The sequence below is a fragment of the Saimiri boliviensis genome, chromosome 4, assembly GCF_048565385.1.
Source record: "Saimiri boliviensis isolate mSaiBol1 chromosome 4, mSaiBol1.pri, whole genome shotgun sequence".
NCBI classification, from domain to species: domain Eukaryota; kingdom Metazoa; phylum Chordata; class Mammalia; order Primates; family Cebidae; genus Saimiri; species Saimiri boliviensis.
This window is the reverse complement of record NC_133452.1, coordinates 108000112-108469095: the sequence shown is the minus strand read 5'-3', so window position 1 is coordinate 108469095 and position 468984 is coordinate 108000112. Positions and strand designations below refer to the sequence as shown.

The window sequence follows — 468984 nt, the reverse complement described above, 5'->3', positions numbered from 1 at the left end:
AACTAAGATAAAATCCAGTTGCTTAGAGCTAGATAAAAGTTTACAGGTTAATAATTTTACCATTAAAATAATATTTATCATGAAGATTTATTGCAAGAGATTAGTCTGCCAAGTGCTTGATTGTTAAAAAAAAGTCAGTGAAAATATTTTTAATAAGATATGTGTGAGAAGGATACTGAGTAGCACTTGCAATCTGGATGGCTATGTTTCTTTATGGGGATGGAAAAGTGCCACATTAAAGGTAGTGCCTTGTTAATTTTTTTCAAGACCAAACAGTCCGATCAACAACAGCAAACAAAACTGTAAATGTTTTTGCTGCACATAATAAAAATTATCCAATGAAATTCAAGTTTGCTTGTTAGATAAAGAAAGTTGACTGTGGGGACCTTGAGTACTTGGAACCTTTAGTTCATTTACAAGTTATGAAAATAACAGTTTTGGTTGAAAAACAACAGCATCACTTATCTTTCCTTTGATGTAGATTGCACCTATCTGAGCACTATTCTAGGAAATGAAGTGTTCTCCCTTGTACCTCGAGTAGCCTTCAGGATATGGGAAAGTCAACAGAAACCTCTACTGGTGGCCCTGGAGGTAAGAGGAGTAGGCAAAGAGAATGATTTGGCGGGTAGCTAGAATTCTAGGCTAAGAGATAAAGACATCTGGGCAGAAATGAGCATGTCACATACAAGACAGTGAGGAGGTCAAGCTGGTAAGAAGTACAGACTCATTTATTTATTCCATCGAGCATTTCTACTATTTTGGAATATCAGCCTCTAAGACAGTAAAAGTAGGTTGCATATACTATAGCTAAGATAAACATGGATAAATTAACAGAGTTACTAAGAAAGAAGGAAGAAAAAAATAGTGAACAAACTTGTTTTCCAATTCCAGCTCCTCTCCTCTTTTTTCCTACTCAAAACTGTTGGAACTGTACACCTACTCCACATATTTCAAACAGCAGGGCAAAAGCATTTATAGTGTCATGACTATCATTAAGGAAAAGAAAGAGACAGAGACAATGACAGACACACACACATACACATACACAGAGAGAGAGAGAAAGAAAGAGAGAAGGGAAGGATAAGAAAAGCAAAGAAAGGGCCGAGCATAGAAAATATCAGAGTGTATTTCACATGGTAAAGATAAATAATGTTTCATAAGATACTTGTTTCTATTGTCCATATGTGCTCATATAAACACATCAAGAACACATTCATGTATGTGTGTGCATTAGATTGTGACATGAAATGTATTTTTAGTATGGTGTTGATCAAAAAAATTGAATGCCACTGCCAATGAATCTTGTGGATCTTTGGCATTCCAAAAATGCTTAATATTAAAATTGCTTTAGAGGCAGGATCTTAGTCTGCTGCCCCAGGCTGGCATGCAGCGGCACAATCATAGCTCACTGCACCTCAGACTGCTGGGCTAAAGAGATCCTTCTGCCTCAGCCTCCTGAGTAGCTATGTAGTTGTAAGCCACCACACCAGGCTCGAAAGGAAGTTTTCAAAGGAGAGAATAATTTGCAAATCACCTCCCTTTTGATTCTCTTTTCCTCCTTTAGGCAGACACAGACAGGGTCCCTTAGGCTTTTGTTGTAAGTAATGACAAATTACTAGTCAAGTCAGATCTAGAATCTACATATTGTTGCTTCTGATAGTTGCAACTGTACACCTACTTTGCATTTTTCAGACAGTAGGGCAAAAAAAATGATAGTCGTGACTCTCATTAAGGAATAGAGACAGAAACACACACACACACACACACACACAAACACAAACACACAGAGGGAGAAAGGAAGAAAGGGGAAAAGTGAAAATGATAGTGTGTTGCTTCTAATAGTTTGTAATTCCAGATTAAGTTACTATTCTTCCATAAATAGGCCAAAAAATTACACAGTGAAGAATTCAGGTGTGTAACAAAACAACATCAAAAACAACAAATAAGAGGTGGCAAAAGAATATTTTGTTTGTATTTTCTAGTCCAGTCTCTACTTTGATTGGGTGCTAACTTTTGAAGAGACCAAGGTTAGTTTTTACAAAGCAAAAAGGAGAGTCCAAGAGCCAATGGTCCCAAATCCAATGAGCAACCTAATAACACTGCAGATACCCAGGCCTCAACTCCATGGTATTAAATGGCTAGGCTTGGGAATCTGCATTTTCAAACGAGCTTTTCATGTGTTGCTTACACTATAATTTGGAAATTCCAGACTAGGCCCTTGCTCTTAACAAATATTTGCTGAAGGCTGCTACTTAGATTATGATGACAGATATCTATAAAAGCCTGTGGACTTCTTAACACACTTCCGGAGCAGGAGCATAATTCTGTGAGTGAAACTTGCCCCGCAGACCTTACTTTGTGCTTTTGCTCTATCTCAGTTTTGCTGGGCACAGCCTGGTTATTTCACATTCTTCCTCTTCTCTAGTTGCAAGAAACCTAAAGAATAATTAAAAACTACACACATCCGGATACCTAGAAAAGTACATTCTTCTTCCCAGGCAGCCCTCTAGGCACCTCCTTCGGCCCCCATGAAATGAAAATTCCTGACCCCAAATCCTCAAAGGGAACTTACCTTGGCCAAAGCCCCACAAGCCACATCCTTTCAAGGCTAAATGTTAGTGATTGCATAAGCATATCTCAACCATATTAATAACAAGAGGAGTCAGGGTATTCTGTGACCTTCCAAGGAACTCACTCTTTGTTTTCCCAGCCTTTGATCAAATTAATATTTGCTCAGATTCTTTACTGCAGGTATGTTTTACACAGTTTTCCCATCCCTGGTACTTTTCAGGTTCAATCTCTGTGGTATTTACCTCTCCTTCTTGCTCCTGCTGCTTAAGCTCGTAAGACTGTGATTAATTTTCTCTTTGTAGCTCCCAAATGACTATTTGGGGATGAATTAGATACGATCAGTGGCTAGAACCAGGGATTGGACTACACTGGTTTAGCCATTCCTTTCTGTCAGATTGTTAGCATGGCTGGTGCCAAGAGCCATCTAGGCTCAAGGAGGTGAGAAGGTTAAGGGAAGGAAATCCCCAAAGTTCATAGTGAGGACACAGCAAAGTAAGGACTCCATCCCATCCCATTAGGTAACAAGCCACACGCTGCAAGGTGCCAAAAACCAGTTAGCGGTTGTTGCAGAGCTCTCCAACTGAATTGTACATTCTCAGTGCCAGTACACTCTCGAATACGACCACACCCTCTTCTCTAAGCTAGCAATTTTGACTACCCATTTTTGGTGTCTTCTATGTTTCTTCAAATCTCAGAATCCCTGGGAGCTTGTAAGGAACATCCCTGTCACTACTCCCAAGGGTCCTGCCTTTCAGAGATACCATACCATTTTCCTTTTCTCAATGAAAGCAAGAAAATGCTGGTTTGGGAAAATGAGAACTGAATGAATCATTCTGAAAAATACCATATAGCAACTGGAGATGATTTTCAGGTTAGTTTGGTTAATAACTCTTACAATTCTCAAGCACTAAGAAAGCGTTAGCCAATAAAATGAGTTTGGCCAGGTTAGAATTAATTCCAGCCACCAGGCAATACATTTTTGTCCAGGAGTGGAAAACTAGGCTGGAAATGTGCCATCATCTTCAAGGCTGCTTATCTGCATAGGATTTTTGTTGTTTTCAAAACATAGGATTGTGCTACTCATACAAAAAATCTCTCATCCTTTTCCACCTTCTCATTCCCATTTCCACTTCTGCTCTCTGGAATCGTAAGCAAATGGATTCTTTTTCTCCCCCCATGACTAAATAATCCAATTTACTTCTTAACATGTCAAAAAAATTTTTAAGTTTTAACCATTTTAAAAATGCTTATCACAAGTTTGGAATTTGCAGTCATAGGCATGAATTCAAATCTCAAGCTATTGAGCTACCACCACATTACTCAACCTCTTTGAATCCTGGTTTCCTTATTGTAAAATGAAAAAAATAATGTCTAGTCAAGGTAGATATTGCTAGTTACCTGCCCAATATTAACGCTAGCTTTCTTCCTACTAACAGAATTCTGATTTTGGCAATAGGCCTGGTCAAAACAAAACAATCTTCAGTTCCTCCAGCTCCCTGGCAGATAGAGGTTGCTATGTGACACCTTTGGGGCTAATGAAATGTATGAGGAAGTCACAAGGTGGTTGTGTAAACACCACCAAATAACAGGGCAAACCTAGCCAGGCAGCTAGCTGCCTTGGACCTTGGTTCTTTCTCTTCTTTGATCCTGGAAATTGCTAACAGTGTCCGGAAGTAGAACAGCCATCTATGTCCAAAAAGAGAAGGGTCACATTTAAGGATGAAAGAGCACCAAGGCAGGCCTTGAGGTCTCTGCAGTGGCCCCAGATTGCCCAGCTTCAGTCTACCTTTAACATTTGGAAAATAAACACCACGTTTGATCAAGCCACTTTAGGTGGATGTCTGTGATGTGAAGCTGAATACTATCCCTAACTGATACACTGCTTCATGGAACTGGTGTGAAAATTGAAGATGATAAACCACCAAACTGGGGGAATGTGCATATGCCTGAAGGATGATGCTTAACATATTTGTTTGAAGCAATTATATTATACTCCCCCTAAAATGATAAAAGAGAGCACAGAAAATATTTAACTTTTCCTGAATCCCTAAGGGCCTGATTATGAACAGTTAGCATAAACCTCTTAAAATTACTTTGAAGTAGGCAGGGATAAAAATGATTAAAAGAAGTATTCTATTGTTGCCATAGAATATGGTGCTACATAATATGGTCTATTCCTGTGTTGTACCGATGTAAATGCTGGATTGTTGCTCATGTGCCTCCCTACACTCCAGATGCTGGAGTTCCCACTGCAGCTAGGGTTCTGGATGTAATCTGCATTTGGCTAATTAGATGCACTAACATAACATATAGACAGTGGAGGTTAGGAAGAGGCCACACTTTTGCTACATCTGTGGTGTCTGCTGCTTCTATTTTTCCTAAAATGACATCAGCAAAGATCCCAGGCACTAGCACTGTGGGTTTGGAGAGGCACGTCTCCTTGTGTTCACTCTGTAGCAAGTGAGGTATGGTCTGAAATTGGCAGAGATAGGGGCTTCATGATTGGGAAAGTATTTTTATTCTTATACAGTCCTGATACTAGTGAATTCCTGCTTGCAAAAGAGACATCACTCTTTTGATGACCTTGTTCTGAGTGTGACTTTGGGAGACTTTTCTGAAAGGTCAACCCACAGTCTGGCTCTTTAGTCCTCTGAGCTATCCTATAAGCTATTGAATCTTTGAAACCTTTTTTCCTTAAATTAGATAGAGTGGGTTCTGCTCTCTACAACTGAATCCAGAACTACAGCGCTTCCTTTAGTGTTGCTTACCAAATCTTTCCAGATTTCAGACACATGCTTGGCTAGTCTCAATGGCTTGTGCTTGTAATCCTAGCACTTTGGGAGGCCAAGGTGGGTGGATTGCTTGAGCCCAGGAATCTGAGACCAACCTGGCAACATGGTAAAATCCCATCTCTACCAAGAAAAACCCCACAAATATTAGCCGGGCATGGTGGCATGTGCCTGTAGTCCCATATACTGAGGAGGCTTAGGTGGGAGAATCGCTTGAGCCAGGGAGGTTGTGGAGGTTGCAGTGAGATGAGATCATGTCACTGCACTTCAGCTTGGGTGACAGAGTCCAACCCTGTCTCAAAAACAAAACAAAAAACTCTACAGAACAACAAAAGCTACACATTCTCCTCTCACTGGAGCTCATTATGGAACCAGATGTTGATATGGAGATTGCCCATGTGTGTCTTTCAGTGATCACAGTGAACAGAACCCTTTGAAGACCACCCCCTGCAATGGACATAGAGCTATCAAAGCTGGAAGTGAACCTTTTATTTAAGCTGCTGAGATTGAGGGAAATTTGTTTCCACAGGACTATCTATCTTGTCCTGAAATGATAGAACTTAGAACCTAAGAGAAAGGTGCTGCTTTAATAATAAAACAAACCCTAAAATACGTGGCATTGGCTTAACAGCTGGTCAGAGGAATCAAGCATACTATTACTGAATCCTGGAAGAATGGAAATTCATTTCTCTAGTGGGGAAAAATTTTGTAAGACTACTGCCTAGAGTAATTTGAAGGCAAAAGGCATATCTAACCTTAGGGAAGAGGTTGAAAACAGATGATCATTATTGTTTATTGCTTATTATCAACTGTAGTTAATTAGATATTATAAGAAAAATATATGTTCAGAGAAGACTTGGTCAGTTTGTAAGAACAGATGAAACAGACTTAGAGAATCTACAAAGTCAAAAACTTACAAGGTTGGAAAAGGCACCTGCTTCTCAGTCTAAATAATGAAAGGTAAAATTGATCCTTTGAGCAACAAAAGCACATTGAAACTCAGCTTTGTGGCAAGGATCAGATCACTGATTGTGAATTAGGGTGTGGTGTCCAGTAATTCCTTCAATTAGACCAAGCAGCCTAGAATGACTTAAACTGGTTCATGGGAAAAGGTGTAGCTGTCACTGCTAGGCACAAGAAACCTATGACTGGGGGAGAGGAGACAGAGGGAGAAGAGGGAAGAGGGAGGGAAAACAGAAGTGCTGGGGCAAGAAAACACAGAAGTATGGCAAAGAAATATGTCTAGAAAGGAAACATGGGAGTAAGTCAAAAGACAACCAAGGTTAATTTTGCAAGATAGTTTTACTGCTAAACAAAGGCTCTAACCTGGATTAAATGTGATTGTTGCAATTTGAGACTTAACATAGCTGTTGGACTCTCCACCAATGATAGGCAGGAAGCAGGCTGAGAAAGCTGGTCAATTTCTAAAACAGACATATCTTCAGTGCCTATTCAAACAAGCCTGAAAGAGGACTTTCCTAAAAGGAGAATCCAAGAGTCATGGAGATCAGTGGACAGGGGAACTCCTTTTAGGAAATCCAGCCTATTCAAGGAACATTTCCAGTAGGGAGTTTAAAATATCTGCCAAGTCTAAAAATTGTTACAGGCCAATGACTGCCGTAAGTTTCCCATTCTTCCACTTTATAATGTGAGTATTTATTGAAGTTATCTTGACTCTGTTCTACCACTGGATAATGTGTGAGTGGGAGGTGACAGGGCCAGGTCTCTGGATCAAAAGGAGATACACACAGACCTGTTTTACAGACTCCTTCACATTATCCCCTCACATAACGACTACCACACATCATCCAGGGATCCGGGGTTTTGAAGTTGATGCCATCAATGAGACTTGTGTTATCTTCCCTCAGCGGAAAGTAAAGAATGCAATTTATTTGTGGGAAGGAAGATGAAGTAAGTATTTCATGCTCCGAAAGTGAAGACTCCAATAGTCGTTACTGCTATTCACCATATATTTCTGCTTTACTCCTTCATGACAGTATTATACTTCCCTTCCCCATCTTTAAAAGATAGGTATAACTAGGTAACTTGCTTTGGCTAATTAAATGTGAACAGAAGTGATGTGTGTCTTTCCTGAGCATCATTTTTTTTTTTTTTTTTTTACTGTGGCAAAAAACACATAAAATTGACCATCTTAGCCATTTTTAGTATGAAGTTCAGGAGTGTTAAGTATATTCCCATTGTTGTGAAGTTGATCTCCAAAACCTTTTCATGCTGCAAAACTTAAAACTCTATACCCATCAAACAACTTCCCTTTTCCACCTCCTCCAGCCCCTGGTAACCACCATTCTTCTTTCTGTGTCTATGCATTTTACTCTTCTATGTCCCTCATGTAAGTTAAATCATACAGTATTGGTCTTTTTTTTTTTTTTTTGAGTGGTTTTTTTTCACTTAGTGTAATGTCCTCAATGTCCTCATGTTGTAATATGTAACAGAATTTCGTCCATTTTTGGAGGCTGGGTAATATTCTATTATATGAATATACCACATTTTATTTATGTGTTCATCCATCAGTGGACATTTGTGTTGCTTCTACCTCTTGGCTACTGTGAATAGTGTTGCTATGCTGAGCACCATCATTAAGAGCCAGTGGGTGATTCACTATACTGCCCTCATCTTTTATTTATTTATTTATTGCATTTTAGGTTTTGGGGTATGTGTGAAGAACATGCAAGACTGTTGCATAGGTACACACAGGACAGTGTGATTTGCTGCCTTCCTCCCCATCACCTACATTTGGCATTTCTCCCTAAGCTCTCTCTCCAAAACTCTCTACCCTCTGCTGTCCCTCCCCTATTTCCCTCTGACAGACCCCAGTGTGTGATGCTCCCCTCCCTGTGTCCATGTGTTCTCATTGTTCAACACCTGCCCATGAGTGACAACATGCAGTGCTTGATTTTCTCTTCTTGTGTCAGTTTGCTGAGAATGATGGTTTCCAGGTTCATCCATGTCCCTACAAAGGACACAAACTCATCGTTTTTTATGGCTGCATAGTATTCCATGGTGTATACGTGCCACATTTTCCCTATCCAGTCTACCATCGATGACTGCCCCTGTCTTTTGCTGCCATGAGCGAGGAATCATATACAAAGATGGGCTCCTCTCCACCTGGGCTTTTGAATTATCAAAATGAGCAGAGCTCCTAGCTGACCCAAGATGGACATGTAGAGTGAATGAGAAATAAGACTTTGCTGTTTTGAAGCCATAGAGATTTGGGAATCCTTTTTCTTTTCCTAGTGAAAACTGCTAAGGTTTTAAAATTAAAACTTGACTCTTCAAAGTCTGCAGAGAAGAACTTTGATCAGAGTCTCCCATAATGGAGAAAGCTGATGTATTTGAGCCCTGTAACTCTCTTGTCTCCTGTAGTTAACACCTTCTTCTTGAGTTGGTGGGGGTGGGAGAGTAGGATGGATGGCCATATCCGTAGCTTCTCCTTCTTTAACTGGCCAAAGTCTGGAGAAATCACAAATCCTGTTTTCTCGTTCCTCATCCATTTATCTCTTTTTCTATACTCTGAATTGGCAACTTCATTGCACTCTGTATTTGGTAGGATTAGCCTTGGTTGTCAGTATCAAAACCCCCAAGTAAAAATGGCTAGGAAAATAGAGTTAATATTTCCCCTCACATTAAAAACACAGGGTTGACATAGTGGTTCCACAACTAACTGGAACACACTCTTCTGTCTCATTACTCTTTCACCTTCATTATTCACTTGTATCTTGGTTAAAGATGTCTAATCTACCTTCATTCCTCATATGTGCATTTTGGCCAGCAGGAAGGATAAAAGATAAAGAAAGGCCCTTCCTCTTTAAAGGCAACTTCCAGAAGCTGCATATATCACTTTCATTTACATCCCGTCATAGAATTTAGTCACATCAAAGGAAGTGGAGAAACACGGACTTTACTCTGTGCAATGATATTCCAGGTCTTTAGTAAATGACATGAATATTTACAGTGATATTCCCAGTTTTTAGTAAATACTTGTGATGAAGAAATAACATTGATATTGAAGTATAATTAGCTATGGTAGGTAGAATAATTGTTCCCCAAAGATGTCTACATCCTAATACTAGAATATTTCTGTAAATACATTGTCTTTCATGGGAAAAAGGATTTTGCATTTATGATTAACGTAAGAACCTTTAGACAGGCAGATTATCCAGGTAGGCCCAATCTAATCACATATATTCTTAAAAGCAGATAATTTTTCCAAGCTATGGTCAGAAGGGAGCTAAAATGAGGGTCAGAGATTCCGTGTGAAAAGGACTCAACCCACCATGGCTGGCTCTGAAGATGAAGAAAGGGAACCATTGGCCAAGGAATGTAGGTGGCCTTTAGAAACAGGAAAATGCAAGGATATAGACTTTCTCCTAGGCTCTCCAGAAAGGAACTCAGACCACCGAACACCTAATCTTAGCCCAGTGAGGTCCAGGCTTCTAATCTATAAAATTGAAAGACAATAAATTTTTATTATCTTTCAATTATTTCAAGATAATAAGTGTCAAAATTCTAGTCTATAAAATTGAAAGAAAATAAATTTTTGTTAAGCCAGGAGTCCTCAATCCTCTGGCCATGGGTCTGTGGCCTATTATCTGTTCATTCATCTGTTATCTGTTAGGAAGTGGGCCGCACAGCAGGAGATGAGTGGCGAGTGAGCGTTACTGCCTGAGCTCCACCTCCTGTCAGATGTGTGGTGGCATTAGATTCTCACAGGAGCATGAACCCTATTGTGAACTGCACATGTGAGGGATCTAGTTGCATACTCCTTATGAGAATCTAATGCCTGATGATCTGAGTTGGAACAATTTCATCTTGAAGCCATCTCCCACCCCACCTCTGAGTCTGTAGAAAAATTGTCTTCCACAAAACTGGTCCCTGATGCCTAAAAGGTTGGGGACCACTGGTTTAAGTCACTAAGTTTATGACAATTTGTTATAACAGCAATAAAAAAACAATACATTAACAGCTTCAGCCACAGTGCCTTCTACTTTGGCCACCCAAATATCCGCACACACTTTTTTTCCACACATAGACTGCACTCATCTTCTGTCCAAAGAAGAAACCCATCCATGTCTTTCAGTTACAGTGTCCAGCTCAAAGTCTAACACCTCCAGGAAATATTCAGTCCTTTCTATCAGGTCTGGATGTAGTTAACTTATCTACTCCCCAAATACCTAATATACTGCAATGGGGTAGAAAGAGTCATTCTCTCTCTTTTCTGTAATTTTTTTTAAGATAGAGAGAGGGTCTTGCTATGTTGCCCAGGCTGTTCTTGAACTTCCAGGCTCAAGTGATTCTTTCACCTGGCTCTCCCAAAATGCTGGCATTATAGGCATGAGCCACTGTGCCCAGCCAAAAACTCATTCTCTAGCACAAAGTTCCTTGACTGGCTCATTTAGCAGCCTTGATGACAGGTTTTCCTCTTCAAGATGATTGGTTATGGAAAATCATTACTTATCAGAACATGCAACTTCAGAAAGATACAAATTCTGCCTAACTTCAGGCCTTTGCAACCTGTGCCCCACACAGGGTCATTATATGTGGACAATAGAAACTAGGGCTTCTTCCTAGATCTTTGATCTCATCTAGAATTTTACCCTAGGCTGACTAGCATGTTTTTCTGGACCAAAGAGAACAATCTTGATAAGGTTTCACATCTGCTTTTGACCCTAAAATGAAACTATAAGAAATTTTAGTTCAAAGGCATGGATTAACTGACTTTACATAAGAATAGTTTAAAGAGCTTAAGCCCCACAATTTGAGAATCAGCATCATCCCCAGTGTTTGGGCCCATTTGTAAGAAATCCATTTGCTGCTTTCCCCTATGTAGAGACACAGTGCCTAGTGTGTCATTGCCTTTAGCCTGGAGAAATAATCTTCACCTCAGATATTGATATACCCCTTCTTCTTTCTCAAATATATAGAATCCCTGTATCCTGTTAATTTTCCCCTCTATCAATATGGCAAAATTAAAATGAGTAGTATTCTGCTCCTGTTAAAATGTAGAAAGTTATGACAGTCACTCTCACCTTTAACTGGAAAAAAAACTGGATAAACTGAGAGAATCATTTTTAAAATGACAGCTATTGAATACAAAAAAATTCTAAAGGAACTAAATTCAAAAGAGGGATCAAATCCTAGAAATTTATATAAACACACAAAAATAACAGAAATGTAATCAAATTTTGAAAAATCACTCCAAAGGATTATTTTTCCAGACAAAATAAAAATATTAAATTAATTTATTAAAATCTATTCTTAATAAGCTTAATTTTATGTGTTTTCTTGATAGGAGAATATAACTTAATTTAATTGCTAGATTTTATTCAGATATTGATTTTTTAAGCACTTGACATAACTAATAATGGATCACATAATTTTTCAGCATAAATAATAAAATGTAAACTATTTTTGCTTACTTCTCACACACGAAACCATGAGGAACAAATATAAACAACATCCACAGATCAACAGCAACGCATAGCCATCAGCAGGCCACTTCTTGAAATAGTCTGAGATTGAGCCATCGAGCAAGAGAAAGTCCTTGATTCATAGCTGTCTATGTGTATAGTTTTGTGGCACTGATTTAGCATGTATTTTGTGTACCTTTGGTGAATTCAGTGGCCATGATGCTCATTTGATGCCCCTCTCAAATCCAAAACGCAATGAGAGGAATTAAATAGTATTAAGAAACGAGATTTTATCAGGTAGGATTGAGTTTTGGAGGCCCATATACCATTTCAATATTAAGATTTTTTGAACATCCCCCAAGAAATAATTTTTGCCCAATTGAGTGCAATAGTGTACTCACTGAAAATGCATAATGTAAATGAATTTAAACCAGTGATAGGATATATTTATACAATTAATATTTTGAATATGTATTTGCAGTACAGAAATATTTTCCCTTGAATTGTATAACCTTTTTTGTTTTTTAAACATGTAAGTTATATTTACAAGAGATAACTCCCCCAGCCTGCCCCTAAAAGTTTTGCTAATTTGCTTACAGAAGTCAGAGACTCAAAACTCATTTAATAGAAATTCATTTTGAAGCACACTTTTCCTAGGCACCTCAGGGATTATCTTGGGCTATAGTGTCCAGCCCCAGATATTCGGATAATTACAAATATAATAATGCGTGTTGAAAGCTTTTTTTTTTTTGAGATGGAATCTTGTTCTGTATCCCAGACTATAGTGCAGTGGCTCAATCTTGGCTTACTGCAACCTCTGCCTCCCAGGTCCTGGTTCAAGCAATTCTCCTGCCTCAGTCTCCCAAGTAGCTTGGATTATAGGCACACACCACTGTGCCCACCTATTTTTTGTATTTTTAGTAGAGACTGGGTTTCACCATGTTGGCCAGGCTGGTCTTGAACTCCTGATCTTGTGATTCGCCTACCTCGGCCTCCCAAAATGCTGGGATTACAGGCATGAACCAGTGTGCCTGGCCATTGTAAGCTATTTTTAATGTTTCAAAATGCCTAGACAAAATCATACTCTGCCTGGACTTTGTTTCTCTAATATGTTCAGTCAGATAGGTCTTTATTCTGTAAAAACAGGACATCAATTCCCTGACATCTCCTTGCAGCCCATTCATGTATCCTGCTTTCTGCCTCCCACAGCTCCCCTTTTTTGTTCACCACCATGCCTAACCCCCTTAGATATTTGTCAGAATATTAAAAAAAACAAAAATTACTGCTTAAGTAAATTTTTCTAAATATAATATTTTGAAGCAGAAAGTTTATGATTAAAAGTTATTAACAGGAGAGCTTAGTAGTGAAAATGTTTCAACTACTGATTTATTCTAACTTTCTACTGAGGTATAAAGAGGTCAAATGCATTTTCCAAGACCATGCAAATGGTTAATAATAGAGGCAGGATTAAGTCCCGAATTTCTGACTAAAACCTGTTATACGTTGCTCTCCTCAGCATCAACAACACTAAACACTTGTACGTAAATGGCATGAAGGCCATTTTCTATGGATACAGGTTAGTGGTTGCCTTTTCCATTTCCCATGGATAAGGCTTATGAGAGCTAATTTTGCCTGGTTTGGTGTATGCCAGGGTACTGTCTTCAGCCCAGAGCACAGCAGAAGGCAGGGATGCAAAATGCTGGTGCAGCATTTTTAACAGATCCTGAAAGCGAGTCTGTGTTGTCTGTGACTGCTGAGTTGTGCTATGATAATTGTGGTTCACAATCATGTCCCTAAGGCACTGCAAGTTTTTAGAATGTGATTTGAAGTATTAAAAAGTTGTTATATTTCGAACAGTTTTAGCATTCACTACGCATGATGGCATTCTAAGGTTACAAATGGCAATCCACACAATTTATTTAATTGGACTTTAAAAGAAGATTCCTGGAATATAATTTAGTAGAAGACTCAAGGTATAGAGTCATATTACTTGTTATTTTAGTTTATACTTGTTGTAACAGTTTTACTTTTGCCTCACCAAGCCTTTGCTAACTATTACGGTATGAAGCTCATTCACTTTTTGCCTCTTTGAATTATTCAACTCCATTAAAACACAATCAATTCATCAATTGTGTATTTATTTAATAAATTCATTGTGCATCTGCCATGTACCAGACTTGTGCTAGGGAGATGCTGGGGAGATACTGATGGGAAAAAAACTATAAAGTATAGCAACTATAACATGTATAGGACAAGAAAAATAAAATGACTGTGATAAGTACTACTGAAAGGAAGGCATATTTATTAAAGGCAGATTTGATGAAATTGAAGATAATAATAATAAAGGATTCCTTGAGGAAGGAATGATTAAGCAACAGTCTGAAGAAGTAGCCTTTAAGTAAACGAAAAAGGCAGAGAAGGGACTTCCAGGCAGAACAGCATGTATGAAGTCCCTGTGGCATGAGTTGCTTCAATGAAATGTAGGCCAGTGCTGCTGGAGCGCAGAGAGGGTTGGAGAATGTTGTATGAGATGAAATCAGAGTTAGGACCAAGTTATGCATGATTTGTAGGCAGTGTTGGGCATTGTGGCTACATTCTGAAAGCACTGAAGTCGTTGAAGGAGGTGGGGTGATTAGATTTATGTTTTGAGAAATTATGTGACAGTATTGTGCAGAACAGAGCAGAGAAGAAGAAAGGATGTATTAAGGCCTATTAGGAGATTATTTTAGAAACAGGAGTGACAAATGATACTTATTTAGACCATGCCCTCTCAACAGGGGTGATATCACACCAACAGGGCTAAAATTGCTTCATGGAGGGGGAAAAAAACTTAGCTATTACAATGATTTGTAGCCCTATAAAGTTCAAACCTAATAAAATCTTAATCCTTAGTATTTAATTTCTATTACTGGGTTTTGCTGTTATTTTGGGGTGTCACATTAGGAGAATCGAAATTGAATTAATGGAAAATATGCAAAATGTGTGGAAGATAGATCATTGTTACAAAACTATGTGGAATAGATGGCTGTGATTCAAGGACTCTCAGACACGATTATTCCACCTTAAAGTCATATGCAAGAGATGGCTGAAGCATGACTATGGGCTGCTATTGGCCACCTTGTGGATGTTGTTTATATTTGATCCTCATGCTTTTGTGTGTGCACTGGGCTTTCAGAATTAAACTAAAATTGTTCATATTGCATTATTTAATTTGACAAAAGTTAAACAACTTATCATTCATTTTGTCAAATGTTAAAAAGAAACAATGCCAACAACATCAAAATGGATATCTAGCAGCTAAATAAGCAAAAAGATGTTCTCATATTAAGCAAAAGCCAAAAGCTTACTAAAAATAATTTTTAAGAAATTAATGTTATTAAGTTTTACTTCTGGAAAATATGATTTGATTTTTTTTGAAAGAAATTCTATTGCTAATTAATTCTTATTATTTAGTTTTATATATTTATCATTTGCATCTGTAGTTTGATATATTATAATTTATTTAAGCATATAAATTTTATTTGAAATTACTCAGCTTATTCAGTTTTAAAGTTAAATGTTAATACCTGTAAAATTTTTAATTTACTTTAACTTGAAAACTTTACTTATTCTTCATTCTTCATTATATACAAAAAGCTTACTTTTTTATTATGCTTTAAATTATGAGACACATGTGCAGAATGTACAGGTTTGTTACATAGTTATACACGTGCCATGGTGGTTTGCTGCACCCATCAACCCATCATCTACATTAGGTATTTCTCCTAATGCTATCCCTCTCCTAGCCCTGCATCCCCCAACAGGGGCCAGTGTGTGATATTCCCTTCCCTGTGTCCATGTGTCCTCATTGCTCAACTCCCACTTATGAGTGAGAACATGCAGTGTTTTGTTTTCTGTTACTGTGTTAGCTTGCTCTGAAAGATGGTTTCCAGCTTCACCCATGTCCCTACAAAGGACATGAACTCATCCCATTTTTATGGCTACTTAGTATTCCACGGTGTATATGTGCCACATTTTTCTTTATCCAGTCTATCATTGATGGCATTTGGGTTGGTCCAAGTCTTTGCTATTGTGAATAGTGCTGCAGTAAACGTATGTGTGCATGTGTCTTTATAGTAAGATGTTTTCTAATCCTTTGGGTATATATACCTAATAATGCAATTGCTGGGTCAAATGGCATTGCTGGTTCTAGATCCTCAAGGAATCTCCACACTGTCTTCCACAATTGTTGAATTAATTTATACTCCCATCAACAATGTAGAAGTGTTCCTACTTCTCCACATTCTCTCCAGTATCTGTTGTTTCCTGACTTTTTAATGATTACCATTCTAACTGGCATGAGATGGTATCTCATTGTGGTTTTGATTTGCATTTCTCTTATGACCAATGATGATGAGCTTTTTTTCATGTTTGCTGGTTGCATAAATGTCTTCTTTCGAGAGGTGTGTGTTCATATCCTTTGCCCACTTTTTGATGAGGTTGTTTTTTTCTTGTAAATTTGTTTAAGTTCTTTATAGATTCTGGATATTAGCCCTTTGTCAGATGAATAGATTGCAAAAATTCTATTCTCCCATTCTGTAATTTGCCTGTTCACTGTGATGATAGTTTCTTTTGCTGTGCAAAGCTCTTTAGTTTAATTAGATCAGTTTTGTCAATTTTGGCTTTTGTTGCCATTGCTTTTGGTGTTTTAGCCATGAAGTTTTTTTGCCCATGCCTATGTCCTGAATGGTATTAGGACATACCATTCTAGGTTTTCTTCTAGAGTTTTAAGGTTTTAGGTCTTACATTTACGTCTTTAATCCATCTTCAGTTAATTTTTGTATAAGGTGTAAGGAAGAGGCCCAGTTTCAGTTTTCTGCATATGGCAAGCGAGTTTTCCTGACACCATTTATTAAAGAGGGAATCCTTTCCTCATTGCTTGTTTTTGTCAGGTTTGTCAAAGATCAGATGGTTGTAGATGTGTGGTGTTATTTCTGAGGCCTCTGTTCTTTTCCATTGGTCTATATATCTGATTTGCTACCAGTACTATGCTGTTTTGGTTGCTGTAGACTTGTAGTATAGTTTGAAGTCAGGTAGCATGATGCCTCCAGCTTTGTTATTTTTGCTTAGGATTGTCTTTGCTATATGGGCTCTTTTTTGGTTCCATATGAAATTTAAAGTAGTTTTTTCTAATTCTTAGAAGAAAGTCAATGGTAGTTTGATGGGGATAGCATTGAATCTGTAAATTACTTTGGGCAGTATGGCTGTTTTCATGATACTGATTCTTCCTTACCATAAGCATGGAATGTTTTTCCATCTATTTGTGTTCTCTCTTATTTCCTTGAGCAGTGGCTTGCAGTTCTCTTTGAAGAGGTCTCTCACATTCCTTGTAAGTTCTATTCCTAGGTATTTTATTCTCTTTGTAGCAGTTGTGAATGGGAGTTCACTCATGATTTGGATGTCTATTTTTTTTTAAATGAAAGTATGTTTATTAAGAAAGAAAAGGAATAAAAGAATGACTACTTCATAGGCAGAGCATCAGCGTGGGCTGCTCAGCTGCTCATTTTTATGGTTATTTCTTGATTACATACTAAGCAAGGGGCAGATTATTTCTGAGTTTTCCAGGAAATGGGTGGGCAATTCCCAGAACTGAGGGTTCCTCCTCTTTGTAGATCATATAGTGTAACTTCCTGACATTGCCATGGCATTTGCAAACTGTCATGGTACTGGTGGGCATGTCTTTTAGCATGCTAATGCATTATGATTATCATGTAATGAACAGTGAGGAGGATGACCAGAGGTCACTTTCATTGCCATCGTTGTTTTGATGGGGTTTGGCTGGCTTCTTTACCATATGCTGTTTTATCAGCAAGGTCTTTGTAACCTTTATCTTGTACTGACCTCCTGTCTCATCCTGTGACTAAAAATGACTTAACCTCCTGGCGATGCAACCCAGTAAGTCTCAGCCTATTTTATCCAGCCCCTATTCAAGACGGAGTAGCTCTGTTTTGAATGCCTCTGACATATTTTTGCCTTCCCTTTTATGAGAGAACTCTTAATCCTAAGGGTTATAGAGGGGCAAAGATCCACCTTTGGATCTTCTGTATCCTTTGCCACTTTGTGTTTTTTTTTAACATTTGTTGGTTTAAAGTCTGTTTTGTCAGAGACTAGGATTGAAACCCTTGTTTTTATTTCCTTCCCATTTGCTCCATTTGTTTATTCTGAGTTTGTGTGTATCTTTGCACATAAGATTGGTCTCCTAAATACAGCACACCAGTAAGTCTTGACTTTTTATCCAATTTGCCAGCCTGTGTCTTTTAATTAGGGCATTTAGCCCATTTACATTTAAGGTTAGTTTTTTTATGTGTGAATTTGATCCTGTTATTATGATGCTATTTGGTAATTTTGCACACTAGTATATGCAGTTTTTTTAATAGTATGATTGATCTTTATATATTGCTGTGTTTTTTCAGTGGCTAGTATTAGTTTTTCCTTTCCATATTTACTGCTTCTTTCAGGAGCTCTTGCAGAGCAGGCCTGCTGGTAACAAAATCCCTCAGCATTTGCTTGTCTGGAAAGGATTTTATTTCTCCTTCACTTATGAAGCTTAGTTTGGCTGGATGTGAAATTCTGGGTTGAAAATTCTTTTCTTTAAGAATGTTGAATATGGGTTCCCAATCTCTTCTGGCTTGTAGAGTTTCTGCTGAGAGGTCCACTGTTAGTCTGATGGGCTTCCCTCTGTAGGTTACCTGGCCTTTCTCTCTGGCTGCCCTTAATAGCTTTTCCTTCATTTCGACCTTGGAGAATCTGATGATTATGTGTCTTGAGGTCGATCTTCTTGTGGAATATCTTAATGACATTCTCTGTGTTTCCTGAATTTCAATATTGGCCTGCCTTGCTAGGTTGGGGAAGTTCTGGATAATACCATGAAGTGTGTTTTCCAGCTTGTTTCCATTCTCCCTGTCTTCTTCTGGTACTCCAATCAATCGTAGGTTCAGTCTTTTTATGAAGTCCTGTATTTCTTGGAGGCTTTGTTCATTCCTTTTCATTCTTTTTTGTCTATTCTTGTCTGCATGTCTTATTTCAGCAAGGTGGTCTTCAACTCAGATATTCGTTCTTCTGCTTGGTTGATTCTTGTTGATACTTGTGTATGCTTCATGAAGTTCTTGTGCTGTGTTTTTCAGCTCCATCAGATCATTTATGTTTCTCTCTAAACTGGTTATTCTAGTTAGCAATTCCTCTAACCTCTTATCAAGGTTCTTAGCTTCTTTGCATTGTGTTAGAGCATCCTCCTTTAAAGCTCAGCATAGTTTTTTATTACCCACCTTCTGAAGCCTACCTCTGTCAATTCACCCATCTCATCCTCTGTCCAGTTCTGTGCCCTTAACGGAGAGATGTTGCGATCATTTGGAGAAGAGGTACTGTGGCCTTTCCGGTTTTCAGCACTTACTTCGTTGATTCTTTCTCATCTTCATGAGTTTGTCTAGTTTCTATCTTTCAGGCTGCTGATCCTTGGATGGGGTTTTTGTGGGGGCCTTTTTGTTGTTGATGATGATGCTGTTGTTGCTTTCTGCTTGTTTTTCTTTCAACAGTCAGGTCCTTTTCTGTAGTGCTGCTGAAATTTGCTGTAGGTTTACTTCTGGCCGTATTCATCTGATTCACTCCTGTGCCTGAAGATGTCACTCAAGGAGGCTGGAGAACAGCAAAGATAGTGCCTGCTCCTTCTTCTGGGACCTCTGACCTCAAGTGGTACCAACCTGATGCCAGTAGGATTGCTCTTGTATAGGATGTCTGACAACCCCTGTTGGAGGGTCTCACCTAGTTAGGTGGTACAAGGAGCAGGGCTCATTTAATGAAGCACTTTTTCCCTTGGAGGGTGTGTGTTTCGCTAGGGGGAAACCCATTCATCTAGGCTGTCCAGATTCCTCAGAGCTACCAGGAGGAGAGGCTAAGTCTTCTGGTTCACAGAGAGATTTGAATTCTGTCCCTGAGCCTCTGGCTGGAGTTATTGGAGTTCCTGCAGGGAAGCCCCACCCAATGAGGAAGGATGGTCAGGGTTATGCCTAAAGAGGCACTCTGGCTGCAGACTGCCACAGCCGGTGTGTTGGGCTGTGGGGACAAGTTTTGGGACCAAACCGTCCAGCCTTCCTGCCCTCAGCAGGAGAAAACACAGTCTGGAGCTATAAAAATGGATGCCACCCTTCCCCTGCCCAGGGAGCTTAGTGTGTTAGGCAGTTGTGAGTCCCAGTGCTGATTGCTGCCTCTCCCCCAAGGCACTCAAATGGCTTAGACAGCAGGCAGCCCTAGCCTTTTGCCCAGGAGTTCGGTAGGCTTAAGCAGATTCCAGCTGAGAGGCTGTAAGAATCTGCACGTTCTGAGTTTGGGATGGTAGGCCTCGGTGGCATGGGTTCCTGAGTGGGATTTTCTGATCCATGGGTTGCACAGTTCCTTGGAAATAGCACAATTTCGCCGGCTAAGTAGCATGCTTATTCACTGCCTCCCTTGGCTGAGGGGAGAGGATTCCCCTGCCCCTATGACTCTCAGGTGGGCTGTCACAGCACACTGTTCTTCGTTCTCTCCATGAGTTACACCAGACTTCTAGTCAAATTTTGAAGAGAGAACCTGGATGCTTTGGTTTCTGGCAAAGGATTCACATTTACAGTTTTTTTCAATGGGAGCCTCCAAACGCTGCTGCTTCTAGTCGGCCATCTTGGCCCTACAGGTCCTATTTTTATACCAGATTCTGGATCTCAAAAAGAGGGAATCAGTCCATTTCCCATGGAAGTCTTATTTCTCAACAGAAAGGTGGGGATCTTGCCATACCTTCCAGTAGACCAAGAGCATGCTTCTTAAATTCAAAAGTGCAAGGAACTTAGCATCTCTTCATAAATGACATTAGCTATCCCCAAAAGTATATTTCCTACCTAGTTATTATACACCAAAACTCTCACATAACATGAAGTCATTTCTTATACCCCCAAAAGTAAAAAATGTCAGATAATGCCATGTAAAACAGAACAGAGCTTGTATTTAGAGAGGGGTCCATCCACTTTGGATTCCTGAGAGTTCATGAGGAAAACAGAGTCTGTGGCACCTCAGTTTTCCCCGAGGAGTCCCAGGTTGTTAGAGCTTGAATAGCTACTTTTAATTAAGCTGACTTTTAACCATAGCACTCTTTTAAAAAATTCTTTTAAATCTCTTATTACCTGACTTTAGCCACATCAAATGGCCAAGATTTCCAGCTTTTAAACTTTATCAAAGGTAGCCTCCTAGGTGCTCAGAGAAAGGAAAATTCAAGATGGCTCACGTAGGGGAAGAGAATCAACAAACAGTAAAGATCACACAAATATCAAACCAAGAAGGGCGCACTCCCTAAGCCAGGAATTGAACATGAACCCAAGCCACCACTGTAAAATGGCAAAACCTTAGCTGCTGAGCTACAGCATTTGGTGGTTTCCATTGCCCTTCCCAGAGGAGCCTACAGCAGTCAATTTTGAGCTTTCAAAGGCTTTTAACTGCTCAAGATAAAGTTTAGAGCTAACTATGACATAAATTCCAAAATTTCTGGAAGGCAGAGATTAAGAGAAAGTATTGCCATGTGATTACAAGGTCAAGCCCCCAAGGACATAACTAACCAGATTGTTGGACTGGGTTAACAGCAGGCTTATGTGGTCCTAAGCCCACGTTCTATCCTAAGGTACTACTCCTCTTTATGACAGAGTGACGCAGACAGACAAATTCATAGCACAAAGTACAGCAAATTCACTACAGCTTCAGGCTAGCTTCCCAAATCTTTTTTTCCCATTAATCAAAACGTTATAGTGGAGATAAACAGTGATTTTCACCATTCATTCAATCAGTCTGCATGGAGTGAAAGAAACCAGAAGCCTGACTAGTAAGAAATTCCTAACATTTTGCCGGCATACCAGGCTTCTGGGTTCCCAGGGAGCCCAGCAACCCTTCTTGCAACACCATAACGCTGGGGGTCAAGCTCCAACACAAAAGAAAATTTTTTTTTCTTCTTCTTTCCTGTTTCATGGAACCACAGGCAAAGCCTCTCAATTTTGTAAGATGCCACCCAACCAACTGCATGGGGGACCCAAATTAGCATTTCCATTCTGGCCAGTGCAAAATACATGTGACAAAACATAGATATTAGCCACTCTGCTTAGCATCCAATTTTTAACTAGCAAGGCTCAAAGTTTCCCCTGGATGGGACTTGTCATCTTTAATCCACCCAAAGTGCATTAAAGGAGTTTCAACATACGATCTCTGGGCAAGATGGTCACCTGAGTAACAGAAAAGATAGAAAAAAAAGGGGGGCGGGAGAAAGAGTGAGAAAAGCATTGCCTGCAGGGTGGAAGAGAAGCCAAAGATCTCAGGGAGGCCAGAGAAAGACCCACCCATTGCAGCAACACTGAATCAAAAGTTCAGGCTTGTCAGTAGTGAAGGAATCTTTTTCAGCAATCCCATCAGCTCTCAAGTGTGCCCCTTTGGGGAGAAAACAGATCATGTTCCATGATCCTGCACATGCTTAATTCTGTCACCTATAGCCATCAGCAAAGAGTGCAAGGCAGATTAATCCAAAGAGAATAGTAACTAATATCCCATAATACCAAATCCATTTTAACCAAGCAGGACTTTACTGAGGTGAGGGAACTCTAACCCTAAAGTCTTAGGAAGGACTCTAAACCTTCATAAGTTGGGCCTTGAACCCAAGTTGATTCAAACATCCTTGCCTTTTATTAAGAGGGGCCTTGAGCCCACTCTGTCTTAGGAGGGACTTTAGCCCTCCTAAGTTAGATATCTAACCCAATCCCATCCTTTACCTGAGTCCTAGCATTTACCCAATTCAGCCAATTGGTGCTGTAATCTATCTCCTTTGGATCAGGGGACTCTTCAATATTTTCCCTTTGTGCTTTGCCAGCAAGATGTTACTGGACAAGGGTCCCAATCCAGACCCCAAGAAAGGGTTCTTGGATCTCACACAAAAAAGAATTCAGAACAAGTCCATATAGTAAAGTGAAAGCAAGTTTATTAAGAAAGTAAAGGAATAAAAGAATGACTACTCCATAGCAGAGCAGCCATGCTTATTATTTTATGTATCAATCACAGCTGTACAGCATACTCACGGTATGAACAATTCATGGGTACAAATAGGAAACCAATACAAAGTAACAAGGAAAAAAAGGTTGATAAACACTGGTTTAGATGAGAGCAATGGAAGTAGGACTGCAGAACAATGGGTCAATTACATAGAATTTTTTTGGAGGTAAATGATTAGGACTCAGTGATGAATCTGATTTGAAGGGTGACAGAGAGGAAGATGTCAAATATGACTTCTAGGTCTGGCTTAAGCAACACCATAGATTTCTATCAGCCATGAAATAAGAAAGTATTAGAAGATCACCAAGAGTTTATTTGTCATTTGATGGTTTATTTTGTGAAGTCTGTTAATGTGTGCACAATTGTGTATTTGCGTGCACATATTTAATGAAAGAAAAGGGTCTTTGGTGTATCAACTTTTAGGTGTCTGTAGCAGGCAGAATAATGGCACTCTCAAAATGTTCACAACCTAATTCCTGTAAGCTGTGAATAAATTATTTTACATTGCAAAGAGGAATTAAGGTTACAGATAGAATTAAGGTTTTAATCACTTGACCTTAAGATATTAATGGTAATCACCAGGAAAGCCACCAGGAAAGTAATTCAGAAATATATAGTAAAAGATAACTATACAAAGGAATTAAAATGGTACACTAGAAATATCTATTTAATAGAAAAGATGGCAGTAATGGAGGAATTCAGGAATAAAAAAGACATAACAAATAAAAACCAAATAGCAAAGTAACAGATGTAATCCCATTTTAACAATAAATATATTAAATGTGTAAACAGATTAAATTTTCCAGTTAAGAGACAGATTAGCAGATGGATTCTAAAATATGACCCAATTATATGTTACTTAGAAGAGACTCACTCTAGATACAAAGGTACAAATAGGTTGAAAGTAAAAGGATAGGAAATAGATACCTGCAAAAGTAACCAAAAGAAAGCTCTAGTGGCTATATTAATATTAGACAAAATGTACTTTAAGACAAAAATTATCTCTTGAGTCAAAGATGGACATTTTATAATGATAAAAGATCAATCCACCAGGAAAATACAATAAATATAGATGTATATATACTTAACAGAGACTCAATATATATGAAGCAAAAGCTGACAAATTGAGCAAAGACAGACAATTCAACAATAATTGGAGACTTCAGTATCCCCCTTGCCATAATCAATAGACAAGTAGGTAGATCAGTAAGGAAACTTGAGCAACACTACCAATCAATTAGACCTAACAGACATCTATCTACAGGATACTCCACCCAGTAACAGCAGAATACATACTCTTCTCAAGAGCTCATGGAATATTCACCAAAATAGACCATATGTTAGGCCATTAAACAAATTCTGTAAATTTGTAATGGTTGAAATCATACACAGTGTGTCCTTTTGCCCACAATAAAATGAAACTGAAATAAAAAACAGAAGAAAATTTGCAAAATTCACACATGTGGAAATTAAATAACATACATCTAAAGGACCAATTATTCAAAGGAGAAACCACAGGGGAAATTAGAAAATACTTCTAGATAAATGTAAGTGAAAACACAGCATACCAAAACTAATGGGATACAATGAAAGCAGTGACCAGGGAGAATTTCTAACTGTAGACACCTACACTTTAAAAAGAAGAAAATAACCTACATTTTCACATTAAGAAAAAAGAAAAAGAAGAGCAAACTGAATCAAAAGCAAGGAGAAAGATGGAAATAATAAATATTAGAGCTAAAATAAACACAACAGAGAATAGAAAAATCATACAGAACATCAATGAAACTAAATGTTGTTTCTTTAAGGATATCAACAAAATTATTAACATTTAATTAGACTGATAACCACTTGAAAAGAGAGAGAGAGGGAGAGAGAAGACTCAAATTACCAAAGTCAGGAAAGAAAGTGGGGACACTGGTAGCAATGTTCCTCCTTAGTAAAAAGAATTTTAATGAAATATGGTAAATAATGGTATGCTGATAAGTTAAATTACCTAGATAAAATGACAAATTCTTGAAAGAAACAAACTACCAACACTGACTCAAGAAGAAATATTAAATCTGAATTCACCTATGACAAGTAAGGAGATTGAAATCAGTTATCAAAAACTTTTCATTAAAGAAAAGCCTAGGACCAGATGGTTTCACTGGTGAGTTCTACCAAACACCCAAAGAAAGAATTAGCACCAATCCTTCACAAACTCTTCTAATAAATAGAAGGGAAGGGAACATTTCCTAACTCATTCTATGAGGCCACCATTACCCTGATACAAAAGCCAGACAAAAGCATCATAGGAAATGAAAACTATAGGCCAATATCCCTTATGAATCTTTAACAACATGGTAGTAAACATAATCCAGCAACATGTAGAAGCATTATATAGCATGGCCAAATGAAATTTATTCCAGTAATTCCAGATTGGTTCAACACACAAAACTGAATCAATATAATATAGCATATTATAGAATAAAGGAAGAAACTCCACATGATCATTTCACTAGATAAAGAAAAAGCATTTGACCATATGCAGCACCCTTTCATAATAAAAATGTTCAACAAACTAGGGGTAGAAGCTTCCTCAAACTAGTAAAAGGCATCTTTGAAAATCCCACAGTGAACATCATACTTAACAGTGAATGACGAAAGCTAAAATCAGGAAATCCAAGGATGCCTGATCTTACCACTTATATTCAAGAGAATAAAAAGGCATCCAGATTGGAAAGGAAGACTTGAATGTATCTCCATTTGCAAACGGCATGATCTTGTATGTAGAAAACCATAATGAATTCACCAAAAAGCTATCAGAGCTAACAAGCTCAGCAAGTTCGCAGGATACAAGATCAATATACAAAAGTGAGGTATAATTATACTTACCAGCAATGAGCAATCACATATACCAGCAATGAGTAACCCAAAAATAAAATCAAGAAAAAAATTCCACTTAACAATAGCACAAATAAGGATAAAATACTTGAGTAAATTTAACCAAAGAGGCATAAGACATTTACACTTAAAGCTACCAGATATTGCTGAAAGAAATTAAAGAAGACCCAAATAAATGGAAAGACATCTGGTATTGTTGCACTGGAAGTTTAATATTGTCAAGATCCCCAAAATTAATTACAGATATAATGCAATGTCCAACAGAATTTCAACTTTCCTTTTTTTTTTTTTCCCCAGAAATAGACAAGCTGATCCTAAAATTTATATGGAATTACAAGGAACCCAGAATAATAAAAATAACCTTGAAAAATAAGAACAAAGTTGAAAGATGCATACTTTCTGATTTCAAACCCTACTTCAAAGAAATATTACTCCAAACAGTATCATACTGATACAAAGTTAGACAACTAAGTTCATACATGTATGGTCAACTAATTTTTGACAAGGATGTTAAGACCATTCAATGAGAAATAAATGACCTTTTCAACAACGGGTTCTGGAACAACTTGATATCCACATGCAAAATAATGAATTTGAACTGCCTTCCTCATGCCATATGCAAAAATTAACTCAAAATGGATCAAAGACTTAAATATAAGAGCAAAACTCTAAGATTTTTAGAAGAAAACATAGGTATGAATCTTTATGACCTTTGATCAAGGCAATGGCTTCTTAGATGACACCAAAAGCACAAGCAACCAAAGAAAAAATAAATAAATTGGGCTTCACCAAAATTTTTAAAAAGTTTGTGTGTTAAAAGACACTCTCAAAAAACGTGAATAGACTACCTACACCATGGGAGAAAATATTTGCCCATCATATATCTGAGAAGAGTTAAATGTCCAGAATATAAAAATAACTTTTAAAAATCAACTAATAAGCAAAGGATTTGAATATGTTTCTCCAAAAAAGATACATAAATGGCCAATAAGGAACTGAAAATATGTTCAACATCATCAGTTATTAGGAAAATGCAAATCAAAATGATGAGATAATAACACTTCACAGCTATCAGGATGGTTATATAAAGTTTTTAAAGGAAGAAAGAAAGAAAATAATAAATTTTGGTGAGGATGTGGTGAAAATGGAATCTTCATACACAGCTGGTGGGAATGTAAAATGATATAACTACTTTGACAAATAATTTGACAGTTCCTGAAGAGAACTAAATATAGTTATTTGTGATTCTACCCTAGGCTCATACCCACGAGAACTGAAAAAAATATGTTCACACAAAAACTTGTACCTGAATGTTTATAGTAGCATTATTCATAATAACCAAAAAGTGGAAACAGTCCTTAAGTTCATCAACTGATGAATAAATAAAAAATAGTGTATCTACACAATATAATATTATTCAGCCATAAAAAAGAATGTAGTATTGATACATACTACCACATGGATGAACCTTGAAAACATTATGCTAAGTCAAAGAAGCCAGTCACAAAAGACCACTTATTATTTCATGTCTATAAAAGGTCCCAAATGAGAAAATCCACAGTGACACAACATAAATTCCTAGTTGCCAGGGGCTGGAGAAGACAGGAATGTGGAGTTAACTGCAAAGGAGCATGGGGTGTCCTTTGGGCATGATAAAAATGTTCTGGAATTAGATAGTGGTGATGCTTGTACAACTTTATAAATACACTAACAACTACTGAATTTTAAATTTTAAAATGATGAATTTTATGGTATGTGAGTTATATCTTAATTTTTAAGCAAAGAGGGAGACAGAAGAAGGGAGTCAGAGAAAGAGATGCCGTGGAAGATGGACAAAGGGAACCATAACTCAAGGCATGCAGTTGACCTGCAGAAGCTGGCAAAGGCAAGAAAACAGATTTTCCCTTTGAGCCTCCAGAAAGGAAAACAGCTCTACTAGCACCTTGGACCTTGATTTTCGTTCTGTGAGACCTTTGTCAAACTTTTAACCTACAGAACTATAAGATAATAACTTCAGGTTGTTCTAAACCTCAAGTTTGTGGTAATTTGTTTTAACAGCAGTAGAAAACTAATGTAGTACCTTTGATATGTCTAAGTGGAAATGTCCAGTGTGAAAGTTCATATGTGAGTCTGATGGTCATAAGAGAGATTTTGGCTAGATATATAATAGCAATTTCTAGATGCAATTTTAATACGTTTATATATATGTATGAGAGAATCCACTGGATATCTACAGGCCTTTGAGGTTATTACTTATTATTTACATTTTTATTATCAAGGCATAGAGAGGTTCAATAACTTCCTTCCTTGAGACACAGGTATTAAGTAGTAGGTAGAGCTATGACTCAAATGTGAGGAGTCTGGCTTCAGAGTTGGGTCACTTCTCACAAATAGATTTGTGAATTATCATGTAGGTTATAACCGAAGCTGTCTGAGAAAAACCTGTTGGTAGCATAGAACACATCAGTCACATTTGCAAGAGCTTTTTTGGTGGAGTGATGGGGAAGAAGCCAGATTGGGTTGATGAGTGAATGAGGGTTGACAAAGTGGAGATGCAAGTGTAGACAGAAGTTTTCCAGAAAACATATCTTTGAAGAGGGAAGGAAAGATAGCATCATATCAGCAGGAGAATGAGAGTTGAGTCGAGTCGTTTTTCAATGAAAGTCTTGAAGATGTTTAAAAACTGTGGGAAATTCTGATGGAGGGAGATGAGTCTATAAAAGTGAGAAAGAATATTTATTCCTGTTTGAGAATTCTGAGAAGGAAAGGAGGAGGAGGATCTACAGCGCTGGAAGGACTGGCCTTACGCAGGAAAGGGACAGTTCCTTTATTATATCTGAATGGATCGAAAGGGATGGCTGTAAGCTGACATATTTGGTTTCAAGAAGTTGAGGACATTTCTGAGGGCTTCTGTGTTTTAATCTCTCATATGAAGTAGGAGTTAAGGTCACCCTCTGAGAGTGGGCGAGGTGTAGAAAAGTAGGTGAAGTCAGTGGCTGTGGCAGTGACACCACAGTAGAGAATCAGCAGTTTGAGGAGAGTGAAGAAGGCTTGAGTCATCATTTTGGAGAACAGGAGATCAAGTTGCGTAGAGGAACGTTGTCATATTTTTGTCAGCCTCAAGGGCTCATTTAAGGATTTATTTGATTTGCTACTATCGTCTTAAGTTGTCCACAAATTACTACACATGTCTTAGATTTCTCCTCACTCTCAACAGTATTGTAAAATCCTTCTTCTAATTTCATCTCAATGTCCAGGATAGTGTTGAGAACTATTTAGGAATATTCTTGGATTAATTAGGGTATCTGATTAATCTGAATACTTCAGTTTCCAACACTTCTAGATAAAGGAAGTAACATGTTTATAAAAGGCAAATAAACTAGACATCTCCTTCCAAATCTGATTTCAATAGAAATCTTCAATTTTTAAAGAAAAGGTCAGCTATATACATTTTTTATAGTTAAAATATTTTAGCTATAAAATGTTTTAAAGTTAACAGAAAAATTACCAAAAGACTTTATCCCACAAAAGCTAGAGAAAAAAGCTTCAACCCTCTCATTTTTATTTTGAGGTTAATAAACCTTATTTTATAAGTTTATAGATCCATTACTAGTGGAATAAACATTCACACGGGTGTGTTGAATTGTGAGAAAGTGAGATCTTTTTTGAGGAAGCAGACGGTGAAATGAGACACGAGGGATGGCTCTGGGCAAAGATAAGGGAACTCCTGCCAAACTCCCTCCCTGCTTGTGACTGTCCACAAATATGTGTGTGGTTGCAATTGAGCTCCTCTGAGGCCCTCTTCCATGCCAGAGGCTGATAAAAAAAAACTGTGACCATTTAGTTACAAATGGAAATCTCACAGCATGTAAAGCATAGCAACCAGGAGAGTCCCAAGGGAATTACCTAGCAACAATCAGAAAGTTAAAAACAAAGCAACCTAGTAACCAAAACATAACCCAGACAAACTATAGAGCCAAGAAGAAAACACTCCAGGCAGAGCAGATATGCTGTGTGTCAGATTCAGTCCAACAGTGTCACAAGACTTTTACTTCCTCACTCATGTTTAGCAGATGCCTACTGTGTGGCAGTGTTTTGCCACGGGTTAGGAATTTTAAACTGAATAAGAAATAGTCCGTGTATTCAATGAAATAACCCCAGCAGTATAGTGTGACAAATGTTAGGCATCAGCAATGTACTATGGGAGAAAAGGAGATTTGGGATGTTTGGGAATATGTTTACTTTGAGATGTGTTTGGGACATTCAGTTGGAACTGACCTGATCTCAGACTTCATTTGGCAGTTGGATTTATAAGCTATAGCTTGGAACAGACAGTATGAATGGTGATATATGATAAGAATATCTATAGATTGTAGGCCAGGTGCAGTGGCTCACTCCTGTAACCCCAGCACTTTGGGAGGCCAAGGTGGGCAGATCATCTGAGGTCAGGAGTTCGAGACCATCCTGATCAACATGGTGAAACCCACCCCGCCTCTACTAAAAATACAAAAAAATTAGCCACGCATGGTTGGTATATGCCTGTAATCCCAGTTACTTGGGAGGCTGAGCCAGGAGAATCACTTGAACCCTAAAGGCAGAGGTTGTGGTGAGCCAAGATTGTGCCACTGCATTCCAGACAGAGTGAGACTCCATCTCAAAAAAAAAAGTATCTATAGATCGTAGTTGAAGTTGAGGGTTTGGAGAGAGTCATGAGGGTATAAGAAAATGACTGCAGAGCTCTGGGGAGTATTGACATTTAAAGGAGAAATCAAGAAGAGGAAGATGGAAGGAGGTAGAAGCAAACCTGAAAGCAACAGAAATGGAAGCAGGAGGGAGCACCAGCAAGTGTTAATGCTGTACAGCACTCCAAAGTATATGTTGAATTTGGAAAGGAGGAGATCACTGGTGACATTCATTAGCCAGCTTAGGGCACTTCTAGGAGGAAGACTCAAAAATTAAGGAAGGAGAGAGAGCAAATGTAAATATGTCAGTGGTATTGTAAAGGAAAATCCAGCACGTTTTCCATTTGAATAGCACACTGACACAAGCTTCAGGCAGCTAGTCTAGTAGGCTCTATTTTAATTCTTTAAACACTTTTTCATCATTTAAATGAATCTACTTTAAAGCCCTGAGAAGGCAGGAAGGAGACTATGAAGTGAACTGGCACTTGAGTAGTCATCAGGTCCAGGTCTTTTACATACATGATTTCGTTTAATACCCACAAAACCATTTAAAGAAGTTATTATTTTTTTAAGATTCAAAGGAATTATAAAAGTGAGTGGCATTGCCTAGTAACCTCAACTGTTACCACTTTGTTTTGATTTTAAAGCCTCAGGAAGACCTTTCATTTATTTTGCTTAAGAGTTTTCCAGGTTTTGAAAAGTCTTGGGCCATTGGCTATCTATGACCTACCAGAATACTTCTTTTAGGCTCACGCCCACCTTCTCTTGCAAGTTGCATCACAGGAGCATCACTCGCATCAGAGCTACCTGTGTGGGCGCTCCTGGCTCATCACTTAGCTGATCCCCCTTCTGCAACTGTTAGGGGATCTTCAAACTTGAATATCTATTTTTTTTCTTTTGGTCATAAACAGAAAAGATCAGGTCACGTCTATCTAAAACCTGTATCCAATCCTATGATGATTTTCGTCCAACTGGAAAAATGTACTCTCAGCAACTAATTTATTCACCTGCCACTCATATTCCCATTTCATATAAACTGGTATTTACAAATTTCAGAAAAATTGAGTGTTAGCAATTCCATGAAGGCTTTGGGTGACTTTTAAAAGTTCATTTAAATACTATCTTATTTCCTAGAGGCTTAGACTCTTAAATCAGAAAACCTATTCTATGTTACACTCTAAAATCAAGCTATTGGATTTTAAAAGTTCACCAATTTCAGAAAAATTGAGTGCTAGCAATTCCATGAAGGCTTTGGGTGATTGGTTGAGCTTTATTACGCACTGGATATTTGTGTTCCCCCAAAATTCATATGTTAACATCCTGTTTCCCAGATATGATGGTATTAGAAATTGGGGCCTTTGGGAGGTAATTAGGATTAGATGAGGCTACAAGGGTAGGGATCCCATGAAAGAAATAGTACCCTTATTAGGGTCATGAGAGAGTTTGTCCGCCCTCTATGCTTTTCACTATGTGAGCATAAAACAAGAAACGCAGTCTGCATCTTGGACAAGGTACTGCACCAAGGCCTGAGCATGCTGGCATCCTGCTCTCAGACCTCCAGCCCCCACAACTGTGAAAAATAAGTTTCTGTTGTTTATAGGCCATCCATTCTATGACACTTTTTAATAGCAGCCTAACATCAGCTTCATGGAGGACGTGATGGGAATATGGACTCGATGCTTTTCTTTGATTTAATGTTTATGCAGTTTTTGTGTATTTTAGTTATATTTTTAAATTTATTTGATTTATATATTAGTAAGGTCAGTCTACTATTTTAATGTCTAGGGGATGTATTAACTTTTATAAACAGGACCCAAAGTGGTATGGATTAAATGAACAACCTTTTTAAAACAATCTATCATTTTAAGGGCACATCACTGAGAATCTGAGCTTTTATAGCATTGTTTTTGAAATAAGAAACTCTCAAGAACTGATCATCTTAGCCTACATGTGGACAGCTCCAGGCAGTTTAATCAGGTCTGTGTGTTGCTGAACAATGTACCTTATACAAAATCACATCTGGGGCTAAACCTCAACTCATTTCAATTTCTCAGGCAACATGTGAACAAAACCATATTTACTTTAAATATCACAAGCTGTGTATTCATGTTGACATATAATATTAAGATTAAATCACATAGCCTAAATGCCTACTTTTTATTTGGTTTAAAAGTTCATTTAAATACTATCTTATTTCCTAGAGGCTTAGACTCTTAAATCAGAAAGCCTATTCTATGTTACACTCTAAAATCAAGCTATTGGATTTAAAAAGTTCACCAAACACGAACAGAAAGCTAACACCACTTTTAAATGATTCTGGAGTGGCATAAAAAAAACCCTCAGTTTGGAAGGTCATTGAATTCAAATCCAATCTCTTTATGCTCAAAGAGCCTGTAAAACAGCTCCTCAGGTATAATGAAAAGGTATAATGATTAATGTAAATATTCCTTACACTTAAAAAATCTGACTTTTCCTTCAATCCGTTTGTCTTAATCATAACCTTTGACTCCCTTATAAACATATTTAATTCACCTTTAATTGAAAATTCTTTTTACTTTTTAAGGGAAACTTATATATTCTCCTAAGGTTAGCTTTATTGCATGATTTTGATGTGTAGGGTTATTTTGGGGTGAGGTGGGGAACAAGCAATATCTTACCATTCTCACTTTTCTAGACATTGGCATTGAATATAGAAAGAAATGAAAGGACTGAAATGTCGGCAAAAAATTCCAAGTAGAGGTTTTAAATAAATTTTTTTATTAAGAAAGTCAGAAAAAAATGAGTTAGAAAAAGTAATGTACGACTGGCTGGGGAAACGGTCATTTTTTTGGAAATTAGACAAACCTTCTCCATCAGAAGAAGGAAATGGTTGTGTATGGGCCAATAGTTTTTATTTTATTTTATTTTATTTATTAAAAGCCAACAGCACCCGGTATTTCCAAGCAGTCTCCCATCCAAATACTAACCAGGCCTGACCCTGCTTAGCTTCTGAGATCAGATGAGATCGGGCGTCTTCAGGGTGGTATGGCCGTAGATGGGCCAATAATGTTATAGGAAAACTGACGATTATTACAAGGACTGAACTGTGAAAGTGTATATATCTAGTTTTAGTCTAGAAAGTAATTGGGCTAAGTGAAGCCTGATGGGTTGCAACCTCTCAGAGAATATGGCCTCTGTAATAGTTTTGGAATGGAACTTAGTGCCAGAATTCAAAAACCTTAGTACTAATTGCCAAAATTGAGAGCGGGGGAAGCCTTAGTGTTGGGCACTGTTAGTTGAAGGTTGTCATGGAGGAAATATACCCAGGGGAAATAAGCAAAGATTCGAAAGGCATAAAAGGAATAACAAAGAGAGAAAATCTTGGCTTTGTTATCTGTGACCTTATCGTTGGGTAGTCTAGTCAGATAATGCTAGAGCTGGAAGTGAACTTGAGAACCTCTGCTTCTACCACTTTATTTTTAGATGACAAAATTCAACCTCAGAGAAAAGCTACTTGGTGATATACCTGAGATTTGAACCAGAAACTCTGTTCCCAGTCTCGGGGAAAAATTTATTTTATTTAGCATCACCTAACATGTTCTCATTAGTTATTGCAAAGGTGTTATAATAAAAGTGATGCTTCAGTTGCATATAAATGCATACAGATGAACATTATCATCACTATGTTTACCAAGCATTTGGAAAGAAAACTCTCGCATTTGGTTCAGATAAAAGATTCAGATAATTCCCTAGAAGCCTGAGGAACAGATTCTAGATCAATCCTCTAAACTGGCTTGATTCCTCATCCACTTTCTGACCTCCTGCTTTGTTGGTGAGAAATGATTATTGGCCCTCTTGAATGAGAGCGTATTGACAGAGCATAGTTTTTTGTCCCCTCCTGGATATTGCATGGAGATTTGGCCTGAAACTCTTCTTTGCAAATGAAGCCATAAAGGGAAGAAAGGGTCAGACACTTCCAAATCTTTGGATTTTCTTAGTTCCTCTTTTGTAAGCCTCCATTGTTATGTGTAGTCAACAGGGTCCCAGAGGCATACCACCGCTGATCATCTTGGCAGTACTTGTCAGCAGCAGTGCCCGGCTCCTAGGGACTAATTCAGTTAGTGGTAGCTTTTGTTCCTAGTGACAGAGCCTTCCTGGAGCTGCTCCAGTAGCAAGCAGATCTCCTAAGGAAAAGCAACTCTGCCAGCCTTCCAAAGCCAAGCCCCATCTCCTTCAGCCACAAGGCAGCTCTCTGTTACTCTTTCTAAAGATACCCCATGTTCCAGTTCCTAGGGAATCCAGCATTTTTTTTCAAGCTATGTGTTTCAAATGCCTGAAAAGTCACTGAATTACTGCAAGAACCAGTAAATCAATGTTTACATAAAGTATGTATGTTAATAAGCTGAATAAGTATTAATAGTTATTATACTATATATTCTCTACCATACCAAGCCCTTTGCAGACATTATCTCATTTAATCCTCAAAAAAATGCTATGAGGTAGGTGTAATTGTGACCCCCATTTTACAGGTAAGGCAACTCAGTCTCAGAGAGGTTAAGCAAATTGCTGAAGATCGTAAGACTAGGAAATGGATAAACTGGTCCCGGTCATTTAATCTCAAGTCTACAGTCTTAGTCATGACATGAGTATGTCTCTTACATATGGGTATTACTTTTTTACAAATGTTTCTGCGTTTTGATCTAAAAGTTATACATGTAAAAGTATTACATAATTTATAGATTTTTAAATCTTTTTTCCACTATTTTTTATATTGAAAGTACCTCAACTGTCTATGATTGGTACATGATACAGTCTTTTTTCAGAGCTCTTTCAAGAATTTTACTCAAAGCCTTTAAAAAAATATAGTAGAGAAAAATGACTTTGTAAGTCAATGGAACATCATATTTGCACCTGATCTTTTAGCCGCATTCTGTTGCTCCTTAGGACCCTACCATTGAGTGATCCCTTGAGTCAAATGAGCAACGAGGCACCTCTCAAGAATCGGAGTTACATTCAGATTATCAATTCTGACACAAAAAATTGGAATTAACAAAACATGGTGAAATTAACTTAATCGGCTACCTATTTCATTCGTTTATTCACCCATTCAATAAATTTTATTGTCTCCTATGAGGCATTGAGTTAGGAACTAGAGATGCAGTCTTCAAAGCAAGAAATGATATTTGTCAGTTGCAACAAAGTGTGACACCTGACTAGTTACTTTGCCTCTAAAAACTTTTATTCTCTCTTTTTAATATTTATATTCTACATACCCACATCCTCTAAAAACTTACTTAGCAAATGCAAAACTTAGAAAATATAGGACAATTAGAATTTCATTCTAAAAAATAACAAGGTCCTACTTGATCTGCTCCCCAGGCCTCTGAAACATCACTACCCATGGGTCACACAGGGACCCTAGTTACCATGGCTGCTAGCTAAATCTTTGAATTCAGTTTACTGCCTTACTGCGCAGGGGCTCTGCTTGGACACAAAGAAAGTATTACAGGGAAATTTCTCAAAAAGCCTTTAGTTCTTCTTTTGATTCTAAAGAAAAACTATGACTAATAGATTTTTGGGAAACGGTATTTCAAATCTTTAGGTTGAAATCAGAAGACTGGTTAGACAGGAATAATTTAGGAGGCTTTTGCCTACCTGGAAATTAGCATTAAGACGGCCTTGCTGATATTCTCAGGAACAAGACCCACATCTAAAAATTGGGTTTGGCCATGGCCTCTGGGCCTGGATATTTTTTAAACTTAGTCTTTATCTTTTTTCTTAACATGTCGGCAATACTGAAGCCTTACTACCTGCTGGCAGACTTTCCTAGTGCTGTCTGTTTGTAGCCTGTCCTCAGTATGCTTAATCTTAGACATGAAAGCCGACATAACACATCTTGGGCTCTGACTACTTGGTCATGTAGTGGTGAATACTCTTTTTTGGCTCACCTTTCACCTGGATGTTGCTCTGCCTAATGATAACCATTTTTCATTCATTCAACAAATATTTATTACATGCCAGGCATTGTTCTGAGACCAGGAAATATAACAGTTAATAAAATAGACAAAAGCAACAACAATAACAACAAAAAACACTCTTGCCTTCATGAAGCTTCACATTCTAATAGACAGTGAAGCCTGGTGAACTGCTTTTTCACCAGCCACAGCTGGATACTTTTCCCTATAACCGAACAGTCTATTTCCAGGTCCTAATTCTCTACAATTTCTGGTCCCACTGCAGTGAAAGAAACTCTCTTCTTATGGGAAAAAGAGTGCTACATAAATAAAGGAAACAGGACCAAGAGCAAGGACACAGGAGTGGCATAAACTTAGAGACAGAAATATGTTCAGGTTTGCAAAAATCCAAGGAATAAGAAATACAACTTCTAAACTGTATTTAACAAAGAGAAACAAGGTTGCAGCAGGCTACTGGATGTAGTTAAGTCAGCAGTAATCTACTACTAAAAGATTACTTAGGAAAAACCAAGCTCTTCAACTTCAGTTTTATTTCTGTCTTTTTACTAAGGAGAGTAGGGAGAGGAGTCGGAGGGAAGGAAAGACTCCTTAGCAAGAGAAAGAGAAGCCCAAAGTGGGAGAATATAATTATATTCTAAGTAGTTTCCCAACTCCGGTAAACTGCATCCCAATGTTCTGTGGAAGATGTTCAAATTGCATTGCTGATCTAATCTGGAAAGAATGTAGAAATGTAAAGGGTGGTGGAAGTGCCAGGAATGTTCCCATTTTCAAGAAGCGGGAGCTTTTGCATAATAAACCTCAGTGACTAGATGTTGGATATTTAATGGTATATAAACTATTTATTGATAGACAAGGCTTACAGATTTATTTCTTCTGGGACACAAACATGATTCGGCCATGGAAGCTGGTGGCCTCAGTATGCTTAGTCTTGGACATGAAAGCTAAGTAGCACATCTTGGCTGGGGGCAGTCACTCATGCCTGTAATACCAGCATTTTGAGGGGCTGAGGCGGGAGGATCATTTGAACCCAGGAGTTCAAGAGCAGCCTGGGCACAAAGCAAAAACCTGTTTCTCAAAAAAATATAAAAATTAGCCAGGCATGATAGCACACATTTGTAGTCCCAGCTTCTCAGCAGGGTGAGTTGGGAGGATCATTTGAGTCCTAGGAGATCTAGGCTATAGCAAGCTATGATCACACCACTGCAGTATAGCCTGGATAATATTGAGATCCTGTGTCTCAAAAAAAAAGAAAGAAAAGAGAGAAAGAGAAAGGGGGGGGGGGGCGGGGGGGCATGGCCTCTGGTGGCCAAGAATCTTCTTCAATTGCTGCAGATCTTCAGAGAGCTTGTTGTCTAGGCCTTTGGACAGGACTCAGCTGTAACTGCCATCCTTCACATCCTTCTGTCTGTTTAAAAACCAATCTGGGATCTTTTACTGTCCTGGGTTTGGCAAGATGGTGATCACACATATGTGATCATGCTCAGTGAACCCTCTAACCCCTTGATGAGGTCAATCTCTATTTTCCCTAACACAACATGAGCATATTTTCACCTCACACTCTTAATGGTAGTGATGGCAAGGCTATTTTCTGCCATCCATTGATGGCCAATCCAATTTTTAGAAGTGGGTCTGAGATGACGTTTTCAGGCAAGCATGATGGCACACACTTGTAGTCCCAGCTACTCAGCAGGGTGAGGTGGGAGGATCATGCCTTGTAATCCCAGCATTTTGGGGGAGTTTTCACCTCACACTCTTAATGGTACTGATGGCAAGGCTATTTTCTGCCATCCATTGATGGCTAAACCCAATTTTTAGAAGTGAGTCTGAGATGATGTTGGTGTTGAGTGTAGTTGTCTCTTGGTATGCACAGTGTATGGGTTTGAGAACTCCCAATGGATACCAAAATCCTTGGATGCTCAAGTCCCTTATAATATGGTGTAATATTTCATATAACCTATGCACATCTTCTTATATACTTTAAATCATTTCCTGATTACTTATAATACCTAATACAAAATAAATGCTATGCAAATATTTGTTATACTCTTATTATTTAGGGAATAATGACAAGAAGTAGACAAAACCATCCATTTTTTCAAGTATTTTTAATGCAAGATTGGTTGAATCCTCAGATGTGGAGCTGTGGTTACTCTCTACAGTCAGAGAGTACTGACCATACCTGCAAAAACTGATGGAATATATCAGAGATTATGGTAGTAGGATGTAGACTTCCTATGGGAGAGAACTAGTGGATTTTTTAAAAGTTTGTTTGGAAGCTTCTAGATTAGGAGTGGGCAAACTATGGCACACAGGCTAAATGCAGCCCAATGCTTATCCTTGTAAATGAAGTTATATTCCAAGGAAGCCATGTCAATTTATTTATGCATTGTCTATGTCTCCTTTTGTGCTAAAACAGCAGAGTTGAGAAGATGATCATACGGCCTACAAAATTCTAAATATTTACTTATTACGTATTGCTTTATAGAAAACTTTGATTCTAGGCAGAAAAAGCATTGGGCACTAGAACTTGAGTTTGCTAGGAACAGTTATGTCCAATGAAACAAGAATTTCTTCTTTTTGGTCAGACTTTCCAGACAGAACAGGGAAATGCTATTCATACTGAGCATCTGGTCGTCACTAAAAACCACCATTTCTTGAGTATTTACTATATAACAAGTGCTGGGAATATAAAGATGAAAAATTGTGTGGAACAGGAGCCACATACATAAGGGGATAATTCCAAATAAAATCGTACTTGTTATGAGAGGAATGTGTGCAGAATGGTGCAAGAGCTCTGAGGGGGCAGTTTGCCAAATCTGGGATTTATAGCAAAGGAACATGGTGGAAGCAGTAGGTAGAAAATTATGAAGAGGAAACATCAAGGATAGATGGCCAGCAGGTTTCTGGCCATCTTGATGGGGTTGGAAATGAAGAAGACAAGGTGCAAGTTGAGCACTAAAGACTAAAGAAAAAGGAAGAATTAGATCTGAGATGAAGCAAGATTCCAAGCAGAGAGATCCACTTCAGCAGTGGCTCATGGCACAAGATGGTATGTTTAGTGGGAGAATAAGATTCAGTGTGATATTATTATAGAGTGCAAAGTTAAAAATGGCAGGAGCTGCAGGTTGAGGCTGGGTTCAAAGAAGGAATGTTTTTGTCATGCTGATGAATTTGAACTTTATTATAGAAGCAAAGGAGAACCAATGAAGCATTTTAATTGCTGGAGTAAAACTGTCAGATTTACAAATTAAATGAGCCCATTTGGCAATGGTGTGAGACAAAAAATGAAATAGGGAGCCTGGCTTGGGGGTTAATGACAGAATCCAATCAAAAAGAGGTTAGTGCCTGGACTGGGCAGTGATGGTATGGGTTGAGAAAAGGAGCACATTTGAGAAATAAGGATGTAAGATAGGCATAATTTAGTAACTGATTAGATTTAGTGATGCAATAATATAATAAATCCAGAGTAACCCACAGATTTCTGGCCTAGAGAAGTGATGTCATTAATTGCTGATATGGGAAAGGCAGAAGGAGAACAAGGTTTAGGCATGGTAAAGATGAAGAACGCAGTTCAGAACATGGTGATAGCAGGAACCTGTAGGTTATCTATCTGGAGATTTCTAGCAAGAAGTCATATTTGATCCTGAAACTTAGGGGGAAAATGGGGCCCAAAAGCCAATAGTATACAAGTAGTGGTTAAAAATAAGTAAAAAAGCATGGATCCAAGTGGAATCATCAAGAGACCAAAATTTCCCAGCAATGAGCAGAGGAGGAGTAAACTACTAAAGAGACCAAGAAGGAACTGTCAGGAAGAGGGCTCATTTCCCATAAATTGCTTATGAAAAAATAAATAAATATGGTCTGGATTAAAGGGCAATTAGATAAATTGGAGCTAGTTGAGTAAGCATATCTAAATGCCTAGTGTCATCCTGCATGGAGGACCCTATAGGAGAGAAGAAAGAACCTTTATTGTATCTGCCATTTCAATCAATGCCTTAGGTAAAAGGCTCTTTAAAAGCTTGGATGAAATGAAGCTGAGAGGAATAGAAAATACACTAGATAAAAGAATTAGATATGATGAGGTCTTGACTTGCTAGATCTTAACTGGCTAGAGCCATAGACTCTGTCTATTAAAAGTTTTAAAAGATGAAATTTTCAGTGACACAAGTACAGGTTGGAGGTAATGTGACTTAGTCAAAGAAAAACTTAAAGGAATTTGTTGATAATTAACTTAATATGAGTCAACAGCATGAAGTGGCTGCCAAAAAGAGGTAAGATGAATTTGGAGTAATTGAAGCATACTATCCAGAACAGTGGTTCTCGAACTTAAGTATACAATATAATCACCTAGGGAATTTTTCCTCTTTCTGCACTAGTCACTCTCCGTGCAAATTAAATTAGTATCTCTGTAGGGGTGGGACCTATACATCATTTATTGTTTTAAAAAGTCTCCAGGTGATTCCGATGTGCTGCCAAATTTGAGAACAAGTGGATAGAATTTAGACTGTTACATTAAAAAAATTCAAAACACTTATTAAAGGCAGTAAGGCAGACTAGATTCAGGTGAGAGGGGGCATCACGTAGATTTAGGGACCACTGCAGCAGGTTCTTGCAGAGGGGGAAAGAGATTGGACTCGATCGTAACTACAGCAAGTAGAAGTAGGGATTTATAGCCAAGGAACACAGTGGGATCAGCAGGTAGAAAGTTACTAAGAGGAAACATGAAGGATAGATGGTCAGAGGGTTTCTGGCCAAACTGACTTAATGGGATTATTGTTGAAGGCGGACCAAGGTGATACAACATCAAGGGTAGTCAGATATGAAAGGTGTGGAATTTCCCCTAATCAGACTTAGGATTCTTGCTCAAACTAAATTTTATTTATTTATTTATTTATTTATTTATTTATTTATTTATTTATTTGAGACAAGGTATCACTCTGTCACCCAGGCTGGAGTGCAATGGTGCAATCACAGCTCACTGCTGCCTTGAACTGCTGGGCTCAAGCTAAAATCCTTTCTCAGTCTTGAAAGTAGCTGGGACCACAGACACATGCCACCACACTGGGATAATTTTAATTTTTGGTAGATATGGGGTTGCACTATGTTGCTCAGGCTGGTCTTGAGCTCCTGGGCTCAAGCAATCCACTCACCTCAGCCTCCCAAAGTGCTAGGATTATAGGCCTGAGCCCCAAACTGAATTATTTAAAGACAAAGAGGGAAGCCCAAAGTCAGGCTTACCCAAGCAGAGGACTGAGAACTCTGACTACAGTTTTGGTGAAAGGAGAGTATTTGTCAAAAACAAGAAATAGAATAATCATTTTTTTTAGGAAAGCAAAAAATAAATTTCCTCCACCCTTCTGGGTTCTTTGGCTAGACTATAAATTAAATTGATATAAGACAGATTAATAGGAGAAAAACCACATTTTCTTACATAGGTATATACAGGAATCCCACAGAATATTATACTCAAAAAAGTCAAATGGGTGAGATTTGCATAGCATTGTGAGCTGAAGGCAGACCAGGGTGAGAGAGACCATTGTGAGAAAGGAATGGGGTCAAGCTTCTGGGGACTGGTGGTAATACCAGTTATGGGAGATGAGCACAGGAAATGTATGGTGAATAAAGGTTGTCTTATCACAAGGATAAGCAAAGCCTCTCAGCTTAAAAAAATGGTCTGAAGCAGCCCTCTTTCTGACACACATAGTTTTACTAATGTAGATTTCCTTTATACATGTAAATTTCTTTTACAACAGGACAGCTTTTCAGAGCTACTCCTATGTCTGCAGTTTCTCAGAATAACAAGCTCAAAATATACCAGAGAAGTATATTTTGGATGGCATATTCTGGTCTCCTACAGTCATATTTTGAGGTGGTGTATCCTGAGCCCCAACAATTTTTAGCTGGGAGGAGAGTACATTAGAATCATCTAGGGGTAGTGTTTTTCAAAATATACATGGAAGAGTCCCTGCTTTTCAAGGTTCTGATAAGCCTTTTGGACTGGAGTTGTGATGCCCCACCCTATTCCACATAGAATGAGAATGACTGGTCAAGAATTGCTCTATTCTGCACTGTTCAGACCATACCTAATAACTCTGGGTTTGACTGCCTGTGTTTTAAAAAGCTATAGATTAAAATTCTTAAACTTGTGGCCATGTGCTGGATCTTTGTTTGGTCCTTGGATTTGGGGGTGGAGGAGGAGACAAAAAGTAAAATATTGTCAACAGTAAAACAAATTTTAAAATTTCACATGGTTTTGATTTTCAGATTCTCTTGAAAACTGGTAAGATCTGGCAAATCTGAGCCTACTTTGCTCCAGAAATAATCATTTGGTGCTGAGTAGCTGCTTCCTCTCTAGAGAAGGTCTTGTACTCTCCAGCCCTTAGTTCACTTACTTATATTTCCAGCCAAGCTCCCATAAATGACTGAGTTGGCTATCCCTATCATATAGACCAAAGGATCAGGCTCTAGGAAAGCAAGCAGGAAAATGGAAAATGTTAAAATCATGTCATTTAAAAAAATCACTTCAAGTAGTTGGGATATTATAAGAGAAAACTCAGGTGGATTCTTCGCATTCTTGGAGCATTGTCATAAAGAGGAATTGGTCTTGTTTGGGCCAAGATAAAGAACGAGGACCACTGGGTAGAAACTACAGAGAGACAGATCTAGGTTCCATACCCCAACCACTTTTCCAATAAGCAGAACTGTCTAAAGAGAAAGGGGATGCCTTTAGAGATAGTGAGTTCTCATGGAGATGTGTCAGGCTAAATTTCTGACACTTCTGCAGGGATAACGTAGGTTTGGGATAGGCATGGGGGTGGCAATTGTAGCTGGGCTTGTAGGTCTAGAACCTGATGCCGTTTGACCAGGGGTCCTTGTATCTGGAACCAAGGAGTAGTTACTGAATCTGCTTTTTTCTTTTCTTTTCTTTTCTTTTTTTTTTTGTGACAGGGTCTAGCTCTGTCACCCAGGCTGGAAAGCAGAGGCAACATATAGGCTTACTGCAATCTCCACTCCCCAGGCTCAAGTGATCCTCCTACTCAGCCTCCAAAATAGCTGAGACTACCAGCATGTGCACCACACCTGGCTAATTTTTGTATTTTTTTGTAGGGACACTTTTGATATGTTGTTTAGGCTGGTCTCGAACACCTGGACTCAAGCAATTCTCCCAACTTAGCCTCCCAAAGTGCAAGGATTACAGGTGTGAATCACAGCACCCAACTGAAACTGCTTCTTAATAAAGTGTTGGATCATAACTAAAGAGTCATTCTGAGTTTAAGTCACCAATCCAAAAAGAGCTAGGCAGAGTTCAATGGAATGGGGATAGAGAGAGTCATTTGGAGCAGATGGTGGTGAGAGAGTGATCTGGAGCAGGTCTTGAGCTCAGGAGACTAAAATAGAAGGTGTGGGATGTTAGTAAAACTAACTCAGGCCTTTCTATCCTGAGAGCAATTGGGCCAGGAATGCTCAAGAACCAGTCAGCCCTGAGGAGGAATGTGAGGGATCACCAACCATTATATGAGAATATGTGCATAGAATGGTGGACAAGAGTATGTGTTCTGAAGTCCGACTGCCTGAGTTCTGAATCCACTACTTAGCCCGTCTGTGCTTTAGTTTATTTGTAAGATGGGGGAATGAAACCTGCATCATAAGGTAGAATTGTGAGGATCAAGTGACATAACCCATGTAAAGTTCTTCAAGTGTTTGAAACAATATTAATAACTGCATAATATGAAATTACATAAATACATTTTAATATATTGAAACAATTTTATTATATGGCATTTATGTTGTTCCCAATCCTAGTTGTTATTGCAAGTTTGATTTTTTAATATACTGACAAAAATTGCTTAAAAGTCACATTAATTGACATTTACAAAAACATAAAATCAGTAATACTTTTTCAGATTAAAGGGACCAGGTAATCCAGAACTCCCTTCCTCTGTATGGCTAGTGATCTAGCTCTTGGATACCAGCTCACTTCTAGCATATCAGTTAGAAAGTAAGAATAATACTTTGTACCTTGCCAGCAGTAGATATTAACAAATCAAGCATGTTATCAAAATTAAACTACTAAGAGGAAATTATTTTTCCAAAAGAGATGGCACAAAAATCTTTTTTTGTTTGTTTTTTTGAGACAGTCTCTCTCTGTTGCCCAGGCTGGAGTGCAATGGCATGATCTCGGCTCACTGCAACCTCTGCCTCCTGGGTTCAAGTGATTCTTCTGCCTCAGCCTCTGGAGTAGCTGGGATTACAGGCACCCACCACTACGCCTGGCTAATTTTTGTATTTTTAGTAGAGATGGGGTTTCACCATGTTGGTCAGGCTGATCTTGAACTCCTGACCTCAAGCAACCTGCCTACTTCGGCCTCCCAAAAAGCTGAGATTACAGGCATGTGCCACCGTGCCAAGCCTACAAAAATCTTTAGTAGTTTTTATAACTGGTCTCAAAACCTAGTCATAAACAGACAATTAAAATGGATACAGGAAAATGTACAGATCACGGCATCCAACAAAAGTAAAGTATATATTCTTTTCAAGTTGTGTACAAGATATTTATCAAGGCAGACTATACATTGGCCCATTAAAATGCCTCAATACATTTAAAAGTATTCAAGTCACACAAAGTATGTTCTCTGACCACAATAGAATTAGATATTCACTAACAGAAAGGTATGCAAAAAATCTGTAAATTTTTTGCTGGCATCAACACACTTCTCAATAATCCACAGGTTGCAGAAATCAAAACAGACATGAGAAAGTATTTTTAACTGATTGAAGATGAAAACACAACATATCAAAACTTGTGGGATGCCTTTAAAGCAATACTTATGGGGAAAATGTATACTACTAGACAACTATGTTAGAAAAGAAGGAAGGTCTTGAATTAATGTAAAGAATGTAGAATTGCTGAAACCATTTTTTAGAAGAACAAAGGTGGAGAACTAATACTATCTAATTTCAAGACATTATAAAGCTACAGTTAATCAATGTTGTGGTATGACACCAACATTATTATTCATAGAATACAAAATGAGTAAGTTAGGATCCATCAAAATTAACAACTTTTGTTCTTTGAAAGACACGGTAGGGCCAAGGGAAAACTTCCCCTATTCTCCCTGAAGGTTTGCTGAAAATTAACTGACAAAAGACAGAATAGGAAAAAACATAAAAATTTATTTTAACATGCATAGCACAGGGAAATCTCAGCAGAATAGTTACCCAATAACCCAATGAGTTACGGATGCTTATATACCCTTCTTCATAGGGGAAGAAAGAAAAGGAATGTGGGTGATTTTAAGGGGTATGGTAAATGATTTTTTATTTGCTTTAAAAAAATTATTATTGGTTGAGTCAGGGAGCCCAGTTGAGCTGTGCATGAAGTTCTTTTTAGGTAGCCTGACAGATTCCTTGACATCTGGAAGAGAAATTTCGTGGGAGACAACTTTCTGTTACCCTCCCCGACTTACTTACTTACTTATTTATCATACTTTAAGTTCTAGGGTACCTGTGCAGAACATGTAGGTTTGTTATATAGGTATACACGTGCTGTGGTGGTTTGCTGCACCCATCAACCCATCATCTACGTTAGGTATTTTTCCTAATGCTATCTCTTCCCTAGCCCCAGTAAATAATTCTTAAGTAAATTCAATAGGATTGGAGAATATACAGTGGCCTGGGACAAAGTCTGTTTGGTCTGCAAAACAGTGTGACAAAAGTCTCTTGTATTGACAGATTTCAGTCTTTCTTCCTGCAGTAGGAGTTCAGTTAAAGAAACCTCAGGGAAGGCAGTATTGTCTGTCTTTGGCAGGTCTGGGTTTTAGGTAGATAAGAGAACATCCTGTGCTTTGGAAGAAAGAGAGGATTTAGAAACTAGGGGTGGGGTGGAGGAGAGGTCAGAGAGACTCTGAGGATGCTTTTTCAGTCTGGCATGTCAAAGTGCCATATTTTGGAATATCAGTTTCTAAGCCCCAACGTTTCCCTGTCTGAAGCTTCCCTGGAAGTTTCACATGCTAAAAGCCAGTCTGGTTGCTGTTGAAAGAAAATTCGGTTAGCAGCTGATGGCAAAGTATACCATTAAACAGATCTCTTATTTCTGGGAATAGGCCAGTCCAATTGAACAGTTGTGTCTCATTTTAGAAGATGGCATTGCAGATGGGCTCTCAATGCTAGGTCTCTATATATGATGCAGGCAAGCAAATCTTTAATATGAGGCATTTCTATGTCTCATATTAAAGAAGAAAAACTAAGGCCAGTGTCTAGAGCAGTCTACAAACTAGTCCTAGAATCTGGAGGGTGGCCAGCTAAGAAGGCTAAAGGCAAACTGACAGATTTTCTTGGATCATAGTTTGTGTGTAAAGTTTGTCCAAATATGTTACAGTGATTATTTTTTAAAGTCAAGTTGACTAACTTCAATTTGTAAAGCTTCAGGAAAAAGACAGTTTTAATTTCAATGAGTCCAAGTCAGAAAAATGGGAGGAAAATTTGGACCTGTTAATTTGGAAAACCTGTAGCCAGAGGGAAAAAAAAAGAGAGAGAGAATTCAGTCCAAATCATAGGCAAATAATAAAAACAATGAATAGGGCTATAATCTAATAACCGATACACTATAGTTTTCTTCTGAAATATAACTTTTCTCTCTGATTTCCTATTTCTACCCAAGATATTTATGACAAAACTAATTTGTAATTATCCTTAGCCTCATTAACTTGGCCTGATTATTTGTATAAAGTGCAGTAAGAACAGTAATTTGTCATATAGGCCCTTTCAAAGTTGGCTTTGCTGGAACTTTTCATAAGTAATCTCAGATTAGACTTTAAAAAATTTTTAGATTTGGGGGTACATGTGCAGGTTTGTTACATGGGGTATATTGTGTGAGGCTGAGGTTTTGACTTCTAATGATCCCATTGCCCAAGTAGTGAACACAGTACCTAATAAGCAGTTTTCAACACTTGCCCCACTCCCTTCCTCCTCCTTTTGGAATCACTACTGTTTAATGCTTCCATCTTCACATGTATGTGTACTCAGTGTTTAGTTACCACTTATAAGTAATAATATTTGGTATTTGGTTTTCTGTTCCTGTGTTAATGTTAATGACATTCCACTGATAACCTTGGTAAAATAACCAGTATTTCCAGTTGTGTTCCAAATGTATGTACAGAAAAAATGAGTTTTTACTGAACTTGTACAAAAAACTATCTTGCCATAAAATAAGACAATGCACCTAATAGTGTCTGAATTCTAGTGAGATTAGGTTGAGAAAAGGTAAATATTTAAATACTGTATTCGTTCATTCTTACACTGCTATGAAGAAATACCTAACACTGGGTAATGTGTAAAGAAAAGAGGTTTAATAGATTTTTTTTTTTTTGATAGTCTCATTCTGTCACCCAGGCTGGAGTGCAGTGGTGCAATCTCAGCTCACTGCAACCTCCACTTTCCAGGTTCAAGCAATTCTCCTGCCTCAACATTCTGAGTAGCTGGGACTACAGGCATGCACCATCATGCTCGCCTCATTTTTTGTATTTTAGTAGAGACAAGGTTTTAACATGTTGCCCAGGCTGGTCTTGAACTCCTGAGCTCAGGCAATTTGCCTGCCTCAGCATCCCAAAGTGCTGGGACTCTGTAATTGACACAGTTCTACAGGGTTGGAGAGGCCTCAAGAAACTTACAATTATGGCAGAAGGGGAAGCAAACATGTCCTCCTTCATATGGAGGCAAAAAAGAGAAGTGACGAGAAAAGGAAGAAAAGTCCCTTATAAAACCATCAGATCTCATGAGAACTCACTCACTATCATGAGAACAGCACAGGGGTAATTGTTCCCATGATTCAATTACCTCCCACTGCATACCTCCCATGACACGTGGGGATTATGGCAACTGCAATTCAAGATGAGATTTTCGTGGGCACACAGCCAACCAAACAATGTTTCAAACAAAAAAGTTATTAAAAATCGGGAGGATCCAAGATAGCTGAATAGGAACAGCTCTAGATTGCGGTTCCCAGTGAAAACACAGAGGGTAAGTGATCCCTGCATTTCCAAGTGAATTTTTACTGCCCCCAGACCAGAAGATTCTCGGGTGGAAAAGCACCACGAGTCTCCAGCGTGACTGTTTCAGCCAGCACAGCGGGTCTCCGCACAAAAACTCACACAAATCTGGGCACCATTTCAACTGGCGACTGGTATGCCTGAGAGACAGAGTTGCCCATTCAACTGAAAAAAAGGAGGCTGAAACAGGGAGCCAGGTGATCTGGCTCCATAAACACCAGCAATCTGAAACACTCTGGATTGAGAGTTTCACGGCAAGCACAGCTGTACCAGGGATGGTCCAGCTCTGTGGGGAGAAGGCATCTGCCATTACCAAGGCAGTCCACCATTACAGAGACAGTTAGTCATTACTGAGGCAGACCACCATTACCGAGGCAGTTCTAACTATACCCCTATAAACAAAACTGTAAGGAAATTGACACAGCAGCTGGGCAGAGCCCATGGCAGCACAGCAACACCTCTACTGGCAGACTGTGACTAGGCTACCTCCTAGTTGGGCAGGGCATCTCTCAAAAAAGGCAGCAGAATGACAGGAACTTATAAATAAAGCCCTACATTCCTGGGACAGAGCAACTGGGAAAAAAAAAGACAGTTATGAGTTCCGCTGCAGCAGATTTAAATGTACCAGCCCAGCAGCTCTGAACAAAACAGAGCTCACAGCTCAGCACTTGAGCTCCTATAAGGGACAGACCGTGTCCTCAAGCAGCTCCTGACCCCCGTATACACAAAGAGACACCTCATAAAGGGGAGCTCAGGCTGACATCTGGCAGGTACCCTTCTGGGATGAGGATAGCAGAGGAAGAAACTGGAAGCAATCCTTGCTGTTCTGCAGCCCCCATGGGTGATCCCCAGGCGACCAGGGTCTGGAGTGGACCTCCAGTGGTCCTGCAGCAGAGGGGCCTGCCTGTAAGAAGGAAAACTAAGAAACAGAAAGAAATAGCTTCAACATGAACAAAAAGGATGTCCACTCAGAGACCCATCTGAAAGTCACCAACCACAAAGACCACAGGTAGATAAATCCACAAAGATGGGAAGAAACCAGTGGAAAAAGGATTAAAATACCCAAAACAAGAACACCTCTCCTCCTTCAAGGGATCACAACTCCTCACCAGCAAGGGAACAAGGCTGGATGGAGAATTAATCAGATGAATTGACAGAAACAGGCTTCAGAAGGTGGGTAATAACAAACTTCTCTGAGCTAAAAGATCATGTTCTAACCCAAAGCAAAGAAACTAAGAACCTTGAAAAAAGGTTTGACAAAATGCTAATGAGAATAAACAGCTTGGAGATGAATATAAGTGAATTGATGGAGCTGAAAAACACATCACAAGAACTTTTCGAAGTATACACAAGTTTCAATAGCTGAATTGACCAAGCAGAAGAAAGGATATCAGAGACTGAAGACCAACTCAATGAAATAAAATGAGAAGGCAATATTAGAGAAAAAAGAGTAAAAAGAAATGAGCAAAGTCTCCAAGAAATATGGGATTATGTGAAAAGACCTAATCTACACTTGATAGGTGTACCTGAATCTGATGGTGAGATGAATCCAAGCTGGAAAACATTCTTCAGGATATTATCTAGGAGAATTTCCCCAACCTAGCAAGGCAAGCCAACATTCAAGTCCAGGAAATACAAAGAACACCACAAAGATATTCCTTAAGAAGAGCAACCCCAAGGCACATAATCATCAGATACACCAGGGTTGAAATGAAGGAAAAAATGCTAAGGGCAGCCAGAGAGAAAGGTTGGGTTACCCACAAAGGGAAGCCCATCAGACTCACAGTGGATCTCTCAGAAGAAACCCTACAAGCCGTAAGAGAGTGGGGGCAATATTCAACATCCTTAAAGAAAAGAACTTTCAACCTTGAATTTCATATCCAGCGAAACTAAGCTTCATAAGCAAAGTAGAAATAAAATTCTTTGTGAATAAGCAATTGCTCAGAGATTTAATCAACACCAGACCGGCTTTACAAGACGTCCAGGAAGAAGCACTAAACATAGAAAGTAACAACTAGTACCAGCCACTCCAAAAACATGCCAAATAGTAAAGAGCATCAATACAATGAAGAAAATGCATCAACGAATGGGCAAAACAACCAGCTAGCATCAAAATGGAAGGATCAAATTCATACATAACAATAGTAACCTTAAATGTAAATGGGTTAAATGCCCCAATCAAAAGACACAGACTGGCAAATTGGATAAAAAGTCAACACCCATTGGTGTGCTGTATCCAGGAAATCCATCTCACATGCAAGGATACACATAGGCTCAAAATAAAGGGATGGAGGAAGACCTACCAAGCAAATGGAGAACTAAAGAAAGCAGTTGCAATTGTAGTCGCTGATAAAATAGACTTTAAACCAACAAAGATCAAAAGAGACAAAGAAGGGCATTACATAATGGTAAAAGGATCAATGCAACAAGAAGAGCTAACAACCCTAAATATATACACACCCAATACAGGAGCACCCAGATACATAAGGCAAGTTCTTAATGACCTGCAAAGAGACTTAGACACCCACACAATAATAGTGGGAGACTTTAACACTCCACTATCAGTATTAGATTAATGAGACAGAAAATTAGTAAGGATATCCAGGACTTGACCCAGACCTAGACCAAGCAAGCCTAATAGACATTTATAGAACTCTCCACCACAAATCCACGGAATATACATTCTTCTCAGCACCACATTACACCTACTCTAAAACGGACCACATAATTGAAAGTAAATCACTCCTCAGCAAATGCAAAAGAATAGAAATCATAACAGTCTCTTAGATCACAGGGCAATCAAATTAGAACTCAGAATTCAGAAACTAACTCAGAACCACACAACTTCATGGAAACTGAACAACTGGCTCTTGAATGTTGACTGGATAAACAATGAAATGAAGGCAGAAATAAAGATGTTCTTCAAAACCAATGAGAATGAAGACACAACGTACCAGAATCTCTAGGACATACTTAAAGCAGGGTCTAGAAGAAAATTTATAGCAATAAATGCCCACATGAGAAGCAAGGAAAGATCTAAAATCGACACTCTATCATCGAAATTGAAAGAGCTAGAGGAGCAAGGTCAAAAAAACTCAAAACCTAGCAGAAGACAAGAAATAACTAAGATCAGAGCAGAACTGAAGGAGACAGAGACACAAAAAACCCTTCAAAAAAATCAACAAATCTAGCAGCTGGTTTTTTGACAAGATCAACAAAACAGACAGACCACTACCCAGATCAATAAAAAAGAAAAGAGAATAATCAAATAGATGCAATAAAAAATGATAAAGGGGATATCACCACCGACTCCACAGAAATAAAAACTACCATCACAGATTACTACAAAGAACTGTATGCACATAAACCAGTAAACCTGGAAGAAATGGATAAATTCCTGGACACTTAAACCCTCCCAAGCCTAAACCAGGAAGAAGTCAAAACCCTGAATAGACCAATAACAAGGGCTGAAATTGAGGCAGCAATTAATAGCTTACTAACCAAAAAAAGCCCAGGTCCAAATGGGTTCACAGCCAAATTCTACCAGACATACAAAGAGGAGCTGGTACCACTCCTTCTGATACTATTCCAAACAATCCAAAAATGGGAATACTCCCCAAATCTTTTTATGAGACCAACATCATCCTGATACCAAAACCTGGTGGAGACTCAACAAGAAAAGAAAACTTCAGGCTAATATTCATGATGAAAAAAGATGCAAAAATCTTCAATAAAATACTGGCAAACCGATTGCAACAGCACATCAAAAAGCTTATCCATTGCAATCAAGTAGGATTCATCCTGGGAATGCAAGGCTGGTTCAACATAACTCAAGTCTATAAACGTCATTCACCATATAAACAGAACCAGAGACAAAAACCACATGATTATCTCATTGATGTAGAGAAGCCCTTTGACAACTCAACAGCCCTTTATGCTAAAAACTCTAAACTAGGTATTGACGGAACATATCTCAAAATCATAAAAGCTATTTATGACAAACCTATAGCCAATATCCTACTGAATGGGCAAAAACTGGAAGCATTCCCTTTGAAATCTGGCATTAGACAGGGACGCCCTCTCTCACCACTCCTATTCAATATAGTATTGGAAGTTCTAGCCAGAGCATTCAGGCAAGAAAAAGAAATAAAGGGTATTCAATTAGGAAAGGAGGAAATCAAATTGTCTCTATTTGCAGACGACATGATTGTATATTTAGAAGACCACATCATCTCAGCCCAAAATTTCCTTAAACTGATAAGTAACTTCAGCGAAGTCTCAGGATAAAAAAATCAATGTGCAAAAATCACAAGCATTCCTATACACCAATAACAGACTTAAAGAGAGCCAAATCAAGAACGAACTTCCATTCACAATTGCTACAAAGAGAATAAAATACCTTTTTGAGTGTGGGCTCAGGTTTTACACATGGCTGCCTTTGAAGCTGTCAGGTTGGTTATGATGATGGAAAAACCAAATTCTGCCAAAATACTTGAGGTTTAGTCTGAGCCAAGATGAATGATCATGGCCTGGGGAAATAGTCTGGAGAACTTCTGAGAAAGTCTGCCTAATGTGGTCAGGTTACAGTTTGGTTTTACACATTTCAGGGAGACAGGAATTGCTGGTAAAATCATAAATCAATACATGGGAAGTATACACTGGATTTGCCCAAAAAGGCAGAACATCTCGAAGCAGGGGCTTACAAGTCATAGGTGCGTTCAGAGATTTTTTTATTTGGCAATTGTTTGAAAGACTTAAGCTTTGTCTAAAAACTTGGAGTAAGTAGAAAGGAATGCTTAAATTAAGATAAAAAGGTCTGTTATCTGCCATGTGATGCTATACAGAGTCAGGTTGGAGAGTAGGCCACAATATAATGAGTCAAAAAAACCTGTTTAACAAGATTTATGGTTTGTAAGGCTTGGCCTCCCAGGCTCCTTAGAAAGGAATTTGAGAAAGAAAAAGAAAAGGTCAGAGTTCAGTCCTCAGTTAAGTGTTTAGTGTATGGAATACCATGACCGTTGAGCTTTCATCACAGAAACATCTTTGGGGCAGAAGACAGTCTTCCAAACATGCTCACTTGGGACTGAACCCACCTGTAGCCAAGTCTCCTCTATCCTTTCTCCCATTTTTGCAACTGAGGTTCCATTTTTGTTACCCCATGATGCCACACTAATTTGGCAATTTCAGCAAGTACAAGAAATCAAAGATTATGAGTCCCATGGAGTACAAAACAGCTATCGTTCACCTTTGTGATCTTGAAAGTATCTTACCCAAGATTGGGTGTGTCAAGTATATATTTGTATATTTAAATGAAATGAGTGGAATCACATTTTTTTCTTTTTGGACTAGTCAAGTTCAGTAGTGAAAAGAGGGGAAAGAGTAGAAAAAGGAGTTCAATCTGTAACTGTGAACAATCCAGAGGTAACTTACTACCTTCACTTCAGCCCACGGTCTTCTAAACTATGGCTATTATATTTACTAACAGATTTATTTTGGTCCAGAATTTTTTGATTCAAGTATTTTTTATCTCTGTGAGAACTGAGATGAAATCAAGGAAAGTTTGATATATTAAATCTTTAAATACATTATCTTAATGCAAAGTAGGGAGTCAAGAGGAGAGGCATAGGTTGTGGACCTTGTCCCAGCAAACAAAGCCACAAAGGCATTCACTTTATTCAAATATTTTTTTCTCTGAGAGCTGAAAAAAAACATAGAAAGCTTCATATATTAAATTTCTCAAAGTAAGAATTGTTAAATTCTTACTTTAAATTCAAAGTAAGCGTGGCCCATAATTTTATAAGGAGACTGTAACTCAGGTTACTTTGCCTTTCAGATCCAAGGTGCACAGTCCTATAGCAGGTAAATTATCTAAACAAGTTCCTGACCTTTCGCAAGTCCCTGACAAATGATACTGTTAAGTTTTAGCAACTGAGTGTGAGTACCTAGAATCTTGGCCCGCACCCTACATCTCACCTTTCTACACTACAAACTCCTAACTCTCTACTTTATAAACCTATAGTCAGGATAGTTTTCTGGATCTTCTTACTTCCAACTGTAAACTCCTGCTTTACTGCTCCCTTCATGCCCAACATATGCTTCTTGACTCAGTGTCTACCAGCAACTTCCTTCAAAACAAACTAAACTAAAGGCAGCACAGGCTAAAATCACCTTTTCAGTGGTTCTCAACCTTGGCCGCACAGGAGGATCATTTGTAGAGATTTTTCAAAAAACCTACCTTCCCATCTCACCCCACACACACAGACTGAGAACAATTAAATGAGAATCCCTGAGGGTGACCCCTGAGCATTACGTTGTTTGTTTAAAGCTCCCCAGAGTATTCTAATGTGCAGCCAGTTGAGAACCACTCTTAGGTTGCTGATCAGTGGTTTTTGTATAGAAAGTCAGTGCTTTCTTAACATCTCTGGAAAAACCCAGTTGACTACTTTTGTTTTACCTTCTGCAATTCTACAACTGCATTTTCCTAAAAGGCCAAGGTTCCTCACTGGTTATGTCATGGCAATTGTTGGACTATTTATCCTGTAATTAGAATTAAATGAAACTTAATCTCTATAGGAAATTACATTGTACTGTAAATTATACTTTTCATTGGGAAATTATGAAATGAGATTTTGACATTGGCTAAAATAATATGTTTAAATTTTGAAACTACATAATTAAAAGATAATTAGTTGAATAGGTAATAACTTGGCAAATTGCAATGATTAAATGGTTGCTTCCATAATGTAAATTACCTTCCACCACAGTGAGTGATCTATAATATTTTCTAAACATGTAGTGGTATTGTAAACATTAGATTATTTTATAAGTGACCTATGTTGGTTAATGGACTCCTGTAATCAATTGTAAACTACCCTAGACCAGTCAACCAGAGCTGCAAGGGTCTGCAGGAATTTCTGGGTCTTAGCTGAGCAGGTTGGTGTCTCAATCCTAAGTAACAATGCAGGGCTGCAAAGAAGATGGTGCAGGTGCTCAGAGCTCTTGCTGGTGTGCTAGTTATTGTTTTTGTTTCTAAAAACAAAACTTTGAGTCTCAGTTTCTTCATTAGTGAGAAGGGGGATAATAAAATCACTTTACCAGATTGTTCAGAAAGCATGCATAGTAATAAAGTTCTTAGCATAATACCTGCCATATAGTTAGTGCTTAAGATTGCTTTGCATCAGATTTCTTTCTTTTTTCGTGTTTTGAGACAGAGTCTTTCTCTGTCGCCCACGTTGGAGTGCAGTGGTGCGATCTCAGCTCACTGCAACCTCTGCCTCTCATGTTCAAAAGATTCTCCTGCCTCAGCCTCCCAAGTAGCTGGGATTACAGGCGCTCCCTACCACGCTCAGCTAATTTATTTATATTTTTCGTAGAGACAGGGTTTCACCATATTGGCCAGGCTGGTTTCAAACTCCTGTCCTCAAGTGATCCACCCACCTCATACTGCTCCTGACCCTTTTCTGGCTGGCCATAGAGAAGACCTGTGGAGACACATGGGCATTGGTTATGTCACTGGATTCTGGATGACAGTTTTCGAGGTTGCAAAATGAAATGGCAGGTAGGGGTGAGGCAGTATGGGTTCCTCCTCCATTGAGAAGGGCTTGGGAACTGGAGCAAGTGTAAGTCTGTAGGGAGAGGTTGTCCTTGCATTCACAATGAGAGGGAGCCTCAACTCCACAAAGCTAGGTTTATAGATCCAAACCCAGTAAGGGATGCCAGCAGATATAACAGTGGAATTCAAACCAATTTAACAAACGTCCCTACATAGATTTAAAGTCTATTTTCTGCTGGCTGTGTTTTTCTTTTTTGTAAAGTTTGTACTTCCTGACTTTCCCTTTCTCTGACATTACACACACTAACTGAAATTGAGCCAGATACTCTGCATCCAAGCAGAGAAGAGTGAGGTAACTTTTTGTTGAATCACAGAATTTAGGACTCAGAAGACTCATCTAGAGTTGTGCTTTTAATCTCCTGGGCTCCATGGAAGAGACTCAGAGGCCAACACAGTGGAAGTGCAGAGGAGAACTTGAGATCAAATGGACAGGGTTCAACATGCCACCCACCCTTCTTCAACTTAAGGAATTCCACTTTGCTCTGTTTTATATGTTAGGGTTTTTTAAAATAAAATTCCACTGGCAAATAAGGATTCTAATCCAAAAAAAAATAAAAAGAAAACCTTGGCAAACCAGAGAATTAGTTAACTCTTCTGTTTTATAAATGGAGCTTAGAGTGTAAAGTGCCTTGTTTGAAGTTACACATTTAAAAAATAGTATAAGTAGTACTGGTAATTAGTACTGCTGATTTTCAGTCCAAGGACGTGTATCTCTTATATCATATTGCCTCTAAAAGGTAAAGAAAGGCAGGTTGGACCCATGACATATCTTCTAGGCCACAGCTTTGAACACATTGCAAGAGAAATATTCAAGAAAAGTAAAAGGAAAGCAGCACATTTCAGCATCTTAATGGTGCAGCTATCATATTGCAGAAAACCACATAAAAAAGGGATATAGAAAGGGCACCTCTTCATTTCTCTCTAACACTGGAAGCTTCTACTTTACTGTCAATTACGCAACATGATTTGGGGTAAAGTACCTTGGAAATCATATAAATATTTGCATGTCATTACTAAAATGGATAGAGGACCCTGTAACACATCAGTTTCATGGCAGATCCTTAGGATAATGTTAGAAACTCAAGTAGATATGTTTCTCAGTACGGAAGCTTAGAATTCCTTATTTGTGATACTGCCCTGGTCTGGTACTCAATTGTAGTATTAATGGGCATCAGTATCTGCCAAAATGGTACACTACAAGGCATTTACTGGAACCCTGTGCTTCCCATTATCCATACTCCATGCTCTCCTTTTTCTTTTACTTGTCTATAACCCTAGCATTAGCTAAAGTCTCATCTCAAAGTATGATATGATTTCTCTTCAGGAATCTTGATTTGTAGCTTGTGAGGTGGTTTACTTCAGCATCCTCCAACATAAGCTCAATCACCCCCATAAACCTATCTTCAATTAACACACAACTAACTAAAGCAGAGTGTTGTGTCCTCGCCATTCTCAGTTCCAAGCAGACTGCTGTTCATAAGTTTGAGAAAAATTCTGCCACTCCCAAAGAGAAGAAATCTGCTAAATCTATAGTTTGAGTGAAAGGAATAGGTGTTGAATGAAAAGAACAGGGCAATGCATTTGCACAAGTAGAAAAAAAAGTGGTCAGTTTGGGCAGAGAAAAACCAACCATTGATGAGTTTTGAGTAATCAGGACTCAAAATTATCTCACTCTCTAGTTCATTACAGCTGTTGATGTAAAGCCACAGAATCACTCCTAGGATGGGACTGCTGTTGGAGACCAGAACACATAGTAAGTGTATATCCTTGTTAGTGCCAAATTGCTTTTGGGAAGTTTGAAGGTTGACGCTGCTAAATCTCCAACTTGATGATTCTTTCTTAATTCAGTGCCACTCAAAATTATTCTTCTAATTGGGAATGTGAGGGATTATTTGTGTATGTGTGTATTTTGTTTATATAAAAAGGAATAAAATATAGAAAAGAGGCAATCATGTTGTTAATGAGAAGAATTCAATATAATGTGGTTTTGGTTATTTTAACATTACAAATGAACTGACCTTGGTTATTAGACCAGTTGAATAGAGATATCTAACTCTGATTTCACAAGAGGATAAAAGAATCATTAAAACATAAAATATATGCATACATCATCTAACCACTCTCTGTAGTTCAGTGTAATTGCAGTTTTCCACCAAAGAATTTGTGGAGAATTAAAAAGAAAAGAAATAAAGGCTTGGGGAAAACAGCATCAAATGGATGGAAAATATGAAATTAATTCTCTCTAAAAATCTGTTTCTTATGAAGAATTGGAGATCTGTTGCACTTCACATTTATTTACATTTCTTGAGAAATGTTCTCGCTGTCAGTGGAAGAACATCACGTGAAGAGGTATCTTGTGGCACATGAGCCACATAACATAGAGTCAGTAGAGTCCAAAGAGCTCATCCATCCTTGTCCTCTGTGTCTAACCAGATGACTACCTCAACTGCTTAAAATAAAGTGGTTCTTGTCTACCTTGCAAGATGTTTTTCTTCTTTTCCTTTTTCCTTCTAAAAATAAGCAAACAACAAAACCAAAGATAAAGATCTGTTTTTCTCTTTGATTCTTAAGATTTCTTTGAAGAAAACTTTGTTTCAGAAATTACATATTTCAGACACAGTTTGAGGTCTATTTTGTTCTATTCCACATAATATCAATAATAAGATAAGGATTGGGTCAGCAGCATTTTACTAAAATTTTCCCAACAGACATTAATCAATCAATTAAATAATTTTTTTTTTTGAGACAGACTTGTGGTCTGTCACCTAGGCTGGCATGCAGTGGCACGATCTCAGCTCACTGCAACCTCACCTCCCAGATTCTCATGCCTCAGCATCCCAAGTAGCTTGGACTACAGGCATGTGCCACTATGCCCGGCTAATTTTTGTATTTTTAGTAGAGATGGGGTTTCACCATGTTGTCCAGGCTGGTCTCAAACTCCTGGCCTCAAGTAAACCACCTGTCTTGGCCTTCCAAAGTGCTGATATTACAAGTGTAAGCCACCACACTCAGCCAAGACATTTATATATATATATATATATATATATATATATATATATATATATATACACACACACACACATATATATGTGAGTGTATATGTACATATATGTGTGTATATATGTGTGTGTGTGTGGGGTGTATATATACACCCCACACACACACACACACACACACACGAATGGGCCAACTTAAAGGAGGATTAGTCATATTTGAAAGCACTGAAAAAGGAAAACGACAGAACAAAATCTGAGTGGTACTCATTCCATTGCCATCCGGAAGAAAAGAGTCTTAGTTGCCAAGCCTGAACTACTCAGATCACATTGAGCATCTCAGGTCTGTTTTAGAACAGTCTATCAGGATGACTTAGCTTGTAGTCATTAAACTTGAAATTCAATTGGCCCCTTGTTCTGATTCAACACTCAGGTTCCAACTGAGGTCTAAGGGGAGTTGGTGGGCAAGTGGCGGGTAGCTGAAAAAACACTCTAAGAATTGTAAACAGTTCAACACGGCTTTACTGTCTGAGGATGAGTGACCTGTATGTAGACCATCAGCAGGGTATACCTTTTACAGACAATAGTGGCTTTGAGCCAAGACGAGCTCATGTGAGTGGTAATCGTATATGCCTCATATGACATTATGATATAATATACAGGGTTGTGCGCCTGCACTCCAAACCCACTGAGTCATACCATGGCAGAAGGCTGCTTTGGTCTACTCCTGACTAAAGCACAGCCATTTCCCTTACAGTGCACCCACTAGGCTGAGGGCATCCTCCAGATAGGGGCACGTGCCTGTATGGCTGAGCCCTGAATCCATAACTCCCAACAACAATACAGAGAGCAACAGCTCACTACTGGGAACTCAGCTATGCTATTAGGGCCCAATGTTGGCCAGAGCCAAGGGATGCCGACCATCTCTGTAGGGGGTTGACAGTAGGGCTCTCAACTGCCTTAATCTCCTGTAAGAACCCTTATAGGGCTGTTGTTATGTTCTGCTGATTATCAAGAATAAAGGTACAACATTGTGTTCCTAAAAGGACACAGGTGGATCCTCAGGCAGCAGTTATGTCTAAGGCCATTACACCACCTTTTTGATCAGATAAACCTCATTTATGAACAGGAGAGCCACTGAGGTGTAATTCAGAGCCTGAGTGGTGTGTGATGCAGGAGCAGTAAATTGTGCTTCTACAGTTATGACACCTGTTCCAGGGATGGTCATTGCCAAAGGGTAGAAGCTCCAGGGGGCTCATCACACCTGTAAAAACTGAGAGCATAGTGCCTCCCAGTTATATGGGCATCTGGGCAATGTGGGATAACAGTGGCAGGTACATAAGGCCACCCCCAGGTACAACCTCCAGCCCAGTTCACTGATAGGTAAGGCCATGCTGTGTCCCCATTGTATAAACTCCCAGAGGGCACAAAGTTCATTGGGGCCTAACCTTGGTGGGGCATTTCATCCACCATACCTTCAGTGTGGTGACATATGTTATGTTTGCACACGCCATGACTGGTACCCATACCACAGTGGTGTTACCCCAATGTTGCTCTGTGCACCACGGTGCCTGGGCTTGGGATACTACATGTTCCACCTAGCCAGCCCCACTCATCATAAATGCTATGGGCCAGCCATGGGTCTTGTGGCATGCTTGCCACATTGTGTTCCAGGCATCAGCAATGGGACCCCAAGTCTCCAGCCATGTTTAGTTCTCTGCAGATGTGGGATATATGTGCCAGGGCAAGCCATTGCAGTTGCTGTTGAAAAGGTGGTGCAGACCCAACAACTGGAAACATTGGTCACCTCAACGTAGGTATGGGCCCAGTCCACAATGCAACTGGATATTAATCTATGGTTGAAATGACAGAATAGGAACAGGAACTAAGAGAGGTAACCCATATCCCCCAGGCAAAATGCAGGCTAAACTTCCATCCCTGGATAACAATGCAGCTGCCAAGGGCTTTTGCCTTGGGTGATGGTATCACACCTTCTCAGCTCTCCATGGTTCCTTTGAGCCCTGTATCCATGCCAAAGTCACAAGAGAGTTCATAATAGGCCACACAGATAGTGCATATATCCCCTGGAGGAGGGTTCCATCCTTGGCCATCCCCCTACAAACAGCCACCCTTGGCAGCCATGTACTGAACACTCAAAAAATGACATGTAAGTCATATTGTAGGCCCTCCCCACAAGGAGCTAAGATGGCCAATCACCAGCAGTGGAAAGCTTGGAGGGTCCATGGCCATAGCAGGTTTTCTGTTCCCCTGCCTTCAGGGGTGTTGGGGCAGGCAACAACAGGTTAGAGGAGGTCATCCTTGTTATATGTCTCCAACTGAATTTGGGTGGTGGCCCTGTGAAACACAACCTCCACTGGGGCCGGGCCAGCTTTCTGTGGCCATTCATTCAAGGTGTAAAGCACCAGGTCCAGCCTGGAACTCCAGCTCCACAAAGACAGGGGTGTGACATGCAAGTGTAACCCATTTGTCAAGATCCTGTTACATCACTCAATCATACCACAGCTTGTGGGTTGTATGACACATGGAATCCCCACTTTATGTCTATTTGTTGTATCCATCATTGTACCTTTTGTCCAATGAAATGTGTTCCCTTATCACTCTCAATGGCCAGAGGGCAACCATACGGTATTGCAGGGCCTGGATGGTGTTCTGTTGGTTGGCCATCCTGCAAGGGTAGGTGAATAACAGGCCTGTGAATGTGTCCACAGCCAACAGCGCACGTGTAAACCCTCACAACTTCAGCAGTGGCTCAATGTAGTCTACTTGCCACCCAGTCAAGCACACTCACCCTATCATTACTTGTTGTGTAACACTGGGAAGTTGCCTTTTTTTAGGATATGCCTGAACACATGCTGGCATTTCTGACAAGCTTCCCAAATGTCTTGCTTGGGGAGCGACAGACCTCAACAGTTACTGAAATGATTCATCAGTTTACCCCCTGCATGTCCCAGTTTCCAGTGTAGCCACACTTCCCTGCACTGTGCCTGCTCTTCCCATATTTCCAAGGGGAGGGGTGGGGGTGTCCCCACCTCTGCAGGATGGCTAGGTAGTTTCCACCATTCATACTGCCCACTCCCCTGCCCTCAGCTTTAACCCTGACACCCAGTGGTGCCTGAAAGACCCCAGTGGAGGGGGTCTAGAGGTTCCCCTAGATGCTAGCACTTCTATTTGCCTAATTCCCACAACTCGGTTGGGGTATAGGCAGTATATGAAGTATGTTGCATTATGGTGGGGGGTGGTCCCTGAGCCTGCCCTGGGGCCCCAACAGCTGTTCATGATCTATCTGCTGATGGACCACTGAGTGAGCCCATAATGGGGTTTCTTCTCGGTATCAGACCAAGTGGGGATCTCTGGCTGAGACAGTGAACCCAGTCCTTCATTCACAGCAGCCTCTAATTCCTTTTCCAAGCCCTGTAACTGGGCCTCCGGATGATCCACGTGTGCCCGGAGAGTCTCACCTGTGCTGCATTCCCTCAGGGACTGGGTGTATACTTCCCGTAGTGCAGTCAAAATGCCCATCCAACTCTGCTGGCAAAAGCTCACTCCTTCTTGGTGCTCTGTGCTTCCAGCTGCTTCACGCCTTCTCCATACTTGTGGGGGACCCATCTACCACTGCCCAGGTTTCCACCAAAGACCATTTGAATATCACAGCTGCCACCCGGTACCACAACCCATGTTGCAGCCATATGGCCAACCCAGAATCGGTGGGGACCAAAGGCTCAGTCACCTCAGGATCCTGTTTATGATGCCAAATGTCAAGTTCTGAGGTCTGAGGGGGATGGGTGGGCGAGTGGCAGGTAGCTGGAAGAACACTTAAGGAATTGTAGACAGTTTTAAAATGGCTTTAGTCTATCTCTGGGCATAAGTGAGCTGTATTACAGCATCAGCAGGGTAACTAGTTATACCTTTTACAGACAATAGCGGCTCCGGACTAAGCATGAACTCATGTGAGTGGTTACCTAATGCAATTCACATGGTGTGGTTACATAATGTGCAGGGTTGTGCACCTGTGCTCCAAACTCGCTAAGTCATGCTGTGCTGGAGTCCACCTTGGCCTGACTAAAGTGAAGCCATTTCCCTTACAAATACTTATCAGAATAACTTCTACTATTATTATCTGTATTTCCATGAAGCACTGCCTGTAACAATAAAATAAGCGTTACTCAAAACAGATAATAAAATTCTAAATTGGAGTCCTTTTGAGAACTTAAATGTAGGGGAGAGCAACCTCTAGAAATTCTTTTGGCTCTGGGTGGCGCACGGGAAACAGGTGTTACCAATTCCACTCCCTAACTGTAACTGATGCTCCCAAACCTCCCTGCCTGGATGGCAGCATGTGCAAATGTGCCTCAGGGAACCAAACACTAAACTATTCAGCCACTAAGAGTCTTTCAGTCATTGCTCTCTTTCAGGGAGTATGCCACTGAGGTGCCCCTAGACTGGGTGAGTGCCCAGAGTTGGTGAATTCTACAGAGGAGGACCCACAGCTCCAGTAATTACTGAGAACAGACGTGCCTCTCAGTCTTAGGACTGAGTCCTCCCAATGATTTGAGATTCTTTACCTATCAAGCCACCAGACAGGATCTGCAAAGGAAGGGGTCCATATTAATTTCAGATATGTGGTATGTCTGAAAGAGACCTAGAATCTATAATTTGTTTCATCCTTAAGATTTTATACCTATATTAATTTTAAAATTTTAAAATTTTAAATTTAAAGCTTTATACTTTTAAAATTAGGTTTTTAACTTTACATCTCTGATTATGGGCAGGGGAGGGGGGTTGTCTGTTGAGAATATTTGCCATTAATAAAGGTAGATTAGCTGGGAACTTCAGAATGGATCTGTTTCAATTCCCTGAAAAACAGGTGTTGATTTACTTCAACACTTACAGTCCTACCAAGAAGTATGCTTTCTGTTTAAACACATGGTCACACTGATGATTTTTTGGCTTTTATTTATTTTTATTTATATCCTGTCAGAGTTAACAATCTCCAGGGAATACTGGTGGTGTGTTCAATGAAGAGCTAGGGAACAGCTCTGGAGAAATATGTGTTTAATTAAAAATTCACCAACACATGCCTGTGTAAAAGGGAACCTGGTAATACAGGCTGCTTCTTCCTGAAACAAGTTTGGGTCAATTTAAATCTGTTTCTATTTAGGGTCAGTGTATTATAGTTATTTATTCTGCTTACTGTACTAGGATTGATGTCAGCAGAGAGGGAGAAGGAAAGCCAAGAAAGAAAGAGAAAGGAAAAGAAGACTATATATGCTCACATTAGAATGTATGATATATTTATATAGCTGAACTATGTAAAACTATAGAGGTATCAGAAATGTCTGATGAATTAACAAATTCATCAATACCTTTTCCGCATCTAACTATTATGTGGTCTTCATGCATTGTTAAAAGTTTGTTGACACAAAAAATTATGATAATGCTCAATTTCTTGATAGCAAACCATATTAGTAACCACACTGGTAATCAGGTATAAATTGAAACTCTTGTCACTCAAGTCTGATGGATGCCGTGGTGTGCTACCCAGATGCCACCTCCAACAGGAGACTCTTAGTGACACAGCTGTCCCAAGTGTTGAGGACTGCTGATGGCACAGCAGGGTTCCTTCTTAGGGAACAGCCTATGACTGGTTCAGAGTTACCCATGGAATATGATAGTTACAAGCCACTATTGTAGCAGTACTACAGTTTCAATCTCCCTACACTTGTCCCCCACCTCTTTCTTACAGGTGTTGTAGGAAGAGAGCACTCCCCAATAAACCTTGGATATGCCTATCTCTACCTCACAGTCTATCTAGAGAACCTAAGCTGAGACAGAAGCATAAGGTACATTTGGTAACATTCACATTTTTTGTATGCGCATTTTTAAGTGAGATTGGTCTAGCATATCAGACTCTGGAAACAAAATTAATCTGGCATCATAAAATGAATTGAGGGGATTTTTTTCCTTTTTTTCCCCCATGGCCTGGAAATGTTTAAATAACATTGGAATCATCTGTTCTTTAAAAATTAAACCCATCTGGTCTTTGTGCCTTTTTTCATGATAGATTCTTAATCACCAGCCCAACATCTTCTACAGTGATTGGTAATTTAAGGTAATTTATATTTTGTTAGGAAACCATTCACTTCCTCTGTGTTTTCAAATTTGTAGCCATAGAATTGCAAGCCATAATCTCCTAATTCTTTGAATCATGTCTGTATCTATGTTTCTGTCTCCTACTTGTTTTTAACCTTGCATATTTCTGCTTATGCCCTCGTGTTTGCCATGTGCATTCTTTCAGTCAGGTTCACAGAGAGTTTTTCTACTTTATTGGTCTCAAAAAATAAAAATAAACAACTTGTGGATTTATTTATCCTTTCTGCTCTATTTTGGCTTCCTTTTGTTTTCTACTTTATTAATTTCAACTTCTATTTATATTAAGCCAATCCTTTTTAGTTCCTTTCCTCATTTGTTTCCTAGTTTCTCGTGATGAGTACTAAGTTTCTTAATTTTTTCTCTTTTACCTTTAATAACAAAGACATTTAAGGCAATAAGTTCACTTTGAGTGTAGCTTTTGCCGTTCCACTTCGTTGCTTTCTCAATAGTTGGTAATTTCACTTTTTATTTCTTTTTGATTCGTGGATTAATTTTCCAAAAATGAAAACTTTTATCATCTATACCTCGTTTTATTGAAGTGTGATTAGGAAAATAACCCTAAAAACATACATTTTTCTTTATTATTATTATTTTTTGGCAACTTTAATTTGTTAAGGTGTCCTTTTTGGCCAAATACAGGATTGATTTTGTAAATGTTTCTTGAATCGATGGGAGAAATCTAGTAAATTGAATTTACTGATTTGTCTGCTAGATGTATTTAACTCTGGGAGACATCTATTTCTCTTTCTGATTGTATTTTTATCAAGTTCTCCTTGCATTTTTCATATTTTTGTTTTACAGGCATACTTTGGAAATAAGCATTATGTCTACAAAGAGCAATGTATGTACCTTAATTTAAAAATACTTTATTGCTAGAAAATTCTAATCATCATCTGTTCCTTCCATGAGTTGTAATCTTTTTGCTGGTGAAGGGTCTTGCCTGCATATTGATGGCTACTGACTGATGAGGATGGTGATTGCTTAAGGCTGGGGTGGCTGTGGCAATTTCTTGAAATAAGACAACAGTGAAGTTTGCTGCATTATTGGACTCTTCTTTTCATGAAAGATTTCTCTGTAGCATACAATGCTGTTTGATAGCAGTTTACTCATAATAGAACTTCTTTCAAAACTGAAATCAATCCTCTCAAACCCTGCCATTGCCTTATCAACTAAGTTCATGTAATATTCTAAATCGTTTGTTATTTCAAAAATGTTCACAGCATCTTCACCAGGAGTAGATCTTATCTCAAGAAACTACTTTCTGGAGGCCAACAAACATATGAAAAAATGCTCATCATCACTGGTCATCAGAGAAATGCAAATCAAAACCACATTGAGATACCATCTCACACCAGTTAGAATGGCTATCATTAAAAAATCCGGAAACAACAGATGCTGGAGAGGATGTGGAGAAATAGGAACACTTTTACACTGTTGGTGGGAATGTAAATTAATTCAACCATTGTGGAAGACAGTGTGGCGATTACTCAAGGACCTAAAAATAGAAATCCCATTTGACCCAGCAATCCCATTACTGGGTATATATCCAAAGGATTATAAATCATTCTACTATAAGGACACGTGCACACGAATGTTCATTGTAGCACTGTTTACAATAGCGAAGACCTGGAACCAACCCAAATGCCCAACGATGATAGACTGGATAGGGAAAATGTGGTACATGTATACCATGGAATATTACGCAGCCATCAAAAACGATGAGTTCACGTCCTTTGTGGGGACATGGATGAACCTGGAAACCATCATTCTCAGCAAACTGACATAAGAGCAGAAAATCAAACACCGTATATTCTCACTCATAGGCGGGTGTTGAACAATGAGAACACATGGACACAGGGAGGGGAACACTACACACTGGGGTCCGTTGGGGGGAAATGGGGGAGGGACGGGGGGGTGGGGAGGTGGGAAGAGATAGCATGGGGAGAAATGACAGATACAGGTGAGGGGACGGAAGACAGCAAACCACACTGCCATGTGTGTACCTATGCAAATATCTTGCATGTTCTTCACATGTACCCCAAAACCTAAAATGCAATAAAAAAAAAAAGAAACTACTTTCTTTGGTCATCTATAAGAAGCAATTCCTCATTCATTCAAGTTTTGTCACAATATTACAGCAATTTAGTCAAACCTTCAGGCCCACTTCTAAATCTAGTTCTCTTGCTATTTCCATGACATCTTTAGCTACTACCTCCACTGAAGTCTGGAACCCCTCAAAGTCATCCATGAGGGGTGTTGGAATCTGCTTCTTCTGAACTTCTGATAATGTTGATATTTTTACCTCCTATGAATCATGAATACCTATTTTTTGAGACAGGGTCTCACTCTGTCCCTCAGAGTGAGAGTGCAGTGGTGTGATCTCAGCTCACTGCAACCTTTGCCTCCCAGGCTCAAGCAATCCCTCCACCTCAGCCCCTAGAGTATCTGGGATTACAGGAATGCACCACCACACCTGGATAATTTTTGAATTTTTAGTAGAGATGGGGTTTTGCCATGTTGCCCAGGCTTGTCTTGAACTCCTGAGCTCAAGCAATCTGCCTGCCTCAGCCTTCCAAAGTGGAATTACAGGCATGAGCATCACTGCACCCAGCCACAAATGTTCTCAATGCCATTTAGAATGGTGAATCCTTTCCAGGAGGTTTTCCATCTACTTTGCCCATATTCATCAGAGGAATCACTCCATATGGTAGCTATAGCCTTATAAAATATATTTCTTAAATGATAAGACTTGAGAATCAGAACTACCCTTGGATCTGTGGGCTACAGAATGAATGTTGTGTTATCAAGCCTGAAAACAACATTAATCTCCGTTTACATCTTCCTCACAACTTTTGAGTGATGAGGTGTCTTGTCAATGAGCAGTAATATTTTGAAAAGAATCTTGTTTTCTGAGCAATAGACCTCAACAGTGAGCTTAGTATATTCAGTAAACCTTGCTGTAAGCCAGCCGTGGTGGCTCACACCTGTAATCCTAGCACTTTGGGAGGCTGAGGTTGGTGGATCACCTGAGGTCAGGAGTTCAAGACCAGCCTGGCCATCATGGCGAAACCCCATCTTTAAAAAAAAAAAAAACCTTGCTGTCAGATGTGCTGTCATCCAGGCTCTGTTGTGCCACTGATAGAAACCAGACAGAGTAGATGTATCATAATTGTTAAGGGTTAAAGGACTTTGGGATTAGTAAATAAGCATTGGCTCCCACTTATAATCACCAGCTGTATTAGCTCCTAACAAGAGTCGGCCTATCCTCCAAAGCTTCGAAGCCAGGCATTGACTTTTCTCCTCTAGCTATGAAAGTCTGACCTAGATGGTGCCTTCTTCCAAGAGCAGGCTGTTTTATCTATGCTGAAAGTCTGTTGTTTAGTGTAACCACCTTCATCAATGATCTTAGCCAGATCTTCTGGGTAACCTGTTGCAGCTTCTCCAGCAGCACTCGCTGCTTCACCTTACACTTTCATATTATGGAAATAGCTTCTTTCCTTGAATCTCATGAGCCAAGCTGTGCTAGCTTACAATTTTCTTCTGCAGCCTCTTTACCTCTCTTAACCTTAACCTTATAAAATATATTTCTTAAATAATAAGACTTGAGAATCAGAACTACCCTTTGATCTGTGGGCTACAGAATGAATGTTGTGTTATCAGGCCTGAAATTGAATAAAGTTAGGGACTTGCTCTGGATTAGGTTTTGGTTTAAAGGAATGTTGTATCTGGTTTGATCTCCCATCCAGACCACTTAAATTGTCTCTATTACAGCAATAAAACAGTTTCACTTTCTTGTCACTGGAATAGTGCTTTTAATTTCCTTCAATAACTTTTCCTTTGCATTCACAACTTGGTTAACTGTTGTAAGAGGCCTAGCTTTGGTGTTATCTAGGCTTTCAACATGCTCTCCTCACTAAGCTTAATCATTTCCAATTTTTGATTTAAGGTGAGAGAAGTGAGATGCTTCCTTTTACATAAACACTTAGAGGCTATTTTAAGGTTATTAATTAAGCTATTTTTCAAATTATTTTATGTTTCAGAGAATAGGAGGGCCTGAGGAAAGGGAAAGAGACAGAGAATTCCTGGTCAGTGTCACATGGGCATGGTTCGTGGTGCCCCAAAACAATTACGATAGTGACTTTAAAGATCACTGATCACAGATCACAACAGATATAAAAATAATAAAGTTTGCAACATTGTGAGAATTGCCAAATGTGACACAGAGACATGAAGTGAGCACAGGCTGTTGGAAGAATGGTGTTGACAGACTTGCTTGCTTCAGGGCTACCACAAACCTTAAAGTGAAGTACAATAGAACAGGTATGCCTGTCTATTTTTGCTGCCATATTATGCAAGGCTGACTTCCACTAAAGTTTTGGGACTAACTGTGAAATTTAGGAGTGATTGTGAAGAATGCTTAAATATTAAGTATTCTTGTTTCCATAAACCACTCGTCACACTTGTCATTCCACACTTGGCAATTTCTGACTCTTCATTCTCTGAAGGCAACAGCTTCTATTAGGCTGTTCTGGTCCTTCTTTTACTCTGTCTTCACTTTCTTCACTTCCACTTGTGCAGTGTGTTGACCTGCACCTTCATTCTCTTTGACTGGTTAATAACTTTGGCTTTCTTTGCTCCTTCCAACCATGCTTGGGACATGTTCATTTTTCTCATTTTGTCTTCTGCCCAGATAAATTTTCTGCATACCAAAACCCAGTGTCACCATCATACTGAAACGTTAATCACTGCATAATGTCCTTTATTTGTAAGTGCCTTTAACCACAAGTCAACCTTGTCAGACAGTATACCATCCCTCTTGCTTTCTTTTCAATTGCATTTGCCTATTTTTATTTCTTTTTTTCACCAAACACCTGTATTTATATATTTTCTAAGCAAATCACAAACACCCAGTTTACCAGCTTTACTTTTTAAATCCAGGCTTAACATTACATAAACAAGTGTCAAAACTTGCTAAGTTGCCAGCATTTATGCATGACTAGAAAACACTCGTAATTTATACTAAGTTAGAAATGTATTAACATTAATGCATTTACATCTTCCACTGTGAAATACTGAAACAACTCAAATTGTTTATGTAGAAGACTCAATCTGGCAATGTCAACTTCATAGCAGGCTGAAACTGCTTGGCTCACATTTCAAACACAGTGGACAAGCAGATCCATGCTGGTGTTAGTGTACAATCTTGTCCAACCGTTACTAGAGAGTCACTGCTCACCATGGAGTAGGTTTAATAAAAAGGCAAAGTGCATACAGAGGTTTACAACACTTTTAAAGATAAAAACAAATTGGTCCTATTATGTGGTCCCAACAATAAACTCAAAAGTCTATGACAAATAGGACCTCTGACGAGCTATTTACAAATACTTCGGATTAGGTACAATTATACTAAAAATCAAGTTCATTCAATGTCTTAAAATATGTCACTGTTAATCCTCAAATGGTACTTATTAGAGTTTAACATTTTTATTATATATATGCATTGAAAGACTTGTTATCCAAGTGTGGCAGATGCTTCTTACCACTTATCGTTAAGGACTTTAACTGGCCATCTTGTTCAATTTCTACTCTCTCTTAACCTCTTCCTATTTTTTCTGCCATTAACTATTTTAATAGGAGGTGATATAGATTTGAAATTGCCCATCTCACTACTATCAAATGACTTTAAATAGAATAAAATAAGACCTCTATGACCAAGGGACCCAAGTGAAATAAATTGTGTTCCGAAAGAACAAAATCCAATTCTAAAAGTAAACTGAAGGCAGAGAAAAATGACCCTATCCCTCAGCTTCTGCTTCTTTAGGAATCTCTTCAATCCCCGCCCCCCCAAAAAAATGCCCTCAAATGGGCCTTCAAAGAAATCAGATGGAAATGGATCCCTTCCACCTAAAACTTCCCTAAAGATGGAATGTTAAGCCAAACTCAAACGGACTATCAAAATGACTTCCACCTTCTCCTCTACCATTTTTCTTTGCCATATTTGTCATACATGTCTCTTTTTTTCTAGCATCTGGTAACACCTTATACACCTCACTACTTGAATTTTCTTCATGCTGCTTTCTTATTTTCAGGATTATCTGGGTGGCACTTCAATGCTAGTTTCCTGATATGCCTTTTTAATATCCTGGGGCAGGCAGGTCTGAATGCCAGGAACTTCACAGTAACCCCTATGCTTTAACAGATGGCGGGAACAGGTCCGAGGTTGCGGCGGTGGTGAGTAGCAGGGCAGGGTGGGTGTGGGCCCTGGGCTCCCCTGGGCTCTGCAAGGCTCCACAGAGCTGCGCTGGTGGCCACAGTGGCTCCTCATGCTTTCCTCCCTCTCCTTTCTCCAATGAACAGGAAATGCGATGATCTTGAGTTTTAATCTTTTTTTTTAACCACTTTGTTCTAAGTTGCTTGCAGTTAGGTTTTATATTTTAACAAATTTGACAATCTCTGACACTTACTGTGAGAAACTAGCCCATTTTTCTTTAACATAATGATTGATATACTTAACTTTGTTTTCTATTTTACTTTATATCTACTTTTTTTCAATGTTTTTTCTGTTTCCTTTTCCCGATTTATGCCGATTTGATCAACTTACAATTTGTGCCATGTCTTCTCTTCTTTTTTATGAGACAGAGTTTCACTCTTGTTGCCCAGGCTGGAGTGCAATGGCACAATCTCAGCTCACTGCCACCTATGCCTTCCAGGTTCAAGTGATTCTCCTGCCTCAGTTTCCCAAGTAGCTGGGGTTACAAGCTAGCACCTCCACACCCAGCTAATTTTGAATATTTAGTAGAGACAGGGTTTCACCATGTTGGCCAGGCTGGTCTAGAACTCCTAACCTCAGGTGATCCACCTGCCTCAGCCTCCCAAAGTGGTGGGATTACAGGCATTAGCCTCCACACCCCAAAATATCTTCCCTTCTTAATGTAGATATTCTACTCTATTTTTCCATTTAATTAATTCCATGAATTATTATTTTCTTTTCCTATACTACAAAAATTTACATGTAGATAATTTGCTCTTACTACGTGGAAATTTGTACAACTTTATTTTATCCTGGGCTTCAAAGCATATGTTCTGTCCTCACTAACCCTGCCTATTTCTCTACAGTTTCTTTCAGTCTGTAGACATGGGTCTTCAGCTCCCCAAAATTTTCTTGTATTATCAGTTTTGTAATTTATTTCTAAGGTATTTCTGCTATACGTTATGTCTATTAAATCTATCCCCAAATTTTCTCTGTCCTCTCATGATTTCTATTATGATTTCACATGACTGTCCTTGGAGCTATTTCTTCTGTAGTCTTTCAGGCCATTTTTTAAAACCTCTGTGATGACCATCCTCTCCTTCAATTCATGTGCTACATTTTTTCATAGGGAAATTATGGCTTGTTTTAGCACCAGAAAATGTGTGTGTGCATGTGTGTATCACCTACATCTTCTTGAACACTTTTCCCTCATCTTTCTCTTATAGCAGTTCTCTCTCACCAGGAATGTTGTATTTGCCCGGAGTGATCTTTGTCTCTCTGGGTCATTAGCCCTTAGCAGGGTTTTTGTTGTTTGTTGTTGTTGTTGAGAATCTTGCTCTGTCACCCAGGCTGGAGTGCAGTGGCACAATCTTAGCTAACTGCAACCTCTGCCTCCTGGGTGCAAGTGATTCTCCTGCCTCAGTCTCCCAAGTAGCTGGGATTACAGGAGTGCACTATCACACCTGGCTAATTTTTATATTTTTAGTAGAAATGGGATTTCGCTATTTCTAGGCCGGTCTCAAACTCCTGGGCTCAAACAATCCACCCATCTCAACCTCCCAGAGTGCTGGGATTACAGGTATAAGCCACTGTGCCCAGCCCTTAGCAGGGTTTTTACATCATTGACATGTTCTGGGCTGACTGAGGAAGCACCCAAGCTCCTGGCAGGGTGGTTTTAAGCGATAAATGGTGGCACTCCACCATACAGGATGGCAATGCAATGGCAGGCAAGTTGTTAGTCTCTAGGTAAGCTACCAAAAGAAGCCTCCAGGTTCCCAAACTTTTCCTCTAGTCTCAAGAATCAGAAGACGTAGCATATCTACTCACCAATTTCTTGGCTTTTTTAGCGGGTAGGGAGCCAGTCACTTTAATATGGGTTTTTTACTACCTTATTTCCATGGTAAGTTGATCCTTAGGAGGCAACCTCTTTCCAAATCTTGTTTTCTGATCCTCTTCCTGAGTAATCTGATTTAAGTCTCAGGCTCTTGCCCAGCCCCAGTGGAAGCCCTCACCTCAGTCTCTCCCATGGGTACCCTCAGAACCCAAGGTCATATTAACATCGAGCTCTGCATTGGTTTAAACTGCTATTTGGCTCAAGACAGACATGTATCCTGGAGTTGTTAGTAGAAAGATGTGTAGCAGCAATCATTTCCTAGAATCTTAGCTTAGTTTACAAGACATTAATTTTAGCAGAGTAAAACAGGGAAATGTTTTTGTTCTCATCTCTTCCTTTTTTACCCTGTGGCTTAGTGATTTTATCCCACTTTTGTATAAACTGCTTCGCAATATATGCTAATGATGTTTTATTTTCTTGAACTATCATCAGTGGCCTCAGAGAAAACTGGTCTGACAGCCTATTATTGCCAATGGTAATGCTTTAATTACTTTAAATGAAAATCATCATTTTTGGTAGTTGGCCTCCAGCACTTGATTGATTTATATCAAATAACTTTAAAACACTGATCATTGTGTTTTATTACCTAGGAAAATAGTTTGCAGACAGTTTATCTTGGAAGTTTCTTCACAAATTACTCAAAAATAGATATAGCATATGCCAGCCAGCCAGACAGACAGATAGAATATAGATCTAGACTATAGATATATTAGGGTTGCCAAATTTAGCAAAAATGATAACTAGGGCATTCAGTTAAATTTGAATTTTAAATAAACAATGAATAATTTTTAAACAACAGTTATACTTGGTGTTATATTACAGCTCACCATGGAGGAAAACAATGAGAAAAAATTAATGGATATTTTAGAATCTTTTTTCTTTATTAAATCTATTTTATTTCTGGTGTATGCCAAGAGCCTATCAATTCATTTATTAAAAGGTAATCCTAAGCTATATTATCCTAGTGGCAATATAGTTTTGTGAGCTTTAACAAATAGACTATGTAATCATTCCTACAACAACCAAGATACAGAAGAGTTCCATCACTCCAAAATATTTCTTCCTGTTGCCCCTTTGTGTTGAGTCCCTCTCTTTAATTCCACCCCAGGCAAGAACTGACCTAATTTCTGTCACTCTGCATTAGTTTGCATTTTCTAGACTTTAATACAAATAGATTTATATAGCATTTACTCTTTGACTTCTTTCACTCAGCATATTTTGAAATTCATCAGTTGTTGCATTTATCAATAAAATAGCTCATCTCATTGTGTTGCAAATTGTTTTCCTTTGTATAGATACACACAATTTGTTTATCCACTCATCTCTTGATGGTCATTTGAGTTGTTTGTAGTTTGGGACTCTTACCAATAAAGCTGCTATGAACCTTAATGTACAAGTGAGATATAATTTCATTTCTTTTGAAAAAAATATCTAGGTGTAGAATGACTGGATCATATGGCAAGCATATACTTAACTTTTAATGAAACTACACAGCCATTTCCAAAGTATGCTATTTTATATTCTTACCAGCAGTTGTTCCATATCCTCACTAATACTTGGTATTGTCAGTCTTTTAAATACTAACCATTCTGATAGGTTCATAATGATATCACATTGTGGTTTTAATTTAAATTTCCCTAGTGACTAATGGTGTTGGGCATTTTTTCATGAGCCTAGTTACCATCTTCTTTGGTGAAGAATATGTTCGAATCTTTTGCTTGCCTTTCTCCCCACATTGCCCCCACCCCCAACACACCAGCCTTTAAAATTTTGGTCATTTTTTCATTGCTGAGTTTCAAGAGTTCTTTATACATTGTGGATTTACGTGCTTTACTAGATATATAATTTGCAAATATGTTTCTTTCAGTCTATGCCTTGTTTCTTCATTCTCTTAACAGTGTTTTTTGAAGAGCAGAAGTCTAAAATTTTCATGAAGTCCATTTTATCATTTTGTGCCTTTATGGATCATGCTTTCAATCATTTAAGTCTGTATTTTATTTTGAGTTAATTTTTGTATATGATGTGAGGTATAGATCAGTGTTCATTTTTTTGCATATGTATTTCAATTCTTTCATCACCATTTATTGAAAAGACTATTCTTTATCCACTCAATTCTTTTACATCTTTGTTGAAAAATAGTATAAATGTATGTGTCTATTTCTGGATTCCCTGCTATGTTTCAGTGATCTATTTAATGCTAATACTACATTGTCTGGATTACTGTACCTTAGTAAGACTTGAAATTAGGTATTAGTTGTCCTCCAATATTTTCCAATTTGTCTTGGCTATTATGGGTCCTTTGCATTTTCATTTGAATTTCATAATCAACTTGTGAAGGTCAACAAAAAACTTGCTAAGGTGTTAATTAGGATTGCATTGAATCTACAGATCAATTTATGAAGTGATTATTTGCTGATGATGACTATTGCAGTTGTTCCTAATACATACCCAGTGGCTCTACAAAACAGAAGAATCACGACTATAGCTGATTGCTACTTGTTAAATGTGTCTATATACATGATACTACCAAAGAAATGTAAACGTTTACTATTTTTCCCTTTTTCACTCAAAATAGTACACCATTAAATGTGAAAAGAAATTCCTACCTAGGAAAATCATCCTACCTCCACCAAGATGTATTAGAAATTTGTATTTTAAAGTTAATCTGGAGGAAGATTGACACTTGTTGACACATGGGAGACTAGTACTTCTCGAATGAGAACACTACCACAAAATGTGCAGAGCTGGAAGAGGGAAACACTGACAAATGGAACAGGAAGAAATCTGATGTGATCAAGTGTGGACTTAAGGTCTAACTTAAGGAGGTATTAGGTAGCTGTGAAATGATTCCCAACACTTGCACATTGAGTAACATATATTTTGCTGTGACAAGAACTTGGAGTGAATTCTCCCTCTCCTTGAGAATGGGATGTCACACCTTATGAGACCCCATATACAAGCTATTGACCTCAACCATTGGACTTCAAAATACGTATAAGCCCAAGGGTTTGACAGACACTTGAAAAGTTCAGTCTGCCACAGGCTGCAGTCTTGTTAGCCACTTATCTGAAGACTGAGAGCTCTTTCACTCACTATATGGTTAATGTACCATGTTTATCAAGCATATTGTCTCTGAGATTTGTTCTTGTTATTCCCTCCCTCTTTAAGCATTGCCAACCTAAGAAAAAAAATTATCTTGCTGTAGCAATAAATCATGTAATTCATGAAACCATACTTTCATCATCTCCTAATTTTAATCACACAAAACAGAAGGACCTTTTTAAAAAGGCTCAGGACTTTAATAGTGACACAAAAGTAGAAAGAAGGAAAAGTCAAGTGGTTAATAGCAGAGACAGGCATCCGCATCAAAAGGGAGAAGTGTGGTTTGGTTGTACTTTATGAGTAAATTTTAAAGGGTATGCCTGAGATAAATCATTGTCTCACAGTACCGACTTCCTCTTCTTTCCATGATAATAAAATTTTACTTAGGCACAGGGTGCCTTAGACAATGACTACATTCCCCTGACTCCTTTATGTGTAGGTGTGGCTACTTCATTACATTCTTGTTAATGAGATATGAGTGAAAATAATGTGTGCAATTATCATATCCTTTGCTTAGATTATTCAAGTGGTAGCAAGCCATCTTGTATCATGGGATGAGAGCATCACTCTAGGGCAGTGGAACACGATGAAAAAGAACTTGAGCCCTGACCACTTGAAATTCACAATACTGGCTATGAAAAGCTTACTCTCAGACTATTGTGTGAAGAGAAATATATTTATTAACAGGACAAAAGGCATACAAATTTATTAATCTGCAAGCATGTGGGAGTCACATGAAGTAGGAAACTCCAAGAAATACATTTCTAATGTGTTTGAGCCACTGTTAATTTGCCTCTCTATTACAGCTGCTGCCAAACTCATACAAAGGAAGATAATTGCTCAATGGGAGGTTGTATAAAGGGTTCTGTTTAAAGTTTTATGTATTTTAAAGCTCAAAATACTGGTATTATAAGTTAATATCTCCCCATAGAATCGCAAACATAAAAATGATATGAATATAGTGCATACTTCTGAGAGTAAAAGGATTAACATTCTTCTCATTTTATTGAGAGGGGATATGTCTCCAAAGAGATTTTGTAATATTGATAAAATATAGATTTTGTTTAGTCACACAGACTTGGCTTTGAATAGTTGTCCACCACTTAGTAATTGTTTAACATCAAGTAAGTTTATTTTCCTTAAATTTGGTTTTCTGTCCTGTAAAACACCAGCCTTCTGACCTTATTGTGAAGTTTAAATTAGATAATATCTAAAGTTCCAGCTTCTAGATATGACTTTAATGATAACCCTCTCCCCTCCAATCCTAGTCAAGATACAGAGACCATCAACTCTGATGTGCTGTGCATTGGGCACAGCTGTGGTAAAGCTGCCTCTTAATGATGATACACAACCCATCATCAGTATGTTTGGTTAAGATCTAGCTGTCTAGATCCTAGCCATGTCCAAATGAGGATTCTCTTGGTGCTAACAGTGGAATGAGTATAGAGGTCTTTTAATTTTAAGTCATATGCTTCCTTGTCTTTATCAGTGGTCCTAATCATGTGTTATAGGGATCAGGCAGCGAATATGAATGGTGCCAGCTTGGTGAAGCACGTGTGCACATACTGCAAGCGGTGGAGGAATCTACTGCTACTTAGCACCTGAGGATTGGAAATGAGCTTTCCTGTTGCTAGTTCCTGTAAATTTGCAAGGGAACCGCATGTCTGAATTTTTATGTGGAGTCTTTTGATTTTCAAATGTTTATGCATTTTTTTAAAGAACAATGTTCAGGTTGAATAAATATGTCTGTGACCAAGAGCTTGCTGCTTCAGCTCTACCTACTACTCACTTTGACCAGGACTGATTCTTCTCCACTACAGGTGTATCTTGAGAAATAATATTCATAATAGATGTGCTTAATATCAGCATATTCATTTATCCACACCGACCTATGTGCTTTGAACTGGTGCTTCTTCCAAATAAGACACTAAGATTTTAAGCTAAAAATTAAATTATAATAAACTAAACATAGCAAACATACTTTAATGCTACACTAGTTTAAAGACTACCTGGAGCTAATTCTCTGTGTGTGCTTTTTTCCATTCACTCTGGGGAAGATGATGTAATAAATATTTCTATGTTTATTTGGAGTGTGAAGCCAAATACTCAAATGCTGAGTGCATTGTGAAAAATCAAAATCAGCAGTTCAATTATTTTTCTTTATTAGAACAGCCAGGAATGAGCTTGTTAAGATGGATCTGCTTTGTCGTAGCTTGCTCTGCTGGCAATGTCTAAACGAATTAAATGAGTCAGGAGTCAAAGAAATCTCACAGGCGGCTTAAATCTCCTGTCAGAAAGAATAGCTAACTGAGTCAAACATCACTAATTTTTTTTCTTGGCTCATCTTGGAGGGCTTGTGTTCCTAGCTACATATGTGTGGACTTGCATTTTAATCTTAAAATTACACTCCTACCATATTCTTAACATGAGGAATTGGGTTATCTTCTAAGTTAGTGATTTGCTGGTTCTCAAAGGTCACCCATATAAAAATACCATCTCTTTTCTGAAACTTGTAAAAGACAATTTATTTATCACTCAGTTCTACTAGAACCCAACCACAGTTATATTTTCTGTTTTGGTAAGCTCAGCAAATTCCCAGATTTCCATTTTGAGATTTTTCTTTTCTAGTATACATAATAGAAAAGTATGTATCTCACAGCATGAGTCTCTGTCAAGACCAAATGTGGGTGGAATGTGGTTTTCCTGCATTTCATGTAAAATTCTCTGAAATATCCTGTGACTGAGAAATTTATGTCATAGAGTGATCCAGAAATGAGGTCAGCCTTTTCTCTGCTGGGGAGGGCCACTGAGCTATTGAGAATCTGTGTTGTTATCATTTCATTCAGTTCCTCTTTCAAGAACTAACTTATTAAGCTCCACTGGGTAAGTCTATTAAGATCCCCTTCTATCATGATGGGTCTTTCCAAAGTGGAAAAATAAATGTAGTCAGTAGGTATCACATGTTTACTTGGTTGAAGGCTATCATAGAGTCCTGAAACAACTGAGGAGTCTATGATGACACAAAGTGCTACAAAGGAAAGCTAAAGCATTCAGTTTCATTTTAAAGACATCTTTGCTCTTAGAATTTAGCATCATAGGCTGGTGGCTTATTAATTACAGACACAAAATACAACTAGACATAGAGCAATAGCCATGTGCAAATATAAAGGTTCAGACACTTAAAATTCTGGAAAGTATGATTGCCCAGTAAGTAAGAACCGCTTGCTCCCATAAAAAAGGTCAATGTAACATTTTCAGGGCAGGCTAATAACACTGTGGCTTGAAGCAAGAAGTTACAACTGTCCCAGCAAATGACTAGCTTAAGCAACCTCAATAAGAATAAATAAACCAGGGGAATGAATTCGGTGTCTAAGTAAATACCACCCAAATCCCTTACATTTACAGAATGTGTGTAATGTATAGCTATAATAGCACTAGCAAACAAGAAAAGTAACTATCAGCAAACCAAAAATTGTGAGGTGCACCCAAAGGAAAAAAAAATCAATGGGCTTGGATTGACAAGAGTTGAGGAAACCCAAAATACATTCTGTGCATGAGGAAACCTCTGAGAATAAGACAAAATCCACTAAATTCTAAAAATAGAGTGAACAAATACCACGAACTGGGAAGAGCACTGTGCAACAGAGAGATAATTAATAATTTAATTAGGACAGGAGCCCTAACAACAGAATTGCGAAAGCATCACTAATCTAAAGTTAAGATCCTCAAGATACAGGTCAAAGAAATGTATATACCACCTAGGGTAGAATTCTAAGGAGGGCACAGCTGTCTGAGAGAGAAATGCAGTCAAACTAAAGGAATAAAGTCCTGCTGTCCAGGAGTGAGGAACACTAAAGATAGCCACTGTCACAGAAAATTCCTTCCTTTTTTTTTTTGAGATGGAGTCTTGCTGTCTCCCAGGCTGGAGTGCAGTGGCGTGACCTTGGCTCACTGCAACCTCCGCCTCCCAGGTTCAAGCGATTCTCCTACCTTAGCCTCCTATGTAGCTGAGATTACAGGTGTGTACCACCATACCCAGCTAATTTTTGTATTTCTAGTAGAGACAGGGTTTCACCATGTTGGCCAGGCTGGTCTCAAACTCCTGACCTCAGGTGATCCACCCGCCTTGGCTTCCCAAAGTGCTGGGATTAAAGGCATGAGCCACCGTGCCAGGCCAGAAAATCCCTTCTTATTTTAGCAACTGGGGACTCCAGCTAGCTTGCCTGCTCCATGCCCGAGTGCCCTGAAGTGAAGCCTTCCAATAAGTAGGCTGCACCCAGTTACATAAGCCCTGCAGTCCACTCTGCCATTCATGGGAGCAAAAACCTATACCAGCTACTAAGTAGTCAATTCAGTTTCTCATTAATAGACAAGAATGAACATCAAAAGATCATCAAATATTTGAAGAAAAGCAACTAAATGAAAAGGAGGACCAATAGGAACAAGTAAACAAACTACAGAAGTAGCAGAGAAAAATGTAAGGACTGAAAATTTAAAAAATATTCTATGTGATATTCTCATGGGGATATTGCAAAGAAAAGTCAATAAAAGGTTGTTAGGAAAAAGAACAATTAGAGAACACAAAATACTTTTAGAAGTTAAAAATGTAATGGCCCTTGAGGATGTAGTCCAATACAGTTAGGGGCAAAATGACCAAGAGGAAGATACCATGAAATGCAGCAACAGAAGCCTTGGCCCAGGAGGGCTGTGAAGGGAGATATTTGGAAAACAACTGCAGAACAGGCGTGAAGAGCAACCAGTGCAGAGCAGAATAGAGGATGGATATAGATAGACTCCCAGGAGAGGAGGCACCTTCAGGAAAATGACAGGGAAATTGAGAATAGGTGGTATGATGAAAAAATTATGAAAAAAGATCATGTAATAAGGAGATATGATGCTTTTTAGACTGAATGTTTGCTAAATTCTAACTCCCAGTGTAAGGTACTAATGGGAGGGGATAGTCCATGACAGAAGAGCCCTCATGATTGGAATTAGTGCCCTTATTAAAGAGGCTCAGAGAGCAACCTTTTCCTTCTGCCACGGATACAGCAAGACTATAGCTGTCTGTGAACCAAGAGGCCTCACCACCTGCTGAATTTGCTGATACATTTATTTTAGACTTCCTAGCCTCAGAACTGTGAGAAATCATTTTCTGTTGTTTATAAGCCACCCACTTTATATTTTATTATAGCAAGCCAAACAGACTAAGACAGAAGCAAAAAGAGAGAAGAAAGAAAGGTGAGTAAGAAAGCCATGATCTGAATATTCAAAAGAAAATAAGGCACAATTTTAAACAATGAGTGTAATGTAAGGCAATAATCCTTTTGTCTTTGGTTTTAGGATCACTATTATAATTATTAATGTTCCCTCTTACAACTGTGGAATTTAAAAAACATCTCCACTTGAATACAGTATAAGAAATCTCTATACCTTATGCTCAATTTTGCTTTTGCTGTGAACCCAAACTGCTCCAAAAAGTAAAATCTATTTTTAAAAAACCTGCCAACGTTGGTTGGATTAAGATAACTATTAGTAGAGCTAAAGCTATGTTACAGATATCAAATTTGGGGAAGAGAGGAAAGAGCATAGCAATATAGAGGAAGGCAACGTAATTGAACTAAATCTCTATCTTTCATATCAGAGATAAGGAATAGAGGTATAAACATATTACTTGGCATTATGACCAGAAAATTTTTTTTAAAAAGGTTCAGTGAGCAGTTAGGGCCTGCAGGTAGGGACCGAGTGATAAGGTGGGAGAAAGTCACTTTTCCTTTAATATTTGTTTTCTTATTGTGTCCTTGTATTACTACCATTAACAAAAAGAAAACTTTAGGAGACAGAGTAAAAAAGATATGTAAATGTGAGAAATGGATTAAGAGATATGACCAATATAGGCCTAACAGAATTTCCAGAAAAACACAATGAAGAAAATTGAAGGGAGGCCCTCCACCAGGTGGCTTTACAATGGTTCTTACAACACAAAACACTAAAGCAGGGGTAGGAAATGATAGCCCTGTTAGGGGTTGAATGTTTGCCCTCCAAATTCTTTATTTTTATTTTTCAATTATACTTTAAGTTCTGAGGGACATGTGCAGAATGTGCAAGTTTGTTACATAGGTAGGTATACAGGTGCCATGGCGGTTTGCTGCATCCATTCCCCCATCATCTACATTAAGTATTTCTCCTAATGCTATCCCTTCCCAATCACCCCACCCCCGCTATTCCTCCCCTAGCTCCCTCCCCCAGCAGGCCCCTTTGACAAACCTGACAAAAACAAGCAATGGGGAAAGGATTCCCTGTTTAATAAATGGTGTTGGGAAAACTGGCTAGCCATATGTAGAAAGCAGAACCTGAACCCCTTCCTGACACCTTATACTAAAATTAACTCCAGGTGGATTAAAGATTTAAACATAAGATTAAACACCATGGAAGAAAACTTAGGCAATACCATTCAGAACATAGGCATACACAAGGACTTCATGACTAAAACACCACAAGCAATGACAGCAAAAGCCAAAACTTAAGAGCTTCTGCACAGCAAAAGAAACTATCATTAGAGTGAACCAACAGCCAACAGAATGGGAAAAAATTTTGAAGTCTACCCATCCAACCAAGGGCTAATATCCAGAATCTACAAAGAACTTAAACACATTTACAAGAAAAAAACCACCCCATCAAAAAGTGGGCAAAGGGTGTGAACTCACACTTTTCAAAAGAAGACATTTATGCAGCCAACAAACATGAAAAAAAAGCTCATCATCACTGGTCATTAGAGAAATGCAAATCAAAACCACACTGAGATACCATCTCACGCCAGTTAGAATGGTAATCCTTAAAAAATCAGGAGACAACAGATGCTGGAGAGGATGTGGAGAAATAGGAACACTTTAACGCTGTTGGTGGGAGTGTAAATTAGTTCAATCACTGTGGAAGACGGTGTGGCGATTCCTTAAGGACCTAGAAATAGAAATACCATTTGACCCAGCAATCCCATTACTGGGTATATATCCAAAGGATTATAAAGTATTTTATTATAAAGACACATGCACACATAGGCTTATTGCAGCACTGTTTATAACAGCAAAGACTTCAAACCAAGACAAATGCCCATCAATGATAGACTGGATGACGAAAATGTGGCAAATATACACCACAGAATACTATGTATCCATAAAAAAGGATGAGTTCACTTCCTTTTCACAGACCTGGATGAAGCTGGAAACCACCATTCTCAGCAAACTGACACAAGAACAGAAAACCAAACCCCATACATTCTCACTTATAAGTGGGTGTTGAACAATGAGAACACATGGACACAGGGAGGGGAACATCACGCTCCCCTCCAAATTCTTACATTGAAACTCTAACCCTCAATGTGATGGTATTTGAAGGTGCTTTTGAGAGTTCTAATAGATTAGAACATGAGGGTGGAACCATCATGATGACGTTAATGTCTTTATAAGAGGAGGAGGAGACACAAGATTTCTCTCTCTGCATGCACCAAGAAAATGACTCTAGTTAATTTTATTAATACCTCCCCCCAAACTAGTGTTTTGAAAAAACTGTGAAAAAAACTACAAAAGTACGCAAGGCTGAAAAATTTAAAAAGAGAGAAGAAATCAACCACATTAGGAATAAAAAAGGGCCAAAGTCATACAGCTAAAGGCACTGTTAAAAATATGATACTGCTCTGTTTATCACTGTGCCAGTTATGCTGTTCAAGAGCATAACCAGGAACAGGACCTTCACCAAGAACCTGACTGTGCTGGCACCTTGCTTTGGACTTTCAGCCTCCAGAACTGTCAGAGATACATGTTTGTTGTTTAAGTCACCTAGTCTATGGTATTCTGGTATGGCAGTGGAACCCACTGAAACAAGCCCTTAGGCCAAATCTGGCCTGTTGCCTCATTTTTTTATTGAAGTTTTACTGTAGCACAGCTGTGTTCATTCATTTATGTATTGTCTATGGCTTGCTTTCATGTTTGAACTGAGTAGTTGTGACAGAGACTGTATGATCCACGAAAGTACTTAGTATCAGGCCCTTTACAGAAAATGTTTACCAATGATGCTCGCACCAGAGAAATGTAAATAAAATTTTAAAATGCTATCTGCATAACAAGAGAAGAACACAAATTAGAATGAGAAAAATACTATGTAGAAAATATAAAATAGATTGTATGAATAAGCCCAAACTTATTAATAAATATGTATGAGTTAAAGTTTTCTATGCTTAAAGTGGAAAAAAAATCCTGTGATATTGTTTATAAGATGTTTATCTAGAAGAATACGCCAAAGAAACTTGGAAAATAGTGAAACAGAAAACTGTACCAGTGAAATGTGATCTCTAAAAACAACGCAGTAGAATTCAACTTAATAATGAAAAAATGTATTTTTTAAAATGTCTTGGACATTAAAAAATCTCTCTAAAAAGTTGTTGAACTTAAGAGGAAATAAAATGTCAACTACTGGAAGATAAATAAGGATGAGAGTAGCAGGTATCACTAATAATAGGGTGAATTTGAAATAGTTACCAAAGGAAAAGGTGTACTCCTAGATATTTATTAGACAGCTATGAATATTTAAACAATAATTAAGTCCCAAATTAGAAAACAGAATACAAAAAAATTTACAGAAACAGGACAAAAAGAATAAAAAATATAAATTGTGAATACTAATGTATAAAAACTTTAGTTAATTTTATCAATAAAACCTAAACTAGTGTTTTGAAAGATATTGAAAAAAATCTATAGAAGTAGGCAAGGCTGAAAAATTAAGAAAAAGAGAAGAAATAAATCAACCACATTAAAAATGAAAAAGAACCAAAATTAGAGCAAAAGTAACTGTTAAAAATATAATACTGCTTTGTCATTGTGCCAATAACGTAATAAAATAGATAAAATTGATGATTTTTAGAAATCAGTAAATACATTTTACATGTCTAATTTTTAAGAAAAATATAGGCCGGGTGCGGTGGCTCCCGGCTATAACCCCAGCATTTTGGGAGGCTGAGGCAGGTGGATCAGGAGGTCAAGAGATCGAAACCATCTTGGTCAACAAGGTGAAACCCCGTTTGTACTAAAAATACAAAAATTAGCCGGGCGTGGTAGTGCACGCCTGTAGTCCCAGCTACTCAGGAGGCTGAGGCAGGAGAATTGCTTGAACCCAGGAGGCGGAGGTTGCGGTGAGCCAAGATCGTGCCATTGCACTCCAGCCTGGGTAACAAGAGCGAAACTCTGTCTCAAAAAAAAAAAAAGAAAGAAAAATATATATTGCCAAAGTTGAACAGAGAAGAGTTAAAATAAATCAACTCTGATAATGAAAGAGAAACACAAATATAAACAGATAACTTTAAGTTAGAAAAAAGAATTCAAGAAACAAAATATCAAATGCTTATGTATTGATGTGGGTAAAAGACAAGAAATAAGCTCTCAGCATAAAACAAAAGAAAGAAAAATAAATAAAAACTACTTGGAAATAAAGGATACAGTAAAAACAGGTAGAAACACTACAGAAAAACCATTTAAAAGATTAAAATGGAAGTGAACACTTTTTTTTTTAACGGACAAAAATGTTTTCCTGTCTCAACACAAGCCAGATTTTGGTTGATACGTATGATAAGCTAGAACAGCAGCAGATTCAATCTATTTTTATTATATTTTGGTGTCAAAATTAATTGTTAAATAAGAGCTTCCTTAAAGCTGTGATCATCTGAATGTGTAAATGAGCTTGATTCCTTTGTATCTTACCTTAGAGTTAACAGAATTCCAGATATATTTGTAAAATATAAATTTACTCTCATACACAAGCAAAACTAAACAGAAACCTAAATAAATAAGCCATAATAGAAGAAATTAAGTAGTCAGTTGAAGATCTAACTTTAAAAGTCTCATGTCCTATATGAAGAATTCTGGGAAACCTGTAAGGTTCAGACAATCCCTATAATTATGAATTACTTCGAAGCATTAAAAAAGATAATTAAAATAATAAATTTTATAGAAAGATATTTGCTAATGAAGTTAACCAGACCAAAGTGTAGTAGCTAGAGAGTGTAATACAATGATGAAATATTATTTAAAATGAGGGCAGACTTGAACATGTTTACCTAGAGGGAGAGGTGAGCGAGAACGAAGCGATTTACAACACAAAAGAGAAAAAAAAATCATTGTGAAAAATTCTTGGAGGAGACAGAAGCAGGGAAGATCAAGAGCTCATGTGGAGGGGTTAGTATTAACAAAGAAGCAGAATATCTTTTGAGAGATTACAATCAGGTAAGAAAGAATTATGAAAACAGAGATTGTGATGATTAATTTTATGTGCTAATTTGGCTAGAATATGGTGTCCAGTTGTTCAGTGGAACACCAGTCTTGATTTTACTGTGGTTGCATTTTTAACGACGTGATTAACATTTAAATCAGTTGACACTGAGTAAAGCAGATTACCCTCTTTAAAGCATGTGGGCCTCATCTAGGCCTTAAGAGCAAAGACTGAGGTCCCCTGAAAAAAAAAAAAAAAAAAAAAATTCTGCCTTCAGACTGACTTTGGACTTAAGACTGCAATGTCAACTCTTCCCCTGGGTCTCTGGCCTGCTTGCAAAATTTGGACTTTCCAGTTCTACAATTGTGTGAACCAATTTTAAAAACTATATTTCTCTCTCTCTCTAAATATATGTGTGTGTATGTATGTGTATATATATATATATATATATATATATATATATATATGAAAATCATGAGAAGTTTCTCATCTTATTCTGTAAGGCTAATATGATCTTCATACCTTAATTGGACAAGGGTAGTAGAAAAAAAGAAACCACAAACCAACCTCAGTTATGAACACAGATAGAAAAAAACAAATAACAAATAAAATTCTGACACATGTTAAAAAGAGGAATATGTCATGGCTAAGACCTAGCTCAGTAAGTGAAGGATGGCTTGCAATTAAAAAAAAAAAATCTTTGAAAGCATTTTGGAAGAAAAACCTCTATTACATCCATTCCTGATTTGAAACAACAGCAGTAGCAACAAAATTAAAACATTATCACTAAGCTATGGCCAGAAAGACGCTTCCTGAAGTACATGCATCAGAGACTACATATATACATCAGATTTAATACAAAACACTAGGATCATTCTTGCTTAAATAAGAAACCAGACTTGGACGCTACACATAAACACAGACACACACACACACACACACACACACACACACACACACACTGCTATTAGTTCTGTTCCTTTGTAGAACCTTGATAAATACTGTATTAATCCATTTTCATACTGCTATAAAAAATTGCCCAAGACTAGATAATTTATAATGGAAAGAAGTTTAACTGACTCACAGTTCAGCAGGGCTGGAGAGGCTTCTGGAAACTTAAAATCATGTCGGAAGGTGAAGGGGAAAGCAAGGCACCTTTCCCACAATGCAACACGAAGAAGTACAGAGTGAAGGAGGAGACCCCGCCCCCCTTATAAAACCACCAGATCTCGTGAGAACTCACTCCCCATCACAAGAACAGCAAGGAGAAAACCGCCCCCATGATTCAATTACTGCCACCTGGTCTCCCCCTTCACAGGTGGGGCTTAGGAGGATTATGGGAATTACAATTTAAGATGAGATTTGCTGGGCACCCAAAGCCTGACCGTATGAAATACATTGATATTTAGTCAGTATCTGTGGAACACAATACTTCTGAAGGGACTATTACCCAACTGAAGTCTAGACTCATTAACACTAGGCTCGATCACTGGAGAAATTTTAAAAACAACAGCAACAAAACACTAGGCTCAAAACAGCTGAGTCCAACCAATATCAGAAACTGTTTTGGTGTATCTCTACATTTTAATAGATACATATACACAAAAACATTGTCCACAAGCTTAAAATAATCACTGTTAACATCTCAGTGTAATTTATTTATGTCTTTTTTCTATATACTTCTATAACATATTGAGGGCACATTATTCATATAATTTTGTACCTTGCTTTAAAATGACTCGTTACACTACTTTTATATATATTCTTTTTTGTAAATAATTTCACCTTTTAGATTCAGAGGGTACATGAACAGATTTGTTACATAGATATATTGCATGATGCTGAGGTTTGGGATACAAATGATCCCATAACCCAGGTAGTGAGCATAGTACCCAATAGGTAGTTTTTCAACCTTTCCCTCCCAACCTCCTCCCTCTATTAGTCCCCGGTGTCTATTGTTGCCATCTGTGTGTCCACGAGTATCCAGTATTTAGCTCCCATGTATAAGTGAGAACATGTGGTATTTGGTTTTCCGTTCCTATGCTAATTCACTTAGGACGATGAACTCCAGCTGCAGCTATGTTGCTGTAAAGGCCATCATTTCATTCTTTTTAACAGCTGCATAGTATTCTATGACATATAGTACAATATTTTCTTTTTCCTATCTAATGCTCAAGCTGAGAGTCAAATCAAGAACTCAGTCCTCTTTATAAAAACCAATAAATATGTAAAATACCTAGGACTACATCTAACAAAGGAGGTGAAAGATCTCTACAAGGAGAATTACAAAACACTGCTGCAAGAAATCGTAGATGACACAAACAAATAGAAAAACATTTTCTGCTCATGGACTGGAAGAATCAATACCATTAAAAATGGACATAATGCCCAAAGCTATCTATAGATTTAACAGTCTTCCAATCAAATTACTAGCATCATTTTTGTATAGAATTAGAAAAAAAGACTGTGAAATTCATATGGAACCAAAAAAGCCCCAATAGCCAGAACAATCCTAAGCAAAAAGTTTTATACGTTCTTTATTTAAAATCAGAAAATATAAAAAAGAGAAACAAACTTTAAAAACCATCATAAATCCACCATCTAGAGGAATCCACTGTCCATGGGTGTAAAGCTCCAGATATTTTTACTTTCTTCAATTGCAACTTTTAAACATCACTAGTTTTCATAAAATTTAAAAAAAAATACTTAAGTATATTTTACACATTTTTAAGTCCACATTCCTCCTGTCAAACAAACTGTGTGATCTGGCAAAAGAGGGTCTAGTTGGCTCTCCCAACCGTTTTTGGGTGTCTGTGTGGCATCCACACTGAGTTGAGAAGCATTGGGCCCCTCATAAAGACTGCTGGAGAGAAATGAGGTTTTAGCACAGACTTCTAGGCTGGAGGCCATGTGCAAGATGGAATAAAGAGAGTGGTCTGCAGAGCCACTGAGAATCCAGCGAGGAAGTAATTAGATCATTATAGTCCTACCCTGTTCTCTATAAACATTAAGATAAGTGAAAAGAAGTAGGAGGGAAACTGAGAGATTGAGTGAAAAAGTCTGTGTTAAACCTGAGTTTACATCATTGGGTAAGACTAAATTTTATTCTGGATTGGGTTAACATTAGATTCCTCACCACTCCATCCACAGTGAGCAGGTGGGATCTCTGGTAAAGGTAATCAGAGAAATTTTAACAAATAATTAACTACATTTCCATGGACATTTGAGTTTAAGAATTTTTTTCAACGATTAAATATACATTTATAATAAAAGTTTTACTGTTAAAGGAAAAAAATTTTAAGGAGTTTAATTATTAATGGTGACCAAAATTTTATTTAACTCATTAATGAGGAAATCGATAAAATGTTACAACTCATTTCAAAGGAGTATTCGAAGAGAAAACAAATATATAGACATGCTAAGACTATAATGAATACAAACTGGCAAAATGAAATGAATAATATGAAAATGAATACAAACTGGCAAAATAGGTCAATATCAAAAGGGTAATAATCAATTGTATTCCCCTAGACAATACTTGCATTTCTATAAACAAAGTCATTTGCATTATTATCAGTTTTCTAGTTTTCTACAACTTACAAAATTGCAAAGTAGTTCAAAGACCACAAAAGGCTGAAAATCCCTGAAGGGTGCACTGGACAGGACACCCAGTATATTTTTGTCTTTGTACACTAAAAAACAACCCTCTGCCTCCCACCGAACCCCATCTTCCAAGACTACATTGGAATGGGAAAGTTTAAAGGTAGAAGTTTGGGCATGCCTGAAATGATCCACACTGTAAAGACAGGAGGCATCTAAAATTAGGAGTGGGGGTGGGATTAGCAGGCAGAATATCAGTCCCCTCAAGATGTCCATGTGCCCATTCCCAGAACCTATGAATATGTTACATCATGTGGCAAAGGGGAATTTAAGAGAGTAGCTGAAATTAAGGTGGCTAATCAGCTGACCTTAAAATAAGGAGATTGTTCTGGACTCTTCGGATGGACCCAAGGGTTTGTAAATGTGGAATAAGGAGTCAAAAGAGGTCAACAATATGATGTGAGAACCCTACTCACTGTTGCTAGCTTTGAAGATGGACACCAAGAGCCAAGGAACGGGGTTAGCCTCTAGAAGCTGGAAGGGGCAAGGAAATGGGTCCTCCCCTAGAGAATCCTCCAGAAAGGAATGCAGCCCCTCCAACTCCTTGATTTTATCCCAGTGAACCCCATTTCAGATTTCTGAACTACAGAACTTTAAGATGATGAATCTGTTTTAAGCCTATGATCCTCCTTGCTCTTTCACATAAAAGGACCCTACATAGGGGACCCTACCTATGTAAGGCCTTACACTGGGCCTAGGTAAGTAATCTGGGATAATCTCCCCATATCAAGATCCCAAATTTACTCACAGCTGCAAAGTCACTTTTGCTGTGTAAGGTAACATATTCAAGGGTCCTAGGGATTAGGATGCAGGATGTAGTACATCACTGTGGGATCATTATTCTGTCTATTACAGAATTTCTGATTCTATTCTAACATTTGTTCTTACACTTTTATGCTCTTGCCTTCATATGGTATCTTGAGAGAATTCCTTAGTCTTGCAATTCACTAACTTGATCTTTTATGTTCATTCTGTTAGATAATCCGTTTTTAATTTCAGTAACCATGTTTTAATCAAGAACTCCAATCTGTGCATAGTATGTGTGAACACAACCCCTTGTATCTCTGAAAACAGGAACTAGACTTGTTTTGATAATTTATTCTTCTTTCTGTATTAACTCTGTTTCCTTTTTTTTTTTTTTTTTTTTTTTTTTTGAGACGGAGTTTCGCTCTTGTTACTCAGGCTGGAGTGCAATGGCGCAATCTCGGCTCACCGCAACCTCTGCCTCCTGGGTTCAGGTAATTCTCCTGCCTCAGCCTCCTGAGCAGCTGGGATTACAGGCACCCACCACCATGCCCAGCTAATTTTTTGTATTTTTAGTAGAGACGGGGTTTCACCGCATTGACCAGGATGGTCTCGATCTCTTGACTTCGTGATCCACCTGCCTCGGCCTCCCAAAGTGCTGGGATTACAGGCTTGAGCCACCGCGCCCGGCCTAACTCTGTTTTCTTGGAGTTAAATCTCTGTTGAAATTTATGTTTTCTTTGCCCTAGGTTTTTCTCAAATATTTGTTGACTCTTCTTTTCCAGACTATACTTTTAGTTGAATGTTTAAATAACGTAGTATTTATCTTTAGAGTATATTTCATGTCTTCAAAGTGAAGCTTTTCATTTCTATGGTTGGAATAAAGGTTCTGCTTTTGGGAGCACTGGTGACTGTAAGAAGGGTGTGAGAAAAGTTTCAGGAGGTGATAGTTAAGTCTGTGCAATAGAACACAGCAATTAAGGGGGGCTCTAATACCACTTCAACTGGGGTCAGATTCTGGCTGTGCCATCCATAGCGTATACAGAAAAATTTATGTGACCACTTTGTGCTCCAGTTTCCCTGTCTTTACAATTGTGATGAGTAGTACTCATCTGCATAAATTTTTTATGAGGAGTAAATGAATCAGTACATATAAAGCTATGAGAATAGTACCTGGCATATAGTAAGATTTCGATACATGTTAGCTATTTTTTTTGAATGTTCAATATATGAACATGTGTGCTAGTGATTGTATTTTTCGGCAAACTCTAGAGTCAGCTGGCCCTAGCCCTTTTTTTTTCTCCCAAACACCTGTTGGTTGTTGTTGCTCTTGGTCCACACTATCTCCACTCTTGAAATTATGAATCCCTCGCCTCTGATTTTCTCCCATTTCTACTCTCCAAAAGAAATTAAGTTAGATTTCCAGCCTTCCATAATGTTTCTATTTATACACAAGTATATATAGTGCATAAAATATAGTAACCTGTATATCTCCCCTCTTTACAAACATAAACTAATTTATCCCAACTTATTTTTTAATCATTATATTTTAGACCGTTTTTATATAAATATGCATATATGAGTTTTCTTAAAGGAAAAAAGAGAGGAAAATGATTAGTAATTTTGTAAATGTTCCTAGGATAATAGGTTACATATTTGGGGAAAAAAATCAAGCGAATTGAAGAATTAGATATAAAATACCAAATATTATCCAAAGAAAAACAGAAGTAAATATCAAAGAAAAAACTCATTTTGGGAGATAACTGATTTCAGTACAAACATAAAAGATTTCAACAAAGTGAACTATGTCCACATTTCCTCTCCATCTTCCCAGATCCCATTGAAATGACAGTATAAATTTTAAAAATAAAACACATAGCAACTCTGGAAATCCAGGAGGACCCCACCTGCAGGCCAGGACAGTGAGGGTTTCTGGAACATGGAAAGCAGAGGCAAGCAGATCAGTGATGAGACGACGGAGGTGAGGGACCGTTACAGAAGCAAAAGCAGTTCCTCCAAAAGTGATTTCCTCAGAAGCACTGCAAAAGAATGTTACACCAGAGGCTTAAATCAAGGTGGTAGCTTTCACTTTAGGTTCCATTAAGTTCACAGAAGCATCGAAAAGGCTATATTCAATATATTCACAATAGAGATTTCTACTGTGTATTTGATATCAAGCGATATTTTAGCAGTTCAAGGGGATCCTAGCAAAGGAGCCACCTGTAGACACATGACCAAAGCTGAGTCAGGAGCGACCACTCAAGCATTTATTCCTGGGTAAAAGCAAACATGCAATCCAGGAAACTGAGAATTCGGACAAAGGAGACTCAGATACCTTAGGTGACTAACTACTGCTTTGGGGGGTGGGGGTGGGTATAAGAAGTCTTTATAATAACATTATCATTGAAAATAATAGCCAGTATGTATTTAGTTAATGATACCCTTTTGTTACTGTCACACTGATTTAACTTTTTTTCCCCAAGCCAAAATGTATCCAGGTTTATTAAAGATATTTTCCATAAACAATCATCGTGTTTCAGGCAGGACATGGGTAGGCAATCTCTGATAGTATACAACTTTCAAACTCCAAACTCCCGTCTTCAATGGATTACCAAAAATCAGAAAGCCACTGTAAAAACCAGAGAAGTCTTCATCTGATGCTCTGAACAGGGAAAGTTTAGAGTGAGGGTTGACAACATTTCACATTTCACATGTTGTTTAACAGCTTTTCATGAGCCGACATTCAGGAAGTGGCATGAAAATGGCAGAATTTATCTGAAGATCCACAATCTCGCAAGGGAACCACTGCTCTTTTGAGGGGTGCCATTTCAGTGGCATCGCTGGAAAGTCCAGATTACCTGACACAGTGGTAACCAACTACTGGGGGTCAGGTCCCAACAGATGTCTGGGCTTAAGGGAGTTAAGTCTATGCTGAAAGACAGAATAAAAACGAATTTGTTTTTCCATATCGCAAGGCTTTTGTGTGCCAAAGTGGCCATGTGTGTCAAAGTCAGGGAATCCCTCTTCCTGGAAGCCGAGAGTAAGTCTCTCAAAACTAGAAGGTAAAGGTGTTATCCCCACATCAATCCAGCTTCAGAGACATTGTATGAGTGACATATACTCATACCAAAACAACAATGAAGTGTTCTGTGTGCTAACAAGATAGATTAAACAAAAAATAAAGTACAGTTCTGCATTTTTATGAAAGTTGATAAAAATGGTATTTCAAACTGTATAATCACCAGAAGTGCACAGTTATAAAAAATGCACACACTTTCCCTGGCATCTCCAGCACCTTCAGCTGTCTGTGCCTCGTCTGTTTGACATCTCCATTTTCTGCAGGGTTACTCCCCTCCTTGCCAGCATCAGCTTTTCCCTTTTTCCCTTTGGGTACCTTCTCTCCCTTCTTTGCAGGGGCCTTTTTAGGCTTGGGCTCTGGCTTTGGAGAAAGCAGGTTTAGCAGAAGCAGACAGCCTCACGGATCTTCTCTGGTTAGTTCTTCACCTTTCTCTTTGGGCGTGGTGGCAGGACATAGTTGCCAGGTGTGGGCTTTGGGTGGTCCTGGGGTCATTCTCACGTCTTCACACTGCTCCTGATTTAATGTTGCAACATGTTTTCATAGTTTGTAGGGCTAGTCTCTCCCTCACTTCTCATTTTTAAAACATTCTTAGAGATTTTTGCTGTCTTTTTGGTATCTTATTTAAAAGTTTACTTATCCCCAAGTTTTTAAAATAAACTCCAACTTGGCCTTTTAAAGGTAGAAAAATAAAAGATAAAATTTCTGCTAGATTAATTTTCTAAAAAGAGGAATATTGTAATGTTTGGAATTTTTATCCTGAAAAATCAAAATAGTGCAAAAAAATCATATTTCAGTGAAACATGAACTCTTATATTAAGTTAATTGAATAAGAAGACAAGTTAGTATGTGAGACATTTCTCTTTCTGAAATAAAGTTAAATCCTGAATATGCCTCCTTAATTATTCACATTCATCCAAAAGTTTAAATCCAGGTGGTAGCTTTCAGTTTAGGTTCCACTAGGTTCACAGAAGCATCAGAAGAGCTCTGTTTAGTATAGTCACAATTAGAGATTTCCGCTGTGTATTTGATAAAATCGAGCAATATTTTAGGAGCTCAAGGGGATCTTATAAGTCCCAGAACCATAAAGGCTTGGCCTGGTTAGTGGATAACCCTAGCCTACCATGGTATGGCATAACCATAAACTGGACAGAGAGAGTCAGGAGGCTGCTTCCTTCCCCAATGTGGAGACGCTGCTCTCAGAGCAGCAGTGACAGTGTGGGAAAGGGCCACTTCAGGTGTTACTGAACCTGAATTTATAATATGTTGGGTTCCTTCTTTAAAAATAAAAGAATACAAAATTCAGAATATACAGTTGCTAGGACCCATTCCAGGGACATGGAGGGGGCCCTTCTAGGTGAGGGGCCTGAAGCTTCAGCTTAGTTCATTTCAGATAAGCAGGCAAGCCTCTAAGGGGCCTCTCCATGGCGGAGACCTGCCCAGGATACCTAACTATGGCAGCCTTCTAGCATAGTGCGGTGTGGCAGAGAAGGAGGCCTCGAGTAAATTAATGAGGTGCTTTTATTTTTCTCCCAGTGAAGGTTAGCAAGAAGGACAGATCCCTAGAACTCAGTAGTGAGGAAGGAAAATAAACAATCTTGTCTTAAGAAGGATGGGAAGGTGCTCATCATATTATTTTAAATGTTAGAAGTTTTCTGTGCTCTAAACTGGTAAAGCAGGACACATCTATCCATTATATCTTAATGCCTTTAAAGTTAATTGTGTACTTAATGAAGAATGGAAATCAATTGTATTATTTTAAGAGCAATCTGTCAGTTAGTATAAATGTGTTCCTGTAGATTTTTAGAAGTGTTACTCTTTCTAATATATTGTGGCCACTCCTTTTATTTCAACTATGCCTCATGCAGACGATGTGATTTGCAGCTAAGTGAGGGTCAACTCCATTGACTGTGCTTATCTTCTCAAGGCATCTCCTCTTTCATCTCCTAATTAATATAGTCAACACCATCCCACCGTCTGTTTAAGGCACAGTAAAATAATGAACTCTCTTTCTAGTTTCACCTTATTCCTTTTTACTCGCCTTAGCCCAAGAGTTACTGAGTCCAACTGAATTTACCTCCTAATGTCCTTCCTATTCATTATCTCCTTGTAATTCAATGTCAGTTTTGGATTCTGGACTTTTCTCTCATTTTTAGAATATTGCAGTATCTTCCAACTCTTTATTGTTATTCTTTTCTTCCAATAATTTTTCTGTGATGCTGCCAGATGGGGCCCTTTTAAAGCACAAATAGACCATGTCACCATCTGCACAAAAACCTTTGTTGGTTCCTTATTCCTTAAAACAAGCTCTCGTCCATCAAGGGACTATGGAAACACAGCCACTATTGTTGGCAGAGTTCTTCTTTTGTGTAATATGTTCTGAATGCCTACAGGAAAAAAGTCTGAGTTGTAGGTGGAATTCCAAGACCATTACTTTTATTTCTCTTCTTACATGTACTCTACATGCAAATACCATTAATAATTTCTTACTTCATTGGTTTCCTTTCTGGTACTCAACTCTATTCTGTTTTTATTCTTTTTCCAGGAGTCTTACCTCTCATTCTGATAGTATTTAGCTTCTAAGTGCTTGTCTCAGGTTTTGCTTTTCATTTTTTAAAACAAGTGTAGTTCTTTATATTAGCCACTCTCTCATTCCATTTCTTTTTGAATGACCTTTCTTTTCCAGAGAGCCATTGGCAATTTGAGTCCTATGAAAATAAGAAACAGTTTTTGACATGGGGTAGACACTGCTTGCAACTGTCTTAAAAAACTAAATAAGCGGTGACCTATTTTCTGAATTGTAAGTGATTTTTAAATTGCTCATGAAAATAGAAGAGTCTTGGTAGAGAAATCAGATTACTTCAAGTGCATAATGGTGAGAAAGCTTTTGTCTCATGGGATAGTTATCATAGAAGCTTATAATTCAGCTCTAGTTACTAGTGATCTGTGTAGTGAAATGTAGGTTGATAACTTCAGTTCATTTTCCAATAGAGAAATGTCAGAATTTAAGCAGGCCTCAAAGGGCTATGAGAAACTGTGTCTTCTAAAAGAAAATACGTTGTTGAATGGGCATAACTGGCTTGGTCCTGGTTACCAACAGAATCACTTTCTTGAAGCGTGGTGTGACCTTTCATTTCCCCAATGTACACACTGTATGTGGAACTTAAAGAATACTGACCAAGAGTCAAGTGAACGAACAAAGGGAGCAGGAAAAAGAAGAGATGTTCTGACCTAATAGATAAATAAATAAATGTTTAAAATCCTGCCTTGTTTAGATGTTTCATAATTAATTTTAATGGCTAAATGAATACTTTCTTAATTTTTGTTTTAGGGATACATTGGTTGTATACAAATGAAAAAGTGAAATTATTCAAAATCTTCTTTCCTTCTCTTAATTGCTTTACAGGACATAAAAATTCAGAGAATTGGCAGCATTTTAATTCAACCCACACAATCCAGTTTTAATTTTAATTAAGCCCCAAAATATTTTTGAAAGCCTACTATATGCAAAGTATTATATGCAGTGCTGAAAAGAATGCAAAGCTATTACAAGGCTCTTGTGAGAGAAAAAAAAGAAAAAATGAGAAAATGTTGTAGGCATTGTTTGTAAACTATATATTATTTATATGTCAGTTGTAATAACTATTATTATTATTATTAAACCAACATCCTGTCTCCTGGAGCTCACCATCTTTTTGGGGATATAGATAGCTAAATAATTAATACTAGGAAGGCTGAAATGAGCATACAACCAAATTTGATGAGAATCAGAAAAGAGAACAAAGTTAATTCTATTTGGAAAAATCTGGAAGGTCTTCTTAGATGAGGTTATACATAGATTACAGTTGAGCCTGGAACAACACGGGGTTAGGAGAACCAACCCCCTGTGCAGTGAAAAATTCACATATAACTTTTGACTTCCCCAAAATTTTAATAGCCTACTGTTGACTACAAGCCTTACCAATAACATGAATACTTGATTAAGACATTTTTTGTGTGCTATATATATTATATACTGTATTCATACAATAAAGTAAGCTAGACAAAAGAGAATGTTATTAAGGAAATTATAAGGAAAAGAAAAACATATTTACTATTTACTGAGTTGACATGGATCATCATAAACATCTTCACCCTTGCCATCATGTTGACTAGGCTGAGAATATACCACTGTATATTTATAAACAGTTTTACTGAGATATGATTCACAAGCCACACAATTCACACATTTAAAGTGTAAACTCAAATGATTTTAGTATAGTTACAAGGTTGTGCAGCCATAACTACAATCCGATTTCAGAACATTTTCATCCTCCCAAGTAAATTCCAGCCTATTAGCAATCATTCCTTCTAGCCATGTTGACCAGGAGGAAGAGAAGGAGAGGTTGATCTTACTGTCTCAGTAGTGGCAGAGATGGAAGACATGAAGGAGGTGAAAGAGGAGGCAGGAGAGGCAGGTCACACTCCGTGTAACTTTACAGAAATCCTTTGTAATTTCTGTCTAACTTTTTTGCTTTTTCATTTCTCTAAAAATGTTCCTATCTGGTACCAATCCTTATTCAACCATTTATTTTAGTCTCAGCACCTCTATCATAGAAGGGTCTAGGCTGTAAAAGAAGTCAAAAGCAGTCTTGAATAATAGGAAACTTCCGCCAGATTGCCTAATGTCAATGTATTTCCTGGAATTGCTCTTTCTATATCTTCTTCCTCATAATCTGTCACAGGGTTGGAAGCACTCTCCATCAAATCATCTTTTGATTCCTCTGGTGTGATATCTATTAGCTCTTGATTTTCTCCAAGATATGTATCTTGAAACCCTTCCCCATAATCTTTTTTACCATATCCACAATCACTTTCATGATTTCCTTGATTGGCTCTGTGATAAATCCTGTGAAGTCATGTACATCTGGACACAGTTTTTTTCACCAGGAATTTATTTTTTCAGCCTTGATGGTTTTCATGCTTTTTCTATAACAATGGCATCTTCAGTGGTGTAATCTTTCCAAACTTTCATGATGTTCTCCATGTCAGGGTTCTCTTCCACAGCGTTGAGAATCCTTTCCCTATAGATTACTGTGTGTAATGAATGTTAAAGGTCTTTATGACCCCCTGGATTTAGAGATGTGTGTGTGTGTGGCGGAGGTGGTGCTGGTGAGTAGACCACTTTGATTCCTTTGGCATTGAACTCATGGGGTTCTGGGTGACCAAGGGTCTTGTCCAATTTGTCCAATATCAAAAGAACTTTAAAAGGCAGTCTCCTACTGGCTAGGTGCTTCTTTACTTCAGGAAAAAACATCAGTGGAACCAATCCAGAAAGGGTTCTCAGTGTACAGGCCTTATTGTTCTGCAAACGAAAGACTAGCAGCTGGTGTTTATCTTCTCCCTTCAAATCTCAGGGTTTGCGCATTGAGATACCATCTCAGGCCAGTTAGAATGGCGATCATTAAAAAAATCAAGAGACAATAGATGCTGGAGAGTATGTGGAAAAATAGGAATGCTTTTACACTGTTGGTGGGTCTGTAAATTAGTTCAACCATTGTGGAAGACAGCGCGGCAATTCCTGAAGGATCTAAAAATAGAAATACCATTTGACCCAGCAATCCCATTACTGAGTATATACCCAAAGGATTATAAATCATTCTATTATAAAGACGCATTCACACGTATTTTATTGTGCCACTGTTCACAATAGCAAAGACTTGGAACCAACCCAAATGCCCATCAATGATAGACTTGGTAAAGAAAATGTGGCACATATATACCATACAATACTATGCAGCCATAAAAAAGGATGAGTTCATTTCCTTTTCAGGGACATAGATAAAGCTGGAAACCATAATTCTCAGCAAACTGACACAAGAACAGAAAACCAAACACTGCACATTCTCTCTCATAAGTGGGTGTTGAACAATGAGGCCACATGGATATGGGGGGAGGGGGAGCATCACACACCAGGGCCTGTTTGGAGGTAGAGATCTAGGGGAGGGATAGCAGGGTGTGGGGGGAGAAGGGAGGGATAGCATTAGGAGAAATACCTAATGTAGATGATGGGGTGATGTATGCAGCAAACCACCATGGCATGTGTATACACCTATGTAACAAACTTGCACGTTCTGCACATGTAACCCAGAACTTAAAGTATAATAAAAAAATTTTTTTAATCTTGGGGTTTAGGTGCTTTATAGGCAAAGGCAGTCCTGATCATAAACCTCACTGCATCTGCATAAAACAGTAGAGTTAACCTATCCATTCCTACTTTCAATCCTGGTGCTGCTCACTTCTCTTCCTTCCTAATTAATGTCCTTTATGGCATTTTTTCAAAATAGGGAACTTTGGTCTGCATTAAAAACTGGATCAAGCAAATATCTTTCCTCCTTAATGATTTTCTTAATTGTGTCAGGGTACTCATCTGCAGCCTCTTGGTCAGCAGAAGTTGCTTCTCTTTTTATCTTCACATTTTTAAAGCCAAACCTCTTTTCAAAATGATCAAACTATCCCTTACTGACATTAAACCCTCTAGATTTAGATCCTTCACTTTCTTTTCCCTTTTTCTCACATAATGACTTCACTTTGTCTTGAACTCGATTTGAGGCTATAGATATGCCTTTCTTATTGCAATGCTGTACCCACATAAAAGCTGCATTTTCAATACAAGACAAAAAATACTTGACAAAATGTACAAAGTTTTTATGCTGCTGAAATAGCTGCAGCAGCAGTTTCATAAGTTTTTTTTTTTTTTTCCTTACAATGGTTTTTTTTGCTGGATTTGTCTTCAAGCGGCATTCAACCACAGGGGCAGAACTCAATCTATGCTATCTATAGCAAGCAATTCAATTTTTTCTTATAATGTCACTTTTCTCTGCTTCTTGGGAGCACTTCTTGTGTCACTAGTGGCTCTTCATATTAGTCCAATGGTATTATTCAAGGTTTATGATTGCACTAAACACGATTAAAAATATGCAAAAATGCTGAGGGATCACTTTTTATTGGGATATGCAATTTACTGGAAGGATGAACTGTCATGTGGAGATGATTAGCATCACATGGTGTTTTAAGCAGATACAACCCTTGAGCTCACCATATTGCCAACAGGAGATGGCTATAAAGTTATTACAGTAGTAGAGTATATATTATGATTAATTTATGCAATTATGATTTAATACTGCATCTTTATGTGTGTTTACATTTCTCTCAACTGCAAATGGCAACCTGTGAGGCTGTAAGTGCATATGTTTTAAGAAATCTTGACTTTTTATACAATATCTGTATATGTTTTAGGGTAGAAATGATGAGTAGAATAATATTTACTAATATTTTATGCATTCATGACATATCTAACTTTTTCTTAATTTTAAAAATATTTTTAGCTGCAAGATTTACCTATTTTTTTCAAATTGTGACAAATCTCTAAAAATTTTTCCAAGATATTTACTGAAAAATTATCTGCATATAAGTGGACCCATGCACTTCAATCCTGTGTTGTTCAAGTCAACTGTATTTATTTTATAGAAAATAAAAGGTATGCTGATTATCTCAGTTTTACTCTTTTACTTGTTTTCATATGATTTTATCAACATCAATTTTAAAATGTATCCACCCAAGACACGAAGACTTATTTTTCTGAGTACTTTTTATAAAACTACCAAGTTGCTTACCTTCATAATGCTCTTTCCCACAAACTGAATCCAGAAGAGTTTTAGGGATATTTATTTGTGTTCATTCTGAAGATATTTCCAACCGGTAGGTACACCTCTGCTTACAGAAAGGCCACAAGCAAGCTTCTTTTCATGGGCTTAAAAATAAAAAGAAAGGTTGACAAGAAACACTTTCTGTCCCTACATTTTCCCATTCTGCACTTGTGCTCTGTTGCCTTCATTGAAGAGAAAAACTCACCAGTCACAACTTCCTCCTCCTCATCTTTGGAGGCAGATCAAATTTACTATCTTGGTTCACAGGAAATGGCTGTAGAGGACTGTAAAGCACAGAGGTTAAGAGTGAAGTTCTGGACAAATGAGCTACTTCTTCTTTAAAGTCAACTAACAAAAACCCAACCTAACTTTCAATGGAGTTGAAACAGCCTTGTATTGGAAGAAGATACCATCTAGGACTGTCACTGCTAGAAAGAAGTCAGTGCCTGACTTAAAAGCTTCAAAGGATAGGCTAATTCTCTCGGTGGGAGTTAATGCAACTGGTGACTTTAAGTGAAAGCCAGGGCTCATTTGCCATCCCAAAAATGCTAAAGTCCTTAAGGATTATGTTAAATCATTTCTGCCTGGGTTCTATCAATGGAACAACAAAGCCTGGATGACAGTACACCTGTTTACAGCATGGTTTACTGAATAAGCCCACTGTCGAGACATACTGCTCAGAAAACAAGACTCCTTTCAAAATATTATTGCTTACCTGGTCACCAAAGAGCTCTGATGAAGATAAACAAAGGGATGAGTGTTGTTTTCATTCCTGCTAACACAACATCCATTCTGCAGCCCATGGATCAAGTAGACTTTCAAGTTTTATTATTTAAGAAATACATTTCATAAGACTGTAGCTGTCACAGCTGTTGGATTTGGACAAACTATATCGAAAACCTCGTGGGAGAGGTTCACCATTCTAGATGCCATTAAGAACATTTATGACTCATGGGGGAGGTCAAAATACCAACATTAACAGGAGGTTGGAAGAAGTTGATTCCAGTCCTCATTGATGACTTTCAGGGGTTGAAGACTTCAGTAGAAGAAGCAACTGAAGATTTGATGGAAATAGCAAGATAATTAGAATTAAAAGTGGAGCCTAAATATGTGACTTAATTGCTGCAATCTCATAAGAAATAATGAACGGATAAGGAGTTTCTTTCTATGGATGAGCAAGTGGTTTCTTGAGAAGGAATCTACTCCTAACGAAGATGCTGTGACCATTGTTAAAATGGCAACAGAATTTAGAATACTACATGAACTTATAACCAAACAGTGGTAGGGTTTGAGAGGATTGACTTCAGTTTTTCAAGTCATATCATATTGTGGGTAAAATGCTATCAAATAGCATTTTGCTACAATCATCACATGCTACAGAGACATTTTTTGTGAAACAGAAAACAATCAATGCAGCCAACTTCACTGATACCTTATTTTAAGAAATTGCCACAGCCACCCCAGCGTTCAGCAAACTCCTCCCTAAACAGTCAGCAGTTATGAGCATCAAGGCAAGAATCCCTACCAGCAAAGAATTACAACTTGTTGAAGGCTCAGTAGAATATTTTTAATAAAGTATTTTAAAATTACTGTATGTAAATTATTTTTAGATATAATGCTATTGCACACTTAATAGACTACAGTATAGTATAGACATAAATTTTATATGCACTAGGGAATCAAAAAATTGTGTAACTCCCTTTATTGCAATTTACTGTGGCAGTCTGAAACTAAACCTGCAGCATCTCCAAGGTACGCTTGTATTTCTGGCATAAGTTACATTCCTCAGCTCAAAGAGTACTTCCCTATGTGCGTGATTTGGAATAAACTTTCAGTCACTCTTTAATTTCTGAAGATACATCATTCACAAAGTCTTAGCTGCAGGTGTGAAAGAAAAGGATAAAGATATACATTAAACTTTGGGGTCTGTTTCACAGACCAGCTTAAGAAATAAAGTGTTGTGTCTTCTTTATTACTCCTCAAGGATTTAAATACAGAAATTTGTTAAATTTTGTTTTTCAATTATCTTGTAATCAAATTCTTTATGTACTAAGTACTATATGTTTTACAAGCTTTAAGTACAGCATTTGAGATCCCTTGTAGTTGTTTAGTGTTACTATTGATAAGAATAAAGCTACAATATTTCATTTAAAATAAGACATCATCAGTTTTAAGACAATCCTGATTTCTGCCATGTGAAATATTTAAAAAAGTAAATCTTAGAATCTAGTGACATTACAACTTATTGGAATTTTTATGATACTTACTAGTAAAAAATATAATCTATAGTCTGTAAAGGCTAGAAGTAGAGGAATTTGTAAAACTAGACATATTTGCATCTGGAATTAAAGATATTAGAGACTTTGAATTCTAAAAGCATAAAATAGATTTTATGTTTTATGCACATAGCTATGTGCATCAGATTATTAAAGAGACTCACAAATATTTATCCTTATACTTGTCAGAGACTTTAAGATGGTAATAGCTGAAAGTAAAAATAGGCATTCTTAAAGAAATTGAGTTAACTAACAACTAATTGCCCTTATCAAGCCCCCCGAACCACCAAAGGGAAGGAAATTAAGCTTCTATCTTCTTCTGTTTCTGAACTTCCCAGGTTCACCCTTTATTTATCATAGAAGGGCCAAATTTACCAATGTCCAATAAAGTGTTTGCTAGAGGCAATGTGGATCTGTATAACTTTTGAAGATTACTGTATTATGTTTTAAATTTTAGTATCTCACCATAATTCACACTGCTTTCAAAATTCAGTCACCTCCCCAAATCCTGTGGACTCTTTTTATCATTTATTCATTGACCCAGAATGATGGAGCAGTAATTCTGTGCCAGACACTCACTTAGGACGTAGGGATAAAATAATGGGAAATTTTCTCCTTGTCCCCAGGTGAACAGTTTTACAGGAGAGACAGTTTCAGTCACACTGTAACAGCACTTCTATGGTTTGTATACTTCATAGTGAGTCCAAATAATGGCTAAAAGGAAGAGACGATGATCTCTACTTTCAGAGTTAATAGTAGAAGCTACGACAACTGAGTCTTGAGAATGAAAAGGAAGGAATTTAGCAGAGCTATAAGGAGAAGGGACGATGGTGGCACTTCAGGCAGAGTGAACAGCATGGCACATTTTGGCTTCATGTGTGTCTCATCTTACAGACCTTTTAGAGTGAAGACCTCAAACTTTAGTAATGCCTACCACCCAAGCCAGTGAAAGACAATGTTTAGCAAGTATTTTGTTTGTTTGTTTGTTTTTCTAGTAAAAATAAGATGAGGGATCTGGTGTAGAGAATATTGAAAATGGCCAGAAAATAGGCCAGTGGTTCTCAAACTTTGGTAAGCATGAGAATCACTCGGGGTGCTTATTCCTAAGCACCACTCTCAGAGATTCTGCTTCAGTAGGTCTGGAATGGGAGCAGAAAAATTGCATTTTCAATCCCTTAGCCCCATGACTCTGACACAGGTAGTCCACAGAGCACAGAGGTATAGGAGAAAAGGAATTTGTAGATACTTATGTCCTGGTTCTTATCAACCACCTGCAGCTCAGCAAATATACCTTGAGGTGCACTCTGCCAGCCGTCAAAAAGTTTTGCAATCAAGGTTAACCTGTGTGGCTCAGACCTATAAGTTAATTTTCTGACTAATATGCTGAGAGAAAAATCTGCCTCCTGAGACTTAACAGGTCTTCTATATTTTAAAATGTTAGCTTGTTTTTCAAGGGTGGTGAAGCTGAAAAGCACTTAGAAAGCCACAGGATTAGTCACTTCTCTTTTAAAAAAAAGTTTCCAGTGTTACAATACTTACCTTGCAAAATGAAAATTTCCACTGGAGACTTTTTCCTATATTTTATAATCATTGATAAGAATTGATGCCAACTCTACCTTTTTTAGACCTTGACTGAAACATTTTAAAACTGAGTTGAAAATCATCCTGGGCATAACTTTCACACCCACTTGCTCTAATTTAACTCCATTTGTCTTTCCCTTACTTACTCTTTATTTGCCTGAGCATTCCAGCTGTTAGCATTAAATCCAATTTTTGTATGTCAGTCCATGTCAATGCAAGCCTTAATCCTTTTAATGTTAACCTATCACCAGCTCAAAGCTGCTTTATATTATCAGATATAACCACATTTTCAACCCTGAGGGCATGGAGTATGATTATGCATGCATGCACACTAGAGATTCCCTGCAATACTACTTGGTGTAGACTGGAATTCTATATGGGTTGGGTCACAATTTAACCCCAATCGAAGTGCTTTGTTTACAGAAATAGAAAGAGGCTTTTTTATAAGGTGGGAGCACTGCAGAAGTATGAGAAAAAGGACTGGCTCTCATATTGTCCTGTATATTTTTTAGTCTAAGAGAGATTAAAATGTTATGGACAAAGGTATACAGTTAATGACAGAAATGTTGAAATGGGAACCAAACCAGAAATCTTAAGATCTACAGCCTAACCCGCACTTTGTCTTTTTGTCAATGGAGTTATACTATATCATTTACTTTCTTTTCTCCCGTGAGTGAAACAGGATTTCAAAGCAAAGCAAAACAAAACAATCCTACTGTTTTTATTCCTTTCATGTAGACAATTGTTTGGGGGGTAAGGGGAGGCTGTAAAAGAGTCCACTGTGTCTTGAAAGTTTGGCATAATTACGTTTTTTTCTCTGCTGGTTTCTGACCAGATATACCTCAAATTTAGAAAGCTGCTCAACAGGGTATTGTCATTGGCTACATGGAAACAACTTGCAGTCAGGTACAGGTGACTTTTTAAAAATTCTACTAAGACATTTAGCTTTGTTATAGCAATACGCCAATAAAGAAATTCTGTCTGTTTATATGGAAGATAAACATCATCGTCAAATGCAGATAGATACTAATACCATTTTATTTTATATAATATATACATTTGGTATAATTGAATTAGAATTTTAGAAAGATTATAACTTAATTAAGTAAAAGAAGTGTTCAATATCTTGTAAATGAGTGTGAAGCAACATTATCAATAAACAAGTTTGAATGTCCAGTTAAATGTCTACCCTAAAAAAGGCAACACACGTTGAAAAACAATAAAAAAGCAAAGTCCCTTTTATTCATATTATGGACCTCAGTACGGGGGTTAAAAGAATAAGTCATGATTTTTTTCCTAGAGTAGCTCACATCCTAAGGGGTAAGAATAACACAGAAAATGTTAACTACAACGCTGCAAGACAAGTGACTTCAAAGTCCTCTGAGACCTTAAGGGGAGAGTAATTAATTTTGTTTTGGAAATTGGGAAAGGCTTCAAGGGGGATGTAATGTTTGAAACAAGTGCAGGTTCAATTTTTCAAAATGCCAAGCAGATGATTTTTTAAGGTTTAAATGCAGCAGCATGACATTTCCTTTCTGAAAAAGTTAAAAAATATCTTTTAAAGTCTTATTTAAAATAACATTCCAACGAAAGAAACTTCTCACTTCCCATTTTCTCCAACTGAGATAACAATGTCCTTTTATTTTTATTTACTGCTTTGTTAGTTTTTCTGTTAAGCTTCTTATATATAGTTCATGATGATTTTTCCTACATCGTTATTTGGGTAGAAGCTTCTTGAAGAAGTCTATGACTACATTTCCCTCTGAAACTATCATTTTATATTCTTGTATATAATTCTCATTATTCTCTTTTTTCTTGTTTCCCCTTTCACTTTTATTTTATTCCCTTTTTCATAATATTTCAGTACTACCCATAGAAAACTGGGAACAATAGTACAAACTGGTATCTTTATATATTTTTCTTTCTATACACGCTTCCCTTGCATAAAAACACTGATTACAAATACTGTCATTTTCATTTACGAAGGGGAGAAAAGCTGGGGTTAAGGTGTTTTCCAAGGATACAGGGCACCAGTGATGAATATAGAAACAAAATCTCCTAAGTCAGTGGTCATTAGATCAATTGTTCAAAATTGTAAATGTTGTCCTAGATTTGATGCCGGTCCCTCAATGATAGGTTTTGAAAAAAGGGTTTATAATCTGAGATCCCTAGAAGGAAAGAGTTAAAAGGAAGAGACTCTTAGAGGATTAGATTGATCTCTAGGGATTTGGAAACTAGGCAGAAGATCTGAAGATGAAAGGAAAGATTTGATTCTGTGCTAAATTACAAGTTTCGAAAGAAATTAGAGTGTAATTTTGTTCAGCTATAGATAAGAATCCACAGCCTAAATTAGTAAAGTTCTTATAACTATTATCTTTTGAAATCATAATTAAAAAGTATTTCTAAAACTATGTCAATTGTGAACGATCACCTTGAGGTACATGCGTAATAAGAAAAACCTGAGACGGCGCAGCAGCAGCAACCAGTGCATATTAAACATCAGTTGCAAAAGGGGAAGTCTAAAAGGCATGTCATTACATTACTGTAGGTCTTGTCTTCTGTCAGGAGAAGAGGGAAAGACATAAATCAAGGCTGTCATGCCTTGTTTATTTTGGCCTCACAAAACCATCAAAGTTCTGCTTTTTGAGGGAGCTGGTAGGGTCCCTTAGGTTCTTCTCACCCCACACTTGAGAGGAAAGCTACATTTAAACAGGCCCCAAAGAGCAACATTTTTGTATCCCCCTGGAACCATTTGTTATACTTGACCCTGACTCAGGCACTGGTAATACCCTCAACCCAGGTTAAATAAACTTGGCGTAGAGGCTAAGCCAATTAATGTGATTGCTGTCCACTGGTTGGAGGTTTCAGGAACAATCAGCCCTGCTGGGATAAAAGAGCATGGTCTTTCTTCCATGACCAAATAAATACTTGATTAACCTGGTTTCCAAGTGAATACCTGATTTCTCTCAGAGATATGCGTATAGAAAGTTAGAGTGGGCCTGTGGTAAAAATGGAGAATTAAACACACATACTCAACTCTGCATTCTCCCAGAAACTCTCAAACAACTGTCAAGGGATTGAGGGGAAGAGAGAATGGTGGGGGAAGTCAAAATGCTCCAGGGCAAAGGGACAAGAGGGGAGAAGGTAGTGGAATCTGAATGGTGGATGGTCGTGTGGTAAATGGTTTAGCAGATCCATGAAATCGGAATAAATCCATCAGTGGGAAAAATGTAGAAGCACTCTAATTGCCATTGCAGAATCTGCAAAGCTTCAGGGTTCTTGACCCCAATTATTCTAGAAGTAGGATACAGGTGGGACTAAAAAAAAGGTTTGGATGCAAGTCTGTTTTTAAAATATCCATTTTATCTCTGCTCCCTTTAGAAACCCCACTAAAATGACAGCCTCGATTTCTGTTTAATTTGTCTTAAGGAACACACTCAAGATGACCCAATCAAAAACCAGCCAAACAAACAAAACATGTCTTTACATACTTTCTGTTAGAATCTGGTTGGGCACTTTTTTTTTTTCACTATTGTAAATATTATGCTTTAAAATTTTTCTTTTCTAGCTGTTTGTTGCTGGTACATAAAAATGCCACTGACTTTTAGTTATTAATCTTGTAACTTTGACAGAACCTTAATAAATTTATTGTATTATTCCCCCAAATGATTAATAGTAACAATTTGGGCAGAATTCCTTCAGGTTTCCTATTTTGTGGAAAACCATGTTATCTCTGATTAATAATAATTTACTTTCCAATCCTTACAGCATTTCTTTTTCTTTTTTTTTCTTATTGCACTGGCTATGATATTTAATCCAATGTTGAATAGCAATAGTTGTATAGTGAATGATTATAATGATTCACCATTGATTACAATGTTTGCTATAAAATTTCCATACATAACTGTTTCAGGTTAAAGAAATTCCTTTTTACGACTTGTCCACTGGGATTTTGTATCAAAAATGATTATTAATTGTTATCAACTGTATATTCTATACCTATTAAAATAATATTTTCTTTTTAAATATATTAATGTGATACATTACTTAATAGATTTTATAATGTTAAATTTAATGTTTATTATGCTAAAATTGCATTTCTAGAGTATATCAAACTTGGTAATTATATATCATCTTTTCATACATTGCTGAGTTCAATTTATACTTTTCCTTTTTTAGAATTTTTTGTCCTTGCATTATTAGGATTGGCCTGTTTTTCCTCTTTCTTTTACTCTCTTTACTTTTGATAACAAAAGAAATTAAATATATAAACTGAATTGGAAAACCTTCTCTTTTATTCTGTTAACTGGAATTTCAGGTTTGGAGTTAACTTTCTTTGAATGTTTCTTTGAACTCTCCTGTAAAACTGTGTGGATCTGCTGTTTTCTTCAAGGGAGCATTACGTATTACAAAAATTTTATTTCTTGACCAATTTTAAGTCAGTTTGGGTAACTTTTATAAGTATTTTGTTCATTTCACTTAATTTTTCAAATGTGTTAACGTTAAACTTACTTATTTTTTTTGTCATTTTGATCTCTGTAGCCTCTTTAGTTATACCTTCTTATTCATTCCTAATCTTTTGTGCTGTCTCTTTTGTTTCCTTAATCCATCTTGCCTGATTTCTCAATATCATTAGTTTTTCAAAGAACCATTTTTGGTTTTGTTGATACAAAAGAATGAAGTTTTTTATTTTAAGTTTTTCTGTTCTTGTCTTTATTATTTTATTTCTTCTTACTGCTACAGTTTCTGGGTTTACAGTTGTGCACTACATAATGACATTTTAGTCAACAACAGAGTGCATATATGATGCCCTTCATAATGTAATAGAGCTGAACAATCACACAGTGACTTCTTAGCATTGTAACATAACACATTACTAACACATTCGTTTGCGGTGATACTGGTGTAAACAAACCACTTTGCTGCCAGTCACGTACAAGTATAGCACATCCAATTATGTATAGTACACGATACTTGATGATAAAGGACTATGGTACTGGTTTATATATTTACTATACTGTACTTTTAAATACTATTTTAGAACATATTCCTTCTACTTATGAAAAAAAAAGTTAATTGTAAATCAGCCTCTGGTAGTTCCTTCAGAAGGTGTTCCAGAAGGCATTGTTACTACAGGAGATGACAGTTCTATGTATGTTATTGTTCTGAAGACCTTCCAATGGGACAAGATGTGGAGATGGAAGACAGTGATATTGATCATTCTGACCCTGTATAGGCCTAGACTAATACGCTTGTGTCTTAGGTTTTAACAAAAAAGTTACAAAAGTAAACCAAAAAAAGTTTGAATAGAAAAAAGCTTGTAGAATAAAACTGTGAAAAAAAGTTTGTGCAACTGTGCAATGTATTTGTGTTTTAAGCTAAGCGTTATTACAAAAGAGTAAAAAATTTAAAAAAAAATTTAAAAATGTGTAAAGTAAAAAAGTCACAATAAGCTAAGATTCATTTATTATTGAAGAAAGAAAAATATTTTAAAAGAAATTTGGTGTAGCTTAAGTATACAGTGTTTATAAAGCAGCATACAGTAACGTCCTAGGCCTTCACATTCACTTAACACTCATTTACTGCCTCCCCCAGAGAAACTTCCAGTCCTGCAATCTCTATTTGTGGTAAATGCCCTAAACAGGTATAGCATTTTAAAAGCTTTTCTACTTTTATAAAGTATAAAATCTTTTATAAAGCATTTTACTTTACCTATTCTATATTTAGATATGTATAGATATACAAATGCTGTTGTGTTATGATTGCCTACAAAACTGAGTACAGCAACATGCTGTACAGGTTTGTAGCCTCCGAGCACTAGGCTATCCTATATAGCCTACGTGTATAATGTGCTATACTATCCAGGCTTATGTAAGTACACTTTATGATGGTCACAAAATGACAAAATTGCCTAGCAATGCATTTCTCAGCATGTATCACCATTGAATGAAGGGAAGAGTGACTGACTTTTGCTATTCTTTTTGTAATGCCTTAAGATAAATGCTTAGGTGATCAAGGTTTTTCTAATACAAACATTTTAGGCTTTAAATTTCCCTATAAAGACTACTGGCTCTGTTCCAAAAGTTTTGAAATGTTGTATTTTTCTTAATGTACAGATGCTTCTATAATTATTATTTATGCTAAATTTTTGATTCATGGTTGCTTCTTTACATGTGTGTTAATCATTTTTATTGTAACTTCATAATATTTTATTTGAGGCCTGCAAATAAAATACATTTCTTCATAACAATATTACCTGGGGTATTACCAACTTTCAAATTAAACTTCTAGTTAAATTTTTTTAGGCATTATTAATTTCAGTGGTAAAATGATGGGAATATGGCTGGTGGTTAAGACATCTCAGGGGGAACTTTTTTCCTTTATTTTTGCTCCATGCAAAGAGAAGGAACATCTTTCCTGCTGTGGGTCACATTTCCTTCGTTTACCCACTGTGAGTGTCACGCTTTGAAGGGTCCTGGTTTCATGCAGGTATCTCTGATCCTACCTTCTCTACTCTACTCTGGCATCTGGTTTTTGCTTCTGTTCTTCAAACATATGCCAATTAGCATCCAGACTTCAGGTTATAACAATTGGTAGATATTCTCAAGGATCAGTCAAGCTCTAGGACTCAGCTAATCCTCATGGAATTATACTTTCTTATTGTTTCCTCTAGTTCCAGTTCTTTACTTCCAGTTCAGCAATGTTCCAAAAAAAAAAAATTAAATATTTACTTCACATTATTTTTCTTATTCCTGGAAGGATTTCTCTGCACATGTATTCCATCATACTTCTGGAAACTAAAAACCCAATTTATGACACTTTTTATTGAAATGTATTAAAAAACTCAGATCAGTTTGCTGTAAACAGCAGAGACATAACTAGAAACTTGAATAATATGATGCTTTTTCTGTTTAGTTTAATTTGGTAGGTAAATCACATTCTCAAAGCCGTAGATTATTTCTGCCTTTTCATTCTGCCTGTCATATTGGCTTCAACCCAAAGCTATCTATCTCCCTGACATGGTCACAAAATGGTACCAGTACCCATAGAGCTGCATACTTTATGACCACAATCAAGAAGAGAAGGAGCCAGTCCCTTCCCTAACTGTCATATGAGTTTTCTGACTCTTATGGTTCCCAGTGGACAACCACTGAACCAAATCCTGTAAGAGAAATGTCATGCTTTGATTAACTTAGTCCTGAGTAACTTAAAACACTTATTCTTTGTTTAATGTCCAATTCCTTCCTGGAACCTCTGTTGCTAAGTGTAAAAAATATTTTTTCATTTTGAAAGAAAAATTGTGATTCATTTAGTCCCAACTCAAGGTACCTGATGATTTTATATAACAATTAAAAGATGCAAATAAGTTTACATAATTTTTAGAAGTCCAATAATTTGAAAGCAAAAATACAAATTTAGGCACAAAATAGAATATACTAAGGGTTTACCAATTTATTCCTAGTCTTATTTTTGTGCCATTTTCTTCATCACTTGTTAAACCTCTCGGGACTCTGGTGATCTTGCACTTAAACTACACTGAAATTTATAGCACACAAAAATGCTTTTAGGATAAAATAAAAGCTAAGAAAATGAAAACTTTAAAAGACGTGGAAATAGTGTGGGTTCACAACAGACTAACCGTTGTTAAAGCTGCAAACCTCTGCCCCTCTTATTTGGCATACATAAGCAAAGTCAATTGTTTTGTTTTTGCTAGACATTGCTCAAAATTCAAATTAGATTCATATGAAATTGTCTGACTAGAAAATGTTGTGTTGAGTAAATTGAACATGTCTTTGAGTAAACTGAATGTGTCAATGTAAAAAATAATATTTATTATTTTTAACATTTATTATTTCGATTACTTCTATTTTTTTATTTAATGTGTTTTGGAGTAAACATGAAAAGCCTCACATGAAAAAAATGAATTGTCTGAAAATGACATGACTTTTCAAGAACCACTATAGCAAAAAACAGAACATTTTATAGGAGGTAGGTCTGTACTGTGGCAAAGGAGATGGGTTTACTTTGAGTAACTGATCCTATTCAGGGCATGTCCTTGAAGATAATCTCCCCAAACTTCATGATCACTACACAAAGGGGAAGAAAGAGAATGAATATCAATGAGATAATCATCATGCCCACTTCAGCCAATTTTCTTGCAGTATTCATCTGCATTAAATTTAGTCCACACGGAGATCCCACTCTCAACAATAATGGGACATTTAATTTCCCTAATCGTTAGGGATCCCTCCCTCTCTCCATGCGATCATATAAATCCAGAAAACCCAGGCATATATATACTGGTTAGTCACAGCTGGTCGCCAGTATTGACACTGTTCCTTCCACCCCCTAATGATGCTATCAAGCATTATCTTCCAATATTCATTAAGCACTCAGGTCTACATAGACTCAGGAATGAACCCCTCAGTCATTTACTCCATCAACTCCAGACCTGGCCTCTGCTCACCAGACTCCAACATATAATGCCCAGCTTCCTTGTCTCACTCCTGACCTTCTTCTCATTCTGTTCTGTTTCTTCTTGTTAGCTTTTCTAAAGCTTAGCTTCCCATTTTCTACTGCATTTTTCATTTTTGAATTAAAAACAGCTTTATTAAGATATGATTCACATGCCATAGTATTGATCCATTTGAAGTATATAATTTAGTGGTTTTCAGTACGCTCATAGAGTTGTGCAGCAATCTCCACAATCCATTTTAGTGCATATTTATCATCCCCAAAAGAAATTGCTCATGCATTAGCAGTTACTCCCCATTTTCCTCCATTTTCCCCACCTTCTGAGGTAATAAGCAACTACTTATCTAATTTTCTGTTTTAATAGATTTGTCCATTCTGGACATTTCATATAAATGGAGACATATAATATGTACTCTTTTGAATTTGGCTTCTTTCACTAACCATAATGATTTGCAGATTTCATTCTATGGCATATATTAGAAGATAATTCTTTTTATGGCTTAGTAATGTTCCATTATACGAATATTCGACATTTTGTTTATTCACCAGTTGATAGGCAGTTGAGTTTTTTTCAGTTTGGAGCTATTATGAATAATGCCATGAACTTTTGTATAAATGTCTTTGTGGGGACATATGTTTTCTTTCTCTTGGGTAATTCCTAGAAGTAGAATTGTTGAATTTTATGTGAAGTTTCACTTTTTAAGGAACTGCTAAGTTGTTTTCTGAAGTGGCTGTGCTATTTTCTGTTCCTACAAGCAATGTTATCAGGGTTCTAGTTTCTCCACATCCTTATGAAAACTTGTCTTTTGAATTATAGCCATTATAGTGTGTGTGTAGTGATATGCATTGTATTTTTAAAATTTTGAAGGCAGCCAGGTTGGCCAGAAACAGCTGGGAGCCTGGAGAGCCTCCTCAGTACAAGAAAAGAGTAAATGAGAGATCCCCAGAGGCTCACACTCTTACTGCAAACTACTGCAGCCCTAGCCCCAGGAGAGCCCTTCAACTCTTGCGGCCCTGAGACTGTAATAGGGAGCTGCCTGGAGACCACATGACAGCATTGCTCCAGAAAGGGAGATCACGCTCGTTCCCACACACCTCCACGTCCTAAGCAGCTACAGCAAGATGCCATATGCAGACCCCAATTCCCACCAGACTGCATCCTGCCCTGGAGCCCAACAGCCCCTGCATCTCCACGTTGCTGATCCCCCACTGACATGCTCCTGCGTCCACCTGGCGGGCTGAGTGGCATGACATCAGTTGAACCCAGCTGAATGACGAAGCCCTCAGCACTCTAGCATACACATGAGCAGTGCAGCAGCTCACTACGGAGGCTGCCCCCAGGAAAAAGGGAGCCAAAACTTGCACTCATCAGAGCCTGAAACCTGCCTTCTGGGGACTGCTGCCATTGACAGCTACCCAACTCCCACCAGTAGCTGGGCTGAAACGTACTTGCATCTGCCCTGAGGCTAGGTTCTCCCCAGCTGCCATTGCCACTACTGCCGCTTCTGGGAACTGAAGTGCTCACTGCTGGAAGCAATCCCACCTTCCCAGCAGGAGGACCATGGCGCACTTGCATGTGCCCTTAGAACTGGCTTTTCCCACTACTGCCGCTGTCACCAGCATAGAAGGCCAAAGTATGAGCTCTTCAGAGCCTGAGAGCTGCCTGCCAGCATCTGCTGCCACTGACAGCAATCTCACCCATGCTAACATGCATGTGCCCTGAGGATAGGCTCTCTCTTCTCACCATCAATGCTACAGCTACCACTTGAGCATTTCACCTGAGGACCTGGGGATCACCCCATCCTGCCCACCGTAGGCTACTCCCATGCATACCACCAAGGAGACTAAGTACAGGCTCACCCAGCCTGGCACCATGTTCTAGTGCCTCAGCATGCTGACCCAGGGCCTGGGGATTACCTCACCTCACTCATCACTGCTAGCATCTGTGAACTCCCTCTGGGGGCCAGAATACAGCAGCCTCTGTGATGGCTGCTGCCATCACAGCTAGCACCTATCTGCACATGCCACCTGCGGGCCCAGGAGTCCTGCCTAGCCCATCAGAGCTGCCACTAATACCAGTGTATGCTACATAGAACCCATCACAATTACTTCCATTACCCATGCTACATATGCTGTCCAGCGGCATGAGGAACTACCCGCTCACTGCTACTACTAAAACCTGAGAAAGCCACCTGGAGGCCCAAGAATCTGCCTGCTTGAACCTGCTAACACTTGTGCCCATTATATCACCTGGGGGCCCAAGGACAGGCATGCTTGGTCTGCCACTGCCACCACTGGGGCCTGAGGAATGGCCCGTGTAGTGTCCTCATCTCAAGCAAAACTTCACCACAGCCTTAACTAACAACTACAGCCTAAGCCACTGAGGAAATCACAGATACCAAAGATACTGTTTACAGTCAGAGAAATTATATAGAGATTATACTACTGCATGTATCTAGAATCAAAGCTAAAGTGCCCTATCAAACTAACACCATAAATACATCTTCAGGAAAGTCTTCTACAAAAGCCAATCCAAAAAAACTGGAAAAAGAGTGACTGTTATACCAGATGCATAGATATCAATGCAAGGACACAAGAAACGTGAAAACGTCAGGATATACGACACTTTCAAAGACGCACAAAAATTTTCTAGCAACAGATTGGAAAGAACCAAAGAGATAGATACTGTTAAAAAGAATCCATCAGAAATCCTGGAACTGAAGAACTCAATAATGAAATTAAAAAGTCATGTGAACATTTGAGAACGTCAACAATAGACTAGGTAGAGCAGAATAATTCCAGAACCTGAAGACAGGTCTTTTGAAATAACCAAGAAAGAAGGAAAGAAAAGAAAAAAAAGAAGGAAGGAAAGAAGGAAGAAAGGAAGGAAAGAGGGAGGGAGGGAAGGAAGGAAGGAAGGGAGAGAGAAAGAGAGAGAGAGAAGGAAAGAGAGAGGAAAAAAGGAAAAAGAAGAAAGAAAAGAAAAAATGAAAAAACCCTGTGTAACATGTGGTATATTATATAGTGACCAGATATTTGAATTTTCTGTGTCCCACAAGGCAAAGAGAAAGACAAAGATACAGAAAACCTATTTAACATAATATCAAATGAAAACTTTCCAAGTTCAGCAATATATTTAGACATCTAGATAAGAAAGCTCAGAGATCTCTAAATAGATACAACCCAAAAAGATCTCACCCATGGCACATTACAGTCAAATTGCTAAAAGTCAAAGACAGAATTCTAAAAACAGTAAGAGAAAAGCATCTAGTTATATATAAGGGAACCCCTCATCAGAGTGGAATTACATGCCTGTAATTCCAGCACTTTGGGAGGCCAAGGCAGGTGGATCATGAAATCAGGAGATTGAGACCATCCTGGCTAACACGGTGAAACCTTGTCTCTACTAAAAATACAAAAAGAAATTAGCTGGGCATGTTGGCATGTGCCTGTAATCCCATCTGAGGCTGAGGCAGGAGAATTGCTTGAACCTGGAAGATGGAGGTTGCAGTGAGCTGAGATTGTGCCACTGCACTCCAGCCTGGGTGACAGAGCAAGACTCCACCTAAAAAAAAAAAAAAAAAAAAAAAAAAAAAAGGAAAGAAAGAAAGAAACGAAATGCTTAAAGAAGCCCTACATTGATACCTGCCATTATGAAAACACATGTAAGTATAAAACTCACTGATAGAGCAAACACACAAATAAGGAGAAAGGACTCATGTTACCACTACAGAAAACCACCAAACTACAGTGACAAATAATAAAAGAGAAAAGAAAGAAACAAAGGCTATACAAAACAACCAGAAAACAATTGACAAAACTGCAGGAATAACCCTTTACTTACCAATAATAACTTTGAATATAAACAGATTAAATTATCCACTTATAAAATATAGTATGGCTAAAGGGGTCCAAAAACATATGATCCAATTCTATGCTGCCTACAAGAAAATCATTTCACCTGTAAAGACATACATAGGCTGAAAGTGAAGGAATTTAAAAAAAAATTCTGTGCAAATAGAAACCGCAAGTGAGCAGGAGTTACTATACTTATGTCACATAAAAGAGACTCTGTGTCAAAATAGCAAAAAGAGACAAAGACGGTCATTAGATAATGATAAAGGGGAAGATTCAGCAAGAGAATATAATGATTCTAAATATATATGTACCCAACACTGAAGCCCCCAGATGTATAAAGAAACATTATTAGATCTAAAGGGAGATATAGATTTCAATGCAATAATAGTTGGGAACTTCAACCCCAATCAACACTAGACAGACCTTCTAGACAGAAAATTAACAAAGAAACATTACATCTAAAGTGAACTTAAATTTCACTTTAGTTCAAATAGACTTAAGAGACACCTACAGAACATTTTATTCAACAGCTAGAGAATATACATTCTTCCTCTTGGCACATGAAACATTCTCCAGGTCATATGTTTGGCCACAAAATGAGTCCAACAAATTTTTAGAAATCAAATTTATACCAACTATCTTCTCAGACTACAGTGAATTAAAGCTAGAAATTAATAAAAAGAAGAACTTTGGAAACTGCAAATACACAGCCATTAGGTCAAGAAAAAAAATTAAGAAGAAAATTTTTAAATTTTAGATATTTTTATTTCTCAAAATATGTTATTTATCAGGAGTGATTGAAATACAAAATATAATTCAGTCCAATCATCATCATCATAGAAATGGCTTTAAGAGAAAACTAGTCAAATGAATATTATTACTTCTCATTTTCAACCAGTAAATAGTTGCCACTGATAAATTGACAGACAGAAGTCTGTCAAGAATGCTCAATATATGTTATATAATACAACATACCTGTTCACAGGTGGTGGTTGGGGAATCCTAGGAAATAACTTATGTGTATTTCTTGATTTCATCATATAAGACAAGCACGAAAGCACCACCCATGCCTCTGAGAACATTGGACCACGCACCCTTGAAACAAGCTTTGCCTTCTTCATCACGAGCAATCTTCCTCCAGCAGTCTGTGTACATAATGTCAGTTCCTTTGCACCCTGACTGCATTATCATGCAGGGGCAAACAGTGTCAAATGGATAGGTAGTCAGCAACAGCAGTGACAGTCTTTGCAATCATCCAGCTGATACAATGTGAGTGTTCTTGGGATCTGGAAATGTTCCCTTTCTAGTGTCATAGATACCAAAGTAGGCAGTTGGTAGATGATAATAACCCTGCACAGACACATTAAAGCCTTGGTACAGGCCCTTAATCCCATCAGATTGTAGATCTTAACCAGGCAGTCATCGAGGCCTCAGAATTCCCTTTCAGCTCCAGCTTTACCCACATCAGCTGCTAGACGGGTGTGGGCAAAATCAAGAGGGTACACAAAACACAACGATGTGGTCCCAATGGCACCACATGATGTCAGATTCCCTGCAAAGTAGCATCAAGACTGGGTCCTCTTGTCCACCCCACCCAGAAAGATCTGCTTGTATTTGTCTTTGAAGGTGAAGTTGAGAGCCTGGGTGGGGAATTATCTGATGACATTGGCCAGGTTACTGTGCCATGACAGGATTCCCTACTCCTTGGGAATATGGACCATGTAGTCTATAATGCCCTTGCATTGCTAATCTGTAGTGATCTGCTTGCTGGCATGCTACACCTGCAGCAGCAGTTTGACCTGCTTTATGGACACTGCTACTGTCTTGGAGATGGCTGCAGCCACTCCACCTGCCAGAAAGTCCTTGGCGAAGAACATAGCAGCATCTGTAATGTGAAAGGAAAAAGAGGAGGCAGATTGTGCAGGATGGGACTGGGCCGGCAATCAGCTTTGACTCCGTGGCTGCAGGAGAAGAAAATTTTAAAAAATTGAAACAAATAAAAGTGGAAACACAGCAAGCCAAAACCTGTAGACTACAACAAAAACAATGCTAAAAGGGAAGTTTGTAGCTATAAACACCTACATCAAAAAAGTAGAAAGATTTCAAACAGTCTAATGAAGCACTTTAGGAACTAGGCAATCAGGAGCAAGCCAAACCCAGAAATACTAGAATAAAATATATAATAAAGATCAGAGAAGAATTAAACAAAATAGAGGAGATGAAAGAAACACTATAAAGGATCAATGAAACAAAAAATTGGTTGTTCAAAAGATAAATAAAACTGATAAACCACTAGCTATACTAATAAACGAAGACCCAAATTTAAAAAATCACAGTGAAAAAGGAGACATTACAACTGATACCACAGAAATACAAAAGATCATCAGAGATCTTTGACATGAGCATATCATATGAACAACTATATGCTAAGAAACTGGAAAATACAGCAGAAAAGAATAAATTCCTGGATACGTACAATCTACCAAGATGGAATCAGGAAGAAATAGAAAACCTGAACATACTAATAATAAGTAATACGATTAAATTAGTAGTAAAAAGTCTTCCACAACTAAGAAAACCACAGGACAAAATTACCTCACTGCTGAATTCTACCAAATGCATAAAGAAAAATAAACACCAATTTTCCCCAAAGTATTCCAAAAATTTGAAGAAGATAGACTTCTCCCCAACTCATTCTATGAGGCCAGCATTACCTTGATACCAAAACTGGACAAGGGCACAATAACAAAAAGAAAACTATAAACCAATATCCCTGATGAACATAGATGCAAATATCACCAACAAAATACTGCAAACTGAATTCAACAACATATCAAAAAGATAATACACCACAAGCAAGTGCAATTTATCCCAGGATATAAGGATGGTTCAACACATGCAAATCAGTAAACATGAAACATCACATAGACAAAATAAAGGATAAAAACAATGTGATCATCTCAATAGAAACAGAAAAAGCATTTGTTAGAATTCATTGTCTCTTCATGATTAAAAAAAAAAAAAAAAAAAACCTCTCAACAAACTAGGCATAGAAGAAATATACCTCAGCATAATAAAGGTCATATATGATAAACCCACAGCTAACACCTTACTAAATGGGGAAAATTTGAAAGCCTTTCCTCTAAGAACTGGCACAAGACAAAGATGTCCTCTTTCACCGTTCCTATCCAATATGATACTGGAAGTCCTCACCAGAGCAATCAGGCAAGAAAAAGAAATAAAAGGTATCAAAATTGGAAAAGAGGAAGTCAAACTGTTTCTCTTTGCAGATAACATGATCTTTTATTTAGAAAAATCTGAAGACTCCACCAAAAAACTCTTAGACCTGATAATCAAATCAAATAAATTTGCAGGAAATAAAATAAATATATAAAAATCAGTGGCATTTTTATTTATCAATAATGATATAGCTATAAAAAGAAATTTAGAAGGCAATCTCATTTGCAATCGCTTAAAAATAACTAAGAATACATTTAATCAAGGAGGTGAAAGACCTCCGCAAGGAAAACAACAAAACACTGATGAAAGAAATTGAAGAGGGCTGGGTGTGATTGTTCATTCATGTAATCCCAACACTTGGGGAGGCAAGGGTGAGGTGGGAGGATCTCTTGAGTCCAGGAGTTCAAGAATAGCCTGGAAAACATAGCAAGAACCTCTGTCTCTTAAAAAAAAGAAAATTACTGGGTGTGGTGACACATGTCTGTATAGTTCTAGCTACTCGGGAGGCTAAGGCAGGAGAATTGCTTGTGTCTAGAAGTTTGAGGTTACAGTGAGCTATGATGACACCACTGCACTCCAGCCTGAGTGACACAGTGAGAACCTGTCTCTAAAGAAAAGAAAAGAAATCAAAGAGGACACAAACAAATGGAAAGACATCCCATGCTCTTGAATTGGAAGAACTAATATTGTTAAAATGACCATACTACTGAAAGCAGTCTACAGATTCAACACAATTCCGATCAAAATACCAATGTCATTTTTCACAGAAATAGAAAAAACAATCCTAAAATTTGTATGGAACCAAAAAAAGACCCCAAATAGCCAATGCAATTATGAACAAAAAGAACAAAGCTGGAGGTGTTACACTAACCGACTTCAAGATATGTTACAAGGCTATAGTAATCAAATTAGCACGGTGTTGGTATTAAAAACAGACACATAGACCAGTGGAACAGCATAGAGAACCCAGAAACAAATCCAGGTATTTACAACCAACTATTTTCAACAAAGGTGCCAAGAACATACCCTAGAGAAAGGACATTCTCTCAATAAATAGTTATGGGAAAACTGAATACCCATAGGCAGAAGAATGAACTAGACCCCTGTCTCTCACCATATACAAAAAATTAACCCAAAATGGATTAAAGACATAAACATAATACCTGGAAATATAAAACTACTAGAAGAAAACAGGAGAAACACTTCAGGACATTGGTCTATGCAAAGGTTTTACAGCTAAGATCTAAAAAGCACAGGAAACAAAACCAAAAGTACACAGATAGAAGTATAATATATTAAAATGCTTCTGAGCAGCAAAAGAAATCATCATCAGAGTGATAAGACAACCTGTTGAGTGGGAGAAAATATTTGTAAACTATTCATCTGACAAGGGACCAATATCCAAAAAAGACAACAAACTAAAACAACTCAAAAGCAAGAAAGAATGTAATCCCATGAAAAAGTGGGCAAAGTACATGAAAAGATATCTCTCAAAAGAAGACATACAAATGACCAACAGGTATATAAAAAGGTTCAATATTACTAATCTAATCTTACCCTAGTTTGAATGGCCATTATTATTAAAAAGAAAAAATAAGAGATGCTGATGAAGATGTAGAGAAAAAAGAATTTTTTTTATTGCATTTTAGGTTTTGGGGTACATGTGAAGAACATGCAAGACTGTTGCATAGGTACACACATGGCAGTGTGGTTTGCTGCCTTCCTTCCCCTCACCTGTATCTGTCATTTCTCCCCATGCTATCTCTTCCCACCTCCCCACCCCCCATCCCTCCCCCATTTCCCCCCAACGGACCCCAGTGTGTAGTGCTCCCCTCCCTGTGTCCATGTGCTCTCATTGTTCAACACTTGCCTATGAGTTAGAACATGCGGTGTTTGATTTTCTGCTCTTGTGTCAGTTTGCCAAGAATGATGGTTTTCAGGTTCATCCATGTCCCCACAAAGGACGCGAACTCATCGTTTTCGATGGCTGCGTAATATTCCATGGTGTATATGTACAACATTTTCCCTATCCAGTCTATCATTGATGGGCATTTGGGTTGGTTCCAGGTCTTTGCTATTGTAAACAGTGCTGCAATGAACATTCGTGTGCATGTGTCCTTATAGTAGAATGATTTATAATCCTTTGGATATATACCCAGTAATGGGATTGCTGGGTCAAATGGGATTTCTATTTTTAGGTCATTGAGGAATCACCACACTGTCTTCCACAATGGTTGAATTAATTTACACTCCCACCAACAGTGTAAAAGTGTTCCTATTTCTCCACATCCTCTCCAGCATCTGTTGTCTCTAGATTTTTTAATGATCGCCATTCTAACTGGTGTGAGATGGTATCTCAATGTGGTTTTGATTTACATTTCTCTAATGACCAGTAATGATGAGCATTTTTCATATGTTTGTTGGCCTCCTGTATGTCTTCTTTTGTAAAGTGTCTGTTCATATCCTTCGCCCATTTTTGAATGGGCTTGTTTGTTTGAGAAAAAATAATTTTTATACACTGTTGGTGGGAATGTAAGTTAGTACAGCCACTATGGAATACAGTATAGGAATTTCTTAAAAAGTTAAAAATAGAACTACTATCCAGTTCAGCAATCCCTTTTCTGGGTATTTATCTAAAAGAAAGGAAATCAGTATATCAAAGAGGTATTTGCACTGTCATATTTACTGCAGTATAATTCACAATAGCAAAAATATGGAATCAACCTAAGTGTCTAACAACAAATAAATGAATAAAGAAAATGTGGTATATATACACAATCGAATATTATTTGACTATAAAAATGAAATCATATAATTTGCAGCTACATGGACAGAACTATGTTAAGTGAAATAAGCCAGGCACAGTAAGACAAATATTGCATGTTCTCATTCATATGTTGGAGCTAAAAAAGTTGATCTTATAAAGAGTAGAATGATAACTACTAGAACCTGGGAAGGGTGTGTGGTGACGGCATGAGGAGAGGCTAGTTAAGGGTAGAAACAGTTAGACAGAATGAATAAATTCTGTTTGATATCAGAGTAGGATGATTACAGTTAATAATGTATCACGTTTCAAAATAGCTAGAAAAGAGAATTTGAAATGTCCCCAACATACAGAAATGATAACTATTTGAGGTGATGGTTACTGTAAATGTCCTGACTTAATTGTTATACATTCTATGCATGTAAGAAAATGTCACATGTACCCCATAAAATGACACAAATACTATGAATCAATAAAAAATATTTCAATTAGTTGGCTACATTTAAAACTTGGAAGAAATTCTGTGTATTTGGACTCTCTGGAATCATCAAGATGTTCTCACAACACTGGGGCCTCAGTCTTACGAGGTGGCATTTGGCTGGAACTGTGTAACTGCTATTCTCTCTAGAATGGCATGTTCTCCAGTTTACTAGAATCACATCTCATGAGCCTAACAAGTTATCAGTTTCCATTTTCATTATAGTTGTGCTGTTATTTTTCTGTAGTTAAGAAATGTTTTGTGACTCCATGTCTCTAGCAAAAGTGGAAAATGACATAGAGACTGCAAAGACAATATAATTCAAGAAAAGAGACAGCAAAGTTGTTTTCAAAGAAGTAAAATAAATATACAAAACTCAGTAGTGTTTCTATTTATCAATAATGTAATAGCTGATAGAGAAATCAAGAAGGCAATCTTCATTTACAATAGCTTAAAAAAATACCTGAGAATAAATTTAACCAAACAGGTGAAAGACTCTACAAAAAAAACAAATGGAGACAACTCTTTCATGTTTAACACACAAATATGTCTTTGTCAAAAGAATGCAACTGAAGTCATCATTTGAAAAAACTACAGAAAGATAATGCATCATGAGAATTTAATGAACTGAGAGAAACAACACAAATTTCAATGGTGTTCTTTTTTGAAAGCAAATCAAATAAGTAATGCTACCATGAAAAGTAATGATTAGTTTTTAAAATGCAATGGAGCTTATAAAAATGTTTAACATTTATGTTTCGATTATCTTATTTTTAGAAAGAATTGTTTCTTTGGCAAGAAATAATCTACCACACTTTTTAAACCATACTCAATTTTCAGAATTGGGTATTACGGGAATTCCCCATTGCAGAGTTGAGGACCTAATTCCAAAGTTCTCTAACTTCAAACTTTTTAAAAAAGTAAACAAATATTTTTCACTTTGTTTCTCGCATTTGATACTGATAGAATGAATGCAAATTTATCAAATAAACCAAGTAGCATTAAAATGATACTGATAGCAAAATAGGATGATGTTAGAAAATTAGATTTCCTCAATGTCTTGAAAGTAGTTACTCTAAACATAAAAGCAAACTATGTTTGGAAGCACCTATATTGAAAACATCTGTTCTTTATTATGAACTAAAATAAAACAAAATATTGTTCTCATTTAAGGGATTCAAGGCCAAATTCTGTACTGTCTATTTTAAAGAGAAATACAAAGTCTAATACATGTTACATAGAAAAAAAGATGTTAGTTTTCTAATTATAAATCAGAAGAATTAGAGTTTGACAATTTTCAGTTAATCTCTTTATTTTGAATTTAATATATAATCCAAAATATCATATCTGCTTACATTACACCATTCACTTCTAATTTAGTTCTAATTTAGTAAAAACGAAGACTGTTGATTCTATTTCTGGAAGTTAAATGTGCTTGTACTTGGGCTGCTGCACACACTTACATTATCTACTCTGACCCTCAAAGCTGTTGAATTGGGAACACCTGCACCAAGAAAAGTGTTCAAGGATCTTTATGTTTCTTCGTGATCCAGGCCAGATTATCAAGATGGGAGAATACATGGGAACTACGAGCAGACACTCAGAAAGAGAGACATCTTTTTTATTTTTATTTTATTGTTTTGTTTTGTTTTGTTTTCTGAGAGAGACATCTTTTGCCGAAGAGAGGAGGACAGAACGGGCCACCAGGACACTCCGGTGTTGAACTGGTGGCCCACTGTTAATTTTAGACAGTAGGATGCAAGCTCAGCATGAAACTGTTGGAGGTGATGGAGAGGGCAGGAGAACAGTCTCAACAGTTTGGGTTTGATTGCTTGTTTGTAGCTCGTGGCTGAGCAAGCTCAGCACAAGCCCCTTACTGAGGATTCTTCCACACTTAACTCCACAGCAGCCCCTCTCCTGGAACCCTACTTCTGCAGGGGGCAGTATCTAGTTCTGGCAGAGAGGTAGAAATGTTTTTTGTGTTCTGTATGGCTAATTATATATCAGTGTTTACAAGGGAAAGGTCCCTACTTCTAACCCCTGCAGCACTTGGCCTGTGCTCTGAAATGTGTACTTTGACTACCCATTTTATCTTAGCATGAAGAGCTGGCACTGGCCTTTATTAGTCACAAAGTTATTCATTCCATTTTAAAACCAACTATGATGCTCAACTCCATAACCTCCTGTGGCAGTGGGTTTCACAATTTGGCTAAATGTGGCACAAAGTAATGGTTTCTTCAACTTGCTCTAAATTCATCAGCCATCAATTCCACCAGATGACATTTTGTTCTTCAGTGACATTTTGGAACACTCACTTCTTTGGCTGAGAGTACAAACAAAACCCTCCCTCATGCTCTCAGGCACTAAATAATCACCACTTATCATTTCCCCTTTAAATATGTTAATCTGGTTTGATTGATTGAGAGAAAAATCTTAAATTCTTTTTTCTAATTGGCCATTATTGTATTCAAATTTTACTCTTTTCTACTACTTTCTTGGGAGTCATTTTAAATGCCTATTTATTATTAGGTATATTTATAAAGTGGCCTATTTTGTAGGATTAGGATTAATTCATGTGAACAGTGCACTCCTCAAAACGTATCAAGTTTCTTCTAATGACGGTGACTCACAATAAATTGTCTGTGGCCATCACCTCATTCAGGGAGTAGGTGACAGGATGAATAACATGATTTTAGAGCAACTGAATTGGTTCTGTGCCTGCCACCTCCCTCTGCTGCCAATTCTCCCATTCACGCTGATTTATGAAATTTTTCTACTGGGGTTCAGTCACTTTGATCCCTATTTCAAGTAAAACTCCTCAAAGAGAAGTGTTATTCAAGCTACTGTCAGCCATTTTCTCCAGGGCACAAATTATGATGATGTATGACATCTCCTTTTCTTTAAACCAGTAGTTTTCAAATCTTGTCCTGTAGAACCCTAGAGTTCCGAGAGTATCGTAGGAATCATAGCAGATTAAGAAGAACCAGATGGGCTAGGTTACAATCAGAGCAACTCTGCTGCTACTATCACAGGATTCTTAAGTGTAACTTTACTGGCAAGAAACCTCTGTGGCCAGTGGCACCTTTGCCCGAGTTTTGCTTGGGCCTGCTGGGCTTATTCTGCCCACCTAGCCTGGCAGGCTGAGCTAGGCTCGTGGTACTGGCCTGGATCCCACACCTGCCAAGGGAGAGTGAGGCACAGAGCAGCAAGGGGTTTGTGAGCAAGCAAGCATGGGGTCCGGCCACTGCTCATAGCCAGGCATGCTAGCTGCTATGGAGAGACAGACACCTCCAGGTGCTGGCACAGGCACCGGCTCAGGCACCAGCTCTGTGCAAGACTGTGGCTGGATCAGATGCACTGTAAGCAGCTTCTGCTGTGGGCACCCATGTCTGGATGAGGGAAATGAGTTGGTATCAGGAAGCTTGGCAATACCAGGAACTGCAGAACCCCAAAAAGGGTGTCACAGCCCTGGCTTGGGGAGCCCCCCCTAGGTCTGAGTTCCCTGAAGGGTGGTAGCTCTTCTCTCCTTCTCGTTGCCTGCAACATGGTGAATAGGGAATGTGTTTCAGCCCTGTTTGTGTTACAGATCTTTCAGTCCCACCATTTGGCAGGTCCCAAGTTCTTGGCCAACCTCCAGGAAGAATTCACTACCTGAACAACTGGAGGGTGAGCACAGCAGAAAGGAGCTTCACTGAGTGATGGAATAGCTAACTCAATGAAATATTATGCAGCCATTAAAAATTATAAAGATTATGTGATAATTTTTGTGATATATCAGTAAGTAAAAAGAATTACAAAATGGCATTAGGCTATGATTAATTCAACATTCATAAATGAAGAGTTTTACAGTTAATTAAGAAAATTATTACCAATATTTTCCTTTCAATTTTTCTTAACTTTTGTCATTTTACCTAAATAATAAAAAGTGATAATGTATATTTAGCAATAAATGAAATTTAAATAAACTAAATATTTGAAATGTATTATGCTACAAAAGATAGAAAAGTGATTCAGTCTTAAATACTTGCAGTAGAAATTATATGGGATATTTGAAAATAATCTAATTGCCTAATACCATTTCTATTGTAAAACTAAAGGTACTTAAATGATACCTATGTATCAGCTACAAAAAATAGAAATCAAAGTTACGAAAACCTTACTTATAAAACCATACACATTCTTTTAGGGATAGAAGGAGCCTGGGACTTGTATTACGTAGTTACATTATGAAATGCACATTTTACAGCACAATGGAAAGGAACAATAAATTGTGAGATGAAGTGGAAAAAGGTTTTACAGATGATATCAACAAAAAGACAACAGGATAATAAAACAGAATATCTCAGGAAGGTTCTCAGATGCAAAAATCTTCCAAGAAGACATTTCCCACAGAAGTGGCAGAAATGAATATCAGAGTGCTAAAAAGCCTCAGCATAATTACACGTAGAATCACAATAATCACATATGATATCAAATAGCATTGCCTCTAATTTATAAGGGATGTGAAACAGTGGAGAAAATATGTGTAAAGATTTTTAAATAGAAAATAATTTGAAATTAGAAAAAGAAAACTGAGAACAAAGGTAGTGACAACTTCACAGCCAGAAAATTCTTCACTTGTGTAACACCAGTGTTCCTACTATAGTTGGTATCTTCCCCAGATACAAGAAAATTTCTAAACTCTATAGCAGGCGTCCCCAAACTACAGCCTGCAGGCCACATGCGGCGCTCAAGGCCATTTATCCGGCCCCCCGCCGCACTTCAGGAAGGGGCACCTCTTTCATTGGTGGTCAGTGAGAGGAGCACAGTATGTGGCGGCCCTCCAACAGTCTGAGGGACAGTGAACTGGCCCCCTGTGTAAAAAGTTTGGGGACGCCTGCTCTATAGCCTCAGAAGGAATCTTGGACAACACATAATACAATTTTATTTTCTAGTTGGGCATGCTAAAGTTTATGGAAAAGACACACCCAAGAAACATAACAAGGAAAGACAGAGCCTGTCCCTGGGTCTCCCTGGCTCTGTGGTGCACCACCCTGTGTGTAGATTGCCTCATGTTTTTATGTCTATAGTGGCACCAAAGGCCTAGCCTGCAACACTGCCTATGCGCCAATATGTCCTTCATCTAATGCCTTTGCTTTCTCCCAGGTACTCTTTGTCCGTTTGCCTCCAAGGATATAATTAACTTCATTCTTTCACTATTAAAGGCTCTCTGTTCCATGGACATTCCATGCCAATATTGCTTAAAGCTTATTATATATTACTATACAGTCACTTAAGACATGGGACTCCTCCCTGATGTGTTCAGTACATTCCAGAACTGAGATATAACACATGAAATAAGCAACAATGCAAGAAGATGAACTATCCAGGGCTCAATCAGAAGTCAATATACCACTTTAGATAGGCAGAGGAAGAAATCTGTATGCACAGGATTTGTTTGGAAGCCTTCATTAAGGCACCAGGACAGGGAAAAATAAAACAATGTTTGTCAAAGCAGGATCTGAGGATCATCTACAACTGAACCATTGGGCAAATTGATTTCAACATGCAAAACCAGGAGTCGATATTTTAAACAAGATCTAGGTGATTGTTGTCCATGGAAAGGTTTGAGAGCCACTTTCAAGCAGTTGGGAGTTTGTGCATGAACTGCTGCAGGAAGCAGCATGATGTGTTCTGGAACTGTTCGTGGAGGCAGAGCCTTCAAATCACACAGTGGGAGAACTAATGTAAAAAGATGACTCAGCAGGAAGCTACGCAGCAGAATAAACTTTAACTCTATGAACTGAAGAAAATAATGACATTTTACCTTGAGCCACTACTGATATGAAATCAAGTGTGCACAAGAGAAAAGAATCCAGGCTGAATTCTATGAAATTATGAATTCAGATGACACATTTAATGGTGTTTCTTAGACTTAAATAGGGTATTTTTAAAAACTTCTTCAGGCACAACTCTTAGTTCAAATGATTTACTGTTAGAGAAAAACAACCAAATGAGTTAGTAACTAGACTTAGGATTTCCCATTGTTTTTGCTTTACAAAGGAGCTTTAAAAAAATTATTTTCTTTTTCATCTTAGAGCTTTGCTTAATAAATTGTACTAATACATCTGGGCATCTAGTGGAAATGATTCTGTTATAGTATCATTGCAGTGGTTCATCTGAAAAATAATAAATATGTAAGTTTGAATGAGTTGCTTTGCCAGTGAGGGTCTATGTGGGATCTTTTTTGGGTAAAAGCCCTGGTCCGCTGCTCCATCCCAAATAGGCTTTCCTGTGCCCTCCAGGTTTCAGGGAGGTGGCTGATTCCCTCCCTTCTCTCCAGCTGCTCTCCCTCTCAAGACTGTATATGTAATTACGATACAACTTCCTTAGCTTTCTCCAGAATTGAAGAATCATGCACCTTTTTTATTTTAGAATTTTGCACTAAATACTATATGAAGTGGGAGGTGAGGGGTAAAAACAATGAAGGGTGAGATGCTGATGAAATGGGAGGAGTTCCCTTATCCCTCTTCACAGGGCATGTGACAAGGGTGTAGCTTGCTTCTTCTGCACCCCACTGCGCAAACCCCTAGTGGGAACATGCAGAAAGGCAGGTCCTGGGGAGTGTTTTGGCCTATGACCCCACAGCAGCATCTAGGGTTGAGTGTTTCCAGTTCGCAAAGCCCCAGGCTGCATGTGTCACAGTGTGCTCTTTCAGTTGTGCTATCTGCAGGTGGCTTGTGTTAATCAGCTCAGTTAGATGCTCTGCCTTAAGGTCAGAGGGCTTTCTGTACCCAGAGTTCCTGCTGTAGTGTACCAGAAAAACTGGATCACACATGGGCTTGGAGGATGAGTGCAAGGTTTTATTGAATGATGGAGGTAGCTCTCAGTGAGATGGATAGGGAGCCAGAAAGGGGATGGAATGTGAAGGTGGTCTTCCCCCGGAGTCAGGCCACCTAGCGGCCGGTCTCTCCTCTGATCATCCCTGACTGAATTTCACTTCATCCCCCTGTCAGTGGTCTGCCAGTTTATGCTGGTGCCTGTTGGTGTGTTCTTCTGCTCCTCTGCTCCTCTCGACATTCAGCTGGTTGTGTGTATGCTGACTACAGTCCTGGGTTTTTATGGGCACATGATGTGGGGCGTGGCAAATGAAAAGGCAATTTTTTGGGTGTGAAAATAGAAATGCCTGTCCTCATTTGGGTCTGTGGGCATAGGCCCGAGGGTGGAGTCCTCGCCAGGGACCCCACCCTTCTCTACCCAGCACTTCCATACTCCTCTCCCATATCACTGACAGCTTTAAGACCTCTGCAAAAGCTCTCACAATGATTACCTTGTCATATACTATGCTGTATGCAGGGATGCTCTCCTTTTCCTGACTTCTTCATGGACTCCATCTTTGCATTATTCTGATGAAGTCTCTGTATGATTATTTTCCACATTTTTAACACTTTTGGACATAAGGCTAAAATCAAGGCTCCCTCTGTCCTTCTTCACAGGTACAATTCCCATCCCCATGAAGCTCTCTTTCCAGGTAGATATTCTGACGATTCAGGGGTGGGACAATAGGTGGGAACTCACAGAGTATCCTGTTTCTCTATTTCTCTCCTGCAGCCTTCTAAAGTCTCATGTCATCCAGGTTTATGTAACAAAGTGTGAATTTGGTCACATCTCAACATTGATCACTCATACTTTTTGGTACTATGGAAATTTCTAGTACCTTGGGGCTCAAGAGAGACATTTTCATTCTGATCATGAAAAGATGACATTTTTCTCTCCAGGGATAATTTCAGTTCTCTTAAATTATGCCTTTCTGTTTTTCTAGTCTCATTTTCTTTACCAACCCTGCCTCCAAGTCTCATCTTGCTCCTGAAATGTTGACCCTATAACAGTTTCACAGGCTTCCCTCCTTTATAATACAAAGAGTTCCTAAAACTCTATTCTGGGACTTGAAGAAAGACAAATGGAATATATCTGCAATTCTCTTCACCTAGAGTTCTTACAACTCCCTCTTCAATTATCACCTCACTATGTGCATTTACCACTCTATTTGTACACAATGAATACAGTTTGATTTCATACACCATAGATTTGGTTGTATGGCAGGAATATTAATGTTTCTGTTGTCATTCATTAACTGAAACCCCCAAATCTATTTCCTGGGAGCACCTAGCTGGTGCTGCATAAAAGGGGAGCAGGCAGCAAATGCTCTTGGTATGAAAGGGGTTTGTGCTGTTGTACATATTGTGTTTTTCTAATACGGCTGCATGTGATTAAGTACTGTGTGGGGTTTGTATTTACTTCCCACATGCCCTTAAATTCTTGAGGGAATTATAATGTTACTAAATACAACCTATAGGAACAAAGAAGCCAAGTGGTTCTCTAGAACAGAGCTAGAGATAGAAACATACTTTCCTTGTTGCAGGGTACATCATTTTCCTAAATGATGGCAAACGTTACCAGAAATCTAGCCAGAAATTAGTTAGACAGGAAATCATATTAGTGATGGTAATAGCAATTTGAAACACCAAAAGTTGAAATTTAGGGATAAATATCTAAACTCATAGTAACAGGAGTTAACTTAGAAATGTATAATTAATATAGATTCAAAATGATTAATGGTAATCTCTATGGATATTTGAGGAAACAACTTGAAATTTTAAAGTATTTTTTATTTTAAGATCCATAAAATTTTGAATTTTTACCAGAATATCAAATATTTGCATTGTTGGTTGCTGTCTTAATTGAGGAGACTGTTTCAAAAGTTTTAGATTTCTGTTCTAATCAAAAATCTCTGGTAGAGATGTTTTTCTCTACTAGTCCAGTTTTCTTTTTTCATGAAGAGATAAATAATTTTAAATATTCAAATGATTCCATTTTGTCTTTACATTTAATGAGGTTTAATAAAGTACTATGTTGAAAATCACATAATTTTTAAACTGTGATAGTATACACATAACATAAAATTTACTATCTCAACCATTTTTAAGTATATGGCTCGTTAGTTAGTGTTAAGCATAGTTACATTGTTGAGCAACTAATCATCTCCAGAAATTTCTCATCTTGCAAAACCAAAACTCTATAATCATTAAACCACCCCTCCCCATTCCTCATGCTCCACTGACAGCCCCTGAAAACTACCATTCTACTTTCCGTCTCTATGAGTTTGTTTACTCTAGGTATCTCAGGTAACTGAAATCATTAGCTCAAATAATTGCACTTTCATGAACTATAAACAATATATTGCATGATAAATCAGGTCTCATAACCAAAGTCTAACTAAAATCATGTAAACCTATTTAGCGGAGCTATGTTAGTATATCAAATTTCTATAAAACAGGAATTTACCTGAATTTTACGTATTAACTGCTGAAATAAAAGCTTTTTAAAATAAAGTGTTAAAGAAACTTCAAGAAGCTCTGATGAGAAAAAGAGAGAAGAGAAATAAAGTAAGATAGTCTTCATTGTGCAAATGGTAAGGTAGAACAATCCCCAGGGAAGAGGCAAAATTCTTTGGCACTAAAATACCCTCCATGGAACATTTGTCTCAAAAGTTGTTGCCTGGAAAAAAAAAGTTTCTGTGATCATAAAAGTTCTGGAAAGTGCATAATATATCTTTTAAGAAAATTTAAATTATATATTAGTCTATTAAATGTTCTCAGAAGTTCTTAATAATTTTTTCTATGTTTGACAGAGGTGTTTCCCAAACTTACTGGACTTCTTTATCCTTTTTCCCCGCCTCATAAAACCTGAAAACACTATGGAGAAAAAAGAATGGCCTCTAAATCATGATATGGCTTCAGCTGTATCTCAGCTCTTGAAAGACTGTTTTTAGACTTGGAGTCTTAATTAGACATTCAAACCTCCCTTTTTCATTCCATATTTTCATATTTACTTTCGGATAGAGATTGCTGTATGCTGCATAAATGCTGTCACCAAGACACTCCTTACTGTAAATGTCAAGTTGATTAAACTTTCATTTGAAAGAATAGTAAAGCAAGTCTGAACAATACACATTTCACTTAGCTTGGGCTTTGAAACTACCGCATAAATCCCAGGGGGCAGATCTATGATCCTCCAGGCTAAAATAGTAACTGTTTAGCTGTTGTGTCTCCACTGTATGTGAGCTATAAGCCCATCTCACACGATGAGAGGAACAAATGTCTCGGCTGCAAACTGCTTTTAAAATACTGGAATAAGAGCAGCAAAAGCAGGTAAATTAGAACATTTCTATGCACATGCCACATTAATATTGCATTGAAAAGCTGAGTCTGTGTGGACTGTATTTAGAGATACAAACAACTGTTCCTGAAAAGACTACGTAAAGTACAAGATGAATTACTGTTACTACACAAAAGCCTCTGAGATTATGCATGCAATCAAAGTGGTAAAGGCTTGGGTAATAACTAGGAAATGACTGATTTTTCACTGGAGACACTTTGTTAATTATTTCAAGGCTACATAGGCAATTTTAACACCTTGCCAGGCTGTCATTATGATCCATTTACAATAATGGCAATTTCTCTCTGCATATTTGACAGTGCATAAATTAACTCCTTCCTTATGATATATGTTTTCCACAATTATGTCTGAATATTTGAATGCATGTCTTACCTCTTTTACTAAAGTTAAGCTCTTTGAAGGCAGCAGTGATATGCAAATCAGTTTGGTACGGCCTTCAGAAACAGGCCCAGTGTTTAGTGCAATTTTAATACATTTTGGGGAGTTAAATTGTGTAACTAGCCCTTTTCAGTATTTTTTAGTGTCTATATATTTCATAGAAAGAACTATTTGCCCACTGTCATTGAAGAAGTTTTAATAAGCTAAATTCTTTTTTTTTTTTTTGAGACGGAGTTTTGCTCTTGTTACCCAGGCTGGAGTGCAATGGCGCGGTCTCTGCTCACTGCAACCTCCATCTCCTGGGTTCAGGCTATTCTCCTGCCTCAGCCTCCTGAGTAGCTGGGATTACAGGCACGCACCACCATGCTCAGCTAATTTTTTGTATTTTTAGTAGAGACAGGGTTTCACCATGTTGACCAGGATGGTCTCGATCTCTTGACCTTGTGATCCACCTGCCTCAGCCTCCCAAAGTGCTGGGATTACAGGCGGGAGCCACTGTGCCCGGCCAGCTAAATTCTTTTCTTATTTTAAAAAAGTGATGAAATTCACAAATTAAGGGCTCAATACATATTTGGTATGCATTTTGATCTGATTCCTTAAAGGGAAATAAAATGTTAAAATGTGGACTTATCCACTCCAAAGTTAGAAAAAAAAAAAAAAAGACAGGAAAAGGAGAGTGACACATTTGGGTAAAATGATTTTATTAATTAAATGTTAGACTTAGAATGTTGTTTGCATTACTAATCATCAGAGCTCTCATGAAGTCAAAGTGGTATTCTTTCTTACTATTCAGATGTTTTACTTTCCAGTCATGTTTCACTATCCAGTTACAGTCGCTCTTCTGGGAGTACTCAGTCATAAACTCTGTCATGTTAAGAATTGCTGCTGTGGACAAGAGACTTCTCCTGTCTCTGCCGAGGACAGTGCCTGGCACAGGGCAAGCACTCCAAAACCGTTAGTTTAGTGAATGACTGAAAAATAGCACCTCACATTTGTATAGCATGTTGAATGTTGGAACATTGTTTTCACATACGTTATTTACATTTATCTAATTTGTTCATTTTCTCATTCATCAAATATTATTGGAATATAAAGCAATTGCCAGACAGGCAGTATTAATCATTCAAAGAAAATGAGTCACAGTTCTTGCAACTCAAACACAAAATCCACTGGGGGAAATGTCACAGCCAAGAAAAATTAGAATTTTTGAGGAAAGTGTCAAAAATTTGTTATGCATTAACAAATACTAGCAGTGATTATAAAATTATTGTGTTTATTACAATAATCATAAAATTATAAAAGTTGTAAATTGTAAATGTTTTTGTAAAATTATTGTTGTCTGACTAAGTTCCCTAGAGGTTGAGTGACTTGCCTACAGTCACATAACTAAAAGAGAGACAGCTGAGACTGGACCTTGAGCCTTTCCCTTGTTAGATGGTGTTTACTTTGATGCTCCACACTGACCAAGTATGAGGGCTGTTCTCTGTGCTTCAGTCAACTTCACATTGGAGGTGAGCTCCGTTTTAAGAGACAATTCATAGAGGGAATACCAACCATGAAAAGAAAAAATAAATAAAAAGGACTTGGCAAAAACTCTGTGGAGGTGGTTTCCTTGAATGCAGTGGAGCATGGAGGAAAAGAGTGAGAAAGAGTGAGAACATTAGGGTCAGAGGTCAAGGGTGGCCTGGAGGCTGACATGGCTCCTGCATACTGGAGTCAATGATTCAAGTGTGTGTGTTTTGGGAGAGGGGAAAGGGTCGGGGAATAAAAATTTAAATTGTAGCAATAGGAGAGAAATACAATTTTGTCCCAGTTTCCCTCGGATAGTATTTATGGTTGTAAAGAGAGACCTTTCTGTAAGATATCTTTCCTACTTCCTGACCTCTAGTCAAACCCAATTCAAATCAGAATACGAGGAAGCTATTGAAGATATGAATCTGAAACTCCTGACAGATGCTGTAAAAACTGATCTTGAGTATGCTCAACTACCATCAGTTATTTGTGGGTGTCTATATCAGAAAACCCTCCCTGTAAAGCACAAAGCATTTATCTTCCACTCTTACAGCTGGTTTAATAAAATTTAAAATACTTTGAGACATAAAATATATGTGAACAATAAACATCAATCAAAATATTTAGCATTTTCAGCTTACTTTTCTTTCTCTCTACCCATTCCACAATGGAGAATGTCATAAACATGCCAGCTTAAAAACTTTCTAATTTATATTATTCCTCAGGTCTCACCAATGTACAGAACTGAACTGACATTTATGTTGTATAACTAAGTTTATGCTGAGTAAATTTGCTTTTGCTTGGTTTTGGAAGTGACCACAGTACTTAACACTGTAGTACATGATATTTTGTTTTGCATTAAATGAATATAAATTATTTTCCTCATTACATATGTATTAAAATAAAAATTTAAAATACTCAAAATTCTTCACGTGAATAGAATATACATAGGGCACTAGAAGTGTGGGTTCTTGGTGCCGAATGTATCTAAACCGTACGTGTTCTGCTTCGCATAACCTAAAAACAAAACAAACAGAAATCAAAAACAAAATGAAACAAGGTATTATAATATAATTTGAAGCTTAAATTGTATAAAGTCACAGTGAAAATCACTGAACTTCTGGGAAATCCTAATATCTTAAGCATATTTTAATGCTTATTTTCTAAGTATTTTTTTTTTTTTTTGGTCTGTAATCTGAACTGAGCTTGATTGAGAGTTGATTCTATTGTGGCCCATTTATGAAAATTAGCCATACGCTGCTGCATGGATAGAATCTACTTAACTCAAAAGAAAATAAAGTTAAAATAGCATTGATTAAATATTAAAGTTAAAATGATTTTGCTTACTCAACACAAAATGAATTGGAAACCTGAAAATTTTCAGTGGATTATAAATATGATGAAAATGTTTAATTAACACACTTACTCTTATTAAATGAGTTTGGTTATGAAAATTTTTCTTTACCTTAGGCCACTAGGTCCTATCTACCAATTCAAGGGTGAATCTGTCCATTGATTGGACTGATTTTTCAATATTAAAATGTCACTTTGTCCTCATGAACAAATGCTTACTGTGAAACAGCCTTTGCAAAATTATGACATGGCTAGCTTCATCTTGCCTCTAGCCTTACAGGTTGGCTGTCTGCTTATTCCTAGGCATGGGCCAAGCTAACTTTGGGAGAAACGTAGTTTATAGTTTAAATAATAATAACCCTTTCCCCAAACTAAGCTATCCTTGTAAAACCAATGAAAGGCCACCAAGTTAGGAGGATGAGAGGGAGTTGAATTCTAAATAATTACCAGCCATTATTCTGGAGGTCATAAGATTTACCACTTTCCCAATTACTCGTGGAGATAACATTACTACTGCAGAGCCTAAGACTGGTCTTTGAGATGTCTTTTCAGGTTTTTGCATTTCTGACAACTGATGGCTTCACCAGGACCTGCCACCCAGTCCTGTGGCCCCCACCCAAGAACTGACTCAGCACAAGAGGACAAATTTGATTCCCTATGATTTCACCTCTAGTACAGTCACATTCTGAGGTACTAAGGGTTAGGATTTCAACATATGAATGGAGGGCTGGAGCACAACTCAGCACATAACACACTCAGTTATAAGCATTTTTCACGATCCCTCTTGCAGGCATAGGTGTGGGCTGCTGCAGAGGTGTCAGAACCACTGTGGTGGTCCTGGGCTCATAGTCCCCATTAGTGCAGCTTACTAATGTCCTGTGGCCCTGCTAGTGGCCAGTTATAGATCTACCACTTTAATCCTATAGTTAATTGCTGCTGAGCCTGCCCAACCTATGAACAGGGAATACTGTAAACTTCATCTGGCATCTTTTCCCACTGCAGATACTTGTGGTACCTAAAGGTCTGCCAAACTCCGTGGCCAAAGCAGCAGGGCTGTGTCTTGAGTTGGCTTGCTTTGGGCCCCATTTGGAGCCAGTAGCCTTTCATGTCACTTGGTAATAGGGTCAAGACAGTATTCCTAAGTTCTAAATATGTTGCTCCCAGAACTGATGAAGCCTGCCAAGAGCTGTGCACCTTTCTCGGTCATAGGAAGGACAAGATGCAATAACTTTTTCTTTTTTTTTTTGAGACAGAGTTTCGCTCTTGTTACCTAGGCTGGAGTGCAATGGCGTGATCTCGGCTCACCGTGACCTCCACCTCCTGGGTTCAGGCAATTCTCCTGCCTCAGCCTCCTGAGTAGCTGGGACTACAGGCATGCGCCACCATGCCCAGCTGATTTTTTGTATTTTTAGTAGAGATGGGTTTTCACCATGTTGACCAGGATGGTCTCGATCTCTTGACCTTGTGATCCACCCGCCTTGGACTCCCAAAGTGCTGGGATTACAGGCTTGAGCCATGGCACCCGGCCAACTTTTTCTTTACTTTGGAGGAGATATTCTGCCATGGCCCAGATCGCTATACTCCTAAAACTTCCCTGACAGGCTCCTAAAACTTTGTAAGGTTTATTTCCCAAGGCACAAGAAGAAGTGTCACTACCTTCCAAAAAGGAACCACTTCTGTAAGCCCAGTGGGTGCAGGGTAGTCTGGCATTGTGAGATCTCAAATGCATTTATTTACCCAGATAGCCCCAGATCTCAGGTGCCAGTCCTGTCCTATTAGGGTCTTGGCTTTGGCATGGGAGATTTGCTGAGGTTAAGGTTTCAGCTTCCTCTGAATTTGCTAATCTAATTAATTCCTGGGTTTGGTCTTCCTCTAGATGTGCCCTCTAGATATAGAAGATTTATGTTTATTAGGGTTTATTAAGGAAGGCCCCTGGCTTTCACAATTTGCCTTGAATTGATGATTAATCACACTGATCCTGTCATGAACTCTCCTTAACAAATCAATAGCAGTTAGCAACAGCCACCCAATGCCACAGTCTTTTAGTTACAATCTCTTCATCTCTCAAGCACCAGCAATGTTGCTTCATCCAGTACACGTTTTCTGTGAGCACCCATCCCAGTTTACCACTGGTGAAAGTTTTAATGACTCCACCTTTACAGCATGTCAGAGGTCTGTCTACCACAAGTGATGAGGTCCTGCTTGACTGCTAGTGGGTGAATATCCATCTCTAAATTCATATTTTACAGTCTACTTTCTAGGGCCACTGCTAGGACCAATTACCTTAGGTTTGGAAACAGACACTAAAAGAGTTGTGGTGCAGGCTCATTGGGAAACACTCTTGGGAGAAATACGTGTAGGGAAGTGAGGAAGGTACATTAGGCAGAGAGAAAAGCTGGCCTGCAATGTAGTTTTCCCTGAGGCCTCAGCCAATCTTGCAGAAACCTTGGGAACTATGATGGGTGTCAACTTCAAACATATAACACAGGGCCAAAGGTCAAAAGCTGATGATGCCACTGGTTAAAATTCAATGAGCCACTTGGATTTAGACACTTTATTACCTACATAGACAGCAAAAAGAAGAATAAGCCAAAGGTGCCAGTTCCCATGGCCCTTGTCCCACACATCACAAAGGATGGCACTGAAATGAAAGGGGCTAGATGACTGACACATGGGTTATGGGATACTCAGTTGCTGAGAAACCAATTGTAGATTGTAGCCAAGTGGCTTTATCACCTGTAGCCATACTCTGGGGGGAATAGGGTAGAAAGCCCTACATTTCATCAGGCAATAAGCAACCAACTCAAAACAGCCTCCCAAGGGAGGTAGGGAGGCAAGTAGCAGATGGCCTCATAGCAGTGCCTTACAAGCCTCCCATCCTCTCTTGTTCTGAGAGGATCACAAGGCATCCTCCAAGACTCAGATAAGCTATGGTTCAAGACTTTACTATATGGATACAGAAAAAGTCATCAGGATGCCATGGCACAGCCATTCTCCTATAGACAGTCCTTCAGAGTCGTCTCAAATTGAGGGGGGAGGGTCAGGGTTTTGTCTCTCCACATCAGCCACCCTCTGCTTGGGGCTGTATCCTTGGGAGAAGCAATTCCATATAACAGCTTGAGCCATCAACAGCTCATATTCCCAGCAGCTGAGGCATGGCTGCCTAGGACATAAAGAGCAGATCTAGACAGAGATCCACAAGATCCTATCAATGTTATATTATTTTGAATCAATGTTATATTATTTTGGGTCAAAACGCACTTATGATTGTATTAAGATATATTCAGAGACAAAAAAAAAAAAGAGAACCTCATCTACATGGTTAAATTATGCGGACATTTATGAAAGTGAAAAAAATGGCCAAGAGGGTAGCCCCATGATGAATGTGATGGTTCAACAAAGTCATTAAAGGCCAGGCTCTTTCCACTTTCTCATCCTGCTCTTATTCGTTGCTAGCTCTCATTCTCAGATTTGTGACATCATGGTCACAAGCTAGTTGCTTCACCTCTATAAATCAAGTCCCTGCCTAACTGTGTTTAAAACAGAAAAGGAGAGAAGTAAAAGAGCTTTCTCTTCTTATGCATCTTTCTTCAAGGAAAGGAAAGTCTTTTCTAGAAGCCTCCAGCAGACTTCCCTTATGATATAGTCACCAAAACTGGGTCACATGATCATCCCTGAATAATCAGTAAAGAAGGGAAGCACCTTGGACCAATCATGATTACTCTCCTAGAGCTTAGTACATTGCCATTCACCAAACCAAATTCTATTAGCAAAGGAGGAAGAAGAAAGTGTTTGACTGTAGGGTATACTAACCACCAGTATCTGCCACGTGTATTGCCAAAAAAAAGTCATCAAAAGTGCTTAGTGCTCTGAAGGTAATACAAATAATGACCCCTATTTTCCTGCCTCCTGCCCAAAAACTTTCAGGGCCTCTTGAAAGGACTCATATGCGCATCTGAAGGCATAGTAGAACCAATAAAATGTAGAAAAGAAAGATATGTCTGAAAGTTAAATAAAAGGAATAAAGCAAAAAATACCCAACTAAAACAACATGAAGAGTTCCCTTCTCTTCATATACTCATGTACCTGTAGGTATATGTGCACACAAGTACACACTCACGTATACTTAATTTCTAGAAGCACATAATTGCATTGTAGTTATCTCTATTGTTAAAAATAAACATGCAGAGATTCACAAATGAAATTTCATTTGAAATGAGGGAAAATAACTCTGAAAGGAGCTCTAGTGATAAATTCAGCAAACTGATGTGTCACTGAATAGGGCGCCAGCTGGATATTGGAGAACTCAACACTTGGACAAATACAATGTTGATAATAATTATTGAGATCCATGAACTTTAGTTGTCACCCTCTGAATATAAGAAACATAGGAGATGACACTACAAAAAACACACACAAACTTTAACTACAGTAATAACAAATAATACTAAATACAACACAAAAGCAATGAAAGCCTTATATGCTAAACTCCAAAAGAGTTAGTGAGATCTGAATAAACTTCATTTTCTTTTCTGTTTTGAAATTCACCCTGATACTCATTGCCTTCAGAAAGTCCCATTGAATGAGCTTCTGAAAATAGCACTTATCTGAGAGACTTTACCATAAGTATAGGGTACAGTAAAGATGGAGTAGCGGATCCCCAAAGACCATCTCCAGGTTTGGTGATTGGCTGGAAGAATTCAAAGGACTCAGCGTACATTTGTATTCATGGCTATAACTTACTACCAAGAAAAGATGTAAAGCAGCATCAGCAAAAGGAAAAGGCATATGAGTGAAATCTGGAGGAAGCCAGGCATGAGCTTCCAAGAGTCCTTTCCCAGTGCAGATGCACAGGACATGCTGAATTCTTCCAGTAAGAAGACATAACAACACATGGGAAATGTTGTCTATCAGAGAAGCTCATTAGAGACTTAATTCCCAATGTTTGTATTGGACACTGGTCATTTTAGGCACCCTCTGCCTTGCACATAGCAAAAATTCAGACTCCCAGAAAGAAAGTAGGTGTTCTGCATAAATGACATTGTTTGTACAAACAATTGAACCTCATTAAAACACTCTTATCATTTAGGAAGTAATGGAAACACTCTCAAAACATAAGTTCCCAGATGCCAGCCAAGCACCAACCTTGCAAAGTAGGCTTTCTAAGGAGAGCAGTCTCGGGCCTGCCGTGTTAACTGCACAGATAGAGAAGCAGAGGGTCTGCTTCCTAGAGGCTGACTGGCTGATTGACTCATTGCTGTTCCTCCTCTGAATTTACTACACTACAGAGCAATCATATATAAGGGACCTCAGCTGGGTCCTTTAGAACATGTCGTTTGCTTGCCATTTTGTCCCAATGTTTAGCATTGTATCTAGCACGTATTTTGTTGAATCAATAACTAAATGCTGCTTTCCTTTCTTCTGCTGCCCCTTTGCCCTACACAAACAGTACGAGAGCTTTCCCAAGGAAACCATATTGACCTTCACAAAAAATTTAAATAGAGTATCAACCAAAGAAAACATAGAGTGGGATTGTAAAGCTACAGGGCTGCTTTTCTGGCATGTCTGGTAAGTTGACTCTTGAGTCATTTCCTACAGAGAACCTCCCATCCCCGTCTGAGCGATGGCCCATTCCTGGAATTAGGCAAGGAGGAAGTGAAATGAGTGGCCCAAAATAGGAGCCCTCATCTGGCTACCCTATTAATTTCTGGCTGCTTAGATTCTAATGCTTGCCTGAAAAGTCTATCCCATTACTTGATAATTATACTATCCCATTTTCCACTTGGAGCTAAGTAGAACATGAACAATGTGTCTTTTTAGGTGATGAAAAGAAAATGTTTTCCTGTTTTAATATGTGGATTCTTTGAGAAAAAAATGAGTAAGAATTCAGTTAACCCTAAAGTCACTTGCATTAAAAAAATTTTTTTATTTTTGTTTTTAAAGTTTATTTCCATGTTTTAAAGGGAATGTTTTTTGTTGTCCTGTCAAAGGTCTTTGACTGAAGCAGGCCCACTGAGTAACTCTTCCTTCCCTTTATTGCCTTGGGTATTCCAGGATTTCTGTTTGGGTGACCCTATAGTATGCCACAAGAGCTCCATGCATGACTTTGTCAAATGCTGCCACTGGAATCTGACAGCAGGAAGTCGTCCCTAGAATGTATTAGTATAAAGAGCTTCCAATTATTCATGTCCCTGTTAGTCAAAATAGTAAATATTTCACTTGGCACCAATTTTATTTACTTCCTTTCTGAAATAAGTAGTGAACACAGCAGCAACAGCAGGAAGGGGCTTATTTGGTTCAAGAGACCTCAGGAACTTTCTGTGCTTCAGTAGCTCAGGCTTGCATTTATGTTTCTAATTTTCCACTTCTCTTTCCATCGACAACATTGTTAAAATAACAAAGGCTCCCCCTAAGTTTTGTTTTCTTATAATATTTTAAAATAAATGAGCAAGATTCTTTCGTTATTTCATAGTTTTCTTAAACCAGTATCCTTGAGAAGTAGCAAATGTGAGCAGGCAGTCATATAGAGCAGCAATAGTTTGTGCAGGGCTGAAAGAAAGGAGCTGCCCTGGAAAATACAGAACTGGGCGATCTTTGTCATTGAGCGCACCATTATTGTTTATTCTCCCTTGGTACCTTTTGATGGCACTCTCCTCCTTTTCTCTCCCACCCTTTCCTAAAGAAAACAGTTGACTGACTCCCCTCTCTGGATGTTGATCAAAACATGTCGCATACCCCCATTTGTTTTCACCCTGATGCTTTTTTCTGCCAACTGAATCAATTCTGACCTGACTTGAGTAATTTCATGTTTACTCCATCTCTTGACTATACGAAGAACTCTTTAACTGGTCTTTCTTTCTATCCTCCAGGCCAGTTGTAGTAATGTTGCTACCTACACAATATTAGTATCTACTGACTTCCCACTGCCCTCAGAATAGGCCCAAGCACCTTAGTCTGGCATTCCCAGCTGTGAACAGTTGAGTGCCATGCCCTGTTTCACTTATTTATGTTTGTATTACTTCATTTTCACGCAGCTGATAAATACATACCCAAAAGTAGGAACAAAAGAGATTTAATTGGACTTACAGTTTCACATGGCTGAGGAGGCCTCAGAATCACAGAGGAAGGTGAAAGGCACTTCTTACCTGGTGGTGGCAAGAGAAATATGAGGAAGAAGCAAAAGGGGAAACCCCTTGTAAACCTATCAGATCTCATGAGACTTATCCACTATCATGAGACAAGCACGGGAGAGATCAGCTGCCATGATTCAATTAGCTCCTCCTGTGTCCCTCCCACAACATGCGGGAATTCTGGGAGATACAATTCAAAATGAGATTTGGGTGGGACATAGCCAAACCATATCAATGTTTTAATTATTTGTTTATTTATCATCTCGACCTTGATTGCTTAATTTATTGGCATATTTGTTTATGCAACATTTCTTGGATCATCTATTTTGTTTACTAAACCCAGTAGATTTAAAAAAGAAAGAAAAAAAGAGAGGGGAAGGGGAGGGAAGGGAAGGAAAGGAGAGGGGAGGGGAGGAGAGTCATCGTTCTTGCTGGGGAGACAATTAGAGTGGAGTTTACTAAGTTTAGTAAGTGCTATGATGAGATATGCACAAAATACTATGCATTGAAGATTTAGCAGATAACTCAATTCCCTTGGTCTTTGTAAGTTATCAAAAGACAAAACTTTTCTGTTTTATACCTGGACTTCTTGAGGAAATTGGGCATGAATTCAGCTACCACTAAAGTCACTGGCATTTAAAAAAATTGTTTTAAGGTTGATTTTCTTGTTTTAAGCAGAACTCCATGTTTGCTATTGTTCTATCACAAACTTATCTGGCACCTACAGTAATCCAAACAATGGGTAAACACATAAAAGATCAGATCAAAAAGGAGAATCACAGCAAGTTTCTCAGAGATGATATTGCTTCAACAATTGGTCAGGTCATTCAGGACAACCTGAGCACCCAAGCCCTCTGCTAGCTGCCACCAAAACGCTCCTGGCAGAATGCACGGCATGCCTCCTGCTCACTCCATTTCCTCACCTGGAATCCTTTCTCATTTAAACTCCTTCTCCCCATTCTTTGTCGCCTAACCTAAATGTATGTCTTTACCTGTTGTGAGATTTTTTCAGGAATCCTGCTCTCACCTTTCCAAAGCCCTGAAGCACATTGTGCTTTTCTAATGGGGCAACTTTTCAGTTATTTTAAATGAATATTTAAGGTAATGAAAAATAATTTAAATTACATAGACGTATATATAATGAAGAGTGAAAGGCCATCTTCACCCCTACACTGTTCCTACTTCTGTCTCCAAAAGCAAGTCCTGTCAACAATTTTGTGTGTGTTCACCCAGAGCTTTCTTTGGACATTTACACACACACATGCACATATACACACACATAATAGAAGTTACTTTTTAAAGTAAGTGAAACAATTCTCTACATTGTTTTGGAATTATCTATAAAGATTATACTTGGACAAAATTTCATGTCAGTACATAAAAATGTAATTTGTTGTTTTCAATGTAATATTTAGACAGGCATTTGTTTTCTGACATCTATTGTTAAAAACAAACCTGCTATGCACATTTAAATATATCCTCATGTATGTGACCATTTCTGTGGATAAATTTAGAAATGTAAAATTGCTAAATCAAAGAAGATGCATATTTTAAATGTTGGTAGATATTGCCAAATTGTCCTCCAAACAGGCTATGCCCGTTTAGATGCCCACAGAGTCCTCAGACCGTCAACTAGTGGCACTTTGCACATGTCTGACCTTCCCTAGTAGATGCTAGGAAACAAAATCTTGAGGCAGGGACTACATCTTTCACTTGTTAGAGTCCCTAGTGATTTCTAGCACAGAGCAGTGCTTGGCGTGTAATAAACATTGGATAAATATTTGTTGAAACAAAATGAACTGTATAGATGTAAAACACCAGGTTCCTTCCGGAGGCAAAGAAAGGGTCATTTGGGGAAGATACCTGATCTGGTTCCTATAAATTGGAATTCTATTTCTAGTACCTGACTAAGTATGTGGTTATATTAACGGCACAATCTAGTTAGATGCCTTCTTACAATGAAGATTTTAAATAAGTAATGAAGATTTTTAAATAAGATACTCTGAGGAATTAGTAGGAAGTTCTAAGAGTCTTTACTCTTCTAAGAGTCCTGGACTGGGGGTAGGGAATAAATAATATGAAAAGGCCTAGAGCTTTAGGGTCTCCTCTTGGCACAGTGAGAATGTGGCCAGTAATCCCCAATGCATATGAGGAATGTGGAGGCACAGGAACCTACCAATGGAGCCCCAAATCCCGAACAGGAAATAGCACTTGTGCCTAATTGCTTTAAAGTACAACTTTTGTGCACTTTAAGTTGGTAGGTCTGGGTTAAAACCCCAGTTCCGTGACCTTTGGCACTCGACATACTTTTTATGAAAGTTGCTTTGCTCTTTTGTAAAATGGAAAGAGCAATCCTACTGGGCTATTGTGAGAATTAAGAATGAGCAGGTGAAAGGAGCTAGCACAATGTCTGGTACAAAGTAAGAGCCTTTTAGCACTGAGCAGGGTACAAAAAAGGACGGCCTCAGCTGATTTAGCACAGACTCACTTAGGAGCATCATCTTGAAAGCCCACTTTGGGCTGGTTGGCTTGTCCATTTTATGTGTGAGTTTCAAAGCCAACTTCTCAGAAGAACATATCAAGAAACCCAGATGTAACTATTTTTTTACTTCTGTTTTTATAGTTATTAATTTTCTTTTTCAACAGTTAAGATAAACTTTAGTTCTTAACACTTAAATCTCATTCAGATGCTGTCTTTGTCTATTCTGGCTACTGTAACAGAATGCCACAAACTGGGTAGCTTGTTAAAAACATTAATTTATTTTTCATAGTTCTGAAGCTGGAAGTATAAGAGCAAGGTGTTGACAGGTTTAGTGTCCATTGAGGGCCCACTTTCTGATTCATAGATGGTGCATTCTAGCTGTGTCCTCACATGATTGAAGGGGCAGTGCAGCTCTCTGGGGCCTCTTTTATATGGGCACTAATCCCATTCATGAGGGCTCCACCCTCATGACCTAATCACCTTGTCATGGCCCTTCTTCACCACACTGGGGATTAGGATTTCAGCATAAGAATTTTGGTGGGACACAAACATTCAGACCATAGCAGATGACGTGACCACAACAATGTGAAGGGACAGATGCAGGGATTGGGCTGAATGTGATATTCCTCTGTGTTCTAGAATGGGGAAGGTGGTAACAAATCGGGAGATTCTGTGACCATGAACCATTTCTGTGCCTTCAGGGAAAACAGCAGGAAGCAATGTGAGCTGCTTAGGCTCCTGAGCTAAGGATTGAGCTGAGGATTCATTCCCACAGAATCTAAACTGGCAGAGTGGAGACTACCAAAACAAAGGATATTCGAATGTCACAAAAACATTAAGAAAATCCCTCATGACACCTTCTTTTTCTCTGTCTCACCCTTGTTTTATTCCTTTCATTCTTTCTTTTCATTTCCACTTCCCACAGTCCCTGTCATCATTCAGAGCCTTGTGCCAACCCTTCTCATACACTTCCTAGCATTCTTCCTGGGTGGCATTTTTCATATTATGGTTTCCTTTCAATTTGTCTGTTTTCCTCCATAGCCCATTAATATCTCAATGGTATTGTTATCACATTCCAACTTCTCTCCTCTATGCCCTGAACTTTATACGATGCCTTGTACTAAATAGTTTTCCAGTAGCACTTTTTAAAGAATGGATAAATGCAAGCAAAGAGAAAAGCAGGCACGGTAATAGTGGATTTGCAGCCAGGAAAATGGCTGTCTCAAGGACTGCTGAAGACGTTCAAAGCTGTTGAATAGTTCATTCACTGCTCACTCTTTCACTGAGCAATTCTCAGAAGTCAAAACATGAATTCTGTTTATAAATAGAGAATAAATATGTGCCAAGGGTTTTATTCAACTCAGTAACTAATGATGGAACCAGCAAAGTGCTAAAGCTGATTCTAAGAAGATATAAGGCACTGGGGTTTACGTAGCCCTTTTAATAAAAGAAAGTTAGTATAAGATTGCAATTTGGGTACAAAACTGGTTAATGTTCTCATTAGCTTTAACCTTTGGGATTTTCTTTTCTACAGGTTAGAAATCATTTGCATCTCTACCAAACACAGGTGTACAAATGAAGGAAATGTCACAGAATCAAAGCCCTTAATTAATAGTAAAAAAGCAAAGTTAAACAATGATATATTTTCCTAGAAAATTAAATAATTCATGAGTGGGCCTGACAATTATTCATGATGACATTGAAAGGACATGTAGTCATTCTTTTGGCCTTATTTACAGATTGTGAGTTTTTCTTTCCCAATTTTTAGCTCTTTTTACTGTATGCTTTCTCACTGGATCAATTTTCTCCATACCTAATGCTTGGCAATGATTCTCAAATTTCTAACTTCCGTCCAGACCTTCCTTCTCCACTCTAAACTTGCATATTACATCCTTTAAAGATGTAGTTTGCCTCTGTGTCCTTGCCAAAATTGCACGTCAAATTGTAATTCCCAGTGTTGGAGGAGGGGGAGTGACTGGATGAGTTCATACTGTGCAGGCAGCAGAAGCTCTGACACTCTTTTGGGCTGCACGTACTGAGAAGCTGGCTGGCCTAAAAGTGAGGGAGGATGTGGATAGTGTCCCTTGTGCCTAATGGAATCACGCTGACAAGTAATGTTAAATTAGAGGAGAAGGAGAAGGAAACATGTATACAACAGCAGAAAAAACACGGATTATTTGTCTGAAGAAGACTGAGGTAATACTTATTTTTTTCAGCCCTGTAATACAATAGCCAATGTTTATCAGGTACTTACTACAGTGTGTTCCAGGCGTTACCTTGTTGAAGACTAACACTATCTAATAGTACAGATATTATTATCTCCATTTTATGGATGAATGAAAGGGAGACACGTGGTAAACACACACAGCTGTAAGTGGTGGGGCTGGGATTTGAACTGAATTCTAGACCCCATTCGTAGTGAGACCTACGACAGAGCCCATGGCCTGCTTAGGCAGAGCCTTATTAAGGTCACCCTCTGGACAAGGGACCAAATGTTTATGTGTGGCTTCAGATCCAGAAACAAGCTACATGAATGAAAGAAGGAAACAGATTTATGTACTATTTAAGGGACATTTTTCTAAATGGGAACTTTATAAACTTCTTTTTCAAAGACAGTGAAAGTTCTAGGTCAAGTGGACATGCTAAAACTGAAGCTCCATCACCACCTCTCGAAAATGTTGTGGAGAATGTCTCTGTATTGTAGGGGGAAATTTGTTCTGGCTGATCATTAACTTTCCCTCCAACTCTGAGCTTCTAGTGTTCAACGAACTGGTGGTGGTGATGGGAACCACACATGCCTAAACCTGGTGTGACAGAATAGGTTATCGTTCAGGAAACAGCCATTCAACTTATGCTTCTTCTTGGAATAAATTATAATTCCTTAGCCTCATTGACTTCAGGCTTGGCTATGGCACTAGCTTTGGCCAATGCAAGATTAGTGGACGTTGTTCCCGTAGAGTCTTCAAATATGCTTGCTCTGTTTGGCTCAGCTCTTAAGCCCCTGTGATCCACCACAAGGGGCTCCCTATAGCCACTGCCTCTTCAACCTAGGACTCAGAACCAACAATATGGAGCAGTCTTCAGCCCAACCTGCAGCCTGAAGCCAAGCCCAGCTGGCCTGAACTTAGATCAGCAGAGCCTGAGCTGATCTCCAGACCCATGAGTATGAGAAGAAATGCTTCTTATTGTAAGCCACTGAACAGTGGGGTGGCTTATTATGCAGCATTATTGTGACAAAAGCTGATTAACAAATGCCTGCTTCTCCATTAACAGAGGCACTTGCTCCATATGCTGTGATATTGGCTGTTTTAAAAGTCATTATTCTCCCTGCTACCCCTCTGCCTTAGGATTTCACCTTATGTGAGTATGTAGGGGCAGAGGGAGGAGATGAGTGAGTTGCTGTGGGCCGATACAGTGGCCCTCATCACACTGCCTTGAATCTAAGGGTCTTCAAGAAACTACTGGGTTTTTTTTCTTCGATATGTCTTTAAAACAATTTTCAGAAGGAGGCACTGTGCCTCCTTCAAGGTTCTCTTTGTGCAAGTGGTCTTGTATCATTCTTGCTCTGCCCCTAGATAACAATGTTTGGGTAAGCCTATGCAAAGAGCGTCTTTCTTTTAGGGCCTGCAGCCCTTAGTATCCCACAGTTGAGTCCATGTTATATTGTTTACCATGAGAAACTCTTTCAGGAGAGTTTTAACAACAAAGGCAAAACCCACCTCTGTCTTTGTTTTTCTTCCATACAAGCAGAAACCAGCCTGGATTACTATAGTGGGATTGTGAGAGCCAGACCTAGGTATGAAGATACGGGGGAAAGGAACTGAACCATGGGCTGGGTGGAAAGGCAGAAGCTAGGCACAGGAAGGAGGGCTGAGCCAGGCGATTCCGGAAGGACGTCACCGGTGCTTTCTCTAAGTCATCTATGGCTTCTCCATGATTGGATGGACCTTTCAGATACTTCTCCTTTAAAGCCTTCAATTCTGAAATTGTTCCTGCTGGCTTTCTCTGGCATCTTTTTCATATCTGGATTTCGTATTGTATGTGAAAGGAGAAGAGGGAAGAAAGGAGGATGTCTATGACTATGCAAGAAATATTTCATTTACATTTGGAAACAGGGAGCAAGTAGCAACTCTCAGAAATGCGGGAATCCAGGCTGATTTTTAGCCCTGCCTGTCCCTCTTTTTTCCTGAGGTCCCAGAGTAGAGACTTTAACTGAAGAGACAAGAGTGCACTTACATGACTAAAGAAGATTGTAAGTTATTGGGAAAGGAGGAAAAAGAGCAATCTATGTGCATATGGAAGAAAGGAATGCAAGATAAGAGGAGAAATAACATGTACTAGACGCCATACAGTATCTCACTCAATTCTCACAGATTCCTTTAGTAAACTCTCTAATACGTAAATAAGAAAACTGAAGTAAAGAGAAGTCCAGCAACAGCTCAATATCTCACAGCTAGTTAATTGGAGGATTGGGAGAACACAGGTAGAACTAAAATTAGAATCCACATCTATCTCTAAAAAGTGGAAGAAAAGATTAGACCTAACCCTACATCCAGATGTTCAAATGTTAGGTAACCTGAGACGCTAAAAAAAATTCCTCAAATCCAGAATGGATCCCCCACTGACTTATTCTGATGCCTAAATTTCCACTATTGTTATTTCCCTTTCATTAGGTTAAATCCATGTGTCTCAGACCAGGGCCTGCACAGCCCCGTCGGTACGTGGCAGTGCACCTGGGATACTCAATCACAGGAGAATTACTGTACATTGTTTGAGAACAGTGGCTTCATTCCAAAATTTGAGAGAAGTTATATTAAAACAAATACAAATGTTTTATAAGATGCAAATTGACCTGAGTTAAAAAGCTAAAATGCAAGAAATTTCACATTTACTTTGCACTGCAATCTCAGAACCCTAAGCATATGAATTCTTTCTACAGTAAGGGCCACTTCATCGGAAAAGTTGGAGAAGTGCTAGTTTCCAGCATCCTGACCCAGGAGGCCTCTGGTAAAAGAAACACATGTTGGCTATCAGTGGTAAGGGAACATTTACATTCACTGCAAAATGTGAGCTCTTGAGGACAGATAACTGCTTAGATGTCACCCAGCAGAGAAAATACTTGAAGTTATGAGACCCCAAAAGTATATGTTTGATTGAATTCTGGGAGTATACAGATCACACTTGTTGAACAAGAGTGGGGAAGTGCTTCAGTGGGAATATTGTATGTGAGGGTAGAGTTACTAAAAGGCCATTATTTTCTTCATTATCCGTTTATTCACCCCACATACCTTGGAGAACTTTCTCATGCTCCCTTCTCAGAGAAAATGCTCAGAGATCTATGACAGGAGGAGCAAACCACATGAGACCTCATCTTCTCTCCAGTCACAGATGACTTAACCATAGGTGGATACCAGACTCAAGGCAGTGTATTTGGAATGCACTTGTGTAACCGATGCATGCTTCTATTCAGGAGTATGGAGTTGGAGTTATAAACTGACTTTAGTCAGTGTCTGATGGACTTGTGAATGGTATAAAGCTGGAGATCATGATGGCTACATGCATGCTAAAGCAGTGAAAGCTAGTAGTCTTTAAAAGACAAAACCAGATGTGCAGAGGGTAGTAACCAGGAGAATGTGCAGCTCTGGAGAGATAAAAACATAACTTTAGTTTCTGAGTTCTGGCCTCTCATGAAGCCTGACTGTTTTGTGAACACTTCTGCACCTTTCCAGTGAATTCTACTCATTACTTAAACTGGCTGGACGAGTTTCATTCCTTCCCACTAAAGTTCTCTGACAAAGGCAGAGAGTGTTATCACAAAGTAGGTTAGACCATGATCAAAACACAACTTTACCTGGGTGTAGCGTAACCATATAATTTATCATCCTAACCAGGACACTGGAGCACTGTTAATAATTATTCCAACACAAGAGGAAAACAAGGACGTTTGGCCATCCGTCCCATATGGCAAATAAGGGAAATCAGGTGTTAATTGCTCACATTTCCTAGATACTCTTGGCTGCTTACATCTATGCTATTTTATCAGACTGTCACCATAATCCTATCTAGCTTATCCTCTCAGACCAGCAACTGAATTAGGGATGAACGAATTTACAGGCCACACAGGAAACTGGTACAAGAGCTAGGTAGAAGAGCTAGGACAGGAGCCTGAATATATCTGATCACAGATTCTGTTCTCTTCCTCACCAGACTCTCTTCTTCATAACAGTTTGGTCTAGGGCCAAGCTGAGATAATGCCATAGTACCAGCATTCGGGGGCTGTTTGAGAGCAAGGATCGGTGAGAAGAGAAACACATGAAATCACACTCATCTTTCAGAAAACTCACGCCCACCCTATTGACTCCAGAACAATGTCCAGCCTCGTTTTTGTTTGAAACGACTTCCAGCTGAAAAAGCACAATGAAGGGAAATCTCCACAGCAAAGAAGGAAATTGAGGCAATTTTAAGACAATTTAGGAGAAGACCCATTTTTTTCTGAGTTATTTATGGATACAAAAGATTAGCGGTCAGAATTTTTTAGATAATTGCTTGTTTTCCTGGTCTAGCAGGTTTAACTCTCAGGCTTTCTTTTCAGAACCTGTATTGTCCTCACCATACAGTGAATACCCACCAATTTCTAGGTAAGAGCTGTGTGGCAAAAGAAACACATAGTGTGAGAATAGAACCTGATAGTCTGATTAACACTCAGGTGAAAAAGTCTCCTCATTAACATTCTAATAAAACCCTGGGTTTCTTTCTACTGAAACACCAACTACAATAGGAAAATAATTAGTTCTGAGCTGTATATCCCTTTTCTTATCAGGCACTTCTAGCTCCGAGGACTAATCCAGTCCCAATCAAACAATTATTTGATGATTAGGGCTTCTGGGATTTGCTAACCATGGTGGGGAAGGTGCCAGGTTATTTGTGAGTCAGAAAAAGGGATAATTACTGCCAACTGCACCTACCTGTTTATCTCTGGTAAGGGGTAGTCTGCCAGGATAGTAATTACATCTTAATTCCAGGCAACATGACCCCGATAGGCAGTGAGCTCTCCATCCACCATGACCTAGCTTGAAGAAGAGGCTCCAGCACTGGAGAGGCAGGGCTTTTTATGCCATTAAAGAGTCCCAGCTGTTTTCCTTACCTACTTTTAGAACCACTGATGATTCTACCTTTACATGGTTCGTTTGATGTGTTTCCAATAAAATCCCTGAGTTTGTGAGAAGGTGAAAGGGTGATGGAAGGATTTTGAAGGAAGCTGTAGATGGGACAGAGGAGCACAGTCTGGGTTGAGGACCTATTATAACCACTTGGCACTGTGCAGTCTGAGGCCCAAGGTCTGACCTCATGAATTGCGATCACCTGTGGCTGAGGCCATGTAAAAGGCATGCTGGCCTTGCACTAGTTATCTGGAAGCCAGAAAAATATGTTTGACACAAGGCAACTTATCAAACCTTATAAAATGGAAATATGAATGTTTATATATTGATGATAATATATTGAGAAAGTCTCTTTGAAGAAAATAAGGAACATAAAGCATGATTTTTTTTAACTTTATAATAGTGTAAACCATATTTACACTATTTAGTGTAGTACTTTTGATATGGTACCACATCTACCCAGTATTTTTCCTGACTTTTTTCATGCACACAGAATTCCATCATAGAAGTTAAGGAACCTCATGATTTCTCTTTTGAAATCCTTGAGAATTATTTAAATGCTTATGTGATTTTTCTTCACCTTTCCCCACACAACTCTTGAATCAATAGAAACAATTTTAACAAAATTATCTGAATGCATACTCCTAATATATATATGCACAAAAACTTTTAGTGATCTGCACTTAGAATACTTTATCTACAGAGGAATAGATAGAAAGTCTTGTTTGGTGCTAAAAAATCAGACAGCATAATTCATTCTAAATGAAAAAACAATCAAGTTGGGAATAGAGTGGCATAAAACAGCAGCTGAACAGAGAGGTTAGTGAATATGAAGCCGAACTTAAAACCAAGAAAAGAATTCCATCATCTGATGTGTGATTATTTCTTATAACTATCTTATCAAAAAAAAATTTTTTTGAGACTCTGTTGCCCAGGTTCGAGTGCAGTGGTGCAATCTCAGTTCACCGCTGGGTTCAACCACTTCTTCTGCCTCAGCCTCCCGAGTAGCTGGGATTACAGGTATGTGCCACAACACCTGGTTTATTCTTTCTGTACTTTTAATAGGAACTGGGTTTTGCAGTGTTGGCCAGGCTGGTCTTGAACTCCTGACCTCAGGTGATCCGCCCACCTCGACCTCCCAATGTGCTGGGATTACAAGCATGAGCCACCGCACCCAATCCTTACCAATATTTTTATCTTTCTCTTTGGTAAAATCAGTTTTTTAAAGTTATTTATAACGGACTTCCAATAAAAATACCATTTTATTTAAAGATGTAATAATGGCTTTCTCACAGAACAACTATTAAATAGATTTTCCTGAGAACTTTGAATTCATGTTGTTTCCCTGGAAATCATTGTTTTGAATCTAGTTTTCTTCCGGGTGGTCAGAATCCAAACATTACAGAAATGTTTTTCTTTTGTTCCAATTTTCTACCCTAATATGAACTTGAGCCTTTAAATTGGGAAAATTATATTGACAGGGACGAATTTTCTTTAACAAGATGGTATTTTATTTACTTGTTATAAAGATATCATTCAATGATGGTGTCAGTTACCCTGAAGAATCTGCATTTTATTTCAAAATTATATGCAGTGATTTCCTTAAAGGGTAGGTCTCTGCATTGTCTGGATTTTAAGGGTTTCTTTTAATTCATTATTTACATACAATACTTCAAAATATAAATTTTGGTCAAAGAATTGAACTGATTACTTCATGGAGAGAAGAGGAAAAAAGGAAAAGAAGGAATAATTAGAGATAAAATATAAGTATTTCATAAAGTTATGTCAAGAATTAAAGGTAAGTTCAAGTTGAAGTTGAGTAGGTTTAATAGCAGTCCTTTAAGTTTTTACAGGCTCACTCCGGCTGTTAATTTGCTACACCTACTTATACTCTGGTCTTTCTTCAGTCATTACCAGCTGGCTAGCAATGCGCTTTGCCCTAAGATTTTTAGCCAAGCAGTCCTTGTTATCTTCAAAACCCTTTCAAAAATCACGACTAAAAAATATACTTTATAAATCTTATTGGCTGATATTTCTGTCTTATTTAATGCTTGGTATTAGATATAGGCATCTATTAAAATTTTTTTAAACTGCTGTCAACTCTCCAAGCACTGCCCTTTCTGCAGCTGTAGTTTGGCAAAGCCCAGGAGGTTCTGTCACCCAGGAAGCTGCACATCCTTAGTAAACAGGTAGGTACTCCTGCCTAACCGCTGAATAACACCACAATGAGCATCACACAGAGGCCTGGGTCCAGCCTTCCTTCTTTCACTCAGATACATCATCTAGTGGAGTAGTTGCAACCCCTGGAGCCAGACATCAAGGCTCCAGTCATTCACTGAAATACTGTCCCATAAAACACTCCCTCTATCTTGCTGGGCTAGGCCCCTGGCTTTGTGCTGTTGTGCACATGCTTAACTTCTCTGGGCTTAGGAATTCACTAAGAAAATCAGAGTCCCAGCTAGGTTTCTAAGAAAAAAGGTTGGATAGCACAAACACATTTTTTGTTCCATTGGCTTCCATTATTATTATCTTTTAATGTACACATTATTTTAAGTCAAATTAGGGATTTTTCAACCAGAAGAGGATGATGTTGTTTCTGAGAATGGAGAAGAAACCAAACATTAAACTTCTATAAGAAAAACATGCAACTTGAGTTCCAAGTAAAAAAAAGCTCTAGATGCCTTTAATAATTTTGGCCAGGATCCTGGATGTGGGAAGCCAGAGTATGGTTCAAGCTCAGGGATGGATTGAAAGGCTTCCTCTGGAGGGTCGGACTGACAAGGAATTATCCAGCCAAGAACAGATGCCCATGGTGGCTCTGGGAGAGGACTGCCCATGTTCTGGACTTTTCAAGGTCAACTCAGAATCTCAAAGAAATGATGTGAATGTCAAGAGTTATTTTCCTAGACCTAGGAGGAGAAGGGTCATGTACACAGATTCACAGGCTGTTGAGAGCTGGAAGGTGTTTCCCAATGTTACAGAGTAAGAATCAATCAGGATCAGGATCAATCATATGTTGGGGGATGGGAGAAAGCAAATAGGCAACAGGTGGGCTAGAATTTTTTTACATTGATTTTTCTCTGTATTTCACAAGTTGGATGGTACCTGCCAAGTTCTTTGGCTGTTTTGTGCCCCACATACCATGAATTCCAGTGTGCAAATATTATCGTGCACTGTGAGAATCAGGAATTGTAATCCGGGCCTTCACAGTGCACAATAACCTACCACATGCAAGGAATAAAATACACTGCTTCCCTAAAGACGTTAGAAAAACACATTAGTTCTGAAGCTATTGAAATAGCTATTCTGTCCTGACCTCTATGGCTCAGCAGAGAAAGATTCATTTAAAAAGCAAAACAAAACTATTTAAAGCCTGATATTTGAAAATAAACTATTTCAGGGCAGTATTTACCTGGTTCAAAAGACAATCCACGATATAATTATTCACTCATAAGGAAGCCTCAAAACAATTAAAATAAATCAGTACTTTTTTATTAAGAATATCCAAACAGCAGATTTAAAAAGTCATGGAAGGGTTGGAAAATCTTTGCCATTTGTTTTGCCTACTTCCCCAGTTCCGGTAATTATGACAGAGGCAGAGAAACTCTAGGCAGACAGGGGCAGGTCCCTGGCAACACCCCACCTTTGATCTGAAAAGCCTGTCACCATAGCCCACAGTAAGAATTTCCATCCCTGTGGACTTCTCTCTACTGATTGGTTCTTTCTGAATAATGTCTTTTTACCAATCAAATGTTGCCTTTTCCGCAACTACCTATGGCCTGGCCTGCCCCCCGCCCCCCACCCTCCTGTGTCTTTAAGGATCCCGGACTCAGCCAGCAGAGGGGAGAAGTGGCTGGACTTCTGGGTGAGGCAACTTAACTTCAGAGGCAGTGGCTGGTTGAGGCAACTTGACTTTGGAAGAGAAAGGCCGACAGGCAGCTTGCCCTTCCCATCCCCCTCCCAGCTCCCTTCTCCCTGAGAGCCACTTTCATCACTCAATAACATTCTCCACATTCACTATCCTTCAATTTTTCCATGTGACCTCATTCTTTTTGAGCAATGAACAAGAATTTGGGATGCACCATGTATGAGTACTCAAAAAGGCCGTCACACTGACCCTTTGCCATTGCTGGCAGAGGGCAGCCACCACATGTGACAAAGCAAAAGGCCGACTGAGCTGATAACACACTGCTATCTGCAGGCGGCAGAGCTAAGAGAGAACTGGAACTCACCGGCCTCGGGGTCAAGGGGGCCTGCACAGAGTTTGCTCCTGCCAGCGGACTTCGCTCCTGCCAGCACGGAAGAAGTCAGCTGGTTCCTGCACTTGTTCGCTCCCATGCTCCCTCCCGCTAGGGGTGGAGCCCGAGTGAACCCAAGTGAAGGGAGTTTGCTCCTGCTGGGCTGCTGGCCGGTTCCTGCACTCACTCACTCTGGTTCCACACTCTTTTGCTTGCATGCTCCCTCCCGAGAGGAGTTGACCAGGGCAGGCTGAGCAAATGAGGCACCCTTGTCGCAAGACCTGTAATGGGGTCGAGAAAATATCCTGCCTTCGCTGGCAGGCACAGGCAAGGAAATGCCTACTCTCAGGTAAGGAATATTTCCAGATACAGTTTGAGTTCAACTGTATTTCAGACCAAATAGGTGTTAGGGAACCCTTTCTTTAATCAGTGTCTGCAGGAGTAAGCAGAGGGATAAGAGAAGGGCTTTGTAGGTTATAACCTACACACTGCACTTTGTTTCTAGGGTGAAGTGTACTTGTATAGGAACTTAAAGGAAGAGGAATTTAACCTGCTTCTCAATGATAAAAGTTAAGAACTATTCAATCCTATAAGGCTAAGAGAATTTTTTTCTATAAATCATCAAGCTGTATGTCTTATGGCATTTACAGACTAACAATTCTTTTATCTGCTATGCAATCTAAATATACCAAACTCAACACGTGGCAAAAGAGGGGGAGGGAGAAGTTCAAGTCACCCACCGTACTCTTCCTTCAGCATTGAAGGTTAAACTCTGCCTTGATCTCTGTAATTCCTTGTTCTGTCCCATGTTGCCAGTGTTAACATCCTAATCCCTAGAACTTGGGAATATGTTAACCTGTGTGGCAAAAGGGACTTTGCTGATATGATTTAGAATTTTTAATGAGGAGATTATTCTGGATCACTCAGGTGGTCCCAATACAATTACAGGAGCTCTTATAAGGGATAGAGGGAGGCAGGAGAGTCATCCAAAGATACATAACCATGGAAGCACAGGTTATGATGTTATTGCTTCTTGGAAGATGTAAAGGAGCCACAAGCCAGGGAATGTGGGCGGACTGTAAAGTTTTAAAAGGCAAAGAAGTGGATTTTCCCCTGGAGCTTCTAAAAGGAATGTGGCCATGCCAATACTTTGATTTTAGCCCCATAAGACCTATTTTTCTAAATTCTGACTTCTAGAAGTATAAAATAATAGATTTATTTTGTTTTAAGCCACTAGGTTTGTGGTAATTTGTTCCAGCAACCATAGGAAACAAATTCAATGTCTCATCATATATCCATGAACGGAGGAAGGCATTCACAGAGTTCTCAGCAACTCCGGTGATTTAGTGTTAGGGAATCAGTTACTCACTACTTGAGGGGTCATTCAGAGCTTGGGATGGAGTCCCTTTCTCCCCCAGCTGCAATAATTTTGTCTTAGAGTTCATGGGATGTTTTGCTTCTGAACTTGTGATTCAAGGGGGTTGCGCAGGTGAGTTTGCATACCTAATTTCCTCACATTCTACTTCTATCCATCAGACATCAGTAGCATCGTCCAGAGAACTTGATATGTTGTATGCAATTTCTGTCAGAGAGGACCTGAGAAAGCTTCTGGGTGCCAAATATGGGTTTTGAATCAGCATTGGTGATATTTGCCATGGTGCCAATCTGAATTTGGTGACATAAATTTTCCACAGGAATTGTCACTGAATCCTTGGTAAGTTTCTCCTCTGGTGGAATATCAAATGAAATAGTTTCAATGTCTATTTGAATCAAGCAATCATTCATGGCAGGATAACAAACAAACCAGGTTCTTTGGCTCCTCATTATAGGATGTGGCCTGATTTAAGATTATGGCCCTTTCATATTCTTTTAGGATAATATAGAGAAAGTTATGATTGGTCAAAATTCCACCTGCAAGCCTATAGTGGGCTCCTCTTGAAAGAATCAGGAAAAGCCATACCTGGGTGTCCTCATGATGACACTATCAGTCAGCTGTCAGAGTCCAAGTCTCTTATCACTTCACCAGAACTGTAGCGGCTGAAGAATGTATTGGTATTCTTAAAAATTTCTCTGGGTAATTCTAACACATATCCAAGGTAGGTTATAAACCACCATTCCAAAACATCTCAATGAATTAAATGCCATTAATATCTTCATTTCACTGAAGACAAAATCAAAGCATGGAAAGGTCACATAATTTTCCCAAAGTCATACAATAAATAAGAGACAAAGCTAGGCTTCAAATGCAGGCTCCAGAGCCTAAAATACATGGCTTCTCTCTTGCCTTGTGTAGAGCTGACTCTTAAGAACACAGCAGAATTCCCATTATTCAACAAATGCTTGTTGAATGAATAAATGAAGGAATAAATTAATGTCAACACCTATTTGTGACGTAGGCTTTCATTAAAATACTGATGGGTATGGGCTCAATATTACCTTTTAATTTACAAAGCACTTTTTTTTCTTTTTTGAAACAGTGTTTCCCTCTTGTCACTCAGGCTGGAGTGCAATGGCACAATCTCGGCTCACTGCACCCACCCCCCAAACGAGGTTCAAGCGATTCTCCTGCCTCAGCCTTCTCCAGTAGCTGGAATTACAGGCACCCACCACCATGCCCAGCTAATTTTTGTATTTTTAGTAGAGACAGGGTTTCACCATGTTGAGCAGGCTGGTCTAGAACTGCTGACCTCAGGTAATCCACCTGCCTCAGCCTCCCAAAGTGCTGGAATAACAGGCATGAACCACCATGCTGGGCCCCACAAAGTACTTTCATACACTGTTTTGCTTCATGTTCATTTGCGAAACTTTTTCTTTAGAACTTAACTTTTAATTCTAAAACAAAAGTCTTGAAGTAAAGAAAAAAATACTAAATGAACAAATAGTAGCATTTTTATCCCCAAGCCCATGAAAAGTAATCATTTTTGAGTGCCACTATATTCTAGGATTTGTAGCAAGTAATTTTCAAAGTCATAATTTTATTTTAAACAGCTGACACTTTCACATATAAAGAAATTCGTTTTTGGATAGCCCAGAGCTAAATCAACCCAAAGAGATTAAAATAAATAAATTTATTTGACTCCACTTTTAAAATACTAATTCAAGAAATGCTTCACTTCCCTAATGTAGCATAAATATATGTTTCATCCTCAGAATCTTTAAGATCTCAACGATGTTATCTTCCTAATCATTTAATGACAAAAAGGAAGCAAAGAGGCCAGGAAGCAGATTTTTTAAAGTTTAGAGCAATTTGTTACATGGTAGCATTAAAATGAAAACTAAAGTAAATCTTTTTCTATAAAAATATAAGTCCAAGAGATGCAAAAGCTGGTTTGGCCACAAACTGTGCACTAAAATAGAAATGGAAAGTAGAGGAAAAGTAGAACAGTAATTGCAAATTGGCTTTTATATTGTGGTTGAAGGCACTTTCCTGTTCAATAATTTTAATAAAGAAATCCCCCTGGCAATCCCCCTGATCACTCTGAACATAATTCAAGCATTATACACATTGTTCCTCTGGGTTTATACCTTCATGGTTTCAAATTTTGTCTTGTATCCTGCCAAGACTTAGATCAGTCTACCGTAGTTAAATATTAGACTCCACAACTAGAAATTCATGTTTTTCCTGTTTCAAAAACAAAATTCTATTTACAGTCAACCTATCATTATTTTAATTTTTAAATTTAGCAGTCATTAGTAGAATTATAGACCACTCAGAAAGCTAATGTTCAACATAACTTTGTGGTACTTTCTTCTTCAAACTCTCAGTTAAATATCTTTAGACATTGGTTCCCAGCCTGCAAGATGTAGGTCTCTGTGGCGCCAGGATGTTAATGCAAGGGATCCTTAGCTTCCTGGATGACTGTTTACTGGATAGCTAAGATGTTTCATGCAGAAATGCACTACCATTTTCCAAGTCTGCGTAGATGTTAATGTGATTCATAAAATTTCCATTCTTAGTTAAGTCACTATAGCAATTTTTCATAATGCATTTCCTCAGTCAATGGACCACTGCTTTTGGGGAGGGATAATACTAGGTAATATTTCTTGATGTCAAGAAGAGGTCCTCATGATTGAAAATTAGAGCAGACACATAGCAAGGAAAATAGACACATGAATGGTCACTTCTTCAGTTACAGTATGTAAGAACAGTAGTAAATGCCTCCCCACCTAATTGTCAGAAGACTGTGTGCTCCTCCTGGCTCCTTGTAATAGCCCTGAGTAAATAACTCCAAATAGTTCAAGCCCCAAATGTTTTCCATAGACATTTGAAAGTACACATTAAAACTTTTTTTGGTTTGCAGAGCAGAGGGCTGGCACTCCCTCATACAAGGAATAGTTCTTCCACTGGGCAGTTGTGATTGAATTATATTCATTGTAAGCAAGGCCCTTTCAAGTATTCACATTTGGGATCTTATTGCATAACCAGGGGCACTGTCAGGAAACAGGAAGAGTTTTTAAAAAGGATCTAATATATATGGATAATGTAGTTGATCAATTAGCCAATGAGCTGTCAACAATACTGCCTGGAACCCAGCAAAGTGCAGGCTGGAGGCAGAAAAGAGCTGGGCCATTTCCCTGTGTTACAACCAATATCTCTACTTGGGATCACTGCTACTATCTATTCGGAATTTATTGAATCAGCAACTGTTCTAAATTCATTGTCATTGTTATTATGTTTAAATCTTGTTACAACCCTTAGGAGACAGCAGATGAAGAAAGAAATTCTGAGAAGTTAGGTGGTCTTAAGTTCACCTCGGTAGTGAGACCCAGGTATGGAACTCGGATTTAACCTCAAAGCCTATGCTTTAGTAGATATTGGTGGCAAGACCAATCCTTGGGCAGAGGTGTGAAGTAGGTGAAGGAAACCAGAAAATATCACCCACAAATATGTCTCATGGATATAAAAATTATTCTTGAACTAGAGGTAACTATGAAATAGCAACGGAGAAAGAGCTCTCTCTATCTTCTCCTTTTCCACCTAAAAACAGTATGGATATTCTCCCTTACAGGAGACAACTCTTTTTTTTTTTTTTTTTTTTTTTTTTTTGAGACGGAGTTTCACTCTTGTTACCCAGGCTGGAGTGCAATGGCGCAATCTCCGCTCACTGCAACCTCCGCCTCCTGGGTTCAGGCAATTCTCCTGCCTCAGCCTCCTGAGTAGCTGGGATTACAGGCATGCGCCACCATGCCCAGCTAATTTTTTGTATTTTTAGTAGAGACGGGGTTTCACCATGTTGACCAGGATGGTCTCGATCTCTCAACCTCGTGATCCACCCGCCTCGGCCTCCCAAAGTGCTGGGATTACAGGCTTGAGCCACCGCGCCCAGCCAGGAGACAACTCTTAACCACCTAGAAACAGTGACAGAGAAATCTGAAATCAAACCTTACTTCATTAGTTTATTCTTACGTATTTACCTCCCATGGTTTCTGGCCTTTGGAAGCCCCAAACTGCTTTCCTTCATTCTAGCATTTCTCTCTAATTTTATCATTCTTTGTTGAAGATGCTGTATAAGCCAGAGTTCTAAGCCACTGCTTTGAGTTCCTATTCATTGGGATTTCTCTCACGTGATGTGCACTGCATGCATTAGTAAGTTTGCTTATTTTTCTCTTGTTAATCTGTCTTTTGTTGCAGGAGTCTGTCCCAAATACAAATTTATGAGCAATGAGGAGAAAATATATTATCTCCCCAACATGAGCAAAGTTAATCTTCCTCTCTCATTGTTTTCTGCCATTACTTACTAAATGCTCTGGGTACCCCAGCCACCACTTCTGTTTATTGGGAGTCAGAATAACTCGGTGGCTCAGAGTGAAGTCTTTGGAGTCATACACACTTGAATTCAGGTCTTGATTCTGTTACTTGCCAGCAATGTTATCTTGTACAGTTTACTTAACCCATCAAAAACTTGTCCCATAAAGATTTCATGATGAAATCACATAATACTGACATTTATTCAATGGATTTTCATTGAAACTCACTATTTGCCAGCAACCTGCCTATGAGTGGTTAACAATACAGAATTCTTTCTTCATAGAGTTCACATTTTAGTTTGAGTCAGGTAAAAAAAAATAAAACAAATAAATATACAATTTTAGCACTGGTACATGCTATAAAAAACAGAGCACAGTTAAGAGAGTTAGAATGATGGGGGTGAAAGGGATAATACCATAGATATGGTTGTGGCAAACATTAATGTTAAGCTCTTATCATAGGGCCTGACACAGGGAAGAATTCACTGTCTATTGTTGTCATTAGGTTTCCTATACAGACCCAAGTGTTTGGGCAGCTCCCTACACATGGAAGATCTGAGGAAAAATGATTTCAGTGGGTGGCATTTAAGATCCTAAGGGAGGCAGGCGTGTCAGTCACTGCAAAGGACCCTCCCTTTAGGTGCTGATCTGCGCTGCTTAGACCTGGTCCTGAGTTGTCCCTTCATCTCAGCGAGAAAGAGCTGAGTACATACATCTGATTAGTCACATCTGGAAGAGCTGAAATTGCTTGTTGTTCAGCAACATAAAGGCCCTGTTGTTCTTTCCTGACTAGGATTTTGGCCAGGGTCATTCCAAACCACCCCAACAAGTTTTCCTAAATTTGAATCTCTGGGAGCAGGCATTGGGCCTCGATTTTTTTCCTTTCAGAAAGCATTAGCCTTTTGTAAATGGGTTCACAAGAGTCTGCAAAATTAGGCCCTCATGGAGTCCCAAAGTTTCTGTCTTATATTCCCCCAGAAATAGTGTTTATTGTTGTCATTTACATAACAGAAGGGGCCTCACTTTACTGACTTTTCCCAGAAAAAGATCTCCTCTAAGATGACTTTCTGCCAGTGCCTAAATGGAAAAGAAGTTTCTCTCATGTAAAATAAATAAAATTTGTCCCATTCTACAAAACCACTAATAACCAGGGAATCTCAGCCTTGTAAACTTTGATGTTGGACCTCACATGAGTCTGGTTCTAGTAGCTGACTGGTTCTGTCATTTACTAGCTTTGGGAATGGAACAAGTTATTTTACCTACAGACTATGCTCTTCTCTCCAGTGAAGCAGAGGCAATATTGAATCATCCACGGAGGAAACTAGCTTAAGGCCAAAGGGGCAATAATTAGGATTCTGAAATAAAGAATGAAAAACAAAACAAGATAAGCCTTGGGCAGGAACAGGGCAGGATCTGGCCTCCAGGCTGACTACACGCAAGATGTTGACAGGACCTTTTCACATCTCTGTTCCTCTCTGAGTGTTGGTTTTATATATGCCGATGTCTTTACTAGGTGGGGACATGGCATGCTGACACTTGAAGATAATGTATTCACAGAACTTCATCAGATGTGTAAGAAAAGCTCTTTCTTGTCAATTCAAGCAGAAAAAATTCCAGGAGAGGACACTGAGGGACCTAGTCTCATATATGTTTCCCTGGACTAGTCACAGGGACCAGGTTAAAAGGTCACTCTCACCGGGTCATCTGGAGTCACACGACCTTCCTTATGGCTGGGGAGCAGGAAGCCACAATGACCAGTCCTTACCTGAACCAGGAGGTTGGAGTCCAGATGACACAGTTCCCTGAAGAAAGGGGAAGGCTACTGCCACAGATGGATTAATGTGATTATTAACTATTAGCGGACCCCTTAAACCTCACAAGGTTTTTGTGAAAATTCGACTAATAGAAATTCAGTGACGAAAATGTTTTTTTAATCAGAATTAGGCTCTAAACTCAAAATGTTAGGAAAAAACTCCTCTTAGTTAGAGGCCAGGCTACTGAACACAACCAGTTTTAGTTCCAGCATTACAATAAATTACTAATTCTTCAGTAGAGAATATGAGGGAAATTTGGCTGATGTTTAAGGGTCATGTTATATGAAAAAAATACTTTTCTTTAAACACCCCGGTCACCATGTACACAGAGAGATGCTCACAGTATGAGAAGCAATTAGGAACTGAGATTAGCCAAGAGAGAGTGGACTTTACCACATTTTACTAAGCCTATTCCAGGTATAAACTACACAGTAGTGTTTACTCATTATTAAAACAATAAGTGAATCATTGGAATTGTTAAATGAATATATGTATACATGTATACATATCTGTATATAAATACATATGAAATGGGAGAGTTTCCTGACACCCTCCGCCCCCGCCCCTAGAACATGCAACAGGGGTGTGTCTTGTCTGTTCGGCTGCCATGTGCATGCTAAAACCCCTTACTGGAGCGGGAGCACGCAGATGGCAGGTGCAGGCACCGAGCCAGTGCTTTTGGGCTCCAGCCCCACAGTAGTGTCTAGGGATGCGTGCCTGTGACTCCCAAAGCCCCAGAAGGCATGTTACAGTGCTCCTTTAGCTTTGCCATCCACAAACAACTTAAGTGTTAACTTAAGTGTTAAACAGTTCAGTACCCTTTTGATGCCCGGTTCTTGCTTTTTTCTTTTTTTTTTTCTATCCAATGCATTTAATGGTAATGATGAAAACTGAGCCCAAAATAGGTGTCTGTAAAAATCGTATCACAATTGCTGAATCTACAAAGGTCTTTTCTCTAAAAGAGCTTCATTGTCATGAAGCCTTTATGTCATGAAGCATGAACCCTTAGTCCTCATAACAGCTCCTTGCAGTAGATTATCATGTCTACATTTCAAGAAAGAGAACCTGGAGATTCAGATGCATTTATTGACTTCTAGGATCTCACTTCTAGCAGCAGAGTAGAAAGCAGGACTCATCAATCCAAGTCCAGGGCTCTTCCACTTCTCCTTGGGGATCTGTAAAGTCATTCAGGTCCTGTTGTCACAATGAATGGAGGTGCTCCAAGCCTTTTCCTTGTCTGTTGGTAGAGGTGTGAATATTTCAATGAGATATATTCCTGTCCAGAAACACCCAGGATGAAAACAGGAAAGGGTAATTATGGTGGAATGAGGAAGAATGAGGTCACACATGGACTTGAAGGATGATGAATGCAGGAATTTTATTAGTGGTGGAGGTGGCTCAGTGGGATGGATGGTGGTCTGGAAAGGGGACCGAGTGGGAAGATGATCTTCCCCTGAAATTTGGCTGTCCTATGGCCAATCTGCTCTCCAACCTTCCCCAGCTGAACTTCTCTACATGTTCGGATGCTACTTCTCTTCTCTCCTTCTCTGCTGCTCTTCTGTTTGTCTTCTCAGGGAGACAGGAGTTTAGAGTTTATATGAGTATAGAATAGAGGGAACGTAGCCAGACAAAAGACAACATTTGGGCACAAAAACCTGTTCTCACTTAGTGCCATGGGTTTCCAGGCTTGAGAATGGGGCCTTTGCTGGGAAGACACCCTTTTCTACTCAGTATTTCTCTGCCTCCTGCCCATATCACATATATACATAATGCAAAAGAAAAAGATAAATGTATATGCACTTGCACATTTTCTCTTTATTCCCTCCCTGAGCTGGGTTATTTGAATACAAGTACACAATAGTACACAATAACATATTACTATTTGAGAAATCATTAAACATGGTGTCTCAAACTTATCAGGAACACCCTAAATGTTAGTTGAATCAGAACTGGAATCTCTTTCCCTCCTAAAGGATCTTTCACTCACACAGCTATCCTTTCTGCTCCTCACAGCTTTTTCTGAGAATGGCGGGGCTGCTTCAAAGATAGTCAAAGGAGATTTCAAAATTCTGAGTGTCAGAAAAAACAGGAGAAGGATTTTTTTTAACATGTTTCTACTCATGATTTGGCAGCTTCCCAAAACCACTCTGAATCTGTTCTTATTTCCTTGCAATTGAAGCTTTTCTCAAGTTAAATTTTCAGTTATTACTAGTGGCATTTCCCACATCTCATGCACATATATATTACCCATTTGAATGAAAATAAAAGCACTCCCAAAATTCCATTCTATGGGAGGGAAAGCACTCAAATGTGTTGAGTGGAAAGCGTGCATTTCCTGTTTGTATTTAATTAAAACTCAGACAGCTTCAGAACGGTATGTATTATAACATAACCATTGCCTTCCTAGAAATGCCTCTATGAACATATCACCTATTTCTAATTCTTTTATTTGGTCTAGAGGATTTGAAGTTAAAACTAATATGTACAGGAAAATATTATACATTTAATACAGAAAAGAATCTTGTTGTTAACAATTAGTAGACTCTGTTTTACAAATTTTGCTAGTAAAATGTGGAACCTAATTTGCCCATAAGAGCATCTATACTAGCTATGTTTTTTTTTTTTTTTTTTTTTTTTTTTTTTGAGACGGAGTTTCACTCTTGTTACCCAGGCTGGAGTGCAATGGCGCGATCTCGGCTCACCGCAACCTCCGCCTCCTGGGTTCAGGCAATTCTCCTGCCTCAGCCTCCTGAGTAGCTGGGATTACAGGCACATGCCACCATGCCCAGCTAATTTTTTGTATTTTTAGTAGAGACGGGGTTTCACCTTGTTGACCAGGATGGTCTCGGTCTCTTGACCTCGTGATCCACCCGCCTCGGCCTCCCAAAGTGCTGGGATTACAGGCTTGAGCCACCGCGCCCGGCCTATACTAGCTATGTTTTTTCCAGGGGCATTTATTAGTCATTATCTTCAGGTACTTTTATATATTTGGATTGTCAGTCTGAGTACTTTCAGAACAGCTTGGGGATTTAATGAAATAAATGTATTTTTTTTTTTTTGGTCATTACATGGGGGTTGAGATTCATTTGCTGAACAGTGAACATGTATTCCACTTAATTACTTTTCCAGACTCTTCTGTCTTATACTTGAATCAATGTTTCTCAAAATTATAATTAAAACATTCAGAGTACGTGACAAGGGAAAAATACGATTGAGACATATTTGACTGTGCCTAAAGTTACAGAAAAGAGCACTAATACTTTAAAAGTATATATCAGAACCTGTTCTGGGATCTCAATATTGGATTTAGCATCATCTAAGTTATAAAGGGCCTTGTCAGGAGCCCTCAAGGTGATAGTAGGGATGGGAGCTGGAAAGCCGAGGGTTAAGAAAGAACAGGAAATGAGCAAGAGAACATCCTGAGTGTAATCCTGTTTCACAAAGCTTGACTTTTTAAAGGGAACGTGTTCTGTGGTCTGTAATTTACTTTAAAATACTTCAACAAACAATCTATGTGTAAATACTTATTCTATTTCATTTTAATCCAGACCTTAGGGCAGGCAGTTATTCTAATTGAAAATATATACTCCAGCAATGGTTTTTGGTAGCATTTAATCAAAACACTAAATTTCAGAGGCAGCTATACGTGCCTTAGCTTTTATCTCTAACACAAGAGATTTTGATGATTAGTGAAATGAATGTGAGAAGTAGGTTTTCATTTGTGAAATTCCAGGTATTGGAGATGTGTGGATTGTTGAGAAATACTTTAGAGGTCTTCTCACTTTTTCATAAACAGGATAAAAGGATATGGTAACGCTCCCTAGGCTTGATTTCTATGCAGCCATGTGTCCAAGAATAAGGTCCCTGATGAGGACGAAGGCTTTAAGGGATGGAATGCCTAATGGAGGTGGTAGAATAGGTTCCGGACAACAGGAGGATGTCCTGGGGCTAGACATAAAGTCTGTCATTTGCCTGAAGTCCTTTAGACCATAGCATTGTTGACATTGGAGCCAAGCTTTACTAATTAATAGCTATGTGTGGTTGACTCCACCAGGTATGTGTGGTTGACTCCACCATGGTCTTTTCATCCTCTCTCCCCTTCTCCGGGGAGAGCCTTGTTTCTGGATATTCAAATACTTTGTTTCTCCCAGCTGTACAACCTTTCCTCTGAAGCAGACCGAGAGAGACCCTTAAGATTATTAATGGAATTTATTCTTCTGGTGAGTGATTAAAACTTATCTTGGGTAGGGCTTATAAATTATCTGTTTATAGTTGTTAATTAATATGTATAACCATGCATAGTATATATTTTGATCACCATACAAATGCTTTCAGAGTTGTATCTATTTGGTAAATGTGAACTTTTACATTAGCAGATTTTTCTTTTTAAAATAATAATATAACAAATTTAAGGAGTGAAAGAGGATGGCAATTAACAAAAAACAAGGTCAGCTACTAGGTTAATGCTAAGACAGAGCTGTCAGTAAGGTCAATGAGCTAAGATTGATTGTGATAAAATTAACAGTGTGCAATGACATTTTACTGAAAACTTGACATTAAAATTTTGCTTAATTCTTTTACCTACTATATTATCCATAAACTGACTTTTTCTAAACATGCTTTAATCAAAGGTGGCTGAAAGAACTATACCCTAAGGTGAATAACTGGTTTAATTTTTTTCCATCTGTACAAATGTTTAAAGATATTCTAAATGCCAGTATTTTGTTACATGAAGCAATACTGCTGAAGAAAATTTCTATTTGAAGTCTAAACAGTAAAATGGAGTTATCATACCATAAAATAAACTATATAACAATGGAAGCTTTTTTTACTCTGGGAGATTAAATCTACATTCTTCAAGGAGAGTCGAGAAATGGATTTCCCTACAGTTTGATAACATAACTGTGGTTATTAGTACCCTCCCCAGTCTAATCACGTGAAGGGTACATATCAGAAGCAAAACCCAAGATGCTGAAAACTTGAAGGCAGGAGTAAGGGTGGAGGAAAGGAAGTCAGTAAAATTATCTCCGTGAATGTTTTTATTTGGGTCCAAGGAGTTTTTTCAGTATTGAACAGAAAGGCTGAGCTAGTGCCTAAGAGGCCAAGAGCATCTCATTTAGGAAACCAAAGAATAAAGGGAATCTGGAGAATTCTCACTTGGAGTAAAACCAGAACGTAAAGGTTCATGTTATGTACCATCCCACATGGCACTAAACTCACGGGCATTGATTTTTTAAAAAAATAATTATTAGGCATAAAAACAAATATTGAATAAATTACAATTGGAAAAGGGAATATGCTGTTCAAGCAGCACTTTTATGATTTAGACATTACTTACAAAGTAAGAGATTCCAAGTGTATCACAATTTTATCAATTCAGAACTAAATATCAGGTCAAAAGACTTGTTTTTGAAACTCTCTCTAACCAGATCATAGGAATAAGGAAGTTGTAACATTTGTTCTAGTTACATATACAACAGTTAAATTGGTTCTCTCTTCACCATTCTCTAATGTCATAAGAGCTTTTAGTTTTGAAAAATGCATTGATTTGGAGCCAGAAATGGCATGGAGCAGTGCTGCTCAGAGTGTGATACATGGACCCATAACAGCCTGCTAACTGTTACTAGGTTGACAAGGAAATAAAAGCAGAAATTAAAAGTTAGATTTACAAACTGTTATAGCAATTTGACAGAGTAATTTTGTGTTTGCTAAATCTAATAATAAACAAATGGGCTTCTATTTATATTAGTTTATATTTTCATTTCCTCTTTCCAGCAATTTATATTATATTTTACAGAAATATTCTCTTTAACATGGGGAAAAAACCCTGGTTCTTCACCTTAGATAGTTTGAGAAGCATTGATGAAGATTGTAACAGAGTCATAGTCTTGCTCTGTTGCCCAGGCTATAGTGCAGTGGCACAGTCTTGGCTCACTGCAAACCTCCCCCTTCTGGGTTCAAGCAATTCTCATGCCTCAGATTCCTAAGTAGCTGGAATTACAGGCACGCCACCATGCCAGGCTAATTTTTGTATTTTTAGTAGAGACAGGGATTTTCCCATGTTGGCCAGGCTGGCCTCAGACTCCTGGCTTCAAGTGATCTACCCATCTTGGCCTCCCAAAGTGCCGGAATTATAGGCATGAGCCCGTGTGCCAAACCTAGATCAGGTTTCAAAGCCCAAGGTCTGTACATACCTCTGAAAGATTTTTTTGTATTAAAATAAAAGCTGTGATGACATCTGAAATTCTTTGAACTCCTTTTTCACAGAATACTCATGAATAGTTGAGCCCCCCATGACAAGGAAGGGTCTCATAGAAAAAGTTTTATGAGCTGTTGATTGACTAAATCTACATTTCAAAGTCAAAAATCTATATCTACTTTGGGTGACTTGCTTCTGCTAAATTTCCTTGAGTCCCTTCTGTCTTCTGATTTCTATTCTATAAAATCATAGCAGTGTCTGATTCCGGGAATGACATGTGGTTTTCATTTTTTCAAAAACAACATTCAGCTTTCCATTACTTGTAATCATTGAAGAGCATAATGCACAGATAGCTAGATGGCAGAAATTTCAAAACTCCCTTGTAATTAGCTCTGTAAAACATATATATACCTTTAAAAAATCATTCTTCCGAGCTGACATATGTAAAGTTAAAGTTAGCTGGCATTTCTGAGCAGAGCCCAGTAGAAAGCAGTGTGAAGAGCCCAGGCTGAGATGACTTTTTTCAGTCTGGTTTTTTATTTCATTGATCTCCAAAGTGGATTATCTATGGGCTGGTAGTTGAGAGTTGCCTGTATATTTAGACCTATCTCTTACCTGACTCTAAAACAAAACAAGGAATGTGGCTTCAGTCAAGTCAACCTCTGATGAGTGAGGGAGGTACCAACCTTCAACGAGCCCTTTTAATCAGAGCATAGAATAATAAATGATGATGGGATAATTAACAAATGATTTAGAAAGCAATGTTATATCTCTACTTATGTCAATTGTTAGTAAATTAATTAAACTGTAATTGGGAGGCAAAGATTTTTTTTTAAACAGACCCATAATGTAGAAACTTTAAGGAAAAATAATGATACGGTTTTTACAAAACAATCACCAAAACCTGTGCTCTCAGTTATAACTGAAAACAAGTGAAATAGTGTGGATATTTATCCCCTCCAAATCTAATGTTGAAATTTGATCCCTGATGTTGTATGTGGGGCCTAGTGGGAGGTGTTAAGGTCATGGGAGCAGATCCTTCATGAATGGCTTGATGCCATCTTGGTGGTAGTGAGTTCTTGCTCTACCAGTTCACACAAGAATTGATTGTTAAAAAGAGCCTGGTACCTTTCTCGCCCCCTCCTTTCACTTGCCATGTGATGTCTGTCTTTCACTATGAGCAGAAGCTCCTTGAGGCCCTGACCAGAAGGAGATGCTGGTGCCCTGCTTCTTGTACAGCCTGCAGAACCATGAGTCAAATAAACCTCTTTTTATTATAAATTGCCCAGACTTACATATTCCTTTATAGCAATACCAACAGACTAAGAGAGTAGGAAAAAATTTTAAAAACATATATGTGACATGAATGACTGAAAAAAAGGGAGAGAGAGTCCTTTATACAATACAATTGGAAGTACAAAAGCTATAAAGGAAAGTCTAGACATTATTTACTGCATAAAAACATTTTGAAGTCTGTATGGAAAGCAATGCTTTATAAATAAAGCTGAAAGACAAGCAATATGGAGAAGAAAATGTTTGTAACATACAAGACAGATTAAAACTGATAATAGCAAAAACATAAGACTTATTATGCATCAGATGCTCATAACATATATGACAAATTAAAAATAATAACAGCAAAACATATGACATTATACATCAGGTGTTATTCAAGACATTTTACATGTTAACTCATTTAATCCTCACAAATATGAATAGTACCTGATGAAGTAGGTATTATTATTACCCTAGTTTGTTGATAAGAAAACTGAGACACAGAAAGGTCTCAGTAAGAACAAGGACAAGGTGGAATTCAGAACCAGGCACTATGCCTCTAGAGTCTGTGGTCTCAATACCATACCATAACGTGCCTCTGAAAAAACTTTAAAATGTGAATGCTTTATGCAGTGATAACAATGATGTGGATAATAGCACAGAAGGCAGCTACTCTCACCTACTGCAGGTAAGAATTTAAATGGAACAATTTCTCAAGGTCAGTTAGATACTACTTAATGAAGAGCCATAGATTTCTGTACGTACATTTGACCCAAAAATTCCACTTGTTTTTTATGGTATCAATTTAAAATGAATCTTTATTTATTGACACACAAATTGTATATACCTTTAAAAAATTATGTGACGTTGGTGGTAATGAGAGTCCGGGTGCAGGATTTTAATTTTTGCTTATTTACAGCACTGCCAAAGTGTACTAAAATATTCATAATACGACTAAATTTAAGCAACCTCAGATAATGGTTGCTATTTCCTCCCCTCTTTACCAAACCATGTTCGGTTCTTGGGTACACAATTGGACTGCATATCCCAGTTTCCTGCAGTTAGATCACATGACTGAGTTCTAGCAATGAATACCATTTCTGGGACAAAGCTTTAAAGAAGTAAGTGTGCCACCTCCAAGCCCTCGTTTTCTTTCACTGACTGGTGGAGAATGATGAATATGAAGTCTAACAAAGAGAATGCAAAATGACTTTGTGTCCCCGAGTTGCTATGTGGAGAGAACCATCCACCAACAAGGAAACACTTGCCTTCAACTGTGAAGTGAGCCAGAAATAAACTTCTATTTTGTTTGAGCTGTTACACATCTTTTTATATATTTATCTACAGTTTAATTTATGTTTAAATATGATTTAAACTGCCACTTAACTTAGTCACATATCTAAACTTTGTAGCAAGTCTGTGAAATGTGCTATCTTTCTGGTCAGCATGGTCACCCACTTTAATAGTGGCTTCAGAGGAGCACCTGGTAACAGAGGAGCTCTGCCCCTGGTAAGCCTTCTCTCCTGATATGTCTTCAGCTCCTTGTTTACCGCTCGTGATTATGATCTCACAGACTTCTCCAGCTTTTCTTCTGATATTCAGATTCTTCTTCTCAGCAGGCTGGGTCTTGTTCAGCTAACTAATGGTTTTATTGAACCTTCAACAATCTTCTGTTTGCCCTCTGTCTTTGCTTTGACCTTAATTTTTTCTTATTTTCCACCTTGTCCTTAGTGAAGACTGTGGCTTTTCTTAGGAGATACCAACTATGTTTCTCTGCTTCCCCTTTTTTTGTGTGTGTTTTGAACTTCTCAGCCTTTTTGGATTATGTAATTAAGAGCTTCATTAATCAATATATTCTTCCACATTGTGATTTAATACTCTTCTGTTTGGCCTCTTCGTTCACAGCAGCAACCTTGAAGATGTTGTGGAAGTCGATGACCATTCTTACTTCACTCTGAGGACCGTGATGGCGTGCAAGGGTGTGCCAAGCACGTTGCTATCTTTGGCCATTCTCTCTCGCATTAGTACCCCTGGATGTGAATGGCAAGTTATCTATCTAAGCAGTGATGGTCTCTCTCTGGTGGTAGAAATGATGGAATTACACACAATCAAGACAACTGAGATTCCATTTACTAACTCAGTTATCAGAGAATATGTATGACATCCCAGCAAAAAATATTGAAAATGTTCAGATTTCATCGTATCAGCACCGCAATATCAGTCTTACTGGGAAGATGCTTGCATTCAGTTCCTGGCTACTGAAGAAATTTTGCAGGACTTCCAGATAACTTACTTGTTCTGTAATAATGAAACTATTACAATTATGCTAAAGAAGAATATTTAATAAAGCAAAAAAGTTTATGATGTCTTTTAATTTTAAAAGATTATAAATGTATTATAGTATGATCTCATATTTATAAATAAATATATATTAATTCATTTAGCAAATAAATATTCATCCCTTGCTATGCACATACCAATACAGATACTGGTATATGTGTGGGTGTGTGTTACAGCAGATTTTAATTTTCTTATTTTGTAATTTCTTATTTATTTACAATGAATATGTATTACTTTTCTAACAAAACATCACTATTTAAATTTTTTGAATTTTAAGAAAAGGCTAACTTCGCAACAATAAGGTTGTATAGAATACACTGACAACACAGAAGTTATTTTGGCCCTGTGTTCCACAGTGACTCACCAAATATACCCTGCACTGTTTATTTTATTTTTTCGATTGCGCTATTGAAATGAACAGATGCATTCCACGTCACATGGATTCCATGGAAACATGCCAAGCATTTTCTTAGCAACCAAACTCCTGTCTTCTGCACTGTGCATGATTAACTAAAACAGCCTGTTGACGGCTTAAAATAAACCTGCCTTTTCCATTTAGCATTTTATCAAATGAATATAATTTCATTTGCTGATGAATTTAATTCAGCTTCAAGAGAAGTTTTCTTTTCTTCATGGGGAGGCTGAAGAATCAGAACTGTCATGCCAAAGAATGACAAGCAAGCCTAGGGAGAACAAGACAGTCTGATGTTTACATGGGTAAAGTAAAAGTATCTTTGTCAATATTACCAGCACTCTCCCTCACCCTCTGTTTTATAAGGTGGAATGTTGATTTTATTTCTGCTTTTGCATTATGATGTTTATGCTGCTTGATTACAAGCATTAACTTAAATGACTGCTGTGGGGATTGCTATTGTTATTATACGTGAGCTCTTGTCTTACTTTTGTTTATTTCTAGCACTTGAATGTGCCCTAAAATTTAATTAGATTCATCTCACAGGTTAGTAGACTTTTGCCGGGGTTCAAAAGTAAAGGAACTAGGTGGTATAATCCATCAAGGGAGGAGGGATGTATATTATCAGCAATGAGGAGAGTCAATGTTTTCTTAGAGGACGTGACCCTGCAACTTGGACTGAATTGATATTCTGTTTGATGAATATAAAATATATCTCGGTGTCTATATGTGCATGTAGACACTTTGTATCCAAAGACTATAAGAATATTTGCTAAATAAGGAAGATTCAAAGTTTATTTAAAGACTAACAGCTGAAAAACAAATTCATCTATGCAGTTAAACCAGCATGTATCTACAGAATCAATGAGAAAAGGAGGATTGGACTGAATATTATATAGTCCATGCAGGTTCCCCACTATCTTTCACTTCTGTTCTTATTTGGAAATAGCGAAAAACAGCAGTAACAGCAAATTGCACCACTACTTAAATTTCCACCTTATTTCCCCCAGAGTAAATTCTTAAATGTTAATCATCATCAAGCAGTCAAGTAGACACTTTAGCTGCACAGAGTTTTATATTTTTCCCAGGGAATAAAGGTATGACAAATATAAAACATATTCCTGATAAATCTACTCTTTCTGATTCCTACTCTATTTACATTTTGAGAAATAAATAATCTTGATGTATTGTCTTTAACATTAGACATAATATAAGATTGATAGACATTTTACAGTAAACATTGTAAAATAACTGCTCTCACATTTTAATATTCTTTTGCTACACATCTGAATTCTTCATTACTTAAGCAAGGCTGTGATGCTGGTCGGCTACTTTGGAAAATGTCACTACATTCTTAGGTTTGTTTTTGAATGAATTAATACACTTTCATAACTGCCCAACCTAGTTTCCAAGTTGAGAAAAATCCAACTGCAAGATGGCACAGTGACCATTTGAAACTAATCCTACTGATGACATTACTTCCTTTATGGAAGTAAGCCTTGATGACTAGCATTCTCTGCCACTAGCCTACAGAGGAGACTCCCTAAAACAATACTGGGAGCTTCTTGCAGGTGCCTTAGAGTTTTATTAATTACAGTCAACTGTGTCGAGGGAAACTAGAGATAAAATCTGGAAAATATTCCAGAGTCTGACATATGAGCAATCATAAGCAAGTCATGGAAACTTCAGTATGTCTCAGCTTTTCTGTTTTATATTCATTAATTTCCTTTTCTCATATTAATAAAGGTCAGTGCTGTTAGTGCCTACCTTATCCACAGAAGGGAGCCTGATTTTGAACTAAGTCATTCTATTATATTCTATTTTTTAATAGAAAACTAAAATCTTAAATTTGTAGGTGATTTCTTGCTAGTATACTTGGTATAGCTTTGTCTCTTTCTAATGAATGACCCTTTATTTCAAAAGATCTTATGCTTCTTAGAAGCATTTTTGTTCTTTAGTTAAAATTACATTTTAGTTATAAAACTCAATTTAAAAAAAAATCAGTAGTTATTTATTGAGGGCATGATATTAGTTGCTATGCTAAATCCTGTAAGTGAATTAATTCTCTCACTGACATTAGGAAGTAGAATCAGGTATTTCTGGTGTTCTATAATGAAATGAGAAATAAATATAAAGAACACACTACACCCACATTAAGAATAGATTAAATGTCTTAATTAGCCAAGGAAAAAGAAATCTCTCTGAGACAGGACCAATATGGCCTGACTAACAAGTATTTCCCTGGTCTCTGCTCCCTGAGAAAGTCCACCATGAAGTTTAAAACCACAGACAGTAAAGACTGTCAGTGTCTAAATGTCCCTGATAGTAGGCCTGCCTCCAGCTTTCCAGGCTTCCCAAGTAATTACATCTTCACAGCCAAATTATTTTCCAACTCCCATGTTCCTAAAATTACAGCAGATTCCAGAATATTATACTTTGGCAGTAGTGTTCCTTAAAAATGAGGTACATAAACTCCTTTAATTGTATAGTGAAATAAAAATATAATTCAATTTCAATTTAAGGACTAGGGGCAACTAAAATCTGGTTATTTGAAGAACTTGAGAGTCTAATTTTCAGTGAAAAGATGAGGAAATAAAGTACGGAGATTTGGTAATGTAATGTTGAAAGTTGTCAGGATAATTTGGTTATAGTTCTTTCTAGATCAATGAATGGATTGAATAAGAAGATCTTTGACTTATGATTCTAGGATGTGGTACTATACTTTTACAAAATTTGTCTTGAGAAAATTCTTTGCTGTAAGATTTTCTCCCTAAAGCTAGATTAGATTTCCAATGGGAGTACCCACAATCCCTGGAAGTCTGGAACAAAATAGGCAATACTTTCTTGGCTCTACAATGGTATGGTTGCCTAAAAAATAAAAGGCAAGGTTGTGTGTACTTGCATATACATAACTACAGGGATATAGACATGGGTATGCGTGTGTGTGTGTGTGTGTGTGTGTACAACTAAGAAACCTATATATGTGCAGATATAAACTTATACACATACAAACATATAAACTTCTTAGTTTCAAATGTAGTAACATAAAGAATACTTCAGTTTTTATGAAAAGATACTCTTTCAATGCAGGCTCTAAGGTGCACTGCCTAATTCACCAGCTACTAACCATATGTGGGGCTATATAAATTTAAATATAAATTAAATTAATTTAAAATTTATCTTCAGAGCTGCACTAGCCACATTTCAAGTAGTCCACATGTGTCTAGTAGCTACCATATCATATAGCACAGAGGTAGAATTCTTCCAACGTTGCAGGAAGTTCTATTGGACAGTGTTGGTCCAGGAGTTAAGGAAATATTTTAAAAATGCATTTAATTAGGGCATGTTAGTCATATCCTTTCAATAAAGTCTTCCCTGAACTGATTTCTGTTGTAGATTACTAAAATGGGCTATTTTATTATGCTATTCACATAGTGATTCAATTTCTAATTAGAGGTTGATGAAGTTCTTTCATTTACGACAGTATCATTTGCACCGTATTTTCCAACTGCATTAAGAAGTAAATTATCTCACAGAAAATAACAAAAGACAGGGAATTTATTCAACAGTCTAGAAAATATAAATATAAATATGTGTGAGGGATACGTGTGTGTGTGTGTGTATTTGTATATGTGTAAGTTTGTGTTTACTGAAAACCAAAGTTGAGGATGATGTGCTCCCACATTGTAAAATGAAATGCTAATACTAGCTTATCTTTGCAACCTTTTCAAGAAGAGTCCAGTCAAGTCCAACAGGGACTTCTGGCCTGCCTAAGGAAATCATTAGAGAAGAGTTTTTGAAGACATGTCTAAGAGCGAAGAATTACCAGTGGCTCTCAAAGATTGTGTTTGCAAGTGGCATACTGCTCACTTTTCACCGGCCAAATCAGGTCATGTGACCAAACCTGCCATCAGTGGCGTGAAGTACAGTCTCCTCACAGAAAGTAACAGCAAATAATTAGGGACAATAGTGTACCTGTCACAAGGCCCTTTTGCTAATGATAAACAGCTCACTCTCTGTATTAGAGTTCTCCGGAGAAACAGGGCCAGTAGGACATACATATAAAGATATAAGGAGATTAATATGAGAATTGGTTCACATGATTATGGAAACCAAGAAGTGCCATCATATGCCATCTGCATATGATGAGAACTATGAATTCAGACTGTAATTCAGACTGAGAAACAATAGGAGCTGCTGGCATAAGTCCCAGAGTCAGAAGACTAGGAGCTCCAATATTTCAGAGAAGAAAATGGGTGTCCGGCTCATGGAGAGAGAGAGAAAAAATTCATTCTTCCTCTGCCTTTTGTGCTGTTTAGGCCTTTGACAGATTAGATGACGCTGCCCACATTGACAAGGGCAGCTCTTCTTTACCTCAGTCCACTGATTCAAATGCCATTCTCTCTCAGAAACACCCTCACAGACACACCCAGAAATAATGTTTTACCAGCTATCTGGGCATCCCTTAATGTGTCATTCAATCGACACATAAAATTAACCATCACACTGTCTTCTATATATATTTTTATAATATAGCTGGTTTCTATACGGCATTTGTATCTCTGATTAGAAAAAGGAACACTATTTTTAGAACAACTGAGGTATCTGGTTCTTAAACATTATCAACAATAGGCCACTGTGGTTTCTTGGAGTCTCTTACCAACCTTAACCTGGGCTCAGCAGCACTGGTTGCCCTCCTACCGTACTCCAAATCTGTAGAATGCATAAAAAGCAGAGAACACTTTGTTCATTACTCTGCCTGTTTTAGTGCCAGAGATCCTGGCCTGGAGTCAGAAGTCTATCAGGGAACAATTTGGACAAATTGAATTGAAGGTGTTATTTATGACCATGAGGACAGAACAAGAATAACTGCTGCTGGAAAGCTTTAGAAGATGATGATCACGTTTTATTTCTCATTAGTAGCGTATTTTAAAGGTCTGTGGTGGTCACTTTATCCATTATAAACAAACGCAGCTGAGACTTATCTTTTTGAAGAAGCTTGTATTAATCAAGACAGCACCCAGAAATGACATCTGTGAGATAGGTGTCATTTTGCAGAAGAGCCAGCAAAACAAAGAGAGATTAAGAGACTTGCCTAGAGTCTCACAACTCTTAAGTGCTAGAGATGGTGTCTGAGCTTGAGTCTTCCTGATTCCAGATTTACACATGGATCTGGTGAGCATCTTTCTACCCATATCAATAAGTAGCGTTTGTCAGGTGGCATACTGCATTCGCCAAGCCTCTTGCCAAAGGCATTATCAACATTGGTTAATTTGTCTTTAAAATCACCCTGCAAAATAACTATTATTTCTTACTATTCTATCGCTAAGGAAATTGAAGCTTACAGGGGTAAATACGGTGTGAAAAGTTACACTGCCAACAAGTACCGGAGCCAGAATTTGAAACCAAGTCCAACTCTAAAGCCACTGTTCCTACTGCTTACTAACCTCTATTGTTACAGCTTTAATGCTTCGCATCTGCATCCAAAACTAGGGGTGCCCTGAAGTGGAGAAAGGCAGTATACCTGAAGTAATATCGGAAAGGCAAGTAAAAAGAATACAATTACTTGAGTAAAAATGCATGGGGTTGGATGGTGGTGTAGGTTTATGGTGGAAATGAGAATATTAAAATGAGAATTAGAGAAGAAAATCACTTAATCATGAAATAGAAATGGACTCCTGTCCCTGAAGCTCTTTTTCTGATTTTGCTTTTCAGATCTAATTTTTGTCTTAAGCATGCTATTTTGATTCTAATCCAGTTGAAGCAAGCTTATAATTAAAGTGGCATTTACTGCATTGGACATTTTTCATACTGATTAGATAGGACTGTCTGGGGCAGCAAAAGTCCCTTGGGATCTGGGCACATCGAATATCTTGATCACATGGTAGAAATAGACAGCCAAAATCCAGCCTTGGTGGGAGACAGTCTGAGTCAGAGGCATTGTTAGATGATAAGCCAAAGCAATAGCCAGGGAGCTGAGTGCAGCCGGAGATATTAATTGCTGGGACGCTCTGTGTTCATCTCGTTTTAATCAGTTAACCATTAAAAGAGACAGAAGGAAAAAAATGAATGAAAAATCATTAGGATGACCGAATCACATGACAATTGTGTGCAACTCAAACATACCTAGTACTAAAACTTTGTATTCTGACAAAAGTTAGCACACAAGTAGCTGACATGAGATGTCATATATGACACTTAGAACCAGTCTTTTTTTTAAAGAATTGCTGCCTCTCAAAATCGTAGGATATGTAAATTAGGCCCTAGCTAGACCAACTCTAATGGAAGCTAGTATATGATTTCTAAACTATTTCAATTAGAAGTATGTTCCAGGCTAAGTCACTGATGTCCAAATAACCCCTGCAATACTTAGACATTCTTTGACAAAAGATTATTCCTAATTCCTGTATTTCTAGAATGGTGCCCAGAATTTAAAATCATAGCCCCATGTCCTGCTACTCATTGTAACTGAGAACGCAAATGTCCTTGGATAGCTGGAAAAATTGCAGAAAAAATGATAAAAGTTTTTCTTTATGACAATTAGTTCTACAGACCTCCTAGCTCTGCCAGAATGAAGGCAATTATTTATTGCTGATTAATCAGTGGAAGCGGTGGTTCTGGGTTTAAGATAGACAGTTTTCTGGCCAACAGGATCTAGAAAGTGCCCTTGGAACAACTGACTTTGCAGGATATTCATCATATTCTACGGCCACTACAAAAATATGAATTCTGGGCTTGATTTTATTTATTTATTTATTTATTTATTTTTTTGAGACGGAATTTCGCTCTTGTTACCCAGGCTGGAGTGCAATGGCACGATCTCGGCTCACCGCAACCTCCGCCTCCTGGGCTCAGGCAATTCTCCTGCCTCAGCATCCTAAGTAGCTGGGATTACAGGCACGCGCCACCACGCCCAGCTAGTTTTTTGTATTTTTAGTAGAGACAGGGTTTCACTATGTTGACCAGGATGGTCTCGATCTCTCAACCTCGTGATCCACCCGCCTCGGCCTCCCAAAGTGATGGGATTACAGGCTTGAGCCACTGCACCCGGCCTGGGCTTGATTTTAAAGAAAGAGTGAATGTTCACCCTCACTTTTTAGAATATCAAGTAGAAAATCTAAGGTTTTTCTCTAATCTTCATTCCTCTCTGTATTCCACTCTGGGAGCCTGGTTGTAAACCTTGGTATCTTGTACCTATGGTGAGTCTACAGTTGGATTGGGTTGTTCAGAATCTTCCCTCCTGTAATATACTACTACTTTATATAAAGAATGACCCCAATCATAGGTTCTTACAGGTCTTTCGAGGAGAATTTAAAACTATGGGGAAAACAGTAATTTTGTCCCACCACAAACAAATCAATCTGTGATTTGGGTATTGAGACTTCCCCAGAGAGATTTCAGCAATTAAGAATTGGAAACCCTTAATTAGAATGAAAAAGACTCAGCAATGGTAGTTGGAGATGCTGATGAGTACCAGAAGGGCTCTCTGTGTGTTGAGAGTCGGGTAGTCAATATGCAATGTAACATCTAGAGTAGCGTGGAACATTTCATTACCAAACACTGTAATCATGCCCAGGGCTCCCCTGGAGAGGCTCATCATGTGCCCTGACCTCAGGGTCCTATATCTTCTAGTGTGATTTGGGGTGCATTTAGTGGGTAAATGACCCTGCTTTTCCCCGGTGGAACTAAAGAGGGCAGGTGGATACAACAGCTTGTAGAGCTGGCACTGGACTTCGTCAGCAGTATGGCTTTTATGACCACCGATCATAAGCAAAGAAAAACTGTTTCTACCCCTCTCTGCCCAGCATCCCTCTAGTGTGCAGGTTTCTCCCCTGCGGCTCAGTGGTATACGTAACACCCTTTCTATGTACCAGGCTATGACATTGTAAGGCCCTTCTGCTAATGACAAATAGCTCACTGTCTGTATTAGTTTAGGTTCTCCAGAGAAACAGGACTATTAGGATCTACATATAAAGATACAAGGAGATTAATATGGGAATTGGCTGTAAGCAACTATAAGCAGTGATATATCCTGGGACATAGAAACAGCCTCCCCTTTTCTCTACACGTAACTGCTTCCTGTTCTTTAACAGGGAGCTTGGACCTCACCTCCTGCAGACAAATATCTACATAATATTTTCCAGTTTATTTTAATTTTGTTTGTTTGATTGTGATTTCGTTCATTGTACTGTAACTCCCAGGGTACCGAACGTAATTATAACAGGAAGTCTTCAATTAAAATGGAGTAATGGTGAGGCACGTTTGAGATACTTGCTATTTTGGAATCTAGGAAAGCAAATGTCTAAGGGAAAACAGGAAAGTAGAATTCAACATCTACCATGTTAATGGTAAAGATTCCAAAGAAAAGGCTGTGTTTAGGAAAATGATTACTGTTTAATTATGCATAGAAATCTAAAAATAAGTGAATGCATATATACCTTGGAAAGAGTGACAGAATTAAGGTAAGACGTCTGCAAAGTGAAATAGAACAAGTAATCTGGATATTATAGGCCAAAAGCAACATAAAACACCTAACAATGTTTTTTGTTATAGTAGAAAAATCAACAGTAATCTGAAATTTTCTGTTCCTTTGCAATATTAACAAACTTTATTTTATTGCTGGATATTCTCTCTGCCAGATTTCTAAAATGAGCTGGATATATCACTGCTCTAACTTTTCTAACTTTATTTCCCCTGCTACTATTATTTTATGTATTACTCTGTGGGCAGCTTACTTATTTTCTTACCTACAGGGAATAATTTAACCTAAATATTAACATTAGTCATTTGAGTATAGTATTTCACAGACATTTTTATCCCTCTGTTTTTTAAAGATCATCCATTACTTTTATTCTGTTCCTTGTGTTGACGTTTTTCATGCTGTTTGCAATAATTTTCCGTTGGAAAAAAGTTTAAATGCATACAGTGACACATCCATGAAATGGAATTTTCAAAGACATTTGTTTCTTGGATCTGTTGCTACGATTTTAAAATAGGAATGTTATACCCAGGAAAATATGCAATGTGGGAGCAGGACATATTTTACCACTGTGGGTATGTTCAAATTTCCAAAAATATTTTTGTTTTCTTTATCTTTTTAAAGTTTGACAAGAAAATATTTGTGCATTCAAAAATTTTTTCCTAGTTATTGAGTTGTTTTTTCTCATTGTTCCTTGATGTCACCTCACCTAGTGTATGATTTCAGTGTGTTTTCTGTTTGGACTCCTGAGAGATGGCAATGTTAAGCAGGTTTATTTAGTCGTGTGATGAACAGAACTGCAGGAAGCAAGCAAAGGCTGTTAGCAGAAGCCAGGAGGAGATCTTTAAAAGCATGATGAGCTATGTTACACACACCAAGGGCACAAATAAATTGCATTTTGCACCGTCCTCAGAGATATCGCTGGTAGGTGGTAGAGTGTTGAGTCAGAGCGTTTGTTGAGGATCAATGCAGCAGCAGCAGCAGCATGGAGGTGAGAGAACCGAGGATGCCGGGAGCCACCTGGTCCCCACGACTGACAGAGCAGGACCACCGCCCCCAGCCTCAAGCTGTTCCTGCAGCTTGAAAACTATCGCAAAAGCTGGCCCAGAGTATGAGAATTTTTTAAAAGCTGAAGGGAGACAGTCCCTTTAGCGCATGGATATTCCAGTCATTAGATCCAAAGACAAGCTCTGCTTCTATTTCAAAAAAAGATACCAGATAGCTGCAGGGTTAGCTCTCCCCGAGATGGCTGTTCACATTGATTTGCTTCATGGATTGATTGCTTTTGGCATTTGCAACCCTCCTGAATAACAGAGGAAAAAAATCCAGTGGCTGGGCCAAATTCACAAATGATGAATGAACGTGGAAGACACGTTTGGTGTCACATTGACTTGCAATGGATAACGGCATTTAAAAGTAGTAACAGCTGGATTCAAGTTTTGAAAATTAGGACTGTATTATTAATGGGGGAATTGGGACACTGGGAGCTTGAGAGGGAGATTAAAAGCTTATTTGAAATGAATGGGCTTTATGCTGTACCTTGGGATGGCAGCCACCAGGTGGACATGACACAGGGACACACGGCTCTGGCCCCTTGTCAGATGACTTTTACTCAGCTGGATTCAGTGTTATACCTTAGTGTGCAACGGAGACTCTAACAAGAAGTGGCACAAAACCTCTTTTGTATTTATTGTGGGGATTTTGTAAAGTGTATTGTCTAATAAATCTCATACTGTCTTCTTCATGAAGATTTCCAGGAGAAATTCCTCACATGCCTTACAGACAGGAAAAGCTACGTTCTCCAGAGAAATGATGCCGCTCCCCTTCATAGACACTGAATCCTGTGATTGCCAGAGTTTCCCTCCTGCCTTGGCCCCAGTGAAGCAAGCGACTGGGTTTAAGACTAGAATGGGACCTTCTGTATGCTGTAGTTTTATAGAATCAGTTATTGAACTGATATTCAATACTTTTATTCCTAGCTTCACTTTTTTTTCTTACCCTTATTTTTCTTTTTCTCCTATTCTAAGCATTTTCGCAATAAGGAGGAAGTTCGTACACATTTAGTGATAAATTATCATTTGAAATTTTGCCCAAGTGGCAATATAGTTATAAAATAAAATATCCTTAATTTTTAAGAAATGCAAACCAAAGTATGAATGGGAGTGAAATGATAGGCAACTGCGATTTGCTTTAAAATATCTCAACAGCCAAAGGGGCAGATAAAGCAAAAAGGGAAACATTTTGAAAACTGAATATACGTGGGTTTTTAAAACTATCCTTTCAATTTCTGTGTATGTATGTTTAGGAATTCTGATTAGAAAATGTTTTCCATTTGGATCAAATTTCTGATATGAGGAAGGCCAAGTTTCTTGTCAACTTGACAGTTATTTCCATCAGAAAATGTCAACTAGTTGTTCACATTTTCTTCTAAAATTGGTTTAACTGTTTTGTTTTTCTCCCCCAGCCTTGTCAGTTGAAGCTTCAAGTCATTAAATCTAAGACAGAATGAAGGCAGCAAATCTAAACTCCAAGGCTACATAAGGTGTGCCAATCCACAGGTAGAAACACTCACATGTGCTTAGAGGCTCTGCTTTCCTCCTTGATAACCCAAATTCTCACTTCTGAGCTGCTATTTCTCCAGATCTAGACTCTGGAATTTACTGTCTTGAAGACTCATATAGTGCTGATCTACCCTAACTTGCAAAATTTCATGCATATTTCATACTTACACTCTTCATATGTCAATGGTGTTATTGAGTTTGGTTACTTTCTCTATCTGTGTGGTTTAATCACCAGTTTATTCATCCCTATATAAAACTTAAGATTTGAGATAAGAACTGGAATTTAGGCCAGGCATGGTGGCTCACGCCTGTAATCCCAACACTTTGGAAGGCCGAGGCGGGTGGATCACAGGGTCAAGAGATCGAGACCATCCTGGTCAACATGGTGAAACCCCGTCTCTACTAAAAAAATACAAAAAAGTAGCTGGGCATGGTGGCACGTGCCTGTAATCCCAGCTACTCAGGAGGCTGAGGCAGGAGAATTGCCTGAACCCAGGAGGCGGAGGTTGCGGTGAGCCGAGATCGTGCCATTGTACTCCAGCCTGGGTAACAAGAGTGAAACTCCGTCTCAAAAAAAAAAAAAAAAAAAAGAACTGGAAATTAAGGCCAGGCACTTGGCTCATGCCTGTAATACCAGCATTTTGGGAGGCTGAGTTGGGCAGATCAGGAGGTCAGTTCAAGATCAGCCTGGCCAACATGGTGAAACCCCATCTCTCCTAAAAATACAAAAATTAGCCGGGCGTGGTGGTAGGAGCCTATAATCCCAGTTACTCCAGAGGCTAAGCCAGGAGAGTCACTTGAACCCAGGAAATGGAGGTTGCAGTGAGCTGAGACTGTGCCATTACACTACAGCCTAAGTGACAGAGCAAGACTCCATCTCAAAAACAAAAACAAAAAAACTGGAAATTAAAGGAGTGTTAGGAAAGAATGCGTCTTGGTTTAGAGTCTGAAAAGTCTGCTGTGGGTGCTAAGCTGCCTACTAAGGGAAATGGGGATGCTAAGAGAAATTTGTCATATGTCTTCAGAGCATTGTCTGGCAACTGATTAAAACAAAGGAAGAGTGAAACAACATCCGCTTTCTCTCCACCTCACACTGATAAAATGGTTGAATAAATGCACTTTGCTTACGGCCATGAAGAACACAGGGAACTTCATCTTTCCAAGAGTTTTCATGCCATGCTCAAGGCTAACTCTTTTGGTCCTGATGTTTTATTTTTTAGCACCTGCTGGATCAAGAAGCACCCGCAATGATCATTTCTCAAAAATGTCTGAAATGATTCTGACTATGAACCTTGATCACAATTCAAACCCTTAGGCTACTAAAAACAGAATGTTCTGATTGTTTTCAGCATTAACCACTAAATTTTGCTTTGTATTTCCACATTCTCTATTCTGGGTGCACTTTTTAAACAGAGTCTGAAAGTGCTATTCTTTTTTTTTTTTTTTTTTTTTTTTTTTTTTTTTTTGAGACGAAGTTTCGCTCTTGTTACCCAGGCTGGAGTGCAATGGTGCGATCTCGGCTCACCGCAGCCTCCGCCTCCTGGGCTCAGGCAATTCTCCTGCCTCAGCCTGCTGAGTAGCTGGGATCACAGGTACGCGCCACTATGCCCAGCTAATTTTTTGTATTTTTTTTAGTAGAGACGGGGTTTCACCATGTTGACCAGGATGGTCTCGATCTCTTGACCTCGTGATCCACCCGCCTCGGCCTCCCAAAGTGCTGGGATTACAGGCTTGAGCCACCGCGCCCGGCCGAAAGTGCTATTCTTATTATGACCTACAATGGTACTATTTCACTTAAAAACCAGTGCTATGCACATTGCTGGTTAACAAGCTTTGGAGAAGTATTAGGATGAACCATAGAAACTGCCACAAATGGTCAAATATTGAAATTTTTATATGCTTCAGCTCATAATGATCTCTTTCACACACATTCTCTTTACTATTTATTCATAATTTACTTTTTATACTACTTAATGGGCACATGCTGATTTCCTGTATGTCATCAATGCTCCTGAGCCATGAGGGTAAGATCAGAGCTGCAGGACCCAGACACATACTTTGTCACCTGCCAAGTGAAAGACAATGAATGGAGTTCCCTAAGTTTTTCAGTGAACTTTTGGTGTCTATGTTGCCTAATTTTATTCCCCCTCTTTGTGTTTTAGAAAGATCTAATATCCACATAGAATACCAAGGCTATTAAACCCTAAGAAAACTACGTACCTCAAAGCTTAAGTTCCTGTTATCATAGGCCTCATTTCTCAAATTTGTGTAAATGTACGTGTGATGGAAAACCAGAAGATGCTTGTTAAACATGGTCAGTTTTACTCAATGATGAATGGTTTCAGTCATCATTTTTTGTATTAAAGGAAACGTAACTATACTATGGCATAAAATGCAAATACTAAATGGATTTTTAAGATAAAATCTGACACTGGAAATGCAGATTCTGCATTTAGGACTATTGCCAGCACCAGAACCATGGGATCAAGTTTTACTACTTCTGCCGGTAGAGGAACTTTAGTGGAAGGTTTCAGAACCTGAGCCCTGACTCTGGAAAATGCATAGAAGTGACAGCAAAGTCGAAAACACTGAGAACTACACAGTAAAATTAGCACATAGCAGGATTTATTATCCTTTGTTCAATGAGTGAATAGATATGACGATAATGACAATGACCACGATAATTTTTTTTAAAAAGCTAATATTTTTGGAGTTCTTACAATGGGCCTAAGTATTAGCACATGGGTATTCCAGGGATTGGCAAACTACATCCTGCAGGCCAAATTCAGCCCACTGCCTGTTTTTGTAAGTAAGGGTTTATTGGAACATAGCCACATCAAGTCATTCAGGTATTATCTATGGTTGCTTCCATTCTATTTAATACAAGGGCATACTTGAGTAGTTGCCACAGAGACTACATAGTCCACAAAGTCCAAACTATTTATTATCTGGTTCTTTACAGAAAAAAATTGCCAATCCTTGTATTAGTGCATTAATTCTCATAATGAGCTTATGAGGGAAATTCTAATATTAATGTCATTTTACCGATGAGAAAACTAAGGCACAGAAAGGTTATTTAACTTACTCAAGGCAGTAGAACAAGTAAGTGGCAGGGCAGAATTTGAATCCATCAGTCTGGTTCTAGATCCCACATATCTGAAACAACTCACTGTAGAGATCCTTCTAGATAAGAGAAAAATGTATTCAATGTCACTCCAAAAAGATAGGTTCTAAGTTGACAGCCTCCTAGCGGGTTTATAAACAACAGATATCTATTTCTTCTGATCTGGAGGCTGGAAGTCCGAGGTCAGGGTATTAGATGGTTTGAATGTTTGTGCCCTGCAAATCTATGTTGAACTGTGATTCTCAATTTTGGAAGTGGGGCCTGGTGGGAGGTGACTGGATCATGGAGGCGAAACTATCAGGAATGGTTTAGCACCATCCCTTGGTAGTAAATGACTTCTCGCTCAGTTAGTTCATGTGAGACCTGGCTATTTAAAAGAGTCTGGGACCTCTCTCTCTGTTGCTCGCACTCTCACACATGAGAACACTAGCTCCCTCTTTGCCTTCTGCCATGATTGTAAGCTTCCTGAGTTCCTTACCAGAAGCAGATGCCAGCACCATGCATCTGTACAGCCTGCAGAACTGTGAGCCAATTAAACCTCTTTTCTTTTTAAGTCACTTAGCCTCAGGTATTTCTTTATAGCAATGCAAAAATAGACTAACACAGGGTACCAGCAAGATTGTGTTCTGGTGAGGGCTTTCTTCCAGGCTGCAGACTGCTGCCTTCTCATTACATCCTCACCTGGCAGAAGGAGCACCAGAGAGCTAACTGGGGTTACTTTAGGGCACTAGTCCCTTTCATGAGGGTTCCATCCTCATGATCTAATCACTTTCCAAAGGCTTCACCTCCTAATACCATCACATTTGGAGTTCGGATTTGAACATATAAGTTTTGGGGGAAATGTAAGCATTCAGTTCATTGTAGTGTCTAAGAACATCACAGCCCCATCCACTTGATGCCCACTCCCCATGTGCCAGTGGGAAGTTCAAAGAATCCTGAAATGTCTAAACAGAACCCTTAAAAAAAACACTAAAAACCATTAAACCATTAAAACTATTGCTCTAGCCAAAACTGTCTCTTCCTGAATATGGTTTACAAATTCCAATTCCATGTTTGTGCATTCCCTAAGTTGTTTTCTACTCTTTGCTCTTCCAATACCCACCGTGAAAGTGGAAGGAAATTCATATATCATCTGGAAGAATGTTAATGCTGGGGTGTGTCAGGTTTACACTGGGATGATCATGAAAAGGCCATTCTTTTAACTTCGTATTCAAGATTCCTAGAAAGCAAAGGTTACAACTACTTAGTGAATTTCTTAAGATCTTGCAACGTGCATGCTAATACATAATAAATACAACAAACGATCCTGTGTTCAGGCTTCTATTAGCCGAAATGTCCTATTGTTACTCCATGCTTCTATAATAATGGATCTCAGAAACTTGTTGAGGTTGCTCCTTAATTATCCAAAACCTCTGTTCGTTATAATTTTTTTAAGTCACAAATACACTTTTTTTGTTGTTTGTTTTTTATTTTTTTATTTTTATTTTTTTTAGTTTTTCTTTTTTGTTTTTTTCTTTTTTTTTATTTTTTCTTTTTTTTGTTTGTTTGTTTTTTTGCTTTTAAAAAGTAATTTCCACAAATACACTTTTAACTGATCTCAGATAAAAACTACTCAAGGAAGGTCAGTAATCATTTCAGCACCTAATCTGTTAGAGGTCTGTGGTGAGCAGCCTTGAAGAGCTGGGTTAACTGGTTATTTTGCCTAATTCCGTCATCTTCAGTATCAGAAAAAGCAAGGCATTGTCTCAGCTTAGGATAAACACACGGCTGGCAATCAAATCCAGTCTCTTACATTCCGTGTTTTTTCTTTAAGGACTCTTCTACTTTGTTGACATAAGCTTTCATGGCATCTTCCTTGGTAGTCCCTTTCAGCTCATTCCAGGCATCCCACCTGGCCTTGCCCTTGAAGTCCAACATCCCAAGCCATTCTGTATTTACGTTGCCCACAGTTGCTTGTTTGTAGTGGCCATAGATGAACAGCATCTCATCATCCCCTGGTTTGATCTTAAGGTGCTTAACATCTTCCACAGCTTTCTCAGACTCAGCCTGAGACATCCTGGCCAGCTTGCAAAGACTACGGGGAGCCCATGAAGGAGGAGAGGAGCAGGAAGCAATCATTATAGTTTAAAAATTAAATATATATACTCTATTCTTTTAAAGATGCACTATAAATATGTATATATAGTACTATTTTCTTTTCAACTGGTAACGGTTTCCTTAAAATTTGTTGATAGTTTTCTCTCTCTGATGATGGAGAAGTCAGCTTATCTTTGGACCTGGCTTCTTTTCCAGGGTGGATGGGGGAATCCCAGAATAGTCCCCTGTGTGATATAAATGTAAAGAAAATAACCATCCATGTGAGCTGATAAGGAGAGATAATTGGATCTTTGTGGGATCTAGCCCCAGGGCTCCGGCCCTTTGAGTAGATGGAGTCTCATAGCCCTCCTCGAGTGAGTGTCTAACTCAGACTCCCACTCTCAAGTTCAGAGTTGTCAAAATGGCCTGATGGGTCTCCAAAGTCCTGGTGGAGATGACCAGCAAAGGCAATTAAGTCCTGGGACAGAATTTGCGATAAGGGAGAAGAGCCTGCATTGATGACCCTAATTCAGTGTCAGGGCCTTAATCAGACAGAGGAAGCACTCATTCTGGACTTAGTGCATGGCTGATACTGAAACTTCCTTGGATCAGTACCTCCAGCTCTGTAGCTGTATCCTGAAAAAATGATTGAAGTTGTGATTAGATTAGATATGGCTGATTCCTAGAGGACTTGAAATCTAGGCTATATGTCTTCTGGAACACCTATGGTTGATTTTGTGAAGAAACAGGTAGTTTCCCAAGAAAAATACTGGTTATTTTACCAGCAAAAAGGCAAATGAATAGCAAAATGAAAACAACTGATTACACCATAAATACTAAAAATGGTATTCCCCCTTTACAAAAGGTATGAAAATGCCTATGCCTTTCTCAAGTTCAAGAATGATTATAACCATGCTTCCATTTCCAAAAGAAGGAAACTGTACCCATAGTGACTATATAGAAAAAGAAACACGAGGTTGAGAGTCATAGCTGGGCTGACTGCCTGCGCACACCCAGCTGTTCTCTTAAAATTGCAAAGCCCATGGAAGTTCAAGGCTCTGTTGTTTTGGCCCAAATTACATATTTCAACACTTTTATTGTTTGCTTTTGATGTCTGGGTTAGTAATTTTAATGCAAAAAGGACCATCTGGGAAAAGTATTTTTTTGTGTCTCATGTGGGTTCTTTATGGAAGAGCAAAAATGCTCATTATTTAAACAAAAATGTTTTTAATGTGGGGCTGCAATGATGTTGTGAATAAGGAGTTACGTCATTGTGCTATCCACTTCTATGCCCAGAAAAACAGAAACACACTACTTTGTATTCATGAGAAAAGGGTGGAGATCACTGCAAGCAATGTGTTTTAGAATTTGCCCCAAATATTACCCTAGAATACATTCTTTGTTATTAAGCTTTGTTATAGCATAAGGAAAAAAAATGCTTCAGCAAACTTTCTCAAATGATCTTTCATAAAATTACATTTCTTAATATATTTTTAAATCAAGAAAGCCACATAATACAATATTAACTGGGAAACGAAATTTTTAAAAAACAATTCTTGAAAATAACAGATTGGCATAATCAAATTAGGTGAGTTCTGGTGATTATTGAGAAATAAAACACCTGGATTCAATAAATCTTAAAGCACTTAACCATGTAATAAAGCACAGAGAGATGAAAGAAAATGTGTAAATTTGAAGTCTCATCTAATTTAAAGTCACAAAAATGAGAATCACACAAAATAGCCTTCCTGGGCAGAAGTGAATATATCAGCACTGCAGGCTATGACAGTGTAGTGCCTGTTAACCCATTGTGGATAAACAATTAAAAAGCTTGATTACCAAATGTAAGATAATGTAAATTAGCACTCTTCAAAAGAGTCTGGGTATATCAGAGTACATGCAAATTTGCCCTAAGAGACTTTAGTTGGGGTGTGGGGTGGCTTTAAAGAATCCAGGTTCTTAAGTGAATTAAGGCAAGAACAGAAAACCAAATAACACATGTTCTCACTTATAAGTGGGAGCTAAGCGTTCGATACTCATGGACATAAACATGGGGATAGGCACTGGAGACTACTAGGGGTTGAGGGGAGGGAGGCAAGAGGCCGAAAGTCTACCTACTGGGTACTATGCCCACTACTTGAGCGATGGGATCATTGATACCCTCAACCTCAGCATCACACAATATGTCCGTGTAAAAAACCTGCACATGTATCTGAATCTAAAATAAAAGTTGAACTTATTAAATGTATATTTTTAAGAATCCAAATCCTTACCCTCCATAGGTTCTCTTTCCTAAACACACCTGCCTACAGGATATCCCTCTTGTAGTTCTCCTCTTATCTCTCACCACTATCATTTTCCTCCCAATGAACCCAAGAACAAACCACTTACTCTTCCTGAATCCAACCACATGCATTTTTCCAGGCTGAAAAAACCTCTCATCAAACCAAAGGGTTTAAAATGTCAAAACTGAAATATGACATATTGACAGAAAAAAAAGAGCTCATCAGTAAGAAATATTGAAGGCATAGGTGCATTATTTCATACAAGTGACAAATCTATAAAATAATTTTATTATTAAAGTTTATCTATTTGTCATAGAACTAGAATATTTAACTGTGAAAACCATGCCAAGTAGTTCCGATTGGTCAAGATGTGTGTTCTCTCTGCATCTTTTTTTTTTTTTTTTTTTTTTTGAGACGGAGTTTCACTCTTGTTACCCAGGCTGAAGTGCAATGGCGTGATCTCGGCTCACCGCAACCTCCGCCTCCTGGGTTCAGGCAATTCTCCTGCCTCAGCCTCCTGAGTAACTGGGATTACAGGCACGCACCACCATGCCCAGCTAATTTTTTTGGATTTTTAGTAGAGACGGGGTTTCACCATGTTTACCAGGATGGTCTCGATCTCTTGACCTCGTGATCCACCCGCCTGGGCCTCCCAAAGTGCTGGGATTACAGGTGTGAGCCACCACGCCAGGCCCTCCTCTCTCTGCATCTTTATGATTCTCAGTAATAATGAGCTTGGTGATTTGTATTATTAACCTGCATCATACCTTGTGTTTCAGTTGCATATTTGCATGGTTTCAAGGAAGAAGTGACAAAAATATCCATGTTCACTTGTGTCAAGTTTTCCTAAAAGACCATTTGCAAGAAAATGATCTTTATTTTACTTAATAGAGACACAAATCTCCTGCTCACTGTCACTCCTCAGTCATTTTGTTTATTCATCTATTTGACATTGTTTTGTGATACATAATTTACTTAATGTCAGTCATCAATTCACTTTTTGTAAACTCTACAATTACCAGGAAGTCAGTACCTTCTCTTTTCTTTGCTGTTAATTCCCAGCAAAGTAAACTGCACTCTTTAAAATAAACCATGTACTTAGTTATGGGTGTATGACACCCCTCTGCCGCCTATAGAGAGGGGACTGGTTCATAGTGAATCCTAGGCTTCTGATGTCCCTTGCTCACTATCTGTAAGTAATAAGCCTGCTTCATGAACTTGAATGTGAGTGTTCTTTCTCACTGGACTCAAACAACTTGGTAACCAGTACACAGTCAACGTGTTTCACACTGTTGACTTAAAACAATCATTTAACTCTCAGAATTCTGTTGTTCAGGAATTCAAGCAGTGCTCAAAAGGGAAAGCTCATTTCTGCAGCATGTGCATTGGCTGGAGAATCATGATAGCTTTGTATGCATGTCATGTTTCCCAAATGTTTGACTGAAGTGGCTGGGACCTGGCTGATCCTCTCTCTCTCTCTCCCTTCATAGACTCTTACACTCTGGGGCCTCTTTTCCTGCACATGCTCTCTCTTTACATGGATTCTTTATTTAGCTGCTTGTTTCCTCTAGAAGCTAAAAAAGAAGTCGTACGACATTAGAATGTCTGGGATCAAAAATCCAAGAATACGACTTCTGCTGCATTAAACTTGTCAAAAATATCACAAGTTCCATGCAGATTCAAGGTGTGGGTAAACAGACGTGCTCTCTTGGTCAGAGAACTGGCAAGTGCATGAATAATTCTTACTGACCATAGTTACATACCATCTCCCACAGTCTGCTCTCTGGCTACAAAAATTCACATAGAGTCAACGGCTCCAAAGATACCTGAAGTCTCAACAAATTGTATCAAATTCTATGCCCAATATCTCTTGATCTGCATTGGGATCAAATGGATGTGCATGAAATTTCATAAATGCAGCTCCTTTTGATATGAACTGTGAAGCAAAAATGCAAGTTATCTGTACTTCCATGCCCAGCAATATAGTGTTAAGACAGAACAGAATAACCACATTAGATACTGATTTATAACATGGAGAAATGAAGGCGCATAGTAGTCAGCAGCCAATAGAAATTCTGAAATACAGCCAGGCTTACCTTATCAGTGTCCCCTAACCTGGAGGCAAGGAATGTTTCTTGATTTGGGTTCAGTTTTGCTATATAGAAGTGATTACCTAATCCATTGCTTCTAATAGCTTATATTTTTGTCTGCTGGGCTCTGGGCTCTACCCTCTGAATCATATTTCCTTTGTTCCCAAGAAATTTTTAATGTTTGCCATCACGTAGTTGTCTCAGTCTACCTTTTGCAAAGCAAGTTGAGGGCTCAGAGAACAAAATTAAAAACTTACCTTTTTTCATTTTGCACCTTCCATGTACTTTTTAGTTCAAGCTGATACAAACTTTAAGAAATTTAGTGTGCTTCTTGTGTATCAAAGTCTAAATCTGAAATCAAATTATAAGTGAAAAAGTGACACATACAAATCTCTTCAAGACAAGCCCCTCTCTAATGCAGGCTTTGAGTCAGAGTGTTGTGGAACAATACTTTTTAAATTCTTACAAGCTGTTTTGTCTAGCTGAGAAGGTTGACAAGGCACTGAGTTAAATTAGGGATCTTGTAACTACACTGTTGATTTGATCTTTACAGTAAGGCTATGTCTTATTGACAATGTCCTGAATTCTATCTTTTTCCTGGGGCCCTTTCTCACTTTTAGAACATTTTTCTAACTCAAGAATGTGGGAAAGAGAAAGTATTTTATTTTTCAACTTAGCAAGCCCTCAGTTGGAAATATTTTCTCTAAATTTACTTGAAAATGGAGTCATTCCTCTTTAGTCAGTATCATTTTTGCAATGCCTTATAATATGTAGGTATAAGAGGCTGTGTTAGTTCATTTTCATGCTACCATAAAGACATACTCAAGACTGGGCAATTTTTAACAAAACAAAGAAGTTTAATGGACTTATAGTTCCATGTGGCTCGAGAGACCTCAAAATCATCGTGGAAGGCAGGCGTCCCCAAACTACGGCCTGCAGGCCACATGCGGCCCCCTGAGGCCATTTATCCAGCCCCCCACCACACTTCAGGAAGGGGCACCTCTTTCACTGGTGGTCAGTGAGAGGAGCACAGTATGTGGCGGCCCTCCAATGGTCTGAGGGACAGTGAACTGGCCCCCTGTGTAAAAAGTTTGGGGACACCTGCTGGAAGGTGAAAGACATGACTCACATGATAGCAGACAAGAGAAGAGAGCTTGTGCAGGGAAACTCCCATTTTTTAAAACCATCAGAACTCATGAGATATTCACTATCTAGAGAACAGCACAAGAAAGACCCACCCTCATAATTTGATCACTTCCCACAAGGTTCCTCTCATGACAGATGGGAATTGTGGGAGTTACAATCCAAGATGAGATTTTGGTAGGAACACAGCCAAACCATATCGACCTGTCTCTGGTCCCTCCCAAATCTCATTTCCTCACATTTCAAAATCAATCATACCTTCCCAACAGTCTTCCAAAGTCTTAACTCATTGCAGCATTAACTCAAAAGTCCACTGTCCAAAGTTTCATCTAAGACAAAGCAAGTCCCTTCCACCTATGAGCCTGTAAAATCAAAAGCAAGTTAGTTACTTTCTAGATACAATGAGGGTACAGGTATTGGGTAAAAATAGCCATTCCAAATGAGAGAAATTGGCCAAAACAAAGGGACTATAGGCCCCATGCAAGTCCAAAATCTAGTAGGTCAGTCAAATCTTAAAGTTCCAAAATGATCTCCTTTGACTCCAGTCTCACATCCAGGTTACACTGATGCAAGAGGTAGGTTTTCATGGTCTTGGGAAGCTCCACCTCTGTGGCTTTGCAGGGTATAGTCCCCCTCCTGGCTGCCTTCCATGGCTGGCATTGAGTGTCTGTGGCTTTTCTAGGTGCACAGTGCAAGCTGTGGGTGGATCTACCATTCTGGGGTCTGGAGGATGGTGGCCCTCTTCTTACAGCTCAACTACACATTGCCACAGTAGGTAATCTGCGTGGGGGCTTCAAACACACATTTTTTTTTTTTTTTTTTTTTTTTTTTGAGATGGAGTTTCCCTCTTGTTACCCAAGCTGGAGTGCAATGGCGCAATCTCAGCTCACCGCAACCTCTGCCTCCTGGGTTCAAGCAGTTCTCCTGCCTCAGCCTCCTGAGTAGCTGAGATTACAGGCACGTGCCACCATGCCCAGCTAATGTTTTGTATTTTTAGTAGAGATGGGGTTTCACCATGTTGACCAGGATGGTCTCGATCTCTCAACCTCGTGATCCACCTGGCTCGGCCTCCCAAAGTGCTGGGATTACAGGCTTGAGCCACCACTCCTGGCCTTGAACACAGATTTATCTTCCTCACTGCCCTAGCAGAGGTTTCCTCAGATCCCCACTCCTGCTGCAAACTTCTGCCTGAACATTTAGGTGTTTCCATACATCCTCTGAAATCTAGGCAGAGGTTCCCAAACCCCAGTTCTTGACTTCTGTGCACTGGCAGGCTCTACACCACATGGAAGATGCGAGGACTTGAGGCCTGCACCCCCGGAAGCCACAGCCTGAGCCACAGCCTAGGCTGCAATCAGCATGGGTATCTTGGGCCCCACCCATGAAACCACTTTTTCCTCTTAGCCCTCCAGGCCTCTGATTTAAGAGGCTGCCATGAAGGCCTCCGACATGTCCTGGAGACATTTACCCCATTGTCTTGGGGATGAACATTCAGCTCTTAGTTACTTATGCAAATTTCTGAAGCCAGCTTGAATTTCCCCTCAGAAAATGGGGTTTTCTTTTCTATTGAATTGTCAGTCTACAAATTTTCTGAACTTTTATGCTCTGCTTCTCTTATAAAACTGAATGCTTTTAACAACACACAGGTTACCTTTTAAATGATGTGCTGCTTAGAAATTTCTTCTGCCAGATACTTTAAATCATGCCTCTCAAGTTCAAAGTTTCACACCTCTCTAGGGCAGGGGCAAAATGCCACCAGTCTCTTTGCTAAAACATAACAAGAATCACCTTTGTTCCTGTTCCTATAATAAGTTTCTCATTTCTACCTGAGACTACCTCAGCTGGGACATTATTTTCCATGTTGCTATCAGCATTTTTGGCAAAGCAATTGAACAAGTCTCTAGGAAGTTCCAAACTTTCTCACATTTTCCTGTCTTCTTCTGAGCCCTCCAAACTGTTCCAACCTCTGCCTGTTACCCATTTCCAAAGTTGCTTTCACATTTTTGGGTATCTTTTCAGCAGTGCCCCACACTACTGGTACCAATTAGTTTGTTTTCATGCTGCTGATAAAGACATACCCAAGACTGGACAGTTTACAACAAAAGAAAGAAATTTAATGGACTTAAAGTTCCACATACCTCACAATCCTGGTGGAAGTTGAATGTCTCACATGCCAGCAGACAAGAGAAGAGAGCTTGTGCAAGGAAACTCCTGTCTTTAAAACCATCAGATCTCATCAGACTTACTCACTATCATGAGAACAGCACAAGAAAGACCTGCCCCCATAATTCAATTACCTCACATCAGGTTCCTCCCACGACACATGGGAATTGTGGGAGTTATAATTCAGGATGAAATTTGGGTGGGGATACAGACAAACCATATTAGAAGCCAATTTGCACATTCAGAATTCCGCCTGGAAACCTGCTTAGCCAGTTCCACAAACTCCTTAGGTATATTTTTTATCTTTAGATTCCTGCACATAATAGTTTTTTCAAATGTTTCCCCACTATTTAATATTAGGCATTCTTCTCCAGTCTCCAATAATAATTTGCTTATTGCTCTTCTAACCTCCATGAATAGTCCCGTTGTTCTTCCAGTTTTTACCTGTAGTTCAGGGGCTGGCTGGGTCTCTTTCTACGTCCCTCCATAGTGTTTCATCTTCAGAGGTTTTTTTTTTTTCTCTCCACATAGCCACTCTCTCCAGGACAATAAGAGAACTTCCTTAAATAGCAGCTGTTTTTCCCTCTGATCAAAAGCAGAGGCTATGTGACCATTGTAGGACTGGACCCAAAAGTCCTAGAATGTCATGTCTGCTGCATTCTATTGGTCAAAGCAAGTCCCAAGGTCAGACCAGATAGAGTTTATCCTCATCTCTTGATTAGAGAAGCCACAAGTGCATATAATATGCAAAAAAACTCTACAGTGGGTTGAATAGCGGCTCCCAAATAAATGCTTATGTCCTAATTACCAGAACCTGTGAATGTTACCTTACTTGGAAAAGGGATTTTTGCAAATGCAACTAAGTTAAAGGTCTTGAGATGAGGATATCATCCTGTCTTATCCATGAGGGCTCTCATTCAATGACAAGCGTTCCTACAAAAGATACACAAAGGAGAAGCATACAAACAGAAGGAAAAACCACGTGAAGATTGAGGCACATGCAGTCACAAGCCAAGGAATGCTGGCAGCTGTCAGATGCTGGAAGAGACAAGGAACAGAATCTCTTTTAGAGCCTCTGAAGGAAGCAGCGATATCTTGATTTTGGACTTCTGGACTTGACCTGTGAGAGAATCAATTTGTGTTGTTTTAGGTCACCATGTTTGAGGTATTTGGTTATGGCAGTCACAGGAAACTAATATAGCAGCTATGTTTGAAGTCAATCTAATACATTATGCTTATATTATTTTTGCTGTTCAGATACTCAATATAAATAAGCTTTAAAAATTTTGCTTCAGTCTACAGAGATCAGATATATAGTATTTATTAATAATTTTAAGAAAAAATTTATTTTTGGAAATAATTTTTGAATGGACTGATTTTATAGGATAATGAAGATAAGAAAAATAATTTCCATTTTATAAATAGTTTTCAAAACTATAAATGTTGTCCCAGTGTAGATTTTAAATTGCATACTTACTATACAAATAATTGTCTAATGCATTCCTTTCTGCAATGATGGAGATGTCCTATCCCTGTCCAAGGTTGTAGCCACTAGACATGTGAATACTGAGAACTTGAAATATGATTTATGTGACTGAGAGATGAAGTTTCAAATTTTATTTCATTCATTTACTTTAAATTTAGCCAAATGTGACTAGTGGCTACCATATTGGACAAGTGTTGGTCCAACAAATCCTTTTACAAGTTAGGTAGTATTATCTCTTTTAACAGAATTGAAGAGAAACATAACTGTATTGGCCACTGATGGACTGAATTAGTCACAGCAACCACCCATGGCCACATGGCAAGAAACGCATGGCATGCATTAGGTTAAAAGGTCAAGAAACGTGTAATAAATAAACTATTTACAAATGTGAGCAAGATGTAAAGAAACCAATGATAGTGTAATACCCTGAGAATAGTAACAAGAAGGTTGTCAATATCTTTGGGCCTAAAGGGATAAAAGGGAGCACTTACTAGGAGATGGTATAGATAGGGTTACCTTGAAAGGAGAGGTAATTTTTCTGGGAAGGAGCAGGGAGAATAAATAGCCTTGTCTTCTGTTCTTCTAATCTCCTGCCAAGAAGTACTCATTGGTAAAATCCAGCTGGAAGCAAGAAGGCAAGCAGGCTGATACAGTCCACACAGGTCAGCCTCCAGGCAGAAAGTAAGATAAAAGAGAATGGTATAGATCTAGAAGGATAAATAGAAGATACCCAACAAATAGAAAATTAAAATAGAATTATTATTTATTATAAAGTGGTTTTGGCTGATCCAATTTAGCTGATGTTTACAGAAGTGAGTGACATTGTTATAATTAAACTTTTTATATTTTGTTAACTTATTTATGTAAATGAGATTTCCACAGTTTGAGTTCTGTCTCATTTTAGCAATAAGTGATTCATCCAAAGGTACATAAACTGAAAGAAAGGGAATGCTCCATTCATTTCAGATGTTTCCAAAAATATGATTAAAAAGTCTGCCCCTCCACAAAAGCAGTACATAAGGTGGCACAACTGTCAGAATCAATTTTTTCAGAACCCTGGAATGTAATCAAAAGCTTACAACAACCAGGGGAACACTTAATCAAGAAAAAACAGCCAAATCTCAGCATATGTCCTAGCAATTCCACTCCTGGGTATACACCCAAGAGAACTGAAAACATATGTTCACATAAAAATTTGTACATGGAACATTCATAGCAGCATTATTAATAATAAATAAAAGTGGAAACAACCCAAATGTCCATCAACTGATGTATAGATAAACAAAATTTGGTATAACTATACGATGACTATTATTCTGTCATTAAAGGAAATAAAGTATTGATATGTGCAATAGCATGGATGAGCCTCAAAAGCATTATGCTAAGTGTAAGAAACCAGTCACGAAATCCCATGTTATATGATTTCATTTATATGAAATGTCTAGAATAGGGAAATCCACAGAGACAGAAAGCAGATTAGTGGTTGCCAAGGGATGGGAGATGAAGGGAATGGAGAATGACTGCTTAATAAATAAGGGGTTTCTTTATGAGATGATAAAAATACTTTGGAACTAGATAGAGGTGAAGGTTTCGCAATACTGTGAATGCACTAAAAGCCACTGAACCATACACTTTAAAACGGTGAATTTTATGTTATGTGAATTTTACCTCAATTTTAAAAACTGTGGTATTTAGATTCCATTGGATACATTAATAGCATGATGGATTTTTATTTGAAAATTCAGAATTTTCAATATTCTTGAAGTTGCCATGTTTATAACAATTTAATCTAGAATGAAAAAATTTTGATATGACTTCAAAAATGTGTGGCAGGGTAGGTTGAATCCAATGAGGCTGGTGATATTTGACTGTTTTAACCTATAAAATGACATTTTATGTGATTCCATTGTTTTTCAAATGTTCTAGAAGGTGTATGAGCAAATAAGTAGATCACTATGTGAAGGATTGGAGAAAAAAGGTAAACTTAGCACCTGCTAACCTGGGGGACAGTGAGCTTCAGGTGAGTAAGAATTTTCAGAGAAGGAACAGAAGCATGAGGAGTGTGTGATGGTGGGTGGCACAGGAGTGCCCCAGCCCTGGGCCTGCAGCTTGCCTTCCAATGCTCCACCACTTACTTGCTATGGAGCATCAGACAAGTTCATTACCTTGGTGCACTGTACAGATGATACTAGTACTTACCACATAGGGTTGTTCTGAGGATTAAATGACCTAATGTATAAGAAGAGTGTAAAACAATACTAGCAAATACACGCTGCATCAGCGGGCCATTGCTACAATAACACTGCATAACAAAAAAGCAAAAAATTTCAATGTTATATAACAATAAGCATTTATTTCTCACTTTGCACCTGTAGATTGGTTAGACTTGCCTCAGGCTGCAAGTTGGGACCAGGTCTGCTATAAGAGTTGCTCATCTTCCTTGGACCAGCAGTTAATCAAGGAATGTTCTTCTCATGGCAAAAGGCAGGAATACAAAGAAATGTTGACTTCCCTTTTGAAGTAAGGCTTTTTTTTTAAAGTTTTTTATTTCCTTTTGTTTTGCATATTCTTCTAAATCTTGTATTTTTATTGGAGTTTCAATAGAGAAAACATTACTATCCATTAAACATTCCTTGGTTGTGAAGCAAATTCATGCTTCAGTCAAAAACACTGGTATGTCTCATTCTTTGAAACAGTCATCTTCCCTTCTGCACCAAGCAAGCTACATGAATCCCATACAACATTGATAGAGACGGAGAAAAATCATTTCCTTGGATTCTGAATTCATTTTGATTATAATTTTCTCTCTTCTTCTTTTGACAAGCCAGTCTTATGTGCTGCCAGAGTAATTTTGTAGCATCTACTAAAGAGAAATAATTTGGAAAACACATCACATGTGCTAGCTGAGAGATATATTTTGTTGGGCAGGTGAAGCAGGATTCAGGGGGAATTTGCCTCTCTTCCCGTAGTTTGGCCTGTATGTTTTATTATCAGAAACCAAAAAAAGTTTTAATTCACCTTCTTCTGTTTCCTGGTGAGTAAACAAAGGAAGATGTTTTGATAAAGAGACTTAATGGGAGAAGTTGATATATTATACCTTTGCAGATAACTCAAATGTATAAGCCTAAGGAAATACGCTTATCAATTCTTCCCACCTGAATGACAGTTTAGCTTGTGGGATTCTGATAATAAAGTAAATAAAATTAACACTTTTTTTCCATATAATAGTGCTGTAAATTACATGCAAAGTTATCATATGTGCCTGGCCAGGATGAAAACACCTTGAGATCAAGTCTTTACTATAATACTAATGTGTAGATAGTAGAGTCCTTTTGGCTAAAAAGCAAGAGAGCACCTTTCTTAGAAGTACATAATGTGGCTTCCAAACACTAATACTTGTTTCTGGGTTGCAATTCGAATTGGCAAAGACTGAATGTGAATAATACACTTGATTTTGTTGACACATGTTATTTTATTTTATTTCTGGCTACAGACAGGGTCTTGCTCTGTCACCCAGGTTGTAGTGTAGTGGTGAGATCAGCTCACTGTAGCCTCAACTTCCTGGGTTCAAGCAATCATCTCTCCTCAGCCTTCCAAATAGCTGGGACTACAGGTGTGCACTACTGCACCTAGCTAATTTTTAAAAAAATTTGTAGAGATGGGACCTCACTATGTTGCCTAGGCTGATCTTAAGCTCCTGGACTCAAGCAATCCTCTGGCCTCAGTCTCAGCCTCCCAAAGGGCTGGAATTACAGGCATGAGCCACTGCACCTGACCTCCCAGCCATTCTTTTTAATTTCTGTTTAAATGTTTTACATTGTGATTATATTTCCTTAGAGTGAGGGAGCTTTAGCCTATTCCCAAGATGGAAGGTGTAATCTCACAGGAAGTCCTAGCTGCTCGTCTGCCCTCTGAAGTCCAACTAAAAGTGATTATGTGCCTTTGATCACACATTTGACTTTAGTCTTAAGGAATGTGTATGTGAGCACTATGCAACCATTCATCATGATACCAATAGGGATGGGGGTAAGAGAAATTCCAGGCAGAAAAGAGTCCCTGGTGAAGCCCCACTCTCAAGCTGAAAAGCGTGAGACTGCAGCCCAAAGTGAGAATTTATATCCCCATTTTTCTGCTGGAATACTGCCTTTTCCTAAACCACCTCTGGCCCTGCTCTGCCCCATTGTGTACCTATAAAGACCCCAGTCTCAGCTGGCAGAGAGGAGAAGCAGCTAGATGTCAGGGACTATGGTTGGACGTCAGAGAGAAGTGGCTTGACTTCAGAGAGACAGCTTGACAGTGTAATTTCGGAGAAGAATCCAGCCAGAGATGGCTGGTCTTGAGGGGAAGATTATCTACCCATCCCACCCCCTTTTCAGCTCCCTTTCCCACTGAGGGCTACTTCCATCAGCAATAAAATTCCCTGCGTTTATCATCCTTCAATTTGCTCATGTAACTTCATTTTTCCTGGACACTGGACAAGCTCAGGAGCCATGAGTGTGGATACAAAAGGCTATCACACTGGCCCTTTGCCCTCACTGGTGGAAGGTAGCTGCCTCAGGTGAAAAGGCAGAGGGTCCACTTAGCTGTTAACACTTAAGCCACGCACAGATGGCAGAGCTAAAAGAGCACAGTAACATACCCTCTGGGGCTTCAGGGGTCTCAGGCACCCCCACCTAGACGCTGCAGGGCCTGCATGAAGTTCACTCCTGCCGGAGCCCAAAAGTGCTAGCACCCACTCATCTGCGTGCTTCCTCCCTCAAGGGGTGCAATGCAGCAGGTCAGAGTAAGTGGAGTTTGATCCTGCTGGCGCTGAAGCAGTCAGCTGGTTCCAGCACTCATGCACTCCAGTTCCCACCTCATTTACTTGCATGTCTCCTCCTATGAGGATTTGAGAGCAGCGGGCTGAATAAACAAGGCACCCCTGTCCCGAGTCCCACAAAAGGGGTCAGGGAAATATCCTGCTTCATCACTCCTTTAAAATCTTTAATGACAGGAGAAAATTCTCATGGGAGAATTATACTATTTCTAAGTGAGAAAAAAAAATAGAATACAAGCTATTTAAATAGTATAATTTCCACTGAGCAAGAAAAAAGTACAGTTATTTGAAAGGAAACACATCTAAATGTTAATAGTGAGGCTCAGGATCATTATTATTCCTCTTGTTGCATTATCCTATATTCATGAACTCTTTACAGTAAATGAGAGCTACTTTTTATTTTTTGAGACAGAGTCTTGCTCTTTCGCCAGGCTGGAGTGCAGTGGCATGATCTTGGCTCACTGCAACCTCTGTCTCCCGGATTCAAGCAATTCCCCTGCCTCAGCCTCCTGAGTAGCTGGGACTACATACAGGTGTGTGCCACCGTGCCTGGCTAATTTTTTGTATTTTAGTAGAGATGGGGTTTCACCATGGCCAGGATGGTCTTGATCGCCTGACTTCATGATCCCCCTACCTCGGCCTCCCAAAGTGCTGGGATGAGGCGTGAGCCACCGTGCCCAGCCAAGAGTTACTTTTTTTTTTTGAGACGGAGTTTCGCTCTTGTTACCCAGGCTGGAGTGCAATGGCGTAATCTCAGCTCACCGCAACCTCCACCTCCTGGATTCAGGCAATTCTCCTGCCTCAGCCTCCTGAGTAGCTGGGATTACAGGCACGCACCACCATGCCCAGCTAATTTTTTGTATTTTTAGCAGAGATGGGGTTTCACCATGTTGACCAGAATGGTCTCGATCTCTTGAGCTCGTGATCCACCCACCTCAGCCTCCCAAAGTGCTGGGATTACAGGCTTGAGCCACTGTGCCCAGCAAGAGTTACTTTTATAACTTGAAAAGTTCCTAAAAATTAGCTCCCCATTCTTGTTCTGTTACCCAGGTTGGAGTATCATGGCAAGATCACAGCTAAGTCTAGCCCTGACTTCTGGGTTCAGGTGATCATCTCTCTTCAGCCTCCCAGATAGCTGGGACTACAGGCACACATTATCACACCTGCCTAATTTTAAAAATATTGTAGAGATGGGATCTCACTGTGTTGTCCAGGCTGGTCTTGAACTCCTGGCCTCAAGCAATCCTCTGGCCTCACCCTCCCAAAGGCCAGGGATTACAGACATGAGCCATTGTGCCTGGCCTCCCAGCCGTTGTTGAAATATGCTGGAAAAACAACATTTTATACATTAAAAATAAGATATAAAAGAGGCTTTTCTAAGCTTCCCAAAACTTCTATCTTCTGCCATAACTTATTTTTCTTTATTCTATTCTTGGTGGTCTCAGTTAATGTCATAATTTCAACTACTGATGTTACGACATAAACACCCTGGTCCTAGGTATGCAGGCTTTGCCTTGTCCTTCAGTTCTAGTCCTGCAATACCAACCATTTGCCAAGTTGCTCTACATGGATATCTTGTAAGTATATTGAATATTAACCCCAAACCAAATCACGAATTGTCCTCCAAGTCCTGCTTATGCTCCTGCTCACTCTGTTCCTGTTAATGACACCCACTCTCTCGGTCATTAGGAGATAATCACACTGTTATCTTAACCCTCCCTTATCTTTCACATATGAACAATTGTCATCACATTTCATCTCAACAATGTTGCTTGAATTTAATTGCTCCTCTCCATTCCCACTGACAGTATCCTAATTATATCTCTCATTTGGACAATGGCATTGTACTTACCAAACACCTCACATTTATTAACCTTAACCTGCACAATACTCAAATGATGTAGGTACTCTTCTTATCATCTCTATTTTAGGTCACTTGCCCAAGGTCATAGAGTTTACAAGCAGAGCTAGGATTTGAACCCAGGCAGTTTAATGTCAGAGACTGTATCCATAATTTCCTGCCACATAGCCTCTAGATCAGTTATGGCAACAACAGCTATTCTAATTTTCCCTACAAGTCTACAAAAGTAGCATTATCCGTATTTTAGAGATTTCGAAACCAAGGCTCAAGCAGGTTAAGAACAGAAAAACACCTGATGTAAGTCGGCCTACTCACCCACCTTCATCAGATTAATTCTCTAAGTGCACCCGTCTGATTATTCCTTAAATAAGAAAAGGAGAAAAAATTGTATCCTTCATTGTCTCAAGGAAAAAAATCCAAACTGTTACTTGGGCTTTCAGGGGCTCCCCATGCCTGCTCACTTTCTAGCTTCATCTACCACTTGTCACTCAAGCTGGGTAGATCACCTCGCCTGAACTCATACGTGCTTAAACTTCTATTTTCATTTCTTACCACCCATCCCAGTCTCTGTGTGTGTATTCTCTGTATGTGCTGAAAACGTACATTTGGAGTTTTCACTAAACAGCAACCATAGATTAGGTATCTTCTGAAGACTTCTTTGCCATTACACAGACCATGGAAAGAGAAAAGTAATTTCGTTTTTCCAAAGTGGGAAAATAGGCTTGGCAGAGCTATCTTCCTGCTTTCTCTCACAGAGTGGTGTCCCATAGTAATGCTGTCAGTTCAACAATGTATATATAAATAATAAAATGTAAAAAAAAAAATTAGAGGATGGTGATGAGTAGAGAGTGGAAGCAAGAGGCAGGTTGAGTGTCCTTTAGCTATTAACCCCAAGAATGATGGCTTGGATAGTCCCAGGCTGGAGCCTGCTTTTGTCCAGATGGCTTTTTCGTATTGGTCTTCTGCTGTAGAAGGCTAGAGTGCCTGTTTTCATCTTTTCCTCTTTCTCCCCTAGCTCCACTTCTTCCTCCTCCCTCTTACTCCTCTTTTCTTTCTTCTCATATCTTCCCATCTAAGAAAGTCTTACTAGGAGTTTCAACGTGAACAAGAGATTAAAAACAGCCGCTTTGCTAGAGGTGGGGTGGGGAGCCCGAAGCCTTCTTCATCTGTCCCTCATCATACACCCCGACCCTTGCTCCTGAAGACTTCTGCATAAACCAGTTTCCAAGGGCTGTGTGGGCAGAGTGTGCATGTGCAGGCATGCATGCCTGTTTGGAGATGGTATGGAGAAAAAGGTGATTGTATTGTTCATAAAAATGTAATTTGCTCCAATATACCCCCACTTTCTTTCTAAATTACTTGCTTTTATATTCTGGATTCCCTAGAATTTACACTGAAATGTCATACAACTAGTATTTGTTTAGGGCTTGCTGAGCTGCTTTCATGCCGTGAGGATTCAGAAATATATGAAGCAGTCCCTGCCCAAGAAAGTGCATAGTTTAATTGTGAAGCGAAGACTGTCACCTTCCTGAGAGTTACTCCAACATTCTAGATTTTCAGTTCTTATATTTTGCTTGAACTTTGGCTCTAATACTTTAACTGCCTGTTTGCCTCCTAGACAATATGCTTGATTGTCCTACCCCTCACCTCAATTTGACATCTCTAAACCTGAAGCTATGTCCTTTGTCAGAAAACCAAGATGTTTGTAACATCTACATCAGAGTTGTCTGCTAAACAAGTAAAAACATGGAGGAACAATAATAAACGGTTGAGATCATCAAAGTGACCAAAGTCACAAAAATAATTGGAGCTTTCTAAGAGGTACTATTAATGATTTGAAGCCCGTAACATATGAGAGGGAGTAGCTGTCTCCTGGAGTGAACATATACCTGCGATTATCTCGATGACCTCAGTTCCCTGCCTCTCATCCTGTCAGCATCTCTATGTTAATATGATTATAGTATTTAAAGACAGGGTTTTAAATATATAAATAGCTCTTAAATTACAAGTCTATAACTACATTTACAATGCAGCCAAATAAGCAGAAATCTGTTCTAAAAATGGAGAAAAAACTGACCATGATGGACACTCTAAAAGAAGGTACTATATATAAAAAACAGTATTTATTATAATTTCCAGGTAGTGACTGGTATTTTATGGAACCCATAGATCAGGCATGTTCAGGGTGATATGGCCATAGACATGACTGGTATTTTCAAGAATAATTTTGAATCCATCTTATATCCTTATTGTAAAAACAAACACTTGCAAAAAATTGTGACTTTATTGTATTTGATTTTGCTGTAGAGCAAAAGCCTCCAAGGGTTGCAGAGTAACAGACTGTTGCTCAATGTAAAGAAGAACTCCTAAGAAGAGGGCTAGTCAGACTGGTAGTCTAGGAGCGCAATGTGTTTCCTTTTCTAATTCAGACACGAGCTGGGATGAAGCACTGCATTCAGAGGGATGTTGAATTGAAAGTCCTTCAAAGACCTTCCAACTAAACACTTTATGAGCATACGAATATAAGTTCACCAGGAGATCAGGGAGGCGAGAAACTAAAATTAGAAGGACTTTTAGCAGAAGGGTCTTCCTAATGGAGGAGGTCATTAGGGCTTGCTTTGAAGGGCTGCTAGGTTTTTGAGAAGGGGTGAGTAAAAGGCATCATTTTGGGTGGGAAAAACATTATGTCAAAGGTGTGGAAGAGGCTGGGCAGGTGCAAGAGAAGGAAGAGGGCAGCTGATGCTGATGGGGGAAAACAATATGATAGAAAGAGCCCCTGGAAAGAGAACAGGAGTTGATCTGTGTTTGAGGCAGTGGTAAGCTTAGCAAAAACCTGATAGCTTTTCATATGTCATTTGATAAATCTGACAGTTGCCTAAGGACATGTGAACTTGGGAGCAGCTCTGAAGTGCAAGGATGTGAAAGAGCTATGTGCTGTGTTACAGCTTCTTCTCCAGGCTGAGGAACTAGGTCTTGCCTAAGTACAAGGGGATGGCTGCCAATCAGAACTTCCAATTTATCCAAGGCAGAGTAACCTTTTAGGTGTCTCTCTGTCTTGTCTATATTGAGATGAAAGGGCAACAAGAAAATCTGTGAACATCTTATTAAAGCCATAACATGATGTTTTAAGAACTATCATTTCACCACAGAGGTGAAAAAAGACTTTCAAAAATATCATAAAGATTCTTTGCTATGGAACAAATAAATACAGATCATTTATTAAGGAACGGAAACACTGAAAGCAAGCCAGATATGGAATTGTTTCCCCTAAAAACACTTAAGATAATTATCCATTTTGTAACTCTACCATTATAACATAAATTATATAGACAAATTATAATAAAAAACCATTACAGGATGGTTTGCAGCAGCATGCAGCTGGGAGTGATAGTATATCCTCTGGACTGCAAATGACCTGTCTCTGATGTTACTGTCCCCACTTGAGCCCTAGGGACAGAGCTGTGTATATTATGGCAAGTGGCCAAGGAAGTATCATGATGGTTCTGTCAGCAACCCCAAAACGGTGATAGTTCTAGGTAGTTTGTATATTTCTATGTTTTGGCATTATTGACTTTCAACTGTATAAATCTGTATTTTCATTGTATTCCTTAAGTCTATACAATGGAAAGAGGAAAAAGCAAAGAATAAATTCAGAAAACAGTAGAACAAATTATGTTTCAATCAATTTGTACTTTTGTAATAAAGAGACCTCAAATCCTGATATATTAACTTACAACAAGCAAAGTTTCAAACATTCTTCTACTGTCATTCAATTGTCTATGTGTGAGGATAACTGGTTGTGAGGACAGAGGACTAATCACAAAATGCATCCTTTGCGTAATGAGACCCTTAGTAGAATAAGATAACACTTTAGATTTATTCTGAAAAAGACAAAAGACTTTTTGGCTGGTGACACCCAGTGTTGTTTCTGTGATATTACCTCCCACTGTAGACTATCGCGTCTCTCCTTCAATCCAACCATTCTATAATTGACCTCGGATGTATTTCAAATAAAATCCCCAAGATATTGCTGCTTTCCCCTTTCTTGTCTTAAGTGTTATACTGGTAGGATTTGGATGGGATGAGAGAGGAGGGGACACTTAAAGCAAGGGAACAGCCTGAATAAAGACAATATATTCATATATATGAGAGAAGTCATAAGTTGAGTCGCCAGGCTACAGCAATTTCTCCTAAATTGGTAGTAGGTTGAGGAGGAATCTTCTGGTGGTACAATCTTATATAGTAGTAGGTGTGCTGGGTTGTAGAGTGGTGGGTGGGTGCCAAAGAGATGTGGAGGAGAAGAAGGTGGCAAAACTCACAGGTGGGTCATCATGAAGAACAGTGCAGAGAACTGAATTGCTATCCTGAGTGCAAAGTCAGGGAGCAATACACAAGACCACCCTCACTTCTGACACCAAATGTAGTTCCAGGGTTCCTGGAGACCATCCTCAGTTTCCACAGTTCACTAGAAGGACTCACAGAACTCACTGAAAGCTGTTATATTCACTGGGCACGGTGGCTCAAGCCTGTAATTCCAGTACTTTGGGAGGCCGAGGCAGGTGGATCACGAGGTCAAGAGATAGAGACCATCCTGGTCAACATGGTGAAAACTCATCTCTACTAAAAATACAAAAATTTAGCTGGGAATGGTGGCGCATGCCTGTAATCCCAGCTACTCAGGAGGCTGAGGCAGGAGAATTGCCTGAACCCAGGAGGCGGAGGTTGCAGTGAGCTGAGATTGTGCCATTGGACTCCAGCCTGGGTAACAAGAGTGAAACTCCGTCTCAAAAAAAAAAAAAAAAAAAAAAAAGAAAGAAAAGAAAAAGAAAGCTGTTATATTCATGGTTTTTATTTGTCACAATGAAAGGTTACAGAATAAAATCAGTCAAGGAAAGCGATATACAGGGCAGTATCCCACACACAGAGCTGATTGTTCTCTTCCAGCAGATTGTGGACAGCATTAGCTTTCCCAGTAACATTAGAAGGCAATATGCACAAAGTACTGCCAACTAGGGAAGCTCATCCACGTCTTGGTGTCCAGAGTTTTTATTGGGGCTCAGTCACACAGACATGGTTGATCACCCATGCATCCGACCTCAGCCTCCAGCCCCACCAAAAGCTCATTGTTAGACTGATGGTGTGGCCCAAGTCCCTCAGGTAGACAAAGACATGACATTCTAAGGGGTTAGAAAGTACCTCCCAAGACCCACGGAAAAAAACAAACTTCTCTTTGGGTATGGGTAATTTATTAGTGTAACTTGAGGTAACATATTTTGTTCTTCATTTTGTCCCCTTTTTCTTCTTTCTCTTCTTTTCATTTCTGTCTTCTGTCTTCCTTTCCCAAAATATTTAAGGTATAAACCTACACCCAAACAGTCTATGCTCAGAAGACCTTCTCCTCCGCTGCTGTCAAGTTACTAACATAGTGACTGGGTTCTATGAAGTGAGAACAGAGTCAGTGGCATCTCTTCATTCTGTTTGACAAATGCCATAGAGTGTGCCGGGAAAATCTCCTGGTGCCAGGTCCCTGGAGAATGTTATTTGCAAGACAGTTTCCTCCTCAAGTTGATAAAAAATACGCAAACAAATACAAGTTGCCTCAGAAACCAAGTACTAAAAGTCTGATTCCCATGGCAACATAGGGATTTGCCCCTTTTCACTAGGGGTGAAGCATGTTGAAGACTTATTCTGGGTCATGTAGCCTCAAATAATAAGATTTCTCTAAAACATTAAATTACCTTAAAGAAATTGACTATGTGATCCAGGTAAGGCTGCCTCACAGACTTAGAACAGGTCCTTTTAAAGCTCTCCCAAGTGTCTTTTTGTTTTATTTGAGATTTCTTTCTTTGCCACCCTGTTTCCTTCAGTGAGTGCTTAGCCAGGGGAAGCCTTCTCAGAAAACAAGATTTCACCACCTTGAGTCTTTGGTCTTCTTTACCTTTAGAGATTTCTATAAGAGTAGCCTGCCTTATTATTTTTTATTATTCTTTGGAAAAATTAGACTGGGTCTAGCCTTGGGTTTATGCCTATATTATAAATGCTAAAAGGCTTTATTTGCAAATAAATTATTTCCCACATGTACTTGTTGAACTAAATCATAAGGCACAAAAATGAAAGAACTTGAATTGACAAAATGATAATTATTCACAAAGGAAAACAATTTCAAATGTGTTGATACTTACCTACACCTACATTTTGATCTTTGGTCCAAAAGTCCTCTTAAATTAAGCATTTTGCTTTCAGTGCACTTATCTCAGAATTGTGGAATGAAATAAATAGGGAACATAATAGCATTATTTTAAAATAATGCAATTTGTGTCTAGTATGGTCATGCATGGTATACTTACTTATTATGCTGAACTGTGATTTAAAAATACTTCTATCCTATATTATAAAAACTAACCTAGGGTTTTCTCCTATGTTTTCAAAAATCATTATTATATATTCACATTTTCATTAATGTTGATTATGCTACCAGACAAGCGTTCTGCTTTATAAATTTAATTAAATGTTAGATGTTTTGTACTTGTACCTTGAGGCACTCTTAACATGAAGGGGACAATTTTGTAACTGAAAAAAAAAAAAAAAAACCCAACACATATAATGAATGATGTTTCCTGCTGCATAGAACATTTAAAAGCCAGAATTCCTGCCTCAAAATGTTTTCAGGCTAAGGAAATTATGAGAAAAATTAAATGCTTTTAAAATGTCAAGAGTGAGTTAGTTCACTTATTTGGTTTGATGTAGTCATGAAACGTGTTCTTATAGATAAGTATATTTTTGATGAAGAGAAATTATGAAGGTTTATTACAAACGTTACTTATAATCATTAAAAAATTTGGAGAAAATGTAAGTGCCCCAAAATAGGAGGCTGGTTGCATAACTATAGAGCAGCCATACAATGTGGCCCATAAAAGTCAGGATGTAAAACATTTAATAACATAGAAAAATGTTTACTATATGTTGAGTGAAAAAATAAGATTATAATTTAGTATGCATAGAATACTCCTTATTTGATTAGTGTGGTGGCTGACGCCTGCAATTCCAGCATTCTGGGAGACCAAGGCAGGCGGATCACCTGAGGTCAGGAGTTCAAGACCAGCCTGTCCAACATGGCAAAACCCTGTCTCTACTAAAAATATGAAAAATTAGTTGGGCATGGTGGTGGGCACCTGTAATCCCAGCTACTTGGGAGGTTAGGCAGGAGAATAATTTGAACCAGGGAGGCAAATGTTGCAGTGAGCTGAGATTGAGCCACTGCACTCCAGCCTAGGTGACAATTGGGAAGCTCCATCTCAAAAAAAAAAAAAAAGAAGAAAAAGCACGTATTCTATGAATAAATAATATATGTCAATATGCATAGAAAACACTGAAAGGCTGTTTATGCCAGGTTAATAGTGGTTCTCTTTACATAGATTAGACATAGTTTGGAAGATTATAAATCATTAATTCTTAGAGATGAAGAGTCCTTGAGATCACTTAATTCAGTTGCTCACTAACTCACCAGACTCATTCCATTTACAGATTGATGCAAATATTTGGGATTTTTTCTTTTATTTATTTATTTATTTGAGACAGGGTCTCACTCTGTTGCCCAGGCTGGAGTGCAGTGGTGCAATCTCGGCTAACTGTAACCTCTGCCTCCCAGGTTCAAGTGATTCTCCTGCCTCAGCCTCCCAAGTAGCTTGGATTATATATACCACCACACCCGTCTAATATTTGTATTTGTAGTAGAGACAGGGTTTCACCATGTTGGCCAGGCTGCTCTCAAACCGCTGACCTCAGGTGATCCACCTGCCTCGACCTCCCAAAGTGCTGGGATTATAGGCATGAGCCACCACTCCCCACCTGGGAGTTTTTTCTTAAAAGGACCTTATATCTGCCTTCCTCTAGTTTCCACTAGCTGGCCCTATGTCTGCCCTCTGGAGCAGTGGGGAATAAATTTAATTCCTTATACACGACTGTTTCAACTATTTAAAGACAATTCCCAGTTCATACTAAATCTTTTTTTCTTCAGGCTGACAGTTTATTCAATCTTTCTTTATGGTTTCCCAACTCCTTCCATGGCCCCATCACACTTACCTGGAGGGCCTGTAGTTGTTTGCATCCCTCTAAAATGAGTCATCCAGAGTAGACTCTGCGTTCCAAGTGTTCTGTGGCCTGCTAGAATCTAGTAAACCTCTTTGCTCCTTTGATCTCTATGTAGCAAAAGCTGCCATTCATATCAACTTTAACTAAAACTTTTTTGTAAGTTTCTGCATAAGCAACTATTAAGAACCATCTGATCTAATACGAATTTAATATGAATTTATTCTATTAATTATTTGAATTCAAAGCAGGACCCATAATCCAAATGTCATTGGCCAGTTCCACCTTCTCTGATCACCACATCTTACTCCTTGAAAGTCTCTCCTTTTTTTTTTTTTTTGAGACAGGGTTTTGCTTTTGTTGCCCAGCCTGGAATGCAATGGCATAATCTTGGCTCACTGCAACCTCCACCTCCCGGATTCAAGCTATTCTCCTGCCTCAACCTCCTGAGTAGCTGGGATTATAGGCACCCGCCACCCAGCTCAGCTAATTTTTTTGTATTTTTAGTGGAGACGGGGTTTCACCACGTTGGCCAGGCTGGTCTCGAACTCCTGATCTCAGGTGATCTGCCTGCCTCAGTCTCCCAAAGTGCTGGGATTACAGGCGTGAGCCACTGCACCCACCCGAAACTCTATCCTTCTTATCTATTTATTTAATCAATATTTATTTTCTACCCGCCCCATGCCACACATTGGGGTAGATGCTGAGGATACAACATTAAAGCATTCAGCCCTTGCCTTTAAGAAGGGATAGTGGAGAAACACCAATGAAACCACAGGTAAGAACCATAATTTGAAAGGAGTAAGTGTTCAAATCTGCTAGGAATTAAAGAAGCTTCACCAAAAGGCAATTCTTGGACTGTCTTTTGAAGAAAATGGAGTTTGTTGATTGGAAAATGTCAAAGGCACAAGAAAGAGCATGGTGCAATCAGGGAACAAGTGGCTTGGTGTGGTTGAGGGCAGGGGATTAGAAGAAATGGTGGGGATTGAGCACAAGATGAAGTTGTTCAAGAAGGCAGAGCCAACTCAACAAGTGTTTGGACAGTGGCATGGGTCATGCACAGATACTGAAGAATTCTGAGCCACTTAATAGCATGGTCAGATTTTTATTTTAGAAAAATCATTCTAGCAGAATAGTGGAGGATGAAATAGGCAGGTTCCCAGAAGCTGGAGGTCCTCGAGGAAGGTGCTAAATCATTCAAGTAAAGGAGATGTTTCTGAATTCAATTATGGTGGCGGATGTGAAGAAGGCAGAATGAATTTAAGAGATTTTTAGGAGATAAAAAATCTATAGCACTTAGTATGGGATAATAAGGACCAGTACAAAATGATAAAAACAAGGAAAAAAAGAAATTCAGTAACATCATATATAGCAGAGGTTAGTGAAGAAAAGGACATAGAATATCCCTGCTTTTTCTCAGACTTTTACGAGAGGTTCTCACTATTGGCTTTCAGCCCTATACCTCTGCAGAAGTACTCCCCAGTGACATGCTGGGGAAAACCTCCCTGCATTTTCCTCTTCATAATTCCATCAAATATTATATCTTCCACAATTATAGCTATTTTGTAAGCCCCAAAACTACACATTTGAGTCTGACTCTTTGGATGAAATTCCAATGCCAATTTCCAGTTACTTCCTCTGTGTTCTCTACTTGGATGCTCATCTATGCATCTCTAACAAAACTGAAGTCACCATACTCTCCAAACTTATCCCTTCTTTTTTGTTTTCTAATCTGTTCGTAATAATTCTGTCTTTCTAGCTGGACACGTTTGCATCCTTATCAATTAATTAGTTCACTCATCAAATATTATTGGGCACCTAAAACCTGTCTTGCACCAATGACTATGGCTGAGGATATGGTGGTGACTTAAAGTTCTTTCTCATATAGAACTTCATTTTAAACAACCAATTGTCTTATATAAGGGCAGTGATTTAAAATAAGAGAGAGAGCATAAGAATGTTTGCTTTCCACATTTAATAAGTCGCCAAGGCCTTTCCCTTCATTTTTAACGTCTCTGGTATTTATCCTTATTCCTCCTATCCCACACTATCCAAGTTCTACTTTGAATGTGTCTTATTTGACAAATGGCAAAAATGTCTTGGTTTAACCCAATTCATTTGAAAAAATATGTATTGAGCCCTTACCACATGCTGTGCACTAGAATTGATACAGATTCCAAAATGATCTCTAAAAAATTTGCAATCTAGAAAGAGGGAGGAAACAGATATCCAACCCACTTAAATACAAAACAAAATTGATAAACTCAGAATTACATTCAACCAGCCATGGAAATTCACAAGATGGGCAGGTTCTGGCAAGGACTCAGTTAAGTGAGTGGTATTCAAACTGCTGCCTAAAGAATGGATGGGACCTTTACATTTGCATTTGGGGAGGCAAAAGCACTCTGGGTAAAAGACACTGGATGAGTCAAGAGAGGAATATCAAAAAGCACAAATGTCCAGATAATAGTGGGTGGTGCCATTTGCTGGGAGCTTAGGTTACTGGTAGAGGACGCAGAAGGCAAACTGGGGCCATTCTGTGAAGAGTTTAACAGGCTGGTTGGAGGAATTTGTATGTAATTCATTAAACAATGGAAACCTATTTTCTTCTCTTCAGAACATGCATTACCTTTTGTTAATTTGTTTATAAAACATGAGATAACTGCTTTCCACTAACCTAGGATATTGGCACACGTGTTAGAATAGTATCTTATTACATGGAAGCTAGGCAAAATTTGGTAGATAGTGGTATGAATGTATTTATGTCCACAAAATTGTTTCCGAGCTTTGGAGTATTTTAAGGTTCCAATTATTTTGAAATTAGATAAAGACTGCCGTGAGACAATTTACAAAGCTCTATTCTCTTAACTTTAGATAATGAGGAACGAAAAGTATTCTCCTTTGGCATTTATCAAAATTCAATGAACTGGCAGAGTCTAAAAAACACAACAAATGGCCGGGAGTGGTGGCTCACGTCTGTAATCCCAGCACTTTGGTAGACCAAGGCGGGCGGGATCACAAGTTCAAGAGATGGAGAACATCCTGGCCAACATGGTGAAACCCCATCTCTACTAAAAGTACAAAAATTGGCTGGGCGCTCGGTGTCTCACGCTTGTAATACCAGCACTTTGAGAGGCTGAGGAGGGAGAATCACGAGGTCAAGAGATAAAGACCATCCTGGCCAACATGGTGAAACCGTCTCTATTAAAAGTACAAAAATTGGCTGGGCGCAGTGTCTCATGCTTGTAATCCCAGCACTTTGGGAGGCTGAGGTGGGAGAATCACAAGGTCAGGAGATCAAGATCATCCTGGCCAACATGGTGAAACCCCATCTTTATTAAAATACAAAAAATTAGCCAGGCGTGGTAGTGTGCACCTGTAGTCACAGCTACTTGGGAGGCTGAGGAAAGGGAATAGCTTAAACCCAGGAGACGGAGGTTGTAGTGAGCTGAAATCGTGCCACTGCACTCCAGCCTGTGCAACAGAGCGAGACTCTGTCTCAACAACAACAACAAAACACAACACATGTGACAACAAAATTTTAGTAGAATATCTTCAGATGTTAATGAATGTCTGAATGAAAACACCATAAACATTGTTTCTTCTAAATATATGTAAATAATTAGCCATTTCTAGAATTAGACATTAGTTTCTAAAAAGTAATTTGTCTTTCTAAACAAAAAAGATTGAATTGTTTAACTTAAACTTTGCATCAAGTTACAAAAGGAAATTCCCATTTGAACTGGTTTATTTCTTTTTTTTTTTTTTTTTTTTTTTTTGAGACGGCGTTTCGCTCTTGTTACCCAGGCTGGAGTGCAATGGCGCGATCTCGGCTCACCGCAACCTCCGCCTCCTGGGTTCAGGCAATTCTCCTGCCTCAGCCTCCTGAGTAGCTGGGATTACAGGCACGCACCACCATGCCCAGCTCATTTTTTGTATTTTTAGTAGAGACGGGGTTTCACCATGTTGACCAGGATGGTCTCGATCTCCTGACCTTGTGATCCACCCGCCTCGGCCTCCCAAAGTGCTGGGATTACAGGCTTGAGCCACCGCACCCGGCCTGAACTGGTTTATTTCAAAAGCAAATAAACCAGTTGAAGTTTTCAAATACAGAATTATATGTTGTGTTGATGACTTATAACAACATTCTCATTTAATTCTTGTTCTGTACATGGACAATCTTCAAAGTATAGAATTGATAACAAGTATAGTACTAACTTTGTACTAGACGGAGTAGATTTGAAACCCAGTAAGATTTCAAAATTGGCCAACTTTACCAAGAAAACATGAAGATAGGTTTCCATGGATTTAGAGAATCAATAGTGCCCTCTAAAGGAAATCTATGTGAGGTGCATTCAATATCTAGGTTTAATTCAGCACTTATGCCACCAAAATGCTACTTAATTGTAACTTATAATAATATAGATTAAATATTACAAAAAGAATGCATGCCAGCCCTACTCATAAGTATCACAAGTAGCTGAAACACCAATGGCGTACTGGCTGGCAGAGCCACTTCAGCCCTAGTTGCTTTTGCTCCTCGTGAACTGTTGCTACCATCCTTATGGAAAGTTCCTAGAAAGGGAAAAGGGGATGATTTCAGAGTAGAGGATAGACACCCTAGATTTGGAGAGACTGGAACTCTAGAAGCAGATCCAAGTAGGTATCTTGGGAAAATGTGATACACTGAAGAAAAAAATGTGTAGAATCAAATGCTGAGAAAGCCTTGTCAGCTTTTGCCCAGGGCAATTGCTGAAAACCTGTATATCAGGAAAGATAGCCAAATTAGCTGAATTAGAAGAGGGCAGGCAGTGTAGCTTGGCTGAAACATATGAGCGTAGAAAGAAAAAGTGACATGAAACATTTATGGATTTTTATTTGCCCATCTAATTTTGTGGTTTATTTTTATGTTTTTGCTTCTATCCATCTTTCAAACACACACAGATCCATCCACAAATAGCTTGATAATGTCAGAAGAAATGCTTGGTAAAACAATATATTGCTATTATCGATTAGGAGCAGGGCAAATCTTGGTGATTACTATCTGATTTACAGACATTAAAGAGTCAGTGAGTCAGAAGATTATTAGCTCCAGATATTAATGGCTGTGGCAGAGTTATTGTCATAATAAGATGCTTGGGAATGAAAAACGCATTTATTCTGTTACCAAAACTACACGTATAGAGCACTGTTTATATTTTTAAAAGTTTTCCTCCAGAGTTTAGGTCGTTTTATCAGACAACGAAGATCACAGATTAGGTTGGCCCTTAGCACATAAACCTGCAGACAACTTACCCTGATATATTGGACAACTTACTCTGACATATTACTATAAATATATTTCTGTACCTGAGCCTCACAGTTATCTGTGGGGTTGGCAGAGCAGCTATTAAAATAGCAGAGCAAGAAAAAAAAATCTTGTGGAGCATGAATCATATTATGTGGGAAAATTAATTTTCTAATATCTATTTTTATATTTATTGATTGAAATATTAAAACAGTTGAAGATATATTAGGTTGAATGTGAATGAAAATAAAATATCTGCTAAGATGGTACTGTGGCCAATCAATCACAGTCAGCAAAGCTATTCCCCAGCTTTTGGGACAATCCAGGTTAAATGGCACATTTCAGCAGAGACCGTTGTGGTAAGTAGAGCAAGTGATAGCACTGCACCATCTTAATTAGATGTGACACATTAGTCCAAAGAAATCTGAGAATTAAGGCAAACAGAGCCATCTTTAGCAGGTTCCTCAAAACAAGTATCAACTCTCTCTCATAAACAACTCTATGATTCATCTATATAGGACATTTCCACTGACTTTTTCATTATTTCTTATCTGCAATTCCTGAACTGTTTAATCAATTTTCCATATTAGTATAGAAGTGCATATTTCAAAATGAAAATCTTATGTCATATTGTCATCTAAAAATCTTCTTATGACTTCTAGTAAATTGCATTATATAAGAGGAGCTCCATAAATGCTTAATAATGAATGAATTAATGTACAACTGCAAGATGGGCAGGTGTAGATTCAGGCATAGTTACTTTCATATTTATTAGCCATAAAATAATTGCTAGAAAAAAAGTCACCCAGATAAAGTCACTAGTCCTTAACCTCTGAAACAACTATTCATGTCACACCAAACTATTAGAGGTGAAGGTCTGTTTTTCTTCATATGCTCTTGATTTTATTTTACTAAATCAATCAGGGACAATGGTTGCAATTTATATAAAATTTTGAAATCAATTATACCAATAAATAATAATTATAATTACAATAGGATTTCTGTAGGGCTAGAGATACAACTGAGATATATCAATTGAGATGCATTTGCAAATGGTGATATAAAATTCAGAACTTTTTCAGCTTCAAATTCATATACATTGAGCAACCCAAAGAAATGTTCTCCCTAAAATAAAAATGACTAATTCTCATCTACTAAATTGTTATTCAAAGCACATTCTTTATAAGTATACGTAAACACATTTCTGCAATACTAAAAGCATCCGGAGATATACAGCACTTACCTTGCTATAAATTTAAATGCAATCCTGACCTGTATTTTTATGAATTAATAAAAATGTTATTTGGGCAATCTGAGTTTTGCAGTTAATCAAGATAATTGTATCTTTAAGAGAGTATCCTAGCAACCTCTCAGCAGCTAAGAAAAAAACCCAACTGCCAATATACACTGATTTGATTAATGCTGCTGGACTCCATTAAACTTTTCAGTTAATCAAAAAGACACTTAAAACCAGAAACAGAAATTAAGTTACAGCTGAAAATAAGAACTACTGGTGAAGGGTACTAAGAGAAGAATTTCATAACTAAATGAGAACTCTTTACTCTGGAGCATGTTTATCAATAAGCAGAGTAACAAGGAAATTGATGGAAGTTATGACTCCAGTGGGAGTGTCAAAACCAGTATATTCATTACTGTAAGAGACTGCTAGTCCCATAGCCAAAATTACATTGGTGTAATCACAGCTTTATAGATATATTCAAAACTTGCAATGCCACTACATTTTCACTGGCCAGTCTGTCTGACTGTATATTTTCTAGTGGAGATGGATTTTATGGTACCTGAGCCTTGGAGAAATATGCTTCTCTCTTCTACATTTGGAAGTAGACCTATTTTCATCACCACCACTTCCCCACTTGATCATCAATATCAGTATTTTATATGGCCTGATACTTGGTACCATGTAAACAGATTACAGAGAAACAGGTCTCTTCTAGACAACATGGGTTTTGTTTTTGTAAGATGAAAATATAAATAAAAAGCCCAAAAAAGACATATGAAGACTTTGTATAGCAAACAAAATCCAAATTTGTTCTACTGTTAGTTAATAAACACTTCGTCTGGATGTATCTAGGAATGCTTGTTTATATACAGCTGTCTTCACATACACTGAGGAGTGGACATGAGAAACAGGAATACTTAATTGTCTCATTTTTCTTTCATTTGAAACTATTACCTGTGTATCAGCTAATTTACTTTAGATAATTTTAATATTTTTTAAAGCTCAAGCATAGAAACTACTTGACTGGACCATGAAGTATACATACACACTCACATATACTTTTCTCAAACTTTCAAAAACCTGAACATTTAAGAAACTTGTTGCATAAGAAAATGAATATTCACAAAGAACATCAAATTTAAATAACATTGATTTGTTTTTCTTGAGGGAATGCTCTAAGAATAATGTTTTGAAGCTTTTTCTGAAGTTTGGGAATCATAGGTAATAATGGAGGAATGCTATATGAACTACCCAATCTTTTTAGTGTTGATTGTTCTAATAGAATTCCTCTTTTGTAACTAGTTCAAAGTTTCTGACATGTCAACCACACAGAACTGACAGTTAAAGACCAAAACTGGTTGCAGTCACAAAATGAGAAAGACAGTGGCTTCTTTCTAGTCCAGACAGTGTGCAGTGTGTAGAGGTAAAGATGAATCCATATACTGCACCTGCTCATTGATCACAAGCCCTAGATGCTAGATTTAAATATGGGAAAACCTTCCAGGGGAGCCATTTCTTTATATAAAGGAACACCTACTCACCCCAATGAGTGTTACTTTAGAATAGTGGTTCTCAAATGAGCTGCATCAGGACCACCTAGGGTTTGATCAAATACAGATTGCTGACCCCTATACGCAGAGTTTCTCATATAGCAGGTCTGGAATAGAGCCAGAGAACTGACATTTCTACCAAGCTCCCAGGGGACATTGCTGCAGCTCTGTAGGTCACACTTTGAGAACTACTGCTTAAAGTATAATGTAAATTTATTTAAATGATGCTGAATCTGTTCTTCAAGAGGAAAACATTAGTCACTGTCCAGGGAATCACGTTTTCTGCCTAGGATGAAGGAGTGCATGATATTAATTATAAAACTAGACTTCAGAAATATGGGCTCCATTTTTCTATATTCTAGACAGCGGTCATAATGTGTAAAGCAGTAATACTAACAGATTTTCCTGGTCTATGTTCTTTGGTTGTATTGATTCTATTTCTCTACTGAAAATTGTTTTAGATAAAGAGTATGAAGGTTTGTCCTGATTACTTGGAACTCCTCTTTAAGTACTTAAGAGAGTAAATATTACAGGTAAAACAGAGATTAGAAGCAAATATTGAGACTAAATTTAAGACTTGGGGGGAAGTTTTTATATAAGAAAAAAAGCCTTCAACAAACCTTTTTTTCTAGGTATACTTCCATCTCAGTAGCTGTGATTGCCTATGTAAAAAACTCTCAAGTTATTTATATCAGGGTAAAGAAAAATGCGTATCTATTATGTCCTGTTATAGACTGCACAAAAAGTATGCCTAACCAGAATCAACTGGAACCAGAAATTTGAAATTTGGTATTCAGGTCAGTTAAAGAGAGAAGAAAGACAGTCACCTTTGGCTATGGTAGTTAAAGAATCCCCATAGTTCTACTGGTGGTAGGGAGACCATCCTGAACTCTAATGCTCTGCCTTCAGTCTGGGCTTCTGATTTGTATCTATTACTCCTCCATGGAAATGGCTGGTGAAGCAAAACTATGTGTGTAAATCTCCATCTGCCATAGGCTGCTTGTCCACAAAAGCAGCAAAGCATCTCTATGGAATACCTCTTTAAGAATTTGTAAAGAAGAGTCCCACTTCAATCAAAGACAGCAGATTATGAGGTAAGATAACATGTGTAGTTTTTAAGATTCTATACTGATAAGCTTCTGTTCTTTAAAAAAAAAGTTTTGGAGGTTGATACAGAAATTAATGCTAAATAGATAATGCTCTCCCTCTACTGACATGCTTCATCATATTACTTATTCTTTCCTCTCAAAAATATACTATGTTATTTAATCTTCACAATAACCTTGTAAGATATGATCGGCTCTATTTCACTTCTGGAAGATCTTAAGAAAAGTTAGATTATTTGACAAAAGTCGTAATTAGCAACCAGCAAACATTCCAACCCAATTTCTGACTCCAAAGTCAGTGTTTATTTTATTTGATTCTAGCTGCTGAGTTCTAATTTTTATTTTGTCTTAGGCTGGAGTAGATAGAATATAATCACTTATATACGGATATGTATTTCACAAATCTATTTAGGATGGAAAATACACATTTGGGTCTCTAAGTCTTTTCTAATTCTAAAATATAAATGTCATATCCATCTTATCTACTGCTGATAAATCCTTCACCCTTTAATAATCAATCAACTTGGCTGGGCTTGGTGGCTCACGCCTGTAATCCCAGCACTTTGGGAGGCCGAGGTGGGTGGATCACAAGGTCAAGATACTGAGACCATCCTGGCCAACAGGGTGAAACCCTGTCTCTACTAAAAATAAAAATGAGCAGAGCACGGTGGCACACACCTGTAGCCCCAGGTACCTGGGAGGCTGAGGCAGGAGAATCACTTAAATCTGGGAGGTGGAGGTTGCACTGAGCCAAGATCATGCCACTGCACACCAGCCTGGCAACAGAGCAAGACTACGTCTCAAATAAATAAATAAATAAACTTCACAATGCAACCCCATCATATCTTATTAAACAAATGCCTCATTCCTGGGAATAAGGAGTGCCGAACAAATAACTGACTTTTAATGTTTATTCCATATTATTTTTGATTAAAATTTTTAATTAAAAAATATAGAGTATTTTTTGTATGTCAAAAATTCCTTCATCAGGGAACCATGTCTCCTCCATTTCACAAAAATCCTGTTAATTCTATGAAGTGGGTAAGAGTAGGGATCCATCCTTTCCCTGCACAAGGGTACCACCACCACCTTAATGCTAGGTACACAGCATAAATTGGGCCAATCAGACTTCTGGCAGACTAGAATTTCCTTTATGGGGGGTGAGGGGTGGGGACAGGGGGTATGTCAGATAAAGGAACGATGTGGGTTCAAGCTACCAACTGCAACAACTGCAATATTATCAAATGTAAAGTTTATCTGAAAATGAGACCCAGCAGTGGACAGAGTAAGTATTATCGTTTGAACCTCCAGATGCAACCACATTTTATTAAGCTTTCTGGATTTGAGACAAAAGTAATTTCCTTATTTTGCTTAAGCTAGTTTGATTTGGGTTTCTGTCACCACTTAAAGACTTTTTAGACTAAAGCAAAAGTCTAAAACATTTCTTTAGATTTCTCACTTTGAGACTATTGAACGTAATCTACTACCTGTGTGATTTCATGGGTAATCTATAACATATAACACAACCTGTTAGCTGTAACTGTAAAACCGGAATAATAGTATTTATTTGGAAAAAAATGTGTGAGGAATAAAGCACATAAAAACACCAATTGCCATGCCGGACATTCAGCAAAAATAACTGCTCTCCCTTTTTCCTGACTGTCTTTACAAAACAATAGCAGCTAACACTGGAGTGCTTCCAGTTATAAGCAGTTTTTCCTGTATTAATTTTGAGTGAATTAGGTTAGATCACTACGAGATAGGCATTCTAGCCCTGTTTTATAAAGGAAGAAAACAAAGGTGCGGAGAGGTTAAGCTGTTAACTCTCACCTCTCCTTAGGTCACTGAACCTGTCTTCAGAAAATCCTTCCAAAGTTTGTTTTTTTAATTCTTCTGTGGATTAGAAAACAAGCTCATCAGTTGTACTGCACATTTATTTATTTATTATTTTAATTTTTTTTTTTAAGTTCCAGGATACATGTACAGAATGTGTAGGTTTGTTACATAGGTATATGTGTACCATTGTGGTTTGCTGCACCTACCAACTCATCTTCTAAGTTTCCTTCCCTCACCCCTGACCGCCCAATAGGCCCCAGTATGTGTTGTTTTCCTCCCAGATTTAATACTGAATAAACAAGGTTCTAAGTGCCGGTGTAAAAGACATAATATATTTAGTACAGAAGTTTTATGATAATTTGGAAGTTTAAAAGCTTTTTCTGCTTATGTCTTGTGCAAAGTATAGCATCAACGTATTACACATTCATTCCTGTGTTCTATTTGTTCACATTTTTCCCTAAAAGAAACTCATAGTTAGGCATGGTAATAGCAGCTCATGTTTACTGAGTACTTATGATGTACCAGGTACCTGCCAAGCATAAATCTAAGTATTTCATTTACTCATAACCACCATAAGAAGTATTATTAAAGACCAGTAATGGCTGAGCAAGCTATAGTCCAAGGACACACAGGGATCAGTGCTGGGGCAGGGTGGACCCTCACGCAGTCTGGCTCACTGTGCTCTTCATCCATGTTGTGAAGACAGGGGCCTGTCTGGTTTACTCTCCAGGCTGTCCTGCCACCTAACACAGTCCAGGGCATCCAGGAAGCACTAGTGGTTAATTTTTAAAAATACTCTTAAACAGCCTCACGCCGTGGCGCGTGCCTGTAGTCCCAGCTACTTGGGAGGCTGAGAGGTGAGGATCGCTTGAGCCCAGGAGTCTGGCCTGTAGTGCGATATGCCGATCGGGTGTCCGCACTAAGTTCGACATCAATATGGTGATCTACTGGGAGCGGGGGACTACAAGGTTGCCTAAGGAGGGGTGAACTGGCCCAGGTCAGAAATGGAGCAGGTCAAAACTCCCGTGCTGATCACTAGTGGAATGGCGCCTGTGAATAGCCACTGCACTCCAGCTTGGGCAACATAGCCAGACGCTGTCTCTAAAAGAAAAAAAAAACAAACTCCTAAACAGACTCGCTTGAACCCAGGAGGTGGAGGTTGCAGTAAGCCAGGATTGTGCCACTGTACTCCAGCCTGGGCGACAGAGTGAGACTCTATCTCACACGCACAAAAACAAAACAAAACTCCTAAATAAAAGGAGAGCAATTTCAAGTAATATAAAAGGAGGCTTTAACATAAGAGAGGTAAGTTTTATGTACTAAGGTAAAACATTTTAAGGCAGATTCTTTATAATTTATGGTAACTTCTTTAATCCTAAAAAAAATCCATATTATCCCATAATACAAATTTCCCTTCCCCTTTTCATCAGGCAGATTTACATGCTCTATCCAACTAACTACTAGTCAGGGATACCAGAAGCTGAAGCTGAGTATCTCAGAAAATAAGATGGAAGAGGATGATCAGAAAAACAGAAAGTCTGCTATGAAATAAGTTTGTGTTTATTTCACAATTCGGTTTAATCCTTTTTGCCCTCACCTTTAAAAAAAAAAAATTATGAGCAATACATGCCATTATGACAGCCATTAAGGGTGAAAGGATTAATTAAAACTATAATTATCTGACAAGACTAGCATACTGTCTAACCCGATTTAGAGCAAATTCATCTACTTCAACTAAAAATACTGCACATAAAAAAAGGTGAAAAATGAAATAAAAATGAACCCTGTAGGGGTTAGTTTCCACTACATATATTCTAAGTAACCTAAGGTTTCACTCAAATAAAGAGTCATGGTGCATTTTTAATTTTTATTAATAAGAATGTTCTGAATACAAATAAATTTAACGACATTTAGAAAAAACAATTTACCCTCTAAGGTTTGTTCATAAAGAAAAACCTGTTTTGTACATTGTAATCTCCAATTTTAATGCTTAACACCAAAATGCCTTTAAGCCTATAACTTAACTTTAGGTTTAATTTTAATAATTCTGTCTTGTTGTATCTGGTTAAAGAGATCATCAGGTAGAAAAAAGCAAAAAACTAATTTAAATGATCTGAATAAAAAACTTAGCTAATAAGTTTAAAAAGCTTTTAAAATAATCTAAAAATTAGAATACTTTTGGCAGAAAAATTAGCAACTATGAACAAAATTAACATTACATAATAGTATTTTACCAAGAACTGCACTACAAATAATAGTTTTACATATATTAGAATGATTTCTAAAATATTCAATGCTTATACACATATCAGACATAAAAATCTATTAAGAGAAATTTTTAATACAGCTTAGCACTTTTGAGATTCTGTTCCCAATAAATGAAAGGAACACAGTTTAGATGATAGGTGGTACATCTTTTAATTAGAGACCTAACCAGCTTAAGTCTTGTTAAATAGTCATGCAATGAAATTCAGTAATATGCATTTATAAGAACTCAGAATAAAACAGTAACTCCTTCCCTTCATCAGCATGTATGCCTGGTATCAGAAATCGTACTAGAAGCAAATGCTACTAAAGTCTTGAAAAAAACAGCTCACTTTAGAATAAGTGCCAATCTAATTTTTTTATTCTTCTCAAAACACTATTTCCACCACTCCTCATTTTAACAGTGTTTTCTCCTTGTTTGGTGGTATATTACTGCTTTTAAAGACCAATCATACCCAGCATGATCCAAGGTCATCAACTTGAATCACAAACAGCCAAAGACCAATGCATTTAAACAGAAAACTATCCACTCTAGTCAGCAAGGCAGAAGTCCTATCTCTAGAAAACTTCTATCCAAAGTTGCTTTAAAAATAGTCCTAAAGTGCAACAGTATTACACTATTGTTGTCTCCTTGGTTTGAGGACAAATCTTAAAAGTATTAACATTTCCAAATTATATTACTCTGGAAACATAATTGAACTGAAGATCTTCCAATAATATATTGGGAAACAGTTTCTTCTATTCTTTGCAGTTGGTATGTATTTCTTCTATTCCTTGTATTTGGCATGAAATCTTACACTCAGTCACTGAGATACAAAGAGTATAGGAGAACAAGGAGAGAAATTACACTGTATCCAAACTTCTGGGGGCTATGACAGAGAGCAACTGTCCATGCAAAAAGAGAAATGTCTTCTGAATGCAACCTAATATTCTAAAAGAACTGTAGGCAAGTGATTTCAGTAAACACTGTAATTTGGAAATGAGTAGTGTTTAGCTGTGGGTAGTTTCAGAGGAATGGGAAATCCCAGTGCTGTGACAGCTATCACTCAAGAGTAGTAAAATAGGGATCCCTAGCCCTATCCATAAAAGGAAGGGATCCTAAGAAGCACTGGTTCTCCACCATGTGGAGCTACACTTCCCAACACAGACTTTTACCCTTAATTTTCATTCAACAATTAATGGGAAGACTGTATTTAGCTCAGTGAGAATATAATCAAATATAAATATATAAATAGGTATAAAAGTAGAAAAGATATACAATCTCCAGTGAAGTTAAACTTGCCATAGCACTGGATGAAGAGTTAAAATCTATTTCATTTTTCAAGATACATTTTTATTTTTGGTTTCATTCAAAAAAAGCCTCCTTTCATTCTTGGCAAACTGTCTATGTGGTGTATATATGATCTACTTGTTTTTAACTGCATTGTATTTAGCTATTAAAACTCATTCCTTAATAAGGACTTTTTAGCATTAAAAAGTCTAAATGTTTATAATAAATACTGTATTAAAATCTTTCAATATTTACAATTAGAAAAAATGTATACTCTAGTGAGTCATCTCAGTGCTACTTCTTCAATTTCATCTTCGACAGAATCAACTGCTTTTACTGCTGGTTTATTGTCTGCTTGTTTTAATCGGTGTCTATTTGGATTAAAACTTCTTCCTTCACTAACGAAAATGTCTTCATCTTCATCACGTTCTTCATCTCTGCTGCCTTTATCCCCAGGGAGAAAACTTAGAGGCTCAAAGTCTCCTTTGCAGGAAGCAATAGAATTTGGGTCACTGCTTTTGGAGGAAATGGTGCTGCTACCACTGGCACCAAATAGCTGTTCCATCAAATTAGCTTTTTTCTCTTTTCTTGTAATTAAATCTACACTGTCTTTACTAAGTTTTTCCATACCGTTTCTTTGGAAATCCAAAACACCACTTTTTTGGCTAAACGGATTTGATCTCTCTGATGTTTTTGCAAACGAAGGCACATAACTACCAAATGCAAACTCATTAGGGGAGGCTTGATTTACATTTCCTGAATTCTGACCTCCTTTTGGAGTTGAGAAATTGGTGTCTTGCAAACGATGCCCATTAAATAACCTCTCTGAGGATTCAGAGAACATGTAAGTTTTGGGGCTTCTCTCTGGGGAGTGTAGTTTTGATTCAAAATCAGGTAACAATGGTAAAAGAGGGTATTTTAGATTTCGAGAATCTTGGAGTTCTCTGTCAATTTCATTCAGTTTAGCAAGTAGCATTTCTCTCTTCAGTCTTTCTTCTTCCTCTCCTTGCAATTTATCTGCATTCTGAATTTGATACATTCCTGGTTGGTACTTTCCAGTTTCCCACTCTGGCTTTTCTTCTCTTTTCAGTAAAGATGTCTTTTCTTTTTGCTTTTTATCAAGTTCTTCTCTTTCCCATTCTGTATGAAATCAAAGTTTTTAAATGGGATTTTGTAACGGTCAATATTTTTAAATAGGAAAACTATCAAATTTCATAAAACAACCATATTTGGGTATTACAAATCAACGGAGAAAGGATATCATAAATTTCATTTCTATACTTGATATTCTGGGATTAGAGAATAATATATTTAATATGTATTACATTTATGATTCTCATTTATAAATAAATTTGTTCTTCAAGGTATTGGTAGAGAAGAAAGGTTCTCTGCCTATTTTTTATAACTAATATAATGCTGTAATGGTGGGAATGGATGGATGGATAGACAGAACAAAGACTCTAAACTTAAAAATAAATGAAACCTTTCGATGTCATATCCTGAGATGACTTATGTGGTATTCTGACAGAAGATACATTAACTTGAATCTAATTAAGAGAAAACGTCAGACAAACTCAAAATGAAGAACATTATATTTTAAAAATGGGTCTATATTTATCAAAAACATTAATCTCTCACACACATTCTCTTTTTCCCTCCCCCCCCCCACTTTATATATGTAACAAAAATCTCCAGATCAAAGAAGACTGAAGAGATATGAAAACTAAATGCAATTCATAATCATGTACCAGAGGGAAGGAAATGCTATCAAAAACAATATTGTATCAACTGACAAAATCATGATATGAATGATTAGATAAATGTGTTGCATCAAAGTTAAATTTCCTGAAGTTGAAAACTACATTAGAATATGATATAACAGAATGTCCTAGTTTGGGGAAATATACATGGAAGTATTTAAAGGTATATGGGTATGAGATATACAACTTACAAATACTTATTCAGATATTCTTGCCATTTTAATTTTGAGACCACTTCCAAATGAAAAAATTATTAAAACAGGTAAGAACACTACACATATAGTAACTTTGGTAAATAGCATCTGAATTCTACTTCAGCTGAATTTTCTGAATGTAACTCGCCCTTAATCCCCAGCCCTAAATAGCAAATTACTTACAGTGTTCAATTTTTTCTTTTTTAAATAACTTTATTTAACTGTTTATGGCTCCTGATATGCCATCCCCTACCACTGTATCCACCTTTCTTTGTTCTACCTAAACAATTCTTAGTTAAGTTGGAAGATATTAGAGGATGCTCACTCTTTCTTTCCCAAGGGATGCTGACTTGTTACATGCTTAAACAAACTCTTTTTCTTACCATCCTCCAGCTTTTCAACCTCCTGTTTTACAACATGGAGTTCTTGATCTTTAACAAATTTTTCTTCTCTTTCCTCAGTTGGGTTTAGAATCCCTGCTTCTCCAAGACTATCTTGCTTTTGAGATTCCAAGTCCTATTACATATTTTAAAAAATGCAAGTTCACAAATTACAGAAAATTGGAACTAAACATCACAGATTTATCCATTAAACATGATTACCAACCAAGTTAAAAATTAATACAAAATTTCAATTAGTAAATCAGTAAATCACAAGTTACCACTTGTGATTAATGCTTCAAAACACATAGGATTATTTCAGTTAAAATTTTAAAGAAGCACTTATAAGACATATAGAACCAATATTACTGAAGTAAAGCCAAAATAGTACATAAAGTTCTGAAGAGACAAGTTTCTGAAGTATCCTTGCTTTGTGTATTCTCACAAAAAATCTGATTAATTCAGTTAACCAGAAATGGCTATTTGCCAAATATATGGATCAACTGAGATGTTGTTGAACTATGACGTGGGCAGTGACAATACTATGCCAAAGGATCCAATTAATATACTTTATATTATTCAAATCAAATTAAAATGTTATGAACTTAAAATTCCTTGTTTCCTATGGTAACTTTCACATATGTGGGTAATTTTTCTTAATAAAAGTAAAATATCTATTATTAGTTGTGGGAAATAAAAAGTTTCTTTTCAAAATTTCCTTTCTTGTTAAAGAATAACTCATTAAGTGTGCTAATAACTTTTTGTTAAGCCCTATCTGACGTAGCTGTTAGACATGATTATAGGCATGTAGTACATTTTAGGTCTTTGTACCTGGTAACCAAGATATCTGTGCTGGACGTGCTCACAGGCACGTCCCAGCTTGTAGCCTTTGCCCCTTCCTTATCTGAACTTCTCCATTGCTTTACCTGTTTAGTAAAATTTTAAGTTGTTTGTCATTTGGGTTTTAGTTTAAATTGTAAGGTCTGGCTCCAACCAACAGAGATAAGACATAGCAGTAAGGATAACCCCAAATGTGTAAGGGATAGATATGTCTGCTCTCCTTTGTTCACTGTATTCTTGCTGCAAGATGGCTAGTGAGGGTACCCTTCCTGCAGTGCAGGAAGTAAAAATTGCTTTGCTAAGAGATCCTTTGTCTCAGTGCTAATTTTTCTTTGCAGCACCAAGCATGTTTTCAACATTAGTAAAGACTTGTCTAGTAGAGAACTATCCTCTAGTATCCATTTTCATCTTCTTCCTTTTAGTAACAGAATCCTGGGAGTTTTAGCAGGACATAGAGATGCTTAGCTACCCTCCCTTGCAGTTAGAAAGGACTAACAGGAGATGAATGGAAGTACATGTGCAATTTCAGATCACATTTATAAAACCAAAGGCTGCTTGCCCTCCACTTCCTTGTTGCCCTTTCCTACATAGGTGGCGAGCCGGTTCCAACCATACAGAAGAGGGCTACACTCTTTAAAATGGAAGATCAACAAGACAAAGGATGACTACCATGAAACACGGCTGTCTACCAACTGTGAACTACCAACTGACTTCAGTCTATTACAAGAGAGAGAAATTTTTATCTCACTTAAGCTACTCTATTAAGTATTTCTCCAATAGCAACTTAGCTTGTACTCTAAGCTACCATTTGCTAAGGCCCTTTACAGTGGCAGGCTCTGTATCAAGAGCTTTATAAACTTCATGATTTCCAATTTTATGTAACTAAAAAAGAAAGAAAAAATAAAATATTTCATGATTACTCATTGTCATAACCCTGAAAAGCAATCCACCCTCATTTTATAGATTAGAAACAGAGACTCCAAGAAGTCACACAATTAAAATGTTAGAATTTAACTAAAATGAGAGCTAACTCTAAGGCTATACTCTTATGCTCTGTTTACTATATCAGGTTTCTATTTCTTCTTTTGAATGTATATGGTTAGGTATATAAAAAGAACAAATTTTTAATCCTTTTAAAGTTAGTAATTACTTTGTTATTCCTCACTTTGTCATTTCAAAAAGACAAATCAACATGAGCTAGTCTCAATAATAGTACAAATCTGGAAAGACACTTAGCAGATACAACTAACTTGTTGGAATTATCAAGCAAAAATAAACAAATAAAAAACTAGAATATACAAAGGAATCAAATCAGTCCAGCCTTTCTGTTTTATACCACAAGAAGAAATCTCAGGGTCATTGGGAAACTTAAATAAGGTATAAAAATATACCATTGTATCAAATATGCTAGGTTGCTGTTATGTTGATGTCTTTGGAGTTTAAGTTGTAAACACTGAGGATAAAACTCTCTTAGAAAAAGAGACTTTCCAGTGATTCAGAATGAAGGTCCTTTTAAATGAGAGTCCAACACAGACCCCTTGAATTCCACTCTAATTTGAACAGTATAAGGTCAGATTCCATTGCAATTACCTTGCTCATTATTCAGTCAGTTCACATATAAAATTCTCCTATATAGTAGACCAAAAAAAAAAAAATGAAACCTAGTCAAATTCTAACAAATCATTGGAAAACTACTATTACTTGCTACTAAACATAAAAGCACTGAAAGGTTTTCCAAGACTATTTCTGTATATAAGAGAAACTTAGAAAGCAAATTCTTCTCTTCTGCCCGCAACCCAGAAGGCACAATCAATTTTTTCTGAAGCACCTGAAATATGTGATGAAAACTAAAAGAGTGAAGCCAAAGGAATTTTATAAAATACATGATACCTCTTTCCCTTCAAAAAGGCTAGCTGCGAATTCATATAGACATACTACCAGCTTCATTACTGAAATTTTACAATGTTTGGTACTGTGTTTTTAGGAATAACTTCAAACCGAGTTTGGTATATAATCATATGGCTAAACTCACCAAAGTAAGATGTTCTGGTTCTTCCCACTTGTTTTCATAACACATTACTGTTTCTTGTGTTAAAGGATATTCTTCTGGCTTGAAGTCTTCCATGGTTTGTACTCCTTTTGTACACAGGTCTGTAAAATCACTCTGGCATGCAACTACCATGAAAATTATTTTTTAAAATTTATTACAATGAATAATGCTAAAATATATGGAATTCAAGTGGCATATATATGTGCATGTGTGTGTACATATACACGTACATTTAAATTTCATGTACATTTCATTTAAATGATGAATACGCATATTCACCTATTCATTATATAAATATAATGCATGTTTTGCTCAGCTTAGTTAATACTCACTATTACTATTTTTGTTTCTAGAATTAACTGGCAATTATATGATTTGGAGACAATTCTGAATATAAATGCTATAAAGCTTTTGCAATCTTTATATTTTTAAAATTTGCAATTCACATAAGAGGGAAATTATACTTTTGTTAAAGTAAAACTAAAAATAACAATACAAAGTATTTAAGGGTGAAATCAACTGATATCTGAGATTTACTTTAAAATACTCTAGAAAAAAGTGGAAAAAATAGATGCAATAAAACTGCTAAAAAGTGTAACTGCTAAAGTTACTTGATACGTAAATGAAAGTTCATCATATTACTCTCTCTACTTTGGGGTATATTTGTGTATTTTCAAAAGCATTTTAGAAATTATAAGGAAATTTCAAAAAGTTATGTAAAAAAAATTTAACAGCCTCCTTTTAAGGGAAAAAACTGAGAAAACTGAAAAGGATTTTGAAAACTATTAGGTAATTTAAATTGCAAAAACTACATTTATTTTAAATATATTTCAATGAGTTTCTTTTCCTTCCCTTTCACTTCAGAATTAGTGTACTACCACTAAATAATAGCAATAATATTAGGTTTTGAACAATAATAGCTACTATACCATTTTTTCTTAATGAAAGTTCTTTTTCTTTATTTGGAGAGGACTTTGGCAGACGATTAGAATATATATTTTTTATATCCAGTTCTCTCTCCTTTTCCTGAAAACAAACGCAATACAATTGAGGAAACAGAGTCTCAGTTTAAAACACAACAAAATCCTCACTTTGTCATCTGGTATTTTCTTACCATATTTAAAGATATCTGGTTCAGCTTCCTTCTGCAACTACCAAACTATAGAAAGAAATGTCTCTAGTACACTGAGATTAGGAGAGAAAAATAATTTTCCCTAAAAAGTCTAGTATGTCCTGGAAATTTTAAAAAATTAAGGCAAATTTCATTTTCTACCCATTCTTACCTGACACAGCTAGTATTGTCTTAACTGAGACACACAAATAATTTAGTTAGTATCTCTCAAATATAATTTCTGAAATATTGATGAGTTAAAAATTAGACCATTCTTTTAAACATAGGCATACTTTACCATTTTGAGACTGTGACTTTTCTGCAAATTTAAATAACAAAAAGAAAACATCATAAGATAATGTATAATTTTGCACTATTTTGCCCAAAATTAATGAGTTCCACCTAGAACGCATTAATGACTTCTACATAGAATGAAGAATGCCTGTTTTAACAAAATTAAGTAATTTGCTTTCTCTAAACACTGAATATGAAGGGCATCATTTGAAGCAACTTCAAAAATAATCAATCAATCATGGGATGATATGAGGAAAACACTGAATTATTCAATCATGCAACACAGTGAAGTTCTAGTTCCCATAATTTTCTTCTATGATTTTACAATTTACTTCAGTTTTATCATTCCTATTGGTGTATTCAGTGTTCCATCTTCTGTCTTTGCTTTTAATTTCACTTTGTTATATTGATTCTACCAACATATCTTTTCTAAGTGCTGAAGATAATAGAATTTTGTAAATTATATTGTTCCAACTTACAAATATGAAATAGTATTTAGTGTTTTAAAATATTTAATTTTCATCTAATACACATTATAGAAAAAATAATACAATTTAAAATACTTACTTTTAATTTGTGACATAGTCGCTGTACCTCCTTTTGAAGACCTTTATTTTCATCATAAGCCTCATATGCCCTTTTCCTTTCAGCAACCAACTGTCGTTGAAAGCTGTTAGTACTCAGCTCAAGATTTTTCGATAGTTCCTATATGTACAAACACATAAAAAGCAGTCCTTAAAAGTAAAAAAGAATCTACCAATAAAACATAACACATGGCAGTGTCAAAATGATGTTTTTAGTGGTGCTATACAAGACATACAAATCAGACTGAGCACAGCATTCATGTACCTAAACTGGGGAACAGATTTACCAACAATTTAGTAAGGTATCTAGCCTATCATTCCTATTTCTGCTTTTCATAATAATTTGTAAATAAATTCTTACGGCTGGGATGGTAGCTCATGCCTATAATCCCTGTACTTTGAAAGGCAGGCCTAAGTGGGAGGCCTTGAGGCCAGGAGTTCACTTGAGACCAGCCTAGACAACAAAGCAAGAACTCATCTCTATAAAATAAGAGTTTAAAAATTAGCTGGGCAAGGTGGTGCATGCCTGTAGTTCCAGCTACTCAAGAGGCTGAGGCAAGAAGATTACCCGAGCCCAGAAGTTAATTTAAGGTGGCAGTGAACTATGATTGAGTCAATGAACTGAAGCCTTGGTGACAGAACAAAACTATCTTAAAAAAAAAAAATCTTAAGCACACCCACATTACTTGGGCAAATAATAAGATACCAAGACAGCTAAAATTACACAGCACTACTAAAGCTGTGGAGAGTACCTAGAGTAAAACATCTCTAGATAAATACAACAGTCATTTCTATCCATGGTCTTCAAACATGTTCCATCAAGTTTATAAAATAATTTATGTTAATTTATTTTCTTTTAAAATAAGTTGTCAAGACACCATTTCTAACTTGTGGGTTTTTTTTTTTTTTAAAGCATCTTATAGACAGACAGACAGATTTATTACAAATATAATAAATGTTTATTATAAGTAAAAATCACAAAGAAAAGTAGAAAATAAAAAGCAGTTACAATCTCATCACCTTGTGATAATCACTGCCAACATTTTGACGTATGTAATTTGAGACTTTTATGTTTCTTTCTCACTAAATAATACCATAAACACCTAAGTCAATATACTGTTAATAACACAATCTCTTTTCAATGGACTAGTATTGCACTTTTTAGATTATCATAATTTAACTAAATTCTGCTGTTCAATATTAGGGTGCTTCCAATTTTTCCTAGAGTGAACATCCTAATATAAATAACCTTAATCATTTATTATTGCCTCAGGGTAAATGTTAAGAAATAAAGTGTCTTAGACTTTATCTAAATCAAGAACTCCTGCTCTCTGAGAGGAATCATTAAGCAAATGAAAAGATAAGCCACAGGCTAGGGAAAGTATGTGCAAACCACCGATCTGCTAAAGCAGAAGTCCTTCACCCCTGGGCTGAAGACTGGTACTGGTCAGTTGCCTTATAGGAATCAGGCTTGCACCGTAGGAGGTGAGTGGCAGGAGTGAGCACTACAGCCTGAGCTCTGCATCCTGTTTGATCATCAGCAGAATTAGGTTCTCATAGCAGCATAAACCCTATTGTGAACTGTGCATGCAAGGGTTCTAGGTTGTGCTCTCCTTATGGAGAATCTAATGCCTGATTATCTGAGGGGGAATAGTTTCAGCCTACAACCATCTTCCTCAACCCCATCCATGGAAAAACTGTCATCCATGAAATCAATCACTGATAACAAAAAGGTTGGGGAGCACTGTGGTAAAGGACTTGTATGAAGAACTATACAGAGTTATCCCTCTGTGTCTGTAGGGGATTGGTTCCAGGACTCCTGTGGATATCAAAATCCAGGCGTACTAAAGTTCTGCAGTCAGTTCTGTGGAACCTGAGTATACAAAAACTTGGTCCTCCACATCCAAAGGTTTCACACACTGCAAATACTGTCTTTTATTTCTGCATTTGGTTGTGAAATGTGGAATCTGTGGATATGGTGGGCCGACTGTTTATTGAAAAAAAAAAAATCCTTACATAAGTGGACCAACACAGTTCAAACCCGTGTTGTTCAAAGGTCAACTATATATTACATCTAAACATCTATATCTATCCCACAAAATTCAGTAACATGAAAACAGAAAGCTTAGCAAAAAAAAAAAAAAATGGAGGAAATACATAAACAGGTAATTCACCAAAAAGATATCCAGAGACAAAGGGTACACAGAACAATGCTTCACTGTCTTAAGTCATAAATGAAATACAAATTAAAGCCACAATGTCTAAAATTGGAAGAAGTAAGCATACAAAATGGCAAGGATACATAGCAACCAGAACTGTCATACACTTTTGTTTTGGGAATGCACAATGGTTACAACCATTGTGGAAAACACTTGGCAGTAAAACATATATCTACTATGTTAACACAGTCACTCCACACTTAGGTCTTTACATAGGAGAAATAAAAGCCAGTGTCTATACAAAGACTTCTGCATGAATGTTCATAGCAGCTTTATTTGCAAAAGCCAAAAACTGGAAATAATCCAAATGTCCATCAATGGGATTGATTAATGGATAAATGAAATGTCATATATAGTTATACAATAAGGGTAATTACCACTCAGCGATAAAAAAGAATGAACAATTGATGCTTGCAACAACATGTTTGAATCTCAAAATAATTTTGTTAAATTAAAGAAACCAGGAATAAAATAATACATACTATATGACTCCACATATATAAAGTTCTTAAAATGCAAACTAATTTATAGAGACAAAAAGTAGATTAGCTGAGGAGTTGTGGGCAGGGATTGGTAAAAGGAAGGGAATACAAAAAGGCATTAAATAATTTTTATAGATCATAAAAAACAGTAAAAACAAGTGTGTACATTTTAAACAATGAAACTTCTGGGTTGATAGAATTGTGTACAATTTTAAGGATTTGAAAAGCATTACCAAAATGCCCTCAAAAAAGGCTGTAACAATTTACATTCTCTTTGAAAGTCTAGTAGCCTTTATTTTACTAGATTCTTCCAATAACAGGATACTGTAATTCTTTAATCCATCAGCTTGGCCTTAAAAAGAATACAATTATTTTAATTTATATTTCTGTGGTTACTAATAAAGTTAATTTTCATGTTTATTGCCCATCCATATTCTTCATGAAATGTTTTTGTCATGTAGTAAGAATCTAAAAGATAATGACAAAATGAGGGAAAAGCAAAGAGAAAAACAAAACAAGCAAAAAAGTTAGGAATTTTCCAGAATTGAAGATACAATGAGAGATGAAGTTGGAAAAAGCACCATGATAAAGACTAGATCAGAAAGGAATCATCAACGGATGCTAAATTTTGATGAAGAACAAGATATTTACATATTCTTAAAACAGCTCCACATAGACTGCTTATTGATTCATTATAAGAGAAGGAATAGTCAATGTATAAAGCTTGTTAGACAAGCTGAGCAACACTTTGGGTAGGAGATCAAAATTAAGATTTCTAGTGAAGGTCAGGAGACATGTGACTCCAGATGTCACACATAAAGACGGAAAATAATATCACCTATTCAGTATTCTCACCAAAAATACAAAAACCCCAGTCTATACACAATGAAACATAAGAGAAATGCAAAGTTAAGGATATTCTATTAAATGAATAGGGGTAGAAAGCTGTATGCTTCAAAAAATGAGAATGTCATAAACAAATTAACAGTATGTGGAAATGTTCCAGATAAAAGAAGACTAGAAAATTCGACAATTCAGTACAATACTTGACCTTAGACTGGATCCTATACTGGAGAACAGAAAGTACTATAAAAGACATGATTAAGTCAACTGAAAAAAAATTGTACTGTAGACAATAGATTAGAGGAAGTTATTATATAAGTGTAAATCATAGTGTAACCATAATTTTACTATGGTTCTATAAGGGCATAATCCCTGTTCTTAAAAAATACACACTGATGTATTTAGGGTTAAAGGGCACAATGTATGTAAGTCACCCTGAAATAGTTAAAAAAAAAATTATGTGTGTAAGTGCATATGACACAGAGGCCACACAAGAGATCATGTGTGCATATTGTAAGACAAATGGGATAAAACGTTAAGGGATAAATCTGGGTAAACTGTACAGGAGTGTTCTTTATGCTGTTTTTGGATTTGTGACTCTATAAGCTTGAAATTATTTCAATATAAAATATTAATTTAAACAATCCTATCCCCCCCCCCTTAGTTATTTTGGAACAAAACAAGAAACCATCAAACTTAATGAGAACATGTTTTAAAAAAATACTAGTGCTAAAAAATACTCAATTCCAAATCATAATAACTCTTAACCTGGAATCCACCAAGATCCAGTGAAATTATCATTGAAAAGTGAAGATAAAATATATTCAGACAAATACTAAAAAATGTTGCCACTCAGAAGCCCTCAGTTAAATATATATTTCAGTGAGAAAGGAGGTGAACCCTGAAGGAACAATAACGAACAATGGTGACATGTAAGAAATAATGGTAAACCAATACTGCTAAAATACCAAGGAGAAATATTTTAAAAATTTAAAATACTGTTAAAAGATTGAGTGGGAAAAAAAAAACAAAAAAGCAAAAACAAACTTCTAAATGAGCACTAAATTCAGAAGATTTCAAAGGTGAAATCTAACAAATTTTTAAAAACATATCTCTATCTTTTACTCTCTGTAAAAGAGAACAGAAAGACGGAAAAACTCTGGAAGTCATTCTTTAAAAGAATTTTTATAATCTTCATGTCAATAGTGGAAAAATAAAATCGTATACCATTCTAAAATATAAATAGTGTTGCAAAAGTCCCAAACAAATTTTAGCAAAAGGAATTCAGCAATATGTAAAAATTGCATCACAGCTAAATAGCATCACTTACAAGAAGAAAAGAACAAGAGTAATTTCACATTCAAAACAATCCACAATTTAAAACAAAAACCCTAGTAAGCCAGTAGTAGAAGAATTTTTTTATACATAAATGCAGAAATTCACAGAAAAAGATCCAGAAGGATTAATACTAAGATACTAAAAGTGATGACATCTGAGTGGTAAGAATGAGAATGTTTTTGTCTTTTAATTTTTCTCTAATTAAAAAAAATACATATACTAATAAGAAATTAAAAGTTTCTAAAAATGCTTAAATAAAAATTAAAATGCTTAAAAATATATATATTTAACAACTTCAGAAGAGTAGTTACTTCTGAGCAGGGAAAGTAGAAAAAGGATGTTTGGAGAAAGGATACAGGGAAACTTTAATGTAAGCAAAAACAGCAAAACGTTAAGTAGTTAAATGAATGTTTTTAAATATTCTTTTTTTGTATATTCAAAATATTTCATAAAAAATTAGAAGTACTTTAAGAAATTAAAGAACCTAAATGGATAAATGAAAAAATGGAAATAGTAGTTATCTTTAGCTGGTAGGACTATGGATATTTTTAACCCACTTTTACTGTAAAATTTGAAAACATCTTTAAACAGTTTAATAAAATAAAATGTAAAATACTTAACATTTTTTCCAAAGGACGTATCATAGAATTCTGTCTTGCTCATGGAAAGAAATAAAGGATTAACATAATTTAACAATTTTTGCAAGCACACAAAGGATAAGTGATTTTACCTTCATTTATTTTTTATCAATTAGTAAAGGATTATATATATAAATAACAATATTGCATTTGTTAAAATAAGTCTATCAATGTCAATTGTTTTAATATCTGTTCAGTGTTATTACAGCTTAATTCTAAACACTCAGATCCTTGTGTAAGCAAGGACCCTGGAGGTCATGAGTCCACCTTATAGTAAATGCTTTTTTACAGTATTCCCAGATGGTAAGACATTGAATCTCAGCACAAATAGCAGAGATTATTCTGGTAGCAGAAAGCTTGATAATGCAAAGGGTACTGATTTCATTATTGGACAATTCTAATTATTAGGAAGCTCTTTTGAATGAGTAGAAACCAGTTTCCTAGTAATAACCATTAGATTTTTATTGCCCTCAGGAAATAAATCTATTTCTCTTCCTCCATGTGACAGCCCTTTAAATAATGAAGTAACTTACAGTTTTTCCTAATCTTTTCTATGATTCTGTGTTTCTTCCACTGTTTCTTTTGGGCCAGTTTTTTGATCCCCTGGTTATTCTGTTTGGTCTCCATATGTCACTTTGTTACCTAAAATCTGGTACTTGTTATTAGATGAGATCTGACTAATAAAATTAGAGTTACTATTACCTCCTAGGACCAAGATACCACCATACTTGCTTAACTTCTTCCCTTTTGATTTTTTAAGTGGCAATATGATTATAGTTCATATACTTTAAAAATTGTGCTTTTTTAACTTCAATTATTTTTAAGCCAGGGCTCCCCATAGTATATACATAAAATAGATGAAAAAAAATTGAGGTGTAATAGTTAACCTAACTAAATTTTATCTTGCTTATTTCAGGCCAGATGCTGAGCCTAGGGGGATCAATCTTGGTCTTGTCATCCATCAAATTAGTTGGACCTCCTATTTTTGAACCTGTCAAGAAGAGATCCATCCATTCATTCTTTTAAGAAACACTTAATTTTTTGCGACAGTCCCAAGTGTTGCAAATACAAAATCAAATTAAGACTTGTTCTTCCTGTTAAGGAGCCTGGTCACATTCACTGATATGCTGAAAGGAACAGAGCCTAAGATAGCACTCAAAAGCACCCACCTAGAAATATTCTCTCCAAGTTGACAGCTATTTATTTACCTGCACGCTTTGGGTACAATTACTTACCCAATTGTAAAGCTTTCTAACACTATTTTCAACCAGTCCATACTTCTCCATTAAAATACAAACAAAAATAAAAGACTTACTGAATTTACTACAGACTATCCATATTATATCCACTATATGCTAGTAGATACAATATACAGTTATATCTTATCTTGTATGTAGTATTTAGTATACTATATACTAATATATTGCATATACTATATACATCTATATTCTATAACTGTATAGTATTGAGCTCTATAACTGCATATACTATATAGAATTCTATACAGTTCTCTATACTATATAGAGTTCTGCAACTGTATATTCTATAATTGCATAGTATAATGATATAGTATATAGTATAGAATACAGATATATATTGTGTGTATATATATATATAGGAGAATATAGTAGATATAGTATATCATCATGTATCATTCTAGTAATCCTAAGCAGGGATACGGGGGTCGGGGGGGAGGAAAGTAAGAATCGTTCTAAGTAAGCGATATTTTCCAAAACATTTAAAAATCTGGTAGAGATTTGTATCAAGCTCACTAAATTGATAATTTCTTTTTTCTTTTTTCTTTTTTTTTTTTTGAGATGGAGTTTCGCTCTTGTTACCCAGGCTGGAGTGCAATGGCACGATCTCGGCTCACCGCAACCTCCGCCTCCTGGGTTCAGGCAATTCTCCTGCCTCAGCCTCCTGAGTAGCTGGGATTACAGGCACGCACCACCATGCCCAGCTAACTTTTTGTATTTTTAGTAGAGACGGGGTTTCACCGTGTTGAACAGGATGGTCTCGATCTCCTGACCTCGTGATCCACCAGCCTCGGCCTCCCAAAGTGCTGGGATTACAGGCTTGAGCCACTGCGCCCCGCCTAATTGATAATTTCTAGTATCTACTTGTTTACCTCTGAAAACACTGGTACTTGCCTTTTTCACTTTCTCACTTCTCCCAGTTTTCCTAACTCTCCAATGTACAATGACAAAGGCTCCTGAATCACATTTGCAAGGTTCTTCAGTGCTCTGGAGGATAATTCATCTGAATCCAGAGACTGAGCTCATTTAAATGAGCTATCTATATCTTATTATTTCTTCATCATTTTGAGCAGGACAAGATAGAGGCAAACTTATAATCCAATAGTTCTGCTTCCTCTGTGCATTACAAGTCTGCCCTAAGTAATAGACCTTGTTTTTGTTTAAATGAAACCTGTTTTCTTTAATGAAATCTGTTTTCTTTAAAAATGTTACACCTTTCCTTACCCTGAGCTTTTGTCTTTCAACATACATTTTACTACACAGTATTTACTAGTTAGCACCAAAAATAAAACAAATTTTAGAAGTGGTTTCTGCTCAGCAAATGGCATACAGAGAATTTGCATGATGATAGACTTGGAAAAAACAATTTGTATCTTTTACAGTTTTTAGATCATTTTATCAGAAGATACTTATAAAATAACCAAAATCCTAATATTTTAATTCCTGCTATCATTTAAAACTCTGAATAAAACACAGAATGTACTACTACAAAAGAGGAACCTATTACTCAGCATTTAAATGTGATAAAATTTCAAGGATTTTACTAAAATGATAACAAAATAATAGAGTAACAGAAGACAGAATATTGCAGTTCTACTCCCACACATGAGGTTTAGTGACTCATATGATTCTTTTTCATTTTGTTTCATTGAGTGCAGTGGAGTGCAGCTGGAGTGCAGTGGCTTGATCTTGGCTCACTGCAACCTCTACTTCCCAGGTTCAAGCCATTCTCTTGCCTTGGCCGCTGAGCAGCTGGGATAACAAGGTATGCACCACTAGGCATGACTAATTTTTGTATTTTTGGTAGATATGGGGTTTTGACATGTTGGCTAGGTTGGTCTCAAACTCCTGAGCTCAAGTAATCCATCTGCCTCAGCCTATCAAAGTTCTGAAATTACAGGCATGAGCCACCGCACCCGGCCATGACCTATCTGATTCTATGTGACCTGGAAGAACACAAATAACATCTCTGTTTCCTCAACAGTTCAGTGTTTGAGGTGGATTAGAGAATTCCCCATCAAGGTGTTTCAGAGGTTGCTTCAAGTTGTTACGCATGTGAGTTTCTGAAGTACCCTCTGTAACATAACTCCTCAGTCACTACCACAGAAAAAAATCAGTTTTATCTGGTTGCCTGTGAAGAACTGCCAAAATCTGAAAAACCAATAGACCAAATCGGTAGTTTCAAACCTTTAAAAATAAAAAACAGTAGAACCCTTTAAGTTCACTGAGCTCAATTTGAAAACTATTGCACTAAATTATTTCTACAGGCCTTTCAAACTCAAGAATGCTACCATGCTTTAATGTATTTACCTTTAATTAATGTACTTTTCATACATTTCCCTTTTTTTTCACTCATATATTAGGTGTCTGGTAAGTACCAACCACTGAGCCAGACTCATTATGAACTTTATCCTTAACCGTATTAACAATCACCTGCAGAGTTTTACAGACTGGAAACTAAGGTTCAGATAGATCTAAGTGGTGTATCACACATCATAAAGCTGGAATGATATATAACCAGAATTTGAAACCTGTCTATTTATATAATGTGTGTGTGTGTGTGTGTGTGTGTGTGTGTGTGTGTTTGTGTGAAGTTCCATTGGGAACTTAATAGGTTAAGAGGTAGGTATTAACAGTTTAATTAATAGCCTAATTAAAATATAAGCTAAAATTTTTTAATATGACCTTGAATTCTAAGCCAATAATTTGTAACTCAACTAAGTTAGCGAAGTCCACTAATGTTTCCATATTAAAGATGCTTTCAGAAAAATGCAAATACCTAGTGAATGGGAAACAAAAAATACAAATGCTCTAGAATCTCCTAGAAGGCTAATAACCACAAGAAAGGCCAATTAAATCCTCCCAAAAAGAAAAACTTAACTTTAATCCAAGAACAACTATTATCCAGTAGCACTCTTTACAGTCTTTATATTAACAAATAGCCAAAAATGATTTTTAAAATGCTCTACTGACCCAGGGACTTCCTCTTCTGGGATTTTTCCATTTGTATACTAATTTATACATATAAAGACTTAAGTTTAATGCTTTGCATCTTCTATACTATCTCAAAACAAAAGCCAACATATATATTAATGTTAAAAGAAAAACTTCAGACACGTTAGCACAGTTTACTTGAGCCAATTTACAAACTGGTCAGCACCCAGAACCAGAATAGGTTCAGAGTGACTCCAAGGTTACCAGATGGTCAGGTAACATTTATGGGCAGAAAAAGGAAAGTGACATACGAAGTAAAGAAACAGGTGGGCTGGTTACAGCTTGGTATCTGTACTACTTGAATATAGTTTGAATAGTTGGCCACAGGGATTGGCTGAAACTCTGTGACTGGTACAAGAGTCCTTACAGTCTGTTTACATATCCAGTTAGATTATACGTTGCCATGTATGGAGAAACTTTTAGGCCAAACTTAAAATATGAAAGATGGCAGTTTGGCCCAGTGGTTCATGGCTGTAATCCCAGCACTTTGGGAGGCTGAGGGCAAACCACAAGGTCAGGAGTTTGAGACCACCCTGGCCAACATGGTAAAACCCAGTCTCTACTAAAAATACCAAAAATTAGCTGGCTGTGGTGGTGGGTGCCTGTAGTCCCAGCTACTCAGAAGGCTGAGGCAGAAGAATCACCTGAACCCAGGAGGTGGAGGTTGCAGTGAGCCAAAATCATGCCACGGCACTCCAGCCCAGATGACAGTGCAAGACTCTGTCTCAAAAAAAAAAAAAAAAAAAAAAAAAAAAAAAGGCAGCTTTAGGCTAAACTTAAATTTAACATTAATAAGGAAAAGACTCATCACACTATGATATATCTACACAATGGAATAATATGCAGCCTTTAAAAAGCATGAGACTGATTTTTGTTTGTGTGCAAAAATACACACATATCTATCTAAATATATGTATATAACACAATAATATGTAAAGAGTGCCAAAATACACTTTTCAGTGAAAAAAAAGTATTGAACAATGTGTATGATACACTCCCATCTGTGGTACGAGAATGAAAAATGGACATTAATATACCGATATGAGATTGCACATATAGCAACAATTTCTTAACGGTGACTGTTTCTTCAGAAGAGGCTTAGAAAGCATAGCATAGAAGGGAAACTGATGTGTCACTGACTATCTTTTTGTATTATTTGAATTTTAAGCCCCTTTTTAGTGCTTGTATTACTTTTTCAATTGGAAAGATATCTTAAATATTAACACAAAATTGCCATAATACTTGTTCTACCTAAATGGGTAGTTTCTAAGGACACTGCAAAGTTTATTTTCTGAAACTGTTTTAAGCTTTACCCTTCAAATACAAATCTCATAATTTCATTGTAAATCTTCTCCCTCCAGAAAAGGTAAAAATATACATAATAAAATCTAGTCAGTTCTTTGACTATACAATAAAAAATTAGCAGAATCTCAATGAATAATATTTTATCTTCTAAGCAATTATTCTTTTCAACAATAGGAATTCTTCATTTCTCTAACATTAAATAATAGACATAATAAGGATTTAATTGGAAGGCATAAATATAATTTACCATGTTAAAAACACTTTGGCATATGAAAGGCTTAAAAGTATGAATTTAGACTCATCAGATTTCTGAACTGAATGTCACCTCAGAAATCATTCCATTTAATTTCTCAGATGAAGCAACTGCAACCTGGAGGTTGGGAGAACTGTGCAAACTCAAGAGTCAGACAACAACAGAGCTAACCTGGTTTGACCATTGTTCTGTCCTAATTAGCTTCATTTGTTAGATAAATGCAGAACAGGTAGGAAAAGCAAAGGTAGGCTTCTGGATTTGGGTTTCTAAAGGGTTAAAGGGCAGAAAAACTTTGAGAGCAGATTCCAGGCCACTACAGCAAAGTAAGGCAAGGAAACTTGAAGGCAAGTGGACCTACCCGGCTCAATACTAGACAGTTCACTTCCAGTTCTGAATAAACTAGGAAGAGTAAAGAGAAGATAATGCTGAATCAATTCTTATTTTAAAAACTGGTTTACATGGGAAGCAATATTATTAACAAGCAACACTTATAATACACATACTTGAAAGCAGCTCTAGGGTCAAGAGAATTTGAATGCCAATCTCTTAGAGTAAAATCTACTAAAAGAAAAAGAAGTCTATTCAAACATTCTTTCACAGCTCCATGATACTGAGGTGTATGTTGATACTCAAGCATTCTGCAAAATCTTTAGAAACTTTTTTTTTTTTTTGAGACGGAGTTTCGCTTTTGTTACCCAGGCTGGAGTGCAATGGCACTATCTCGGCTCACCGCAATCTTCGACTCCTGGGTTCAGGCAATTCTCCTGCCTCAGCCTCCCTAGTAGCTGGGACTACAGGCGTGCGCCACCACGCCCAGCTAATTTTTGTATTTTTAGTCGAGACGGGGTTTCACCATGTTGACCAGGATGGTCTCGATCTCTTGACCTTGTGATCCACCCGCCTCGGCCTCCCAAAGTGCTGGGATTACAGGCATGAGCCACCGCGCCCGGCCTAGAAACTTTTTAAAAAGGAAAATCTTGTTTCATTTTGTTTTTCTGACAAAGTAATTCATTCTGTGCCAACTTATTGTTAAAATGAGTTGTTTTTTTCTATGTACTAAATGTGTGCCCTAGTGTACTGGAGTCCTTTTAATAACTATGCACATGTTATTACATTTATGATCTTTTCATAATGCTTGAAAGATAGTTTCCTATTTCATGAATATGGTTTCTTATGATAGTTACCTTTCATGATATTTGCTTTATGACACACTGTTGGTCATAGCTATGACTGATCTGCTATTGCACATCCCTGATCAGGAATACGACCCCAATGGTTAAGTCTTTCTTATAAGGCATTAGTACAGAACTGATGCCTTTACCTTCAGCCCCTATTTGAGGTCAGTCCCTGAACCAGCAAAAAATGGTGCAGTCTGGCAGTCACTAAAAGAAACTGCACATTAAGGGTATTACTAATGAAATTGCTAACAAAGAACTGCCTATGTTAAGTCAGTGATTCATAAAGAATGATGTGAAAACCCTTAAAGGTCCCTGAGGCACTTTGGAAGGTCTTCAAAGGCAAAACTATTTTATAATAATAAGACATTATTTGCTGTTTTCACTCATATTGTGTCACAGGTATACAACGGAGTTTTCCAAAGGCTCCATTGAAACATATACACATTTGGAAAGTCTGCATAACTCAATGAACCAGTATTTTCCAAATGACCAATGTGTGGTGTAAAACATCCATTGAAAGACAACCAACGAATTTTAGTGTATCCAAATACAAAAAGTTCCTTAATATGGTCTCATATTCCACATCACAACTCACCATTAAGAAATCAGTTGTTGGCCGGGCGCGGTGACTCAAGCCTGTAATCCCAGCACTTTGTGAGGCCGAGGCAGGTGGATCACGAGGTCAAGAGATCGAGACCATCCTTGGTCAACATGGTGAAACCCCGTCTCTACTAAAAATACAAAAAATTAGCTGGGCATGGTGGTGCATGCCTGTAATCCCAGCTACTCAGGAGGCTGAGGCAGGAGAATTGCCTGAACCCAGGAGGCGGAGGTTGCGGTGAGCCGAGATTCGTGCCATTGCACTCCAGCCTGGGTAACGAGCAAAACTCCATCTCAAAAAAAAAAAAAATCAGTTGTTATGCTTTAGCATATCAAAAAAGAATATCCAGTTATCTGAAAAGGCTACTAAAATACGCCTCCATTTTCTAACTACTTTAGACACCAGTGTGAGACTCAATTTTCTTCATACTTAATAATCACAACATAATGCAGCAGATTGAAGCAGAAGCAGATACGAGGACCCAGCTGTTGCCTATTAAGCCAGGCATTTAAAAAAAATTAGAAATATATAAAATTATGCCACTCTTGTCCTAATTTATTTTTGGGTTGGGAAATATAAATTTTTTTGTTAAAAGATCTAACATATAATGAGTTGCTTATTACTAAGTGTATTAATACAATTTTTAATGTTCTCAAAGTTTAATTCTAATGTGGTAAACATCAATAGATATATATAAACAAAAGCTAGGGGAGATGTCAATAGTTTTTAAGGGTATAAAAGGGTCTTGAGAGCAAAGGTTTGAAAACCACTACTTTATATAACTAAAAAAGTTTTTTTCTATAAAAGGCTGTGTGTGGCCGGGCACAGTGACTCAAGCCTGTAATCCCAACACTTTGGGAGGCCGAGGCGGGTGGATCACGAGGTCAAGAGATCGAGACCATCCTGGTCAACATGGTGAAACCCCGTCTCTACTAAAAATACAAAAATTAGCTGGGCATGGTGGTACGTGCCTGTAATCCCAGCTACTCAGGAGGCTGAGGCAGGAGAATTGCCTGAACCCAGGAGGCGGAGGCTGCGGTGAGCCGAGATCGCACTATTGCACTCCAGCCTGGGTAACAAGAGCGAAACTCCGTCTCCAAAAAAAAAAAAAGGCTGTGTGTTACAGTGTTATTTAAATATCACACGGCATATGTATCTGCATGGTAGATGCACCTGACAGCAATAACTAAACTTAAGTACACCCTGAGAATGATCCTGCATGGCAGAAACACCTGAATGTGTATTCAGAGTTCCAAGCAGTGGCCACTCAAGAGATTCATTCCTTACCTGTGAGGAACACCTGAGCCCCTGGCCTGTTCCATGGAATGCTGGCCATACAGGGGATCCAGACCCTTTGTTTTGGGTTAAAAGAAGTTACCAGGTGGAGGCTGTTAGGGGGTGGAGGTTAAGTGAAAAATGCTACATCAACTGCATGCTTCTGCAAGAGGTGGCAATCTACCATCCAGTCCTGTATGCAAGTTACACTCAGTAAACCTTATGTCTCATTTGCTGGCTTTGGATCTCTTTTTTGGCCTCTTGCCATTCCTATCAAAGTTAATAGGTGCCCAGCATGACAACATATTAAATTGAGGCTGATACACTGACAGGACTTTATTCAATAAATTTATTGATGTAACAGCCAAAATAAAGGTATAAAGTCAACTCTAAATAAGGAAGTAAGTATATAGACTGAGATAGCTGTCTGCCCTTTCTCAAAAAGTTTAATCCCATCAAGTATTTCTCCATCCCTGGTCTATGGCTCGGAACCAGAGCAAACGATATCTTACAAGATAGGCTTTAATTTCTGAAAGAGGACAGACAACTGCCATGGTAGTTATCCCCACAGATACCTTTGGCTGCTCACCTATCTAACCATTTATTCATTTCTAAACTACTACACTTGTAAATTACTAACATTCTAAGCATTGTCTCACTTCCATCAACTAATAAAATAAGCCTGTACCCAACTTAACAAGTTGATGTTCTGAGGAAAAGTTTTTCACAGCTCAGCTAGATATAGGTAACCTTGAAGATGCCTCACCCCAACCGCAACCCCACTACTCCCATTTAAGAAGGAATTGCAACTAGCAAGAGGAATGAATTGTGGCCTGAAATCCTGGAAAGAGACAAGCTATAAACAAATAAACAAAGCTGCTTGCCACCATTTCCAGCTTTATTTTAAAAACAAAATGTTACACCAAAAGTAAAACAAAAAACCACCATATAGACAAGTACGCTTACTAAAGAACAGCACAGAACTTAACGATAACACAGAGATATTTACTAAGATTTTAATGTAATTTCAAGAGATACACAGGACTTTCTTAATTTGCAAAATGAAACATCATAATCAAGTTCCTGATTTCCTTCCTTAATCAGTTAGTGGTTTGATAATACCTGAGTTAGAAGAAAAAGGATCGATTGCATTGGCTGAAGTAAAATTTGAAAAATACAATGAGGCACAAAAACAAATGCTAAATTTTGCAGTAAAGTAAGAAATTCAATAGTAAATACTTCAAATTCTGGATTGACTTCTGAGATCATGAAAGAGCTACATAATGGGTTAAAAACCAGAGGCTGCATTTAGGAAGTATAAAAAAGTAGGATAAAAAGCAGAAAATAATTACCCTCAGGTGGGCTGCACAGGCTACACCTTCTCCATCCCAATAAGAAGACAGCTAGTATAGTACAACAGCTGATATGAGATTATTGGGTTAAGAGGGGCAGGTTCATGACTGGGCATGGTGGCTCATGCCTGTAATCCCAACACTTTGGGGGCCAACACTGGTGGATCATCTGAGATCAGGAGTTCGAGGCCAGCCTAACTAACATAGTGAACTTCGTATGTATTAAAAATACAAAAATTATCCAGATGTGGTGGTGCGTGCCTGTAATTCTCAGGAGGCTGAGGCAGGGGAATTGCTTGAACCCAGGAAGCAGAGGTTGCAGCAAGCTGAGATCATGTCACTGCGTGTGCACTCCAGTGTGGGCAATGGAGTAAGACTCCGTCTCAAAACACACACACACACACACACACACACACACACACACACACGAGAAGCAGCTTCATAACATATTAAATGTTGATTCCAATATAACATCAATTACATCAGAAATGAAGCAGTTTAGATGTACCAATCCAATGTTGAGGCAAACAGCTGATAAATTCACTATTTCTAAAACTTGGGAGTAAATTTCTAAAACAAAGTCATTCCTTGGTTTGCGTAAAATATTCACAACCCCTTGTGAAAATAACTTTTACAACAAAAATAAGCTTTGAAATTTAAAATTCAAAAGCAACTAATTCAGTAAGAATTGAGACCCTTTAAAATTGCTCTGAAGGAAATAAAATATTTAGGTATAAATCTAAAACATATACAGATTTGTATCATGAAAATTACAAAATAATGATGAAAAAAATCAGACTCCCTAAATAAATGGAGACACATACTGTGTTCATGATTGGAACATTCGACACAGTAAAGATGTCAATTCTCCACACACTGATCTGTTTAATGTAATTCCTACAAGAATTCCAGGAAGGTGTTTGTAGATGCACACAAACTCATTCTAAAATTTATGTGGAAAGGCAGAGGATCAAGAGTAGATAAAATAGCTAAAATGTTTAAAATGAAGTATAACATGAGAGGAATCAGTAGGTCTAATGTTAAGGCTTATTATGGATGCTGTATGTAATCAAGAGTGTATGGTGACAACAAAGAATTAGACACACAGATCAACAGAACAGAGACTACAAAAATAAATCCATAAAAATATGCTCAACTGACAAAAGTGATTCAATGAAGGAGGGATATCTTTTTAACAAATGATGCTGAAGTAATTACGTATCCATAGGCCAAACAAATAAAAGAGAACCTCAGCCTAAACTCACATTCTATACAAAAATTAACTCAAAATGAATTATGGACTTAAGTGTAAAATATAAAACCATAAAACTTTGATAAAACACCAACTGGTACACCTTAAAAATAACAAATTTTTATTTGTCAATTATACCTCAATAAAACTGGGGGGAAAAAATAGAAGAAAATCTTTGGGACAAATAGGCAAAGAACAATATGCATACGTGAAGTGTTATACTTGACACCAAAGCACAATCCATAAGAGATATAGCTGTTAAAGAGAACCACATAAAAATTAAAAATTTCTCCTCTGAATGTGAAAAGACAAGCTGTGAAAAAACCACATATCTCACAAAAAACTTTTTATTTGGATTATAATAAAGAATTCTCTAAAAACAGATAAAGCAAACAATCCAATTAGGAAATGGCCAGAAAACATGAAAGAAATATACGGATCTACAGATGGCACTTAAGCAAATGAAAAGATGTTCAACATCATTAGTTATTAGAAAAATGCAAGTTAAAACCACAATGAGATGATGCTACATACCTATGAAAATGGCTAACACTTTAAAAAGTGTTAACACCAAATGCTGGCAAGGATGCTGAGAAACTGGACCACATATACAGTACTGGTGGGACAATAAAATGTTACTACTACTTTAGAAAAGAGAATGTTCTGATGATTGCTATGAATAGAAAAAAACAACAACAAAGGAAAAAAATGTAAAAAAAAAAAACAAAAAAAAAAACACCAAACAGATTTATCATAAAACCAGCAACTGCACTTTCAGAAATACATCCTAGAGAAATTAAAAAGTATATTCAAACAAAAATCTGCACATAAATGGTCACAGGAGTTTTATTAGTTAGGAGCCCCAAACCAGAAACAAACCAAAAGTCCTGCAACAGGATGTACCACAACACTCCACAGTACATCCATACGATGGAATACTACTCAGAGAAAAAAGGGAACTACTGATACATGCAACCATTTGAGTGAATGTATAAGAGGAAACTGCCAATGTCAGAAGGTTAGAGACTATATGATTCCATTTATATAACATACTTAAAAAGACAAAATTAAAGAAATAATGAACAAATTAGCAGATATCATAGGTTGGTGAGGCAAAGGCAGGAGGTGGCTGTGGATGCAAAAGAGTAAAATAGAAAAGATTCTTGAGATGGAATTGGTCTATTTCTTAACTATGTCTGTAGTCACACAAATCTATACATGTGATAAAACTGCACATAACTAAAAACACACGCATGCAAAACTTGCAAAAGCTGAGTGCAGTTGATGTATCCTATGTATCATGACCAATTTCCTGGCTCCAATATTAGTTATTCTATATATTTTTACAATTGCCTGTCAATCTACAATGAACTCAAAATAAAAATTTAAAACACTTCTAAAATCCAATAAGGAAAAAAAACAAACAAACCAAGGACACTACATGGTTAACTATTTCAAAGACTTAACATTATAGGTGACTGATTTTCATGCTCCCAGTGAGCAGCCATATAATTTACCTCCATCTATAACTCAGAATCAATAGGCTGTCTCATGTCTTACTCCTTCCCTCTTTCTTCTCCCTCCCTACCACCTGTCAAACCCCTTCACATAAAAGAAAACTGCAGTATATAGTTGTATAAGTGTGTGTATGCACTGCAATTTCATGTTCTCTTGTGTAGTTTTATATACACACTGAGCTATTCATCATATTTATTAAAAAATGTTCTGTGCTCGTCGTTCATAATTTTAAAATCCATTATGTGGCATATTTTATGCTTCAATTTAAAAATAATTAAAATGTCAGTTGTTTATGATAACTGCTCCCAGTCCCCACTGCTACCCAACTTCATGGGTAAGTGGCTCTTAAAAATAGTTTCTGTTTGCTTTGCACTTTGAGCTGGTCATTATTGGAATCCACATAATAGGATATCTTCTGTGCACTGAAACAGAAGACAATAATTGCAAATTTTAGAGAAAAAAAATAGATGTTTTTCTGGCCACTTATGTACAGTGTATATTTAATAAGCTCCTGTCCCTGGGCATGGCACTGGTATAATAGGCATGGCATATTATATAGACTAAGTACCACAACATGCCATGTCTTAAAAACATCTAATTAATATACTGCAGAAACCTAATTTTTTGTAGTTCTGGGCTTCCTTTGCTCACTGTAACAGCAAACATTATTGTCATACTTTTTCATACCTTTGCTTTCCAAACTACTTGTCAATTTTAAGCAACAGAACCTGACTAATGGCTCTGTTTGATACATATATACAGAAGGTGGCAACTGAGTACCCTGTGTGAAAGTCATGCAATAGAACTCTTTTCCTCTCTCCATTCAAGAAATACTTTTAAAAGATCTGCTGCATTCTCAGACTAGCCAATATTCTCCCATCTACCCTCTAACAGTTTAAATATATATATATATATATATATATATATATATATATATATATATATATATAATTGCACTTTAGGTTCTGGAGTACATGTGCAGATCGTGCAGGATTGTTGCATAGGTACGTACATGGCAATTTAGTTTGCTGCCTCCATACCCCCGTCACCTATATCTGGCATTTCTCCTCACGTTATCCCTCCCTAACCTCCCTACCCTCTGCTGTCTCTCCCCTATTCCCCTGCAATAGACCCCAGTGTGTGTGCTCCCCTCCCTGTATCCCTGTGTTCTCATTGTTCAACACCTGCCTGTGAGTGAGAACATGCAGTGCTGATTTTCTGTTCTTGTGTCAGTTTGCTGAGAATGATGGTTTCCAGATTCATCCATGTCCCTGCAAAGAAAATGAAATCATCCTTTCTTATGGCTGCATAGTATTCGATGGTGTATATGTGCCACATTTTCTTGTCCAGTCTATCATCGATGCGCATTTGGGTTGGTTCCAGCTCTTTGCTATTGTTAACAGTGCCTCAATGAACATATGGGTGCATATGTCTTTATAATAGAACAATTTATAATCCTTTGGATATATACCCAGTAATGGGATTGCTGGGTCAAATGGAATTTCTATTTCTAGGTCCTTGAGGAGTTGTCACACTGTCTTCCACAATGGTTGAACTAATTTACATTCCCACAAACAGTGTAAAACTGTTCCTATTTCTTCACATCCTCTCCAGCATCTGCTGTCTCCTGATTTTCTAATGATCACCATTCTAACTGGCATGAGATGGTATCTCAATGTGTTTTTAATTCGGCATTTCTATAATGACCAGTGATGATGAGCATTTTTTTCATATGTTTCTTGGACTCACAGATGTCTTCTTTTGTAAAGTGTCTGTTCATATCCTTTGACCAGTTTTGAATGGGTTTGCTTTTTTCCTGAAAATCTTTTTCAGTTCTTCATAGATTCTGGATATAAGCCCTTTGTCAGATGGGTAGATTGCAAAAAATTTTCCCATTCTGTTCGTTGCTGGTTCACTCTAATGACTGTTTCCTTTGCTGTACAGAAACTCTGGAGTTTAATTAGATCCCATTTACCTATTTTGGCTTTTGTTGCCATTGCTTTTGGTGTTTTAGCCATGAAGTCCTTGCCTATGCCTATATTCTGAATGGTACTGTCTAGGTGTTCTTCTAGGGTTTTTATGGTGTTAGGTCTTATGTTTAGATCTTTAATCCACCTGGAGTTAATTTTAGTATAAGGTGTCAGGAAGGGGTCCAGGTTCTGCTTTCTGCACATGGCTAGTCAGTTTTCCCAGCACCATTTATTAAACAGGGAATGCTTTCCCCATTGCTTTTCTCAGGTTTACTAAAGGTCAGATTATTGTAGATGTGTGGTGTTACTTCTGAGACCTCCATTCTGTTCCATTGGTCTATGTTTCTGTTTTGGTACCAGTACCATGCTGTTTTGATTACCATGGCGTTGTAGAATAGTCTGAAGTCAGGCGGCATGATGCCTCCAGCTTTGTTCTTTTTGCTTAGGATTGTTTTGGCTTTGTGGGTTCTCTTTTGGTTCCATATGAAGTTTGAATTAGTTTTTACCAGTTCTGTCAAGGTCTTGGGTAGCTTGATGGGGATAGCATTGAATTTATAAATAACTTGGGGCAGTATGGCCATTGTCACAATGTTGGTTCTCCCCAACCATGAGCATGGAATGTTTTTCCATCTGATTGTGTCCTTTCTGATTTCCTTGGGCAGTGGTTTGTAATTCTCCTTGAAGCGGTCCTTTACATCCTTTGTTAGTTGTATTTCTAGGTATTTTATTCTCTTTGTAGCAATTGTGAATGGGAGTTCTCCCATGATTTGGCTCTCTGTTACTGTTGTATAGAAATGCTTATAATTTCTGCACATTGATTTTGTATCCTGACACTTTGCTGAAGTTGCTTATCAGTTTCAGGAGACTGTGGGCTGAGATGATGGGGTCTTCTAAATATACAATCATGTCGTCTGCAAAGAGAGACAGTTTGGCTTCCTCTTTTCCTAACTGAATACTCTTATTTCTTTTTCTGGCCTGATTGCTCTGGCTAGAACTTCCAATATTATATTGAATAGGAGTGGTGAGAGGGCATCCTTGTCTTGTGCCAGATTTCAGAGGGAATGCTTCCAGTTTTTGCCCATTCAGTACGATACTGGCTGTGGGTTTGTCGTAAATAGCTTTTATTATTTTGTGATATGTTCTGTTGACACCTAGTTTATTGAGAGATTTTAGCATAAAGAACTGTTGAATTTTGTCAAAGGCCTTCTCTGCATCTATTGAGATAATCATGTGGTTTTTGTCTTTGGTTCTGTTTATGTGGTGGATTACATTTACAGACTTGTGTATGTTGAACCAGCCTTGCATCCCTGGGATGAAGCCTACTCGATCGCGATGAATAAGCTTTTTGATGTGCTGTTGCAATCGGTTTGCCAGTATTTTATTGAAGATTTTTGCATCTGTGTTCATCATGGATATTGGCCTGAAGTTTTCTTTTATTGTTGAGTCTCTGCCGGGTTTTGGTATCAGGATGATGTTGGTCTCATAAAACGATTTGTGAAGGATTCCCTCTTTCTGTATTGTTTGGAATAGTTTCAGAAGGAGTGGTACCAGCTCCTCTTTGTATGTCTGGTAGAATTCGGCTGTGAGTCCATCTGGACCTCTGCTTTTTTTAGTTGGCAGGCTCTTAATTGCTGCCTCAACTTCGGCCCTTGTTATTGGTCTATTCAGGGTTTTGACTTCTTCCTGGTTTAGGCTTAGGAGGGTACAAGTTTACAGGAATTTCTCCATTTCTTCCAGGTTTACTGGTTTATGTGCATAGAGTTCTTTTTAGTAATCCCTGATGGTAGTTTGTATTTCTGTGGAATCTGTGGTGATATCCCCTTTTTCACTTTTTATTGCATCTATTTGATTCTTCTCTCTTTTCTTTTTTATTAATCTGGCTAGTGGCCTATTTTGTTGCTCTTTTCAAGAAACCAGCTCCTGGAGTGATTTTTGAAGGGTTTTGTGTGTGTGTGTCTCTATCTCATTCAGTTCTTCTCTGATCTTAGTTATTTCTTGTCTTCTGCTAGTTTTTGAGGTTTTTTGATCTTGCTCCTCTAGCTCTTTCAATTTTGATGATATGGTGTCAATTTCAGATCTTTCCTTGCTTCTCATGTGGGCATGTATTGCTATAAATTTCCTGCTAGCCACTGCTTTAAATGTGTCCCACAGATTCTGGTACGTTGTGTCTTCATTCTTGTTGGTTTTGAAGAACATCTTTACTTCTGTCTTCATTTGACTGTTTATCCAGTCAACATTTAAGAGCCAGTTGTTCAGTTTCCATGAAGTTGTGTGGTTCTGAGTTAGTTTCTTAATCCTGATTTCAAATTTGTTTGCCCTGTGGTCTGAGAGACTGTCAGTTATGATTTCCGTTCTTTTGCATTTGCTGAGGAGTGATTTACTTCCAATGATGTGGTCAATTTTAGAGTAGGTGTGATGTGGTGAATGTATATTCCATGGATTTGGGGTGGAGAGTTTTGTAAATGTCTATTAGGTCTGCGTTGTCCAGATCTGAGTTCAAGTCCTGGATATCCTTGCTAATTTTCTGTCCCACTGATCTGTCTAATAGTCACAGTGGAGTGTTAAAGACTCCCACTATTATTGTGTGGGAGTCTCAGTCTCTTTGTAGGTCGTTAAGAACTTGCTTTATGTATGTGGGTGCTCCTGTATTGGGTGCATATGTATTTAGGATCATTAACTCTTCTTGTGGCATTGATCCTTTTACCATTATGTAATGTCCTTCTTTGTCTCTTTTGATCTTTCTTGGTTTAAAGTCCATTTTAACAGAGACTAGGACTGCAACTCCTGCTTTTTTTTGCTCTCTATAGGCTTGGTAAATCTTCCTCCATCCCTTGATTTTGAGCCTATCCTTGCATGTGAGAAGGGTTTCCTGGATATAGCGTACCAATGAGTTTTAACTTTTTATGCAATTTGCCAGTCTGTATCTTTTGATTGGGATATTTAGTCCATTTATATTTAAGGTTAATATTGTTATGTGTGAATTTGAGCCTGCCATTTTGATGCTATCTGGATATTTTGCCCATTAGTTGACGCATTTTATTCACTGTGTTGATGGTCTTTACCGTTTGGTACGTTTTTGGAGTGACTGGTACTGCTTGTTCCTTTCCATGTTTAGTGCTACTTTCTGGAGCTCTTGTAAAGTAGACCTGGTGTTGATGAAATCTCTGAGCAATTGCTTATTCACAAAGGATTTTATTTCTACTTTGCTTATGAAGCTTAGTTTGGCTGGATATGAAATTCTAGGTTGGAAGTTCTTTTCCTTAAGGATGTTGAATACTAGCCCTCACTCTTCTGGCTTGTAGGGCTTCTGATGAGAGATCCACTGTGAGTCTGATGGGCTTCCCTTTGTGGGTTACTCAACCTTTCTCTCTGGCTACCCTTAGCATTTATTCCTTCATTTCAACCCTGGTGAATCTGAGAATTATGTGCCTTGGGGTTGCTCCTCTTGAAGAATATCTTTGTGGTGTTCTCTGTATTTTCTGGACTTTAATGTTGGCTTGCCTTGCTAGGTTGGGCAAATTCTCCTGGATAATATCCTGAAGAGTGTTTTTCTGATTGGATTCATTCTCTCCGTGACATTTAGGTACACCTATCAAATGTAGATTAGGTCTTTTCACATATCCCATATTTTTTTTAATTGCATTTTAGGTTTTGGGGTACATGTGAAGGACATGCAAGACTGTTGCATAGGTAGACACATGGCAGTGTGATTTCCTGCCTTCCTCCCCATTACCTATATCTGGCATTTTCCCCCATGCTATCTCTCCCCAACTCCCCACCTCCCACTGTCCCCCCCATTTCCCCCTGACAGACCCCAGCATGTGATGCTCCCCTCGCTGTGTCCATGTGTTCTCATTGTTCAACACCCACCTATGAGTGAGAACATGCAGTGTTTGATTTTCTGTTCCTGTGTCAGTTTGCTGAGAATGATAGTTTCCAGGTTCATCCATGTCCCTACAAAGGACACACTCACTGTTTTTGATGGCTGCATAATATTCCATGGTGTATATGTGCCACATTTTCCTTGTCCAGTCTATCATCGATGGGGATTTGGGTTGGTTCCAGGTCTTTGCAATTGTAAACAGAGCTGCAATGAATATTTGTGTGCATGTGTCCTTATAGTAGAACGATTTATAATCCTTTGGATATATACCCAGTAATGGGATTGCTGGGTCAAATGGAATTTCTATTTCTAGGTCCTTGTGGAATTGCCACACTGTCTTCCACAATGGTGGAACTAATTTACACTCCCACCAACAGTGTAAGAGTGTTCCTATTTCTCCACATCCTTACCAACATCTGTTGTCTCCAGATTTTTAATGATCGCCATTCTAACTGGCGTGAGATGGTATCTCAATGTAGTTTTGATTTGCATTTCTCTAATGACCAGTGCTGATGAGCATTTTTTCATATGTTTGTTGGCCTCGTGTATGTCTTCTTTTGTAAAGTGTCTGTTCATATCCTTCGCCCACTTTTGAATGGGCTTGTTTGTTTTTTTTCTTGTAAATCTGTTTTAGTTCTTTGTAGATTCTGGATATCAGTCCAGTGTCAGATGGGTAGACTGCAAAGATTTTTTTCCCATTCTGTTGGTTGCCAATTCACTCTAAGGACTGTTTCTTTTGCTGTGCAGAAGGTGTAGAGTTTGATTAGGTCCCATTTGTCTATTTTGGCTTTTGTTGCCAATGCTTTTGGTGTTTTGGTCATGAAGTCCTTGCCTATGCCCATGTCCTGAATGGTTTTGCCTAGATTTTCTTCTCAGGTTTTTATGGTGTTAGGTCTTATGTTTAAGCCTTTAATCCATCTGGAGTTAATTTTAGTATAAGGTGTCAGGAAGGGGTCCAGGTTCTGCTTTCTGCACATGGCTAGCCAGTTTTCCCAACACCATTTATTAAACAGGGACTCCTTTCCCCATTGCTTGTTTTTGTCAGGTTTGTCAAAGATTGGATGGTTGTAGATGTGTTGTGTTGCCTCCAAAGCCTCTGTTCTGTTCCATTGGCCCGTATCTCTGTTTTGGTACCAGTACCATGCTGTTTTGGTTACTGTAGCCTTGTTGTATCGTTTGAAGTTTGGTAGCGTGATGTCTCCTGCTTTCTTCTTTTTGCTTAGAATTGACTTGGCTATGTGGGCTCCCTTTTGGTTACATTTGAAGCTTAAGGTGGTTTTTTCCAGTTCTGTGAAGAAGATCATTGGTAGCTTGATGGGGATAGCATTGAATCTGTAAATTACATTGGGCAGTATGGCCATTTTCACAATATTGATTCTTCCTAGCCATGAACATGGAACGTTTCTCCATCTGTTTGTGTCCTCTCTTACTTTGTTGAGCATTGGTTTGTGGTTCTCCTTGAAGAGGTAGTTACTTTATGTTCCTTGTTAGTTGTATTCCTAGATATTTTATTTCCTTTGTAGTAATTGTGAATGGCAGTTAATTCTTGATTTGGCTCTCTTTAAGTCTGTTATTGGTGTATAGAAATGCTTGTGATTTCTGCACACTGATTTTGTATCCTGAGACTTTGCTGAAGTCACTTATCAGTTTCAGGAGATTTGGGGCTGAGACAATGGGGTCTTCTAGATATAAAATCATGTCATCTGCAAATAGAGACAATTTGACTTCCTCCTTTCCTATTTGAATACACTTTATTTCTTTTCCTGGCCTGACTGCTCTGGCTAGAACTTCCAATATTATATTGAATAGGAGTGGTGCGAGAGGGCATACTTTTCTAGTGCCAGATTTCAAAGGGAATGCTTCCAGTTTTTGCCCATTCAGTATGATATTGGCTGTTGGTCTGTCGTAAATAGCTCTTATTATTTTGAGATATGTTCCATCAATACCTAGTTTATTGAGGGTTTTTAGCATAAAGGGCTGTTGAATTTTGTCAAAGGCCTTCTCTGCATCAATTGAGATAATCATGTGGTTTTTGTCTTTGATTCTATTATTCTGGTGAATGACGTTTATAGACTTGTGTATGCTGAACTAGCCATGCATCCCCGGGATGATCCTACTTGATCATGGTGGCTAAGCTTTTTGATGTGCTGTTGCAATCAGTTTGCCAGTATTTTACTGAAGACTTTTGCATCTGTGTTCATCATGGATATTGGCCTGAAGTTTTCTTTTATTGTTGAGTCTCTGCTGGGTTTTGGTATCAGGATGATGTTGGTCTCATAAAATGATTTGTGAAGGATTCCCTCTTTTTGTATTGTTTGAAATAGTTTCAGAAGGAATGGTACCAGCTTCTCTTTGTATGTCTGGTATAATTCAGCTGTGAACCCATCTGGACCTCGGCTTTTTGTGGGTGGTAGGCTCTTAATTGCTGCCTTAACTTCAGCCCCTGTTATTGGTCTATTCAGAGTTTCAAATTCTTCCTGGTTTAGGCTTGGGAGGATGCAAGTGCCCAGGAATTTATCAATTTCTTCCAGATTTACTAGTTTATATGCATAGAGTTGTTTGTAATAATCTCTGATGATGGTTTGTATTTCTGTGGAATCTGTGGTGATATCCCCTTTAACATTTTTTATTGCATCTATTTGATTCTTCTCTCTTTTCTTTTTTATTAATCTGGCTAGTTGTCTGTCTATCTCGTTGATCTTTTTGAAAAAACCAGCTCCTGGATTTATTGACTTTTGAAGGATTTTTTTGTGTCCTATCTCCTTCAGTTCTGCTTTGATCTTAGTTATTTCTTGTCTTCTGCTAGGTTTTGAGGTTTTTTTGATCTTGTTTCTCTAGCTCTTTCCATTTTGATGATAGGGTGTCAATTTTAGATTTCTCCTTGCTTCTCTTGCGGGCATTTATTGCTATATATTTCCCCCTAGAGACTGCTTTAAATGTGTCCCAGAGATCCTGGTGTACTGTGTCTTCGTTGTCATTGGTTTTGAAGAACATCTTTATTTCTGCCTTCATTTCATTGTTTATCCAGTCAACATTCAAGAGCCAGTTGTTCAGTTTCCATGAAGCTGTGTGGTTCTGAGTTAAGTTTTTGAATTCTGAGTTCTAATTTGATTGCACTGTGGTCTGAGAGTCTGTTGGTTACGATTTCCATTCTTTTGCATTTGCTGAAGAATGAGTTCCTTTCAATTATGTGGTCAATTTTAGAGTAGGTGCGATGTGGTACTAAGAACAATGTATATTCTGTGGATTTGGGGTGGAGAGTTCTGTAAATGTGTATTAGGTTTGCTTGGTCCAGGTCTGAGTTCAAGTTCTGGATATCCTTGCTAATTTTCTGTCTCGTTGATCTGTCTAATATTGACAATGAGGTGTTAAAGTCTCCCACTATTATTGTGTGGCAGTCTCAGTCTCTTTGTAAGTCATTAACAACTTGCCTTATGTATCTGGGTGCTCCTGTATTGGGTGCATATATATTTAGGATTGCTAGCTCTTCTTGTTGATCCTTTTACCATTATGTAATGTCCTTCTTTGTCTCTTTTGATCTTTGTTGGTTTAAAGTCTATTTTATCAGAGATGAGAATTGCAACACCTGCTTTTCTTTTTTTGCTCTCCGTTTGCTTGGTAAATCTTCCTCCATTCCTTTATTTTGAGCCATTGTGCATCCTTGCAAGTGAGATGGGTTTCCTGGATACAGCACACTGATGAGTTTTTGCTTTTTATCCAATTTGCCGATCTGTGTGTTTTGATTGGGACATTTAGTCCATTACATTTAGGGTTAATATTGTTACGTGTGAATTTGATCCTGCCATTTTGATGGTAGCTGACTGTTTTGCCTGATAGTTGGTGCAGTTTCTTCATTGTGTTGATGCACTTTATCATTTGGTATGTTTTTGGGGTGGTTGGTACTGGTTGTTCCTTTCTATGTTTAGTGCCTTTTTCAGGAGCTCTTGTAAAGCAGGCCTGGTGGTGATGAAATCTGAGTACTTGCTTGTTTGCAAAGGATTTTATTTTTCCTTCACTTATGAAGCTTAGTTTGGTTGGATATGAAATTCTGGGTTGAAAGTTCTTTTCCTTAAGGATGTTGAATACCGGCCCCCACTCTCTTCCGGCTTGTAGGGCTTCTGCTGACAGATCTGTTTTAAGTCTGATGGGCTTCCCTTTGTGGGTAACCCGACCTTTCTCTCTGGCTGCCCTTAGCATTTTCTCCTTCATCTTGTCCCTGGTGAATCTGACGATTATGTGCCTTGGGGTTGCTCTTCTTGAGGAGTATCTTTGTGGTGTTCTCTGTATTTCCTAGACCTGAATATTGGCCTGCCTTGTTAGGTTGGGGAATTTTTCCTGGATAATATCCTGGAGAGTATTTTCCAGCTTGGATTCATTCTCTCTGTCACATTCAGGTACACCTATCAAACGTAGATTAGGTCTTTTCACATAGTCCCATATTTCTTGGAGACTTTGTTCATTCCTTTTTACCCTTTTTTCTCTAATCTTGCCTTCTCGTTTTATTTCATTGAGTTGATCTTCGACCTCTGATATCCTTTCTTCTGCTTGGTCAATTTGGCTGTTGAAACTTGTGTATGCTTTGCGAAGTTCTCGTGTTGTGTTTTTCAGCTTCATCAATTTTCTTATATTCCTAAGTTGTTTGTTCTGGTTAGCATTTCGTCAAATCTTTTTTCAAGTTCTTAGTTTCTTTGCATTGGGTTAGAACATGTTCTTTTAGCTCAGAGAAGTTTCTTATTACCCACCTTCTGAAGCTTGATTCTGTCAATTCATCACAGTCATTCTCCATCCAGCCTTGTTCCCTTGCTGGTGAGGAGCTGTGATCCATTGTAGGAGGTGAGGTGTTCTGGTGCTGGGTGTTCTCATCCTTTTTGTGCTGGTTTCTTCCCATCTTTGTGGATTTATCCAACTGTCGTCTTTGTAGTTGTTGACCTTCAGACTGAGTTTCTGAGTGGACGTCCAGTTTGCTGATGAAGTTATTTTTTTCTGTTTCTTAGTTTTCCTTCTAACAGTCTGGACTCTCTGCTGTAGGACTGCTGAGGTCCACCTGCTTGCCTGGGAATCACCTGCAGCAGTTGCAGAACAGTAAGGGTTGCTGCCAGTTTCTTCTTCTGCTATCTTTGTCCCTGAAGGATACCCGCCAGATGTCAGTCTGAGCTCTCCTTTATGAGATGACTCTTTGGATATACGGGGCTTAGGGTGCTGCTTGAGGAGACAGTCTGTCCTTTATAAAAGGAGCTCAAGTGCTGAGCTGTGAGCTCCATTGTTCATTCAGAGGTGCTAGGCAGATACGTTTAGGTCTGCTGCAGCAGAACTCATAAATCTCCCCCCCCCAACTTAATTTTTTTATTTTTCCCAGGTGCTCTGTCCTGGGGACTTAGGGCTTTATTTACGAGTTTCTGTCGTGCTGCTGTCTTTTTTTCAGGGCTGCCCTACCCAGCGAGGAGGCAGCCTAGTCACTGCCTGCAGAGGCTTTGCTGAGCTGCTGTGGGCGCTACTCAACTGCCATGTGAACTTCCCTGCAGTCTTGTTCATACAGGTGCAGTTAGAACTGCCTCAGCAATGGTGGCCCACCTCTATAATGGCGGACTCTCTGTGTAATGGCACACTGCCTCAGCAATGGAGGACTTCCATAGTGGTGGACTGCCTTGGTAATGGTGGACACCCCTCTGCCACAGAGCTGGACCGTCCCAGGTTCAGCTGTGCTTGCTGTGAAATTCTCAATCCAGAGTGTTTACAATTGCTGTTCTTTTGTGGGGGTGGGATCAGCCAAGCCTGATCACCTGGCTCCCTGCCTCAGAGCCTTTTTTTTTTTTTTTTTTAGTTAAACGGTCGACTCTGTCTACCAGTTATTCCAGTCGTCTGTTGAAAAGGCGCCGGGATCTGTGTGATTTTCCATGTGGCAACCCACTGTACCTGTGCCAGCTGAACAGCCACTCTGAGATTTGTGTCACTTTTTTGCCCAGGAACCTCCTAGCCTGGCTCCCTGCTTCAGTCCACTTTTTAATCAGTTGAATGGGTGCCTCTGTCTGCCAGGAGCTCCAATTGCCAGCTAAAACAGTGCCTGGACCCGTATATTTTGTACAGAGAACCACCGGCAAAACAGCCACACCAGTGAAAACAGCCACGCCAGCCAAACAGCCACGCCAGCCAAACCAGCTGCGCTGGTGACCCGTGCTGCTCGTCCGCTTGGGAATCTTCTGGTCTGTGGGCAATAAAAATCCATTTGGAAATGCGGCATCCACTCACCCTCTGCACTTTCGCTGGGAGCTGCTCTTAATTGGCCATCTTGGATCCCTCCCCACAATCCCATATTTCTTGGAGGCTTTGTTCATTTCTTTTCACTCTTTTTCCTCTAATCTTGCCTTCTCATTTTATTTCATTGAGTTGATCTTCAATCTCTGATATCCTTTCTTCTGCTTGCTCAATTCGACTACTGAAACTTGCATGTGCTTAACGAAGTTCCCGTGTTGTTTTTCAGCTCCATTAAGTCATTTATATTCTTCTCTAAGCTGTTTATTATCGTTAGCATTTCGTGAAACGTTTTTTCAAGGTTCTTGGTTTCTTTGCACTGGGTTAGAACATGTTCTTTTAGCTCAGAGAAGTTTATTACCCACCTTCTGAAGCCTGTTTCTGTCAACCCATGAGACTCATTCTCCATCTAGCTTTGTTCCCTTGCTGGTGAGAGTTGTGATCCCTTGGAGGAGGAGAGGCATTCTGGTTTTTGGTGTTTTCATCATTTTTGTGCTGGGTTCTTCCCATCTCTGTGGATTTATCTACCTATGGTCTTTGTAGTTGGTGACTTTCAGATGGGGTCTCTGAGTGGACATCCTTTTTGCTGATGTTAAATTTCTTTGTTTTTTAGTTTTCCTTTTTTTTAAAAAAAGGGGTTTCACCATTTTGGTCAGGCTGATCTTGAACTCCTGACCTCAGGTAATCCGCCCGCCTTGGCCTCCAAAGTGCTTGGATTACAGGTGTGAAACCACCATGCCTGGCCTTTTAAAAATTATTTTGTGTGTGTGTGTGAGCCAAATAATTTATTTCTTCATTTCTTGCATTTGAAGTACTCTTTGATGACATCCTTGGCCTGAGACTCCTTGCCATAGTCCTTAACTGCTACACAACTGCAACCAACCACTTTACGGGGCTTCCCTTCTCTGTCAATTTTACAGAGGCCTACCCATTCCCCTAGTTTCTTGTTGTCATCAAGTTTTCTAACAGTCAGGCCTCTCTGCTGTTGGACTGCTGGAGGTCCTCTCCAGATCCTGCTTGCCTGGGGATCACCTTTGGTGGCTGCAGAACAGTAAGGGTTGATGCCAGTTTCTTCTTCTGTTATCTTCATCCCAGAAGGATACCTGCCAGATGTCAGCCTGAGTTCTCCTTTACATGGTGTCTCTTTGGATATACAGGAGTTGAGGAGCTGCTTGAGGAGACAATCTGTCTCTTACAGCAGTTCAAGTGTTGAGCTGTGAACTCTGTTGTTCTGTTCAGAGCTGCTGGGCAAGTACATTTAAGTCTGCTACAGCAGAATTCATACCCGCCTTTTTTCCCAGTTGCTCTCTCCTGGGAGGGTGGGGCTTTATTTATAAATTCCTGACATGCTGTTGCCTTTTTTCAGAGATGCCTGACCAGCAAGGAGGTAGCCTAGTCACAGTCTGCCAGCAGAGGCATTGCAGAGCTGCCATGGGCTCTGCCCAGCTGCCGTGTGAACTTCCTTGCGCTTTTGTTTACAGAGGTATAGTTAGAACTGCCTCAGTAATGGCAGACTGCCTCTGTAATGTCAGACTGCCTCGATATTTGCAGAATGCCTTGGTAATGGTGGACTGCCTTGGTAATGGTGGACAGCCTTGGTAATGGCAGACTGCCTCGGTAGTGGTGGACTGCCTCAGTAATGGCAGATGCCCTTCCCCCTCACAGAGCTGGACTGTCCTGGGTCCAGCTGTGCTTGCTGCAAAACTCTCAATCCAGAGCATTTCAGACTGCTGGTCTTTGTTGGGGTGGGACCTGCTGAGCAAGATCACTTGGCTCCCTGTTTCAGGCCCCTTTTTTCAGCTGAATGGGTAGCTCTGTTTCCCAGGTGTTCCAGGTGCCAGCTGAAATGGCCACCCAGATATGATTGAGTTTTTGTGTGGAGATTTGCTGTGCCAGCTGAAACAGCCATGCTGAAAACTTGTGGTGTTTTTCAGCCTGGGAATCTCCTGGTGTGTAGGCAGTAATAACTCGTTTGGAAATGCGGTGATCACTCAGCCTCTGCATTGTTCTCGCTGGGAACTGCACTCCAGGGCTGTTTCTATTTGACCATCTTGGATCATCTCCCCTAACAGTTTTTATTCAGGGGAATTGGTGCATATCACGTCCCAAAAGATGTACTATAATCTTTGATAAATAATGTGCATCAATGTAAAAGCAGAAGGCATTGTTGATGTGGCATTTCTTACACAGTGGCCCAAAAAGGTTAGTTTTATATACTATGGCTATTACAGTTTCATTTCCTATTTTACAGAAACAATCAGATAACCAAATAGAATATTTTCCCCAAATGACTATGATCTGTCATTCAACACAAAGCTCATTAATACACACAATCTTTTGGATCTTCCTCTTAAATACATAATCCTACATTTTCCCAAATGTTTTACTTGGAAAAATGGTACTAAAAATAGTTTTTATTTCCAAGCAAATGCCAAATCAGCACATGAAATGCCCAATGAGAAACATCCCAAGAAAATACAATTAAAAACTGTAGAAATCATACCTTAATTCTTCTCTCGGTGTCATCTAACTTTAACTCTGCTGAAACTAGTTTCTTTGCCAAATCATCTCGTTCAGGTAGGTGTCTAGCTTCAGAGATCTCTTTCAGTTTCTGTAAGGAAAATTTTGTCCTAAATAGTTCACTTTCTGTATCTTTTACCCTTTTCTCAGTTGCCCGTTCTTTCTCTTGAGATTTTCTTAAGCGTTCTTTGAGTGCTGTAATCTCATTGTTATGACGAAATATAAGCTGTGAGATTTCATTTTCGGCATCTTCAAACTTATTCAAGGCTTTCTCCTGTCTGTACTGAAGCCTTTTCAAAGATTTATTTTCTTTTAGCAGCTCAGCTAACTTGACTTGGAGTTCAGATACTTCATTCTGCAACTCATTGATTTTTAGCAGTCTTGCAGACAGAACCCGTTTTGTAACAAGATTGGTATCTTTCCGAAGCAGCTCTCTATTGAGGCTCTGGGAGCGAAATCCCACTCGGACTCCCTTCCTGTTTGGTAGACCCTTAGGGCTTGGTTTCCGAGGGGCTAAAAAGAAACAGGAATAATGTAAAGTGAAAGCTGTACCAAATGTTGTGTTACTTATTCATTCTAACACAAGAGGGTCCATAGCATTCTTTAGTTATTTTTGTCATTAAGAAAGGATTTGACAATATTTAGTAAAATATCAAATTTTATTTAGCACTCTAAATAGATTTCTATTAAGAAAGGTGTGCAGTATTTTAAGAAAGGTAAAAAATATTCTGATCTATCAAAAATGATACCCTAATAGTTTACATGGAATGATTCTACATAGCTTTAAAAGACAGCAGTGTTAGGCCTTAACTATTTTTAACTGTTTAGATAAGATGGCAAGTCAGAATTCAAACATGAGTATCATCAGCATCATCAGCATTAGCGTAGTGCATAAAAAACACTGTGATATTCAAAACACAAAACATTGTGACATTCAATTCATTTGTGCCAAGATACTTGGGATTATTTGAAATGCAAAAATGGATATTTCAATTTGCATTTCTTTCATGATCAGTGATGTCGAGCTTTTTCATATGTTTGTTGAGCATATGTACGTCTTCTTTTGAAAAGTGTTTATGTCCTTTTACCACTTTTTAATGGGGTACGATGACATACTATCACACATCAGTTAGGATGACTATTATTAAAAAGTCAAAAAAAAAAAACCAAAACAGATGCTGGCAAGGTTGTGGAGAACAAAGATCACATATACACTGTTGGTAGGAGTGTAAATTAGTTCAACCATTGTGAAAGACAATGTGGCGATTCCTAAGACCTAAAGTCAGAAACACCATTCGACTCAAATACCAAAGGAATGGTATACTCCTTTGGGTACCATTACTGGGTATATACCCAAAGGAAGAGAAATCACTCTATTATAAAGACACATGTAAATATATATTCATTGTAGCACTATTCACAATAGCAAAGACATGGAATCAACCCAAATGCTCATCAATGATAGACTGGATAAAGAAAATGTGATACATATAAACCATGGAATACTATAAAGCCATAAAAAAGGAACGAGATCATGTCCTTTGCAAGTTCACGAATGGAGCTAGAGGCCATTATCCTTAGCAAACTAACACAGCAACAGAAAATCAGATAACACACGATTTCACTTCTAAGTGGAAGCTAAATGATAGGAACACATGGACACATAGAAGGGAACAAACACACTGGGGCCTATCGGAGGGTGCAGGGTGAGAGGAGAGAGAGGATCAGGAAGAATACCTAATGGATACTAGGCTTAATACGTGGGTGATGAAATAATTCATACAACAAACCTCCATAATACATGTTTACCCAGGTAACAAACCTGTATATTCTGCACGTTTCCCTGAACTTAATGTTAAAAAAAAAAAAAAAAAAAAAGAAAAGAAAAAAGCAAAGAAAAAAATATATTTTTTTCATTAATCACAACTTTCTCTAACTGGGGACAGAAGGACAGTATATTGTACAGTGAGATTTGTGGCTCAAATTTATCACTTAACTCTGGGCAATTCAATCAAATCTTTCCAAGTCTATTTACCCAGCCCATAGAAAGAAGACAATGTCACCCACACAACTAGGTTGTTGGGAGGGTTAAATGTTCTACACATTCTCTGTTAGTAATAAGAACATTCCATTTATCAGTGACTGAAAATGGAAAACAGCAGTATAGGTGTGTTTCTAAATGCTTTCTCAAAGGATTTCTTTTTGTGTGATATTCAAACCAAAAACACCTAATTTGGGAAGACAAAAACAAAAAATTACATCCTAAAATATATAAGCATATGAAATCTTTAAAGAACACATTTTAAGTCACATTTCTCAAAAATTTGAAAGAATGTTTTTATTTTTGCTAGAAGTTCAATAAACTTAAACCTCAATATCCAGAGCATCAGCTCTTTAAAAGAAGCATTTGAAAGTCTGCCAAGAATTTTTTTTTCAAAGAGAAAATGCATTTTTTAAAGATGAAAATGCATTCCAGAGTACAAAAATGAAGAAATATTAGAAGATCCAACTTTTCCTTCCCTATCTTATCAGCCATGGATACTTGATTCCTTTATGTAAACAAGTAATTTTTATAATTTAAACAATTTGGGATTACAGTTCCATAAATGACTGAATACATGAAAGGAAGCAGTAATAAAAAGAAATGAAGGAATATTTAACTGCAACTTTGAAATTACGCTATCCATTATGGCAGCCATTAGCCACGTATAGAGATTAAGAAGCTTGAAATGTGGGTAGTTCAAACTGGATATGCTGTAATTGTGAAACATACACTGGATTTTGAACATTTGATTCAAAAACAAAAATAATGTAAAATATTTCACAATGTTTTATACTTACTATATGTAGAAATGATAATACTCCTAAATATATACTATTAAAATAAATTTCATTTGTTTTTCTTCCTTAACCTGGTTACCAAAAAACATATAATTACATGTGTGGCTTGCATTTGTGACCTGTATTATATTTCCAATGGGCAGCATTACTTTACAATATAATTTTAAATTTAAAGTGTCCATCATTTCAGTTTTCTTTCTTTCCCAACATATGTAGTTAATGGAATTTTGCAACACACACACACACACACATATATGCGCTATTATGGGATATGTACTCAGCTCTTGGAATAACAAACTTTATACACAAAAATAACTATATATAAAGACAAATGGCAATTGTTTCAAATATAGTTTTTATGTACAAAATTACATGCTTAGAAGACAAAACTTCATTGAAAGAACAACTTGTTTTACTTGAAAAGTTAAAGCCTAATAATATAAGAATCAGGATAAAAATTTTAGTCAGATACAAAAGAGTTTCCACAACCAACTTTCTGACATCCTAAAACTCTGAATTTTTTAGCATATTCTATTAGTATAACTACAAACTAATCATTAACCTGGACTTACAAACATTGCCAGCTTTCATCTACCTTTATATTTTCATTTTAAAAACTATCAGGATGAAATGTTTTAAACTATCAAGTGTTAAGAAGAGAAGAAAGATGATTGTTGTGCATATCATTTTTCATCTCTCCTTATTAAGTCATTCCAAAAAGTGGGTGGAAGATTGCTTTTTCTTCCTTCAGGTGTTAAAAATAATTTGACTCATTTTTTTTAATACAGTAAAAATAAATTATGCATCCACCAAAAAAAAATCAAGATATGTTTATATTATTGAAAAAAACAAAGAATGGAATAAATATATAATAAACAAACATGTAAAACCAAAACTTATTAAATTTTGCCATGATAAATTCTGATACAGTATAAATTTTATGCAAAAAAATAAAGTATGCTGAAAATTAAGGAGGGGGAAGAAAGAATATGTTATCAAACATGCAAATCCGAAAATTCATTTAAAATGCTGTTTTAATCACATTTGTTTCATCCTTAGTCTATACTGATCGCAATTTAAACTAAGAAAGATTAACTAGTGTTTACAGAAATGTATCAGTTTGGTCCTGTTACCTGGTCTAAGGCAGACTAATTCCAATAGATTTTTTTTTTTTTTTGAGGTGGAGTTTCAGTCATTACCGAGGCTAGAGTGCAATGGCGCAATCTCAGCTCACCACAACCTCCGCCTCCTGTGTTCAGGCAATTCTCCTGCCTCAGCCTCCCAAGTAGCTCGGATTACAGGCACGCGCCACCATGCCCAGCTAATTTTTTGTATTTTTAGTAGAGACGGGGTTTCACCATGATGACCAGGTTGGTCTCGATCTCTCGACCTTGTGATCCACCCACCTCGGCCTCCCAGAGTGCTGGGATTACAGGCTTGAGCCACCGCGCCCGGCCTAGATTTTTTTTTTTTTTTGAGACGGAGTTTTGCTCTTGTTACCCAGGCTGGAGTGCAATGGCGCAATCTCGGCTGACCGCAACCTCCGCCTCCCGGGTTCAGGCAATTCTCCTGCCTCAACCTCCTGAGTACCTGGGATTACAGGCACGCGCCACCATGCCCATCTAATGTTTTGTATTTTTAGTAGAGATGGGGTTTCACCCTGTTGACCAGGATGGTTTCGATCTCTTGACCTCGTGATCCACCCGCCTCAGCCTCCCAAAGTGCTAGGATTACAGGCTTGAGCCACCACGCCCAGCCATTCCAATAGATTTTAATTCAAAGGACAGTGCAAAGCAGAAAACAGTACAAGTCAGACTGAAGACAATAACTGAAATTTTCTGGCTGATGCTGGAACTGTTTTTCACAGCTTTTCTCAATTATCTTCTCAAAGAAGTTATAAAAGTTCTGACTCCTTAATTGGGTGGCCGCCTAAGTTGCTTTTGGAGAATAAAGGAAAAATTAAAGTATTCTGTACCAATAATACCCTAGGTATTTCTTGAGAATAATATGCATTTTCTAAGGTTCAACCCTAAGATCTGTTTTGTTAGTTACTAATTACATACCAAAAGTTTAATAAGGGATCATGCTCTCAACTACAAAATCATAACAAGCACTGAGACAGATTTGGAAAAAGAGACCAAAACAACAAAGCATTGTACTTACAAAGAAAAAGGTTCCCAATTGTTAAAAATGGTTAGAAGTATGGACATCCCTGAGGAGATAGACTGGAGGGGGTCCATGAAAGGGTTTTTTCAAAAGGAATATATATCCTTAGAGTTTTTAATGAGCAAATATTATTTTTCAAAGTAAAAATTTATAAAGGCAGATTATACCCTTTTTTAAATCTTTTCAATGGCTAACTATTCCCAACAAAAATAGAGTCAATATACTAGCACAGGATGCAAGGTATTTCATAATGTGTGGTCCCTTGTTTCCCTTTTCGGCTCACAATTTTACCACTTTCTGCCTTGCAATCTAAACTCTCACCATTCTAAGCTACTCCTGTGCTACTTTTATTAATGGATACTGTAATTAACTCTTTTGCCTTATTTTTCTATGCTGTACTGGTAAACTTTATGTATTTTGTTACTAACTACAATGGGGTTTTCTTGACCAGAGATTTACTGAGATGAAGAGATTTGTCAAATATGTATGAGTACGTATTTCCATTCTAGTAACATTTTAAAAACAAAAATTACTTCTAATGATTAATCCAGTTTCAATTATAACACACTTCAAAAGAAAACAAATTAGATCAAAGGCCCCAATTCCATTCCTAGGTTTAATTTGAATTTTTACAATACTGTGTTACCTAGAGTAAGTAATTTTACTCAATCTATTAAAAATGTCCCTTAACTACTTTATATCAATGCTTTTCTCTACTTATAAAAAATAAAAATGCAAAAAGGTACATATGTTTTATAAACTTTTTTGCCTTTACCTCAGAAACCCCAAGACGAGCATTTACTTAGGAAAAAGAAAAAACAAAATGAGGAGGTTTAACTGTGTTATTTTCTTCTGTATATTGTATGATTTTGAATAGAACAAATAGTATCATAAAGCAACATTTATATATACTTACAAGTATATAACCCATATCTAAAATGCAAATTAGCCCAATTCCATGTATACCAAAATATACATACAAATAAGAATTTCATTCATACATGTTTTCCTTAAGCACTCAAAATGAGTCTTCTAGGTCCACCAGACTCTTTTAAAGAATTCTTACCTTGGTGATGTACTTGGCTGTCTGAAGTTTGTCTTTTAGCATTTTTCATCCTAACACTTGAAGGTGAAGAACTAACCAGCGATGATCGGCCAGAAGACTGTGGCGTTTCAAAATCAGATGAGTAAGAATAATGGTGTTTGCCTGCCTTTCTTTCTTGATCAATACTTGGACTTCTTGCTCTTTCCCCCATTGTTTTGAAAAATGATCTCTATTCATACAATTTCATAGATTCTTTTCTCCAGAAGAGACCATGACAGTACTGAAAAACATTTTCACAGTCTTCAGATCCTGATAATATTCATTTTTGCGCAATCTGTTTTCTCCACAATGTATTTGTAGACCACAATTCACATTAGCATTCAGGAAATAAACTTTTTTGCCCTGCAATTAAGGAATAGGAAAGGAGACTTACTATATAGTCATGAACTAGATTTCCACAGTTAATTACCATGAAAGATACTAAAGGCAAAATAAGATATAGCTTACAATTTTTAAAAGAGGCTACAATTTATTTATATTTTCACAGATAAGTTATTTACAGCATTTGGAGAAAAAACAGACTGTCACAGCCTAGATAGATAACAAGTACCTGACATACAAGTGCTTCTGAATAAATGTTAACTGAAGTTGACTCTGTTTAATGTTAACAGTTACACTAGAGGCAAATGCTGAATTTTAACAGACAATAATGATCAAATCACTAGTTTTTTTCTTTTTTAGGTGGGGAGGGCATGAGAGTGGAGGTAGTGGTGACAGTAAAGAACAAACTCGCTAATAAGAATAAAGAAAAATACCCAAGACTGACCACACAAAAAATGTAAAACTGAAGTATACTTTTTCAAAAATAAATTAAAATATAAAATACTTGAGAAACATTTGCAAACAAATGGTAACAAAAATGTTATCTTTAACACATAAAGAAATATATCATCCTCTGAGAAAAATATGAGGTAAAAATTAAAGGGGTGGCCGGGTGCAGTGGCTCATGCCTGTAACTCCAGTACTTTGGGAGGCCGAGGCAAGTGGATCATCTGAGGTCAGGAGTTCGAGACCCACCTGGCCAACATGGCAAACCCTATCTCTACTAAAAATACAATAATTAGCTGGGCGTGGCGACAGGCACCTGTAATCCCAGCTACTTGAGAGGCTGAGGCAGGAGAATCACTTGAACCCAGGAGGCAGAGGTTGCAGTGAGCCAAGATTGCACCATTGCACACCAGTCTGGGTGACAGGAGCAAAACTCCATCTCGGAAAAAAAAAAAAATTAAATGGGCAAAATACATTATAAAACTCCAAAAAGGCAACACAAATGATAGACACAGAAATACAACCTTAAATATCATTTTTAAACTATCAAATTATTAAAGAGTTTTAAAAATAACAACACTCAATGCTGCCAGAGTTGCTATCAGAAAAAGATCCATAGAGTTTTTTGGAAAAACGCTGGCAAAAATACATATGACTTTAATTATGCTTTAACCTTTGGTACAATAATTCAATTTCTGGATTCCAATAAATTAGGAGAAACCCTAAAATTTGGAGAAAAGTTACATGCATATATTTAATGAGTACAGTACTTTTAATGGAAGCAAATTAAATGCCTAATCATTGAGGAATAATTATTGTACAAATCCATATAGCATAATATCATGAAGCTACTGAAAATGTTTATGGAAAGTTTGTATTTAAGGAAAATTTATAGTATTATTGTAAAGAAAAATTTCAAGTTAGTATATACAGTATGATCTCAACTACACATATTCATTAAAAAAATACTGAAAATACTATCATTCCTATCTGAATTCAGAAACTGAAAACATTTTCCAAAGCAAGGAATAGATGAACATCAAAATTGTGGCTGCCTGACAACATGAATTTAGATAATTTTATCTCTCCATTAACATATTCTTTTATTCTAACATAATGAAAGTGGATTACTTTTGTAATCCAACTTAGAAAAAACAAAAATCCCATTGTTGAAATTAGTATTAAAAGTATAGTGCTTCCAGCAATAACATGAAAAGGCACGCACAAGGCAGCACTATCTATGGTATCTCTATTACAAGTACAAAACTAAAACAATCAAAAGGACCAACAAGAACTGGTCTTATAAACTATAAAAATCCACACAATGAAATATATGTAATACTATGAAGCTTTCAATCGAATGAAGACTATCTCTGTGTATTGCTCATACTCTGGCATAATCTCTACGATATACAGAGAAAAGAAAGATGTAAAAAAGCATGTAGTATGCTACCATTTACCAAGGAAGAAGGGTAACATACATAATTTTTTATATTTTTAAGAAGGAGAAATCAAATAATTAAGAAAAATAAAATGGGTTCGCTAGGGTAGGGCTGTCCAACAGAACTTTCAGCCAGGATGGAAATGTTCTATAATCTGTGCTGTGCAAGATGGTAGCTGGAGGCCGGGTGCGGTGGCTAAAGCCTGTAATCCCAGCACTTTGGGAGGCCGAGGCGGGTGGATCACAAGGTCAAGAGATCGAGACCATCCTGGTCAACATGGTGAAACCCCGTCTCTACTAAAAATACAAAAAAACTAGCTGGGCATGGTGGCTCGTGCCTGTAATCCCAGCTACTCGGGAGGCTGAGGCAGGAGAATTGCCTGAACCCAGGAGGCGGAGGTTGCAGTGAGCCGAGATCGCGCCATTGCACTCCAGCCTGGGTAACAAAAGCAAGACTCCATCTCAAAAAAAAAAAAAAAAAAAAAGATGGTAGCTGGCCACATGCAGCTATTAAGCACTTGAAATGTTGCTGGTATAACTAAGAACTAATTTTTAATTTTATTTCATTTTAATTTAAGAAGCCACATGTGCTGGAGGTTAGCTTACTAAACAAGACAGCTACAGGGGAAGGAAGGAAGCAGTTTAGGGAAGGGGATAGAAACCAGACTTCTTTGTATATAATTTTTATAAATTTAACATTGGAAACGACAATTTTTAAAAATTAGATTTTTGAAAAGCAATTCCCATAAATCAAAATAAAATTAGATAAATCAATTTAACAACAAATATGGTTGGTGGTAAAACCACACAAATTAACCAGTTCAAATGACTTTACAACACTATACCTTGACTTTTCTTTTTCAGTTATTTTATTTTATTTTAATTTTTTTGAGACAGAGTCTGGCTCTATGGCCCAGGCTAGAGTGCAGTGACACGATCTCAGCTCACTGCAACCTCTGCCTCCCAGGTTCAAGGGATTCTTCTGAGTAGCTGAGCCTACAGGTGCGCACCACCACTCCCAGCTAATTTTTGTATTTTTAGTAGAGACAGGGTTTCACTATATTCATCAGGCTGGTCTCAAACTCCTGACCTCATGATCAGCCTGCCTTGGCCTCCCAAAGTGCTGGGATTACAGGTGTGTGCAACTGTGCCAGGCCATACCTTGACTTTATATTCCTAGTGAGATATAATGACCAAAAAAAAAAAAAAAGTACAAAAAAATTTTTAAAGCTATTTCAATAACCACATTTTGGTATTACTATTCTCAGACATACATATGTACTGTGAAATAAAACAAATGAGTAATTATTATTGTTGCAGTTGGGCACTAGAATTTTCAACACGAAAGAAGTAAATATAAACTAATGTGAGTTTTAAAACTTTGACATTCACGCCGGGTGCGATGGCTCAAGCCTGTAATCCTAGCACTTTGGGAGGCCGAGGCGGGTGGATCACGAGGTCAAGAGATCGGGACCATCCTGGTCAACATGGTGAAACCCCATCTCTACTAAAAATACAAAAAATTAGCTGGGCATGGTGGCACGTGCCTGTAATCCCAGCTACTCAGGAGGCTGAGGCAGGAGAATTGCCTGAACCCAGGAGGCAGAGGTTGTGGTGAGCCGAGATCACGCCATTGCACTCCAGCCTGGGTAACAAAAGCGAAACTCCATCTCAAACAAACAAACAAACAAACAACAACAAAAAAAACTTTGACATTCAAAATTTGAATTATGAGAGTCAGTATGAATTTATGATGGCTTTTATCTATTTATTTTCTAAAAAAACTTCTTCGCTCTGTCTCCTAAAAAAATTCCAGAAACAAGGAAAAAACTAGGAACATGCGTAGAACCCAGATGCAATGTCTATATACCACTTCCCATTGAAAGAACCTAAAGTTCCTTGTGAAATACCTGATTCCATGTCTGAGGGAGGAAACATACAAAATTAATCTAAGAATATAGCAATCTGGTCATACTAGAAAGCAAGGAAGCTATCAGACACTACTGACTGGAATATCAGTCAAAAGGTCTCAGGAGCCAACTTCACACAACTGCTTGCCAAAGACAAGGCAAATTTGTCACTTAAACAAATTATATCAGGATTTAAACATATCAAAAGTGTTTAAATCCTTGAGTTCATATGATATACTTTAGGAAAATCTAATTATTTACCTTTGGAAGATTCTAGGGAACCATCTCATGTAATTTAAAAATTTATATATAAAGAGAAAAAAAAAATCACACACATCTTGCCTATACTCTTAAAAAGCTTTATCTGAAAATAACAAAATATTAGATAAGGGGAAATATTTCTTTATGAAATTATTCTACTTAACAAATAAAAAAAATATTAAAATAACAGAATTAGAGGAGTGCCATTTCACAACTGCTAATGAAATAATGAAGCTATATAATGATCACAAATGGCTGTATCACTACAGAAAAGTAACAACCAGATACCATGTGTGTCTGCTAGGACACAATACCTCTGAAGTAATATCCCCTCCTCCCCACAAAAACTAAACCTGAATCTAATCAAGCCTCTAAAGGTAAATGACACTAAAAAGTACTAGAGAGACTGAGGTACAAGAAAGCAATCAAAGAAATGGAGACTGTGGCAAATTCTACAGGAAAAACCAGATTCTTTAATGAAATAATTGAAAGCAGTACAAGAGAGAGGAAAGAAGAGGGTATTTATACAATAAGAAAGTCTTAAGAAACAACCACCAAGTGCAATCTATGGACAGTATTTCAATCCTGATTACAATAAATTGTATTAAAAAATTATAATCAAGAAAATTAAAACACCATTTATTTATTGTTCTTAGCAGGGTTTCACTCTGTTGCCCAGACTGGAGTGCAGTGACATGATCATGGTTTGCTGCAACCTTGAACTCCTGGGCTCAGATCCTCCCACCTCAGCCTGCTGTGTAGCTAGAAATACAGGCCTGCGCCACCACGTCCAGCCCTTGACTACATAAATAATATTAAGGAATTATATTGTTTTAGGTGAGGCAATGATAGTGTGGTTTTTTTTTTTAAAGAATCTTTATCTTTTAGAGATATATGTTGAAATATTTATAAATAAAATTGTCTGGGGTTTGCTTCAAAATAACCCAAAGGAAAATGGGTAAGGGTAGAGATTATATAAAATTGACTGTGAGTTGATGATTATGTAACTGATTGATGAAGACTTTTAAATTCATTATTCTAGTATCTCCAATACTGTATTTGTTTGAAATTTTCTTTAGAAGATTTTAAAAGGTAAAAAAACGTATCTTTGATTTTACTCATGATGTATGAGTCTCTACCAATCACAGTCTCTATCACAATAAGCTATTATATCTAAAATCAACAATTTCTATGGCAAGCATTAGTATTAAAAATACATAAATTAGCCTGAATTTTTCACTACAACCATGTGAAAAAATATTTACACATAAAAAAAATTGTCTTAAAAAAGGATAATGATACAAGCAAGTGGGTGGTTCTAGCACTCACTAGCTGTGTAAATCTGGAGAGTTTACCTTGCAGTGTAAGTCTAATTTTTTTATATGTAAAATTGTAATATTACTAGTAACTACTAATAGTAACTAATTCTTGTGAGGGTTAAATGAGATAATTCAATAACACACAGTAAGAACTTGGTAAATATCAACAATTATATTACTAATTCAAATACATATTAGATTTCAGTAAATTATAACTGATGTTCCTTGTCAACAACTTTCAGTTTAAATTCCAATAATATAATTAAAAGTTGGTTAAATGGTAAAGATGAAGATTATTTCTGTTTACATTTGCGTAACAGAAGTAGCTTCTATGATCTGTCCTATCTAAATCTGAGATGCCTACAAACTTTCCATGGCAAAAGGGAAGAATATACAAAACAGTGTTCTCTCCCGACTCCCCCCGCCATATATCCAGAGTTCCATAAAAATAAAGGAAATATTTATTTTTAATAAATATATTATTATTTAAATTAAATATCCTATTATCCAAATTCTGTTCCCTAAAACCATTTTAATGGCTTATACCTTTATGTGTATGCTGTATCTTGAGTAAGCAATTTTAGACTATAAAAGATGAGGATTTAATTCATCCTTCATTTTATATGGTTACTACATGTTGGTTTTACATATTTTTTTTCCTTTAATCCCTAATTTTCTTTTTTTCCTATTAAAGGGAAAAAAACATTTCTTACATCCCTAATATCTACCAGCTTTTTTTTTTTTTTTGAGACAGAGTTTCGCTCTTGTTACCCAGGCTGGAGTGCAATGGCGCAATCTTGGCTCACCGCAATCTCCGCCTCCTGGGTTCAGGCAATTCTCCTGCCTCAGCCTCCTGAGCAGCTGGGATTACAGGCACGCGCCACCATGCCCAGCTAATGTTTTGTGTTTTTAGTAGAGACGGGGTTTCGCCATGTTGACCAGAATGGTCTCGATCTCTTGACCTCATGATCCACCCGCCTCGGCCTCCCAAAGTGCTGGGATTACAGGCGTGAGCCACCGCGCCCAGCCGGAAATCTGTATCTTTAAGCACCAGAGGTTTTCTTATATTGCTTTTCAGATAATTAACCATTTTTTTCCATTTTTTTTTTTTTGAAATTTTTCCTAAATAAGCCTGCTCTTTTTTTGTTCTATTTTCGAAGAGTTTTACGCAATTTATCTTCTAAACCATTATTTAAAACATGATGCCAATATCTTCAAGAACTTTCTTGTGCTGATTTTTAAAATAATTATACTGTTCTTGCATTACTGAGGTAATATATTTTTTTCTCTGAGATTACATAGACATTTTCTGTTTAAAGTCTCTTCTGATCCAAGAATTACAGCTACTTCATATGGTGTCAGCTTTTCTGCTTCTTTATCTTGGGTTTTTTATTTACATACTTCTGGTTTTATTTCTTTGAAGATAATTTTTAGTTGACCATTTATACTAAAAAAGAGAGGGGAAAAAAAAGGAAATGAAACCACTCCTAGGAAATCCCCTCGGTTTAGCAGACCAGCTAGACCAATTCCTAGGACCCAGCTTTTACACCTAGGCTAAATAATGTCTATCATAAATATCCTGTACACAGGAAAAGAAAGCAGAATAATGAGGAAAGTGGTCATAACCATCTGGGAAAGGCAACACCCTCCCAGGCAAAAAGTTTTGCCAGCCAAACAAAAATTTCCAAGTGTCAATCCCATCTGGAATAATAATCCCAGGGACCTGGCCCAAATGCAGGATCTTAGGAAACTAATAATTAAAAGGATTAAAGAGTCCACTCCTAGGACACAAAATGTCTCAAAGGCATTCGAAATTCAGTAAGAAAAAGAGGAAACTCCCTCTGCATTACTACAGAGGCTCAGAGATCAAATGAGAAAATACTCCAGATTAAATCTGGAGGGCTCAGTAGGGCAAGGCCTTGTGAAAGTTAACTTTGTGACTAAGAAGTAGGCTTGCAGGCCAGGGAGTACAGTTGCAGGAATGGGGGCAGCAGGAGGCACAAAGCCAGAATAGACAGCCGAGATAATGGTGGACAGTGTGAGAGTTAGTGTGAGTAAAACCTCTAATAAGGGAGTCACTGGGCACTCCAGGCTCTGTGTGATGCCATACTTAGGAATTATGGGTGTCTAGGTATTTATACCCTCACTAAACAAAATGTAGAAGTCGTATAACTGTCAAAAGAATCAACAGAAAGGTGATTAGAACACAGGTCACCAGGCCGGGTATGGTGGCTGAACGCCTATAATTCCAGCACTTTGGAAGGTGAGGCAGGGGGATCATGAGGTCAGGAGTTTGAGACCAGCCTGGCCAATAATGTAAAACCCCCTCTCTAATAAAAATACAAACACTAACCTGGCAAGATGGCATGCACCTATAGTCCCAGGTACTCAGGAGGCCGAAGCAGGGGAATAATTGTTTGAACCCGGGAGATGGAGGTTGCAGGGAGCCAAGATCATGCCACTGCACTCTAGCCTGGGCAACAGAGCAAGACTCCATCTCCAAAAAAAAGAAAGAAAACAGGCCATGGAAGGAAGACCTCCTAAACTAAGACCATTTCAAAGCATTTACATAAATTACACCGAAATGCCCAAAATAGGAAGACTGGTAACTGTAAATCACCTTTCCAGCTGGGGAGAAGCCCTTCCCCTTCCAATAGCCACCACCAGGAATGTGGTCAAAGTAATATGGAAACCAGCATACCCAGATTTGGCCTAGTGGAAAATATTAATTCAGACAATGGGAGCCACTTTACCTCAAGGGTCTTAATGGGAATTATGGAAGGTTTACAAATTAAATGGAATTATCACGCCCCTTGGCATCCCCCTTCCTCTGGAAAGATAAAAAGAATAAATCAAACTCTCAAAAAGTCTATCTCCAGGCAACTGTAATCCTAGCACTTTGGAAGGCTGAGGCGGGCAAATCACGAGGTCAGGAGATGGAGCCCATCCTGGCCAACATGGTGAAACCCTGTCTCTACTTAAAAAATAGAATAATTGGCTGGGCGTGGTGGCGCACACCTGTAGTCCCAGCTACTTGGGAGGCTGAGGTAGGAGAATCGCTTGAACCAGGGAGCCAGAGGTTGCAGTGAGCCGAGATCGCGCCACTGCACTCCAGCCTTCGACAGAATGAGACTTCGCCTAAAAAAAAAAAAAAGGTGTATCACCAAACTAATCTTAAGAATTAAAATGCCTTGAACCATATGTCTCCCAGTAGTACTCCTTAGGATTAAAACAGCCTCAGAAAAAAATTTGGGATTATCCCCCTACTAGTTATTATATGGGCTCCTGCATGTGGGCAGAGCTACAAATCTCCCTACTATAAAAACCAAGGATCAGTTCTTAAGAAATTACATACTGGCCATATCCTCCACCCAGTCATCCTTAAAGGACTTCAAACTCTAAACTCTGCCTCTTAAGTTTGCAGCCTGGTGATTTGGTGCTGATTAAGACTTTGAAAAAAGACAAGCTCCACTCAAGCTGGGAAGGTTCCTACCAAGTGCTCCAAATCATTGAAACAGCCATGCAAACAGCTGAATGGGGTAGATTCACTGCAGTCCAGTCAAGAGACTAGTAAAAGAGACCCAGGAAGGGATGAGGGAAAAACTGTAAAAAATGCATGGGTCACCTAAGGAACCCTTATAGTTAACTCTAAAAAAAACTAAAAAGATAACATGAGCTGGCCTCATTTCTAGAAGTTAACATGGCTAAAATGGGCTACTATACAAAAAGCAGATCAATATGGAAACTGGCAAGGGAACTCCTTCCTACCAAATCAGGTTGGTAATTAATGTAACAAGACGGTAGCACCCCAAACTATAAGACTTAATGCTTGCTAGGTCTTACCTTGTGGGAATTTGAAAAATCAGAGATGGCTCTCACAGGAAAATAAATTTATTTGCCCTGAAACAGATACAAGTTACAGTAGCACATGACCCTGCCTCAGCTGGCATGATATATGGTAGGATATATGGTAAACTACCCAATTTCAGGGTTGGACAGTAAACACGGGGTGGGTAACTCCACACTGGAGACCCTTAAAGAATACACTCCAAGGGCTCCTGGTCAAATAACTGCCAGAATTTAAAATGCAATCCTATACAATCCAGCCATAAACCAAAAGTGGAGTCTTGGGTATATGGGTTAGGAGCAGAGATCACAGGGCAAGATCCCATAGGGCAAATTTGTTCTCAAACTAATCAAAAACTCAACCTTCCATTTGCCTGGGACTACTCCAACTCTAAATGCTAATAAACACTTCAGTCCACCAAATAATAACCCTAAAAGGGCAAAAATAATTGAGGTAAATAATTTAAGGCAAATCTTAGAAACTGAAGCAGGGTACAAGGATGTGAATGCCCGGGTCCGATGGGTTAAATTTTCAGTACAAGCTCTCAAGAAGAGTAACTGCTATGTGTGTGCTGCTGGACGACCTCAGGCTCAGGTGGTTCTGTTTCCCCTAGGATAAAATACCAATCCTAAAGGAATGCGCTGCATGTTGACTCTATACCAGAACAAGGATGCATGGGAAAATGAAACTTGTAAAAGACTGTCATTGTCATTGCTCTTTCCTGCACTGCAATGTCAAATCCCAGAGCAATTCCCTCGTTCTCTACAGGGAATATAAACCACTCCTCTTGTCTCTCTAGGCAGGGGGTAGAATTCAATAAGCCCATGGAAGAACTCTCAACTTGTACCAACATTGTAAACATCAGTGGTAAGGCAATGGCAATCACTCAGCTTTCCATATCCCCAGTGCTAATAGCTGATGGCATTGTGAGTAAAGGAACCTCTGTAACCTATTGCCATCTGACTGGACTGGGATTTGTGCTTTAGTCCAATTGGCTATTCCACTCACACTGGCATTCCATAAAGATGCCCAAAAATACACATGCCACCAAAACCTATTTAACAAAGTCTTTTAATGCCAATATATATGTTAACTTAATAGGAGTCCCTGGAGGAGGGTGCCTAATGAATTTAAGGCCCGAAACCAAATACCTGCCAGGTTTAAGTCAGCACTCTTCTAGTGGTCAACTATATATAATAAGAATGTGGATTAGATTAACTACATCTATTATAATCAACACAGATTCATCAATTATACTCAGGAGGTGGCCACCAGCCAAATGGCCTGGGAAAATAGGCTTGTGCTAGACATAAAGCCTGCAAAAACGGGAACATATGTGTTATCCTGGGTGGGAAATGCTGTACTTTCATTCCCAACAATACTGCCCCAAATGTAACCAGCACAAAAGCTTTACAGGAACTAACAATTATAGCCAGCAAACTGGCAGAAAATGCTGGAATTAATAACCCACTTACAGGGTTGGCCAGAAGGTTGGTTTAAAAAATGGAATGGCATGGCATCTTCAATCCTTGTATCTCTCATAATTGTGGCAAGTCTTAATAGCAGTGGTTTGTTGTATTATCCCTGTGTAAGGGGACTAGCACAGAGATTAATTAAAACAGCTGTTAGTAAGCAAATGCTCATAACTTACCAGCAAAATAAACTGCTACTATTAGAAACCAAATTAAACTCACTCTCCTATTTAAAAAAAAAAAAAAAAAAAGTAAACAACTTCTAAAGCAATTCAAGGACCAGAAGGGTTTAAATCAAAATGAAACCAAAGAAAGTAAATAGAAAAGAGGAGGAAATTCATGAGAAAACATTTTAAATGGTCCACTTTCAAGGCATGATAAATCTAAGCACTGGTAGCCAGCCTGAAAATGTAACAAACCACACAGCTCATGGACCCAGAAGGTCACAATAAGTGAACCAAATGTAAAGGAAGGGTCAGCCAATAAAAGGGAAGAAAGTTCCATTTTTGGGAAATTGAAACTTAAGAGAGGAAGGGGATGGGGTATAACCTTATAAGAGGGATAATAAAACTTAGGCAACGTCCAGGAAGACTGTAACCCCATAGTACTTGACCAGTGAGGACCTTGCATGCTAGGAGATAAATTACCTGCTGTAGCTGCCCTGGGTGTGCCTGCCTACCAGATACCCAATCTTGCAAAATCACTATTAAAAGTATCACTTTCACTGTTCTTCATGCCTGAGTCCATTCTTTGGGTTTAAATGGGTGAGCGTGTTTCTCACATTGATAAAAAGAACAGCCCCAGGAGCACTAGAGAACATATTATTTTCTTTGCTAAACTTATTAATTAAGTTCTATTTTGAAATAAGGTAGGTTTTTCTAAACTACGTGTAAGACTTACGTCATCTACAATTCATCATGGCATTTAATAAGCAAGCACATCCTTAGGAAATATAACAACCCAAATAGCTTAGCTTTCCTAAAGAATGGAAACTTAAGTGAAAATTTACTCTTAAAAAAGTAGTCCTTAGTCCTTGTAGAAACTTGTAGATGCCTGGCTGATAGGCTTCAGAAAAATAGTTCAAATAAGCAAACAGGCAAATAGAATATAAGTTGAATAAAACAGAAAAGACATAAAAAATTAGACCAAAAAAAGAAACAAAGATGAGGTAAACAAAGTAACTATTAAGGCCGAGGCGGGTGGATCATGAGGTCAAGAGATGGAGCCCATCTGGGTGAATATGGTAAAACCCCGTCTCTACTAAAAATACAAAAATTAGCTGGGTATGGTGGCACGCCTGCAGTCCCAGCTACTCGGGAGGCTGAGGCAGGAGAATTGCTTGAACCCAGGATGCAAAGGTTGCGGTGAGCCGAGATCGCGCCATTGCACTCCAGCCTGGGTAACAAGAGTGAAACTCCATCTCAAAAAAAAAAAAAAAAAAAAAAAGCATAAAGCAATAAAAACTACTATAGCTTAACAAGATTACATAACAATTTACCACTGGACAGGACCCTAGGAAACCCTTTTCTTTGCAAAGATTAAGGAAACTGAGGCCCAGAAAAATAAAATGACTTACCCAAGTTCACAGCTGAGCTAACATCACAAAGTTCAGTTAGTAAAACTTGAAACGGGCTATACTGACTGTTTGACCTATTCTACTGAGTGACCTATTCAATATTTCAGTAACATTCAGATGATAACTACCTCATCTTTGAAATCACTTCCACCTGTATCTATTCCATCCTCTTTGCCCTCTCAACTCTGCTAAAACTGAAGAAGCATTTCTGTTCCTTATCTTCTTTCCCATACTATCTCTCAATGTCAGGGATTGTGCTTCTGCAATTGTGCCCTCTCTACAGGATCATTCCTATCAATGAAGAGGCACTAATGAAGCTGATGCTTGATTCCATGTTCTGTTGCATCTAAACTCAATTTCTTGACTCCAATTTTCCTATAATTTTTTGAAGAGTAATCTATAACCTAGAATGCTATCACCACTTCTTTTCCAAGTATTTCCTTTTGAACCCACAATAGTCAGGTTTTCATCCCCACCACTCCACTGAAACAGCTTCTGTCAAGATCCCCAATGACAGTCATCTTCCTAAATCCATCAGCCAAGTTTCTTATTTCCTCTTTTGCACATCCCCTCCCACCATCAGCCAATTTTCTATCCTACTGGTCCTTAACCTCACAGCAGTGTTTGACATAACCAACCATTCCTTCCCTCCTAAAACATTCTCTTTTCTTACTTGCTTGTCCATAGTGATCTATTTTCCTGATTTGCTTACTACCTCACTGGCTGTCTCCTCTCAGTCTCCTTTGTGAATCTGCCTCCTCTTCCTGATCTCTAAATGTTGGAAAACACAGGGCAGCACATGTTGGACCTCTTTATTTACACTCTCTCCTTAGGTGATCTCATCTAGACTTCATCTACACTGACTTCCCATTCATATATTCACCTTCCTACTTGACAATTCTATTCGGATATCTAAAAATCATTTCAAATTTACATGTCCTAAACGGAAATCATTATTTTTCCCTTTTCCATCTCAACTCTTTCCTATGTTTCTGATCTCATTAAATGGTAAGTCCATCCACTAAATTACTCATGTCACAAATCTAAAGATTGTCCTGGATTTCTTCTTCCTACATCCCTCATCCAAATCATATGTAATACCAGATATTTTAATCTCCACACCATATTCCAGATCTGACCATTTCTGACCATCCACACTGCTACTGCCCTAGTCTAAGTCATGTGAATCTAGTCCATATCCATGTTTTCTCTGTAGGACTTCTGTAATAATCTCTTAACTGACATTCCACTTTCATCCTTGCTTCCCCATAGTCAGTTCTTCACACAGCAGTGAGAAAAGGCAACTTAAAACACAGATCAGACCAGCACTGCTCTCCCGCTTAATATACTTCAATGGTCTCCTATGGCCATCAGAGTCCTTTACCAGGTTTGCAAGCTCATACAAGGTCTAGCCCTTCTGTCTACTTCTCCATCCTTACATCACTCTTCCTTTCGAATCTCCTTTTTCCAGCAAACTAGTCTTCTTTTGTGCCTTCAACATGTAAGATTGTTGCCAACTGCCTTAGTACTTGCTGCACTAACTAGAACTTCACAAAAGTGGTTCATTCTCTTCTTCCTATTCTCAGCATGAATGTCACCTTCTCAAAAATGGCTCCCCGACAATGTTCTATTAAAGTAAGCCCAGTCACTCTATCCTATTACTCTGCTTTAAACCTTGTTACTACTGGAAATAATCTTACATTTATTGTCTCACCTCTCCTACTATATCTAAGACCCATGAGAACAGAAATCTTGTCTGTTTACTTCACGACAGTAAACACACCACCATTCATTATTTGTGAAATGAATGACAATGTTATTTCAAATAGAATATTTTGTTTTATAAAATTTCCCTTTTTGTTTTAAAGAAAATGTTAAATTTTCCCTCTTTCAAAATAATTACCAAAGAATTACTTAAATCTCTAAAATTCCTAAGAGGGAAAATTTAGCAAATCAAAAAGTTTTGCTCAGAGTCATGGCTATTATAAAGTTAAAATTCCTAAGAGGGAAAATTTAGCAAATCAAAAAGTTTTGCTCAGAGTCATGGCTATTATAAAGTTGAAATATATTTTTCTAGGTTAATTTTAAATAACTGAGATGACCTAATAAGACTTCAAACAAGCCGGGCGTGGTGGCTCAAGCCTGTAATCCCAGCACTTTGGGAGGCTGAGGCGGGTGGATCACGAGGTCAAGAGATCGAGACCATCCTGGTCAACATCGTGAAACCCCGTCTCTACTAAAAATATAAAAAATTAGCTGGGCATGGTGGCGTGTGCCCGTAGTCCCAGCTACTCAGGAGGCTGAGGCAGGAGAATTGCCTGAACCCAGGAGGCGGAGGTTGCAGTGAGCTGAGATCATGCCATTGCACTCCAGCCTGGGTAACAAGAGTGAAACTCCGTCTCAAAAAAAAAAAAAAAAAAAAGACTTCAAACAAAATACATTTCACCTGCAGTTACAATAATTTCTGTTTGACTAATGTAATATAGTCATAATACTATTGAGTGAATATAATTTTTTTTGAAGGAAAAAAGTGATCTTAGATGAACATAACACTGAAGATTTATATTCCAAGTGTAGTTCTGCAACTAATTTAAACCAAGAATGAAATCAATTAACAGCTGTTTGTTGGAGGGGGATGGGGGAGTGAGGGGTAGCTGTCTGTATACCTCATTAGTTCCCTCTCAGTGATAATCAAAGAATTAGCTAGATAAAAGCAAAAAAAAGGAAAACTGTATTTCTTTCCCGATTTCAATTCCTAAGAATTGTTTATTTCCTAAAGATGGCCAAAAGTGCTGTTACAGCAATAATAGAAGGCTATCAAATATAACACTTGACATTGTTCATCCAAAAGTAAGTTCTCCTTTAAAAAAAAGTAAAAGGCCGGGCGCAGTGGCTCAAGCCTGTAATCCCAGCACTTTGGGAGGCCGAGGCGGGTGGATCACGAGGTCAAGAGATCGAGACCATCCTGGTCAACACGGTGAAACCCTGTCTCTACTAAAGGTGTAAAAAATTAGCTGGGCTTGGTGGCGCGTGCCTGTAATCCCAGCTACTCTGGAGGCTGAGGCAGGAGAATTGCCTGAACCCAGGAGGCGGAGGTTGCGGTGAGCCGAGATTACGCCATTGCACTCCAGCCTGGGTAACAAGAGTGAAACTCCTTCTCAAAAAAAAAAAAAAAAAATGTAAAAAGTCCCAAACAATATAGACTACACACAAACAGTCCAAAAAAAAAAAAAAAAAAAAAAAAACCAAAAACATAACCTAAAAATCCTTGAGTGCTAGAAGTTGCTTTTATCTCTGACTACAAATCAGAAAATGAATGTTTGCTATAGAGTCCATTGTATACAAATGTCATAAAGATCATCTAATTCATGTGACTCTAAGGAGCTCAGTTTTAACGAAAAACTGTAAAAAGCAACAAACTGTTAATTTCCTGACATATCCCTGAGGTCACCTTTTTTGTATAAAACATTGCTGACTGGCCACCTTTGCTGCCAGCAAGAGTTCACACGACAACGAGGCAAATAAAATGAAAATAAAGTTTCTCCACTCCTCTAATACATGTTCCCACGTATTTTTAAGCATTTTTCCTATTCTACTACTTATTTGCATAATCTTGCTTAAAAATCAAACTATTTTTAGATAAAAATAAAACAAAACAACAAAGTTTGGATTTAAAGTACAATCAAATATGATCAGTCAGATCACAATAAATGCTACACATAAAATTTAAGACATAATCAGCTTATTTTAAACATTTTGAAACAATGGGTCAAATTAAAGCATCTTAAGTACAGTATATATTCCCAAAGTTTAGTCAGTCAAATGAAAACCTCAAAAATGTACATTCATTCATTCATTTATAAGACATTTTACTGAACACCTACTAAGTGTCAGGCACTAAATTATAGATGGAACTGAAGATACAAAAATGAGTACAACACAACTGATCCCTTACTGTTAAGTAATTCCCAACCAAGAGGAAAAAATATATAATGTGACAGATTATAAGTACTAATGATAAAAGGAAGCAGAGGAAGCGTGGTAAACTCAGAACTAAGATTAGAGGACAGAGGGAGTTTGATAAGGTTTCTAGAGGAGATAATGCCTAAATTGAGTCTTAGGGTATTAGCAGAGGTTAAGGACAATTATAATTTCATGTGTGTGTGTTTGAAAAGTGGGGTGGCAAATGAGGTTAGAAAAAAAAGACAGTGAAGTACGACCCTGTTTCAATAAGAGGATGTAGCATGTGTAAAAGTAAAAGGCATTAGATAAGCATGGCATATCACTAAACTACAAATACTTTACAACTGTGCTGTCCAACACTGCTGCTCCTAAGCACCTAAAATGTAGCTATACAGAATTGGCATATGTAGTACGTGTAAAATAAATGTGGTATTTTAAAAACTTAGTACATAAAACAGAATACAAAATAGCTCTTCTATAATCGTTCTTATATTTGACATATGCTAAGTAATATTTTGGATATATGTGGTTAAAAAATATATTAAAATTAATTTCATCTGTTTGTATTTTATTGTGTGGCTACTGAAAAAATGTATATGGTTCACATTATATTCCAAATGAACAATGCCAGCTTACAAGGATGGCATTGGCTGTGGAGTAGTGCTAAAGTAATAATAAGTGGGATTGGATAGGGTGGAAGATATCACAAGACTCTCTATGTCATATTAATAAATGGGTTGGAAACCAAGGTGCTTCAGTAGGGTTAATATTATCACACCTGGCCAAGCGCAGTGGTTCATGCCTGTAATCCCAGCACTTTGGAAGGGTGAGGCGGGTGGGTCACAAGGTCAGGAGATCGAGACCATCCGGACGAACGTGGTGAAACCCCATCTCTACTAAAAATATAAAAAAAAATTAGCTGGGCATGGTGTGTGTGCCTGTAGTCCCAGCTACTTGTGAGACTGAGGCAGGAGAACTGCTTGAACCGGTACCCAGGAGGCGGAGGTTGCAGTGAGCCAAGATCGTGCCATTGCACTCCAGCCTGGCAACAGAGCAAGACTGCATCTCAAAAAAAAAAAAAAAAAAAAAAAAGATTATCAGACCTGGCATTTGCAAGGATCCATCTCTAATCCAAGAATTGGAGGACAGGAAAGCTGGAGGAAGAATATCAATTGGTCTTGATAATCAATGACAATGTTTTGAAGGTAGTATAACTAGAGATAAAGTACAGAATTGATTCCAGAAATGTTTTTCAAGAAAGATAAACTATACTTGCTGACAGATTAAATATGAAGTCTGGGAATAGAGAAGAACTTGAGTAAATATTAAAGTTCTGGGGCTTGCACAATTGGGAGAATGTGGTATTCAATCTTTGGCAGAGAAAGCTCAAAAGTTCCAGGTCAGAAATAAAAAACTGGGAGAGTGTTAATAAAACACAAATAGTGTAAGCCAACGGAGAGGATGGACGCAGCCAAGAACACGGAGTAAAAAAGAAGACAGAAGACTGGATTATGGGGAAAAACAATATGAAATATGATGGGCAGAGGAAGCAGATCCCACAAAGGAGTTGAAGAATGACAGGCAGAAGAAGAACCCAGCAGGGTAGCATCTCTATTTTAATGGGCTTCCATTGTGTCCTACAGAATTATACATCCACAATACTTTTCACAGAAGAGATGTGACTGACAAAAGAAAAATCTCCTTTCCAAAGTCACAAATTACTTTTTGATAATTAAAATGACGCTTTGTCAACTTAGAGAATCAAAACAAACTATTACTTCCTATAACTTATTTGGACAAACATACTAGCTAACATGCACCAAATCACAAAGTGAAATATTTAAAATGGTAATAGAGAATTTAAATGTGGAACAACTGGGAAAAACAGATTAAAATAACCATGCAAAAGGAAGAGGGAATGGGTAAAGAACTGGAAACATCGGTTTTACCATTCTAAAAAACATATAGCCATTCCTCCTCGCTAAAAAATAATTTGAATGATGACTTTTGATTCCATAGAGATCTGTAATCCAAGTTCTTAACCTGAAGATAAAGGACGGGTATAAATATGTGTGTACCCAAATATACTTTCCAAAGAACAAAGTGAACAAAAAAAAGGATTTCTATCAGATGAACTGGACCAGGGCTCTTCACTGTTAAACAGTATCCTGCGGTCTACTTAACATTAAACATCGTGTATCTCAGTACTCAATCCAACTCAAGTGTGCCAAAAAAGGCAAAAAAGCACTTTTTTTTTCTAACCATCTTTACTCCTCTCATCCCATCCTTGAAAGAGCTGTAGAAATTTCACAGCCTGGACAATTACGGCTTTCCACTCTAATCACAGTCCTATTAATAACACATCTATTATTATCCCAGAGCTACCAAAGCCTCCTCTCCCATCTTGGCCCTTGGCCCTGCCCCTCCTCTCTAGCCTTGAGTCTCCAAGGTTTTTGTTTTGTTTTAATAACTCTTAACCCCTTCTCTAGATCCGCCTGCACTGTGCTCTTTCCTTCTCTTCCCGGTCCAAGGAAGTAAGTTACCCTTTCCCAGCTCCTCTCCTCCTACCTTCCCAGTCCTCGCAGAGCCAGTGGACCCCTCTTCCTCGGGACTCTTCTCAGGAGCCGACCTCTTCCCTCATTTTCCTAGGTCTCCCTTCCCTTCGCGGTCCCTAAATCCTCGCCATCCCTAATCCCTTCATCTTCCCTGCTTTAAGAACCACCTGGAGGCCCCATCCACGAACGCCCCTTCGCCAGCTCCCCGACGCTGGATCCTAGCCTCACCTCGCACCTCCACCACCCCTGCCGTCTCCACGACGACCCCAAGGCCCACCTCCAACCCGCCGGGTCTTCCGTAGAACCGCAGCGGCGTCCAGCGTCCTTGCCTTCCCTCTCAGAACCGAACTCCCGGCTGGGGCCTCGGCGTCAGGCTGCCAAACAGGGGGTGCCTGGCTCCTTCGGAGGCTGCGGGGCGGGTGCCGAGGTTGCCGGGGTGCGGGAAGTTTGAACATAGGGATGGGACAGGGGCGAGACCGCGACTCCTGGATAGCAGCGGCGACAACCTGGGCGCCAGGGTAACGGAGGCGGAGGCCCAGACAGCACGACGAAGAGACCGCAGCCAATCATGATGACTCTACCCGAGCTCCCATTGGCCTCTGTCTCCAGACGGCCCTTTTTATTGGCTTCAGTGGAACTGGAAGGCGGGACGACTTGTACGGGAGAAGGCCTCTATTGGCCGACCGCTCTAGCGGCGGCGGAGATCCCAAGTAGGGAAGTTGTTTGAGGCGAAGTGTGGAGCGCGCCGAGCTGTGGTGGGCTAGGCGGTGCGTGAGATTCGCGGACTGTGAGAAGGACGCGGGCGGAGGGGAAACGGGGTTCATAAAATGAATTGTAAAATTGGAGACTGCTTAACATAAAACACTTAATGGCTTCTATTTCCTTTGGGTTGTTTTAAAATTGTAAACAAAAGGGTAGTGCTTCTCGGTCTTCTTACCGAATATGGCCGATTCAGGAGGATGCGGGGTGAGTGCACTAATGTTCCCGCCTCGAGATCCTGGCCGTGAATCACCAACGAGCCGTGAATTTGGCCTGAAGGTGATTTTTAGGTTTTGGAACTGGTTTGGGGGAATGGCATGTGGAATACTTGCACACAGGTTTTTTTTTTGTTTTGTTTTTTGTTTTTTGTTTTTTTAAGCGTTTGGAGGAGCCTGTCAGTAGCCTATTGAGAACTGATGTGTGATATATTTTCTCCTTTAAAAATGGCATTAATTGCGGGAGACAGGGAAGGTTAAAAAAAAAATCCTCTTTCGTGAGGGTTTTAAGCTGCCCCGAGCCATGATTATCAAGGTGGTTTAACACTTACTTTGGCTGTTCTCATCTCTCTGGTCTTTACCACAATTCTGTAGCGAATCTAATTTTTGAAGGCAAATTCTTCTAATGAATCTGCTAACCATGAAGATTGTTAATTCCTACTTCTCGCTTAACCTCGTTTTTCCAGCTTTGCACTGTTTCAAAGCTTTCCTTTTATCCTGTCAATATTTTTTACTTCAAGTTACAGGCTAACCCACTCAAACAATACTGTGATTAAATTTACCTTTCTGAAGGCGAAATATATCTGAACAAGATGGCAGTCATCTGTTAGTGAAAATAAGATGAGTAATCCCTAAATTGCACTGAATTACTTCATAAATTTTTAAATTTATCTCTGCTGACACTTTGTTAAAAGAGCTCACTGGTTATTATGGACTCGGTTAGAGTTAACATGTAAATGTATGGCTGGTATTTATAAAGGAAGTTGTTAGGAAGAAACAAGAAGCATGCCGTATTTACGTGGACAAACAAATGTCTGTCACAGGAGCGTCAAATCCGGATTGCTGGAGGACAGCTGAGAATGAAACAACCATTTATTCAGCACTCAGAATGATCCAGGCAGTGTAATCTCATTCCATCTTCACTCATGACTCTAGACAGGTATTGTTACTCATTATTTATACTTGAGAAAGCAGATTCAGACAGGTTAAAGTATCTACTACAAGATAATAAAGTAGTAAGTGGTAATGCCGGAATACAAGCCTAGGTTTGCTTCTAAATTTCGAGGTTTCAAATTTAATGCCTTTAAGTGTGTTTCACCTACAGGTTAAGAAGTTATTGGTAAGCAAGAAAATATTTAAAACAGTGGGAGAATCCAAAAAATTGTCTAGTTGTTTGTAACATATTCTCAGGATTCTTGTAAGTGTGCAATTTTATTCACCGTCTCATATTCAAAACAACAGTGGCTATCAATTTGACCTTGAAAAAAGACCAAAAAATTTATAAATTTAGAGAAATAAAACTAATATAATTACTATTTTAAAAGGATACCCCAAAATATGAGAAAACAGTTTTAAAAGTTTTATGATATTACATGGTTTTAATATTATTTTTGATAGGGCTAGAATTTTCTAAGATACCATTTGACATTTTATTTCACTACCACACAGGATTCTGCTTTTCAGAAATAAAGGAAACAAAGTTAACAAAACAACGTTTATATTTCTGCCGCTTGAAAGTATAAACAGAAATCAGACTCTTTTTTGTTTTTAAAGATTTTACTTATGAAATAAATTCTACCAATGGTCATTAAGTACTTTGGAGTTTTATTTATTTATTTATTTATTTATTTATTTTTTGAGACGGAGTTTTGCTCTTGTTACCCAGGCTGGAGTGCAATGGCGCAATCTTGGCTCACCGCAACCTCCGCCTCCTGGGTTCAGGCAATTCTCCTGCCTCAGCCTCCTGAATAGCTGGGATTACAGGCATGCGCCACCATGCCCAGCTAATTTTTTGTATTTTTAGTAGAGACGGGGTTTCACCGTGTTGACCACGATGGTCTCAATTTCTTGTCCTCGTGATCCACCCGCCTCGGCCTCCCAAAGTGCTGGGATTACAGGCTTGAGCCATCGCGCCCGGCCCTGAAGTTTTATTTTTAATATTCATAGGCTTCTTCCATTCATATTGTAATATCCCAGGTTTGCTATATTGCTAAGTGAATGTTCATTTTCTGCAGGACTTTGAATGGCTTCTTCATTGCTATTTGGCAATTATATAGATGATATAATGCAATTAAAATATTACTACAAATGCTTACTAGTAGGATTATTCTCATTTTCCTTTTGGGGAAACTAGTGTAGAATTTGAATGGTTTGTTAGAAGTTTCAAAAAAAGTAATAGGTAGACAAATAGACTCTCTAACTGTAGGCAGAGAAATTATGATGACCATAATTTGTAAAGTGGGCACATGCCATATTAGTATCTTGGAAAGTACACAAGTATAATTATCCTTAGCTAAAGTTCAGTTGTCTATATCATACCATTCCACAAAAAAAGAAAAGCACTGTCACAATTTTGTGTGTTTTACATAAACGTGATACATAACAAACATTCAACAATTTTTTGTCTAACTTCTTGGTGTCATATTGCTTGGAAATTTTAAATTTATTAATGGATTCCTGGTAAATAGGTTTTAGCATATAATATTACATTTGAAACAGTATCTAATATGCTACATGTAAGAGAAATTGAATGACTTGGTTGAGTTGGTTGTAAACAGCAATATAACTGCAGACCTAGAAAGTGGGCTGTTCTTATGAAAACAAATGTAGTCCATTCTGATTGTTATTAATATTTGCTTTTGCAGTACAAAAAGCTAAGAGCCTTTAACTATTGCTCTGTTTAAAGGATAAAGTTTTTGATTGCTTGATGAAATGTACAAGGTTTTTTTGTTGTTGTTAATAGAGAAAGAAATGAAACCGTTGAGATGTTTGTCAAAATTTGTGTGTATCTTTACAACATAATACTGGTCATCAATACAATGAACTACTGATCAACATGGATGAATATTTATAGACAATATTGATCAAAAGAAGTCAGACACAAAAGAATATATTCTGTATTCTTCCATTAACAAGTGATTCAAAAACAGGCAAAGTTCATGTAAACTGGCAAAAATTAGAATATTTATTGATTATTGACTGTGGGGTTGGAGGTAGGATTGAGTGGAAGAGACTGAAAGTTGTTTTTGGAGTGATGTGAATATGCTGTTTGACTGACATGTTAGTTAAAGAGAGTTTCCAGCTGGGCATAGTGGCTCATGCCTGTAATCCCAGCACTTTGGGAGGCCGAAGCAGGCAAATCACTTGAGGTTAGGAGTTTGAGACCAGCCTGGCTCAACATGGTGAGACCCCCATCTCTACTAAAAATGCAAAATTAGTTGTACCTAGTGGCGTATGCCTGTAGTCCCAGCTACACAGGAGACTGAGACAGGAGAATTGCTTGAACCCAGGAGGTGAAGATTGTAGTGAGCTGAGATCACACCACTGCACTCCAGCCTGGGCAGCAGAGTTTCCTTTATCAAAACTCATTAAAATATGTAAAATATATGTGCTTTTCACCATATGTAAATTTTACCTCAATTTTTTAATGGCTTTGAAGAAAGAATGTATTGGCTTTTATAATAGAAAATCTAGTAGGCCTAGGTCCACATATGGTTGGATTCAAGTGCTCAATGACATTTAAAATTTTTTCTTGTCTCTGGGATGTACTTTTCTATGTGTTGGCCTTATTTAAGGCAGGCTTTCCCTCCCAGCTATGGCTGAATGCTCCAGATTTATATTCTATTTACCTAGCAACCCTAATGGAAAAAGAATATCTCTTTTGTGATTGGTCCAGCAGAAATCTTGGAATTAACTCTGACTGCCCACACTTGCATATGAACTTATTAATAATTACCATGGCCAAGTGTTTGCTTGGGGAAAGAGGATGATAAAGCCACCTTATCTTTCGTGTTTCCTCAGAATAGTGAGAGAGATGATTCTCCAAAGGAAAACTGGAATGCTGTTACTAGAAGAAGAAATACTGGACAAAGTGGATAGATGTCCCCAAAAGTGATGATGATAATTTTTTTTTTTTTTTTTTTTTTTGAGACGGAGTTTCGCTCTTGTTACCCAGGCTGGAGTGCAATGGTGCGATCTCGGCTCACCGCAACCTCCGCCTCCTGGGTTCAGGCAATTCTTCTGCCTCAGCCTCCTGAGTAGCTGGGATTACAGGCACGTGCCACCATGCCCAGTTAATTTTTTGTGTTTTTTTTTTAGTAGAGACGGGGTTTCACCATGTTGACCAGGATGGTCTTGATCTCTCGACCTCGTGATCCACCTGCCTCGGCCTCCCAAAGTACTGGGATTACAGGCTTGAGCCACCGCGCCTGGCCGATGATGATAATTTTATTCAAATAGGTTTATAGATCCGTCTGCTGGGCTTGTTTTCACATTTTATTTAAGAAAAATTCATGTAATTATAAGTTCCCCAGTCTGTAAATATAGATGAGATTAACCAAATTTTGTTATTTTTTGACTGCTTCTGCTTTGTAGTACCTCCCCCTACTTCCACAAAGACTTCCTCACTTATTAATAATTACTGTGGCCAGTAATTTTTGGGACTTCCCAGAGAGTATCTCATAAACATATCTACCTTTACTGGTCATCCCAGTAGGCAGGATACCAGGACCACTGCTCTTCCAGCCAACGGTTTATCCCTCTTCTCTCTAGGACCCAGCAACTTCTACTGTTGGTCATCACGAAGTCACTAAGTACCACCACTTATACCACTGCCAAAGCTGAACTATATGCCTTTTGTTTCTCAGATCCTAGCTTGCCTTTTCTATATTCTGCTTTAAGGTGCAGGAGCTAGGTTTCAACAAACTACATTTCCCAGACATCCTTGCTAGTTGGCTTATCAGTAGGTTCTGCCAAAATGGGGCACTTAGGGAGAGATTCCTTCTCAATGACTCTGTTCGTAGACATTGTTGACTAGAACAACAATTGGCTCTAGTCTAATGTGTCTTTGCTCACTGAATATAAATGAGGAGACTGAATGAATGTGCTTGTTATTACGTTTGCAACCTACGCTATTACTTTATCTCCTCCCTCCCCTTCCACTCCTCAAAAGCCCACATATAAACAACAGCAAAAGAAGGAAACCTCCACAAAACTTTTACCATCTTACAGAGAACAACTAACATTTGGTGACCAAGCAAGAATAAAAATGTGTTGAAGTGTATGGTCTTATATTTGCCTGACACTCCACAGAGTACTTTCATGAAGACCTCGTGATCTTAAACAACCCTGAGAAATAGAATATAGATGAGGAAACTGACCCTGAGGTTAAATCAAATTTGTCTAATAGAAATAGAATGTGAGCCACACACTAAATTTTAAATTTTCTAGTAGTCACATTAAAATAAGTCTTTGCAGAGTAAAATTAGTTTGATTCATTTAATATTTAATATCCAAATTTTTATTTCACCTTGTAATCAATATTTTAATGTTGTCAGTGAGATATTTTGCCTCTTTTTCTACTAAGATTTTGACACCCAGTATATACTTTACAGATATAACACATTTGAATTCAGGCCAGCCATGTCTCAAGTACTCAGTTGTCACATGTAGGTTGTAGCTAACCTGTTGGGCAACACAGGATTAGATTATTTACCCAGAGGCATATAATAGGAAGTAATGGTCCCAGGTAGACAGCTTCTAAAAAGGAAAGTAATGCTGGTCTGGAAACCTAGAGACTTTACTTCCATACATGGCTCTGGCTCTTACTAGTTGTGGAATAGAGGATAAGGCATTATTTAAACCTGGGTTTCTGGGTTTGTTAAATGGCATCAATCATTTGTCTTTACTCCCCCACCCACCTTCTGCAGCAAAACCCTTTATCAAGTAAAATCTTATATGGAAACCCCATATTTAAAACATAGGAAGCATATTTAAAACATAGGAACTGCCTCTCTGTTGAAGGAGGCATAGCTGCAGGGAGGCGAGGGGCACAAGTGGATTACAGCCTGTGTAGTCTACATACATATACACACAGAGGCATCTTCTGAGGAGCCTCCAATGAACCCTTCAAGTACTCTGCAGATAATCAGTATATTGGTGTTTGATTCACATTTTTAGTTTTGTAGAATCATCAGTTATTTATAAATATAAGAGGGCCTTTAAGATCAATTACTCAAGTTGTCTTCTGATGTTATTTTTTTCCTTACTAATAGACCCTTCTTTTCAAATCGTACCTTTTAAACAAATATAAAATATGCTAGTTAAAATCAGAACTGCCCTGCAAAGTTGAAGTGGATATGAGGAAATAGAACCCTAATGACTCGGCATTTCTCAAATACCGACTTCCATAAATGGCCCCCAAGAATCTTCTTTCAAACCACCCTGCAGGGGTGTCTAAGGGGTGTCATGGGTTCTCAGTTCCTGTTTCTGGCTGGGCCAGTAAAGGTCCTTCCTCATCCCTCTTTTCTGCTTAACACTAGAGACAGCAAATAAACACCATGGCTTCAGGCTGCTAAAAGCCTAAAACAAAACAGAATAATGACAATAAAATCAAGCAGGTTGGGCAACCTTGCAACTAGAGCAAGCCAGTGGAGTTTTAACAACCAAAGATTAAGCTCAGCTCAAACCCCTTCATCAGATAAGAAAACCCAGGCCCAATGAGGTGCTTAAAATACCACCCCAAGCTGGTGTCAGAGCTGGAATATGGCCTAATCACTGCTGTGCTGGAGCCAGCTGGTACTGACTTGCAAAAGCCAATTGTTAAATATTCAGAAATTTGGCAAGCCATATCGAGGTCACCCTGGTAGCTCAAAAGCAATCATGGTGAAACTATTTACACTACAGAAACCAGCAAGTGCTACAAATCATGGCTTCCCAGAGAGCTACTTGTTAAACCTTAACCAGCACACCTCCAAATCCAGGGTTCCTGTCTGGGTCTTTATGGTCCTAGCAACCTGAGAATAAATGTGCTGCATTTTGATAGGACACAAAAATTTAGTAAAAATTAAAAATAAACCAAAGTAGAAACTATGTCTCTTCATGAGTAACAATACCTAAAATAGCAATTTTTCTTAGTATTTACCATTTCCTGTTATACAGCAGATACTGGTTTCTTTGATTCAGGCGATTATTTGGAGTATTCAGCTACTTTGGGGGTGATTTTAAATATTAGATGAGCCAGACAAGTAAATGTCTAAAACATTATTTTTAAATGATTAAAATTTAAAATGTTTTAAAATTACCTAAAATTAAAGCCCAAGCATAAAATAAGGAGAAAATAGAAGAAGCTACGGAAACTACTGCCTGAGTAGCAACTGATCTGATAGAATGTCTAGGTCTCCCTCTAGTTCTATTTCTGGCTAGGAAGGGTATTGAAAGGTCGACGTAAACAACTGCTGAAGTCCTCAAGCTTCTCAGCTGGCCTCTTGTCTCCCTGTATTTAATCTTCCCAACTGAACTTATGACTCATCATCTTAGCAATGACCTGTTTCCCTTTGCGAGTTCCTCCCCTTCCCTTGCCACTATTCTTTTCGTCCTTTGTGATGCTGCTGCAGCTCTCCTACAGGCCTGTTTGGGCATGCTTGAGATGTCAGATGCCAGTACTTCAGCTGTCCTTGTGTATCCATGGTGATGGATGAAAAATAAGCTGCTTTTCAGTGATTTGAACTTTAATCCAGTCAAATGATGCATGCTTTATTACTCAGGTGACTTTTCCCAATACTTTAAGATCACTGAAATCTTGAATTATTAAAGAGAAATTAACATATTTATGTTTTTACCCTTTCTTTTCTTTTTCTTCTTTAACCATTATTATGCCTTGGTAAATTAAAATAATCTTTGGTCTTAGAACCTGAAAATTTTTATTCATAATTATAGGAAAATAATTCCAGAAATAAGATTCCAACAGAAAAGACCCTAAAAGATGTTGTTTAACATTCCTTCTCACTACATCTACATAAGAAACTATTAGGCTAAGTAAAGCATGGAGGACCTGCATAATATTAGGGAAAACAATGAAAACTTTGAAACATTGACAAAGTTGTGTCATCCCAAACGCTGGCCACTTAATTTCAGGTGCTAGTTGTACTTGAAATTATTAAATAATATTGACTTGAAATCTTTCTGCATTCAGGAAACAGAAACCCTAAGTCTGATGTTAGTCTTAGCACCTTGCTAACTGTGCTGGCATTGTTGTTTTTTTTTTTTAAACAACAACAACAAAAAAAAATGGGCAGACGTTTTGTATATAACCTTGGTAAGCAATAGCTTCTAGTTAAAATGTTTCCATTTTCTCAATTTTCATATAAATATCTATTTATAAATAACACTGACTTTCCAGGATAAAATGTCCTTACATTGAAACAAGTGGAGTTGAGGTCATGATACCTGAACCAGGTAACAGGGAAGGAAGAACAACAGGGTAGCAATTGCATGTGCCTTGGTCTAATCCGTAACACCAAAATTAATTATTGGGAATAGAAGCCAGGTAAACCCTAACATTATGACACGATGACATTACCCAAGATATTTAGGAAAACCATAATATTTGGATGAATTAAAAACTTTTTTCCAGATAATACAGATAATACAAATGGTGGGGTAAAAATGATTAAGCTTGAAAGTGTCTTCAGTCTTCCTTCTCCCACTTCCTGCTTAGTGGAATGTTGAATGGGGTTTTTCCTGCTGCTTCAGCATTGTGGCTACTGCCCAAAGCTGAGAACATTCTCTAAAGAGCCATAAATAATTAGGAGTCAAAACCTCCCACCAGGGCTTATTAAAAAGGCATAACCAACCTTACTGCCAGAAACCATCAACCTAGGAAACTCCTCTCTTCACTTTCACTTCACCGTAAGAGAGGTCTGTGTATGGGAAAGAAGAGAAGAAACCATATTTGGCTTCTTCTCTTCTTTTTTAGTAGAGATTGTGCAGTGGCACAATCTCTGCTCACTGCAACCTCCACCTCCTGGGTTCAAGCAATTCTCCTGCCTCAGCCTTCTGAGTAGCTAGGATTACAGGTGCACACTACCACAGCCATCTAATTTTTTGTGTTTTTAGTAGAGATGGGGTTTCGCCATGTTGGCCAGGCTGGTCTTGAACTCCTGACCTCTTGATCTGTCTGCCTTGGCTTTGGAAAGTGCTGAGACCACAGGCATGCGCCACCACACCCGGCCTAAGTTGTAATTCCTTTGTAACTTTGTGTTGCGATTGGAATAAAGCATTTGAGACAGTTATTGGGAGTGTTTCCCATTGTTCATGAGGCATCCATAGAGACTATTCTCTGTTTCTAGTCTAGAAATTTCTGATGATGGGAGTAGAAAAACCACTGCCACTAAGGCTTAAAAGCATAGTATGCCTGAGAAGAGGATAAGAACCAGACTGCCCACATCCTGATTCTCTATGATCTTAAAGGACATGGCAAGGACCACTGAGGTTTTATGGTTGCATGAGTTAGAGGAGAAGCAGAGGAGCATGATCCACCCCAGGAGGCTGCTGGGTGGTGAAGAGCACAACCCAGAGATGAAGCTGGGAGGTAAACTACTGGTAGACCTGAGGGAAGCCTTTCTTTTCCTCACAGTGACAGAGGGGCGCTGCGTGAAGCTAAGCATTGCCCAAGGGCACCCACCATATTTGACCTGTCTGGAAACCATCTCAAGCCTTTGGTGCACTGGCATCTGACCTGAATGTGCTGAACTGAAGTGAAACTTGTGTTGCCTCCCTACACGTGACCCAAGGGCCATTCTTGTAAGAAGCTGAATCTGTTCCCTCTCCTCCAGCCAGAGCCAGCTGCACTTACTGCTCCCCAACATCAGTCTGTTCTGGCTTTTACTGTGTGGTGGAAGGAAAAGAGCTTGAATCAGAATTGAGACTGAAGTTTAAAAATTAGGCTATGCTTCGAAAACTGAAAGTAATCAGAATATTATAGAATGTGTCCAAAATGTTTCAGTGATGAGAATGTGGAGTTCCCCTATGCATAGTTGAAAGCAGTGATTAGAAAAAAAAAATGTAATTTTTGTTAATACCCTATTAAGCTGAGACCACTCAATTAACATATAGAGTCCAACTATATAAATAATAATTATTTTTTGAGATAGGGTCTCACCCTGTTGCCTAGGCTGGAGTGCAGTGGCACAATCACAGCTCACTACAGCCTTAACTTCCTAGGCTCAAGCAATCCTCCCACTCCAGTGTCTCAAGTAGCTGGGACCAGGTGTGTACCACCACACCTGGATAATATTTTGTTTTAATTTTTGTGTCGAAATGAGGTCTCACTATGTCGCCTAGACTGGCCTCAAACTCTTGAGCTCAAGCTATCTTCCTTCCTGAGCCTCTCGAAGTTCTGGGATTATAGGCATGAGCCTACCACTCCCAACCATACATAATTTTGGATCATGAGTTTTCACTAAATAATTATAAGCAATTTTATCATCTTAAAAAAACTTTGTATCATTTATAATAGTTTTATATTTCCATTTGATATATATGCCAAATGTTTTAATCTTTAGTATATTGTAGGACACTGGTGTTATTTTTAAATTAAGATTTAAAATATTTGTTCCCCTTAAATGTGATTATTATTTTCATTATTAAACATCAACTGATCTTTGGACAAAGACCTTCTGACTACTTAGCTTTTCATTAGAAGACAGTTTGAGGTATTGCTCAGCCAGCGGGACTTTTGATTATGTGTATTTGCTAAGCTGGCAGCGCTACATGTTTTATCCTTCTACTGTTTGCCAATTGTTTAGAGCTGAGGGCTCTAGTACTGTAAGAAATAACATGTCCTTGCCTGCTGGAATGTAAGTACCACAAGGACAAGAATTCTTTTTTCTTTTTTCATTCTCTGCCATATGTCTAGCACCTAGAACAGGGCCCAGCTCTGGGTAGGCACTAATTAAATACTTTTTAAATATAAATAAATGACGGTAGTTTAAAGTAGGAGTGGGACATAATTGCTTCTCCTCGTCAGCTTTTGCTCAGTGGTTTATGGAAACCTCATAAGTAGATATTTAGAGCAAGTCTAGATCTAATAGGAGAAAAAATGAAAAAGGTAGGGCCTATAGAAGACAGAGATGACTTTGGGAGGCCAAGGTGGGTGGATCACAAGGTCAAGAGATCATGACCATCCTGGCCAGCATGGTGAAACCCTGTCTCTACTGCACAAAAATTAGCTGGGCATGGTGGCGTGTGCCTGTAGTCCCAGCTACTTGGGAGGCTGAGGTAGGAGAATCACTTGGACCCGTGAGGCAGAGGTTGCAGTGAGCTGAGATCGTGCCATTGCACTCCAGCCTGTCAACAGAGCGAGATTCTATCTCAAAACAACAACAACAACAACAACAACAACAACAAAAAAAAAAAAACCCGAGATGGAGATAATGGGGATGAGGGGGTTTTAGGTCCCTAGCATCAGAACCAATACCAATACGATCCTGTGACTTTGTTCTTATTAAGATATAAATTAATTAATCCAATGAATAAGACATCAAGCTGATAACAAAATGGTTGAAACCAAGCAATGACCATATGGAGGAAATTATTCATAGTGTCACCAAGTGGTAAACTGACCACACTTCTAATCCTCTGTTTCCCAAAGTCTCCATGAAATAACAGAAAAGCTATGAAATAAATAAAAGGCATTTGTAAAGATTAAAAACATAGCCTTAAGGATGAGAGGCATGAAATGAAGACAGCAATTCACCAAAAGTTCAAGGAAATTCTGAAAAATGCAAACTAAATAAAGTCAGACTAAGGGAGCAAACAAAGAAATGAAAACTACAGCCCAAAATTTCATAGATAAGAGGAATCTTTTTCAAAAGAGGCCCAGAGAAATTCCAAGTTCAGAGGCAACATTTGCAAAAGTCAGTTGAAGATGAGGCCATCACCAATGTAAATACGTAATAATGTTTTGTCACGTATACCACAGTGGTCCCTTAAAATTATAATGGAGCTGTAACATTTTTTATCTTTTATGCCATATTTTTACTCTATGTGTTCTATGTTTAGATACACAAATGCTTACCACTGTATTACAGTTGCCTACAATATTCAGTATAGTAACATATAGGAGCCTAGTTGGTAGCCTAGGAGCAACAGCCATTCCATACAGCCGAGGTGTGTAGTAGAGTTAAGCAGATGCTCAGAGCAAGCCTAACAGTTGTTTTTAAAATAACAAAAATCAGGGAGGAAAAAGGAGGGGAGTACCTGTAAGTTTCCTAATTTCCTTATCTTTTATGACAGTGATTTAGTAGATACTGTCTAAAATTAGTTGAAAAATAAAATTGAGATAAATTATTTTAGATCAAAGAGTAACCACTACAAACACTTAAGTAAGAATCCTTCAAAAATATTCAGTGGGTTCTTCTCCTGAAGAAGAAAGGGCCGCAGGAGGAAAGTCTTAGCCATGTCATCCTTGATCATAAGGGTGATCAGCACCGCGAAAGCCCCAGGGGCCATTGGACCCTACAGCCAAGCTGTGTTAGTCGACAGGACCGTTTACATTTCAGGACAGATAGGCATGGACCCTTCAAGTGGCCAGCTTGTGTCAGGAGGGGTGGCAGAAGAAGCTAAGCAAGCTCTTAGAAACATGAGTGAAATTCTGAAAGCTGCAAGCTGTGACTTCACTAATGTGGTGAAAACAACTGTTCTTCTGGCTGACATAAATGACTTCAATACTGTCAATGAAATCTACAAACAGTATTTCAAGAGGAATTTTCCTGCTAGAGCTGCTTACCAAGTTGCTGCTTTGCCCAAAGGTGCCCGAATTGAAATTGAAGCAGTAGCTGTCCAAGGACCTCTGACAACAGCATCACTATAAGTAGGCGCAGTGCTGTGTAGTCTGGAATTTTTAACATTTTAATTTTTACAATTGATATAACATCTTAATTAACATTTTAATTTTCCCAATATTGATGACAGTGTGAATTTGATGAAAATATCTGATGTTATTATGGAAATACCATGTAATAGGGAGAGTTGAACATGAACTGAAGATTAGAGAAAGAATCCAGTTACTGTTTTAAATTACACCTGTGTGCACCTGTATTTCTGAATACAGGAAAGAGATACTCATTACATAGTTACTCAATAAATAAAAGAGAAATAACAAGCAGGGAAGAAGACTTATTATTCCTGAGAAATAATCAAGAACATGTCCAATTCAAACTAATGATGTGAACGATTTTTTTTTTTTTTTTTTTTTTTTTTTTTTTTTTTTTTTTTTGAGACGGAGTTTCGCTCTTGTTACCCAGGCTGGAGTGCAATGGCGCGATCTCGGCTCACCGCAACCTCCGCCTCCTGGGTTCAGGCAATTCTCCTGCCTCAGCCTCCTGAGTAGCTGGGATTATAGGCACGCGCCACCATGCCCAGCTAATTTTTTTTTGTATTTTTAGTAGAGACGGGGTTTCACCATGTTGACCAGGTTGGTCGCAATCTCTCAACCTTGTGATCCACCCGCCTCGGCCTCCCAAGATGTGAACGATTTAATCCTCATGTCAGGTATGTGATTCTGCTTTTCCTGAGTAAAATTAAAGTGTTTAAATTTGAGGTCAAGAAGAAGAAAGTGGACCAAAATGTTATATAGATAATATTTTTCTAATGGAAATAAAATAGACATGCAGATTTCAAAAAAAAAAAAAAATTCAGTGGGCTACAGATAAAAATGATTATCTGTGGGGGTAGGGAGAATTTTATACAGACACATTTGTATAATTTCATTTTTTTCTGTGTTTTAATATTTCTTTGATTAAAAACTAACTTTTAAATGCATAGTAAGAGAAAAACATGAGGAAATATGCTAAAATGTTAATAGTGATTTTTTTATTAGTGAAAATTGTGGACCCCAATTTTTTTTTTCTTGGTTTTCTATAGTTCTGCATTTTCCAAGTTCTCTATATCCGTTACTTCCATAATAAGAAAACAACAGTTATAAATATAAAATTAACATTTTGAATAACAAACTGGAAAACAGTCCTCCAAAGAACCTAGTGAACTGTTAAAAGGAAATTTTAATTTCAGTCTACCAGGAAAGTTAAATCTGTTGTTGGACATAGTGGGCTTTCAGAAACATGCCTCTTATATCAATTTCCACCATCTTTCAAGTTACCTAAAGGCATCAGGTTGCTTGAGCAAGAGGAATAAAAGGCCTAGAGTGCAAGTTACGGGAAATAGAGCTTTTAGATTGTGGGATTTTAATAGGGGATTCTCATGGTCACATCATGTTAAATCACATTGTTTAGTCTTCACAACTTAGTGTTTTAAAGTTTATCTCATTGTGATAGCCAGAAACAAGGAATAAACGTGATTTCAGTTTAAGCTATATATAAATATCTTCTGTAATTTTGCTGTTCTAATTTTTAGGCTATAACTTTTGTAATAGAGCTTATCAGATTGTGAATTTCCTTTGTTTACAATCTCATGTAGTAGGGCTCAGATAATTTCTTAGCTATAAATCTTCTCTCCCACTCACATTGTTTCATGTAAAATATTTAAGCTAAGCCTAAAAATTGAATTCAATTAAGAATTTGGAAAGTTTATCTTAAATGGAAATGGTGTATTCTTTTCAAAGAATTTTGTAGTCATCTTCACAGTTTCTTTGCTTGGAAAACTTGGGTTGTTAACTACCAGTTAACAGTTGCAGTACTTTCCAAAACATTATCTAATGGGCCCAATGTGTACCTCAGAATAAACACATTATGTTATGTCTAAAAATTTCATTGTCTGTTGATTTAAATGGTTCTGAAATGTCTATAATAAAGAAAATTTCAAAGTTAAAAAAAAACAATAGTTATTAACAAAATGTCATGACTATGGGTTTGCTATAAAGTATCATCCATATAAATAAAGAATTTGAAGCAATATTTAGATAAAAGGAGGAGAATTAAAGAAGCCAAGAGGAAAGGCTGGACTTTTGCAGCTACGGGTAACAGGAAAAGGGAGAAGCTGGAACTGAAGGAAGGAAACTGGAACCGGTATCAGAAAGGAATACGTAAATTCTGACCGTCTACTGGAATGGAATGTTTGACCAGCCGTGGAGTTTACTAAGCCACTCTTGGATTTTTCCCTAATGTAATCCTTTGCTTATGTATATAGATGTTTATAATGAGAGCTTCAGATCCATTTTTCCTCTCTCATTTTTCACAAACAGATAAAAATCTGACCACCACAGAGATTAAAAAGATAAAAAGGAAAAGATCACTGCATTCTGGTTTTGACAACACCAATCATGTCTGCCACCAACTAGACATAATCTTATATAGTCAGCTTCACGATCACCTGACTACTGTTCCCACTTGGACAAGGAATCAAGGTGTTGAGTACTATTAGAGGATGATCCTCATGTATGGTGTGGTTAGTGTAGAATATTATCAGAAAGTAATAGTTGTCATAGGAGATGCCTTTGCACAGCAGCCTTGATGCTGACTGAACTATTAACATCCCCAGCAAACTGTCTCATATGTACCTCAGTGTCATAATTCTGCTTCTGTGCCTTTCTTTTTGTACGTTTCTACCAATGCCCCAGAAAACTACATTTTCTCATAAAACCACATTTTCTCATAAAACCAGCAAAGATTTTGTACAAAAGTCAGTGGTCAAGGGTGCAATGTTAGTTGAATATCAAAAAAGCAGTGTGCCAATCTACTATAGGGAAAGCTAAATAAAGAAATATCCACCATTTCGAGGATCCCAGGTGAAGGCCGTTTTCTTGCAATGTTTCCAAGATTTGAGTTACTTTTGAAGGACATTTTTGTTAAATTTTGAAGTATTTCTAATACACCTGATGGGCTTTTTCCATTACAGCCTGCAAGGACATTTTGAGCAGTAGACAGTATTGAAATATTCAGGGAAGGCCGGGCTCGGTGGCTCAAACCTGTAATCCCAGCACTTTGGGAGGCCGAGGCGGGTGGATCACGAGGTCAAGAGATCGAGACCATCCTGGTCAACATCGTGAAACCCCGTCTCTACTAAAAATACAAAAAACTAGCTGGGCATGGTGGCACGTGCCTGTAATCCCAGCTACTCAGGAGGCTGAGGCAGGAGAATTGCCTGAACCCGGGAGGCGGAGGTTGCGGTGAGCCGAGATCGCGCCATTGCACTCCAGCCTGGGTAACAAGAGTGAAACTCCGTCTCAAAAAAAAAAAAAAAAAAAAAAAAAAGAAATATTCAGGGAGCCAGCCAGGTGCAGTGGCTCACGCCTGTAATCCCAGCTCTTTGGGAGGCTGAGGTGGGCTGATCACAAAGTTAAAAGACCAAAACTATCCTGGCCAACATGGTGAAACCCTGTCTCTGCTAAAAATAGAAAAATTAATGGGGCGTGGTGACGCATGCCTATAGTCCCAGCTACCCAGGAGGCTGAGGCAGAAGAATTGCTTGAACTTGGGAGGTGGAGGTTGCAGTGAGCCAAGGCTGCGCCACTGCAGCCTGGTGACAGAGTGAAACTCTGTCTCAAAAAAAAAAAAAAAAAAAAAAAAATAGACTGGTCCGATGGTAGTGGATTATCAGAATTTATTAACACTAGTGTCACTAAAGTTGGTATATAACCCCCTACTGCTAAATTTGACTGGCTTTTTAAAATAAATAAATAAATAATTCAGGGAGCCATGGCTGACTTTGCACTGGGCTATCTAAAAGTCAGCTGGGATCTTTTGGCCAAGACTTCACTTTCTAAAGTGAGATCCACAAACAAGCAGTATCTTCAATGCTGTAAATCACTCAGAAAAAATTTTTTAAATAACACAATTTTTATAATTTTAGAAAAGGAGAGGAGGAGACTATTTCTTATATAGAGTTACAGCCTGCAAAGTGATCATCCTGCAGGCTAGGAGGTATGCCTCCAGCCAAGATCAGAGAGAGGCACGTTGAATGAGGAGGGATTGGGGTAGGAGCTTTATGCTGAACAGTTCGGCTAAACCTTCATATTCACCTGACTATAGGAGGAGCTATGAATATTAATGAAGGTGGTCCTAAAGCGTGCATATTGAACAAACATTCATATAACATACCGCCCATGTTCACTTGGTGGTGGAGACTTAACATTTAAATATATGACAATTAGGCCCTATATGTAAAAATGCCTTTTCAGGCAAAGCGTAGTGGTTCATGCCTGTAATTCCAGCACTTTGGGAGGCCGAGGCGGGTAAATCACCTGAGGTCAGGAGTTTGAGACCAGCCTGGCCAACAGAGTGAAACCCTGTCTCTACTAAAAATACAAAAAATTAGCTGAGTATGGTGGCAAGCACCTGTATTCTTGGCTATCTGGGAAGCTGAGGCACAAGAATCACTTGAACCCGAGAAGTGGAGGTTGCAGTGAGCAGAGATTACACCACTGTATTCCAGCCTGAGTGATAAAGTGAGACTCTACTTCAAAAAAGAATGTCTTTCAGGACAAAGGCATGTGAGTGTGCAGCTTCTGTAAACTGGCGGGAGCCAGTCCATGGCCAGTGGTCCTCTTTTGAGAAGAAAGTTACTGAAATCAGTCCCTTGTCCAATCAAAGCTGTAGTTATGGCTGGTGGAACAGGGATTCAGTTAGTGTCTGTGAACTGCATGAGTTGTAATTGTTAGGTCAGTGCTTTTTTAGTTGCTAAAGAAAAAGAAAAACCTGTGGCAGTTAGAACATAGTTTGTTATTTAAGTGTAAGGGAGTGTGACTTAACCCTTGACTGGCATGGCCAGACAACTCATCAAGTTCACAGACAGTAACTGAACCCCTGTTCCACCAGCCATAACTACAGCTTTGATTGGACAAGGAATGAGTTGTCCCTTGTCCAAGCAAAGTTGTGGATGAGTTGTAATCATTAGGTCAGTGCTTTTGTAGTTGCTAAAGAAAAAGAAAAACCTTGTTGCAGTTAGAACATGGTTTGTTATTTAAGTATAAGGAAGTGTGACTTAACCCTTGACTGGCATGGCCTTAGGTCCTGTTTGTAATCTGGGATGTTATTTCTACCAAGAGTCTGTTCTGTAAGTCTTATGATCTCTATGTTAACCTTGATCTTGGTCAGTTTTTGTGTCTAAACCACAAAACAGAGACGGTATAATGAGGTATGTCTGACCTCCCATTGTGTCATGTCCAGGAACTCAGTTTTAAGGTTTTTCTGGGATCCCCTTGGCCACAAGGGGGTCCATTCAGTCATTGAGGGGGCTTAGGACTTTATTTTTAGTTTACAGATCCCAATCCAGACCTACAGAATAAGAGTCTTCATTCCAGGTGATTTGTATGCACAGCAAAGTTTGAGAAGCATTGGTTTAGGAGAATCCAAGATTCCTTTGTGAAAGTTCTCAGATGTCAAAATAGGGTCACCGCCTATGATGAATTTTACAACTAACTTCTCAGCATACTATACTAGTTATTTGGTATTCATGTTGGGTTAGATGGTTCTTATAATGCTAAACAGTACTTCAGGTTGGAATTACTATAAGCATAAGATCTTATGTCCTAGGGTTTGGAACCAACTCCTTCATGCTTTGGTGAATTAGACCCTTTTAATTGTGATTGCAGCAAATTAGAAAGGAGTCCATCTCCCAAAGAGTATTCAAGTTTTGTGGAAGCTGCTTTTCAGTCATCACTGGAATTTTCCTATGATAATCACTTACATAATTTACACAACCAAATGCAGAAAGAAAAGACAAAGTCAAGGAACAGTTTATAGTTTTAATGTCTCATCTGCATGGCCTCTGAGCTTGTACATGCCAGTCCCAATGTTACTCTGATCAAAAATGGAGGATGTTAAGGAAAATGGTGTTCGTATATTTTGTTAGTAATAATTAATATGGAAATAATTTGCCAGACTGGATTCCAGTGAACCTCTTCAAAATCACAAATCTCAGCTTTAGGCAAGATATACACATGTCCAGATAACAAAGTATAGAAGAAAGAGTTTATCATCTCAAAAAAAAATAATAATAATCCACACTTAAGACTTCAGTGAAGAAACACAAAACTTTAGTGTATGTTTTGGTTTCAGTTTGTTTCTTTGGTTTTTTTACCACTTGCATGAACAAGTAAACAATGCAGAAAAACAAGAAGGGTGATTCTTGCAGCCTTAATGAACTGACACCATCAGACCACCAAAGAGAGTCAGGCGACTTAATTTTGTAAGACAGAGCCATTTTCCTTCTTTCTATGAAGTATCTCTGATAATGTACAGTTTTATGAGAAAATTATATAGTCTGGGTCAGGCATGGTGGCTCATGCCTGTAATCCTAGCACTTTGGGAGGCTAAGGTGAGCAGATCAATTGAAGTCAGTTCAAAACCAGCCTGGCCAACATGGTGAAACCCCATCTCTACAACATATTAGTATGGTGGCTAATGCCTATGATCCCAGCTACTCTGGAGGTGAGGCAGGAGAATCGCTTGAACCCGGAGGCAGAGGTTGCAGTGAGCTGAGATCATGCCATTGCACTCCAGCGTGGGTGATAGAGCGAGACTGTCTCAAAAAAAGAAAAAAGAAGAAAAAGAAAATCATATGGTCTGACTCCATTTTTTAAGGACTCTTCATCCTGAATAATACTGCAATATTATTCATAAACTATCATATATGTCACCATCTGTTTCTTAATGATCACTTTTTAAAATTATGTAGTCAATTGAGCCATGTTGTTGAGAAATTCCAGCTCACAAGTATAATTCTCAATGACCTTTCAAGAGCAGTGGCTTGTCTTTCCCTCTTACTTTTCCTGTTGTGACCACAGTAGGTGTATTAATACCATATCATTATGATGGTTATCTAATACATTTAAATAATTAGGTAGGAATTTCTAGAAGTTATTTTTATATGAGAAATTCCAGCGGTAGGGGAGATATAATTTCTAAATCACAAAGTTTTTGCTAAGGGACGTAATGTGTGCAAAAATATTGATAAGCCTTTCAAATCATCTCTTGACAAATTCTACTAACAGTCATTTGAGGGTTCTTGTTTCTGGAGTATTCCTTGAAATTCAGTAGAGGATTTATTGAGGAGTCTGCAATAGGGAATAAAAAATGCTGATTTGAAATTTGTAATTCAAATGTACTTTTCTCTAAATCCTAAAATCTAGTCAGTTGGAATATAAGTTAAAAATATAAAATTTGATAGTTTCATATTGCAGTTTGGTGTTGAGCACAGACTTTGAAGTCAGGGGTCAAAAACCTGGGTCTGGCCAGGCGCGGTGGCTCAAGCCTGTAATCCCAGCACTTTGGGAGGCTGAGGCGGGTGGATCATGAGGTCAAGAGATCGAGACCATCCTGGTCAACATGGTGAAACCCCGTCTCTACTAAAGATACAAAAAAATTAGCTGGGTATGTGGCACGGGCCTGTAATCCCAGCTACTCAGGAGGCTGAGGCAGGAGAATTGCTTGAACCCAGGAGGCGGAGGTTGCGGTGAGCCGAGATCGCACCATTGCACTCCAGCCTGGGTAACAAGAGCGAAACTCCGTCTCAAAAAAAAAAAAAAAAAGAAACCTGGGTCTGTCACTTAGAAGTCAAAAATTGGTACAAGTTATTTAAATTCCCCAAGTTTTAGTTCCCCTGTTTGTAAAATGAAAAATATAATGACTACTTCCTCAGTTTGTTTTGAAAATTAAACTAGAAAATTTCTTAATAAACCCAATGAAAGTGGATATTATTATATTATCATTATATACTTGGAAATATATGCAAAAATATTGTAATTACAGATATTATTATTTATATCTGGCAATATCTAGCTAGATAATGTAAAATAAAATATTTTTAATTCACAAGAGTCACATTTTGTGACCTACATAAAGAAAAAACTAAAATTAAACCATATCCCTAGAAAGGAAAACAGAATAATTTAAAGCTGTTAAATCATCCTAAACTGATTTATAGGCTTATTGGAATTTTTTAAAACACTTTTTTAACTTTTAAAAATGATCTTGGGCCGGGCGCGGTGGCTCAAGCCTGTAATCCCAGCACTTTGGGAGGCCGAGGCGGGTGGATCACGAGGTGAAGAGATCGAGACCATCCTGGTCAGCATGGTGAAACCCCATCTCTACTAAAAATACAAAAAATTAGCTGGGCGTGGTGGCGCGTGCCTGTAATCCCAGCTACTCAGGAGGCTGAGGCAGGAGAATTGCCTGAACCCAGGAGGCGGAGGTTGCGGTGAGCGAGATAGCGCCATTGCACTCCAGCCTGGGTAACAAGAGTGAAACTCCGTCTCAAAAAAAAAAAAAAAAAATGATCTTAAGGCCAGATGGTTCACACCTGTAATCCCAGAACTTTGGAAGGCTGAGGCAAGCAGATCACCTGAGGTCAGGAGTTCAAGACCAGCCAGGCCAACATGGCAAAACTCTGTCTGTACTAAAAATTCAAAAATTAACTGGACATGGTGTTGGGCGCTTATAATTCTAGCTACTCAGGAAGCTGAGGCAGGAGAATCACATGAACCCAAAAGGTAGAGGTTGCAGTGAGCCAAGATTGTGCCACTGCACTCCAGCCTAGGTGACAGAGCGAGACTCCATCTCAAAAAGAAAAAAAGATCTTACACTGTACTTGGGTGCATAAACTGACAAATTATTTTTTTATTTGTTTCTTTTGTTGTTTATTTGTTTGTTTGTTTTGAGACAGAGTCTCGCTTTGTCACCAGGCTGGAGTGAAGTGGTACGATCTTGGCTTACTGCAATCTCTGCCTCCCATATTTAAGTGATTCTCCTGCCTCAGTCTTCTGAGTTGCTGGAATTATAGGCATGCACCACCATGCTCAGCTAATTTTTGTATTTGTAGTAGAGACAGGGTTTCACTGTGTTGGCCAGGGTGGTCTTGATCTCCTGACCTCGTGATCCGCCCACCTCAGCCTCTCAAAGTGCTGGAATTACAGGTGTGAGCCACTGCACCCAGCCCAATCTATGTTTTTAAAATGAAAATTATTAATTATGAAGAAAGATGTACCATATCCAAAAATTAAAATATTATAGTACTATGAAATTTTAAAAAATAGTGCAACATAAAAATAAAAATATGCCAGGCACGGTGGCTCAAGCCTGTAATCCCAGCACTTTGGGAGGCCGAGGCGGTTGGATCACGAGGTCAAGAGATCGAGACCATCCTGGTCAACATGGTGAAACCCCGCCTCTACTAAAAATACAAAAAATTAGCTGGGCATGGTGGCACGTGCCTGTAATCCCAGATCCTCAGGAGGCTGAGGCAGGAGAATTGCCTGAACCCAGGAGGCGGAGGTTGCGGTGAGCCGAGATCACGCCATTGCACTCCAGCCTGGGTAACAAGAGCGAAACTCCGTCTCAAAAAAATAAAAATAAAAATAAAAATAAAAATAAAAATATATGATAAGTAAACGTCCCAAATCAAAGAAAAAAGAAAGAATTATTCACTAAATGATTCTGGGACATGTTGTGGGCTTGGGCGACTTTGTTTATAAATCTGTGTTTCATACCATTTCATCAAACACATAGTGAATTTAAGAAGTATAACAATTCAAAATATAAAAAGGAAGATAAAATAAAAGCAAATATTTATCAAATTTCTGCAAGAAGGAAAAATTATAAAATTAAAGTGATAAAAGAAGTTACACTCAAAAAAGATTGACAAATTTGATCTTAAAAATTAGTTTCTGCTATGCCAAAAATATAAGCACATCTAAAAGACAAACAAGAAAATGAAGAAAACAGATATACTAAATGTGACAAAATGTAAATCTATAAAGATAACGTAAATTGATTGTTAAAAATACAGTCTCTACTAAACACATTAACAAAAGTTATGAACAGACAATTGCCCTAAGAGAATTTATTATATGTTAGCAAAAGCAGGAAGGTCTAATACCATTAGAAACTTTTAAAAAAATTATCACCATCAAAGCAGATCCCTCTTTTATTTCTCCAATTGTTTCATATTTCAAGAACAAAAATACTGAATTCTAATAATGATACAATAAAACAGGTATCATTATACTCTTTGGGAGTATAAATTAGTTTAAGTTTTTTGTTACTAATATATCAAAAAGTCTTAAAATTACTGTATCCCTTAACCCAGTAATTCCACTTTTAGAATTTTCCTCCTTAAAGAACTTCCTAAAAACAAAAGCTGTAGTATACAAGCACACAATTCTTACAGAATTATTTATAAAAGTGAAGATCTCCTGAATAATAATATGGTTAATTATGTTATGGTACATGGTTTAATTTTAGAAAACATTAAGGATATTTGTAAAATTTATAATAATGAGGGAAAATAAGTATAACTTTTTTAAAAAGAAATACATATTAAAGTATAATAAATAGGCAAAAATATTAACTGTCTTTGGATAATGGAACTATGGGAATTTTAAAACTTCTTAAAATACATATGTGATTTGTCTATTCTGAACATATTTGACTTTGAAAAAGTCAAACATGTGATTTAAGATAAAATAAAATACTTCTGGAAATCCAAAATGTATATATATATACTTTTATAACACTTAATGTTTTTCCGCATATGCGAAGAAATATATAAGATAAAATGTCAATTTATATTTCTTCCCTGACCACATGCACAACTGTAGACTCCAAGGTGACGAAGTACAGTGATATTATATATATTTTTAAAAATATACAGAATTATAATGGTTAGTCACATTTTAATTTTTATTAAAATTAATACCTATCTGTAATTGCTTTGCCTAATTCATGACAATTTGAATAACATGACAAGAAAAATTAATTTGTGACTATGAAGATGTTGAATTTTTCAAATTATTATTGAACTACAAAAGATTTAAACTTATTGAGTTGCAAAAGACATCCAGCATAGGTTTTTAAAAAAACATCAGTAATGTGGGGAAAAAATGTGGGGAACTATTAATAGAGAAATGAAAAGAACTGGAGCTATTCCACTGGGAATGTTCCCATCCCAATACCATGCAATAGTCTTCCAAAGGTAATTATGTTTGGAATATTTATATTTGGGTTAAATGAGCAGTACAAGAAAGTGCATTATAATTAGTAGTGAATACACTTGCTAGGATATAACCTTGTATCAGCCAGCAAATATTAGATGTCCAGAGACTGACTTTTTTCTAAGTAAATTTTAATATCTTATGAGATAGCTATTCATTTTTATGTCTCACTTGGAATGCAAAACTTTCTCCAGATGCTCACAGAATAAGTTTCCCTGATTGCAGGGTGTTTGATTAATCAGTCTGAAATGGACAGACTATTAGGTGTTTTACAGTTTATTATTTTGAACCTCACTGATTCAAGGACTTGTAATCATTCATTGTAACAGGGTTATTGTTTTTCTTGGAACTATCAAGAAAGAAAATGTTCACCATAAATGTATATATATATATATATATATATATATTTTTTTTTTTTTTTTTTTTTTTGAGATGGAGTCTTATTCTGTCATCCAGGCTGGAGTGCAGTGGCACATTCTCAGCTCACTGCAGCCTCCAACTCCCTGGTTCAAGTGATTCTCCTGCCTCAGCCTCCCAAGGAGCTGGGACTACAGGCACACGCCACCACTCCCAGCTAATTTTTGTATTTTTAGTGGAGACAGGGTTTCACCATGTTGGCCAGGATGGTCTAGATCTCCTGACCTTGTGATCCGCCCTCCCAAAGTGCTGGGATTACAGGTGTGAGCCATGGTGCCCAGCCCACCATACAAATTAATATAATAAATGAGAATCTCCTAAAAGATAATACTAATTTAAATACGTTAGCCCATTGTTTTGGTATGACAGTCAAATGAGTTTCACTTGAAATAAGTGATATATGCAAGGAAGGAGATGTAACCATAAGGAATGAAAAATAGATCAGAGAAGGTGTGCAGAGCCTGCTGCTGAAACTCCTGTAGACATCCAGAGATGGATGGACTGTTGGAAACAGCACAGTTAGGGCACAGGTCACATATACACGGAAGGGACAACAACCACTGTAAAATAAATAGGTGATTGCTTAGGATGTTGTATACGTTGGATAGCACTAGATCTGGAATCAACCCCAGTATACTATGGTTATATAAATATATCATATAAATATAATTTTTAACATCCTTTTGGAAAGGGTTTTTAAATCCTGATTTGAAAGGAGGCAATGTATTTGAAGATATTTAAACAACAGAATCCAGTAACTATATATAGTCATATATTTTACTTAGAAAAAATAAAAACTCTACGTACGTTCTCTGTAAAATAAGAAAGATTGGCTCATGTCTGTAATTGTAGCACGTTGGAGGGCCGAAGAGAGCAGATTGCTTGAGCCCAGGAGTTGGAGACGAGCCTCGACAACATGATGAAACCCTGTCTCTATTTTAAAAAAAGAAAAGAAAACCTGGGTGAAGACATTCCAATAACATCAAGCATACCTAGTGCTCAAATCTTGGTCTTTGATGCCATTCCCTACAGAAGGAATCTGGGTTTCTAGGAAGAATGGCTGGTTCTAGGTTTAGAACAGAGAAGGCACAAAATGAACCTGAAACATTTAACTATGCCAGAAAGTAAGTAGCACCAAAATGAAGCAGAAAGAGGAGAAGAAGGATGTGGCAGAGGTAGAAAAGAAGACATATCAGAAGGACACAGAAGCGAGGCTGAGGGAAACTCGCACTGGGAAAATCTGGGAAAATTTGAGGACCAAAATAAATACAGTAATGTATATAAGTCATTGAAAGGACCAGGTGCAGTGGCTTACGCTTGTAATTCCAACACTTTGGGAGGCTGAGGTGGGCAGATTATCTGAGGTCAGGAATTCAAGATCAGCCTGGCCAGTAGTTTGTCTCTAGCCCCGAAACCAACTCTAGGCTGGAGTGCAGTGGCATGAACATGGCTTATTGCAGCCTTGACCTCCTAGGCTCAAGAGATTGTCCTACTTCAGCCTTCTGAATAGCTAGGACCAACCACTATGTCCAGCTAATTAAAAAAATTTTTTATAGAGATGAATGGAGTCTCACCATGTTGCTCAGGCTAGTCTCAGACTCCTGGGCTCAAGCAATCCATTCACCTCATCCTCCCAAAATGTTGGAATTACAGGTGTGAGACATTGTACCTGGCCTATCTACAGGTCTTAAAGCATATTCTCACAGACTCCTTCATATTTGTTAATGGAAAAAGTGGTAACTATACAGTGAAAAAATCAACCTGTAATGGATGATCAAAATTAGCATCACCAATGACAGACAGATGGACATTGTGTGCAAGCAATGTGATGTGGTACCTGGAAAAGGACTCAACACCACTCATGCAACATTTCAAGTGGGCATGGATAACCCAAGTCTAATAATGAGCAAACATGAGACAAACCCCAAATGAGAAATGGTCTATTACAGGTGTCAATATTATAAAAGATAAAGAAAGACTGTGGAAATGTTCCTCCAAGAATAGAGACTAAAGGGACGTGACAATTAAATACAACATTTCATAATAGACTAGATCCTTTACTGGAGGAAATAAAAATGCTGTAAAGGACATGATTGAGTAGATTGACAAAATTGGAAAGAAAAGTAAAGGTGTTACATCAATGACAAATGTACTGACGTTGATAATCATATTCTAGTTATGTAAGAGAAACCCCTCTTATTAGAGAATACACATGGAGGTATTTAGGGGTAGAAGACCATTGTGTAAACAACTTCCTCTCAGATGTTTCAGAAAGGAGATTTATATATAATAGACTTATAGCACACAAATGATAAAGCAAATGGAGTAAAATGTAAACAATGGGTGAATCTGAGTAATGGGTATGTGTTATTTGTACTCCTGTAAAATTTTGGATTTGAAATTATTTCTAAACAAAAGGTAAGAATAGGAGAAAGTGTGTGCAAGAGAAGAAGGAAAAGGAGGAGGAGGGAGGAGGAGGAGGGGAAGAGGAATAGTAAGAATAAGAGGAGGAGGAGGAGAAAGAGGAGGAGAAGAAGAAGAAAAAAAGAGGAAACAGCTTTGCCTGTGGTTCCAGAAGGGAATCAATGTGGGAGGAAGCATAGACCATTCTGGGAAACTGAGGGGACTGAAACCTGGTAAGAAGACATGATCTTCTAATATGACCTAAACAAAGTATAAATTCAGTAAGGGAAGCAGTTTAGACATTGTGATTAATGAAAAGGGACAGATGCAAATCGAAAGGAAAAATAAAGGATAGCGTAACTGAAATGAGGCTAGAAGGATAAGTAACCTACTAACAGTAAAGAGTTATTGAACATGTAATAGCATCAGACTGAATAAAGATAACTAGTAGAAGTCAGGTGTGGTGGTATGTGCCTGTAGTCCCAGGTACTAGGAAGATGAAAGAGGAAGATCACTTGAGCCCAGGAGTTCGAGGTTGTAATGTACTATGATCATGCCTGTGAATAGCCACTGCACTCCAGACTGGGCAAAATAGCAAGACCCTATCCAAAAAGACAACAACTGGAAGAACCTATAAGACTATGACATCAGTATTTGTGAAATGGGAAAATAGACATAAAAACATAATTCATTGAGTTTATGGGAATTTTGGATGAAATAAATATTTAAAATATTTTAGTTCACATGGCATATGCGTTAACATTGTTTTCAAGGAGCAAAAACTACAACTCAGAATGGCTTAAACTAATGCTGTCCAATAGGAATTGAATGTAGGCCACATATATCTTTAACATTTCCTGGTAGCCATGTTTAAAAAGAATAGTGGAAGAAATAGAATTAATTTTATCAATATATTATTTAATAAATATTTTAAAATAAATACATTTAATAATTTTAATACTAAAATAGATATAAATAATTTTAATATTTTAATAATATCAAATATTTTCAACATGTCATTAATATGTATATAGGATAGCATTTGGTGGGAGAAGGTATATTTCTTTTGTGTACCTGCTAGAGCTGGGAAAATAGAGAACAATGTATGGTTGTAATATATTGTAAACATGGTTGAAAATACGGTTTTACTCATCAATTGACTATCACAATTCTTTAAATTACAGAATAGTTTGCGAACATGCCATACAAATAAAAAGTAGTACTGCTAAGTATAAAATTCCAAACATCTTGGGACTACTCGTTAAAATTCATCCTGTATTGTTGAAAGCAAACGTGCATTTAAATAAACTAAATTAAAATAAAGATTTTACTACATTGGACTTGGATTGAAGAAGATATCTTCTCAGATTTGTTTCATGGTTGCATTTGAGATGACTGCCACTGCCTCTTCACCCTCATGCCCTGCCATGAAATTACCCTTTGCACACCACTGCTGATGGGATGGAACTGGGCAGTCATGTTTGTGCTTTGGTGACCCTGTCCCTCCATTTATCTGAGTGGATCACCTATGGAAACTTCACTCAAACTGAGCCAATCATATTGTCTATCTAGACAATGTAAACTAAAGGACATAGATGGTTTAAAATGGGGTACGGAACTTTTGAGTAGAGACCAGAGTCAGTTTTATGACAAGTAATAGATACAAGCAGAAGATATGAGAAAGGAGAAACTAAGAGGCTTGCAGAGAAGGGTCAAGATTAAGGAGACACTAGCCCACAGCTCTCTAGTGTCTATGAGGCTTGATTGCTTCCTGCAGTTGCTTTCTGTAGAATTATTTCCTATCTCTACAACAATCTATTTTTTATTAGAGCTAGTAGAGTAAGTTTATTAGAGTAAGTTTCTGCACCTTCTCACAAACTCAGAGTAAGACAGTTGTGTAGTTTTGTAGAAATACTCTCAAAAGCAAGGTGAAGCCATTACACACATACACCACACATACATACATATATGTCTACACAAATATAATTTTAGTTTCCTTATTTGTGAAATGGAGATGCTACTTCCTATCTTACAAGATAGTTATAAGTATTATAAAGCATCAATTTAAAAATATAATCGCAAAAATATTAATATGTAAGAGTGCTCTTTAGATCCACTTAAATCATTTAGCAACTATTAAGCAAATTGGTCCCTAACTAACTCCTAGGTCAGGTATTTGGAATATTCTAGATGGAAATGTACTGCTTTAGCTTCTCAGACTTAAAAATCTCAGTGTTTAAGGGCATAGAAATGAGAATAAGTAACCAGATTAATGTTGGTTTCCCACTATTCCCTAAAAAATAATCTTTATTTTGCCTCATCCTCCTTTTCCTTTCCAATAGAAACACACACACTGACCACATGCCTACTCATTCACTTAAACTTTCAAGCACAGGAATTCAGGAAGAAATGATAGCAGAAGGCCTTTTCATACTGTCCATAGGGGTGTCTGATCTTTTGGCTTCCCTGGGCCACATTGGAAGAAGAAGAATTGTCTTGGACCACACATAAAATACACTAACAATAGCTGGTAAGTTAAAAAAAAAATTAAAACAAAACAAAAACAGTAGTAAAAAAATCTCATAATGTTTTAAGAAAGTTTACAAGTTTGGGCTGGGCTGCATTCAAAGCCGTCCTGGTCTGCATGCAGCCCACTGGTTGTGGGTTGGACAAGCTTGGTCTATATTAAGTCCCTAGCAGCCATCCCTTAGTCACCTCCCTCACTGACTTTTGTCTTAGTGAAGTGACTTGTTTGACCATTGAAAAAATAGGAAATGCGACACAAGCAGAGACTAGAAAAGTGATTACACATAGAAACTTTTCTCTTGCTGGTTTTAGGACTGTAAAGTAGCCCAGGTTAGGTTGCCACAGGTTGGAGACATGTAGCCCAATTGCCCCTGTAGCTTCAGCCACCCACCAGTTATGTGAGTGAGGCCATTCATAAAAAATCAGACCCCATATGACAGCAAAATGCAGCCACATGAGTGAGTCTAGGTGAGAACAAAAAAAGAATATCCACCTGTCCAACCAAAATTGCCAGTCTACAGAACTGTAAGCCAATCAATGATTATGCTTTTAAGGAACTGTATATTACAGTGATATGTTATAAACAAAAATTAATATAAAAATTTTTGTGTGTAAATGACGTTTTGCAACAACAAATGTCTAAAATGTGTGACAGTGGCTTTAGGATTAGGTAGCGGATGCTGAAGCTGGAAAAGCTGTGGAACAAGGCTATCAGCAAAGACTGTAAGGAAACTGTTAGCAAAGACTGGAAAAATGTTGAGCAGATGATTAGTGGAGGCTGGAACAGAAGTAAGCAGATTGCTATGGCAGGCTGGAAAACTGGTAACTCATACTGTTAGTAGTGAAACAATTAGTATAACTGTCACCTGTGGTACCTTGGAAAATAAAAAATATATCTAACAACTTCTGGATCTGAAAGACAAAAAAAGATTTCTGGGCAGTATCAACTTTTCTGCTAGCTGATATCAGAAAGTAGTGTAATAAAATTAATGAGCTAAAAAAGGAACTATTACATTTGTAAATAGAATTTAAAAGACAATGACTTTATGCCTGGAGGAAGAAATGTGAAGAATATAAAACTGCACTGTATTTTACTCAATTTTTAGATTTTTAAAAATTCAATAGCAGTTTGTGCCTTTTCCTTGGGTTTGCAAATTCTGTGTCTTTTATTACTTCTGCTGTGATGTTTCATTAGAAGACTAATTCTAAGAAATTTGCCCAATTACACAGCATGTAGTAAAGCCAGGATTTGATCCTGAGCTATCTGACTTCCAAGTTAGTATGCTTTCCAAAATACCGTTCCTTCTTCCTTTTTTCCAAATTCTTTCAGCACGGAGAGGCTTCCAATTTGTAAGTTATTTAATTTAAAATATATTCTGTATTTTCATTTTAAAAACTTCTCAGAAAATACACAAGAGTTTTACAGAACTGAATCTTTTTAACATTCAAGATGATTGATAAAATGATACATTATGTATGAAGGTTTAGAATATGCTTTCCACTTTTGCAATTAAAATACAGTGGAAATTGTGGTTTGTGCTGTTAAAGGTGAACTTTCTCTTTGATATCTGACCTGTAATATTCTTCTGGTGCTGCTCCTGCTGTTTCTGGCTTAGTATCTTCCCCTTTTTCTGGATAAGCTTTTTTCTCTATTTCTATTCTGAAAATTCCCATTTAGATTAATGAAATGGAATTTCCCCTGGCAGAAGAACAAGGAAGAAATGGATTTTCAGCAACAGGAGGCTATAATATCAAACCTACTTAGAAAGGAAGGAATACATTCAGTTAAGATAATTGCTCTTTTTTTTTTTCCCTCCATGAAAGAAAGAGAATGCTCCTCTTAGAGTGATTTATAGATTATTTTCTTTGGAATTAAGGAACACAGATCACGTAAATTTAAATACATTATTCTCTGAATTTTTGTATTAATCTCCATTCTCTTGGAATTTGGAAAAGAGAAAATTCCCTTCTTTTCAAACCATGAATTCAGTAACAACTAGGCTCCCTCAAGTACCTTTATTCCTAGCAGGAGAAATTTTAGGGATATAAAACTTTACTGCATTTTATTTAATTTTTAAATTTTAGATTGAATACTAGTTTGTGCTTTCTTGAGTTTGCAAATTCTATGTCCTTTACCGTTATTTACTGCCATGATATTTTATTAGAAAAGTAATGCTCAATAAATAAGGTTGATACTTTGTGACTTATCAAATATCTAAATATTACAAAGAGAGAATTAGAGCATAACCTTATAGTTTATCCTGTTATTTGGTTTCATTATTTAGTATCATTATAGTACACACTTTCTCAATAGAGATGGTATTTATTATCATTTTAGGCAGAAAGGTCATTCCTTGTGTGGGATTGTTCTGAGCACTGCATTAGCTTATTATCCCAGTCCCTCACACCGAATGCCTATATAACCCCACAGTCGTTATGGTAAACAAATATGCCTACATACATTTACAAACACCCTTTGGAGATATGGTATTCTCCTCAAATGAGGGAGATTCACTAGTACAGTACAAATTTGAGAAATCCAAAATTCTCTACTTCTCCTCTCCAAAATTCCCCCAACAAATTATAGGAATCTGTATGGGGCACCTCACTCATGCTCATGAAACAGTGCTCTCAGCTGCCACAAGGCAGACACTAATTTCCTTCTATCCAGCTCATCACTGGTGCTGTTTCCTGCTACAGTTCTTTCCAGATACATACTTCTCAGAACTTGCCTATTTCCTTCACACTCCTATAGTTACAGTGTTAACTCCAAGGTTAGTCTTGGGTGAGGAGGATGGAGGGTAAAGGAGAATGGAAAGTAGAGGAGGAATGAAGCAGAGAGCTCTTTTCTTTCAGCCCAGAACCTGTATTCCACATTCTTCTCCCTTAGAATAGTCATTTTCCAAGAGTATCTCAGTACCTACCAGATTCTGAATTCTAGGAGAGCATGGACTTCTGAAGAATGATCCCTGGCTTATTATTGGTACTCAAATATTTGAGGCTTAATTCCAAGCCTCAAATTCATATGTTAAACCTCCTTAATTAATTAAGCAGCAGTCCCTACTGGACCTCAACTTATACTCAGACATGCCCCGTTCAAATAGGGCCACCTTTAAGTTCTCAGGCTGAGCTTCTACTATAATTTTAGCTTTTAAAAACTTAGTTGATATCTCAACTATGTTCTCACTTCATGCTTCCAGTTATATATAGTCTTCTATTGTCCCAAACTTAACATGTCCTGAACAAAAGTATTATAATATTTTACGCCACAATAGCTCATAATCAGAACTAGAAAGTTTGGAATTTTATTGTTTGTCAGTTGTTTCCATGATAAATTATAAATCTTTGGAAAACCAAAATTATATTTTACTCCATTTATATATTTTCTATAGTATCTAGAACAGGCGTCCCCAAACTGCGGCCTGCGGGCTGCATGCAGCCCCCTGAGGCCATTTATCTGGCCCCCCGCTGCACTTCAGGAAGGGGCACCTCTTTCATTGGTGGTCAGTGAGAGGAGCACAGTATGTGGCAGCCCTCCAACGGTCTGAGGGACAGTGAACTGGCCCTCTGTGTAAAAAGTTTGGGGATGCCTGATCTAGAACAAGGCAGGATATATAAAAATTGCTTATGGGACCAGGTGTGATAGCACTTTGGGAGGCCAATGCTGGAAGATTGCTTGAGGTCAGGAATTTAAGAACAGCCTGATCAACATAGACCCCATCTCTGCAAAAAATTTAAAGACTAGCTGGGCATGGTGGCTACTCAGAAGGCTGAGGTGGAAGGATTCCTTGAGCCCAGGAGTTCAAGGGTGCAGTGAGCTATGATTGTGCCACTGCACTCTAGCCTGGGTGACACAGCAAGACTCTATCTCTTAAAAAAAAAAAAAAAAAAAAAAAAAAAAAGGAAGGAAGGAAGGAAAGAAAGAGAGAAACAAATTGCTTATGAATAAATACTTGTTCACTAGTTTTATTGGAAACTTAAATTCTCCCATTAAATTCTCCCAAGATAGGTATGATTTTTAAATGAGCTAGCTGGGAAGCTGGGATAAAATATTTAAGATTCATTGATTTTTGGCTGGTTTCCTATAGGCTGTGATGTTTGTGATGTGTCATGTTTTTTAAGCAAAATGGAATCTCACTAATTAAATTTTTTAGGATTTATGTCACCCAGTTAACTCATTCCTTAATCTTTACACAATCCTTTGAAATTATTTACCTCTTACTTGTGTAGACTCAGTGTATGTTATAGAAAAATTGTAGTGAATGAAACTAAATCTTCAGAAAAAGTTTATTAAATTGTTTTTATGTGATCTGATAAGCTAATTTTAAAATTTATTTAAAGGAGCAAAATGTCAAGAATAGGAAGAAAAAAGCCAATACCCCTCTGAAGAAGAAATGTACATGTAGAGGTAGAGAGAATTTGCCAGTAAGAGTTCCAGTATTCTTTAAAGTTTCACTAGTGAGTTACTGGTATGGGATAGGTAAGTATACCAGTGAAACAAAAACAGGAACCTCGGAGATAGGCCTTTAGACATGTGAAAGAAGACAGGACTGAAATTTTAGAGTAGTGTAAAAGAAACAGACAGATTAATAAATAATGCCTGGAAAATTCACTTTCCAGAAGGACCCACATTGTAATAAAAAAGTAAATTTCTGACAGATGAAATACATCAACTTTTTAAAAATTCTTGAAGAAAACAAATGGTCTTTGCAACTGTATGTTATAAAAAGATTTAAGACAAAAGAGGCAGAATCTGCAAAGTAAAAGAGATAAATATAACTCTATCAGAATTGAAACTTCTGTTTATTGAAAGACACCGTAGAAAATGTGAAAAGACTAAAGACAAGCCATAGACTAGAAGAACACATTTCTAACACACATTAATTAGAAGAAAATATTAGTATTCTGAAGTTTTTTTGTTTTTGTTTTTGTTTTTGGTTTTTTTTTTTTTTTTGAGACGGAGTTTCGCTCTTGTTACCCAGGCTGGAGTGCAATGGCGTGATCTCGGCTCACCGCAACCTCCGCCTCCTGGGCTCAGGCAATTCTCCTGCCTCAGCCTCCTAAGTAGCTGGGATTACAGGCACGCGCCACCACACCCAGCTAGTTTTTTGTGTTTTTAGTAGAGACGGGGTTTCACCATGTTGACCAGGATGGTCTTGATCTCTCGACCTCGTGATCCACCGGCTTCAGCCTCCCAAAGTGCTGGGATTACAGGCTTGAGCCACCGTGCCCGGCCAATATTCTGAAAATTTTTATAACTCCGGTAAAGACACAGAAACCAATAGAAAATGGGCAACGACTGTGGATATACATTTCACAGAAGGGGAAAAACCAATGACTAGTAACATAAAAAGATGTCCAATCTCATTCATAATCAGGAAAAGGCTAAAATATAATTTTGTACCCAAAACATTGGCAAAAATTTTAAAGCTGACAAATTAGCTTAACTTATGAGGGTTAGAGACAACAGGAACTGCTAATTCTGATAATAAGAGGGTTAATGGTCCAACCCCCTTTGAGAATATTTTTATTGTATTCATAAAGCTGGAGATGCACACACCTAACACCCAGCAGTTCCATATATGGATATACACCCCAGACTGCAGAAACTCTTGCATATGTGCAAAAGGACACAGGTACTAAAATATTGAAGCACTGTTTTTAACAGTAAAAAAAAATTGGAACAAATACAAAGGACCATTGACAGGAGACTGGAGAAATAAATTGTGTTATATTTATACAATGAAATATTCAAACTATAGCAGTGAAAATGAATGGACTATAGCTTCATGTGTCGACATGAATGACTCAGACATAATGCTGATGAAAATGAAAGTGACAGAATATATAGATTGCAGTTTCATTTATGTGAAATTCAAAAACATTCAAAAACAAACACACATATTATTCAGGAATACATACATTTTTAAAACTACACACAAAAAATAAAGGAATGATAACCCATAGCTCAAGATAATAATTACCTGGGAAGCAAGGAGCAGGGGAAGGTGAGAGGAATGATGCTAGGTGGGGAAGTACAGAAGGAGACTTTAAAAATATCTTAGAGCTTTTATTCTTATTTTTTACTGTTTTTAAATTTTTAATTTTTTATGGTAATTTTATTGTGGCAAGAGTTTTTATTCTTAAGCTGAGTGGTAGATAGAAACACTTATTTTATTTTTCTTATCTGTATTGTACATATGTATTTTTATATTCTTAGTATGTATGAAATAATTTAAAATGAATTTTTGTTACTATGTATAATATGTGTCAATGAAAAGAGTGAAACTGTAGAATATTTGAAGAGATTTATTCTGAGCCAAATGTGAGTAAGCATGGCCTGTGACACAGTCCAAGAGATCCTGAGGACATATGCCCAAGGTGGTCCAGCAGTTGTATACATTTTTGGGAGACTTAAGACATAAATCAATACATGTAAGATGTATGATGTACATTGGTTTCATGCAGAAAGATGGGGCAAATTGAAGCTTGGGGTGAGTAGTTCAAGATCATAAGTCAATTCAAAGAATTTCTGATTAGCAATTGGTTGAAAGAGTTAAGTATTACTTAAAGATCTGGAACATAGAAGAGAGTGTCTGGGCTAAGATAAGGGTTTGTGAAAAACAAGGTTCTTATTCTTTTTTTTTTTTTTTTGAGACTGAGTTTCACTCTTGTTACCCAGGCTGGAGTGCAATGGCGCAATCTCGGCTCACTGCAACCTCTGCCTCCTGGGTTCAGGCAATTCTCCTTCCTCAGCCTCCTGAGTAGCTGGGATTACAGGCACGCCCCACCATGCCCAGCAAATTTTTTGTATTTTTAGTAGAGACGGGGTTTCACCATGTTGACCAGGATGGTCTCAATCCGTTGACCTCGTGGTCCACCCGCCTCGGCCTCCCAAAGTGCTGGGATTACAGGCATCAGCCACCGCGCCTAGCCCCAACAAGGTTCTTACTCTTATCCGGGTAGCAAGTTTCAGAGAGAATAGATTGCAAATGGTTCTTACCAGACTTTAAAAGGTGCCAGACTCAGTTAATTCTCTCCTGGATCAGGAAAAAGACCTGGAAAGGGAAGGAGATTCTCCCAAGAGACAGCTGTGTGAGGCCATTTCAAAATATGTCAAAGAAATATATTGGGGTAAAATTCTTCGATTTCTTTCAGGGCCTGCTGTCAGTTATGTTGAAGGGTCTGTTTTTAGTCTAAATGTCTTCATGTTAACATTAATGCTGGTCAGTTGTGCCCGAATTCCAAAGGGGGAAGGGTAAAATGAGGCATGTTCAACTTTTTTCAGATTAACTTTGGAATGCCCTTGGATGAGAGGAGGGGTCCAGGGGCACTTAGAATTTTATTTTTGGTTAACAACAAATTTTTTTAAAAATTAAGTAGAAAAAACTCATAGAAGAAAAATATAAAGAAAATATTTCATACAGCTGTAAAATGTGTTTGTATTTTAAGCTGTGTTATGATGAGTCAAAAAGTCTAAAACATAAAGTTTCACTAAACTAAGGTTGATTTACTATTGAAGAAATAAATTTTAAATAAATTTTAAAAAAAAATTTTATTTTTGGTTTACATATTTGTTAAGCTAAATAACCTTGCTTCTGGTTTGTATCATGATTCTAAAGTAGATTTCTTTGCCTAAATTGTCTGAATACATACCTACAGTAGTCACTTTAATCACAATGTCTGCTTGGTTACAATTACTGTATGTAAAAGGAATTCTCTCTTTAAACCTGTATCTTTCTTTGTAGAAAATTTATACCCAAACTATATAGAGTAAGAATGTCAGTGGGAATACACAGAAAGTCAGGATAGTTTTGCTGAAATTGAGGGCTGAGATTATGGATATATTGGGAGATTTCTAGTTTGCTTTGTGCTAAGTAGAAATGGTTTTTATGTCTACAGTTTTTAAATAACATTACAAAATAATCTCTTTCCCCTTCCTTTTTCACAACTCTCCCCACACTAAATATCTCTAGGAACATATGGTACTTACAAGGAAAAGCCAAGTGAATATCTGAAACATTAATGTGCCATGCTGCTATCATTACAAGAATAAAGAAAACTGAGAATCCAGAAATCTCCTAACACAACAACTGTTGCCTGTCAATTCTTACCTCAAATAAAAATCATCATTTAGGGCAAGGATGGTTGCACGGTAACTAAGCAGGCAGCTGGCAGGTGTGAGTCAAAACACTCTGGAGTGCTAGCTCAAATCATTTTGTATTACTCACTGCTGGAAAGATAGGGAATCAAAAAACAAATTGCACATTGGACTAGGAGTAAAATATTGAAAACTCAGCTAATAAATATAAAAGGTAAAGAAGACAACCACTGTTTTAAATGTTGTGTTGTAACTTCTAAAGCAAATTCTTTGGGTCTGCCCTTTGATCTTTCTCTGCCTCCATCTGCTTTAAGCCTCCTCTGTCCTAGCTCCTTGTGATTCACAAGAAGGTAATTGTTTCTCCACTTTACCATCCCTGCGGGAGCTGGGACCACCTGTTTCAAAGGTAACCTGGCTGCCTTCCTGCAGGGTAATATTCCAAGGCTAAAGATAAGATGTTAACCACTTCCTTGCCTGGCCAGAACCCATGGTGGTTCACTGCCTTAGCAGTGGGTCAGTTCCTGGGAGTGAGCAAATCTAATTTTTATATATTAGACACATGTTCAGGGAAAAAAAAACAAAGACTCAAGCATTCTGTTTTATTTGCCTGTTTTACATATTGCTATCATAAAGGAGGAGATTAGCTTTAACGAATATAAATGTAATTATAGAAAAGGGCCCTAGGTGGAGCCTCAGTACTGGTGGCAACAAATGGAAGAACAAATTGAAAATAAATCAAAGCCCTCCAAAAAATAGGTAAGGAATAATTAATTGCATTTTATAGAACTAACCTGTTTGTTGTTATAGTTGTTTCTCCAGCATAGGAAACTAACAAAATATATTTAAAAATAAACCTTAAAAGAGTTTTGTTCAGTAATCAAGAATGAAAGCACATTAATGCTGGTATTCGGTCTCTGATGGAGTTTCTACAAGGCAGTTGTATGGTAGAGAACTGTCCCTAACCTGTTAGTACATTCTCCTGAACGAACATCTCTCCTTTCTCCTTCTAGGGACATTGCCACTTGTTTATCCAATTACATATAGTAAAAACATCTTAAATTGTAAAAGAAATAATCAGGACTATTTTTAAGATGACTTGCTTTTATTAGATTATAAACACAGAACCTGTAAGAAGTCAAAATTACATTTTTCTGGTTTCGTTTTGTTGTTCTTTGCTTTGTTTGTCACCACTGACAAATAACCTAGACAGACTTACCAAGTTTTTTTTTCCAGCTTCATTGAGATTTAATTGATAAATAAAAATGGTATGTATTCAAGGTGTACAAGGTGATGATTGGATATACATATACACTGTAAAATGATTACTACAAATTCATTAACACATCCGTCACCCAACCTAAGAAATTAAACATTGCAAAAATTTAAATTCTATTGATAACCCCCTTTGATCATAGCCAAGTCCCTTTACCTTCATATCATAATTCATTTGGTGTTTATCATTTAATTACGTATATAAAATTGTACTACATACATATATATCATTAAATAAAATATGTATCTGTACTTCTAAATTTATATAGTTGGCTACATACTATATATGTCTTCTGCAATTTGTTATTTTCTCAACCTTATGTTTGTGAGATTTACCCATTATGATCTAAGAAGCTCTATTCACTTTTTAAAAAATAAACTCTTTTTTTTTTTGGAATAATTTTAGACTTTCAGAAAAGTTGCAGAATACAGAGAACTCCCATATACCATTCCCCCAACTTCCGCTAATGTTAACATTTTACACAACATTATATTTGTTCACACTAAGAAATTCACATAGGTATGTTGTAATTACCCAAACCACAAACTATTTGGATAGTCCCAGTTTTTCCGCTAATGTCCTTTTTCTGTCCAAAAATTCAATCCAGAATGCCACATTGCATTTAGTATTAACTCATTTTTTTCCGCTGTATGATTACACTACAATTTATTTATTCATTATGTTGATAGATGTTTAGATTTCATTAGGCTTTCATAATATACCTGATGATAGGGCTGGGCAAGATGGCTCACGCCTATAATTCCAGCACTTTGGGAGGCCAAGGCGGGTGGATCACAAGGTCAAGAGATCAAGACCATCCTGGCCAACATAGTGAAACTCCGGCTTTACTAAAATACAAAAATTAGCTGGGCATGGTGGTGCGCACCGGTAGTCCCAGCTACTCAGTAGGCTGAGGCAGGAGAACTGCTTGAACCTGTGAGGCGGAGGTTGCAGTGGGCCAAGATCGCACCACTGCGCTCCAGTCTGGGGCCTGGCAACAGAGCGAGACTCTGTCTCAAAAAAAAAAAAAATACACCTGATGATATCATGTACACATATGATATCTTTGTGCACGCAGTATGTGATGCATGTTCTTCACAGTAGTAATATCAATCTATCTACACTCTCACAAATATATGAAAGTTCCCACTGTTCCAAATTCTTTCCAACTCTTGGTATCACTAGATTACGTTTCTACAAGTTTTATGGGTATAAAATGGCATCCATTTTTATTTTTGTTTACAGTTCTTCTATTACTAGTGCAGTTGAGCATTTTCATGTGTGTTCATGTTAATTGCTATTTGATTTTGTTGTAGAGATTTGTAGACATTTTATATATATGTACACATACTCTACCCTAAGTATTTGTTGGCAATATGTATTGCAGATGTCTCTCTAGTTAGTGGTTTGTCTTCTCACTTTTAACAGTGTCTTTAGATGCACAGACATTTTAAATGTTAATGTGGTCTAATTGATTCAGAATCTTTTCCCTAAAGGTTTCATTTTCTATTTCTTGATAGCAAAATCTTTCCCAACTCTGAAAGCACAAAAATATTCCTCTATACTTTATTCCAGAAGTTTGAAGATTTTACTTTGTATATTTTGGTCTTTACTTGAGGCAGATTTTGTACATCATATGAGGTACAAATCTAATTTTATTTTTACTTTTGTATAGATACCCATCATCTCAGCAGCATTTATTAAATAGTTTATTGTTCCCTACTGATCTACAATGCCACTGATGTTAAATCTCAAGTTTCCATATGGGCTTGGATCTGTTTCTGGATTCTTTGTTCCTTCCACTGTTCTTTTTTTACTATTCTTTTGCTAATACCACACTATTGTAATTACCATATTTTAATTATTATGTCTTAATATCTGGATGAGGTCCCATTTTGTAGTTTTTCTTCAAGAGTGACCTGGTTATTTTTTGCCCTTTGTTCTCTCATTTCTTTGGAAGGATTCTAATGATTCCTTCCTTGTTAAAGTCCACAAAACAAAACAAAAACTTGGTGGAATTTGGAATTGTGTTGAATTTGAAGGAAAATTGATATCTTTAGGTTCTGAGGATTTGTGACCACATATATGACATACTAATAGGTCTCTTTTAAATTATATCTATAAAAGTTTATAAATTTCTCTTAAAGTTTGCACAGCTATTGATAAATTTTGATACCTTATTTTTGTTTTTATATGTTACTTTAAAAATTATATTGTATAACTATTGTTGATGTAGAGAAATGCAATTGATTTTCATACATTTAAACTTGCTGAATTTATTATTATGTCTAACAATTTGTCATTAGTTTCTCTTGTGTTTTCTCTGTGGAAATTAATTATTTGCAAATAACACAGTTTTAGTTCTGCATTTGCAACCTTCGTATGTTTTATTTTTGTATTTCCTCTTGAATTCTCTAATTACTAGGTACAAGATTCTATATATGTCTCTTTGGGTCATCTATTGCTGTTGTTTAATAGGAATAATAATTTTTCTCCTGAACCCCTTATAGTTCTTAGCTAGAAACACCTCTAAGAAAAAGCAGATTAAGAGGAGAAAAAAGTTTTTTCATGCTTGCAGAGCACATCATGTGGGAGAAACCTGCCTGAAAAGTAATTCAAAGCAGCTATTTAGAACTCTGACTTAAATTATTAACAGCATCTTCAACAAATAACAATAAATTTGTGGAGAAATGACAGGACAAAGGCAAGTGGTTTTAGCCTTCCACAGGTGGGAAACTGTGGGAAGGGAGTCTATGGGAAGAAATTAATGAAGTAAGGTTTGTTTGCAGATTCTTCTAGTGCCTTCTCTTCAGAAAATAAATTCATCAACAAGTTGATAAGTTATCTCCAGCAAAGGATAATTTACATCCTGTCTTTGGGCAGAACAACTGGGGATAGGGAAAGATTTTCCTCTCTTTGCTGCTACTTAATTGCCTTCAGCTCAAAAATAATTTTTATATGAAAGAAACATATTTTGGGGTAAGATATTCTTGTTCTCTTCTCTGTGTAACAAACTATTCTAAAACCTAGTGGTCCTTCAGTTTGGGAAAAAGAAAAAGTTCTGGAAATAGGTGGTGGTGTTTGTTATAAAACAATGTGAGTTTACTTAATGCCACTGAAATGTACACTTAAAAATGGCTAAAATGATAACATTAATGTTACGTACCTTTTTACTATACTAACGAAACACTTAGTGATGTAACAACAATTTATTAGTAGTATATCTTATGACTCTGGCATCAGGAATTTATTCAAAGCACAGCAAATACAGGTCTTTGATGTCTGGCGCCCAGGTGGGATGACTCAGATGGTTGGGGGCTGAAACAGTTAAGGGCTAGCCAGACATCTCTCTCTTCCCTCCACACAGCCTCTCTAGGTGACTAACTTGGATTTTTTCATAGCATAGCAGTCTCAGGATAGTTGGACTTCTTACATGGCATCTCAGGGCAAGCAAAAACCAAAATGAAAGCTGACAGTCCTTACAGATTCGTCACTGAAGAAGTATGATGTCAATTCCACTGTAGTTTATTGATCTAAGCAGTCAAGGGGAAGGAAAAAGACCCACCTCTCCATGGGAATAATATAAAAGAACTTCAGCCATCTCTCATTAGCCACAATGTCCATTTAGATAAAGTTTTTAATTCTTTTTTAAAGAACTATAGTCACCATAATGTATAATAGACCTTTGGAACTTATTCCTCCCATCTAACTGAAATTTTGTGGCCTTTGACCAATATCTCATGTTTGTTAAAATCCTGCATAGTCTTACTGATATTTGTCTGACAGATTTATCAGTTTCTGTGAGAGTTAAATTTCCCATACTATATTGGTAGGTTTATTAATATCTTTTGTAATTTTGTCAATTTTTATTATATACTTTTAAGCTAAGAAGATAGGTTCATACTTACTTTAAAAATTTAAAATTTTTGTGACTTGTACTTTCTCATGTCATATAATAATGCTATTTATTCCCAGTAATAGTTATTTTCCGCCGGGCGCGGTGGCTCAAGCCTGTAATCCCAGCACTTTGGGAGGCCGAGGCGGGTGGATCACGAGGTCAAGAGATCGAGACCATCCTGGTCAACATGGTGAGACCATCCTGGTCAACATGGTGAAACTCCGTCTCTACTAAAAATACAAAAAACTAGCTGGGCATGGTGGCGCGTCCTGTAATCCCAGCTACTCAGGAGGCTGAGGCAGGAGAATTGCCTGAACCCAGGAGGCGGAGGTTGCAGTGAGCTGAGATCGCGCCATTGCATTCCAGCCTGGGTAACAAGAGCGAAACTCCATCTCAAAAAAAAAAGAAAAAAAAATTGTTATTTTCCAAGGACAGTCCTGCTTTATGCTTGTGCGAGAAATTATTAAGTGGCCTTTCTCACTCTCAGACATACCCTTTGGATAATAAATCAAGTAACCCTTCAAATAGCACATTTTTACTTAAAATTATTTTTTTCAGATATTGATGTAGATATAGCAGCGGCACTTTGTTATATCCTTTTCCGTTTTTATGTTAATTAACCCTTTGTTTCATAAAATTCCCATATAGCTAAATTTTGTTTAATATTTTGCTTTATCTATTTTCTTTTCTTTTTTTTTTTTTTTTCTGAGACGGAGTTTCGCTCTTGTTACCCAGGCTGGAGTGCAATGGCGCGATCTCGGCTCACTGCAACCTCCGCCTCCTGGGTTCAGGCAATTCTCCTGCCTCAGCCTCCTGAGTAGCTCGGATTACAGGCATGTGCCACCATGCCCAGCTAATTTTTTGTATTTTTAGTAGAGACGGGGTTTCACCATATTGACCAGGATGGTCTCGATCTCTTGACCTCGTGATCCACCCGCCTCGGCCTCCCAAAGTGCTGGGATTACAGGCTTGAGCCACCGCGCCCGGCTGCTTTATCTATTTTCAAATTGAGTTTTTAACTGGTGAGTTCAGTCTATTTTCATTGATTATGGTTCATTGATATTTTCATTGGTTCACTGATTATTTTCATTGATACTTGGTTGTGTTTTTAGCATCTTTTTTTTTGCTCCCTGTCTTGCATTTGCTCTGTTTACTTTTAATTTTCTTTTGGATATATTAAAAGTTTGTAAGTTCTTTTTCCAAAGGAAGTTAGAAATTCTATTTTTGCCCTTTTATTAATTACCCTTTATTATTTTAAAATATTGCTATGTAACTAACAAAGCCAAAGTTAATCACTACGATAGCCTATCCCCTAAACAATCCAAAGATCTTAAAATATCTTAATTCCAAACCCTATCATACAAGTTATTTTTGTCCTGCCTTTTGATTACATATTTTTAGTAAAACTTCTCAAATTCAATATTATAAATAATATTGATTTATGAAATATCTTTGTTTAGTCATAAACACATTTTAACACTATATTTGAACACAAATACTTCTTGAATCTCACTGTGTTCTTCTGTGTTCAGTTTCCTTCTTCCTATAGTTTCCTTCATCAGAAATGCTTCAGTAATAATTTGTTAGTGGTAAAGGCTATTCTTGTACAGTATTATTATTCTTGTACAGTAATCTCAAGTCAGGCGTACAAGCATTGGTTAGCATTCATTTCCTGGTAGCATTCAAAAGATAGTTTATTGTCCTCCTTTTTTGTTGCTGTTGAAAAGTCAGCTATGGGTCTAATCAATAGTTTATTTTTTCTTGACTGTTTTTAAGATCTTATATTTATCTGTGTTTTGCACTTACACCCTAAGTCTGGTTTTCTATATTTTTGTTAAATCAATTTTACTGAGGTGTAATTTGCATGCAGTAAAATGTACTCATTTAAAGTGCACAGGTTGATAAGTTTTGAAAAATTTATAAACCCATGAAACCACCACCACAAATAAACTTGATAACGTTTTCATAACCCCAAATGTTTCTTTGATGCCCCTTCTAAGGCATTCCCCTTCCCAAACTTGGCTCCTCCTTTGGGTCAATGTAGATCAGAATTTTTTTTTCCTAAAATTTCCTATCAATGAACTTATGTACTCTCTGGTGTCTGGCTTGTTTTGCTCAGCATAACACTTTTGAGAAACATCCATGTTGTTGCATGTCTCAGTGTACGTTTTTTCACAAGGTTTATAGTTTTAGCTTTTACATTTATATATTTCATATCCATTTTAGATTTAGTTTTTGTGCATAGCACAAGCTTAAAGTAGAGGTTCTCTTCCCTCTCTCTGTCTCTCTTTATTTAAAAGTAAGTCGTCAGTTGTCTGGCATTATTTGTTGGAAAAAAAAAAAAAAAACCCAAAACTATGTTGTCCCATTTAATTGCCTCAGAATTAATTCACTATATATGTGTACGTATGTTTCTGAACTTTCTATTTTGTTTCAGTGATCTATACGTTTAGCCTATGCCAATATCATACTGCCTTGTTTGCTGTAGCCTTATAGAAGACCTTGAAATCAGGTAGTGTAAGTTCTTCTACTTTTTTCTCTTCTTCCTCTAATTCCCTTTCTTAGCACAATGAGCTATTTAGTATACAGGGATAAAACCTTAGTATGAAACTGTTGGCACATGCCTTAGTATATTAAGATATATAGCTATATATCCTAAACCCTTTGCTCTGCTATGCTGATGTAAATTTTCTAGATATTTATCCTTAGACTAATTAATAAAATTTCCAAGAAAGTCAAAGTATAGTTAGCATTCCTGCATTGATCTAGCTTAACATACTAGAAAGATATTGCCAGTCAGAATGACGATTATTAAAAAGACAAAAAACAACAGAGGCCGGGCGCGGTGGCTCAAGCCTGTAATCCCAGCACTTTGGGAGGCCGAGGCAGGTGGATCACGAGGTCAAGAGATCGAGGCCATCCTGGTCAACATGGTGAAACCCCGTCTCTACTAAAGATACAAAAAATTAGCTGGGCATGGTGGCGCGTGCCTGTAATCCCAGCTATTCAGGAGGCTGAGGCAGGATAATTGCCTGAACCCAGCAGGTGGAGGTTGCGGTGAGCCAAGATCGCACCATTGCACTCCAGCCTGGGTAACAAGAGTGAAACTCAGTCTTCAAAAAAAAAAACAAAAACAAAACAAAAAAAAAAAAACAGATGCTATCGAGGCTGTGGAGAAAAGGGATACTTATACACCAATGGTGAGAATGCACTGTGGAAAGTAGTTTGAAGATTTTTCAAACAACTTAAAGCAGAACTTCCATTCAATTCAGCAATCCTATTACTGGGTATATACCCAAAGGAAAATAAATTATTCTAAGAAAAAGACAAATGCACTCATGTTTGTTTCAGCACTATTCACACCAGCAAAGACATGGAATCAACCTAGGTGCCCATCAGTGGTGGACTGGATGAAGAAAATGTGCCGTGTGTGTGTGTGTGTGTGTGTGTGTGTGTGTGTGTTTGTGTGTGTGCATAACAGAATACTGCACAGCCATAAAAAAGAACAGAATCATGTCCTTCATAGCAATGTGGATACAGTTGGAGGCCATTATCCTGAGCAAACAATTCAGGAACAGAAAACCAAATACTGCATGTTCTCACTTACAATTGGGAGCTAAACACTGAGTACATATGGACATAAAGAAGGGAACAGTAGACAGTGGGGACTTCTAGAGGCAGGAGGGAGGGAGGGAGATGTGGGATGTCGGAGGAAGAACTACCTATTGGGTACTATGCTTAATGCCTCAGTAATGGGATCATCCATACCCCAAACCTGAGCATCATGCAAGAAGCAGAAACTCATAGAGGCCAAAAATGAAATTAAACCAGAAATCCTGCCTAGTGGTAGCAAGGGTGAGGGGGACAGGTAACATGTATCAGCTTTTCTCTATAGGATTCTGCACACTCCTAGATATTTTAAAATTCTACCTTGACAGCTTCAGAGGTAGGGTTGAGGAAATAGAAGGTAAAGCCTAGTCTATTTGGGTGAAGAGTCTAAAAAGAGACACTGCATACGTGGGACCCCTAAGGACTATCCTTCAGTGAATGCGTGAGTAGGCAGTAAGATCAGCAGGAGACCATGAGGAAGCCAGTCAGTTTCCATCCTGATGTGGGGAGGAAAATAAAAATATTGCATAACAGATAATACAACTCAGTCTTCACAGAGGTTCGTAGTCATTTTTCATGGAAACTGTGTGTTCTGGAAAGAGGAAAATTTAAAGTAGTGCCAATTTATATTGCCCCAGGTAACTAGCAGACATAAACACAAATCCTTCAGCAAAAGTCTCGAAATATTTAATGTAGACAAAGCCATTTACAATCAACCATCTCAAATATAAATGAAATTAAGACATGATAGCAAGCAATGACAAGAGATGGCAGAAGTAGACCTTAAAACTTCAACAAGAGGCTGAGGCAGGAGAATAGCTTGAACCCAGGAGGCGCAGTTTGCAGTGAGCCAAGATCAGGCCACTGCACTTCAGCCTGGGTGACAGGAGCGAGACTTTGTCTCAAAAAAAAAAAAAAAAAAAGGCCGGGCGTGGTGGCTCAAGCCTGTAATCCCAGCACTTTGGGAGGCCGAGGCGGGTAGATCACGAGGTCAAGAGATCAAAACCATCCTGGTCAACATGGTGAAACCCCATCTCTACTAAAAATACAAAAAATTAGCTGGGCATGGTGGCCCGTGCCTGTAACCCCAGCTACTTAGGAGGCTGAGGCAGGAGAATTGCCTGAACCCAGGAGGTGGAGGTTGCAGTGAGCCGAGATTGTGGCATTGCACTCCAGCCTGGGTAACAAGAGCGAAACTCCATCTCAGAAAAAATAAAACAATTTTAGACACTAGAATTATCAAATGCAGATGATAAAATAATGTTTAATATATTTGAAGAAGTAATAGAGAAGCTTGACTATAGTAACAAAAATAGTAAATATAATTTTAAAAGTTTTCATTTTGGAATAGAGAATTTAGTAAAGCTGAAAATTACATTGTTGAATTAGAGGACAAATACGATGATATTATTTAGAACTGCTTTCCTTTGTAATTTCTCTACAGTGACTGTTTTTTTTTTTTTTTTTTTTTTTTTTTAGATGGAGTTTCACTTTTGTTACCCAGGCTGGAGTGCAGCAATGGCACGATCTTGGCTCACCACAACCTCCACCTCCTGGGTTCAGGCAGTTCTCCTGCCTCAGCCTCCTGAGTAGCTGGGATTACAGGCACACGCCACCACGCCCAGCTAATTTTTTGTATTTTTTTTTAGTAGAGACGGAGTTTCACCATATTCACCAGGGTGGTCTCGATTTCTTGACCTCGTGATCCACCCACCTTGGCCTCCCAAAGTGCTGGGATTACAGGCTTGAGACACCGCGCCTGGCCCTACAGTTATTGTTCTTTAATTGAAGCTGCTATATGAGCTGGAGTTTTAAGCTACTGCTTTGATTTACTCTTTGTTGAGGTTTCTCCTGCATGATATGCACTGCACATATTAATAAACTTCTTTGTTCTTCTCTTGTGAATCTGTCTTTTGCTACAAGGATCTGTTCCAACCAAGCACTAAGATAGGTACAAGTAAATTTTTGCCTCCCCTACAGTAGGCAGTGACATGGGGAGCCAGAAATACTATGTGTTTGTTTGGCTTGGGTATGAGTGCCAGATCCACTGGTGCTCCCACAGCAGTGGGTAGGTAGGGGCTATGCAGGAGCTGATATTCTTTATGGGAAAGGTCAAGACAGCTGGCAGTGCTGGGAGATAAAGCAGCAGCTTTCATAGCCGTGGAGTTATCAGGAGCTCCCCAAGAGGCATCATTTGACTACCCTGGAGGAGTCTGAGCGAATCTTGAGGAACCACATTAAATGGTGTCCAAAACAGCTGGATATTCACATGGGAAAATAGGACTTCTGATCCTATCACACATCTTAAAATAAGAAAATTAATTCCAGATTAAGTAGAGATCTAACCATGAACGGCAAAATTTTATGAGACAATTTAGGATCATGTGCTTACCTCAGGAAGTGAAGGATTTCAACAGGTCTACAAAATACAAACCACAGAGCAAAGATTTTAAAGTTTATAACGCTGAGGTTAAGAAAACCCACTTTAAAAGAAAAAAAAAAAAAGAATCTACTGTTCATCAGAAGACATTAAAGGAGAAAGAACAAACTACAAATTTGGAGGAAATATTGGCTACACACATAACTGATGAAGATATTCAGCTATATTAAAAGTTTTTACAAGTCAGTTAGAAAAAGACAAATAATCCAGTAGAAAAATGGACAAAAGATATTAATAGTATTTCAGAGACGAAAATAAATGGTCTGTGAACGTATTTTAAAATGACCAAATGATATCTGAAATCAATTAATATACCAATAAAACAAAAACCATATGATCATTTCAATAGACACATAAAATGTATTTGACAAAATTCAACACCCTTTATGATAAAAACTCTCAATCAACTAGAAGTAGAAGGAAAATTCCTCAATTTGATTAAGGGCATCTATGGAAAACAGCTTCTGTCATACTTAATGGTAAAAGACTGGTCAAATTCCGCTTAACATCAAGAACAAGAAAAGAAAGTCTGTTCTTGCCACTGTTATTTAACATTGTACTGGAGGCCGGGCGCGGTGGCTCAAGCCTGTAATCCCAGCACTTTGGGAGGCCGAGGCGGGTGGATCACGAGGTCAAGAGATCGAGACCATCCTGGTCAATATGGTGAAGCCCCATCTCTTCTAAAAATACAAAAAGTTAGCTGGGCATGGTGGCACGTGCCTGTAATCCCAACTACTCAGGAGGCTGAGGCAGGAGAATTGCCTGAACCCAGGAGGCGGAGGTTGCGGTGAGCCGAGATCATGCCATTGCACTCCAGCCTGGGTAACAAGAGCAAAACTCCGTCTCAAAAAAAAAAAAAAAAAAAAAAAACACATTGTACTGGATATTCTAGCCAGATCAGTTAGGCAAGATAATAAAATAAAAAGAATCTGGATGGAAAAGGAAGAAGTAAAACTACCTCTATTTGTAGATGACATAATCTTGTATTTAGAAGATTGTATGTATTCCACTAAAAAACTGTCAGAACTAATAATAAATGAGTTCAGCTATGTTGCAGGACATAAATCAACATACAAAAATCAATCATATTTATTGATAGTAACAATAAACAAAATAATTCCATTTACAATAGCAGCAAAAGAACAAAATGCTTAAGATTAAATATTTGTACATTGATAGAAGTACCAAGTTTATACTCTGAAAATCACACCACCTTGGAGTTTTTTTGGCAGAAAGGTGGCCAAGTTCTCGCTGAGTCACCCAGGTTAGAGTGCAGTGGTATGATCACGGTTTACAGCAGCCTCCACTTGCTGGGCTCAAAGGATCCTCTCATGTCGATCCTCCTCCAAGTAGCTGGGACTACAGGCACATGCCACTACGCAGGTATTTAAAAAAATTTTTTTTGTAGAGATTGGTTCTCACTATGTTGCTAAGGCTGGTCTTGAACTCCTGGACTCAAACAATGCCCCCACCTTGGTCTCCCAAAGTGCTGAGGTTACAGGCATGGATCATTGCAACATGCCACAAAACCTTGTTGAAAAACATTAAAGAATACCTTAATAAATGAAAAGACATTCTGTGTTCACAGAATGGAAGACTTAATGTTGAAAAGGTGGCAGACCATACTCCCCAAATGGATTTACAGATTCATTGTAATCCTTTTCAAAATGCCAGCTGGTTTCTTTACAGAAATTGACAAGCTGAACCTAAAATTTATATGGAAATTCAAAGGACCCTGGATAGTCAAAACAATCTTGAAAAAGAAGATTCCAGATAAAAATGGAAATCCAGCCGGGCTCGCGCCTATAATCCCAGCACTTTGAGAGGCCGAGATGGGTGGATCACGAGGTCAAGAGATCGAGACCATCCTGGTCAACATGGTGAAACCCCATCTCTACTAAAAATACAAAAATTAGCTGGGCATAGTGGCGCATGCCTGTAGTCCCAGCTACTCAGGAGGCTGAGGCAGAAGAATTGCCTGAACCCAGGAGGCGGAGGTTGTGGTGAGCCGAGATCGCGCCATTGCACTTCAGCCTGGGTAACAAGAGCGAAACTCCATCTCAAAAAAAAAAGGAAATCCAGAAAATTGATACCTCCCAATATCAAAACTTACTACAATGCTGTAGTAGTCAAAACAGTTGGGTATTGGCATAAACAAAGATGTGTAGGCTAGGTGCAGTGCCTCACACCTGTAATGCCAGAACTTTGGGAGGCTGAGGTGGGTGGATCACTTAAGGTCAGGAATTCAAGACCAGCCTGATCAAGATGGTGAAACCCCATTTTTACTAAAAGTACAAAAATTAGTTGGGCATGGTGGCACATGCCTGTCATCCCAGCTTCTCGGAAAGCTGAGGCACAAGAATTGCCTGTACCTGGGAGGCATAAGTTGTAGTGAGCCAAGACTGTGCCACATGCTATCCAGCCTTGGCACAGAGTAAGACTCTGGGAAAAAAAGAAGAAAGAAAAAAGAAAGAGAAGGAAGGAAGGAAGGAAGAGAGGATGGGAGGGAGGGGAAGGGAAGAAGGAAGGAGGGAAGAAGAAAGCAAGAGAGAAAAGAAAAGAGAAAGGAAAGAAAGAAAGAAAAAGAAAAATAGAAAAAGAAACAAAAAAGAAATGGAAAGAAAGAAAGGGAGGGAGGGAGGAAGGAAAGAGGGAAGGAGAGGAGAGAGCGAGAGAGAGAAAGAGAGAGGAAGGAAGGAGAAAGGAAAATAAAAGAAAGAAAAGAAAGACATAGATCAGTGGGATAGAATTCAGAGTCCGGAAATAAGTCCTCACATTTAGGGTCAGTTGATTTTCAACAAGTGTGATAAGATAATTCAACAAGAAAAAATAGTCTTTTCAACAAATGGTGCTGTGACAACTGGAAATCCACAAGCAGAAGAATGAAGTTGGACTCATACCTAGCACTATACACAAAACTTAAGTCAAAATAAATCTAACATGAGAGTGAAAATTATAAAATTCTAGAAAGAAAACATAAACAGAAATCATGACTTTGAACAAGGCAACGATTTCTTGGATATGACACCAAGAGCACAAGCAACAGAAGAAAAGAGACACATTGGACATCCTTGGAATTTAAAACTTTTGTCTTTCAAAGAGTATCATCAAGAAAGCGAAAAGACAACCACCAAACAGCAGAAAATGTTTGCGAATTCTGTATCTGATGAGACATGTATGTGGAACATATAACAAACTCTTAGTATTTGACAATAGAAAGACAATCCAATTTAAAAACGGGCAAAGGATCTAAATAGGCATATTTCCAAAGATGGACAAATGGCCCGTAATCACATGAAAGGATGCTCAACATCACTAGCCATAAGGGAAATGTAAATCAAAATCAAACTGATCTATCACTTCACGTGGAATTGTTATAATCCAAATACATAATTTGGTGAAGATATGGAGAAACTGAAGCCACTTTGGAAAACAGTCTGGCAGTTCCTCGAAAGGTTAAACATAGAATCACAACATGACTCAGCAATTCCACTCCTAAGTATATAGCCAGAAGGAATGAAAATATATGTACACACAAAAATAGGTACATAAATGTTCATGGCAACATTATTCATTATAGCTAAAAGTAGAAACAATCCATATGTTATATTTCTTTACAACATTCAAATGAATGGCTAAACTGTGGCATATCTGTACAATGGAAGATTATTGTACAACAGTACAATACAGTGAAGTATTTACAACAGTAAAGAAGAAGGAAGTACTGGTACCTGCTAAAACATGAATAAACCTTAACAACTATGTAAGTTGAAGGAGCCAGTCACAAAGAACCACATATTATATGATTCCAGTTATAGGAAATGCCCACAGTAAGTAATCTGTAGAGACATAAAGTCATCAGGGCAAAGGAACTTGATGGGAAATGAAAAATAACTGCTAATAGGTACAAGGTTGCTTTTGTGGGTGATGAAAATATTCTGAAATGGTTTGTGATGGTTGCACAGCTCTGCATAAACTAAAAGCCATTGAACTATATACTTTGAGTGAATTGTAGGATAGATGAATTATATCTTAATGAAGTTATAAAAATAAAGTGCTCAACCTTATTCAATATCAGATGTATGTAAATTATAAACAGTGATGTATTATTTTACTGCAGACAGATGAGGACAATTAAAATTTTGGAAAATACTAAGTGTTAGCATGATCACAGAACAATGAGAACTCTTATCCACTTCTTACAGAAGTGCAAATTAAAGCACCACTTTGGAAAATACTTTAACAACAACTTTTATACTCTGTGATCCAGCAAATACTCTCTCTTGCACTAAACACCAAAAGACATGTAATAATATTTATAACAGCTCTTTTTTTCTTTTGAGATGGACTATCGCTCTTGTCACCCAGGCTGGAGTGCAGTGGTGCCATCTCGGCTCACTGCAACTTCTGCCTCCTGGGTTCAAGCGATTCTCCTGCCTCAGCCTCCCAAGTAGCTGGGATTACAGGCACCTGCTGCCATGCCTTGCTAATTTTTGTATTTTTAGTAGAGACACAGTTTCACCACATTGGCCAGGCTGGTCTTGAATTCCTGACCTCAGGTTATCTCCTCTATAGCAGCTCTTTTAGTGACAGCAAAACACTGAGTACAACCCAAATGTCTGCTAGCTGTGGAAGGGATTGAATTGGCTAGAACAGGGCAGACATCTTATTAATTGTTCCATCAAAACTGCCCACAACAGGGAGAGGACATTCTGCAAATAGAAATTGAGTGCTATTCTAGCAGGGAAATGGTTAGAAACAAACACCACCACAACAAAACGAATACCCTCTACCCACCAGCTTTTGTTTGTTTTTACTCAATTGGTTTAGAATCCACAGACGGTATGGGTATGATTACTTATTGTGGAGTCCTAATTAGGGAAAAAGAGTTAGGTTGGTGGGACTGAGGGGAAAGCAAAAAGAGAAAGCAGATAAACTAGGCCGGCCTTTATTCACAGCCCAGAAGACATGGTCCTCCCAAGCAAATAACTCACAATCGTCCTGCACCCATCTTATCACCAGACACCTGCAAGTTAGCTCACCACAACCTTGGCGCTATCAGCACTGCACAAAGTTTTCATCAGCATACAGCACAAGTGCTCTTCTATAAAATCCATAGCAAGCCTTTGTTTCTTTGCAGTCAGCTCCTCTTGTGCTATGCCCATTGCAGTCTTGCAATGTATTTTCCTTCTTTCTCGAATAAATCTGCCTTTCTTTACCTACAACTGTCTTTTAACTTTTTTTTACTCCCATGCCACTGGCCCAGATAGTCACCATTCACCTGCAACTCCCAAAAAGCAATGCACCCTATTATTAGCTTAGCCATAATCCCAGATTCATAGAAAGAAAGTGAAGGTAGAGCAAAATGGGGGATTGGCAGTTGGATGTTTTCCAGGGTACAGCTTGGGACTCTGTGGGGTGAAGGACACTCTGCTGCCTGCTCTGCAGAGAGGAAAGGTCTCAGTAGGGAGAAGGCAGATCAGTCTCCATTTGTTCCTCACTACAGTCTCCTGTGCCACAGAACCAGGCATAGAACAGAGGAAGCCACTGGACCTCCATTCTTGATCTGGTTCAGAACCTGCATTATCCACATTAACCAGTCCCCCACCTGCTCACCTGGGAGCTGGGAGAAAACCAAATTTATTCTTCTCATTTTCATTTCTGTCCCTTTAGGCACAGGATATAGACACTGTCGATCTTCCTTAGTGCTGAGAAAAGCACTTCTTTCTTTCATCTGAAGTGGGTACCCAGCTTCTTTTTCTGCTAAATCATTTATTTTTAAGTGTGACATATACCCAGTTGCCCTTTCTATTAATAATCCTCACTGTCTCATCATCTTCCCAGGTGACACTGATGTCACTGATTTGCTCCCTCACTACAGCTTCCTCTTCTGGCCATGATACTTAAAATTGTTTCAGGAGTCCCCTCTCAAGCTCTCTCTCTTCCACCATCAACTGTAAACAAATCTCAGTGTCAGTTGAAGGATTTCATGTCCTGAATCTGCAAACCAGTATCATCTGGCAGCACTATTTTTCTAAAGAGGTAAAATCCATGAATCATGATTTTTATACAAGTTTTTCTTCCTCATAAAAAGGAGGGAACTTTTTTTTTTTTTTTTTTTTTTTGAGACGGAGTTTCGCTCTTGTTACCCAGACTGGAGTGCAATGGCGCGATCTCAGCTCACCGCAACCTCCGCCTCCTGGGCTCAGGCAATTCTCCTGCCTCAGCCTCCTAAGTAGCTGGGATTACAGGCATGCGCCACCACGCCCAGCTAGTTTTTTGTATTTTTAGTAGAGACGGGGTTTCACTATGTTGACCAGGATGGTCTCCATCTCTCGACCTCGTGATCCACCCACCTCGGCCTCCCAAAGTGCTGGGATTACAGGCTTGAGCCACCGCGCCCGGCCGGAACTTTTTTTTTTTTAGTACTTTAAATTCTGGGGTACATATGCAAAAATGTGCAGATTTGTTATGTAGGTATACTCATGCCATGGTGGTTTGCTGCACCCATCAACTCATCATCCACATTAGGTATTTCTCCTAATGCTGTCCCTCCCCTAGCCCTCTAACCCTGGATAGACCCCGGTGTATGATATTCCCCTCCCTGTGTGCATGTGTTCTCACTGTTTAAAAGAAGCTGCATGAACTAATGGGAAAAATAGCCAGCTAGCATCATAATGACAGGATCTAACTGACACATAACAATAGTAACCTTAAATGTAAACGGGATAAATTCCCCAATTAAAAGACACAGACTGGCAAATAATAGAGTCCAGACCCATTGGTGTGCTGTATTCAGGAGACCCATCTCATGGGCAAAGACACCCATGTCACGTGCAAAGACACACATAGGCTCAAGGGATGGAGGAATATTTACCAGCCCACAGGGAACTCTATAGGTCACAAAGAAAAAGAGTTTTTTGTTTTTGTTTTTTGAGATAGAGTCTTACTCTGTGGCCCAGGCTGGAGTAGAGTGGCACACTCATGGCTCACTTCAGCCTTCACGTCCCAGGCTCAGGTGATCCTCCTGCCTCAGCCTCCCAAGTAGCTGGTACTATAGGCATGTGCCACCACACCCTTCTATTTGTCTAAAAAAATATGTTTTTGTAGAGACAGGGTTTCACCATGTTGCCCTGGCTAGTCTCCCACTCCTGGGCTCAAGCAATTCACTTACCTTGGCCTCCCAAAGTGCTGGGAGTATAGGTGTGAACAACCTTTTGGGGCAAGAAGGAGTTTTAAGAGTGTCTGCAGAAATACATATTTTAAATAGTAATGCTTCAGTAATTCAAGTGAATTTTACCCTTTAAAACACAGTTAAACCATTTTGTTGATAAATGTGATCAGTTTTACGTATAATACATACTTACTCTCACTTGGTACAGTCCTCAGTTGGTTCAACTGAAAAGTTAAAAAGCCTTTTAGCCGGGCACGGTGGCTCAAGCCTGTAATCCCAGCACTTTGGGAGGCCGAGGCAGATGGATCACGAGGTCAAGAGATCGAGACCATCCTGGTCAACATGGTGAAACCCTGTCTCCACTAAAAATACAAAAAATTAGCTGGGCATGGTGGCGCCTGCCTGTAATCCCAGCTACTCAGGAGGCTGAGGCAGGAGAACTGCCTGAACCCAGGAGGCGGAGGTTGCGGTGAGCCGAGATCAAGCCATTGCACTGCAGCCTGGGTAACAAGAGCAAAACTCCGTCTCAAAAAAAAAAAAGCCTTTTAATTTTCTACCACTTAAAGTTTCTTTGTTCACCATTCATGTCCATATTTAACAGAGTTAACTTATCATAATATACATCATCCTTTCTGGGGGAATCCCTGAAAATTCATTTTTACTATGAGGGTTACTATATTTGTTTTATTTGTTATGCACTGCTTTCTTTTAAGAAGTATTTTAGATGACTTAAAATTTAAAAAAAAAATGCAACTACAATAGTAAATTAAAAAAACCAAGCCTCCACCCCACCCAAAAAAAACCAGGAAACAAATATGCTAGCTTAGTAGCTACATTGAGCAATAACTTCAGCTCTTAGCTTCCTGGCAGCCAAAGTAAAAAAGGGAAACAAACCATACCAACACTTCAAATTTAAGAAAACAGACTTGGTTTTATTTTGCAACAAAATTCTAAAATGAGTTTATCAAAGAGAAAACATTCATTCATTTGAAAATCACTTTTTTAATGCTTACAATGAGCCAAACTTGTTTATAAAATACTAGGAACACAATGTTAAACATTTAAAATGGTCTGTGCCCTCACAGACCTTAGAGTCTACTGGATGAGAGAGAATAAACAAGTCATCAAATAAAAAAATATATAAGTTGCAATTACAGGAAACTGAAATAACCAGGGTCCAGGAAGGCCTCCCTGAGGGGGTGACATGCATTTAAACAAGAGATTAAAATGTAGTTTCTGCCCATAGATAAGATGCAAGGAGAATAGGGCCTAGAAGTACTCCTACAAAAGATCTGGTTTTCTTTTTTTTTTTTTTTTTTTTTTTTTTGAGACGGAGTTTCGCTCTTGTTACCCAGACTGGAGTGCAATGGCGCGATCTCGGCTCACCGCAACCTCCGCCTCCTGGGTTCAGGCAATTCTCCTGCCTCAGCCTCCTGAGTAGCTGGGATTATAGGCACGCACCACCATGCCCAGCTAATTTTTTGTATTTTTAGTAGAGACGGGGTTTCACCATGTTGACCAGGTTGGTCTCGATCACTCGACCTCGTGATCCACCCGCCTCGGCCTCCTAAAGTGCTGGGATTACAGGCTTGAGCCACCGCGCCCGGCCAAGATCTGGTTTTCAGGTGCAGAAAGCCAGAGTGTGGTTGTTAGATAATCTACTTAAGAATGTTACAGAAGGGCCGGGCTCGGTGGCTCAAGCCTGTAATCCCAGCACTTTGGGAGGCTGAAGCGGGTGGATCACAAGGTCAAGAGATCGAGACCATCCTGGTTAACATGGTAAAACCCTGTCTCTACTAAAAATACAAAAAAACAAATGAGCTGGGCATGGTGGCATGTGCCTGTAATCCCAGCTACTCAGGAGGCAGGAAAATTGCCTGAACCCAGGAGGCGGAGGTTGCGGTGAGCCGAGATCACGCCATTGCACTCCAGCCTGGGTAACAAGAGCGAAACTCCATCTCAAAAAAAAAAAAAAAAAGAATGTTACAGAGGGGCAAATTGGAATGTAGGCTCCAGATTTGTAATTGATATGTTTAAGTAAGAGCTCACTGAGGTAAAGTGAAGGAAGGCACTTAATGTGAGAGTGGCTGTAAGTTAGATTTACCTAAAGAGGTAGCAGAATCTTCCAGGAGTCCTTAAGTATACATTCCTACCTGTTTGGGCTAACATGATCTTGTCTCAACTCAAAGGTTAAGAAAAATGGTCTCATCTGGGTAACTTTCAGCCTTATAATTGCCTCATAACTCCTATTTAAGTAAAGGAGAGACATGTAAGTAATGCAGTTTTATGATGGAAACATAGTTTATTCAGACTCATATTTAAAGTTTGAATAATTTAGAGACTAAAAACCCAGAAGAAAGTTACCTAAAATGTCTTTTTTCTTTTCTAGTCTTCTGAGACAGAGTGGTTAGAAAAGCAGATTGAAAGAATAGAGGCAGAAAAGGAGGAAAAATGGGAGAGGGAAAATGGTGTGTGTGAGAGAGAGCGAGCCTCTGCTTAAAAGGAATATGATGTTGAAAAAAACTGACAGGCAGAAAACAAGCCTAAGTGCTGTTGCTATGGAAACACTGTACCATCTGTGTTCTTGCCTACCCTACACAAAAGGGTTATATAACCTAGGAACCAGCTAAAAACTACAATGGACCTTACAGTTAAACCAGTTATTTTTAAAAAAAGGTGATTCTAAATAAAAATAAAACACTACACAATTGTTCTTTATATCTACCTCCAGGAGAAGCTCTTTAGGATGCAAGAACAATTTCCCTTGAGGGTATCAAGAAATATCTGAAGTACTGCAATTGCCCTGATTTTTAATCCTTGAGAGGCTATTGTTTTTATTTAATTTGTAACTAGGCAGTGTCACAGCAGTTGATATATGCTTTCAATTACAATTGATTTACAGTTAAACCAAAGGTAGACTAAAATACAAGATCTGTCCTCCACAAAGACTTTTCACTCACTAAAAATAAATCTAATTTTTCTCAAATGTAGGAGCGTGCAAAGAAGGCACCTTTGCAGTCTCCCTTGCACAGAAGTGAGAATGTTTTAAACTCATATCACTTACTGGAAGTAGAGCTTTCTTGAGTGACTTTACAGGATCTGGAATAAGAATTGTGGTATCACAACTGGAAGAAAAATCAGCCCTGAATCATCCCACCTACCTGTGGCCCACAATGATATATTAGAAATGCCATGTCATAGATATGCAACTTTCAGCAACGACGAGCAAGAATTAGGCAGGTATTGGGTTTTGCCAGAGTTTCATCCCCAGATCACTTTTCTTTTTTTCTTTTTTTTGAGACAGAGTCTTGCTCTGTTGCCCAGGCTGGAGTACAGTGGAGCAGTCTTGGCTCACTGCAACCTCCACCTCCTGGGTTCAAGCAATTCTCCTGGCTCACCCTCCAGAGTAGTTGGCATCACAGGTGTGCGCTACCATGCCTGGCCAATTTTTGTATTTTTAGTAGAGACGGGGTTTCACCATGGTGGCTAGGCTGGTCTGGAATTCCTGACCGGAGGTGATCCACCTGCCTCAGCCTCCCAAAGTGCTGGGATTACAGGCATGAGCCACTGCACCTGGCCTGACCACCTTTCAATGTCTGTAGAGAAATACCGTTAGGATCCCCTGAATGCCAATCATTCCTATGTCTATTTCCAGCCTTCACTTAGTTCTTCTCTGTAGATATCCTGCAGGCACCTCAAAATCCACATGTACCAAGATTAATTCAACTTTCCCACATCCTATTACATGTTCTGCTTTCCCTATTCCAGTTAAAATCCAGGCTAGAAATTTGAAAGCAACCTCCCACTTTCTCATCTCCAAACACTTAGGCCATGTAGCTTACGTGAATTATCGCACATTAGCTTGGTCTTTTTTCTCAATTATCAGGTAGGTACCTTTCTCAAATTTGTAATGAAGGTCAAATGAGAAAGGATATTAAGAATGTTCTGAACAGTGCCTGACAGGAGCAAATACTCAGTAAGTGGTGGTGGTTTCATGACGATCCCTTGCCAGAAGACTGCATGGACTCCTAATCCATCTTCCTGAGAGCAGTGCCTCCCCATTGCTCCCCCATGGTTATTCTTTTCTCTCTTCAGGGGCCCAGTTATGCACAGTATATAATCATTTGTCTGTAGAAGTTTTTCTGTCCTTGCCTCATCATAGTGTGTTGAGTGTGGTGGGGGGCAGATAACTTGTCTTTTTAGTTCACTGGTTTCCAGATGGAGAGAAGGTACATTTGAGTACACACAGGAACACAGGGAACCGCATCCCTCCATACTGGCAGCAGATTGAGATGACTAGACCCTGAACTTTGAGCAGATGACATAATAGGATGTGCCCCTGGAGGCAGGTGGTGATTAGTGCAGTTTACATATGAGAGGAATGCGAATTATTTTAGGTAGGAGGTGGAGTGTACTAGATGGTTTCCAAAAATGGCTGCATCAGTATGTCCCATCCCACAAGTCTTTTGGAACGTGATTTTACCATTTATCTCCTTAAGGGGTGGAGTCTATTCCTCTCCCCTTGAATTTGGGCTGGCTTTGTTACTTACTTTGACCAATAATATATGGCAGAAGTGACACAGGTCTTATGGCTTCTGCTTAAAGATTTTAAAGCTCTATTTTCATACTCTTGAAATACTCCTTCTAACAATGCTCCCTTGACACTACCATACTGTAAGAAAGCCCAAGCTGTCTATGTGGGTTAGCCATATGCTATGCGATCAATGTGCCATGGCTGACAGCTCCAGGTGAGGCCAGCTCACAGCCCATCTGCTCTAGAGGTGTAGCCACGTGAATGATGTCAAATGAGATCACAGAAGAACCACCCAAGCAACCCGCACAATTGTGAGGGGGAAAAAATAAATTATTGAACTATTAATCATATAAATGAATACCTTTATAATCTGGTTTAATTACAGTTTAGTTTCCCACTCCCTGTTTTTGAAGTTGCATCGGGAACTATTTAGACAAAATTCAAGAAGATCATAACTTTCTTCACAGAGTATTATCCAAAACCATCTTGAAATTTTAAAGTTGTGTTAAATTTGTAGCCTTTGTAGTAAAATTTTAAATGTGTGGAATGAACTCAATGAATGCCTAGAATGAACTCAATGAATGATTCAAACTTTAAGTGCCAGTATGAAATCTATAGCACGGGGATTCAAGCAGTTGAACAAACATTTTTATTATCAATTGACTGCTAGTGCCGTATTCAAAATGTGAGAGTCAAAAAGTGAGTTTTGCAAAGAAAACTTTGAACATGTGTTGTTGCTCTAGTCAGTTTGATGAGACACATTCAAAAGAGAAATTATCCCTGCTGGGTGAATCAGGAAACAAACACAAGTGACTGAAGGTATTACGGCAGAGTTAGTTACCAGGAGGCAAATTTTGTCTGGAAATATAATAATCTTGGTAGAAATTTTTACTTTGCTTATTTTTTCCTGGGCATTCAATTGTCAACTTAATTATATTTTAATTTCCAATGAAAATAATCCAGAGGCTTCTAATTTAAAATAATAATATAATAAAATTTTATAGTACTGGTAGATTGGTCTTCTAAACCTGGCTCTGCAAGTTGGGAAACTGACATTTAGGGGCAGAAGGGCTCTTTCCAGAGGTGGGACATGACCAGATGGAGTAGCTGAAGAAGCGCTTCCAAGCTACCTGGTGCCCTGTGGATCTCAGGAGGAAATTGCAAGGCATCCAGCAGGAAAGGACTAGTTGACCCTGTTTGGCCTCTGTGAATGCCTAAGGTCTCAGGCCAATCCTTACGTGCGATTTTTAGATTTGGGATGGTGGGGCATGCATGACTTACTCTTCTTAGACATAAACACATCTATAGTTACACCTTCCTTTGTATTCTCATGTCTCTGAAAAATGTATTTTCTCCATATTGAGAGTTAGATAGCCCTCCTGGAAGAATTTAGATTCTTCAACTATGCTTACATTAAATTTCTCATACTGTGGTGAACACTGCTGGGTAGTTACAACTGGCACTAACACAGGTACCTCACAGAAAAACCATTGGACTTTTGGTGCCTGACTGGCTGGCTGGCACACCCTTTGGAAGCCATGTGCTTTTTGGTTAAAATGTCACAGGTTACTGTGTCAAGGAAATTTGATCTTTAGTTTTTTAGAAATCAAAAACCCACATTCTTGGTTCCTTTTACTTGATACTCTACTTTCTGTCATGTAAACTCAGGATAATTTTCTTTTTCAGATGAGTTTACATAAATTAACAACTCTTATGATTTATTTATACATTAAAGTCTGGATGGAAATTCCTGCTATTAATATACGTTGTATGAGTAATGCTATTACCTACTAATGCATTCTTTTTTTTTTTTTTTTTTTTTTTTTTTTTTTTTTGAGACAGAGTTTCACTCTTGTTACCCAGGCTGGAGTGCAATGGCGTGATCTCGGCTCACTGCAACCTCCGCCTCCTGAGCTCAGGCAATTCTCCTGCCTCAGCCTCCTGAGTAGCTGGGACTACAGGCACGCGCCACCATGCCCAGCTAATGTTTTGTAATTTTAGTAGAGACGGGGTTTCACCATGTTGACCAGGATGGTCTCGATCTCTTGACCTCGTGATCCACCCACCTCGGCCTCCCAAAGTGCTGGGATTACAGGCGTGAGCCACTGCACCCGGCTCTTTTTTTTTTTTTTTAAGAAAACAATTTCAGTTTTAGACATTCATTATTTTCAAAATTAAACTTTGGGCTCCAGTTTTGAGATAGACATAAATATTTTCCTCCTGGTTGTTTAAAAGGAAAATATACTTTGCTTCTTTATTAGAATAGAAACACTCCTCTCAGTACATTTTTAGAATTCTTCACACCTTTAAAGGGATGTTGCTGCTGACTTTACTACCAGAACCCCATTCACTTTTCCCCCAGGAATGGTTTTATGAGAATATAAATAACCTGTTTCACAATGTACCCTTTCCCACAGAGGCCTTGGTTGCTTCCGAGGCCATTGTCATTTGAGTAGATGTATTCTGGTTCAGCTGGTCCTACAATTTTCAGCAGTTTGGAGCTTCCTATCTCCCACTGATACCCTGTAGCTTCAAAACCACAGCCTTGCAATAGAGAATGAACAAATAAGAAAACTAGCAGTCTAGTGGCCATATCTGGGGATGGAAAGCAGAGCCCTGGACTATTTCGTTCAAAATGCATAGCTGGGGAAACCACACATGCTGAGCTCCCAGGCAGAAGGCAGAATTCTGGGCTCTTATTACTTCTTTTTCTTCTATTTTCTTTTTTTTCTTTTTCTTTTTTTTTTTTTGAGACGGAGTTTCGCTCTTGTTACCCAGGCTGGAGTGCAATGGCGTGATCTCGGCTCACCGCAACCTCCGCCTCCTGGGTTCAGGCAATTCTCCTGCCTCAGCCTCCTGAGTAGCTCAGATTACAGGCATGTGCCACCATGCCCAGCTACTTTTTTGTATTTTTAGTAGAGACGGGGTTTCACCATATTGACCAGGATGGTCTCGATCTCTTGACCTCGTGATCCACCCGCCTCGGCCTCCCAAAGTGCTGGGATTACAGGCTTGAGCCACCGTGCCCGGCCTACCTCTGGCTTCTTTAATCTAGATTCCTATCTAATTGTTCATCTATGAGAGTGTTATTTTCCAGCATAGATTCTGCATTAGCTTTCTGTAAACAAGAAACGTGTTTAACCCATTATGTGTACAAAGGGCTTGGCACCTAGTAACTGTTCCAAGAAGTTTTGACTTAATAGGATGCAGAACTTCCTCCAAAAAGATTACAGTTCAACTGAGGGCAGTAACAAGGGTGTTATAGTTTAATAAAGATTACTAGAATGCCTCAGCAATTATTATTCAGAGGAAAAAGTGACATGCAAGTCATAATTCAACCCAGGAAGCTGGCTTCTCATTCTGCCTGTATATGAGAACTGAACCCCCTGGAATGCCTTTTAAAACTACACATGTCCCACCCACTTCACTCCCCTTACCACCAATTTTGTTTCATTAGATATAGGACACGTTGGAAACTATGCATTTAAGTTGCCCAAGTGATTGTCTCATGCCTTGCAAGAGTACACTGGGTACACTGCCCCCACAGAATGCTGAAATGCGGAGCCCTATACTAACAATGTGGCGAAACTAACCCTTCCACACCCTGCAAAATTGCTGGAGAGGCTGTGGGTGTAGCACTCCATGGTCTTAACACATTGCCTCATAGCAGAACTGGAACCAGGCAGGGTGGAGATTCAAGTTGATCATTTACACTAAACATACATTGACTGTTGGTGTTAGACGTAACTCCTCATTGGTAAAAAGCAGAATTTTCCCTTGTGTTGTAAGTTTGTTTTTCATGCATGACATTGGACACTGAAATATGTATTTGAGGCTGGTGTGCTGATAGTCAAAGTAATTAGGTATCATTGCCTGCAAAAGGAAAGTTTCTTAAGAGGAAAATGTATGTAAAGGGAAAGAAGAATGTACTATTTGAAAGATCTATGCTTGCCTATCTATTAGGAAAACATCCAGATGAGTCAGACACATCCAGATGAGTTTGACTGGAAAACAAGAATGCCTGATGCTGGCTTTGATCCAAGAATGTACCCTATCTTTCCTGACTCAGGGTCCTGAACTGCACCAGCCCTGCCCTCTCGCCTGCTGACAAGGGGACTCTCTCAATTAGAGAACTGTCTTTCTTTCATTCCTCAGTTCCTCATGTGTCTGTCTGGCCTAACCCATCCCCAGGCCCACAGCATGGGTAAGTCAACAGAACTATCTGAGTTCTGTTGAGCTCAGACAATTCTGCATTTGAAAGAATTATTGCCATAGTTCTTTTTCTGTGGCAATTATTCATCATTCATTTATACCCAGTAGAAGCAATAGCCATATTGATCCAAGCAATAATGTAGCTATATTCCCATTAGCTTTCAGGATTCCAAAACACGAATCAGTCCTGTCTCGGCCTGGTCACCTTTATTATAAGACAGTCATATTTTTAACTAATGCAAGAAATAGGCTTTAGAACATAGAGTTAGATGAGGCTGGCTAACAGCCATGGCATTTATCTGACTAAAGAAGGCAGGCCATTCAAATCTCATTTCTCATGCATCTCAACAAATAGATTTATTATGGCATTTTTGCATATGGAAGGCATATTTCTAATGTCAAATTTAAAAATTTTAGAAATATCGTTCTTCAACCTGTTAAAGTTTTAGAGATACGCTGCTTGAGATAATGCCTGCTTTTCCGCACACTGACTTTACATTTGCTTCTTCAAAGATTGCAAGACATTTTACTGACCTTCTTATCTGGAGTAAAGGAAGGCACACTATTACTATCCCATTTGATAGTGGTGAAAGATTCCAAAAAGGCAAATTGGGAGAATGAAATAGAAAGTAGATGGAGGCCTCAAGTCCATGGTTGCCACTAATTGGTCATATAACCTTGCATAGTCCTTAACTCATTGAGTTCACTTTCTCAGTCATACATTTTTCATTTAATTTACATTTTTGGAATTATATGCCAATGTTTAGAGTCAAAAGAGTCTCACAAATAAACTGCTTCCAGAGTTCATGCTTTTAGCTTGGAAAGACAGAGATGTCTCATACCCTTGAAGCCAAAAGGAAGCTGCACCCGTGCCTGCCTTACCCACAACAGGGCCTGCTCTTATCTTCATAAATGCTCACAGCAGTTCATAAGTCACTAATGTGATAAATAAGGCCCTTTGTTATAGAAACAGATGTTTCTCATTATTCTTATTAGCTGCATTAAAATAAATCACCCTAGGGTTCAGTGAGGATCAAATCAAAAGGCTTGGACTTCAGTTCATAGAAGACAAGTTACTCCAAAAGTAACCCAGAATGGTAGTTTCGACATTCACGTTTAGGATCAGGTTATACCTGATGCTCCGGCTCTGGCCCCTCTCCTCTTGCCTTAGGACACACTGAACGTTTTTCTTAGTAACTGTGGTCAGTCCCATGACTTAGATTGAACGTTCTGTCTGCACAGTCCCTATCCTTGACCTTCCTGCGGCACAATGTCTGACAGATAAAAGCCCTGGGTTTGGGAGATAGAGACCTGGCCATGTATATAGCACATAGTAGGAACTCAAGTCAAAACTGATTCATTGATTTGAGCCTGTATTCTAGCCTTGGATTTGGTGTGTGGTTTGGGGGAGGGAAGGGTCTAAACGTAAATTTTCCCACATGTAAAAGTAAGAAAGTTAGACTGTATCATTTTGACTTTCCCTTTTGGATCTAAAACTCTATGATTTTATTATTTTATATATCAGTTTTACCCTCAACTTGGATCCATAGTCTAATCTTCCTGTGTGGGACCCAGTATACCCTGAACTGCTCCATAAAAGTGAAACTCTCTGAGTTTTGTTGTCATCATTTATAAAGATGTACAACAATATGTAAGGCTGTTTTGTGGTATAAATGAAATAAGAATGTGAGGTGCCTAGCAATATTCCTGACACAAAGAAAGTACCCAAAAAATGATAGTTGTTGCTATTATTATTAATTAATGACAGCTTTTCCTATACACTTTTAGCTAATGAAGGCTAAATCAATTGGCCTTAAGTGAACATTTTTCTTTTTCTTTTTCTTTTTTTTTTTGAGACGGAGTTTCGCTCTTGTTACCCAGGCTGGAGTGCAATGGCGCGATCTCGGCTCACCGCAACCTCCGCCTCCTGGGTTCAGGCAATTCTCCTGCCTCAGCCTCCTGAGTAGCTGGGATTACAGGCACGCGCCACCATGCCCAGCTAATTTTTTGTATTTTTAGTAGAGACGAGGTTTCCCCACGTTGACCAGGATGGTCTCAATCTCTTGACCTCGTGATCCACCCGCTTCGGCCTCCCAAAGTGCTGGGATTACAGGCATGAGCCACCGCGCCCGGCTATTAAATTCTATTCTCCCAATTATAGCCTACAGTGATTTCTGCCAGTATTCCCCATGATGGTTTTATTTTCCCTACCTCACCTTTACCTGGGAACTTCCAGATTATTATCACGGATACGACCATAAGTGAGTAACAAAATTTTTTTTTTTTTTGAGATGGAGTTTCGCTCTTGTTACCCAGGCTGGAGTGCAATGGCGCGATCTCGGCTCACCGCAACCTCCGCCTCCTGGGTTCAGGCAATTCTCCTGCCTCAACCTTCTGAGTAGCTGGGATTACAGGCACATGCAACTATGCCCAGCTAATTTTTTGTATTTTTAGTAGAGACGGGGTTTCACCATGTTGACCAGGATGGTCTTGATCTCTTGACCTCGTGATCCACCCGCCTCGGCCTCCCGAAGTGCTGGGATTACAGACTTGAGCCACCGCGCCCAGCCAAGTAACAAAAATTTTAATGGATTTCAAAGATGAGAATAGTTAAGGCAGCTGGGCACAGTGACTCACACTTTGGGAGGTCAGGAGTTCGAGACCAGCCTGTCCAACACGGTGAAACCCTGTCTCTACTAAAAATACAAAAATTAGCTGGGTGTGGTGGTGGGCACCTGTAATCCCAGCTATTCGGGAGGCTGAGGCAGGAGAATCGCTTGAACTTGGGAGGCGGAGTGTAGTGAGCCGAGATCATGCCACTGTATTACAGACTGGGTGACAGAGCAAGACTCCCTCTCAAAAAAATAAAAATAGTTAAGGCAGAAAAAACAATAAAGAAAAAAATAGTTAAGGCTACCTACTTTCTGATACAGTGCTGCTAAAATACAAACCTGGAGCATCTATGCAATCCAAACCAGTGACTAAAACAATAATAATTTTGATTTGACTTTGAAGTGAAGCTTGGGGTGTTTTGGCAACAATCTTTTTCTTTAATTAAGTTCTGCCTAGGATAAAATCAATTCCCATTTCCTGAGCTCACATCAGCTGAAAGCAGAAAGAGGCAGCTCAAAAACTTACTTGGTTTCAGAGAAGCCCACTTTGCTCTATGTTTAGTATTTGCCACAAAAATGCTTCAGCTATGCACAAAATTCACAGAAGCAGACTATGTCTACTCATTAAGTGGGAAATTTGCACAGAATATTGATTTGATGAATTCAGTAGACACTGCCCAATCTCATTCACATGCATCTGTATCCTTCCTGGCCACAGAAAGGTCAGGGAGCAGCCCTCAGGGACATTCGACTGCTGATCCTGCCATCAGCAGCTTGTGGAAAGAGGCTTTGCCTGGGGGCTCTTGGTTTGTCTTCCTGGGACTTTCATTCCCTGAGGGTGGGTGTGGGACACCTCTACAGGCTGGTTAGACCCAAAGGCAAGCAATATTTTCTTTAGATCTACAGCTGATAAACGATTTTACCAGGCTGTCCTCTTTAGAATCAGAAATGAAGATTATGCAGCTCAAAAGGAGAAAAGTTTTGAAGGGCATCTCTTTATTCTTTTTTTTTTTTTTTTTTTTGACATGGAGTTTTTTGCTCTTGTTACCCAGGCTGGAGTGCCATGGCGCGGTCTGGGCTCACCACAATCTCTGCCTCCTGGGTTCAGGCAATTCTCCTGCCTCAGCCTCCTGAGTAGCTGGGATTACAGGCACGCACCACCATGCCCAGCTAATTTTTTAGTGGAGACGGGGTTTCACCTGACCAGGATGGTCTCGATGTCTTGACCTCGTGATCCACTCGCCTCGGCCTCCCAAAGTGCTGGGATTACAGGCGTGAGCCACCGCGCCCGGCCCGGCATCTCTTTATTCTTATTCAAGCATCAAAACCTGCATCAAAATCCAACTGTTCAAGTGCCTGAAGCAGGCCTTTGTGCCTGAAATGTCTGAAATAGGGAAGTGAAGAAAGAGCTACATTTAAGTGAACAGACTCACTTTTGAATATTACGGGTTATAGTATATACTATATTATACTCCACAGTTTCTGGGGACATTTTAGGGAAATGAGTAGAGTATACCCTTTCTCAACACTGGATGGTATTCCTACTCTAGAGATAAGGCTTTTGTATAAACCTTAGAAACAGTGTTTGTGTTATCTTTGAAACCCCCACCTGTCAGATAATTCGACTTCAGAAAAGCAACATTTTTTTTTTTTCTTTTTGAGACAGTCTCACTCTGTTGCCCAGGCTGAAGTGCAGGGGCACCATTTGGCTCGCTGCAACCTCCACCTCCTGAGTCAAAGCAATTCTCCCTGCCCTCCCGAGTAGTTGGGACTACAGGAGCCTGCCACCACGCCCAGTTAATTTTTGTATTTTTTAGTAGACCTGGGGTTTCACTATCTTGACCAGGCTGGTCTTGAACTCCTGACCTCAGATGATCTGCCTGCCTCAGCCTCCTGAAGTGCCAGAATTACAGGTGTGAGCCACCACGCCCAGCCTGAAAAGCAACATTTTTTGGCCTGATTCTTTTAAAGACATTCTATACTTTCCCTGAAGGAAGGTAAGTTTGGGCCTTAAGTGGTGTGCAGCAGGGGTTGCTTTGACCTGAGTTTGCAGTCCCAGTCCCAGAGCCCTTGCCATAGGGAAGTGAGAGAGGAGAAGCCCCCACACCCCGCTATGCTGTGTATTGAGCAGGCTATTCTGTGCATAATATTATGGCTGAGTGAGAGTCTGAACCATTAGCTTATGTTTTTTCCCAAAACATTTTCTGTTCTCTACCCCTGCCCATTTCTCATTCCTGTTTCATTGCCTCAGGAGAGATCCAGGGCATGATAGGTAGCAGAAGAGTTTTTAGATTCTCCTGGATTTGATTGTCCAAAAACAACCCATGGAAGAAGACCCAGTTTGAGGAAGAGGCAGAGGTCTGGGGGACACGAGAAAAAGAGCAAGCTTCCCTCTGGATTACAAAAGGGATTTCCCCAGGGCACTGTCCAGGAGAGGAAAATACACTGTGGACCCTGCTGGCATCTGTACAGAACTAGGGCCCTGCTCTGAGGAGGGACTAGACTTCAGACTTTAGCTTCAGGGTGCTCCTAAGGAGGACACACTTGGGCCTTGGGAACCCAGCTTGGGAGGCAGACTTCGCAGATGCAGAATCTTTAGACTGCCCTGATGTGGTACTAGCACAGTATTATAGACTAAATGTGTCCTCCCAAATTCATACGTTGAACCCCTCACCCCTAATTGCTAGTATTGGGAGATAGAACCTTTGGGAGGTACTTAGGTTTAGATGAGGTAATGAGGATGGGACCTTTATAATTGGGTCAGTGCCCTTATAAGAAGAAAGAGGAAAACCTCCATGCACACACAAGCTCTGAGAAAAGGCCGTGGGTGCCCACAGTGAGAAGGCAGCCTTCTGCCACTGAGGAAGCAAACTTTCCCCTGCACCAAATCTGCCAGGACTTTGATCTCAGACATCTCACCTCCAGAACTGCAGAGGCTTGAAGTAAAGATTAAATTGATAGATTATGGAAGAAAATAATATGTCTCGCATAAATAATTTGTGAACAGAGAGTCATGTCAGCAGAAACAGATGGCGTTATGTTTTCAAACCACCCTGATTTAAGTTTTCAGGATTCCATGATTTTTCGTGGACCAGAAATAACAATAAATGCTTTTTTTTTTTTTTTTTTTTTTTTTTTTGAGACCTGGTCTTGTTCTGTTACCAGACTGGAGTGCAGTGGCACGATCTCAGTTCACTACAACCTCCACCTCCCGGGTTGAAGCAATTCTCCTGCCTCAGCCTCCCAAGTAGCTGAGACTACAGGCATGCACCACCATGCGCAGCTAATTTTTTTGTATTTGTAGTAGAGATGGGGTTTCACCATGTTGGCCAGGATGGTCTTGATCTTTTGACCTTGTAATCCTCCAGACCTGGCCTCCCAAAATCCTGGGATTACAGGCATGAGATACTACACCTGGCCCATAAATGCTATTCTTTGTACTATTTATACCTTCTCTCTCTTTTATATATTACGAAAAACGTCATATTCATCTGGAGCCAGACCGCTTGGCACCAGAAGAACTATTTTTCTGCTTTTTGTTCTGCCTTTTAAAATACATGAGGTTGGGCAGTTTAACAGCTCTATTTTTCAGTTTTTAATCTTGAGTATTGAAAAGGCACTCATCAAATTGAAAAGTGCTACACACAAAATAAGGTATTGATATTCAGCCTCTGGCTGTTTATGGTTGTGTCACCTATGACTTAGCTTTTTTACCCAGGCTTAGGCAATGCTGGATGAAACTGGGTGTTTGGCAAAATGATGATGATGGTGGTAATGTGATGATGAAATTGCATATTGATGATAATGGCCCCAAACATCTTTCAAGTGTTTTATGGGTTACAAGATAGTTTCAAATATTTAATGTGATTTGATACTTTCAGGAACTCTATTAATTAGGTATTTTTATGCCCATTTTGTAGGTAAGGAGACCTAGAGAGCTAAAGTGAGAGAGCACCATGATGCAGGTATCCAGTTACCTGTTGCATGGCAAAAGCTCCATCAAATTTTGGACTCTTCCCAGTGTTACTGGAATGGGGTCTTGATCCAGACCCCAAGAGAGGATTCTTGGATCTCACACAAACCAACAGGATAGAGTAAAAGCAAGTTTATTAAGCAAGTAAAGGAATGAGAGAATAGCCACTCCATATACAGAGCAGAGCATTCCTAAAAGCAGGAAGAGGAATGCGTCCATCTTAGATACAGTGCTTGCTTATATATAAGATAAAAAAGCAAAAAAATCATAGGGGAGATATACTCAAGGGTTTGTGACAAAGAGTTGTTCATATTTGTATAATACAATCTTCTACAAGAATTTATATTATCTTTAAAGTGAAACTTTATTTTTATTTTTTTGAGATGAAGTCTTGCTCTTGTTGCCCAGGCTAGAGTGCAATGGCATGATCTCGGCTCACTGCAACCTCTGCCTCCCAAGTTCAAGTGATTCTCCTGCCTCAGCCTCTCAAGTAGCTGGGATTACAGGTGCCTGTCACTACACCCAGCCAATTTTTGTATTTTTAGTAGAGATGGGATTTCGCCATATTGGCCAGGCTGGTCTCAAACTCCTGATTTCAGGTGATCCATCCACCTTGGCCTCTCAAAGTGCTGGAATTACATGAGCCAACATGCCTGGCCTACTTTTTTTTTTTTTAATGTTAAACTTTTAAGCTCAGGGATACATGCGCAGGTTTGTTATATAGGTAAACTTGTGTCATGGGTGTTTGTTGTACAGATTATTTCATCACCCAGGTATTCAGCCTAGTATCCATTAGTTATTAAGCCTGGTACCCACTAGTTATATTTCCTGATCCTCTCTCTTTCCTCCCACCCTTCACACTCCAGTAGGCCCCTCCATATGTCCATGCATTATCATTTAGCATCCACTTATAAGTGAGAGCATGCAATATTTGGTTGTCTGTTCCTATGTTAGTTTGCTTAAATGGCCTCCAGCTCCATCCGTGTTCCCTGCAAAAAAACATGATCTCATTCTTTCGTGGCTGCATAGTATTTCATGGTGTATATATACCACATTTCATGGTGTATATGTACCATGGTGTATATGTACCAGTCTGCCATTAATGGATACTTATGTTGATTCTATGTCTTTGCTATCATGTATAGTGCTGGAGTGAATACATGGGTGCATGTGTCTTTATAATAGAACAATTTCTATTCCTTTAGGGCTATACCCAATGTTGGAGTTGCTGGGTTAAATAGTAGTTCTCTTTTTAGCTCTTTGAAGAATCACCATACTGCTTTCCATTATGGTTGAACTAATTTATACTCCCACCAACACTGTATAAGCAACTGTTTTTCTCTGCAACCTTGCCAGAATCTGTTATTTTTCAACATTTTAGTATTTAATAATAGCCATTTTGACTGGTATGAGATGCCATCTCATTGTGGTTTTGATTTTTTTTTTTTTTTTTTTGAGATAGAGTCTTGCTCTGTCGCTAGACTGAAGTGCAGTGGCGCAATCTTGGCCCACCGCAACCTCCACCTCCTGGGTTCAAGCAATTTCCCTGCCTCAGCCTCCTGAGTAGCTGGGACTACAGGCACGTGCCAACATGCCCAGCTAATTTTTTATATTTTTACTAGAGACGGGGTTTCACCATGTTGGCCAGGATGGTCTCGATCTCCTGACCTCGTGATATGCCCCCCTCAGCCTCCCAAAGTCCTGGGATTACAGGTGTGAGCCACTACACCGGCCTTGATTTGCATTTCTTTAATGATTACTGATGTTGAGCTTTTTTTCATATGTTTTTGACCACTTGTATGTCTTCCTTAGAAGTGTCTGTTCATGTCTTTTGCTGACTTTTTAATGGGATTGTCTGTTTTTCTCTTTAAATGTAAGTTCTTTTTTTTTCTTTCTTTCTTTTTTTTTTTTGTGAGATGGAGTTTTACTCTTGTTACCCAGCCTGGAGTGCAATGGCGCGATCTCGGCTCACTGCAACCTCCGCCTCCTGGGTTCAGGCAATTCTCCTGCCTCAGCCTCCTGAGTAGCTGGGATTACAGGCATGCGCCACCATGCCCAGCTAATTTTTTCTATTTTTAGTAGAGACGGGGTTTCACCATATTGACCAGGCTGGTCTCGATCTCTTGACCTTGTGATCCACCCGCCTTGGCCTCCCAAAGTGCTGGGATTACAGGCTTTAGCCACCACGCCCGGCCTAAATGTAAGTTCTTTATAGATGCTGGATATTAGACCTTTTCTTCTTTTGAAAAGTGTCTATTCATGTCCTTTGCCCACTTTTTAATGGGGTTGTTTGTTTTTCTCTTGTAAATTTGTTTAAGTTCCTTATAGATGCTGCATATTAGACCTTTGTGACATGAACAGTTTGCAAAAATTTTCTCTTACTCTATAGGTTGTCTGTTTACTCTGTTGATAGTTTATTTTGCTGTACAGAAGCTCTTGAGTTTAATTAGTTCTCATTTGCCAATTTTTGCTTTTGTTGCAATTGCTTTTGGTGTCTTTGTCATAACTAGGTTGTCTTCCAGAGTTTTCATAGTTTTGGGTTTTATATTTAAGACTTTAATCCATCTTGAGTTGATTTTTTTGTATGTGGTATAAAGAGGGGGTCTAGTTTTGTTTGTTTGTTTTGTGTGTGTATGTTTGGTTTTTTTATTTTGAGATGAAGTCTTACTCTGTCACCCAGGCTGGAGTGCAATGGTGCAATCTCAGCTCACTGCAGCATCTACCTCCCAGGTTCCAGCGATTTTCCTGCCTCAGCCTCCTGGGTAGCTTGGATTACAGGTGCATGCCACCATTCCTGGCTAACATATTTTTTCTATGTATTTTTAGTAAAGATGGGGTTTTGCCATATTGGCCAAGTGGGTCTCGAACTCCCAATTTTAGGTGATTTGTCCGCCTCAGCCTCCCAAAGTGCTGGGATTATAGGCGTGAGCCACTGTACCCAGCCAACAGGGTCTAGTTTCAATTATCTGTATATGGCTAGCCAGTTATCTCTGAACAGACCAAAAATGAGCCCTGAAATTGAATCAGTGGTAAAAACCAAAAAGAGCTCAGAACCAGACAGATTTACACTTGAATTCTACCAGATGTATAAAGAAGAGCTGGTACCCTTCCTACTGCACTATTCCAAAAAATTAAGAAGGGACTCCTCCCTAACCATTCTATAAGACCAGCATCATCCTGATACTAAACCTGACAGACACAACAACAAAAAAGAAAACTTTAGGCCAGTATTCTTGATGACTATCGATGCAAAAATCTTCAACAAAATATTTGCAAACTGAATCCAGCACCACATCAAAATGCTTATCCATCATGATCATGTTGGTTCAGCATACTCAAATCAATAAATGTGATTCACCACGTAAACAGAACCAAAAACAAAAACCACATGATTATCTCAATAGACACAGAAAAGTCTTTTGATACAAAATCTACAAACAAAAATTACTAGCATTCCTATGCACTAACAACAGTCAAGCTCATTCACAAATGCAATTCCATTCACAACTGTCACACAAATAATAAAATACCTAGGAATACAGCTAATTGAGGAGGTAAAAGATCTTTATAAGGAATGCTACAAAACACTGCTCAAAGAAGCCAGAGATGATGCAAACAAATTGAAAAATATTCCATGCTCATGGATAGGAAGATTCACTGTTATTAAAATGGCCATACTGCCTGTATTAGATCGTTTTCATGCTGCTGATAAAGACATACTTGAAACTGGGAACAAAAAGAGGAATTGTCCTTACATTTCCACAGGGCTGGGGAGGCCTTAGAATCATGGCGGGAGGTGAAAGGCACTTCTTACATGGCAGCAGCAAGAGAAAAATGAGGAAGAAGCAAAAGTGGAAACCCCTGGTAAACCTGTCAGATTTTGTGAGACTTACTATCATGAGAATAGCACAGGAAAGACAGGCCCCTGTGATTCAATTACCTCCTCCTGGGTCCCTCCCACAACACGTGGGAATCCTGGGAGATACAATTCGAGTTGAGTTTGGGTGGGACACAGCCAAACCATGTCACTGCCCAAAACAATTTATAGATTCAATGCTATTGCTATTAAGCTACAAATGACATTCTTCATAGAACTAGAAAAAAACTATTTTAAAATTCTTTTGGAACTAAAAAAGAGCCAAGACAATCCTAAACAGAACACAGCTGGGGCATCATACTACCCAACCTCAAACTAGACTACAGGGCTATGGCAACCATAACAGCATGGCACTGGTACAAAAACAGACATTAGACCAGTGGAACAAAATACAGAGTCCAGAAATAAGGCAGCACACCTAAAGGAAACGTTTCTTTAAACAAAGAATGCCTTTGTTCTTAACATATTGGGACATCAGGACACTTCTCAAGTCTGTTATTTCCTAGGTCTGTTAAGTCTTGGGTCTGCTTGGTAAACATTATTCGTCTGTTCCATTAAGTGTAAACATCCTGTGACTAAGAATGCCTAACCTCCTGGGAATGTGGCCCAGTAGGTCTCAGCCTCATTTACCCAGCCTCTTTTCTTTTTCTTTTTGTTGAGACTGAATCTTGCTCTGTCACCCAGGCTGGAGTGCAATGGCTTGATCTTAGCTCTCTGCAACTTCTGCCTCCCAGGTTCAAGATATTCTCCTGCCTCTGCCTTTCAAGTAACTGAGATTACAGGTATGTGCCACCATGCCCGACTAATTTTTGTACTTTTAGTAGAGGTGGGGTTTCACCATGTTGGCCAGGCTGGTCTTGAACTCTAGACCTTAGGTGATCCACCCACCTCAGCCTCCCAAAGTGCTGGGATTACAGGCATGAGCCACCATGCCTAGCCTTACCCAGCTGCTTTTCAAGATGAAATCATTCTGGTTTGGAGGCCCCTGATACTAGGCTGACATACTCTAAGTCCTGCCCCTTTCCTTGATGACCTCATCTCTTTTAATCAGAAATTAAAAATGTAAAATTTGTTTCTGATTTTGCTTCATAATAAATGCCGCATAACATATCTAGACTCCAGCTGGGCACAGTGGCTCACGCCTGTAATCTCAGCACTTTAGGAGGCCAAGGTGGGTGGATCACTTGAGGTTGGGCCAACATGGCGAAACTCCACCTCTATTAAAATACAAAATTGGCCGGGCGCGGTGGCTCAAGCCTGTAATCCCAGCACTTTGGGAGGCCGAGGCGGGTGGATCACGAGGTCGAGAGATCGAGACCAACCTGGTCAACATGGTGAAACCCCGTCTCTACTAAAAATACAAAAAATTAGCTGGGCATGGTGGTGCGTGCCTATAATCCCAGCTACTCAGGAGGCTGAGGCAGGAGAATTGCCTGAACCCAGGAGGCGGAGGTTGCAGTGAGCCGAGATCGCGCCATTGCACTCCAGCCTGGGTAACAAGAGCGAAACTCCGTCTCAAAAAAAAAAAAAAAAAAATACAAAATTTAGGCCGGGCGCGGTGGCTCAAGCCTGTAATCCCAGCACTTTGGGAGGCCGAGGCGGGTGGATCACGAGGTCAAGAGATGGAGACCATCCTGGTCAACATGGGGAAACCCCGTCTCTACTAAAAATACAAAACATTAGCTGGGCATGGTGGCGCGTGCCTGTAATCCCAGCTACTCAGGAAGCTGAGACAGGAGAATTGCCTGAACCCAGGAGGTGGAGGTTGCGGTGAGCCGAGATCGCGCCATTGCACTCCAGCCTGGGTAACAAGGGCGAAACTCCCATCTCAAAAAAAAAAAAAAAAAAAAAATTTAGCCAGGCCTGATGGCACATGCCTGTAATCCCAGCTGCTACAGAGGCTGAGGCAGAAGAACTGCTTGAACCCAGGAGGTGGGGGCTGCAGTGAGCCAAGATTGTGCCACTGCATTCCAGCCTGGGTGACAGAGCGAGACTCTGTCTCAAAAAACAAACAAACAAACAAGACATGTCTAGACTCCTCTAAGTCTCTTACTAAGGTTATTATTTTAAAAAATACTTGTCATGGGGTTATTGTGAGAAAAAAGTAAAAAGTTCATAAAAGTCCTATCACAGCCAGGCACAGTGGCTCACACCTGTAATCCCAGCACTTTGCGAGGCCAAGGTGGATGAATCGCCTGAGGTTAGGAGTTTGAGACCAGACTGGCCAACATGGTGAAACCCCATCTCTAAACAAAATAATAATAATAAAAATAAACAAATAAAGGCCCTATTATAGCACAGCACCTTAACTGAGTCCATGTTTGCAGGCTTCTTTCTCTGTCCCATTTCTTGCTCTTCATTTGGACTTCACACTTTCTTGATCCTGATGCTGCTTCTGGTTTACTGCTATTGCCTTGAGGGATAAGGTGGTGCAATTATTCTGAGTGAGGACAATGGAGCCACATTGTCTGGCTTCAAGAAACTGCCATTTCCTAACTGCATAATCTCAGCAAATTTCCCAACCTTAGACTTCTCATCTTGAAAACATGGATAGTACTTTATGGTGTTATTGTGGTTAAATAAGAGTTCCCATAAAGGACCTAGCATAGTGCCTACCTGTTAGGAAGTGCACAGTGACTGTCAGATGCTGCTGTGGTCACTCAGGAAAGCCATCACATCACCTCCTTCTGACTAAAGTGTGTCAGATTCCTTTGGGGGTCGTAGGTGTTTTTTTCCCTCTTTATTTCATTCTCTGATCCTCAAATCACCAGAGAGGCTGTTACCTCTGGTAAGCCTGGCTAGAGGCCAAGGCAGCTGCCACCAAGGAGGCCTGAGAGGACCAATGTTTGAAAACCATAAGTGTAGTGGGAAGGACAGAGCTTTGAAGGCACAGAGACCTGAGTTGGTTTGTAGTCATGTCACCTGAGATTTGTCACTTAACCACCACACAGCATCCAAAAACTAGGCAGTAAAATAGCTATGGGGTTATTGTGAAAAAAAGAAAAAGTTATAAAGGCCCTATCATAGCAGGATCTCAGTGAAGGAGTGTGGTGTGTACTGAAGAAACCTCAGAGAAATTTTAATACTCTTCTTTGCATTAGAGAAGGAAAAACAAACTTACGAAGTTAAACAAGATATTGCTCAAAAAACACATATTGAAAGATGACCAGATCATGACCATCAGAGCTAAGACTTCAACTTGTGCTTCCTGTGAGAGTCAAACGTGGGACCTAAATAAAATTCCAGGCTCCAGCATTTCACATGAGAACTCTCTCTCCTGAATGTGACATTATTTGTATATAATAATGAGGATCTTCAGGAGGAGTCATGATTGACACAACACTTGATTGGTAATGGTGAAATTTTATGCATCTGGAAGGAAAATATTACATAATTGTGATTTGGGAACATATTTGTAGCATGATTTAAACATAGAAGATGTGCTGTGTTCAATGTGGAACTGCAGCCAAAACAAAGGAAAGGTTGACACTGAAGGTCCTAGAGCATTTCCCCTTATACACCATGAAATATTGAGCTAGATACTGTATTGCCCTAGAAACATGGTACCTATTATTGGATTATTAAGAATTGAAGAAGCAGGCCAGGCACGGTGGCTCAAGCCTGTAATCCCAGCACTTTGGGAGGCCAAGGCAGGTGGATCACGAGGTCAAGAGATCGAGACCATCCTGCTCAACATGGTGAAACCCCGTCTCTACTACACTCCAGCCTGGGTAACAAAAGTGAAACTCTGTCTCAAAAAAAAAAAAAAAAAAAAAAGAATTGAAGAAGCTTAGGATAACTGGCTTGTCAGTAGAATCTGGATACTGGCTGTTGAAATAACTCTTCCTTAAAAACAAAAATTGTCTACTCATTTCCATCCTCAAAGTTGTATAGAAAATTTGGAAATACTCTACACATCTTGACTTTTAGAGCTGGAGGAATCTAGAGAGAAGTGCTTTCAGTCTTTTTTGGCCATAGTCCACAGTAAAAAAAAAAATTTACATATGAACCCCCCCACGTACATACATTATATCAACTATATATTTTATTTTGTATTATTTATTCTACTTCATATTTTAGTGTTTGTTTTTCACTCATCAAATTAATTCATTGACCCACTAATGGGTCATCACTTGAAGTTTAAAAAATACTGCTAAAGAAATTACATTTCAATTTCTCTGTGTTTATATGAGAAAACACCAAGATAAAGTGACTTCTCCAAAGCCACACAGCAAATAGTTATAAAGAAATTAGTGACAAAACAAGGACCAGGACTCAGGTCCCCAGTTAATTGACTCTCCAGATGCCATTTAACTATTGGATTCATTGATAAACCATTAGATGTTTCACTTTAGAATAGACAGGAGTTGATCCAGCCAAACTGACCAATCAGTAGGATTATGGCCACAGTTCTTATTTCTACTATTACTAATGACACTGTTCTTTCTCTAACTCATGGCATCAGAATTGGTAAGGTCAGGGTAGTCTTTTTCCTCTGTAGTCATTCATTCATCCCCTCAGCAAACAAATGTTTGAGTGGAATGATGTTGGTGATATGAAGATAATTGGGCCTAACTCCAGCGCTGAGCTCACAGTCTGATAATGTATGATATGAGAAACACTGCCACAGAGTCAGCATAGGCTGCCGGGAGAATATTTAAGTTAAATTGGGGAACACAGGAGGACTTCCTGGAGTAAGAGACACTTGAGTATTTTAGAGAGGATAATAGCTGGCTAGCTGAAGTCTGGGAAAAGCATAAAAAGGAGGGACGACAGCAAAATCCAAGAAAAGGAGGAAATAGAATGTAGTAGAGGTGGGTGAAGAGTGTGGGGAGTGAAGGGTAGTAAGGGCCAAAACATGAAGCTCTCTATGTTCTGAAAACACACATGCTGACTCATGCAAACACTCCACAAGCTATGGGAGCCAAGGAAGAATTTCAAATTGGCAGCTGACCAACCACGTTTATGTTTTCAACCATTTACTAGCTGGAGCACTGTGGATACAATGGAGGTAGAAAGCAGGGGAGTGGCCATCTCTCCCTTTGTAAATGCCATATCTTCTCTACTTTGTAACATCTTCCAACCCTCATACATACTTCCAAATCATTCGAGGATCTCATTGCTGGACTTCTTGTCTTCCCAGGACATTCCTGCATTTCCTGGTGCATTGTTAATGATTTTAAAAAACCCATTTGGAGCTGGGCCCTGTGGCTCACGCCTGTAATCCCAGCATTCTGGGAGGCCGAGGTGGGCGGATCATGAGGGTAGGAAATCGAAACCATCCTGGCTAACATGATGAAATTCTGCCTCTACTAAAAAATACAAAAATGAGCCAGGTGCAGTGGCGCGCGCCTATAGTCCCAAATACTCGGGAGGCTGAGGCAGGAGAATTGCTTGAACCTGGGCGGCGGAGGTTGCAGTGAGCTGAGATCGCACCACTGCACTCCAGACTGGTGCCTGGTGACAGAGGGAGACTCTGTCTCAAAAAAAAAAAAAAAAAAAAAAATTTGAATGGTCCCTTTAACATCAGTCTTCGTGTTCCCTTTATTTTGATGCCTCCATTCAACCTTGATCACCAGAAATAAGGCCAGGTCTTAGATCACACCAGCACTGAAACTGTTCTCAGATTTTATTCTGTTATATTGCTCATATTCATTTCACTTCTCCACCTCCCTCCCACTTCAGGTAAGCATTTATTGACCACTACTATGTGCTAGGAAATGTATCAGGAGTGGAGAATACCAAGTTGTATAATATACCATCCTTGAGCTCAGGAAGCTCCCAGTCATGGAATAGACAGACAGGTACACAATTACAGTCCAGAATGATACATAGATAACTCCTGCTGGTGGCACTAATAGAAGTAAGAGTAGTTATAATTAACATCTGTTTGGTGTTTACTATGACCAGGTACTCTTCTAAGTGATTTATGGTTGTGAATCCAGTCCTCTTATTGGGTGAAGGTTATTCAGCTGGTAGGTATAGGGGCAGGATTCACAGTCAGACAGTCTGCCTCCAGAAGCCATACTGATAACCACCACCCCATGCCATTAGTGATATGGAGACATGTGGCTGATTAGAGAACACCTATAGAGGACATCCCAAGGAGGTGACCCCTGAAACTAGTCTGGCTAATTTAGATTTAGCCATTTGGAGATGGTGGGTTGAAAGGAGGTGATCCAGGCAGAAAGACCAAAGAGCTGGAGGTGATGAGTGGTAGTGAGTATTGTGGGTCAAGCACATGGGTTAGCCTGGCTGGAGTGTAGAGTACCTGTGTAGGAATGGCAAGAGATTAGGTGGGCAAGGTATACATTTTATTTGTTCTTGTCACATGGCATGTAATGTTTGGATTGAAAACTATTGTTAACTAGAATACCATCTAAGTTGCTAAGGCCTTCTTAAAATTTGTATCCCTGACAACCAGAGCTTCTCTTTCTTGCTTTTGTTTTTATGGAACACATACAGCATTTTGCTTGGTATCATTCTTACAGCATTTGCCTTGAGCCTCACACTGTAACCACCGCTGTGTTTGTCTTAGCCTTTATCTTATTTTAACCATCTTTCTCTGAACTTAGAGCGGAGCTTTGTACATAATTGACAATCATTTACTATTACTGATTTACTTATCCAACTAGTTTTGGGAAGAATTTAGGGGAGATTACAAGTATGTACTTGGCAAATGGCGTAGAAAAGCCTCTGATTCAAACTGAGACAAAACCTGAGTTAGGCTTGATGGTAGAAGAAAGTATATGTTTTGTGGGTCATGGAGCGAAAAGCCGAAAGCCTACGGCACCCAGTATTCCCAGGCGGTCTGCCATCCAAGTACTAACCAGGCCCGACCCTGCTTTGCTTTCAAGATCTGACGAGATCAGGCGCGTTCAGGGTGGTATGGCCGTAGACTGTGGGTCATGGAGGCTGGTGGCCCCAGGAGAGGAAACCGGTAGTTTCAGAAAGGCCTGAGACTGAAACCCAGGACAGATAGCAGCCAGATACACTGTCTGTCCTGGGGACACTGAGAAGAGGAGAGCCAAAAGCCACTTTCTGATTTAGTGAGACCCGGGGAGTGCAAATAGAAAGAGTCTTGAAGTTGGCTTAAGGTGACCTGGAATTTTACTCCCTTGGAGGGGGTTATGCTGCCAGCGGAAGCAGAACCTGGAAGTTTACTCCCTTGGAGGGGGTTCAGTGCTCAGCGCAAAGGTTGCTTGCACAAGCGACTGATACTGGCACTCAGCAGGGTCAGCCGGAGGACTCACTGTTAACATCCTGCAGTGAACAATGCCCTTGACACCAGCACTCACGCATTCTTGGATTGATTGGTTGGAAGCCTCCTACTGCTTGGGAGGCCGTAAGGCCCCTTGGTTGTTTTAAGTTTGGGAGAGTCACAACAGATCACACTCCTGAGGGTGGGAGGGCTCAAAAGGAGATTCTGTTTCAGCCAATCAGCCAGTGGGGCTGGACTATGCTGTAAGTTCATACCTTGACTGTACTTCCAGGCTAATACTGTTTGAAAAAAATAACAAGAGTTCAGCTGGACCATTGTCACCACAGTGATTTCTGTGAAGCCTCTTCTGTACAGGGTAACTCTTTAGGCTGATGCACTTTACTGTTTAATAAACATGCAAGTTTTGGAGGGGGACCCAGATGCAAATGCCATGCTGCACCTTACAAGGTAAAGCACTTACAGCTGGGCTTGGTGGCTCACGCCTGTAATCCTAGCACTTTGGGAGGCCGATGCAGGTGGATCACGAGGTCAGGAGTTCGAAACCAGCCTGACCAACATGGTGAAATCCCGTCTCTACTAAAAATACAAAAATTAGCCAGGCATGGTGGCACATGCCTGTAATCCTAGCTACTCAGGAGGCTGAGGCAGAAGAATTGTTTGAACCAGGAGGCGGAAGTTGTAGTGAGCTGAGCTTGTACCACTGCACTTCAGCCTGGTTGACAGAGTGAGACTCGGTCTCAAAAAAAACAAAAAAAAAAAAACAAAAAAAAAAAACAAAAGAAAAGCACTTTCTAGACAAATCTTTCTAAGCCTCAGCATTCTAATCTAAAAAAGTGGAATGCCTCCCTCAAAGAGTTGCTATAAGGATTAATTTCATCACACCTATTTAGTGCCTATTGTACTACTCGATAGGTATTAAATACTCCACAAATTATTATTTGCTTTTACTTTAAGAGTCTTTGGTTCTTTCTGTGTATGAGTTGTAGCACACAATAAAATGTACCTATCTAAATGCCAAATAATTTCTAGTTTTATATATTTTTTCTAACATTGTGTATTTGCTTTTTTAAAAAATCTGCTTTTAAACCACTCCTGCTTTTTTAAGTGTCTTATTTTGTAATAATGTGGGCTGAAGTCACCTTCTTCTGTTGTGCTTGAGGGGCAATGAGGCCTTGAACAGCTGTTAATGACACCTCCTCGGCTGAGTGGCACAGCATGGCTCACATCAGATGGCAGGGCAGGAACACCCACAAGGAGAAACAAGAGCCCATTTGCATTAGAATCCTGCATGTGGCATTTTTAATACATGCCCAATTGAGGTGGATGCTGAAAGGGGTGACTGTAGGAAAGGCAGAAAAATAAAAGGAGGCGAGGAGCTGGAGGCAGGAGTTATAAGAACCAGTATTTACTGAGATTCTTGGTTATGTGGCAGCTCTGTTCCTGGCCCTTTGTATACATTTTTCTCACTTCATTCTAGTAACGACTATGTGAGAGGTGGCTTATTATCCTTGTTCACTGATTAGGAAGATACATCTCAGAGATGTTAAGTCACTTGACTGAGATCACACAGGCAAGCTCTGCATCCAGATTTTTCTGACTCGGAGCTCCTTCTGTTATTGAGAATAACAATAAAGCCTCAAGGAGGTTCGTCCCAAGTCTGCACTCACTGTGTTAGGACCGGTATTTTTTTTTTTTTTTTTTTTTTGAGACGAAGTTTTGCTCTCGTTACCCAGGCTGGAGTGCAATGGCGCGATCTTGGCTCCCTGCAATCTCCGCCTCCTGGGTTCCGGCATTCTCCTGCCTCAGCCTCCTGAGTAGCTGGGATTACAGGCGTGCACCACCATGTCCAGCTAATTTTTTGTATTTTTAGTAGAGACGGGGTTTCACCAAGTTGACCAGGATGGTCTCGATCTCTTGACCTTGTGATCCACCCGCCTCGGCCTCCCAAAGTGCTGGGATTACAGGCTTGAGCCACCGCGCCCGGCCAGGACCGGTATTCTTTATAGTTCTTGTTCTTTATGGTTCCATTCGGGGTAGGACAAGACGACCTCCACGGTCTTTCAGCCTGTCGCATGCTGCCCTTGTTGCTTTGGGAAGTTCTGCTTAGGGGTTCAGGGAAGCAAGAAGAAAATGCATGGAGTGGTTAGTAATTCAGCTAGCACTCAACTTTGATTAGGAAAAAAATCACTTTCGTTCAATGATTATTAACATTTTATTGTATTTTATTCTGCATTTATCAGAATTATTCTGAACATTCTGCATATTTGATTATTATGCATTTATTTTTATGTACTTCTATCTGGATTTTTGAAATTAAGTAGGCGATATGTTGAAACTTCATCCCTAAAGATTTTATTCTGTTATCTCCTAAGAATGCAGGCATTTTCTTACGTAATCACGATATTATTATCACACCTAAGAGAATGGACAATCGCTCCCTATTTATATTGAAGTTTATATCCTGTTCAGGTTAACATTTCCTTCCTTCAAAAGGTCTTTATTCTTTTGTTTTTTGAAACAAGACCCAATCAAGTTTTACTCATTGTGTTTGGTTAAACAGGTTAAACAAGTTCATTCCCTTAAACTTTGGTGTATTTGTTTGGTTCATGACATTGACTTTTAGAAGAGACCAGAACAAAGTTTGGTAGATTAAGGCATATTCTGTGTTTGTCTGATTGTTTTCTTGTGATGTTAGTTAATTCCCTGCTTTTCCCCTATTTTTCCTGTAAACTGGAAGTTCAATCTAGAGGCTGAATTGGAATTAGGTAAACTATTATGGCAGGAATACTTCATAGGTGATTTGTACTTTAAATTGCAACAATCAGGAGGCACTTAATGCCGGGTTGTCCCACAAAGGTAACATGAAATATGATCACTTGGCTACAGTGAGAACACACAGGTCCTTCCACTGTAAAAGTATGGAATTTCCTTGAAAGCAGCCAGCAATTCATAAATAATTGGTTCCACAGTAACCTTATATTTGATGCTATTAGCATCCATTGATATTTATATAATTATATAGATTATTTAATAGATGCAACGTAATTTTTAAAATTATAATTTCATCTTTATTATTTGCAAGCATATTTATGTAGAGAAGAGCTTCTTATCCATTGGGGATGAATTATTATTCCTTTTATAAAGGCAGACTAGGCTGGGCATGGTGGTTCATGCCTGTAATCCCAGCATTTGAGAGGCCAAGGCAGGTGGGTCGTGAGGTCAGGAGATCGAGACCATCCTGGCTAACACGGTGAAACCCTGTCTCTACTAAATATACAAAAAATTAGCCGGGTGTGGTAGCACACACCTTTAATCCCAGCTACCTGGGAGGCTGAGGCAGGAGAATTACTTGAACTCAGGAGGCAGAGGTTACAGTGAGCCGAGATCACACCACTGCACTCCAGCCTGGGCGACAGAGTGAGACTCCATCTCCAAAAAAAAAAAAAAAAAGGCAGACTAACTGCTTAATTCTTTCTCTTTGTGAATTTTCATAGTAAGAAGTTGCTGCAACAGTCACTTTCAAGGGTTGCAAATTAGTTTTTTCTGTCTCTCTTTCAACAGTCTATGGACTATGTGAATTTTTACTTATTCAATTTTTATAATCAATTGCAATCACTGATCTTCTTGTTCAAACTGACCCAAATTTGGCCAGAGGGAGCTCTTCAAGGTGGATTCCTCCTGCGTCCTTTTGAGATGTTCCCATCATTCTTTGGGCTTTTTTGGCACAGGAAAATGGCCAGCTGGGTCAGGCACGGTGGCTGACACCTGTAATTTCTGCACTTTGGGAGGCCGAGGCAGGTGGATCACCTGAGGTCAGGAGTTCAAAACCAGCCTGGCCAACACGGTAAAACCCCATGTCTATTAAAAATACCAAAAATTAGCCAGGCATGGTGGTGGGTGCCTGAAATCCCAACTACTCCAGAGACTGAAGCAGGAGCATAGCTTGAACCCAGGAGGCAGGGGTTGAAGTGACCCAAGGTCACGCCATGGCACTCCAGCTAAGGCAATAAGAGCAAAACTTCATCTCAAAAAAGAAAAAGAAAATGGCCAGGCTGATTTCATACTTTCCCTTCCCCAGACCCAGAATCAGTCATTTATCCCAGGAGCACTGGGACTTTTTATTGGAGCATAGTATTTATTTAAAAAACAAATCTATGACCTTGGTGAACTTTTTGCCACTGGTGTGTCATTGCATCTGAGCTGTTTTAGGTGCCCAAGCTAGGAAATATATTTATTTAAATCATCAATTCATGTTGATAACTTCAAATTTAATATGACTCAAAAAAAAGAATATATCTAAGAATAAAAAAATGACATATTTAAATTTAATATGACAGGATTCTTCTTAACCTTCTTTGATTTTATGTTTGTACTTCTTTTCTCTTGCATAGAAAATTTTGGATCCTAATAACATGTGAACCCCAAAAACTTGAGACAGGTTAATTTAGAAAGTTTATTTTGCCAAGGTTGAGGATGCCATGCGCCTGTGACACAGCCACAGAATTCTTGACAACATGTGCCCAAGGTGGCTGGGGCACAGCTTAGTTTTAAACATTTTAGGGAGACATGAGACATCAATCAAAATGTATAAGAAGTGTGTTGGTTCATCTGGAAAGGCAGGACAACCTGAAGCAAAGGCGGGAAGACTTGAAGAGTGGAAGGAGCTTCCAGGTCACGGATAGGTGATACATAATTGGTTACATTTTTTTGAGTTTTTGATTAGATTTTTCACAGGAGGCAAATCAGATATTCATCTATCTCAGTAAGCAGAGGGGTGACTTTGAATAGAATGGGAGGCAGGTTTGCCCTAAGCAGTTTCTAGCTTCAGTTTTCCCTAAGTGATTTTGGGGGCCCAAGACATTTTCCTTTCACAACACTAACATATTTACTTTTTGCCAGTCTACAATAAACATAAAATAGATTCAAAATTGAAATAACAAAAAATTACTCAGAATTTTAGGCTTTTATGTCATTTTTTAAATTCTTAGAATATATTCTTTCTTTCTTTTTTTTTTTTGAGTCTCTGTCACCCAGGTTGGAGTGCAGCGGTGTGATCTCAGCTCACTGCAACCTCTGCCTTCTGGGTTCGAGCAATTCTTCTGCCTCAGCCTCCCAAGTAGCTAGGATTACAGGCATGCACCACCATGCCCGACTACTTTTTTTATTTTCAGTAGAGACGGGGTTTCACCATGTTGGCCAGGCTGATCTTGAACTCCAAAGCTCAAGCCCACCTCAGCCTCTCAAAGTGCTGGGATTACAGGCATGAGCCACTGCACCCAGACATAAATTTTAATTTTTAATAAGTAAAACATATTCAAGCCATCATATAGTTCAAATTCAAAACTATATAAAAAACATAGTAAGGAAAATCTACTATATTCATTCATATCCTCTCCATTCTGCCTCCCTTCCTCTCCACCTCCTGACCCTGCTATGTAACCAAGTATTTTGTCCCATTTAGTTTGATGTTTTATTATATATCTGTATAATTTTCTTGCCTTCTTACACAAAAGATAGCGAACTGTCTTCCCTGCTCTGTGCCTTGTTTTTTCCTCCCAACAATATTACCCATGTATCCTGGAGGATCCATGTAGTATTTATATACCATCCTTCATTCTTTATTGTTACTGTATACTTCAGTCAGCAGTCTTATGCTGTTGTTGTTGCTATTTAGTCTCAAAACAAGTGGTCTAGCTTATGTTTTCTTACTTGCCCTTTCTGCCTTTGTTTATACCTTCCTGGTCCTTATCAGCATTTGAGGTTTCAACCTTTGCTAAGGCTTTCCAGATGGGCAGAGGCAGAGAATACCAGGTACAGCTGATACCTAGAGAATTCATCACATCAACTCCATTTGCCTTTGAAGGAGATGAGGATAAGCAGGACCCCCATTGCTGCTGTTTCCCCCATTTCCAGCCCCATCACCCTGAGCTTTTTCAAGTTTAGATGGAAAGATGGAGAGGGATGAATGAAGGGAGGGGTGTGGCTTTGATGCACCTTGGTTTCAGCTTCTGCATCTGTTCCTTTTCCCTTCTATAATAGACAAAAGTGGGAATCACTTCCCTCTTTTGCTAATTTAAAGGCAACTTTAAAAAAGAAAAGAAAAGAAACATGAGATTTTACTAACATTTAGAAGTCACACCATTTGTTTTTAATGGAAAGCAAAGAGAAATATTGCACAATGAATCTAGAGCTTCCCTTTTCAAACCAAATGTTTCAGATCTCTCAAATAGCTTTAAATGTGTGTATGTGAATTCTCTTTATATTGATTTTTTTTTCCTTGCTCATCTCCAAAGGTCATAGCACACATATTCTCCAGTTGTATTTTTTTTCTTTCCTGCTGTGTTCCATTTACCATTCTCATAGAAGCCTGGTTTCTGCCTTTTATTCCCCCATGGAATAATAAACTAATGTTCTTTCTTGCTGGATAATTATTTTGCAAATCCGTTTTACAAAGCTCATTTTTTAGGTTGTTTGTCTTATTTCTGTCCTACTATCTAAAAAAATGGTGGATAAATTAATTTGGTTAAATTTAAAGATTTTTTTTTTTTTTGCCTGATATCCTTCCTACCTTTGTGAGAGTGAAATGGCAAAAAGGAAATAAGGCAATGAGACATGTTTATCAGACAATTGATGCTTGTTAGTTGCATGATTATTGCCTGGCTTGTGAATTACTTATGCTTTAGCACATGCAGAATAAATTAACCATGCTCTCAATATATCACCCATTGGTCCTTGGAGGGTAACTGTTTCACGGGACTTTGGAGAGTCCTGTGTGAGGGTTAGCGTCCTTTTCAGCTTTGAAGTCAAGCAGAAGGTGAAGCGATGATAATTTCCTAGCCTGAATAAAAGGGGAAGGGTCCTCAGAAAAAGAACATGTATGGGGAAAGGAGATGAAAGAGTAGATGTGAGAGAAAAGTGGGAAAGAAGGAGAGAAGAGAATGGGGGAAAGAGGGAGAGAAAAGAATAGGAGAAAGGGAGAGGATTTGGGGATAACATAGATAAGAACAGAAAGGATCTAAACTTTGTTAGAGACACAAGTCTGCTGGAAAGAATTATCTCTGAGAACTGGAAGTCAGGTTTTCTGATTTTGTTTCTGCACATCTTGCTATCCAGAAAATCTGAGGAATTTGGTGTAAATCAAGCACTTTGGGAAATATAGTGCCTTTTAAATTGTTTTAAAAATGTTTAAATAGAGTTGGGGATCTCGCTATGTTGGCCAGGCTGGTCTTGAACTCCTGGCCTCACGTGATTCTCCCATCTTGGCCTCCCAAAGTGCTGAGATTACATGTGTGAGCTACCGAGGCTGGCCACGCCTCTTTTCATTAGTAGCTAATAGTTATGAGTGTTGACCTTGTACCTCGCACTTATTCAAACACTTGGCATGGGTTATGTCATTTAATACACATCCCATGTCTAGGAGTTAGGTTTTATCACTATCTCAGTTTTGCTGATGTGGAAATTGAGGCACAGATGCTGCTGTGGTCTGAATGTTTGTGTCTTCCACACCCCAAAGTTATATATTGAAACCTAATCACTAATGTGACAGTGTTAAGAGGTGGGGGCTTCTAGATGATTCAGTCATGAAAGTATAGCTCTCATGAATGAGATTAGTGCCCATATAAAAGAGACCTGGAGAGCTAGCTAGCCCCTTCCACCATGTGAGAACACCGCAAGAAGGTGCCATCTATGAACCAGGAAAGAAGCCCTCACTAGACACTGAATCTGCCTTGATCTTGGACTGCCCAGCTTTCAGAACTGTTAGAAATAAATTCCAGTTGTTTATAACTTATCCAGCTTGTGGTATTTCATTATACCAGGCCAAGCTGACCAAGACAGATGCTAAGTAATTCACCCAAGGTTGCACCAAGCAAATGACTGTAGCCATCACTATTTGCTGCCACTCATCTCCCATTGTTTTTCTTGTTAGCAGAACCCCAGCAGTTTCAGTCCCAGGGAATGAATGATAACATACCTAAATCCAACTTGGCTGTCCCATTCTCCTTGATTAACATTTTCCCAGCCTCCCTTGTAGATGACTGTGTGACTCAGTTCTGACCAGTGAGATATAAGAAGTTTGCTGGAGTACTTCTGGGAAAGCTCTTCCTCCCTGATAAGAGGAAACCATATTTTCTGCTTGTCCTCTTCTTTCTTCCTCTTTGGGATGATGATATGAAGATGTGGTACTTGAGGGTTGTGGCAGTCACCTTGCAACCATGAGATAGTAACAAGCCCAAGGAAGAGCATCATGCTGAAGGTGGCAGAATGGAGAGTTGAGTGTTGTGGGCTTTGAGGACATTGTTAGACTGATGTACTTGGTTTAACCTTCCTACACACATCTTGTTATGTGAAAGAATCAAATGTCGGCTGGGTGCAGTGGCCCACACCTATAATCCCAGCGCTTTGGGAGGCTGAAGCCGGTGGATCACCTAAGGTCAGAAGTTCAAGACTAGCCTGGTTAACATGGTGAAACCCTGTCTCTACTAAATATACAAACATGAGCCTGGTGTGGTGGCTGGTGCCTGTAATCCCAGCTACTTGGGAGGCTGAGGCAGGAGAATCGCTTGAACCTGGGAGGCAGTGGTTGCATTGAGTGGAGATCGCACCATTGCACTCCAGCCTGGGCAACAAGAGCAAACCTTCGTCTCAAAAAAAAAAAAAAAAAAGAAAAAGAAGGAAAGAATCAGATGTCACTATTGCTGTTGGAAAATTGTCAGATTTGGCCAAAATTGCAGCTGCATGTATATCAATTAATATGGGAACAGAAGCAGATTTTAGAAACAGGAAGCCTGTCTTCATTTTAGGTTGCAGCACTATTTAGTGCTGCACAATTCATTTCCTCCAGCACCTTCCGCCCACAACCTTGACTACATAGACAATTGTTACTTTTAACTGAAGAACAGAGGCAAAATGTAGCAAATTGTAAGAAAATAGGCACTGATGAGATTTTAATTTCCTAAACTATTACTTATTCTACTTTACTATCTAACCAGAACAATAATGATACATATTGCAAGTAAACTTTAGATCATACCTCAAAGATTCTTCTTACAATTTAAAGGGCCCAGATTCTATGTCTCTTTGCATGGTTCTCACACAACCACTCACTCATGACCTTTGTGACTCTACCCAGGATTCCAGTTTGTGCTAGCTAAAACTGTTTCACCCCATCCCCTAACACACACCTCTCTGTTTGATTAATCTTTGTATTTCCAGCATCTAGTACAGTGTCTAGTGTATATTAACAACTTCATAAATGAAATTAAAGTTGTCTGATACCCCAGTATTGAATAGCTATTTGTCACTGGCTTTTAGGAATTACTAGGACATACTAATATTTTTCTCGTTTTGAGAAAGGAGTTTTTAAAATTAGTTATTTACAATTTAAAGAAATGCAAATTGCTGAAGAGAGAAAATTTGACAAATTACTGATAAAGACCAAGTGTTCAACGAATAAACTGAATTGAGCAGAATGGTCTTTTAAAAAGCTATGTGTTCTGGGCAAATGTAAACTGGTTAAAGTAAAATAAGGCATTTCACTACATTGTTCTTTGGGCATGAAGAACTTAATGAGCTTTAAAAATATGTCTGATTGCCAGGCGTGGTGGCACATGCCTGTAATTCCACCACTTTGGGAGGCAGAGGTGGGCGAAATTCAAGACCAGCCTGGCCAATATGGTGAAACATGGTCTCTATTAAAAAATACAAAAATTAGGTGGCCATTGTGGTGCGTGCCTGTAATCCCAGCTACTGGGAAGCCTGAGGTGGGAGAACTGCTTGAATCTGGGGAGCGGAGGTTGTAGTGAGCTGAGATCATGCCACTGCACTCCAGTCTGTGTGATAAACTGAGACTCTGCCTTAAAAAAAATACATATATGGTAACAGTCAGGGGCAATTAACATGAGAAGGACTAAATGCTGTTACTGAGTGCCTCATTTTGTCATAAAATTCATGATACCTGGGTCGGATAAGGGCTTCTGAGTAGGGTAAGTTGAATTTATAGAAAAGTGTCATTCCCTGACATCAATGTTAAATCTAATTCAATTTAATGCAAAAATGCTTTCCCCTTGAAAGCTGCTATTTAAACCCAAAGACTCTCATTGCAATATAGAGCCAAGTGATACCTGCAATGTGAGTTGCCTCTGAATTAATTAGATTGGAGGTGGACACAAAGAACTGAGGAAAAGAAGTGGTAAGCTAATGTTAAGGTGTCTTTTTTTCTCAACTCTGATTTTACTTTCAGGAAAAATTTGAGAAATTTAAAGGTGAAAATGTCATTGTTCTTTTCAAACTCTTTGAGGCTTAAGGTATTAAAAAGCACTAAAAGCAAGTGTTCATAGTTTCCATTTAGTAGGCTCTTCAAAATCACAGGAAAAGGAATAATAAAAATAATTTCTACAGAAATAATAACACTTTGTTTAACCTGACTTTTCCATTTTCTCTAATTGTAGCTATATGTAAACATTTTCTTATACTTCCTCTATTGCAATTATTTTCAATGGCCTTTATGCCTAGCATAATTAGAAATTATAATGAATTCTGTAAACTCATTAGTAGTATATTTATGAGGAATCATCATAGTTTCTGAATTCAACAATTACCTAAATGCAAATTTTGTTTATTGTCATATGGTAATAATTTACATAGTAGTGAACTAAGAAAACCAAAATGTACAGTATTAGAAATCCCTGTAACTTGCATTACCCAGATCTATTTCAGCAATAATCAACATCGAATTTTTATTTTGTTATAGTGTTGTCATCTCCTGACCTGGAATGCAATCTTGGAAAAACATATGTATATCATCTATACTATATATAGTATATCATATATATCTATATATTATTCTAATGGTTCATATCATCTGTATATTAATCAAACATATAAAAGTATCTATAATTAATATTTTTGATTAATACATAGATGATAATATTAACCATTAGAATTAGATGCATATTAACTAAAAAAAGATGACTAGGAGAGTCCTACAAGATTAAACAAAATAAAAACAAAGAACAAAAAACAATATCTGACCTTTTCCTTCACGTACTAAGCATACTTATAAAAATATGTTCAGTATCATCTTCCCCAATTGGGCTATAATTTCTATGAAGGTAGAGATTGTGTTTGATTTACTGCTGAATCCCCAGCATCTAGTATAGAATCTAGCAGAAACTGAGTGAATATAGCTGCAAGAAATAAACTACATACAAGGGGCTTTGGTTTATCCAGTGGTTACCCTACCAGCGGATCTCAAAGCCTCCTTTTCATAGTTGCAGGATGGTGGCTGTGCCACTTACCTCCCTTTCATCTCTTTTTCCATTTGCTGAGTTTTCCAGTAGGAATAAATAAGGTACTGGCAAAATGAAAGGTTTTTTTTGTTTGTTTGTTTTGTTTTTTCCCCTGTCAGATAGGATAAAGAACCCTATGGGTTGAGTTGAATGTGAACTGATTCAAGAATATGTCCTGGCTGGGCTCCATGGCCCATGCCTATAGTCCTAGCACTTTGGGAAGCCAAGACAGGAGGAATGCTTAAGCCCAGGGTTCCAGACCAGCCTGAGCAACATAGACTCCATGTCTACAAAAAATATATAAGTAAATAAATAAATAAATAAATACAAATTAGCCAGGTGTGGTGGCTCATGCTTGTAGTTCTAGCTACTCAGGGAGCTGAGGTGGGAGTATTGCTTGAGCCCTAAAGGTCAAGTTTGTAGTGAGCCATGATCACACCACTGCACTCCCAACTGAGCAACACAGCAAGACCCTGTCTCTATTAAATACACACACACACACACACACACACACACATATATACATATATAATACACACACACACACACACACACACACACACAAACACAATTTGCTTCCTTCCCTTAATCATGAATGTTGAAAGTTCCATTTCATTCAGGGACTGGTCAGTATAGTTCTTGTTAATTAAGATTTTATTTGATCAAGAAGAGACAGAATTGGCCTGATGAAGCAACGTAAAGCAGCAGATAAATCCTTTTTTTATGAAATTCAAGCTGTGTTATTTGACTTTATTGCTGCTTCATTTCACAAATATTCTTTTTATCTTAGTTATGGCATCTAAACTTCAATAACACCAAAAAGATTTTGTTAAGTACTTTAATTGAACATGGCACTGTACAAAGAGGCTTATTCAAAACCAGATACTTGTTATTTAGAACGTTAAAATCACACACATGAAACAAATATGTATAGGGTTTATATGCTTTGTGCAAATGCAGGCCCTTCCCTGATTTATTTCGCAGGATTAATAACAGGTAACATATATGAGCCTTAACTATGTGCCAGGCATGGTGTCAAAAAGCACTATACATACATCATCTCTATTAAGCCCTGCAACAACTAGGAAAGTAAGGAAGATGAGGTATTGGCAAGTTTAACCAGGTGTCATATAGTGTCATGTAGCTGTGACATTTATCCAGGTAAGGCTCCCCATTCCTTAATCCCTCTGACCTACTGCTTCCCTTAACATCCTCTCTCACAAATCTGTCATCCACTAACAGCCAAAAGTGCTGACTCAGCTTTGAAGGAGCAACCACTTGGAATAGGAAAGGGATTGTGACAAGCATGGTGTGGGTACTGTAAAGTCCCTTAAAAAGTTAAATCTGGCCGGACGCGGTGGCTCAAGCCTGTAATCCCAGCACTTTGGGAGGCCGAGGCGGGTGGATCATGAGGTCAAGAGATTGAGACCATCCTGGTCAATATGGTGAAACCCCATCTCTACTAAAAATACAAAAAAGTAGCTGGGCATGGTGGCACATGCCTGTAATCTGAGCTACTCAGGAGGCTGAGGCAGGAGAATTGCCTGAACCCAGGAGGCGGAGGTTGCGGTGAGCCGAGATCACGCCATTGCACTCCAGCCTGGGTAACAAGAGCAAAACTCCGTCTCAAAAAAAAAAAAAAAGTTAAATCTTTGGGAAGTCAGATAATATTAGTTTAAGATCTGTTCAGAACAGGGCAGCCTTAACAGAATAAAATTATCAGTCAGATTTAATTCCATTCTAAATTTAAAATCTGGGCCAGGTGTGCTGGCTAACACCTGTAATCCTAGCACTTTGGGAGGCTGAGGCAGGAGAACCGCTTGAGACCAGGAGTTCAAAAGCAGCCTTGGCAACATAGCAACACTCTGTCTCTAAATAAGTAAATAAATAAAAATAAAATCGGGACAATTGAGACTTCAAACTGTTTAAAAACAACTCTTTAATCTGTAGATAAGCTTTAATAAAGGATATTTATGTTCCCTGATTCCCTCTATAGCTTCTGCCCATTCTCCCTCTACCAACAAACTTCCAAAGAGGAGAGATGAAGGATTGCCTCTACTACCTCATCAGGTTCCAGTCCTCAAGACACTGCAATCTGGCTTCTTCTGTCTCCACTCCTCTACTGGATGTGATCTCACAATGGTCAGTAATGATAATAAACTATTACCATAATAATGACTAAAGATAAAGGAGAGGGATTATGAAACATCAGCTCATGGGAGGGAGCCATGGAAGGCTTGGATTCATGAACCACTGAGGCTGGAAGCAACATAGCTGTCAGCCTCCTTTTAGTGTCTCAGCTTCTCACTACTTAGTGACTCCACTCCCCCGGGCCACAGACTGGCTTCCTCTATTTACTAATTTCAATCCCCTCATTGCCTCAACATGCTTAAAGCCTGTCATCCCAACCCTATCTCAGCCTCATACCATCCCTCTTTATTCTATTGCTAACTGCCTTAGTCTTTAAATTTTCTAACTATAAATTCCTAAAAGAGGAATTTGAAGGACCGGCATGTATTTTCAAACCTGGTCACATATGTTGTAAATTACTTTCAAGCTGCAATAGGTCATACTGTGGGAAGCACACAAATGTGGTCCAAATATTCTAAATATCTGTGACCAGGTAGCCTGAGAGTTTCCTTTAGAAGGGCTGTGGGTTGACAGGCACTATACAGCATAACTTTAAAAATATCCCAAGGGTAATTATCATTAGAATATTGATGGATAGCCATTATTTATACTCATTTTATAGACAAGAAACTTGAGGCTATGGAGGTGATGAAATTTGACCAAGAAAAGTATCTATTTTCAATATAATCTTTCTTGACTTGCAGGCTAACATTCGTAGATAGTGTCTACATATTGAAAGTTAAAATTCTTCTCTTGGTTTCTGTGACAGTACACTCTTTCAGTTTTGTATTATTCTGATTGCTCCTCTGCTATTTTTAATTCCTTGTTCTTCTTCCAATTTTTTTTTTTTTTTTTTTTTTGAGATGGCGTTTTGCTCTTGTTACCCAGGCTGGAGTGCAATGGCGTGATCTCGGCTCACCGCAACCTCTGCCTCCGGGGTTCAGGCAATTCTCCTGCCTCAGCCTCCTGAGTAGCTGGGATTACAGGCACGTGCCACCATGCCCAGCTAATTCTTTGTATTTTTAGTGGAGACGGGGTTTCACCATGTTGACCAGGATGGTCTCGATCTCTTGACCTTGTGATCCACCTGCCTCGGCCTCCCAAAGTGCTGGGATTACAGGCTTGAGCCACCGCGCCCGGCCCAATTTTTAAATGTAGGAGATCTCCAAGGGACTCTTCATGGCTCCTTCTTGTCTCTTTCTGTATCTTCTTAGGAAAAATAATAGGCTTCTGTAGATTTAGATACATTCAGACATCATGATTTCTTAACCTGGGGTTCTTGGATCTCCCCTCACCCGCTGCCTAAAGGGACTTGATAGAATTCTGGGGGTTCATGGACTTGAAGGAGAAAAAAATCACATCTTTATCTTTTCACTAAACTCTAACAGAAATTTACCAATTCCTTCAATTATGAATGTAGTTAATAAGCCACTGTAATAGCAGCAACACTGACTTTGTCACTGATAGAAATCACAGGCATTTTCATATTTTCCAATTATTGCAAGTATCTCAAAATTTTATCTTTTCCCATTACGACTTCAAAATCACGATGGCCATTTATTTGATCCAGCACTTGATCCTGATATTTAATATATTAATAAAGAAGCATACTTATTACCATAACAGAATTTTAATATTTTGATAATTGTTTTGCAATATAGTTTCCTTTGTAATCTTATACCAAATTTTACATATTTAGAACTTTTTTTTGAGAATGCGCCATAGATTTCATCAGACTACAAAGGGTCCTTGGTACTCCTCTTACTTCCACACAAAAAAATGGTCAAGAACCCCTACTTTGAAACATTCTAGCTATATGGTCTATCAGGACTTGTAAAGGGGATAAAGTCCTAGGCAACACAGGAGCCACTTCCTTCAAGCCTAATGACCTGCTCAATTTTCTGAGTCTTACCTTTCAGTTTCGGCTACCCGTTTTATCTGTAGGCCTTATTTGTCAGATTGGCATCCAATATTCCCTGTGGTCTGATAACCTGGTGCTGATCTGGGACCTCTGCCTTGTATCTCAGATTGCATTTTGCTCTCAGTTACTCTTCCACTTTGTTTACTAACTCTGGGTCTCAACTCTATACTGGCTTTGCTGTTTTCCTGGATTGCTAACACATTTTCTCCTGCATATAAGGTCTAAAGTTGAACTTTTTCTTCATTCAGGGTAGAAAAAATAGAGGATTCTTCTTGAAGTATAGTTCTGAGTATATCCTTTTATTCCACAGAATGCATTTGTACACACAATGCTTATGAACTTCTCAGGGCACTTTTGGTTCCATGAAACAAAACCCATTTCATGTCAGTTAAGCAAGATGAGGACCTTATAGATACAGAGATATTACACAGCCCTCAAGAGCAGGGATATAGGAACAGGTTTAACAGGATCAGAGATTGTCAAACTTTTTCTGTAAAGGCCAGATGTAAATGTATTAGGCTTTGTGGGCCATAGGACCTCTGTCAGTCTACCATAGACAATATCAAGAGGAATGTGTTTCAGTAAAACTTTATTTACAAAACAGGCAGCCACGTGCATTTGACATGCAGGTCACAGTTTGAGGAACCTTAGATTATTGTTAGGACTCCTTCTAAATCTCAGAGCTATTATATCCAACTCTTTGTTACAATTTTCTATTGTTCTCTTCCTACTGACTAGCTTCTTCAGCTTTTCTGATTCTCATATTGGAAGCTCTGAGCTTCTATGTCACAAATTCAAGCTCTCTTGTTTTCCCAGTCCCAATTCTGAATCTTTAGGGTAGAAATGTTGCCTGGTCTTGCTTGGCTCATGTGCTCACTCCTAGATCAATAAGCTGTGGTCAGGCGTTTAGGTCCTCCTGTATGTACAGGGCTTTAGGGACCCTTACAACCTCTAGGATAAGATGCCAGAAAATCCCAAGGAGCTGAACAGATAAATCACTGAAAGTCCTTTGTTAGCATTCATTGAAACCTACTTTTTCATCATTGTTCTCTACTAGTCCCTTCATATTTCTTTCTGAAGCAAAACCAACTCCTTGCTGTTCTCACACACTGTGAATATTCTCACCCTGCATCCTCCCTATCTGCAGACAGAAATTCTACTCATCTTTAAAGTACCTTCTATAATGGCTACCTTTTTCCTTTACATCCGTACAACACTGTATTGGTACAGTGTGTCTTGTTCTGTCACTATTTCTGTATTTGTCTTTTTTTTTCCTGGACAGTAGGTGCTTTGCTGACTGAGAAAATGACTTGTTCAACTTTTTATCCACTCTTGTACCTTTCAGAGTAGGCTCTGGGTTCCAATTAGTTAAATTTAACTATATCTTCATAGCTGAATAGTTCCAAACTGAAGAAAATGCTGACTTTTATAAAGATTTGCTTTTTTTTGAGACAGAGCCTTGCCCTGTTGCCCAGGCTGCTGGAGTGCAGTGGGGTGATCTCGACTCACTGCAACCTCTGTCTCCCAGGTTCAAGTGATTCTCCTGCCTCAGCCTCCTGAGTAGCTGAGATTGCAGGCACACGCTACCATGCCTTGCTAATTTTTTGTATCTTTAGTAGAGACGAGGTTTCACCATGTTGGCCAGGCTGTTCTGAAACTCCTGACCTCAGGTGATTCATTTGCTTCGGCCTCTCAAAGTGCTGTAATTGCAGGCATGAGCCACTGTGCCTGGCCTAAAGACTTGCATTTATATAGGAAATATGGTATCTACTTTTAAGAAAATTATTTTCTATTTTATAAACATTCATTTCCACATTTATGGTAGCAAAATTAAAGTACATTTGCTGAGAGATACTAAAGACAGCAAAATTTCTATTTAAAATTTTAAACACGAATAAGAAAGTCCCATTAGGATTGTCTCGTCTGTTATTGAAGGAAATTTTAAAAGATTCCTACTACAGACATGGCTTAAGATAAGTAAAAGGAAAGATTATAAACTTGAAATATTCATAATTGTGAATTTAGAGCACTAATTTCATAACTTAGTGCTGTAAAAAGTACTTCACAATGATTGCTCTTTGTGCAAGAAATTTATCAAGGAGCCAGAGACCTCATCATCTAATTTCTTACTTTTACTTAATTAACATTGTTCCCAGATCTCTGCTAAGCTCCTGTGCTGAAAGGAAAAAAGTAAATACAGTACAGCAGGGAAAACTGGTTCCTTTCAACAAACTGTGAGAGAGGCTTGAGCTTTTGTCAACCAGAAAGCATTTGCTAAAAAACTATTCCTAAACATTAGCAACTATATAAAAGCTTTTTATTTAATAGCATCCTCCTGGGAAACTGCACTGGAATGTGCAGCGGTTCTGAAAAAGGCACAGATTTGGCCGAAGTATAAATATTAGGTGCACAGAGGCGAAGCCATTGTGTAGGGTAGGGGTGGGGCAGGTGGGGTCCTGATTTCCAGTGTTGATAGAAGGATTCCAATTTCTTTTGGAATTTATTTTTTCCTACTACAATTACAGTTTTGCTAAGAAAAATAAAATATCGGCTGTGCTCCCATCTCGGTTTCTAATTTTCAGTGTCTACAGACAAGAGACCTCTCATTTACCCAAAAGAATCACCTTTCTGCAATCTCCAGAGCTGCTGGAAAAACAAGCGAGCCCAAGGCCACCGCCCGCACCTCCCGAGCACGCGGCTCGCCGATCCCGCCTGCTTCAGGTCGCTAGGGCTTGCCAGGTAAGCCAGCAGCAACTGAGGCGGTGTGTGACCGCTGCGTGATCGTGCCAGTTGGCATTTCTGGGTGTGGATGCTCCAAACCAGTAAACCACAATACAGATCCCAAGCTTGGACTTTGAACCAAGCCCTTTTGCCTAGTTTGCTTTTTCTTCGTCAAGCCAGGATTCTTGCCAACTCAGCTCACAGCTTCTCCCCGGCCCGCGGCTCCCCTTCAGCCACCTGAGCGTGTTCGGGATCGAAGCGCAGTCAGGAGGGGGCTGGCGGAGCTCAGTCCACCAGCATCTCCAGGGAGAGACGCAAACTACAACTCCCATCACGCCCCGCAGCCGGCTCCCTCCCTCCTCTCTCTCCTTCCCCTTCAGCCTGCGGCCGGGCGGCGCTGGGCTTTTATCTGCACACCCGGCGAGAGGGAGCCTGCCGGATCCCAGCGAACTTCCCCGACGGCAGCGCTTTACCCGGCGGCGGCGGCGGCTCAGAGCCGGGTTCATCTCTGTGTCCGCGCCAGCCCGGAGCAGGGGGACAAGGGTTGTGTTCTGGGCGCACTGAGAGGATGGTCATCCGCGTGTTCATCGCCTCCTCCTCAGGCTTCGTGGCGGTGAGCGCGGTGGGGGCGGGCAGGGGTTGGGGGCGCGGGTTCTGCGGGAGGCGCGTGGCGCTCGTCACTGCGCGTCCTGGAGCTCGGCGCGTCTGCCTGCGGGAGCCCGCGCGCGGCAGGTGATCCATCACACTCCGACAACAATGAAAAGGGCGGGGAGGAAAGGTGGATGGGGGACCCCGGCCTCACCCAAATGCCCACCCTGCGTGTCCTGAGAGGCAAACAACGCGGCCTGAAAATGGAGTCCGAGGGAAGCCCCCAGCTCCTGTTGTGTGGCTTGGAAATTTGGGGAACGGGTTGTTCAAGAGCTTCGGGGTGCCCCTTCCCCTCATTTACTTCTTCCGTATTTGGGACCTTCAGGCTGGTTAGGTTTTGCACGGGTACCTTTTCGGCTCCTTTGGTTTGTTAACCTAGGTCCTGAATGAAACAAGTTTAAGTGGGAATTGCTCTTCGTCCTCCCTTCCCCGCCAGCAAGTGCATTTCTTCAGTTTTATACCTGCGCAAAGAGAATAGTAAACCAGGTTTGTCCTGTTGTGCCAGGGTGTTTTGCTTTCACTGTCATTTTTTTTTTCTTAGGGTTCCATAAATATTTTTACATCTTTATGTAAATGTGTGTGTATGCACACCTTTTTTTTTCCATCTGTAATGCTGTGGTAAATTTTATCCTGGGGATGGATGAATTGTGATTTTAAAATTTAATTATTTTTAGTTACTCTCTTTGGTGGATGTTCTTGAATTAAAAAAAAAAAAAAAAAGGAAGGAAAGTTAAATAGGTAGAGACGTCAGACTTTAAGGAAAAATTCGGTAGTGTATTTGACAGCCCACTAAGGCACATAGCACATGGGTTTTACAAGATTATTGAGACCTCCTTTCCTTAATCAAGAGTGGAACTATAGATTTAGGAGCCTCCTTGGTGACATATATAATCAAGTAACATCAAAAAGTGCATTGTAGATTGCTTAAAGTTTGGTCTGGCCAATTGCCTGCCCAGTAGCTTAGTCATATTGTCTCAAAATTTATTAAGTGGGTGGAATGGAGGATAGAATAAAATACTGTTTGAAACTGTTTGTAAACCACTGAAGTTTTTTATTTAAAAAGAAACCAACATGATCATACCCCCATTTGCACTAGAAACAATAGATGGGAAATCCCAACTTATCCTTATGTGCGGGCGTGTTGGGGTCTTCAGACTTCCGACAGTTTCTGGCGTTTCTAGCTATTTGGGTTGCTTAGTCATCCCTGCCTTTTATAGATTTCCCCTATGAAGCTACACTTGATGTGTTTGCAAACTGGCACTGTTTCAAGGGTAGATGTATTCAAATACACTCCTTACTAAGAGTGCTACAAAGCTCTTGGTTTCACCACCGACTTGCATGGTTCAATAATTTTCCCTGTAGCATTATATTAATTATGGAAGGGATGATTTTTATCATCCCTTCTGTTACGAGATAAAGCCTAGACTACATTGAGCAAGTCAAAGTCGAGGTAATGACTTGCCTTATTCTATTAGTTCATAGTATATTGAGATACTTTGGGAACTCCATGTCCTTGTGTTTTCAGTGCCATTAGCAAATATTTATTGCCTTCCTGCTGTGTGCTTTTTTAACTTTTAAATGTAATGTTTTGTGTTTTGCACATGGAGCTAAAATTAAGAGACTTAAGTTTTCGTGTGGGCCCTGAAGTTTTAGTGTGTAAGCGTGGGTAAGGTGCCTCATATCTACCTGAGTTTCTCTTCTGTAAAATGAAGGATTTTTATGAATAACTCAGAATTGCACTCTAGCTTTAAAGTGTTTTGACTTTGCCAGGTGAGTAAATGTGGATGAATTCTTGTAACAGCTTCTTTTGCTTGAACAATATATTTATCTGTTAGTCTCAAAGTGAATTTCTTTCCTTGGGCATTTTACTGTGAAGGCTCAGATCCTCCAATGCGTACCTCATAGCCTGTGTTCTGACATGGTTTCATTTGAGCTAGAAGACAAGCGCAGTTACCACATGCTTACAAACCGTAAACACTAATTACCTATGTTAATGTTGATGCTGTTTGAAGACCCAGTCTTTTCAGGTTTTAGAAAATCCTTGTTTGTTCAGTCTCCTCAGTTGTATCTTTTATCAATACACAGTTACTCATTAAGTCTTCCCAATTGTAGTTTTATCTGTCATATCAGTACAGGGTTTATCTGTAATATCCATACTTTTAGTGATGTTAAGGGTATGTTCATATGCAAGAATAATTATTTCTAAGAACTAATGAGGATGTTTAGATCAATTCTTGGGCCGGCGAGGCTAATCAGGCCAGTAGCATTAAGCTGTATTAAGCTTTGGTGGCATAGCCATGATATGTTCCCTCCAGCAGTGTTGGGTTGACTGTTAGTAGTGTTTCATTTGGTACCCAACTGTGACCAGCAGGTGCATGGGAGAACAAATAATTTGATTCTCAGGTCAGTTTGGTTTTAGCTGGTTTATTAAACCCCAAGGAAGAAATGTGACCAGAATTAGACTTAGCTAAGTAAGTCCCAGGGATTTCCAAAAAGATGCTCCACTTCAATCATTAATAGATTTAAACAATCTATTTGGAGAAAATCATCCTATCTTCTTCCGATCCCCCAGGCTCTCTAGCTTCAACAGCTGGAATAGCTAACACCAAAAGATATTCCTCTTTTGTCTTTCCTGGCTCCAGGTGGAGTCAGCTTTTACTAGGAAACAAAAGCAATGCCACATTATTATGCTACAATTACCTGAAAATCTGATTACTTACTCAACTGACCAGGTTGCTGTTTATTCACATTGTATTGTAGGGACATTGTTTTTCTCAGTTCTAAGAAAATAGTATATTCATATAAATGTCATTTTACAATTTAATTTCTTCTGGAAGTATTCCTGAAAAGGAAATTCTTAGTAACTTTGTCTAGGAAATATGTTAATATGACTTTTTACTTTAAAAACATTGAAATCTGTCAATTATTTCATTTACTCAATCAGTCAATTATTTCATTTATTTATTCAACAAGTATTTTCTAAGAGTCTTCTGTTTTCCCAGCTCTGTCCTTGGTCTTCTGGGAAGCCAGAGAATAGAGGGTGTGATCTGTGTCTCCAAGGAATTTACAGATGGGACATAAGTTAGGAAAGGTAGTAGAGTATAACCTAAGGACACATGCGTCTTGCAGGAACATTCTTATCAGAGATCGAAATAATGTAGGAGGCAGTGAGATGCAACGCAGGATGTCAGATAAAGAAGAAATGTGTCAGAAATCATAAAATATGCATGTGGGAGCCTTAGGTGGTTGGCAGGGAGAGGAATTGAGTTAGATTTGGAGCCTGGGAGAAAGTTCTTGAGCTCACCTTGCTCAAGCTGGAAAGGGGGAGCTTTGGGTTGGACAGGATAGACTCCTGAAAGGACTGAAAGAAGCCCATGATGACAAACTCCGTAGTGCTTAGCATCTCATGGATGTCTTCAGTTTCTGCAGCTTGTCTGCTGCCTAGAGCCTTTTGTTTCTCAGGGAACATGGAGCTGCCTGGCAGTGGGGGAGCCCTGGTTGTGTGATTTCAGAAGAATCTTTACCTTCCTACTTGCCTTGACTAACATTTATCAAAAAGTGAATAAAATCGTTTACTCCTCATTAAAAGTTCCTGGGCTCTGTTAGAGTTCGAGGGAAACCTAAATATATCTCTAGTGAAGCCCAACTACCTAATTTTATAAAAAAGGAAATTTAGGTGTAGAGATTAAGTGGCTTTCCTGGAGGCCATTTATGTCCAGTCAGTGCAGAGCTGAGATTTCATAGGAAATCAGATTCCTGATGCCTGAATGCATTCATTCATGCATTGAATGATTCATGTACTCATCAGACAATCACTGAAAACTTACTTACCCAGCCTCTATATTAGGTGATGTTAGGTGCTAGGTATATGTGGTGGTCAGAACAGACGTGGACTCTGCCCTTATGTCATAAATCAGTGCTGTCTGTCTTCATTCAGTTTGGAGACTTGGAATGCACACTGTTTAATCAAGGAGAGTGAAGGACTGATGCGGGCTTGGGAGATGTTTCCATGGGGCAGTGTGAAATGAGCTAGACGTCAGTATATCCCAGGATGTTGGATAGCCACCATCACACTAGGAGCGAAAAAATGCAAAGGAATTGGAAGCAAAGTTGGAAAACATAGAACTTTAAAGTGAGGGTGGGCATGGAAGGGGAACACATGGAAACTATGCTCAGAGTTGTCTTGCTGTTTACAACTGTAAAAAGTGTATACCTCCCTCTTTGGGTGATTTATAACTATTTTATACATACAATTACCAGGTAAGATGTTACATCCCCATGAATGTATTCAGTGAGACTTCCCTGTATAAAGGCACCTCAGAAAAGAGTTCTAAGGCAATTAAAGTCAGGATGTGATCATGTAGAATGGACTGGGTGTTTATATCTAAATTACTCCAGTAACAGATGGAGCTAATGAGAGTATACCTGGGCATTTTAGGATCTTTAGTTCACTGGATCCTCACTGACACATGGCAGGGTAATTATTAATATTTATTCCCATTTTCCAGATGAAGAGACTGAAGTGAACTGAGCTTATTGAGATCATATGATCATACTCAGTAGGTGGAGGGACCCTTAATCAAACCCTGGTGGGCAAGTGGCTTTAGAGATGCTAGAGCAGAAGTTCTCCCTGTGGGTTCTGTAGCATCCTGGGGGAATGAGAGTATCAGGGGTACTTGACATCCTGCAGTGTGTGGGACAGCTCTACACGGAGAACTGCCCCATCCAAAATGCCAGTGGTACTTACTGAAAAGAAACAGGGCTGAAGGACATTGGGAGAGGAGGTTGTGGAGTGAGATTAGGGAAGAGTTGGGAGCATACACATGATAAGAAGCAGGAGTAAGCTGGGGGCCCAAGGAGAGGATGTGGTTGTGATGGAAGGTAAGGGTGAGAAAGTTTGTATATTAGTTCTCTAGGGCAGTCATTAACACAATACCAAAAACTGGGGTGCTTAAATAACAGAAATTTGTCTCAACATTCTGGAAGCTGGAAGCCTGAGATCAGGGAGTTGGTGGGATTGCTTCCTTCTGAGGGCTGTGAGGGAGAGTCTTTTCCATGTCTTTCTCCTAGTTTCTGGTGGTTTGCTGGCGATCTTTGGCATTCCTTGGCTTGTAGATGTATTACCCTCATCTCTGCCTTCACATTCATATGGTATTCTTCCTTTGTGCATCTATCTTTGTGCCCAAATATTCTGTTTTTATAAGGACACAGTCATACTGAGTAGAGCCTACCCTAATGATGTAATCTTAACTTGATTATCTGCAAGCATCCTATTTCCAAATAAGGTCCCATTCATAGGTACTGGGGGTTAGGACTTCAATATCTTTTGGGGGAGACACAACTAAACCCATAGTAGCATGCATCATGAGGGTTGAAAGAAAAAGACTAATTGTTGGCGTTTTTCTCATTTAATTGAAATGACTGAGCCACATTTCTTGACACTTAAAGGTAGCAGCGGATATTGAAGTATATGGAACTCTAGTCTATGTATGAGGTCTTTTGCTAGAAAATGGGATTTATTAATATTCCAAGTGAAGATCTAATCCCAGTTTTTCTGGTACATTTTAGTATTTCCCAAATTTGATGTGCTTTTAATCCATTCTACATTAACATTTAAACTTAGAAATATAATGAAGGGTATGGACTCCTTTATGAAATTAGGAGCTGTTTACCCATTTGTATTTGGACACTTTAAATAAGGATTTCAATCTGTTTGAAGAAACTAAATGTTTTTTAGCCAAGATAAAATAATTTTTTTTTAATAACTATATATTTAAATTTTACTTTACACCTGTAAGATCACAGTTAAGGAGGTTAACCAGAATTTCAAATTTTATTACCAGTCATTTGTGCTATTTTATCACACTTGAAAATATCACTCTTATTTTTTACCTTAAACAGTGATCTATAAATTGTTTAGACCATAATAATTAAGGACCTTTTCTTTTCTTCTTCAGGATAATTTTTAAAAATGAATGATATATTGAACATACTACTAAAGAAACTTTACTTTTTGATTATGGCCTCTACATTGAAGATCTGTAGGAATTTTTCTGATTAATTCTCAAATCTTTCCATGACGTCTCTGTTCATAGAAATATCATCTTTGAAATAATTTGTGTGACTACTTTACAAATCAAAAATGGATTCACATGACCAAATTATCCTAATCACTAATTTAACAGATTCCTAGATATTTTCTATATCAGTTTTCTTGATTATGTCAATAATATAAACACACTCTTAATAGAACAGAATATTTAATTACATCAGTTTCCCATCGACCCACCAAAATCGCTTAACAATTATATTGGCCATTTCCACTGATCTGCAGGAGGCTCTTCCACTAATGGCTCCCATGTTTTCCACTGCACCATTTTTCTTGCCAGACTTAGTTCACGTTCAGCCTGAAGAATCACCTCTTCTAACTGACCACCTTGAAGTTGGTCTTCTAATTTTTGAACATCCGGTTCCGCTTTAACCATAGCCAGCTTCTCATTTATAATCTGTTCTGTATATTTTCTATATGCTGCATTTTTAGGGATATCCTCAAGAACATCAAGAATCTTTGTGTACAATATTTTTTAGCCTCTCGTGTGGAGTATTGCTCACAGCCAATCCCACAACGCCAGTGGTCTTCTTCAGCACACCCGCCATGATAGCGCCGACGAGTCGATGATGCACAGCCCTCTCAAAATAATTTATTCAAAAATCAAAATGTGTCCAGGTGTGGTGGCTCATGCCTATAATCCTAGCACTTTGGGAGGCTGAGGAGGGCGGATCACGAGGTCAGGAGTTTGAGATGGGCTTGGCCAACATAGTGAAACCCTGTCCCTACTAAAAATACGAAAAATTAGGCGGGCATGGTGGCAGGTGCCTGTAATTCCAGCTACTTGGGAGGCAGAGGCGGGAGAATCGCTTAAACTCTGAAGCTGGAGATTGCAGTGAGCTGCGATCACACCATTGCACTCCAGGCTGGGCAACAAGAGTGAAACTCCATCTCAAAAAAAAAAAAAGAAAAGAAAAAAGAAAAAGAAAAGAAAATCAAACTGTATTTAGAAAGAGATTGTTAAGAATTATATCTTTGAGGGCAGAGAGATTGGTGGGTGGTGTTTTATTTCCCTGAAATTCTCATTGATCCAGTTATTTAAAGAAAAACATATATGATAACATTTAAAAATTATATGCTATTAGAAGGAAACATTATGATAAGGTTTAGATTCTGGAATGACACTTAAAATTCTGCAAATATTCTTTTACTCATTGTAAGTAGCATACAAACTTTTTATCAAGAAAATAGAAGAATTAGAAGTTTTTTTAGTTGACACATAATTATGCATATTTATGGGGTATCTAGTGATTTTTTTATATGTAATGTATAGTGGTCAAATCAGGATAATTGGCTCATCAGTCCCCTCAAATATTATTTTTTTGTGTTGGGAACATTCAAAATCTTTCCTAGCTATCTGGAAATATCTTACAATGCTTTAGAATGCTAGAACTTACTTCTCCTATCTAGTTGAAAATGTTTATTTATCTTTCTGTCCCTGGCTTATTTCCCTTAATGTACTGTCCTTGGGTGCATTAATGTTGCTATAAGTGACAGGATTTTATTCATTTTATGGCTGAATATTCCATTGTCTCTTTGTACCATATTATCTATTTGTCTGTTCAACACTTAGATTGATTCCATGCCTTAGCTATTGTGAATAGTGCTGTAGTAAATATGGGAGTGCAGATACCTTTTTGAAATACTGATTCCCTTTCCTTTGGATAAATTCCCATTAGTGGGATTGGTGGACCAAATGGTAGTTCCATTTGTAGTTTTTTGAGAAACTTCCATACTGTTCACTATAAATGCTGTACTAATATACTGCTTCCCACCAGCAGTACATGAGTTCCCCTTTCTCTGCAACCTCACCAACATTTGTTATTTTTTGTCTTTTTGATAATGGTGTTTCTGACTGGGGTGAGATGAAATCTCATTATGGTTTTGATTTGCATTTTCCTGATGATTACTGATGTTAAGAATGTTTTCATCTATTTGTTGGCCATTTGTATGTCTTCTTTTGAGAGCTGTCTGTTTAGATCACTTGCCCAGTTTCAATTGGATTATTTATTTTGTTGCTGTTGTTTGGGTTCCTTGTATATTCTGAATATTAATCCCCTGTTGACACATAGTGTGCACCTTTTCTCCCATTCTGTAGGTTGTCTTTTCACTTCATTGATTGTTGAGGAAACGAAATTTTGACATATATTTATAATACGAAGAACAAGGTGGTTTGCATATTGCAGAAAGAGTCATGTAAGATGGTGTGAGTCTTGTTTTTTTTCTGTTTTTAAATTTTTTAAATCAAAAATTAAAAAGGAAAAGAACTATTGGTGAAAAACTAAGCAGAGAGCAGGAAGCAGTATGAGATATTAAGTAAACAATATTTCTTCCTTAGTTATTTTTCATCTTTGATTTGTAAAAAGTTCTTAAATGAATTTTTTTCTATCAAATTAGAAATGGGTGACAGAATAGAAAAAAAAATCCAGATTCATAGTGAATATTTCTATTTTCTAAAGTAGAAATTAGCATGACTTACTAATGATTATATATGAAAGTTTGAAATACTTTGTTTTGGGCCAGGTGCAGTGGCTAACGCCTGTAATCTTTGTGCTTTGGGAGGCTGAGGCAGGCAGATCTCTTGAACTCAGGAGCTCAAGACCAGCCTGGGCAACATGGCAAGACCCCAACTCCACAAAAAATATAAAAATTAGCAGGGCATGGTGACATGTGCCTGTAGTCCCAGTTACTTGGGGGGCTGAGGCAGCCAGGAGCGCTTGAACCTCGGGAGGTCAAGTCTGCAGTGAGATTGGCCACCGCACTCCAGCCTGAGTGACAAAGTGCGACCCCGTTTCAAACAAACAAACAAACAAACAATACCGCAAAAACTATCAACACCAATAATGAAAATATTTTATTTTGGTGGCGCGTGCCTGTAATCCCAGCTACTCGGAAGGCTGAGGCAGGAGAATTGCCTGAACCCAGGAGGCGGAGGTTGCGGTGAGCCGAGATCGCGCCATTGCACTCCAGCCTGGGTAACAAGAGCGAAACTCCGTCTCAAAAAAAAAAAAAGAAAATATTTTATTTTGAAATGCATATTTTAAAAATGAGGTCTAGAAATTATTATTTCGTCTGCGAAACATCAGTTTTTAAAAAAATCATCCTCCAGGCTCTAAAGTCAGGAGATCCTTTTAGCCTTCAGGAGTTTTTTTTTTTTTTTTCCAGCAGGAATTGCTTTAAATGGGTATTATTTTAGCTGCAGAATTAGTTAGAAATTTACATTCCTATTTAAGCCACATTCCCGTATTCATTTTTTTCTGTGATTAATTTTATTTTATACTGTTTATCCATGATGGGGAAAAAAGATGTTAGTCTTAAAAATTTAGTGAAATTTTTTTTTAATTCCACGAAATGGCAAATTCTTGTCAACTTTTGTGGGGACTGTTCTACTTCAGTTTATATGTAGTTGTCGTTCGAGGGTCCTCCTTCTAGTTTTAGCTTAAGAACAACAGGTCAGTGAGCCTTTCTGTTTAGTGCTTATTAGACAGTGATGAGTGTGTGCCATTGCTTAGTTTTTGGGAGGGCAATGGGGTGGCTGGGAGGAGTAGGGCAGGAGGGGAGGAGCTGGAGATTGGAAGCCTGTGCCTGCTAGAAACTGCACAGCCCAATTGAAGGCAGTGCAGTTTCTCTTCTATCTCCCTCTCTTAATAGGCTTATCTGAATTTAGCGTCAGCACTGGCTAGTTTCTCAGGAACTAGACTGTGGTGATTTAAAGGGTTACTATTGTTATCTCTTTTATATTTGATTTTTTTTTTCCTAACTCTAAAAAAGAAATAAAGCTCGGAAAAGCGCTTAATTGAATGTTTCCCTTCCGGCTCATGAGAGCTTTGCGATGGGATGGAAAGCTGAACTCAGGTGCCAGCATGCAGGCAAATAGGGCCCCGCCTGCCTACAGACTTAGGCACTTTTAGGCTGACACAGCCTCTGGGACAATTTGGGAACAATTTTGTTAGTCACCTTTGTTGCTATTGACAGCTTATTCCCAAGGGCATCTCACTCTTTTGAGCTGGCTCAGTATTTGCCAGAACTCCAAGGATTTGTTTCCTGGAGCTGACCCCTGAAGTGGAAGGGCAGAGTAAGGTGTCCAGAAGGGTGTGTCTGTTTTTTTGTGGGGTCTTGGTGGGCCCTCTGGCAGCATTGCTTCTCAGCTTCTGAAGCAGACAGGGAAGGTTGGGTGCGACTGAGGGTAGGGGGTTCTAACTACTTCAGGATGTGTTTTCCATTTTCTAGTGGGTCATGGCCCAAATCTGAAATGGATTTTTGTCATCTTCAGTCTTTGAGAGTGGAGGAGTGAGAGTAAGACACACAATTAGGTGACTTGATTGACTGGTCAGTTCAGTGGTATTTGGTAAATGCAAATATAGTTTAAGTCAGCAGCTGTTGCTACATACTAGTCTAATATTAAAAACGAAACAGGGCCGGGCGCGGTGGCTCAAGCCTGTAATCCCAGCACTTTGGAAGGCCGAGGCGGGTGGATCACGAGGTCGAGAGATCGAGACCATCCTGGTCAACATGGTGAAACCCCGTCTCTACTAAAAATATAAAAAATTAGCTGGGCATGGTGGCGCGTGCCTATAATCCCAGCTACTCAGGAGGCTGAGGCAGGAGAATGGCCTGAGCCCAGGAGGCGGAGGTTGCGGTGAGCCGAGATCGTGCCATTGCACTCCAGCCTGGGTAACAAGAGTGAAACTCCGTCTCAAAAAAAAAAAAAAAAAATCCAAACCAACTAGAAGCATAGCTTTTGAGTTAGCTTGTTTTCCTTCTGCATGTTGCACAAGGTATGGGAGTGTGGTCTTCTTCATTCACAACATTCCCATGTGTATTAAAGCTCAGTGGTTCTCTCTCTTGCTCTGTGTGTGTGTGTGTGTGTGTGTGTGTGGTTTGTTTTAAATCACAGTCTCTGCTTATCTATCACTGGTTTTCTTTTAATAATTATGTTCATTGGTGCAGTTTCTTCGAATGGAAATTGGCCACCTTTATAAGCCTGGGCCCTCAGTTGATGGGAGTTTAGATTTCACTGTTCTTTTATGATAAACAAACTACTTACTAAGAAAAATAAATATTTGGGTTGAGTATGCACTGGTTTCTTTAATTCTGGAGTCAGTTTACATTCAACCCATGCACCTACCTCTGTCTTGGCTATGGAAATCTATCATTAGAGAGCAAGCAGTATTATGGTTAAGGCAGGGGTGAAGTCCAAATCTTAGCTCTGCCACTAATGAAAGGCATGACTTTAGACAAGTAGCCTCAGCCTCTTCATTTGTAAAAATGGGATAGGAATGGTATCCTATGCATGGAAAAACTCTTAAGAGCTTTCAATGAATGAATGATTTTACCTTAGGCATTTAGCCAAGTGGCATGACGTAGTGAGAACTCAGTGCATGTTAGCTATTTTTCCTATATCATTATCTTCAGTAGTAGTAGTAACAACAGTATAATGGTAAAAAAAATATCATGATGACCTTGAACTGTGTAAGCTCTTTTTTTTTTTTTTTTTTTTTTTTGAGACGGAGTTTCGCTCTTGTTACCCAGGCTGGAATGCAATGACCCGATCTCGGCTCACTGCAACCTCCGCCTCCTGGGTTCAGGCAATTCTCCTGCCTTAGCCTGCTGAGTAGCTGGAATTACAGGCACGCGCCACCATGCCCAACTAATTTTTTTATTTTTAGTAGAGACGGGATTTCACCCTGTTGACCAGGATGGTCTTGATCTCTTGACCTTGTGATCCACCCGCCTCGGCCTCCCAAAGTGCTGGGATTACAGGCTTGAGCCACCGCGCCCGGCTTTGTGTAAGCTCTTTAACAATCCAAAAATTATGTACAGTACATACTACTTACTGAGCTGAGAGTGCATACAGATAAAATTTTAGGAGCAATTTTAGTAAATTTAAGTGTAAAGCATTTTCTACTTAAACTTATAAGAACATTTTAATTTTCACAGGCCATTCCCCAAATATACTATTCAGTTAGAGTTCTGTCATGTTTAGATGTTTTATACGTACATGGCATATTGTACACGAGTCATTCAGATGATATTTTCACTGCCTAACTGGTACTTACTACTATGTACTTGGTCATTATTCTTTGTTATACATAATACAGTCAGCCCTTAGTACTGTGGGTTTCATATCTGTGGATTCACCCACCTTTAGATCAAAAATACTGAGGAAAAAAAGTGGACAGTTGCATCTCTACTGAACATGTACAGACCTTTTCTGGTCTTTGTTCCCTAAATAATATAGTATTACAACTATTTATATAGCATTTACATTGTATTAGATATTATAAATCTACGGATGATTTAAATTATACGGGAAGTTTTACATAGGTTATATGCAAATACTAAACAACTTGATAAAAAAGGACTTGAGCATCCGAGGATTTTAGTATCTAAGAGACACCAAATATACTGTGCATGTCTTTTTCAGAGCCCTGGCTTGATTTAAGGATTGCTAAATGGCATATAGATTTCATCCCAAATGACAGCTCTGACTGACGGATAGTGGCTGCCTGGAGAATCAGGAGAGAGCTTTTGCAGCCTTGACTGGGATCAGCAGGAAAACAGTGTGATTGATTGTTGATTCCTCCTCTGGCACCAGAGGGAGGATCAGGGCTTATGCCACATATTTGCCATCCCTGCCTTAGACTTCATGTATTTAGGCTCTGCCTTTCAGTTTCTTGTAACTGATAAAGAATATGTTGAATCTGTGAGTATATATGAAACACCAAGTTGAACTGATGGATATCCTCTGTAAACATGTCTGTTACCCCAAATTTGGTGAGGGTCAGGGGGTGGTAGAGGGCCAGGATTTCTGTGTTTAATGAAGATGAATGGTATTTTCCAGGATCTTGACTGTGAATTCGAACACTGAATTAAAATTTTTTTTTTTTTCTTTTTTAAAGATGGGGTTTCTCCATGATGGCCAGGCTGGTCTTGAACTCCTGACCTCAAGTGATCCACCCACCTTGGCTTCCCAAAGTGCTAGGATTACAGGTGTGAGCCATCATGCCTGGCCCGAATACTGAATTTTTAATGCCTGTGAAACATAAGTTGGGCACTTTCAGATTTGGCAAATGGGCAGGTGGATGATGGTAAAAGCAGAAAGGGGGCTTTGTAGAAAAATATGGGAGACAGGAGAAGGAAAAAGACACTTAGAAGAGATGTGCTGAGCCTTGGAACACTGAAAGAGCAGGTGAACAATTACTAGTTACCCGTGTCCAGCAATGTGGTACAATTTTTACTTTATGTTATTTCATCCTTACAATCGCCCTATAAACTATGATTTCTTTTTTCTTTTTCTTTTTTCTTTTTTTTTTTGAGACGGAGTTTCGCTCTTGTTACCCAGGCTGGAGTGCAATGGCGCGGTCTTGGCTCACCGCAACCTCTACCTCCTGGGTTCAGGCAAGTCTCCTGCCTCAGCCTCCTGAGTAGCTGGGATTACAGGCATGCACCACCATGCCCAGCTAATTTTTTGTATTTTTAGAAGAGACGGGGTTTCACTATGTTGACCGGGATAGTCTCGATCTCTTGACCTCGAGATCCACCCACCTCGGCCTCCCAAAGTGCTGGGATTACAGGCTTGAGCCACCGCGCCCGGCCTAAACTATGATTTCTTATACTCATTTTACAGATGAGAGTGTTGAGGCACAGGGTGATTAAGTAGCATGTCCAGGATTATTAAGCTCAGTGGTAAAATCTAGATTCAAACCCTTTTCTTCTGATCTTGTGCCTGGTAGTCTTTACATTGCCCTGCATTGCCCACCAGAAGAGCCGCTGACCAGAGACTGGTGAGAACCTGGGTTGTGCTATTTATTGCAGCAAGTGAATAACAGTGTTTGAACTCAAGCTAACAGTGTTTGAGCCCAGGCTATAATAGAGGGGATGGTGCAGGACTCTTAAGGAGTGGTTCCAGGGGACCCCACTCAGCTGCTGAGCTGATAATTGTAGGCACGATGTCCTTAGAGCATGTGAAAGCAATGGCTTTGTTTCTTCATAGACTGATGAAAGCTAAAAGGAGTATGATTTAAAATTGAAAGGTAATATTTCATAATAATTACAATGAGTACCATTCACATGTGCAGGCAATACTAGGGGGCTGTGTTTGTTATTTGTATTCGTTAAAGTAACTCGGTATAGTAGCCGTTCATATGTACTGTGACCCCTCTCAGAAGAGTAAGAAATACAAACTTTAAACAGCTTGCCTTGTCATAGAACCCAGAAGGTTCAGATAGTCAGATCTGTAACATCTTCTTCCTATAGGCCATGTCCCAGAGGAAGACTTTAGAGGTTAAAGGAAATGAGGATAGGCTGTGCTCCGAAGAGACTGTTTAATGTTTTGTTGGATGCCCTGAAACTAAATGTATGATTTCCTTCAAATATGGTTCTCTTGTTGTGTGTGATATAGTTGAATAAAACTGACTCAATGTGTTGAACTGGAGGGGGCAGGTCTGGATGGGTGGGAAATAGGTAATGTGGGGAAAGAAAGGTTGACCAGGATGGCTGTAAGCCAGAGATGGTCATAGGCAGAGAAATGTAATATATTGGGGCCTTTTGGGCAACAGATCCATGGGGACAAATGGTTGAGGTGGAGGTGTGTGCCCTCATCTTTCACATCTTGAACCCTAGATTCCTAGGAGAAATATTCTCCATGGGCTGATTATTCCCTGTTTTATGCTCTGCACAAGTGTTCTTGTGACTGGAAAGAGTTTATCAATGTATTGCAGCCTGCTGTGGGAATTCAGTGCAAGAGAGGGAGTAGAAAGTGGGAGGTCAGAGTTGGGCTGTTGGTGGAAGGGAGGGAATTGAGGGTCTGGAAGAGTGTAGACAGCCTCCATCTGTAAAGGGAAAGATGCAGTCAACACACACAGGTAGAGAGGAGGCCTGCAGGAGTGGTCAGTGAAGCTGCTGTTTACACACTTCATCCGTCTAGCTTAATTACTCCAAGATCATTGTGCTTTGTTTATTGTCAACCATCTCTTTAATATTAGATTCTTTATATGTGAGTTATTGAGAGAGCCTCATATGCTTTGTAGATAGAAGAAATTTGTGTGATACAAAGGTGGTTATAAATAGAAAAAATGTAGACTCTAGGGGCAGAAAGACCTGGGTTTGAATTATGGATCTGATACTCTAATGGGCAAGGTGGCTGACTGAGCATGTCTTTTTACTTCTCTGGATCTCATAAAATCTACTTGTAAAGTTGTTGAAGCTTAATGAAGTGGCAGCCATTATTATTATTGAGTGTCATTTAAATTTAAGTTGGCAATAATTCTCTAACTTTTTTTGTGATTTTTTTTCAACTTTAAATGAGCTATAAAGATTTAATTAAGGAAAAAAATGTTCAAATAATCGGATAATAGATCCTGAGTTAGATGAAACATAGCCTTAGGAACACCCTAAACTGTCATTGTTTATTAAGGTTAGTGTAGGCTGGCAGTCACAATCTGGTTGCAAATGTGAAACACCCTCTTTTGAGTTAACACACCGTTTTAAATGCTTTTGAGCAATATTTTAAATACTGGGAGCTATCTTTCTTATACACAAACATCACCTGGATTTCCTGTTCTTAAGACATCTGAAGATTACTTGATCCTGGCGTCTCACTCCATCGTGGCATCCTGGCATCTTGGCGTGGATCCACCAGAACTGAGTAATGATGGCCTCTTGTCTTGGGGCCTGCATCTTTAGTGTCTACACAGCCCCCCATTATTCTCACCATTTCCTAACTCTGAGCCATTTGTTACTGAGCTTGTATATTCTTTTTTTTGAATAATAGAAAGTTTTTCTTGGCATCTATGTCTTTCAAAACTGCAAAACCGTAAGATTATATCGAGAAGGTTATATATATATATATATATACGTTTCATGAAGAAAGAGAACCAGCAAAAGTTTTTTTTTGTGTGTGAAAGGAAGGAAATACTAGTTTTAAATGTTTATTAGTTGTTTGCTGGCTTCATTCTTTTACGTTATTAACTATATGACTTCTGTCGGCATTTGAGTATTTGACTCTTTATGGAGGTTGATTACTGTAGGGTTAAAAGTACCTATTTGCTATGTGTTTGGTGCTAGCCTGGTGTCAGTTTGTATTCACTCTGTAATCTCAAAACTGTACTCTGAGGTTATTAACTCTAAGGTAGAACTGCCTTGAAAAGCTTGAAAATAGTTGATCATACCCTAAACCAGGGTTTGTCATCAGAGGCATTATTGACATTTTGGACTGGACAGCTTGTTGTTGCAGGGAGTTGTCTTGTAGATACAGAGCAATTTGCCTGGTTTCTACCCACTGGGTGCTGTAGCACCCTTCCTCCTGTTGCGACAACCAAAAATGTCTCCAGACATTCTCAAATGTCTCCTTAGGGGAGAAATTGCCCCTGGTTGTGAACCACCACTCTAATCTATAGTATCAGAGAAGAAATGGTCTCAATCTAAGAGGACTCAGATTACTTTAAAACTGGAAGGAATTGAAGAGATCATTTAATTCAGCTTCCTCTTCTGATAAGGTACAAGCTATTAAATGACTAATTGAAGTCTACATTGTTTCCAAGCTCAGGACCCATTGTCCTCATACTTCTAGAGCAGTGTATTGTGGAGCTAGAATACAGTACTGAAAGTTGGGAGACTTGGGAGTCTGGTTCTGGCGGTGCCCTTTAATCAGCTTTATTTATGTCTTTGGACAAGAAACTTGGCTTCTCTGGGCTTCAGGTTTTTTGATGTGTTGTTATTGTTGTTTCCTAATTGAGATATAATTCACATACCATAAAATTAAAAATTGTATGTCTCAGTGGTTTTTTTTTAATGTTCACTATGTTGTGTAATAATCTAATTCCAGAATATTATATCACTCCTATTCATTCATGCCTATTAGTAGTCACTCCCCATTCTCACCTCCCTCTAGCTTCTGACAAGCACTAATCTGCTTTCTGACTCAGTGGATTTGCCTCTTCTGGACATTTCATGTAAGTAGAATCATAAATGAAACCTTTGATGTCTGGCATCTTTCACTAGGCATAATGTTTTTAAGGTTCATTCATGTTGTAGAATGTATTAGCACTTCATTTCTTTTTATGACTGAATAATATTCTATGCTATGAGTATACCAGAGTTTGTTTATCCATTTATCAGTTGATGAATACTTGGGTTGTTTCAACTTTTTGGCTATTATGAATAAGGCCGCTCTGAACATTTCTGTATAAGTTTTTGTATGAACATATGTTTTCAGTTTTCCTGGGTATAAATGTAGGAGTGGAACTGGTGGTTTGTATGATAATTTTATATTTTGTGTTTTTGAGGAACTGCCAAACTGTTTTCCAAAGTGGCTGTTTCATTTTACATTCCCACTAGCGGTGTATAAGAGTTCCAGTTTCTCTGCATCCTCTCCTACATTTGTGATTATTTGTCTTTTTCATTATAGCACTTTTAGGGAATGCAGTGGTATCTCAGTGTGGTTTTGATTTGCATCTTCCTAATGACTAATAATGTTGATGTTGTTTTTTTAAGAAGTATTTGTGAGTCGTTGTGATTATTTTTTTTTTAAAGATCTCTTCTAGCTCTGAAATTCACATTTTTCTTTTATACCTTGGATAAACCATATGAATAACAGAATTGAGTTTTTAGGGAATATGTATTTTGGAAATTAACTGGGTTCATCAACACCCATATATTTATGAATATCTTCTGTTGTCCAGTGTTCAGCCATTTTCAGGATGCAGGGTGAGTATATGGCATGATCCTTCCCCTCAAACAGCTCTTAATCTTGGGGCACAAAGATGAACATGGAAAATTGGGACAACACAGGCTCATATGGAATATAATCCTAAATTTACTCATCCTGTTGGTAAGTCAGGAAGGCAGGTATATCTACTTGGATGAGGGCAAAGAAAGTCATCAGAGCTAGATAGAAAAATAGCATATCTTGAGTTGGGAAGATGGCTGTTTTTAAGATTCTAAACAGTTTTACTCATTTAAAAGATGCCATCGGAAAGTTAAAAGACTTAAATATTTTGTATTTATTGTGAATTGGAACAGATGTCACTTTCCCTGTTCTTTTTTGTCAAAGAAATGAATTTGATTTGTATAGCCACTCTGCCCTTTATTTTAGACTTGATGACCCCTTTTTTCGATTTGTATGTATTTCCCATAGTGTGAGAGCAAGACAAGTGGCTACCCTGTAGTTAATTCCACAGCAATGTTTTAATAGTAAGCTTGGTTCTAAGAGATAATTAACACTAATGAAATGATTAATAATTCTCACGTCTGTAATCCAAGCACTTTGGAGACCAAGGTGGGCGATCACCTGAGGTCGGGAATTCAAGACCAGCCTGACCAACATGGTGAAACCTTGTCTTTAAAAATTAAATAAATAAATAAATAAATAAATAAATGATTAATAATTCACCTTTGAGTTCTTTTTCCATTAAAGGGAAAATAATTATCCTGTTAACAAGATTAAATCTTGTGTGTTAGGTTCAGAAACCTAGAAAAACTTCACTGACCTTTCAGAGCTTACAGATTCAAGGCCTAACTTTTTAGCCTGGCATTTTGGGCCCTATGTAATCTGATTCTGACCTACCTTTGCAGCATTTTCTCTCTATTCTTTTGACTACTATATATATATAGCAGCGCACCAGACTTCCATATATATATATACACACCAGGCTTCTTTTTTCTTTTTCTCTCAACTTTCTATCCCTTTCTCATGCTATTTCCTTTGCCTTATTGTGCTCACTTTGCATTGCATCTGATAAGATTGCCTCATTTCTTCAAAGCCAGTGGCATTGCTATTCCTGATGAAGGTTATTCTCTCCCCTCTCTTCCATCTTTGCCCTCCAAACTGAGAGACTTTTTGTTCCACTTCCCTCCAAGCTGTAGTTTGTGGAATGCTTTCTCCTGTCCTTAATACAGTCGAGGTTCTTCGAGTTCTTAGTTCTTCAGGGTCAGGGACCTGATTTATTTATCTTTTCATTCCCCCACATTTCCTTTTAGAGCACTTGACACATAGTATGCTGTTTATTGAATGCAAAAGAAGTACCATTTCTGTATTTTCCACATCAGAATAAAGCTAATCAAGAGTAAATGACCATGCCAAAGAGAAACAGAAATAGAGTGTAGTTAGAAGTTTGCTCTGGAAAACATAAAGGCTGTACGGGACACGATTTATTTCACTGCTTCTTAAATAAGTGGCAGGAAGAATCTATGTTATTGAAGATAATTTTATTGTAGAATTCTATTTAGATATCAGGATTCTAGAATCATGTGAAATGGAGCAGGAGACCTGGAAGGAAGCAGAAAAGCCACTGAGAGGTGATTGGCTCTTCATTCTACATTCTGCATGGCAGAGGGCCACCCTGTAGGACCACCTCACCCGGAGGACTGTTAATGAAGCAGGCAGAAGTCATCAAAGCCCAAGTGAAGGAAGTAACAATGGGAAGCTCTGAGAAGTGACAGCTCCCTTCTTTAGGCAGAATTGGAGAATTCCAGAAGCATAGTTTTAGACTGTGTTTGGCATAAAGTAAAACAGCAGACTTTTATATTTGAATGGACTCTGGGAATGTCAGCACACCACATCAAAATACCAAAATGGATCATCATGAGGATTTTTAGCCTAGAACAGATTAAATCAGATTTGGCATATTTTGTTTTGATGTCTCTGCTTTACACTGCAGAAACATATGTGGTATATTTTAGAAAGATTTCTACATAGAAGTAGTTTAAAATAAAATATAATGGTAAATTTGTGTTTGGAAGGGTGAGCTTCAAGTATACAGAAAACCTCAATATCCAATTCCAGGAGAAAGTAGGTTATTTCCTCCTAACTCTGGCCCCCACATTTGCAACTCCTTTTTTGCCATTCATCATCCCTTCTTTCTACCTTTTGTTATAATACTTACAGACTTTCTTTTCCCATTATCCTAGGAGCTGTTCTTTTTGTGTTTCTTCTTTTTATGTTTCCAGTGCTGTGCTTCTGTACTTTGCCTACACACAGGTGTAGCTTTTTAGCCCTCCTCATGCACTTTCCCCTTTGATGGTCTTGGCTCTGTAGGCATGCCTCTGTTAATGCCAATTTCAAATTGAAGTTACTTGCAAGCAAGCTCTGTCTCTTCCCATTAGACTTTGTAGTGCATCAAATGAGAGGCTTTGTTTTGTCACCTGTGTTTCTCTGGTTCCTCAGGAGGTGTGTAGAACATTGAAAGTTCTGGTAAACACCTGAGTGAACCTCTTGACCTTTTAAAAGGGTTTTGGTTTGTTATTTTTAATGCTAGTTCTTATGTACACTCTCACTGTCTCTCTCTCTCTCTCTCTCTCTCTCTCTATCACACACACACACACACACACACACACACACAGAATTACCCTAATGCTCCTTTGTTAATTTCTTCACTTTTTTTTCTGGAGTCAAGATGGAATGGAGAATTATATGGCTCAAGATATAGAGAAGTCTGAGGTGGAGAGACCAGAATTTGTAGGCACACTCCAAGTTGGACATTCTTTTATCTGGAATCAGGAATTAAGATCATCTGAGGGAAGGGCAAGTACCTGTAGAGATTTCAGAAAGATACAAAATTTCCCAGTGGCAGTTATGTGGGACAGAAATAGCATTGAGTCTCCAGTCAGTTAGATGGAGTTTTCAGTGGACAAGGAAGCTAGCATTGCTCAGTAGCCCAAGGAGGGAGGAAAGTGCTAATGAGAAGACCAACCGAAGACAGAAGGTGAGTCCATAGAATGCAGGTTTCTTAATCCATTTGGTTGCTATAAAGAAATACCTGAGGCTGGATAATTTATAAAGCAAAGAGGTTTATTTGGTTTATGGTTCTGCAGGTTATACAAGAAACATGGCACTGGCATCTGCTTCTGGTGCCACTCATGCTAGGCATCACATGGTAAGAGGAAGGATGTGAGAGAGAGAAGGAAGGAAGGTATCAGGCTCCTTTTAACAGTTCTCAAGGGGGAGACAAGAGTGAAAACTCATGCACTCTGGTGAGAATGGCATCAAGCCATCCTTGAGAAATCTGCCCCTATGACCCAAAAACCTCCTGCCAGACCCACTTCCAACATTGACAATCAAATGTCAACGTGGGATTTGACAGACAAATATCCAAATTATCAGCAAGTGAGGGCATCCAGACTTTCTCTTAAGTATATCAGTTTATGCCTACTCTGGAAATATGAACTAATTATATAATTATAAATAATTATATAAATATATGAATACATAGATATATACAATTATATAATTATTAAAATGTAATTATGGAAATCATCCTGTTCTTTATTATTTTTCAAATGTAAATAGAAGTAGTTTTTAGATAATTTTTAGAATCACTTTTCACACAATTGCGGACTGACTGATACAGAAATGAGAACAACGTATTACAAAAGACACTATGTTGCAGAGTAGCATCTACGCACATTGATAAAGGCATAGCCTTTGGCTGGAGTCCTGCAATTCTTGTCTATAGAAATTACTATCCTCAGCAGGATTTCCTTCTTACTGCAGAGGGTTTAGACTATTACAGCAATTTTTGCTGTAGCAGCGCTTCTACAGAGTATCCTCTAATTAACAGGAAGCTTGTGTATGAAGAGTTGTATATAATTTTCTAAGAGAATCTCATCAAATAGTGGCATTGTAAATTAATATTTTATGCTTGGTTCACTTTTTTCTTTAGAAAATAAACATATTATCTTGACAGAAAATGTAAAAACAGTAAAATCCAACCACCCAAGTCTTTCATTCCGTGGTTCTGCTAATGTTTTATTAAGGCTTTACATCACTTAGTACTACAGGTTTTTTAAAAAAAATACAGGCTAAAAGTAGTTTGTTATACACACGTTGATGGAGAAAGTAGTTAGAGCCACTTGCATCATATCAAACGGGAATAAATCAGCTGCTGGGTGTAAGCAGCCCTTCTGAAGCCACCTGACTGAGACCCATGGGGGTACAGATGTGATGTGTACATTGTCTTCATACTCCAGAGGGGTTGATAGGGAAAGTCAGGGAAAGAGGCACAGACACATGAAACTGTTATTAAACACTGCCAAGCTGAATATTACTAAATGGTAGGTTGTGGTGACTGTGAGTATAATGGGAGTTTGGTGAAGGAGATGATTCTGAAGGACAGTGGTTAGCATAAATCAGGGTTTCCCAGCCTTAGCACTGTTTGGCATTTTGGGCTAGATAATTCATTACTGTGGAGGCTGTTCTGTGCAATTTATGCTGTTTTAGCAACAACCTGGCTTCTACTCATAGGTGCCAGTAGTATCTTCCCCCAAATCCCCTCAGCTATGACCACCAAAAATGTCTTCAGACATTGCCAAATGTCCCTTAGGAGGGAAAACCACCCCAATTAAGAACCAATGGGTAAGCTTGATTGAGTGCAGTATGGATTTGAGGCTGAGCTGTGAAGAATAAATAGAACTTGGGTAGGAAGTATGGACGACATGGAGGTGATTTTAGCTGAGAAGAACCTTTCAAATGAAGACTCAGAAGTATGTCTGCAGCAGGGCTATTCAAAGTATTGTCCAGGGACTTACCTGTGCTACCAGGATAAGTACTGCAATTGAGGGAATCATTTAGAAACTTTTATAGTGACTTTACAGAATAATTTTATCAACTATAATGAAGAAAACTTCAGGTTTATAGTTTATCTTTGTTATTTAATTTTTCTAGAAATTAGTTTCTTGACCGGGCACAGTGGCTCAAGCCTGTAATCCTACTACTCTGAGAGGCAGAGGTGGGTGGATCACGAGGTCAAGAGATCGAGACCATCCTGGTCAACATGGTGAAACCTGTCTCTACTAAAAATACAAAATATTAGCTGGGCATTGTGGCACATGCCTGTAATCCCAGCTACTCAGGAGGCTGAGGCAGGAGAATCGCCTGAACCCAGGAGGCGGAGGTTGCGGTGAGCCGAGATCGTGCCATTGCACTCCAGCCTGGGTAACAAGAGCAAAACTCCGTCTCAAAAAAAAAAAAAAAAGAAATTAGTTTCTTGTTTTATAAAAGTATCATTCTGCAACAGATTGGAACATTAATGTAAGAACGACAGCAAACTGCTCTTTGGCCGCTGAGACTTTGAGAGAGGCTGTGACCAGATTGGGTTTCAGGTGCACAGTAGGACATAAGGTGGGCTAGGTATGGCCCAGATGTAGCATGGAGTCAGAGTGGTTTCTGACATCTCTTACGGTGCCTGACACATCTTAAGCCTGGTACTCAATAAATATTTTCAAGATGAGTCAATGCCTAGAAAACCTCCAAGCAGAGCAGAATGGACCTAGCAGTAAGGAGGAGGGGACCCAGTGGAAATTTTGGGTTGGGGGCGACTTTTAGAAGGGTATATTAATGTCATTTTGTCTGTCTCTGTGGTTTTAGTCTTTCAATCATCTGGTTCTCTCCAGTTAGGAACCTTCTCTAATTGCTTACCCTGGCACCATAATTATTCAAAACTGTAATTTGTATATTTTAGACCTTACTATCAAATTATGTGTGTCCTGACTGTTGGAATTTGTAAACAATCTAAAGTCTTGTATAAAGTAACTTTTGTGATTATTTGGCAGTAGCTATAGCTGTCCCTTAAAGAAATAAAAGAGAGTACGTTTTGGTTTATTTGCATTTTCTGTGAGTAGAAAAAGTCTGTGCTCTTGGCCCTGTTTTTATAGTGAAGTTAGTGGGTTCTGTGCCTGGATTAGCAGTAAAAAGTGAGATTGTGAAGGCTGATTGTTTAGCCTGTGGCTATGAGCCCTGTCTTGTCTTCTCTGAAAGCTTTGGGAAGCTTTAGTTTGCTGACACCCCACCTGTCACTTACTTTCCTGTTGCCCTTCATTTATTTGTTTGAACATGCTTATTTAATATTCCATGCCTGATAATTTCAATCCTAAATGTTTGTGGGATTCTTTTTGTCTCTTTACCATTTTTGCAGCTCTGGCTCATGATGCCTTATGTGTTCCCAGAATGCTTAATTTTTGAATATTAACTGCTTCCTTGGTGATATCTCAAAAACAATCACTTGAAATAATATGTGGAACTTTAGGCTTTGTATTTTCATTTGGGATGAAATTTATGGGATAACAGTTTTTAGTTATCCAACTCCTAAATTTGTATCATTTGGGAGAATGGGGAAGTAGACGTTGGACTGCTTTATAGGAGATCTGGGTTCCAATCCTGAGTAGTGCTACTTGTATATTGAGTGATTTAAGGTAAAGTACTTAATTAAGCTCTCTGTGTCAGTTTTATTTTGTCACCTGAGTAGGTTGACAGGTCAATAAATAGCTGTAGGATGAATGACTGATTTCAGGATCATGGTTTAGACCTTGACAATTTCATGTTCACTATTTGTGCAAATTCCTTATTTGCTAAGGTAGTGTGCAAGGTACCTTAAAATCATAGCGATATAGCATGTGGGCCGTGCTCTCGAGAATTTAAAATACTAGACAAGATCCAGTAGGTCAGAAGTAAAGGGAGAGTGTTCTGGATTGGGCTGGTATTATGTGCAATTTAGGATGCTTTAGCAGCATCCCTGGCTTCTACTCATAGGTGCCAGTAGTATCCTTCCTCCAAATCCCCTCAGCTGTGACCACCAAAAATGTCTTCAGACATTGCCAAATGTCCCCTAGGAGGGCAAAACCATCCCAATTAATAACCACTGGGTAGGCTCAGTTGAGTGCAGTGTGGATTTGGGATTGGGGGTAGGAATGTGGTCTCACTTTGCCACCCAGGCTAGAATACAGTAGAATAATGCCTGGGTGCACTAAGGCTCTAAGTTAGGCCTTGTTTAAACAGGATGACTTAAATATTGAGAAGGCAGGAAGGCACTAAAGGAAAGGGGAATAGAAAACCAAAGAATTATCAGTGATAATTCACTATAGTGTGGAAGTAAGTGTAGGAAAGCAGAGGTGGGAGGAGATGACATGGATAATTCACTTGGGACCAAGTTATGATGAGCTTCAAATGCTAGGTCTAGAGTGAGAACATTATTCTGTAGTCAGAGGAAGCTCATGAAAGTGTTAGGCCAGTCAAGTGATATGACAATGAAGTTTTAAGATGCTAATTGATATAGGATAACCAGGAATGGTGTATTATTCACAGTCCTCTCAGGAAAGAGATGGCATATGGAAAAGAGTAATTGAGAGGAGCTTAAGAAAGAGTGGGCATGAACACATGAAACCAACAAAGATTTGGAAAGCACCCCAGTGATTGCCGCTGGAGGTTTTGGGGTGGAAAAAGGTCTGGCTGTTGGCCAGGGTGACTGAGCCATGTATGTCTCATTGTCTAGCTGGCTGGCTCAAGCTTCTTTACTTGGTGGTGGTCTCAGGGTTCTAATAGTGGTAAGAAGGAAAGCCCCAATTACTTTTTAGAACTCTATTTATATCAGTCTTGCGAATCCATCAGGATTCAAGGAATGGAGAAGTAGACCCCATCTCTTGATGAGAATAGTTGCATTTCACAGTGTCAGGGTGTGGACGCACAGAGGTAGAGAATTTGTGAACACTTTTATAACCTGCCATAGTATATGAAAGAAGAAATAATTTTTTATTATTCCAAATCTTAAAAACATACTCCAAATCAATTGCCACTTATTTTAACATAGCTGATATGAAGTACTGTGGCTTACAATCCTATTTTATTTATTTATGAAATATGATTGTATTCACTGAAGTTTTGAGAAGGAAAGGTAAAAATATTTGGTGTGGTATTACCACACTGTGATTTATTTTTGCTGAAGATCAAGTGAATTTTCCAGTCCTTTCCAGTGAACAAATGGTTGGAATTTGTGTGGGATTTTGTTTGACAATATGTCCATTGTAGCTCAGCATTCAGAATCTTTGTTTTGATTTTTACAAATGCTGTTTTAGTCCCTGTTCTGTTTTCTTTTCTCATGCCTTCTACTCCTTTACGGACAAACATCAATGGTAAACCCCCTAACTTCATATGCTGTCATTGTTCCATCTTGGTCACTATTTTGTTGAGTTTGCTAAGCCAAAGGTGAGCTGAATTAGACCCACTGAGTAAATTTATGCTTCATCCTGGTTGTTCTTCTTGGCTATATTATTCTTGTACTCTCCCTATCAGCTTCAAGAGATTCAGGAGAAATGTTTTGATAGATGTTTCTTTGTCTTCCTCTTAGAGAACTTGATGTGCATCTGGACAAAAGGACGAAAGAGCAGGTGGGATTGAAAGTGTCTTGTACCTGCTTGAGGGGGGTGGTGTTAAGGTTTGATCCCTTTTACTTTCATTCCTCCCCAGTGCAGATATCTGATTCTATTATGGCTTGCCCTAGGGATCTATCTGAGAACACTGTGGCAATTCCTTCTTGTCTTACCTGGTTAATATCCTAGCAGGAAAGTATGCTCTAAGTAACCTATTACTTAATTCATTTAAAGTATAATTAATCTTATAAAGGAGGAATTAATGACATAGTGAAAATGTTTACAAGCAAAGATCTTACCTGGGTCGTTTTGTTGGTGGAGGTGGGGGTGCGGTTGGGGATATAGTCTCACTTTGCCACGCAGGCTAGAATGCAGTAGTGCAATACCTGGGTGCTTTTGTCAGGGAAGATTTACTTGAGAGGATGACCTTAAAGCTGAGGGTGTAAGAGGGAGCATGTGAGTTAGCTAGGTGAAGCTGCAAAGAGGTTTCATGTGCTGCTGACTAGCTTATGGGAAGTTTGGATGCAGGAAGGATGATGCAATTGAGCAGATGAAGGGAGACTGCATAGGCTTAGTGTAGAGCAGTGGTTCCTTAAGCTTGATTCATGCATCACTTGAGAACTTGTTAGATTTGCAAATTGGTTTTTTTTTTTAAAACAACTGTATTGAAATATGATTAGCATACCATACAGTTCACCTACTTAAACTATACAATTCAGTGGCTTTCAGGATATTTGCAGAATTGTCAACTATCACTGCAATTTAAGAACATTTTTATTACCTCTTAAAGAAATCTCACACCCCTTTAGCCATAGGTCCCTAGGCCTCCCACCTTTCTCACTCCAGCCCTAGGCTACCACTAATCTACTTTTGGTTTATAGGGTCACCTATTCTAGACATCTCATACAACTGGAATCATATGATATGTGGTCCTTGATGACTGACTTCTTTCACTTAGCATGATCTCAGAGTTCATCCATGTTGTACATGTATCAGTACTTCATTTTTATGACTGGATAATGTTCCATTGTTTAAATATATGAAATGCAGATTCTCGTGCCCCATTCCAATCTTTCTGAATTTGAAACTCGGGGCTGTATTCTCCCTTCCATAATCTGTGCTTTAACAAGCCCTCCAGGTGACCCAGATTCACCCAAGGGTGGAGATTCACTTGCAGAGGGATAGGAGAGGGCAAGGAGTTGAAGAGTTGGGCACTTTTCATCACTGCCTGAAGCCGGGTATGGACTTTTTCATTCATCTTAAGGATAATGGGAAGTTACTGAAAGGTTTTTAAAGTAGAGATTAGAAACCATTTAATTTTTTTAAAAAAATATTCATTTTAGCTTTTCAGTATAAAGTGGTTTAGGGGTAATCTAGCTAGAAAAAGATGTAGGAAGCTCTAGAGGAGACATGAAGGTTTAGCATGGGCCAGTGGCAGTGAAAATGGAGAAATGTGGATGGGTTCAAGAAAAAATCTGAAAGCAGAGAGGTCATGACGTGATGGTTAATTGCATCATCAAGGCGAGTCAATGATGATGTCCAGGTTTCTAGATTAAGCTGGTGAGTAGGTGGTTTATAGGGTCACCTTCCTTTATAGTGGTGGTGCCATCACTAAGATCTTCTGAATTTTCTGGTTTTCTGATTTACAAGTAAATCTTAGTCACCCATTCTTCCTTCTAGAATCCATTCTTCCAGGCAATTCCTAGAGGAAACATTGGATAACATTGAATATATACCATGTGGAAAATACTCTTGGAAAGATGTATCATAATATAGCCAGGTTTTTTTGGGGTGTTGGTGAGGCACAGCTCCCCTGAGAGAATGCTGTGGATTCTTGGTCTCCACACTCTTAAGAGGAAGAGAAGAGACCACTGCAGGTGTGTTGTATGCCCGTAAAAGTGAAATATCGGACCCAAGAGTTGTTGCAGAAAGGTGATTTTATTTAGGTAGAGAAAAGAGAAGAAAAGGAGAAGAAGAGAAAGACTTCAATGAAGAGTGTGGAAGGGGATTTCAGAGGGGAAAGAGAGCTCCCACTATGTGGTAGGGGATTCCAGAGAGCTGGAAATCAAGTGTGGGTGAAGGAGCAGGGGAATTTATCCTGGGAGAAACTCCCAAATTCCTCTGGCTAATGAAAAGACTTCCTTTAAATGTCCGCTGGAGTGATTGACTCTTAGTTTCTTCCCGTGCCCACAGAATTCAAACATAAACCGTTAAATCTCTCAGATGGAGGGAGATGGGAGGGGGTCATGGCACTGGGAGATTCTTGCCTTTAAAACTGTGGCCCCCCTGGCCGGGCGCGGTGGCTCAAGCCTGTAATCCCAGCACTTTGGGAGGCTGAGGCGGGTGGATCACGAGGTCAAGAGGTCGAGACCATCCTGGTCAACATGGTGAAACCCCGTCTCTACTAATGGTGCAAAAAATTAGCTGAGCATGGTGGCGCGTGCCTGTAATCCCAGCTACTCAGGAGGCTGAGGCAGGAGAATTGCCTGAACCCAGGAGGCGGAGGTTGTGGGGAGCCGAGATCGCGCCATTGCACTTCAGCCTGGGTAACAAGGGCGAAACTCCGTCTCAAAAAAAAAAAAAAAAAACTATGGCCCCTTGGGGACCCGGTAAGAACACATTCCCTCAATAACATCAAGGACCATAGTACAGTTGATCTTTCCGTGTTTGCAGGTTCCACATCCTTGGGTTCAACCAACGTGGATGAAAAATATTCAGAAAAAAAGAACAATTCAACAATTTTAAAAATACAAATTTAAAAAACAATACAGTGTAACTGCTATTTACATAGCATTCACATGGTATAAAGTATTACAAATAACATAGAGGTGATTTAAAGTAAAAGGGAGATGTGTGTAGGCTATATGCAAATACTATATCATTTTATATCAAGGACTTGAGCATCTTTGGATTTTGGTATGGGTACCGGGGGACTCCTGAAACTACCCTCAGATACTGAGGGACAACTGTAACATAAATATGAATGTGTGTGCACACACACTGAACCTGTAGTAACTATATATTAAAGAATATACACGAGAAGGTGAGAAGTAAAGGTGTCGCCAAATTGTTTAGACTTATGTTTACAAGTCTTTTGAAGCCTGATGAATTTGTATAATTTAGAGAAAAGAGATAGAGTATTTTGATGAGAGGAGAGAGAGGCTTGAGGTTTTAGCCAATTCTGAAAGGAAAGCAAAGCAAGGTTAGATTCCATAGTTCTGAAGGTGAGATAAACATGGGAATGACTGATAAAGAGTAGGACCAGGAGACTACAGAACTTTTTTTTTTCTTAAGGGCCAATGAGGAGTATAAAATTCTGAAAAGGCGGTGATAATGTGCTTAAGAAGAACACTCTTGTCTGCTTTTAGATGGGAGAAAGTAGGACAGTAAAGAAATTCTTGGAGGTATTGACATCAGTGGGATAGAAAAGGAACTGTAACAATGGGAGAAATAGGCAAGATTTAACGAATAGTAGAATTAATAGTGTTTGGTAGCTAAAGGAGGCAGTAAAGAAGTAAGAAAAGAAGATGACTTTGTGGTTACTAGGAAACCGGAGAGGCTATGGCTCTGGTAGCCGATGGTGGGGGAGTTGTAGAGAGAGAGGGCTGTGGAAGACGCTGATTTTAGTCTTTTAACATGAACAGGTAATTACGTGGAATTAAACCTTAAAACATAGTTTTGAGAAATAAAGTTATTAAATTTGAGGTAGCAGATTTTATAGACTTGTTAATTTTTTTTTTTTTTTTTTTTTTTTTTTTTTTTTGAGACGAGTTTCACTTTTGTTGCCCAGGCTGGAGTGCAATGGCACAATCTCGGTTCACTGCAGCCTCCACTTCCTGGGTTCAAGCAATTCTCTTGCCTGAGTCTCATGAGTAGCTAGGATTATAGGCACCTGCCGCCACGCCTGGCTAATTAATTTTTTTAATTTTAATTCAGTTCTAGTATTATCCTACTTAGCTATTTTTAAGTCATACAAATAATTAAAAGCAAATATTGTTTCATTAATGTATGATCTAGAATGTGAAGGGAATTGACTAACCTATTCAGAAAATACAGTTCCCAGTCAGAAAATATGTACAGATAATAATTGGTTAGTGGTGGATTAGATTTGATTCAACGTAAAAGGTAATAAGCTAATAGTTAGAAGCATCCAGCCACTGGCAAGGCAGTAGTAACCCCTCTTTGATCTGTTCAAAAATATTCCTTTAAACTCAAGAACAGTAGACTGTAAATTCTGATATCTGCCCAAGTTTCAGTTAAGGAACTAAATGAAGTGATTGGATTTAATGTTGAGCTCTTTAGCATGCCAGGCACTGCATTAAGAACTTTATGAACATTAATGACATTTAAATTTCATTGCAGTTCTCTGTGCTGAATTATTATCTGTGTTTTACAGATGAGGAAATGAAGGCTTTGGAAGAATAAGTAAGTTGGTCGAGGTGACACAGACCCACCCCCTTTTTGACTGTTCAGGACTAGAACACAAATCAAAGCCAACTGACCCAACTGAGGATCAGGCTGCAGCGTTTGGTGCCACTGTCACCATGTTCAGTCCAGCAGAGCCACATGTTCACAGACCAACCAATGTTGACTGGTTAAAAAGAAAAACAAAGTTAAAAGTATTAATTCAAGCATAATAATGTTTATTTGTTTAATACAAATATATGCCTATGTAGTTAAGTGCAAGGGACTGTGCTAGTGATACATAGATGGAAAACCACAGCCTTTTCTATTGTTAAAATTATATTGTTTTAATTTATAATACGTACTAACAGTTTTTCAAAAATTGACTTTTATTTTATAATCTTTTTGACACTGATTCTGCAAAACTCAAGCTTCAATCTTTTGTAAGTCAGCTTCTTTATCGTTGGCTTGGTAACGTGGTAGTTGCTTTCTAGTAAGATAAACTGAAGTAGAAACTGGAGACACTGTACTTTATGTATAATCTCACGTTTAGTTAAACAGCATGGGAACATTGCCAGTTAGCAGATGGCTTCTTGGGGATTACTCTAAACCCTTGCCCTACTCCCCAACAATGAGGCATACCACTGAGGGTTTCGGTTATTAATGTGTTCATCTGCCAGTAACAGAGAACCTGTCTAACTTGAGCTTACACAGAGATATTTCAGTCTCTCCTGGAAAGTAGGGCCTGCCTTGTTGGGATTCTCTTGGCCTTTTCTGATGCCTGTCACCTCAAGGTGGAAAGGCTGCCCCACACCTTTAGCCCTCACATCTGGGTGCCAAGCTGGAAGAATGAGGAAGGGCAGGGACCAGGGACCCTAGCATTGTAATCTGTCGGCTTCAGCAGGAAAGCCAAGCTCTGTCCAGAAGCTCCACCTAGCACACTTGGGCGCACACCTCACTGGCCATATCTGGGTCACGTGGCTGCTTTAGTTGCAAGGGTAGCTGCACTGGAGCTTTAGTTTTTTAGTCTTCACAGGGGAGATCATGAATGGCTTTGGCATAACTAGGCTAATGTCTGCCACAGTACTTTCTGCCATTACATCCTCTTTATGACAGTATAATGCCTAGTGAGGCCAAGAATGGGGTTTTATTTAAAGAATTTGCCATATGTGAGGTACCCTACTCAATCACTGGCAAGTTCCTGAGGTCTTTGACAAGGGAAAGATCCTCAGTCCTTTCCTCTTGAAAGGAAGAATTGTCTTCTACCTTCCCTAATCCAGTCCAGCCCCTCCTTTGTAAATTTTGTCAAGCTATTTTTAAAAAAACTCATCTTTTCCCTCCTCTTTTCTCTCACTGTCTTTGACTTTTTTCCATTTGAGATACATAAGAGGTCCTAATCAACCTTAGGACCCCAAGTCAGAATAAAGAAAGCTGTGTGTTTGAAGTGTGAAAGCAGGTGAAATAAGGAACCATTGTGTTGAATATCTAAAGCCTTTGAAAGCACTCAGAAGTTGCTATATTTTTGACAGAAGGCCACATCTAGGGCAAAGATAAAAAAGCTAGTATGTCTGAGTGAATGAAACAATTGAGCAGGTGCTCATTACTGCTTAGGCTTTTTCTTATTTAATTTTCTGGCGAACCTGTGGAAGAAAGATAATTGGGTTCTGTTAAAAGAAAAGCTTTACACAGATTATATTTAACAGAGTTTCATTGAGCAAAGAACATTTTGTGAATTGGGCAGCCCCCTGAATCAGCATAGGTTCTGAAGGACTCTGATGCTGCTTCATAGTCAAAGAGAATTTATGTACAGAAAAAGGAAGTTAGGTACAAAAACAGGAGTAATCTGATGGAAGTTAGATTGGTTACAGATTGGCACTTGCCTTATTTGGACACAGTTTAAACAGTTGACTGCCTTTATTGGCTGAATTGCTGTGATTGTTCCAAGAGTAGGTTATAGTCTGTTTATGTATATGGTTAGGTAACAGTTCTCTATGAATGGAGAAACCTTTAGACTGAACTTAAAATTTGTAAGGAGGTAGCTTTAAGTAAAGTTTTTTATTTTTATTTTTTTTAATTGAGACAGAGTCACTCTGTCACCCAGCTAGAGTGCAACGGCATGATCTTGGCTCACTGCAACCTCCACCTCCTGGGTTCAAGATGTTCTTCTGCCTCAGCCTCCCGAGTAGCTGGGATTACGGTGCACGCCATGACAGCCAACTAATTTTTGTACTTTTAGTAAAAAGTACTTTTTAATTTTGTACTTTTAGTAAAGACAAGGTTTCGCCATGTTGGCCAGGCTGGACTTGAACTCCTGACCTCAGGTGATCCATCTGCTTTGGCCTCCCAAAGTGCTGGGATTACAGGTGTGAGCCACTGCTACTGGCCTTAGGCTAAACTTAATTTAGCAGTTTGTTTTACATGTTTGGAAACTGAAGCTAAGAGAGAAGCCAAGTAATTTCTCCAAGGCTGCTGTCAGGGTCAAGATTAAAACCGGGACAATCTGACTCTAAGATGTATACTTACCCAGTTTTCCTTGTTGTCCTCTGTGCCTCATTGTCTTCAGTTAAACTTGCTTTCCCATTATTGTTCTTATTAAATCTCAATGTTAAAAAAACCTCCTATTCAAATTGATTATGTCTCTTTATTTCCTACTGAGTCCCAAGGTCCCAGGGTGCAGCATCAGCTGTGTATACCCTAGAATTCAAACGTGACTAGATGTGTCCAGAAGGCTATGGAAGGAATCTGGCAGGGGCTGCTTAATTATATAAGTTAACTGGCATCCTCCCAGGAAAGAAGTAATCCTACAAGAAGAGAATAGAGGTGTGCAAGTTTACTTAGCAGTCAGTGCCACAGAGTAGGAGGGGGTTAAGGCTGAGTCATGTGTAAGGTAATTATTTAGCCTGTGTTCTGATCCAATCCCTAGGGACTCTTGTGGCCAGGAGGTTGCCAGTGAAGGCACCCAGATTTCACTAAGATTTCCACGGGTCACTGAGTGTTCACATGGAGTCAGCTTGGCTCTGCAGCTTACTGCCCAGGGCCCTGTGGGGGTGGGTCACCAGGGCTTGGGTGCAGGCATTGGGGTCCTCAGTAGATTCGCAGATCTGCAGTTAAAAGGGTAAAGGCTTATCCATTCAGTGGCCAAGAAGGCTGCTTCAAAGCACGTCTGAGGGAGGAGTTTGCTTCAGAGTTCCTGAAGTTAGTTGGGGGAAGTGATTGAGGGTAATAGAGTACTATGGTAGTAATGGGAAGCAGATTAAGGGAAATACTGACACATCTATGTAATTCTCAATTGCCATCAATTTGCAAATGTATCAACAATTTAATAAAACCATTTGAGCAAAATAAAACACTTTGTTTTGTTATACACTTGCAACTATTAAAATTAACTGACAATAGAATTTATTTAAACATGCAACCACATACTACTTTCTTTTTCAATCTTTGTCAAAGTTAGAAGCAAAGTCTTTTTTCACATAAATTAAATTACTGACTTAGTTTGAATAGCTTCTCTTGAACATTACCTGGAAATCTTAGATATTCAGCACTGGGATAATTCTTGAATCATCCAGTCAGTTAATATTTATTGAAGGCCTCCTTCCCGCCTGTCCTCTGCTTCCAGAACTGAGGTTGTAGAGAGAGAGTGAGAACAAAAACAGAGACCTATAAATAAATAACATTTTAAGAAATTTAGGCAATAAAACTTCAGCAATGTGGTTAGAGAGCGCTCTCTAAAGAGCTAATACTTAAGGTGAGCCCTCAAGGATGAGCAAATCAGCCCTGCTGTTGTTTGGGAGGAAAGCTCCCCATCTCACAGGCCCTTCTACCTGTGAACATCTTATCTAGTCATTGAGAAATGTTTAACAAAACTGATAAATCTCCTAGCCTTGGGGAATTTATATTCTTTTTAAAAAATTTTTTATTTGAGACAGAGTTTTGTTCTTGTTGCCCAGGCTGGAGTGCAATGCTGTGATCTTTGCTCACTGCAACCTCCACCTCCTGCATTCAAGCAATTCTCCTGCCTCAGCCTCCCAAGTAGCTGGGATTACAGGCATGTGCCACCATGCCAGGCTAATTTGTGCATTTTCAGTAGAGATAGGGGTTCACCGTGTTGGTCAGGCTGGTCTCGAACTTCTGACATCAGGGTGATCCACCCACCTCACCCTCCCAAGGTGCTGGGGTTACAGGAATGAGCCACCGTGCCCAGCTGGGGGATTTATATTCTAGTAGCAGAGATGGACAAACAAATAAATAAGTTATACAGTCTGTCAGATGCCAAGTGCTGTGGTGAAAAATACAGCAGTGAAGGGGAAGTAGAGAGTTCTTGGGTAGCTGGTAAAAGTATAAAATCAGGTGGTCAAAGGAGGGCTCACTGAGAAAGGGAACTTTCACCCAGAAGTGAATATCTGTGATCTAGCCCAAAGGTTGGCAAGCTTTTCCTATACAGAGCAGCCAGTCAATATTTTAAGCCAGTCGTCCTCAAACTACGGCCCGTGGCATGCGGCCCCCTGAGGCCATTTATCCGGCCCCCCGCCGCACTTCAGGAAGGGGCACCTCTTTCATTGGTGGTCAGTGAGAGGAGCACAGTATGTGGTGGCCCTCCAACAGTCTGAGGGACAGTGAACTGGCCCCCTGTGTAAAAAGTTTGGGGATGCCTGTTTTAAGCTTTGGGGGACCACACAGTCTCTGTTGCAACTTCTCAACTCTGCCATTGTAGAGAGAAAGCAGCCATAGACAATATGTAAGTGGATGGGTGTTGCTGTGTTCCCGTACAGCTTTGTTTATGGACACTAGTGTTTGTAGTTCATATAACTTTTACATGTCATGGAATACTATTATTATTTTTATTTTTTTCTCCCAACTATTTAAAAATATAAAGACCATTTTGGCTGCAGGCCATATAAAATGATCAGTGGGTTGGATTTGGGCCTTGGACATATTTTGTCTACCCACAATCTAATGCAAGAGATTCTGTGTTCCTTTTAATTGCTTTGTATGGTGTGTAGTCGTGTTTGAATGTTAAGGTGAAACGCACCCTTCATCCTTTTAGATCACCTGCCAGTTTTAGTTCCAACATGTCGGTTGTTGCTCTATGGAGTAGATTAGGAAAATTCCTCTGTTTATCTGGTAACGAATATTCACTCACATATATTAAGTTTATGTCTTAACAGCCTTTATTGCCAGCCTGTACTGTGCAGTAATAGCTTTTATTTTCAATGCTTTATCATAATACAATATTTCTGAAGTCATTTTAAGTATCAATTAAGAATTGCATTTGGGTGCAAGCTATAGAAAACTAGATGAAGAGTGGCTTAACTTATTAAGGGTTTATTTGTCTAATACAGAAAGACATAGAATAGGCTGTGCATGAAGAGACAGGGATGGCAGCTACAAAATGTCATTAAGGACCCAGGCTACTGTCTTTCTGCTTGACCGTCCTTAGCATATGGTATTTTCACATACTTATGGTGTTTGTTTTCACATTTGTGAAGTGGTTTCTGCACCTTCAGGCACAATATCTGCATTTCTGCCAGGATGGAGACTAAAGGGCAAAAGCCTGCTTTGGGTTTTTATTCATTTACATGAAGCTTTCCCAAGGACTGTTTGACTCACATCATATTGGTCAGAACTGTGTCATGTGATTACCTCTAGCAATAGAGGTGTTTGGGTAAACATGATTTTGTAGCTGAGCCCATTGCTTTTCTAAGTAAAACCAGGCTTCTGTATTTAGAAAGAAAGGGAGATTGGTTATTGGGTAAATAACTACCATTGTTTTGCTTCCAAGGGTGTTTAAGTAAAAACAAACAAGGGAGGTGCAGTTACCTTCCACCCATGGATAAAGTGACATAAATGAAAGCGGTGTCTGTGGGCCCAAAATTTACTTCTTTTCCATTTGCTTAGTAAATTCCTTTTGGTATTGATTATAAGATGCATTTCATTTCAGAAGAGTTGAAACGTGGGGAGAATAAGAAACTCATTGTGTGAAGGAAATGATTGTGTATGTTACGGTTATTTGGACTCTGGAATTAAGCCTAGCCCATGAAGTGCCCTTGATGGCTTCCTGTTGCCTGTTGCCACATGGGAAGCCTCTTACCTGGGCCCCACCCAGTAGGCCAATGTGTTCTTCTAAGTTCCTGCTTCCTGAACTGCCTGCCCCCTCCACACTAGTGTGGGTGCTTCCAGTTCCAGGCCATGTTCACCTCTGCAGACCTTACAAACAGCCAGCGGCAGTGTGACACATCTTCCTTCCTGATGCTAATGTCACAAACATCCACTTGAAAACTTCCTTTTCTGGGTTAAGTTTCTCCTACCTTGTTATTTGGGTGATTTGCTGTAGTACTAGCTAATTTTCTAAGATTTTAACTGTTTTTTCATTTCTTCTTTTTAATATCTGCCCTTTCTTATAAGTGAATCATGGAGGCCAGTGACTCAACAAAATGCTTTGAGTTCTGCTTCATGTCACAGTGGGAAAATGTGATTTGTATTAAACAGGGCATGTCTGTGGTGTGTACAGCCATCCTCCAAGCTGCCCTGTGGAAGCTAGGGTGCCACCCCTCTCTCTCATTAAAATACATTTCTTCTGTTTACTTTTTTGAATATTAACACATTTCTTATAATGTTCAAAACGTTTTAAAGTAAAACTCTTGCTCCCACTTTGTTTCCTTACTGAATTCCTTCTCCCCCAGCCCTTGGATAACCACTTCTGTTAGTTTCTTACATGAACTTCAACAATTATTTTAAAACAATATAAATACAAGCCAATATAAATGTATTCTTATTTTTCTCCATTTGTTTTTAAAGTGAGCTTAGTCTGCATAGAGTTCTGCTCCTTGTTTTTTTTTAAACTTACTTATATGCCTTGGAGATCTTTTCATAACAATGTTAACAGTATATACAGAGCTTCTCTTTTTTTCTTTTTAAGCTGCATAGTATTAAAGTGATCCCTTTAAAACACAAACCTGGATGTGCCTCCCAGTCATCAGATTGAAAAAAACATAGCATATATAGGGGTTTGGCGCTATCTGCCATTTCAGGTGTCTGCTGGGGGTCTTGGAATGTATCCCCCATGGATAATGGGAGACTGCAGTGTTAACGGTGTTGTCATTCCATCTCAATTAGTTATGTGTACTCTTAAGAAGGTAGGCAACATTTTGAAAACTTTGCAGAGATTTATTTGCAGTTTCTCAAGAGCACATCTGACCCCTAGTGACTGAAGAAGGAAAAGTGAAAGATCAGAGGAATCAAAAGGGTTAAGAAAAAGAAACAGAGTTCAAAGTAAGATGATATTTGTTGTTTATTTTCACCTTAGAAGTGGAGAACATTTTTCTCTTGTGAATTGATGAAAGGATGCTTTCATGGTAGTGGCTACAGCTGTGGAATTTCTGAAGAAGGCTGCTGAGGGGAATAAAAATGTTGCTGCTGTCATGAATCAATGAAATGTCGACATCCCAGATAGGCTGTACATGGTTTTTGGCAAAGGGAGCTTTTATGACTATAAATGTCAACTTCTTGCAAAGGTGAGGGTGGGGTTGGGGTGAAATGGAGAGTGGTTAATGGCCCACTGAGAACTAAGTGAATCTCTCATCTCATAGTCTATTCTTTCCAAGCCACCTGAATTGTGCTCCAGAGTTGTGGGGAGACTAGGTTGAAGAAATGACTGTGTTAGTGGCCAGGTACGGTGGCTAACACCTGTAATCCCAGCACTTTGGGAGGCCAAGGTGGGTAGATCACTTGAGCCCCGGAGTTTGAGGTCAGCCTGGGCAACATAGAGAGACCCCCATCTTACAACAACAATAGCAACATCAAAGAAACGACTGTGTTGGGACTGGCTTAGTCCTCCACTGGATATCTAGTGAGTGGGCAGTGCATGACATTTGTATAAATAACCTCTCTTTTTGTATCAGTGACCTCTTGAGAATCGTAAATGAAATCTAGTTCAATTTGGAAGTATATACATATTATTTCACATAAGCATGTCTACTTGTTTGTTTGTCTTCTCTCTGTAGATAAAGAAGAAGCAGCAGGATGTGGTTAGATTTCTGGAAGCCAACAAGATAGAGTTTGAGGAGGTGGATATCACAATGTCAGAAGAACAGAGGCAATGGATGTACAAAAATGTCCCCCCGGAAAAAAAGCCTGCTCAGGGCAACCCCCTGCCACCTCAGATATTTAATGGCGACCGATACTGTGGAGTAAGTGGCTAGATTGTTATCATGCTATTTCTTTTTATTGCTCAAAACACATGTCACCTAGAGTGCTGGTGGGTATTTCCAGTGAAGACTGTGGCTTCTTCACCCACTGCCCATTCAGGTCCGCAAGTCTAACAGAGGGTGAAGTTGAGAAGAGATGTGAGTCCAAGGTCATGGACTGTGTATGTATGTGCCGGTAGTTGTGTGGTATGTGAATGTGAGTGTCCGTGTGTCTGTCAGTCTTATCTCTGTCTTTGCTTTGGAAACAGGAGGGGAAAGGGAAGTTATGTGTATGTGTGTATGTGTGTGTATTCGGTTCTAAATTTTGAAGCATTACAAATAATTATTAAATTGCTAATCGAATTATTTTTTGATTAATACATTTTAGGGGAAAGAGTAGTAGAGGGGATAATTATCTTAGAATATCCCTTTATGGTACAAATAACTGCTAATAGCTGATTGTAAACTGGAGTTCCATTTCTTATGATCATGAGCCAGAGGGATCATTAAGAATATCAGTGCACATCATATATGAACATATATCAGGTGCTTTCCTGCTGCATGTAGCATACGAGAAGATGAAGAAGTCACTTTTGTTTATTTACCTGCTTTCTTACTCCTTAGTTTTGGTCAGTTTTCTCTATGAAACATTTTTATCTCTTATTCATGTATGTATTCACCACATCTTTTGCTGAATTACTGTGGTATGAGCTGTTTTCCATTCATTGTGCTGAGTTCTCAGTATGCCTTTTAAGAAATTCTATGATTGAGTGATTACATGTTTTCTTATATTATTTTTCTTGAAAATTTTCTCCCTACTTTTTTCCTTGTTCTCTTTCTCTTGAGTGCCTATTAATTTGGATATTGGATTTCTTACATTGATTTTCTAATACTTTAGTCTTTTTTCTCTAATGTCTAACTGTTTGATTTTTGTTCTTTCTCAGAAAGAAAAAAATCCTTTCATTGAATTTTTGTCCTCGTTTCCCCATTTCTTGCTCCCTGATTCTTCTTAATAGTATTGTGTTTTTATTAAATGAATACAAGATCTTAACTCAATAAGGATATTAAATACTATATATTTGAAGTTTTCTTCTGTTACCTGTGTTGTTCCTGTTTTCACTGATTTTTTTTCACTTTGTTTTTATCATTTTTCTTGGGTGGGGTGGGCTTTCTTTAGATGTATGTTAATCCTTGGCTTTTGTTCATGTAAGAGGTGAGACACTAGGAAGTTCACTAGAGGCTGTGTGTGTGTCTTATGTGAATGCAGGCTTGCTTCCCTGTGGGATACTCAGTAGCCTGTTAGCATTCTCATTGCAGATATTGACAGTAGTATCTGTAGGTCTTTTCTCAGATGATGGTTTAATTTTTCTAGAGAATGGCCTTTCAGTCTCCTGCTTTGGGAATCTCAGCCTGGCTATTGGAGTTCTGGACCTGAAGGGTGAGGGAAGTGGAAGGTCTCACTCTCTAGCACGCAGATTTTTACTTCCTATCCCTGTTTTCACTCTTTCTTCAGTGCTGTTGTGTACAAGTTTTTTGCCTCCTTGACACCATGTTTATTAATAATGTATTAATATCTTCTAGCTCCTCCAAGGAGAGGCACCCTGGGATCTAACTGCTGCTTATACAGACTTTCAAACAATTTTTCTGTTTTCTGCTTTTGCGAACTCACCCTACCTTCACAGTAGATGATGCCTCCAGTTCCTGACTTTTTCTGGAGCCCTGCAGCTTTCTTCTTGTTGATAGTGCCTCTGCAGACATTGAGTTTTGACCATTCTCATTTTTCTCATCTTTCACCAATTCTTTTCCCACTTACTGCTTGTGTTGTAGGTTAGGCCTTTAGATCAAATCTTCTCTCTCTCTCTCTCTCTCTCTCTCTCTCTCTCTATATATATATATATATATATATATAAATATATATATATATATATATGGTATATCTGTTTTGAAACTCTTTGTTGTTTCATTGACTTGTTGAAAGAAAGTAGAGACATCTTTGTCCTATCATCATAAAAGCAAAAGTCTTCAGGGCTGTTTGAATAGAAGCATATATTGAATGAATAAAAGAATATAATGTAAAATACAGTTAACTTTACTCTCTTTATTTTTACCTCTTTATGACTTCTAGTTCTCTATGTATCTTTGCCCTTTGGAATCTGTGGAAATTTTTTAAAGTAGACTGTCTGGGAGCTGGCTAGAGGCTTATATTACATATTGATTAAACTGCCAGGTAAATGGCATCTTCTCTGCTTGAACAGTGTTAGTCTTGTGGTCGTGGTGACAGCTGTTGGTGTATGCACTGTCATCATAGTCTGTTCTGGCAGGAGTTTTGAGACATGTCGGCTCCTATCAAGGTTGGGCAAATTTGACTTTGACACAAGCATTAGAGGGCAACTAACCACAGGCTTTGTTCATCTCACCTACTTCTGTGCACCTTGCTTTACCTAGTGACAGTTTCTCAGTGGTCTCATCTGGTTGGTTAACCTGTGGAAACCTACCACATTGTGAGTGACATGATCCAGAAAGCTTATACATTCTTATTCTGTTTACTGGAATTAATTAGAAATTTATTACTTTATTTTAAACTGGATGAGCTAGGCATATAAGACATACGAAGTAGCTGCTAAGCTACTTGGTAACCAATGTTAACAATTGCCTTCTCTCATTTAGCAGTTGAATATCTTGCTTTTTGGAAGGAGTTCCCCACTGAATGCAATTTCCCTGGCATGACCAATCAGTTTTTTTCTACTCCAGAATTTGAGCATTAAGGAGATGATGTAGAAATACAGGGTCAGTTGGAGATTGTTTATGGCAGTGAATGTCCAGGGGTGCTGGGGCCAACCATAGCTGTGGCTGGTGTCCTTATGCAGCTCATCTGGGATGTGTCATGAGTGTATTCTTGGCTACCCAGACAGGAATATTCCTTCTGTTATCTAAACTGGTCCTCTAGTTTTATTGTGGAGTCTTGTCAACTCCCTATGATACCTCCATAATTCCTTTCCCCTGAAATTGCTGGTATCTTTTTCAGTTATTTTCATCAAGAACCCGAACTGCCACAACCTAGATATTCTTGTTGATTCCCTGGAGTGGAATCAGTCCTTACTGTGAGCAGGATTCTTCCTTTTTCTGAGAATGTGGGTGATGAGATTCTGAAGGTAGAGGATCCAACACTTTGGCTTTTATGATGAATTTTAGTGTCTAATTTGGATTTTAGAAAGCTCTGGGCCTCATGTACAAGGTTTTAACCCTTTGTTCTCTCTCTGTGGAACTGGCATTTGTACAGTGCACCAGAAATGAAGACATACCCACTTACACTAAAGGAAAATACCTACTCTCCTTTCATTTATTTTCTCTTTCTCTATTCAGCAAACAGATGATTTAGACTTCTTTATATATTTTTCTTATTTTTATTTAAGATTTTCTTTAGTATGATAAAAAAACATAACATTTACTATCTTAAGCACTTTTAAGTTTACAGATTAGTAGTATTAAATATATTTACATTGTTGTGAGACAGATCCCTAGAACTTTTCCATCCTGCAGATCTGAAACTAATTAAGCAACTCCCCTTTGCCCCCTTCCTCAGCTCCTGGTAACCACTTTCTATATATAAAATATCAACTTTGGATACTTCAACTAAGTGGAATCACACACTACTTGTCTTTTTGTAACTGGCTTCTTTCACTTAGCATAATATCTTCAAGGTTCATCCATGTTCTAGCATGTGACAAGATTTCTTCCTTATTATAATTGCATAGTATTCCATTGTATGTATATGCCACATTTTATTTATTTATCCATTGATGGACATTTGGATTGCATTCACCTCTTGGCTATTGTGAATAGTGCTGCTATGAACATGGGTGTGCAGATATCTCTTTGAAACCCTGTTTTCAGTTCTTTTAATTTTTAAACTTATTTTATTTTATAGTTCCTTTATTTTAGATATAGAGGGTACATGTGCAGGTTTGTTATATGGATATATTGCCCTGGGATAGTGAGCATAGTACCCAATAGGTGATTTTTTGACCCTTAGCTCCTTCCTTCCCCACTCTAGTAGTTTGCAGTATCAAGTATTCCCATTTCATGTCCGTGGGTCCTAAATGTTCGGTTCCCATTTATACTTGAGAACATGCAGTATTTGGTTTTCTGTTCCTGTGTTAATTTGCTTAGGGTTATGGCCTCCAGTTCCGTCTGTGTTGCTGCAGAGAACATGAGTTTATTCTTTTTTAAGGCTGCATAGTATTCCATGGTTTATATGTATCACATTTTCTTTATCCACGCCACCATTGATGTGTACCTAGGTTGATTCCATGCCTTTGTGTTGTGAACAGTGCAGTAATGAACATACGAGTGGATGTATCTCTTTGGTATGAGGATCCATTTTTGGGAGGGTATTACCCAGTAATGGGATTGCTGGCTTGAAAGATACCTCTGTTTTAAGTTCTTTGAGAAGTCTCTAAACTGCTTTCCACAGTAGCTGAACTAATTTACTAACAGTGTATAAGCCTTTTCTTTTCTCTGTAGCCTTGCTAGCATCTTTTGTTTTTTGACCTTTTAATAATGACCATTCTGACCAATGTGAGATGGTATCTCATGATGGTTTGGGTTTGCATTTCTCTGATGATTAGTGATGAGAGCATTTTTTCATGTTTTTTTTTTTTTTTGGCTGCATGTATGTCTTCTTTTGAGAAATGTCTATTTATGTCATTTTAATGGATTATTTGTTTTTTGGTTGTTGATTTAAGTTCTTTTTAAATTCTGGATATTAGACCTTTGTCAGATGCATCGTTTGCGAATATTTTCTCCCATTTGTAGGTTGTTTATTTACTGTATTGATAGTTTCTTTTAAACATATACCTAGCAGTGGGATTGCTAGGTTGTATGGTAGCTCTGCTTTTAGTTTTTTGGGGCAGCCAAACTATTTTCCATAGCAATTGTACTGCTTTACCTACCAACATTACCTACCAACATTGCAGATAAGTTCTAACTTCTACACATCTTCACCAACACTTGTTATTTTTTGTTATTTTTTGAACAGTATCTACTCTAATGAGTATGAGATGATAACCTATTGTGGGTTTGATTTGCATATCTCTGATGATTAGTGATGTTGAGCATCTTTTGAATATGTTTGTTAGCCATTTTGTATATTATCTTTGAAGAAGTATCTATTCAGGTTCTTTGCCCATTTTAAAATTAGGTTATTTTATTTTTTGTTTTTGAGCTGTAGGTGTTCTTTATATATTTTGATATTAATCCCTTATCAGTTATCTGTTTGGCAAATATCTTCCCCCACTCCATAGGTTGCCTTTCTACACTGTTGAATGTATCCTTTGATGAACAAAAGGTTTTAAACCTAATGTAATGTATTTTTGCTTTTGTTACTTGTGTTTTTGGTATCATATCTGGGAAATCATTGTTTGCAAAATCCAATGTCGTGGAGCTTTTCCTCTGTGTTTTCTTCTAGGAATTTTATAGTTTTGGGCCTTGGGTTTATGTCTTTAATCCATTTTGAGTTAGTTTTTGTACCTAGTGTAACATTAGGATCTAACTTCATTCTTTTGCATGTTGATACCCAGTTTTTCAATACTATTGAAGAGACCATCTTTTTTCTCATGTAGTGGTCTTGGTATGTGGTCTATTATTTGACCATATACAGAAGGGTTTCTTTTGGACTCTCTGTTCTGTGCTGTTAGTCTGTATGTCTGTCTTTATATAGTATCACACTGTTTGATAACTATAGGTTTGTAATATGTTTTGAAATCAGAAAATGTAAGTCCTTTAACTTTGTTCTTTTTCAAAATTGCTTTGGCTGTTTAGGGTCCCTTGATTTGCCTTATGAATTTTAGGATTTTTTTTTCTATTTCTGCAAAAACTGCTGTTGGAATTTTAATAGGGATTATATTGAGTCTATAGATTGATTGCTTTGGGTATTATTGAAATCTATAATAGTATCTTCTAATCCATGAACATGGGATATCCATTTATTTGAATCTCCTTTAGTTTATTTCAGCATGTTTTATAGTTTTCAGTGTACAGATTTTTTACCACCTTGGTTAGGTTTATTCCTAAATACTTTCTTTTTGATGCTATTGTAAATAAAATTGTTCTCCTAATTTTCTTTTTCAGTTATTTATTGTTATTGTATAAAAAAACAACTGATTTTTTTTGTTGGTTTTGTATCCTTTAACTTTGTTAAATTTATTAGTTCTCTTTTATTTTTATTTTTTAAATGGTAGTTGGAAATGGAAATTCCATCAAATTTCCTTTGTCTAGGGGCACATTAACTAGTTTGTGGATTAACCATCAAGGGAAAAAAACACAGTGGCTATTCAGATAGTCAAGACAGGTTGGTGCAGTTTGACTGAGGATGCCATACCTAGAGTCAGGCAGTAGGTGAAGCTGGGGAGAAAATCTAAGTGGGGTGGAAAATGTGGTTGGAGTTAGCCACGTAAACTTCTGTCTTATAACAAAGAAAGAAGAGCTTAGCTGAGAGACAGATAGCAAACTGTTTTTACCAAAAAATAACGTTTTAATCATTTTTCTTGAGGCAACTTATAAGATTATTAATGTTTTAAAACTACTGATTTTTTTTTTTTTTTACACCTTTAGATGCGGTTTCTGGAATGTTAGATTTGTGCTTTAGCATTGGATGAGTAGCTAACCAAATGAGGTTATGTTAAAGCTTTTTACTAGTTTTGTTTAAGTAATGATTTTGGGCTAACTGCCTACTTTCCATATTGCCTTGGTTAATTGAGGCCTGAAAGTAGGCTAGAGAATGGTTAGACTAATTTTCAGGAGGAGCATGAAGGGTAAATTACCAGCCGTTGGTATTTGTGGTGTCTCGCCTCCTCTTCATTCTTTGTCATGAAAGGAGACAAGGAGATGTGTTAGCTTTTTCTCACTATTTGTGGAGCTTAGAATGTATACAGTTGCAGTTGTTCTCAAGTGCAGTGTTTATGTAAGACTTTTGGGAATATTGTCTTGGGATCATATATTTTAAGTGTGTTTGGAATCTTTTTTGAAGCGTGAAGAACCTAATCCCATTATTACAGTTTTACAAATCCCCAATCCATATATAAGATTTCACTTTAAAAAAGATCACTGGCCTGGCACAGTGGCTCATGCCTTTAATCCCAGCACTTTGGGAGGCCGAGACGGAGAAATCATGAGGTCAGGAGATCAAGACCATCCTGGCCAACATGGTGAAACTTCGTCTCCACTAAAAATACAAAAATTAGATGGGCATGGTGGCATGTGCCTGTAGTTTCAGCTACTCAGGAGGCTGAGGCAAGAGGATCACTTGAACCCAGGAGGCAGAGGCTGCAGTGAGCTGAGACTACGCCACTGCACTGCAGCCTGGGTGACAGAGTGAGACTTTGAAAAAAAAGAAAAAAATCACTATTATTTTATACACATACCTTACACACACACACACACACACACACACACACACACACATTTTAAGTGCCCACACACAAACATAAAATACGGTCAACTAGAGTCTGATAAAAAAGTTACTGGAAAGAGATACTTGAAAGTATTTATGATGAGTTAATTGGTTATACAGCATTATTTTTATTAGTGCTCATTTCCCCAGCACTAAAATCAATAGGCAAGTACAGAAAGTTTGACAGATCAGAATAGGAAAGAAGGGGGAACAGTCAGTTTTACTTTTCAAATAAGACTGCAAACATTTGCTTTATGTATTGCCTCCTTTTAAAAAGTAGCTTTAGGCTGGCACGGTAGCTCACACCTGTAATCCCAGCACTTTAGGAGGCCAAGGTGGGCAGATCATTTGAGGTCAGGAGTTCAAGACCAACCTGGCCAACATGGTGAAATCCTTACAGAATTTAGTACTAAATTCTAAAGTACAAAAATTAGCTGGGCATGGTGACAAGTATCTGTAATCCCAGCTACTTGAGAGGCTGAGGCAGGAGAATTGCTTGAACCTGAGAGGCAGAGGTTGCAGTGAGCCAAGATTGCACCACTGCACTCTAGGCTGGGTGACAGAGCAAGACTGTTTCAAAAAAAAAACAAAAAAGTAGCTTTAAATTTTAAAAATCAGATTATTAATCATACTATGTATATATTTTTTTTGTTTTTTTTTTATGGTGAAAAGATATACATATATTTAGAATTAGCCAGCTGGACTCCATTTAGATGATCCCAATTTTGTTGGCAACATCCAAAGCGTCGTAATCAGGAGCCAGTCGAACATATGCCTTCTTCTCTCCATCAGGCCGAATCAGGGTGTTGACCTTGGCCACATCAATGTCATAGAGCTTCTTCACAGCCTGTTTGATCTGGTGCTTGTTGGCTTTAACATCCACAATGAACACAAGTGTGTTGTTGTCTTCTATCTTCTTCATGGCAGACTCAGTGGTCAGCGGAAACTTGATGATAGCATAGTGGTCCAGTTTGTTTCTCCTGGGGGCGCTCTTCCGAGGATATTTGGGCTGCCTCCGGAGTCGCAGTGTCTTGGGCCGCCGGAAGGTGGGTGACGTGCGGATCTTCTTCTTTTTGTGGCTGTGGACACCTTTCAACACTGCCTTCTTGGCCTTTAAAGCCTTCGCTTTGGCTTCGGCTTTAGGCGGGGCAGGAGCTTCCTTCTTCGCTTTCGGCGCCATCTTGTGAAAAGGGTCCTACTATGTATATTATTTTGTGCCCTGTTTTATTCTCTTAACAAAAATAGTTTTTATGCCATTGTAATCTTATTTTTTAGAGGTTGCATACTATTCCCTTGGCGGATTATCATAATTCACTTAATCATTTCCCTACTGTGGGCTGTTTAGTTTGTTTCCAGCCACTTGAAGTAACAGTTCATTACTGGCAAGATATTCTGAAGAGTGCATTAAACTGAATGCTATTTTAGGACGTGCATTCTCATTTTAGGCTCTTCCACTCTTCTTCTTGTCTTCAGAGTCCTCTATCAAACAACAAAAATATTTTAGGGTATAATATGAGTGGCTATTGTTTGTGGCCCCCAATCTGGGTTCAAGGTCAAGAAAAACTCATTTGATGAAATGAAAACTAGTAAAAGTTAAAAACAAGGTGATTATTATATATGTTGCTGATAAAACCAGATTTGAGTTTCTCAGTGCCTGGGGGTGACCAAAGTCAGAGAATAAAGACTGCCCATCTGCCCAGAACATCCACTTGACTTGAAGATTTTCACCACATTGCAAAACATAATTTTTAAATAGCAAAACAAACACTGGTATATTATAGGGCAAGATGTTTCATTTCCATTAAGTTTTAAGGCAAAACAAAGGTTTAGAAGAATTTCACATTTATGGGGCCTGCTTCAAAATCTGTCCTCCAGTCCTATAGATCAGGGATTAGGTCACCTGGTAAATATTTTAGGCTTTGAGGGCCTAGTTCTCTGTTGCATACTCTTTTCTGTTTTTGTTTTTATTTGTTGTTTTTACTTTGTTTTCCAACCTTTACAAATGTAAACATCCTTCTTAGCTCACAGTCCCTTCCATAGTCTACCCCTGCTCAGGACATTCCATTCACCTTTCCCTCTGACTCTGAGTTCTTTAGTGGACATATTTGAGAAGCACTGGATTGGCTGTTTCCCAGGTCTCTGTCCTCACAATTAAGTGTGTCCTTTGGTAGAATGGAGTAGAATAAAATGATGGACAGAAATTTTGACCTACGTCGTAGTCTGTCTGCAGTTATTATTTGTTACTAGAACTCTGTTTAGAGTCAGTGAGGAGAGAAAAAAACAAAAAACAAAAGTCCAAAATTGTAACTGTTATCCACAGGATATTATGCTCTATTTTGAAGATACGGATGTTGTTTATTTAGGGCTAATGGTTACATCTACTAGATGATACTTAAGGGAAAGCCCTAAAAATAACCCCCACACTGATCTTCCTTACCTCATATACTTAGCTGATTACCAAATCCTATAATTTTTGCATCCTCCATAATTCTGCCCTGTTTTTCTCTCAAAGCTCAATCCAAAGGTGCGTTATTATTACACTTTCTTTAATTAACTAGGACTCTGGTTATTACTTCCTCTCCCCTATGCCCAGCAAACTTGTGCCCTATTACTGTTATTATATTTATCCCATAGGTTTTTTCATGTCTTTGCCTTCAGTTGATTTCCAAGCACCTTGTGCTCACCTTCGTCCTATTTATGTTAGTGTTTGGTACCCATTAGATTGCTAGGAATACAGAACATACCTAAAAAACATGGTTATAAGAATGGGTAAATACCTACACAGGTGTTTTCAGCTCAGGAGGTAGCCAGCCCATTCTGTTGGGACATGTCTTGTCAAGGTTCTGAGCATTTGCTATACATGGTTTAAAGTCTGTTAAGTCTGACTGTGCTGTATTTCTGTTTTGTTAATAAAGTTCAAAGCCAGATTGTTAAAAGCAATCTTACTGAATCTATATTTAAACTTTTACAATGAAATCCCTTTAGAAAACTAACTCTGTTAGAAGCTCACCTATCCCACAGGTAGCATGTCCTTAGGAAACTTTGTCTGCATTTGAAAATCAGCATTCTGAGGCCTTCTGTCTAAAAGACCAGTTATCTAAGCAAGGAGAATCTTCTCTATTAGATGTTTTCTGTACATATTCTTATGTGGCATCTTTCTAGACAACAGGCAGGGAAAAGTTGAGTAGTAGAGAGGGCGTGATACAAATTCCCATTTATGGTTATTGCTGATCAGTTGCATGCCCAGAAGCACAGCAATATAATTAGATATTCTCTGCCATTTTATCTTTTTGGTATAACCCTAGTTTTTATTTTTCTGTCTATAAATGTTTAATCTCCCATTTTTACCTTCTGAGATGTTTGCCTTAATATTCTACAATGATGAATTCCTGCAATATGACTTTCATAAAAATGATGACTTGTGCTGTGAATACTGAAAGCCTTTATACAGACAGTTTGAGGCCACCCCAGTTGCATGGCTAGCAGTATATCTTAACTAATATCCAAACTGGTGGTGTTCTTTCCATTTACAAATTATCTCTCTTTATGAGCCTTAAGCAGTTGGAGTTAATGAAGAGAGAGCAAAACTGTTAAGACAATCAGGCCATGTTAATATCAATGTCAAGATAAAGGGTCAAAAGTAAGAAGTTGGTTTTCCTCTCCTCTTCTTTATGCGACTTCTCTCATTTCCCCAACATGTAGCCTTTTCATGAGGCTCTGCTTTGTCATTTTTCTAAGGTCTTGCCATTCATGTATTAATATCTATATTCCTTGATTTTAAATATTGGACAGTATTTACTTTTTTCTTTGAAAGTTGAAGAAAAATTGACATTTTTATAGCTTCTCTCATTTATCTCCCATTTTGATATACAACTATACATACACACATGAATTGCCAAAGTATATGTCACATTCTCTTCTGTAACTATAATAATTATATAAATATATATTATATGTATAGTATTGTAATTGTATAAATACCATTCCCTACAGAACTGCTTAGTAGTGTGAGCAGCCATAGAAAGAGGAGGGTATGTAATCCTATTTTACTAAATCCCTGTGGCTTAAGGGAGAATGACAGAAATGTCAGTATCCAAGAGAATCTCTTAATACATTTTAACCTTTTCACTTCCTCTACTTCATACTTGTCTGGAAAACATGAGAGGTGTAACTTTTCCTTCTTGTATTTTTTTTTTTAATTTGCCTGGACTATGTCCTGAAAAAAATTTTGTCAACATCGTGTGCCTACTTCGTAAACCTTCTGAATGCTTTAATTTTGTGTCTTTCATTCTTAATTGATAATTTTGTTTAATATAAAAGGCTAGATTTAAAACCATATTCCCTCAGGAAGCATTATTCCATTTTCCATAATATTTGTATTGATTGGAAGACTTCATGTTGTTAGATTAGATTCTTATAGGTAAGTTGTCTTGCTTCTCATTTTAGAAGATCTTAGAGTTTTCTTGAAGCTTTGGAATTTCATCAGTATGTACTCTTACAGAAAAATTCTGCTCAGCAATTAATAGGACTGATAACAGAGCAAATTCTGTTATTTCTTTGCCCTTTTCTCCCCTCCCTTCCATTATCTTTTTTTTTTTTTCATCTTCAGGATCTTTTTCCAAATTTTGGATGAAGTTTTACTCTTATGTTCTAACTTTCAATATTCTTGACTTATCTAATAATTTCCATCTCTTGGGCTTGATATTCTACATTCTGAGAGGCATTCTTAACTTTTATCTTCTAGATCACTAGCCTGGTTTTTAGCCCTATGCTATACTGCTTTTTATTCTTTTTATCAACTTCTTAATTTGGCAGTCAAACTTAATTTTCAGGAGTGCTTTTGTTTCTTATTATTCCTTTAAAAATAGTGACTTGTTCTTGTTTTGTAAATGCAGCGTTTTCTTTAATCTCTCCAAGGATATTAGTTGAAAAGCCTCTTTTCAAGCTTCTTATATAAGTTATCTCCGTGTTCTTCAGCATTAGTTCTAGGTGTTGTTTTTTGTCTTTCTTTCTTAGGAGCCAGCTTGGCTTCCCGCAGTAACTCACAGGCCTGCTTTCTGTTGAGCAAGAGGGATAAATAAGACTGTGTAAGGAAGAGGGGCAGCACAGAAGTCGAATGGAACTCCTCAGGTGCCCACGAAAGGGCTACACCCAGGCAGCAATGGATTTCAGTGTGTGTCCCTCCAGGGTGAACTTTCTTTCCATTTTTCCCTTTCTGTGTCTCATGTGGGGTCCAAGGTGACCACAGGCTCTACTGGCCTCTCTCAAGCCCATGTAGCCTCACCAGAAGTTTTCAGCACATAGGCAACGAGTGTTCTTTGGAGAGCACTTCTCTGGAGCTCTGGGCACACTGGGAAGAAAACTGTCTAAGTCATTACAAATGTACTTCTTTTTTACATTGATTGCCCTGCCATAGCCTGCTCCCGATTGTTGTGTTCATTGTCTCAGGCTTGTGATTTCTGTGCAGGTTCCTTGGGAAGGACTGTTACTCTGTTGGTTTGGGCTGCGGTTTCCCCTGCTGTGTTTTATCTACCTGTTTGGTTGTATTTGTTTTATATATTCTGGGTATTTCCTAAAATTTTATGGCTGGTTCCTGTTCCTAAGTTTTTTCCCCTCCAGTTTAAATTGGCTCTTGGGTAAGAGGGGAGGTAGATATATTTGCTTGCTTTGCTGTCTTGAACCTGCATGATCAGACATGAATTAGGAATTTGAGATTCTCACCTTTGGGTTTACTCATATTTTGGTATTTGGTATTTAAATTGCCAAATGAAGCTATTTAGATAACTGCATCTTACCTATCCTGCTAGGATTGAAATTGTCTACAGTTTTTTTTCTTTCTATAGCAAATTATCATAAAATAGACTATGGCATTAACAACCCTTATCCACTAAATCAAGAAATTCTGCTCAGCGGCTACCTCTGGCTTGAAAGAAAATTTGAGAAGCAGCCTCTGTCCATTTTAAGCAGCTGAAGCAACTCCTATAGTTTTAAAAAATTACTTTTTAAAAAATGTTCTTCTTTTGGGTAAGCCAAATTTACTTCGGCTCATTTAGAATTGATTGCTGCTATGCCATTTCCTTATTGTTTTTGTTCCCTCCAGCCTCCTGTTTGGTTATGTCCTTGGCATGAAGAAATAATGTGGGCCTGTCACTTAATTGTGATTGACTTAGCTGTGGAAAGCAATACAGCTTATCAGACTGGCTGCTGTGGGCTTTCCTAACTGTCCTCTCCAGGGATACTGAAAGGGCAAAGAACATTAAGGTGTTTGTCTCAGATGCTTTCTTAATCCATAATGGTCTAATCAGAGTGCACAGATAATGTCCTTAAGTAAGTTTTGTGGAGGAATAAAACTGTTGTTAACTCTACCTGTTGTAGATTTTACCATGAGCTTAGAAATATCTCTAACATTGGTTTTCACTTGAACATAAACAGAAGTATAGGTGATGGGAGATTGAAAACAAAACTGTTTAGCTTGGTGTATTCTTAAAATTACAGCATTTAGATAGATGTTCCCTTAGTGAGTTAGAGTAGCTTGGTTATTCTATTATCTATACAGTTAGAGATTTTTCTTTTTATCAGCAGTTGGCATTAGAAACAAGTGAATTTTTTGACCTTTGTCTTAAATGGAATGAAAATGTACCAGCTTCGGAAATGGGCAATTTTACCTTGAAAATGATTTGTGTGGTTACATCTTTCTGCAAAGTAAATATTTACTAATCATTATATTCTCTAGGTATAGAAGGTTGATTGTCCTGAAATGTGCAATCTACAGATGTGTATTTACAAAACACTTGAGGGAGAGTGCCTTTGACTATAGTGAGCCTGTTTGGAAACTTTATGTGAGTTTTAAAAATACAATTCTTTTAACCTTTGAAGTAGCAATCCTAATGTATTTTTGAAATATGTATAAGCCTGACAAGTAAAAAAAATGATAAGAAAGCAGATTTTTTTCTTTTATTTTGGAATGCTTACAACAATAAGAATTTATATCTTAATAGGAAGTAGTTAAAAAATTTTTTTTGATACTCACTTTTTTTCACTTTAAAAAAAAATTATACTCTTAAGTTCTGGGGTACACGTGCAGATCATGCAGGATTGTTACATAGGTATACACATGCCATGGTGGTTTGCTGCATCCGTCTTAAATTATTTCACATGCAATTTAACATATCTCTATCATATCTACTTTTTGCTTAAACATGACAAAGAAAATATTAATAGTTTCACTTTTTATTTACATACTTTAGGATTCATCAGGCCACTCAAAAGCCTTTGAATGTTAGAAAGTAAATTTTTCACACAATTATGTAAAACTGGTAAATAACAGAATAGAAATAGGATTTACTTAAATGTTACTAGCATGATGTACCTAAAACATGGCATGTCAGTCATTAATTAACAAATGCAATTCATCTGCCTACATGAGGGAAATTATTGGTAACCTGATGTGTGTCAGATACTAGTCACTGACTTTTAAAAGTGATTTTCTTTAAATCATTCTGCTTTTCAAGCTAATTACCAAATTTAATATTTGTCATTTGGAAGGAGTTAATTACCTTAAATAAAATTTTTATTTTGGGTGAATCCTATTCAATTTTTAGATAAGAAGCACCCTGACAGCAATAGTGGTAGGGCACTGAGTTAAAGGTTCATAAAATAAAAATAATGCTTGTAATTATTATGATAGAAATACAGCGTAAGCAAAATTTTTCTTTCTAAAAGTAGGAAATATTGCCATTCTGAGATTTCTAGACATCTGACATTTCTAAATACCTTTCTTGGTAACTGAAACTTTAAGAATGGTTTCAATTTAATATGGACAAATGGATTATTGATAATGTTACGTATTTTCTCTACATGAAAGAAAATATCTTATATACTTTTTTTTTTTGAGACAGGGTCTTACTCTGTCACCCAGGCTGGGGTGCAGTGGTGCAATCCTAGCTCACTGCAGTCTCAAAATGTGTCTATTTTATAGGTGTTGTTTTATATATATCACACTTGCATGTGAGAAGTTACCTTATTTCCAATTTTGTGATTTGGGGAATTGGGATCATTTTAAGATTAAAGTTTTTTTTTTTTTTTTTGAGACGGAGTTTCGCTCTTGTTACCCAGGCTGGAGTGCAATGGCACGATCTCGGCTCACTGCAACCTCCGCCTCCTGGGTTCAGGCAATTCTCCTGCCTCAGCCTCCTGAGTAGCTGGGATTACAGGCACGCACCACCATGCCCAGCTAATTTTTAGTATTTTTAGTAGAGACGGGGTTTCACCATGTTGACCAGGATGGTCTCGATCTCTTGACCTTGTGATCCACCCGCCTCAGCCTCCCAAAGTGCTGGGATTACAGGCTTGAGCCACCGCGCCCGGCTAAAGTTTTTAATTATAAACACTGAAACCTGAAATATAAACATTTTTTCATTATACCTTGCCTTTTTCTTTTTTACGTGCACAATATTTTCATGTTACCACTTAAATCTTTTGAAAGTAGAATTCATACAACTTTTACAGAGATTGAGTGAGGCATTGTTTCTTATGTTTTATTTTTTACATTTCATTAGCTTTTCTTTCCTGCGTTTCACCCTGACATTTAGAGTTATTTGTTTTTGTTTTTGTTTTGACACAAGCGCCCCCTCACTCTGTCAGTCACGCAGGCTGGAGTGCACTGGTGTGATTGATCATCACTCACTGCATGCAGCCTTGAACTCTGGGGCTCAACTGGTCCTCTCACCTCAGCCTCCCAAGTAGCTGGGGCTGCAGGCATGTGCCACCATCCCTGGCTAATTTTTATATTTTTGTAGAGACAGGGTCTTGATGTGTTGCCCAGACTGGTCTGAAACTCTTGGCCTCAAACAATCCTCATACCTCAGCCTCCCAAAGCCCTGAGATTCCAGGTATGAGCCACCCCAAATGACCACATAAGATATTTTTAATCAAGGCCGGGCGCAGTGGCTCAAGCCTGTAATCCCAGCACTTTGGGAGGCTGAGGTGGATGGATCACGAGGTCAAGAGATCGAGACCATCCTGGTCAACATGGTGAAACCCCGTCTCTACTAAAAATACAAAAAATTAGTTGGGCATGGTGGCGCGTGCCTGTAATCCCAGCTACTCAGGAGGCTGAGGCAGGAGAATTGCCTGAATCCAGGAGGTGGAGGTTGCAGTGAGCCGAGATCGTGCCATTGCACTCCAGCCTGGGTAACAAGAGCGAAACTCCGTCTCAAAAAAAAAAAAAAAAAAAAAAAAAAAAAAAAAGATATTTTTAATCACATAGAGACAGATGGTAGCCTTTTAAAACTTAAGAACAGGGATAGCATTTTGATGACCAAGTTACTAGCCCTCAGTTTTTTTCTTTCTCATTAATATTTCTTCCCTTACTTACTCAATTAAACAAGACAAAGTCAATTTCCAAATAAATATCTGCGGTAACAGGAATACCTAGGCTGGGCTTTACATCTGGTCACAGCTAACAGTCCTTTTAGGAGCAACTCTACTGGAATCTCCTTTATTTTGTAGAATTCTAGAGTTCCAAGAGATTTCATTAGTATTCTGATACAGAAAGGAAGAAAGTCTTAGAAGGTTAAAGGGGTTGATCAAGGTCATAGATAACTCATGGTTTGCCGAACATCACATCCACCGTTGACTAAACATATACACCACTCAGTTTCCCAGAAATGAATCTTTGGTTGTACCAGACAGTGGTTGGTGCAAGTAGAAGTATAAGACCCCTCTTGGCTGGGCATGGTGGCTCATGCCTGTAATCTCAGCACTTTGGGAGGCCAAGGCAGGAAGATTGCTTGAGCCCTGGAGTTCAAGTTCAGCCTGGGCAACATAATGAGAGCTCCTGTCTACAAAGAGGTGGTCTCTCTTCTATAACTTCTCTGTAGAGGGGTTATCTCTACAATAATTTCTTTCATCTACATAGATGAATTTTAAAATTTTTTTTATATAGAAAATGAAAAAAAAAAAAAAGCTGTGTGTAGTGCCGCGTACCTGTGGTCCCAGTTATTTGGCAGGCTGAGATGGGAGGATCACTTGAGCCCAGAAGGTCAAGGCTGCAGTGAGCCATGAACATACCATTGCACTCAAGTCTGAGTGACAGAGTGACACCTTGTCTCAACAACAACAAAAAAGATCCTTCTTCTCCCTAAACCTGATGAATTAGAGCCAGGCCATGTAGGGCCTTTCACATTAGATTAAGGATTTTAGTCTATGGGGCCTTTCACATTACATTAAGACTTTAGTCTATAGGGCCTTTCACATTACATTAAGGATTTTAGTCTATAGGGCCTTTCGTATTACATTAAGGATTTTACTCTGTATCTTACAAGCAGTGAGAAGTCTCGAAGGAAAGGATTTAAACAAAGGGTAAAATCAAATCTGCCTTTTTAAAAATCAGTTTGTCCTCACTTTGAAAGAATGATGGGGTAGAAATAGCAAGATTAGGCAAAGGTTGATAAGTTGTTGCAGAAGTCTAGCTTGGATCAGGTTGGTAGAGATCAATGTGGAAAAACTGAGAAGCTTAAGAGATATGTAAGATAGTGGTTGAGGGAAGAAAGGAGTCCTGTGATGCATTGATTTCTGATTGATAGGGGCTGTTAAATGGTGATGCCATTTTCTGAGATGTCCAGTTTGTGGAGTAGAAGATCATGAATTGTGGTTTTAGACCTGTTATGTTTAAGAGTCTGTGAACAGTTAGTGGCTTTTGTGGAACCAGAGCTCAGAGGAGTGGTCAGGGTGAGATGTGAATTTAATCAGGGCCATGGCTGTGAATGAGCTTCCCTAGGGAAAGACTTTCAACTGAGTAGAGGCTGAATATGGTATAGAGTGAACAGGTATACTGTTTCATACAGTGGATAGCTTTTTTTTTTTTTCCAAGACAGTCTTGCTTTGTCACCCAGGCTGGAGTGCAGTGGCACAATCTTGGCTCACTGCAACCTCCACCTCCCGGTTCAAGCAATTCTTCTGCCTCAGCATCCTGAGTACCTGAGACTACAGGTGAGCAGCACCACACCTGACTGATTTTTGTATTTTTAGTTGAGATGGGGTTTCACCTTATTGGCCAGGCTGGTCTTGAACTTCTGACCTCGTGATCCACCTGCCTTGGCCTCCCAGAGTGCTGAGATTACAGGCGTGAGCCACCGTGCCCAGCCATAATAGTGGGTATCTTAAAGGACGGAACAAAGCTAGCTGTAATTTAGCTCTCTTCCTTCTCTTACCACATTCAGTATAGTCCACAAATTGTCAGGTAGAGAAAGTATGTTCTGAAAAGAATTATTTCTTTAACTCCCATGAGGGAATTTTTACTCAAGTCTGGAAATAGCATCATTACAAAGAATGTAACATTTTCAGTTCATGAGATTTTTCCTGTACTGTATGTCAAACTTTGACCTGTTTTGTGGCATAGCTAGGATTGTATTTTGTCTTATAAGAAATTACAATTTTTTTTTTACAAATTCCATGAAATATGTACATCCTAGAGCCATTAGGAACCTTCACTTGCTTAGTTGACATCTTCTTTATTCAGTGTCTCATATAGTTTCTCAAACATTACATGTTGAATTTCAACTCCAACCTTCCCTTTGAATATTCTTTATTCTCTAGTCTTTTTTATCAAGCCAGAAAGCTCAGAGCTACTTTAATTCTTACTTCTGTCTAATCTCCCCCATCAAATCCACAACCAAGTAGGATCAGTTCTACCCCTAAACTTATCTGCAGCCTATCTACTGCCCTCTGCCATCATTCCGGCTACCACTGTTGCTTACTGTAATTGCCAAAGGGCTTTACTAACTTTTCCCCTGCTATCATTTTTGCCACCCTTTTTGTGAGCCATTCTCCACACAGTTATTTAGGTGTTTTCTAAAAGAAACTAGATCATTTTGCTCCCTTGCAAACCCTTATATGATTTCTTTTGGTACTTAAGATAAAATTCAAGGTCATTTTCTTGGTTTATACAGCTCAGCATATGTTGATCCCTATCTACCTTGCCAGCTTCGCTTTTCACTAGTGCTGTTTCCTGCCCAGAATGCCCTCATCCCAGTCCTTCACTTGGCTAATTCTACTCATCCTTCAGATATAAGCTTAACTGCCAATTTTCAAAGAAGACTTGGCCAGATCTCTCTTTTCAGAAAAGTTGCTCTTTCTTGGCTTGGTCAAGGAAGGCCTGATCCTAAATGACACAAGGAGCAGCACATGCAAAGCCTGAGCCTACTGCCTTCCAAACCACGAGACTCAGTTGCTAAAGCTTTTCGAGAAGAGGGTCTGTTTGATTCAAAGATTTTTAATCAGACGAGGCATGCTTTGCAAGAAGCAAATCTCTACAAGTTTAGATTTCTAGATAGGTTTCTAAAGTACTACTGATGCCATTGGCTTGGCTTAACAATGGATTCATTAGTGCTCAGTGACCCCAGCACACGTGGTGCCCCATACTTGGTTTCCTTTTGGGCAGGATGCATCCTAGAGTACAAAACATGTGAATTTCAAGGTCAGTGAGATATGAACCCAGATACCAGTTCTCCCACTTATTAGCTGTCAAACTTGGACAACATATTTCTTTACTTTAAGCCAGTCTCCAACCTGGCAGGCTGTACTGGAGATTAAATGACATAATGTTTGTAAGGCACTTAGCACAGAGCAAATGCCTAAAATGATTCTGATCATCATTCACTTAACATTATTTACCCTTAGAATAAAGCTATCAAATTACCAATTTTAAGACTGTTTTACATAAGATAAATGTCAACTTTTGAAAAGAAACAGTTGAACGAACACATTGCCCAGAATTCCTTGATGCTTCCTTGTGAAGGTAGGAAGAGAAAAATGATTCTATGTCTGAGGCAAAGGTAAATATTATAGAGAATATAGTTTCCTTTAGTTTTTATTTGATTTTTTTGTTCCCTCTAGGAGATAGTCTCAAAGAATGTGGGAAAACTTCAGAAGCAGAATAAGACATATGTTCATTGACACATGGAGACCTTTATGGCTTTGTTTACCCAGTTATTTTTTCAAAGCCCTAGATAACAAAATATCAAGAGTGGAGTTGGGAGGCAGCCTTCCATACTGAAGACCTAGAGTAAAATCTTAGGTTAGAGTGATTCCACACTGTCCCACAAAGGAAAAGGAGTATGTTTCTATTTCATTTCTGTTGTCAAATGTCTTACATTTTAATCTTGTTTAGGTTTTGGATTAAAAACTTGTTACATTCTTCATCATACAAAAAGAAATGTTTACATGCAAGCAGACTAATTCAGCAGATTTATTTAGCTTTTCCCTGTTCTGGATGGAGCAATGGCACATATTTTACTTCTGTAAAGAATTTGTCCAGAGCATCAGATATAAAGATTAATTTTTTAATTTTCTCCTTCCCTTTTTTTCTAGGATTATGACAGTTTTTTTGAATCCAAGGAAAGCAACACAGTCTTTTCATTTTTGGGCCTGAAACCACGGTTGGCATCAAAGGTAGGTGAATCTTTTCTTATTCTTGTTTTAGAATTCATCTTTTTAAAATTATTCTTAGACATGGAAAGTGAAGGTGTTAGTGGAATGCATATATAGTTTCTTAGATTTGGGGGTTTTGCTTCCTCTGATGCATAGAGACTACTCAGTGTTAAAACACACAACAGAGGCTAGTTTTTTTTTTTTTTTTATTTTCCAATTGCTATAAATTAGAATATCACCTTATTTCTAATTTATACCCCATTCCTCCAAGAATTTAAGGTAGCAAAAAGTAGTAGATACTTTTGGTTTTAAATTGCAAATTTTTTTTACTTTGTATTTTTTGGAATAGCAGACTCAGAGTCATATTTAAAGGTTTTTTAAACGTACTTTCATTGGAGATGAGATGGTCCATAATAATAAATGGTCAACCTTGAAAAAAATTCAGTTTCTTAATCAAAATATTTTGAAGCCACGTTATTAAGTCATATGTCTTTTAGAAAACATAAAGGAGCCAATATTTTCTCATGTTTAGAACTAGAAATGATGTGTGTTATCACAACTTTATTAAGCTTGTGGATTCACTTTCAAAATAAGAAAAAATTTCTTAAGTAAGGTACTATTTTTGATATTAATCCTTCTTTTAAAACACACATTTTCTTTCTAAATATGAAGTAGCCTAGACTCATTTTTTTAAATTGGGAAAATATTTAAAAATGGTAAAATACAGAATTAAAATCACTACCCAGAGCTAACCATGTTGACATTTTTGTATATTTTCTTGCAATCTTTATATACATAGTAATTGAGGTTTTGAGTGTGTCTATTTTTAACACAACTGAAATAAAAGTACATTACCGAGAACTTTGATGTCTGAAAATAATAGGTATTTTGAGGCTACCCAGGATTTGTACCATCTCTGGCATACCTGTAGGAGGAAGGCAGGGACCCTCAATAACATAAATTATATACCAGCATCTGCAGTGCATAGCCATTGTGAAATCTTGCTTTGTTTTTACATCAGTTAAGTCCACATACGGTTGTGGGTGGTTTCCATGCACATGTTTTAAGCAGAGGCAAAACCCACACATACTGTATTTAAAGGTTCTTAAAACTGTTTTTATAAAGATGGAACATTTGAATACTTGTTAGGAAAATTAGAGTATTTTATAACATGTTTCATCTAAAGATATTAAAAGTCCAGATTTATCTTCAAAGCACTGGAAAAAACTAGGATGGGATAGTCTAATGGATGCATAAATCCAGTGGGCATCATTGTCTATGCAAAAACCTTTTAAAAAATACTGTGTGTTCCCGTTTTTCACAAATATATAAATTCCTTAGAGACTCTGAGCTGACTTTTTTATTCTTCAAAGAAATTTATTTTCTCAACAGTTTCTCAGGAAATGTATGATCTATGAAATTTACATTCTCACATGGTTCGTGGCCATAGTATAAAGTTGATCTTGGTGCCACTGATTTTAGGGAGCCATCCCAAAGGTGGTGAGGGCCCTGGATACCACCTCCATCCAGCCCACCATTTTCAGGGACCTGAATCAGTTGTCCCTGGGCAGAAGCACCTGGGACAAGAGCAGATGTCCATAGCCCAAGGTCTGTGCCACTCTCCATGAACCATTTAGGGCTTTAAAGGCTAATAGCAACTCATACTTATAGGAACTCATACTTCATCATTATTATGAGAGAAGTAAAAATGTCTTCAAGAACAATTTAGCATTTTCTCCCTTTCTTTTATTTTTCACCTTGGTAGTGATTCATTATACAGTCTACAGTCTAAGGCTTTGACACAGGGTTCACAGGTTTAATGTACTAGAAGATGAAAGCCCTCTTTTCTCTTTTCCTTTCCTACTTGTTTAGTATACAAACATAAAAAAAAACAGGACAAAAAAGCCTATCAGGAAACATAAAGACAGCATTAGCACCTATAATTGCGCTTACATGGTGGGAGAGGACATTCACGGGCCCAACAGGCACAGGTGCAGTGTAGGCTCTGACTGGGCTGCCCTCCAAAGTGGGCAGGCCAAAGGTACGTTGGAGGTCTCTAGGTGATGGCCTGCAGGCTACATTGCCTCTGGATATAGTTTTTGTCCTCTACATAATTTTTAAAAGGATGTAAATGTTAGATGGTGTGGAAACTTTGGTGGGGGCAGTGAGGGGATCTCACTTTCCCCTGTGGTTGGCTGGAGCCCACAGTGGCTGGCCCACTGTGATACCTAACTAACTCTGAGAAAGGGAGGCCTTTTCACTGATAATTTTTAGGTAGAAAACTGTCAAAGTTAAAATTTAATAGACTCCAAGAAGGGCCTGTTGTAGAAGCTTATACTTTCAGATCCCTGCCTTTCAGGGGTGATATTCAAAGTAGGTAACAACTGGTCTACACTGGGCACTGACTGGACATAGCTCGAGCAGGCCACGGAAGACCTCTGTGCAAGGTGTCAGCTCTTTATCTGTTGGCTCAGGGGGAGGGTGCAGGGGTGGCACTTAGGGGATTGGGACACTGACTCTTTACTAACAGGTATGGTCATACTAGAGTGGTTCTTCATCCTGGGTTGCTGTTAACGAGCATCTCCACAGGCCCTTTGAGCAAGGTAACTTCCACCCAGCCATAGACAAGTGGAACAGTACCTGTGAGAGGAGTCCCAATAGGTCATTGAAAACATGCAGCTCTCTTTCCACTTTTGTATTTGGCAGGTCGGGTGGCTATGATTTAAATCTGGGCTCTGATGCTGAAAGCCAGGATTTGCTCTTACCAATCACATGGGGGTGATTCGTTATGATTTCCAGTCTTTCTGTTCCTGACATTTAAAAACCCCTGTCAAGGGTGAATTTTCTTGTTGATGTAAGGAAATAACTAGCATTGTTTTTTGTTTGTTTGTTTGTTTGTTTTTTAAACAGGCAGAACCTTAGAGAAGAAGAGTGGAAGATGACGGAGATGCATTTTGAAGCACCCACTGGTACTCGCACACACATGCTTACCTAATGCATCACTGTGACAAAAGCCACACACATTACCAGTCACTTTGCTTGCCACAGAAAATAAGTTTTTGAAAGATACGGATATAATAAGGATTGCATGATTGCTTTAAACCAAAGCAGGTGGTGGATTTTTTTCTTTCTTTTTTATTTTGCCTGCAGTTGCCTCACTCACCTGGAAATACTGACACCTGTTACAGGTGTACTTTCTTCATGACTGAAAGTTAAGTGGGTAGCACCATCAGAGAGAAAATGTTGGATCTGCCCTAGGTTATAGTAGATGCCAAAATTGCATAAACCCACTTCTCTTTAAGCTGCCTAGATTGTATCTTTGAAATTTGTCTGCCAGGCTGTTAGAATCTTTGAATCAGAAGGAAAAAAAAGCAGCATTGGTTGAAAAAGGGCATTGAAAAATTTGCTGAAGAATCACTTACAAGCATCATGATTCCCATGCTTTGTAATAACACCTGGTGAAAAAGTTTGATATTCTAGACTTATCTTAGTAATGGAAACTCTTACCCCATATATTATCCAGGCTGCTACAGATGTTTCCAAAAATCACTGTTGCAACATCAAGTGATCTTAACTAAGTTACTAGGATGACCATAATTGCTATTTGAAATATATGCTTCTTTATTTCTTGCAAAGGGCAAGTGTCACCTAAATGCCTAAGACTGCTTGAAAGATATATTTTAAGTGGTGCATTAATTAGATAGTAAATTTATAGGAAAATTGTCTGACTAGTATCTGAAGGCATTTTCAGCTCTAGCAATTTATTTATAAAACATAAGTATTCATATATTTTTTAATGCAGCTCCCTAACAGACAGCTGCTGCTTCTATTTTGTGAAGGGATTATATTTTTTGAGAAAGGAAGATCTCAGTTAGATATATTTTGTGAACCCTTGATTAGACATATTAAAATATACCAATATTGTAGTAAAATTTAGTTTTTCCTTATGTTACTTTTCATTTGCCTCTAACTTTGCTTGCTCATATTTCTGGCCAATGTACAGCCTAAGGTTTTTCAGATTAATAGAGGTATTTGTTCTGATTTCATATATGAGCAAAAGAAAGTTTTCAGAGCGATACATTTGAGATAGAGAGTAACTCAGAATTGTATTTGTCAAGGAAAATCTCTACTCCCATTGGAGTGGGTGTTGATAAACATCGAACGTGTCTACTTCATTAGAGCAGAGGCTACTTTTCTGCATTATTGTTCCTATAACAGGGATGCTTAATTTTTTAAAAAAACCTAAAGAGTTTTAAATTGCCAAACAGAAGAATAGCCTTGAATAGAATAAATTCTCAAAGGGCTGCCTAAAATATTTTATTCCTAGCATTCTGATTCTGAACTTTTCATTATAATTGTGAGCAGAAAATTTATAAGAAATTGAAAAAGCAGAAGAATTATGGCCCTGTCACTTGTGTCCCCCACCCCGTACCCTATGCCTTGCTAAGTGAACTTGTTGAATGCTAAGGCTGAAATCCCAACCTGAGATTTGTAGTCCAGAAGGAAAGTGTGAGAGATTTCTACTTAACTGGAACAGACACATGATCCACAATTTTCTCTTCAAGGAAAGCTATCGTCGAATTATGGATATTACTGGTTAGTTGTCATTAAGTAAGATCCAGGTCAAATTCCATTTGACAAATCCCAGGGACTATCCAGGAATTTTTTTTTAAAACTGGATATTGTGTTTGAACATGTGAATCTTCTGATAAAACTTAGAATTTCTTTTTAGCAGTTGTAAAAATTGTTATGTTATAATTCATTACTCAGCTAACATTTAGTCTACTCTTGCTAGAGATTGCCAGGAACCACCTTGCTAAGGCTGAGGCTTTGCAAGTTAACTGTTGGGGTCAAAGTATGTATCAATAACATACTTGCTAGACAAAGAAAGCTACCCAGATTTGTCTCATAATTTTTGAGTTAACCACAGTATACCTATTATGATTATAGTAAAAAGACTAGTAGGTAATAATGCTAAATTATCAACACAGTTATATATCATCTCCCTACACCATTTTTTTTTTTTTTTTTTTTTTTGACCAGCAAAGAAATACAGGAGACCAGCCTTGGGTGGTGCTGTACTTGTTATAAGTGAGGTAGAAGCACAGTGTGTGGCATTTACATGATACCCAGGCTCCTCCAAGTACCAAGATGTTGCCCTCTGGGACCACACTTAGTTTGGTGTTCTTACCTGTATTCTTTTACCAGCTGAATTCAAAACATATAATAATGATTTTTTTTGTTCCTTTCTTTAACTAGCTGCCTTTAGATTTTGATAATCACAGTCTTAAAATCCTAGGAAAGAAGTAGATGAGAATTGTAGGCACAGATTTCATATCAAGGGCATTTCAAGACAGAATTTTTATTTCCTGTAGTAGGCTTGTTGGAACAAAGGAGATGTGCTGCTAAAAGTCATATTATGCCATTTTAAAATTAGATAAAATACAGAGTGCCATCCTGCTAGGTGTATACAGACCAGAAGAAAATTTAGTTAGGAAAATACTTATTTTTCCAAATTCTGGTATTTTATTACAATCAAAGAAGAGAAAATCAAGATTTTTTTTAACCTCAGACTCTAATATATTTTAGATTTGTTTTGTTTTATAGGTTTAATTCAACACTCCCACATAGGTTTTTTTATATTACGTGAATTTAATAATAAACCTATTTTTTGTCTCCTGTTATTGAAAAGTACCAAAGCTTCTTTCTGTTTTGTTTGATTTTACTATAGGGTTTTGCTTTTTCTAGAGATACTTTTTATTTAACAGCTTTTTTTAAGTGTCAGGCTCCACTTTGTTCCGTATAATTATTGTTTTCAGATTTCAATTTGTATGTGTTTGTCTCTTAAGGCATTGGTGAAATCTCAGTTTTTATATTCGGCATAAAGGAGAATAAATTCCAGAAAACACATATTCTGAAAATGGAGTATTTGTTCCCTACCATATTTAAAACCTCCCTTAATTTTAGTTCTGTTTAGTTGGGAGACTGTGATTTTACTCTCGCCTGTGAACCTCATGCATGAAAACTATACATTAAATTGTGAAAATATGAACAGATCATGTGATCATTCGAGGAGCCAGGCATGAGGTCCTGCATGAGGGTGTTGGGAGGACACCACAGATTCATCTCAGATAGTGATGAGGACCAAGGATGGAGTTAAATTACTCAGCCCTGGTTTGGATGGGGTGGTTCAAGTGGATAACTGTGTGGTCTCCTGAGTATACTGAAACCACAGGCTGGTGATGGCTATGTTCTCTGAATTGGGTGCACAAAACAAGGGCAGAGTGGCTGCGACTCCTATTACCTTTGTAGCAGCCGTGTCAGAAAGCAGAAGAAAACATTTCTGAAGGCATCAGCTGAGGTTGATCTCATCACTGAACAATTTCAAGCCTTAAGCACCAGGACAGGAAGAGGATGGAGGAAGAGATTAGAGGGAACAGGCTGTAGGTTTGCAGAAACGTGTGAAACCATGAAATCAAAAAAGCAAAATGATTACTGCCTACTTGTGACTCAGATCTTCAGGGTTTTCCTAGTTCTTCTGGAAATACAAGCCAGGTTAGTTTGTTCATCCTTTCTGTCAGCATGGATCAAGCCCCTACAATGTGGTAAGTATTGTTGGAGCAGGACAATGTCTCTGTTCTCAAGTATGAGGGGAACAAACAAAGCAGTAGTTTTAGCCAGGGCTCAATGATAAGAGTGGAGGTTATAGCCTCCAGGCTGTGATTCACTATTTGAAACATTATATGTAATTTTTTTTTGTTATGAGGTGTTTGAATTTTTAAGAAATTTCATACATGCAATGGGATATAGATATGTATATACACATATAACATATATGCTAAAGTATAAATAATAATAATAATAATAATAATAAACAAACCCCTGTGTGCCTACCACCCACCTTACTGCCTTTCCTTTGAGTTACCGTGTACTCTTTCCTGAACCTATCTCTATCCCTGTCTGATAGAGGGAGCCCCTATACTGAACTTTGTGTTGATCATAGACTTCTTGTCCTTCATCACTTTATCTCCATGTATGTATCCTTAAAGCATAATAAATGGAATCAAAGTGAATGTATTTTTCTGTCACCTCCTTTTTATATTTATTGCCATGGGAGTTTTTTCACCACTAAATATTATTCCATTATGAGTATATCACAAATACTCTCTTCTCCAGCTGGTGCTTATTGAACTGCATCTTTGTTTGAAACAGAAAAAAGCAATGTTGCTGTGAACATTCTTTTATGTGACTTCTGGTGTACATCCTCAAGAATGGATGTATACCTTGAATAGAATTGCTGGTTTGTATAATAAAAGCACATGATCCGCTTTAATGGATGAGGCCAAATTATTTTCCAAAGTACTAATTTATGCTCCCCACCAGTATGCTAGAATTTCCAGGGCTCTAGATCTTTGCCAATGTTTGAGATCGTCAGAGTTGCATTTTTGCCAAGCTGGGAAGTATAAAATATTACCTCATTGTGGTTTCATTCCGTAAATTTTTGATTATTAGTAAGTTGAACATGTTTTATCGTGGGATTTCTTATTTCTTCTTCTTGGCAATCCCTCTTCATGTCTTTTGCCTTTTTTCCTATTGAGTTGTATTTTAATTATTAAATTTTAAAGTTTCTTTATATTTAACCTTTAATTGATCAACAGTTATTTTAATCATTAAAGTGAAGAGAAACCACATTTAGAGTAGAAAAGTCTTCTGAGGCCATTTCCAGAAATTATGCTAAGCATGTGAATCTTTATTCTATTTGGAGAAAATAAAGTTAAATACATATATATTTTTTTCTGTGTGCTAATTTTTACTTTGTCAGCATATCAGCCAAGCGTTTTACTTTAGGAACTCTTCTGTGCTTTAGGAGGATTCCTTCTTTGAAGCCATTTTAAAGTTCATCAATTCCAGTTATTTTGTAATAAATTAATACCATTAGTGTTATAATTTAGTTTTCTGCTACAGAATTTCACTAACAAGAAACTTTTATATAGACTGTATGTTTATATATGCGTATCTCCTTAGTATGTCACCACATAATGGGCCTATAGCAATAGGCCAAAATGATGTTACACTTAAGTAAATGTTAAAAAATTATTTCCTTAAATAATAGGAGATTGTATTGAACCCATACCCAATTAAATAATGATTAAGCTGAATGAGGCAGATCAGCATCATGCTGAATATCACCCATATTGTGGAGACAGCATGTTTCCATGTGTAAGCCAATTGGCAGGTAGAAGAACAAGAAACTAGAATGCAGTCTTATCTTCTGGGACCCTTCTAACTCAGGGGATAACATATTTGACAGAATGAGGACCCTGGCATTTGAAAGCATATTAACTGAAAACTTGGCATTGCTTATAATTAAAGATTTGGAACTTTTTGTAAAATAGCACTCAACACTGTTGTAAGATACATCATTTTTGGCCCTATAATAATAAAATTCATTATAATGAAACCTTCCACTAAAAAAGCTCTAGCACAAGAATCTATCATACTAATGTTATAGAAACAAACACTATAGTGCTATCCAGTGTGGTGCCAACAAACCACGTATAGCTATTGAGCACTTGAATTGTGCCTAGTTGACTTTGTGATGTGAATGTAAATATATTCCAGATTTTTGAAGACTTAGTGTAAAAGAAAGAACGTAAAATATCTTATTGATAATTTTTATATTGGTTATATATTGAAATAATGTTTTAGATATATTGGGTTAAATTAAATACTAAAATTTCTTTTTCCTTTTTGTTAATGTGCCACTAGAAAATTTAAAATTACATAAATATCTTGCATTATATTTCTACTGGACAGTACTGTTCTGTGCAAATCTCTTTACCTGAATTTACAATAAAGAAATTAAAACCTTTAAAAGGCTTTTGGGTTTTGGCAAAATGTCACCTTCTTTCCTTTGTAATACTGAAAGGAAGTGTGAACATGTTCAGGAATATAATTTTCTAATAGTGCTGCCAAGATAAATATTTTTCTCATTTTGCTTTTTTGTCCCTCTAGGTTGAAGCACATTTTGTAGTGAAAAAGAAGGTTCTTTTTTTTTTTTTCTGGATAAACAGAATAATGTTTGTGTGTTCTCATAATATATGACATCTCTTTATGTGTCTAGTCTCTTGTTACTACATCATCATATAAACTCAACATCTCCTGTTGAATTTTCTCTGTGAACTAATTCATAGTGGCATGTTTGTATTTTTTAAAATACAGTTTATTGTGCTATATTTAAGGCATACCACATGATGTTATAAGAAACATATTTGTAGTAAAATGGTTACTATCATAGAACAAATTAATATATCCACTGTCTCACATAGTTACCCATTTTCCCTCCTTGTGGCAAGAGCAGCTATAATCTACTCCTTTAGCAAAAATCTTGAATAGAATATGCTATTAATATAGGCCTAATGTTGTGCCTTTGGATCTTTAGGATTGTTTATCCTACATATTTGCTGCTTTGTATCTCCTGACCTACATTTTTCCGCCTTGCCCCCAAAGCCAGACCTAGTAACCACTGTTTTATTCTCTCTATATTTGACCTTTTTTTTTTTTGTCAGTTCATCCGTGTTGTGGCAACACGATCTCCTTTTTTAAGGCTGAATAATGTGTGTGTGTGTGTGTGTGTGTGTGTGTGTGTGTGTGTGTGTATACACATACACTATAGCTTATCGATCATAATGCAACTGCAACATCTGTGTTCAGTTTCTTGTTACTCTATCATCTTATAAAGTTGATATTTCCTGTTGAATTGGTCTATATCTGTGAATTAAATCATAGTGGCATTTGTGTATTTTTTTTTCTTTTTTTTAAAAAAGGGAACTTAACCCACTGATACTGTCTACAATCTGTAGAACAGTAGTGAATATTCATAGGATTTGGTCCTAAATTTCCTAAAATATTATTTCTTTGTATCTATAAAATTAACTTGAGCTTGTAAGAATATATGAATAATCTGGCCAGGCACAGTGACTCATACCTGTTAATTCTAGCATTTTAGGAGGCCGAGGTGGGAGAGTTGCTTAAGGCCAGGAATCCAAGACCAGCGTGGGCAAAACAGCGAGATCCCTTCTCTTCAAACGTCAAAAATGTTAGCCAGGCATAGTTGCACACGCCTGTAGTCAGGAGGCTGAGGCAGAAGGATCCCTTTAGCTCAGATGTTTGAGGCTGTAGTGAGTCATAATTGCACTATGGTACTCCAACCTGGACAATGGAGCAAGACGCTGTCTTTCAAAGAAGAAGGAGAAGAATATATGGACAATTTGCCTTTAAAACATTTCATTCTGGGCTGGGCACAGTGGCTCACATCTGTAATCCTAGCACTTTGGGAGGCTGAGGTGGATGAATTAGACCTGAGGTCAGGAGCTCAAGATCAGCCTGGCCAACATGGTGAAACCCCATCTCTACTAAAATTTTTTTAAAATTAGCTGGGCATGGTGGTGCACACCTGTAATCTCAGCTATTCTGGAGGC

The 468984-nt window shown here is 38.3% G+C and overlaps 4 protein-coding genes, 1 long non-coding RNA gene, 1 other non-coding gene and 4 pseudogenes across 13 annotated transcripts; 2 read left to right on the top strand and 8 right to left on the bottom strand.

The window, feature by feature from the left end:
• Nucleotides 1-33358: 33358 nt before the first annotated feature.
• On the bottom strand, nt 33359-33477 carry LOC120363518 (5S ribosomal RNA; annotated as a pseudogene).
• A 58023-nt stretch (nt 33478-91500) lies between these two features.
• Nucleotides 91501-159105, bottom strand: LOC104650623 (uncharacterized). 3 transcript variants are annotated; one of them, XR_012517295.1, is made up of 7 exons: nt 159024-159105; nt 145106-145164; nt 102092-102170; nt 101854-101990; nt 98594-99767; nt 96753-96906; nt 91501-93161 (listed from the first exon to the last, which is right to left on the bottom strand). It is a non-coding gene; the product is annotated as an uncharacterized LOC104650623 (long non-coding RNA). The 3 variants fall into 3 exon arrangements; XR_012517296.1 differs by having other exon boundaries at nt 98784-99767; XR_744226.3 differs by lacking the exon at nt 98594-99767.
• Nucleotides 104181-123060, bottom strand: LOC141584315 (ADP/ATP translocase 2 pseudogene; annotated as a pseudogene).
• A 21331-nt stretch (nt 159106-180436) lies between the features above and the next one.
• LOC104650622 (acyl-CoA-binding protein-like) lies at nt 180437-229774 on the bottom strand. Of its 2 annotated transcripts, XR_012517294.1 has the most exons (3): nt 192774-229774; nt 192084-192200; nt 180437-191040 (listed from the first exon to the last, which is right to left on the bottom strand). XR_012517294.1 is itself a non-coding variant. In XM_074398032.1 (2 exons), the coding sequence occupies exons 1-2, from the start codon at nt 193097-193099 to the stop codon at nt 192161-192163; spliced, it is 366 nt and encodes a 121-aa protein (XP_074254133.1). In that variant the 5' UTR covers nt 193100-229774; the 3' UTR covers nt 180437-192160. The 2 variants fall into 2 exon arrangements, 1 of the variants encoding a protein (XP_074254133.1); XM_074398032.1 differs by having other exon boundaries at nt 180437-192200.
• Nucleotides 229775-229861: 87 nt separating this feature from the next.
• Nucleotides 229862-297648, bottom strand: LCA5 (lebercilin LCA5). 2 transcript variants are annotated; one of them, XM_074398027.1, is made up of 9 exons: nt 297384-297621; nt 286712-286831; nt 277956-278336; nt 271866-272395; nt 238740-238877; nt 237697-237793; nt 236750-236892; nt 233881-234013; nt 229862-232683 (listed from the first exon to the last, which is right to left on the bottom strand). In XM_074398027.1, the coding sequence occupies exons 3-9, from the start codon at nt 278143-278145 to the stop codon at nt 231827-231829; spliced, it is 2088 nt and encodes a 695-aa protein (XP_074254128.1). In that variant the 5' UTR covers nt 278146-278336; nt 286712-286831; nt 297384-297621; the 3' UTR covers nt 229862-231826. The 2 variants fall into 2 exon arrangements, with proteins under 2 accessions (XP_074254128.1, XP_003923314.1); XM_003923265.3 differs by lacking the exon at nt 286712-286831 and having other exon boundaries at nt 297384-297648.
• Nucleotides 297649-297659: 11 nt separating this feature from the next.
• SH3BGRL2 (SH3 domain binding glutamate rich protein like 2) lies at nt 297660-463540 on the top strand. 4 transcript variants are annotated; one of them, XM_039467917.2, is made up of 7 exons: nt 297660-297873; nt 298905-299020; nt 393361-393506; nt 397998-398154; nt 437440-437625; nt 458444-458524; nt 461414-463540. In XM_039467917.2, the coding sequence occupies exons 3-7, from the start codon at nt 393406-393408 to the stop codon at nt 461423-461425; spliced, it is 537 nt and encodes a 178-aa protein (XP_039323851.1). In that variant the 5' UTR covers nt 297660-297873; nt 298905-299020; nt 393361-393405; the 3' UTR covers nt 461426-463540. The 4 variants fall into 4 exon arrangements, with proteins under 4 accessions (XP_039323851.1, XP_039323853.1, XP_074254132.1 ...); XM_039467919.2 differs by lacking the exon at nt 297660-297873 and adding an exon at nt 297885-298144; XM_074398031.1 differs by lacking the exon at nt 297660-297873 and having other exon boundaries at nt 297885-299020.
• On the top strand, nt 302023-311106 carry LOC101035843 (2-iminobutanoate/2-iminopropanoate deaminase pseudogene; annotated as a pseudogene).
• LOC120363432 (5S ribosomal RNA) lies at nt 379636-379754 on the bottom strand. The gene has a single exon (XR_005578985.1). It is a non-coding gene; the product is annotated as a 5S ribosomal RNA (ribosomal RNA).
• On the bottom strand, nt 404647-405470 carry LOC101036366 (NADH dehydrogenase [ubiquinone] 1 alpha subcomplex subunit 5-like; annotated as a pseudogene).
• On the bottom strand, nt 445727-446261 carry LOC101035528 (large ribosomal subunit protein uL23). Its single transcript, XM_039467920.2, has one exon. It carries the CDS (start codon nt 446250-446252, stop codon nt 445782-445784), a length of 471 nt encoding a protein of 156 aa, XP_039323854.2. The 5' UTR covers nt 446253-446261; the 3' UTR covers nt 445727-445781.
• Nucleotides 463541-468984: the final 5444 nt, after the last annotated feature.

Coding starts and splice junctions, on each gene's coding strand:
- SH3BGRL2 (XM_039467917.2), top strand. CDS start 393,406: ATGAAGGATTGCCTCTACTACCTCATCAGGTTCCAGTCCTCAAGACAC. Junction 393,507..397,997: donor CTGGATGTGATCTCACAATG/GTCAGTAATGAT, acceptor TCTAATTTTCAG/TGTCTACAGACAAGAGACCT. Junction 437,626..458,443: donor ATGGCGACCGATACTGTGGA/GTAAGTGGCTAG, acceptor CTTTTTTTCTAG/GATTATGACAGTTTTTTTGA.
- LCA5 (XM_003923265.3), bottom strand. CDS start 278,145: ATGGGGGAAAGAGCAAGAAGTCCAAGTATTGATCAAGAAAGAAAGGCA. Junction 272,396..277,955: donor CAGCCAAGTACATCACCAAG/GTAAGAATTCTT, acceptor GTTTCTTTTTAG/CCCCTCGGAAACCAAGCCCT. Junction 237,794..238,739: donor GACTATGTCACAAATTAAAA/GTAAGTATTTTA, acceptor GTTTGTTTTCAG/GAAAAGGAGAGAGAACTGGA.
- LOC101035528 (XM_039467920.2), bottom strand. CDS start 446,252: ATGGCGCCGAAAGCGAAGAAGGAAGCTCCTGCCCCGCCTAAAGCCGAA.
- LOC104650622 (XM_074398032.1), bottom strand. CDS start 193,099: ATGATTGCTTCCTGCTCCTCTCCTCCTTCATGGGCTCCCCGTAGTCTT. Junction 192,201..192,773: donor TTAAAGAAAAAACACGGAAT/GTAAGAGACTGG, acceptor TTTGCTTTCTAG/GAATCTTGAATACGAAGTTA.